Raw genomic sequence first — 487587 nt, 5'->3', positions numbered from 1 at the left:
AGCAGGGAAGGTTGGATCCCTGAGAACCACATACAATTTTTTCACCCAGTGTAATCCTTTTATATAGATATTTATAGACAGTTAAATAGATGGAGATAAGTTCAAATATATTTAATTTAGCATAATTTATAAAAATTATGTATTTTTTAATGTTCACTAAACAACAGGAACTACCAGATTTTTTTAATACTATTAAAACACCAAACTATTTCTTAAATAAAAATCTAAGGGTCAAAACTCAATAAACATAATGCATTTTATTTTTATTATCTATATAAAACATTTATTTTTATGATCTTTCTGTATGTATAGGTACATATAATATTTAGTGTAGTTAAGTAATTACTGTGAAAAATACACATTTATTCAGACAGAAATCTATATCATAAATTTTTCAAAATTCAGATATTTTACAATTTATGAAAAAGGAATATAGTGGCAGGAACAGTTTTTTATTTTTATCATATCATTTTTTTCCACATGTTCCTTTTAGATTGTCCATTGCCATAAGTTCATTTTTACCACTGAGGTTTTGTTTTATTTATTTTAATTTTATATCTGTTTGCATTCATGTCTAGTGCACAATGCTTGTCGCTCAATCCTCCATGTGCCTTCTTCATATGTACAGTGACATATAGTGCAATCGTCAGTCTTTATTTCCCTTCCTGCTGGAATAACAACAGTCTCCGCAAAGCAGTTTGGTCCTAAAACAAAGAAAGAATTAGTTAGTATCCTGTTTATTTTTCTCCTTGGTTCCAAAAACATTATTGAGATCTTTTAAAATATTCAGTCATTAAGTTCCAGTTTTCAAATGCGAAACAATATAAAATGAGAATCATTCATTTAAATAGGCAAATTCATTTAATCAGAAAATTGCTGGCAATTTTTTAGTTTTTTTAAACCTTAAGTATTCTACAAAACATTAAATATTGATGATGTTTTCCCTTAAAGGACCATCTTAATGTTATATACCATGAATTATAATCAGTGGCGTAACTATATATCTTGCGCCCCCCCGCCAAACTTTTTCGGCGCCCCCCCCCCCCATACCCATACCTGACAGCCGCATCTGCGGTCACTGTCCCGTCCAGACTCCCTCAGTCACCGCTGCGCTGCTTCAGTCTTCGCTGCGCTGCTGCCCGGCCGCATCTGCGGTCACTGTCCCGTCACTCGCTCCCGGCGCCGGCTCCTGCTGATAATGAAAAGTGACTCTTAGAAAATGGCTGCCAAAACTGTCTGCAATATGGGGGCAGCCATTTTCTAAGTGTCACTTTTCATTATCAGCAGGAGCCGGCGCCGGGAGCGAGTGATGGGACAGTGACCACAGATGCGGCCGGGCAGCAGCGCAGCGGGTAACTATAGCACCGCAGCCCCCCCGGCGCCCATAGTTACTCTGCGCCTCCCCGCCACGGCGGGGGCTGCGGAGGCTTCGTTATGCCACTGATTATAATAAATGGGTAAATTAATAATTTGAAACAGTCCAAAATGGACAGTATTTTTTACATAGTTAGAAAACAGGTAACTGCAAGCAGTTGAATAACTTATTTTTACAAACAATACCAGAATCTGAAAAAAAAATTATTATTATATATAATTATTTGACCTCTGGTTTAGAAATGATCTGCAGAGATCCTATTAGAATACACTGTAAATGTGTTATATGTAAACCTGCTGCATGCATTATTTTCTATATGTAACAATACTAATGAACTAATAAAGGTCATTGCTTGCTTAGGCATTCAGGGCTTGAATCGTATTAGCATTGACTATACAGATTTTACAGTAAAGTTTTTCTTTTCCATACTATCATCTAGAATAACATGATATTTTTAGATCTCACTCCTCCATTATAATGTTATTAAATATTAAGCAATTGCTGAATCTTAGAGAAAAATGCATGAATATATTTCATACTATAAAATTGGTTTCATCCAATATAAAAGAGCATTTTATAATAGTTAGTTCAGACTTGCAGGAAAAAGATGCCATTCATCTCTGTGAGGCGAGACTTGGAGAGGCTATATTCTGTACATGTACGTAGTCCATGTGTGGCATTATAGATAATCTGACTCTCTACATTTTATTTACACTTCATTTTTATATGTTGTATATATGTAGTAAACTAGTTATGTAAAGAACAGTAATTTTGTTCCTCAGTATTTGCCATAATGTATTGTGTACTGCTGCGCAATCCTAGACAATCATGACATGAATTTGCTGTAACCCATAGCAACCAATCAGATTTAGATTGTGTCTTTCAAACAGCAATAGAAAAAAAATAGTATGTGAAGTCTTTTAAGGTAATGGCATTCCAATTGATGAGCGCAGAATGCCTCCAGGGCAAGGATCTTTGAAGATAATTCAGCAATAGTTTGCAGCTGGAAGCATCTATTACAAGTCTCCTGCTTCAGTAATGATCCAAAATTTATCTTAGGACAAAGCATTGAATCACTGGGCATGTGGAACACATGTGGTCATACAAGCCATCCATCACAGTTCATTCTAAGAGGACAGGAAATGTCTTTTTAATGGAGTGATTCTGGCCTCCTCCTTTCTCACAAACTGGGGTTGTCGCTGCCTCCTTGCTGCCCCACATGGCAATCACTTACAGTCTGAAGCCCTGCACATGCAAATATGACAATATGACACACGGGCTTGCACATCCAACTCTAAATAAGAGCCTTATTTATTATTAGTTTATTTTTTTCAAAAGCAGCTGGACAGCAACTGACAAGGTAAAGTAAAAAGTAGTGACATGCAGTAAATTCCATTGTATGCATACCAACAGTGCAAATATTATCAATATGTAAGGGAATCAGAATCAGCTTTATTGGCCAGGTATACTTGCGTATACTAGGAATTTGTTTTCGGTTTGCTGTGCAGCAGCCAGGAGGGTAACAAGTAAACAGCATACAGTATAAACAATATAAACAGGTGGGGAACATGTAAAGTCATACAGAAAAATATTCCGAGAGGACACAGTGTTAAATTATGTACAGAGGGTTATGACGCGACTAGACAGTGAGATGTTTAGGAGTTCACATATCAGCAGGTGAACTGCTTCAGGGAAGAAACTTTTCTGGGCAGGGGCATAACTACCATAGGTGCAGGTGCTATGGGGCCCAGAGCTGAGAGGGGCCCACTTTGCCTGTCAAAGTATCATGTGCTGTATACATTTTTCAGCATTAGGTGATAAATAGAGGCCCTCACAAACTTTTGCTACGGGGCCCACATGTATCTAGTTATGCCACTGCTTCTGGGAATAGCCCTGTAGCGTCAACCTGATGGCAGCAGTTTAAACAAGCCATGGCCAGGATGTAGTTAGTCCATGAAAGTAGTTGGAAGGGAGAGGGGGGAGGAAAAGAGAGAAAAAGAAGAATATTGGGAGAAGGGAGGGAAATTGTCTCCGTGGGTTAAAACTAAAGAACCTAGAGGATCCTAATGCAGAATAGAAAAATGCAATATCAATGTCACATGTTGGGAGAGGTAGGATAAACCACAAAGGTGCCCAACATTTGTGGAATGAAGTGGAGAAGTTCAACAGGGTGTTTGTAATAATAAAGTACATTTTATAAATTTATCATATCAATTTTATAAATTTACTATAGCAATGAGCACACAGAATATGGTGTAATAACTTGAAGATATGTTTCAGAAAACTCGGTATAGGCAGTAGAAGCAGAATGTTTTTCAGACTCATAGTTTACAGATTTAAGAGGCAGGGAAATGGATTGGTTCAAGTTTAGTATAGTTCCATTAGATATGACCAAAGTCCGGTACACATGAGACAATCATTTTAACGATGAGTCCTTAGGACAAATCACTCAAATTATCCTAATGTGTACCCACTACATTGCTAGCGATGCTCACTCCCATGGCTCGTTAATGACATCCTCTTCAGCTGTACATGCAGATTTGGAGTAAAACCCCTTCTTCTGAAAGGTAGTTTAGAAGCAAGAAACATACCTGGAGGACATGTGAATACAGAGTGTTTGAGGTAATGCTGGATTTCCCCAGAGGTCATTCTCTGGGGAAATCCAGCATTACCTGAAACACTCTTTACTCACATGTCCTCCAGGGTATGTTTCCTGCTTCTAAACTGAAGAGGGAAAGAGGTCAGACATATTGATACAGCGTCTCCATGTGGCCAAGTAGCAAATTTAAAAACATGTACTGTTTATTGAGGTGCTGTGCAAATATTGTGAGACAAAAAGCGGTCGATAGGTGAACAGTGTCTAGGTCAACAGTAAATAGGTTGACGCCAAAAGGTTCATGTGCACGTGTTGACCTCTTGCATATCAAAATTGAATGTGAATAAGAAGTAATAACACTTTGGGGGTATCTAATTACCCGCAGTCATAGACAGCAGGTAATGGGTTTGTCGTGAGCTATCCAATTAGCCCCAGTGCTGGCGCCTGTGCCACCCGATAGCCGCACTTATCCGGGACTATGGTTCACGTGTCGCAGGTACGCAAAGCATCATTTCTGATAAGCAGATGCCGGACCCACAATAAGACACATAATTGGGGACTTATCCCTGATCCTATGTATCATCACACAATTGCAAATCCAATTGCAGGTGTTAAAAATGTCCTCCAATTGGATGCCGCGATAATTATCATGTGTTACAATAACTGATTTTTATGAATCAATTATTGTAACATATTTTATTATTTTTTTCTGAAACAAAGTCCTATTTGAGTGCTGTATTATTGGTGAGACTTTTAGAGGTGCACTCCGCCATTAATTCTAGCAGCACAATGAACGGGATGCAGTCAGTATCCCGGCGGTCGGAATCCCGAACGCCGAATTCCCAACACTTTCTCCCTCTGTGGGTGTCCATGACACCCATAGAGGGAGAATAAATTAGTGTGCCAAGCATAGCAAGGCATCAGGCCGCTGCGTGGCGAGCACAGTGAGTCAGCAAGGGGGGGGGGGGGGGTATCCACATCCCCCTTGTCTGTATTTCGGCGGTCAGGATTCCGGCATCGGGAATTCATACCGATCCCCATTGGGCATATATGCACATCTATTGTTATGCTACCAGAGCGCAATTAATCTGTGTATATACAGAATTTATGTAGCGTATGTCTGGCGCTAATGCTACTGAATTTCAGATGTACACATTGTGAAATTGAGCTAGCTAAACATATGTACAATATGCTTTTTTTACAATCATCTGTCCCTAGGTATGTTCTGAGCAGATGTGGGTAAAGTACACCCCTAAATGATTTCACTATATATAGCTTTTATTATGAATAGACACAAGAGACATCAGCTTTACTCAAAACATTACTGATAGTAAAGGATCATTACAAGTAGGAAATTAAATCTTGGCTGCAAACATCCACTTTCAATGTAGTGACACAGAGCAAACTCCGGCCTCCAGGCATCTCTGCCTTTCACAAACAATCCAAAAGCCTAGCTGGCAAATAAATAAAACAGAGATACTGTACATGCTGCTGACAAAATGCTTGGTAACAATGTACACATTGTTCTGCATGAAAAAAATGAATACATTGGTTATGTCACTAGATAAAATGTTATGTGTACAGTAAATATGGACTGGAAATTTCATATTTTACTCATTCATAATTTACTGCTACTCATATTTTAGCAATGATAAATGGGAAACCTTCTCTGTTCACAATATCACACTATAGATAATTATACATTTGGAACAATATCAGGCACATCTGGCATAAATTGCATATTAATTTGTACACTTAATATAAAAATCTGCATCCAGGTTACTGAATATTTAAAACATATTTGAACATATTCTTGCTGTGCAATTATAATACAGGATGTACAACAGGTGAAAGCAGAAACAGAATTTAGATATTTCTTATGATTCAGGGAGGCTGTGTCAAAGTGGTCCAATACATGCTATTTTCCTCTTTTTCTATTTTGTAGAATTTCCTAATTTATAGAGTGTAATAATCTAAATATATATTCAAATCATGAATACTTATGAAATGTACATAATTCATAAAGTCACCTGCCTGCTGTGCATTGGTGGATGACCATCTTCTTAATCTACTTCTGGATGAGAAATTTAGCAACCTTGTGAGAGGAGAATGAGGCTTTAAAACTGGAGGAACATGTGCTGTAACATAGAGGGCCAGACGCACTGAGCTTCAAGTGGAGAGTGAAAAACAACCAGCCAATCAGCTGCTAACTGCCATGTTTTAGATTGGGTTTGAAATCTCATTAACGAGGCAAAGCAGGAAGGGACATCGACAAGAGCGCAAACTGCCCCCTCCGTCGATGTCCCCTCCTGGAGATAGCGCATCAATTTACACTGATGCGCTATATCCTTCCCACAGCCGGCTGGACTTGGCATGCGTGGGATCTCACTACTCACGCGAGATCTCCAGTGCAGCCCAGAGCCAAAAGCAGGGACAGCACTGTCCCTACTGTTATATAGGGGTTTGCCAGCCTGCTGCTGACCGTTCATACATTTGGCCTGCAATCATTTAGATAGCAGCGCTGATATGGAAAGAGGCACATTGCGCCCCTGTCACTTAGCGCAACCCGGCTGCTTCATACATGAGAAGAAGCAGTATCATTGCACCCCTTATCGCACCATCATAGATCTGCCCCCATTGCTCTTGATTCGTTTGTTTACATCCGGAACATCAGAAACCGTTTCTGGATATGCGGCTCCATTAATTAAAATATTGTCTACATTTTCTATATAATGGGCCTAATAAAATTAGACATATTTTCTAGACATCTGACATTTTCCTTAAGTTCAACAAGGATGTCTCAGAGTCATCCTTAACTTTTTGAAAGTCAGATTCAGGGGCATCCCCTCAGATTCTGGAGCCATGTGGCAGCTGCCATTAGTAAGAAGAAAACTACACAGGGTGATACTGAGCGCTGATTGTTATTCAGTGCTGCTGCTGTGCCAATAGGGGGATTACCACAAACCCCTAATAGTAGAGAACCAAAAAGAGAATAGGTACAGCGCTGTACTGAATATAAAAAATATATTTAATAAAATTAATCACAGTAAAATACAATCATATAATTAATAATACACACAAGACACACACACATAAAACATGCATCTCCTTGTTAACGTTTAGAACTGGTTAGTGGTTATTAGGTTTGCAATTGCATATATTGTATGCTCCAACTTTGAGCCTGTTAGTAGGTATTAATATATTGAGAGTTCAAGTCCCCACACATGTGCACATTAGTTGTGGTAATACTTAATTGTAATCCAGGGGTATTGTGGCTTGTGACATCAGCGATGAAATTCTCCGACACTTCTCCTGAGGAAGCCGCTGATCGTTTAGGCGGAGAAACGCGTTGAGGGGACCACCAGGCTGCTATTGTACCCAGCAGATTGAAAAGCATCTCGGATATGACCTACTGAGATTGGTCGGAGAATTTCATCGCATTTCACCGAGCCCGAAGCGTGGCGAGCTGCCGCGGACACCTTCACAGGTATACGCGTCCCCTCGCGGGCTTCACAGGTGTCCTCGTCCCCTCGCGGGGCTCGCTTTCACACTTCAGGGTGCCTATTTGGCCTCTGTGGGCCTTTTAACATTGTTCCCTATGGAAAATTGGGTCAATTGGGACATTTAACATTGTTCCCTATGGGAAATCGCGGTAATCGCGTCAGTCGCATCGCATGCGATTTTTTGGTACATGCGATGCCCGCGATGGGCGCCCTTCTAGGTAAAGAGTACCCTAGAATCACCCCCTTAATGAGAATTCTGTAGGTTTTTTAACAGAATATTTTTATATAGTACAGCAGACCCACAAAAGCCACCATGCTTTGGCATCATGGGCAAGATGTTATAGAATGCAATTTTTTTAATAATGGGAGTGAGCTTTTTTTTGTTGTAAAAATACATTTTAAAAACGGCTTGTGGTTTCCCCCTCACCCCTCGCCCTCCAAGCCGGTCCTGGTAATATTTATGAAACCAGTACGGGGCTCTGGTACCAGTACTGGTTCCAAAAATACAAGGGTCAAAGGAGTAAAGGTCCCCTGTATTTTGGAACCTGCACCGGGCTCCAACAGCCAGCAGTGTAATGCCACAATTTTTATGCAAGGTCCCCTGGGGGAGAGCCCCCCCCCCCCCCAAAAAAAAAGCCGCCAAGGCTTCTCCGTCCAGGGCAGTCTCCATAACCCCTGGGCTTTAGGTGCAGGGCTGATTTTTTGGTGTAAAAAATTTAATTAACATTGGGTCTGTCTGTTGAACTACAAGTCCCAGCAAGGCTCCCCCATATGCAGAGACTTAGAGAACCACAAATCCAAGCAGTGCTGGGCCTTTTAGTCCAACAGCATAACAAATATTAATATACTGTAAATGTACAGACAGTAAGAAAAAGTTTGAACCACGGAACCAGTTAAAGCTGCTTTATTGGGAGTGTGTAAGGCTCCCTGTTTATTAAATGGACAAAAAAGGAAAGTATACAGCGCTTGGGTTAATCTGAATGATGGTCAGACACAAATATGTTGAAAAGAGTACAAAAACATTTATTATATATCACAATATAAAGAGAATTCTCTGTATAAGAAAAGATGAAAAAATTGCGCAATGAATTAAAAATAGGTGGGGGGGGGGGGGGAATTAGTAAAAACAGTCAGTGCATGCACATAGCTCCAAGTAAACGGACAGCTAGTTTTTGGGGCCCAACTTGTTGGGAATAGTTACCACCAATAATGGTCGAACTTCAGGGTCTGGTACATTGACCAGGGGGTCTTTCCGGTCTATTTCCCAGCTTGTGGGTCCAGGTGGCCTCAGATGGAATTGAAGCAGGAATGGTAGGTGGAATGTTGGAAGTGTCACAGCCAGAAATCACTGCAGAAGGAGGTAAGGACCCGTGGAGCACGGTGGAGTATAGGCTGGTCCGGAGAGAAGTTCACCGTGATGGAAGCTGGTGCAAGGTGTCCGTGTAGGCTTCAGATTGGGGCCAAACAGTGGGTCAGGCTTCTGTATAGGCTCTTTGATTGGGGCCAATTTGGTAGTGGGGCTCAGTGGGGCTCAACGCGTTTCGACGTGCTAACACGTCTTCATCAGGAGCTGTAATGACTGGTAGTGTGGGGAAGCTGTATATATACCCCTCTAGGGGCAATTAGGGAAGTGTGCACTTAGGTCATGTGACCGTATTCTTAAAAACAAATATGCAAATAAAAACACATATATAGGTATATACAGTGATAAGTAGCAAAAAGGAGGCACAAGAGAATGGATCAATTAATTATAAATGCTCAGACAAATCATATAAAGACAGTGAAATGTTATTTGTTCACAATATATATCGATAAAGTTTTAGATCACGTGACCGGTGCAAGTCACGTGATCTAAAGGGTTTATATGTCATTACCCTTAAATCCTCATATAGGGCAATCGGGTATATATTTTCGTGAGGGAAAGGTAAACATTAGGTTGCGCTATTGTGAGCGCTCTATAGAGATGAGTGTTACGTGTAGGGAAGGCAGATATTATCTATTCCGCACTCTCCGGTATTTTCTTGCCGGGAGCGGAAGTGATGTAATTGTGGAAGGCGAAAGTACCTTCCAGGTGCTTTAAATTGGTAGGTAACAGAAATATGCTTCGCTCTGTGTATCACAGAGTGGATATGACATTATTCATGCTTGGCGGAAGTGCCTCCAATACGTCTTGGGTCTGGTTGGTGGAAGGGGCACTTCGTATATCGCAGAGCATGCATAATCAATGCGAGTGACATGTATGGCGGGCCGAAGTGCCGCGGCACCATTGATGTAGCTGGCAGGCAGTTTATTATCATAATTAGACACCTTCAAAGATTAATATGTAATAGCAGAAAGGACTATTCTAAATGGTTTGATATACATTTGTTTCATTATGAAATATTCAACAATGGTGTAGTGCAGAGATGATAATATCGGGATGGGGAGATGCATGATAATGAAGAAGCATCCTGGAAAGAAGTTCTTAGCAATCTTGGATACGTTATGAAAAATGTAAAAAGACATGGCCACACATGTCTATACACATACTAAAGGATATGGAGCTCATCCAGTATATATAGGGAAAACAGCAGTCTAGAATATACTATATATATATATATATATATATATATATATATATATATATATATATATATCATATACATCAGAGAGATGTGACATGAGGGTGGGTAGTGAGATCAAATCGAATCAGGATCATTAACTGTTGTAGTGTCCATCAATGTCACATAATCAACAACTATGAACAAGGATAAAGAAGTATTAATATAAAAAATAATAAATAATAATACGTATAAATTAAGAATAATAGGTAATAAATAGTAATTTTAGAGAGAGGAGAGAATATATCTTATTTTTATTTTTATATAGTGATGATATTATATTGTATTAATCCATGTGTATATGGGAGAACACCTCATAGTGTCACATATATTAACATCGTATATATATATATCAGCATCACATCTATTAGTATACATTAGCATACCAATATATAATTCCCAATCAACAGACCTAGGTACTTAATTTGGAGGTATCATTAACCTGCAAAGTCTAACCATACATATTGGGGGTACCTAAGGGGGACTGGATTTATCGTATGTCCTATACTGATACATGGAAATGGAAATGTAAAATACTAGATCTGAGAGTATTCATGCATTGTGGGCAATAAAAGGTACTGAACAAACAGAATATCTATATGTATATCTTACAAGACACTATTGAGTTCTAAGGCCTTGTTTAGTCCTTCTGGATATAGGCTATTAAGTTTGAAGGTCCAGTAGACCTCCTGTCGACATAGTGTCTTATAGCGGTCACCCCCTCTTGATGACTGAGGGATGTGTTCAAGGCCTATTATGTGTAAATCCTTAGGGTCCTTGTTATGAGATAGTAAGAAGTGTCTAGGGACACTATGACACAGTAGGCCCTTCACGATATTGCGGCGATGTTTCATAAAGCGCACTTTCAGTGGGCGAGTGGTGCGGCCCACATATTTTAACCCGCAAGTACAAGTCAGGAGATACACCACATAGCTGGTGTCACAATTAATAAAGTTCTTAATTGAAAGGCTCTCGCCGTCTGAAATAATTTCTAATGTTCTTCTACTTGTGTGGTTGCACATGGTGCATCTGTTTTTTCCACATTTGTAGAAACCAAAAGGCAAGGGGGGATGCCAGGGTTTGAAAGGGTTTACATGCATGCCTTTGTCGCAACCAAGAGGTGTTGTAGGAAGTCTTGCTATCACCTCTGCGCAATGTTGGGTCTTCTGTGCCCCCTGGCTCTGGCTCCTGCAGTGGTCAGTGACCTCCTGCTTGCTGTGCCCCGGGTCCCACATATCCTAGCTCAGCCTCCAGCGCCAGCAGCGGCAGGTCTCCTGCCTCCTGTGCCCAGCAGTGGCACCTTTTCACCAATGCTAGAGTGATAATAATTAAATTTTTTTTTAAAAAAAACAATAAAAATGTGCATGGGATAACCTGCTGGGCCCCAGCCCCATAGCAGCTGTATCCCATGCACCCTGTATAGTTATGCCACTGCTGTCTCCTGGCTGTTGAAGCTAGAGATGAACGGTCTGGATTCCAAGGAATTCGAATCACTCCGAACACAGCCCTCTGAGCTGTCCACGAGCTGCGCTTGCAAGTTTCCAGCTTTGTTTGGAAACCCGAATGTAATTAAAGGAGGACACAGCTTGTCCAACACTGCATGGAGGCAGAACAATCACACACGGAACTTCTGACAGTATCTCAATATGCTGAGCAATATATATATATATATATATATATATATATATATATATATATATATTTATTTATTTATTTATTTATTTATTTTTTTGAGGACGCAGCTTGTCCAACACTGCGTGGAGGCAGAACAATCACACATGGAACTTTATTATTATGCACAATTTTGAGCATTGCTTCTTTTATTGTTGGGGCCCAAATGAACCAGCCATTTCAGTCCCAAACAAACCAGTCATGTCAGTTACGGACAATCTTGCATCACCATTCATTAATCACACAATTATTGTAAATGTGTAATAGTGTGTGATTTGCAGTACAAATCGAGCTGGTCCTGGTTTCCCAAGTACGGTGGTAACAAAGTGTTGAGGTCCTTCCATATTTAAGAAACCAGCACTGGACTCTTGGACTGGTCCTGATTCGAAAAATACATGTATGGGTCTCCTGTATTTTGGAATCAGCACTGGGCGCCGGGGCTGAAGTTTTGGATTTGGGTTTAGATTTGGATTCATCTCCGGGATTCGGATTTAGCTTTGTCAAGCAGCAGTTTGGATTTTTTTCAAAAATGGCCCAAAACCCCCAATTAACGTAATTTTTTTTTTGTCGCTAGAGTAATATTATCATCAATAGCATTTATTTCCAGCCCTTTCCAGAAAATTTTGACTACTTTGCAGCTCACAATGTTGTTTTCATTCAATTTAGGCCAAGTTCTGTAACAAGCTCTACATATCTATCTCAGAGCAGTGGGGCTGTGAGGTAGTTTCCACTGTACTTGGGAAACCAGGACAAGCTCGATTTTTACTACAAATCACTATTACACATGTGCGATTTACAGTAATTGTGTGATTCTGTCCCTTTTTTTAGCCAAAAAGTCACACAGGTCTAAAAATCGCACCCTATTACATTTTACCTGATGAGTTCTGTAAGTCTCATCATAACCAAGCAGTTCATGGCAGACAGAGCCTGTAATTATCTAATTTTCTAAGAATGTGCTGGAGGTCACTGGGCTTGGTTTTAAGTACACAGATGCCAACAATCCTATAGATAATTGTATTTTAGTATTATAGAGGCTTTATAAAAAAAAGGCCTTTTTTATGCTGTTTGAAACCAGCTCTGTTCTATTTATAAGCTTGTGCAAGAGTTCAGTTTCCAGCTTTCTATTAATTCATTAATTATTGATTAAATATACTCAGGCACCTACCTTTTGTTATTACTATCCATCTTAGTCATAGCCTAGCTGCAGAGTCTGCTCTTTTTCTCTTATGACAAGTCAGCATATATTATTTTTTTTATCACTTTTAAAAATCAAGAATAGATGTCTTCTACCAAGTGTTTGAATATGCTTGAAACTTTGAATATTTTTGGAGCCACTTTTAGAATAGTCCAGTTACTGGCTTAATACAGGATATACTGCATATCTTCAATATAGTAATTTTATTTTTTATAATGCTATGTTGACACTATGGGGGGAATTTACTAAAGGAAATTTGTAAAAAATAGGTGTATTTGTATCCAGAAATAAACTTATTTTTGACATTTACTATCCCAAAAATACGGCAATTCGTATTCGTATTGATAGCACATCAATATGTATATGAATTGCCGTATTTTCCGGATAGTAAATGTCAAAAATAAGTGTATTTCTGGATACAAATACACCTATTTTTTTACAAATTTCTTTTCGTAAATTTCCCCCAATGGGCCTGATTCTGGTCCACATGCAATGCTGCAAAATGCCCAGTGTTTAGTGTGGATTAAATGCCGCTTGCATAGCAGCCGCCCCCACTCACTTGGTGAGTTCCTTACATGGCTGTGAATGGTTGTTTTGCATAAACATCAATTCACAACCTTGGGTGCGGGGGCCAAATCATTTGATGGTCGCCGACCATCGAATGATTTGGAAGGGGCAGGCAAAACTAAGACACTCTCTGGTGTCTTAGCTTTGTGAGCTCCCTGTATGGGAAGAGACATTTGGTGTAGTCAGCTGCTCCCCCCAGAAGCCACGTCATTGCCTAAATTCCATGGGAACGCCCAGCCTTTTCCTGAGAACATCCATGAAACGCTGGGCTTTCCATGGGTGCAGCCTGTCTCCACCATCCCATGCCCCCAGCCCACACTATATATATGCTGGCACTCAGATCCCCCATTGGGTAGCTTGATCATGTGCCCTCAGCGCAGGACTTAGCCTGTTCCATCTAGCAACCCAAAAGCAGCAACACTCTGAGACTTGATCCAATGTGCCAAAAACAAAGTGGTTTATTGATCTACAGTTTCAGGGTATTTACCCCTTCATCAGGACCTGCTGGGCTGGGCGTTCCCATGCTAATGGGCCGATGACTTGGGTGCCGGAGACCGGATGTCAGCTGCCCATCCTCTTCCCCCAGAATTTGCATGCACATCTAAGGTTGCTCTGACAACCTTGGATATGCGTGCACGTTCCACATCATTCAATGGTTGGTGACCATCGAATGATATGAGTGTTCCTCCGCAGGCTGTGAATGGATGTTTATGTAAAACATCCATTTGCATGCCATGCGAACGTATGTGCTGTTCAAATGGTGGACCGGCTTACCATCATTCGCAAGGCGGGACCTGGTTGACTCGCAAGAATGCAAATTCACATCCTAGCGAATCAACCAGAATAACCCACAATATGTATTAATAGAATTTCAATGTACCAAGTTGGACAGACATAACCTTGTTAAAATGCAAAAATAAACCTGCCAAGGTATTGTACCACAACAGATGGAAAACCCAGTTAACCTATCAAAACACACCAATATGTGTAGCCCTCTGAAAAAAAACACTCAACTTAACTGAAACCCTCAAAAAGGCAGGCTCCCTCCCAACCTTGGCAGTGCCATTTTTTAAATAAAAATAAAAATGTATATTTCTAAAATATTTTAGGCCAAAATTGGAAAACCCCCCCAATAGAAATAGCCCTCCAGTAGCAAAATAATCCAAGTATTATCACCCTCCTATTGGTAATAGATCCTAGTGGCAGAGAAAATGTTTCCTAATTGGCAGGCCGGGCACATGCCTTTGTGCCCTCTTTAAATCTGTCTATGTATGTATGCCACCACACACCTAATAAAGACAAATAGTTGGCAAGTGAGACAAATTGAAGTGTACATCTATAGCGCTCCTGGGCACATGAGCACTGTGCTACCTGTCTCCTTATGCGTAGGACATGTCCATGCAATCTTTCATGAATTTCAGTTTATGACATCTTTGCACTTTTGTTAAAATATCTGTCTTATTTTTCAATGGCATTTTATTGCTAAAATAAATATTACCCAAATAAATAAACAGAACAAAAAAAGACAGAAAAGTAAACTAAAAAAAATGTATTTAGGAATACGATTAATAGTCGATGGGTAGACACTGCTATATATTATGCTGTGCACAATTACCTTATATATTTAACATGTTTTCATTTAAAAACATGCAATGCAATTAAAGCACTTGTCAGTAATTAGGTACACTGCTAAAACAACCAGCACTACTAACAGATGCAATGCAAATGTAAATCACATTCTCTTATGTTAGAGTGAATACAGCCTGTATGCAATACTAGTATTGATAATTTCTCATTGCCTTTAATTTGGTTTTAAACAGATCAAGTAACAGCTGTTAGAACCAGTATTTAGCCCTTTGGTAATGGCTTACAGCATATTACTTATCTTGCACCGATTGCCAGGTGCCACACTAGTACAGTTGTAATGCATTATGGCTAGAGCAATTGTGATGTTCTGTTGAGGTTGCTGCTTTCTGTAAACATTTCCACAATCACTGTGCATTTAGCCATACCTCTCAAATTGAAACAAAACACTATCACTTATATGCGTAAAAAAAATCAGGTAGCTGATTATTATAGAGGTGACGCATAGTTGAATATATGCCAGTTTGTATCTAGTGTGGCACTGTGCAGGCTCATAAAAAGAGGACATGGACAAAGTAGACTCATATACATTTTAATTACATATGCACTTAGGGCCTTATTCTAGTTCACTATTTCTGACAAAATCCTTCTACAATAGATAAAACCATGTGCACTGCAGGGGGGCAGATGTAAAATGTGCAGAGAGAATTAGATTTGGGTGAGTTATTTTGTTTCTGTGCAGGGTAAATACTGACTGCTTTATTTTTGCACTGCAATTTAGATCTCACTTTGAAGTAAAACTCCACCCAAATCTAATTATATCTGCACAAGTAACATCTGCCCCACTTGCAGTGCACATGGTTTTGTCCATCTAAGAAGGATTTTGTCACAAAGAGTGAACTAGAATAAGGCCCTTACTACCAAAGAGGCTGCACTGGAATGTTATGGGAATTCTAATACGCAGAGGAAGGTTCAGTAAGGCAAATGAGGACTATGCAGTCCTAGACACAAGAGATAATGTGAATCTGTACATTATGCACCTAGTCTAAGTTAAATGCAAATACTCACTGATGATGGCGGCTAAGGAGGTTATTCAGACCTGATCGCACAGCTGCAAATTTGCAGCGCAAACGATTATCAATAGACTGTGCATGCATATTTACTTCTGGTGGAGGCCGGGGATGGTCGCATGCAAGTGGAGCTCTGATCCCCCATCCACGGAGCTCCAACATCCCTAGCTTCCGGAGCAGCATGCAGCATGGTGGATAAGTGGGGGAAATGGTAGAGGCAGCACTGCAGCCCCTCAGAAGCGAGCACTGAGAGCCACTGGCGCAGGACGGCCATTGAGGAGCAGCGCAACACCCCCCCCCCAGCACCATCTGCCTGTGTGTGCCCCCCTCCCAGGAAGAGGAAAGGAGCAGGGCAACCAGGCCGAAGACGAACAGCACCGTGGACTCCGGCAGTGAGCGCTGAGAGACGCTAGCGCAGGGTGGCCAGAACCAGACAGGCAAAGGACGCAGGGACTGTACCAGCTCCAGCTGTAAGCTCCAAAGGGAGGAGGTATGGCTACACCACCTCGACCCGGCCTCATAGACCCCTCCCCCCTGACTCAGGGACTCACTCTCCCCCACCATCTCCGCCACCACCATCACCCACGCTGGCTCTCCCTCTGCCTCCAGGGAAGATGGCCTGTTGAGCCCTTCTGCTGCTGTGAGCAGCATGAGCAAGATGGTGCCACAAATGGATGCCGAGGAACTGTGCACTCAGCCACATGTACCCCCATGTCTCCCCTGTCTTGTGCACTGCACAGTAATGTATATCTGTACTGTCCCTGCTGTATTGTTACCTACCTGATGCTGATTTTAGTTCTACCAGCTATACCCCTATTTATACTGTATCTTTCTACACACCCTGTACGTTACCTTGTAATTTGTTTTTTTTTTGTTTGCTATGTACGGCGCTGCGGACACTTTGTGGCGCCTTATAAATAAACGTACTACTACTACTACTACTACTACCTAGCTGTTGCAGCGACCAGTGTCTTTGCTGATTGACTGCCTAGGCGCTGTGCAGATCAGCAGGTATGTGTTCTCTGTGTGATAACTGTACTTTACCTGCTTGTATTGTTGCCTGCCTAGCTGTTTCGGCAACCAGTGGCGCTGCTGATGGCTGTCTAGGCACTCTGCAGCTCAGCGAATATATGTTCCCTGCGTCTATAACCCCCAGGGAACATCTAGCCTATACCTGTATGTGTTATGTATATCTGTACTGTCACTGTATACCTGTACCTAACTGGCTGTTGTGCAGCAATCCAAAACAAATTCCTAGTATGCACAAGTATACCTGGCCAATAAAGATGATTCTGATTCTGATATGGCTCATAGTATGCCATCCCTTGATAAAAGCCTGCTACTTTTGTTATCGCTGGCAGTACGCCAGAAAGCCGACTTGTGTGGGTGGTAACAGGTAGTTTTCTGAGAGTGTCATGCAATATGCAGGCATGCACAGCTGTTTAAGGGGAAATAATGTGACGTGAGCTCTTTCCCTCATTTCTTTCCCTCATCAGCCTGTTACCATATCAGCCATTGAGTAGGTCCAGGGCTCTGCACAGACTGCACACAGTGGAAAATGTATTTGATGGTGAGTGAGTTTATTATTGATTTGCAGCTAATCGCTGACCAGCTACTGTTCGCAAGCCGTGCTAAGCAATTGGAAGGCTTGCATTGGCGGAATTTCACTAATGCTGCCCATACACTTGTGCGATCGGATTCGATGCAACATCACAGTGCGATGTCCATTGAACCTGATCGCATCTTGTGGTGCTAAAGTGCCTCCTCTGCAGCACCCAATGTCGCATGCCATCTTGAGATGGCACGCTGGGTGCTGGAAGAGGGCGGGCAGAAGGTGGTGTTATGTAGCACAAGAAGCGCTAACGGGCAGTGGGGGTCAGTCAGCGGTGGCGGCAGAATTGTTTAAACGCTGGGCAGCCCTCTGATTTGTTCACCTATCTCAGCCAATCAGAGGACTGCCCGGTGTTTTAAACACTTCTGCCATCACCGCTGACAGACCCCCACCGCCCGCTAGCGCTACTACTTGTGCTACATAATGCCTCCCTCTGCCCGCAGTCTCCCACGCCACCAGCGGTCCCTCTGGCCCCCTCTCACCATCACCACGCCGATGAAAAATGGTTCCCTCCACCTCACACCTGCGGATTGCATTCGAGCATCGCATGTGGTTAAAAACCACATGCAGCTGCTACTGCAATTCGATAAATATTATGTGCAACATATAATATCTTGAGACCCGACATTCGACTGGCGTGCCCGCGCATCGCGTCGAATGTCCCATTAAAAATGCATACAATTATTCAATTTCTCGGCCAGATGCAGTCGAAATCGAAGGATTGTATACAACACAGGTCTTCAACCTGTGGCCCTCCAGATGTTGTGAAACTACATGTCCCAGCATGCCCTGACAGCTTTGGCATGCTCTTATAGGAAAAAATGTGGCAATGCATGTTGGAACATGTAGTTTCACAACATCTGGAGGCCACAGGTTGAAGACCCATGGTATACAATATCTCACAAGTGTATGGGCAGCATTAGACTGGGTAGCGGCTATATCATCGTTTGTTGATAATAGGGCACTGCTAAATCGTGCTGCAGTCATTAGGTCTAAATAACCAACTAATAGCAAACCAGGTGCATATGCTGCACACGCAGATGCAGTTACATATCCAGACACAATTCAATATAATCAAGAAAAAGATGAGAATTGTATGGTGCACTCTGGAATCTAACAATGAGATTCTGTTGAAATGAGTGTTAAAGAAACATTCAACCCTCATTTTCAGTAGAATCTCATTGTTAGATTCCAGAGTGCACCATACCATTCTCATTTTTTTTCTTGTTTATTTGGATAACACTGATTATGAGCACACCATCCCTAGTAAAAGGGGTCAATATTACATAAAGGAATAAGAAATAATTATAACTAGAAACAGATATACACAAAAAAAAGATTATTGTGGATCATCTAAATCCCCCTTATAGCAAACAATTCCACATACTGTATGAGAGAATATAAAAATTTTCCATAAATAGTACTTTTAAGCAAAGTGCACCTGATGCAATTGTAATAAATAATGTAATACAGACAGTGGTTTCTATGAAAAAGGAACACCCTGCACAAAAAGTATCACACGAAAATGTCCTGAAGTAGACAGAATATAAAATGTTATTCCTGAAGAAGGGGCCTGAAAAACTAACTCCAATTATAAACAGTCAATTAAAAACCAATAAAAAATGCTCTGACTAAGTGTCATTGACCTCTAGTTCCTCTTAAGGCCATTGTCTAAATCCAAGGAATGTTGTAGAACTACAACTCCAGAATACCTGGTGTGCTGGATTCAGGAGTTTCAGTCCAACTGGAGTGGATCAGGTTGCACTATATAATATGGGTGTGCTTAAATAAGAGATTTGTGATAATATGCATTAACCTATTAGCCTATTAGAGGCCGCATTAGCGACTATTGCCTGCCGCAGCCGGGTCCTGCAGCGTTGGTCCCGACCATTGCTAAGCAGCCAGAACGACGCATCACTGCCGGTCCCAAACTTCCGGTCCAGGACGGCATCACGGCAACAGCAGCACCTCTTCCCCAGTGGTTGCCTAGGTGACTGGGAAGCCAGGCAGCAGCAGGGAGATAATTGGCCTGTACACCTGTGGCAGCATGCAGCTGCTCTCTGTTACTAATCAGAGGTGGACACACAGGAAGCAGCCTTTATAATGGATTCATTTGGGCTGCTCCAATGCCCATTATAGAAGTGTTTGGAGACTGCTCTCACTTTGCTGGTTATCGTTTGATTCCTGAATCCATTCCTGCTGGTTTATCCCTTGATACCTGAATTCTGGGAAGTTACCTCTGGCTACCTCCAGGCTGCTTATTCCATTTCCCCTGCAAAGCAAGTACTATATAGCTTTTTGTTATACTATTTATTGGCAGGGAGATTAGCAGACATTCCTTATTAGCTGTGTGAGGTTAGCTTCCCAGTTAGGGCCTGTGCTTAGGCCGTGGCATTAGGCCACACTATTCAGTGTATGTATATACCTTAGTTATCACTGTTAGTCCTTGTCTTGTTTTCCTGTATTTGCATTTATTCTTATTATTAGTCATTGCACCTTCCTTGTCAGAGTTTATGTATGCCAGTCCTTGCTTCTTTTAACCCTTCTTGTCTCTAAGTCCTGTCATTTAGTTTTAGGTTAGTTTTTTGTAGGCAGAGTAGTTCCATGCTTGATGCTCCCTACAGGTAGCAGCCCAGGGCACTTGGGGTTAAGTCCACATTGCCACTTACTGACGTAAGACCAGGCGGCATAAAAGTACCAGTAGACGTATACAGTCTTATCGGAAAAGGGCTGTTATTGGCAAGAAGGCTCGCTTTTGTGCTCTGTGGAGTTAGACCTGGGTGGTTACCCAGAAAACGTCCAGAGGCCCCTCGACTGAAGACCTGCTGTCCCGAATCCATAGTGGTCCTTCCCTTTCATCTGTTCCTTCACACTCCAGGCATACCCCAGGAAAATCCTGATAGGGTTCATCAATACTCCCTGGTGAGTGTAACATAACCTAATGGATGGAGATTAGTAATCGGGAAGGTTTCAAATGGTAACAAAACATATACTACGTGTCCTAAATTTATCATGACATACTCTTCATGACCAGGTGTCCAAAAGTATGTATATACTTAACCAACACACTGTCACAATGGAGGACTGGGAGGGTTTGGGTGTTGCTCAGGAATCACTCTAGGACTAGCAGAGGTAGGGTTAAATTGTGCTGGTTTTATTATGGAAGGTTTCATAAAGAATTTACAAAAAAGGTAGTGTCCCTTTAAGAGATAACGTGACAGCAATGGTACTTCTTTGAGCTGGACAAAAATAAACTGAAAGTCTTACAATGAAAAGTCCTTAACTCAGGATCACGCCCTTGGCGTATAAACGAGGAAGAAGTCTCTGTGGAGGTGGAGGAGAGCTTGACCGATGATTAATACATGAAAAGAATGTACTTGTGGTGGGATGGACTGGATACTGTTGGATGGAACGGTGGTAATACCGAGGTGTCTGAGCTTGGAAAACTGAAAGACGTGATGGATGGCAGAGATGATGGAACTGTGAAGAATTGATGGAATGGAGCAGAAGTCTGATTGGCTCAGCAAGCATGATGGCGGCGGATAAGCGGAGGATACTGGCATGATAACCAGCAGGCAGGACTGGACATGCTGACAGGTTCGAACTGGAGAGGCTTGTGACCAAGATTGGAGGATCCCAGGATGGCAAGGACTACCAGGAAAGAAAGCAGGAAGTAAGCCAGGAGTCTACAGCTGTAGCAAGCTAGGAAGACTTTTTGCACTGACCCTGGTTTGCTCTAGACATACTCCCTAAATCCCTAGGGAACAACTGCCATTGGCTGACCAGTCCAGAGGGGCAGAAACTGACCTGGCTGGCCAAATGGGGATTTTGCCCTGATCAAAGATCGCGCAGTCGGTCCACGCTGGCGCCAGAGTCTCTACTGCCGCCGGGACCTACAGTTTCCACTGAGCTCTCCAGCCCCAGTCTTGCCGCCGCCAGCCTGCCGCCCGGGAACCACTTTACAGCAGGAGAGCTGCTGGCGGACACAGAGGGGTGAGTAGTGAATTCACCATGCGCCACTGCGGCTGCTCCTGACACACACCCATATGTGTTTATTGGAATGTCATATACCAACATCATGCCTAATTCTCAACAATGTCAGGTAGTTTGAAATCTTCAATTCTAGAAAGGGCTTCTATTAGCTTTTTTTCTGATGTTTGTCTTCCAGTGGGATTGTGGGAAACATTTCTTCAGCTTTCTATGCAGCCAGAGAGTGCAATCCATTTATTATATTGTACTGTAGCTCTCTTAGCATAGTAGAGCCTTATAATGTAAGCAGCAACTTTTCTCTTTACGCTTTTTGTACCCAGAACAGACAACTAGCAGAATGCATTGGCAGTACATTCTTTGCAGATCACAACAAGAGTGCAGTTGCCAACAGCGATGACAACTCCACCCCATGGTGTTGAAAAATATCAAAGTTTATGCAGTACCTTCCTGGATAAGTGGTAGTAGATACACATTAGAGACACATTTTTGCAACAATCTTTTTAAATTGTTATGCCTATAGTTGTTACCGTACAGGTTTAACAGAGGTGGAACTTACATTAATGCAGCAGGTGCGGTGCACAGGCCCCCTGAGGACTAAGGGGCCCACTGCTGCCTCTGTCACCCTCTTCCTGGCACCCACCATTTCTCCTTCACACACTGCCTCCCCTTGTCACCATCTGCCTCTCCCTTTCACCCATTGCCATAATGCTTTTTGTGAACTTGGGTTGGGGTGAAGGAGGGGGGCACAAATTATATTTTTGCATCTGGGCCTACAACCACAAGTTCCGCCACTGAGGTATAACCAAATACATCATAGAGCAATCATCCGTAGAATTCAATGGCATGCGAGTGTGTATTCATGCGGATTCAGTATGAAATCCTGGCGGTCGGGATCCCGGCGTTCAAAATCCTGATAAGGGGGGGACGTGGATCGCCCCCCCTTGCGGGCTTGCTGCGCTCGCCACGCAGCGGGCCCGATGCCTCGCTACGCTCGGCATGCTAATTTATTCTCCCTCCAGGGGTGTCGTGGACACCCACGGAGGGACAAACTGTCGGGATTTCGGCGGTCGGGATTCCGGCGTCGGGATTCGGAACGCCGGGATCCCGACCGCCGGGATTTAAACTGCATCCCATTCATGCAATGCTTCACAGATGCGGGCACACTAGACATGACATCCATGTCGCGAGGCAATGGGATAGATGAGTGTGGCTACATCTGTATATTCTTTTATGCTATTTTTTTCTATGTTGTAGAAGCCAGACACACCATAAACCGGCAAATCACTAGGTTATTCATGTATTTAATAAATTAAAATGTTCAGAAAAATAATGATCATTGTTTATGCTTCTTTGAAATGTATAACAGTTATTAATTTAAGTTCTGTCAAGGTTTGTAAAGCTTATGAGTGTTGTATTATGTAAAAATTGTGGAGGAAGAGTATTTGACCTACATTTTTCCTTTTCAATAAATTATTTACTTTAAATACTCGACTGTGCCAGTTTCCCAATACTGATAATGAGTAATTAAAATGGTCATCTGCTGTACAGAACAAAATGACAGCAACTCTTATGAATAATGAAAAGAGGACATTGCGTCCTACACCTGTGATACTTCTTGTCACCTTCACATCTTTAAAGTCAATTACTCTCTTAAACTACCCATTTTGTACCCCACAGGAATATTTGACTCTTGCTGTGTTTAAAAGGTTTTCTAGATATCTTCCTTCACAGGGGAAATGCAAGTAAAGATTTATTAGTATACATTGAAATGCTTTGAAGACTCAATTACATTTATCAAGAAACACTGAGGACAAGATGCAGCAAAACATTATCTTTTTTTTTTTTGTTTGGCTTGACTTGTTTAACACCTAAACAGAACATAGACAGACTAAAGAGTCTCTGGAAGTTAATATAAGAATGTAAATAATAATGACATGATACAGGTTTTGTTTATCTGCAGTGCCTTATACTGTAGGAGCTTTCAAAATTGACATAGATATTGTCAAACACATTTAAATACTTGGCAGATGTGGTTTTGAAACCTGTTTTGCCTCCCCCTTTTATGGATGATAGTTGCACCCTGATAAATGATGACCTCCACTGAAAAGGATCCAATTTGCAGATATGATTGCAGTTGGGTATATTGTGCTGACATAGATATATGCATTTAGTTACAATGCAACCATGTTGATACTGTACTATGCTGTTGGCATCAGCATATTTTCTATTGATTTAGTGACTGTTGACAATATGAATACTTTTCTGGTATAGGACTGTAGATGTGTGTAATAAGTTAGAAGGTAGAGGTTATCCCAAACCCATAATGTCCTTGTGCCACAGCTAGTCATGTTGAAGAAATACAGATTCTGCTTTTTCTTGGACATACCCAATACTTAGGGATTATGTTAAAATACAGTATAACCCCTTCAGTGGTGGGTTTTTATTAGGGAGCGCTCCCCAATGTGCGAGTTTTTCCTGGGGAGCGCTCCCTATTAAAAACCCCACCGCTGTGTCCCTGGGTCCAGGCAGCGCCGCTGAACTGTGTTATCAGCCACTGCCCGGCCCTAATCCCCGGCGCCCCGTCCCTTAATGCGGCAGCATGGCTTGTCATAAGCCGGCGCTGCAGGCTGTAATACAACTGCCGGGGGAGGGGGTAAAGGAGGAGGCGTGGCGGAGGAGAGGGATCCGGGCAGCGCTGAAGCCAGCTGAGTTCAGCGATGAACTCAGCAGCACTGCCCGGCACTAATCACTGGCAATGCAGAGAATTTTCCGGCCTTGCCAGTTTGGGCATGACGGCATAGACTGGAAAATTCTCGGGATTACCAGCGAAGGGGTTAATTAAAATAAGAAGACATTTTCATTGAGATGACATTAGTAAAACAATTGCAAGAGAACAACCACTGTCATGGCATGCTAACTTTCCAGGTGTTAAGGATATCCATACTTAAGCACAGGTGATTTAATTTGTTCCTCAGTTATTTTGATTCATCATCTGTGCTCAAGCATGGATATCAGTAAATCCTGTAAGTGGGTACACACTAGTACATATATTTTCAGTTCAACTGATCTGCAGATATATCTACAGACGGATCAGGCAGCAAGTTCTCCACACACACTCCCCGATCTGTTGGAACTGACATCCCAAATGAGCTGTCAACCACCGGTGGCTCCCAGCGTGGCTGAAGGGTGATCAGCGGATCACCTGGATAGACGGCATGATGCGTCAATATATTTTTTAGATCTATTGGGCAATTTCTGTGTTGTACAGCCACCATGATGCAGAGGGGGTGGGGGGAGCTTGATTAATAGTTACAAGCCGGGGGGGGGGGGGGGGAGTGGTACAAGCCGGCAGGGGGAGCTTAAATAATAGTTACGCCACTGCATTCAGCATGAATGGCATCATCAGTTCCCCCTTAGACTGTCCACTGTACCCAGTTGTGGGTGGCCAAAGGGTGGTGCAGGGGGCTGAAAGTGGGATTCTTGCCCACCTTTCCATTGAGACAAATCATTTCAGTAGGGTAGGCAAGTATATTGCTCAGATGGCATGTGCTCTTTTTGTCTGGGTGCTGCTGGGATGGTGAAAGTGAATTTTGAGTGTGATTGTGATCTGCAGTGTCTCTCCCACAGCAGCCAACACATAAGGGAAAACGTCCTCTTTTGTGCACACTCACATACCCCCCCCCACACACACACACACACACACACACACACACACACACACACACACACACACACACACACAACAAAAACAGCTTCCCTTCCATAGGAGGACCATTTCCACCTTTGCAGATGGCCTGGGCTGGGACCCTCTAACAAGCCTGCTACCAGCAGGAAATGTGTGCCAATTCCCCATCTCGGAGTCACAAAAGAGAGTGTTCCTGGGTGCTGCTGGGACAGGGTATTGTTTGGAAGGGGTACCACCAACTATCTTGAATCTGTGCTCCTAGTATGAATTTACACCCCTGAAAATAGTTATTGAGTTATTCCCAGTTATAGCATTAAATCTAATACATTATTTCTTTTACGATCCCCATGGCAGCCATAACACTGGGATATCCTCCCTTCTCCTAGTTCAGACAGAATGTTTTTCAGGGACCGCCCACCTTGGGTATAATAGCCTCCTCCTCCCTCTCCTCTGTGTCTTTTCTTTCTGTCTCCGTTAGTTAGACAGTACAGGGTATTTATTTTTGTTTAAACGGGTGCCTCAGAATCAGCCTCAGCTGAAGGGTAGCTGCCCGGGAAGAAGAAGAGCTGAAAGGAGTGTGGACTGGGTCCTGCCATATAGCTAAGTATACCTGCCTAGAACAGCTGCCAGCATGACAGCGCTACTTGGTACCTGTAGTGCGCCGGAGCGCACGCGGGTAGGAGGCGGCAGGAAGCTTTCACTGGCGTGGAGACCGGGCAGGAGCAGGAGCACGGGCGCAGCAGCGTCTGGGGCTTGGCTGTCTTACAGAAGTCAGAGCGGCAAAAGAAGGTATAGGAACGCCGCAGGCAGAAGGGGCGGAAGCACGCCGATGCCGCACTTCTGCCCAGCGTGCTCACAGGTGCACGGGCTAAAATCATCCCCCGGGTACTCGGCTGGATGTGTTGGTTCCACATGGCTATGCTTCAAAGCGGCCAGAGCGGGGAGCGCAGGGTTAAAGCGCGCTATTTAAACCTGTATTGCCAGCAGACTGTCACTCGTGGAGGAGTCTGCTAAAGCTGGTCAGAGATGGAGTTACCTTCTTCCCCTAAGCCTGATGATGCCCAATTGAGGTAACCCTGGTTTTATGGGCATTAGATTGTTTATTTTAAGAGTAGATAGTAATTATTCTTTTTATTATAGTGTGCCTTCTTCACCTGTGCCTAAAAAGAGGACTGCAAAGAAGAAAGTTGTGTCATGTACTTGCATGACCTGTGATATGCTATTCTCATCCGTGGACAAAGCCACAGTGTGTGGGAAATGCTTGCAAACCCAGTCAAAGATCACTAAACAAGTGGAACAAACGGATGTATTAAAAAATTTGATGGAATGGATGAAGAATTCATTTGTATCCAAGGAAGAGTTTGTACAGAGTCAAAATCCTAAGAGATCCAGAGAGCAAGCAGAGTTAACACAAGAAATAGACGACTATCCAGCTGAAGTCGGGGAAAAAGAGGATTCTGAGGATGAACCTGGGGAAATTGAGGATTCCAGGTCGTTTAATCTAGAGATAGTAGAAAGTTTACTAAAAAAGATCTACAAAGCAATGAACTTTAAAGAGCCAGTGGACACGGAGGAAGATAATCCGTTGTTTCAAGACAAAGCTAAAAAGAACAGGTGTTTCCCAGTACATAAGATGATTAGGGACTTGATAACCAAAGAATGGTCAAACATCGATAAGAGAACAGGAACAAATAATAGATTAGAAAAGATGTACCCATATAAGGATGAGGAGCTCCTCAATTGGTGTTTGGTCCCTAAAGTGGATGGTGCAGTTGCCGAAATTGTGTCCAGAACCACAATCCCAGTAGAAGATGGCGCGACATTTAGGGATCCTATGGACCGAAAGATGGAGAATGCTTTACGCAAAGTGCATGCTACAGCTGCTACATCTCTCAAGGCAAGTGTGGCTACAGCGTCGGTGGTGAGAGCGCTTAGGCTGTGGTCAACTAACTTGCATACTGACATTGAGGAGCGTATTTCAAAACAATACTTGCTTAAAAATGTAGAGATCATGCAAAAGAGCATAGAATATTTATGCGAATCCTCTCTAGACACAGTCTCTTTGGCAGCAAAAGCGATGGCAGCTGGCGTTTCGGCAAGGCGAGCCTTATGGCTGAAACCATGGAGTGCGGACGCAGGGTCTAAGAATAGACTGATCACGCTCCCGTTTGAAGGTACCTACCTGTTCGGTTCTAAGCTGGACAGTATGATCCAGAAACTGTCTGGAGGGAAATCAACCAGGTTACCCCAAGACAAAAGAAATAAATTCCCTATTCCGAATGTCGGCAAACAGGGCTATAGAGAGGCGAAGAGCTACAGGCCGGGGCGGCCGTTCTTCAGAAGAGGCGGCGCCAGTACATCCAGGCAGTCTTTCCGCCAGTCCTTTCGGAGAGGGGGAAGGTCATGACTACCCACTGAAGGTGGGAGCGAGACTATTAAGATTTGCGGAGATCTGGAGAGAGACCATAAGGGACAGGTGGGTACTGAACATTGTCAACAATGGGTACAGGATAGAGTTTGTAAAAGTGCCCTATTGCAACAGGTTCCTGGTCTCAAAGACTCCGAAAGACATAACACAAAGGAAAGAGCTACTATTGAAGATCCAGCAGTTACTGGAAATAGAAGCCATAGAAACAGTACCAGAAACTCAGAAAAGGAAAGGGTTCTACTCGAACCTGTTTTTAGTGAAAAAGAGCACAGGTGGTTTCAGGACCATCTTGGATCTGAGGGACCTCAACACATGGATAAAGACTCTGAAATTCCGCATGGAATGTGTGAGGTCAATTATGATGGGGTTGAAGAAAGGCGAGTTCTTAGCATCAATAGACTTGCGAGATGCCTACTACCATGTGCCAGTGTGTCTTCAAGACAGAAAATTTCTCCGATTTTCGGTGATGGGAAGTCACTTCCAATTTACATGCATTCCCTTTGGCCTCAAGACATCGCCCAGAGTATTTACGAAGGTGTTGGTGACCCTAATGGCAGAATTGAGGCAGCAGAAGATCCAGATCTGGCCATACCTGGACGACCTTCTGGTGACAGGAGAATCCAAAAGAAGGGTGCAAGAAGACATCGAGACAACGATCAATTTCCTTCAGAGACACGGATGGATAATCAACCTAGAGAAGAGCCAACTGGTCCCATGTCAAAAGATCCAGTTTCTGGGGTTGAGAATAGACACTGGAAAATTCGCGGTGGCATTATCAGTAGAGAGGTGCGTGAAGATCCATCACCTAGCAAAGTCACTATTTCTGAAGAAGAGATCTCCTTTGTGTCAGGTATTCCAACTACTAGGCATGATGGCATCGTGCATCCAGGTAATACCATGGGCCCAGTGGAGGATGAGAACTCTCCAATGGCAGTTTCTTCACTATTCAAGAGACAAGAGCAGCGAAAAGCAACTTGTGTCCCTGCACGACAAGACAAAAAGGTCACTACTGTGGTGGACAAGGGGTTTGGAGGCAAAGTACACAAAGCTGGAAAACCCGGAGTACCTAATTCTGACAACAGACGCAAGTATGTTGGGCTGGGGTGCTCATCTTCAGTCAAGATCGGTGCAAGGAATCTGGTCGACAGAAGAGAGTCAGAGATCCTCCAATGTGAGGGAGTTGCTAGCGGTCTGGAGATCGATAGAGAGGCTGTCCCATGCCATCCTAGGTTCACACCTAAGGGTCATGTCAGACAACAGGACTGTAGTCTCATACCTAAACCACCAGGGTGGCACGAGAGCAAAGAGGCTGATGATGATCTCAGAGAAGATTCTGACGTGGGCAGAGGCGAATCTTCAGTCAATATCAGCGGTATACATTCCGGGAGCAGAGAATGTACAAGCAGACTTCCTAAGTCGCAGGGAGGTGCTTCCCGGAGAATGGGAGATAAGCAAAGCAACATTCAACTCAATTGTGACAAGATTTGGTCTCCCACAGATAGACCTCATGGCGACGTTTGGCAACAGAAAGGTGAAGAAATTCTGTTCCAAATTCTATCACCCACAAGCCCTAGCTATGGACGCTTTTTCAATAAAATGGAAATTCAGGCTGGGATACGTATTTCCACCTATCCCGATGATAGACAGGGTTCTGAAGAAAGTAGCAGAAGACAGGGTGGAGGTGATTATCATCCTACCGCACTGGCCCAGAAGACCATGGTTCTCAAAGGTACTCAACATGAGGATACAGGAACCATGGAGCATACCAGTACAGACCGACCTGCTGACGCAAGGACCAATCTGTCATCCAGATCCAGCTATATTTTCCTTAAAGGTATGGAAATTGAGCGGAAGGTGCTAAAGAGGTACAATCTATCCAACCAAGTAGTAGGGATGATGCTGGAGGCCAGGAAGAAGGTCTCATCGTTAGCCTACTATAAAACTTGGCTTAAATTCCTAAGCTGGGGAAGCTTTGAGGAAGAATTCCACGAAATACCGACTTCAAAAGTACTACAGTTTCTGATGGACGGCTTCAAGATGGGCCTAGCGACGGCTACGATTAAGTCACAAATCTCGGCCTTGAGTATCCTGCTAGACCGTAGTCTGGCGGAGGAGAAGATGGTGAAGAGATTCGCTAGAGCCATGAGAAAGATGCGTCCACCGGTAAGATCTCTAGTAGCCCCATGGGATTTGAACCTAGTACTACAAGTTCTGGCAAAACAACCATTCGAACCTTTACCAGAAATTCCGATGAAGTACCTGGTGTGGAAGGTGGTGTTTCTCATTGCGATAACATCGGCAAGGAGGATTGGGGAACTTCAGGCCTTATGGATTGAAGAACCCTACTTAGTCATCTTCCCAGACAGGGTAGTTTTAAGAACAAACCCGGACTTCCTTCCAAAGGTGATATCATCTTTCCACCTAAACCAGGATATAATATTACCAAGTTTCTTCCCAGACCCAGAGACTGAGGAGCAGAAGACTTTGCATATGCTAGACTTGGTGCGAGCTATTTCCACGTACAAGGAAAGAACGGCCAGCATAAGGAAGACAAACCACTTATTCATCATACCAGAGGGTCCAAGGAAGGGCTTGTGTCCAGCCAAGCAGACCATCTCCAGATGGGTCAGAGAAGTGATAGTCTACGCCTATCAACAGGAAGATAAAGTAATACCTTCTATCATAAAGGCACACTCTACCAGGGCAATCTCAACGTCATGGGCTAAGAAGGCCAAAGCGTCGGTGAAGGACATTTGCCTTGCGGCAACATGGTCGTCGCCCCATACGTTCTCAAAGCATTATGCCCTGGATATAACAACTGCCCACTTTGGGAACCATGTGTTAAATGAAGCTCTATCAGTGAAAACTAACTGAATAGAGTAATAAATTTTACGTGCATATATCATGGTCTCCCTCCCTTTTGTGATAGCTTGGGTATGTCCCAGTGTTATGGCTGCCATGGGGATCGTAAAAGAAAAGTGCGAATTATAACTCACCGATAATTCCTTTTCTTGTTAGAGATCCCATGGCAGCCATCTAGATCCCTCCCAGATATATGTGTTTTTCAGAAACCGATGAGACGGAGACAAACGAAAGACACAGAGGAGAGGGAGGAGGAGGCTATTATACCCAAGGTGGGCGGTCCCTGAAAAACATTCTGTCTGAACTAGGAGAAGGGAGGATATCCCAGTGTTATGGCTGCCATGGGATCTCTAACAAGAAAAGGAATTATCGGTGAGTTATAATTCGCACTTTTTTATTTTATAGTATATATTAAGATATATTATTGCAAATATTATCATATTAATCGATTTGTCATTCATACTAAGCCTGCAGATAGGTCAAAGAGATACATTAAGTTATAAATACAATTTGTATGATGTCAACAATGCTTCACAAAGTTTGCCAAATAGTATGAAGAGACACTATTACCGGTTCTGAGTCACACGCAATCACATTAAGGGGGGAATTCAATCCCCGCCACTACTTCCGCTGGCAGAAATAGGCCCCGCCTATTCAATGCTGCCATTTCTGACAGCATTGAAGACAGTTTCTGACAAAACAAATACGACTTTAAAACAAATCAGAGCTGTTATTTCGGAAACGGCTGCGGATTGTTGAATTCACGGCCATTTTCAGACAATCCGCTGACATTTTTGACAATTCTCAGACTTTCCGACATTCAAAATTTGAATTCTGACTGTCAAGTTCCTGTCAAGCGGAAAGAAAATGGTTGGGGTATTCCGACAGTCAGAATCCCGGATTGAATACCCCCCTAAATGTTGTTGTGCATGTAAATAAGTATTTTTTGTTGCACTGAAATAAGGTTTCCTAATATATATTGCAACGAATGCATTACACACAAGGTGGAAGGTATCAGACATGTTGAAAAAAAGGTCCATTCAGTGGGTATGTTATGAGAGTCCACAGGAATGTCAGTGACAGCACTGCATACATTACATAGATGCATCACAGCAGGCATAGGAGGTCAGGTCCAGGATCACCTATTGTGGACACTTGTTGTCTGTGGATGCCCTTGTCTTGGCCTGCTCACCTGATCTTACCTTCCCCATCTCAACAATTGGTGGAGTCCGCTTCCTGGATCTCTCTGGTGATGTACCATTCCACCGATCACCACAGTGAGAGAACACGGTCTCCACACCCCCCCCCCCCCCCCATCTCATTTCCACTGTGACCACTCTTTGGCGGACACTGCTCTCTGGACCCCTCTAGTGGCACAACATCTCTACAGGCCACCTTCAATGAGAGAAATTTGGTCCCTGAATGCGGAAGCCTAACAACTATTTCCAGCGCTAGCAAACATTGCGGCAAAAAGAAGTGACTACCTTTTGTTGTATGAAGAGTGGAGCTTGTCACGTGGACAATTAGCCACCAATCGGTAAAGTGCACTTACCTGTGATCCATTTTTTCACCTGGGCCCCTATACATCTTTGAATCCATTTCCTGAGATGCGAAATTATTGTTTTAACCCCCTATACATGCTTTGTTTATTTACATATATTTCCATTTATATTGTACTGTAATTTAATGTGTTTATTTTTCATGTGGTCTTAATTTTAAGTAAAATACATTTATTATTCAAACACTAGTGAATAATTTATTTTTAAAAATTATAGCGCTGCTCACATGCCTTGTGCGTGATTGTGTGTTTACCTTGTTCGGTGGGGACTGCCTACCCCCCATTTTGAGCAGCTGCTTATCTAGGGAATTATTTTCTTGATAGGATGTCAGAGAAACTGCTCTTGCCATAAGACAAGTTCAGTGAAAGTGGGTGTCTCAGTCTTTTGCACATTCAAATATGTACAGTAGATGTACACATGGAAGGAGCTTCTAGCAGAAATTGCAAGTTCAGATAGGCAAATGCCAACAGACACTGCAGTATGAACACTGTGTGCATCAAGACCAACATAGATTATTTATTTTATAGCAAATCATAATGTAATGCATTTTGGCTGTTTTGCTGTATGTTTGTAAATAAAACAAATTCACTATTCTTGTCTTATGAAGATATCTTGTCAGTTTTCTCATCTGAACATTTGCTAAAGGAATTAAATGTATTATTCATAAATTCACTAGACATAGATTTCAACTTTTAGTTCAGAAACGAGTATAAATATGCTTGGCGAGTATAAATATGCTTGGCACAATCTGAGTTTGTATGACTCTAAATATTTAATTACATGACTTTTTCAGTTGAACCAGTTCTAAAAATAATTTTTTAAATCCATTCCCATTGACCTAAACTGCTTTGCTCATTGTAAGTATATGACACAGCCCAACTAAAAATAATATATATTTTTTTCAAATTGACTTTAGTTCACTTCGGATAATGGATACCGGTATTTAATGGGGAACTTATGCCATAATGTGTGAATAGGAATCCACAGGACAATTCTACAAGGTAAGACACGCAAATAATTTAAGTGTTTATTGAACGATCCTTTTTCCTCATCCGTATATAGATGAGTGACCACTGTTTGACGTTCATTCTGGTTTCATCGCTCCCCTGCGGGTTCGCACAGGGAGTGATGTTTTGCTACCGTGCTTCCGTTTGCATGGAGCAGTGCGGCTGGGGGGGGCGTGAGATGGCAGCCACAGGTCACACCCATGGGAATGCCCAACGTTTCATGGGCATCCCCATAAAAACACTTGGTGTTCCCATGGTAATTCTACCGTTACATTGGTGCCAGGTGTGGGCAGCTGAGGTTAACAGCTGTCCGCTGCCTGCCCTCTTTCCATACCAGGGCACCACAAATCGAAGGCACTTAGTGACTTAAATTTCCAAGAGCTGTAGAAATCATTCAATGGTCAGTGACCATCGAATGATTTCTGCCCCGAATGCAAAACATCCATTCGCATGCATGCGGTAGACTCTGGAGTCTACTATGCCTTGTCTTGAGAAAGGTGACCTAGTGGCCGAAACATAGACTACATGCAATATACTGTAAGCTGGTGATGTACCCTTATTAAAAAAGTCATTACAAGACTGTGGTGAGTGCTCTCATTGGATTATTGTATCCTACATTGTTGTGGTGTGTGTGTGTGTGTGTGTGTGTGTGTGTGTGTATATGTATGAGACAATGGCTTAGAAGATCCGGTACTCCAGCACACTGCACAACAATAATGTGCCACGATCCACCATACACAAACAGTTTTTCCGAGCCTAGGCTCCCTGATCTGGCATTCCATCCAGCAAAAGAAAAGGACCTCAAACGGTCATACAGTATACGTTTCTGGAGCTCCAGAATGACCGTTTGAGGTCCTTTTCTTTTGCTGGATGGAGTGTCAGATCAGGGAGCCTAGGCTCTGAAAAACTGTGTATGTATGTATGTATGTGTGTGTGTGTGTGCAAATATATGTCTATGGGAGCATAGGATGCATGGGATTACAGGTTTTCTTTTTACCTGGTGTTTTCAGTTACACTTTTTTTTTCTTGCATAGTGTTATCTTTTTCTTAGTAAACTTCATTTTCTTTTTCTTCCACAGAATACTCTTCCTGATGGACCTCCTGGCAGCGTTGGGGGTTGCTACTGCAACTGGGAAGCCCCGCAATGATGTCTCTGGGGAGCTACTTCTAGGTGACCTGCACAATCTGGATGGAGCAGTAGGTATGTGGACATATATTTATTTAGAGTAGACTTCAGACTCTGCAGATCCTAGTCTTCATTCTAGCACTCGCTATCTTTGAAAACCCATGCAGTTCCTCTTCCATGCCTGGGGTGACGCTGTCTGCTGTGGTGTTTCTAGCACAGGTCTGGTTTGCATATCAGTGCTGATATACAGATATACAGACCACACTGTGCTAGAAGCATTACAGCAGACAGCGACACCCCAGCCAGGGAAGAGGAACTACATGGGTTTTATATGGCAAGTAATAGAATGAACACTAAAATCCTATAGATACATGTCATCCAGATTTATATATGTGTGTTTGTGTGTTTTTGTATAATATATATATAAAAACAGAATAAAGGTTCGCTGTATTACCAATTTTAATTACTTAAAAGGTAACTTGTAACTCTTATGGGCCCTACACACATGCCGATGTGTGCAGGGCTACCTAGCTATGCTAGGTCGGGCTGTTCTACGCCGCTATCGCCTAGCACACAGAGCTGACAGCCCACACACAGAGCGAGCTGTCAGCTCTGTGTGCTAAGCGAGCGGACAGCGCCAGTGTTCTCCGGTGGGAGAACACTGCCGATGCCGATATTGATGGACACTGTCCATCAATCTCGGCCACCGATAAAGACGCGTGGGGACGCGCACGGATGCCGATACAGCCCCCACACATACACCGATGTGAGGGCATTTGCTAAGCGACTTTGCAAAACTAAGCAAAATCGCTTAGAAAATGCCTTAATATCGGCATGTGTGTAGGCCGTATAAGATTCAATAAATCAGTAAATAGATAAAACATTTATTAGGAGTATTCCAAAAAGTGTAATTCCATCAACATTTTCAGGGATGTCACAAACAAGAACAATCCGCATCCCAACACGTTTCGTCCTTCAGGACTTCATCAGGGGCATTGAATAAATTTCTAGAGGCAATGGTTCCTCTAGTAACAGTGGAGATGGAAAGTCCTTGATTCCATATTAGTTTTGCAGTTATTAGTGCAATAATAAAGGTAGTTAATGAACCACCTATTTAACAAATGCTAAAAAAAAAACTAGACTTCAGCAAGACAATGGTAGGCTGTAAATCACTCCTGACATAAATATCTGTAAAATGTCTCAGTAGAAAATCAGCAGTGTAGCACAGTTACTCATTTACACTGCAAAACCAGTTTGATTTTGCTGTGTAAATGATTGCCGCTTTAAAAAAAACTGGAGATTTCTAACCAAATCTCTCACTTTCTGAATCTCTCATCCTATTAAATTTCACCCAGGGTGTGCTTGAGAGAGAGAAGGATGGGCTTTCAGACCTTCACAGCCAGAGCTGAGAATTGATCTGATTGCAAAAGCAGAGATTTAAACCCTGCTCAGTCTGCTAATCAGGGTGCTGATTCCAAAAAGTGGCCAGTTCGAAGGCCCCAAGTATTGTAGCACCAGGAACTTGGACTGTTAGTGCCCAGAGGCACTGAGACACCCAGGGCATGCAGTATGGTGTGCTGGTTGCAAAAATCTATGATTTTGTTCTCATGTGTATTATGTCAGCTGTGACGTTTGTTTTCTGCATGTATGCCATTAAATACTTGCAGAAACACTGAATAATGCCAGATGCCAGTTGTGTCCTGACTTGACGGCAACCCTTTTACAATATACATTTCTCAGGGTGACAGTCTGGAAATGTCACTGGGATAAGGCTTTTACAATTATGTATATGGATTTGTTATAATAAAAATAAATACACGACCTGTTGGTCATTCCACATGTATTCTTCAACACTCATTTATAAGTAAATACATTAAATAACACAATGTTATGTTTTACCATATCCTTAATTGCAATGCTACAATTCTACCTAATAAATGTGTTGAGAAAAAATTATTAGTTTGTATCATTAACTGCAATCTATATGACCTAAAATACAGCTGGACTGGTTCTTATATTTGATACAACTGTGTTGCAATTCACATCCAAAGACATGATTCAATTTTTTTTTTAAAGCAAACAAATAATTGCTTGTAGCACTACCTGACCAGTACAACAGCTGTCTTTCTGTGTCGCTGATGCTATGAAGCAGGCATGTCCAACCTGCGGCCCTCCAGCTGTTGTGAAACTACACCTCCCATCATGCCTTGCCACAGTTTTGTCATTAGGGAATGCTAAAACTATCGCAAAGCATGCTGGGATGTGTAGTTTCACAACATCTGGAGGGCCGCAGGTTGGACATGCCTGCTATAAAGCCTTCCAAAGTTTTGTACAACCTAACCCACAAGGGCCAAATTCAGATGCAATCACAAAACAGTTATTCAGTACAAAATTCTGTTGTTTTTTTTTTAAAATTGTATTTGCACCTGAGCTACCGTACGCATGCACAGTGAGTGACTTGTGCTGATCACAATGAGGGATTAGTCGCAAAGTGGGTAACAGGGCAGTGTTTGGGGTGGGGACAAGCAGTTGTAAGGTAAACACAGGCATGTCATGGCTGTTCAGATGGTGTATTTTAGGCTTGCATAAATTAGCAGTTGCAATCTTTCTTGCTCAGCCAAGCACTCAGAATATGTGACATGACCCGATATACAATTATGTATGTATATGGTACAGATGTATCAGCAATTGTATGCCGTCAAACAGAAATGATACAGTGCGTGTCCCTATGCTCAGGTTAGAACCTGCTCACAGGGCCGCCATTAGGGTGGTGCTATGGGGACAGCTGTGCCACGCCCATCTGCTCTGAGAGGGTAGGGCCCTGGCAGCTCTATCCCCACAGCATGCACGCACCTCAGCACCCCCCTTCACAATCAGCTGCGCCAGCCAGCCAACTCCACAAGGAAAGTCACAATCACTCTCTAATGGACAAAACCATGTGCACTGCAGGTGAGGCTGATGTAACATGTGCAGAGAGAGTTAGATTTTGGTTGGGGGTGTACTTCAAACTGATATCTATATTGCAGTGTAAAAATAAATCAGCCAGTATTTACCCTGCACATAAACAATAACCCACCCAAATCTAACTATTTCTGCACATGTTACATCAGCCCCACCTGGAGTGCATATGGTTTTGTCCATTAGAGCATACTTGCCTACTTTTGAAAATGAGTTTAGGGAGATTAAAGTTGGTAATACAATTTTGCTAAGCGCCCCATTGAGGGGGCGTGTCATGCTCCACTCAAAGGGCGCGTCTAGTTCCATATATGGAGAGATTGTGAAAAGAGATTGTGAACGTGGCACCTAGAAGCGTGGGTGTTTACTGCTATTTCTGAGAGGAAACTTTTAAAATAACTTGTATACAAATGTAGATGAGCCCTAAAGCAGTTAGTAAGAGCTACTATACTAGGCAAAGTGCTGGAAAATGGTAATAAATGTGGAGAAACTGATGAATATATATATTTTTTTATAAGGAAAGTTGGCATATAAAAAACATATAGTGAGTTAGGATGGGAAACATAGAGTTAAAAAGAGGGAGAGTACTTAATTATTTCTGGATTCACCAGTTATTTTTTAACTGCTGTAAACAAGGCAATAGCTAGAGATGAAAGTGGTCAAATGATGTCTGAAATAAATAAAATAAATAGAATTAAATAAAATGGCTTAGCTTTAGTGCAGTAGATATGGTCTCAGAAGTTACTCAACGTGTTTTGTCACTTAGGACTTCGTCAGGGGGTGGGGACAAACTGGATGGAGCTGGTATTAATCACAAGGGCAGACCTACATCACTTCCTGTGTCAATTAACCAGTGTTAGACATAGATGCGTTAGCATAGCTATGTTAGGCATGAATCCTCTGCCGTAAAAATGGGTTAAAAATGGGAGAGGATGGGTAATCTCGTCCTCTCCCCCCTCTACCTGTCCCTTGGACCCTCTCCCCTCCCGTCTCCTCAGTTCTCTCTCCCCCACTGGCTGCTCCCACCTTGCTCACCTCTTTAACCTATCTCTTTCTACTGGCATCTTTCCCTCACCCTTCAAACATGCCCTGGTCTTTCCTATTCTTAAAAAACCAAACCTGGACCCTTTATCTCCCACAAGCTACCGCCCTATCTCTCTTCTCCCATTTGCCTCTAAAATACTAGAACGGCTGGTTTACAGGCATCTCACCAGCTACTTGTCTGACCTCTCCATCCTTGATCCCCTTCAATCTGGCTTTCGCCCACTTCATTCCACTGACACTGCCCTAGTGAAAGTCACCAATGACCTGCTGTCAGCCAAATCCAAGGGTTACTTCTCCCTGCTTATCCTTTTGGACCTATCTGCTGCCTTTGACACTGTGGATCACCCTCTCCTCCTCCTCCACACACTCCAAAACATTGGCCTCTCTGGCACAGTCTTCAACTGGTTTTCCTTTTACCTCTTCAACCGTTCCTTCTCAGTCTCTGCCTCTGGCTCCACCTCACCACCTTCCATCCTTCCTGTCGGGGTCCCTCAGGGTTCCGTCCTTGGCCCGCTTCTGTTCTCTCTGTACAACTCCTCTCTGGGTGCACTCATTAACTCCTTTGGCTTCCAATATCACCTCTATGCGGATGACACCCAAATCTATCTCTCCTCTCCTGATCTGTCCCCCACTGTTTTCTCTCAAGTTTCCAACTGCCTCTCTGCCATCTCCACCTGGATGTCTGAGCGATTTCTGAAGCTGAATATGGACAAAACCGAACTTATTATCTTTCCCCCACCCAGAGCTATGCCCCCTACTAATATCTCTATCACTGTTAACAACACCATCATCTCCGCCGTTCCCCAACTCCACTGCCTGGGTGTCACCCTTGACTCCTCCCTCTCCTTTGCACCCCACATCCAAGCCCTGGCCCATTCTTGCCGGTTCCAGTTACGCAACATTGCTCGCATCAGGCCCTTTCTCTCACAGAGTGCAACTAAGCTGATCATCCACTCACTGGTCATCTCACTGCTCGACTACTGCAATGTTCTCCTCACTGGCCTCGCTCAATCCCAACTGGCTCCTCTCCAATCTGTCCTCAATGCTGCAGCCAGGCTTATCTTCCTCTCCCGCCGCTCTAATTCTGCCACTCCCCTTCAACAAAATCTGCACTGGCTTCCATTCCCCTACAGAATCCTCTTCAAACACCTCACACTCACATAGAGGGCCATCTCTAATTCCATTGCTCCATATATCTCTAACCTCATCTCCATTCATACACCCTCCCGCCCTCTACAGTCGGCTGACGACTGTCGTCTCTCCTCCACCCTGATCACTGCTTCCCATGCTAGAGTACAGGACTTTGCCCGTGCTGCACCCCTTCAGTGGAACGCACTCCCTCGCTCCATTAGACTCTCCCCGACCTTCCAAAGCTTCAAACGGGCACTGAAAACTCACCTATTCATCAAAGCATACCCTTCCACTGCATAAACCAGGTGGTTCTCCGACCCCTTGCCTTTTTACATCCTGCTATCTAACCACCACCCACTCGCGTGCACCTCTTGTAATCTGTCTGTCTCCCCTTCCAACTAGATTGTAAGCTCCTCTGAGCAGGGCCCTCTTCCCTCCTGTTGTCAAAGCTTCTCTTCACATTTCACTCACCGCTCTCCTATACTCCAACACTCAGTGACCATCTTTGTCCGCATACTCATCTCCATCATTGGCATCTAGCCTCTAGTTGTATGTTGATTGAGTCCTCACTACTTACATTTAAGCTGTAATGTGTATTGATCTGTGGCGCTCTTTATTTGTACTGTATTTTTGTTATTTATTCAATGTTATGCCAAGTTTAGTCACCCTGTATTGTTCCTTTGTACGGCGCTGCGAGACACTTGTGGCACCTTATAAATAAAATTATAATAATAATAATTGAGATAGTTACATGTTATCACATTCAAACTGTTATACGAGCAGTGATGTTTTGTTCGACATAGAGGTTAATAGGCATCCGGACTGCGGGCGAGTGGGAAGCGATGTCACTTCCGCCCCGCATCCTGCGTCATATCATAGACAGTGCGCATGTGGAGGATCTTTATATGTAAATCAAAAATCCTATTTCAATTGAAAGCAAATACAGATGAAGTGAATAAAACAGAAAAATGCCGTAAATGTGCAACAAATATTGTGTACATACATAGATAGACAGATTGTGTGTGTGTGTGTGTGTGTGTGTGTGTGTATATATATATATATATATATATATATATATATATATATATATATATATATATATATTACACAAATACAGTACAGTATAGGCGCTGAATGTCCAAAAGTTCTCAGAACCAGCAGTCCAAGGAACCTCCTATTCAGAATGACAGGGGTATATTTGCACTTAGGCTGACATGCATGTGGAAAGGACGCAGTCTGTGAGACTTTGGAATCCCGGGTGCCCAGCTGATTTGCCGTGGTATTTGTGTATATGCCGTGTGGTAACCAGCCCACAGTGTTCTTTGTTTAGGTAGGGGTTCAATTTATCTGCACCTGGAATTGATGTTCTTAACCCTGATAATAAATCGTTTAATGCACTATCAAGCGCTCCTTCTCTCCCTTGTTGTTTGTCTATATATATATATATATATATACAGTATATCTTTTTTTATATAGAGAAGCAATCTAAATTCTCCTCAACACTAGAATTGTTCGCAAGCAGGCTACAATGCCAATTTTTTTCTTCCGGCACAGCTGGATGGTAATTCAGTACTGTAGAATAACCAAGCAGTTGTGTTGTCCTGGACATTTTATTCCACAATTTAAGATTCCAGAGAGAAACAGAGCATATTGCTAGGAAATAATGGCAAGTAAAGAAAAAAAGATGTAAAACATAAACTCATTTTAAAGTACATGATTTAAAATGAATGCTTAGAATACATAAGATAGAAACTGTATAGTTAAAGAGATAATGAGGCTAAAATCACCCTTTTGCTTCTTACTCACACAGTACTTAATGTGTTCATATCACATATTTTTTGTATATAGTCTAAAATGGGTCAGGCTAATAGATTAGCAGCAGGTAACATCTGCAAAGGAGGAGTTTATGTTTGGGGAAAGGGGTCATCTTAAAAAAAGCCATATACAGTATTTTGATTTCAGTGCTATAGTGTTAGACAGATGGGAATGCAGAGCACACATAAAACAGGAATAGATGAAGTTGAAAATAATGTGTACAGATTTGAGAATAAAGGATAAGCTGCTGCAAGGATTTAACAGTAATACCAGTATCTGATTTATATTCGTGCAGTGTGGGTGTGGTAAAATACAGTATGTAGACAGTCATCATGTAGACACTACAGAAATATCAACATGTTAGAATGTTGACATAGCATCCCCGATAGGCCTGTGGTGACTTACCTGCTCCACATGGGGCAACTGCATCATGGTACTGTCACTTTCTGTAAAGTAATCTGGTGGAGCGGGGCAGGGCGCAATTAAGGATTGAGGGTGCCTGGGGCACTTAAGACAGGGGGGGGGGGTGTGTGGAAAGGAGGGGCGGTGTATATTATTGGATTGTGCATACCTCCCTACATGACTCATTCCAGGAGGGAAAAAATGCTCTTTATCTGGATTTCCTTCTGAATATATGATTGGCATCACCTGTGTGGAACTATGTCATTTGTAATAAAAGAATCTAAACACAGCTAACTGCAGTAATAAATTAAGAAGGAATTCCCGCTAGAGAGCATGTATTCCATCCTGGAATGGGTCATCTTGAGATGTATGGAGTATCCTTTATCCAAATTTCCATTATCCAAATTATTATTATTATTTTTTTTTTGTAAAAACCTATTGGGGACATCTGTCTCTCTGTGTGTGTGTGTGTGTGTGTGTGTGAGTGTGAGACATTACACTCCTATACTACGGATTGTTTTATTCCTGTTTGGAAGTGATACTTCCCTAAAAAGGCTGTCTTAAAGGCAATTCTGGAGCCTACTGTGGGTTTAAAAAAGATTTTCCCATATAGAACCTGATACATTCAGCAGCGGGTTATAGTATATTGGCTCCGTTTCCATCGGTGACTTCCAAAGACCATTCATATTATTTATGATCCAGATCACCCCTGAGGAAGTCCTAAGGGACAAAACACGTAGGGTCGCATCTGTGAAGTCCTCAATGAGAACACCTATTGGTGTTGGAGCTTCTTGCTGTTTATAAAATTATCTTCTGGATTGTAAAATTGTTTTCTTAATTTAAAATCTATGTACTCAGTTAGTCAGTGAAGACTCAGCCTGCTGGACTCCACAAAGGCCGATGGTAGAAGGAGCTGCTGCAGCTGGGCATGGCACTAAAATGGCACCATACAACATATGGTACTGCTTTCCTAGCACGGCGCCCACGATCTAGATTGTATGTGTGGGGCTGATATCTCAAGCATCTCATGCATCTTATGTGTTTGTGCGACATAAGATGCATGAGATGATGCAATCGACAAAATTTTTACATTGGAATCAATGTAAAAAGTCCCTAAAACCCCAATTTTAATTGCTAACCCCCCCTCATGGGTGAAATGGCCCCCCATTGTTAACGCCACCCCACTATCGACGCCAACCCGAAGCATGGCGAGCGGCGGCGGTACGCGTCCTCCGACCTTTTCATACCCCCACTATCCACGTCGGCGAGGTGATGATTTTATATAGTGTGGCGAGCCACCGAGCCCAAAGCGTGGCAAGCGCATCGCTCCCCGCGAGGGGACGCGGAATACATGTAAAGTAGTCCGAGTCCCCTCACGGGGCTCGCTGCGCTCGCCACGCTTAGGGCTCGGTGGCTCGCTGCGCTCGCCACACTATATAAAATCAACTCCACGCCGACGTGGATAGTGGGGGTATGAAAAGGTCGGAGGACGCGTACCGCTGAGCTCGCCATGCTTCGGGTTGGCGTTGATAGTGCTGGTGGCGTTAACAATGGTTATTGGGGGCTCCATCTCATGGATCTCATGGATGCATAAGATCCATGAGATTAAAAAATCGGGTCCATAGCGTTGATTGTATGCCTTAAGTACCTTAAACTTAAGGCATACAATCAATGAGACGGGCGCCGTGCTAGGAAAGCAGTACCCAACATACTTGTATGTTAGCATATATATATATGTATATAGCATATATATATGTATATAGCATTCTAGCTACTGAGGAGCATTTAATTAAAAAAAAATATATAGTAAAACTGACTACTGTGGTGCCAAGCATTAACACACTACGCAATACCTCATAACACACATAGGAGGTTATTCTGTTTGGTCCTCCGCACCTTCGCACAGTGAACCAATGTTTGGCATCTTCGCATGCACGTATACATTTTTGAGCATGTGCATACACTGGGTGCGAACGGGCATGTAGAACTGTAAGTTTGCCGTCCCATTCACACCCAACAGTGGGGGTGTGGGGTGGCAGAGGATAGATGCGCCCATGGGAACGCCCAGCATTTCATGGGTGTTCACATAAAAACTCTGGGCGCTCCTAGGGAAATGAGGCAGTAACGTGGCTTATCTCAGCTGCCTGCTCTGTCCTTGCACAGGGTGCATGCAAAGTTAAGGCACCTGAGAGTGTCTTAGTTTTACATGCATGTTCCAAATCATTCAATGGTCGGTGACCATCGAAGGATGTGGTCCTCACTCCCTAGGCTGCGAATGAATGTTTATGCAAGATATCCATTCACAGCTGTGCAGGCGAATTTGCAATATGAAGGGGGGCAGGCGGAAATGCGAATGGCGGGTGGGCTTTAAATCACACACAACGCTGCGAACTTCACAGTGATTTGAACTTTTCAGCGCTGTGTGTGAACCAGAATAAGGTTCATAGTATGCAAGCTTGCATCTCCATAAAAACTCAGTATGCCAAATATAGAGTACACACACAGTATTCCAATCTATGTCTCCAAATAAAAAAACACAATATACCAGTCCGTGGTCCCTACACAAACAGGATACCAATCAATACACAACACATACAGTGGGCTTATGCCGCATTGCATGCAGTTTATATGAAAAGATACATATTGGGACTATACACCAGGTATACGGGGTATAAATACCCTAAGGTAACTGTAGTCATCAGTGGTGGATTTTACCTAAGGTTTGCAGGACTGTGCTGCCCCTCCCCCCCCTCCCTCCCCCAGTAATGTCCACCACCGTGCCTTAACAGTTTTGGAAGATTACAATTCCTTTTCCAACTGAAACTACCAATTTCTTGCCATTCATAGGATGTCTTATATTTCAGTTCATTCAGTTCATTAAATTTCCATTTGCTGAACAATATATTTTAAAGATGGCACATAAAAACCTAATTAAAAGAAATGTTGACAGAAAAAAGTACATTAGAAAATATAATAATTACACTTTCCAGCTACAGAAACAAATATTTAGATTCAAGTAAATAATTAAAGTGTATATAAAAATAGTAAATAGTATTGTTAAAAACAAACAAAAAAGCGAAATATTCCCATTTTAATTCAGTCTTAATTGTGAAAGTAATTTTATATGCACAAAGATAAAACTCTTAAATAAGACTTACATTTGTGTGTAATTACAGTTTGTAATGTTACAAAGCAGCCAAAGTATTTTATTGAAACATTGCTAATTAGGTTCCACATTGTACTGCATATAATAATATAAAAGAGAATATATCAAGAGTATGGGTACTTATTAATGTGTCTAAAAGATGAATATCTTTATCACCCCTATGTTAGAGCAAAGATGATATGATTTGTGGTTGACACTAATGAAAGTAAAACATACTGTACAAGTTCAACACAACATATTATACAGTATTTTTAAATACAGAATATAGTGGAAATTTGAGCGCAGTGAATTAAAAGGGTGCAGCACTTCACCATAGAGGGGATACACCGTCCCCAAAGGACAATAGATACAACAATAAATGGTAAGATGTGGCGCAACACTTTTAAATGATGTTACTCGCACTCAATGGCGTGAAGGACAAGTTATTATTTTGCATGTAGCAATACAACATGAGGGATAAAATATACAAAATGAAAGACAAAATGAAAAGAACAAAAGAATTGGACTTGATACAATACTTATGGAGATGCACTCTATGATCTGGGTACAAAAAAATGTGGTATCACACCATATGTGGATACTGCAGTGGGCTATTCCTTTTAGTCAAGACTGACTAGACAGACTTAGTCAGTCTTGACTAAAAAGAATAGCCCACCGCAGTATTCACATATGGTGAGATACCACATGTTTTTGTACCCAGATCATAGAGTGCATCTCCATAAGTATTGTATCAAGTCCAATTCTTTTGTTCTTCAAATTGTGTCTTTTCATTTTGCATATTTTAGCCCTCATGTTGTATTGCTAAATGCAAAATAATAACTTGTCCTTCACGCCATATTATACAGTATGCTATTAGCATGCATGATGAAAAATTACCAAATAAAGAAAGAAAGAGAACATACAATTAAAAGAATAAAACAAACTAACATTCAGAGGAGTATACATGCGAAAGAGACTTGGATAAACAGTAGCCTTCTGTACAACTGAAAGATTTGCAGTATAAGTTTATAAGGTGCCCATAACTTATTGTGACTGACCTCTACTTTAGGATTCAGTATTGAATCCCGGCGGTCGGGATCCCGGCGGTCGGGATCCCGACAGCCGAAATGCCGACAAGGGGGGGACGTGGATCGCCCCCCCTTGCGGGCTCGCTGCGCTCGCCACGCAGCGGGCCCGGTGCCTCGCTACGCTCGGCACACTAATTTATTCTCCCTCCAGCGGTGTCGTGGACACCCCAGAAGGGAGAATGTGTCTGCATTTCGGCGGTCGGGATTCCGGCGTCGGGATTCTGAACGCCGGGATCCCGACCGCCGGGATTTTAACTGCATCCCCTACTTTAACTTAAGCTAGCTTAACCTAAAATAAATCACACTGACACGAAATAAACCACACAGACAATAAATAAATACACAGACCACCAAGTGCTAGATTTCAAAAGATCAACAAGCATTCATTGATTGGTGACCATGTTTAAACTAACTTTAAAGTAATATACAATACACAATAGAAGTTGATCTGTAACTGGCGCTAATCGGTTGCAGCAAGGTGCGTCCCCCCGGAGACCATCAATCTCCAAAGATATACAGGTAAATGGAATAGAACAGAATGGGGAAAACCAGCGCAAGAAATCAGTGAAACTTGCTTGTGAGCAGGAGATCAGGGCACAGGTGATGTGCTTAGTGGGCTAATGAAACCACACTTACTTTAGACTCCTGTCTCGCATTCACATAGCAGTTTATTTTGCAGGTCGACACCTCCTCAAATGTATTCATAGACTCGCCACAAATATGAATGGTGGATAACTGAGACTTACTTTAGTATTCTGTCACGCGTTCACATAACAGTTTCTTTGTATTCACACTCCAGCATCAAAGATAAAAAACAAATTTATTCAGATATCCAAATAATAGATAAAAACAGCAGACGAGATGCCTCACGATCCCTTCAGTAAGCTGATGTTCTGATCTCGTTCCTGGCACTGCAGATGCTGGATCGAAAAGCTCACTGTCCAGAACCCGGCACCGACACTTGCACACAGCCCGCTGGTGGAGGATACGCCAGTGGTAACAGCACTGACATCAACGCGTTTCAAGATGTCTTATCCAAAAACCAAGGAGGGGCTCACCACCGCCTCCTACCTGCATAACCTGCATTGTGCGGGACCCACCACCCTTTAACCTGGCAGAGCAATGGGTGCACTCACACAGGAAACGCCCTTTGTCAAATCGCATGGAAAGGACACACTTGCCATCCTACCAAAAGGGGGTGCCACACAATGACCTCTTATGCCATGCTTTTACCTCTGGCTAGTAGCGGCTTCCCGCCAATCTGGCTGTAAAAAGCCAACAACAATCGCCCCCGAAACTGAAATGAGTGCCAAAAATTCTAGAAAAAACTCCAGGTCGGGTGGGAGGGGCTTCCAAATGGCAAGAGGAAGAGAAAACCTCAAGACCAAGAATATATATGCCTTCAAAGGTAAACTCCCCTTAAACTCCTAATAGGTGGCTACCTTGTCACCAGACTACCACAGAGCAGCCCACCTGAAACTGAAACTAGCCTTGCACTTGCTTCTAACTAAATTGACCCAAAAGATATGGCTCTTATGTGGCATCATGCTTATGCAGCCCTCAGCCAATTTAACATACAGTGGCGGCTCCAGAGGTAGGGAAGAAGCACAGACCAAAATTCAAATAGGGGAGCCACACTAACTGCCACCAAATGTCATTGAACCTGAGTCACTGGCAGTGGGAATGGCTCCCAAATTTTAATTTTGAACTGTGATCCAGCCCCTCTACTGGAGTCACCACTGGTAATATTCTTTACATATAAAGCAGCAGATTGAAAACTTCATAGCCTAAGATTTAACTTTATTGCCTAAGATTCTGTACCTCTTTAGAGCAATCCCAAGATGGCTCCCTAAGTACTGGCTTTATAGATTTGATGCGTTATTCAATAAATTCATATGGAATAACAAAATACCCAGAATTGCCAAAAAGTATCTGACTCTAACAAAAAACAGAGGGGGCTTCACTTTCCCTAGTTTAGAAAGTTATCAATTAGCGGCTTTGCTAGATCAGATAAGCCAGTGGAATGGAAGTATAAGCAGAGTAATGGAGGTAGAAACACACTATGGTGACATAGGAAACACCCCCTTGAAGGATCTAATCTGGTTCCCCCCTATGTTTTTGGGTCAATGCAAATACGTACTAAGATCAGTCGAGGTGGGGCTGAAAGCATAGTACAAATATTTGGGCCAAATTGGTAAGCTTGGAGCTTTGATAGGGCATCTCCCTATTAACTCCATGGCTAACGCTATTCCGAATTTAAATTTGAACACTTGGAAGAATAAAGGAGTTAACACAGTATCGGACCTGTTTTGCAATAAACAACTAATGACTTTTTTGCAAATTAAAGGAAAGTATAGGATCCTTAATCTCGAATTCCATAAATATTTGCAAATAAGACATTGGTTGCAATCCAATATATTTCAGTCTAGAGAGAATGAGGCACTACCAAGGGAGATTGTGGCCCAAATAACTGGAGCACATAAGAAAGCGGGAATTTCCTTTTGGTATAAGGCCCTAATTCAAGGAAAAGAGGAAATGAAAACTACCTGGCAAATTAGGTGGGAACAAGACCTAAACTTTTCCCTTGAAGTAAAGCAGTGGGATCAATTATTCGGAATGATACACCGAATGTCCAAAACCTCTATCCACACGGAAAGGTATCTTAAGATATTCTATCATGCATATTACACACCAGCTAAGATACACAAAATTTTCAGGGAGCAAACAGATGTGTGTTGGAGATGCTCTATGGAAAGCGGAGATCTCATACATATCTTCTGGTCCTGCAAGAAATTAGAGGGATTTTGGAGAGATATGGAAAATTTCTTATCTGAGCTTATGGGAACGAGACTGTGCCTAACTGCTTCAATGGTTCTCTTGCACATCAGGGTATCTAGTTTTGCACAGGCAAAGAAGTACCTGCTGAATCAAACCCTCAGCACTACTATAACAACTATAGCTCAGTTATGGAAACAAGAACAGCCCCCATCCCTACAGATGGTAATAAATAAAATAAAGTTTAATTTCAAGATGGAAACATTGAACAGTCCAGGAAACTCCAAAATATGCAAACTATGGAGAGCAGGGCTGGCACCACCACTAGGCAGCTCTAGGCAAATGATCCCTTATCCATTATCTAGAATGCCATTTTTTTTGTTAAAAAACCTACTGGGGACATCTGTAGCTGGCTCTACTGGAGACATGATATGCAACTGGCACTAAGGGCCAGATGCACTAAGCTTCAAAAGTGATAAAATGGAGAATGATAAACAACCAAGCAATCAGCTCCTGTCTGACATTTTCAAACACAGTCTGTGACATGGCAGGAAGGAGCTGATTGGCTGGCTGTTTATCACTCTCCATTTTATCACTTTTGAAGCTTAGTGCATCTGGCCCTAAATATGTGCAAGATAATGATTGCTCTGCATTCAAATTCAGTGCCTGAGATAGTACACACATTTTGTTTCATGTTTTGAAACCTTTTTTCATCTACAATTAAAATATATTTGTGTGTATTTCATATATTTGATGTGCTTATACAACATAGATACAAGCTACATTAAGATATCACATTAAAATATAAAATAATCCATTATTGGAAAAGCTTCTGGTCCTGTGCATTTTGGAAAAGGGATAGTCAACCTGTAATAGATGGCCAATACTTCGGCCTAGATTGTAACAAGCATTAGAGGCAAATCATTATCATAGTCAGTCTGTAGAAAAGCTACAGAACTTAGAATGTATTAAACTTGTCATAGTAGAGTTAACTCAAAGTGACTGCCAAAAAAAGCAAAGCAGCCTAATCAAAGCACTACCAAGTACTACCGAGATAATGGGCGGTATCACAACTTTGAGAGATATACAGTAAAGAGAAATTACAGATAGGACCCGATCAGCTTCTAGCTATCATTTCTCTAGCACAATCAATAACATGACAGTTAGAAGCTAAATGGGTTGCTATGGGCAACTTCTCCACTTTATCCATCTCATAGTTTTGAAACATGTCCTCATTAGGGAGGTTGGTAAAGGAGGTTCTTTTAAATTATATTTACAGTGTAAGGACACAATATTGGATTCCCAATCCTAGCCTGCCCTCCAAATACAGTTTGTCACATTATGGTAAACATCCCACAGTAACTGATTTGACAAGTGATATATCCGTGAAATCATGAACAGCCTGTCATTCCAATTTATGTGTTGTACAGTATCTCAATGCTGTCTACAGTTCTTCAGTTAGCAATGATAAGTAAAGTGGATTCAATGTGGAAACCATATCACACCAATATTAGTATCCATGTTCCCTTAAATATATTATGTATTAATTGTTTAATTTCGGTAGTTCTTTATTTATAAAGCCTTAATGCCCTATTAAACACCGTTATTCAGGTAGCAGATGTGAGAGGTTAAAATAATATGCTCAGGCCACCAAGATATCAGACAGGCCTCACTGATTGAATGTGTCATAAATCAGCAGTGTATACCTACAGGTGGGCCATTGCTACACTGACATGCCCCTAAGACCGGGCAGAGCCCAGGAAACCTGTACACTGCCATTTCTGCCTTGCCTCGATAAAATGAAGGGGCGTGGCCAATAAGAGGGGGCCTGGCCACACCCCGGTAAAGAAAATAAAACTAAAACTTAGCTGGGGTGAGGGGCGGCAGGAGGCAGGGTACAGGTGCGATCGCACACCGACTCATTGAAAGAGAGGACAGGCTACTACTGCCTCTCTCCCAGCTCAGCTCACAGTTCTGAGTAGCATGTGCTGGGCTGGGGAGAGAGGTTTTGCTGCAGCGGCAGCTTGTCCACTTTCTCCCACTGCCCTGCTCTCTGCAGAGGGGAGGTGTTAGTGGTCTCCTAACCCCTGGATCAGACCTGGGTCTGGGTAAAAAGGTGGTATTTACGGAGAAGGTAGTTGGTAACCCTCTGGATGATATTGCTGATCTGGAAATGTGAATGCTGGTATAGTAGGTAGATGTTCAACGTGTTTCCATATGGCAAACCCAATCTTCCTCAAGAAAACCCTCCTTTCAGCTCATAAGGAAGATGTGAGTTTGCCACATTGAAACGCGTTGAGCATTTCCCACAGCTCGGCTCTCTGCAACAGTGGAGGGGTATTGTGGACCCAGATCCCCTTTATCATACACTGGTGAAAAGTACCCGCCTCCCCTCTCGCCTGTACTCACCCCATCCTCATCTCTGAGCATCTCATTATACTAATGTACAGTAAGCTACAACCAATTACTGAAGACATGGTCCATTTATATTTTCTTTTATGAACCTTTGTCAATGTACTACTTCATTTTTCATTATTTATTTCAAGAAACTGAATTTACTGTGATCAAATGAAAAAGTAAAAGTCTTTTAGTTTTATAACTTTGTCCTCTCCATCAGACTGGCTTTACTGAAGAGTTGGCAGATCTCCTACTCCTTTATGACTTTTCTAATAGTGTTATGACTTTCTTTTCTACTTTTCCCTTATTTTCTGTCTCCTCTTTTTCGTATATCTCATTGTTCCTCCCTAGGCTCACCTTATCTTTATTGTTTCACACATTCGGGTTCTATTAGAGCAACATCAATTCACCTTTTCTTTCTCTCTTAAGGCTCCTGCGAGGTGCAAGTTCACAGTACAATTAAAGCTCAGTTTGTGGTTTGTGTCTGTCAACAAAGTCTTGTAAATAAATCATGATCTCAGCGAGCCTTGTTCTAAGAAAGACGGTAGAGAAAGAACTGCTTTGTTTTGTAGCTCTTGCTATCACACTAACTTTCACGCTAAATTAGATTAAATTAGTTTATGAGCAATTTCAGATGAAGAAGTTCACAAGCCTGGTTTTAATCAATTTAAACAATAGCACTATGTAACAGAATTTATTTGACTATATCTATGAATACAAATAAAAATGCAGTAATGTTGAATTCCCTTAAACCCACTGATCATTTATCAGGCGTGTTATTGATTTTTGGAAGCTACAAGAGACTATTTTAATAAGCACTAACACATCGCTAGTGTAATACTGTGTTTTTATAGACTTAGCCTCTTTTTTTGAGCTGGTCAGGATTAGCTCATTTACTGAAATGAATCTACTCTACATCAATATATAAACAACCTAAAGGTTAATATGTACCTGTCCACATGCATTGAAGTTAGAACCAAAATTTATGAAAATGCAGGCTATTAATTCACTAGGAATCTGTGACATTACTGAGCCATGAGGCATAATATCCCCACAGTAGCTGTAATTGCAGTGCCAGGAATATTAAACTTTCGTCTTTGCACATTACCTGAGCAGAACAGGAGGAGGATCAATGCAATGGAAATTATACTCACCAATGTAAACTGTTGTAAATGCAGCTAATTAAGGGGGTCATTCTGATTGAAACGGTAAGCTGCGAAGCTCGCAGTTTACAGAATCCCTGTGATGCTGCCCTGTAGAATACCTGCCCCTCCGTTGCCGTATCCCCTTCATCCATGTGAGGAGATGTTAGGAAGACACAGCCCCTTGCATGTGCACGCAGCAGGAGATATTTATAATCAATTATTTATTTATTTACAGTTTCTTATATAGCGCAGCATATTCCATTGTGCTTTACGATTGAGACTGACATATATTTGCGGCCGCCTGGAAGAAGACAGGGTGGGCAGTTGACGTCATGTGTCCCCGCCCGTGTACCCATGGGAACGCCCAGAATTTTCATGGGGACACCCATGAAACGCTGAGCTTTCCCTTTGGAAAACTGCCTGACGAGTGAGAAACTCACTACGGCCTTACACAGTCGGGGTTTGCACCTTTGCAGAATTGCGCATGTGCAAACCCCAACCGTCGAGGCAGAGGCTGAGTTCGGTTCATTGCGTGTGAACCAGAATTGGCCCCGAAGATGCTTGTGATGTCACAATTGTTGAGAGGCATTGAAATCAAAGTTTCTATTAGTTCTTTGGGCCTAATTCATGTTTGAATGTAAAGCAAAAAAGCAAACAGGAGAGAGATTTAGATTAGTTTTATGTTTCCTGTGCAGGTTAAATAGTGACTGCCTTTGCATGTAGCACACAAATGTTAGACAGCTTCATAGGCTTTATATGTTTGATTTGACAAATGGTACTAGGCAGCAAGCACCAGGACCTGTTGTGGCTCTTGTAGCAGATCCACCCTCCTGTTCTGGTAAGTCATGGTACTGCACCATGTGTTGCAGTGTGTAAGACCGTGTAATTGACAGTAAAGTTAAGAATAATGTGGCAGTGGGGGAGTGCTTTAGTGTGGACTTTAGGGTGGGGATTGTGCAGTTCTGAATTGTGAACACCGGGGGGGGGGGGTGTGTTTGTGCTGTGTTGCGGGTTTCCAACATGTCTTTGGGGAAGAAAGGGATAAAAGAGTGCTGCAATGTTAACATTGATGGGGCTAATGTGGTGTTGTGCTGTATTGTGGATTTGAATGTACCCCTTTGGAAGAGAAGGAGAGTGGGTTATGGGTAGGGTGTACTTTTAGATGGACTTTGAAGGTGCAAGGGGGGAGAGTCCAGCTGTAATGTAAGTGAGATAGTGCTGTTAATTGGACAGTGAGGTGCACGTTTAGCCTACCAACTGCTGGTACGTGTATTTGGAGGCGTAGAAGACATATTACTGCAGTTGGGGTTGGGTGTATTGACCCCCTGGGGTGTTTTTTTTTATTTGGGCAGGTGGGCTGGTAGGGAGTGCAGGGGGATCACAATGGGAACCGCCTGGGCATCTACAGTACTGACCACCTTTGGAAATCCCAAGCATCAGCGCTGATTCCCCACCACCTGCTGAACCCGGTAATCAGGAAAATGCATTATACAGTTAAGCCCACCCAAGGCCAATAGGAGTCCAGGGGGTGAGCTTAAGAGTATAAAGCACTATGCTGATTCCTGGGCTGCAGAAATCAGCATTCTGGTCCACATGGAATTAGAAAGGGGCATAGTCTGGAAATTTTTCGGACTAGCACATACTAGCAGCTCAGATCACCCCAGAAGATTTCTGGGCATGCCACTTAAGGGGTTAATGCTATATATATGGGGGCATATTACTGCTGTCTGGGTGGTGGACATGTAGTGATAATATGTGAGTATATTACTGCTCTCTATGTGATGGGGTAGGTGTGTAGTAATGCCAGACCTGATCCAGGATTGGCCAGATCTGCAATAGCAGATGTAACAAAGTTGCAGCAGAATAAATACGGACAATAGGTGGTTGAGTTGAAATTATTATTTTTCCTGCATTTGACAATAAACTTGCACCATGTTCACATAAGGAGTGGCCCTTAAAAGAATATTCTGAGTACCCAGAGAGAGACCAAGCATGATATGAGTTAGCCATGCCACCTTGCAGTTAATTGTTGTGATTCACAGGTCAAGGGGAAGGAGAGCAGGCTTGATATCACTAAGACCTGCTCCTTACCAATAGATCTATAAATTGAGGCAACTTGCCAAGAAGGCGCAGGGTTAGTAATGTTGTGCCTTATTGTCTATCTATTTACAACATGCTGCTGCTGAAGGTAAGAGTGTGTGTGTGTGTGTGTGTGCTTGCCCCTGAAAAGTACATTTATTCTGAAAAAATTATAAATGAGACTAAAAGATTCCTTATTCAGAAAAATAGGTACCAGTATATTAATATAAAAATAAAAACCTTTACAATGTTAGGAAGAAATATCAATAACACTGGACAACCTTTCATTAATACATTGCTTTTGTCATTGCCATTTGTAATTCCTGATATATAAAAAGGTAAGCTACAACTCACATCCATGTTTATAGACACATTTTTTCAAAACACAAAAAAAGCTAATTCAAATACACGGTACTTATGTATTAAGCTAATTCAAATACACGGTACTTATGTATTATCTGGGCTCCCATGTTAAATGCACCTTTTTTTTATACCCTACTATCCAACTATGCATGGAGTTGATTTTATATAGTGTGGCGAGCGCAGCGAGCCACTGTGCCCGAAGCGTGGCGAGCGGACGCGATCTCATAAGAAAAACGGGAGCCCAGATATTACATAAGTACCAAATACACATTTACATGAAAAACCACTCATGGAATTTTACATATATCAAACTCTAAAAATAGACAATTGGTCAAAAAATGTTGGCATGATCTTCCAAAACATTATATAATTAGTTTGTGAGTAAATTAGGTTCAAGCAGGCAATATATGCTGAAAGGGTCTCAAATTAATAATATTGCCATACATCACTTTTATATGAGATAACCATATGTTTTTATGTTTTTGGTAGAAAAACATGCTTAGATGAGGAAACAATCATAAATTAAAAAAAAAAATTCATATTGGCTAAAACTTCATTAGTTTTAAAGAAAGGCCAAAGAGTAATCAGACAATGGTATTTTCCCAACACATTTTTCAGTATTAGAATTCTCTATGGGATATGGGAAATGAACACATTAAATAACCATTTTCTGTAAAACCAAAAATTATATCAGCCAAAATTAAAAGCTCAATTTATGGTAGTAATTACATTTTCACATAATGTTTTCTCCCAGAGGGTATTCTGTTGTCTGTGATGAAAAATAAATACATGCAAATAATTTCCTAGCCAATTTTCTTTGCATTTTGCACAAATTAGAAAAAAAGCTATTATGGGTCAAGTTACAATGCTGCGAAAATACTTATCTATGCTTTAACCTAAAAATCTTTTATTCAATAATGACCAATTGTTTTCTATTTTAGTAATATTTTACCTTTCCTATAAATGTAAAGAAAAATGTATCTGCAATAATTTGTTGCATAGTTGCTTAACAGTACTATGCATGAAAGGAAAACTTACCTAGATTCAATTATAATATGTTGTGTAATATTAAAAGTAGTTGAACTATTTAGTCAAATTCTGAGAGTTTATTTCATTAGTATAGCTTAGTAAACACTGTCCTGGATATAAAATTGTGATTAGTCTGTTTTAGATGTATTTGCTTACAACATATAAACCAGAAGAGAGAAGAGACAGTAGCAGTAACGAAGTATACTGTAAAAACAGAAATATATTTAGCTTTAAACATTCAAGATTATGACAGAATTTAGAACTGCACAAGGAAATTTTATTTTTTCTGTCTCACTCATAATAGTAATCAATTTATATGATAAATTCTTCAGTAATAATCTAGGATCATGCACCCCACAATATTACATACTTAAGAAAAAAAAAAATTATTCAGATGTGTGGCACTGCCAATGATATTATGATAACAAAATGTATACTTTTTACATTAGTGTATATTTTTTATGCTTAAAATGTATTCCTTCTACCTAATTCTCTCCAAATAAACATAATAAGGGTGAGATGTAATAGTGCAATATTTTACAAAAAAACTAATTTGCATGTTTTCCAAAAATTGCACATGTAATGTGAATTGCAGATGCGAATTGCAGTAAAAATGGTAGATTTTTACGGTGAAAATCGCACATTTTGACCTGTCAATTTTTTGCTCACACTTCAATTCACATCCAAATGTTTTCCCATCATAAAGTATACAACTCGCAAATGTAATAGGGTGCGCTTTTTGGTATACGCTACCAAAAATCGCAACTCAAATAGACCAGGTCCTGACTGGCAAATCTTATAGAACTATGCACATATCCTTGAGATCATTGAGCTGGACCTGATTCTAAAATACGGAAGACAAAAAGCATAGGAATGAAACGTATTTCTGAAACAAGTCCTGGACTCTTGGACTGGTCCTATTTCCAAAAATACAGGGGACAAAAAAAACTGTGGGGTCCTCCTTATTTTGGAACCAGCATGTTTCATGCCACAGCCGGAAAACACTTTTTACGTAAGGTCCCCTGGCCATACAATGCACAACATGGCAGGTCAGCACTGGACAGGGTACCTGGTGGAGTGGGTACCCCCCAGTACCCATCCCCCAATAAAGGGGATCCCCCAGGCTTCACCCGTCCAGGTCACAGCAGGCCCAGGGTCATCTTAACAGCATTATGGGCCCCCAGGCAAAGCAGTCCAGCGAGGCCCCTCCCTACACAACCTTGTGAGTGACTGTATGTATGTGTGTGGGTATATATATATATATATATATATATATATATGTTTATACAGGGGCGGATCTAGGAGAAAATGACTGGAGGGCACCATCAGGGCCATATTAACAGCAGTGTGGGCCCCTGGGTAAAGCAATGTACTGCGGCCCTTACCCATTCTCCCCTCCTAGGGGTGGGGGGTGCTATCAGCAGCCGCTTTGATGTCCCACGGGTGGCAGGGGGTGCCCTATCTTCCATTCAACATGTAGGACCTGGAGCAGTAACTTCTGCTAATTACTCCTTTTCTGCACAGGTGGTGGGAGGGTGAACACTAACGTGTGGAAGGGGGCACTGAGCTAAATGAAGGGTCCCTTGTAAATGACTTCCAGGGAGGTAGGGGGTGTTTTATAAGCAGGGGAGGGTTGGATAATGGAGAGGGCTTAATATTCGTCATTTTCCGGTGGAAGGGCAGCTTGTTTGAATGCAGATATCGCCATTATCTGGAAATAGATTTCTTAGCCATCAATAGTATAAAAACCTAGAGTCCCAACTTTCAGGAGGTGCTAAGAACTTGGGGATCAGAGATCAAGAGCCAGAGCAATCCATTGACAAAAATATAAAACTGTACACCAGACGTTTGGAGCTGGAGCAGGGACCGGCTGCTGGAAGGTTGATATCTTTGGTTCTGGGCAAGATCGAGACAAGCCGCTAGTGTCACCAGAAAGGGGAGAGTCCCAGCTTTTGGAATATACTCTTAGAAAAACTCTGTGTCAGAGAGAACCTGAGAAATATGACTGGGAAGTGCAATTAACAGGTCAGATGTGGACTACTGCTTTGAAGTTGGATATCTCCAGTTCCCCTGGGCCGATTTTCAAAATTCTGGTATCCCTGGAAAAAGGGGATACTCAGCTATCAGAAAAGGGCCCTCATACAAGTGCCAATTAAGCTGATATGAAAAAGACGGCCCTGAGCAGGCCTCCCTCACATGCTGGGACTTGGCGAACCACAAATCCCAGCATGTGGGGCAATAATGGGCCCTTTATAATTGTAGTTCACCTGTAAAAAGAATGTTCAAATAAAAACACACACACAATGGTACAGCTTTAATACACACATTAGTTTTACACCAATATACATTACATCCCTGGCTCCGGTGCTGATCCTCTGGAGACGCTTTCAGCCAGTCAGGGGAAGCCACTCAGCCCAGACTGACTGAAAGCATATCCATGGAGAAGCCTACAACCAATCACGGCTGAGTGCTTCTACAGCACTATGACAGCGGCATTCCCCGCTGTAAGTAGTGTGAGGCAGGGCTGACACTACCAGCTCAGCAGAACATGGAAAGCAGGGAGGCGCCAGGCTGTGTAGGGTTTTCCCGGCCAGACTCTGAGTGTGCCTTTCCGGTGCCCGCAAGTTCCTGCTGTCTGATCTCTACAATGTCACTATATGTATATAAGGATGGCCGGGCGGGTGTTACAGTATGTTCACCCCAGTCTCGGAGATTGAACAGTGTGCACGCCTGGCTCTCTTCCCTAGCGCTGGCCCGCATGCTCACTCTCTGACCCCGCTGTGCATCCTGTGTGGTGTAGTTGTTTTAACTACTACACTGCTGATAGTGACAACCTGCATGGTGTAGTACAGATGGAGCCGGATCCATCTTTGCAGTGGATGCTAAATATTATTTTTATTTTACAATATTAAAGGGGCTACTGACTTCTTAATAATTATTTTCAATTTGTCTGTGGCTGCTGCTGTGTGACTGTTAGCTGGGAGAGGGTACTACAAGTCTCACCTGTGTCCACACTGGTGCTGTAAAATAATCGGTGCTGCAAAATAATCAATATATTTTTTTTGGACAATAAGGGTTACTGACTTACATAAATTCCTTAAAATCCTTTTAAATTTTTCTGTGTCTGCTGCTGTGTCACTGTTATCTGGGACAGCTGGGAGAGGGTAGTACAAGTCTTGACTCACCTGTGTGCACACCGCACATCGGTGCTGCAAAATAATAAATCATTCTTTTTTTTTACAATAAGGGTTACTGACGTAAATAATAATCCTGCTGCCACTAGTCAAGACATAGAACATAACGATGAATTGCCATCAATGTTTTCTGCCTATGCCAATGCCTAATGTCATCGCTGAGGGTGTGTGAAATCTAAAAAGGCAAGAAAAAAAAATGTAAATCCTTGGAGGAGAAATGTAAGCTTGCCAATATGCCATTTACCACACAAAGTGGCAAGGAACAGCTAAGGGCCTGCCCTATGTTCTTGACTAGTGGTCCAGCTTCACACGACGATCACAGCCCTCCTCCTAATCCTCCTCCCCCCCTAGAAATGTAAAGAGAGTTAAGCTGTAAACAAAAAGACAGCAAACAATTCAGCCTTCTAAAAGACACAGTATCACAATCCCCAAGGAGAGTCCAAGGGTGTTGGTGGTTGCGAAGCCTGACCTTCCCATCACTGTACGGGAAGAGGTGGCTCATTCCACCATTTGCAGCACGCCCTCTGCATATACTGGAAGGATCACCTAAAGTCCAGTTCCTGATTTTGAAGTTGTCAATGTCGTACACCAGGAGGAGAAAAATGATGTAGCACGCGCTGTGGATCATATTGAGGAGGTGGAGGATGCTGCTGATGGTGATGACATATCACAATAGCAGACCCAGATTTAAACTAAGGCAAGGCCAATTTTATTTTAATTGAACCCTTAATATTGCACCATATACTGAAATCAAAAGTGCCAGACAATAATTAAAAATGGTGGCTGCTTCTCACACCTGTCCTGCTACTGAATGAAACTTAGATGGGATGTTACAGGTGTCTCCGGGAAGCCATTCTGCAGTGTTAATGGAAGCACTGTACCTTGAGCACAGATAACATATACATGACTGTGTCACATTCACAGACACAATGTCTTATCCAACTAATGGATTTTGTACTGCACAAAAACTATTTTACATTCAACAACCGCTTCTACATCCAGGGGAGGGGCACGGCGATGGGGGCGGCCTGTGCCCCCACATACGCCAACCTCTTCCTTGGGTGGTGGGAGCGGGAGTTTGTCTTTCATGAGAACAACCATGTCTATGAGGAATGCATCACCGTTTGGATGAGATACATAGATGACATTCTGATGATCTGGAGGGGCACCGAAACCAAGTTACACCAATTCCTAGAACACCTCAATAACAATAATCTTAATCTAAGACTAACATCGGAACACAGCAAAACGAGTATATCCTTCTTAGATCTCAAGATATACAGAGGTGAGGACAATATGGTGAATACAGAACTCTTCCGAAAATCAACCTCAACCAACAGTTTACTCTACAACTCAAGTGCACACTTTCCTCCTACAATCGCCAACATCCCCAAAGGAGAATTCCTTAGGATTCGGAGGAACTGCTCTAATGACGAAGTATACCAACAAAACTGCAAAGACCTCAGCAGCAGACTATTGGAGAGAGGCTATTCCAAAAGATCCATCAAAAAGGCACAACAAACGGTGGCTGGGATAGACAGGTCACATATCCTCTTCAAAACCGACAAACCCATAATCAAAAAAGAAGACACCACAATTCGTTTTGTCAGGAATTTCTGCGAAGAGTGGCGTGAAATCAAGAGCATCATACAGAAGCATTGGCCCATCATCTTGAGCGACAGCGACCTAGCCAAAAAATTGGACAGCAAAGTGAACATGAGCTGGAGAAGAGCACCCAGTCTCAAGGACAAACTAGTGCATAGCCATTTCTCAGGACCAAGAACCAAGAACACTTTCCCGGATGGTAGTTTTCCCTGTGGAGGATGCAAAATATGCCAACATATCAAAAAACTGGCCTCAATAAAGGATAAATATGGACAACTAATCCCCATCAGGGGTTATTTCAATTGTAAGAGCAAGAATGTGATATATGGCATCACATGTGCCTGTGACATTCTATATGTTGGCATGACAAGTCGCCAATTAAAACAACGTGCCCTTGAACATCTAGGGAACATCCGAAATGCAGAAGCTGACATCAAAAAGATGAAACAGTTAACCACGGTAGCGAGACACTTCCATCGAAAACATGAAGGGAAATCCACTAGTTTCAAAATCTTTGGCCTTGAACAAATACACCTTGGTCTTAGAGGTGGAGACCTGAACCAGACACTGCTCCAGAAAGAAGGAAAATGGATCTTCAGACTTGGATCCCTGGCACCTAATGGCCTCAATGAGGATATTAAATACGGGGCTTTTCTTAAATAAATTTATTTACCATATATCACCAAACTACGGTTAATTGGGCTGAACTAATACCATCCCTATCTATTACCTCCCAAGGGTAATTTATTTATTCATTTATTTATTTATTTTATTTAACTTCTATTCCCTAAACCATTTTTTCAAAAATTTCTTTTTATATATATATAACCAATTATATTTACTCTCCGGCTGCATTAGCCCTCGGCTCACCCATTAGCAGGCACATGGCCAGTCACAGGCACTATTAAACAGACCTAACGTGTCACATAACACTTAGTATCCCAAGGTAACACAACCTGCATCACTTTATATATACTGTAATCACGTTTGACCGTTTTTTAACAAAAACTGTCACCACTCACCAAAGCACCATCGACACATTTATTATACCACCGCAGCATAAAGCTGATCCCTCCCACACGAATCAACTATAATCATCACCTTCCATATCCATCTTCAATCGGATTACCAGAATCACTATTGGCACCACTTCTATTCACTGCACAGGGTTCACCCGGTTTTTCACAATTTTTCATTTGTTATTGTTTTTCACCTATTCACCAATTATTCACAACCCATTATATATTATGGCCACTCAGCCAATACAACACCATAGTCCCAATTTTTTTCACAAGCGGCATTGATTACCTGCCATCCATCCCTTTAAACCAATTATCTAATTAATCATAATGTTTCTAATTAAATGTCTTAATTCTACAAATTTTAATATCCTCTATAGTACATAAAGTAACCAGGACATCTCCAGCTAAACAACTGTCTTTTTCCCCTATGAAATCCCAAAGGCTGCGGCAATCCTATGTGTCTAAAAAATCCCCTCACTTCAATAGAAGCGATACCTGCCATACTACCTCTTTAATTATCATAATTTATGCACGGTTTTAATATATACAAATCAAGATGAAATCCAGTGCTGCTGTAATCCTAGCAGTCACAAACCCTCTCATGTTAATATTAGCGATATTCGCTGTGATAACTGCTTTAATAAACAGCAAGAACATAAGCCCCATGACGTTTATCCATAGTACAACAGCTCTGGACCAACCAGAGACAAGTGCCTCTCCATAGGAGAGCTCAAACATCACTCAGGAAGGAAACACAGTGATTGGATTGACGACGTATAAGACTATGGGCAAACTGCCCTTATCCAAGATGGCGCATACTGAAGAAGCCGATCCCGGCGAAACACGTGTCTAGCGGACACCCCAGCAACCTCAGCAGTGGCGTGACCAGCACCAGAGACTCCCCCACAGTGACCCCATCCTGACCTGAAGCCCTGACGCCCGGAGGCGGCGTCCCAGGTACCAGTGTCCTCCAGCTGCGTCTCGCAGTGGAGTGACACTCCTCTCCGGTTATTTTCTAAAACTACAACCCAGCTCTGTAACTAACTACTGCAGGAGGTACTATATGTATACCATCAACCATTGTTTGCATGCAGCTAATAGCATTCTTTATTGAGATTGAACCACCTGCTTGCATCATAAGCAGCAACTGTTACAAAGTTACTTTTCCAGTAAAACTGTATCTGAAAATCTATTACTGGGACTAAGCCAAGCACTCAATTGGAGGGCTCTCTGTTAGATAACCTACAATAACCTATATAGGAACGGAGTGACAATTAAGAGACTGCAACACTGTGGATACACTTGCATTTACTGGTTCTAATCTGTACTACCTGATATATCAGGCTACCCAGACTCAGCGTATAGGTAGTTAATCCTATCAACATCAAAAATACCTAAAACTCTGACCGCAGGGACATAAGAGGCAATTTTGTCTGTATCTACTATCCAGATCCAGCCTCTCACTTCGTTTAATCACACTCTCTCTCTTCTTTTCTCTCTCCCTGCCATTTCCACTGTGCCCTCCTTATTTTCTGTCTATCAAATCTGTCACTCTTCCTTTTCCCAATCCCACTCTTCTCCCAAACCCCCCCCTTTTTTTCACCTTCTCCGCTTTCCCCCTCCCCTTTTTTCTTTCCCTTCCGCCCCCCCCCCCCCCCCACACACCTTTTACTACTTGATGCGGACGTTTTAAGTTATATTGGTTACTAAATATCCAGTTGGTAAATCGAAGCGTGGCCAATAATAAACAGGTATTGAGTCAGCTATTAACGCTTTGACGCAGTTAACCAGACAATTGTGATCTTGGGAATTTATCCTCAATAAAATACCACCATACCTCACTGGAACTGCCCAAATACTTCCCGAACTTGGAAGCTAAGCAGTGACGGGCCAGACTAGTATTCCTGTGGGTGACCCCAGAAGAACCCCTGGTGTGGTATTAATAGAGGTATCCCTAATTAAATTGTACTGGACACGCCTACTGCATAAGCAATATAAGCTGTAAGAATACCATCACAATAGTTGCTGGGGCAACACATATCCCTACGGGTTATTTAAACCGAATAGGGATCCAAACCATTCATTTTCGCCCACAATCGCATTGTCCATATATCAATGTCGATAAGGACGTGATGCGCCGAATGGAGAATAAAGTGTGAAAAGTCAAAAGGACCATCACACAACATTTTTATGCAAAAATCCTCTGTTTGCCATTATTAATTGGTACCTAACCTTATATATTCCTATCACACTTTTTCTCTACTAATTCTCAAAATCATTTTTCTGTCATCTTATATTAACTGATCGAAATAAGTTATGTTTTAAATTAACTATATATATATATATACATAAATAAGAGTGCGCCCACAAAGCCTTTTTTCTTTCTTGTGTTTGCCCTCTCTTGAGCAAACAAAAAACATTTCCTCAGTTGTTATACTGAAACCGTGGGTGCACCACCAATCATTTGACTATTAGAATACACTCGGCATAGTCTCTATATTGGTTTTTTCATAAATTGTTACCAGATTACTACTTGTCAGTGCGGTTCCAACCCCCATCTTGCAGGTGAAGATATTCCAAATATTATTCCAGGAGCTCGCCGATGCCGCTCTTACCCTGCATCACACAACCAGACACCATCAGAAGACAACCTAAAAAGTGACAGGAGCATGCAAGAGATGCTTGTGGTTGCCCACAAAATTGCTGGACACTTTTGCCATTCTGCCACTGCCTGCCAAAGGCTGAAGCGGCTGCAAAAACTCCTCAACCTGCCCTGCCATCACCTCAAACAAGAGGTTGTGATGTGCTGGAACTCCACCCTCTATATGCTTCAGAGGATGGAGGAGCAGCAAAAGGCCGTTCAAGCCTACACAGCCACCAAAGACATAGGCAAAGGAGCGGGGATGCACCTGACTCAAGTGCAAGTGCATATACTAAAGGGGATATAATAAGTAAGGGGGGTTATGTTTGGCAAGTAGGTTCTGCTCCTTTGCAGCACTGCAGTGCAGCTATTCCATTCAATGGCTTCTCTTTTCGACCCATGTAAGAAACCTTTGGTCATTGACAATGTATTCATGTATTGCTTCCACTCACCTAACTTGCTGGAAAACAGTTTCTTTTGGAAGATCCGATCAGATCTCAGTGCGGCCCAAATCATCTGCTGCTCCTTGGCTTTATGTATTTAAATACCCATCAACCAATGATTAGCTAACATGGCATCCAACAGTGCTAGGCGCAGAGCCAAGTGGTGTAAGACTTCCAGAGGCAATTCTTTCAGCAAATGTGTAGACATTAGACAATCAAGATATATAGGGCCTTATTCTAGTTCAGTCTTTCTGACAAAATCCTTCTTAGATGGACAAAACCATGTGCACTGCAGGGGGGCAAATGTAAAATGTGCAGAGAGAATTAGATTTGGGTGAGTTATTTTGATTCTGTGCAGGGTAAATATTGACTGCTTTATTTTTACACTGCAATATAGATCTCACTTTGAAGTAAAACCCCACCTAAATCTAATTATATCTGCACAAGTTACATCTGCCCCCCTGCAGTGCACATGGTTTTGTCCATCTAAGAAGGAATTTGTCAGAAAGAGTGAACTAGAATAACCCCCATAGTAAGGTTATCGTTTATTAAACTGCTTGTAAGTCAGCTTGTAAGTCTCACCTAACTTGATGGAAAACACAAAGTTGCTTAATTTCTTTTGGAAACTACGAGCAGATCTCAGTGCAGCCCAAATCATCCGCTGCTCCTTGGCTATATGTATTTAAATACCCACATTGGACAATCAAGTCATATATTGGGGTTATCCTTTATTAAAGTTTGCTTGTAAGTCAGGAATGAAACTTGTGAAGACAGCATGTTGAGATGTCGAGTCAAACATTACTTAAGTGAACACATATGATTAGGAAGGAAGCCCCTGGTTTCCATGAAGAACAGGTATACATCTCCTACCTGTGTATCAAAGACATTGCAGAACCACCCCATATTGGTGGGACGAGACATCCCCTAGCCAGTGACAGTCATGGACCATATTTAGAATGCTTTTGTCTTTAAGCACCATTTGTAGCCCATTTCTGAAAACTCCAAGCCCCAAGAGTAGGAAATCAAAAATATAAATGCATCTTTTCGTAGATACCTGCAGCCAACACAACTTTCCATGGCAACACAAGTTCAGTTCCAATGCACCTAAATTCAAGACTTTCTGGCTCTGTAGATGTCAAATTGCAGACCAAGCATAGGCTGAAACTGGTCTATCACAACATTTGTCTGCATCTTCATCCTTAACTGCCCATTTAATGGCCTGTAGGATACTGTCATGCATCCCATGCGGTGCAGGTAGATCAGGCTCTCTTACATCCCTGGCAGGTTTCCCAGCATCTTCAACGCTCTCTTGTGATAAGGTTTTATCTCTTTGATTAGCGGTATTTTCTTGCTCTTGACTTGAAGGACCAGACGTTTCTTCTTGGTTTCACTTTCAAAATGGTATGCCCAAAGAGGATTTTTGTTCCAGGCACTTCTTTCCCAGTTGTTAAATCCTTAACTTTTCTTAAAGTGATTGTACGGCTCGCATCAATACTCATTGGCACGCCCCGAAAGCATCCATTGGTGGTTGTAAATTTGATATTCTTCCAAATCACCTTCATTAGGAAGCTGGTATCAGTTACTACATCCATGATAAATGTGTATTACGGGCAGAAGACCAAGCACAGCACACACCGCCAGCAGCAACTGCAAACAACCGCACCCTGCTAAAGACATTTTATCACAAATCCCCAAGGAGAGTCAAAGGGTGTTGGTGGTTTTGATGCCACACCTTCCCATAATTGTGGTGGATTACTTTGGTGACAGCATCCAAGTACACATGTCAGATAGTCCTTACCTGTACTGGCAGGACAAAAAAGGAAGTTTGGAAGCCCCTGTACAAAGTCAAACTGGCTCTATTTTACCTGTACTCTGTGTACTCCAGTGTGTACTCTGAAAGAGTTTTTAGCGGGAACCTCATCAGTGAGCAGTTTAGAAGGTTGCTAACACAAAATGTGGAGAAGATGACATTCATCAAAATGAATTGGATAAGGATGAGGACGACATCTTGCCTCTATAGAGCCAGTTTGTGCAGGGAGAGGTGACTTGCTTCTTTTTTTGTGGGGCCCAAACAAACCAATCATTTCAGCCACAGTCATATGGCAGACCCTGTCGCTGAAATGATTGGTTTGATAAAGTGTGCATGTCCTATTTACGCACCATAAGGGTGGGTGGGAGGTCCCAAGGACAATTCCATCTTGCACCTTTTTGTTGCCATTATGTGCTTTTTGAGGCTGAGTTTTTCAAACAGCCATCCTGTCTGCTGCTGCAGTGCCACTCCTAGAAGAGCCATGTGTTTGTGCCGCCCACTTGTGTGGCTTAGCATAGTTATCAAGCTACCTCAGTGCAACCTTTTGCCCTAAAAACATGTTCAGAATAGACTGGAAATGAGTGTAAATAAATGATATTGAGGTTAATAATAGCGTAGGAGCAAAAAAATAATTCTGCAATTTTAGCAGTTTTTTATCCTTTTAACAAAAAATCAGAAACCAAAACACGATACACGAAAATGTGTTCCAAAACTCTGCCCGAGATATAGACCCAAAATATGTTTCACGGAACACGAAAAGTGCCCGGTGCACATCCCTAGTATCAGGGGGGCATAAAACCAAGGGATTAGATGCCATCAAAGGGAGTATGGCATAGGAGATAGTTTAAATATGGGAAGGAAAGGCACCAGAGAGAAGAGAACATACTAATGGTTAGGGGCAGACAGACAGACAGTGAGCATGTAACAGTGGGTTACTATAAGAGTTGGAAAGGTTTGATAAAGAAGGGGGTCTTGAAAGCCTATTTAATATTTTGTAGAGAGATGGAGAGTCTAATAGGGAAAGGTAGAAAATGCCAAAGATAGGTATCACCACGTGAAAATTCTTGGAGGCAGTAGTAGAAGTAAGTAACCAGCTTGCAGGAGTTGTAGCATGCATTAATGAAGCAAAGGGAATGGTTGGAAGTATAAATGGATATGAGGTCAGAGATGCAAATTGGAAGAGGAGGTTAGACCGGCACTGGTGACATGAGGGCTCAGAGGATGGACCTCACTCTGATGGTAAGCTAAGTGTGTCTATAGTTGTTCCTACCTCTCTGCTGCTGTTTGGTTTTACCAGTTCATTGCCAGTTTGGGGTTCAGCAATAGTTAACCTCAGACACCTCATGTGTCTATTTCAAGTCAGGGTCGATTTCTCCTCACAGTGCTTACAAAGTGAGTGAAGGTGATGCTGACTCACTGTCACTTACAGCAGTAGCAGCAGCGGCAGTAGTGACCTCATCAGTTTGGTGCTCCATGTAGCTGCATATATGGCATATGCAGAGGGAGGTAGAGGTATGTTAGTGAACAGATGTGTATGTGTAATAAAAACGTATACTGTACGTACATTCTATATGAAGGCAGAATTGCATATGAGTTCAAAGATAATGGATAGAAGGATGTATGTATGAGGAAAAAGCCTGTGATTGTGAGTGAAGTAATGAGCAATCTGGTTGACATAGTGGCATGTGCGATAACATTTGCTGGGCAGAGCAACTTGTGGAGGAAAAATCTTGTAGGCAGAAATGCAGGTAAAGTTAAACCTTGTAAGCAAAATAATATGGTAGAGAAAAGGTGGCAGTCCCCCTGCATTATGTACATGTGTATCCTACCTCCCATAATATTCAAAGTGGCAGTGCACCACAAAAAAGAGGTGTGGTCTCAAATGAAAGGGGCATGGCCCCACATTAAAACCCACATTTCAACTTACAACACCTAGTAGGACAATTTTATTCACATTGCACATCACATAGTGCCCGATTCATATTAAACCTCATATTATACAATTATACAACCTTATACTGTTATGCCACACAGTGGTGTCCCTTATACATGTTATGCCACACAGTAAGGACCCTCATACACATTTCACCCCACAGTAGTGCCCTTATACATGCTATGCCGCACAGGATTACAATTTATAAACATTGTGCATCACAGTAATGCCCCTATATACAAAGTTCACAGTGGAAATGCCCCATATAGACAGTGCCCATGGAAGTAGTGCCCCTTACACATAATTCCCACAGCAGTAGTACAATTTATCCACATAATAACCACAGCAGTAGTGATGCTTATGCATATCATGCCAACATTAAAGCTGCTCAAACACAGTGCCGCTTAGATATAATGCTGGCAGTACTAGTGCTGCTTTTACCCATAATGCCCACAGTAGTGTTGCCATAACACATGATTTCCACAGTAGTATAGTTACATATTTACATAGTAGTTAAGGCTGAATAAAGACTCAACTACTTTGAATAAAGTCCCCCTTTACATATGGGCCCTGATTCAAGTTGACTCGGAAAGCTGCGAAGCTCACAACAAACCGAGTCCTTATGATGCTGCAGTTTCCCTTTGCAACAATGCAAGGGGATGTGTACCAAAACACATCCACTCGCATGTGCCTGCTGGTGGAGAAATCATTTGATGGTCACCGACAAATGGTCACTCACAAACATAAGTCAGTGGAGACTGACTTATATTTACCAGCTTCCGATCGAAGACAGGGCGGGAGGCTGATGTCATGTGATGTTTCCCACCTGATCCCAACACACCTCATCCCACCTGCATACTCATGGGACCGCCCAACTTTTTCATGGGGATGCCCAACAACTATGCAAATCGCCATAGCCGTTCGCACAGGGACCCTGATTGTGCAGAAAAAAAGCATTGGTGCCCTATGCGAACACCTAATCTACTTTCCTACTGCATATTCCTTCAAGACTCTAATTGAGAACCCACCAGTCCATCTCTGCACTAATTTACATAATCAGAGCAGACTACTGGGCTCTGCCAACAGTAGATCTTGGGTCTATACTCCTTTTGGTTTGATTCATTTCAGATATCAATCACTCTCACTCCTAGTGTTCAATGCCAAAAGGCAAACACAGGAGCATCAGATGCCATGTGAGTCCCAACAATATACTCTCACCTTATTTATACCCAAAAACTTCCACTGGAACTCTGACAACTAATCTTCTGCACATTAGAGCGACCTGTCCAGCTTGATCAGTAGCAGATCTTTGTCCTGCTCTACTCCTATTTTTATTGAGAAAATTACACAAAAGGTGCATACACACTGGGGCGATTATAGCAAATATCGCTGGAAATATGGTCGCTGAGTGACCATATTGCCAGTGATTGGAGTGTTCACCAGCGATAAATCGCCGGGTGCACGCTCCCGTTTTCAGCCCCTGAATAGTCACTGGTCGGAGGAGCATGCTCCTCCGACCAGCGACTTCCACTGCCTCTTCTCCCGGCAGTGAGCATCTCTGATCGCAGACGAAAACGGGGCACTGAGCAATATGATTGCTGAGCAATATATTGCTAGCAATATATTGCCAGCGATCATATTGCCCCGTGTGTATGCACCTTAACTCTCACTTCCATTGTTCACTGCTGGCTGGCACTCATGGGAGAAGCAGATATAAAAACTCAATGTTCTTTTCCACATATTTCCAGGTGGCTTTCTTAAAAGCCACCTCATTTGCAGCACTGTGCAAAAAAAACCTTGTTTGGCTTTTGCATCATTTATATACCTGATCCATGGGAGAGACTTACCTCTGCATTTTTCAAGATGAATATAATTAAAATATATGTTTACCGGCTACCAGCACACTACTCAATATTTTTGCAAGAATTGTATTACTAAATATTTTGCCATTCAGGTGGTCTCACTGAATTTTTTAAGGGTCATATATACAGAATAATATGGTTTAAAAACTTTTTTAAATCAATAAATGTTATGTCTTAAGTCAGGCATGGCCAAACTGTTGCCCTCCAGCTGTTGTCAAACTACACATGCCAGCATGTTTTGCCATAGTTTTAGCATTCCCTAATAGCAAAACTGTGGCAAGGCATGATGGGACTTGTAGTTTCACAACAGCTGGAGGGCCATACTTTGACAATGGCTGTCTTAAGTACTTTATCTCTCTCTCTTTGATAAGCGTGGTCCAGAATAGAGTCTTTTGTACTCTTTTCCTGCATTATTGCTATAAACTACTACTACTGACTAGGGTGCACCACTAACATTCTAATGAGGTGACATTTGATACCTTCTCCTATTCTGTAAGAATTGTTGATTATTTACAGCTAGTAGGTTATTTGCTCTACTAAATGAGCTATTATCGCCAGTGCGGATCTAACTCTCATACACATAATACCCACTACAGAAGTGCCACTCATACAAATATTGCCCACAGTAGTAGTGTCACATATATACATAATTTACATATCAGTAGCCACACTTATATACATATATATATATATATATATATATATATATATATATATATATATTATATATATATACATTATATACATAATTTACATATCAGTAGCCACACTTATATACATATATATATATATTTATATATATATATATATATAATATTATATATATATATATACATTATATACATAATTTACATATCAGTAGCCACACTTATATACATATATATATATATATATATATATATATATATATATATATATATATATATATATATATATATACATTATATACAATTCAGACTTGGTATGGGGAGTCACCCCGTTTTCGATGGTGGGGGGTCTGCTTATGCGCATATATATCCATGTGCAGACCCACTGTGATATCGCCTTCAGCGAGTAGCTTCACACTCTCCTAGGCGTTCACACAGGCAGGGGAGGGAGGGGAGCAGGCAAGGGCCAGCATCAGAGGAACGCCCATACATTTTTTGTCATAACCATGAAAATGTTGGTCGTTCCTCTTGGAACACAGGCGTGACATTGCCGCTCAGGGTCACATGACACTAGCACCTGCCCCATATTCATCAATCAGCGGCGGAAATATGTCAGTTAAGACTGACTTTTATTTCCGAAGTGGAGAGAAATCATTAGATGGTCGGTGAGTGTTCGGCAGGGCGGCACTGAATTAGGCCCATAATCCCCACAGAACCTTTTCACTGTCGACCTAGACCATGTTGACCTAATGCTTGTCGACCTAACGACCTGTCGACCTTGTGCTATGTTGACCTTCCAGTATGTCAACCTGGTGGTGTTGACCTAATGACTGTCGACCATACAATCCATACTCGTGAGAGGCTACTGTGCATGTGCTAGCATCCATAAATATGGTATCTGCCATGTTCCAGAGACAAAATTCCTACTGTGCATGCACAGTGGCCATTTTGCCGGTGTTTTTTTCCATGACTGCATTGGACTCTGGAAAGTTAATAAATAAAACATAGGTGTAATGTTTATGGTGTGGGCCTTCTTGGACCCAGGAGCTCTTGTGCACTGCAAACATTGCAAACATTATAGAAACACCTATGTACAGTCAGTACCTATCACCGCCTTCCCTCCACTAGATACATCCTTCTGCCTATCGCCCCCTCCACTCCTTATATCCTTATGTCTATCAACCCTGCCCAATGCATTATAGCTATTACTCCTCTCACCCCCTGAAATAGGAAACTGATTCAAACAGATAATGACAAAACAAATGTCTGGTGGTAGTAGATTGTGACAGTCTTTTTTTACTTATTATTTCAAAACCTAATATTTGGAAACTCATCACCTTTAGAAACACTATGGAGTAATTTTGTATAGGTATGAATGCAGCCATTCATACCCATTCGATGTGAAATACAGCTGGGACCTGCTGCCAACTGATTTACAAACAGCCCAATATGGTTGATCTGACTATATATACAGCAGGGTCAGCCGTGATCAGCATATTTACAATAATTTGTACTGGTGGATATGAATTCACCAGTAACTTTGAGTGTCAAATAGAACAAGTTTTTGTTCATGTTTAGCTGAAGCCTGCATGGATAAGTCAGATCTATGCAGGCTTCTCAGTGTAAAACAATAGAATAAATAATAATAATAATAAAAAAACGTTGTGGGGTCCTCCTACCCAGCAATAACCAGCCCCGGGCTCATTAAGCCATTCCTGGTTGCAGAAACACAGGGGGGAACAAAAACTGGGATCCCCCTGTATTTCTACAACCAGCACTAGGCTATTGGGCCAGTCCTGGTTCCCAAAATATGGGGGACAAACTGAGTAGGGGATCCCACTGTATTTTGTAAAACAGCACTGGGCCCAAACAGCCAGCAGACTAATGCCACAGCCAGGGGAGACTTTTTATACAAACTCCCCTGACCAACGCATTAACCCCTGTCTGGTAATCCTGGGCCAGGACATTGGGAGAGTTGGTACCCCTCAATGAAGGGCCCCTCTGCTTCCAGGGGATGTCCATAGTGCCCCAGTGCGGTGGGCTATAGGCTGATAGTCATAAAGTATAAAAAATAGAATTAATATTGATTGGGTTAAATCCCAGCATGTGAAGCATTAAAGCACCCGCTGGGTCTTGTAGTTCTACAACTTAGCCAATAACCAAATAAATGACACACAGACCCAGAAATTCATTAGGGTACTTGTGAAAGGAAATTATACTCACCTTAGGCGAAGATCGTATCCTCTACTTTCCATATAGGCATCCACGGCTTTAAAAAAACAAACAACAGTCCCAACACCATAATGAACTGTAGGAGCCACAAGTATGTTTACACTTGCAGGTCTTTCCCCAAATGGAGGGATTTTCCGGTAACATTATATACCAATTCCTCCCCCAGCCAATCAGGAGCATGCTCTGTGACTGATTGGCTTTTAGCGGCTCCATAGAAGCCCCTGTTACATTTTTTACATGGGCGTATATGGGAACCAGGACCGGTGCATGAGCCTGGTACTGGTTATAGAAGTACTTTGTATAATAATTGTGTTTACTGAAAGATGGAAAAACATATCTGTGTAGCTGAAAGCACATATACAAAGGAGCACAGTTGGACTGTACTGTAGTAAGCACTATGACTAAATAGAAGGCACCATCAAACTATATCTAAGTAACAATATGAAAAATGATGTTAAATGGCACTTGAGCCACTAAGAGCTAAAACATAATGTAAGTGCACTATTCAGGAAGCCATAACAGTTCTATCGACCTTATATTTGTTACTTCATGATCTTTGTGCTTATGCTTTAATGAAGGCTAGTCAGGGGAGAAATAGTCTGTTTTGTTCCTTATCCTCTACATTTATTTACAAAGGTAGAAATAGATGTTGATAACATTATTATTATTATTATTATTTGTACAACTGCTAGTACTAATACTACTACTATAATCATTATCAGTTTTACTACAGTAAAAAGTGTTGCCATTACATACAGTACATTAGGTAGTGGAGCTTTATAAAATGTTACAACAATTACAATCTAGTCAAGTATGGAAAACAGGAGTTTCTAATGGTTTTGAAAAAAATTGGATATTGTAGTGTACATACTGGGCCTTATTCTGCTTGGAGCGTCCGGGCCGTACGCGTACGTCCCGGGGTTTTTTACGATCTGCGCATGTGCAGATACGCTAATGCGCCGGCGCGAGCACTCCACAACGCTTACGGCCGGTGTCTCAACGTGCGAAAAAACCTGTACGCGAGCGTACGGGTAATGGGGCGGCATAGGGGCGTGTTGATGGGAGCGGCCGAAATAATGAGGGAAAATGGGCGTAAATATGGGCGTACACGGGGGTGTGCACCCAAAATGAGCGGTGCTACTACCGCACGATAGACTAAGGCACCGTTCGTTTCGGACACCAAACAGGCGGCCGCCAACCGCCAGCTAAAACCACCCCTACAGATACCGCATGCCAGCGTGCGCCTGAGTTGGCTAATTAACGCTGATTACTACTCAAACACATACACCTGAATGTAATAAGCAATGCTGCAGTCTATTAACTCCAAACCATGATTTCACTGCCTGCAAGCCACACATGCAGCACGCTAACACATTGGAAGCTTATGTTTCTATACTTCTCCACATTTAAAGGTTTGTTTAATTTAAGGTAAGATTATTTTTATACGCTAAGGTAGGTATTTGCTAAACAGACACATTCACTACCTGCTTTCATAGACTTTACGCAGTAGCACACTCAATCTACACAAGTCGACATGTGTCAACGTGTTCACTCTAATACTAACATAGGTTTTGTATTTAGGATACAATAACATAAACCACATCTAACACCTACAAAGGATGTTTCAGCAATGTTTGAAGCCCATGACCACTATTTTCCACACAATCTTTGTATAGTACCCAAAATTATGACCTGTACCACTATCTCATCTGCTATGATTTGGATTTCACTACACTCTGGATGTAAGATGCCACCAATCACATTATTGCACTCTCATCTCTCTAACAAAGGATTCCTACATCTGATTATGACACTGTCAAATCATATATATTTTAAAAGTTATGCATGTTTGTTCACAAGCTAATTTATCATGTTTGGCCCATTCACACATCTTTTTTTAGGGAGGACACATATGCATTCCTACAGAAATTTACCTTTTCACCCTTGTTTGTCTGCCTCACCCACTCCATGAGGAAAGCATTGTTCTGGACCTGCTTTTACCTACTACTGGAGGAGCTACCTCACCTGCACACAAACTGCTTTCTCACCTATTAAGTTGCTCTGCACATGTGCTGACACAAACTAATTAGCAGGGAAAAGTTGGATAGGAACATGGGAATGGCCATGGAGAGGGTTACACATGGGAAACTTCCACCACACTTCAACAAATGTTCAAAAATACCCTGGTCAGTAAGTACACATAAATCTAGTATTTGTTTCACACAAGAAATTACACATACCACAATTTTGTTTTAATTTGTAAAATAAATTTATTTGCTGTTCAGCATCACAGCTTGACACTTTAATGTGACAAATCAAATAAACAAATAAAATAGACACACAAATAATAAAACAGCCAGAACAAGAGGTTGCATATCTCCAAACATGTGTTACCCTGCAAATGCAATGGTGAAAGAAATGGGGACACCAGAATACGTACTGCAACAACCAGGGTGAATACTAAGCAAGATACACACCACCAAAAAAAAATATCCTGCATTTGTAGAGGTCAAAATACGAACTTTCATGCCCATGGCACGCAAATGGATCGATGGGCAACTCAGGAAGCGGATGTCCAGTGCAATTTAAACCTTTGGGCTCCAACCACAGAGGAAGTGAACCAGGTCTCATTTGGGCCCTTTTTTGCCCCTTTTAGATGGGGCCTTGGGGACAGGGGCCTTTGGGTCAGCTGGCTTTCGGCGTCTTCCCCTAGTCGACACAGGAGGGTCAGCCGAGGTGGAAGGTTGGGGAGCAGCTTGGGGTGGGGCAGCAGATGGGGGATTGTCCCTTAGGGACCTGGCGGTGGACAGCTGCTCCGCAAGAAGTTCATTCTGGCGGCTGAGGTGTTGGCCAATGCTTAGCATGCCAGCCGCCAGAGTTTCATTAATGCGGTTCAACGCCTCAACCTGCAGCTGGTTTGTGGCCTTCCACTCCGCTAGAAAATCCGCCACCTGCTGCTGACGGATCGCAGCATCCACCCCTTGCTGCTCGATCCTGTCCAGCGTCACCAACAGGCTCTCACTCAATGTCTCCTGTGGCTGGGGCTGGGGGCGACGTCTTGCTGGAGGCTGGACCACCTGCTCCACCTGTGGCTCTGCAGAGGAAGATGCTGCCGGTACATCCTGACTTTCTGCTTCTGCTAGGATAAGAATTGAAAACAATGTCACCATCACATACGCAATAAAAAATATCTTTCTAAATACAATGCATTACTGTGACTTACCATCAAAAGCAGCAGCAAAGACCTCCGCCGGGAGCTCACTGTCCATATTGGAGATCCCCCTGATCTCCCCCACATCGATGACGTCACAGGAGTCCAGCTCCAGGGGGGTATACTCCAAATGGTCAGGCATAGGACCGCTCCCGGTGGACATGCTGTGGTTGTACCGGTCAGTCATCTTCCTCTTCAGGGCACTTTTGAAGTCAGTCCACCTACAAGTTTAAAAATACAAATATCACCATGAGATATGTGCACCACTGTGCTACGTGTAGGGTTACCACCTAGTCCCTTTAATTCCGGACACATGTTACTTACACAGGTTCTGTGGCAGTTTAAAATTAGGTGAAGTGGAGTCTTGAAGTCAGCCAGCCACAGAACCTGTGTAATTAATATGTGTCCGGAATTAAAGGGACTAGGTGGTACCCCTAGCTACGTGACATTTCCTAGTGTGGCTGATCTTATGTTTTTTTGCCATGTGTGGCCAAATATTTCTTTGATGGACAAAACCATGTGCACTGCAGGTGAGGCAGGTGTAAAACCCCACCCAAATCTGATTATCTCTGCACAAGTAACACCTGCCTCACCTGCAGTGCACATGGTTTTGTCCATCTAAGAAATATTTGGCCAGAAAGAGTGAACTAGAATAAGGGCCTCAGTTCCTGCTGGAGACTGCTGAAAAATTGACCTGACAAACACACTAACCTTTTCTTCACCGCGTCCCAAGTTCTGACCACTGGTGACACCTGGTTCACTTCCTCTGTGATCTTGTCCCAAAGGTTTCTCCTTGCACTGGCACCCGGCTTCCTGGTTGCCAATTCAATCCATTTGCGTGCCCTGGGCACAAGAATTCACATTTCGGCCTCTACAAATGCAGGGTTTCTCCTTCTGGTGGTGGTATCCTGCTCAGTCATCACCCTAGATGTTGCAGCACGTTTTCTGGTGGCCCCAGTTCTCTCACCATGCACCTGCTGGGTCACACCTGTTTGGAGAGATGCAACCTCTTGTTCTGGCTGGTTGCTTGGCCCTTGTGGAGCTGGTGGAGGTTCACCAGGGCCTGTTACTGAGGGGCCCGCTTGATCTTGCAGGCGACTCCTCTCTTGGGCCCTCCTTCTCCGCTCCTCTTCCCTCTTCTGTAATGCTTCAAGCAGGGATTCTGCTTGTGCTCTCTGCAGAGCGTCCTCTGCTGCTGAATCGTCAGTCAGACATGTTTGCAGCAATTGTGGGCTGCATCTGACTGAATATTTATATGTTAATCTCCCGCCACGAACAAGGGGGCGTATATATTTTCCCGCAAGATAGATGCAAATTTACGCCGATATTTCCCGCCGATAATTGCCGCTTAAATTACGCAGGTCTCAATGCACCTGATCAATCACCCGTATATGTATATACACAGGTTGTGGAGCATTGTGGGCTACATCGTGAAATGTGTGCACCTGTCATTCCAATGATGAGTGTTGTCAGCTGGTATCTGTTGGAGTTCGTGTATGCTTTGTGAGTCACATTTCAAAACATCACGTTATCATGCTTGCCTTGCATATGTAATGTGTATGAAATTGTCATACAGCAACATGTTGCATTGTGGCCCTTTAGGCAGCGTAGTTATAAGTAGAGGGTTGCGTGTATTATTTTCCGCCTACTGTATATACAGTACTCCTCTCCATGCATATCGGTGTATCGTGCCCCCTTTAAGCAGCGTAGATATAAGTAGAGGGTTGCGTGTATTATTTTCCGCCTACTGTAAATACAGTACTTCTCTCTTCATTGAATGCATGCTGTTGGTTGTGGTGTGTGTATATCGGAACGGTCCGCGTAAGTTTCTATTCGCATCCAGTTTGTTAATGTAAGAAGGATTAATAAAGTTAATACCAAACAAACAATTTTTTACACCAATCAGCAAGCACCAAAAGTGATATATGTACCTGCAATTAATAACTGCGCCATTGCCACCATGACTTCAACCAGGGCTAGGGCGTTTTCTACCCAGGAGCTATTGGCCTTGGTTGAGGTCATGGACCGCCGCCTGGGGCCCAGGGGCCCTTATGTTTCAAATAGGGAAAAGCGGCGGGCATACAATGCTGCCCGGCGGCTAATTTTCGCCAGGACCGGCGTGGATAGGAGCCTGGCTCAACTGGAGCGGCGCTGGTCGGACCTGCGCCGGCGGCAGCCAGTGTTGCTCAGCACACTTCGCCGCCATATTGCCCGATGTAAGTTTTGATTACTAGTATGTCAGCGTTTTTTAGCAATGTTTTGTGTACTTTTTATAAATATGTTCCTGTATATGGGGTGTATATGGGGGGTATATGGGTGTATATGGGTGTATATGGGGGGTATATGGGGGGTATATGGGGGTATATGGGTGTATATGGGTGTATATGGGTGTATATGGGGTGTATATGGGTGTATATGGGGGGTATATGGGTGTATATGGGTGTATAGGGGGGGGTTTAAGTAGTTGATCAGTTTTTGGGTGTAGGATATCAAATAGTTTGCATGATAAATGTCTGAAATTTCACAGCAATGATAATTTTGAAGGTTATGAGCATGACTAATGTGAATTTTTCTTTCCCCCTTTTTTATGAAACCCAATCTTCGATTTCTATGCCATCAACATGAACATTTCAGCACGGGCAAGGGCACGCATTGAAGCCCGGGAGCAGGCAGCCCGGGACCAGGCAGCCGAGGAGGAGGAGGAAGAGGAGGAGGAGGAAGAGGAGGAAGAGGAAGAGGAGGAGGAGGAAGAGGAGGAGGAGGAAGAGGAGGAGGAGGAAGAAGAGGAGGAGGAAGAAGAGGAGACCCAGGGTGCAGTTTGGACCCACACAATTTCCCCATCCCCTTCCCCCTCCACAACCCCCACCCCCTCCACAACCACCACCCCCTCCACAACCCCCCCCCACAACCCCCACCCCCTCCACAACCCCCACCCCCTCCACAACCCCCCCCCCCTCCCCACCCCATTTCCAACCCCCCTACACCTCTCCACCACCCACCCCCAAACCTCTCCACTCCCCACTCACACCCACTACCTCGGGCCAAACTACAGGACCATCCACCTTGCTCCTGACCCCCACAACCACTGCACAGCCAACCAACGGCAACCAGGATGGCTCAAGTAGCCGTAAGTAAATAATGTGTCTAATGTTGACCTACACATTTCTACACATAAACAATCACAACAACCACATATGTGTATCCAACATCAACATTAGTTGCAACATATCACTGCAGGCCGACCATGAGGTGTGTCCTGCCCTTCTCCAGGAACAAGGCTCCCCTTGGTGGTTTTTTTGAGTGTGGCCATGCCTCACCCCTTGAATAATTGACATAACAGTACATCCAATGAGATATCCGACATTAGTGGTGTGGTAGTTATGTGGCTCCAGGTGTTGGGTAACTCCAGTTCCCAGCATGATGTGCAACACAGGGCCGGATTATAATGGAGGCGCAAGGGGTCAGTGCCCCTGGGCCCCCCTCTAGCTAGGGGCCCCCTGTGGTTGTCATGTATTTTTTACAAATAACATGTTTAAGTTATGTTTTGTTTTTTTTTAGCTAAATGTTTTGTGCATGGGTGGGGTAGTGCTGCAGCTTCACCTATCTGCCAATGTGACAATGATTTATGGTGCTGAGCATCGGGAGCCAAGGCACACTGATTGCACAAGTGTGCAGTGCATTTCTGGGAGTTGACTAAGTCCCATGACACTTTGCACCAGAGGACAGAGGCTGAGAAGTTTGTGCTGAGCTCTGATTGGTGGAGCTCATTACATGCTTCTCAGGTCCATGGAGAACAGCAGCAGCAGCTTAGTCATAGGAGGGTTTTTAATCAGAGGCAGCACTAGGACTGTGAGGTCTCCTCCAGAGTAAGGGGCAGAGGGACAAACACAGGCTTTTCATGTGGTGTGTGTGTATATATATATATATATATATATATATATATATATATGGGGTCTATTATTATTCCGAGTGCCGCCAACCCCCTGTATATGTATATATATATATATATATATATATATATATATATATATATATATATATCCCCTGCAGGTAACCATTGACCAAGTTTATTCTGCCTTTACTCTATGTTTTGACAGTATAATATTCGCCCATGCAGTGTGCGGCCAGTAATGACAAGTGCAAGGGGGCCCCCCGCTCTAAAGTACCCCGGGCCCCCCAAAGGCTTAATCTGCCACTGGTGCAACTTAAATGTAGAGATTGTTTTGGTAATAGTGTGTGAGGCCATGCGGATGCATGCTTTACAAACATAGCTGTAGGCCTATAATTTGTACAGCAATGTCCTAAATTTAAAATAGTAAGGAGTGCTTAAGCCACAACAATGTCATAACCCTTAAATAGCACAGGCTAATTGTGAGGTTAGAGGAGAGTCCCCCAAAACCAAAGTACCAATTGGGATACAGCATACATTCATTGATGAAGGAGTAATTGAATTAATGTTATTTACTATGTACAGTATGTGTGTGTTAACATATTTTTTTTTAGTACTGTGTTTACAGCAGACCCATCTTCAATGTAGTTTCTAAATGTATGTGGCCTTCACACATAACTCTGAACTTTTTATTATGTACAAATACAACAAACATTTGTGTATATTAATTTTTTGTTTTATCCCTTCATTACAGACACTGAACAGCAGCAGGAGGAGGTGGCCGCAATAATGCGGGAAATTATGCTCACCATGGTGTACCTGCAGCTCCTTTTTGGGCTTCTGGAGGCCCGCCTTTAATTTTTTATTTATCCCCCCCCCCCTTTTTATTTTTGTATCCAATAAAAGTTTGATTACAGTTCGAAATTGCCTGTGTTTTTAATAATAAATATGTTAGAGGGCGTGTAAGGGTAGGTACATACAGATGTGTACTGTAAGTTATACTTGTAATTTGAGGTGAGGGGTAATGATTGATGTGTGAATGTGTGTGTTTTTGAGTAAAATAACACATAGTGAAAATGCATGAATGTTTAATGTTGTTCGATTAAAACATCACACATAACATCAGGGTAGGTATACATGTTACACATTTTGGACAAAGTAATTACGGACATAATTTAGTACATATACAGAAACACCAACATAACTTGATTTAAAAGTAACAGCAATATGGGGACACATAGATAGTGATTAAAATGCCACATTAGAACATAACAAATATACATGTAATGTGGGTTCAAATGTAGTTTTATTAGGTCTTTATTAAGGTAGACAATTGAGTTAATAGAAAACAATAAGTGAATAACAAATAGATTAATTAATCAATTGTCAGATTAGTAGTTGAGAGGCAAAATTTTCAGGTCCATATATGTGAAGGGTATGCCAGCGTGCACGGACGTACGCTCACTCTCACGAGCGGTGACATAAGCTGAGTTTTCCATTGAAAACAATAGGGACCCGTCCGTGCAAACTGGCGTACGCTCAGATCTCCGCAAGAAGGCGGTGGGGAGACGGAGGAAAGACGGCCGTAGACGGCGCCGTACGCTCAGTTGTACGCCTGTTGTCGGAGTGCAAGGGCTGGCCCGTCCGCGTACGTTGCCGTACGCTCATTTGTACGGCACTCCCCTTCTACGGTATTTCTGGACGTACGTAAGCGGCTGATCTGTGGGTGGAGTTAACCCTAACGGCCACGTACGGCTAGCGTGCGGTAATGGCGAACGTACGCACGTTTGGCCGCTCCGATCAGAATAAGGCCCACTGTGTGAGTAGACTTTAGTTTACATTCTGGAGTGAAACAGAGTATATATTGTACAGTATTTAGTCCAATGGAAAAAAGACTATAAACAATATTTATATTGTTATAATGTATACTGTCATTACTGTTAATTATTGATGTCACAAAATAATTTAATGCTCAATGGATTACGGGGGTTATTCTAGTTCACTCACAAAGCCAGAATCACTCTCTAATGGACAAAACCATGTGCACTGCAGGTGGGGCTGATGTAACATGTGCAGAGAGAGTTAAGGACCCCTTACACTTGTGAGATTTTGTGAGATTTGACCCAATTCAGGTGGATTGAGTCAATTTATCTGTCAAAATCTTATGTGCCTGATGTGTAGGACACAATGCACAATCCTGTGCCATTGGGTATAACCAGGAGATTGTAAGAGATTGATCCTCCTGCACATATGATAAATCTTGAGTCAATCAGGTCCAATTTTATGAACAATAAATTGAACAAGTGTAAGGGGGCCTTTACATTTGTGAGTTTTATTGTTTCTGTGCAGGGTAAATACTGGCTGCTTTATTTTTACATTGCAATATAGATATCAGTTTGATGTACAACCCCACCCAAATGTAACTCTCTCTGCACATGTTACATCTGCCCCCACCTGCAGTGCACATGGTTTTGTCCATTAGAGAGGGATTGTGCCTCTGTGAGTTCATTAGAATAACCCCCTAAGTTACGAACTTGCCTTTCAGTTGCAAAGCATTTTCAGTATAGTTACTTATTTTATAGGGTTTGTTTTATGTTTATAATTTCTTTGAATAATTTATAAGAATTCTAGTCACAAAATGCATATCACAGACTAAAAGAAACTACTGCTTCTTAGAAATGAAAAAATATTTTTTTCAAAAGAATCACTGTATATGCAAGACAAATATACAAAGTAATGAATACATAATGATAAACATATATACAGGGCTGCAATTGGCATTTGTGGGGCTTGAGACTGAAGAAATAGACACTTCCTTCCCTAAAAAAAAAAGATTCTGTCGCACCACTCCACATGTGACTTCACATATAGTTGGAGCGTTGCAGTCCTGCAGGAACAATTCAGAGGGCTGGTGAGCAGCTCTCCGGGTATTGGCATTTGAAGCCAGGGCCCACTCTGTCTGGACCATGGACTCCATTCTCTACAGTCCTCCACTGATAGCAGCACTGCATATACCGTAAACAGCAGTTGATAATGTATAAGACTATAAAATACACAGCCAAAGAAGATACATTTACTAAGGTTGACTGACATATAGTAAGGTATAAAATAATTACCATACTGAAATGTTGCAGATAAAAATATGAAACAAAGTAATTCCAAAGTGAAATAATAACAGTAAATCCTTGTGCAATGGTAAATATTAAAAAAGGAAGGTGAGGAGTGAGGGGGAGAAGGTAGTGATGAAACTCCTTTTTAACTTAAACCTAGAGACACAAATGTAAATGTTATGTTAAGTAACCAAATATCTATCTGCTGTATACATCATTAATAGGTCAGAACATTTGATGATACAGATAACACAAAGTGTTTTCAAGCATCTAGAGAATCCTGGCCTACTGTATGTGGCATTTAACTTCTGCTTCACTCACTGGAAACACAGCTTGTCTGTCAAACTAATGGAGTTGCAGCAGTAGAATTTGAACTTCTTCTAAGATGGAGGGAGTAGAGTAGGTCCAATTAAAGTAACCTTTTTTGTTCAATTATTGCAAGGGAATAAACTTCTTCGATGTGTAGCAAACTTCTTCTCCATAGCAAGAAACCAATCACTAATATGCCTGAAGATGAATGCTGTAATAAATAATGCAATGTATGGTAATCCTGCCCTCCATTTAGGTACCGCTATCCGGAAGCGTCAACTACACCATACAAATTTGGTAAATAAAAGGGTGCATTGGGCCCATGGAAATAGGCAACACATGAATGGGATAAGAAAGTTTGGGGAAAATAATGCTTTTTATTAGGGAAACCAATCATAGCAATGAGAGCAGGAGCAACGTCCAAGTTTACAGTCATTAAGAAATTTGACTAAGAACAGGTGTGAAATTTATATCATACAATAAAGAAAGGAAATGAGGGACATGAATCCCTAATACAGTTACAACACAGTTTTTCTGGCACCTGATGGTTTGGAACCTCTTTTAATCAGGTGCTTGGGGAACTTATCAGAAATGGAAAAGAGTGTATGGTGCGCAAATCAACAGCAGCTGGCACAGGGCGGTCAAGCCCTAAAGAATACAATGTAAGAAATAAAAGAATAGTGCCTGCGCTGGCTGTTCCAAATAATTGTATCAGACGTTTCTCAAAAATTAACAACAATTTATTAAAAACACTCAAATATAAGTAAAAATCACGCTAGGCATGCAAATGACTTAAAGTCCATATTATGGGGTATATTAATCACTGGGATAGCGATTGTGCATGGAATAGCTGAGAATAATAAGGTGCTGTGAGATTATATTACCATCCTGGTCGGTCTGGAAGATGTTTGTTTAACCAGATGTGGGATCACAGTCCTGAATGTCCTGAATGTGCCCTATTGTGGGCAGGGGCTTGATCATTAGGCTGCAGGATAGTTTAGAGGTTACAAGAGGGTTCAGAATCGCAGTTGGAGGGGGAGGGAGCCACATTGCAGCGGACAAGGAGTGAAATATGAGGGACTGCAGGGTGAGAAGGTGCGCTGTGTCAAGGAGATGTACTGCGGCATGTGAGATGGGTGCAGAGAGGGGGAGTTGCACTGTGGTGATGGAAGGAACCAGGTTTCGGTCCCCCAGATCTTTGGAGGATACAACTGATAATCCATCAAAATAGGTAATCCAGCACAGTGCTGGAACCCAGGGTGCCAGAATATTGGTGTTGTACCTTTGTTTAACTTTCTGTGTGCTAAGTCATTGGTTCTTATTTGTGTACAGTAAGTTAATTTTGTACCTATCAAAAGCTCCAAAATTGAACAGCAATATCAGAATGATGAGTATAGAGATATGGGGGTAAAATACAAACAACATAATCTGAAACAGGGAGGGTTTAAGCTCTACAGACCCATAAATATCCCTTTAAAACTGTGCAGGCCTCTCAGGGCTATATTTAGGTGATCCAGTGCTATTGCAAACAAATGGGGCAGCTCTGCTGCATGCCTCTTTGCACAGTAAAATAATATATATAGCCATAACTGGACACCTGGGAAAGAGGTTACAGAGCCTTTAATAGAAAAATAATTTTGGGGGGATACCTGCTCATACACATTTGTGACAAATATAAGCCTAGGGGTGACCAGGTTGAATGCCTCCTCTGCATCCCTTGAAATAATTGTCTGTGGGCAAAAACCAGTAGAAAAAGCAGATGACTAGATCACAAGTTCACTTGATGAATATTAATTTCAGAGTGACCAAATAAAACCTGTTTAATCGGGCTCTATAATAGAAAGCATAATTGTCTTTAGCCTGTAAGCCAAATTTTTCATGAAGAGCTTATAGTCTACATCTAACAATGAGATGGGCCTGACTTGGGCAAGACTTATTATTGAAGCATTAAAATAATGGACATAAGCAGAAATTAGAATGATTTTAGGGAACATATTTATTAATGGAAGGAACCAATTATTCACCTACAGTATATTATTCTCTGCAGAAGGCGGATCATAGAAATTGCCTTTTTTGAAGATCTAGCTTTTTGGTCTTGGTACTGACTTTGGTGTTGCCCATGAATGCCATTCTCTAGTTCGCTTTAATTATACTTACTGTACCAAAATGTTCATTTTGTAAATTAATTACTTTAATGTTGAAATCTGCATTTGGATTAACACAAAGTAACTGGAATGTGGAGTACTGAGTCTATGTTTAATATGCAGAAAATTAGTGCAATACAGGAACATTATTAAAAGAAATGCTTTATTTCTTTATAATGCTTTTAAAATATGTGTTTTATTATTTAAAAAAATATTTTTATCTATTCAACTTTTTTTAATATGAATTGTGGCAAAGGGAAGATGTGGTGACATGTGGAGAGATCTGTTGTGGGAGGCAACTATACATTGGGGGTGCTGATTGGTTGAGAAGGTGGTTGACCCTAGCCTTTTAATTTGTACTGGCCCCACGCATTTTGATGATGCCCATGTTTAACATACTAGTACAAAGCAGTGATTTCTTTAGATAGGAATAGAAAATCAATAAAACACAACTATTATTATATTTTATGTACAGTTCCATTTTTGGCACTGCAAATCTTCCCCCAGTAAGGTTAGTATTCCAGCATTGACCCAAACATTGGGATCTACAAGAATCCTGCCTTGGGCAAGTTGCTTGAGGTTAGTGTGTGGTTTTCAGTGTAAAAATGGCAGTTTCACTAAGTTATTTTGTTTTACATATATCCAAACAGATTGCATTGTTCAGAGGAAATGGCTCAATGACAGATTGTTCGGTAATGGCCAGATACATTTTAAAATATGTGACAAACACTATAAAACCCTTAGCAAGTGTATTTACAGCTAAAGGCTCTTTGTGCACCAGCAACAATAGATATATAGAAACACTGGCACTCAGAGAGCTAAAGCAACCTCTTTAGCTAGAAATTAACACACTGACTCATTTAGAATTATTACGTTAAACGGTTCTGACATGTTGTGTCATTTTCTTCAGACATGAAGTCTTTGCAAATAAAACAAACCTACATCTGTAATTAAAAATTCATTTTTTTGATATTGACAGTAATTAAAATGTATTAATTTAGACTAAAAAACTTCTATGGTGACATGTGATGATTGACTGCCAGCATCAGCTGTCACTAAGGAAAATGAGTCTTAAAATAGTCTGTTATGCTCTGTTAAGTTCCAAAGCTATTTATTCAGTAAGTTTTTTTATAGAATATACAAAATACTGACTTATATTTTAACCTTTATTTGCCCTAAGTGCTGTTCTTTATAACCTTTAAGTAAGCAATACTTTTTAAATGTTAAACTGATTTATTTTTAAGATTAATTGGGTATTTGTTAACCACAGTCTCATTTACAACCCAAATACTGATATTCACATAATGCAAATTAGTTGTTTGCAAATATGAATGCATCTAGAGCTGTACAAGGTCTACAGCACATGTTCCATGGTGATTACAGTATATAAAGAATTGCATGATTTAGTTACACTAAAGCTGTGTACACACGGGGGCGATAGGGGCTGAAATCGCAAGAAATATGGTCGCAGGCGACCATATTGCCAGCGATGGAAGTGTGCCCCGGCGATAAATCGTTTTCCCGTTTTCAGCCCCATTGTAATCGCTGGTCGCAGGAGCTTGCTCCTGCGACCAGCTAATTACCTCTGCGGCACCCCCGGCAGAGGTTCCCTGGAGAAACTGTGCAATATATTGCTCAGTAATGTATTGATAGCAATATATTGCTGAGTAATATATCTCCCCCGTGTGTAGAGTAGGGCCTGATTCATCATGGATCGCAAACTGCTAAATATTTCTCTAATGGCCAAAACCATGCTGCACTGCAGGTGAGGCAAATGTAACATGTGCAGAGACAGTTATTTCCTCTTAATAACATTATGTCCCCTGAGCAATGAAGTGCAGTGGGGCCCCTACTTAATTCATACAAACAGTACATACACATTATATATATATATATATATATATATACTTCGGGGGGAATCGAAGACGTTACACAGGTTAGGTAAGCAACATTTCATTGCCTTTTATTGTGCCATTTTCATCAGGCCTCATGAAAATGCCCCAATAAAGGCATTGAATCATTGCTTACCTAACCGGTGTAACGTCTGAGATATTTTCTGTGAGTGCCGCACCTCCCCCCGAAGTGTATTATCCCCTGACTGTGAGGACACCTGGCGCTTCCTGAGGACATTCATTATTGTGGTTAGTGCTGACCTACCACAGTATATATACAGGTTGAGTATCCCGTATCCGGATGTCCGTTATCCCAATTATTCAAAAAAACATGTTTTTTTAAATAGTTCGAATCCCCCCCCCCCCCTCGTCCCTTTTTATACTTACCTAGTCCTCCGGCATCCATGGCAGGCCTTCAGCTTTATCTCCAGCATCTACAGCGGTCCCAGAGTGCATTGCGCGAGTTCCCAGGCGTGCCAGTGACGTCACTGGCGCACCTGGGAAATCGCGTAATGCACTCCTGGAACCGCTGGAGATGCTGGAGATGAAGCTGAAGGCCTGCCATGGATGCCGGAGGACTCCATGGACGCCGAGGGACCATCGGGAACCCACCAGGGGACAGGTAAATATGTGTAAAAAAAAATATTCCAAAAGCCTTAAAAATACCTTATTCGGAATACTCGTGGTCCCGAGCATTTCGAATACGGGATACTCAACTTGTGTGTGTGTGTGTGTGTGTGTGTATATATATATATATATATATAATATATATATATATATATATAATATATATATATATATATACAATCCAAATTCCCCTTGTGGGGGGAAACAGGAGCACTCGCCAAAATAGGTAAAGAATTTTCAATTTATTCAAAAAAAGACAAAAAAAAAGACATCAACTCAAATTGAGACCCAGGTGCAGCACATAAACTGGCCTGTACATGTAGCCCTTGCCCTCCATCTGTACTAGCAGCCAGCTGGGGTTCAGGCGCTCATCCTGACCAGGGTCTGGGTGAAGGAGGCTGGTAGACCTCGCCGGGAGGGAGTGAGGGCAGTGACGAATGGGATCCTGTTTCCAGGTTGATTTAGTTATACTGTGTATGCGCCATTGTGGACCATTTTTTCACTGAACTGTATACTGTATGTTTGTTAGACATATAGGTGGAAGCTCCATTTTGTCTTTCATTTGGTGCAATCACAGGTGTTTGTAGATAATTTTTTCGCAGCAGGTTCCACTCCACACCACCCCCCCATCCCCCGACGGTACCTAGCATTGCAGGATGGGGGGTGGCGGGTGGGGGGGTGGCGGGGCAGCGTGGTCCGAGCTGCTCTGGGTTCTTGCGGCAGATGTGAAGTCAGAGCCAGGGTCCCTGCGGCACATGGGAACTGCTAGTTCCCATCCACCGCAGGGACCCCGCTGCTGACTTCACATCCACCGCAGGGACCCTCTGCAGTTGATGGGAACTACTATTTCCCATCCGCCGCAGGGATCCCGCGGCGGACTTCACATACACCGCAGGGAACCGCTGCTCAGCCCGCTGCCTGGCACCCACCCTCCACCGCCGCAGCAGTGGGGTGGCAGGTGTGGGGGCCCTGGAAAGTGAGGGGGCCCCCGGGGCGACCGCCCCTGTCACCCTGTGGGTAATCCGCCACTGGTAGCACAATTAAATAAGAGTTGTCTCCCTAGAAAGTGTGAATTCCCACTAATTCTTCCAAGTAAAAAATAAAATTGAGAATTCTATACAATTTATACATCCCTTATAGTACAAGGTCCTTCATTTTATGTGAAACTATTTAAACATTTTTCACCCTTTGAGTGCCAACATCTCTGTGAGAGATGGGCAAATTATCAGCAAAAATGCCAGCAACGCTCATATTTCTTCTATAAATTCAAACAAAAATTGTTGGGTCAAAAAATATTATGTTTCTTATCTAAGGTACAGTAAACCTATTTTGACAAACTCACTTGGCACTCAAATGGTTAAAGAAAATCAGCTCAGCCTGATGAAAAATAACTTCAATAAGTTAAAGTTAAAGAGAATGTCAGCACTTTTTTAGTTTTCTCCTCTCCAACCACCAAATCATTTCTTGCATCAAATACTTAAATATAACGTCAGATGTTGCACGGACAATATGTTCATGGGTAAAACTATTATTGAAATCATTTGTGGTCTATCCCCATTAGGTTAACACATCTTGGGGGAAATTTAATAGAATGAGGGATTCAGAAAGTGAGAGATTTGGTGGTAGCTTTTCCCCCCTGCCCAACATCTGAACCATCACTCTCTGCCCATCTGTCCCTCATTCCTTGACCACCATCTGTCCCCCTTTCCATGCTCACCTTCTTATCCCCCTCTCCCTGCCCACCATCTTATCCCCCTCTCCCTGCCCACCATCTGTTCCCCCTCTCCATGCCCACCATCTGTTCCCCCACTCCCTGCCCACCATCTGTCTCCCCTCTCTGCCCACCATCTGTCCCCCTCTCCCTGCATACCATCTCCCCCCCTCCCTGAACACCATCTGATCCCCCCTCCCTGCCCAACATCTGTCCCCCTCTCCCTGCCCAGCATCTGTCCTCCTCTCCCTGACAACCATCTGGCCCCCTCCCTGCCCATCATCTCTTCCTGCTCTCTCTGCCTAGCATCTGTCTCTCCATCTCCCTGCCAAGCATCTGCCCCCCTCTACCAGTCCAGCACCTGTACCCCCACTCCCTGTCCATCATCTCTTCCCCCTCTCTCTGCCCAGCATATCTCCCCCTCTCGCTGTCCAGCACCTGTATCCCCACTACCTGCCCATGATATATCACCCCCTCTACTTGCCCAGCATCTGACCCCCTCTCTCTGACCCCTTCTCCCTGCCCAGTATCTTCCCCCTCTCCCTGCCCACCATTTGTCTCCCTCTCCCTGCCCTCCATCTGTCCACCTCTTCTTGCCCAGTGTATCTCCCCCTCTCTGCTCAGCATTTGTACACCCTCAGCCTGCCCATAATCTGTCCCCACTCCCTTGCTGCCCAGCATCTGCATCTCTCCCCGCATATCTGTCCCCCTCTCAACCCAGCATATACCATTCTGCCACCATTTCCCCAGCATCTGATATTTTCTCCATTGCCAGTATCTACCCCCTGACAATCATCTCTCCCTCCTCTTGCTGCCCATAACATTTCCCCCTATCCCTCTCTGCCCATCATATGTACCCCATATTCCTGCCCATCATCTTTCCCCCTATCAGTATCTCTCCACCATCTTTCCCCTCTGCCCAGCATATGCCCCCCTCTTCCCACATCTGTCCCCCTATCTGCCCAGCATCTTTCCCTACACCTGTCCCACCCCTCTCAGCTCAGCATATGGCTGCCCTTCCCCCTCTCACTGGCCAGCATATGGCTGTCCTGCCCTCTCTCTGCCCAGCATCTAACTTTATCCCTTTCTTTTTTCCTTGTACCCCATTCATCTTTTCTATTCTCTATCCATTTTCCAACAACACCCACTTTTCCCTTGTTCACCTCACAACTGACTGTTCCTCTCACATCTCCCATTCTAACGGATTCCCTATTTTATTTCTCTCCTGCTTTCTTCACACCTTCGTCACTACTACTGTGTATTATGTATATATGTGTACATATACACATAATAAATGTATATTATGTGTATAAGGTACATTACTAGTGTGGATTTTATGTGTAATGGGCACTACTGTGGGCATGATGTATAAGGGACACTACTATTGTGGGTGTTTTCAGTGGCACCACTGTGGGCATTGTGTTTAAGGGGCACTACTTCTGTGGGGATTGTGTATATGGGGCACTACTGTGGGATTTGTGTACAAGGGACACTACTATGTGGTGTATTGTGAATCAGGAGCACCATATGTAATGTAATGTAAATAAGATTGTGCTACTGTATAGTGCAATTAAATTGGTCTATGGGCTTTTTGATACCACACCCTTTATTTGTTTGCAGGATGGCGATGGACACCCGCTACTAGATGAACCGGCTAGGCATAGGGACTATCATCTTGGCATGCTGGAAATCAAATTACTCAATGGACAGAACTAAATCCGTCAGGACTGGGCAAATCACTGTTGTGCCTCCAGGGACAATATGTTGAAATTCTGTTATGTCGACATTTCTTCATTGTCTACATCAGCAGCAATGTTGACATTGTCAATTACCATGTCAACATTTTCATGTTGATTAATATGAAGGTCAACATAGACATAACCATAGAAAGACACATATATATTTTTTTTTCATGGGATTGCTATAACTACTGAACAGACCTTATATTGAAATGGGACAGAGACATGGGCCACAAGTTGAATTTAAATTGTAAAGTGGAATAGAATCATTCTGATTTTATATAAGTACAGTAAATGTTAATAATATTGATGATAATTTAAATAATGGCACCATTGCTGTATGACTTCTAAAGGAAAATTACAAGGTAGATCTAATAGAAATATCATTAAGAGACCTATTGTATAGAGCAGAGGTTTCCAAATACATTTCCTCAAGGCAACCAAACAGTTCAGGTTTTAAGGATATCCATGCTTATGCACAAGTGACTTACTTAGTACCAATTTGATTATACTGTACCATTGGTGCACAAGCAGAGATATATGTAAACACGGCCGGATTAACGATGGGCCTGATGGAGCTACAGCTCCAGGCCCACTCTCCAAATAGGCCCATTTTGTAGCTGAGGGCCAGGGCTTTCCAACGAGCCAGCCGCACGTTGTTAGCCCCCTGGGAACCGGAGATATCGCCAGGCAAACCTGGAACGTTTTCCCCATAGGATAACATGGGACCCGCTAATTCTGACCTCCACCCGGTTCCAATGGCTGCCAGTTTCCTCTCCAGCATCACAGAAGCTCGAGGTTGAGCTCAGTTGAACTCAAATCGCTGGGCCTTCAATCTGATACTTGGTCCATATGGGTTCATTGGTTCTAGAGATCTTGCAGGTAAACCAATATTTTTTTCATTTCTGATATGTAATTTCATGGCTGTTCTTCTCTCGCGCTGCCCCCCTGCACTGGAACAACCTCCCCACCCATCAGGCTTTCTGAATCCCTTACCTCCTTCAAGCGCTCCCTCAAAACCCACTGTTTTCGACTAGCCTATCGCTCCTCCTAACCTCTTTTGATCCTCCTATCCTGCCTCTGTTCCCATCCGTTCCTACTTATCCTATTGTTTTTCGTTCGTCCACCCACCTCCTTTTAGTATGTTAACTCTTATGAGTAGGGCCCTCCTTCCTCACGTACTCACCCTACCTCTTTATCTCACCTGTGCTCCTGTCCTGTTCTTCCCTTCCTCTACTTCATCTTCAGTCTCCTCGACTATTTCGACACCTACTCCTGAACTGAAGCGGATTTTAGTTCTACCAGCTATACCCCTATTTATGCTGTATTTTATCAACACACCCTGTACGTTACCTTGTAATTTTTTTGTTTGTTTGCTATGTACGGCGCTGCGGACACTTTGTGGCGCCTTATAAATAAACATACTACTACTACTACTACTGTTCATGTTGTTTGAGGGCAGATTTCTCTGGAACCAAACGGCCCAGTTTCACAGGACCAAAATCATTCGAAGCCTACATGTAAATGGGTCAGTTGGTTCTGAAGATATAGCTGGTTGTTTAAAGGGGGTTGGGGGTGGTTTTCTCTCCCCCTCACACTAGAAAATGTAGAGACTGGGCTGGTGTAAAATGGGCCAGTCCGGGAATGTTCCTGCATGATCCTGGGAGCATATTCCTGGGTAAATTCCTGCATGTTCTGGTGTGAAAGGGGTGGTATTTCAAATAGCAGTGCTCTGAATACAGCCGGACAGCCCCCTGCTCTCTGCTCGGCTGTCAATGGCTGTCATTTCTGCCCGGTGGCGGCTTTCCCCCAGTGACCACGAGCATGTATTCCCCCTTGGCAATGAGCATGTAATCCCACATGGCAATTAGCATGAAACCCCTGGCAATGAGCAAGGAACCCCTGGCAATGAACATGTAGGTAAGCAACACTTATGAAGCATAAATTTTAATAGGCATTATGGTGTTTGGCATAATACGTAATGGAGATTATAGTGTGCGTCTTAACATGTAATGGGATTTATGGTGTAAATTTTTAATGCGCGCCAATGCCCCTATTTATGAAGCATATTGTGCATTATTGCTCAATCTGTTTGGTATAGTGCAGGCATGGCCAAACTATGGCCCTCCAGCTGTTGTGAAACTACAAGTCCCATCATGCATTGCCACAGTTTTGCTATTAGGGAATGCTAAAACTATGTCCAGCCATGCTGGGATGTGTAATTTAACAACAGCTGGAGGGCCACTGTTTGGATATGCCTGGTGTAGTGTGTATTTTGGCTCAATCCATGTGGCACAATGTGAATTTTGCCTTAATCTGTGTGGCATAACGTAAATTGTGACTCAATCCGTGTGCCATAGTGTGAATTTTGGCTCACGGTGTGAATTTTGGCTCATTCCATGTGGCATAATGTGTAAGAGGCAAGTACAGTATAAGGAGGTTACTATTGTGCTGCATGATTTGTATAAGGGGTATATGGTGTGGTAAACTTAGGTGACCACATAAAAGGTGCTAAAATGTTGTCTACCAAGTCTCAGCTTTCAGTATTTTTTTATGACTGCAGTGCTGCCTTTCCCCGCTAGTAGCTTAGCACCTTTGGAGGGCACCCGCCAATAAATCTCGCCGCATTTTTCCTATGCCAGCCCCCAGCCTTGTCCAGACATATATAATTAGTTGAAAGTATATACACAAATAGAGACACACCCATAAGCAGACCACCCAACCAGAGCACTGGTCACCCCCCCCCCCCCCCCACACACACACACACACACACATTATTAGGTGCTGGCCACAACCCCTATTATTGTGCATAATAGGCCCTTGATCATTCAGCTCCAGGCTCTGTATGTAAAACCTGTACTGTTGGAGTTTTTTGAGGAAATGTTTTGGGAATCCATGTCAATGGTACTTTGGATCAAGCAGTATAGTACATTTGTACTATTTGTAACATCGTAGCAAAACTCTTCAGTGAGATCTTTATCTACTGTTTTCTATCCTACAATTGAAAATGAATAAAAAAAACCCTGAAAAAACAACTGAAATAAAGACATCTCTGATATTCCCTTTATAGCATGACAGAAATCCATAACCAAGATGCCAACACAATGCTCCCTGTACAGGATTATATAATGCATCTTGAGTAGTATGCCCAGAAAAAGAAGCAATTGGATATTTCTTCCACATTTTGTTTTAGGTTCCTAATTACCTGATTAATGCAATTTTAAAAGATCAGCATTCAAAAAGAAAACATTAATCTGACAAATTATTTGTAATCCTAATAATGTTCTTACTGTGTTTGCCTGTACAACATCTGGAAATATATATATAAAAATAGGACAGCAATCTGTACTGTTTTTTTCTCTGGAAATATTCCCTAAAGACCTTAACTGTCAGTTTCTTTAAAAATGAATGCAAGTGATTTTTCATTTTATCATCTATTGCAACTCTAGAAATACTGAGAGTACAAGGAATTATCATGAAATAAGTAGGACACTATTCTTGACACATCTCTTTTCAACTGAATTATATCTTGATGTAATAAAATGTATTGCTTTTGTTGGGTTGTTACTATATTTGCTTGTTTTCCAAATTAACTTGTTTTTCCACTTATCCTAATTTATAACCTTTTTCTTTATAGTTTTTATAGTGTTTTGTAAGATTCTATGATATTAGTAATTCTGACTTTGCAAATGAATAGGATTTTGGAAAAATATAGCATGTCTTCCTGAGTACATCAATTCTTCTCTCCGATGCACACAGCACTAGTAACCTTTGTTTATGTCTTCTGTAACTCCTGTAACTACTGCATGATTTAACAAACCCCATTTAATCTATTGAATACTTCCCTCTGATGCCACTTATGTTTGTTTTTCCCACTTCCCATCCATAAGCACATACATTTTTAATGTAAGGTCACCACCACTCTCTCCAACTTAATAGTGATACACTTTCCACCATAATTTGACCACCCTATCCCTTCTTTCCTTTGAAATTCTTAGCACCTTACACCATATTCTATCTCCAGCTTTTACAAAAAAAAAAACATATCTAAATATTACCTATCATATTTCTCCTTCTTACCTACATCCTCCTCTGAGTAAGATTTAAAATACCCACAATTACTTAATCCGAAATAATCTCTCTTTGGACATCATCTGCCACCTATTGTGATGGAAAACCCCAGTGTCCTTTCTTCTCCATTTGATGAATCCCCAGCCTCTATAACTTGTAATGTCCACTGTCTAACTATTCTTTAGACCAGGGCTGGGCAACACCGGCCCTCCAGATGTTGATGAACTACACATCCCAGCATGCCTTGCATCAGTTTCAGCATGGCCACATAGCAAAATTAATGCAAAGCATCCTGGGATGTGTAGTTCATTAACATCTGGAGGGCCGGTGTTGCCCAGCCCTGCTTTAGACACACGCTCAGTGGTGGCTCCAGAAGTGGTACTGCAGTACAGTTCAAAATTCAAATAGGGGAGTCACAGCCACTGCCACCAACTGCCACACCTAGCTGACTCACTGGCAGTTGGTGCTACTCCCCTGTTTGAATTGTCATGCAGCCCCCCTCTGGAACCACCATTGCACATGCTGCCTGCCATATTACTCAAAGCCATGTACAAACAGCAACAACTAATTGCCCTTAACCTAAATCTTACATGCACTCCTCTCTTCTATTACTGTACTTACCTGATGCAGCAATCTCTGTTTACAGCACTCTCAGATGAAGCAATTCCTGTCATCCTACACCAATTTAATTCCCTATTTTAGTATACTGAAAAGACCTTCTACAGATATGTCCTCATACTGTACATCTTTACTGCAGGCATAACAAACAGCCCTTCTTAGACATGCTATGTCGTGTTTGAATCTTCAAGTGTTCCCTATACAAGTTATGTATTTAGACTTGGTCAAACACAATACACAAGTGTCATATATCAAATTAATCAAGACAGTCCCCTTGTGCTTTTTAGCTTAAGGAGACTGTCATGTGATAATTTGTGTCACAAATGTAGATGCAATTTGGCAAAAGAGACAACTGAAGGTAGCAGAGCTGCACAGGACCTGGCTACTCCCCTAAGGCATCTCACGCTGCATTGTGAATTGAGGCTAGATACTGTATAAGGGGACACATCTGTACCCCTGTACTGTATTTTTCGAACCATAAGACGCACCTGACCATGACGCACCTGATCATAAGACGCACACGCACCTAGTATTTAGAGGAGGAAAACAGCTTTTTTAAGGCAGATGAAAAGCTTTTTACCTAACAGGACAAATTATAGATATCTAATTATCACAACATACAGTATAAGGAACTTTATAAAAAAACATTCATTACAAATTGAAGCAGCAGAAATATTGCTCATCATGGCTCTTCACTTACTACCATTAATATACTGTATGCTAGTATACCTTATTTAATATTTAACAGCAGATACCTTCAATGCCATTTGCTGAACTGGCAGCAAGACAGAAATACCTGGCAATGTGGTACATGCATGCACACACACATACACACACACACACATCAGAGTCAGCATACATATAAACACACACACACAGGTACTGTAGTCGACACAGACGGTTCCCCGCGTCCAGGCTCTCACATAACTCTGCGCGGTGCACTCTGAGTCCTGAGGAAGAAGGAGGTGGGGGGAGCGGGGGGAGTCTCATGATGCCGGCTGTGCTGCTGGGATCTGAGATGCGGGAGCTCTGCTCATAGTTGCCAAGTCAGCTTATAACACGCGGATTTGGGCTTGTTTTTTTCGTGAGTTGCTTATTTTTTTTTTGATGGTTGCTTGTTGCTTGTTTTTGGGCTTATAATTTTTTTTTGTAGCTTGTTTTGGGCTTGTTTTATTTCGGGCTTGGTGTTATTTTTCTCTGTAATTCAGTTATTCAGCACAGAGATAAGGGACACACACAGGTGAGCACTAGGTTTATAGAAATGGTAATGACTCCCATTATGTATGTTGCTGCTTGTGTGTATTCAGTAGGGCTAGTTTTAACAATGATGCTTGTAGTAAGATTGTTCTATCTTTTCTTAAGATGTCCACACATGGTACAATTTAACGGGTGCGATGTGCACTCCCACGCACATTGCACAGCACAAAAAGTATGTGCTCACTAGATTGCAAAATGCATGCGATCTAGTACAAAACGTACATCGCCTGTCGCACCATGTATGGTAAATATTTCTCAGTGCGTACAAAGGACAATGTTCACTTGAGATTTTTCTTTAGAGAAAAAATGAAAGTAAAATATCTCATATTGGGGCAGTTGTATGAAGGCGCGCTGTGGAGAAGAAGGGGGTATCAGTGCATGTTATGTGCACTAATACCGCTTCTCCCCCATGTAAGAAGGAACCAGTGTGCACAGGCCGACATGCAAGGTAAATGTATGAACGGTCCACAGCGCTGACTGTTCTGCACCCTGCCGCTATCCGCTTCAACAGCTGCAGGGTGACGATGCCATATACCCAAAACAGCGACATCACTGTCCCTGCTGCTGGCTTCGGCTGTGCTGGGGATCTCACGTGAGTAGCAAGATCTCGCACATGCCCAGTACAGCCCACCAGGGGGAAGGAGAAAGCGCGTCAGTGTGAACTGATGCGCTGTCTCCTCAAAGGGACATCGCCAGAGGGGGGAGTTTGTGCTCACCCGTTTTGGCGGACAAGATGTTAATACATCTTATCGATGTCCCTTCCTGCTTCGCCTAATTACGAAGGCGAAGCAGGAACTGTTATAGTATTCTTTAAAAGCCAGTTTTGTGCTGATAAAATACCATTGTAAAGACATTGAATGTAGATTGTATAAATGATACGTAAAATATCTACCTATCTATATTCAAATGTAAGTTGGGCTTGTTTTGGGGCTTTTTAGGATTAGGTTGGGCTTGTTTTTTGGTCATCAGTTGCTTGTTTTACGTTTCAGCGTTGGCAAAACTGGGTCTGCTGCCGGGCTCTGAGATGACGGTGCAGGAGCAGCATCCAGGACCCGCCGCTACCTGCCGCCGCTACCAGCACACTACTGTACATCTGCTGGCTCTCCCACCCAGAGCAGTGGAAGCACTGTGCTCTCCTACACAGCACAGTGGGAGCCCCCCTTCTTTATGCTGAACTTCTTATTCGCTCCCTAAGACGCACATACTTTTTTCCACACATTTTTGGGGAGAAAAAGTGTGTCTTATGGTCCGAAAAATACGGTATATCTGCAATCATATTTGTAATTTGTTTTTACTACATTTGCCTTTCCTGTCTAAAGCAAATCTACTTCACAGTAAGTTTTTCATGTCCATCTAGTATACAAACCCTTTTCTAATTTCTACCTTCAAGTTCCTTGTCTACTCACCACCACTGCCTTCTTCTTATCTTCAGGCCCATACACCGTAAAACAATCCCCACCAATGCCAATATTCATGGTGGTGGGGACCCAGCAGAGTGCTGGCATTGGCAAGTTCATACACACTTGCCGATGTCAGCATGGGGGGAACTATGGGGAGAGCAGGGGCCATGCTTCAGCCGCAACATGGCCATCATTAATGAGGACCTTCTTTGCCTGTACATGTTCAGACAAGGGAGGGGATCATTAACTTATGCTGCTGAGTTTTCTGACACCTTTAACCACTATAGATAGATAATATAGGGCCTTATTCTGGTCGATGCATACATTTCTGAATTCTTTCGGATGGCGTTTTTTAGCCGTCTGCGAATGCGTGGGCAACGCTATGCGCATGTGCCACGCACGGTCTCCGTACTCATTTTCACTAATACCGTACAGAAATGCATTCACTCGGGAAATATGGGCGTAATATGGGCGTCATTCGGAACTACACAGGGGCGTAGTTTCAAAGTGGGCTAAACTGGGCGTAAACATGGGCGTACACGAGGGAGTGCACTAATTCTGGTAGGCGTGCATTTGGACAGAACACCGACTGCAAACGAACCAACAGGCAGGAAATATGCGGTCTTCATAAGCAAGTTTCACTTTGGGGACACCACTCGGTCATGCGCTAGGCATTCGGATAGTCCAATTAGTACGGCCGCACCTGAACCACTGTCAGCTGAACACAATACAATCCACTCATTACTCATTAATTACACTCTTTTCATTGTTTCAATTGGAACCATTGCAGCCTAAATGGACCATTACTAAACACACAAATATATGCTGAAAGCATGGCTGCATTTTTTACACACATTTACACTGCAATTGATGACCAATAAAAACAATCCCTTTTTAATGAGGTAGCCTAATTGCATAAGTGTGTCATGTGTGTGATGTATGAGTTCCGATGATAGTAGTATGTTTTGCGGAAATACACCGCATCGGTGAGTACGGGCAGCTTCCCGTCTGTTCTGACGCTGTAAGATCGTGCAGAATATGTGTGTGTCCACCGCACACGCAAGGTTTGGATGTAGTCCGTAAACACGCCCTCTTCTTAAAGTGTAAGTCCGTCCGAATGCGGAGGACCTGTGGGCGTTTCTTCTTACAATGTCCGCACAGCGTGGCGCGCGGTCCGCTCCGAAAGAATTCGGAAATTTACACACCAACCAGAATAACCTCCATAGTTATTTAACCCTGAGTATTTTTTATATATATACATTTATGCACAGATGAATTTTATTAATATGAAATGCTGCAGTTTGCAAGATGAGAGGATTGCATATTTTGTCTATTTCCACAGCCAAGAGCCAACCTCAGTCAGCTGCACTCTAATGGCAAATCATGTAAAAAATCCATCTATAAAAAACTACAACATTGACATTAACTATGCATGGAATAGATCTCATACAGTCCTCCAAATTCTTTATCCAAAATTATATATATATATATATATATATATATATATATATATATATATATATATATATATATATATATATATATATATATATATATATATATATATATATATAATATATTAAGTGGACTCACTTAATGCATTGGGAACTTTGCCCCCAAATGTGATCATGTGTTCCGCAGATGTAGTGGGGCTGTACACATGTATTCCGCATGAGGAGGGCATGCGGGCAGTGGGCAGCCTCATAGAGTCCAGCCCAGCATATAAAGGTCCGCCTGGGAAGCTGTTTTTGGAAATGTTGTCCCTGGTATTAACAAGAAATTATTTTTATTTTGACGGAAGGATGTTTCGCCAACGACTGGGCGTGGCCATGGGGTCCAACGTGGCCATGTCGTATGCGAACGCCTATATGAACACCTTTGATAACAACCTTTTCTTTCAGGGGCCACAGGCCAACAAGGTATTGCTGTATTTGCGTTTCATTGATGAATTGCTTGTGTTTTGGACAGGCAGTGAGTTAGAATTGAGAGACGTCTTTGATACACACAATGGTTCAACTAGCCCTGTGAAATTTACTTATGTAATGAGTAGACAGGAGATTAATTTTTTTGGATGTCAACATTAGCCTGAACAACAATAAGGTCAACACATCTATCTTTGTTAAAAGCACTGATAGAAATACAGTGCTGCATTAATATAGCTGCCACCCCACAGCTCTGCGACAGGGGTTACCCTACTCGCAGATGCTGAGGGTGAGGAGGATCACCAGCAGTGAGGAAAAGGCAACCATTGATTTAAACAACATGCAGCTTAAATTTGAACAGCATGGCTACAAACACAGGGACCTTAGTAAAATCAGAGAAAAGGTGATGTCCACCAGCAGAGAGAGTGTCCTTAAACCCATTGGCAAAATTAACAAAGTGGCAGATAAGATTCCCTGGGTCACCCAATACGCTAATGGCAGTCATGAGACTACCAAACAGGTCAAAGAATTATGGCCTTTAGTCTCTACAGATAATGACCTGGTAGGACTTAGAGACAAGAGGATCATGCCAGCTTACAGGAGGGGACGAAACCTGGCAGACCTTCTTGTCAAAGTGGATGTTACAGAAATGACCAAGGAGGCAGCACCCAAGCACTTTTTGAGTAGACAAGCTGGGTGCTATAGGTGCGTTGGGTGCACCACATGTAGCTCCATGTTGGTGGGCAACACGATAGGTCACCCACACACAGGGCGTAAGGTAAAGATTAGGTACCCGGTGACATGCACTACCCGATACGTGATCTATGTTCTGTCTTGTCCATGTGGACTCCTCTACGTGGGCAAGACAGAATGCCAGTTCAAAGAACGGATGGAAAACCACCGCTCGCCCATCCGTCATGCACTTACATCGGGAGACAGCGACCAACCTGTAGCCCGACACTGTGTATCAAAAGGACATAGTATAGCCAGCATCAGGTCTAAAATCATTGACCACATTCCCATCCCTAAAAGAGGAGGGAATAGGGGTAGGATGCTTTTACAGGCAGAATTAAGATGGATATTCCTTCTTGATACCATCTCGCCCAGAGGCTTGGGATTACATCATTTTTTATAAATAGATGAATCTCATCTGACTATTTATCCAACATGATAGATATACACACCAATAAGATAATTAGCATGAGCCTAAAATTAACTACAATTAAAATTAATATGGATCTGCTAAATGGTGTTGCATATACATTTTTTTAATGTTTATTACATATATTTTTTTTTCATAACAGCACAACTCATTTATGGTTTTTTTTCACATATTTTTATTGCACTTATCAGTAATGTTATACTGTCTAAATGAGCTAACATGTACATTGTACATCATATGCTGGTTTTATGCACGTTGCACTTTGTATTCATAATGTTGTGTTTCATTCTCTTTAGAAACCTGTGTAAGCCAGAGCGAGGCTTGGATGCCGGAGTCTGACACGCAGCAGCGGAGATGCGGGATGACGTCAGGGCGGGGCGCCGACGTTGGGGAGGCGCTGAGCCTAGCGTCACCCACATCGCTGGGAGACGTGTGGAGCCAGGCAGGGAGCCGGACTCGGGGGAACACAGGTGAGTAAGATGTACACTAATGATTGTTGGGGGTGGGTTTCTTTTCTGTATTTAAAATGGTCACTTGTCATCTGTACTTTGATCCCTGAGGATGGGCGGATTGTGCCCGAAACATGTCGGAGGACCTGTACTAGCAATAAATTGCTTTTTGTTTCACTTGCTAAAACCGGGAGTGCCACCTTCTTGCCTACATTGTGTGTGTGTGTGTGTTATATATATATATATATATATATATATATATATATATATATATATATATATATATATATATATATATATATGGATAGTAGAATGGATAGAGAGCGCCAGAGGTTTCCACCACCTTAAGTGCAGTATATTGGATATTTCAGATATACAAATAATCAAGACTTTAAAAAAAAAAATTGACATAGTTTATTAAAACGTTTATAAAAAAACGTGTGGTGTCTTAGTTCTTTTGAAGACGGTAACAACCCGTTGTTCTTTTGAAGACGGTAACAATGGGTTGTTACCGTCTTCAAAAGAACTGAGACACCACACGTTTTTTTATAAACGTTTTAATAAAATATGTCAATTTAAAAAAAAACAACATCTTGATTATTTGTATATCTGAAATATCCAATATACTGCACTTAAGGTGGTGGAAACCTCTGGCGCTCTCTATCCATTCTACTATCCATACCTATTTGTCTCCCACTAACAGGGGGGTCTTTTTAGAGCAGCAGCCTTCTGTGTGGCGCGACTAGAGTCACTCCTAGTTGTGTGTGTGTATATATATATATATATATATATATATATATACACACACACACAAGATTCAGCTGAACTGTTAACAACACATTTGTCAAAAAATGTCTTATTGTCATCATTCTCCTCTCGGCAGTTATTGTTACAAGTGTGCCTGAAGGCAGTTTAAAACCCAAACCATTCGAAATGAATAAGTTTGTGCATCTTGTATAACAACAAGCATCTCTTCCTGTAGTTCATCTGTGTGGATGGTTTTCAACAGTTTAGCAAAGTATTTTTTATTTCATTTATTAAGTTTCTCATATAGCGCAGCATATTCCGTTGCGCTTTACAACAGGATATTAACATGGGTTAATAAATTACAGGAATACCCTTATTCTGCAAAGCATGAGCTGTTTTTAGTAATTTGGTTTGATAGTATATTTTAGCTATACTTACCAAAATGCATCAGGATTATGGGTGAGATTTATTATTTATTAACAGTTTCTTATATAGCGCACACATATTCAGCAGCACTTCACAGAGAATATTTGAACATTCACATCAGTCCCTGCCCCAGTGGAGCTTACAATCTATATTCCCTACCACATGTACAGTACATGTACACACAGACATTCTAGGGTTAATTTTGTTGGAAGCCAATGAACTTATCTGTATATTTTTGGATTGTGTGAGGAACCGGAGTACCCGGAGTAAACCCATGCAAGCATGGGGAGAATATACAAACCCAGCACAGTTAGGGCAATGGTGGGGATTGAACCCATGACCTCAGCACTGTGAGGCAGTAATGATAACCAGTACACAGTCCATGCTGCCCCTGAGATGTACTAAACCTTGAAAATTTATAAAATGGAGTGATAATCCACCAACCAATCAGCTCCTATCTGTCATATTTCAAACAGCCTATCACATTAGGCAGATAGGAGCTGATTGGCTGGTGGTTTATCACTCTGCATTTAATCACTTTTCAAGCTTAGTACATCTAGCCCTATGACTGTGAAAAGGAACTTGTATTATTTTTATGTGGGTGGGGGGTTAGAGTCATGTATGTATAATGGATGTGGAGAGGGGCTTATAGTCATATATGTATGTATAATGAATGTGGGGGGTTATCGCCATGTATGTATAATGGATGTGGGAGATTATAGTCATGTATGTATAATGAATGTGGGAGGGTGAAAGGCAGGCATGCATGTATGTATGTATGTATGTATGTATGTATGTATGTATGTATGTATAATTTATGTGGGGGGAGGGGGGAATAGGCATATATGTATATAAGAGGTGAGTGTAGGGGGGGTGATTTACATATTATATATTCTGGCAGTCAGACAGCTAGAGGAATCCCAGTTGGTGAGTATGTGGGGCGGGTTAGGTTTAGTCATTAGCGGGGAGGATTAGGGTTAGACTGCAGGTGGGGGAAGGGTAAGGTCAGGCTGACTGGATGGCTTGGGGGGGATAGGCATTATAAGGGGGTTAGGGTCGGAGATCTAACGGTGATCATTGAAATTATGAGTTCAGTACCACAACAGTGCCGTATGCATGTAGAGTTTGTCTGTTATCCCTATAATTACATAGGTTTGCTCCCGGTACTCCATTTTCCTCCAACATCAAAACATACTGGTAGGGTAATTACTTAGAAATGACCAGATTGGTTTTGCTGAATATAGAACACACCCTAACTTTGCAGTTTTGAATCAAACTGAGTCACAGCGTGGGACCCTTCGAGGTTGGATCTCGGTTTTAAAAACAAATATTGCATATTTTTGTTAGCAACCCCTCCATTGTGATATACTGTAAAGTGACATATTACACTGGAAATTACTGAAATTAAAGCTACTGATATTAATAATACTGTAAGAAATTACATGGTTTTAGCAGGGATTTTTAAATACATTTTCATGAAACAATGAAGGGTTTCTTTGCCAAAATCAAAACATGGGCGTCCACGTACATCTATTAAAAATGCACCTTAGTGTGTTCAGCGTTACATTTTTTTATATACTGTTAAATTAAATGTTAAATTAAATGTGGAGTCTAATGTGAATGACAGATGTACAGCACCCCATAATGGATGGCACTATAAAAAATAAAATATCATAAAGAATACTTTGGAGGTGAAGGATTTATATCTGTAACCAAGATCCTCAAAACTATAATTTGTGTCACTGCTTCTAGCTTCCAATACTCTAACAGTTCATAAATCCAGATAAAATCTATATTGCATTCTATTAATTTGTATTCCTTTAAAATTTTAAGGCAAAATAACACAAATAAAAAAAAAAATATATATATATATATATATATACCTGAATGAGATTATTTTGACAAAACAACAAATGCACAAAAATAAGTCTACACATGTTTTGTCTCCTTGACCAAGCCTGAAATGTCACCTTGTCTTTTGTATTAGATTTTAATGATGTCTGTGAAAAACATAGTTTCATCAAGTGAACGTACTGTACAGGCTGAAATCTCAACTGTCTTTAAATCTCACATGTCATTTTGATCCACTTATCATCAACAATAAGAAAATGCACTTAAAAGGTAATTGTTTACTACATGGCCTGATTGGGTTTTATATCAAAAGACATCAATGTTATAAAGCAATAATGTTAAAGTTAAAGAGTGCTGTATACACAATATTAATTCCTGTAGTTTATTAAATAAACTGGTTAATTAAACTACACTTTTTAGACATAAAGGGGGTTATTCTGGATTATTCGCTCGGATACGAATTTGCATCCTTGCGAGTCAACCAGATCCCGCCATGCGAATGGTGGTACACCAGCTCACCATCCGCACAGTATGTACGTTCACATGGCATGCGAATGGATTTTACATAAACATCTATTCGTAGCCTGTGGAGGAACACACACATCATTCGATGGCAGGGGTGGGATGGGCCGGGGGGCAAGGTGCCACATGCCCCCCAGGCCGGTCTGATTATTTACTGGCTGGGCCGGCTGTGTGCTTCTTGCACACGCTGCCGCAGCCGTCCCCACCGCAGCCGCCGGCCACCTCCCTGTACAGTAAACTCTGGCCACATAAATGTAAGTAGAGTAGCGACGGCCTCTCCAACAATGGCCGCCGCCGTAGAGGAGACAGACACTAGAGGTACTGCCATACCTCTAGTGTCTGTCAGAACTTAGAGAACAGTGCTGCCAGTGCTACCCGGAAGCGCAGATTCAGTTAGCACTGGCGTGCTATTTAAATGGAACCCATTGGCGACGTGCATGTACCCTGGCTCCCCCCTGGCAAGAAATATCACTCCCCATGGCAGAAATGAAACCTCTGGCAAGAAGCATGTAACTCCTGGCAACAAGTGACATTTCTCTGATAATGAGCATGTAGGTAAGCAGCAGTTATATAGTATAATATGTAATAGGCATTATTATATTTAATGGGCATTATGGTATTGGCATTATGAGAACCCTCTCTCCTTTTCTCCTCCTTTGAGTCTCACTCTATCCGTCTATACTACCCCTACCACCTCCGTGTCGCTGCAATCTACCGCCCCCCTGGCCCTATCTCCCAATTTCTTGACAACTTCGCCGCCTGGCTTCCACACTTCCTCTCCTCCGACCTGCCATCTGTCATTCTTGGTGACTTTAACATCCCCTTGGATAACCCCGCTGATCCTCGCACCTCCAAACTCCTCTCTCTCTGCTCCTCTCTTGGCCTATCTCAGTGGACTACCTCTCCCACCCACATCCAAGGACACTCTCTCGATCTCGTCTTATCTCGCTCTTGTTCCCTTACTGACTACACTATCTCAGCTTTTCCTCTTTCTGACCATCACCTCATCTCCTTCTCCCTCACTGCTTCCCCCTCTCCCACCCCCCCTCCCAAGCGCATTGTCTCACGGCATAACGTCAACACACTTGATCTTGCTGCCTTCTCAAACACGCTGTGTCCTCTTCTCGCCCCAATCGCCCTCATGTCCTGCCCGAACCTCGCTGCCTCCCTCTATAATGACACCCTATCTTCGGCATTGGACTCTGCCTGCCCTCCCTCCTCTATCCCCCTTCGATGCTCCAACCCCCAACCGTGGCACTCACTATCACCCGATTCCTTAAAAAGTGCTCTCGCACTGCTGAGCGCTTCTGGAAGAAATCACGCTCCCTTGCGGATTATCTCCATTTCAAATTCATTCTTTCCTCCTTCAGCTCTGCCCTTGCTCTGGCCAAGGAATCCTACTTTAAGTCCCTCATCCTTTCCCAATCATCCAATCCCCGCAGGCTCTTCGCCACCTTCAACTCCTTGCTCTCCCCCCCTCCTCCAGCTCTTCCGTCCTCCATCGTAGCCGCTGATTTTGCTACCTACTTTTCAACCAAAATCTCCTCTCTCAGGACTGCCATCACTGCTGCCATGACCTCACCCTCTCCCTCCTCCCCTCCTACATCTCCACTCCCCTCCTTCCAACCCCTGTCCTCATTTTACCCCACCACTGCTGCTGAAGTCCACTCTATCCTTCAATCCGCTTCTCCCTCCACCTGCCCGCTAGATCCTATCCCCTCCAATATTATCCGTCGTCTCAGTCCATCAGTCTGCTCTCACCTGGCTCACCTCTTTAATCTTTCCCTATCCTCTGGGATCTTCCCTTCCTCCTTCAAACACGCTCTTGTCTCCCCAATTCTCAAAAAAACAAATCTGGACCCCAACTCTCCATCCAACTACAGGCCCATCTCCCTCCTCCCTTTTGCCTCCAAACTCCTAGAACGTCTGACCTATAATCGTCTCCTAAGCCACCTTACTGCTAACTCCATTCTAGACCCCCTCCAATCCGGGTTCCGCCCTTTACATTCCACTGAAACTGCCCTGACCAAAGTCACTAACGATCTACTATCGGCTAAATCCAAAGGCCTCTTCTCTATCCTCATCCAGCTTGATCTGTCGGCTGCCTTTGACACTGTTGACCACCCTCTCCTGCTCAACACCCTCCGCTCCTTTGGCATCACTGGCACGGTCTTCTCCTGGTTCACCTCATACCTTTCCGATCGCTCCTTCTCCGTCTCCACTCCGAGCTCCTCCTCTCCTACTACCCCGCAGCCAGTCGGTGTTCCCCAAGGGTCAGTCCTTGGCCCTCTCCTCTTCTCCCTCTACACCACCTCTCTGGGCACCCTCATCAGCTCCTATGGTTTTCATTACCACCTTTATGCTGATGATACTCTATCTCTCCTCCCCCGACTTATCCCCATCACTCCTGTCCAAGGTCTCCGAATGCCTCACGGCCATCTCAGCCTGGATGACCCAACGCTTCCTGAAACTAAACATGGCTAAAACTGAACTTCTAATCTTCCATCCCCCGAACATCCCCTCTTCTCCCACTATCTCCATCAGCATTGGTGAAACCGAGATCACCTCCACCGACCAAACGCGCTGCCTCGGTGTCATCATTGACTCCTCCCTCTCTTTCACCCCCCACATTCGTGCTCTCTCACAGTCTTGCCGCTTTCACCTACGCAACATCTCACGCATCAGACCATTCCTCTCCACTGACGCTACCAAAATTCTCATTCACTCTCTTGTCATCTCCCGCCTTGACTACTGCAACATCCTTCTCTCTGGGCTACCTCTCACCCGCCTCGCACCTCTCCAATCCATTCTTAACGCTGCTGCTAGGCTCATCTTCCTCTCCCGCCGCTCTACCTCCGCCTCCCCCCTCTGTTTATCTCTTCACTGGCTCCCCATTCCTTTCAGAGTTCTCTTTAAACTCCTCACCACCACCTACAAGGCTCTCTCCTCCTCCACAGCTCCCTACCTCTCTTCACTGATCTCTATCCACACTCCCTCCCGTCCTCTTCGCTCCATCGCTGACCGCCGACTGACCTCTCACCTAATCACCTCCTCCCACTCCCGTGTCCAAGATTTCTCTCGCGCTGCCCCCCTGCACTGGAACAACCTCCCGCCACCCATCAGGCTATCTGATTCCCTTACCTCCTTCAAGCGCTCCCTCAAAACCCACTTTTTTCGACTAGCCTATCCCTCCTCCTAACCTCTTTTGATCCTCCTATCCTGCCTCCGTTCCCCTCCGTTCCTACTTATCCTATTGTATTTCGTTCGTCCACCCACCTATTTTTAGTATGTTAACTCTTATGAGCAGGGCCCTCCTTCCTCACGTACTCACCCTACCTCATTACCTCACCTGTCCTGTTCTTCCCTTCCTCTACTTCATCTTCAGTCTCCTTGACAATTTTGACACCTACTTCTGAACTGATGCTGATTTTAGTTCTACCAGCTATACCCCTATTTATACTGTATCTTTCAACACACCCTGTACGTTACCTTGTAATTTGTTTTTTTTTTGTTTGCTATGTACGGCGCTGCGGACACTTTGCGGCGCCTTATAAATAAACGTACTACTACTACTACTACTACTATGTGTACTGGGCATTACGGCGTGTGGCATTATGTTTTATGGGCATTATGTTGTTGGAATTATGTGTAGTGGGCATTACGGTGTGTGGCATTATATTTAATTGGCATTGCGGTGTTGGCATTATGTGTAATGGGCATTACGGTGTGGCATTATGTTTAATGGGCATTACGGTGTGGCATTATGTTTAATGGGCATTACAGTGTGTGTGGCATTATGTTTAATGGGCATTACAGTGTGTGGCATTATGTTTAATGGGCATTACAATGTGTGACATTATTTTAATTGGTATTACAGTGTGTGACATTATGTGTAATGGGCATTACGGTGTTGGCATTATGTGTAATGGGCATTACAGTGATGGCATTATGTTTGGGCATTACAGTGATGGCTTTATGTGTAATGGGCATTATGGTGTGTGACATTATGTGTAATGGGCATTACGGTGTTGGCATTATGTGTAATAGGCATTACAGTGTTGGCCTTATGTGTAATGGGCATTAGTGATGGCTTTATGTGTAATGGGCATTACGGTGTGTGGCATTATGTGTAGTGGGCATTTATAGTGTAAATTTTTGCAATGCGCCTTTGGCACGCACTGTCCCCATTTCTGGTGTATGTGTGTGGTGGGGAAGGATTGTTTAGTCCTTGCTGCATACTAGAGGGGAGAGGGTAGGGTGGTGAAACGATGGTGATGGTAATGGGCCACTTGCTTGTGTTGCCCCCCAGGCTGAAAGTTGCCAGCCAGCCCCTGTTCGATGGTCTCTGACCATCGAATGATGTGGAACTTGCACACAGACGTAAGGTTGCTCAGAGCAACCGTACATCTGCGTTCACATTCTGAGGGAAGTAGGCGGGCAGCTGACATCCAGTAATGTCAGCTGGCCACACCCTGCACCTGCGTCATCGTCCCATTATCATGAGAACATCCGGTGTTCCCATATGCTAATGGCCCAGCCCGCCACCACACGCCCCCACCTGCCCTCCGCTTGCAAGGATTGGTGCATGCACCCAGCGAAGAGTTTGTTCGCAGTGGCCGCACGCACCCAGTGCATGCACATGTGCAGAAAAGCACATGCAGAAACAACAAACACAAGCCCCATGTGAACGAAAGCGGACCTGCAAATGGACCAGAATAAGGTTCTAAAAACAAAGCATAATTCATTTTTCATGGTTTTATGGCTACACATGTGCAGCATCATGCCCAGTTCCCAAAACATTACAGAAAGGGACCTCTGTCTGGATGTGAATAATAATAATAACCAGAGATCTTTTATTTATTAGTTATCAGGACCATGTCCCAAAAATAAGTAACTATGCACCTGTATACTGCATATTTATGTGAGATTTTATAGCACATCCAAAAATCGTTGTGTGGCTCAATTACTGTAAATGTGTCAGTACTATAGCAGTGCTATAAAATTACTGACATTATACACATACACATTAACTAGTCAGTCAAGCATTTCCATAATCATATATTTGCAGTTGACATATTTTACCAATGTTATCGCAGATGAGAAGCACATGTCCCAGACATGTTACAGTGTTATCAGGTCAGAAAATAATATTTGGTAGAACTAGTAATGCAAGGAATTAATCTATCAAACAAGTGGCACATTTTAATAGACATATGAAATCATGCACTGTTTATACAATAACGGTTGACAAGAGAGGACCATCAGGACCCTTGTGGATGCTCCGATTAATTGTACTACACATTGTGGGGTACATTTTTGAAGCAGTGATAAGCGAGAAGTGAGCCAGAGGAGAATTGGCCCATGGAAACCAATCAGCTGTTCTGTATGATTTTATATTATGCAAGTTATATATGTTACTTCAGTGCTGATTGGTTGGCATGGGCCATTTCTCAGGCTTACGTCGCCCTTAGAACTGCTTCATACATCTACCCCTGTATTACGTGATTCCAGCGTAAATGGGGTTTTAAGTGGGTGCATTCCCTTGTGGGAACAGGTAATATAAGTAAAATGTATGAAAGCATAATCATTTATTATATAGATTAATCTGATTGCTAGTTTGTCTACTTGCCTCTTTTGGCAATATGCCCATAAGCAGCAACTTCTGAACCACAATTGCAGTATATACTGTACATATTTTCAAAATAACTATATAGAGTGTAGAAGAACATTTAAAGCTGAGTGTCGAAAGTAAACATATAAATCATATAAATACTGTACAATTGGTTTAAATCCCAAAAATGAAAAACAGTACAATTTCAAGGAACATTATGTGGCCTACACAACATAATTTTGATAAAATGAGACGCATAGGGGTAGAGTCAATTTTCAATGGGTAATTTCTCACAAATGGTTTTCCCAGATAAAGTGTCAATAGCAGATCTATAAGAGAACCTTGAGTAATGCTTAAAAAGTTTTGAAGCAGCAGTTAATGTTCAACCAGAGTGTTGACATTTACCTCAGAGCTATTCATGAGTTGATCACATTGTATTTTAAATGAATAGCTGTGGCCATATTGGCCAGAAAACAGATCATGTGACACAACCCATGGGCTAATTAATCATGCTCATTCTGCTCTTGAGACATTTACCTACTCAGCAAATACTTTAATATAACAGTATATTATAAACAGTATATTATATTCCATTGCTTGGTGTAAACAAACTAGTACATTAGTTGATAATTTTTAAAGACCCATGGCTCTATTACAACTACAAAACTGCTCTACAAACCTCCCCCCAACCCACCCACAGCCATTACCAGCCCTGGGCTCAAAAAGCAGGTCCTAGTTTTAAAAATTAATGGAACAAACCATGTAGGGGAAATTTTTAAACCAGCACCAAGCTCACTCACCAGTCCTGGTTTCCAATATACGGGGGACAAAATAAATAGGGATCCCCATATTTTGAGACCCAAAACCAGGCCCAACCGGCCAGCAGGGTAATGGGACAGCTGGGGGACTCTTATTATATAAGGTCCTGCGACCAAACCATTAACCCCCTGACTGGTCAGGCTAGGTAGGGACCCTGGGGGAGTGGGGACCCCCCAATGAAGGGGTCCTCTCCCTCCAGAATTAACCCTGCCTGTCCTGAAGCCCAGGGCTGTCCACGGTGACCATAGGCAGTGAGCACTGGGCTGATTGTAGTGTGTTAAAAATAGAATTATTAACTATTGGGTTCTGCTGTGGAACTATGAGGTCCAGCAAGCCTCCCCGCATACTGGAACTTGGAGAACCACAAGTCGCAGCATGTGGGGCATTAATGGGCATACTGGTACTCTTAGTTCCAGAGCAGAACCTATAGTCCAATAAAGACACACACCTGAAAAGTAAAACTTTATTACATCCCGAGCCCATACATACTTATACTCACCTACCTCTGTCCCCTTCTCCAGTAGAAAATCTGTTTGGGATACCTGTGGAAGGAAATTATACTCACCAGCTCCTCTGACATGGATTGTGTCCTCTTCATTCAAAGTAGGCATCCACAGCAGGTAAAATACAAAAACACCAATACCCAAAGCCATAGCACTGAGAGAAGCCGAGAATGTTGTTTACATTTTCCTCTCCTCCCCCAAAATGCGCGATTGGGCATCTAGCGTAAAAAACGAATACCATAAATACGTCAGAGTAGTAAATCTACCCAATTTACGAATTGTATTTTCCCAAAAATTCGGCTGATACTGATCGTAAGCAGTTGTAACCGGCATCATCCATATTTGCATTTCTTAGTAAATTTCCTACAATGTGTTCATTTTGAGATTTGTAGAGTAAATTTCAGAAGTAATAGACTAAATTGTATTGTGTAGAGGACAGTGTTCAAGTTATCCATATTGCCCACATAAAAATAAAGGTAAAATAGGAAAAATCAATGCTTTTATAATGATTTTTTGAATTTTTTGGGGGGGAAAAATGGAATACTAAGGGTGATTCAATTAGCCAGGATAACAAATTAACACAAATATTGTGTGATAGTTACACTTATCACCATCATGCATGCTCCTGTTTATGGCACAATTCAAATCAGTGAAATCTGAATTCACACGATAATTCTTGCTTTTGTTACAGGCATTAAGCATAATTGAAAATGGGGAAAATCTGATTGTACCCAAAAAGACAAACTAATATGAGGTAGGTGTTATTGCCCATAAAAATTATTTGGCCTTAAATTGTATCAGATGGCAGCTGGAAAATTATAGAAAGCTAAACCTTTTGTGCAAAATAAATGTTCTACTAAATTTATGGGTTAAAAAAATAGGTAATCTATATAATAAGTTGAAGAGTCTGTGTGCGTGTGTGTGTGCGTGTCCGTCGCATTGCAGACACACCGTGGCACTCAGAGACACCAAATTTGGCAACAAGATACCTCTAGACCTGGTGGTGTGCACTTCGAAGCCGTTTTTGGGAAATTTCACTTAGAATTTTAAAAAACACCAAGTTTTAATTTTCCTTCATTGATGATCTGGGGAAAAGATCGACGATCTGGGAAACAGTGGACGAAAGAACAACTCCACACCTGATTTCATTGCTGTCATTGAGTATGACAGACACATTCTAACATTATGGTGAAGGCTTTAAACCAGGCATGTTCAACGTTGGCCCTGCAGATGTTTTGAAACTACACATCCCAGCATGCTTTGCAATAGTTTTAGCATTCCCTAATAGCAAAACTGTGGCAAAGCATGCTGGGATGTGTAGTTTCACAACATCTGGAGGGCCAACGTTGGACATGCCTGCTTTAAACAATTAGGAAATAATTGAGGATATACATAGACCACACATAACACACACACACGTACACATTGTACACGCACACACACACACAGTACACCACATACGCACACATAGCACACAACACACACATTTATACGTAGAGCACCTCACACACTTAAGCTGTGTACACACGGGGGAGATAGGGGCTGAAATCGCTGGAAAGACACCGCATGCAGTACAATACAAATCCATACACACTACAACACACACCCAAAAACAGTACAACAAACACACAACTCATGGCTTCAATCAATTCTATGGAGACGGACCACGATAAAATGGCCGCCCTATAAAGCAGACAGTTCTCTGAAACTGCTTGCGGTATGGGGCGGCCATTTTATCGTGGTCCATCTGCATAGAATTATTAATTGAAGCCAGGAGGGGAGCCGGGACGTGCAGACAGGTAAGCCTGCGGCGATGGGGGGAGGGTGGCACCGGCGGCCGGGGTGGGGAGGGGGGGAGGCACCCCCCCATTAACGGCGGGGGTGGGGAGGCCGGCGGGGAGGGGGGGAGGCGCCCCCCCATTAACGGCGGGGGGGGGGCGCCCCAAACCAAGCTACGCCACTGAAAACACACACACTTAAACATTGCCAGGATATGCACAGCACACTACACACACATATATATGTAGCGCACCTCACAAACTTACACATTCGGCAGATATACACACAACACAACACAACACACACACACATAACACACAACTCACAGTACAACACACACCAACATTCACTACAACACACACCCAAAAACAGTACAATACACAGAACACACACTTAAACATTGCACAGATACACACACATAACATACCTCTAACAGCACAACACACACCCACATTCACCACACACACCCAAAGAAACAGTACAACACACACAAAACACACATTTAAACTTTGCACAGATACACAAAGACACAACACACACATACTGTATACTGTATACATAGCACACCTCACACACTTACGCATTGGACAGATACATACAATATAACACACAAAACCACATACATAACAACACACACACACAAAAACAGTACAACAGACACAAACACACAGAACACATAAAAAATAATTTGCCGTTTATTTAACAATCTGTACCGGCAAATAAAAACTGTACCTAATGTACCATTTCTACTTTGTTCCCCATATCCGTCTCTCCAGTCCTCCAGTTGCACTGAGAAATCTTTGTCCTGGCCAATGCACCCATTGATCAATACAAAGTGGGTACACTGCACTCACCCTGTAAGTCAGTTGGATATCAGGCACTGCTCTGCCTTAAGGGTTTCCCAGACTCTTTTGGTTCATAGATAATGTTTGGTCGATGGGCATGAGCGCTGCATGCATTTGTTTGAATGTTATGAGTGTAAGAAGTTGAAGAATAAGACTGAGATGAAGATTTGTCATGTTATAGTGTACAATTTACTCAATAAATCGTGAAAAAAATATGTGTACATAGAAATACAATCAAGAAATGAAAGTAGGATCAAAAAATAAATTATGATTCAAACTGATAATTGTTTGGATGGCGGTGGGTTGCGAAACAAATCTATAGGTGCAGGGGGTATGGATATTGTGGGCATAATTGGTGTTTGGTACACCTACAGGGGGTACCCAGATGATGAGAAATTTTCACTACATTGTCACCATAGGGGGATTTCCAATTGGGGTTCAGGTGGTCTTTTAGGGACCCCTTTACAATTCCGTTGGTCTCTTCTCCTGGAGCCTATGGTCTCCCTCAGTGATTGACTATCATTAAGGGAGACCGTAAGCTCAAGGAGAAGAGACCTACAGGATTGTAAAGGGTCCCTAAAAGACCACCTGGACCCCAATTGGGAATCCCCCTATGGTGACAATGTGACCGTGACACTGTAGTGAAAATCCCATCAATTGAGGGCCCCATGTAGGTGTAACAAACACCAATTATGCCCACAATATCCATACCCCCACCTATAGATTTGTTTCACAACCCACCCCATCCAAACAATTATCAGTTTGAATCAGAACTTATTTTTTAATCCTACTTTCATTTCTTGATTGTACTTCTATGTACACTTACATTTTTTTTCACAATTTATTGAGTAAATTGTACACTTTGTAACATGGCAATTCTTTTTCACAGTCTTATTCTTCAACTTCTTACACTCAAACCTTATCAATGCACCCATTGATGATTGTGATGGCTGGATCAGTGGATTGGCTCAGCGGGTGTAGGGAAGAATTTGGCCCATTGCACCCATTCCCAGTGGGGCATTACAGTGGTGCAGGTAGCGTGCGTCGCGTCATGACATCATGTGGCCAGTCCCGTGGACCTGCTCCCACACTCAGGGGCTGCCCCACTGTTTGGTAGAGATGCCCAGTGCATGTGCTTTACAGATCCCCAGACCTCAGAGACTGCTGCAGGTTCGGTGAGGGGAGTGGCAGTGGCAGGGAGCAGTGAATTTTTTATTCATTATGGTGCACTAAGTAACGCCCACCCCGGTCCCCACGCACTCAGCGCCTGTAATTACACACCCTAGAAACTGTACCATTTGAAAGTATAGAAATGGAGGTGTGGCCACGTCCCTTTCTGATTTTGTACCGATTTCTGACCCTCAGATGTTGGAGGATATGTCATACAGTAGGTGCTAAATCTCAGGAGTGGATGTGGAATTCATCAACACATACAAGTTATCAACTCAGGAGCGTTGTGTTTCAAACAACAACACCACACCTGATTTCATTGCCGTCATTGAGTATCAATGCAAACACATTTTAACATTATGGTGGAATCTATAACAAATTACAATCTTAGGTCTTTGGCACAGCATATTGTAAGATGACATTTTTCAGCAATTTTGGAAATAAAGAAACCCCAAGGGTTTCCCGGGCAACACCGGGCGGGTCAGCTAGTATTATATATTTGGGTAATATTAAGACACTTTAAAAAAAAAAAAAAAGACAAAAAACACTTATAAAGTACCCCCCATATACTTGTCCCGTTCCAGTCTATGTTCTACCATTGTTCTGCATTCCAGTCGATGTTCTACCATCGCTCCGCATTGTAGTCGATGTCCTACCATCGTTCAGCATTCCAGTCCATGTTCTACCATCGTTCAGCATTCCAGTCGAGGTTCTACCATCGTTTCACAGTATAACCAGCATTCCAAGTATTCCACAGTTCAAGCAACTCCTTGTAACTTTTTACCACTCTGTGGTAATTGGCTCATAGACTTTATGGACTTCATTAGTGCTTTGCACTGCAACTGTCATCTTGCTTCTATTATTGTCCTTGCTTGTTACCAATTGCATACATTACTATAACATCAGTTGCCAAGTGCAACCTTCGGTTTCCAGCTTCCATAATAAAACTGGTTGTACTATTACCTCTGCTTGTTTACTGCCTCTGGGTGCACTTCGGTGCTGTTCATGTACAAAGGACCAGGGCCGGATTAACAATGGGGCTGATGGAGCTACAGCTCCAGGTCCACTCTCTAAATAGGCCCATTTTGTAGCTGAGGGCCAGAGCTTTCCAATGAGCCCGGTCCCGCATTGCTAGCACTCCGGGAACCGGAGATACTGCTAGGTAAACCTGGAACGTTTTCCCCTCTTAGGATAACATGGGACCCGCTAATTCTGACCCCCACCCAGTTCCAACAGCTGCCAGTTCCCCCTCTGGCATCACAGAAGCTCGAGGTTGATCTCAATCCCAAATCGCTGGGTCTTCAATCTGATACCAGGCTGGTCCATATGGGTTCATTGGTTAGAGATATTGCGGGTAAACTGATTTCATTTCATTTTTTCATTTCTGAAATGTCATTTCATGGCTGTTCATGTTGTTTGAGGACAGATTTTTTTGGAACCAAATGGCACAGTTTCACGGGACCAAAATCATTCGAAGCCCACATGTAAAAGGCTCAGTTGGTTCTGAGGATATAGATGGTTGTTTTAGGAGGGGGGTTCTCTCCCCATCACACCAGAAAATGCAGGGACTAGGCTGGTGTAAAATGGGCCAGCCTGGGAATGTCCCTGCATGATCCTGGGACCATATTCCCAGGTAAATCCCTGAATTTTTACTCAATCTGTGTGCCATTGTGTGAATTTTGGCTCAGTCGGTGTGAATTTTGGCTCATTCCATATGGCATTATGGGGGAAATTTACTAAAGGAAATTTGCAAAAAAAAATAGGTGTATTTGTATCCAGAAATACACTTATTTTTGACATTTACTATCCCGAAAATATGGCAATTCGTAGTCATATTGATGTGCTATCAATATGAATACGAATTGCCGTATTTTCGGGATAGTAAATGTAAAAAATAAGTGTATTTCTGGATACAAATACACCTATTTTTTTTACAAATTTCCTTTAGTAAATTTCCCCCTATGTGTAAGAGACAAGTACAGTATAAGGGGTTACTATTGTGTTGCATGATTTGTATAAGTGGTATATGGTGTGGTAAACTTAGGTGACCACATAAAAGGTGCTGAAATGTTGCCCAAGTTTCGGCTTTCAGTATTTTTTTATGGATGACCCCACAAGTATCTTAGGACATCGGCATCCTGCGGGTGCAGCTTTGGAGGGCATCCGCCAAAATATCTCCCTGCATTTTTCCTATGCCAGCCTCCTGCCTTTTCCAGGCATATATAATTAGCTGAAAGTATTTACACAAATAGAGACACACCCATGAGCAGACCACCCAACCAGAACACTGGTCACGCCCCCACATTATTAGGTGCTGGCCACAAACCCTTTGTTGTTTGCATTATTGCGCATAATAGGCCCTTGATAATTTTCAGCTCCAGGCCCATTTAGACCTTAATCTGGCTCTGCAAAGGACTGATCAAGCCTCCCCGATTTGTACATCGGTCCGAGCCTATGCCTGAGGCCTTCGCCACGTTGACTCAGACTCCAGGATTGACACCTTGGGTGAAATTTACTAAGATGTTAAATACACTTCACAGGTCATGTTGCTATGGGCAACCAATCACATCCTGTTTACTATCTTCTAGAGGTTAGTAAATAAATAAGAAGTAGCTTCTGTAAACTTCCCCCCTTGTATCCCATTTTTGTGCATTTTCAAAAAAGACATAATTATTGGATAAAGAAAAATAATTAAAAAAATCAAAGTGCCTAATGGTAATTTTGACCATGTAAACACCTATGGATAATTAGGGCAGGTAAACTTTTATGAAAAATTTGATAGATTTGTTTATTTTATTTTATGAGAAATGTCCATTATTCATGCAAAAAATGGGATATTATAATTAATAAAATTTTCCAGTAACAATCAAAATATTTTTATGAAACAAGTACATGTTTTTTAATGACTCAATTATGTGTATCTTCTTGTATCTGATATTCATGAGGTATTCTTAAAACATTTTGTTTACCTGCCAAGTTGAACATGGAATACTTTGCTCTGGTTCTACTTTTCACATTAACTTAGTAAAAAAAAAAATCTAGACTGTAATAAAAAAGGGATGTTCAAGGCCCCATCCAACATGTAAGAGGATAAAACAATGGTGGATTTATACATCTTAGGTGAAATGGGTCATGTTAACAGGTATTTTTCTGCAGATTGATGTTTGTGTATGAATGTCAAGGTAAAGATGACAGATGCACTCAACTGTGCAATCTGCCATTGTGAATTGTCACTACAAATGATCGGTACCATGTTTATCGTACACATTGTTCCAAGCTGTGTACTATGTGACAAAAATGTACATACACCATTTTTAAAGGCCATTATATAGTCATGTGCTGTGACTTTATGTCACCATAGCTAAAGACAGACCCATGTATCTGAATGGGAGACAGATACATGAACAGTGCTAAAGAAGTCATAGGTAATTCCAGATTTTCCTTATATAAATTAAAAACTATTAAGGTCCATACACACTGGGCGACTATGCCCAGCGTGTATGGACAGCGATGATGTCAATCATCGCTGCGGGGAAAGCCGCTCAGTGCATACACACTGAGCGGCTTTCCCCCTGCCCGGCGCTGACAGAGGGGGGAGGACGGCTTTGCATAGCGCAGCGTTATGCAAAGCCATCCTCAGAGTCGCTCATCTGCTGGTATAACCAAACAGGCTGTTTTGAGTGGCTTTCAGCTCAAAGTTGCCCAGTGTGTATGGGCCTTAAGTGATAAAGAAGGGGGACATGATAAAATATCAGCCGACTCTTAAAGGTTTGTAAAAATTGACATATACAAACCCTTAATTATGGCTTTATAAGCAGCATGGAGAGTGTATTGTTTAGCATTACTGCCTCATACTGAGGTCATGTGTGCAATTCCCATCATGGCCCAAACATTGTGGAGTTTATATATACTCCCTGTACTTGCGTGGGTTTCCTCCAGGTACTCCGGTTTCCTCCCACAATCCAAAAATAAACTTGTACAGTAGGTAATTGTCTCTCAATAAAATTAACCCTAGAATGAATGCGTGTGTGTGTGCGTGTGTGTGTGTTAATGTGGTAGGGAATATAGATTGTAAGCTCCACTGGGGCAGGGATGGATGTCAATGTTCAAATTTTGTCTGTAAAGTGCTGCGGAATATGTGTGTGCTATATAAATAATTGGTAATAAATAAATAACTATCTCCTACTTGGACAAATTGGCATCAGTATGCTTTTAAGAAGACAACAATTACATTCATTATTTGGATTTCTGCTACAACAGCTGATTTACATTAATTATAAAAATTACAAAGGAAGGTATTTTTCATGCTTTTGTCCATTCTCTGTTCTTCCTATCTCATGGCCGTAATTTGATTTTCACTTCTAAAGTTATTTATAGTTATATTTGTATATCATTGTAATTTTTATTTACAGGGTCCACAGTAATACCACAATGTTCCTTTTTTTGAGTAATATGTCTAAATTTAATTACATAATTCTTGCATGTAATACTTTATTTAAATTCAGTCACATTGATGCTGATCCTTTTTTACATGTGACAAATGTAGGTGGGTACTTGTGTAGTTTCGCGGTGGCAGTTACGCCGTCAGCGTAGTGTCCCTGTCAGAATCAGCATAGTGTTCCCACGGCCAGCATAGTTAGCGTAGTCAGTCAGACGTAGTGTAGTGTTCCCGTGGCCGCTTAACGTCCCTGACAGATCCTGAAACACCCCCACTATCCACGGCAGCCTGAAGCATGGGGAGCGCAGCGAGCCCCGCTAGGGGATGCGTTAAGAGTCCTCCCGACCTTTGCATACCCCCACTATCCACGTCGGCGTGGAGATGATTTTATATAGTGTGGTGAGCCCAAAGCGTGCTGAGCGGATGCAGATTACCTTACATGTAATCCACGTCCCCTCATGGGGCTCTCTGTGCTCGCCACGCTTTGGGCGTCAACTCCACGCCGACGTGGATAGTGGGGGTATGAAAAGGTCGGGAGGATGTGTAACGCTGTGCTCGCCACACTTCGGGCTTCCGTGGATAGTGGGGGTTTCAAAAGGAGGCATTTGCTAATATGTAACATGGAACACTGGCAAATGCCTCCTTCATTGTGAATGAGACGCACTTGCATCTGCACCCCCTCTTTGGACAGGAGACGCACGCGCTACAGAACCCCTAACCCTGTCGGCAGGGTTGATGTACCCTGCTGCAATAGCTACTCAGACGCAGGAGCATTTAATTGCTTGAGCGTCTGAGATGCTCCTGCGTCTCAAACATATGGAGTGCCTCTCTGCCAGCGCCAGCATGATCACCTCTCCGCCAAAGAGAGGGGATCATGCTGGTGCCAATGGTGTGAGAGAGGCACTGACTAGGCTTGCCAGGGATGTCAGGGACAGAGATGCAGTTCCTGGCAACAGTACGTTAGTTACTTGTGTAGTTCCACGGCGGCAGCCTATGCTGATAACGTAGCTTAGGCTGCCGCCGTGAAACTACAAAAGTTAGGCAGCCATTGGGCTATGCTGACAGCGTAGCTTAGGCTGCCGCCATGAAACTACACAAGTAAGGCAGCCGTTGGGCTACGCTATTAGCGTAGCTTCAAACGTAGCATAAGCTGCTGCTGTGAAACTACACAAGTACCAGTAGGTGTTAGACTAAACCCCATTACATGACCTACCAATGTTTCAAGGTAAACCTGTGAGTCAATGTGGTCCAAATACAGGGTGAAAAGATCCAAGATGAGCTTCATCTACAGTACATTCTCTCTGACTATGGGGGGTATTCAATCTAGGATACCGACTGTTGGAACGTCCTGACAGTCAGAATCCTGGGCCATTTTTGTCCGATCTGACAGTAACTCGACAGTCGGTATTCAATGTTCTGACTGTCGAGTGTTAGAAAGTCCATGGATCAGCAAAACAACTGCAGATTGACGGAAAACGGCTCTGACTTTGACAGTCCCGACAAAACAGATCTGACTTTTAAAAAGTCCGATCTGACAGCCTTCAATGCAGTCATTAAGGACAGCATTGAATAGATGAATGCCAATATTTCCCCTGTTGGGAAATATCGGCACAGATTGAATACTCCCATATATTTTGTTTATGTACCCTCTCCTATGTGTTTTGTATCTACTGTATTATGTTTCCTCTCTGTGACTTTTCTATAGTCCCCTTACATTTTATATGTTCTGCTGAGTCTTGTCTAGACTACCTGACAAGTGTTTTAGTACATCTCTATTTTTCAGTGTTTCCACTAATGTCTTTTCTGTGGTTCCATGCTCTCCTTTTACAGTGCATGGTTGAGTTTCACATAGAGTTCATACATTGTCTTTTGTATTAGCTGCATGTTTTCAAGCTTAAACATGCCATGGATTTGACCCACAATTTAAATTCAATAATGACAATGTGACTGGCATCAAAAGCAGGAATGGAAGCCTCATGGATGTTTATGAAATTGGTATGATAGAAGTATAAAATAAATAGCTCACAAGCATGTTGCTGCATATCCCCATCAGGATGTACATTATACAGTATATGTAGATGATAAAGAAACACCTACTGGCAAATATACAAATATATATTTCCCATTTAATTATAGCCTTGTTCTATTCACAGGTGTATACGTTGACCTACAAAAGTACAAGATCGTAATAGTTGAGTCCTAGGTGACTATAACCTTAACCCAAAGTTCTGAAATACTTTAGACATGTATCCATGGTCATACTGTAAGACACTAATTTAAAATCCTAATTTCCAAAATTATTAATACTTTGTGAAATATACAAGGTACTCATAAATTAACATCATGTGAACAGTGAAAACTGAAGCTAAGGCAAGCAACATAAGTGTAGTATTAGACCTTTTAATATTAAACCTGCATATTTTCCTTTGCCAACTGTAGTCTATACCAGGGGTTCCCAATCTTTTTTGAATCCCGGCACCCTAGAGTATCGGAATTTTTTCACGGCACCCCTAGGCCCCCCAAAAAATTATTAGATTGGGTTTATATGCAATTCTTAGGTTCAGTTATGTGGTAAAGGGCAGGATTTGCTTCTGTTTGTACACATTTTACCATTGGCAGCCACCAGCACTGGTTTTGCCCATTAATAATTAACCATAAATAATTTGAATTGGTCCTGGATCACCAACCCGGGACACCCCTGCAAGTGTTCCGAGGCACCCCAGGGAGCCACGGCACACAGTTTGGGAACCACTGGTCTATACAAATCATAATAAATCCCCTTAGAAGTAACATAACCAATTTAAATTAAAAAGTTAAGAAAATAATAACATCTTCCAGATGTATAAATTAATGGTGCAAAACTACTGAATCTTATTTTATATACAGTATAATACATCCAAGAGGATTTGATTATTTAATCAATTTGTAATGTTAACTTATTAAAGGAAAAAAGGAGATCCATGGCCATAAAATATGTTTTATACAATTTTGGGTACTTGTGTAGAATCACGGCTCCCATCGCATGCCATATGTAGTGGCATGCGATGGGATGCGATTTTTGCAGTTTTTAAGCATTTTTAAAAAATCGCATGCGATCGCATCGAGGGGACGCGGACACCTGTGAAGCCCGCGAGGGGACGCGGATACCTGTGAAGGTATCCGTGTCCCCTCGCGGGGCTCGCTGAGCTCGCCACGCTTCGGGCTCGGTGGCTCGCTGCGCTCGCCACACTTTCTATTCTCAACTCCACGCCGACGTGGATAGTGTATGAAAAGGTTGCGTACCGCTGCCCCTAGCGGGCTTGCTGCGCTCACCACGCTTCGGGTTCGCGTTGATAGTGGGGGTGGTAAAGCCTCAAAAAGGACATTTCGGGGCCATTGAACATGTTTGATACTAATTTCAATGCATTTGGATGCATTTCTGTTAAAAATCGCATGCGATCACATGCGATTTTTTGCTATGCGATTGACATCGTGGGAGCCGTGATTCTACACAAGTACCCAATTTTGTTAAAATCTCTAACTTTAATCTTTACTGCAATTTGAGTGAAATATATAAAATGTACCATGTTTAAACCAGTGGGAACATATTTGAGATGGAATTGTAAAAATATTTAAAATAATTATGAAAATAAATCGGCAATGTTTGCTGTTTAAATCAAACAAATAGGACATTATTATTGTAGTGATTTAAATTAGAATGGGTAATATGTTGGGGTTAATTGAAACATGTTTATTAAATATGCAACCATGAACAGTTACTTCAAACCACAAATGCAAGTTTGAGGTTCAAAGTTAGAAAGCAAGATGGTCGTGCAAACCAAATAGGTAATTTTTAAATCTCAACATGGCCAAACTTGATCAAGACACTTTCAGCCTTTTAAGCATTTCTTGTGAATTGCTACAATATCTTAAGTATCTTTTACCACAGAACAATTAGGGATAATATTATTCAGAGGATGCACACAGGTTTTATTTGTGATCTATTTATTCAGTGGTCTATACCCACGAGGGGGATTTTAGTTGATGCAAGCTGAGAAGAAAACACCAAGAAGTGATGACATGTGCTCTGCTTATTAGAGTTAATGTTTGTAGTATTTTTGCTTTCATACGCACTGATTCTGTAGGTCATTAGCTGAGGTCCTTTGAGTTGCAATTTTGATTTTGGCACTGAGCAGAATAAAAAAAAATCCTTTAAAGTGTTTCTCCAAATAAGTACAGTACCTCAATTTTTCAATTATCTAGAGGTAGAGAAAAAATTACACTTTCTCTTTACAGCACTGTACAATATAAATAAATAAATAAAATAAACATTTAGTGGGGAATCTAGATATATATCTGTATAACTTTATATATGCTCAATGAGGACAATAGCATCTTTAAACCTTCCTAATGGTGGCCACACATCAGACCAACTTTCCTCCAACCATCCAACTAGTTGGTTGATTGGACTGAAAAGCTGGTACTGTATGGGGCAAATGCCAATAAGCAATTTGCTCACAAACTCAGAAGAATGAACAAAAACATTCAGTGAAATTGTTTAAATCAAATAGGTCCAACTACAGTACATTGTCTGAGTGACAGTTGTTGTCATTTTCCGATTTAGGAAACAAATGACTTAATTACAAATTACATTTACTACTATCCAGTACCAGGTTTTTATTCCATCCAACCAACTAGTTGGATGGTTGGAGGAAAGTTGGTCTGATGTGTGGCTATCATAACATACTGTACACAAAATGTTAGGATATGAGTTAGTGATAAATCTGATTTGGAAACTTGATAGGCAAAATGCTCCACAAGGATAACATTTCTCAAAAAATAGAATAGGAGAATATGAGGTTTGGTTTGCCATGAGGATCTAGACCTTTTCATGCTAATGCAATGTACTGTAGGTTATCTGGGCAGGAATAGTTTGTTTTTGTTTCCAGCTCTTTGCCCTTAATCATGCCTAGTATTTGCAATGTAGAACTGACCAAAAATGTATTTGCTATATTTGTCTGACCCCCAAAGACTTCTATTTAAATAAAATTCCGGTTCATACAAATGGGCATTATTATGATGCATTCACATACACTCTAATTATAAGCAAATTCAGGCTCAAACACAGAATTCAGAAGAGGATTTAATGAAGGATACCGTTTTAACAAATATATGGTCTATATACTAAGCCTTGGAAAGCGATAAAGTGATCAGAGATAAAATACCAGCCAGTCAAGATGACATGTTACAGGTTGTATAAAAATTTTTTTACAATTATGAGCTAGTTGGTTGGTAGATTATGTACATCCAATTTATCTTTCTCCAATGCTTTGTACATCGACCCCACAATAAATTAAACATAATATAAGATAATAATAAAATATAAGATAATAATAATAATAATAATAATAATAATAATAACTAACATATTCATTTGTGAGAATTATCTCTTGCTTAATATAAGACTATCCTGAGAGAACATCCAGTATATCCTGGGAATATCAGCAGTTACTGTAATAAAACTGTAGCCCACACACATAATATAAAGGGGTCAAGCTAGTCATAACTTATGTATTAGCCGGGCGCCCATTACGTAGTTTGCGTAGTGGTGTATTGAGAATACCAATACACCACTATGCTGGCTACGTAAACTACATAAGTTACGTAAATAACTTACGTAACTGGAGCTGTGCTAATACATAAAGGATCATATCCCCACTATCCACGTCATACCCCCAGTGTCCACGTGGGCGTGGAATTCATTTTAGAAAGTGTGGCGAGAGCAGCGAGACACCGAGCCCGAAACGTTGTCAGCGTAGCGTAGCCGGTCACCCGGCTAATACGTAAGTACCCATAAAAGTGTAGTTCCTTGATTTGCTGTACACGCTAGTCTAGCAACATTAATAACATTACTGGGAAATAATTTATTTAACACACAGTCTCCACAGACTTATATGTAGATATGTGCACTGGCCCATTTCTGCTACTTTTAGCTTTGGTTCTAATTCTCTGTAAGGTTTTTGGTTTTGATTTTGGTTTTGCTAAAACTACCTCATGTCTTTTAGTTTTGGATCTGTATTTTTTTTTATAATAAAAACTATTACTATCATATAATTTGGGCCTTTTTTGTTCTTTCAGTATTATCAACTTCAATAATATTAATTGCTAGTCAATTCTGTCCACCTCGCAGCTCACAATATTGTTTTCAACTGTTCACCAATGTTGGACAAAGGCTGCCACGAGCTGATTGTGAAAACAGAGTAGCAGCACAAACACATGGCATATTATGCAGTACGCCACACTACTACTTTTATGTTTTGTGTGTTTTTTATGTACACACATATATATATATTGATCAATTCATGAACCAAATCTCCACTATTTATTATCAGTTTATTTAGTGTGTGCAGAGCCCCTACAATGTCTGTTTAAACAATGTGGTCACAAGCCATAGGGCACCCCAAAACTAGGAAAGGTGAGCGCCGATGTTTAGTGTATATATTGTTTATTAGATACATTTTTTTAATTAGTCTTATTGTGGTCACATTCTCTCATGCACCCTGTTTTAACTAAGATTCCATAGCTTATGTTAACCATTTCCCTAGATGATTAGTGACAGGTGTGTTGGTAGCTGCTCATATATAAAAGCACAGTGTGCTGTGAGCTTCAGACCAGATAGCTATGTGTATTGTAGCCATTTTGAGCGATAGTGTTAGGACCTGCAGAAAAGTGGGGTCCCGTGAAGGGGGCTGCAGGCTTAAATGCATTGATCAATTCATGAACCAAATCTCCACTATTTATTATCCGTTAATTTAGTGTGTGCAGAGCCCCTACAATGTCTGTTTAAACAATGTGGTCACAAGCACATATATATACACACACACATACCATATATATATACTGTATATATATATCACCTCTGATGAAAACTGCCTGCGAGCAGTTGAAACACCTGCCAGGTAAACAGCCGTCACTCCGTGCAACCATGTTCCTGCATTAAACACCACTTTCTTTCAAAAGTCTCCTGTGTGTGCCGACTCCAATCCTTCTCCTCGAGGGGGGTAAGTGTTCTCTACATACCTTTGTATGTGCCTGGCACCAGTTTCCAACATTGGTGTGCCATCCTGTGAACAAACCTTATATATATATATATATATATATATATATATATATATATATATATATATATATATATATATATATATATATATATATATACCATCATTTACTACAATATTGAAACTGTGACTACTTAAGGATGTGATATTAATGTAAAATAACTGCTAAGCTCTTTTTAAAATCTATAATGCCAATAAAGTCACCTCAAATTGATCTAGCAATGTAATATTCCTTTTGTACACCTTGGCATCCTTGTTGAAGATGATTAAAATGGCAATTAAGTGTGCTGTGACATTTATAACTGAGCAAAGTTTAAAATTAAAAAAGAAAGGTCAGTTAGATGTTTTCCTGGGACTTTCTTCCTCTCACATTTAAATGAATGTCATTGCTTTTGATAAAATAAAATTGAAACAATCTGTATATAGTGCAATGTCTTAAAATTATAGATTTAAATAAAATTGTATTATTTATAATCTACTAGATCCTCATTATGAATGGGTTAAATTTTCAAAGAAGATCAAATCACCTGTAATATTAAAATATATATAAAGTCCAAAGGCGAGCAGCAAAGCTTATTAGGGGAATGGAGAATTTAAGCTACGGGGAGAGATTAAGCAATTTGGGACTATTTACATTAGAAAAGAGACGTTTAAGGGGGGACATGCTCAACATGTACAAGTATATCAAGGACCAATATAAGGAACTGTCACACACCCTCTTTTCTACTAGAAAGCAATCTAGGACACAAGGGCATGAGTATAGATTAGAAGAAAAAAGATTTCATTCAGCTAGTAGAAAGAATTTCTTTACGGTCAGAACAGTCAAACTCTGGAACTCTCTTCCCAGAGAGGTGGTAACGGCTGGCTCATTAAATGCGTTCAAGGCAAAGTTGGACAAACATTTACTGGAGAAAAACATCCATGGGTACAAATAAGAAATGTAATTAGTCTGTAAAATATCAGAACCTACCAAATCCGCAATGGATATCTATACCAGGTTGAACTAGATGGACGCAAGTCTTTTTTCAGCCTTACCTACTATGTAACTATGTAACTACAGATGGAGCTGGCCTTATTATTGCTGGCGGAGCGCCAGGACCGTGTCCCTGGCGATCCGCCAGCAATCTGGCGCTCTGGCTGAATGAGACGCTCGTGCGTCTCCCACGCACGAGCGTCTCAATAGCCGGGCGGCGAGGCGGCGCGGCGGGTGCAGTCCTGCCCGTCTCCAGCTTCAGGGAGACGGGCAGGGCTGCGGGGGGGCGGTGTGGACCGGCGGGGACCCGGGGAAGCCGGCGGGGACCCGGGCAAAAGCACCGTCGGAACGGGACGCGCGTGCACCTCGTGCACGCGCGTCCCCTTCCGACATACAGATGGCGCGGGGCGGGGGATGGCGGGTGGCGAGTCCTCCGCCATCCCCAGCAAAGACAAGCCCGGCGCCATCTGTATATATATATATATATATATATATATATATATATATATATATAGGCGAAAAAGCAGCGTCACTCCAAAGGACTTCAATCAAAAAGATTTATTGTAACATATGGTCGACACGTCCAGGTCGACGTTTCAATGCAACAGCATTTTTATGAAGACCGCGTTTGACCAGATACACATACAGATGAATGGAACAAACGGGGGTACATATACTCACAGAACCACTTATGCGTCCGACCGGCAGCCGGGTGTGTACAGACTCCCCCCACGTAGTGGCCGGTCGCCCTAACACTGACGTCATCATGACCGCGCCCGTTGCTAGGAAACGCTCGGGACGCTAGATGCCGTCCCCGGCCGCCGGACAGAGCCTGCATTGGAGAGGAACGTTCAATGTGAAAAAAACCACAGAGAATAAAGAAAAATGCCAGGGATAACAAGTATACATGGAAAATATGTAAGGCATATACACCACATGTATTATACGTGATGGGCGCAGCGCGCCGGGGATCCAATCGACCAAATGGGTGTGCTACCGACAAGGCAATCATAGAAAGACATTCCAATTCAAACGTTCGTTGGGACCCAGCGGTCTAATGGTGTTCAGTCTATGGATCCATTTGGATTCCAACTTGAGTAGGATTCCGTCCCGGTCTCCCCCACGTCGAAGGGGGGACACATGGTCAATGAAAATGAACCGCATATCACTGATGGAGTGGCCAGACTCCAACGAGTGTCTAGCTACTGGTTGGTCAGCAGATTTAGAAAGCAATGCACTGTTGATGGCCGAGCGGTGCATGGCCATTCGCTCACGGATGGTGCGAACTGTTTTACCTATGTAGTGCATTTTACATGGGCAGTATAATAAGTAAATAACATGCGTCGTCAGGCAGGTTAACACATGTTTGATTTGTATGGTGGATGAATTGGTGGGATGTTTAAAGTTGAGGCATACAACCAAGTTTCTGCAAGTAGTGCAGTTCAAGCATCGGTAGCATCCCGGGGGGTTTTGTAAGAAAGAAGTTGAAGATGGAAGTTGCTGGGTATCAAAGCCGATTATATCGGTGTGGACCACTTGGTCCTTTATACTCCTCCCACGCATGTAGCAAGCCATGGGTCTTATACTTTTAAAACAGGGCAATGATTTGTCAGTCTTGACAATTGGCCATAGAGCCTGTGTGGCTCTCTGGACTACCGGGCTTGATGTAGAGAACTCTTGTTTCCAAGGGATGGTGTCAATGTTCGTTCTTTGTTTGGGAATTAGTAGGGCGTCCCTAGGGGTGGCCAGAACGTCCGATTGAAGCTGCTTGAGTTGGTTCAGGTCATATCCTCTAGCCGCAAATCGGGCAACCACTTGATTGGTGCTGTTTACAGCTGCTTCCTTGGTGCTGGATATCCGGGCCACTCTGAGTAGTTGGGATTTAGGAAGCCCCCTTTTTAGGGGTTTGGGATGGTGGCTCGATGACAGGAGCAGGGTGTTCCGATCTGTGGGTTTAGTAAAGACAGCTGTGGATATCTGATTATCTGAGATCGAGAACTGAACATCAAGGTAGTGGATGCTTTCTTTGTGTATAGACATCGTGTATTTGATGGGAGAGCTGCCTGAATTTCTGGCCATAATGTGCTGTTCCAGGAGAGGAATGGGGCCCGTCCATAAGCAAAACAGATCATCTATAAAGCGAACATACAGCAAGATATGTTCTTTCAGATCCGGATGATCGAGGAAGCTGGATTTCTCCTCCGCAAACATCCGGATCTGAAAGAACATATCTTGCTGTATGTTCGCTTTATAGACAATCTGTTTTGCTTATGGACGGGCCCCATTCCTCTCCTGGAACAGCACATTATGGCCATAAATTCAGGCAGCTCTCCCATCAAATACACGATGTCTATACACAAAGAAAGCATCCACTACCTTGATGTTCAGGTCTCGATCTCAGATAATCAGATATCCACAGCTGTCTTTACTAAACCCACAGATCAGAACACCCTGCTCCTGTCATCGAGCCACCATCCCAAACCCCTAAAAAGGGGGCTTCCTAAATCCCAACTACTCAGAGTGGCCCGGATATCCAGCACCAAGGAAGCAGCTGTAAACAGCACCAATCAAGTGGTTGCCCGATTTGCGGCTAGAGGATATGACCTGAACCAACTCAAGCAGCTTCAATCGGACGTTCTGGCCACCCCTAGGGAAGCCCTACTAATTCATAAACAAAGAACGAACATTGACACCATCCCTTGGAAACAAAAGTTCTCTACATCAAGCCCGGTAGTCCAGAGAGCCACACAGGCTCTATGGCCAATTGTCAAGACTGACAAATCATTGCCCTGTTTTAAAAGTATAAGACCCATGGCTTGCTACACGCGTGGGAGGAATATAAAGGACCAAGTGGTCCACACCGATATAACCGGCTTTGATACCCAGCAACTTCCATCTTCAACTTCTTTCTTACAAAAACCCCCGGGATGCTACCGATGCTTGAACTGCACTACTTGCAGAAACTTGGTTGTATGCCGCAACTTTAAACATCCCACCAATTCATCCACCATACAAATCAAACATGTGTTAACCTGCCTGACGACGCATGTTATTTACTTATTATACTGCCCATGTAAAATGCACTACATAGGTAAAACAGTTCGCACCATCCGTGAGCGAATGGCCATGCACCGCTCAGCCATCAACAGTGCATTGCGTTCTAAAACTGCTGACCAACCAGTAGCTAGACACTGGTTGGAGTCTGGCCACTCCATCAGTGATATGCGGTTCATTCTCATTGACCATGTGCCCCACCTTTGACGTGGGGGAGACCGGGACGGAATCCTACTCAAGTTGGAATCCAAATGGACCCATAGACTGAACACCATTAGACCGCTGGGTCTCAACGAACGTTTGAATTGGAATGTCTTTCTATGATTGCCTTGTCGGTAGCACACCCATTTGGTCGATTGGATCCCCGGCGCGCTGCGCCCATCACGTATAATACATGTGGTGTATATGCCTTACATATTTTCCATGTATACTTGTTATCCCTGGCATTTTTCTTTATTCTCTGTGGTTTTTTCACATTGAACGTTCCTCTCCAATGCAGGCTCTGTCCGGCGGCCGGGGACGGCATCTAGCGTCCCGAGCATTTCCTAGCAACGGGCGCGATCATGATGACGTCAGTGTTAGGGCGACCGCCCACTGCGTGGGGGGAGTCTGTACACACCCGGCTGCCGGTCGGACGCATAAGTGGTTCTGTGAGTATATATACCCCCGTTTGTTCCATTCATCTGTATGTGTATCTGGTCACACGCGGTCTTGATAAAAATGCTGTTGCATTGAACGTCGACCTGGACGTGTCGACCATATGTTACAATAAATCTTTTTGATTGAAGTCCTTTGGAGTGACGCTGCTTTTTATATATATATATATATATATATATATATATATATATATATATATATATATATATATATATATATATATATATATATATATATATATATATAGTTACATAGTAGGTAAGGCTGAAAAAAGACTTGCGTCCATCTAGTTCAACCTGGTATAGATATCCATTGCGGATTTGGTAGGTTCTGATATTTTACAGACAAATTACATATCTTATTTGTACCCATGGATGTTTTTCTCCAGTAAATGTTTGTCCAACTTTGCCTTGAACGCATTTAATGAGCCAGCCGTTACCACCTCTCTGGGAAGAGAGTTCCAGAGTTTGACTGTTCTGACCGTAAAGAAATTCTTTCTACTAGCTGAACGTGGGGGAGACCGGGACGGAATCCTACTCAAGTTGGAATCCAAATGGATCCATAGACTGAACACCATTAGACCTCTGGGTCTCAACGAACGTCTGAATTGGAATGTCTTTCTATGATTGCCTTGTCGGTAGCACACCCATTTGGTCGATTGGATCCCCGGCGCGCTGCGCCCATCACGTATAATACATGTGGTGTATATGCCTTACATATTTTCCATGTATACTTGTTATCCCTGGCATTTTTCTTTATTCTCTGTGGTTTTTTCACATTGAACGTTCCTCTCCAATGCAGGCTCTGTCCGGCGGCCGGGGACGGCATCTAGCGTCCCGAGCATTTCCTAGCAACGGGCGCGGTCATGATGACGTCAGTGTTAGGGCGACCGCCCACTGCGTGGGGGGAGTCTGTACACACCCGGCTGCCGGTCGGACGCATAAGTGGTTCTGTGAACCCCCGTTTGTTCCATTCATCTGTATGTTTATCTGGTCACACGCGGTCTTGATAAAAATGCTGTTGCATTGAACGTCGACCTGGACGTGTCGACCATATGTTACAATAAATCTTTTTGATTGAAGTCCTTTGGAGTGACGCTGCTTTTTCGCCTATATCCTCAACCTTGCGGAAGGCTCCCAAAGGCATACTACTACTATTGCCAATGTTCATTTTGCACAGGGTACTGTTTGTTCTCAGGGAGATCCTCTGAGCACATTTTGTGTGGACATGAACAACCCTTCTATTCCTGTTCCAATTAACAGCTGATTTGGTATCATGTAATCACAGCCAGACCTGTAGTCAGCTGACAGCATCCACCAATCCTGATGCAGCTGGCGGAATTAAAATGTCTCAGCCCTTAGCCTGACTGCCAGTGCTTCAAGTCACTGCTCTGTTTATGAGCTTTGATCCTGTGCTCCTGGATTATTTTCTCATTTTGTCTGTGCTCTGCAATCCAGCTAATCTGTGCTATATGTGCTGCTAGTGCTGCTACGAAATTCAGCTGATCTTGTGCTACCTGTACTGCTGATGCTGCTCCTCAATCCAGCTAATCCAGTGGTACATGTGCTACTAGTGCTGCTTCACAATCTAGCTATCCTGTGCTGCCTGTACTGCTGGTCCTGCTCCACATACCAATAAGTCCTAAGTAATTGGCAATCCAGGTTTAGTCACATACTCAAGAGATGGTATTGCAATTCTTCTCACCTTATTCACCACACCTAGCAAGATGGAAGCCTGCCATTTAACTTCCTCCTATAAGGAGGTAAGGTATGTACATGTGGGTGCATGTGCAGTATTTGTATGTATACAGTGTGTGTATGTGTGTAATAAGTGTGCATATGTATGCAGTGAGAGTGCATAAGGTGTGTATACAGATGGAGCCGGCCTCCCTCTTGCTGGTGAATCGCCAGATTGTCTCCACTGGCGATCCGCCAGCGGCGAGGCACTCCATCTGACTGAGATGCACGTGCGTCTCACACGCACGCGCGTCTCAGTTTCCGGGCGGCGGGGTGACGGGAACCCTGTCAGGGCTAGGCGGGTGAGCGGGGAGGCGGTGGGGACCCGGGGGAAGCGCCGTCAGATGGTGGCTGGCGGGGGATGGCGGATGGCGAATCTTCCGCCATCCCCTGCAAGAGCGAGGCCGGCTCCATCTGTATGTGCAGTATGATGCAGTGTGTGTGCAGTGTCTGTAGGAAAGCAGTGTTTGTGTGTGCTCAGTGGGTATAAGTGTGTGCAGTAGAGGGACAATGACCCTTATTCAGGTTTGCTCAGTAAGCTGCAAACATCGCATGAGATGCCGCTTGCCTGAATACCCTCCACTGCCGATAACCCTCGGTAACATGTGAGGGGATGTGTAGTGAGAACACATCACCTTGCATGCCTCCACTAGCAGGGGAAATCATTTGATGGTTGACAACCATCAAATGATTTCTCCACCCTTCGCAAATAGAACTCAGTGAAAACTGACTTTTATTTATAAGTGCAACACTGAAGACAGGGCTGGTGGTACCCAAGTACCCATGGGAATGCCCAGCACTTTCATGGGAAATCCCATAAAATGCCGGGTATGCCCATGGTCCAGCAAATTCACCACCCCCTCCCTCCCCACAACAAACAGTCCAGCAAGTGTGTAACTTGCCAATGCCATTCGTTGCCAGGTTCTGCACATGCGCACGTGAGGTGAGGTGCAGTAAGGAGAGCAGTGGGAGCTCTAAAGGGGGAGAGCAGTGAGATATAGAGGAAATGGAGAGTAATGAAAGGGTTAATTACTGTAGAAGACTAGGAGGAGATATGAAGGTAGGTAACAGAATGAGAAAAATATATCTATTTAAAGCATCTTCTATAAAATCCCCGAGGCCATGTGAGTGACTTCTGGTGGCACCTCCAATGTTGCAGCATGCCCTTGAGTATTTCTCCCCTCTCCCTAACCTAAACCCTAACCCTTTCCCTGATAACTGTAACCTCCCCTCTTGCAGCCTTAAAATGACCTCCCCCTGCAGCCTGACCGCTACACTTCTGCCAGTGCCTCTCCGTAATAGTTATTTGCTTATTTTAGTACTGTTTTGCTTGACATGTTATGAATCCGATAAGCAAAGGATTAATGATATTTTCTAAAAATGCTGTCCTCTAAGAAAAGGAATGGTGCTGCAAAATTGTAATACATTGCTATTGGAATGTGACAAGTGCAAATTATGAAAAATGAGTTCAACATAGATATGAGAAATTAAAAGCAGTGAAGATAGTAAATACACAGACTACAAACTAAACTAGATGGTCATGCTTATGTTTTTCTTAAAATGCAAAAATACCAGGACTCATACAAAGTGAGTGTCAAGCCAGCTTGTGCAGTGTATCTTACATGGATTAGCAGGGCAAATGCTCAGAATGGGAATGTATGCATTTGTGGCTGTACAGTCCAGCACACATTTTTTTATTTGTAATACCTGTCTGACTTGCAAGTCGGGATGGTAGCGGTAAGGAGAGTTCTCAATTAACCATGTTTTCTGTAAGAGTATGTTCACTTAATAGCAGCCCAATGAGATGGAATTTCCCAGTATTATTATTATTATTATTATTATTATTATTATTATGGTGATGATTATCATTATAATTATGATTATAATATTTTTCAGTATTTATAAAGCACAAACTGTAATACAAATTAAATATAGTGTACTTTAATGACATTGAACAGATGTAGATATCCCTACCCAAACAAGCCATACATAAGATGTAAAAGCAACAAATGTAGCTGACAATTAGGACACAAATTCATAGATAATTCATGCTTCTAGGCAGTTGGTGGTGACAGTTACGGAACCGTTTTCATTCCTGTAGGTAAACAGTCCTCCATTGCTTAAATCTAAGACATCTTTGAACCTTCTATTACTGTTGCTGTATGTTTTACAATATAAAGCTAAAGTTATTGTAGGTCTGTGGTAGTTGGCTATCTGGAGCAAGACACTAATATGATACCTGAAGTTGACAACTGCCCAGAGCCTGTAGGCCTGCAGTTACCATCTGTCTGGAGCTTGTAATTTTACTTCTGGCGCCAGAATGTACCAATGTGCTTTACCTTGACCATACTCTGACTGTTGGGAACTGGCACTCTGCCTGCAGTTATCAAATGCTAGTAGTCATTCCTCACATGATAAAAGTTATTATTTCACAGTTGTAAAGTGCCTGACAGTACACATGTTGCTTAATTACATAAGAGGTGACCTTGTTTCATTTTACACAAGCCATATTCCTCAAAATGGAATTGACATTTTGAAGTTATATGTTACCATAACTAATACATACATTAGTACATGTTTTGGTTACTACTATTCTAACTCCTGCTTTCACGATACGAGTATTGTTTAAAAATAGTATAAAGGTGTGTCAGGTTATCAGGAAGGGCCCATTATATTATCAGTCTGCACAACCCACAGTGAGCTCAATGTCAACTTCCAATGTTGATTTTTACTCAAGCAACATCCATCTGGCAAAGCAGTTATACCCGTTGGGACAATTGTTGTAAGTGACTTTGGTAACAACTGGATTTTAGCACTGTTACAAAACCATTAATATTCCTACCACATACATTTATGCCCCACATGCAGTTACATAAGATTTTGGGGTACTTGTTTCCTAGAACGGCCACAATCTTGTCCATCGTGTACCTTAAAGTTAAGGTACACGATGGACGCAATGGACCCGATTTCCTTTGAAATCAGGTCCATTTTGCCGGCAAAGGCAAAATCGGGAGCATCGCGTTGGTCGCGTGCATTAACATGGCCCGCGACGCAACCGACGCGATGGACACGATTTTGCCATAGGCTTCAATGTTAAAATATTTTTAACATTGAAATCGGGAGCATCGCGTCGGTCTTGTGCCATAGCAAACAATGTGAAATGGGCCAATATGACCCATTTCACATTGTATATTGCCCCGTCATCGTTAAAAAGTTAAGCAACCCCATTGTGAGCGTCACCCCACGATTGACGCCAACCCGAAGCGTGGCGAGCGCAGCGAGCCCGCAAGGGGCGGCGGTGCGCGTCCTCCGACCTTTTCATACCCCTACTATCCACGTCGGCGTGGAGTTGAGAATATAAAGTGTGGTGAGCGCAGCGAGCCACCGAGCCCGAAGCGTGGCGAGCGGACGCTTATAACTGTGAAGTTATACGCGTCCCCTCGCAGGGCTCGCTGTGCTCGCCACGCTTCGGGTTGGCGTCAATCATGGGGTGCCGTTGAGGGGGTCAAATTTGGGGTCTGGGGACTACTTTACATTGAATCCAATGTAAAATAGGGTCACAGGGGCCCAATTCACGTTTGATTCAATGTAAAAATCGGGTCGATCACGTCGGTCGCATCTTTTTTTTCCGACCCGATCACCCCGATACAAATCGGTGTGGCCATGCTAGGAAACAAGTACCGATTTCGGCTTTTTACAAAGTAAATTTGTGAAAATTCTCAAACATAGTCCCACAAATATGAAGAAAAATGTGCATCATACTAGCAGGCAGATCATGGCAAAGAATATGGGAAGACATTGCCCAACAGGTCAATTACTGGTTCCGAACCACAGTCATGTCATTGAGATAAAAAATGTATATACAGGGCTGCCAATAGAAATCCTGGGCCCCAGTACAAAAACTTTCAGGGGCCCTCTTGTAAGGCGTTTTTCTCAAGACTCTCTGTTCATAAAGAGCTTTGAGAAAAATGTCCTGCGTGGTGCTGAAACGTTGTCCCACCTATGTTTGTGTTGCAATAATACACTTGTACTTTGGACCCTGGGCTACTCACACCAGTTGTATACAGGGCACTCACCCTGACCAGGGCGCAGACAGGGCACAGCTCCAGGTGACCCACTCCAAAGGAACAAGCCATAGATAGTTCTGAATCTCCTGTGCTTGATGTCACTTCCCCATCGCTGTGCATAGCTGACATCTGGCTTTGTTGGAAATCCGCTGCCAGAGCCTGCACAGCCTGCAGCACTGCCCTCCACGATGCGTTGTGCAATGGCCATGACATCGCCACAGCCGCCGCGCACACACATGTGAACTAGGCCAATCTAGGCAACGTCCCCAGGTCGTGCTGGGATATCATTATACCTTACCAACACTTTTGCATGTAATGAGAGCAGCTTTCCCCTGCCATGATGCCAGCACACTGTAGGTGTGTGACTGTGGCGCTGTTACTGCCCCACATAGCGGCGTCTCAATATTAGTTATATAATTGCGGCTGGTTCCTGGCTGGAGGGCTGTGCAGCAGGTGTCGTTCTCCAGAACAGTGCGGTTCTCAGCCAGACACATTTAGGCACACCACCGCCATATCTGTATGGGGAGCAGCGAACGTATAAGGCACAGACCTGCCGCTTACTCGGTCAGGTGAGATCAGGAAGCATGCACGTACAGGCAGGGAGTAGCCTGGCAAAAGCAGATAGCAGCAGCAGGCTTTCAGAATATCCCCAGAGGCAATACGAGCAGGGGGCAATCCCCAGTGCAACTTCATCTTGTGCATATTTAGTTGTATGACAAGTAGAACTCCTCCGTGGCTATTTCTGTCACATACCCACCTACACAGACACAAAACACACAGCCCCTGCACTTACTGAGGCCTACATTTCTGCTAGGGAGGGGGATAACCCCCTTCGCCACCCCCTGTATCCGTCCTACCCCCCTGTCAGCAGAGCTCCGAGGCAGTGGAAGACTGTGGCTGTGTGTGTCCCGACTCCCATCCTGACAACAGTGCCACTGCTGCTACATACTAAGCTGACCCCCACTCTCCTTCAGACCCGGCCTTCTGGGTGTGCGTGTCCAGGCCCCCCTGACTGGCCGGGCCCGGATAAACTGTTAGTAGTGTAAAAAATCTCCCACAATTTATCTGGATGTCGAGCTTTTAGCATATGGCTCCAACTCTATGAAACTCACCTCCAAATACAATTTGAGAGGTTCCCACTCTAGAATCCTTCAAAAAAAGACTCAAGACTTCCCTGTTTACTCAAGCATTTCCATAATAGTCCCTCTAAAAGCTCTATGCTCTCTGTATTTTCTGAAAAAGTTCTTTACTGTATTATGTTAATTATGTTACACACCTTGAGTCCTATGGAGTAGCGCTATATAAATCAAATAATAATAATAATAATAATTATTATTATTATAGATTTAGGTTAGGGTTAGCATTTCGGATGACTTTAGGGTTAATGTTAGGCTTACCTGAAAATTAGATTATTGACATTGTGACTATGTCAACATCTCATGAGTGTCTGTACTAAAAGTGTCTGTAATTTGAATGTTGTCATGATGAACCACAATACCATTAATGGTCAAACCCCTGGTCCCAAAATTGGTCCTCTGCGTACACTGGTCTGTTCAACTAAGCTTACTTATATACTGTATGCACGATTTTATTGATTGCATGAAGCTTGAAAGGATGACCCAAAATGTAATAGCTTTAGCACAAATTCTCATAAATCAAAGAGAGCCAAATGGAACATTTTCATTAAATATAACAATTTATTTGGTACCACAGTATCATAGTGACTTTTAAAAAAATAAACCATTCATTAATAAATAAAACTCAAGCCTGTTTCAAACTTGGCACAGACACTTATAAATGAAACACCCTTCTGATAAGAATTAAGAGTTCCTTCCTGTTAAATACAGATTAATAATCCAGAAGTTAGTAAAACAGGCTTTGAGTTCCAATTAGCAGAATTTCCTTTAGATCTTTAGTATCTGGTAGATATATATATATATATATATATATATATATATATATATATATATATATATATATATATATATATATATTCTGAAAATGTGCCATTTGCGCTTGGGAGCTGCATTTGTCACAATTCTTTAATAATCTATTGTGTGTTAAATTATTTGCCCAATTTTTTTGTCTGTAACGTTGTGACATGTGTCTAAATATATCACACGCCTTCTGTGGTACACACAATTGAATTCCTTAATGTAATTATGTAATTATGATTTTACTGCATGCCAAGAAAAAAAAATTTTTTTTTATTATTATGCATTATTGTTGAAGTATTAATTTTGTTCTACTGCACTGCATCATTATCAAGACAAATATGAAATACAATAACAACAATTTAGAAACATACTTTACAATGGGCCTGATTGACTCGCTAAGCAGCGTAAATTCAATGTTTAGTGAACTCTCTAACGCAGTCCGCCAGGCAAGCGAATGCCCACCCCCACCGCCATGTGAACATCTCTTCCGCAATGTGATTGGATGTTTAGCATAAACATCCATTCTCACAGGAGCGTACAAGGCAAAAATCATTCAATGGGCACCGACCATCGAATGATTTTTCTGCTGTTCGCAAATATGTCAGTCTTGGCTGACCTATATTTGCAGCATGCGGCTCTGAGAAGGGGGTGGGCGCCTGACATCCTGTGACATCAGCCAGCAGGCATTGGCCCATCCGCGTACCCATGGGAATGCCCAGAGTTTTCATGAAAATGCCATGAAATGCGTCATCCACCTGACTGCCTCCAGCCCACCACCCCTGTACGAACCCCTCAGCAACTGTGCAAGTCACCAAAGGCATCTGCACAGCGGCCCTGCACATGCAGATATTTGCATATACGCATGCACAGAGCCAAAACATCTGTCCCCGGTGCTAATACACCGGAGACCAATCAGATGTGTATCAGGCCCAATATTCAAAAGTGGATACAAGGAATCAAGCAAAAATATGTTTGTGTTTTTTTCAATGAAAACATAAATCTGGGTACACACTTGAGCAATGTCTGCAAGATATGCCATTTCTTAATGACATACAGTATCACCTACATCACTCAGTGTATAGCAGGGATTGAGTGCTCCCAAGGTTGCTGGCCAAAAATGCTTGGTTTAATATGCTGCACCTTTATTAACATTGGGCCAGTGTGTACACACAATCCCTGCTGACCTGCATGCATTCCAATATCAGATGAATGCCTGTTGCTTCAATGTGTACCCAGCTTCATTTCATACTAACTTTCCAAAGAACTCCCTTTAGAGCAGGGGTGTCCAAACTTTTTGTGACGAGGGCCAGTTTTGGTGAGGTGAAAATGTGGGGGGCTGACCATTCAGCCTGACATTCTTTGAATCATTAATCACATCAGAATGGTCCCCCACTCCATGACCCAAATACACTTTATGTCCCCCAGCCTGCCCCTTCACTGTATATTTCCTAGACTGTCCCTCCTTCTCTGTATTTCCTCCAGCCTGCCCCCATTCACTGTATGTCCCCCACACTGCCCACTTCACTGTATATTCCCCTGCCTGACCATCTTTCTCTGTATGCCCCCCAGCCTGCTCCTCCTTCACTGTATATCCACCATTCACTGTATGTTCCCCACTCTGCACCCATTCACTCTGTCCCCCAGCCTGTCCCCCCTTCTCTGAAAGTCCATCACTGCTCCCATTCACTGTATGTCCCTCACTCTGCCCCCTTCACTGTATATTCCCCTGCCTGGCCATCTTTCTCTGTATGCCTCCCAGCCTGCTCCTCCTTCACTGTATATCCACCATTCACTGTATGTTCCCCACTCTGCACCCATTCACTCTGTCCTCCAGCCTGTCCCCCCTTCTCTTAAAGTCCATCACTGCCTCCATTCACTGTATGTCCCAAAGCCTGACCCTTCATTCACTGTATTTCCCAAAACCTGACTCTCCTTCACTGTATGTCCCCCAATCTGCTCCCATTCACTGTATGGCTCCCATTCACTATGTCCCACAGCCTGCCCCCCCTTCTCTGAATGTCCATCACTGCCCCCATTGACTGTATGTCCCCCACTCTGCCCCCATTGACTGTATGTCCCCCTGCCTGCCCCTCCCTTCTCTGTATGTTTACCAGTCCCTTGTGTGAGCCAAAAGAAGGAGAGGTAAAGCAGGAACTGCAAGGACAGGAGATGCTTTCGCTCCCGCTGCCGCCCTCCTCCACTCTGCATGTTACGGAGCAAGCTTCCCCCTTGCTGCACCCCCTCCCCAAACGCTGCTGTCACTGTGATTGCGGATGAGGGTGATATACAATTGCAGCTGCAGGGGTTGGATGCATATTCATCCCAAAGACACCAAACACACTCTCACTGTGGATGCCGGCACCTCCTCATTGCTACAGACAGCAAGGTAAAGCCACACTCGCCGGGGCCCCACTTTTAGTGCTGTGTGTCCCGCATCTGATGCTCCACCCGCTTCTGGCTGGAGGCTGCGGGCCGCTTGAAATGACAGCACGGGCCGCAATTGGCCCCCGGGCCGGACTTTGCACATGCCTGCTTTAGAGAGTCCCAGAGGGAAAACCGATAACAAAGGTGTACATTAAGGGCCTGGTGCAGTGATTGGATCATCTTGGTATTATACAGAGGGAAATGGTACCATGTTGATGCAATTCAATACAAATCAAATTATCTACCCCTCTCCTGCTAATTCCACTCAGAAAGTGTATGGAATGCAGGAGACTAGCATGCTATCTTGTGAGGCTGGGAGAAACATTAAAAATTCTGGACGCTCACAGACAATCAAGGATAGTTAGGCATTATTGCCACAGTTTTAACACTCCCTTATAGCAAAACTGTGGCAAGGCATGCTGGGATTTGTAGTTTCATAACATCTGGAGGGCCACAGTTTGAAGACCCATGGTGTAAACATTCAGATTTCTAGGAGAAAAAATGCAGTACTTTTGTTATACTGAACCTGCTTTGTCTGTCTTATACCAGTTACAGAGCAGTAGTTTTCTTTCCTTTGTAGTGTATTATAAAAGGTTACATGTGGAACCTACTATACATAATCATTACATTAGCAATCTGTTATTTAAATGCTATTTGGAGTTTATGACTTATTATGATTTTAACCTTCCTTATTATTTCACCTTTCTGCAATCATATGTTCTTACATGAGCTAAATTTATACTGGACAGCAGTTCCACATTAATATTCATTCAATGTGACTATTGCATAGATTAAATGTACATGTAATATAGTACTACATTCACAAAAAAAAATAAAAAAAAGTAATTGTTTCACTATGTGAAAAAAATCTAGGGGTCATGCTTCTTAAAGTATCCCCAAAAATGTCTGTTTCAACACAGTGGTGACTACTGGTCATCTGTCAGGCCACAAGCTCCAATTAGCTTGTAGGCAGCTGCAAATTTGAAGTGTCGCCGGTGCTGTGCCACTGGCACAGCATGGCTGCCTGCTGGTGATTGCAGCTTGTGGCATCACTCTACACTACCACTTGGGCCAAGGGATAATGGAATCAATCTGTCTCTTTTCATGGAATGTGGGTCCCCCTGCATGGTGGAAAGAGTGTCAAAGATACTGCATAGGCCTACAGGTACCTTCACCCATTTAAATTTTTCACCTATCTAAAAATGTTGTCTGTCCTTATTTATGTTTAAATAAACATCTATGCATTTTAATGCTTTTTATTACATAACAATAAAAATGCGGTACTTGTTTCCTAGCACGGCCACAAATCTTGGCCATCGGGGGTAATTTTAGTGGCCTGCGACGCGACCGACGCGATGCCCCCGATTTTTCCATTGAAATGCATTGAAAACAGTGAAAAATCGATTCGGTCGCGTCGTGTGCGCCTAAAAATGCTTAAATGGTCCACCCGCGATGGCCGCGATTTCCCCATAGGGAACAATGTTAAATGCCTCAATTTACCTGCGATGACCCCGATTTCCCATAGGAAACAATGTTAAATGGGTCAATTTACCCAAATCATCATAGGGAAGAATGGTAAATGGGCCAAAAACACCCCTGCTTTCCTGCATGGATAGAATATTTAGGGGCAAATGTAATAGGGTGTGAGCATCTTAAAGTGGGAGATTTTGAGAGCATTTTCCCATTCTTTTTAACCCCTTCCCGACATTTGACGTACATGTACGTCATGGTCGGGAAGTACTTCCCGACATTTGACGTACATGTACGTCATGGCTTCTAACTGTCACTGCGTCTATAGACGCGGTGACAGTTACGAGATGTCTGCTGTCCCTGACAGCAGACATCCCCCCTCGCCGCCCAGGGGGGGCAGGGGTGCCCCCCCCGGTCGGCGATCGCTGTGATTGGCTGTTCAAATCTGAACAGCCAATCACAGCGTTTCCTGTGTTACCGGCGGCTAAGCCGCTCGGTAACACAGAAAACGGTGGTGATCGGTGCAGCACCGATCACCACCGAGCGGCAGCACCCCCCTCCCACCCACCGGCACTCACCCGGCAGCTCCGCCGCCCGGAACAGCAGGCTCACCCGGCTCCCCCAGCGCACGCAGCGCTTCCCCCCTCCCACCCCCCCCCGCAAGCTGCAGCAGCAGCATCAAATAATAAAATGTGGTGCAGCAGTGAAATATATATATATATAAATATATATATATATATATATATATATGTGTGTGTATGTGTATATATATATATATACACATATATGTATGTGTATATATGTATATATATATATACACACATATATATGTATATATATATATATATATATACACATATATATATGTGTATATATATGTGTACATATATATGTGTATATATATGTATATATGTATATATATATATATATATATATATATATATATGTATGTATATGTATATATATATATATATATATATATATATATATATATATATATATATGCGCTTCCAGACAGATATTCCCGACATATGACGTATATATACGTCATGGTCGGGAGGTACTTCCCGACCGAAGACGTATATATACGTCATGGTTTTATAAACTGTCACCGCGTCTATAGACGCGGTGACAGTTTGGAGATGTCTGCTGTCCCTGACAGCAGACATCCCCACTTGCGGCGATCGCTGCGATTGGCTGTTCAAATGTGAACAGCCAATTGCAGCGTTTTCTGTGTTACCGGCGGCTAAGCCGCTCGGTAACACAGTGATCGGTGGTGACCGGTGCTGTTAAGTACAGCACCGATCACCACCGATCGCCAGCCCCCCCCCCCCTCCCACCCGGCAGCCCCCCTCCCTCCCACCCACCCGGCAGCCGCAGCGCCAGCACCCCTCCCAACCCCCCACCAGCCGCAGCGCCAGCCCCCCTCCCAAAGCTGGTGACCAAAATGGGGTCACATGTGGGGGGGTTCCACTGTATTGGTGCTTCGGGGGTCTTGCTAATGCGACATAGCACCCACCATTCATTCCACCACCAAAAATCACTCCTTCCCTTCTGAGTCCTGCCATGCACCCAACTGGTATTTTTTGGTCACATGTGAGGCATTGCCATACTCTGGAGAAATTGGGGCACAGATTTTGGGGTGCTTTGTCTCCTTCATTCCTTGCGAAAATGAAAAATTTTGAGCCAGAACTGCATTTTTGTGTAAAAAATTACATTTTTTTACACAAAAATGCAGATCTGGCTCAAAATTTTTCATTTTCACAAGGAATGAAGGAGACAAAGCACCCCAAAATCTGTGCCCCAATTTCTCCCGAGTATGGCAATGCCTCACATGTGACCAAAAAATACCAGTTGGGTGCATGGCAGGACTCAGAAGGGAAGGAGTGATTTTTGGATTTTGCAGCACAGATTCTGGTTGAATGACCCCAGAAGCACCAATACAGTGGAACCCCCCCACAAGTGACCCCATTTTGCAAACTACACCCTTCAGGGAATTCATCAGGGGGTATAGTGTACATTTCAAACCCCCAGGGGTTTCACCAATTTTGATACAACTGAGCTGTGAAAATGAAAAATTTATTTTTTTCATTTTCACAGCCCAGTTGTATCAAAATTGGTGAAACCCCTGGGGGTTTGAAATGTACACTATACCCCTAAATGAATTCCCTGAAGGGTGTAGTTTGCAAAATGGGGTGACTTGTGGGGGAGGTTCCTAACTTTTAGCACTTATGGTGCCTAGAAACCTACATGGTGCCTAAAAAAAAATCTCATAAAAAGGAGGCTCCAAAATCAAGTAGGTGCTCCTTCTATTATGAAGCCTGTGGTTTGGTCAATGTGCACACTAGGGCCACATATAGGATATTTATGAAAACAAAAGAATTGGGGGAATCAATTTTTAGTCACATTTTTCTAGTAAAATCGACTGTGTTCGTTAGAAAAACGTATTAAAATTGAAACTCTGCAAAAAAAAAGAAATTTTGAAATTTCACCTACACTTTGTTTTAATTCCTGTGAAACACCTAAAGGGTTAACAAACTTCCAAAATGCTGTTTTGAATACTGTGAGGGGTGCAGTTTTTGAAATGGCATCATTTATGGGGGTGTCTCACATACAAGTCCCTCAAAGTCACATCAGAACTGAACTGGTCCCTAAAAAAATCAGTGTTTGAAATTTTCTTGAAAATTTGAGAATTTGCTATTCATATTTGAAGCCTCCTAGTGTCCAAAAAAATGAAAAGGAGGTTGAAATAATGATTGCAACATAAAGTAGACATATGGTCTTTGTTAGTTATTAACTATTTTGAGTGGTATGTTTATTTGTCTCACAAGCAGAAAATGTGACATTTTGCAAATTGCAAAATTTTCCATTTTTTCACGACATTTTGGTATTTTTCACAAAAAAACACAGACTGTATCGACCCAAATTTACCACTAACTTGAAGTACAATGTGTCACGAGAAAACAATCTCAAAATCACTGGGATAAGTAAAAGCAAAAAAAAGTTATCCCCACTTAAGTGAAACATGTCAGATTTGAAAAAAATGGCTCTGTCAGGAACGCAAAAACTGGCTCTGTCAGGAAGGGGTTAAAGGGGCAATCATTTACTGTACATGGAAAAATCATCCTGGATTTCAGTGTAAATTTCTGCTTTAAAAAAATGGGAAGACTCTCCCAAAACAGTGGCAAACGCAGGATTTTTAGAGGGGGGTTTCCAAATGTAATCCAAATTTCCCCACTCTGCAGCGCATTGGAGTAAGTAAGCAAGTCTGGGGGAGTGGTAACAGTCCTGAAAATTAAACTTTTTATACACTGGATATAGTATGGAATACACAGTATTAATATTTAACAGTACAGATGGTATATAGTATAGGCTGTTTCAAACATTTATATAAGTGGTCAGGAAAAGGTTAAACATGTCATAATAAATAAATACACTAACATTATAGAACCAGTACTGCACTTTCTAAGCTCACAATCTCCCACTTTATTGTAAGGCTCCTGTCTCTTCCTCCTGGCAGCTGCTCTCTCCATTGCGATGTTTGAGGGCTCAGATCCACACACACACACACAGCAAGCTTGGTAGAAAAAGCTTCTTCCACAGGTCATGTGCAGCAGCTCTGCTCTGTCCCTTACACTGATGTGGTGGCAGCTCTATTGTTCATATTATATACCAGTGCTATTGTTGTCATAATTGAAGGCACTTGCCAAGAGTAGGGGGGTTTATGTGAACCATCCCCCCCCCCCCTCCCCGTGTTTGCCTATGCAAAATCTCTCACTTTCTGATTCTCACAACCTATTATATTTGACCCCTGGAATGTTCAAAACATGCTCCACAGAATATAGAGTACATCTATTCATTTGAACATGTAGAACAATGCAACGTGACCATAACAAGCTAAATAAATTCTCAACCCCTGGATCTCATATTTTAAATAATCTGAGTTGTCCCTCAAAAATCTTAGGCAAGGGAAGCAGTGTGTCAACAGCATATACAGTACTAGATGTTGTCAAACTATTGTATGCTGATATCAAAATGATTGGACGGTTGAAATGTAATTTAAAGCACTCTAACCGTATTAGCATAATAAATATGATGTTTTATGTTCATGTTTATGGGTATACAGTCTACATGGTTCCATTTAACATTACAAATGTGCTGGCATTATGTTGTTAAAATCTACTGCCCATCTATTAGACCTGATTAAGACCTGTTCGGTATGTTCGCAGCCTAGTAAACAGGTTGGCTGAATGCCTACCCCCACCGTGCAAATCACCTCTCTAACATGGCAAGGGAATGTGCTCACTGACACATCCCATTTCATGCGATTGAATGGGAGAGAAATAATTTGAAGTTCACTACTCATCATTGAATGATTTTTCTCCCCTTCGGTAATAAAAGTCAGTCTAGACTGGCTTTTATTTCGGCCGCTATCTATAATTTGGGGCAGGATGAACTCATGTGACAACAGTCACTCGCCCCGAGCAGGCATCACCACGCTTGCATTCTTAGGGGAACGTCCAGCATTTTTATGGGGATGCCCAGAAAACGCTTGGCGTTCCCCTGCCCACCCTCGACCCTCTCTTCCTGGAGCGGACGGCTCGGCGAGTGTGGAACTCGCCAAACACGTTCACTCCTGGGGTATATACATGAGCAAAATCGCGCATGTGCATTTTCAAACCCCAAATATCAGGGACGGGGACAAATTCGGACCCTAGCACTATTGTGACCTAGACATCCAGTTGGCGCTTTTGCTCAAAAAAAGAGATCAGTGGTGTAATTCAGATCTGTTCACACGACCACAAATTCGCATTGGCAAGCGTTCAGTTAAGCCACGCCCATTAGAGTGAAATATCTAGCCTCCAGTATTGATGTTACAAATCTATTTGGGGCCATGCAAATATGTCCAAAAACCATCGTAACAGGCTCACTATCAACTGATTTTTACACTGGACACAAGCCATCGCAGGCTTAGAGTAGCCAGAGACTTACTCGGCAGTGCGATGGAAAAAGGCATATCCAGACTGGTGCTGTCACACATCCACCCCTAAAACACTTGGGCACACCTGTGTTTTCCCTGACACACACAGCATTTTCTTTGGCATGCCTAGTGTTTTTCTTAGCACTCCCACTAAACGGACAGTTTCCACCTCTATACATACAAAGACACATAATCGGACGCACATCTGTCACACCATAATATATCTAAGCAACCTTATGGCATACCTCCCAACTTTGGTGGTGGAAGAAGAGGGACATATGTGTGTGCCCTAAATTTGGGGGGTTGGGGGTGAGCTCTCAACCAGGAGGCATAACCTATATACGTTGGGCTCCCAAGAGGCCACACTCACATATTCACCGCTGTGGGGGCAGGGCCAGCAAATGCTGACCATGCCCCTATCATCAGTGTGATCGACACTGTCACAGACTGTTGTGCGGGATGTTCTGTGCACCAGGTCTGTGTCTACCTGGCTGACCTGCCTGGGTGTGCGGCTGTATCGGTGTTCTGGCTGCTGCTTTGGGGTTGTCTGGTCTTTGGAGCGACAGCACCTGGCAAAGTGGTTTTGTTTCCACATGCATTGCAGCGTTTATCACATGCAGGGCAGTTCTGCTTGCCTGGGGGGTGCTGTGCTGCGCAGTTCCCACATGAGGGGGAGCGGGGTGCGGTGGCCACCATGACACATACTTCAGCATCCTTCTTTAACTCCCTTGTGCCCTTTTCTGCCTGCTCATGGAGCATGCATATGCTCATGGCGGTTTCTAGCGTGAGCCCCTTCTCCCTTAGTAGCTGTGCACGTACCTTGTCATTTCTAATGCCACACATGATTCTGTCATGGATGAGTTCATCTGTGAGTATCCCAAAGTTGCACCTCTTTGCCAGTAGTTTTAGTGTGGAGGCGTATGATTGCACTGTATCGTCGCCCTTTTGACTTGTGCTGTTGAAGATATGCCTGTCCATAGTAACGTTCTTTACCAGCATGCAGATCTCCTCAAACTTAGCAAGCAGGACCTCAAGATCCTCTCTGCTCTCCGTATCCGCGTAGATGAATGCCTCTGATTTGTCCACTACGTCTGTGCCTGTGAGGTTCAGGAGCGTGTATGCCTGTACCTTCTTTTACTTGTCTGATAAGCCCGCGATGCAGTACATGTGCCACTCTCTTTTGAAGTGGAGCCAGTTGTCAGCGATGTGTTCATCGAAAACCAATGGGTCAACCTTCCTCAGCCATGTGCCATGTTGATCCCACTTCTGACATCATGTAGATGTGTGCGTATCAAGAAACTCACGGACACCTGTGCAGCTTCAATCGGGTGCATCTTTATTCCAGCTCCGGCTAACACTGACTGCCCGGCCAGCCGTGTGACCGGAAGTGATGTCATAACCTGGGTACTACAATGACCAAGATGCATCAGATGCATCTGCAGCCACTGTAACTGGGTATACATGCACAGATGCATACCATGACAGGCCCACAAAATGGTTCCTGTGTTTGACTAGCTACTACCCTGTTACCTTCTACAAATGCTCTATGAGTGTCAATAACACTGTGCTCACTGCAACCGTTGCTAGTAATCAAACTGTTGGCAACGTAGTGCGACTTAGGCACTGCAAGGCCTTTACTTACAGTTTATACAGGAAATACTGCACTAGTTTTACTCTGCTGCATACAGTACATTACTGTAAACTGCTAAACGGGTAGTAAGCCAAAATCCTGCATTTTCCTGTGTACTGAGCTGTGTCCAGTAATGAGTTCTTTCTTGTAATCACTGTTCAGAGCAGCATCTAAATCTACGCGCTGTCACATAAATCACACAGATTCTCAATTCCCTACTCAAATACTAATTAATGAGTTTAAATTGACATTTTACAATGCAGCATACTGATGGAGAGATCACGTGTGATAGCTTTCTTTAGAGAAAAAGGTACTTGTGTATTAGCGCAGCAGCGCTGTCAGAATCAGCATATTATTCCCGCGGCCAGCGTAGTTAGCGCAGTCAGTCAGAGCCAGCGTAGTTAGCGTAGTCAGTCAGAAGTAGCGTAGTGTTCCCGCGAGCGTCCCTCTCAGAATCAGCATAGTGTTCCCGCAGTCATGTAGGTAGCGTCTCTGTCAGAATCAGCATGGTGTTCCCGCTGTGATCTTTTCTCCTTTATTATTAACTAAAATCCAGTTAACAGTTAATACATGTTGTCATTACTATCTCAGATGTATGATATGACAGGTGTGAATGTGTTCCTGAAACACCCTCACTATCCATGCGAGCCCGAAGCATTGTGAGCGCACGCATTACGCGTCCTCTCAGCCTGTTCATACCCCCACTATCCACATCAGCTCGGAGTTGATTTAAAAAAGTGTGGCAAGCAACCGAGCCTGAAGCGTGGTTAGAGCAGCGAGCCCTGCGAGGGGACGTGGATTACTTCACATGTGTTCCGCGTCCGCTCGCCGTGCTTCGGGCTCGGTGGCTTGCTGCGCTCGCCACACTTTATGTAATTAACTCCACACCGACGTGGATAGTGGGGGTATGAAAAGGTCGGGAAGATGCGTAACACGTCCCCTCGTGGGGCTCGCTGCGTTCACCACGCTTCGGACTGGCGTGGATAGTGGGGGTTTTAAAATGCCTCCTTTATTGTGCATAGGATGCACTTGTGCCCACATACCCCCTTTATGCATGAGGCGCACATGCTAATTACTGAGACGCAGGAGCATCTGAGATGCACCTGTGTCCCAGACAGCTGGAGCGCCTCTCCGCCAACGCCCACATGATCCCCTCTCCGCCGGCGTCTGCCAGCGCAGGGGATCTGGCGGTTACCAGCGCTGTGTGAGAGGCACTCACTACACTTGGCATGGACGCCAGGGACAGAGCCATGGACACCGGGGACAGACAATGGATGCCGGGGACAGAGCCTGGTTGCCATTAAGTGACTACGCTAACTACGCTAGGCAGCCGTTGAGCTGCCGCAGAGTCACTGTGCTAACTATGCCAAGAAGCCGTTGGACTACTCTGACAGTGTAACTAGCCTACGCCTGCGTATGTATGCTAATTGGGCACCCGACTAATACACAAGTACAGAGATAAATAGTGATGGGAACAAATAGTTTGCCAACAGAAGTGGGATAAGTAATTAGTGTACTAATATAGGTGGTTATTCAGACCTGAACGCTGCCATGTGGAATTGCAGAGTCCTGCAATCTGATAGCCGCCACCCCGCCATAGTGAAAAACCAACCTGTGCACGGCAACAAATGGTTTACAAAAATTTTGTAGATCAGCAAATAGCTACAAATCCATTCGTAGCTCACTCCCCATTGAATCATTTTTCCACTGTGTGCAGTCTGTGGGATAGAAACAGGCTGATCATGGCTGGAGCTGACGTCACACACCCTCCCTGAAAATGCCTTGGCACAACTGAATTTTCTCTCTCACATTCTAGGAAAAGGGCCAGTTACCACCCCCAAATGCCAAATTCCAAATGCCAAACTTGCGAACAGAAAAGATGCAGAATTTTATCTCTGAATGACCTTGTGCATGTGCACTATGATCAGTATGCATGCAGTTGTTAGGTGATCGACAGGGCTACTGTCAGGTCTGAATAACCCCATAGTCTGTATACTAACTCTATTGAGTTATCACCTTTTACAGTTACAAAGACAACTAACTATCTGATCAACAATATAGTACATAGTACCACTCAACATAAGTCCATAAATTGGGACAAGACACATCCTATTGGGGACATGACATTGTCCTCCTGAAAAAATCTCCTGTTGGGGGTATGGCCTGTCCATGAGACTTATAACATACAGTACCTCCCTGTTTTATTACCAAATTACTAATATGTCTACTAGAAGGATGATTGGACAGTGCACTCTAATTTAGACAGTCCTACTTAAAATGAAACAGCACGGATTTATGACAATGCATGTAAGGGGGAGTGGCCTGGAAGCCAAGAGAACAGGACGTGGGGACCCGGTGCTCCTATATCATGCCACTAAATAGCCTGTCCTGCTGTCTCCTCCCGATTCTCTGTGGGGCTCCTCTCACCGTGTATATCTCCTTGGTCCCGGGTACACTGTGTGAAGTGACGGTATGACAATATGTGGACCTCTGGAGCCAGGGCCGGACTGGGACCAGAAATCGGCCCTGGTATTTTTGAGCACACAGGCCCACCTGCAGCAGGCAGGACCCTTTTGCGCGTCAAAAAGAGGGCGTGACCTCATTGAGAGGAGGCGTGGCATCAAAAAAAGGAGGCATTATACATTATGGAACACACCATAATGCCCATTACACATTATGGAACACATGGTAATGCCTATTACACATTATGGAATACACGGTTATGCCCATTATACATTATGGAATACACCGTTATTCCCATTACACATTATGGAACACACCGTAATGCCAGTTACACATTATGGAACACATCATTATGCCCATTACACATTTCTTGTGGGCATTAGTTCTTAGGATATACTGGCGGACATAGGAACACTACACAGGTGCTGTATGGGAAGCAGGAAACCTCCATATCAGCTATGAGAAATACTCAGAGTACATAACAATTGATCAGTACCAAGAAAATGCTACAAACATGTAGCCCACAGGCCAGAGCAAAGAACACAGCAGCCGGACTGATACAGGGCCCTCTCTCATATAGTACATACCTCCTCCATACCAACACGCCAGTGAGTGTGTGCCAGTCCACCATCCGGACATCATTCTACCTCACCTCTCCCTCCCTTCTGTCCGCCGTCCAAGGTCAGGCCCCCAAATTTTCCGCTCCGCCATCTTTAATTCTGTGAACGGAGCATGATGTGGGTGTGCAGCCGGGACATCCATAATCTGTGCCGGCTACACCGCGGGATGTGGGGCACTGCATAGGGCCCAGCAATGGCCGCATCATGACACCATGACACTGCAGTGCCGAGGCGTCAATATGTAAATGATGCGAGGGGGGGGGGCGCGTGGCAGCGGGCTCAGCGATAATGCAGAAAGTTCTAAAGTACTCAGAACTTTCTGCACAAATTCGGCCCAAATTTGCCTAAAGTGCCAGATGGCCAGTCCGGCCCTGTCTGGAACCATGGCCTAACAAACACCAGGAGTTTATGACCTTTATTTCTGAGGGGTGCCAGACATAGATGCAGTGTTGGTGCGGAGCTCCTCTGGTGACCTACATTTAACCCTAGTGCCTGCTGTCCTGCTGTTCTATCACAGACCTGCTGGGCACATCATCTGCTCTTTATCCTGAATTTGGCTGCCTGCAATTTCTCTCCATTCCTGGGTGCAGTGAGTAGCCTGGAAGGCAAATAGCTCCAGAGCTACAGAGTGAACTGCTTCTTTGCTCATAGTGACCCCCACCATGGGAGACTTGCTTCTTTTGACTCTCTGGAAAATCTGTGGAATTGTCTGTTATTTTAGACTCCTCCAATCGTTTTGAGCCTCTACAATGCTGCTGCACCATTCATGTCCTTGAAGGAGAACCAAAAGGGAACCCACCCCAGATACAGGAGTGAAGAGAAGGACACGCTACCCGGTGACCATCTGCAGAGGTCCAGGACCAGCGCAGAGTCGTGCATACTGCCTATGTGAGATTTCAGTGGCCCACTGAGTCTCCACGCCATCTGGTAACTTGCAATTGACATTTCCTTTCTTTATGTGATGTATCTGAAGTGGATGACCTTCGATTAACTTGCTTTTATGAGAACTGTTTGATTATAGTTCTCCATCTTTTATGGTACTTGTGAAATCCTGTGTGTGAGGATTTTTTAATTGATTGTGCATTGTATGTGAATAAATCTGTTTGCGCTATGATGGTTTCTTTGTATCTCCCATTCCCATGATATCAATTGGAGAGATTTTGAAGGAGGAACTTTGCCCCGTCAATTTGAGCATATAAAGATAAGAACTTCTGGAATATTTTGTGTGATTATACATGTGGAAGGGTTGAGGCGCTTAGGTGCTGGGAGATAATTTTTCTATTTGTCACTGTATTCTGGGAGGATTGTGGAACTACCTCCAATTTATCTCACCAGCAGACTTGCTGCCCACCTGGGAGCGCACTATCTGTGATTCTGAAACCTTTCTAAAAAAACATTCATGTCCTGTCTGCTGCCTACACATGTGATGTGGTGACCTTCTGTAGTAACTTGCTGGGGTCCTGTAATTATTTTTATTGTCTGATGGGGTCCCAGAGCAAAATAGTTTGAGGTCCCCTGAGTCATGGCAAGCTGTCCTGAATGTGTGGCAGCAAAACAGCCCAATGCTGAAACCACCATGTGTCATGTCTAGATTGCAATGTTTGATTTTCCATCAAGTTTCCCTATGAAGCCTAATATTTACTTTCTAGACTCATCTGCCCACTGTGCATTAGTCCAGTAGTCTATGCGCTCATCAAGGAGTTATTCAGTAAGATATTAATAGCTAGTAATGTTTTTCTAGGAAAGTAGTGTCTCTCACCTTTCTATCCCCTCATGCACACTTTTCTTGTTCAGTGTCCACATGATAGTGGAACATGGATAAGAGGAGGATTTCTATCAATCACTATGAAGTATTAATATTTAACACTATAGATGGACTATTGTATGTGCTGTTTTTAACATATTTAAATAAATAAGTTAAGTATTTAATTTACTATACTTCAAAGGGTTCATATGCATTAATTAATCAAACTCTTCCTTTTTTCTTCCTCCATTTTTCAAATGACATATAAGGCAGTGGCTCTCAACCCCAGACAGGGCACGTTTTCCAGCTCATCTTGCAGGCGCACAGGTGCACCCAATATTCACTGACAAATTGTAAAAGTTCACAGGTGGAGCTAATTATTTATCCTCTGATCCTGTATGGAGACCTGGCAAACGTGCACTGTTGACAAATGCTCCCAGTGACCCCCCCCCCCCCCCCTATTCCCCCATCTCTCCACTTTCCAAAAGGCTCCGGCATTCTGGGAACTGTGGGAAAAGAATTAAACCAGATCTGCACATATGGGTAGATGTACATAGACATTGTGTTTGTGTACATGTCTGCATAAGACCAGGTACAAATAGTAAAACTAAGGCAAATATTAGTTGATATATTCACTCTTTTAGTTGCAATATTATACATTGTATGCATGATTTTGTAACTTGAATTTAATGTGCATTTATTTCAGCACTCACTGTACCACACAATTATATACATATTTATTAACATTATATATGTATGTATTTAGAATGTATTATACAGTATATATGCATTTTTCAACAAAACATACAAAATACAAAAATGGATATTTCCTTAATGAGCCATTGTGCCTAACTGGCTGACACAATTTATCACAGGCACTATACAATATTTTCCATGTGTGCGGCTTCTCATTTCAGTATTCTAGTAATTGATATTATTAACTACACATGACTTAATTACTAGCTGACACATTGTTATAATGTCATATTCCCTTCTATTAAATCATTGACCAAATTACAGGCTCCTAAACTGCACTAATTAACTCAAGATTTGGTCTTCAAACAGTTTCTACACAATATTTTTTCTGTGACTTTCCTCATTTTAAAATTTACCCCACAATGAAAATTTTATTTACAGCAGAAATAATATTAATGTATATAGTTTTTTCTGCACTTTAATAATAGTTATCTAGAATTTTAATAACTACTAATACACCCAAACTGTCTCAAGCTGTTTTACTGATGACAAACTGTTATTCTCTACACAGAGATGATTTACAGCACGGTTGCCTACCTGACCCTCTCCTTCAAGGAGAAAATGCTCAGTGCCTGGGATTCCCTGGTAATGTATGATTGCCAGCACCTGTGGTGAACCACCTTTCTTATCAATTACCTAGCTCCCCACACAGTGGCGTAACTATAAATTTAGCTCCCCCTGCCAAAAAATATGTGGCACCCCCAATCCCCCCCCCCTTTTTCAGCAAAACAAGACAATGGTTCAGACTGGTTGCCTTGGCCACTGTGCACCGCCATGTACAGTGCTGCAGCTCCCCAGGAGTGACGTGTGCCCATGTGGCTTAACAGGGAGAACATCCCATCCGTGGCGCTGACATACTGTAGCCTTCCGTCACCAGGTGATACTAGCAGAAGTGTGTGCAGGTAATGACATCGGCCGCCCCCAGGCGTGGAGGAGGCAAGGAGGTGATGAGACTGTGTGGGGGGGGGGGGGGGCTGTCACCTACGTTACACAGCTATAGTACAAAGCCACTGCCACCCACTACTACTGAGTGACAGCAAACTGTGTATTCGTACAAGACAGCAGGTATTTTTCAGTGTGCCCCGAGACCGCTGGCTCCCCCAAGCCACAGCTGGGTCTGCCACACCATAGTTACGCCACTGTCCCCACAGGTGCTGGTAATCATACATTACCAGGGAAGTCCAGGAACAGAGCATTTTCTCCCTGAAGGAGATGGTCAGGTAGGCAAGCATGATTTACAGTATAGACTATAAAACATTAAGCTGAAAGCTGTCCTAACATATCTTATTATTTAAAGTAAAAGGCCAAATGTCTCTATTGACCGGTCCATAAAACTTTGTGAATTTATATCCTCTGGTTGTTGATTTTTTTTTTTTAACCACTAGCAAATAAAAGATTAATGTTTCTTTCTTTAACTGTGATGTTCAATCTAATTAATGTTGATCAATACAAAAATACTTGTTTAAATATATATATATATATATATATATATATATATATATATATATTTTTTTTAAATATATCTAATTTGTATAACTGAGCAACACAAAAACCTCTACATTGGTGAAAGGGGAAAACAAAAAAGTCCTTTTAAAAGTATTGCCAAATTCTCTACAAAGATTACAAAAAAAATAGATTTTGCAGATTCACAAATGTAATAGGGTGTCAAAATTTGCATGCAACAAAAATGTGCAGATTTTTAGACATGCATTTTTTTCGTGCCAGGAGTGTGCGGATTTGTGTAAAAATATATTTGTAAAAATGTTGTGGGGCCCCCCTCCTAAACATAACCAGCCCCGGACTCATATATAAGTCCTGGTTCCCCAGATAAGGTGGAGAATTTGTGAGGATCACCTGTATTTAAGAAACCAGCACTGGGCAATTGTCCTGGTTCCAAAAATACAGGGGAGAAAATAACTGGGGTCCCCCATATTTTGGAACCAGCACCAAGCTCTGACAGCCAGAAGTGTCATGTCACAGCCAGGGGACACTTTTTATGCAAGGTCCCCTGGCCAAACCATGATCACCCTGGCTGGTCAGCCTGGGGGAGTGGGGACCCCCTGTATTTGGGGAACCAGGACCAGCTCAAAGAAACCAACATTTGCTGAGTGGAATTATGCTCCCCCCCCCCCCATTATGTATAAAAAGCACTGCACAGCAAAAAGTCCATAGGACATACTGCATTCAATTTGCCTTGAAGCAGGATTGGGAACAGAAATCTTGGGGCAAAGTACAATTATGTTCTTAGGGACCCACATACCTTCCTATTAGGTACAGGCCGGTTGGCTGATCCCTCTGTCTCTCAACAGCCCCACCCCTGTCTCCAGCCTAAACCTTGGCTGTGACTCAAAACATCCCTTTGCTCACTCATCCTTTCCATTTTCTTTCCACGTCCAGCCATCCACTCCTCTTATCCCATGTCTTTTAACATCATTCCACTACATGTATCTCAGTCCACCAGTGTCTTACAGCTTCAGCTGTGACTTACATCCTCTACCTCCTCCTGTCTTTCAACCTCACCATCCACCTATATATCTCAGCTCCCTATACCACTTTGTCTCCTAGCCTCTCCATCCCATTGGGTTTCTCAGTCTCCCCCTGTGCCTCTCAGCCTCCATCTCCGCCTTTGTCTCACAAACTCTGCTCCCTGTGTATCTTAGCCTCAGCCGTCCCTCTGCCTCTCAAACCCCCCCCCCCACCACTGTGGGTCAAAATACCCTTGTTTTTCCCAGCCTTCCCATCCTCCGGTGGCTCAGCCATCAACAGCCGTCCCCTGTGCCTCTTAGTCTCCTCCCCATGTGCCTCTGCCTTCCCCTGTACCTTTCAGCCTACATACTTTTTGTACTGTGCGATGAGGTGCCGCGGGAGCGCGCACCCCATCGCATAGCGCACCCCATCGCATAGCATCGCACCGCCGGGATCGGTGCGTGTGTGGGCACCATTAGTCTGTGGGCTAAAGCATGTAAGCTGCAGTACTACCACATGAGGAAAAGGGTTTGTAATTGAATTTAATTGAGCCTTATTCGATCTGTCTTTACAGCTTTACAGCTCTATTGATACACACAACTCATCTTTGAGAAAGGTAAGGATTGTCTGGAAAATGTAAGTCAGGACATATATCTGCTGTCAATATAACTCCAGTCACCACTGTATACAGAGAGTAAATAGCTTTCTCCACTATAATAAAGCTTTGTAAAAGTGACAAGTCACCTTGGACTCTCAGTTACCGCAGTCATCTATTTAAGATCATCACAGAGTACAGGGGAAAGATTCCCTGGAATGGGGAAGAGCCATCACATCATAAGACACATGAGGAGCAGTACAAGGATGCCCAGTGCCACAAACAATGGTACGTGCCAGTGGCGTAAGTTCGTTCCAGTTGCCTGGAGGTAAGATATATATTGGTCCCCCCCCCCCCCACACACACACACACAAACACACACATCCCTATATAAACTTATATAACATATATATTTCTGTTCATAAATTTAGATAGATAGATAGATAGAGAATACATTTATATTTCATAACTCAAAAGCAAACTCAGACAGAAACATTGTTGGATTTTAGATAACTGATTTAAACTTGCAGGGGGTGGAGAGGTGCCCCTTTGGGAGCAGGAGCCCGGTGGCAGATGACTCCATTGCCTCCCATAGTTCTGCCTCTGGTACGTGCAGAAGTGTGGGAAATTGCTTATTTTGCACACACAGCATTAACTTTCCACATCCACCTGACAACCACTGTGTTGAGGTAAGAGTTATCTATGACCCTGGTAGTCATATGGATAGTAGCCCCATAGACGTGGTCATCTAAACTCCCAGTATCAAACTACTCACATGTTCCATTTTAGATGAGGACCAAGAATACGTTCTACAACAAGTACTGCTGAACTGTTGACCTATATGGGACTTTGTGTGTCTATCTCCACATAGCTACACTTTGGAAAGATGTTGATAATTCAAAGAAGTTTATTGTGTGATCCTTAAAAGCAGATAAAAGGACCACTGTTTCTAAAAGGCTAGTGATATATTTGTTGATATTTACAGACTACAGTGGAGTGCTCGATTCAGTTTTTTATTTATATTAAATTAACCTTTCCAGGCCAGATAACATCTGATGCATTTGAAGCTGTTCTTTCGTTTATGAGCAGAGGGGGATTCGTTGTAATACTGTACATAATTAAAACTCCCAGAGCGGTCACCAATCACAGCTGTCACATAAATACAGAGATTATCAAAGGTGTTGCTTAGAGGGATTTCACCAAATTCCCTATAGATCCAACATTTGATCTATTAGCTACACCTTTGGTGTAAGGAGAGGCACCTACTACTGCAGAATCATCCAGGTTGTTACACAGCAGGTGTTATAAGGGAGATGCTTGCACAATGGGCCTTATTCTAGTTCATTCTTAGAGGCAAATTCCTTCTCAGATGGACAAAACCATGTGCACTGCAGGGGGGCAGATATAACAGGTGCAGATAGAATTAGATTTGGGTGAGTTATTTTGCTTCTGTGCAGAGAAAATACTGACTGCTTTATTTTTACACTGCAATAGAAGTAAAACCCCACCCAAATCTAATTCTCACTGCACAAGTTACATCTGCCCCACCTGCTGTGCACATGGTTTTGTCCATTTAAGAAGGAATTTGCCTCTGAGTGAACTAGAATAAGGCCCAATGGTGTGTAATATGAAAAAAGACACCCTAAAGGAGCTGACTTATCTAACTGACAACCTAATGGGGCAGCATAAAGAATACACAGGATTTTATTTAAATTATCTACAGCACTGTGTCTCCTTGATTGTTTAATTAATACATGAACACGTAAAACACTTTGGGGTAAATTTAATAGGATGAGAGATTCAGAAAGTGAGAGATTTGGTCTCCAGGCTTTTTTTGATGATGTGGGCCAACATGATGGGAGGCATGTCGCGGCTGAACCTAGGAGACTTGCCCACTCTTCCAGGTGGCATGGAAGCCTCCCTGCTAATCCAATAGAGTAAGCAGTATGCATTTACACCGTCTGCACAAATCCAGTCTCCAACATAGAGGCACACAGCAGATATTCCAATACTGCATGTGAGCCCCGGATACATACTTACTTTTTCATACTATGTTTCTTTTGAGACTGGACACCTCTAGTGCCCAGCTGCTCCTGATAACATAGATGCATGAAGCGGAGTGCTGGTATCACACCTGTTTACCATTTATTAGATCTTATTCTAATGGGGGATTACATTGCTGGCCAATTAAATTACCTGTAGACAAAGAAAAGATGGTACTTATGTATTATCTGGGCTCCCATGTTAAATGCACCCCATTTTTTCATACCCCTACTATCCAACTATGGCTGGAGTTGATTTTATATAGTGTGGTGAGTGCAGCGAGCCACCGTGCCCGAAGCGTGGTGATCGCAGCGAGCCCCGCGAGGGGACACGGTCTCATAAGAAAAACGGGAGCCCAGATATTACATAAGTACCGAAAAGATTCACTATCTTGAGCGCTATGTTCAGAGGAGCATAAGCAAATAGAACTTACACTAGTTCGTGGATCATAAATTCAAAGAGATTCCTCTCTGGTTTTTAGGGAAATATTCTAGGTCCCAAAATGATTCACAGTCCATGCAGAGGAGACAAGTTTTAAGAATGAAAGAGGAGGTTGTGGCCATTTTTGGAGGGACATTTTTAATGGATATACGTGAGATAGGCAACAGCAGCGCTAGGAGAGGGGTACTCGTGACAACAAGCAGAATTCTTGACTCTGCGATGACTAAGGGGTGGGGAAATCACCTGAGAAATGGATGGGGGGGGGGCATGAAACTTTTTTTTGAGAGGGGGGGGTGGGTTGGGCACGTGATTTATAGTTACACCACTGATTCAGTTTCTTCTTTTAAAATGATACATTTTGTTATGTGACCAGTCATCTTGAGTTGCACCATTGTATATGCTTACTGTTGCACAGCATGTCCAGTTTCCACACATTTTATAGTATTAATTAAAACATATCAAACTTCACTACCATTTAAGTCTAATGTAGTGTGTAAGGTGGAGAGTAACAATTTAGTTTTTATTGCACACATATTTGTTTTTTATTTGAATTGTTCTGTCTCACAGCACACACACACACATCAAAGTTGAAAAAAGGAAATGGCAAGATTATACAAATCTAAAGATTTGTTTTTCTTACAATTTGTTACTTAACATTTCCTTTGAGGGAAATGCAAAATTATACTGTAGAATATGAACAGGCATTTAAATAGCTTTCACAAAATATTTCAGAAGGTTTTAAACTGATCTCAGAATGCATCATGCTTTGCAAATGTCCCCTTGCTATTACACTTCACTTGTTCAAGCAGAAATAAATTCACTTAGCCATTACCACTCTGGTTTGGGATCTTTATCACATTTTAAAGCATAACTTTGAAACACCATTATACTATTTACCTGATCGCTATAGATGATTTGAAAGTAATATTCTTGGAGATGATGCTTGTGTGCTTGGATAAACAAATAAATACTATTTATAGTAGGAATCAAGGTAGATGGGTTATAAAGTGATGACTGTGCATTCCTGTTGCAACTTATACATTTTAAGATTTACAGTATTATGAATAATATATGTTTCCAAGGTCATGTTTCATATGTTAACCACAAACTAGCCAAAACATTCTCAGTGATAAATCAGCTACAGTCCGATGTGAAACTGCAAACAGCATAGATTTGATTGAAAGTGACAAAAAACCCCAGCAATGCTTGTTTATGGTATTCAAATGTGTTGTGAAGATAATAGAATCTCAAGGGTAAGCCTTCGGATTCTTCAAGGCAATTGCAATTTTTCATAATAACCTAATTATGCAATCCCAAAATGGTATGGTCAGGCATCCAGTGACCTACATCATTTCAGATGATCAAATTTAATACTTACTATGTATTTCATACACTAGATGGAATTAAAAAAAGCAATAGCAAATATTTATTATTTTATTCCAAACTGACGGACACCAGGGGTTAGTTTTCCATTTGTGATACTGGTATAGTTTTTCTTGGAGTGCCGCCAACACACACTGGACATATATATATATATATATATATATATATATATATATATATATATATATATATATATATATATATATATATATATATTAGGGCGGAGTGAAAAAACTGAAATTGAGAAATTCAAAATCGGCTCGTGTGGAAAAGTTGTGACTTGACTTGAATAAGAAACGTGCAAAAGCATTTTGATCTGAGTCAACATCTTCTGTTCTGGCAAGAGGCCTGAAGTTTCACTTTTTTGGTGAAAATGACGAAAACTATGAAGATGCTCCGATCTAGTTAAAATTATGTCAGGATGTCTTAGATTGGTTCATTAATATACTTTAGCATAGTATAAGAGAGTACAAGCTTGTCCTAGTGCAAAGTGAATGACTTTGGTGGGAGAAAAAATCCCTAATAATTGACCCATTTTCATGGTCACAATTGTGAATATTGTGTGTTTTCTCCTGAACGTGTTTATAATAGAAGAAGCACAAATACTCTAAATGGAATTTCGGTGACACTGTGTGAAATATACCACTGCATAATGGCCCTTAATCAAACCTGATCGCAGTACAAATTTGTTCTCAAAATGGGCAAAACAAATGCTGCATTGCAGGTGGGGCAGATGTAACGTGCTGAGAGAGTTACATTTGGGTGGGGTGTGTTGAAACTGAAATCTAAATTACAGTGTAAAAATAATGCAGCCGGTATTTACCTTGCACAGAAACAAAATAACTCACACAAATCTAAAGGTGGCCATACATCTACAGATGGATTGTCAGATTGGGCCGGTTGGAACAAACAGCTGGTAATATCTGAATGACAGTTTTTCAGCATTTCAAAGCAAATGGTCAACTGTCATTTGCTCTCATCTTTTACCAGGATTTTGTTCCAACCAGACAGATCGGACAATAAATCTGTAGATGTATGGCCACCTTAAATCTCTCTGCACATGTTACATCTGCCCCACCTGCAGTCCAGCATTTTTTTGCCCATTTTGAGAACAAATTTGTACTGCGATCAGGTCTGATTAAGGGCCATTATGCAGTGTTATATTTCACACAGTGTCACTGAAATACATGAAATTGGATTTATGCTGCTCTCTTTGCAGTGCATATACAAAGATAGACAATCCTGTGTATATAAATAAGAAATAACTGTTGCAGTCTGTTATTGAAAAACAGTAACTGTTACAATAAGTATTACAAGTAAGTGTAAACTGTCTAATGTATCATTTTACATATCACTTCTGTTTATTGACAGAAAAACAGTGTTGCATCCCCTATACTGGGAACATGATTGGGCTGCATTACAGCATATAATTATGCCAAAGATAAGCCAATATATTAACTGTTAAATACGTTGAAGTGTATTATGATGTAATAAATTGTAAGCTTGCAGCCGGGCCCTCTAACCACCAAGTCTGTCTGTCATTACCCAGTTTGTTTTATCACTGTCTACTATTGTAAAGCGTAAAGGAATCTGCTGAGCTATATAAGAAACTGTAAATAAATAAATAAATACATCTAATGTTTAGGGAAAAAAAAACAAGAACATTGATTCAAAAAATAACAGGTTAATCATTCTATGAGTGGTGTCCAGCAGTACATATATGCCAATCACTGTGTTCATTTCTAGGCAGCAGGGCCGTCTTAACAGCAGTGTGGGCACCTGGGCAAAGCAATGCACTGGGGCCCTTACCCATTCTCCCCTCCTAGGGGTAGGGGTGGTATCAGTAGCAGCTTTGATGTCCCACGGGTGGCAGGGGGTGCTCTATCTTCCATTCAACATGTAGGACCTGGAGCAGTAACTTCTGCTAATTACTCCTTTACTGCACAGGTGGTGGGAGGGTGAACACTAACATGTGGAAGGGGGCACTGAGCTGTATGAAGGGTCCCTTGTAAATGACTTCCAGGGAGGTAGGGGGTGTTTTATACACAGGGGACGGTTGGATAATGGAGTGGGCTTAATATTCGTCATTTTCCGGTGGAAGGGCAGCTTGTTTGACTGCAGATATCGCCATTGTCTGGAAATAGATTTCTTAGCCTAGTATAAAAACCTAGAGTCCCAACTTTCAGGAGGTGCTGGGAACTTGGGTATCAGAGATCAGGAGCCAGAGCAATCCATTGACAAAAATATAAAACTACACCAGACGTTTGGAGCTGGAGCAGGGACCGGCTGCTTGAAGGCTGATATCTCTGGTTCTGGGCATGATAGAGACAAGCCGCTAGTGTCAGAGAGAACCTGAGAAATATGACTGGAAATTGTAATTAACAGGTCGGATGTGGACTGCTGCTTTGAAGTTGGATATCTGCAGTTCCCCAGGGCCGATTTTCAAAATTCTGGTATCCCTGGAAAAAGGGGATCCTCAGCTATCAACATAGAGCCCTTATATGCCTGGGGCCCCTGGGCAAGTGCCCATTAAGCCCATACAAAAAGACAGCCCTGCTAGGCAGGATTGATCAGCAATACTTATTACAGCATAATGCACTTTAATGTATTTAACTGTTAATATATTGGCTTATCTTTGGCATAATTATATGCTGTAATGCAGCTGCAGGTGGGGTAGATGTAACATGTGCAGAGGGAGTTAATGTGGCCATACATCTACAGATTTATTGTCCGATCTGTCTGTTTGGAACAAAATACTGGTAATGGATGAGAGCACTTTGCTTTGAAATGCTGGAAAACTGCCAAAAACTGTCATTCAGATATTACCAGGTATTTGTTCCAACCAGCCAGATCTGACAATCCATCTGTAGATGTATGGCCACCTTTAGATTTGTGTTGAGTTATTTTGTTTCTGTGCAGGGTAAATACCTGCTGCATTATTTTTACACTGCAATTTAGATTTCAGTTTCAACACACCCCACCCAAATTTAACTCTCTCAGCACGTTACATCTGCCCCACCTGCAATGCAGCATTTGTTTTGCCCATTTTGAGAACAAATTTGTACTGCGATCAGGTCTGATTAAGGGCTATTATGCAGTGTTATATTTCACACAGTGTCAATGAAATTCCATTTAGAGTATGTGTGCTTCTTCTATTATAAACACGTTCAGGAGAAAACACACAATATTCACAATTGTGACCATGAAAATGGGTCAATTATTAGGGATTTTTTCTCCCGCCAGTCAGTCACTTTGCACTAGGACAAGCTCGTACTGTTTTTTACTATGCTAAAGTATATTAATGAACCACTCTAAGACATCCTGACATAATTATAACTAGATTGGAGCATCTTCATAGGTTTCGTCATTTTCACCTAAAAAGTGAAACTTTAGGCCTCTTGCCAGAACAGAAGATGTTGACTCAGATCAAAATGCTTTTGCACGTTTCTTATTCAGCTCAAGTCACAACTTTCCCACACTAGCCGATTTTTAATTTCTCAATTTCAGTTTTTTCACTCCGCCCTAATATATATATATATATATATATATATATATATATATATATATATATATATATATATATATATATAAGGGTGGCGGCGTGAGACCTGGGATGCTGGTAAGGTATTTAATGCACGTGTGTTTGTGTAACTGCAAATCTCCTGAAGATGGGCCCAGCCCGAAATGGCGTAGACATTACGCAGTAAAACTTTTTTTGTTATATATATATATATACACACACACAAAGATATAGCCAGCAATGCATATGCAGGAATGCCTACTGTTATGCATGTGCGACCATAAATGTGCACCACAACAAAGTGAACATAATGAAGTACAGTAAACAGAACTTGGCATTACAGTAACTGAAAAACGAAACCAAAGCACAGATAACAATTAGTACCACAATTCCCAATACAAAATGCAGATGACATGCTGTCCACGTACTTCTAGAAGCGGACTGCTGTTGGAAGAGCGGAACGATTACAAGTGAGAAGAGATATGGGTACAGACACTTGCTGAGTAGGAGAGCTATATTTGAAGTACAAGAGAAAAGGGCTGTGAGATAAATAGGGAAAAGGGCCCTGCTCCAAGGAGCTTTACAACCTAGGGGGGTGTGTAGACTGACAGGTGTTATGAGGTACAAGCAAGGTGGCCTGATTGGATAAAGTAAGTAAGGCAGGGATGGCCAAGGCAAGAGGCAAGGGGTAGGGAGAGGCTAGGTAATGCAGAAGGGTATGCTTTGATGAACAGGTGAGTTTTCAGTACACATTGTGATACTTTGCATGGTCAGAGAGTTAAAGTTAGGGAGCTTGTTCTGATGAAGGGGGAGGCTCAGGCAAAATCAAGATGTACACAAGAGCTGCAGTGACCAGGATAGAGGAGAGGCAATGGAGGAGGGAGTATTTAGGGAGATGATATTGGAGAGGTAGGGAGCAATAGAATTAGAAGGGGCCTTGTATGAGAGGGTGAGGAGTTTGAAGAGGATTCAATAGGGGAATGGAAGACAGTGCAGATTTTGTCAAAGGGAAGTGGCAGAAGTGGAGCGTCAGGAAAGGAAGATAAGTCTAGCTGCAGAGTTATTTAAGAACATATTGAAGGGAAGCGGATTAGGAGTGTGAGAGAATAATGAGGAGAATGTTGCAATAGTAGAGCTGGGAGATGATCAGTGAGTGGATAATAAGTTTAGTCGCACTCTGGATTACAGAAGTATTCCAACATAACTTCACACTGCTTACCGTATGCATCATATCTTAGATATTAGTCATATTTTAATGATTACTGTGTGTAATTTAATAAAACAGTCCTTTAAAGTACAAATTATATATATATATATATATATATATATATATATATATATATATATATGTATATCGGTGGTAGCTGGCACTCGTTCCTACAGCAGATCTGGCCCGGTGCCTTCACAGAGAGAACTGCAAACGCAGAGCTCCAATGGATACGGGGGGATGCGTGCGGCACTCGGGATAAACAAACGACAATCTCACACAAGGTGTAGTTGTGTGTATATATATATATATATATATATATCAATGTGTGTATGTGTGTATGTGTCTATGTTCCCTATGGACTCCAAAACGGCCTGACCGATTTTGATGAAATTTTCAGGCAATCTTCAGATTAGCCCAGTGGGTGATCTTGGGAAGTTTGGTAGCGATCGAATCAACAGAATTTTTTTTTAAAGTTTTTTGGCAACTAATTGATCGTGCCACGAATGATATTTCTTTCCCCACCGAACTTCTGTCAAATGCAACTGAATATTCAAGCCGTTGTTGACAACGTATTCCCAAATCTAACAACCAGCTACAAAAATCCGGATTGGTTGTGCAAATGTGCAATTTTGGCACCAAAATATGATGATGTTAACAAGCTCAATGAGCAAATTCAATTGAAACTGCCCTACAAAACAGTCAAATACAAATCGATCAACACAATAATGGACAAAGAACAAGCCATCAATTATCCGATTGAATTTTTGAATTCATTGGAACCACCCAGAATGCCACCGCACGTATCAACATTGAAGGTTGGATCACTGGTGATGCTTATTCGCAACTTAAACCCAGCAAAGTTGTGCAATGGAACCAGATTGACCATCGGCACTGTACCTATAGATATCTGCTAAAACTTTGTCACATGCCCATCCAACAGAATTCATCTGGCTATAGATAATAAGTGCTTCCCGTGCGAAGCCGGGGCGGGTCGCTAGTATACTATATTTGCACCTACCATCACCCTAATTCTACTACAGGTTGAGTATCCCTTATGCGAAATGCTCGGGACCACGAGCATTCTGGATAAGGGATTTTTACGGATTTTGGAAGATTTTTTTTAAACATACTTACCTATCACCTGATGGTGCCCCGATGGTCCCTTGGTGTACACTTTGTACCCCGGCATCCACTGCAGGCCTCCAGCACCGTCTCCGGCGTCTCCAGCGGTCCCAGGAGTGCATTGTGTGAGTTCCCAGGTGTACCGGTGACATCACCGGTGCACGCACACACTCGCGCAATGCACTCCGGGGACCGCTGGAGACGACGGAGAGGATGCTGAAGGCCTGCTGTGGATGCTGGGGAACTTGGTAAGTATTAAAAAAGGGTTAGGGGGGTAAAAAAAAATTAAAATTATTCCCCCAAAAAACACGGTTTTTGGAATAATTTGGATATGGGATGCCCGGTTACGGGATACTGTTTAAAACAGATGTTTACCATTACTGATGTTATACATCATCATTTACTATGCATTGTAATATGTAGCCTTGCATCAGATTTTAAATCATAATTTAGTTGTAAACCCATTAAAATTTGTAGTTTCTGACTAAATATATGGAAATCCATTAAACTGCTGCTTAATGCTTTTTATAAATTCCATATGTACATTTTGAAGATCATCTGGGCTTGCTTTACTATTCTCTGTAACCAATTTACAGTATGAAAGCTTTCTGGGCCCTTTACAACACAAAATTATTTGATTTTCACATACCATTGAATGATTTTCCTCTTCTCCCTGGTGCTCCCAGCCGCCAAATAGCCCAGGACTAACTCAGCGGCTGCAAGTTACACAGCCCTTTCCGGGCAGGCATCAATGTAATGCGCCCACCCGTAGCAGGAATAAATACACCCAGAGGCGGAGCAAGCGAGTTGTGGGCCCAAGTGCAAAAATATGGTTTGGACCCCACACAATTTTTTTTTTTTTTTTTGGTTAACGTCAAATTTAAAGATCATTGCACATTATGCCACACATGTTAAAGCCCATTACACGTAATGCCCATCACACATTGTCACACATTGTAATGCCCATTACACATTGTCACACACTGTAATGCAAATTACACATTATACTGCACATCATAGTGGCCATTACATATTATGCTGCACACAATAATGTCCATGACATATTATGCCACACACTATTAGGCTACCCTGTCCATTCTCCTGACAGCAGCTGTAAACCATGGCTGTCCATGTGTTTGATTCCTCCCTCCTCCGCTCCCCGTTTGTGTGTGCTGCAGCAGCTTCCTCTGCTCCCCATGTGTGCGGCTCCCCTCCCCTGCTTACCGTGTCATGGGCTTCCCGCCTCCGCTCCTCATGTGTGTGGTTTCCCTCATCCATCCCTGTGTGTGTGGCTTCCCTCCTCCGCTCCCTGCGAGCAACTCTGCTCTCGGTGTCTGCGGCTACATTTGACTTGTGGTCCACTGTGACTGCAGCAGTAGGGAAAGGACACCGGGGACCAGCGCTGCTGCATCTGATGTACTGTGTGTGTTTGAAGTGCCGGAAGTGGTAGTATGTAATATTGCCAGCACTGCTTCCGGTCACTCTAGCCGTGCCGCACATGAAGTCAACCTGCCAGGCCCAAACTCTACCTGACGCTGTACTATTTAAAAGGAACACAAATTAAAGAGGGCCCAGCGGATAGCCTGCAGTCCATGTGACCCCAGCCCCGGCAGTATTCCCCTGACGGCAGCCAACAGATTGAAAAAAGATAGGACTTACAGCAACACCATCTGCACCGGCGGTAGTTCCGCCCCTGAGTACACCTGAGTTTGGACGAACACTCCCAGCATTTCATTGTGTGCTCCCACAGTTTTATATTGCATGCCCATGAATCCACCCCCACATGCCCACTCCCTGCCACTGCAAAAATTGGCCAGTGTCTGAATTCAGACCTGTGCGAACAGGTCTGTATCGAGCCCGTTGTGCCTATTTCTCTCACAATCTCTTCTCAGAGCACTTGCACTTTCATCAGGTACACATGGCTACAGAAGTTTTATCTTTGTATCACAGCTCCACCAGTGACTCCATTACATCTTCTTTAGGATTACTTCTTTGCGTTGTTCAGGTTGTTTATTAAACTTATTCTAAGCCTCCATTTTTAACAATATTTGATTATAGCTTAATCTCTATGATCATTTTTGTATGAGTGAATATTTTTCGTTGAATTATTTTTCTGTTTAATTACTGATATACTCATTATTCTAGGTGCACCTCTGGTTCTGATTATATAACTTTCTTTTCCAACTGATGTACTTTTATTGTATTACTACAGCATACTTGCCTACTTTTAATTTCACCTCTCCGGGAGAAGCCCGGAGAGGAAACAAGTCAGGGGGGCTGGAGCAAGACTGACATCACTTGGCCCCGCCCCCCATGGCAGAATACTCTGTGATTCGCGGGCCGCGGAGAGGGAGAGGGTCTTAAATGCAGCAATCGCGTTATTTTTGCCCCACCCCCTCTCCGCAGATCTGCAATTTCAGGTAATTACACCAGCGGGCAAGGGGGGAGCGGAGGCAATTAGGAGAATGCGGGAGACTTGCTAACCTTCCCAGGGGGCCGTGAGAAGGACTCAATTTCCTGGAGGCTCCCGGCTATCCTGGGAGGTTAGGCAAGCCTGTACTACAGTACATATAGAAAATCTAACTCCTGTGTACAGATCGCCAGACTGGACCGTACTCCTTCAGCAATCTTTTCCACCGTGGAGTCAATAAAGCCCTTCCCCATGTATCCCCCCCTGGGGTGTGTCCCGTCCGGTAGGTGTATGTAATAGCAGCTACGAGGGCAGGGTTGGACTAGCCACAGCAGTACAGCGTAAACCCCCAAACAGTGCATTAAAGAGAGAGGACAGGCTGCAGCTTTCTCTTTCCCCAGCTCAGCACACAGCAGCAGACCGGGGCCTGGAAAAAAGTACCCACTCCTTCCCCATTTCAATGTCACTGGTGAAAGTACCACCTCATCTGCCTTATAGGCATGGCATGTACATCTCTAGTTATCACCCTACTTAGCTCTCTTAGAAGACACATTATTCTGATATATGTATATTGCAGCATGCACATTTAATTGCTTAATTCCATTATATTTACTGTAACTTCACTATAACACAGTGACACACCAATAGAGGTGAAGATATGGAAACCACTCCAGAGGTTTTGTGAGCCTGGTGCCTTGAATAATGCAGTGAGCCTGTACACATATAGGTTACCACTGAAATCCCTAGGCAGATAAGTCTAGTTAAAAGAATAAAGGCCCCCCATACACTAAAGCGATTTGGTACAATTTCACCCATTCCCGAAGGATCAGCTGAAAAATGGTCTGAATTAGATGCCTTTGATATTCTCCTGGAGGGGATCAGGGGTCGTATGTGATACATCACATTTGAAAGGATCGCATGCAATTCTGCCACCCGGGAAGGTCTCAGGCCGCTCGCGGGGGCTGGGCTGGCCAAACACTGCTGAGATACATTGCAGTAGTGTATGGCCACCTTAAGAATCATTATATGGGCAAAATGGTGGTAAATGATTGGCTTTGTGGGTTGAAAAATGATTTAGGAATGAACAAACCTTTACTAATTGTACACTAGACTGGAAAGAGTTAGCCATATGGTTCAATCAGCTGTAATTAGCATTGCCATTTGTCAAGAATAAGGGCAACCTCTAAGTTAATTACACAGTTAAATATTGCTCTGGTGTGTAGAAATGCTTCTGGTGTGCCATTATAGCCTGTAGTACAGCATTGCGACAAAACTAACAAGTCCCTGTAGTGTCAAAGAGGATTTGAAAATCCAATTAATGTACCTTCCTAAAACTGAACACTTAGTTAAATCATGCTAAAAACTTTCTTTGTCTTTGCAATGTCAAACTATAAAAGATGCAGTTATGGACTAGTTGAAAGCACACACATCCCTGCTTTGATACTGAAAATGTGAATATATAATTAATTTCCCAAAAGGACAGTCTTCAAAATTGTCTTCTTTTTAAACAAGTAATGACAATATTCTTAGATTATTTTCATTCCTGTTTACTTCACATTACACATGTTGCACCAGATGTAGCATAGAATTTAACTATGTGACCTATAGTCCAATAATGCTGGCCCCAAAATTGTTAATGTAAAGGCCCTTGTTTTTCATGCATGGCAAATCATGAGCAGGCGACAATGTTTCTAGAATCTGTCAAATATTATTGGTATTCTTGTTCTTTATATAGCACCACAAGGGATCCACAGTGCCCAGTTCCAAATTACATAAACAAATAAACATAACATGTTTAAACATTTATACCCCTCAGATAGCAATATCTCAGGTACTGTAACAATATATTTTGAAAATTGAAAGGGGCGCTTGTCTGAAACTTATTTTTTGCTGTAATATTTAATTCCTATAACTTCCAGAATTAGGAAGATATCAGTGAAACACACAATGACAAACTGATGATGGTATTCCTGTAATTTCTCCATATACTGTATCCCATCCCTCTATTTGATACCCTGATCATTTTATTAGCTATATATATTATATAATTACCTTGCTTTCCTCCTCCTTACATATACACTCCTTACAATATGCTTACTGATCCCTAATTTCCACAGCCATCCCATGTTTTCTCACTGGCACACCACAGCAGAATAAGTAACGGGGAGACACCGATAGAGTAACAGAAACTTATAGGCAAAGTGAGAATTTTGCGGAGTTCTGAAGGACTTTGGGGAAAGTAGGGCAGATTGCCAAATCACCCACTTCTTATTGGAAATGGAAGGGTAGGGGTGTATTGTGGTCATTACCAGAGAATTGATGGCATTGTGCCAAGGAGGTTACAGTTTAATTAAGCACCCCAATTAGTGCACCCCAATCCTCCACAGTTACCTCTTGCATATCCCTGCCAGGAAATGTCTCTCTATTTTCAGACTCATTTGAAGGCATTTCTCTTCTTTTTATATATAACTGAACTCAATTTTCTTCTGTGGTACACTTGTTTGTTGTTAGATTGTTCATTTGTTTCTGAGTTGTGCGTGCATCTATAGTAAATTTACAATTGTTGATAAAGATGTTGTTTTAAGATTCTCTGATCAGGATTTGTTTACCTATGTAGCAAAATAAAATTGCATTTTCAACTAGAGATGTGCGGCAGCCACTTTTTCAGGTTTTGGTTTTGGATCTGGATCTCCCTTTGTGTTTTGGATCTGGATTGGTTTTTGCAAAATCACGCTTGCGGGTTTTGGTTTTGGATCTGGATTTTTTTGAAAAAATGCTAAAAATGGCTAAAATAACAGAATTTGGGCCTGTTTTTGCCCCTAAAGTATTATTGACCTCAATAACATTAGTTTCCACTAATTTCTAGTCAATTTTGATCACTTCACAGCTCACAAAATTGTTTTCATTTACTGTAGTTGGGCCAAAAGGTTATACCGAGGTAGCTGGATGACTAAGGTGATCGATAGCAGTGGGCATCACATACATGTGGCCCTTACACTTCCAACCTGGCACATTTAGGAAGCAGAGCGGCACTGCAGGAGCAGACAGGGTGGCAGTTTAATAAACTACCCCAAAAAAGAGAAATGCTCCAAAGAGCAAAAAATACAAAGAGGTGCAAGATGAAATTGTCCTTGGGCCCTCCCACCCACCCTTATGTTTTTATGGACCATTGTAAAATGACATTTCTGCTTTGATTTTACATGGCCTCTAGGCCTTTGACCATTGGCCTTGTCATCATGAGTCTGACTGGTAGTAGCAGCTTCAGCACTTCTATCAGGTTGCTGATCTCCCACTATTTCCTCCTCCATCATCCTCCAAAAATTTGTTTTTATTTTATTTATTACTTTTATTTTTCTTATTTTACACTGGACACAGCCTGTCACACTGGACACTGCCCCTGGACACTGGACACTGCCCCTGGACACAGCCCGTTACACTGGACACTGGGTACAGCCCGTCACTCTGGACACAGCCCCTGGACAATGGACACAGCCCCTGGGCCAAGCTCCTGTACACTGGACACAGCTGTCACACTGAACACTGTCCCTGGACAATGGACACAGCCTCTGGACACAGCTCCTGTACACTGGACACAGCTGTCACACTGGACACTTGATATAGCCCGTCACACTGGACACTGGATACAGCCCGTCACACTGGACACTGGACACAGCCCGTTACACTGGACAGTGGATACAGCCCGTCACAATGGACAGTCTGCCTCTGGACACAGGCCCTGGACAATGGACACAGCCCCTGGTCAATGGACACAGCCCCTGGACAATGGACGCAGCCCCTGTACACTGGACACAGCCCCTGTACACACCCCCTGTACACAGCCCCTGTGCACAGCCCCTGTACACTGGACACAGCCCCTGTACACTGGACACAACCCCTGTACACAGCCCCTGTATACTGGACACAGCCCCTGTACACTGGACACAACCCCTGTACACAGCCCCTGTACACTGGACACAGCCCCTGACACACTGGACACAGCCCCTTGTATAATGGACACTGCAGGCTGCAGCCCCTGTACACTGAGTGTACAGTCAGCAGCACTGCAGCCCCTTCGTGCACTGCAGACCCTGATTGAGTGTGAGCACTGCAGCTCCAAGTTACAACAAAAAAATCAATCAAATTCAACACAGGGCACGGAGCACAGAGCACAGATCTCCCACCCACCCTCTTCTCTCTCCTATAATGGAGTGAAGATGGTGGGGCACACGTGTGTCTTATATAACATCCCGATCCCGCGAGAATGACGTTTTGCCTAGTTTTCGGTCCGGAATTGAGGCGGGAACTCCTGAGTCGGCTCGGATCCTGACTCGGATCGCACTGTTCGGATCTGCCAGATCCCGGAGATCCGGACCCGCTCATCTCTAGTTATAACATGAATTTATAAGAGACAGAGAGAATATTTTTTTGTTGAAAGTAATATTTGTCTCATCAACACCATATTAAGCATATTCCACTGTGGATAGGTCTCTGGGATTACAAAATAGCACTGTGTGAGCTAGTTTCTTTAAAATGGATTTTATTCCTTGTGGAAGTGTCTGGTAAATAACTGAATATTAGGAATTAAGATGTTGATTTGGTACTTGTGTAGTTTCACGGCAGCAGTTACATAGTCAGCGTAGTGTCCCTGTCAGGATCAGTGTAGTTCCCGCGGCCATCGCAGTTAGCATAGTCAGCATCCCTATCAGTATCAGCGTCGTGTTCCTGCAGCCAGCGTAGTCAGCGCAGTCAGCTTCCCTGTGTGTATGTTTGCGGCTAACCAGAGCTTACGCAGTTAGCGTAGTCATTCAGCGTTGCCCAGCTAGAGTAGTCAGTCAGAGGAAAATTAATTTTACAGTTAACATGCGACATCATTATTGTTTCAGATGGATGACATGACAGGTGTGAATGTGTTCCTGAAACACCCCACTATCCACGGCAGCCCGCAGCGTGGCGAGGGGACGCCATATGCGTCCTCCCGACCTGTTCATACCCCCACTATCCACGTTGGCATGGAGTTGATATTATAAAGTGTGGCGAGTGCAGCGAGCCACCGAGCCCGAAGTGTGGCGAGCATAGCGAGCCCCGCGAGGGGCCGTGTAAAATGAGCCCAAAGCGTGGCGAGCGGCCGCATATTACTTGACGTGTATTCTGTGTCCCCTCGTGGGGCTCGCTGCGCTTGCCATGGGTCGGGCTTGGTGGCTCGCTGCGCTCACCACACTTTATAAAATCAATTCCATGCCGAACATGGAAAGCGGGGGTATGAACATGTCGGGAGGATGCATACCGCGTACCCTAGCAGGGTTCGCTGCGCTCACCACGCTTCGGACTGGCGTGGATAGTGGGGGTTTGAAATAGGTTGCCGTACCCTGCCGCAAGAAGGACTGAGATGCACAAGCGTATGAGACGCTCTTGCATCTCAGGCAGATGGAGAGGCTCTTCGCCAGCGCCTTTATGATCGCCTCTCTGTCGACGTCTGCCAGCACAGGGGATCTGGAGGCTACCAGCGCTGTGTGAGAGGCGCTCACTAGGCTTGCCAGGGACACAGGGAACAGAGCTGCAACTCACGGGGACAGTACGGTGGCTATGCTGCCTGACGGGAACAGTACGCTGACTACGCATAGCTGCCGAGGGGACACTGCTCTGACTGCGCTAGGCTGCCGTTGGTCTACGCTGACAGCGTAAGGCGCCGCCGTGAAACTACACAAGTACCGTTGATTCCAATGTTGATGTTGCATTTTTTAACAGGAGGTTCATTTAATACAGTGAAAATATAATACTGGTCTGGTGTGGTCACGATACAACAAAAAAAAAATTGTGGGCAACCAGAGCCAACATGCATTTTTAGGTTGTGGGAACGAAGTTGGGGATGCACTCTTATAAACATTGGGGTAGATGTAAGAGGCAGTTATAAGGGAGGAGAGGTGAGCGAGTGGAGTGCATGGCAACCAATCAGCTACTCTGTATAATTTTATATTATGCAATTTATAGTTGTTTATTCAGTGCTGATTGGTTGCCATAGGCCACTTCTCCACCGGCTCACTTCTCCTCCCTTATCACTGCTTCATACATATACAACCATATCACATTAGCAGGGCCGAAACTAGGGTTTCCGGCGCCCGGGGCAAGGCAGTCTTTTGGTCCCCCCCCCCCCCTAGTGTTGCTGCTGCGCGCCGAAATTTTCGGGGGGCGTGGCCTTATTTGGGGGCGTGGCCTATAATCGCTGCTCCCCCGCGAGGCCACGCCCCCATTTTGCCGCTATACAATGACAATGCTGGCAATACGGGCACAATGCTGGCAATACAGGCACAATGCTGGCAATACAGGCACAATGCTGGCAATGCAATGACAATGCTGGCAATACGGGCACAATGCTGGCAATACAGGGACAATGCTGCCAATACAGGGACAATGCTGCCAATACAGGGACAATGCTGCCAATACAAGGACAATGCTGCCAATACAAGGACAATGCTGCCAATACGGGGACAATGCTGCCAATACGGGGACAATGCTGCCAATACGGGCACAATGCTGGCAATACGGGGACAATGCTGGCAATACGGGGACAATGCTGCCAATACGGGGACAATACTGCCAATACGGGGACAATGCTGCCAATACGGGCACAATGCTGGCAATACGGGCACAATGCTGGCAATACGGGGACAATGCTGGCAAGACAGGGACAATGCTGGCAATACAATGACAATGCTGGCAATACGGGCACAATGCTGGCAATACGGGCACAATGCTGGCAATACGGGGACAATGCTGGCAATACAATGACAATGCTGGCAATACGGGGACAATGCTGGCAATACGGGCACAATGCTGGCAATACGGGGACAATGCTGCCAATACAGGGACAATGCTGCCAATACAGGGACAATGAAGACACATTCTGCTCACCTTTTTAAAAATGCCAACTCTGCATACTGTACTTAGGGGACGGGCAGGCCGCAACCCGCAGAGGCACTTAAAAGTGCCTCCCGGCTCCGCTGCCTGCACCCCTTTCCGGAGTCTGGACTCTCTCCAGGGACAGCCCTTGCTCGACAGCCCCTGCTCAGGTGTGGGGTGCGGCGTCAGGCAGCTCCTTCATTTAGCGGGTGGGAGGGCAGGCAGCTCCTTCATTTAGCGGGTGGGAGGGCGGGCAGCTCCTTCACTTAGCGGGTGGGAGGGCGGGCAGGAGGGTGGCCGGGAAGCTCCTTCACTCGGCGGACGGGCTTGGCGCGCGCGGCGTCTCCACATGATCACGCTGGCCGCGTCGTCAGCCCCCGCCCCCGTGAGGCGCCGCGATAGGACGCTCGCTCGTCAGGGGAAGGAGACGTCATGTCTCACTTCCCCTGGCATATTTACACAAATACTGTGAGGTCCGGACTCCGGAGCTCTGGCTTCTGCGGTCCGGAGATGGACCGCGGTCCGCCAGTTGCTACAGCGTCCCCGGACCTCACAGCGCCCCTCACCTCCAGCGCCCGGTGCGCGTGACCCCCCAGCCCCCCCCTAGTTACGGCCCTGACATTAGAAAGGACTGTTACTCTTTCCCAGAGATGGTCATGGATACTTAGGTATTGAGTTTGGAGTGGCACATTTTTCACATTCGATCCCCCATTTTTTAAAATATCACATAATAATAGGAAATTTTAATCCACCTATGAATATTATACAACAACTATGAATTTAGGGCCTGATTCTTATTTGCATGGTTTTGCCAGAGCTGCAGGGAAGCAGCTCTGCAATACTGTACAACTAAAAAGAAAATGCAGCAGGAGATGCCACCCGCATGAATCTCCAAATACAAAGCATTGGATCACCATCATGACAATTGGTCAGTTTGAGTATGCCAAAGCTTTCTCAGACAGACCATCTGAACAAGTCCCCTGGGTCCAGGAAGTCTGCATGTCATATCTGCATGTTGCTCCATATTGTAGAACGGTTTCAGTTGCTACCTACCCTTCCCAAAAGTCATAGCATGTAATTCATGCTATGGCAATGGGAAAGATGTGAGCAATCACATACTGTAGGACCTGTTCTGCACATGCACAGAATGTGAAATGAACAGTGGTGGCTCCAGAGGTGGGGCTTTAACGCCGTCCAAAATTCAAATAGGGGAGCCACACATACTGTACTACCAATGAGTCAGTATGGAATGGCAGATGACAGCAGTTGCTGTGCCTCCTCTATTTGAATTTTAAAATGCACTGCATCCACTCCCCTGGTGTGGAAAATGCACAGATGGACAAACTTTTGATTAGTACCTAAACCACCAGATCTACATACTACACACATCTGATTTAAGTCATTAATGCAGAAGGATGCGCCTTCACTAATCAGAGTATATTTATGGTGTCTAGTGATTAACCAAGAACAAGTGTTTAGTTCCAATGTAGTTCCTAGATTGTTATACCCTGCCTTCACCATTACACTAATGTAGAATATATAGATACATACTCATATTTAAATGTGAAGCATTGTTATTTGAATAACAATTTTCCCAGAAAGCATTTTTTTTTATCTATAGTTTTCAAAATGTTCCCAAACTGAGAGAACAAGATGATATAAAGGGAGGGAGGGAATACCAGGAAAACAATATAATACAACTATTATCCAATACGATAAAATTACACCTGAAAGAACAGTTTTCAATAAGTGTGAGATAAGGGGTTTCAATAATATAGTAGTGCTGTAGAAGAGGGATCTGAAAATCTAGCTGCCCAATACCAAACAACATACAATACTGTATAACCATGATATACAGATGTGTCCACATGCATCTATCCTATGTGCGCTACAAGTTGTGTTACACATTGTAAACAATGGCTGACGTAGTCCTTTGCTTGGACTGTACCACTTGCAAGCTCGAGGGGGAAGTGCATCACTTACGCCGACCACTTGCAAGCCAATTTGAATGTGACTTTCTCCATTAAAATGCCTCTTATAAATGATATAAATGATATGCAGCATGCCTATATTGCGTGCGACTGCATCTGTATCTGCATAAAATATATAAAGTTTAATTCCAGGAAAACACTGTACCGTAGCATTTTGTGTGACCTTTTCAGATAATTGGCATGAATGACATATACCATTTTAATCAGCAGGTGTTGCTTGTGTGTCATACTCACGTTGTAATAGAAAAAGTCACAAGAAAACATACCCATTTCTAATGATTCTCGGCAAAACATGACATTACACTAATGGTAAGACTGCAGCAGTATTTTAGAGTAGGAGCAGGTTAGTTTCTTTCTTTGCACTGCTGTGGAGTATAGCCATTATCTGGGGCTGAAGCCCTCCATTCTTGGACTGTATCCCTCTGTTTAGAATTGTTCCAGAGGAGTTGTAAGCTTCCAAAAACATCAGAATTTCACTGGAAGATTTTAATATACTCTATTAGCATGAAACATATATACTCTATTAGCATGAAACAAATTTGCAAGCACCCATGGCGGCGTGTGGGGGGTGCAGAAGGTCGGGGGGCGCCAGGCTGCCCAATTACCATATGGGAACGCCCAGCGTTCCATGGGCGTTCCAATGAGAATGCTGGGTGTTCTCATGGTAATGAGGTGGTGAAGCGGGTGCGGGGGACTGGCAGCTGACATCACCGGATGTCAGCTGCCCGCCCATATCCGTGCCAGCTTGCGCGCATATGCAAGTATGGCACCACAATGACCTGTCAGTGTAGTGACTCGGCGGCACCTCAGTGCTGACAGTGCATCTGAATTTAAGGCAGACCGTCAAAACTCTGAGGGACATTGCCAAATGAGAAGAAAGCTTCCGCCTCACGTGGAAACTTTGGAGGATAAGGGGGTATTAGCAATAGAAGAGGAGGGTGAGCCAGCTAGCTGGGTCACAGTCAGAAGGGATAGTAGGAGGAGGAAGAGGCAGGACAGTGCTGACCTAACAAATCCCAGTAGATTCCCCAGACTGGACAAAACTACTGCGAATGTTACTTAAAAACTGGTGGGACCAGATATGACCAGTAACTCTAGCATCCAGGGGACTGGCACATCAGGCTTATTGGGGGCTTGGGTATCAGAGACAAGACAGATGGTGGTGGTTGGGTATTCTATAATCCTTAAGACAGTTAGGGCAATCTGCTACCGAGACCGTGATAGTCATACAGTCTGTTGTCTTCCAGGTGCTCTGGTTCTGCACATCGAGGAACGGGTGGACAGATTACTGGGGGGGGGGCTGGTAAAGACCCAGCGGTCATGGTGCATGTTGGCACAAATTACAAAGTCAGTGGCAGGTGGGGTGTCCTCAAAAACGATTTCAGGGACTTAGGACATAAATTAAAGGCGAGGACATCCAAGGTAAATTTTTCAGAAATATTACCTGTGCCACGCGCTAGTCTAGGGAGACAGAGGGAACTTATGGAGCATAATGCGTGGCTAAGGGGATGGTGCAGGATAGAGGGGTTCGGGTTTCTAGAGCACTGGTCGAACTTTTCAAACAGGCGCCATCTATAAGGCAAAGATGGATTGCACCTGAATAGAAGGGGGTGGCGGTGCTGGGAGGCAGGATGGTTAGAAGGTTGGAGGAGTCTTTAAACTGGGCATAGGCGGGGGGAAACAAATAGAAACTTTGGGCATGAAAACCAGAGCAGAGAGGAACAGGTAAGCAAGCAACTGGAGGTGGTTGGGGCAGAAAAACTAGAGTTAGTAAGAAATCAGCAGCACATCAGGAACACAATCACACCTTAACGATAAGAAAAAATAGTAAAAGTAAACTGAAATGCTTGCTGGCTAATGCGAGAAGCTTGGCAGGATAAATTGGAGAACTGAAAACTGTGGCCATAAGGGACGATTATGACATAATTGGTATAAACTTGGTGCAATAAGTCCCATGACTGGGTTTTAAACATGGATGGATATACCCTCTTCAGAAAAGACAGAGAAAACAGAAGTGGCGGGGGCGGGGGGGGGGGGAGATGTGCCTTTATGTAAAAAATAATTTAAAACCGTGTGAGAAAGACATGAGCTCGGGGATGGATGAGGATAATACTGAGGCTCTGTGGGCAGAGATAACTGAAAATAACAAAAAACACAATTATAAAATTTTAATAGGGGTATTCTACAGACCGCCGAACATTAATGAAAGGGATGACTCTCTACTGTTACACCAAATCAAAAAATCGACAGACCAGGGGCAGGTACTAATTATAGGGGATTTTAACTATCCAGACATTGATTGGACAAATGAGTCATGTAAGTAAGAAAAAAGCAGAGGGTTCATAAAACTACTCAAGGATCAGTTTATTACACAATCGGTAGTAACTCCGGTACTTATTTCCTAGCACTGCGCCCGCGATTTTGATTGTATTGATCGGGTCGGAAAAATCGCGTCGATGCGATCGACCCGATTTTTACATTGGAATCAATGTAAAATGGTCCCTGAGACCCGATTTTACATTGATTTCAATGTAAAAAAAACCCAAAACCCCCCATTTTAATAGAAAACCCCCCTCATGTTTTAAATGCCCCCCCCAATGTTAACGCCACCCCACTATTGACGCCAACCCGAAGTGTGGCGAGCGTAGCAAGCCCACGAGGGGCAGCGGTACGCGTCCTCCGACCTTTTCATACCCCCACTATCCACGTCGGCGTGGAGTTGACTTTATAAAGTGTGGCGAGTGCAGCGAGCCACCAAGCCCGAAGCGTGGCGAGCGCAGCAAGCCACACGAGGGGACGCGCATAACTTCACAGGTATACGCTACGCTCGCCACGTTTGGGCTCGGTGGCTCACTGCGCTCGCCACACTATATAAAATCAGCTCCACGCCAACGTGGATAGTGGGGGGTATGAAAAGGTCGGAGGACGCGTACCACCGCCCCTCGCGGGCGCACTGCGTGCGCCACGCTTCGGGTTGACGTCAATAGTGGGGTGGCATTAACAATGGGGGGGATTAACCATACTTTAGCGCTGTGAAGTAATGCGCGTCCCCTCGCAGGGCTCACTGCGCTCGCCACGCTTCGGGCTCGGTGGCTCGCCACACTCGCAGCAGTATATAATATCAACTCCACGCCGACGTGAATAGTGGGGGTATGAAAAGGTCAGAGGACGCGTACCGCCGCCCCTCGCAGGCTCGCTGCGCTCGCCACGCTTCGGGTTGGCATTCACCGTGGGGTGTCGTTAACAATGGGGGGGGGGCATTTGACCCATCAGGGTGGGTATACAATGAAAATTGGGGTCTGGGGGGCATTTAACATTGGGCCCAATATAAAATCAGGTCTCAGGGACCATTTTACATTGGTTGCGATGTAAAAATCGCATTGATCGTGTCGATCGCATCGCATGCGATTTGGTTGCATGCGATTTTTTTGGACCTGATGGTTACAATCAAAATCGCAGGCGCCGTGCTAGGAAACAAGTACCGGAAAACCTTTGCCAGAGGTAAAGCAGAGATATGTGTTAATGGTGGGCAAGCATGTTAAATGCCAGTTTTTATGTTGAGGAGGTTGATAATGAGCCATTAATAAGGCAGATTAGAGTAATATTTAAATCAAAAGTTTACTCTCTTTACCTCTAGATGCATGGGGTGAGATTTAATAGGATGAGAGATTCAGAAAGTGAGAGATTTGGTAAGAAATCTCCAGTTTTTTTAAAGCGGCAATCATTTACACGGCAAAATCATACTGGTTTTGCAGTGTAAATGATTGCCCCTTTAAAAAAACTGGAGATTTCTCACCAAATCTCTCACTTTCTGAATCTCTCATCCTATTAAATCTCACCCATGATACGTGGGGCAGAAATTTTTCCAGATTTCAGACTAGAGACCTTATTCAGGTCTGTTATCTCCCCTGCATGTTCGCACAGGAGAGTGATGTTTGGCATTTGTGCATGCGCATTTCTGCGCATGTGCAGAAGCTGGGTGTGAACAGGCACAGAGAACTGCAAGTTTGCCATCCCATTCACACCCACTAGTGCAGGTGAATAGGTGGGGGTGCTGGTGTATGGACACACCCATGGGAACGCCAAGCATTTCATGGAAATGAGGCAGTGGTGTGGCTGCCGTGGGCGGGCAACTGACATCACCGGATGTCAGCTGCCTGCCCTGTTCCTGTACATGGGCACACAAAGCGAAGGCACCTGAGAGTGTCCTACTTTTGCGTGTATGCTCCAAATCATTTGAATTACTTGGTTCATGCACCCAGGGCTGCAAATGGATGTTTATGCAAAAAAAATTTATCACAGCCATGCGGGGACCTGGCCAAGCGAGGGGGGGACAGGCAGCATTGTAAGTGTCAGGTGGTGTTAAAACCACACGCAGCTCTATGGAATTCGCAGCACTGCGTGCAAGGGCGTAACTACCATAGGTGCAAGGGGTGCAGCTGCTATGGGGCCCAGAGGTGAAGGGGGGCCATCTTTTCTGTCTAAGTAATATGTTTTACATACATGTATCACCATCACTTGCTAACTAGGGGGCCCTTAAAAACTTTTGCTATGGGGCCTAGGGATATATAGTTACGCCCCTGACTGCGTGTGAACCAGAATAACCTCCTAAATTTTCTGTATTTTCCCAATAACATTTGTGAAGTGCTGCCTGGGGCTTGTCCTCAAAAAGCAGCAGATATAGTGAAGGATAGTCAGTCCCTTGAACAACAGGCAAAAAAGCTTTGAATCCTGCTAGCAAAATTCTTCATGTACTGATACCTCCTCCTCTGCAAATCTTTGTGGCTTACCACCAAGGAGCATTTTGCCCTACTCCAAAGGCCCCACTCCAAAGGGTTCATTATCATCACTGCAAATCTGCGCAATACTCCTCTCCCATAAATCGTGAGTGGTGCAAGCAAAAACTGCACCACTCAGGAACAGGATCTCCACAAAGAGGAACATTAGAATTGTCTCCCCCCTATTACCTAATCAAAGCAATAATCCCATATTTCTGTGATTTTTTTTTATGATTAATATTGTATGAAACATGTAATAAATGTAATAGCAAGCTAGTTGTGTGTTATAGCATTAATCTATCCTCAGAGTGCAGATACCCCTATCTTTTATTTCCCAATAACATACTGTACCTTAAGATTTTAACTATAAAAACAATATTTTGTGAAGTGTTTTCTTTAACATCTATTCTCAGAATTGCTAATGGTTTTATCACTCTTATGTCTTATTTCATTTTTCATGTCAGAAACTTGATTACTATATACAAATTTCATATTCACATTTCTTTGTTTACCTTTCATCACAGTGTATTGGAAAATGGCAGATGCTGGACATCCCTTAGTAAACTGTAACCCATTGGGGGGTTTACTTTAGGGAGCGCTACCAAAACAAAAACTTGCCAGTGGGAAATGCTCCCTAAAAAAAAAAAAAACACTGAAGGGGTTAAACAAATTCCATGGTATCATATCTTTACAATCTCATACTATCACCCAATGAATACTTAAATATATGATTTACTAGGTGGATTTGGGGAAACCAATGGAAGAAATCTCCTGCACCACTTTTTTTTTAAGAGAACCTCAAAAACATTTATTTCCAAATACATAAAACACATAAAAGCACACTTGGAAAAGTCTACCAGTGTTGCCTGGTACTCACTGTACTAAATAACATATACAGTATGGCACACCATACCCTTCATTTTGTAGAGGAACAGAGGTACTGTATGTTGATTTTGCCATGAAAAATATCTTCATTGTGGCATATAATTTGTCTTTCTTAATAAGTAATTATGCTTTAAACCTCTAAAACTAATGTCCCTATGCTCTGAGGTGGACAATTGAAAGATTAGACAACCACAAGGAAATTCCCTGTCCAGATACTTAATGCTGCCAAATGCCTGGTGGATAGTTGTTGGAAACGCAAAGCAGCCCCTTCATTATATCTACTGAACAGTTAAATCTGGCAGCTACTGTAATGGCTAGGGAAAACTAAACAGCATGCTCAAGTAATAAATGACACCAATTTATCCAAATGTGGCACTTGTGAAAATACAATATACCTAATTCCCAAAATAATTCCTCCCAATGATTTACAGACATTCTGTTAGGACTTCCAACAAATAACATTTGCTACAGTTTCTTTTCTTTACACTATTAACAGAACAGAATACATTTCTAAAGCAGATTCAATTATATACTGTATGTCCTTTTTTAAATTATTGTGCTATTGTCTATCATTGTATTAGTATTGTCCATTATTTGATTTAGAAATTATGTTAAAATTATATAAAAAGTAAAAAACTGTTATTAACAAAACATCATTGAAACAAATGAGGCAGATTTACCTGCTGGGTTTTGTGGATATATTACAAATGTGTGATTGGCTTCATTGATTATCTTCACTTTGAGTAGTCAAACAAAAAGACGGTACTTATGTATTATCTGGGCTCCCATGTTAAATGAACCCCATTTTTTCATACCCCTACTATCCAAATACGCATGGAGTTGATTTTATATAGTGTGGCGAGCGCAGCGAGCCACCGTGCCCGAAGCGTGGCGAGCGCAGCGAGCCCCGCGAGGGGACACGGTCTCATAAGAAAAACGGGAGCCCAGATATTACATAAGTACCCAAAAGACATACACAGATGGATCAGCTAACAATGGAGCTGCTCCTGGTGATTCTATCGCCATTCGCCAGCTGCCGCTACCTGCTACCAGCCGGCAGAAGGGGGCACATGCACCCCACCAGAAGGGGGCGCATGCACCCCATTCTGATGGAGCCCTCCACCGGCATCCCGCTGCTCCCCTGTCCTCCCCCATAGCACCCCCCACTCATCCTGCCCATCTCCCTGACACAGAGATGGGCAGGGAATCCGCTCACTACCCTCATGCTGATGAGGACGCGCAAGTGTGTAAAACGCTCAGAAGATCTGGCAATTCTAAAGGCTGGCTGACAGGCTCTCCATATGTAATATAAAATGGTTAATACAGCCAATAACTTCATGGCCTCTCTATATCAAGTAACTTATAAAGATTTTGTCTTTAGGGAATAGAGGCAAAGATAGTTAAAGTCAATAAAGTTACAAAGACTCAAAATTGGCACAATAAATCAGTAAGGATGCGTAATAAATGTAAAATACTGTAACAATGTTTTATTTAAATCTGAGTTCAGTCCTCAATAAAGGTAAAAGAGTAATATACACACAAGGTATATCAGACGCAACAGAATCAATTAAATACAATTTGTATATTAAAAATAAATAAAGGTACCATATCAATTATATCTAATTATACCTTACTTAACAGTCCCATACTGAGTTATCTTCTTGCGATAATTTGACTTAAAGGGACAAATGTAATAGAGTGAGGGAATCAAAAAGTGAGAGATTTTGGGACAGTTTCCCATTTTCTTAAAACAGCAATCAATTACGTGCCCAATGAAATCTGTTTTCTTCAGTGTAAATAGTTGCCACTTTAAACATTTTTAAAAACTCTCCCAAAATCTCTTACTTTCTAATTCTCTCCCCCGAATACATTTGGCCCAAAGTATCTATAATGAGTTACACTAAATATAGCCCCTGGTAATTTCCATGACACAGCAGTACGTGGATTTTGTTTGCAAGAGAGATCATCACAGCTTACAGTATACTCTACACAGTAGAGGTTAAACCTGCCACACGACTTGGACATCCTAGTTTAGAAAAACTGATATATTCCAATTGTTTTCACCCATCAGGTTAATCCTGATAGGCAAGCAGTGTGCATTCATAAATCTACACAAAGCCAGATCACTGACATTTTAAAATGCTTTTACACTCTTTTCTACAATGTAATAAAGTCAAGTAAGATATATCATTCTGGAAAGATGAATTACATGACAAAAACCGGTTTAAAGGAAACATTTTACAAACAACTCATGTCTATTTCTTACATGTCTATTCTACAAATGTCACAGTTAAAATTTATAGACTGGCAATTATAATACACAAGACAATTTCTCAATTTATCGGAATTTACATCTTTAATGCAGATGGGTAATGCCTTATTCTAGATCTAAACATAAATGTTATTGATGCCGCGAATGCGACCCTGTACTGTATGTACTAAATACTAACAGCAAGTAAAGCTGTATACTACTACTACATGGGATGATACGGAGTAAAGACTTTAACTTGACAATATGGGTATATGTAGGCAATATGTAGCGGCATGCACTCGGATTTGCACAAACATATATTTATATATATACTTTCAAATCCTTCGCAGTAAAGCAGGGGCACTCCCCAATTTGAAGCTTAAATCAGCACAATTTATTTGTAGTTTTCAAATGGTAGTCAAATTTGGGCCTTTGTCAAGACAACACATCATACTAGGCACAGAAAACAGGAGAAGTCACTGCTCGACTACCATTTGAAAACTACAAATAAATTGTGCTGATTTAAGCTTCAAATTGGTGAGTGCCCCTGCTTTACTGCGAAGCATTTGAAATTGTCTATGGCAATCCTGAATAGGATTTCTTTAAAGGTGCACCCCAGCTACTGCAGAGCATTTGGATGTGAGTGTGGGACTTCCTATCTATCTATCTATCTATCTATCTATCTATCTATCTATATATATATATATATATATATATATATATATATACACCACCCAATAGTGATTTGGCGCCTATAACAATTTCAAAGGGATTGTCTGTAATCTCCAACTCAATTAGGAAGAGGCTTTGTTCATCCACAAGACGTATTTTTATTAAAAATGTTTTTTTTCGGAAGTCAACAGTACATAGAAACGCGTTTCATCAGAAATGACTTAATCAGGGGAATAATAAGAGGTCTTCCATATAATGATGACCTTATTGTTATTTTTGTGAAGAATCCACCAGATAAGGAAATGTTCAGCACTGCAGGAGACAGAGCTCCAGGCTTAAGGCTTGTCATTTCTGAAGCCACATATCTGGATTTGCATCGCCACACAATTGATTGGCGATTTTATACAATTGTGTAGTTTCTGGAAGGATATCCAAATCTTTGCGAATTTTTTTTACAAAGAATATGGAGTCTTATTACAACTGAAAAAATAGACTTGCTCCATAGAAAATGAATTTTTCTTGTTACATCATAATACCTTATTTACATTCTTCACAAAAATAACAATAAGGTCATCATTATATGGAAGACCTGTTATTATTCCCCTGATTAAGTCATTTCTGACGAAACATGTTGGAATTTCTATGTACTGTTGACATTCGAAAAAACATTTTTAATAAAAATACATCTTGTGGATGAACAAAGCCTCTTCCTAATTGAGTTGGAGATTACAGACAATCCCTTTAAATTGTTATAGGCGCCAAATTACTATTGGGTGGTATGTTTTTGTGTTAATTCCCTAACCCTCAGGGAATTTAGTGATTGGGCTGCTTCATTTATTGGTGTATAATCTATAAATTAATAACAGCGCATAGTGGAATTTTGGAATATTATATATTGGAATATATATATATATATATACCCGTCAAGTCCTGTGAGTGCCGCCTGCTACTGTATATATATATATATATATATATATATATATATATACAGAAAAAATCTAGACAGATGAACACTAACTTAATATAAATAAAAAAAGGTAGTATAATACCCAGAATACTGAGATTCGAAAAATTCTGAATAAACATTGGTCTATCCTGAAAATGGACCCAGTCTTAAAAGACTGTTTGGGACCATGCCCAGATTTAGTATTTAGAAGGTCAACCACATTACAAACTAAATTGTCACCTTAGTCTTTGCCCATTGAACCAAAAGTTAATATTAGACCCAGATCCCTACAATTACAATCGCCAACCGATTTCTTTTGCTGTGGAAAATGTAAGATGTGCCAGCACAGCTTAAAAGGGTCTAAAGAATTAAAAGGAAAGATGATGAAAAATGGAAAATAAAAGGTGGCATAGACTGCAATACAACTTATGTGGTTTATCTTTTGACCTGTGCATGTGGTATTAGATATGTAGGCCAGACAAGGAGAGCTTTGAAAATACATATTTTGGAGCACTATATAAACATCAAAAACTAATCATAGTGTGCAACAACATTTTTCATCTTGACAAAATGGGGACCCGTGGGGTATGAGATTTTTTGGAATAGAAGCTGTTACCACAGACATTAGAGGTGGGAATAGGGACAAATTGTTGCTAAAAAGGGAGTCCGTTTGTATGTATCAGTTAGGGACTCTGAGCCCAGAAGGAATAAATGAGGACATAGAAATTACTCCTTTAATTGGATGAAAAAAACACCACTTTATTTATATTATATAACTTATATTCTATATCTTTTTCGATTGCTTATAATGTTTGATTGTTTATTCATTGTATGTTTCCTGATTTATTAACTATCGGTAATTGCATATTTTTATCATATTTACTCGTACCATTTCTTAATATACCGAATAACATATGTAATATGTTTTTTATAATAATGTTTTTATGGATATTAATTTTATCGTGAATTGTATTGTCTGTGTTTATATATTCTGGACATTTATAAATTGTTGCATGTGCATATATTGTTATCAGTGGAGATATGGTAATCCTGGCAGTACAGCAACTCGCTAGCTAATAGTAGCTAGTTCTCTCTCTCTCTCTATATGTATATACCAGAGTTTAACCTAACCAACATGAAGGATTAAAAATCAGCTGCAGCCACGATTGCCTTACCACTTGCTGGCTACAAAAGGGTAGGAGACTAACACTAGGCCAACCCTCTGATGAAGTCGATGACGAAACGTGTTGGGCATGGTCTAGCATCATCTCTGACCAAAGAAATCCATGTGGAATACATCACCGCTGCTGAGTCCGATCGTTGAGTGTAACCGCTTTGCCGGCTTGTTGTGCGTGCATCACACATTATGCGATTCATCTGCGGTGTCTAGTACCGCCCTGTGGGGTACGTGATTTCTGCCTACAGTACTGTGTTCCATGTGTCCTGTTAATAAAACTTTAAAAAACTGATTCACGCACTATGGAGCGCTCTCTCTCATTACTATATATACAACTCCAAAATTGGCCGGCTCTCCATCCAAATACAAGATAAAGCGATACCTGGGTGCCCCCTCCAGAGCTACTGAAGCACGCTGTAGTCCACAATACATCCAGCAACAAAGTGGCACTTCCCAGTTTTCAAAAACACGACACAGAGACCTTGCGTTACATCAACGTTTCAATTGTTAAACTGCAATTTTCATCCAATGAAAATCCATGCGTAGTTGGATAGTAGGGGTATGAAAAAATGGGGTGCATTTAACATGGGAGCCCAGATAATACATAAGTACCAATTATATTTTCACCAATAAATAGTAGTTGTCAATCAGATCTTTATCGCTGTTGAGAATATGACAATCAATCATTCCAATCAAGCTTGCTGCCTAGGTGTCATCCTTGACTCTGAAATCTGCCTTGTCCTCCACATTCAATCTGTCTCGAAATCATGCCACATGCACCTAAAAAAACATATTAAAAATATACACTTACCTTACACAAGACACTGCTAAAACTATAATCCATGCTCTCATCATCTCAACCATTGATTTATTACAATAGTCTCCTTATTGGCCTTCCCCAATAAAGACTCTCACCACTACAGTCCATCATGAATGCAGCTGCGAGGCTAATCTTCCTAGCCAGACGTTCATCGTCTGCAAAGCTACTCTGTCAGTCACTTCATTGGTCACCAGTATTCTACCGTATTCAATACAAAATACTTTTATTTACACACAAAGCTATAAACCAAACTACACCAACATACATATTATCTCTTATCTCAAAATATCTTCCAACCCGACCTCTACGCTCCTCCCTAGATCTGCGTCTCTCATCTACACTAATTACTCGCTCCCATTCCCGATTGCAGGACTTTCTTCGGGCTGCACCCACTCTGTGGAATGTTCTCCCATGCACAATAAGACTCTCCTCCAGTCTCCAAATCTACAAGTGTTCCCTGAAAACTGACCTCTTCAGGCAAGCTTAGTAAATTCCAGAACCTGCCACTTAACCTACATATACCGTTACTATCCAATCACAACCCCACTGTACTGCCCACACACACATTCTCTCTATCTTTCTCACATTTTCCATTGTTCTGACCCACTAAACTGCAGGTTCACCGTATAATACAGCACCCCAGGAACCTTTGCTTTCTGGTGGATTACTACAATAAACAATATCTATCATTTTGTATCAATGCCTGTTTCTCTATAGATTGTTAGCTTGCGAGCAGGGCCTTTATACCGTTTACTGTCTATAAATACCCAGTTTGTTTTATCACTGTCTCCTATTGTAAAGCACAACTGAATTTGCTACGCTATATAAGAAACTGATAATAAATAAATAATTAGTGAAATTAATACTTATTGATATCCAGGTAAGGAGAATAACTCAATGAAGATGTCACCTTTGCTCCTTCATATCGTAATTTAGCCTCAGCCTAAAGCACTACACATTTCATGTGATCGGTCACCATCATTATCATTATTGTGTACAATATTTATTTTATATCACTGTATAGCTATATAGCTACTTGTAAAATATATATGAGATATAAATTGTAGTGGAAGATTATCAGCTAGGCTTATTCATAGATAACTTACTGTTGGCACTGGTCTGTCTCCTTTTTAATTTCCATAGTGCACTAAAACTGATCAATGATTGTGGAAAACCTCTGAGTAAATATTGTTCTTCAAAACTGGAGTCACTTAGCACATTTGTGCCTTCTTATACTATGCAAATGCTACATTTTTATTAGTTTTATATGGCATAAATGAAATACTCTATAAATACTATATATTTTACAGTCTGGTATTGAAACTTACTGACATAAATCTTCTATGAACGATTACATACAGCTACTTTCAAGGTTATTACAATGGCAAACACTTCAATTATTTTGATTGAAAGAACATTTTCTGTCTAAAACTATTATACAAATTTGGAGCACTTAGAACACTACCAACTACTGTCTTGCATAACATATTGAAGATGGTCCAAACATACAAAATGCCTATAATACAGCAAAAGATGTTATAACCATTATATTTGCAGAATAAGCAACCTTTGGATCACACACAAAACAGGAATAATCTTTTTTCCACCAACACACACACACACCTTTGGGTGACAATACCCTATAGAAGCCTATAGGCTTCTATCGCCGCCCGCCGAAACCTGCCGCCTCCATCTCAGATGCCGACCCCTCTCTCCCTGGCTTACCTTCCTCCAGGTCCTCCTGGACTCGGCAGGTAAACTCCTCCTCCCCCTAGCAATGCAGTCGGACTTCCGTCCGGCTGTAGGGGGAGGAGGCGGTGCTGGGGACAGCCTGCTTAGACTTCCTGGCATGAGGGGAGGAGGAGGCGCTTGGGGAGGTGATGGAGACAACCGCACACACCACATCACAGGTATCGCGGGGGGGTTAAGATGTACAGTACTGTAAATGGAAGGGAGAAAAGCCGCTGAGAAATAGTTATTAATTTAGGCATCTAGTCAGGAAAATCAGCAGCTAGCTACAGCTGAGGGAGAGTAGAGACTGTCACATTGAAAACTGACTAAAGAGAATATGGCTCTGTTAATGTCCATTTTAAGCCAACCTTTGCTCCAGAGATTGCCTATACTATAGAGCAGGCATGTCCAAACTGCGGCCCTCCAGCTGTTGTGAAACTACACATCCCAGCATGGCTTGCAATCGTTTTAGCATTCCCTAATAGCAAATGGTGGCAAGGCATGATGGGACTTGTAGTTTCACAACATCTGGAGGGCCATAGTTTGGGCATGCCTGCTATAGAGACTATTAACTTTAGCTACTGCTTCATTGAAAGCATATCTACATATATATGAAGACTGATTGAAATGTAATGAGAGTGAGACTGCCTCTATTTTTCTGTCCCATATGTAGATGTGGTAGAGCCATGCTGGTTATTGATAAGCTCACACATCAATGTGTGTAAACCTGCTGTTAGACTGCTATTGTCCTTGTTGCTTGATCACAGCGAGTGGAAGATCTTCACACATTTCATCATGGCAGATAAGACAGACAGATGAGGAAGATGGTCTCCTAGAATGTTCTCAGTCACTCACATATTACCCTCTTTTTAGTTCTTCCACCACCAAAATACTGCAGAACAGTTAATTGTTCCTCTACCCAATGCATGCCACATGGTGAGTATATACAAAAATATACCCAAATCCAAAATGGATCCTTATCCAAAATGCTCCTGGTCCCGGGAATTGGATAAGGGATATGCAACCTGTACTATATATTGCAGTATTTACCAAATTCCATTTTTAGACATATTGGAAAACCTTAAATATTTAATTAGTTAAATCTGTATGGTCTGACATTCCTGTAAATGAAAGAGCATAGAAAAATATATACAAATACATTATTTAATATATGTCATTCTTTACCATTTTTGCAGATGGGACAGCACTGATCTGGCTCATAGACTGGGTCCACACACTCAGTCTGAGGACATGCTGACACAGTGCACATAACTTCACCATTTGGGTCACAGCGACATTTCTCACAAGGAGAAACCTAAAACAGAAAGTTTTGTTCATGATAATTATGTCAATTTATAGAGAGAGATTGTACATTGACATTAATGTATCTAATTATATGTTCAGGCATAAAATGTAAACATAAAAATCGCAACAAAAATAAAGAAGTGTATGCACTTAATTTGTGGTATATTGTTCTTATATGACACATAAATGAAATAGATGTAATCAATACACTACAATGAACACAATAAAACTCCCATAACAGCAGTCCTAATTAGTGTCACCCATTCCATCTCTGTAAATAAAAATCTGTAGAAAAAAATCTAAGAATCATTCAGTAGTGAAAGCAAATTAACATTGCATGCTAAAAATGCAAATGTTTTCTCCTATCAGACAGAATAAAGTAAGAGTTAGTATTTGTGTGATATCCCCCAAAACACCCATGTTAAGTGTGTACCCACAAATGTTAATGTACCATGGATAGACTTTGTTTCTATTGCACTGGCTGAGAAGGTCCTGGGTTAAGGGCCCCATACATCAGCAATTAATTGTGACAATTTTCAGATATGGAGATGATTGCCACAATTAATTTTAGATGTGTGGGCTCCCCCTTTTGGCAATCCCAATCAAAATCGCCAATCAATTGCTTAATCAGGTTTTTAAACATGTTTAATAATCTGGTATTATCTGCAGATCTTTTTTTATATGTGTGGGCATTCCCAATTCGTCTTCTGCATCTATTTACATTATGAACAGCTGAAATGACAATCGATTGGGCAATTTCCAGATATGAAGATGCAATCTTTAGATAGAAAAATCTGCAGATCACTGAAATAAATCTGTAATGTGTGGGCAAAGTCAGATAGATTGTAAAATCCATTTATCTGGCCAAAAAATCCCTGGATCTGGAAATCCATAAATTGTGATTGCTGATGTATGGGGCCCATTACACACAAACTGCACACACTTGTAAAAGCATTCAGTGGTGAGTGAGTTGCGAATGGATTTGCAGCTAATCTGCCAAATTGTTCATGGTGATTTTTTTTATGCTGATAAAATGTATACTGAATGCCAATCATTGGGAACATTCCCTAGTGCAGTAAGCCCACATTGTGTTAGCTGTGCATATTGATGTGTACGACTAGTGAAGACTTCACAGCTGTGTAAGTATATAAAAATCCATTAATTAGATGCCTCACCATCAATTGATTTTTTTCACTGGTCACCACGGACTTACTTGGTGGCTGTGATGAAATCTACCTGATTAAGGCTGGAGCTAATGCTACAAACCCTCCCATGAAACACTTGGGCATACCTGAGTTATCCTAAGCACTGCTAGTGTTTTCTTCAGTCATGTGACTGCATTTTGCTTGGCACTTCCATTAAACAGCACACCCCCAGATGCCAGCTTCCTGTCAATCACCTTGGGAACAGCTAGCAAAAGCATAAAGGAGCAGGAAACCTTCGCTAACAGGCGTCGTGCACAAGCATTGTAGCCAAGATGCATGCACAGTGTAGTGATAATCGGTAGCTTTTTGAATTCGCACAGCCGTGATCAAGGGCCTTATTCTAGTTCACTCTTTCTGACAAAATCCTTCTTAGATGGACAAAATCATGTGCACTGCAGGTGGAGCAGATGTAACTTGTGCAGAGAGATCCTTATTGCAGTGTAAAAATAAAGCAGCCATTATTTACCCTGCACAGAAAGAAAATAATTCAAAATCTAATTATCTCTGCACATTTTACATCTGCCCCCTGCAGTGCACATGGTTTTGTCCATCTAAGAAAGATTTTGTCAGAAAGAGTGAACTAGAATATGGCCCCAAGTCTGAATTGGGCCAATTGTGTAACTATTTTGTATTGTTGTACACACGGTTTTTATATTTTATTTTGATGGGAGTTGGGGGAGTTTTGTATTGCTAATTTTTATCCTACTTATATATTGCTGGGTACACAATTAACATAAATTTAGAAAATTATACATTTTCTTTGACAAAAAAAGTACATCATTTATTGTTATTTAACTCCTCACCAATGTGCACAGGATTATCAACATTCTAGGGCAGTGGTAGCCAACCCTAGCCCTCGAGAGCTACCAACAGTTCACATTTTCCAGACAACCTAGCTGCTGCACAGCTGCACTCATTAATCACTGAGACGTTTTAAAAGATACACAGATGGAGCTAATTAGCTACTTGTGATTCTGTGAGGAGACCTGCAAAACATGCACTGTTGGTAGCTCTCGAGGACTAGGGTTGGCTACCCCAGTTCTAGGGTATACATTTACTATCATTCATGTAAGTAAGTAAGTTTAATTTATATAGCACACTTTCTCCAACAGGACTCAAGATTCATGTTCATTCAAGATTGCAGTTTTTTACAAAGAATTCATCACAGTAATTTACTAAACGCAAAACCCAGTAGAGTTTGCTCAAATGTAAATGAAAATCACCACAGAACACATATGTAAAAATCAATTGGCCAAGCTCGGCAGGACTTTCCATAGACACCACTACAACTCGAAAATATACTGTGAATTAGCCTTTAAAATGCACTTTTCAAAAAAAATTTTTAGGTATTAGGAGAAACACGCAACTGTGAGATCGGTGCAGTGCTTCTTGTTTAAATGTAAAATAAAGGGCAAATGTAATAGGGTGAGATTTTTTAGACATTACAATTTTTCCAAAAATTGCACATGTAATAATGTGCGAATTCTACTAAAATGTGAACGTTTCAACCAGTCTAAATCAGCGCACATTAAAAATTGCATAAAGATGTATTAACATAGAAAACTTTAAAATCGCAAATGTAATAGGGTGCGAATTGAAAATTGCGATTTTGAAAAATGTCCCTAAAAAATCACAAAAAAAATAGACCTGGTTCAGCCTGGCGAGTTTGACAGAACTATGCACAGATCAGTAAGATCTGTGCATGGTTCTGTCTAAAAAAATGTGTAAAAATTAAAATAAAATGAAAAACTGGGGTTGTCATGCCTCCGCTGGGGAACACTTTTTATGTAAGGTCCCCCAGCCATCACATATGCACCCTGGCAGGTCAACCCTGGACAGGGTACCTGGGGGAATGTGACTGAAGCCTGAAACTGTCCCCGGCTGTCTCGTAGTTCACCTGTAACAAGAATGTAAAAATAATGACACAACACCCAAAAAAGTATAATTTTATTAAACACCCTTTTAGACATACCACCTATCTTATTGCTGGCTGCTGCCGGCCACTGGAGGAGTGGAGGATAAGTTGGGTCCTCCTCTGAGAAAGTGGTGACAGTTAGGCAGAGAGAAGTAAGCTTCCCCTCTATCAGACTCAGAGCAGGGCAGGTCTACACCATGGCTATTTTAAAATTTCGTGCTGCCTCGTGAGCCAATCAATGCTCGCAGTCTGGCAGCCAATCAGGACCCACCACTGCTGGTCGGCTGTGGGACTCCATGCTTTGATTGGGTCGCAGGAGATTTCAATATTGCAGTGGACCTGCTCTGAGAGCCTGAATAGAGCCAGGCAGCACACAGCTGTCTACCTGTCTACCTGTCACAAAGTCACAGCATTTCACTCTCCCTTGGCAGTGAGCATTTTCAGTCCCTCTTGGCAACAATAATTTTAGTCCCTATTGACAATGAGCATTTTACTCCCCCTTGGCAATAAGCATTTCACTCCACCTTGTCAACGAGCATGTAATCCCCCTTGGCAATAAGAATTTTACTCTCTCTTGGCAATAGGCATTTTACTCCCCCTTGACAATGAGCATTTCACTCTCCCCTGACAAGGAGCATGTCATTCCCCTTGACAAAGAGCATTTCACTCCACCATGGCATCGGGCATTTAACTACCCTGTGGCAAAAAACATGTAATCCCCCTTGGCAGTGAGCATTAAACCCATTTGGTATTGAGTATGAAGCTCCTGGCATCAAGCATGAAGCCCCTGGCATCGAGCATGTAGGTAAGCGGCATGTGTGGCATAATGTGCAATGGGCATCAAGGTGTGTGGCATAATGTGTAATGGGCATTATACTGTGTGGCCTTATGTGTAATGGGCATTACAGTGCGTGGCATAATATGTAATAGGCATTACAGCAATAATGTGTAACCTGGCATTACGGCATGCAGAATAATGTGTAAAAGACCTTATGGCGTGCCATATGCCCCTTTTTTTGAGTTGACGCCTCCTTTTCGTATACCTAGATTGGCCAGTGATACTGTACTGTATTCCAGCACTGTCCTGTCCCTATTCATGCTCACTGTGAACTGACAGCACCACAGTGAGCAGGCTATAATGTAGCTGAGAGGGAGTGTCTCTCTCAGCTATATTACAGGCTGCTAACTAGTACGGTCAGCTCACAGTGAACAGTGATAGATACAGGACAGCACATAATTTGTATCAATTTCCAAGAGGATGGGAGTTTCTGGGCAACCAGAACCCCCCCCCCCCTTCTGTGTTTGCCTATGTCAGGGGTTCCTTTATTTTGAGTACATACATGGTTTTATTTATAAACATTTCGTTCTGAGCAAATAAATAAGAATAATTAGACTTCTGGACTTGGACCCTGAACTTACTTTGATTTGTTTTTGAACAGCTAGCATTATGCTATGATGCTGTCGTTTGCAGGGTCCATCCTGCAGCTGCTGTAAAATACTAGTTTATTGACCAGAATTCACACATTAGGCTACTGAGTGGGCATGGAATTATAAAGCAAGTTGGTTCTTTCTGATTACACAGTACTTGATTTTCTGGAAATCTATACTTATTGACCAAAGCATTATAAGACACAGAAAGGCAACAGAATGATTTTGTTAAAACCACTTCATTATTGTGGATGGAAATGAAGAGAACAAAATGCAAAGTATTCTTGAGTCTCAATGATCTAGATGATAGTTACAATATTTACCGCATTAAATAGATACTGTCCTGACTAAAGTATATAGCCAAGTAATAAAAATAGAAAGGCCCAATTAACTATTCCTTGATAAATGTCCAAATTAGGAGGAGGGGTTCAGCATAATATCAGGAGTACTTTCAGAGTTATAGACAAGAACAACATTTATCTCAGTGCTATGACTATTCCTTTTTCATCATACACCAAGATGTGTTTAAGAAAATGATAAAGTGGAGAGTGATAAACTGCCAGTCAACCAGCTCCTGTCATTTTTCAAACACAGCATGTAGCATGGCAGTTAGGAGCTTATTGCCTGGTACTTTATCTCTATCCACTTGATCACTTTTTGAAGTTTATTACATCTGGCCCTCATTGAGATCATTTGGGATTGCCCGAGGAGTTGCTTATTGGTTCCTTATATTTTGATTGTTATCACTTAGAGGTTGTTTTAGCCATGATGCTGATTAACACAGCTTGTTTTTTTTAATATACTATCTGTTTAGCTACTCTATTTGCAATGTTTATCGGGACTCTGTCTGCTTTACCCAATCAGGATTATTTATGGACTACTGTCACATGTCAACAGCCCTGAATATTGTTAGCGTATCATTTTTTCTTTTTACTCCTAAGCTGCCTGCTGTCACTTTTTTTATTAGCCATCTGTCTCCAAACATTTAGGAAAATATGTTAAATTATGTAAGTGTGTGTGTTTCTATGTGTATCCATGCAGATGGTTTCCAACACTGAGGTATACAGTGCTGCTCTGATTGAAGGGCACACTGTTTTTGTTTGTTTTATCTAAATCATTTATTTATTTATTACTTCAATGAAAACAATAACACTGTAGCTGTCTTCATCATATACTGTATATTGTTTAGCAATCTGAACTCCAGCTTCATCTAGTCTCTCTGTGGATCTTCTAGAGCTCATGGCACAGTGTGTAGTAATGAATATTCTAGGAATAAGTTATTGTGCAAATGCCATTGGTTATAGATCATTGATGTTGGAGGCAGGGTTGGGGGAAAAAACAGTAAAATAAAAGGTTTTTTTTTTTTTTCAACCAATTCAACCATATTTTAATGCTTTCTAACATTGAAAATCTAAACGTATTATGGTTTGATATGATGTATTTGAAATTTTTCTATAAAACCAATTTTAGACTAAACATAATTAAAACATGCAAAAGACAAATGAGTTAAGCATTAGCACTGGATATGTCAATGGCATTAAACATTTTCAATAAAAACATTAGTTTAGATGCCTTTTGTAAGTTTCCTGCCTGTATTGAACCTGCGAAAGAAGTAAAGCAAAAGGAGAAAATCATTCTACACTATAAGAAGAAGATTGAGCAGTCAGAAGTTGTTCAATAATGGAAAATAGATTAAGATTAACAATTGTTGGGGGAGAAACTTGATGCTAGGCAGACTTAGCATCTCTCCTATCTTATTCCTCTCCCTATATCTCTATTGTGTGTGTGATTTACTGCATTGGTTCAAATTACTTAGATAACCACCACAAGCTACAAGAATGTTGAATAACACCAGTGATTTCCTTACAATCAAAAGGAGCACTCGTCTCTCCTGAACCCATGCCCTTTCATTGTCTGTTGATCATTGCTGGGCACAGCGATCTGCCAGCATGGCAGCATCCCATACTCACCAGTTGCAGCGACTAGCAGCCATTGGAGAAATTAAATCAATTGAGTGCTTTGTCTCTGTATATAATCGTCTCTTGTAAATTGCAATTCCAATTCAGTTTTCCAATACTGTATATTGGAAAGGGATTTTTAAAATCTCTATTAACATTATCTGTTAAGCAAAATAATAATTTTAATAAAATTGTGATGGAAAAGTTCTAAATAGTTAAAAAAAATATTAGGTATGTAAGTGATTGAATACTTCAGTGAAATTATGGCAATATATTACAGCATGGAATCATCGGGTGTGGTTCGACACTCAGACAGTTGAGATCCAATAATCTGATATCAGAATCCCAACTAATGGGACTCTAACAGGGGGTTAACATTACAAAGCCCCTTGCGGCCTCATTCTACGGCTCAATGGCTCACTGCACTAATTACAGGTTCTATTCCCCCTCTATAGGGGTGATTGACCGTGATGAGGGAGATTAGCCCTTTAGAGTTAGGATTATCAGTAGGGATTTCGATGTCTGTGAAGCTTATTCTGCAGCTGGCTGTAGACCCAGAAATAGCATAAAAGAAGCTCAACTGTATAATGATTACTATTAGCTGTGGACATTTAACTTTATTTGAGATACTGTTATTCAGAGATGACTTTTGGTAGTATACTATTGCAGAAAGATTCTGTGTTATTAGCTAAGAATGGGATAATAAATACTGTCAGGGAACAGCAATATACAATAACAAGCCAATTAACACAAGATATGAAACCACTGCAAAGAGTATGTGGGATGCATTACAAAAGCGGTTTGCAAGATCCAGTCCCAATAATAAGTTGTTTCTATTGAAGACACTACAGTGCTATTCACATATATCCAGCCTTGATATGACATAAGGCACAAGATGTCTGGGGTGAGTAAGTTGCTAGGTCCCTTGCAACTCTGGCAACATTGGGCATCTTTTTTTTTTGCTGAAAACAAACTACAGTCTGAACAGACTAGCCTGTATCAGGAGACTGCTGATTAATTTGATATGTGACACTTTATGGTAAATTTACTAAGACGGCCGATCATGGGTATGAGCGGGTACAAATGGGATTGTATTTCAAAAATACAAATCCTGATGTTATTCACAGTCGATGGGAATTCTACTGGACATGTTGGACCCTATAGGTATGTATGCATGAATGTATGTAGTAAGTATAGAATGTAGTAGTATGTATTAAAGTTTTATTTCTACAGCTGTGTGTATGTTTTTGGGGTATGGGTTCTGTAGTAAGACTCCAAGGCCCATTAATGCCCCACATGCTGGGACTTGTGGTTCTCCAAGTTCCAGCATGGGAGGGAGGCTTGCAGGGCCTTGTAGTTCTACTATAGATCCCAATATCTGTTTTTGACACTTTCATTTTTATACTTTTAACATCATCAGCCCGCCACCCACAGCCCAGAGGTGGCAGGGACAGACCCAGGCTTCAGCCTGGACCAGGGTCGTCTGGTGGTGGAACCCTTTTTTGCAGGGTCTCCACTCCCCCAGGGACCATGCACTGGCTTACCAGCCATGGCGCTCATGCTTTGGCCATGGAACCTTCTGTAAAAAAAAAGTGTCTCCCGGCTGTGGCATAAGAACACTGACTGTTTGAGCCCAGTGCTGGTTTCCATAATATGTGTGGATCCATACTCCTTTCATCCTCCATTTTTTAGGAACCAGTACTGGGCCAAGAGCCTTGTGTTGGTTATAGAAATACAGGGGGGACTCTATTTCATTTCGCCCCCTGTATTTCTGCAACCAGGAGCAGCTCAACTAGCCTGGGGCTGGTTATGTTCGTGGGAAAGGGACCCCATGCCATTTTTTTTTAATGTATTTAATTTGTTTTCTATTTTTACACAGAGAAGCCTGCACAGATGTGACTGATCTGTATACCACATGAAATGGGTATGAATGGGTGCATTCGTCCCCATTTGATCTTAGTATATTCCCCCCTTTACATGCAACAGAGTTTATAAATGAAGCATGACAAAACTTGTCATGAAAAAATCTTTGGCCATTGCATCATACAGTAGCACGTCATACACAGATTAACAAATTTAGGTAGGATCTCAATGACGACCATACAGCCGGGTGCGGGTCGCCATTGGATCGGACCCGCTCACGGTGCACATCGTGAGCGAGTCGTGCCCCCCCGCGTCACCGTGAGCGGGTCGGACGAGACACTGACGACCCGCTCACGATGTGCATCGTGAGTGGGTCGTCCTGGTGTGTACCCTACATTAGTGACACACAGATATTTGATTACATACTGTATCAAGTTAATCATCACAATCCTCTTAATGGTCAAATGTACAGTACCACTGTCATAAAATGTAACATTACAACAGCAGAGGGGATCTTCTGTGGATGTCTAGCCAAAAGTATTAGAATGCTATGAAAGTGGTTAAATTGTATGCTATTTAATTGGAACAGATGACTTTTAATTATGATTTCCAACAATTGTAAATGCAACCTGAATAGATACATGGATTTAGATTGGTTCAAAAACTACAATAATAGAAGCTTCACCAGTGACTGCTTATTTATATCAAGTGGTGGGCCATTAAGATGAACTTTCAGAAAGCAATAATCTTAATTCAAGAAGCAGGAGATGTTGCACCAGCATATTCAAATTAAGTTATTGGTTACACAAACCCTTTAAGACAACCAAGCATGTCTGCACTGAAAAAGACAAAATAAGTTAATCCGAGACTCAGGCACATTTACAGATGGAGCGCCTCTCATTCTTGCCGCCAGCACGCCATCGCAGAGGTCTTGGCAACCCTCTTTTCCTCTTGGCTAATGCTCTACCAAACTAACGGTGGATTGAAATACTGTACCAATGGAACCCCAAAATTTGCAGAGGTTACAGAGTATACTACAGTCTGAGACACTCATGCGTCTCATACCTAGTAATGTGCTAGGTGGATAATTGGAGGGGACCCTACCTATGGTTGCTTGCCGCTTCCCTTACTGATGTCATATAAACTTACTTACTTAGTCTGCTCTGAAAGCCAAGAGTCTCCTCCTTTTATATGGTATCAGTATCAAGTCTCTAGGATACAAAGAACCAGAGATACAAGGGTGCAAATAGACACTATTTTCCCCATTGACTAGAATGGACCCGTTAATTCAGACCCACAATGGGTTCTGATGCTTACAGTTACCCTTTCCGGGGTCTCAGAAACGTTCATATCCTCTAGTAGATAAAGATATCCTCTTCCATATGAACCAAAATCTGAGCAAATTGGACCACGGTAACCAGAGAAATTAAGCTTTAAGCTCATTTTAATCAATCCATAGGGTTAAGCTTTAGCAATGCTATATTAGCATGCTTTTACATCAACGCTACTGACTCTGTAACAAATGCTATGGTTCTGGCTGCATGGAGTCACACAAAAAGGCTTTTATGGAAAAAAAAATGTGTGTGTGTGCTTAGTTTTATTAAATATAACTTTCATAAATGTTTCAATAAATAAAATCACAGTGATCGAACACAGGTTTCCAGCGTGTAGAGCAGCGCAGTTATCCACTAGCCTACGCCACTTGGTGATGTGTATGTAGAGAATGCTCCCATTCAGAGGCAGCCATAGCACCATTCCAGAAACTTGAGGCGCTACAGCGTCTAAGACACTCCCATTCTAGTCAAGGGGGGAAATGTGTCTATTTGCACCCTTGTATCTCTGGTTCTATGTACCCTAGAAACTTGAGATTGGTACCATATGAAAGATGATACTGTTGGCTTTCAGTGCAGACTGAGTAGTTGATATGACATTAGTAAGGGAAGCGGAAAGGTAGGGTCCCATCCAATTGTCCACCTAGCACATTAATACTGAGTACCGCAAATTGGTAATAATGTATAAAGGGGCTATACACAGTGTTTTGGCATCCAGGAACTTAGGGAGGAGCTTTTATCTCTCCCCATTATATTTAAAAAGATATCACTTATAGCTGTAACTGGTACAGCAGAGTACAATAAAAGCTGTCTGTGCGACTTAGTACACAAAGTGCTATTGAGTACCCAAGTGCTACTTATTACTCAAATAGGAAAAAACTCTATGGAGGTGCTAAGCACAGTGTTTTGGCATCCAGGAACTTAGGGAGGAGCTTTTATCTCTCCCCATTATACTTATAAAGATATCACTTATAGCTGTAACTGTTACAGCAGAGTCAGAGGCGTAACTATAACCGTGTGGGCCCCATAGCAAACTTTTGAAAGGGCCCCCCACCATTGTCAAGAAAGAGAGAGTCATGAAGAAAGACAGGGAGTGAGAGATGCTGAGAGAAAAAGAGAGAGAGATATTGAGGGAGGGTGTCATTAAGAGAAAGGGGAAGAGACGGAATGAGAAATGGTGTTAGGGAGTAACGGAGTGAGAGAGGTTTCGAGCAGAGAATGGGAGACTAAGTGAGGGAAAGAGAGAGGGGAAGTGTCGGAAGAGAGGAGGGGAGGAGAGATAGGAGAAAGAGAGACTAGAACAGAGTGATATAAAGAGAGAGGGGAGAGGGAATAAGAGAGAGTGGAGAGAAAAAGAAGGGCAGGGGAAAGAGGGGGAGGGGAGAGAGAGCAGGGGAGTAAAAAGGGGGAGAGAAAAGGGAATAGGGAGAGAGCAAAAAGAGAAAAGAGACAGGGTGGGGAGAAAAAAGAGAGAGAGTAGGGGAGAGTTAGAGGGAGCTAGGGGCGAGGTGTACCATGACTCTTGTGTGCAGTGTGCAGGCCAGGTGCTCCTGCAAGCAGCTCCTGAAGTGTGCGCCGGGTGTTTCGGGGGGAGGTGTCTCACCATTCAGTGGCTCCAGCAGTGGCTGCATCCATAGCCTAGGCCGGGCGCTGCTCTCCCCCCTTCAAGATGCGCAGGCAGCTGCTGCTCTACTGTGCCCCGACTTCTGCAAGCGGCTCCTGTGCCTGGGTGTCTGTGCCGCCGAGTCCTAGATGTGGTGTGCGCTCCAGCCCCCTGCAAGCAGCTCGGGTACCCGGCGAGCCACCAATCTCATGTGCACCGGAATCGGATGTCCTATGGGCACGGACTCCTGCAAGATGCGCATCATAGCGCCGCCGATCATCTGTGCGGGGTCCGACCTCTGAATGAAGATGCTGGACAGCGGTGCAGCCTTTGCCCGTGCTGCAGCATATACTGTATGTGGAAAAAATCTAAAGGGTGCAGGGGATAGCCTGCTGGGCCTGTGGGCACCCCAAGGGCCCAGGCCCCATAGCAGCTGCATCCCCTGCACCCTCTATAGTTACGTCACTGAGCAGAGTATAATAAAAGCTGTCTGTGCTACTTAGTATGCAAGTGCTACTTATTACTCAAATATGAAAAAAACAATATGGAGGTGCTGGGAACAATGTTTTTTATTGTTATTATAATATTTTTTTAATTGAAACATTTATAAACCTTATATTTAATAAAACTAGACAAACATAAAAAAAAAATATAACTGTGTATAGCCTCTTTATACATTATTCCCTATTTGCGGTACTCAGTTTTAATGTGCTAGGTGGACAATTGGAGGGGACCCTACCTATAGTTGCTTGCCTCTTACCTTACTGAGGTCATATCTAGTACTCAGTCTGCTCTTAAAGCCAAGAGTCTCCTATTTCATATGGTACCAGTCTCAAGTCTCTAGGATACAAAGAACTGGAGATACAAGGGTGCATGGGAGTGTCTTAGACACTGTAGCGCCTCAAGTTTCCGGAATGGTGCTATGGCTGCCTCTGAATGGGAGCACTCTGTACATACACATCACCAAGTGGTGTAGGCTAGTGGATAACTGTGCTGCTCTACACGCTGGAAATCGGTGTTCGATCACTGTGATTTTAATTATTGAAACATTTATGAAAGTTATATTTAATAAAACTAAGCACACATACAATTTTTTTTCCATAAAAGCCTTTTGTGTGACTCCTTGCAGCAAGAACCATAGACTTGTTACAGAGTCAGTAGTGTTGGTGTAAAAGCATTCTAATATAGCATTGCTAAAGCTTAACCCTATGGATTAATTAAAATGAGCTTAAAGCTTAATTTCTCTGGATACTGTGGTCCAATTGGCTCAGAACTGGGTTCATATGGAAGAGGAGACATTTATCTACCAGAGGATATGAGACCCCGGAGAGGGTAAATGCGAGCATCACAACCCATGGTGGGTTGGGATTAACGTGTCCATTCTAGTCAATGGGTAAAAATGTGTCTACTTTGCCCCCTGATATCTTCAGTTCTATGTGTCCTTGAGAATTGAGACTGGTACAATATGAAAGAGGAGACTCTTGGCTTTTTTGTGTATTAAATATACAGTAACTGACCTACTGTAAATTTGTTGGAAAAAAATAAGTTCCCTTCAATAATCAAATACAGGCATACTGTACTGTAATGTACAACATGCAGAGTGGCACACTTATCCACTAGCCTATACACCTGATAAGAGTGGCCAAAGCTTCCACTCAGATTCATCCTAGCGCCTTTTGACCAAACCAGTGAAATGCATTAGCATCTGTGCCCATAGCAAGTTATAAAATAGTGTAATGATACACACTTCAATGTCATTTCTATTTATTAGAGTCTATCTACAATACTGTAGCTTACTGGACAGTACAGTAGTAGCAAAGTAGTTCCTGCGCTACAGAACTTTTTAGTACTGTAGTCTCTTCATTCACACGCTGCAGCACACATTTCACACGTGCGCAGTGAAGATTACAAAAAGTGACATCTGGAGGATGATCAATTGGATTGCACTCATATGGCAATGCCACTGCCAATTTCCAAGCTGTTATAATTTATTGCAACGCCTTGTACCATTGGCCGTCATGGCGTTCTGGCGGTATTACTGCCATAGGTAGACTGAATGAGCGGCGCTACATCTGTATCTTGAACTTTGTTCTTGAGACTGCTACAAGCCTTCTCGACAATGTATTCTCGACATACATCACGATCAAATACTGGACCTGAACGGTCAAGTAACTTTTGACTTGGGCAAACCATGGGCCAGAGTCAGTTCCTGAAGGATCTGTAGCACATGCAAAAAAAATACTGATAATTGGTATTTTACACATCTGCAGTATGGCTGTGCAATGGGGGATGCTGGACAACATTAGACTATCAGTGATTTACAGTCTGTTGCCATATGGGGAGGAGACAGTCCTGTTTCATGGACGGGGTGAGGCTAGGCTCTCCATCTGATGACTGAGATTTCCTTGCCTCTAAGTAGGATGTGTAGTGTTGCAGATGATCCTGCATCCTAGGAAGCAGCTTGGATCATTAATGCATGCAGGAGGTATTATGCTGCATTACCATATTAGTGCTATTACTGCTGTTTCTATGTAAGCAGCAGTTATAGACCCCCGGTCCACATTTACATTATGATGTCATGTGCTCAGAGATGTGGCTGGCACAGAGTGCAGTAAAGCCCTGTTATGGCACTGTTAATGGCTTCTGCAAACAACAAATTTCAATGTTGGTGGGTCAACCATACACATAGGCAGATGCACCAATGGTGTATAACTGATTGATATTTCAGTATTGGCTTTACTCCCAGCTGTGCTGCAGTGTCAACATGATATTGGGGGTTATTCTGGTTCATTCCTTCTGGCAAAATCCTTCTTAGATGGACAAAACCATGTGCACTGCCGGTAGGGTAGAGGTTACTTTTGCAGAGAGATTTAGATTTGGGTGGGGTTTTACTTTAAAGTGAGATCTATATTGCAGTGTAAAAATAATCAGTATTTACCCTGCACAGAAACAAAATATCTCACCCAAATCTAATTCTCTCTGCACATTTTACATCTGCCCCCCTGCAGTGCACATGGTTTTGGCCATCTAAGAAGGAATTTGACAGAAGGAGTAAACCAGAATAATCCCCATTGTCTGTATGCAAAGGCAAATGGATTAATCTATAAATTGGGTACTTATGTATTATCTGGGCTCCCATGTTAAATGCACCCCATTTTTTCATACCCCTTCTATCCAATTACGCATGGAGTTGATTTTATATAGTGTGGCGAGCGCAGCGAGCCACCGTGCCCGAAGCGTGGCGAGCGCAGCGAGCCCCGCGAGGGGACACGGTCTCATAAGAAAAACGGGAGCCCAGATATTACATAAGTACCATAAATTGTTTACAGGCTGTACAAATTATATGTCACATAGGGGGAAATTTACTAAGATGTGAATTCTACTTCACGTGTGATATTGCTATGGGCAACCAATCAGATCCTGTCTACTATTTCCTAAAGGGTGCAAAATAAATAAGAAGTAGATTCTGATTGGTTGCCCATAGCAACATCACATGCGAAGTAGAATTCTCATCTTAGTAAATTTCCCCCATAGTGTCTACCCAACCTTACAGACACTTAAAAACAAACACACACGGTCTTAAAAATGTATTTAAATTGTACAGTTTATGAGCAAGTTTCTCTTGGATGCCTACATTTGTATCAGTTCCATTATACATTCTTCATAAAAGAAAGTTATGAAATAATGTCATCCAGAATTTCACAACTGGATTAGTGAAGACTTTTATAAGCCAGTTCCATCACCAAAATGCACAAAACTAATTTCATGAGAGAATAAAAAAGCTAGCCTAGAACACATGCTTTCATGACATATTTCTATGCAATTACTTGCGAAACTCATTATCTGAAAGTTACAGTGACAACTAAGAGTTTCTTTGTGACTAAGACAGAACTCAGGATACTAAGTTTACCTGGAGAGAAGTGTAAATATGAATTAATGAGAATCAGAGTTTTCTGCTTATATTAACTAAAGTGGAAGTCCTAATTTATGTTACTAATGCAACAGAGAGAACTAACAATTTACTTCTCAGGTTTATTTAAAAGGCCATCTCCATGTAACTCATATATATTCAATTCACTTTTCTCATCATGCAAATTGCCTTTGAAATGTTAAACTACAAATATGTAAAACATGTTTGATTTTTCTATTTTGATTTTGAACATGAAAAAGATCAATTCTCATTTTTAAAGTCTTCAAGTGAGAGTGTATAAAAAAAAAAAAAACAACTGACCACATTTAAGAAAACAAGTATTTATATTAATAAATATTTATTACTGCAATGAAAAATGTATAAATATTCTATCATATGGTGGCTTAGTGATATTATTCGGATCAGTAACTTCTTTCTGTTCTACTGAAAGTCCTGAAATATGTGTTAAACTCATACCCCTTTCACATTGCAGCTGTAACACGGTATATTGCCGTTTTTTTAGTGCTTTAAAACGTTTCCAGCAGCAATGTGAAAGCTACATTGTCAATTTACCGGTTACAGAAAACCGGCATTTTGACACGTGTTAAAAGGAGGATCCTACACGGTTCGGAGCCGTTTCACCTGCAGTGTGAACAGCTCAGAAACGGTATTTGCTATAAATGATAACCACACTTGATCCCCGCCCACAAGCAGGAAAAAAAACATTTAAAATTACATTGTATGGCTCTCTATGGGTGAAACGGGTTGAATCTGAAAGGTACAAAACGTTATTTAAACTGCAATATAACGTTACATCATGCAATATGAAAGGGGTTTAACTGGCTTTTGACCAGTTTTAAGACACGTTTAGAAAAACGGGTTGAAAGCAGGTTTTTGCAATGTGAAAACAGTATAAAAGGTCCTGTTCTATTTCACAGCAATAAAAACTGAATTCATTTTCAAGGTCTGATTTTTAATGATTTCTGATTTATATTGATAGTATAGCTTGATATGAAAGTCAAAAAATCTGATGAAATGGTGAGAAATTCCATTTATGTTTTTGTTTTTTACCTAAGTCTTAAACCATTTCTTAAACCATTAAGCCAGTGGTTCCCAAACTGTGTGCCATTGCACCCTGGGGATCCTTGGGACAATTGCAGGGGTGTCTCAGATTGGTGGTCTAGAACAAATTCATATTTGTCCAGGACCAATTCAATACTCAAAACCAGTGGTGGTGACTGACCATAATAACATAAGTTGTCAAACAGAAGCAAATCTGGTCCCTCTCCACAAAAATTGAACCCAAGGATAACATATAAACACAATTTTCTTGATTTAATGTTTTTTTTCTAAATTTCTCAACAAGCAACTTTTGGCATAGGGGTGCCGTGAAAAATATTCTGACACTCTAGGGTGCCTTAACTCAAAAAAGTTTGGGAACCACTGTATTAAGCATTTATTTTGTAAAAAAAAAAAAAAGTGAAACTAAGGGGCATATTTATTAAAATGTGGTGACATAAAGATCATTTAATGTCATATTTAAAACATACAGTAGATACAGTACCTTAAGTTTAAAACACCATCAGTCACTGCAGCAATCTATTATTAAAATATTGCCAAACCAGCACAACAATGCTTACTACCTCAGTGATAATAGACAGTACTGGAGTGGTAAAGGTTAACCTATCACTTTGCTGGGTCAGTTTCATGGGTGCCGTTCAGTAAAACGACATTGGAAATATAGACTGTTAAAAGCTCGACAGTCGGCATCCCAATTCTAATGGGTTATTCTCAGACATGGGGGTCCACGACTCCCATAGAGGAAGAAAGGAACCTGTGGCGAGTGCAACCAGCCACCGAGCCCGCAGCATGGCAAGTGCAGCAAGCCCGCAAGGGGCTTTATTGTGCTCACTCCGCTGTCTGAGTACCAGCAATTGGAATTCCAATGTCGGTCTACTGACCATCGGTATCCTGAATATCGGAGCCTCATACCACACCTGTTTCAGGGGATATGCTAATGAAAGGCTATGGTAGCAAATTCTCAGTGTGAAGTGGAATTGAAAGGTCATGCTTAGGCTTTTGGTTCCAATTTCAATTAGTTTAAAAACGTAATAATACTTGCAAATATATAACATTAAATACACATAAATAACACATTGACAAGTGAAAAAAATAAAAACAATTTAATTTCACTTTTTTCTATTATCCCAGCCTCACTCCCACTTGTGAGTACATTGTGTAAAGTTCATAATTTTTTACTCATTATATTATTCAAACAGCAAAAAGTTGTCTTTACCTTTATGAGAAAAATAGTTTTAATATGGTGGCAATTTGTCAATCATTTTATATATATAATCATATAGAACATCTTACCTGTTTAATGTGCTACAAAACAAATTTCTGTATGTTCCAGATACAAACAACAAAGATTTTACAATTACAAAGTACATTTTATTGTATCAAATATATGTATAGAAAAAATAAAATATTTTTTTACACAGAAATTTGGGGTCTAAGGAAGCATTTCTTACAATTTTTACTACAATAGGAGTTCTACTGAAGATCGGATGTTCCTCATAGCAACCTAGAAAATAATAGATATAATCTGATCTATGGGCAACATCCCATCTATAATAAAACTATCATCTTAGTAAATTTACCCCTTTATATCTACAAAATAAATGCTATTGACAGTGGTTGTTAATCAATTTCCACCTGGATATGCCTCTACAAGCCTATTTATTTTTATTTTTTAAATAAATATAATTATTGATAGATAAAGTAGTGCCACAATATGTAAAAAATATCAATGTGCATTGGACAAGATTAAAAACAAGGAATAGCATTAATTGTACGTAAATATTTCTCAATTATTAAAATTTCCGAAAAATATTTTTGTTGTAGACTTTTCTAATAATCACAGACACTGTATATAGGATTAGACTTTAACATTTTTTTATTCTAATGATCATTTTTGACAGCTTTATTATTTTGAATGGACTACAAACCGGCAAAACATATATTAACCCCTTCCCGACATATGACGTACATTTACGTCATATGTCGGTTGAGGGGGAATCAAGCCAGCTCACGGAGTGAGCTGGCTTGAAAGAGAGCAGGTAATGGCTGTATATTACAGCCAGGTCCCTGCTCTCACGGCCACGAGCGGCGAGTTCGCCGATCGTGGCCGTTTAACCCTTTAAGCACCGCGGGCAAAGCGACCGCAGTGCTTAAATAGCTGATCGGAGGGGGGGCGCCCCCCTCCGGCGCCGATCGGAGCCCCCCGCAGCGAGATCGGAGGGTGCCGATCGGTTGCCATGGTAGCCAGGGGTCTAATGTAGACCCCTGTGCTGGCCGTGTATGCATACCTATTACATCCTGCCTCAGGCAGGATGTAATAGGAAGTGCATAAAATCACTACGTTCAGCCATAGAGCTCTATGGCTGAACCTAGTACAGGCGATCGCGCCCCCTAGTGGTCAAGTACACTAGGGGGCCTTGTAGTAAAAGTAAAAAAAAAAAAAAAAAAAAAGTTTAAAAATAAAAAAAAAATAAAAAAATATTAAAAGTTCAAATCACCCCCCTTTCCCCATTTCACAAATAAAAATAAATAAAAAATAAAAAAAATAAACATATTTGGTATCGCCGCGTTCCTAAAAGTCCGATCTATTAAAATATAACATTAGTTATCCCGCACGGTTAAAGGCGTAAACGGAAAATAATTCCAAACGCCAAAACTACGTTTTTTGGTCGCATCGCGTACCCAAAAAAAAATAACTAAAAGAGATCAGAAAGTCGCCCATATCCCATAATTAAATTAATTAAAAAGTACACTTCAGCCCGCAAAAAATGAGCCCTCACCCAGGTCCGTAGGTGGAAAAATAAAAAAGTTATAAGCCGCAGAACATGGCGACGCAACGCAAATTAGAAAAACCGTAAAAGTTGCGATTTTTTTTTTTAGTGGTAAAACATAACGACATAACGAAAACTATATAAGTTTGGTATCACCAGAATCGTAACGACCCATAGAATAAAGATAACCCATCATTTTAAACGAACTATGAACTCCAAAAAAACGTAACCAGCGCAAAATTGTGGAATGGCGTTTTTTTTTTTTTACCCCACATTGAATTATTTCCTGATTCCCCAGAATATTATACGGTATAGTAAATGGTACCATTACAAAGTACAACTTGTCCCGCAAAAAAAAAGCCATCATATGTCTATATAGCCGGAAAATTAAAAAAGTTACGCTTATTTGAACGCAAGGAGGAAAAAAAAAAAATTAGCATAAAAGGCAATGTCGGGAAGGGGTTAACATATATAATAGATTGATATCATAAGAACATTAGGGTTGTTGTGTCAGAAATGATCTGGAATTCACTAATTCCAGATAATACCTTTTATGTAGGCAACACCATTTTATTTAAGCACAGTGGAATTTGCTGTGCTATATAAGAAACAGTTAATAAATAAAATAACTACATAAATTAAATAAACACCAATAAGGGTATAACTGCCTATTATAGGGTCCCACTTATGCATGGGAGCAGAGATCACAAGGAGACTGCTTTCCCAATGGATGTCATCATCCCTCACTCCTTCATTACTCAAACGATTTATTTACAGTACAGTATACCTCAAGGTCCCAGCAAGTTTGAGAAAAAATTTATATTATTCATGCAAGTATCAGATACAAAAGGTTTGATTAAAGTGCATTATTGATCCAAGAAGAAATGTTTATAAAACACCTTCACTGTAAATGCTGACAAAAGGAAAAAGAAGTATACGAAATAACATAAATTAAATTGAGCACATCCTGTCAATGGTAGGTTGTCAGCGTGGCTCGAGAAGAGGTTAATACTGACATCCACTTTTTTTTATATTTCACAAGCTTCATTATTTATGGCAGTGGAGGGAGAGGGATGGAGGAAGTATTGTCTAGGAATTCTGACTGTTTAATGACCAACAGTCGAGATCCCCACATACAGGGGTTATTCTGCCTTGTGGGGATCCATGACCCCCATAGAGGAAGAATAGAACCTGTGGAGAGAGCCCACAGCATGGTGAGTGCAGTGAGCCCACAAGGGGCTTATTTGTGCTCACCCCCCTTTCATGGTCCCATCAGTCGGGATTCCGATATACTGACCATAGGAATCCTGACTGACGGCTCCACCTACAGAAGCAGCTTTCTGTCTTTGTATACTCTACCATGAATGATATTTAGCCATGCATCAGTTAGGCACATATTTATATTTATAAGAATATATATTAATAACTTAAGAATTAATTGATGAACAAAATAGATGATGTGCATAATAAGTGCATCACATGTTTTATTTGTGTTGAGATAATCACTTCAGTACCATATGAACTTAGCTCATACTGCACAGACACATTATAAAAGATAGGATACAAACGATCATAAATATTCACACTTAAATGGCAAAATTCATTGTGAGCCTTGAAGGCTTACTTTCTTTTTGTTGTTAGCCTATGTGAACTTGTATTTATTACATGTAAGCTGCCTATCAGAAAGACCATGGACAGTATTAGCATATATATTAGATTACTATAACTTCAGCCATGAAAGTTGAAATTATTTTATCACATGAATTGGCTGGTAGTATGCAGTTAGGATTTCAATAGGGTAATATGAGAATATGTGTTCAGAGTCTAGAGCTCTCTCACTACGAGTAAAATATAAAAAAGGGGAAATGTATAGTTTTGGTTTAATGGCCTTATGAGAATCCTAAACTATCAAATACTTGAGACTTTGTAATAAGGTTAAAATTATTGTTTATCCCTAATATAAGCTAAACTGGAGCTAAACATGAAAAGGTAGGAGGAAGACAAACTATGATTATTCATTGTATTAAATGACAGAACAGCTTTCCTTAGTTAATGATTACAGTATATCGGGAAATGACTGACTGCCCTTATCACTGTCCATTGGAGTTGGACACATTTGACCTACAAATCTGAGATGATAGCAAATCAATTGTAGCTACAGTATGTGTAGTTGTGAGTCTAGTCAATTACAGCATTGTGCCACGGTATAATTATGTATACATTATTTGCAATTAAAAATAATATAGACATTGGCTGGAAATGTTAGTAAATGCTAAGGTGGCATTTATCTATTTATACACGTTATATTAAGAAGGGACACATATTTTACAGAGAATAGTTGTACCATAGGATCAGTGGTGAAAGTAGAAAAAATGACTTAGTGGCACTGCGCTGCGTGGCGTGGGTGTGGTTATGGCGTGGCAAGGGGCATGGTCACATGACACAAGGGGGAGTGGCTGCACAACAAAACTTTAGAACATGATGACATTTCTGTTTGGGCTTGTGCATTGCATCCTGCACACAAAATGTAGGAGCCAGATAAACTACAAACATGGATATTGCACGCGGAAGGCGCGTGGTCAAAATTTAAACAGTAATGCCTGTTACGCGTCACACACCCAATACATATTACCCATGTCATAATATCCGTTACACATTATGCCTCACACCATAATGCCCATTGTGCCCTACCGCACAACTGATTCCCATTATTAATATGCCCCCACAGTGCCAGATGTGCCCCCAATGCCACACACATATGCCCCCATAGTGCTAGGTATGCCCCCACAGTGCCACACATATATACCCGCAGTGCCAGATATGCCCCCATAGACTTAGACACATATGCCCCCACAGTCCAGATATGCCCCCACAGTGGCACACATATATGTCCCTGCAGTGCTAGGTATGCCCCCAGTGCCAGATATATATGTGCCACAGAGCCATATATATTTTCCATATATACCACCACAGTGCCACACATATTCCCCCACAGTGCTAGGTATGCCCCCCACAGTGCCACACATATATGCCACACGGTGCTAGGTATGCCCCCACAGTGCCACACAGAAATGCCCCCACAGTGCCAGAATAAGCCAGCAGTACAACTCACTGTCCTGCAGTGCTGCTGGCTCAGGCTGTCTCCGGGTCTCGTCTTGGTTGTCCCCCCTCCATCCTCCAGTCCCCCGCCACCGCTGCTTCCCTTCAGAGGGGAGGGGAGTGTATCTCGCGTCTCTCCTTCCCCTTCACTGTGTCCCTGACTAGGCCGTGAGCCAATCATACCTCGCGGACTGGCTCCTGATTGGCTGCCAGCCCGCAAGCTCTTATTGGTTGACAGCCCAGTCACAGTGATAGAGGGAGGGGAAGGAGAGACGTGCAATGCACAACCCTTCAAATGGAATCAGTTGCGGCGGGGCGCGGCAGACCTGGGAGAGGCCACGCCCCCCTCCACTCACATATGCACACATGTGCAGTACATACTTGAGAGGGTATTTGTTATGGCGGTGTGGGGTACCGGCACCATATGTCTTAGCGGTACGCTGTACCACCCCGTACCGGAAAACTTACACCCCTGCATAGGATATTATTAAATGCAACATTCACCTCTTTTCTAAAAAAAAAAGATTGACTTCAACACTTTTTAAGCTTTGAAACAAACACCATGCCAACAAAATACCAAATTTAATCTAGATAATTACAGAGGGCTTTTTGTCACTGCTACCCATTAAAAAGGTATATGGGAATCCAGAAACCAGGATCCTGGTCCATAAAGCCAATGGGACACTTTACCGCACCCAGCAAATTTACATATTCATGACCACACAGGTTTTTATTGGGCTTCCAGGTACCACGCAGGTTGGTCCTGACGAAGCTCATTAGCGAAGTGTACGCCGAACGTACACTTCGTGGTTTACCCCCCTCTCCCCTCCCCAATGAAATTTATATTTTGATCTGTCTAGCTTAAGAATACCAGCGCGAGTACGAACGTTCTCGGGACCAAATAGTCTGTGCGGCTGAGAGGCGCAGTGGGTGACGTCCCGCACTGCAACCTCGGTACTCCGGCACACTGTCAGACTACACGGTAACTCCATACAGAGTACCGTGCTTCCTCACCTAGCCAGCGGCTGCAATAATTGGCCGTGTATCGGGTATCTAGGCACATGCTGATATTAATCAGATGCTGTATGGTAATTACATCTGCCATATCTCCACCGGGTGGGGGTTGTAGTTGAATTTTCTCAACACAGTGGGTTACCATAAATTATTAAAGGTGACCTAAATAATATCACACTGACTACTTAACGCATTAGCCCCTTCTTTGGAACATGAAATTGAGACAGCTCTCCAGCATTTCTTGAAATCACTATTTAAGTGAATACATGCATTGGGAGTGGGAGGTCCACGTTGTGAGGGTAGTAATATCCTTTTTATTACATGTCAATGTCCTTATGTCTTTTTGTGTCTTTTATTTTGCTACATTTTACCATTAAACTAATAAAGGTTATATTTTAATATTTATGCACTACTTTGGTGACATATATATCTTTAAAAGATTTTGGCATAGTCTTTTGAAATGAAAATCTCCTAGTGTGTATGGGCCTTTACAAGTTTATGTAGATTATTTAGCAGTCTTGTGCAAATATTAGATTTTATTATTAAAAGATAGTTAAATGTCAATCGTGGTGTCATTCTGTAAGGCATCCCTGTTCATCAGGTAACTGGAAAGCATAAACTTTTCTGATATTGGTTCTAATTGTATTTATATTTCTTTGTAACATTACCAATTTATTTATAAATTGTGTTTTGCACTAATGGGAATAGTTTGATTTTATCTATTATTTTGTATTTTTTCGAAATATATAGTTGTTTGTTCTCTCCTTTCTGTTTATTTTTATACTAGCTATCAAATTGTCAAAATGACAGAACATCATAACAGTAATGTCACCTCCCTCAGGTACCATTTAGTGGCCACCTGTAGAGATGAGGAGCAGTAGTAAACTTTTGCTTAATAGGACATCTGCTCTTTTGGTGAGCCCAGCGATCAGGGAAATGCCCAGGGATATGATTGTATTTGCAGCTGTGCAAGTAGATAGAAATCCATTTATCTGCACCTGCAATGTATACGCTACTGCCATAGTAAAAATACATTGGTGGCAAGTGGTGATTGTAACATATACATGACTCAGAAAAAAAATCGGTGACCAGTGGCGGTAGTAACGTATACATTGCTGCCAATATATACGCTACCGCCACAAAAAATATACATTGGTAGCCAGTGGCAATGATAACATATAAATGGCTGGCCAGTATCAGCCATGTATACGTTACCACTATTATAAAATATACATTGGTGGTAGACATTGGTGGTAGGATGGCCATAGCCGGAATCAGGATTGGCGGGATCCCAATATTTGGCATCAAAATCGCTGGTATTTTTGGGATTAGACTGTGCATGCACACTACCAGGGAGTCCTGTCCTCTCTGCCACTCCCACCTGCTCCTGACCCCAAAGCCTGCACTGCCTGTATAAGTAAATTTTCAGGGTGGGCATTTTGGGGGGTGGCAGGAGGAGTTTTTTAAATTAGGGAGGCCAAATAATGCCCCGGGATTGGTCTTAATAATTGGTGGCCAGTGGCGGCAGTAAGTTACCGCCACAAAAAATATACATTGGTTGCCATTGGCAGCGGTAACATATACATTACTGGCCTGCACCAGTAATGTCTATAATGCCACCATAAAATATATACATTGGAGGGCAGTGGTGCCAGAAATATATACAGTATGTGTCAGCCAGGCTGAAAGTGGCTCATCCGTACACACCTAGCGATGATGGCTGAAAAACCAACCATCAACATTAGACATGCTGGTAAAACCAATTGACGGCCTACCTCGCTAGCGATGATGTGGGAGCGTGCATCATCGCTAGCCGTCTGTTTCTGGGGCTTACATTTCAGCTCTAAATTGCTCAAAACATCTGAAAATCATCTAGTATATGGGCCTTAAGTGGCATGGAACTTTCTCCCCTACCTTATGTACTTGTAGCTCTTTCCAGATTATATTTTAGTTATTTTAGCCTCCACCATAAATTGTGTTATGGATAGGATGGGCTGATTTGCACTATCATAGTGAAACTACTTACTGGTTGCTGTCTCAGTGCGGAGAGAAACAGAGAGAAAAACGTGTGAATTTGCAAGTTTTCGAAAATCACAAACGTATTAACATGTGAATTGCTGCAAAATTCACGCGTTTTCACCTGACTAAAAAAAACATTTAAAATCACATCCAGATGTTTTCTCATAGAAAACGACGGTACTTGTGAGTTATCCGGGCTGCCGATTTTTTCATCGCGCCCGAAATCGTGGGCATCGCGTCGGTCGTGGCCGTTATAAGGAGCCACGACGCGATGCCCACGATTTCCCATAGACAGTAATGTTAAAAGACACGATGGACCCGATTTCCGACCCGATTTCCCATAGACAGTAATGTTAAAAGACGCGATGGACCCGATTTCCCATAGACAGCAATGTTAAAATAAAATGACAATATGAAATTGTCCAATATGTTTTAAAAAAAAATGTTTCAGCGAGCCCCGCGAGGGGACGTGGACACCTTCACAGGTATCCGCGTGCCCTTGCGGGCTTCACAGGTGTCCGCGTCCCCGCGCGGGGCTCGCTGCGCTCGCCACGCTTCGGGCTCGGTGGCTCGCTGCGCTCGCCACACTATTCTATTCTCACTCCACGCCCTAGTGGATAGTAGGGCATGAAAAGGTCGGAGGACGCGTACCGCCGCCCCTCGCGGGCTCGCTGCGCTCGCCACGCTTCGGGTTGGCGTCAATAGCGGGGTGGCGTTAACGGTGGTGGGGGGCCATGAAACATTTTTTTTTAAAACATATTGGACAATTTCATATTGTCATTTTATTTTAACATTGCTGTCTATGGGAAATCGGGTCCATCGCGTCTTTTAACATTACTGTCTATGGGAAATCGGGTCCATCGTGTCTTTTAACATTACTGTCTATGGGAAATCGTGAGCATCGCGTCGCGGCCCCTTATAACGGCCACGACCGACGCGATGCCCCCGATTTGGGGCTAAATCGCGGGCATCGCGTCGGTCGGGTGTCCTTAACTTAAGGACAAAATCGGCAGCCCGGATAACTCACAAGTACCAAAACGACTAAATTGCTAATGTAATAGGGTGCAAATTTTCAATTTGCACCCTTAACATGACCAAAAATTGCAAAACAAATATATCAGGTCCAGCCTGGCAAATTTCACAAAACCATGTACAGATCAGTTTGATCTGTGCATGGTCCTGCCTAAAAAGTGTAGTAAGGTTAACATTTTAAAAAAGGTGTTGGGTTTCCCCTCCTGAGCATATCCAGCCCCTGGTCCCCCTCAAAGAAATTGTGGGTTTCCCCCATATTTAAGAAACCAGCACCAGGCACTTGGACTGGTCCCGGTTCCAAACATATGGGGGCCAGAAAAACAGTAGGTCCCCCCGTATTTTTGGAACCAGCACCGGGCTGCAACAGCCAGCGGTGTCATGTTACAGACACTTTTTACACAAGGTCCCCAGCCTAAACATGACAACTGCGATGGGTTTCTTAAACATGACAACTGCGTTGTCATGCTGGTGCTGGTTTCTTAAACATGACAACTGCGATGGGCTTTACCCAGCCAGGGCTGAAGCCTGTGGCTGTCCCCAGCATCCCAGGGCAGTGGATGCTGGGCTGATAAAATAAGTGTAAAATTAGAATAAAAAAAAATAGTTTTTTTACAGTAGTCCAAGAATGCCATCCCCACATGCTGGGACTTGACAAACCACAAGTCCCAGCATGCAGACATTAATGATCCCTTAGACTTGTAGTTCACCTTCAAAAAGAATGATAAAATAAATACACACACACCAAAAATAGTACAATATATTACATACGTTTTACACCAATATATATTATCCTTCCTCGCTCCCATGGAGGTCCTCCCGCTCAACCCTTACTGGCTAAAAGCATCCTCATTGAGATGCCTACAGACAATCAAGGATCACATTTTAGTGCATATGCAGAATGGGTTCTGCAATATTTCTTGCAGTCCCCTCTATGCTACAACAGGATTAACATGCTATGATGTTTAGGAGTCAAAGTGGTGTGGCGACCAGAACTGTGGCATGTCATCCTTGTTCGCTTTACATGCCAGGCCCTGAGCCTGTGTCATATATATCCTACAGATGCTTCCTGCTGCATTTTTCATTTTATTTGTATGGAAGCATAGAGTTCCTTCCCTGCGTCTCTCTATGTCCATATAAATCAGAATTAGGCCCTCTATCTATACTGAGACAGTAGCACAGCGCTGATCACTAAGGAGCTGCCTTTTAATAGGGGGAGCACTTGCTTACAGTATCCCCTCAGACTAGGTCGACATCCATTCTGAATACTGTCATTTGAAATTATTTTTCTATGCAAAGAATACCAGCTGATGATATTTTAGCAAGAGATGGCAGCACAGACGGTATAATGGTTAACCTTAATGCCTCACAGCGCTGAGGTCACTGGTTCCCAATAAAATGAACCCTAGAATGAATATGTGTGCGTGTACATGTGGTAGGGAATATAGATTGTAAGCGCAGCTGGGGCAGGGATTGATGTGAATGCTCAGATATTCTCTTTAAAGTGCTCTGGATTATGTGTGCACTATATAATAAACTTTTAATAAATACTCCATATAACCATATCAAACGTGTGCTGAGACACATGTGCCAGAAATAAAGGTTGGAGGGGGAGAATATAATTTCCTACTGAGCACAAATATGCAGAGATCAGCTGCAGCAGCTGTTTCATGATCAGGTTTGGTGGTAGTTTTTTGGGACCTTGGGCAAAACCTCAGATTACTGCTTTCAACAGAACCCACACACCAATATCAGCTTACTTTCCAGAACTTTAGGTGAAAGTGTTGAGATGACATTTCAGGGGGGCAACACCTGCCATTTGCATTAAGTTCAACAAGGATGCCTCTCTCATTAATTTTGTGATAGTATGACTCAGTGTTCCCCCTAGACTCTGGATCCCTTAGGCAGCTAACTAAAGCTGCTGAATGGGAGAGTGGCCCCTGCCAAGAAGGGTCTCTATGTACCAAACAGAGCTCCATCTTGTGCCCTCCAGTAGATGATGATGGCACCATAGAGGTTAGCCTTTTATATGCATAGATGGTTGGTGGGAAGTAAAATCACATCTTGCCCATTATACCAGCATGTGCATGACCATTGTGTCATGGGAATTTTCAGGTCATGTATCATGATGCAATTGAGATCCCATACGCACACCAACATACACAAAACAAAGGAGCAAAATTAGATCAAAGCCATTCTTAGATACTATTTGCTCATGCTATTTCCATGAATTGATCTGCTCATCTTATCATACCAGGTCTTACATAATTGCTAGTGCCACCCGTCAACTGGTGGATTTGTTGCATAGTTGCCAGTTTTCCCATGATTTTACCCAACTGTATTACTGTACTAGAAAAAAAAACCTTTATTTTCTCTTACATACAGAATACAGTATAATGAAGAAACTAATTGTTCCTGCACTCTGTGCATTTTGTGTTAATAGTTATGCAAGGTGAATATTTCTACTCCAAACAAAAAATTCTAGCTATGTTCAATGAGCATGTCACGAAAGGAATTGTCATGCTCTGAGACAGTTTTGCGTGTGACATGCTTAGATGCTCATGCCCAGCAGCAAACTGTCTCTTGAAATGATTTGGAAAGTTTAGTAACTCTTCTTTTGTGATCTGGATCCTGTGTGCACGAGTATAACATTGAGGATGACTGCAAGTTTCCATATAACATTATATGTAGCTCACACTTTAACAACTATTTAGCATTTAGCATACATTATTTATTATTATTTACCTAGCACTCAAATATTACACATATAGCATCCCTCCCAACATTTGTATTGCACAATGTGGGACTCCTGAAAAAGGGGCATTGACTCTGCAAAATGCCATGAACTGGTTCCACGCCCACATTTTTCATCATTATGGAGGTATGAGCAACGCTGTCTGCTGCTGTCCATAACTTCAGCCCCTCTGCTTCCATGATTAGGGAGTCTCCAAACTGCCTCTCTGCACTGTGGGACACTGTTTCCCTCAGGTGGGACAGCAGAACATTCACACAAAAATTACAGTTGCTAAGTATGCATATAGGGGGGAATTCAATTGCATGTGATAACCCATTTACACGCAAAAATGTTTTCACATTTCATTAAAAGTGGTCATTATCACCCAATTCAATTGCCGTTAAAAATGTAATAGTTCTCCATAGGATGTATTGTTTTTCACCACCTGATAAGGTGAAAAGTTGTGGAAAAACCTGTTTAAGGAAAAATTGCCAGGGCTCAGTTTAAACCATGGAAAACCGTCCGTAATGATTAGAAAACAGTTAGTATTTGCTAATTATCTTAGTTTGGCAAACTATGACATGTTCTTGCGTTGAAAATGTGCAAAATGAGGAAAAATCGGTTAACTGATGTAGGACAGGTATATGGGGTGTTGTATGAATAGGATGGGGTTTTTCAGATTGCAGGTGGGTATTAGATATGTTCTTTGAAGATATTTTAGAAGTGGCTTAAAATTATTACACAAATACTTTATATATTTGCAGGCAGAAAAACGTAATATCTGCAATTTATTTACGGGTTTCGAAAATAACCATTTGACCCATTTTTGCCTATACTTAACATGTAAAAATTCAACAAGCATTAGTGTATAAAACACATAACACTGCAAATCCACCAAACCCCACCCGGCGAATGTCCGCCCCATGCAGCGTGGGTTCGTCCGCACAGGCTGCGAATGGATGTTTAGCATAAACATCCATTCGTATGCCGTGGGTAACCTCCCAAATCTTTTGATGGTCGCCGACCATCGAAAGATGTGGAAGGTACACGCATATAAAAGTGACTTTTAAGTGTGTTCGCTCGGATGGATATAGGCGGGTAGCTGACATCCGGTGATGTCAAATGCCAGCCCCCTGCACCCGCCCAGCTGTAAAGCTGGGCGTTACCATATGGTAATGGGGCATTCCGGCGCCCCCCGCCCCTACTCCGCACCTGCACGTCGTGTAGGACGCATGCACCTGGCGAACTGAAAGCAGAATAGTGCCTGCGCATGCGCAGACACGCAACATTGGTCCTCTGTGCAAATGCACAGAGAACCGAATCAAAGAGAGTAACCCCCTTAGTGCTGTGAAGCAATAACGACAAACATTGTGCAACCAGGCTGCTCTTACTGTACATAGGCTTGCCATAATATACCTTTAAATTGGGGCTCCTTTGATTTATGCAGGTTCTGCTGCTTGCTAAATTTGAACCTGCATTTCACCTGGTTTTAAAAAGCTTGTAAATCCTGGCTTAATCACATGCCTGGCATTGTCTCATCAGATGCAATTATACCAGGCTGGGCTTTCACTGACATGGTCTCATCTGATGCAACCACGGAATCTGCTCAAATCCTGGCTTAATTACATGCCTGGCATTGTCTCATCAGATGCAATTATACCAGGCTGTGCTTTCACTGACATGGTCTCATCTGAGGCAACCACAGAATTATTTCCCTGGTCCCCTCCCCAAGTGCCTGCTGTGCTCTTCTGATTGGGCAGACTGGCGGCAACCCCCTGTGGACACCTAACAGCAGTATAGAGGAACAGCTACCTGTAGAATCTATGTTCCGAAATATGACCTATTGATGTTTGTATTGATGTTTATTAAAAAGAGCTTTATTTATTTTATTCTTAAATAACATCAATTTAGATATGTTTTTAATAAATTTTGTTAAATTAATTCAATCAACCGCCCCCTCCCTTGACAATTACAGCTTTTGGGGAAAATATTACCCAGATAAGAGATTAAGGGAAATTATGACAATCCCACAGACATAGAGTTGGTCTTCATTATGTTACAAATTCGGAAAAAACACAGTTTATAATAACACAATGTATAATCACAAAGCTGCGTATACTGTATAATGATTCAAGTCATTTTTAATAGCAGGCTTATTTAAGCGGTATTTATGCATATATAAAATTGTTATACTTATTTAATTATACTCCACAGAAAGAAAAAATAGCAAATAAAGATTTTAGCATTATTAATCATGAACATTGAAAAGTGCTGCTATTTTCCAATTTTCCTTCACGTTTCCCTATAGAATGAGAGGAGAATTCTGTTGTTGAGTGAAAGCACAACTGACATTTTATGTAGGTCACTAGATAAAGCTGATTCAGTCTGAAGGGCTTGAGGTCACTTAGAGGTGTACGTTGCTCAGTTTTTTCTTCCCCATATCTATATCAATACAATTACAACACACTAAGGAACAATTCTATGTAATATTTACACTTTCATAATAACCATACATATATTAACTAATTTAAATGAAGAAAAATAAAAATCAAAAAAATGTAGTATTCTGTTTATGTAAATATGAGACTATGGAACACAGCACAGTTGCAACTCGTTTATTTACAGCATGCAGGTATTAGCAGAAACATTAAATAGCAAATTCTTCAAGAGACTCATAAGCAACACATTATTCAGTCCATCATACAAAAGCAAGACTGCATATTTATGCTGTGCAGCAGTTGAATTTTAAAGTAATATAGCAGGGGTTTCCAACCCGGGGCTCACGAGCCGCATGCGGCTCTTCACCCTTTGATCTGCAGCTTTCTGGCTCTGAGGCTCCGACGTGCACAGCCCTGCCAAGAAGTGGCTGCAGCAGCATAAGCATGCGCAGTCACGTTAGGAAGATGCTGGCAGCAGCGTCTCTGGCGCCATTTCACAGTCGGCTTCCGCTCCGCTTCCGCACCGCCTCCCGCACTGCCTGCCATCCTGAGCCCTCCTGGGCAACAATACTAACTGCAGTGTTGTCACTAGGGGGGGTAACTACATCTGAGCATTAGCCTTCAGTGGGGTGACACGAAAGAGCCACACCATGCCTCCGTTGGCAGAGTCCGCACACCCCTGCTGGCCGCACCCCCCCTCCTGGCTGCTGGCAGCATCTGCCAAAAGGGGGAGAAAGACCCTTCTTCTCCACACAGAAGCACCTGCGACGCTCAGGCAGTACTAAGGAGAAAGCTGGGGGCAGTGAGGCTCTCAACAAAGAGGACCACGCGGTGAGTCCTACAGGGGGGCATTATATGTATTGGGGGCACCACAGGTGGCATTATATGTATTATCGGCACCACAAGGGGCATTATTTGGATTCGGGGCACTACAGGGGCATTATGTGTTTTAGTGGCACCACAGAGGGCATTATATGTATTAGCAGCCCCAAAGGAGTTATCATATGTGTAAAGGGTAACATAGATATTATATATAAGTGGCACCAAGGAGCATTATATGTATTAGCAGCACCACAGGGGGCATGATGGGCCTGGTTCATGATCAATCATCTCTCCTGAGTGAGGTGAGGTGTCAGATGTTTCAGGGATGCCTGGCTGCTGTAGGCCTGCTCTCACTACTCTTTTATTGAATTTAGCATTTTAATATTGTGGGTTTTTTTGCACCGCATTTTCCTGCACACAAAGGCTGCTGTATTGACGAAAAGGCCTGCGGGCTTTGAAACGTTGACCTGCATGTTTCTGTGACTTCATCAGTTGAGTGCCGCATCGAAGTTCCTTGGGACACTGGTAATTATATATGTTTAGGAAGGCACCATGGTAGTTGCTATTTTATCCAGTGCCAAGCTGATTGGATTGGATAAATTGTGTATTTTCAATATTGTCTCACCCCCATCCTAACTAAAAATAGGTTTTTACACAAGGTCATTCTCCAACAAATGTCATTCCAAAGGCGTGAACACAAAATGAGACATGGCTTTATGCCAGCTAGGCCACAACCCATTAAAAAATTTGTACAGAACAGAGTTGGGGGATCTGCCGCACAGGATGAAATATTGTGTACTTTGATATGGAATGTGGCCCCTCCTGTTATATTAATAACAGATTAATGATATCTGTGCCAGGGGCAAACGCAGGATTTTCAGAAGGGGGTTTCCAGAGGGGCAGAGCAAATCACGGAGATGGACACTTAGGTGACCCAGTATATGCCGGGTCAGTTAAAGTATTATAGATTGACCAAATGTATATAAATAATAATAATAATAATAATAATAGAAAAAAAAAAATATATATATATATATATGTGTATATATACAGGGGCGTCAACAGCAGTGTAGACCCCTGGGCATAGCAATGTACTGGGGCCCCTACCGATCCTCCAGCGGTAGGGGTGGGGGAAGCTTTGATGTCCCGCGGGTGGTAGGGGGTATTATATCAACCGCTCAGCATGTAGGGCCTGGATCAGTGATTTCCACTAATTACCCCTTTACTGCACAGATGGTGGGAGATGGGGTGGAAGAAGGGGGCATTGGGCTGAATGAAGGGGCCCTGATACATAACTTCTAGGGTGGTAGAGGATGTTTAATATCTAGAGGAGGGGTGTATAGTGGAGTGGGCTTATTATTCATAATTTTGTGGTGGGAGGACAGCTTGCTTGACTGCAGATATCTCCAGTTCCCGGAAATAGATTTCTTATAGAATCCCACCTACCAAATGGTATTGGGGACTAGGGTATCAGAGTTAAGGAGACAGAGCAATCAGCCAATGAGAATATAAAACTACATATCAGGTGTGTGGAGCTGGAGCAGTAACTAGCTGCTGGAAGGCTGATATCCCTGGTTCTGGGCACAGTAGAGACAACCTACAAGAGTTCCTCAAAGGGGGAGAGTCCCAGCTTTTGGAATATACCCTCAGAAAAACTCTAAGTCAGACAGAACCTGAAATATCTGACTGGGAAGAGCAATTAACAGGCTTGGATGGGGACCACTGTTTTGAAGTCAGATATCTCCGGTTCCCATGGGCCGATTTTTTAAATTTTTGTACCTATGAAAAAAGGGGTCCTTCAGCTTTCAGCCTAGGTCCCTTAGACTCCTGGGGGGTTTTGGGGTACTCAGAAACCCCCCTGCGTGCGCTACTGTGTGCGTTAGGGGTGTGCTACCACTGACACAATAATTAGGCACTTTTAATACTGAAAGAGAAAGTGTGTCTTGGTGTGGTGCACCTTAAAAAAATAACAATTGCCAATAAAACATTACCTTTATTATGATGTTTACTAAAACTGCGAAATATAAAAAACATACATGTAACAAACAAAGTGAGGATTAAGTGCGTGTTTAAAAACAACACTTGTGGGGACTAAGCATGTGTTTAGATGAGTCTCTTATGATGAACAGTATAACGTCTCAGATAACAAATATCCTTGCCAAATGTGGGAAAGCAGGCTCCTCTTGTTACATTTGTGGCAATTTGTCTTTATTTGAGAATATGTGTTGCTTTATATCGGCAACTAAGTTGTATGTATAGGAAGTATATCTCTTAGTTAGTTCAATCAACGTATTTCCACATCATATGTCAGTTGAAATTGTATTTTAATAATATTGTGGCTGAATGTGTCAACAAATCTAGCTACCATATATTATTGCAGCTCCGGTTTTAATAACTCATTAGGCTGTCATTCATTCTCCCTCAGTTTATTGTGGGTATCTTAAACTGGTAAGATATTCAAACAGGTTATTATGTCCTTTATTGTTTGTAATACTCGTTCTTTTGATTGGTGCCTTTATGAGACCAGCAGAGTCAATATATTCTAGAATAGAATTCTGGTTATGACAATATACTCTGATCAATGTCTGTGGTATTGAATCACTGACATCAGTTAACACACAGGACGATGCTGTATTATTTTAACAGTGAGCTATCAGTCTCATTGCTCCAATTCTAAACAATTGAGGAAGATATGGTATCGGCTAGTGTGTTTGTAATGACACTCAGAGTAAGATACCCACAATAAACTGAGGGAGAATGAATGACAGCCTAATGAGTTATTAAAACCGGAGCTGCAATAATATATGGTAGCTAGATTTGTTGACACATTCAGCCACAATATTATTAAAATACAATTTCAACTGACATATGATGTGGAAATACGTTGATTGAACTAACTAAGAGATATACTTCCTATACATACAACTTAGTTGCCGATATAAAGCAACACATATTCTCAAATAAAGACAAATTGCCACAAATGTAACAAGAGAAGCCTGCTTTCCCACATTTGGCAAGGATATTTGTTATCTGAGACGTTATACTGTTCATCATAAGAGACTCATCTAAACACATGCTTAGTCCCCACACGTGCTGTTTTTAAACACGCACTTAATCCTCACTTTGGCCCTTATTCTGATTGACGCGGACTTTACCGCATACTTTCGGATCGCGTGTTTTCGGCGTCTGCGCATGCGTGGAGAACGCAACGCGCATGTGCCACGCCTTGACTCCGTACCAGTTCGGCCAAATCCCGTCCAAAACTGTTCCCCGCAATCAGTCGGGAAATATGGGCGTATTATGGGCGTCATGCGGAATGACACATGGGCGTAGTTTCAAAGTGGGCAAAACGGGGCGGAAACATGGGCGGATACGGGGGAGTACACTTATGTTGGGGGGCGTACATTCGGATAGCACTCCGAATGCACGCGATCAAAAAGGGCAGAAATGTGCGGTGTCCACAAGTGTACTATTGCTTAGCGGACACCACTCGTTCATGCGGTAGGCGAACGTACGCCTAATGACTACAAGCATTAACACCTGAACCCAATAGAATCGACTCCTTTACTCATTACTCACTAATAGGACGCTTGTCAGTGCTTTAATTGAAACCATTGCACTTCAATTGCTGTAAGGGTTAATGTGTGCAATGCATGTGTTAGGCATGCTTGTAAGGATATATTGGCATCTAATTGATTCCAATTCCAAATAAGAAGTTTTTTATGAGGATAGGTATTTGAATAAGTGGGTCATGTGATGTCTTGCAGAAGATACATAATAGTGGGTTGTTTGGCGTAAATACTCCGCTTACGTGCGGTAGCACCGCTTGGCTCCCGTTTGGATGCGGTATTCCCGAGCATACTCTGTAATACTCTGTAATACCGTGCAGAATCTGAGTGTTTCTCCCGCACACGCATGGTTTGTATGTCGTCCGTAAACACGCCCTGTTCTTAAAGAGTGAGTCCGTCCGAATGCGGAGGACACGTGGGCGTTTCTACGGACGATGGCCGCATGCGGCAAAACACCGTAGCGTGCGGACCGCTCCGTAAGAATGCGGGAATATCCGCACCAACCAGAATAAGGGCCCTTGTTTGTTACATGTATGTTTTTTATATTTCGCAGTTTTAGTAAACATCATAATAAAGGTTATGTTTTATTGGCAATTGTTATTTATTTAAGGTGCACCACACCAAGACACACTTTCTCTTTCAGTATTAAAAACATTTAAAAAATTTGGCATGGCTTTTTGGGAGCTAGGCCATGCCATTTTTGCATGGTATCGGCTCTGTGTCTTACCAGAACATATTTTTCGGCACTTTGCCTTTGATTGGTTGGCCACCCCTGAAATATAGGATGATATTAAGCAAAGCTAGGAAAGACAGATAAAAGGTCTGATTCTGGTTCACTCGCAAAAACAAATTCTCTCTCTAATGGACAAAACCATGTGCACTGCAGGTGGGGCAGAGGGAACATATGGAGAGAAAGTTAGATTTGGGTGTTTTGTTTCTGTGCATGGTAAATACTGTCTGCTTTATTTTTACACTGCAATATAGATATCAGTTTGAAGTACAAACCCTACCCAAATCTCACTCTGCACATCTTACATCTGCCCCACCTGCAGTGAACATGGTTTTGTCCATTAGAGAGAGAATTTGCTTTTGCGAGTGATCCAGAACGAGGCCCAGAATGTAGAGATACAAAGTATCAACCAATAAGCTACTGCCCTGTTACAAGCTGTGTTAGAAAACTGTCAGAAGCTGATTGGTTGGTACTTTACTCCAAGATTTGATAACTACTGTATCCCCCATATTGCCATTAATATACTGTATACAGATAAAAAATGAAAGGATATTTTCCATCAATCTTAATGTTGCTCTCTCAGAAAAGAGCTGAAAAAGAGCAGTGATTAAATTAAAATATTTAGCATATAATTAAGAAAGTAGAAATATGTTTAAACAGGTTAAGTCAGACAATGACAATACCCCTAAAACCACTGATGTGCCAGAAAAACATTTTTGCATTTCATTGATATATCTACTCCTTGACCAGAGGGGGCCGCCCATTGGTGCCACAATTGGCCATGGGATAGAATAATAGTAGTGCCTGGCTTCCTCTGGTGTTGTAAGATCCTTCACTTCTAAAAACCCGACAGACCACTTTTGACTACATCAAATGCTCCAACCTCACACAGTCAGGAGAATAGGAACCTACAGATATATCCCCCTGCATTGTTACATCTGCATGTAGCAGTTTACTGATGCGGGGCTATATGCACCCCAGCTCCCATTGACTTCAATTGCACATAGCTTTGAACTGAATAAGAAGGGGACGCATGCATAGGGGGATTATGCAAATGCCGCTACCCCACAATTACACATCAACGTTATTGCGATGGAGTAGCAATGCAGTAAGAATGTAATAAGACACATCTGTACACAGGAGCAAACTGGTGCCCTTTAACTTAATAGATGCATTCGTCACTTCAGCAGGAGGTTCATGCAGAGTGTCCACACTCTACTTAGTAGATCCCCCAATATCCTTGGGGACACTGAGGCACATTGATGAGAAAGAGCCAGCAAGATGGGCAGGGGAAGCAATGGGTCAGTGTCATCCTCAGTAAGTACCTGGATGGCCAAGGGTCAAGCAAAGATACAGCCAGGGATTAGGCTGAGAGAGACAGAAGTAATCAGGTAGTGGTTGCAGGGGAGGAAGAAGGTAGAGAGAAGCAGCTGTGCCTGTAAAATGAGGCATATACTGCACAGCACAGGGAAAGGAAGGCCAAGCAGGACATAAAGCTGCCCCCAGTCTTTCTCTGTTACTCTCTCTCCCCTCTTTTCTATTCTGTCTCTTACCCCCTCTTCTTTTTTCTCTCCACTCTTTTGCTGTTCTCTCTCACTCCTCTCTTCCTGTTCTGTTTCTGCTCTCTCTCTCTATCTCTTTCCTGTTTACCCTCTTTTCTCTCTCTCTCTTTCTGTTCTCTCTTATTTCTAATATCTCTCCCTCTTTTATCTCTGTTGTCCTGTATTCTCATTCTCTCTCCCTCTCTCTCTAGTGTTCTCTCTCACACTTTGTTCTCTCTCTTAGTCTCTTCTCCATGTTAACTCTCTCTTACTCCTCTCTCTCCTGTTCTCTCTCTGTACTCTCTTTCTGTTACTGAATCTCTCTACCTTGTTTCATTCACCACTCTATCTTCCTGTTGTTCTTTCCTGCTCTCTCTCTCTCCCCTCACCATCTCTCTTTTGTTCTCTCAGTCAGTGACCATCCTCAGTAGTGCAGGCATCCAGCTGTCTGGCATCATGACACAGCTCAGGGAATCCACTATGTGTGTGTTTAACTGAGTATGGGAATAAGCATATGGTGTAGATAAGGATAAAAGAATATTGGGAGGGCACTTGTCCCTTACTTTGCCTAGGACATTTGAACCCCTGCCATTTAGTAGTACCTCCAGTGTTTTAGCCTGTAGGGTTGTGATGCTAGTGTGATGGATGACACTCTTGGTCTCCTGGAAGCCATACCACAGTACATGTATGTCCACTGGGTTCATTGGTAAGAAGCTTTATGAACAATACATTTAATTTTTTTTTCACTTGCTTTTGTTGGTTGGCTATTGTTTTTTTTTTTGTTCCTCCTGCTGTTTTCCTGCTCTTTCTGCTGTGGTTTGTATTATAAGCCTTTAGATTATTATTACTCCGAGGGGTATAAAATATGTTTTACTGCATTAGAATTTATTTGCCTCAGATTCATGATCTTCACCTCTAATAGGACTATACATTAATTTGCTGCTTCTGGATTTTTATTTTTGACCTCAAAGGAATATAATTGACCTTAAATTAATATAATTAGCTCACAGGAATAATAATAATAGAAATAATAATAATAATTATTATTATTATTATTAGTAGTAGTAGTAGACTAGTAGTAGTAGTAGTAGTAGTATTTTATTATTATTTTATTTATAAAGCCCTCTTTCTACAATAGGCCTTTACAGATAGAATGAACATAATATAGTACAGGAACAATAAAGTACATAAAAGCTTTTCATAAAATACAGAGAGCATGGAGATACTAAAGAGACATTTAAACAAATCCCTGAATAAATAGGAAGTCTTGCAGCTGCTTGGAGGATTCTAGAGTGAAAGTCTCTTAAACTGAATGGAGAAGGAAGTTATAAAGAGTTGGATTGAAATGGCTAACTGCTCAAATCCAAGATGAATTATGGGAGTTTCTAGGTACAGCTACAAGTTCCTCATCTGCAGATTGCAGTAATTTAGTAGTTTGTGTTGCTCCACTATGTTTTTTTTTTAAAGTCACAGTGAAGTACTCTGTAATTTACTATAATCACTTTTGACAAAATGTCTTTATTGTTACTAATGTGCCTCAGTACAGCTAAAGAGAGATAGAGGGATAAAGAAAGACAGTGAAAGAAGTAGTGTAAGAAGTAGAGATGAGGAGAGAGAAAGATGGGGATAGCTAGCGAAACAATGGGAAGGAAAAACAGAAAGAGCGAGCAAGTGATAGAGATAGAGAGGGAGAAGAAGAGAAACAAAGGAGAAAGGGATAGTGAGGAAAATACACAGGGAATAGAGGGGTGAGATAGGTTGAGATAGTATTGCACAATAGCTAGTGACTCAACAATAGACAGATCTGTAATACTATTATGTCCATATAAGAAGAACTAGAGCAATCAGATTTCTGATGGACTTTTCCATGAATTGTCTGCAGCTGCAGTATTGATTGAGGCTTAAAGTTGTTTAATATTTAATATAATGAATCCTCTGAGGTTAAAAAGGCAAATTCTGTTTATTGTATATTCTAGTGATTGCCATTTAATAAATTGCAATTACTTTTCGATTATTATTGTATTTTCATTTCAACTGATTTTCCCTCCATTATGAATTACTATGTAAAATTAGATTATATAATTTATATATAATTGAATAAATCCTCTTTCACTAAAATAATTATAATAGCTTAAAGTCTAGGCAACATCCCATACACCAGTTGCTGTGAAAATATACATCCCTGCATGTCCTATTGCATCCAAGAAATTTATAGACATATACCTTATTCTGGTTCACTCGCAAAGGCAAATTCCTTCTCAAATGGAAAAACCATTTGCATGGGTGTGTTATTTTGTTTCTGTACAGGGGAAATACTGACTGCTTTATTTCTACACTGCAATATAGATCTCACTTTGAATTAAAACCCAACCCAAATCTAATTCTCTCTGCACAAGTTACATCTGCCCCCACCCTCCTGCAGTGCAAATGGTTTTGCACCAGAATAAGGACCATCTGGGCAACATCCCCTCTTTTTGTTTTTAGAACCTTTAGTAAATGTTACTATAATTTTCCATTTTTTAATCCACATGAAAAATGACAAAAACTTAACATGGTAAATATTAAAAAATGATACAAAAAAATTATTTTGCATGTGCTAAAAAATACAATGGTATTTAATAAAATAAATATTCTGTGATTATTTTTATTTACTCCTTTACAGAAAAATAGAAAGGCTTGACTCATTGTTAATCTAGTTTATTCTGCATTCCAATTACTGCACACTTGTTAGTTTCACAATTTCAGATCCTTTATTTTATTGTGTATAACACATACATACTTGCCTACTTTTGAAAACTAGTTTCAGGGAGATTATAGTTGGTAGTAGAATTTTGCACAGCGCCCCATTGAGGGAGCGTGTCATGCTCCTCCCAAAGGGCGTGACTAGTTCCAAATATGGAGAGATTGTGAAAAGAGATTGTGAACGTGGTACCTAGAAGCGTGGGTGTGTACTGCTACATCTGAGAAATACAAATGTAATACAAATGTAGATGAGCCCCAGAGCAGGTAGTAAGAGATACTATACTTGCTAAAGTGCTGGGAAATGGTGCTGATGATTCAATGTAAATGTGTCTATCTCTCATTCCCTTTTCCCCCCAAAATATAACAATGTAAAGTGGGCTAGGTGAAATGAGGGAGATTGCTAGACTAATGAGGGAGAGAGGGAGATTGCTGTTATTTCAGGGAGTCTCCTGCAGAATGCAGGAGGGTAGGCAGCTATGCACATATGATTTTGCTAACAAAATACAAGACAAACAAAAGACAAGATTCTAAATAATAACAGAAAATGTTTTTTTTTTTCTTTAGAAAAAAAACTTTTCATCATTCATAATTCTTTGAAGATGTGCAAGCAATAAATATAGCAAAAGAATAACAAAAATGAACTCAAGAAGATTCAGTTTAAGCTTCAAATCATTTGTTGCTTTTTTAACAGCTATGATATTGTAATGTGCCCCTTTCTGTTAGGTATTAACATATTGAAATGTGGTTCATTCATTCTCTATCTTTTCATTTGTATTCAGCTCACTGCTTGAAGCTCTATGATCTATTATGACAAGAAGTAACAAGCCTTTGTCAAACTGAAAGTCTGCATCCCATGAGAAAGGCGATCTAAGAATATGTAATGTCCCGCTAGAATTGATGTATTGATTATAATACTGATGTGAGGGTTTACAAATTCGACCCCATGTATTCAGTCCTAAGTACATCAAAGCTGTTATGAATATCATTCACTCAGGCATGTTGATATACTTTCAAAATTCTATTGCAGATTGTCATTTTTGTTCCCAACTACATGTTCTGTAGTGATCTGGATCCTGCCTAAATCAGACATTATATCAAAGAGGACAGACATTATTTTGTAAGCTGAATACCAATGACCAAAGCTAAAGAAACTCAATGACCTTTGAGAAGAAGCTGCCATCATTTTTTTTTTCTTTCCTATTGTTGATGAAAAGAGCATTTATTCCACTGTGCTTTCAGTCACATTTGCTTAAGATTTTACATTGTGATCTTGTTGTTTTTTACAGGTTGGTATTTTCTGACCGAAAACTACTTAGATTCTTGAGAAGATGAAAGCTTAGGAAACTGTTTGTTGCTTGGGATTTGCTCTGTGGTTACACTATGTAACTGTGTAAGCAAAACTGCACATCTTTGATAATAAATTAAGTATTTCTAGATTTAGTACAATCGTAACAGGCAGGGCCGGTGCGAGCCATCTCAGCACCCTAGGCAAAACTGCTGAATTCTCTCCCCCCCCCCGTCACGGGAGACACTTCTCTCCTCTCCCCTCCCCCACCATAGCTGGGGACTCCCACTCTCCGGCTTTCTTTAGAGGCTGCAGGAGCCCGCTCTCCCCCCGGCATTTCTTATCAGGTCTCTGTGGTTGACCTCTCTCTCCCTGGCGAAGCGCAGCCAGGAAGAGAGCACAAGGCAGCATTGGGAGGTGGGAACCGGACATACCCGCAGCCCGTACATCATTTCCCCCCAGCGCTTTTCAGCGCCACCGCAGGAGCCCTCTCTCCCCCGGCGCTTTTCAGTACAGCCGGGGAGAGAGCTCAAGGCAGAATTGAGAGGTGGGGACCGGACATACCCGCAGCCCGCACATAATTTCCTCCGCAGCGCTTTTCAGCGACGCCGCAGGAGCCCTCTCTCCCCCAGCACTTTTCAGTACAGCCGGGGAGAGAGCGCAAGGCAGCAGTGGTAGGCAGGGACAGGACATACCTCGCTGTGCAGTCCGCATATCATTTCCTCCCCCGCAGATTGCCGCTGAGCAGCATGAGGGGTGCGGGCGCCACAGGGCTCCAGGGGGGGGGCTGGGGTATGGCTCACCTGTTCCTTGCCGAACTGAATAGCTGCTGAGACTTGGTACTTGGCAGGCTTTCTTCCTTCCAGCTCAGTACCGCCCTCCAGTGGCCGGCGCCCTAGGCAAATGCCTGAAGCTGCCTAGTGGTGGCGTCGGCCCTGGTAACAGGGCAAACAGGTGTGCATATATGTTTAATTTAAAGGGTAACATACAGTAGCTTTTTTGCTCCTAGATGTATTTTTTATGCAAATAGGATGCATATTTTAAGTAAGAAAGATGCTTTGCACTGGCAAATAGCACAGGAACGGGTGTGCCAAGTGGGACTATTTGGCATAAATGAAGCAACCGCAAGAATGACCATATGTTTCAAGAGAGGGATCAAGTGATAAAGAAAACAGAATCCCAAAGCAAGTGAGTGTCGTCTCTGATTCTTGCCTGTAACGAACTGATATTACTGTATGCTTGATACAGTACTTGATACAGTACGCTTGATACAGTACTTGCAACTAAGTGATGCACTGTATGAACAACTAAAGGAGTTTTTTCCAATGTGAGATTATCTGGCACTTATTTATGCATATTGTACCTCTGTCGTCAAATGAGAAAAAACTGAGCAAACTGGAGAAAATCTAGGACCATGCAAACCCCTGACCGCTATCTCAGTGTAAAAACAGCTATATACAGCTGAAATGTTTTTTATAAGATCTTTCAGTTATGTGTATACAGTAAGTTAGATTTGTGACCCATGACTCAGTTTCACATTGCTAATGTGCTTCAACACTGTGTGCTTGCAGCTTGTTCTACTTAAATGCATTAGCACAGATTATCCCATACATCATTCATGTGAATGGAGTCCTTCTTAATGCATCTAATGTATATTCAAAGTACTTGTAAAATGTGACAATGGATTTTTTTCTTGTGATTTCGATACACTTTTCAACAGCATGGATTCAAACTTTATCTTACTCTCTATTGCAGTACAATAGCAAACACTACACTATACAAGATATATATATATATATATATATATATATATATATATATATATATATATATATTTTTTTTTTTTTTTTTTTTAACAGCTCCTCCTGTAACATCTATATCAGTTAAATAAAACCCCCTTTTCTCTTCTAACTGAAATACATATAATTTAATTATAATTCTATTATCACGAGTTTAGTTATTATTCATGGGAGTCAGTTGTGGAATGGGCCGGGGTGGCATGGTGCCATATGCCCCCTGGGCCAGTAAGATTTCAGTGTCCTGGGGCCCATTATGTAGAACCAATATGTTGATAGACTAGCTCTTGGTCAGATTTCAGTGGTAACCTTGCATCAATTTTAAAAAGGATTGCTTGTCTGTTCCATATGCACTTGTTGGTCATGAGTCATGCTTAGCCACTCAGCCTCTGTTAAAAGAAAAATCAGCGCAGCCTATCAGCCTTGTAGCAGAGGCTGGTGGCTATGAGTCATGCAAAGGATGCCCTCCAGCTGTTTAGCCTTTGTTACAAGGCTGATTGGCTGCACTGATTATTCTTATAAAGCTTGTAAAAACTTAGCGGCCTGGGAGGGGTGTGTGTTGCAAAGACTGTCTGCAGGCCAATCATGCTGGCAAGCATAGGCAACAGTTGCCCCCAACCCAGCCAGCTGCATCAACTGAAACTGCTGCTGCTATGTGCAGGCTGTGTACATGGCAACTGCTGAGTCATAGGTGCGCTGGCCTCTTTAATGCACATAATCCGACTTCCAGCAGTCACTGACCATGACTCTTCAATGCTCTCCACAAGTTGCCTTCCACTACAGGTACTGTCTGCTTCTAATCTCCCAATGCCCTTACTGCAGACTGTCCATGCTTCCAGTAGCCCCTCCCCCCAAACTCTACATGTTGCTGCCCTATGTAGGCTGACCATACTGAACCCTCTTGGGCATCATTGTGCTTATATGTTTAACATGTTGCAGTGCTGCTGGCCTGCAGTGTGTGCCTCAATAAGTCTATGGAGGTGTAATTCAGGGATTACTTAAATAACTGCACTGTACAGTAAAAAAATAAAGTAATATTAATTTTTTTTATATGTAAAATTCAGCTCAATGTACATTGTATATTGTATTCAATTTACTAGTATCATGTAATCCAGCATCCAGTATTATTATTGATTAAGTAGAAATCTAAGTAATAATAGTCACTGGTATGTTGCTGTTTCTATGATATTATACAGTCTTCTGGTTTGTGCAAGTTGTCTCTTGTTTCAGTCGGCTGAACTGGTTTTGTGTTAGAATTGTCCTGTTCCTGTTTAGGTTGTACAGTATTGTGGCCTGTCTTCCCTGTATTGGCATCTCCTGCTCTTACCTTTGTTTTCATTAAGGTTAACACCAGGAGATACATATGTGTCCTATAAGCAAGGCTGGCTCTTCAGCTTTAGGTAGCTGTCTAGGAGCTACAGATTCTGGGGGGTGCCCTGAGTCTGACTATCACATAATTAAGGATGGTCCTGAGAGAGGCATATGGAAAGATGGTATTTGTGTGTGGGTGGTGGCGGGAGCTGGAAGTTGAAATTTTGCCTATGGTCCTAAACAACCTTGCACCAACAGACTTCCAGCACAAATCAGCCACTCTGAGAGCTACAGCGCACAATACATTTCTCTAGATTATTCATAACAATTACAGCATTAATCCATCAAAAGTGTAATAATCTGTATAGGGGCCCATTCAAGATGTTGCTAATGGGCCAAACAAAATGACCCTTTATCTACATACATATGCACACATACACAATATGGGAGTCAAAGTGTTCCAGATCCTGCATGGAACATTGCATGTACAGAGCACAATATGTACAACAGCACATGCTCCATAAATCGACTTGCATTCTACACATATGACTGCTCCCTGCACCAGGCACCTACATTTCTGCAGACTCTTTTACAAGTCTATAAACTGCATCTTGCCTAATCCTATAGGTGTGGAAGTCCTGTCAGTAAGTAATATTAGGCCAATATATGAGGCTTTTTTGTGCACATTTCCTTTAATTATTCAGACTTCCTCACAGTACAGATCAATGGAAATTGATAAAGCTAATTAAATATGAATGAATCAGGTCTGATTCTTGCTTTATAAATGTAGTTAGTGACTTAAATTACTGAAGAATATTATATTTCATTTGACATTTGTTTCAAATGTAACTGTCCCGATGACCAGTTATTATTACCAGGATAATAATGCAAATGTATGAGACATCTTATGGCAACATTTTTTGAAACTGGCAGGGAGTAGAACAAGTAAAGTCTATTTACATGTGTTGTTTGAAAACATCACAAATCTCCATTAAAAAAATCTAGATTTGTAAAATAGTTAATTAACACATACAAAAATGTTATGGTACTGTATTTGTTCTGTATTTGATATTTTTTTAAACTGTTCATACCAACTTTAATTTAAAGGCTTCTTTTGCATCAAACAGGTGGCCTGACAGAAGGTAGCGAAAACAAACATTTACAGTGCAAAAAATAAGTTTTACAGTCAGAACTTCTTGATTTTATAATACAACACCACTGCATTGTCAGTTCATCTCTTTTTAAATACAAACAAATCTTATTAGAACATATATATAGGAAAATTGATTGCCGATATTTAGAGTATATTGTTTGTTAGATTTTTTTTAAATTAATCTCTTTGTGGTCATATTTTCTCATGCACCCTGTTTTAACTTATTTCCATAGGTGCTTTGCAGCAGGTGTGTTGGTAATTGCTTCACTTATAAAAGCAGAGTGGCTGTGAGCATAATGCTATGTACACACGGTACAATCCAGCATGAGATTTTGACTATATAGTCAAAATTGCATGCAGATCGCAAGCAGATCGTATGCAGATCGCACCTTGCGATCCCAATGCACGCTCCTGTGACAGCACAAATCGAATCCCATATAGACAGGGCTGCAATGACTATGTAGTGCAAATCGAATGTAGATAGCATGAATTGTATGTAAAAAGTACAAAGTTAGCAAAGATTGTACAGCACTCGAATCTTAAGTCGAATAGGGAATCTCACCGTGTGTCCACACCATTAGACCAACTAGCATGCCTGAAATCTCAATGTTAGATTTGATTTTCTATTAGATTTGGCACTAGATCTGTACTTTTGCATTAGATATCGAATTCGATATCGAATTCGATATACATTCATGGTACTAGAAATACATTCGATTTACTAGATCGAATTCGATATTTCCTTGGCTGCACAGTCGATTTTTCTGTTCGATTTTGTGAAAACGGAAGCGCGCATCGAATCGAATGTAGATCCAAGGTGACACAAAAACCATTCGATTTCATTTAGGATTCGATTCAATTTTGCTTCTATAAGCAAAATCGAATCGAAAATCTGGAAAAATCGATGCATGTGTACAGGGCTTTAAGCTGTTCACACACACTTCGATTTGCTTTAGATTCGTTGTTAGATTTGATTTTCTATTAGATCTGGCATTAGATCTTCCCATTCAATTTGGCATTAGAGCTATAGTTTTATATTAGATATAGATTTTGATATCGAATTCGATTTACATTCATAGCGCATGGTACACATTCGATTTAATGGAATTCGTATTTCCTTGGCTGCACAGTCTATTTTTATTTTCGATTTTGAGAAAATGGGAGCGCGCATCGAATCGTATACAGATCGAAAGTGTCCTAAATACCATTCGATGTGGGTTTGATTTTGCAGCAGAAGCTGTCCCCTCTCCCCCGGTGTGTGGCCTTATGTGTAATTGGCATTATGGCGTGTGGCTTTTCCTGCCTTCTTCAGTGTGCAACTATCAATGTTCCCATGTGGAAGTGCCCAGTAGACCTATCTCACTGCCACAAATCACTCTTTAATAACATACCAATATCCTCAGCATGGAATACATATAACACATAATGCCATAATGTCCAATCTCAACTTACATCAGTCCGCAATACACACTGTCACCCTACTGCTGCCAATCCACTGGCTGCATGCATTCCACTGCCCGAAAGTTACTTCCTCCACATCACTTCCACTGGGTCCTCTCAGTCTGCGGCCGCTGTGGAACGCAAACGTGTGTTCCATCAACCGGATGTCATCACTTCAATACTGCCAGTCTTTATGATAATATTTCTAAGGCTTTATTTTGATTGAAACGCAGGAAGTAACTGCGTTCCACAGTTTTACTGTTTGTGATACATATATTCCATGCATTGAATTATTTCAAAACAATGGGCAATAAGATTATATTAGCTCAGGACCACAAAGTCATAACTATTTCTCTATATTCTTTAGGTGGCATACAATTAAACCTTTACTTACATATATTATTAACCCTTTGCTGACATAATTTGTCTTTCTTATCTAAGAATAGCACAAAAATCCATGATAAGTATCTCTTTAGCTCACCAAAGTAGTATGCAGTAAACCCTTTGTTAGAATACCAGGTCCACATTTCAAGACACATACATACATACATATAACAACACAAATATAAACACTATTAAAAACAGTTACTTATTTTTGTATTTTTCTTATTTTTATAAAATTTATAAACAAGGCGCTTTTGGATAAACTACCTAAATCCTTAAATGTATATCTTCTTTATCAGATCTACTTCTATAGAAAGACACTCAATGAGTTATACTCATTCAGCCCTTTTGGGGCAATAGTGTCCAGCTTTTGTATCCATTTTGCTTATTTTCTTAACAACATTAAGGAGCACAAAAGTAATGTGCTCTTAATAATGTTACTAAGTAATGTTTTATTTTCTTGAGTTCTAATTAATAACATGGGTGCTTTAGTCCAAATGTATTGGGTAAATGTCAAAATAGGTCTCTTTACATTTTTAACAGCTGCAGTAACAGTGACTCTGAGCACTAGGTGGTGCACTGGTCTGCAGGAAAATAGTGCCGAGGACATTTTCACTTGATTTTCGCCACTGCAAATGTGTGAGATAGATCACAAAGCAATTGATTGGGAACCATATGCAAAACAAGAAATATAACTAGAAAAAAGATTGCTGGTATATTGATTCCAACGCAAAATGACATTTCAGCTGCAATGAGGAGTGGTAAGGCCTCCACTTGTGTTTACAGAACTCTGCTACATCCTCAAGCCTGTAAATATATATTTCCAAAATTGACACTGGGTAATAGCACAATTCCACAATTATTTTCTGCAGATTTTATATGAGATTTAAGGATTGCAGTTGCATTGTAAATGTGTGTATACACAAATTTGCACTTTAATCTGCATTTCCGATCATCAGTGTAATCCAAGAAAAGTCACATCTGCAGTAAGTTTAATTAGCTAGTGATTTGCCATACCCCTGACGAAGTCCCTTGGGACGAAACGCATTGGGTTTTATGAATAAAGGACCATTTGTCTGACTTGGAGTCATCTTCTTGTTTGAAAAAGAGGACAGAAGAGCCATTTGTTTTCAAAATTAGTGATGAACATATCAGTGTAATGGACTAATTGTGGAATCTGGCTAGGTGGTACCCGATAACCCCCGTTTTTGCTTCATATATATATATATATATATTTTGCACGATTTTTATTGATTGGTTTGCAGCACACAGGAAAAAGCATATAGTTTTAAGATATATAGCGTGTATTAATTTTTAGATGACAATTGAGGATAAAATTTATTTTTAAGGAATCAATAAACCAGTATAATGTAAACTAATAAAGCACTCACTATTAACACGCTGGAGCAAAATAAGCTATGAGATCACGACACAGTGACATCTAGTGGTCACAAGTTCAACAAATGAGACACAATTATTAAACAGACGACTAAAACCCCAACACGCAATGATATAAATATAAATGTATGTGGTATAATATTTGCACAAGAAGTCTGTATTAATTTGATGTTATTTACACAATGTCTGTTTTGGATTGCAGGGCTGCCTGTCAATCACCGTGTCCACCCGGGATGGCGCAACGTCACTTCCGACAGACGAACCCGGAAGTGGACGGAGGAGCACACTAGCGGGCGGATGAGAGAGCGGGCGGCACCTGGATGGGTAATGTATGTCACCATATGTCACCTTTTTTGCACATTTACTATGTATGTCCTGAAGATGGGGAAATCCCGAAATGCCGTAGGCATTTAGTAAAACACCTATTTGAAACAAGCAAGTCCCGGAGTGACATCTGTTTTTGGAGGAGTATATATATATATATATATATATATATATATATATATATAGCAGGCGATGATACCGTACCCAACGGACTTAGCATCAGTTTGGAATAAGACTCACAGTCAGTTATTCCAAACTGATGCTAAGTCCGTTCGGTGCGGTATCATCGCCTGCTATAATTATTACATATTACCAGCACCACGGCAGCTGTCTATGAAGATAGTGAATGCAGGGTGGGGTTTGGAGCCGCACTGACGTCTATTGATTTTTGTTTTTGTTATTGAAAGGACCAACGTAGGGACTATAATGAGTAAATTCTAATAGTCAATGATTGGTGGTGCGCCCACGGTTTCAGTATGGCAACTGAGTGGGGGTTTTGTTTGCTCGGAAGAGGGCAAACACAAGACAGAAAAAAAGCTTTGTGGGCGCACTCTTGTTTTTGTATATGTGAAGTTAGTTAAAACTTAGCATTTATTTCGATCTTTTAATATAGAATGTCCAAGGTTTTGAAAGATTAGAGAAAAGGTACAAAGGGTGAGAGAAGGGCACCGATTGTAAGAAACGTATAATACATAAAATGTAGTGTGATGGCACTTTTCACTTTTCACACCTTGCTCTCCATTCAGCACATTACGTCCTTATCATCATTGATATATGGACAATGTGATTATGGGCGAAAAATGAATGGTTTTGGTCCCTTGTATTATGGGTTTAGATACCCAGTAGGTTTAAATAACCTGTAGGGATATGTGTTGCCCCAGCAACGGTACTTTTGGTATTTTCACAGCATGTATTGCTCATGCAGTAGGCGTGTCCAGTGCAATTTATTTAGGGATACATCTACCATCTATTAATACCACACCAGGTGTTCTTCAGGGGTCTCCCACAAGAATACTATTCTGGCCCGTCACTGCTTAGCTTCCAAGTTCAGGAAGTTTTTGGGCAGTTCCAGTGAGGTATGGTGGTATTTTTTGAGGATTACATTCAAATCAATATACAAATGGGAAACCATCTGAATAATAATTTTAATGAGCTATCGCTTTCCTCAATCATTGTGTTCAGTTATTTATTTATTTATATCCAAAACACCTGACGCGTTTCGCCACTTTCTGTGGCTTTTTCAAAGGAAAAGTATCGGATACCATTCTTTATACAGTTACTTACACTGGTCCTAGCAAGAAATTATTTATTGTTCAATGGCAACATGTACGTACAACAGCTCGGCTGCGCGATGGGGTCCAATGTGGCCCCATCGTACGCCAATGCGTACATGTGCCAAGTAGAGCAATCTTTGTTTCAAGCGGGACCCAATGTGTCTAAGGTACTTTTGTACCTTAGATACATTGATGATCTGTTGATATTGTGGACAGGGCAGAAAGAGGAGTTAACAGAAATATTTACAACACACAATGCCACAGACAGTCCTGTCAAATTCACCTATGTACTAAGTCAGCAGGAGGTGTGAAGATCAGGCAAGATGATGGCATTCTCACTACATCTATCTACATCAAAAGCACTGATCGTAATACGATTTTAAAATATGACAGTTTCCATCCAGTGTCACTACATAGGGGATTGCCATATCCACAGATGCTGAGGCTTAGAAGGATCAACAGTGATCCTGACCAATTAACTTTGGATTTGGATTTGATGGTAAAAAAGTTTGTACAGAGAGGGTATCCTGAAGTAGATCTATTGAAGGCCAGAGATAAAGTATTATCTATATCAAGGCAGGATGCTCTTAAATCCTCCAAAAAAGCAAGGGACACCTAGATCCAGTAAATTCCGTGGGTCAACAGGTTCTCTATGTCCAGTGATATTATGACTAGACATGTTAAACGTTTCTGGCCAACTGTCACTACTGATAAAGATCTGTCCAGTTTATCCAATGCCCAACTTATCCAGGCGACCTGGATTTAAGTGTGCACAAGACTGAGAGACTACAACCGAGATCAGGTGAGTGTGTATGAGCTGGTCCACTGCCATTTGGGTCCGGAATATCAGGTGGGAGTGTTGATAGCCCATTATCACCATCAGATTCAGGTTTTCTGCTCAGAACAGTCCTATTTTATAATAAATATTTTACTTCATTGTGTGGATTTGCATCAATAAAAAGTTTATTTGAAAATACTAAAAGAAACCTTGATGAGTGTCAACCCACCATTTACATCGTGAGTACGGGTGCGTGTCACCTAGTAGAAAGATACCCAGATACGTGTGTTTAATCACTCCCCATAGTGAGTTTTTGGTACGCCTATGAATTCACATGAGGAGTTGTGAGATATATTTCTAAAGGAATAATATAACCCATTATATGCACCATCTCTTTTTATATTATTTGGGAAAAAATACAGAAGAGAAAGAAGAAACAAAGAAATTAAGAAGGACACGAATATCTTGGAGAAAAATATACTGTCTCGACGTTAAGGGAATTACTCTCCGTTTTTTATGCTTGGCACCCTTACATTTGCACAGCAGATTTGATCTATGCCCATAGGAAGAGCGCCTAGTATTTGAATCCCATCTGTACATATACGTGTTTATTCTCCAGGGGCATCTAGGGTGAGACCCCAGGGGATTCAGAAGGGTGAACTTCCGATACATCGAGTTAACCTACACTCCAGTTTTTTTCCATACTAGGTTGTTACAGGTGTGTGGGGTGTACTACATGCAGTTCGATGCTTACGGGTAGTTACATCACACATCCATACACTGGTAAAAAATTTAAGATTTACCATCCTGTTACTTGCACTAGTAAATTCGTTATATATGTCCTGTCTTGCCCATGTGGTTTATACTATGTGGGCAAGACAGAGACACAATTCAAAGAGCGGATGGCGAATCATCGCTCATCCATCAGAGCCGCCATCCGCACAGGTTCCAGTGAACAGTCGATGGCGCGGCACTGTGCGCTGAAAGGCCATAGTGTCGCGAGCATCAGGTCCAAAATTATAGATCATGTGCCTCCTTCCATCAGAGGTGGCAACCGTGGAAAATGTTTGCTACAAATGGAGTGCAGATAGATCTTTAAATTAGAGACCCCTGCACCAAAGGGGTTAAATGAGCAACTTGGGCTGCACTGTTTCCTGTGAATTTAATCATCATATATTTATTATGCAATGTTATGTTTTTCTGCTTGTGTAGATGCACTAAATGAATGTATAAAAACACTGCGTAGGAATTTGTCTATTACATTATAATTTGAATATATTGATTGCCAGTCTCAGGGTGAATGGATAAAAGAACCTTGAGTATATTCATTAGCGGCGGTGACTGACCCAGTAGTTTGCTATGCTTTTAATGATATTTGTATTGTATTGTTCTTTCTTGTATTTTTTCATAATAACACTGCACTTGGCACTTTAAACCACGTATCTGTCTCACACGTCGCGGTAACCTAGACAGCGTCTAGCGTGGTTTGGCGTTGCTAAGTGACCAACTCAGCTGAGTGGTGCTGTAGGTGACGTCAGACGCGTGAACACGCCGCTGAACCGCTGATGTAGTGATTTAAACACGTCTGTTTTAACAGCACATACAGTATGTATGGTATATTCATTGATTAATAGGAGGAGTCACTATGGGTATATATATATCACTTTGTATGCACTTGTGAACTATCCCTGAGGAAGAGCGGTAACGCTCGAAACATTTGTTGGATGGATTGTTCCTGAAATAAAAGATTTTTCTCACTAATCTCTGAGTGACGCCCTGGCTTTGCACAAGCTTATTGGACTCTCTGTTTATGGGTGATACCCATGGGAAGGCACCGGAGTGAGTAACTATTACACCATCCAAAAAGAAGTGCCAGATTCACTGGTCTATATATATTTATATATATAGAGAGAGAGTTAAAGAGAGAGTGAGGGAGAGAGAGAGAGAGATCCTCAAAAGAGATGTGTTAACAACACAGATGCATCTTGTAAAGGCAAGCCCCATTTTTGCTTTTACACCCACAAGTATCATTGATCATCCCTGAGCTCGGATGTACTTTTTTTTCTCTTACTTGCTTCACTACTTTTGTCACTTCTCAGTTCGCCTTCTGATCAGCAGCCACCAGCCGTGGGGAGGGGGCAAAGGCACAATAGGGATGGAGATCGATGCAGAGTTACAGATAGGGGAAGTGGGTCAGTTGAGCATATGGAGAGAGGGGTCAGAGGAACATATGGGGAAGAATAGGAGGCAGATGTACATATGTGGAGAGGAGAAGATATGTGCACATGGGGAGGTAGGAGGCTAAATCACTCATAGGTAGGGAGTCAGAGGCATGCTTGGCAAGATACATTGCAGAGATACTCATGGGGACTGGGTCAAAGGAATACTGGGGGATTTAAAGGGCAAATGTACATATGGGGAGGGGAGTTGATAGTTACATATGGGGAGATAGAAGGCAGAGCACTCATTGGGAGGGAGGTCACAGGCACTCAAGGGGGGATCATGGGGATGCTTAATGAGGAAGGTGCAGAAGAACATAAGGGGAGGAAAGATGATAGGTGGACACAGGAAGTGAGCAGAAGGATTTATGGGAAGAGGGAATCAGACTCACTAATGGGGATGGCGGCAGAAGAGGCAGAAGGCTGTGATACTGTACATATAGGGAGGGGAGAAGATAGGTGCACATGGGGAGGTAAGCAGAGGCACCATGGGGAAGGTAATTGGAGGCAAACTTGGTGAGGTTCGGTGCAGAGGTACATAATTTATGTTTTAGTGTGCACAATATGTTTGGTGTACTACTTATGTATGTGCAGTGTGTATGTGTGCATGTTGTGATATGCGTATATGTGCTACATGTATATGCAAAATGCATGTGTGTTGTATGATATATAAGTTTCTATGTGTGTGTGTGTGTGTGTGTGCAATGTGTGTTTGTGTGTGGTATACTGTGTAATTGTGTTTTGCAATGGCCCAAATTCAGACCTGATCACTACTTGAATTCACACAGTGAGCGATTATCGATGAACTGTTCATGCATATGGCCGCCGTACGGTGTATGCATGATGCCTGCTAGTGAAGGAATCCTGCTACTTTTTTCCTTTATTAGCCATCTACAAGGTGATTGACATGAAGTAGGCGTCTGGGGATGGTAACTGTCGATTTAATGGGAGTGTAAAGAAAATTGCTATGCTTGCAACAACAAAAAAATCACTGGGAGTGTTATGTACAATGCAGGAATGCCAAAGAGTTTTAGGGAATAGTATGTGACATCAGCTCTAGCCTGTTTACCAATGGAGCTGTGCTTATTCATCTAGACAGCATGCCTAGACGTGGGTTTTGTTTTGCATCATTTAGAGCATGCCCAGACGCATTGAGACGCATTGAGGCGCATTGAGGCATGACAGTGTAATGGTTAGCATTACTGCCTCACAGTGATGAGGCCATGGGTTTGATCCCCACCATGGACCTAACTGTGCGGAGTTTGTTTATTCTCTCCGTGCTTGTGTGGGTTTACTCCGGGAACTCTGGTTTCCTCCTACAATCCAAAGATATACAGGTAGTTTAATTGGCTTCTAATAAAATTAACCCTATAATGTGTGTTTGTACATGTGGTAGGGAATATAGATTGTAAGTTTGAATGGGGCAGGGGCTGATGTGAATGTTCAAATATTCTCTGTAAAGCGCTGTGGAAATTGTTTGTGCTATATAAGAAACTGTTAATAAATAGATAATAAATGACAACATACACTGCATGTAATACACATCTCCACCACAGGGTGGCTAATGCTCCCCTAATCCACCGGCAGATGGAAATATAGTACAATACAATACGAGCTCTGGCAAATGGACTGTGACAACTGTAATGTTTTAACTGTAAATAAGTAAATACAATTAGTGTATGTTTTAAAGCACAGTCCATTGACATTAGGCTTTGTGTCTGCGTCCGAGACCCCTAGGCAAAATATTTAATAAAAATATTGTATATAAATGCAAACCAATGATGTAGCTATTTTGCCCTAGCCGATACAGTATAAGCATAACTGATGGCAAGGGATCGCTCCTAACTGTTACAAGCTGCAGCCGCAGCTTGTGTCTGTTTGTTTGGTGTTTGTTGTTCATACCAGCATGCCAGGTTTTCTGTTGTAGCCCTTGTTGTGGAAAACCTGGTATTGGGATCCTTGAGCCCTCTTCAAGAGGGGGGTACTGTTATGAACCCCCTCTGGCGGGTCTGTGTAAATGCAGCCTGACTCCTGTATTTGTTCTGTGTACAGTTTCACCAGTCATATAATTAGGCAATTAGCACTCTGCCTTTTCTTGCTGCACACCTGCAGTTACTTTCCTCATTAAGGGGGCTTGTCCATTCTAGCTGTTCTAATTGGACATTGCTCCTTTTATTACCCAGCCTGCCCTAAGCTCTGTGCTGGTTATACTGCTTGTTTCTAGCCATTGCAGCAGAGCACATGCAAGCTTTCCTGACCAACCCTTATGCTTATCTTCAGTACTTAGTCCTTGTCTGGATACCCTATCCTACCCAGCTCTGAGTTTGTACCTACCTGGATCCTGTTTCCCAAAGTTTGTTTGACCATTCATGTGCCTGTGCTGTGTTTGGTCCTGTTTGTCCCACTTGATACTTCTGTTTATGTACCTGTGTTTTCACCCATTTGTCTGTCTGTAACCAGAACTGCCCCACAGTCTGGTCCTGCTCTATGTACTGTCTGTATCTACCTGCCTGTGCCGGCTCTACTCCGCAATCCGGTCCTGTAACTTGTCTGTCTGTACAATACTGCATTTAGACACTGCCTGGGACTGTACCTCTAGCGCCATTGTGGTATAGTACCCAGTGCTTGGTAATTCCATCTCTAGTGCTGTGGTGCTCATTTACACTATCTGCTGCAGTGGTCCCATGCTTGTCGTACATGGTAGTGTGCTAAAATTAGTATTTGTCTTGTGTATCTGGTCCTTCCTTTTGTGTCCCAGTCTGACTCCAGTCCTGTGTTTGCCCTGCCCAGCCTCCTGTAACAGCCTTGTTCCCTCACCTGGCAGCACCGGGGTTGGGGCGAACCTAATTTACCCCTTCGAACATGGCTGTTATACAGGTGAAGCCTTAGCCTGCAGGAGGCTTCAAGGACTGCTGGGCAAGTGCAACAGCGCCACCTATACCACCTTAGTAGCATCCCTAACACTAACATTGACACATGAGCATGAGTTGCTAACCCCAGGTCTCATAGGCTAGTGGATAAGTGTGCAGCTCTCAATGCTTATAGACCTGGTTCCATTATTTAAGTGAGAATGTTTTTTTTTTGTCTAACATTCAAATATTTAAGAAACTTACATTTAATAAATGTATGCACACCCAAAGTACTAACTTTTCAAGTGTCTCTATTTGCACAATCCAAAGCATACTGTAGTACTGAACTTAGGCTTTCTCTATAGTGCCTTCCCCCAACCAAAGCGACTAAAGTACTGTATCAGCCCTTCATTTTAATTCACGCTGGCATCCTTCTCTGTGAAAGAGTAGTCTCCCAAGGGAGGAAGAAGGGGGAAGGTGGGTGGACATTTTCACAGCCAGCATTAACCAGCTAAATTCACAGCTGTCTTCAATTTGGCTTACTGTACTGTATTGTGAGCCCAAGTCCCCCTACACAAATAGAGTACAGTCCTGTATACACACAAACAAATGTTTTAAAGCAACAGTACATTGACATTAGGCTTGGGTGTGCATCTAAATCCCCTAGGCAAATCATTCAATAAAAAAGGGGTGGGCGGTGGGGTGCAGTCCAATACAGTCCAATACAATAAAGGGTACAATCAAGGGTAAACACAAGTGGGAGGAAACAGAAAAGGGTTGCAGTGTTAGACGCACAACTCAAAATGAATTTCTTGGGATTCAAATGTATGACAAAATTGAAACAATGTTTTATATGATCATCTTCATAATGGGTATTGCACTGAGAGAACCTGTACACTGTGAATTGTTAATCCTTGCAAATACAGCTAAATTCAAGTGTATATGATTGCTGTGTTTCATATATATTAAGTATATTGTAAATATGAGTAATTATACTATTTCCAATAGGTCCATTTTACTTAATTGCTGGGTTGATAATTGCTCTTATTTATACTATATATATTTATTTATTTATTGCATGTGTACATATATTTGTAAGGGTGTGCACAATCTAGATAATACAGTACGTAATAATTTGTACAATTTGAGCTATACCAAGTCAGGATGATATTCTATATGCTAGTCACTGTATTGGACTTATCTGATATCTCAGGCAGTTTCTACCTGAACTGGCAGTAAATTGTACTGGTATATCCAGATGTACCTATATTATATGCTAGATCTCTGGTGTTGGGGTACACACAAAAATATATATGGCACAATCAGTGTGGTATCTAATTATATTAGTTGTTTGTGTTGGATTCCTTGTAGTATGACTACAAGTGTAGTCTACTACCAGTTTCTACCTGGACTGGTAGTAGACTACACTTTATCTCCTCTGTTGTCCCCGTATATATTTGTTTATACTAGGTATATGTTTTTTAGATATACATATATTTGTAAGGGTGTGCACAGTCAGAATATTATATCATTATTTGCACAATTTGAGATACGTCAAGTCAAAAAGATATTCTATATGTTAGTCATGGCATTGGACTTATTTGATATATAAGGCAGTCTCCACCTGGACTGCACTTGTATAGCCAAGTGTACCTGTATCTCAGATCTCTGATAGTGTGATAGAGTGCTTACACAATATATACAGTGCAATCATAGTGATGTCTAATATACTGATGGCTGTGTTGGATTCTTGGCAGCATAACATGCAGTTTCTACCTGGACCGGTAGTAAACTGTGCTGAGTCTCTTATGTTGTCCCCACAGCATATAAATCAATTGATTAACTAGACATTTCTATTTTCCACCACCAATGTGCTTATTTTATTTATACGCCCACCGCTGCCCACCAATGTGCTTATTTTATTTATATGCCCACTGCTGCCCACCAATGTGCTTATTTTATTTATACGCCAACCGCTGCCCACCAATGTGCTTATTTTATTTATACGCCCACGGCTGCCCCCCAATGTGCTTATTTTATTTATACTCCCACCACTGCCCATCAATGTGTTTATTTTATTTATACGCCCACTGCTGTCCACCAATGTGCTTATTTTATTTATACGCCAACCGCTGCCCACCAATGTGCTTATTTTATTTATACTCCCACCGATGCCCATCAATGTGTTTATTTTATTTATACGCCCACCGCTGTCCACTAATGTTTTTATTTTATTTATATGCCCACCAATGTGCTTATTTTATATATACGCCCACCGCTGCCCACCAATGTGTTTATTTTATTTATACGCCAACCGCTGCCCACCAATGTGCTTATTTTATTTATACTCCCACCACTGCCCATCAATGTGTTTATTTTATTTATACGCCCACCGCTGTCCACTAATGTTTTTACTTTATTTATATGCCCACCAATGTGTTTATTTTATTTATATGCCCACTGCTGCCCACCAATGTGCTTATTTTATTTATACGCCAACCGCTGCCCACCAATGTGCTTATTTTATTTATACTCCCACCACTGCCCATCAATGTGTTTATTTTATTTATACGCCCACCGCTGTCCACTAATGTTTTTATTTTATTTATATGCCCACCAATGTGCTTATTTTATATATACGCCCACCGCTGCCCACCAATGTGTTTATTTTATTTATACGCCCACTGCTGTCCACCAATGTGTTTACTTTATTTATATGCCCACCAATGTGTTTATTTTATTTATATGCCCACCGCTGCCCACCAATGTGTTTATTTTATTTATATGCCCACCGCTGTCCACCAATGTGCTTATTTTATTTATACGCCCATCGCTGCCCACCAATGTGCTTATTTTATTTATACGCCCACCGCTGCCCACCAATGTGTATATTTTTATACACCCACCAGAGGCCACCAATGTGTATATTTTTATACATCCACTGGCCACCAATGTGTATATTTTTATATGCACACTGCTACCAATGTATATTTAAACACCACTGCCCACCAATGTTTATTATTAATAGGTAGTAACATATAAATTACTGGCACAGGCCAGCAATGTACTGTATATGTTACTGCCTATTATTAATAAACATTGGTGGGCAGTGGTGTTTAAATAAATGTATATTGTTGATAGTGGGAATATGAAAATATATATATTGGTGGGCATAGAAAAATATATACATTGGTGGGTAGTGGTGCAGCAATGTATATATTGTGGGCAGTCAGCGTGCACAGTGTATGCTGCATGGTGGGTCAACGGGGCGGTCACCGTGCTGAAAGTGTGTCATCTCTCAGCCCAGCGGCGCCGTGTGTACACACACACACAACGATGATGGCTGAGAAACCAGTCATCATCGCAAGACATGCTGGTAAAGCCAGCCGATGTGGGACCTTGTTAGTGATGATGCAGGAGCGTGCATCATCGCTAATCTGCCATCAGATGGCTCATACACACTAGGCAATTTTCAGCTGAAAAGCACTCAAAACCGCCAAAGTGAGCGAATTTCAGCAGAAAATCACCTAATGTGTATAGGCCTTTAGGACAAGTTGAACTAATGTATGGGGGCCTTTAGCGGTGGCGGGATGACTGTTCAGTGGTGGCAGCATGAAGAGCAGCAGCTACACATTGGGCATCGTTAAAGGCAATTGTCTGTAAGATTTATTTCAATAAATGGCTGGTATAGAGGGGGAGGTAGGTCTATATATATATTTATTTCACAGGCAACTGGGATGAACTTAAACTTGTAAAGAAGAGACCCCCTCCCACCGCATAACAGCATATAAAACATTTTATATTACACTCTGTTCATCCCAGTTGCTGCTTGTGATGGAAATGTATATATAATATATATTTTAATATGCTGTTACATGTGTGGTTCTGTCCCTCTACCTTTCCCTGCTGTCCCTGTCACCATTTTCTTTGTCCCTATTGTCATTCTTTCTGTCCTCCTGTTACTCCTGTCCCTATTTCCTTGCTTTCCCTCTCTCTGTTCCTGATTTTTTTGGCTCATTTCTTGTGACATAATGTGAATTTTGGCTCATACCGTTTGTCATAATGTGATTTTTTTTGGCTCATACCGTGTGTCATAATGTGAGTCTTGGCTCATACTGTGTGGCATAACGTGAATTTTGGCTTATACCGTTTGTCATAATGCGATTTTTGGCTCATACTGTGTTTCATAAAGTGAATTTTGGCCCATACTGTGTGTCATAATGTGAGTTTTGGCTCATACCGTGTGTCATAATGTGAGTTTTGGTTCATACAGTGTTTCATGATGTGAGTTTTGGCTCATACTGTGTGGCATAACGTGAATTTTGGTTTATACTGTTTGTCATAATGTGAATTTTGGCTAATACCGTGTGGCATAATGTGAGTTTTGGCTCATACCGTGTGTCATTATGTGATTTTTGGCTCATATCGTGTGGCATAATGTGATTTTTGGCTCATACTGTGTTTCATAATATGAGTTTTGGCTCATACCGTGTGGCATATTTGGCCAAAATATCTGATTCTTTTTTTTTAACAAGGGGGGGGGGGGGGGGAGACAGGGGGCGGGGGGCCCTTCCTATTTTGTCAGTCCCGGGCCCCACAATTTCTGGTGGCAGCCCTGCACATAGGTCCTCCCCACCCAGATAATACGGCGCATATGTACCATCCATAGCCCCCCTGACATAGGCCCCCCACAGCACATAGGCCCCTTCATATAATACATTACATAGGTCCAAACATTTTTATTAAAAGTGACAGAAATGATAGGGGCCCCCAAAATCCGCCGATGGCCCTGCCCTTAAACAGGGGAGCAGTTTTATTCTCATTTAAACATGCTGCTATCATGCTGTAAACAATCATCTGACAGCACCCGATAATTCAATTATATTTTTTCTCAATGCAGATATTTATATGCTTAATATGTAAATCATTTATATTTTCAAACCAATTTATAGCTCTTATAAAATTGTGTTATTCACTATGCCAATTTTATACTGCAGATATTCTTTTAAATACTAAATTATTTATAACATATCCTATAGTGAAATGCCAAAATCTCTTTCTAGAGCTTCATAAATATCTGTCACAGTCATTGAAGATAATTGTAACCATGCAGCTAAATTGATTTACAATCAATATAAATCTGTTTGGTCACTCCTGCTGGTTAATCTGCATTGACTGTCAATTGAGGATAAGATTGTCTTCAATCTCCTGAGTACAGAAGATAATTCATTTTCTGCAGAACATGCTAATGACGGATTATTTTCTGAAAATCCTGAGATGTATTTTATTTCACATTGAATCTTTTCAATTATTTTTCTCCTATTTATGTATTTATTTAAAAATCCTATCTAATTTAAACCATCAGTTATATTCTCAGTAAAAAGAAATGACAGCATTTTCCATGTTTTAAAAATTAAAGTGTGCTGAACAATGACTTGGTTATACATTTATTTCACTTAATGAGGAGATATGTTCATTCACCAAGTAAAACATTTCACCAAGTAAAACATTAATATAATTATTAGATGCAAGTGACGCTTAATTTTACATTTATTAAGAAAAAGTACCTGGCAAATTATTTAGGAATAGTAACTGAGACTATTGTAAAATATGCCTATGCCTATAATTACTGTTTTATTTATTCAATAAATATTATTTTCTATATACCTCCAGCACAAAATTTTAGTTCAAATATAGTATACTGTATGGGAATTCTTCAGATTACATACTGTAGACTACATATGTTGAATATCAATGTTTGCCATAGGAAAGCGCATACTGTATAACCTTGGAAGCTGATTTTACCCTATGATCTAACAATTACAATAATCTGAGTACAACAGGAAGCTTACTGTAGCCACTTTACCCCAGTATTGATGCTAAGCACAGCCTACAAGTCAAATAAAAGCATTTGAATTGTGAGAGCTCGATGTGATTACATGATTGCACAATCGTCCAACATTATTGTATTTTATGAAACCACTGTTAAGTTTAGCACTGATCTTGTATCTTCAAAATGCACTAGCAAATGTAGCATTTGACAAAACAGCTTCAGACATAACTGTCAAGCAACCCATGTGTAGCTTCTGAACCTAGCAATGGAGTTCACTGGCCACCATCAATGTACAGTAGTGTAGTCTTTAAAATGATAATCATAATATTTCATGACTAAATAGCTATTCAATTGGCCATTTGTTATCACAGTTATCTTGATTCTGGTATTTTATGTTCTTTGTAAAACCACAGTGAAATAAAATATTCTACAGTACCTTTTACTACTTAAGTGCAGAAATGATCAAATAAATAAATATGTGTGTTAGTGTGGAAAGCATCTACTGTACTTTGCCTGCATAGTACAGAGACTTGGAAACATTAATGCAGACCAAAGACAGACTGTGAATATAAACATGTAAAATAAATGTAAATAAAATTGCTATTATCTCATCTTAACTGCTGCACATGTGGTCACTAGTACTCTATTGCCTAATGAGGAATTATATTTTTGCTAACTTGATAAATTCATGGAAGGGTGTATGGGAAGTGGCACACAATGAGATCTCTTTTGGCATGAGAGCCATGAGATTTAGGTGGGACAAGCATGTCTCCTTTTAACTGCCATTACTCATACGTGCACCACCAGGGGACATCCATCTGCAAGGTGTCAATTGAGCATGAGTTAAACAGACACGATACATGATTATGTAATACATTTGTGTACGGGGGATACACATGACATCCCAGCAGTGGGGATGCTTGCGGTTAAAAGACTGACTCAGGTATCCGATATGTACATTCCCATGAATGATCCAACCTTCCTCACAAGTACCTAACCCCCTACCCCATCAACATACTTAGCATCCTTCCCCTGCAGCCTAACCCTAACCCTCCTTCTAAGTGACTAAACCTAACTGTCCCTCCACATAGCCTAACCCTAAGTTCCACCCTTGTGCCCTAAGTTCCACCTTCCATCTAAGCACCACCTTCACTGGCCTGACCCTAACCTTCCTGTCAGCTGTCAGGATGCTGGCATCATAATGCATACCTGTGTCAAAGTTCTGGTGCCAGTGTTCTGCCGGCAGTCCGGATTAAGTGAGTCAGGACCCCGACCGCCGGTAATATAACTGCAACCAGTGTACAGAATATGTCTGATTTGTAACTATTCAGTACTATAGATTGTTGCTGAACATGCAATTTATTTTTAGCAATTCATATTAGTGGCAGTGTTGAATCAAGGCATGAATCAGTGTTAATTTGTCAGTTAAATTAAGTTACACCTCCATATAAGCAAATACAATTTTTCTGAGTATTTATCTATGTATGTTTATAATATATAGATTGATTTAATCTTGTTTCATGTTCTTTATGTCAGACATTATTTTTTCAATCACTTAATTATTCTCCAAAAATATTCTATGCTATTAAAGTTATTTTAGTATTGTCCTAAAATGTACAATCTTTAGGTGTCCACTTGATGGATGCAAGTCTTTATTCAGCCTTAACTGCTTTGTAACTTTTTATTAGTTTTCAGTTAAAGTGTCTAAAGAAATAGATGGTTTGCAAATTAAAAATATTTTTTTGTTGATGATCATCACATAAAATAATCTAAATGATCACAATAAAATCAGATTTGACTGAATTAAATGAATAAGTCAGTCCACCAGAAATTGTAATGTATGTCTAATAAAATGCCCAATAAACTTGCTTGTGTTGTGTTTGTGGGTTTTACACTAGAATCGCTACAAATTGGATGAGATAATAAGTACTGGAGTGGCCAGTTTTTGCTGTTGTTTACATATATTACAGATACTGTGCTGCGGAAAATGTCACTGTCACTCGAGATGGAATCTACTATGTGTGCCTGAGAAAATAAATAAACACATACAGATGGAGCCCCTGCCATCCTTGGCCGGGGCTCGCCAGACCCTCCCCGCTGGCGAGTGCCGGCGGCAGGGGCTACACTGAACTGGGACGCTCGTGCGTCCCAGTCTCTCGGCGAAGTCTCCAGTTCCCTGAAGTGAAGACGGGCAGGGTTAAGGGGGCACTCGGGTCGGCGAGGGCGACGGGCGGCGATGGCGGGGGAGGTGGCGGGACCAAAGGCAGGCTCCATTGCCCAGGGGGCATGCGAGCGTCTTGTGCACACGAGTTAGAAACGCCAGCCCTGCAAAGATGAAGCCAGCCCCATTTGTAGTCCAATATAATATCATAAATATGTAATACATTAATTCCATATTTTACTTTACATAGTAATATTTTTATTTAAATGTAAATACATACTTATTTGCGGGGTCTCCATGGTAAATATCAAGAGGAATCACAACAAAGTATTTAAAGAAATAATCAATGCTGGTCCCCATGGCATATAACCTGTACTGCATCATATCAATCTACTATCTCATTCTACTATTTCATTGTGCACACATACTCATTTCCCATAATCTGTAAACCGTCAAACTTTATTTCTAAAACAAGAACATATTAAATACAGCTTCCTAGTATAAGGGCTAATTTATTAGGAATCAAAGAACAATCAGGAGCACACCATAAACTATTCAGATAATAAAGTCACTACAATAAATTATATGCTGACACAAAGCTACTCCATGGTAGATAATTGAATTGAATCTCTAAACAACCATAAAAAGCAACGAGCTCTAGATACAGTATCTGCTTAACATAATGCGAGGCCTGTATTGACATGTACAGGTATAATAAAGGAGCTAATACAAATGAATTACTTAATTAAACATTATACTATTATTGGTAAATTTCAATATGAGAAAAACCCAAAATAAAGTTAAAATGGCAGATAGTGTATGGAAAACCTAATTTCATCAAAATGTTAAAAAATATATATAAAGTCCATTTCTATTTACAGCAAATATCCCAAATGAAACACAGTACATGATTCTGAGCTACACTCTATATATTTTTTGCATAACAAATGTATTCTTGGCTGCAAATTTATCTTTGGAAACATAAGCTTCCCACACCTTGCATGGCTTAGGTGTAATGATGATGAGGGTGACTGCTCTTGCATATACAGGTTGAGTATCCCTTAACCAAAATGCTTGGGACCAGAAGATTTTTGGATAACGAATGATTCCATATTTCACAATAGTTTTATATTTCAATGAGGTATCTTGAGATATTGCATTTAAGTTGTATAAACACTTCTAACACCTGAAATACACACAAATATATTACCGTATTTATCGGCGTATAACACGCACAGGCGTATAACACGCACCTTCATTTTAAAAGGGAAATCTCAGGAAAAAAAGTTAAATTTCTAAATAAAAACTTTGAAGCAAATTAAGGGTAACTCAGGGTAACTCAGGGTAACTCAAAGGTTAGAAGCAGCCCGCCCCCCCCTCGCCTCCGCTCCCATGGTACTGAGCTTGCTCAATTATCTTTCTCTACCTGTAAGAGCATAATGTATGTCTAGCCTGAAGATTCCTTTTGGCTTGGTCTTAGCTTTATGACTGTGCAGAGTGAGTTGCACTGTCCTAGGACTATCGCAGGATGACATAACTCAACAAGACCCAACACCAGTACATAGGTGGATGCCAACTGCCATATGCCCCCCGGTGGTCTTCAGCCAGCACCAGCACCTGCTGCCTCTCTCCCCCTTCCTAGCCGCCTGTCACATTTAGCAGTGACGTCGGCGGCAGGCTGGGGGATGTTCGCGGCTCGGGAGGACTCGGGTGCCTGAGCGCTTCCGAGTCCCCCCGAGCCTGGCCGACATTACCCGAGCCTGCTGCCGACGTCACTGTAAAGTGACAGGCGGGCCGGGGGGATCGGGGAAGCTCCGATCGCCGGAGCACAGGGACAGGGGGGGACTGGGGGACTGGGCTGGAGCTGATCGGAGGTATGGGGTAGAGGTGCTGCGCCAGTGGTGCACACCTGGACACCACTGGCGCGCACCTATTATATAATACAGGTACCGTCGGGTGTATTTACCGCCGTATAGCACGCATATCGGCGTATAACACGCACCCATCTTTTCCCCCTGTTTTCAGGGGGAAAAAAGTGCGTGTTATACGCCGATAAATACGGTATATTTGTGCATGAAACAAGGTTTATAAAACATGAAACAAAGTTAATGTCCAATCTCAGGCACTGAATTCAAATGCCAATCAACCATTTTCTTGCACATATTTAGTGCCAGATACATATCATGTCCCCAGTAGTGCCAGCTACAGATGTCCCAGTAGTGCTTTTCTCAACAACAACAAAAATCAGTGCCAGATAAAGGTCTAAATGGGCCTGGAGCTGAAAATTGTGAAGGGCCTATTATACGCAATAATAGGGGTTGTGGCCAGCACCTAAAAATGAGGGAGGCGTGGCCAATGTTCTGGTAGGGTGGTCTGCTCATGGGTGTGTCTCTATTTGTGTAAATACTTTCAACTAATTATATATGCCTGGAAAAGGCAGGGGGCTGGCATAGGAAAAATGCAGGGATATATATTGGCCGGTGCCCTCAAAAGGTGCACCCACAGAATGCCAATGTCCTAAGATACTTGTGGGGTGAGGCGGCACTCCAGTCATAAAAAAAAAATACTGAAAGCTGAAACTTGGTAGACAACATTTCAGCACCTTTTATGTGGTCACCTAAGTTTACCACACCATATACCCCTTATGCAAATCATGCAACACAATAGTAACCCCCTTATACTGTACTTGCCTCTTACACATTATGCCACATGGAATGAGCCAAAATTCACACTATGGCACACTGATTGAGTCAAAATTCACGTTATGCCACACAGATTAAGGCAAAATTCACATTTTGCCACATGGATTGAGCCAAAATACACACTATACCAAACAGATTGAGCAATAATGCACAATATGCTTCATAAACAGGGGCATTGCACGCCATAGGAGTGCATTAAAAATGTACACCATAATGGCCATTACATGTTAAGCCACACACCATAATGTCCATTACATATTATGCCAAACACCATAATGCCTAATAAAAATTATGCTACATAAGTGCTGCTTACCTACATGCCCATTGCCAGGGGTTCCATTCTCATTGCCAGGGGTTCCATGATAGTTGCCATGTGGGATTACATGCTCATTGCCAAGGGGGAATACATGCTTGTGGTAACTGGGGGTCAGCTGCCGCCGGGCAGAAATAACAGCCATTGACAGCCGGGCAGAGAGCAGGGGGCTGCCCAGCTGTATTCAGAGCACTGCAGATCCCAGCTATTTGAAACAATACCCCTTTCACACCAGAAAATGCAGGGACTAACCAGGGAATATGGCCCCTTTTACACCAGCCATGTCCCTGCATTTTCTGGTTTGAGGGGGAGAGACCCCCCCCCCCCCCCCCTTTAAAACCAGCTATATTTTCAGAACCAACTGACCCATTTACATGTGGGCTTTGAATGATTTTGTTCCCGTGAAACTGGGCCATTTGGTTCCAGACAAATCTGTCCTCAAACAATATGAACAGCCATGAAATGACATTTCATAAATGAAAAAATTGGTTTACCTGCAATGTCTCTACAACCAATGAACCCATATGGACCAGCCTGGTATCACATTGAAGGCCCAGCAATTTGGGTTCGGCTAAGGTCGAGCTTCTGTGATGCCGGAGGGGGATATGGGAGCCGTTGGAACTGGGTGGGTGTCGAAATTCACGGTTCCCATGTTATCCTATGGGGAAAACGTTTCAGCTTTGCCTGGCGGTATCTTCGGTTCCCGGAGGGCTAGCGATGCGGGGCTGGGCTAGTTGGAAAGCCCTGGCCCTCAGCTACAAAATGGGCCTGGAGAGTGGAGAGTGGGCCTGGAGCTGTAGCTCCATCAGGCCCATTGTTAATCCGGCCCTGACAAAAATATATATATATATTTTACATTGTGGAAACTATGGATAAGGGATACTCAACAGAGACGATCTAACAAAATGCTTGCTGTTCTTTCTTTCAGAAATACAATAATGTAATTCTGATACATACAGTAAATGTTAAATAACATACAAAGGATAGTCACCAACAAATGTAGATACTATCTAGCTCTTTAATAACAACCATAATAAACAGCAAAGATTAAATAGAGTACATAATGGTATATTTAGCTGTCAAATAAATAATATCATTAAGAATTATGGGATTTCTATTTTAGATATCAAGAATAAATATAAAATGTAAGCATTTATTAAAAGAAAGGTTACTCATGCCCCTTTCCCACTGCAGGTCTAAAACGGTAAATTGCTGATTTTTCAGCGCAATTTACCGTTTAAGGCTGCAGTGGGAAAGCGCCAGAGTTGAAATACCGGTTAAAGTTAACCGGTATTTCAACCCGTTTCAAAAGCAGAGTCCTACACGGTAAAATACAGTTTTTGAGGCAGTGGGAATGCCTGTTAAACGGTATTTAACATCCCACACTACTTCCCCCTCCCCTGGTACCTGTCCTGGAGGAGGGGGAAGTAGTGTGGGAGGAGGAAGCAGAGGAAGGTCCATTAGAAGATTGTCATTTCATCGGCGGGGGTCCCTGCCACAAATGGGAAATAGCTGAGCCGCTCATTAAATATGCGCATATCTAATGAGTCACTAATTAAATATGCACGGATTAAATGAGCGTCTCCGCTATTTCCCATTCATGGCAGGGACCTTCCTCCTCCTGAGCATGGACCTGCCTGGATCCCCAGTGTCCCTGCTGTCTGCATCAGTGGAGGACCTGCCGACTCGCTGCCTACTGCACTGCCCCGGAGCAAGGTACCAGGGCAGGGGGGAGGGGGGTACGGGGGGAGCAAGGTACAAGGGCAGGGGGGGTACAGGGGAGCAAGGTACCAGGGCAGGGGGGAGGGGGGTATGGGGGAGCAAGGTACCAGGGCAGGGGGGAGGGAGGTACGGGGGGAGCAAGGTACCAGGGCAGGGGGGGAGGGGGTACGGGGGAGCAAGGTACCAGGGCAGGGGGGAGGGGGTACGGGGGAGCAAGGTACCAGGGCAGGGGGAGCGCGCACCTCAAAGCACACATTGGGTCAGCACTATAGCAGCGTGTATGGGCTGCTCTACAGTAAGGTGATATACCAACTAGGAACATTTGAATGAAGTGGCCTGAATTTAGTTTTTGAATTTACAGCCTTCTTAAAAAATTTAGGCTGGATCCATTATTAAAGATTTTAAACTTACAGTACTATTTTATATTCCTCATAATTTTTTGTTATTACTTTCTTTAAGCATGCTATACAATTATATTTAACATATTTAACATATACTTAAATGTAGTTCTGAGGCGGCACTCCAAAGGGAATGTGCTATATTAACTCCCACCGAGGGAGAAAGCAGAAGATCTGGTGCCCTCCATGCTGAATAGTAGTCAGATATGTAAACAGATAGTGTGGCGGCTGCATTCGAAAGAAATACTCAGCAGGCATACTACGCTGTAATGGTACCACCTAGCAAGTACATACAATCAACATGATATATCAATCATACTGTATATCTTCTGGAGTAAAATTCTGATGTTTCATCAATAAAACGTAGACTTCAAAATGGCTTCTGAGCGTGAACCCGGGATTTGTGGAAGTCCACATACAGTATATGGAGTGAGCAATGGCATAGGTTTTACATTTCTAAGGGGAATGCTGAAGGTGCATCTCATTATGCTATTTAAACACATGGGGCTGCTGACAAAGGCACAAATGCTGCAATGATCAACCCTCAACTCTGGTCCCCTAACCGCACAGCTGTCCAGGTTTGCTGTGAAACAGGGAGCTGAGCACCTGACAGGAGCTGACCCACTAGAGAGCAGGATTTCTCATGGTAACCTCTCCGTAGTCAAGTGATGGCTCCCTGGCTGATGAGGAAGCCAGAAACCCTTGCAAGGGGTTGGGATCGTTTAGTCGACCATACCTAGGTTGACAAGCATTGTATCGACACCACTAGGTCGACATGCTGCAAGGTCGACATGGGTTAAGGTCGACATAGGTCATGGTAGACATGGATCTATGTCGACATGGGTCTAGGTTGAAATGACATTAGTTTGCTCTTTCATATAGTATCAGTCTCAAGTCTGTAGGTCATGGAGAACTGGAGATATCAGGGTGCAAAATGAACACATTTTCCCCATAGACTATAATGAGCCCATTAATTCAAACCCACTGTGGATTCTGATGCTTGCCTGTAACCTTGTGGGGTTCATATTTTCTGGTAGCTAAAGGTCTCCCCTTCCAAAAAGATTAATGTTTGGAGCTGATTGGACCGCCAAGATGCATGAACATCTCATATGAAAGTGTTTCATTCTCGGTGAATGAAGCGGCTCCATCTGTAATATACTGTAAATCAATCCGCAGCTGGATGAGTGGACCACCCAGGGGTGGTGATGTGTATTGCATGCATAATGCATGGCATGCCTCGTTGCACCTCTGTACGCCAAAGCACGATACAAAAGTGGCACACAAAAACCCTTGCCTAGGCATGCTGGTCCAATGAATGATCATGACTCCATCTGTATATATATATATATATATATATATATATATATTCCATTGACAAAAAACCTTACGGTTTCACATGTCCCATTAAGGCTTCTTACACATGATCTGGAATTTCTGAAACCTGTTGTAACTCTTCCACTCAAACGCCAAAAAGCAATGAAATTCCGATCATTAAGGCTGACGCCTTAATGGACGTGTTCCTTGCGCAATACAGATATGGTACGCCATCACAGCCTGTGGGTAAGTGCAGATTCAGCACTCTCACAGAGTGAGATTGCTGTCACTCACACAATGGTGGAGCTGCTAATTCACAGATTTGTGTGCTCATTGGAATACACACATGCAGTCTATGCAACTGAAGGTCTGATCAGTTATGTGGCGCACTCATCCTAATACTGTAATTACCCGCAACCATCTAAAACTGTCTATACTGTACCTCAGAGTTACTATAGTGTTCATTCTAGCACCTGCCATCTTTGAAAATCCATGCAGTTCCTCTTCCCTGCCTGGGGTGTAGCTGTCTGCTGTAGTGCTTCTAGCACAGTGTGGTCTGTATATCAGCACTGCAAACCAGACCTTTGCTAGAAACACTACAGCAGACAGCAACACCCCAGACAGGTTAGAGAAACTGCATAGGTTTTAAACGATAGCGGGTGCTAGAATAAACACTATTACTAGAACTATCCCACTGAGGGTCCAACATCTTTTACACCCACTACATATATCCATTTAATTTAGTATTCACATGCAGTTACCAAAAACATCTTTCATAATTGCAAAAACTATAATGCTCCCAACTACTATGCATCTACACTTTCTTCTCCTATACGCCTTCATGCTGTTCTGTCTTCCCCGATGCCTACTGCTGTGTGTATTGCCTCTTCTGCACCAATGTGTCTTTCCCCATCTGCGCTGCCCTGTCTTTCCACACAGATGCCACTGGCTTCCCCTGTATTAGTGATACTCTGTCTCCCCCTCCATCCATGCTGCTCTGCCCGCCTCATCCATGACACAGTTTCCCTCCATCTGTGCTGCTCTGTTTTCCCTTTATCCCCTTTGCTCTGAACCCCCTCCCCCATCAGTGCTGTCTTTCCTCCAACTGCTCCTCTGTTTCCCACCCAATCGCATCACTCTGTCTTTCCTTCCCCAATCTGTGCCACTCTTTTCCACCCATCTGCTTTGTTAGTCCCCCATCAGTGCTGCTTAGCCTTCCTACCATCTACCCATTTCTATTGCTCACCACCCGCACCACACTGTCTCCTACCCCAATCAACACCACTTTTACCCCATCCTCTCGGCTCTGTTTACTGCTCAGACCTTCAGTTGCATAGACTGCATGTGTGTATTCCAATGAGCACACAAATCTGTGAATTAGCAGCTCCATTGTGTGGGTGACAGAAATCTCACTCTGTGAGAGTGCTGAATCTGCACTTACCCACAGGCTGTGATGGCGTACCATATCTGTATTGCGCAAGGAACACGTCCATTAAGGCGTCAGCCTTAATGATCGGAATTTCATTGCTTTTTGGCGTTTGAGTGGAAGAGTTACAACAGGTTTCAGAAATTCCAGATCATGTGTAAGAAGCCTTAATGGGACATGTGAAACCGTAAGGTTTTTTGTCAATGGAATTTCATAGTTTTTTTTCAATTTATTTTTTTAATTCAGAAATCTAAAATTTCACTGTAAGAATAAACATTTGAATTTTTAAATGTTTAACGATAACACACCCCTGGCAACGAGCATTACCCCTCGCCACAAGAATTTCAAACCCCTGGCAATGAGCATTACAAACCCCTGGCAATGAGTATGACACCCGTCCCAGTGCATGAAACCCCTGTCAACAGGCAAGACATCCAGCCCATGAATAAAATAATAATAAACAAGTAAGTGTGTAACAAGAGGCAGAACTAGCGAAATGTGGGCCCAAGTGCAAAAATATGCTCCTCCCCATACTTAAAATAGGAACAGTGTGAGCCGAAGGCACCCTATAATCCTCTACTCCCATACCACACGACTTCCACTGTCCCCAACATACTACACATCCCATAACTCCTACCCCCATCCCCTGCTCACATCAGTAGGGTGCGCATGCGCGTAGCTGCAGTGACATCTTACTTGTGTATACTTGCAGCCAGTGCTTTGTACAAAAATAGGTTCAGGAACTCTCTGGGAAGGAGCAGAGTGGGCAGAGCTTTTGCAGGGGTGGGGCTTCAAACAGTGTGAGGCCTACCAGTACTTTGAGCAAGATTTTTTTAAACACCTCCATCCACAAATGTGGCAACTGTGCTCCATTATACATATGCCCCACACCGGGATTCCCATTATACATATGCACCACATCTTGATGCCCATTATTCATATGCCACACACCGTGATGTCCAATGTACATATGCCACGCATCATGATGCCCATTACACATATGCTACCCCCCATGATGCCCATTATACATATGCCACGCATCGTGATGCCAATTACACATAATGCCACACACCGTGATGCCCATTATACATATATCACACACCGTGATGCCCATGACACATATGTCACACACTGTGATTTCCATTACACATATTCCACACATCGTGATGCCTATTATACATATTTCACACACCGTGATGCCCATTACACATATGTCACACACCGCAATGCCCATTATACATGTGCCACACACCATTATGCTGAGAAGTGCAACATTATCGGATGAGATTGGCTAGATGTGGGGCACTGGGCTGAGGATGGTTGGGTAGATTGGGGTGTACTGGGCTGGGGAAGGAGGATGGTTGAGTAGATGGAGGGGCACTGGGCTGGGCACAAGGGGTTGGCAGCACTGACCTTGGCTTTGCTTGTCTGCCCATGCATATTGTAGGACCTCAGCTCTGGCTGCTGCTACTTGAAGCTCCCAATCACTGTGACTCATGATGAGTGCTGCTGACAGGGGGAGGGTGCCATTGAGTTACCCCCTGCTGGGTCTTAGATCATATCAGCACTGGGACTGGTACCGGCTATGGGAGCTGCTCAGCTACATCCTAGCACAGCCATTACCCCATTTTCAAAATACAGTCAACAGGTATCTGCAGTTGGAACAGAAACTATAATGTGTACATATACAGTAAGATGGTGTGTGTGAAATTGCGCTCATTGATGCTGGGAATCTAGTAACATAGTTATCTCACGTACCCTTCCCAAATCTGTGTGATCTAGTGCACTATGCACTGACCCCACAGCACCATTCCAGGGCATTGATTTTGGATGGCCAGAGTAGATGGCAGGCACAAAAGTACACTTGCTGGGAGGATTAGCAGCAGGGTGTCAGGAGCGGGTGGGAGCAGAGAACAGACCGATGGTGAGTGCCGGAGCAGCCCTGGGAACAGGAGCGGAGTGGAAAACTCATTAATTATGCAGAGGAGTGGACATACAGGGTGCACGATCCCTGCGTGTGACTCTGTAACCCAATACTACTACATGCCAGGGCAGTACCATTATTTAACCCTCTGTGTGGCAGTGCCACCTGTGCGGGCAGCATAGGCATATTCTTAGGAGGTGCACCCTTGGAGGGGCATGTCCATCACTGCCTACTGGGCGTGTCCATCACCGCCTACTAGGCATCAATGCAAACTACACTAAATAGAAGGTGACTTATTTATGTATATGCGCTTCAGAATTAATCATTCCCCCACACATACTAGAAACAAGGACAGTGCGCTGCAAAAATGTACATGCCCATTACACATTAAGCCACACACCGTACTTCACATTACACAAAATGCTGCACATTGTGATTCCCATTACACAATATGCTGCACACCGTGATGACTATTACACAATATGCTTCACAGTTATGCACATTACACAATATGTTGCACACTGTTATGCCCATTACATATTATGCCACACATTGGGGGTTATTCTGCTTGGTGCGATGGGACTGTACGTGGTCGGTTCGGGTTTTTTTTGCATCTGCGCATGCATAGCTTTCGCTATGCTCATGTGCGGCGACCTCACACCGCTCAGGGACGGGTCTCTCCGTGCGAAAAAAACTGTCCGCAAGAGTACGTCATTGTGGGTGGCATGTGGGCGTTTTTATGGGAGCGGCCGGAATAATGAGGAAAACTGGGCGTAAACATGGGCGTACACGGGGGTGTGCACACAAAATGCACAGTGCCACAACCGCCTCGATCGGCGAACGCACCGTGCATTTTGGGCCAAAAACAGGCGGACGCCAAAGAGTACTCCTGACCACTCTTAGAGCTACCGCATGAGAGCGGACGCCTGGGTCTGCTAATTAACACCGAATACAAGTAAATTACATACACCTGAATGCAATAAGCAATGCTGCTATAACCAGGGCTATTTTTCAGCAGGCTCCAGCAGGAACTGAGGCCCTTATTCTAGTTCACTCTTTCTGACAAAATATTTCTTAGATGGACAAAACCATGTGCACTGCAGGTGTAAAACCCACCCAAATCTAATTATCTCTGCACAAGTAACTCCTGCCTCACCTGCAGTGCAAATGGTTTTGTCCATCCAAGAAATATTTGGTCAGAAAGAGTGAACTAGAATAAGGGCCTCAGTTCCTGCTGGAGCCTGCTGAAAAATAGCCCTGGCTATAACCATCTCAACCCATTCAGAAAGTGTTTTTGAATACTTTAAAAAGCAGGACACTCAATTCACAGAAGTCGACATGTGTCAACTTTTTCACTGTAACACAAACATACCAGTTTTTTATTAGGAAAAAGACACATAAACCACATCTAAGAGCAACAATGATGTTTTTTGGACTCAATTTCTACTTGCACTGTGGCGTACGCTCAGATATACGGAAGGTGCCGGTGTGAAAACGGACCAGACCCATCCGTATACGGTGGCGTACGCTCAAGTGTACGCCACTCCCCATTGTCGGTGTTTGTGACCGTCCGTGTGTGACTGTTCTGTGGGCAGACTTACTCTCACCGTGAGCGTACGGGAAATGTACGGTGTGACGGACCGTATGCACGTTTCACCGATCCGATCAGAATAAGGCCCATTGTTACGTGTAATGCCCCCAGTACTCCTGCCTATAAACTTAATGCCACCAGTAGTGCACCTGACCTTACACAATGCCTACAAAAGTGCTACTTACATTTTTGCTGCTTCACTGCTGCTGTTATGTGGATGGGAAGGGGGAGAAAAGAGACAGCCTTGCAGCTTCCCCACTCTGCACTGCTGCCAGTGGTGAGGCCACCGACGCCAGAGGGACGGGGTTGGAGCAGAGGAGGTAAGAGGCACCTTCTGCTCTCAGCTGAGGGGGGGTCCATGTGTTCCAGAGCTGCTGGCAGGCCAGCTCCGGTGGGATGGGGAGGAGAGGCAGCTTCCGCCTCGAGTGGAAGGGGGCTTCTCTACAACCAGGACCCTCTCAAACCAGATTTATTTCTGATTGGGATTATCTCCCAAGTGGTGGTTTGAGAGGGTCCTGGATGTAGGGAAGTCACAACGGGTCACCTTTGCGAAAGCTGCAGATAGCAGCAAAATGCTTCAGCTGCTCTGCAGTGAACCAGACAGCTGCAATTTACAGTATTCCTTAAAGACTTGGATATCATCAGTCGGTGAGGACTTTTTGTATATAATTGATTCAATCATTATCCCTCCAATGGGTGAACTCCAATAAGGCTGATCCATGGACTGGCAATCAGAAATAAGAGTTATTATTAATTCCAACCATATTGCACTTCTGGTTACTCAATATGCATTGTTTTTAATGCTCTAGAGTTATTAAATTTATTTTATTTATTATACACCTGACCACTTGTTACTTATGCGCAGTTAAACCTCTTCCTGTTTTCCATTCCACATGTCGGCTAGCCTTGTAAATTTAAATGGTGCCGGGTACAGCCCTAGTGTCTTTCAGTACTTCTGCACATGCACTGGACACACAGATCACTGCACGTCCAGGGCCTTATTCTGGTTGATTCGGTCAGATGCATATTTTTGGAAAGGAACCGAGTGTTCTTAGCCCCGCCTTCCGTATGGATCGCTCACACCGTCCGAATGCGGTAAGACGCCGACCGAACGGGACGCGAGTGGATTTTTCCTATGCACACCTCCTCCATCTTTGGGAACCTCCCCCATCATTCGATGGTCACCGACCATCGAATGCTGGACCGAATGGTCAGGCAGCACCGAGTGCTCCAGACCACTGGGGCATTTCTCCATGCAAAAGCAGGGATATGGGCGGGCAGCTGGCTTCCGGCTATGTCATATGTCGGCCCCCCACACGTTCGTCACGGCCGGATTACCATATGTACGGCCAGCGTTTTCATGGGAACGCCCATGAAACGCGGGGCATACGCATATGGTAATGAGGCCAAACAGCCCTTCACGCCCCTCTCCACCCCCTGTTCGGATTGCTCCGACTGATCGTTTTCTGTACAGAATTCACGCCGTATTCGGACGTGCGCGGCGTTCGCACATGCGCAGATACGCCTCTGCACATGCGCAAACACCAACCATCGGCCGTCCGTCCGCATTCGGAGCCATCCGACTCAACCAGAATAACCCCTACAGTGACTGTTTGAGAGGAGCCGGCCTTAGCCATTTTGATGCCCTAGTCAAAATTTTGCCTGCTGCTAGTTCTATCTCTGATACAGAACCCCTGATACAGCAAAGCATCTGTAACTCAGCAGCACTGATCACCGCAGCAGCCAGCAACACCCACCATCCACTGGCATATCCATAATGGGTGCAAGGTGTGCAGCACACATGGTCCTCTGGGCCCTGGGGGCCCCACACGCTGTACACCCTGCACCCATTTTATTCTACTCATCGTTGGTTCATTAGAGCAGCGGTAAAGATCACTGGGAAAATGGCTGCGTAGTGACCCAAATTCACATTACATAGCACGCAGTGACCCATATTCATATTACACAGCGCGTAATAACCCATATTCGCGTCACACAGCATGTAGTGACCCATATTTGCTTTGCACAGCAAGTAGCGACCCATAGTCACATTACACAGCATAGAGACCCATATTCGCTTAACACAGCATTTAGTGACCCAAATTCACATTACACAGCACGTAGTGACCCATATTCACATTACACAGTGCGTAGTGACCCATAGTCCAGGGCTGTAACTAGGGGGGGAAGGGGGGCTGGGGGGTCACATGAACCCGGGCGCTGTAGGGGGGGTGCGCTAGTGTGAGCAGCCTACACAAGCAGCGGAAGCAACGGGGAGCTAGCGTTGCAATCTATGTCTGCGGCGGCCACTCCAAAGATGGCCGCCGCCTTGAAGAAGACAGACACTAGAGGTGGGCTTGACCTCTAGTGTCTGTGACTGTGATGAACACAGCGCGCCCAGCGATACGCGCTGGAGCGGGACCTGCCCTGCCTGTCTCCTCAGCGGCACCATGGGGGAAGCTACATCTCCCTCCCCCTGCAGCAGCGCCGTGGAGGAACTGCAGATCTCTTCCTCCAAATCCTCTTGCAAGCCAGAGCCTCTCGGGTGCACAGCCCGACTGCCGCCCCGGGCGCCGAAACACATAGTTTCGGCCCTGCATAGTCACATTACTCATCGCATAATGACCCATATTTACATTACACAGCATGTAAATATTAGACAGCACGTAGTGGCCCATAGTCACATTACACAACACACAGTAACCCAAAGTCACATTACACAGCGCGTAGTGACCCATATTCACATTACACAGCACATAGTGACCATATTCACATTACACAACACACAGTAACCCATAGTCACATTACACAACACACAGTAACCCATAGTCACATTACACAGCGCGTAGTGACCATATTAACATTACATCTATAGATTGTAAGCTTGCAGCAGGGCCCTCCTACCTCCATGTCTGTCTGTTGTTACCCAGTTTGTTTTATCACTGTTTACTATTGTAAAGCGCAACGGAATCTGCTGCGCTATATAAGAAACTGCAAATAAATAAATAAATAGCGCATAGTAACCATAATCACATTACACAGCGCATAGTGACCCATATTCACATTACACAGCGCGTTGGGAATATATTAACATTACACAGCACGTAGTGACCCACAGTCACATTACACAGCGCGTAGTGACCCATAGTCACATTACACAGAGCATAGTGACCCGTAGTCACATTACACAGCGCATAGTGACCCATATTCACATTACACAGCACATAGTGACCCATAGTCACATTGCACAGCACATAGTAACCCATAGTCACATTACACAGCACGTAGTGACCCGTAGTCACATTACACAGCGCATAGTGACCCATATTCACATTACACAGCACATAGTGACCCATAGTCACATTGCACAGCACATAGTAACCCACAGTCACATTTCACAGCACGTAGTGACCCATATTCACATTACACAGAGCATAGTGACCAGTAGTCACATTACACAGTGCATAGTGACCCATAGTCACATTACACAGAGCATAGTGACCCGTAATCACATTACACAGCACATAGTGACCATATTAACATTACACAGCGCATAGTAACCATATTCACATTACACAGAGCATAGTGACCCATAGTCACATTACACAGCACATAGTGACCCATATTCACATTACACAGAGCATAGTGACCAGTAGTCACATTACACAGAGCATAGTGACCAGTAGTCACATTACACAACGCTTAGTGACCCATATTCACATTACACAGAGCATAAATACCAGTAGTCACATTACACAGCGCTTAGTGACCCATAGTCACATTTCACAGCACATAGTGACCATATTCACAATACACAGCACATAGTGACCCGTAGTCCCATTACACAGTGCGTAGTGTCCCATATTCACATTATACTTTACAGCGCGTAGTGACCCATAGTCACATTAAACATCGCGTAGTGACCCATATTCGCATAGCACAGCACATAGTGACCATATTCACATTACACAGCACATAGTGACCCGTAGTCCCATTACACAGTGCGTAGTGACCCATAGTCACATTATACTTTACAGCGCGTAGAGACCCATAGTCACATTAAACATCGCGTAGTGACCCATATTCGCATAACACAGCACATAGTGACCATATTCACATTATAAAGCACGTACTGACCCATATTCACATTACACAGCACAAAGTGACCCATATTCACATGGGTGCCAGACGGCTCCCCGACAGTCGGGATTCTGACAGTAATTCCTCCGATGTCGGAATCCCGACTGCTCCCTCGTGGGGGTCCACGACCCCCATAGAGGGAGAATAAAATAGGTGGCGAGCGCAGCTCGCCACCGTGCCCGCAAGGGGCTTCATTGCGCTCCCCACGCTGTGCAGTCAGGATTCCGACGTCTGAGTAATGACTGTCGGAATCCCGACTGTCGGGGAAATATACCACACCCATTCACATTACACAGCAAGTACTGACCCATAGTCATATTGTACAGCACATAGTAACCCATAGTCCCACTGCACAGCACGTAGTGACCCATAGTCACATTGCACAGCACGTAGTAACCCATAGTCACATTGTACAGCACGTAGTGACCCATAGTCATATTGTACAGCACGTAGTAACCCATAGTCCCACTGCACAGCACGTAGTAACCCATAGTCACATTGCACAGCACATAGTAACCCATAGTCACATTGCACAGCACGTAGTGACCCATAGTGACATTGCACAGCACGTAGTGACCCATAGTCCCATTACACAGTGTATAGTGACCCATAGTCCCATTACACAGCGCATAGTGATCCATCATTTAATTACACAGCTTGTAGTGACCCATATACACATAGCACAGGATGTAGTGACCGATATTCACATTATATAGTGCGTAGTGACCCAATCACATTACACAGCGGATACAAACCCATAGTAACATTACATAGGGGGCGGGCATTCGGAAGGCGGCATTCCGCTCGCTAAGCAGCAAAAGAACGCTGCTTAGCAAGCGATCCTGAATCAGGCCCCTTGTTCCCCTCAATTACTAGTACGCTCTCACACACTGGTGCCTCCTCAGTCCCTGCACAAATTACCTTCAGCCAGGAGCAGCATGCTACAGATCAGTGAGCAGGGCTGCACTTCAGCTTCACTATTTCACAGAAAAAAGCTACCCCATCCCCAGGCACAAGCAAAGTAAGTGTAACGCAATAGTTTTCAAAAGGGGGCGTGGCCACGGGGGGTCCGCGATTAGGCCACGCCCCTTTTTAAAAACTATCCCGGTAAACGAGCCCAGGCCACTGCTAGCCGCCTGGGGGAGAGGGCACTGATGTAAGCACCCATTTGATGCTACCCACGGCTACCTTGCTGCATGTACTAGTCCTGTTGCTCCTGCACGTAATCAGGGCCGTTTCTAGACAATTTAGCTCCCAGGGCAAAGGAATAAAAATGCGCCCCCCCCCAAAAAAAAATAAAAAATTAACACGTCATAGAAGAAATTGCGCGCGCTGTAAAAGGGGGCATGGTTTATTTGTAAAAGGGGTGTGGCTTAATATAAGGGCATGGTCTAGCAGGAAAACAATTACCTTACATCTCATGTTTGCAGCCTGCATGACCAGACATTGGTTACCGCAGGAATTGTCATTGTCCTCCCGCACTTTAGTTGGCGGGCTGAAGGCCACACAGTGACATAAAAATATAAAAGGCCCACACAGTGACCTAGTACGCCTCACGGATCAAGGCCAAACAATGACAGGCTACTTGAATTATTATACACTATTTATCCGTGATGCCAATTACACATGACGCCACACACCGTGATGACAATTACACATTGTCGCACACCGTGATGACAATTACACATTGTCGCACACCGTGATGACAATTACACATTATATCGCACACCGTGATGACAATTACACATTATATCGCACACCGTGATGACAATTACACATTGTTGCACACCGTGATGACAATTACACATGACGCCACACACCGTGATGCCAATTACACATGATGCCACACACCGTGATGACAATTACACATTGTCGCACACCGTGATGACAATTACACATTGTCGCACACCGTGATGACAATTACACATTATATCGCACACCGTGATGACAATTACACATTATGTCGCACACCGTGATGACAATTACACATTATATCGCACACGTGATGACAATTACACATTGTTGCACACCGTGATGACAATTACACATTATATCGCACACCGTGATGACAATTACACATTATATCGCACACCGTGATGACAATTACACATTGTCGCACACCGTGATGACAATTACACATTATATCGCACACCGTGATGACAATTACACATTATATCGCACACCGTGATGACAATTACACATTATGTCGCACACCGTGATGACAATTACACATTATATCGCACACCGTGATGACAATTACACATTGTTGCACACCGTGATGACAATTACACATTATATCGCACACCGTGATGACAATTACACATTGTCGCACACCGTGATGACAATTACACATTGGCGCACATTGGCGTCTGAGAAAAGACAACATAACTATAAAGGGAAATGTGAACTACTCATATTTATCAAACTTCAATTGTAAAATTAATTCGGAAGGGTCCCTAGTGATAATATTGCCACTTCTTAGAGGCGTTATGTAGGTATTATTTGCAATAAGGCTGCCTTAGCAGCCCCCCCCCTTCTCTCTCCCCCAATTGTGTGCAGTTCTCTAGGGAACAGATACCTTTTATTAATCTACTCTAAGCATTGTGACTCCATGCTTCTGTGCACTGTATGGGGGAAGAGATCCCTGCAGCTCCGTCTCTCACCTGTCCCCCCTCCCTCCCCCTCCTCATTTCTCCTGCGGGGGACTGTAATGTATAACAGCACAGGCAGGAGTGATTCTAAAATAAACATGTCCTGCTGTATATTCTATGGCACCAGCGCAGGGGAGGGAGAGGGGACAGGGGAGAGACAGAGCTGCAGGGATCTCTCCCCCTGTGCTGTGCAAGGAGGCAGAGTAAACCACATGAAGAAAAGTAGGAGCTGGAGCAGATGATCAGCAGAGAGGGGCCAGGTGCTTCTCTATATTAGTTTGTGTTAATAAAACAGTGTAAAGAAACATGTGTAGCCGGTGACCTCTCCCATGTCTGCCCTCCCTCCTCACTGCTGCCGGGGACTGGAATGTAGTGTACTGCAGCACTTCGAGCTCAGGCAGAAGTTCATGAGCCCACTGTGATTCTTCAGCAAACAGGGACTCTCCTGCCTGAGCTCCTGGGCGGCTGCTGTACACTCCCATCCATAGCAGCAGCGCTGGGGAGGGAGAGGGGACAGGGGGAGAGACGGAACTGCAGAATCTCTCCCACTGATACTAATGAAATCAGGAGCTGGGGAGGGAGGGGGGACGGGGAGAGACGGAGCTGGAGGGCGGACGGACGTGGGAGAGACAGAGCTTACCTGCTCCACATGGATGTTTCTTTACAATGTTTTATTGAAAATATATATGGAAGCATCTGTCCCCTCTCCTCTGATCAGCTGCCCCTGCTCCTGCCTGCTTTATAAGCAAGGAGCAGCTGCTGCAGGGCACACGGGGAAAGTGAAAGTAAGCCTGCTGGCTAACTTTCTATTAGCTGCACATGCGCAGTAAGATCCTGGACTATTACACTGCGAACGGGGGGAGAGCAGGGAACTGACTGAGTGGCAGCATTTAAAAAGAGAGGATGAGCCGTGCGGCGCCCCGGGCAGATGCACGGCTCGTCCCCCTGTAAAAACGGCCCTGCACGTAATTATCTGCCGGCTGATGACCTCAGCTGGGACAGAGAGACAGTGTGACTGCGCTCACCACCTGTAGTCCTCTCTTGGGTCCTCCTATGCCCAGACCTGCAAATAACTACCTGTCTGCCCGGTTCCTATGCCCCATGTTTGCGTGTCATTATGCCATCAGCCATCTGCATTAGCTGGGCATGTATGTGTATGAAGTATACTATATATTCATATTGATATATAAGAAACTGTGAATATCGCTTCACAGTCGGCCATCTTGGTACACCCAAGTGAAGCTCATCAGTGTACTGCGCCCCCTGCTGGTGGCATTGTGCGCATGCGCAACAAGTTGGAGCTCCTATCTTTATAATGGGGGACGTTTCACTAAATTATAAAAAAACTGTACCTATCTGAAAATCCTCAACCCCAAAAGGCACTCCACTGGGACAATATCTACCTAATAAAACAAACCCCAAGTCTCAATTGTTCCCCTACCCTGAGTTATGCCTTCCCAAAAAAACCCTCATAGACTAACATGGGTGACAAGTTGTCATTTCTGGAGTGTCAGAAAAAAACTGACAGTTGGAAGTTTAGATCGCTCCCAATTGGTCATTTTTTTATATTTCGCCCTGAAATTTGGCACGCAGCACCGGTTGACGATTCTACGCGTACGTGCCAAATTTCAGCTCAGTACGTCCAGTCACTTTTGAGGTGCAGTCCCTCAAACACCATGCCCCCATCCGAAAAGTTCCCTATGGGAAAAATCCGTTCGTTGGATTCAGCCTTAATATAAGGGCACTACCGTGCCCTTATAATATATATATATATATATGTATATATATATATATATATATATATCCAAACGAGCCCATCCAAAACTGAATGAAACACAAGGACCAGCACACCACCGTTTTTAGAATGAAAAAAAGTCTTTTAGTGAATAAAAATATCACAAGTAAATCCAGTGAAGTAGATTATAAGCGTCATGGATACTTATCAGAATTTTCAGAGGGAGCTGCATGTATAAGAGTGCCAGCGTATCCCTTCCATAACACTGTGCTGCCCGACGGCCGTTTCGGAGTACATCTCCTTCATCAAGGGCACAAAGTATGGTAACTACACTTGCGATTAATATAGGGAGTAGGGCGCCCGCCAAACTACCCACACACCTGTGTCTCACCTGTATTGCACCAATCACATGCCGCTTCCATCAGACGATCCCCCCTCCGGCTGTCCGGGTAGACGGAAGTGCGTCACTGAACCGCACGCGTCATATCCTGCAATCTCGCTTCCTGTATATACGCTTCTAAGCGTTTCACACACGGCGTCTCAGGCTGCCATGGCAACCAACACGGAGGACGGAGTTACCATCCACCTGTTGGCGACTGGCTGCAGACTGGTGTACCGCTTCAGGTCAGTGGAGGACGAGTCACGCCCACCACGTCTCTCCAAGTCTGTAATCCTGAACATATCGCCCATATGAAAATATTAATAAAGGACATCTATTGTATCCGGATAGGGATTGTTAAACACGATGACACTCAGCGTTCACGTGGGTGAGTCACATCCACTGACACTGGTTGTACATCTGTCACAACATCCCATAAAGGCTCTCCTATCTATATGTATTATCATAATGAGGAATGCGTCTGAGGAGCATAAGGCATGTTGGATATCTTCAAAAAACAGGGAGCACATTAGTGTGGTGTGCCGCCTGACAGGCACCCACACTCCCCCATCATAACCACCAGAATAGAAAAAACAAAAAATGAAAAGAGAAACCTAGATTGTATGTAGATAAAGTTATACTGTCAATTGAAACATGCAGCCCGTCTCCTTTACTCCCATAAGTCTCCATGACTACAATTAATACAGCCACAAGAACCATATATTCATCATACAAAATCAGGTACCATTATCATAAGGGTACCATATACAAAAAAGAACATAATGAGCATATATACAGGAAAAGGGAGAAAAAAGAGGAAGTGAAAAGGGAAGGGAAAAAAAACAAAAAGATAAATATTAATACAAAAAAGAGTTATTATGTGTACTCCAGAGCTGACCACAACCATTGATGTATGCAAAAAATATATAACCACATTTGCATGTACAAGTAACCACAAATCTGTCAACAGTCCAGCCAAATAATCTATCACCTGAAGAATTTCAAAACCCTAAGATTCACAAAAATACATTAAGGTTAAACTCCTCGTTAAGTCCTTCTGGTGTCAGAGAGTTCAATTTATAAATAAATTCACTTTCTCTTTGTAGCAGCAAAAGGTGTCGATCTCCACCTCTTTTGAGGGGTTTAATCATGTCCAAGGGCATAAATTTAAAGTCCCGAATACTGTGTCCAGCCTCGAAAAAATGTTTGGCTACAGGTGGTGTGCTGGCGTCCCTAATTGACTGTACACGTTTAATAGATGACCGGTGCATCGCGACCCTTTCTTTCACCATCCTTATTGTTTTTCCAACGTATAGTTTGTGGCACGGGCATATTATGACGTATACCACAAATTTACTTTCGCATGTCAAACGATGGTTAATACGATGTTGTGTACCAGTCCTTGGATGGGTGAACTGCTCCCCGGTCATAATGAACGAGCAATTGACGCATTTACCACACTTGAATACGCCGTTTTTAGTAGATAGCCAATTCCCACTTTTACCGGTTGGACTAATATCAGCTGCCGTCACTTGGTCTTTCAAATTGCTGCTTCTTTTGTAAGCGAACATAGGTTTCTCTCTACAAAATTTCCCGATTATAGGGTCGGATTCCAAAATGTACCAGTTTTTGTTAATGATTTCTCTCAATTTAGGCGAAGAGATAGAATATGTTGTTGGAAAAATCAAACGAGCCTGTTTATCGATATTTCCCGTTTGTAACAGGGTATGATCCCTATCCAAAGTTAGGCAACGTTCGATGGCTTCTTTAATTTCACCCTTGGGGTAACCTCTCTGGGCGAAATCATTACCCATTCTGTTAAGTGCAGGCAGAAGGGCTTCTTTGTCTGAGGTGATCCTGACTATCCTGACCATCTGTGAAAATGGTAATCCGCGTTTAAGCGGCTGAGGGTGGAAGCTTTCCGCCAATAACACAGAATTCTGGTCAGTAGGTTTTTTATAAATGGTTGTCTGAAAAAGACCACTCTCAATTGAAACTGTCACATCAAGGAAATTAACTGATGTTGGACTGCTGACAGATGTGAGCCTGATGGTACCTGTGATGTTATTGAGATGTTGCATGAATTTCTCAAGTAGCAAGTCACCTCCCGTCCACAGAAAAAAAATATCGTCAATAAAGCGAACATAACAAAAAATAAATTTTGCATACTGCGTATTGTGTAAGATATTGGTCAACTCATAATCGTACATAAATAAATTGGCGTACGATGGGGCCATGTTTGACCCCATCGCCGTTCCCTGTAATTGTAGGTAAAATGAGTTCTCAAACAAAAAGTAATTTTTGTGCAAAATCAAACTAATCAACAAAAGAAGGTATTCAATTGGGGGACCAGTGTACACTGTACTTGCACTAATGATTCTCTTAATTGCATCGAGGCCTGGTTGATGTTGGATGTTTGTGTACAGGCTATTGATATCGCATGTCACAAGAAGGCAACCTTTAGGGGGGGCACCAAAATTTTTAAGCCGTACTAGGAAGTCAGTAGTGTCTCGTAATACGGTGGGAACCTCACTAACCACAGTTTGAAGAAAATAATCTACAAATTGGGAGAGGCTCTGACAAAGTGAGCCACGGGAGGATATAATAGGCCTACCGGGCGGATTTTGTAGGGTCTTGTGGATCTTGGGGAGGATGTAGAGCAATGGGGTGATCGGATGTTCCTGTGTTAAAAATTCCACCATTGCATCATCAATCCACCCATTGCTCCACCCCATCTGTAAAACAGAGTCGATTTCATTTTTATAAGAAGTGGTGGGATCATATCTGAGTTGTTTATAGCAAACTGAGTCTGCTAATTGTCGCTGAACTTCGTTCACGTAGTCAACTCTGTTCAGGACCACCACCCCACCCCCTTTGTCTGCTGCACGTACAATAATGGTGGTATTATTCTTGAGGCTCTGGACTGCTGCCTTCTCAACATTATTAAGGTTACAGTATGACATTTTTTGTGTGCGCATGAAAGGAATAATTTCATGACGTACTAGCCTCATGAATGTGGTAATTGAGGGATTAGAGCATTGAGGATCGAAAACGTGTTTCTTTGACCTGTCTGTTATTTATTGTATCTTTTTCTTAAAGAAACATTGTCTGTTTGTTGTAATTTTGCATCTAACTTACCATGGATTTTGATGCAAATGAATTGGTGGGGACCAAACGTTTTTTGGATAAAGATGTGAATAAAATCCTCTATGCAGACACTGAAAGTTTAAAATTTGACACCGATACCCCAGTTGAGATATTTAGTGATTTATTGAAAATGCGGAAACGGCTAGTGGAATTAAATCTCCATGGGCTGACACTATCACAATACCACAGAGAAAAGCTTATACCACGTGGTTTTCGTATTAAAAATCAACCAACCCTGGGTAGAAATAGCAAAGAATTTTGCAAACAGTGGTGTCAAATATTAAACCAATGCAGTCTGGACCTGATGGTACTTGTGGTGCAGCAAGTCAATTGTGATGTAGCCACTTTAGAAAAGGAGATTAATGATTGTGAAAAAACAGGTATAGAAACGCTTAGGACTGACACTACGAATGATTGGTTGTCCAAATTGGAGAATAGTGTCACGGCCTTTAGAACAGAATTACTTTCTTTTAAAAAAGATAAATACAAAAAAGTACGTGACGATTACAAAGAGCTCAGGGTATATCCCTGGGTTTTTTTCCAAGGCAATATTAGACCATGGAAACCTAATCAAGGTGGGAGGAGACGCCCCACCAGGAATTATACTGATGTTGAATCAGCAACATCAGATTCTGATCAGTCCACTTCTAACAAGAAGACACCTTTTTTAAGGGATCCAGCAGTTACACGGGGAAGGAACAAAAAAGACCAAGGAGCTGTAGGAGGGGAGGAAAGAAAAACAAGCGGAAAGAGGGGAGGAAAAAATTGGAGGGAATAACGGTATATAACTTATCGGATTACACTCTTACTGAGCCAGAAACAGCAGTCCTTGCAAGGGGACTCTCATTTGTGCAAACATACCGCCAAAGGGACTTCTCTTGTGAAATTGAATTGCACAAATTCCATAGACAGTTAAAATTGAAAGATCACTTTTCCCGACAACCCCCCAGTACAGAGACCAAACCTCATCCTTTTAAGAAGAAGAGCGTTTTCGATCCTCAATGCTCTAATCCCTCAATTACCACATTCATGAGGCTAGTACGTCATGAAATTATTCCTTTCATGCGCACACAAAAAATGTCATACTGTAACCTTAATAATGTTGAGAAGGCAGCAGTCCAGAGCCTCAAGAATAATACCACCATTATTGTACGTGCAGCAGACAAAGGGGGTGGGGTGGTGGTCCTGAACAGAGTTGACTACGTGAACGAAGTTCAGCGACAATTAGCAGACTCAGTTTGCTATAAACAACTCAGATATGATCCCACCACTTCTTATAAAAATGAAATCGACTCTGTTTTACAGATGGGGTGGAGCAATGGGTGGATTGATGATGCAATGGTGGAATTTTTAACACAGGAACATCCGATCACCCCATTGCTCTACATCCTCCCCAAGATCCACAAGACCCTACAAAATCCGCCCGGTAGGCCTATTATATCCTCCCGTGGCTCACTTTGTCAGAGCCTCTCCCAATTTGTAGATTATTTTCTTCAAACTGTGGTTAGTGAGGTTCCCACCGTATTACGAGACACTACTGACTTCCTAGTACGGCTTAAAAATTTTGGTGCCCCCCCTAAAGGTTGCCTTCTTGTGACATGCGATATCAATAGCCTGTACACAAACATCCAACATCAACCAGGCCTCGATGCAATTAAGAGAATCATTAGTGCAAGTACAGTGTACACTGGTCCCCCAATTGAATACCTTCTTTTGTTGATTAGTTTGATTTTGCACAAAAATTACTTTTTGTTTGAGAACTCATTTTACCTACAATTACAGGGAACGGCGATGGGGTCAAACATGGCCCCATCGTACGCCAATTTATTTATGTACGATTATGAGTTGACCAATATCTTACACAATACGCAGTATGCAAAATTTATTTTTTGTTATGTTCGCTTTATTGACGATATTTTTTTTCTGTGGACGGGAGGTGACTTGCTACTTGAGAAATTCATGCAACATCTCAATAACATCACAGGTACCATCAGGCTCACATCTGTCAGCAGTCCAACATCAGTTAATTTCCTTGATGTGACAGTTTCAATTGAGAGTGGTCTTTTTCAGACAACCATTTATAAAAAACCTACTGACCAGAATTCTGTGTTATTGGCGGAAAGCTTCCACCCTCAGCCGCTTAAACGCGGATTACCATTTTCACAGATGGTCAGGATAGTCAGGATCACCTCAGACAAAGAAGCCCTTCTGCCTGCACTTAACAGAATGGGTAATGATTTCGCCCAGAGAGGTTACCCCAAGGGTGAAATTAAAGAAGCCATCGAACGTTGCCTAACTTTGGATAGGGATCATACCCTGTTACAAACGGGAAATATCGATAAACAGGCTCGTTTGATTTTTCCAACAACATATTCTATCTCTTCGCCTAAATTGAGAGAAATCATTAACAAAAACTGGTACATTTTGGAATCCGACCCTATAATCGGGAAATTTTGTAGAGAGAAACCTATGTTCGCTTACAAAAGAAGCAGCAATTTGAAAGACCAAGTGACGGCAGCTGATATTAGTCCAACCGGTAAAAGTGGGAATTGGCTATCTACTAAAAACGGCGTATTCAAGTGTGGTAAATGCGTCAATTGCTCGTTCATTATGACCGGGGAGCAGTTCACCCATCCAAGGACTGGTACACAACATCGTATTAACCATCGTTTGACATGCGAAAGTAAATTTGTGGTATACGTCATAATATGCCCGTGCCACAAACTATACGTTGGAAAAACAATAAGGATGGTGAAAGAAAGGGTCGCGATGCACCGGTCATCTATTAAACGTGTACAGTCAATTAGGGACGCCAGCACACCACCTGTAGCCAAACATTTTTTCGAGGCTGGACACAGTATTCGGGACTTTAAATTTATGCCCTTGGACATGATTAAACCCCTCAAAAGAGGTGGAGATCGACACCTTTTGCTGCTACAAAGAGAAAGTGAATTTATTTATAAATTGAACTCTCTGACACCAGAAGGACTTAACGAGGAGTTTAACCTTAATGTATTTTTGTGAATCTTAGGGTTTTGAAATTCTTCAGGTGATAGATTATTTGGCTGGACTGTTGACAGATTTGTGGTTACTTGTACATGCAAATGTGGTTATATATTTTTTGCATACATCAATGGTTGTGGTCAGCTCTGGAGTACACATAATAACTCTTTTTTGTATTAATATTTATCTTTTTGTTTTTTTTCCCTTCCCTTTTCACTTCCTCTTTTTTCTCCCTTTTCCTGTATATATGCTCATTATGTTCTTTTTTGTATATGGTACCCTTATGATAATGGTACCTGATTTTGTATGATGAATATATGGTTCTTGTGGCTGTATTAATTGTAGTCATGGAGACTTATGGGAGTAAAGGAGACGGGCTGCATGTTTCAATTGACAGTATAACTTTATCTACATACAATCTAGGTTTCTCTTTTCATTTTTTGTTTTTTCTATTCTGGTGGTTATGATGGGGGAGTGTGGGTGCCTGTCAGGCGGCACACCACACTAATGTGCTCCCTGTTTTTTGAAGATATCCAACATGCCTTATGCTCCTCAGACGCATTCCTCATTATGATAATACATATAGATAGGAGAGCCTTTATGGGATGTTGTGACAGATGTACAACCAGTGTCAGTGGATGTGACTCACCCACGTGAACGCTGAGTGTCATCGTGTTTAACAATCCCTATCCGGATACAATAGATGTCCTTTATTAATATTTTCATATGGGCGATATGTTCAGGATTACAGACTTGGAGAGACGTGGTGGGCGTGACTCGTCCTCCACTGACCTGAAGCGGTACACCAGTCTGCAGCCAGTCGCCAACAGGTGGATGGTAACTCCGTCCTCCGTGTTGGTTGCCATGGCAGCCTGAGACGCCGTGTGTGAAACGCTTAGAAGCGTATATACAGGAAGCGAGATTGCAGGATATGACGCGTGCGGTTCAGTGACGCACTTCCGTCTACCCGGACAGCCGGAGGGGGGATCGTCTGATGGAAGCGGCATGTGATTGGTGCAATACAGGTGAGACACAGGTGTGTGGGTAGTTTGGCGGGCGCCCTACTCCCTATATTAATCGCAAGTGTAGTTACCATACTTTGTGCCCTTGATGAAGGAGATGTACTCCGAAACGGCCGTCGGGCAGCACAGTGTTATGGAAGGGATACGCTGGCACTCTTATACATGCAGCTCCCTCTGAAAATTCTGATAAGTATCCATGACGCTTATAATCTACTTCACTGGATTTACTTGTGATATTTTTATTCACTAAAAGACTTTTTTTCATTCTAAAAACGGTGGTGTGCTGGTCCTTGTGTTTCATTCAGTTTTGGATGGGCTCGTTTGGATATATTATTGCTATGCTCCAGCACCTGCAAAAATTGAATCATTAAGTGTGCGGTTTTTCTACCTGGTTATATATATATATATATATACATATATATATATATATAAATATATATATATACAGTATATATATATATATATATATATATATATATATATATAATCTTTGCCCAGCACATCTGACATGACATTTTTGTGATTAACTGAGATTAATTGCATTGTTCAGCATGAAGTGCCACTTACCTACAACATAGTTGCCAGGGGTTCCATGCTCATTATCAGGGGAAATACATGCTTGTTGCCAAGGGGGATTGCATGCTCATTGCCAAAGGGGGATCCAAACTCATTGCCAGGTGGATTAAATGCTTGTTGTCAAGGGGGATTGCATGCTCATTGCCATAGGGAATTCCATGCTCATAGCCTGGGGGGGATTACATGCTCATTGACCAGGGGGAGCTATTTTTTTTTATTGTGGGGGGATCGGCGCCACAGAGAGGCAGAGTCTCTGACAGCATTGTAGTTCCTGCGCTCCTACATAGATGGCTGCCAGAGGGGGCACAAAGTCTCTGTAATGCCCCCCACGTTAACAGCATAAAAAATGTAATTGCAGTTAAAGTGCTGCCGCGTTAATGCGCATTCACGCATTAACACACCCAGCACTTATATATATCTTCCAGTTTTTATAATAGATTTATTAAGATTTTTTTTGCAATACATATGATAAAATAAACAATTTTCAGTAACAATACTGGATTTTGAAATCAACGGGTTTTATCTTTTAATAGGACTTCATCAGGGGTTCCTTAAATAGGTTATGAATAGCCAACAGTGGTAATTGTAAGAATCATTTTAGCAGATATTGCACCCAGGTTTCTGCATACAAAGTTTGTTATCCAAATATAACTTCTTCTCTCCTTTAGCTGATTCTGATAAGTAATTTACCTGTATTGCATATTAAATTATGCTATTAACTATTAACTGTTGATTACATTGTTTACTATTAACTAATTTAAATGTTAGGCTAATAATATGGAATCACAATGACCAATAAGAAGTTAACTCTTCCCTAATATAACATATGCAGCAAAGAGAGCACTGGCCTCCATTAAAAAGTGAGGGTGATAACACTTATGCAAAATAATCCATGGTTCAACCTTGCATAGTGAGTAGAATACCACTGTTTTAAAGTCCTGGCTGTCAATGTTTGAAGACCAGTGGGTGTGGCTCCCCTATTTGAAATACAGCACCACCTCTGGAGCCACTACTGCTATTAAGTTTTAATTGAAGATTGTGTTATCTAAGATTATTGCCTAATACTGCAAACATGTATTTATTATTGTTTTTTTAAGATTAGTGATAGATTAAAAAATGTATTAATCTATAATTTGTAATTGTATACCTTTAAACTTTATACATAATTAGTTTAAATGTACTCCATTGACATTTAAATCTATTTATCTTGGGTGGTATATAGGTATTTAATTTATTAGTTGTTCATCCGTAATTGTATTGCTCTATATAATCTTATCATTCACATTGGTACTGTACCAAAATTACAGTATTTTCTTTTTGAGAAAAACTCTTTCATCACTACATTTCGATTACACATGTACTGTATGTGATATAATATTTGTATATACAGATATAACCATCCTCATCTAGCCCTTAAATAGGATTAAGTAAGCCATAGCTGTCGGATTTAGGGAGGTATTCAATCTCCCACAGCCATCTGCCATCAGTGGAGATGGCTGCGGGTCCCTATTCAATGTTGTCTTCCCCTACAGCATTGAACAGGGGATCTCGGCAGAACAAGCCTGATTTCACAAGCAGTCGGGCTCATTCTGCCGAGAACAGCCAGGACCCAAGATTGAATACCCCCTTAATCCTCTGCTAATCACCTACTGCAGTGGTTCCCAACCCTGGTCCTCAAGTACCCCCAACAGTGCACGTTTTCCAGGTCTCCACACATAATCACAAGTGACATAATTAGCTCCACTTGTGGATCTTTTCAAATGTGACTGAATAATGAGTGCACCTGCTGGGTGACCTGAAAAACGTGCACTGTTGGGGGTACTTGAGGACCAGGGTTCGGAACCACTGACCTACTGTATTGTTCTATATATTGTGTTGCAGCTGAGAACAATAGATGATAATACGCCTTGGTGAGCCATGGCTCTCCAGAGATGGCTAGTTGAAGAAGGCTCCATATGTACAGTGCAGAATTTTCCCCTCCCATTGAAAGTACTTACTTAGCTATTAGTAACATGGAAATTAGATATTTTTGGATACTGTAGTGGAAACTTTCACACCCCAGAAGATCCCATTATACATATTTTTATTGTTATTTAATTGCAAGTTCCACAATGCATTGCTGCACTACCCTGTTTAAAAACTGACAGAAATGCCTTATAATATTTGACATCTTTTTCACTGTATGTGATTTATGTAAGGTTAAAAAGATGTAAAAATAAAAATTTTAATTAAACTTAACTTTTAAAATAGAAAGGTTATCGAGCTATATTTATTAAACTTTCTGTTTTAAAAGGGATTGATTTCATTGTTTAGTATTTTACCAATGTCAAACATTTTTATTTGCCACCAATTAAGCAGTCATTAATGTATTTCTACTGTAATTTTACAACTGCCTTTTTATTTTGTCATATTTGATATTTAAAGACCACTTTTATAATGGGAAATTATATTTTATATTTCAGATTTTAATATTTTTTGTATTTTCTTTGCTCATTATTCTGAATTTAAGATAATTTGTCTCATACAGGACATAAAACCATAACTTATTCACAATAATAATTTATCCAGCACTTTCAGACTCCAAGTAATAGCAGTTATTTTGGCTTTATATGTTCTAAGTCACAGTGAAGCTTTAGTTATACATAATAGACACAAACTGAATATTGCTAGAGGCACTGTTAATTTGTATCTATTTTCATATTCTCTTTTACACTATATTTGCCATTTTTATTATCTATTTTTCCTATTTTGCACATTTACTCCAGTGAACTTTTTACATTATTTTCAGATGAATAGATATATGTGTCTAGATGGAAATTTCTTCATAATTCAGGAAAATGCAAAGCTACAGTACTTGGAAATGTGTGTTTATTCAAATTTTCTTACAGCATATTGCACATATGGTGATTACATGAAATTGCAGAGATAGGGCCAATTTGCTTTAAAATAGTCCACTTTCTGCAGTTTGGAGCAACAAAAGTGGTTCATTTAAAAGGGCAGAATGCAACTGTATATGGATTTTTCATTTTATTTTTAACAATGAATGCTTTGCAAGGCAATTTCATAAAAGCATTCATTTCGAATAATGCTATAATTAGAACATATACAGCAATAATGAAACCCTATGAGGAAAGTGTAGTGACTAGAAATTGGAATATATGCAGTATGTATGACAAAATACAAAGGTTATTCCCCTGGCATTAGAAATTGTTTCTGCAATATTAAAAAGAAAATTACGCAGTACCTGTGATTTCTACAATGTCTATTTTTGAGGGCTTTACATTTCAATAACATTTTATTGTGTTAAATAAAATTGTTGTCAGGGCTTGTTTAGTGTGGATCAGAGCATTTTAACTGTTATCTTGCAAAAAAGTTGCAGGCACTGGTTTGTTATTTTCTGCCCAAACATAGATAAATATATGAGGTGGAGATCTACAGTGCACCCTTCCACAAGGTACAGTACTGTATTTCTTGGAAATGTGCAAGCAGGATGAATGAATGAGTGAATTAATAAACAAGTACGCACTATATGATATATTTTGATTCTGTGCCCACCTCCTAGACAGGGTTGTTATTGAAATGTTCTAAATGAATGCATAACTAATATATCAACACTTTGACAATCATTTTATTGCAATGGACATAATACGTGCAACAATGATTTAAACCGTTGTACAGTATCTTCTAACAGATGGGTAGTAAACTTTGAATTGGGTTGTCCCAGTTACCACAGTTCAGAACAATTGTTATCTGTAGATGGTACTGTGGGGGATATGTATTAAGCTTTTGAAAGAGATTAACAGGAGAGAGAGATAACATATCAGCCAATCGCCTCCAGACATGTTACAGGCAGTGTTTGAAAAAATAGTTGGTAATTGTGTATTATCACGGCGCCCATCGCGTCGCATCGCATACCACTAATTAAGGTATGCAATGGTATGCGATAGGACCTGATTTCCAACTTTCTCCGGGCTGACTATACAATTTTAACATTGCGTCGCATCGCATGCCATTATAATGGCATGCGATGCGACGCGATCATGCCCGGTTTGGGGTTATTTCCATGTTAAATGCCCCCCCAGACCCCATTTTTAATTGTATCCCTACACTGATGGGTAATGAGTATGTTAAATGCCCCCCTATTGTTAACGCCACCCCACTATCAATGCCAACCCGAAGCGTGGCGAGCGCAGTGAGCCCGCGAGGGGCAGCGGTACGCGTCCTCCGACCTTTTCATACCCCCACTATCCATGTCGGCGTGGAGTTGATTTTATATAGTGTGACAAGCGCAGCCACCGAGCCCGAAACGTGGCGAGCGCACGCGAAATACGAGCGCAGCGAGCCCCGCGAGGGGGCGTGGATTACTTAACATGTATTCCGCGTCCCCAAGCGGGGCTCGCTACGCTCGTCATGCTTCGGGCTCGTATTCCGCGTCCCCTCTTGGGACTCGCTACGCTCGCCACGCTTCGGACACAGTGGCTCGCTGCGCTCGCCACACTATATAAAGTAAATTCCACGCCGACGTGGATAATAAAAAATCGTGTCTGGGGGGTATTTGGGTGCTTGTACAACTTCAAATCGGGTCTAATCATGTCGCATCGCATGCGATCATATCGCATGCGATGCGATGCAACGCGATTTTGTGGTTGTACAATGCCATACAATGGAAACCGGGGGCGCCGTGATAATACACAAGTACCAAATAGATAGTTAGTACTCTCCCCAAGTTATCGCTCTCCAATGCTTAGTACTTATGCCAATATATTTACCGTACTGTAAACTCTAGATTTATTGGTACCATATTAAGTGACAGAATTGTATATAGGTGGTGTGGTGGTTCAGTAATTTTCTTGCTTGAGAAATGACAACTTTGAAGCCTCATGACCGTCACCACCACAACATAGAATTTGACCAGTGGCGGTTTTTTACCTATGGGCTGCAGGGCGACAGCCGCTCCCCCCTAGATAGAATCCGCCACTGTGTGAAGCCAGTCTGTGAGACTGCACTGGCTTCACTGTCACATGCAGTGACTTCCTATTGGAAGTCTGACCTGCCAATCACCCAAGGCAGTCCCATTGGGAGATGTTCCCTCCCATGGGACGCCTCTCTATGCGCAACTGTGGGTCAGCCCCTAAAAACATGTACTGCGCATGTGCCGGACCTGGGCCGTATACCATTCTACAGATCTATGGCACAGCGGCAGCCCCTCTCCTCTGCCAAGGTAGGAGCCACCACTGAATTTGACAGCAGATAAGTACCACTTGGCACATCTACACTGTGATTAGGAAGCATGAGGAGACTGTGCTAATTGATTTGATATGTAGTGGTCACACTTATACCTGGTGTTGTCTGCTAATGATAAGTAACCTGTAGCCTTTTCTTTATAACAATATGCTGCCATGTGTAAACTTTTTTGGATGCATTAATTACAAAATGTAAATGCTAAATCTGGTGGTGTGCAGATCTATATACATATACAGTATGCAGTCTTAGAGGATTTCAGGGCAATTTCAGATCATGTTGTGAATCACTGAATTTTGCACCTTTTGTATAATTATCTCCAGTCTTAAATTATGTAAATGCACATGATAATAAGCAAAATATGTTGCAATCCACATTTAATTATCTCTGAATTTATTTTGGATCACACATGTAGAAATGGTCCTAGTACTCTTCTTCCATTATTAAATGAATAGAATAACACTGTTCTGTGACCACGGTAACAGAAACAAAAAGGACTTTGATAACTTTCTAAATACAACTTTCTATAGATAACCTTTTCCTCAGAAATGCTATCACACATGCTTAATTAAACAACAACACCCATAGAAAAATCTTGTTGAGCTAGAATAACTAAAAGTTTCTTCTGTATTCAGTGTTCAAATAAAGCCTCACCAAGTATGAAAGAAAAACATAATTTGAGTTCTCTAATTTGCATTAGTCTCTTTACAGACACTTTTATTTATTACATGTGGCAGTATACAAAGTGGTTTAAGCAAGGAATAATATATTGTATATATACTATAGTGGCAGCAACATGTGCAGATTAATGATCATTATTTCATTTTACTATACATCAACTACAATAATAAGTTATTCATTCTCTGCATTACCTCTTTCATGCTGAAATACACGTGTCACAGTGCATGAGTCACTATCACAGTGCTGCTTCCTTTGAAGCCAGTTATGAATGACCCAGTTCAAAGCTGGATGAAATGATCATATTCAAGACAAGATATTAGCATTATTACTGTATGTGTCAAACAAAAATATTAGAAAAGAACAAGAGAGTAACCCTTAATTATATAAAACTACTCACGTGGCTTTAAGTTAGGTATATTGACAGCAGCATGCATTAAAAAACTATGTTATTGAGTTTGAAATCATTGGAAATATTAAGAAATAGATCATTTTATGGTACAATTTATTGGAAGAGTAAAAAATGCAAATAGTTGGTGGAGGTACAATATACAAAAGTATTAATAATTATTAATATTAATAAGTAATATAACCTAGGGCAAAATGTAATGCTACCCGAGTCCAATGGCAGTGCGGGATGCAGGGCGGACTCGGACATTTTTTTAAAGGGGCAATCACTAACAAGGCACAACCATGCACCATAGCATCTAATATTCTTTAATGTTTAACCATTAACTTTTGTGCTGAACGAATATAGACAGTTTACAGTGGAACGTTTAGGGGTTTGCTGGACCACAATGGTAACAGATTTGATGACACTTTTCTATTTTACATGAATAATACCCTGGACGGTGGCGAATAAAAGAAGCCCAGCTAAGAGGAATCCGGAACGTGAGCATGTGACTCTGCCCGGAGGACTTCACCACCATACTCTTGTTAAGAACTGCCCATTGACAGTTCTTTTCATAGGCTGGTAATTTTCATATCCCACTACTAGAGGATTTTTTCTTATTGTTAATGTTTTTTTTCTTTTATTTATATATGCATTAAAATCTACTTTAAACGTACTTCACCATACCACATTCCTTATATCCACTGCCTGAGAGAGTTCTGCATTAAAGGTCCATACACACTGGGCGATTATGCCCAGCGTGTATGGACAGCGATGACCACTGTCATTGCTGGGGGGAAAGCCACTCAGTGCATACACACTGAGTGGCTTTTCCCATGTCTGGTACTGTCAGAAGAGGGGCAGATGGCTTTGCATAGTGCAGCGCTATGAAAAGCCATCCACAAATCTGCTCATCTGCTGGTAATACCAGCAGATGTGCAGCTTCCCGGCATTTTCATCAGCTTTCAGGTCAAAATCGCCCAGTTAGGACAAGTGGTGAAATGGAGCGTACAATAAGTGGACAGCAGGATATTCTTGCGACAACCAAGGGATGCACTACAGTATGTTTTTCTTGTAGAAGTCATTCTGGTCACTTTCTGCATACATGAATATTACCTGTGATTACTTGAATCCTAATCCCCAGGCTATTACTAGCTATGCAGCTTGTCTAGACAATCAAAGTGTTTACAAAAAATGACTTTGCTTCTCGGTGTCCAAGCTCAGTGAGAAGGAATAGCATGACCCATAAATGTCATGACTCTTATAGTAAAGACTGTGTAAACACCTATGTAATAATATTGTAAATAGGGATGGCAATCCCAGGGCATTTTTTCAATTCCGGAATTTGGGATTGAAAAATGCCCAATACCAGGATTCCCAGGATTCCTGGACTGGCTTCCTGTAAAAAACAAATGCCCCGGCTGCCCTGCATATTTACATTCGGGTGCAAGCAGGAGCAGCTGGGAGCTGTGCGGGAAAGTGACTGGGAGCTGAGTTAGGGTGCTGTGCTGCTGGAGGTGCGGCCGGTCAATAGGTAGCTGGGAGCTGGGTCAGGGAGCTGGAGGTGCGTCTGGAAGCTGGTCCAGGGAGTGATGCAGAGTGGCTGTTCCGCCGTCGGCAGTGCTGCTGTTCAGCCTGCGCATCGTGATGCAGGCTGGGCATCTGGAACAGCTGGGCATGTGCAGTCGAATCCCCAAATCCCATTTTTGGTGCCAAATCCCAGGATCCTGCGATTGGACATTCTAATTGTAATGTTGCAAATAACTGAGTGGAGCACTGCCCTGTACTGTAAATATGTGTTATAAAGATGCTAATAGAGCATTTTCCACCACACGTAGCTAAATCCGAATCCTGACTCCCGTTATTGGAATGCAAAATTGTGCAATGGAGGACCTGCAGAAAGTCACATATCAGACATAAAGATACCAACTTGGTGGTCCCTTCCTATGCTGCCAAGGACACATTTACATCTGGAATATCTGCATTGAGCTGAGGGATATAAAATAGCTGCACCAGTGATTATGTGCCCTGGTGGCACTGAGGTTAGGTCTGGACAAGGATTATGTGAATTTTGGTAGGCACATGACAGTGCTGTATTCTAGCTTGCCAGCAAAAGTGGTGAAAAACCAAGTGAAAGATATAATGCCTTAGCGTATGCTCCATTGGCAGCCATCTGTAGTGTACCCGTAAGAGCTAACTGACCTTCAGACACACCCTAATATGAGGGTAGAGGTGCCAGCAGCCAGGATCCACAAGTCACATTCCACATCATACAGAATATGAAAAAGATTTAGGGGGTTATTCTAGTTCACTCCTTTTGGCAAATTCCTTCTTAAATGGCAATCAGTGGCGGAAATAAAAGTCAGTTCAGATTGACTATTATTTCTGAAAAGGAAAAAAATCATTCGATGTTCGGCAACCATCGAATGATTTCTCCCCCATTTGGCCACATGCGAGGGGATGTATTCTCGAACATATCCCCCCGCATGCTAGCGATGGGATGCGGAAGGCATGGGGGCAGGCATTCGGCGGGCATTCGGCAGGTGGCACTGACTGGTGGTCTTGGGAAAAACCATTGGTTATGCTAGGAATTGTATTACTATGAGCACCAACAATTAAACGTAAAAAAAATCCTTTATTTCATTAAGACTCCTTCAAAAACACTCTTTTTGTTACCTAAATAATTGGAAATACTTATCTGTCTTCCTGCTAATAAATTCCTTTACCTATGTTGTGCGTGTCCCTGATTTTGCCACCTAGTAAATGTCTGTCAGTTTATGTAATAAATGTTGTACAGAAGCAGTAGATAACTAATTATTTAGGTGCATACATAGCATTCATTATAGCTTTTATGTTAGTTCATAAATTATACATATTTTTCTTCTTAATTTTCTGTTAAATGTCATGCTTTAAATACAGCCACAATTGTTTGCTTATTTTAAATAATACTTACATTACATCTATGTACCCCTTGAGAGTTTGGACAGATGCTTGCTGACAAGCATAAATAAATCATATTTCCCTTTGTTTATCACAGATTCTTAGTTATAGCAAGCTGTGCACTTTGAAACTATCTCATATATAATGCATCCTAATCATTTTATTGCACTTTTATTGCAACAGCTACTCTAGACATAAAAATATTATATTTCATGCATATGCGGTAAGTGGCTAAATCTCAGAAAACTGCATTTTTGGAGGTTTGGACTCATTTTAAAGGTTGTGCATCCCACCTGTAAACTTTCACATTAAAACTGATGCTCCACCCTGGTGCTGAATATTCTGTTACTCATTTTTAGTGACCTGAAACAGTGAGTGGCAGCTGGTCCATCTGTCACACACAGGGCTTAAAGTAGTCCTGGAGAGGTAGTGGAACTCCTTTCTCCTTACACCAACAACTCCCCACCACCCACCACCCTCATTAGGCGGAACCTAGACCAGTGCCAGGGAATTTTTGCCCTACTTCCCATAAAGAAATAATGGTCCCACAAGGAAGGGGTGTGGTCACACAATAGTAAAGCCAATTAAAATTACAGCACACTGTAATTCATATACACATTACACTGCGTGCATTGCCCTTGATTCATATTAAATCACACAGTAGTGCCCCTTATACACATAATGTCCACGGTTCTGCTGCTTATACACATCTGTCTCTGTCACTCCAGCAGCTCAAGGTCCATGTCCCTCAACAGCTCCATGACCAGCAGCTGCCCCACCTCTGAGTTCCTCCAGCCCCCTCTGACCCTGTCTTCAGCAAGCACAGAGCCTGCTCCTCTTAGTGCAGACATGTCCAAACTATAACCCTCCATGTCCAAACTATGGCCCTCCAGCTGTTGTGAAACTACACATCCCAGCATGCTTTGCCATAGTTGTAGCATTCCCTAATAGCAAAACCGTGGCAAGGCATGATGGGACTTGTAGTTGCACAACAGCTGGAGGGCCATAGTTTGGACATGCCTGTCTTAGTGGTTCTTCTTCACTTCACTTCAGCGGCAGTGATGGCATGACATCACATATGCTGTGCCAGAAGAAGAAGAAGCTGCTGGGACAGGCTTTTCTCTTGGAATTACTGTTCAGGGCTGTGGTAGAGGTGGAAATCAGTTCCCCTACCATTATAGGTGTGGAACTCAGTTTAATCTCTGGTCCCACAGATGTAGCCATGATCAACTTTGGCGCTGCACTTCCTTTTCATAGAATGCTCAGGTATGGGAGAGTCGTGGGCAATTCTTTGAAAACAGCTGCATATCGACAGGCATAGGAGGCCATAGTTAGATGGGCAAATTGCACCTTTTATAGGCCATGGTGCTACTGATATTAGCATCTTTGGATGCACCATTTAGATTGTTGCATGTATGGATGCTGAAAGCGGGTGTCTCAGTACTTGCACATTAGACCACACAGAGGAGGAGTTTGTAGTTGCATTTGAATAAAGTGGCAGACAGATGACTGACATATATATCCTGCTGCTTGTGAATCTGCCTGCTACTCAGAATGATTTTTTTTTTTTATTAGGTATTACCAGTTAATTACCAGTTATTTATATAACGCACATATAATCTAGAGCACTTTACAGACAATGGCCCTGATTCTGGTTGACTCGCAAAGCAGCAGTGTTTTTATGCTTTGCAAGGCAATTAACGACATCATCGAATGATTTCTGAAGCGCTCACTAATCTATCTCACTCTCTGGTGACTTACTGTAGATTAGCGGTGCCCTGCTACGAGAACAGGGCAGGCAGAGGCCACCCTCGTTTGCATGGGGAAACCCATTTTCTTGGGCGCACCCAGTGTTTTTGTGGGTATGCCCAGGTATCACAGGGTGTTCGCATGTGAATGCCACATGGCTGCCTCCTGCAGAGTCCATGAAGCTTAATGAGCATACTGTATGCAGTATGTAGCATGATTACTGTACAACATGGTGGCGGGCCAAGACTATCGGCCACGATGGAGATGACTACCACCCAGCAGCATTTACATTAAATATATATTTTTAAATAAAATAATTTTGCATACATTGTGATAAACTGCGAGCATAGCTCTGAGCACCATCAGCATTTACCGGCTGCCTAATTACATAAGGGTTCCGGGTTCCTGCATCTGGTGTGAATGAGATGAGAGGCTTGCAGTACAGTATCGCAAATGGTCCCTGTCCGCCAGCGATGCCTCCCACCAGCCTCCACCTACACTATGGATATGTCAATGGCGGGCTGACTGAGGCTGGCTACATCTGTACAACACAGCGGTGGGCTATCGCCCAAAAGGAAGCCCATCCTTATGGTGCTACAGTAAGCTCTACATACTGTACATAGATAAAGTGGAAGCAAAGGCGGACAGGAAATGGAATCCATCCTTCCATGGCACTGTACTGTACTGTAGTTTACATTATTGAAGCAATCACCACCCAGCAGCAAAGCAGTGTTAATACATGCTGTTGCCATAGTACACTTTAGTTTGCCATAATGGGACATTTCTCATGGCCTGCCAATGAAGCCAGTATGGTGGGCCAACAGGATAGATGAGCATGGCTACACCTGTATATGCCATTTCCCAGAAGGTTAAATACAGTAGTATAGTAACTTTGGCGTGACAATGGTCAATATTTCATTATGGTTATAGTAACACTTCTACATAAATTCTGAAGGTAAATATGCAAAATATTATAATCAAATGTGGAATAACATAAATATGTTGCTGAATAGATTACACATTTACTCATCTCTGGGTAGCACTTCTGGATGGAAGTAATAGTAAAGGGTTTTTAGGGCAACCACAGCATGGAATTAGTAGGATTCAGTATTGAATCCCGGCGGTCGGGATCCCGGCGTTCAGAATCCCGACGCCGGAATCCCGACAGCCGAAATGCCGACAAGGGGGGGACGTGGATCGCCCCCCCTTGCGGGCTCGCTGCGCTCGCCATGCAGCGGGCCCGGTGCCTCGCTACGCTCAGCACACTAATTTACTCTGTCAGATGCAGATGTGTCCACACACAGTGGATAAAACCATTTTGCGTGTCCAAACATTTATTTTCCTATTAAAGAATACTAAAGGGAGATTTTGGGAGTGTGGGCAGGTCCACGTGATGTCATAATGTCATGCAATGCTCCTCTGGGAATGTTTTGGATGGACAGGATATCTTTATGGGGCCAACTAGGAATTGCTGGGCCCTAGGCAAGCGCTTAGGTTGCCTTGTGGAAAATCCACCTGTACCTTCATTACTGGTTATCTTACACAGCACAATGTTTTATATCACTGTCAGTGCTCAGCAAACCAAATAAAGTATTTCCTGTTAGTAAACAGTATTCCTAAAAGTTTTATATATTTTTTTCATTTTATATAATTGTATACATTTCTTCTGGAGTGTAACTTAAAGTATGTTTTAAAAATGTAATTTTGTATATTTGTAAAATAAGATGCTTGGTTCTGTATACTGTATGGAGTAAACAAAATGCTATTTGAGTGACTAATTGTAATTGTAAATAACTAAGCTATAAAATCCATGATCTGTTAATACTTATTTCCTGGTTACACACTGTGAATGTGACACACATTATAATTACCTCACTATGGTTTATATTTAGTTCATAGATGCTTACTGGCATTTGGCATTGACAATATTGTATAATCATTAGCTGACATAAGGTGCAAGACAACGGGGAATACAGTTTGTCTGCTTATTCCCTACGTCTGTGCAAGCTACAGTATGACTATATAGGCCAATATCATAATGACAGACATTACTGAAAATAAGTCATTGCCTCATAGTGATCACGAGAACTTAGCCAAGGAATTTTTTTTATTTATGGAATGTGAATCATGTTCTTATTCAATAAAGATGTCAAATTCAAATACAATAAATATTGTTTAGCTTCATACCCAATATATATAAATATTAGGTATGTGCACTTTTCGGGTTTTGGTTTTGGATCTGTATTTTTGGGGTAAATACTGCTAAAATTACAGAATTTTTTTTTTTTGTTCTTATATTTCCACCCATTTCCAGTCTATTCTGAACACCTCACAGCTCACCAGAGGTGCAGCATCAGGGCCTGTGAGGACTACGGGGCTCACTGCTGCCCGTCACCCTCTCCCTATCACCCACTGTTTCCCTGTTGTACTCTGCCTTCGTCTGCCTCTTCCTGTCACAATCTTCCTGTCCCTGCACCCATTGCTGTGTTGTACTGTATATTGAGAACTTCGATTGGGGTGGATAAGGGGAGGCCAAAATCATATTTTTGCATCTTGGCTAACCTCCCACAAGTTCCACCACTACTGCTCACAATATTGTTTTTAGGTCAAAAGGTTGCTCCGAGGTAGCTGGATGACTAATTTAAGTGACACAAGTGGGTGGAACAAACACATGACACATCTAGGAGAGGCACGGCAGTGGCATACAGGATGGCAGTTTTAAAAACTTGACCCCAAAGAGCACATAATGCAAATAAAAAAGGTGCAAGTTGGAATTGTCCTTGGGCCCTCCCTCTCACCCTTATGTTGTTTATACAGGACATGCACACTTTAACAAAACAATAATTTCAGTGACAGGGTTTGCCACTCAAATGTGGCTAAGAGAGATAAAAATCCCAGTGTCTGCGCTTTTATCTGTATAGAGTGCAATAAGGCTGAGTCACCGTTCCACACAATTTTTAATAAATGATTATTTAATGATTTGTAAAGAAATCTCATTTATAAAACATATCAAGAAATACAATAAATAATTTTCACACAATATAAAATATTATTGAATATCGGATGAATAAATGGACAATGCTCATATAATTTAGGTGGCCACCTATTTCTGTTAGTTTATATGAAAGCTATAACATAATTAATGAAAAATAAATAAATAAGATCAAAAATATATATAAAAATAAATAATACGAAATATATATGCATAAAAATTATATATAATAAAAATGAATGTCCCCGGGATTTATTCAATTTCCATATGTGAATATATGAATATAGATTGTCCACCAGGTTGCCAATAAACTACTCGGTCTCCAAGCGTATTTGGTTATTTAGCAGGGATAATATTTCCACATATGTGGTACTCACGGACTCCAGTAAATATTTTGTAGCAAGGTGGAAAGAAGCAGGGAGACTGAGGGTTCCCTGTGAACCCTCAGTCCCCTGTGCCCCCAGTGCTGCTACCTGCTAATTTGCGGTAAATGCAATATGAATTACCGGGTAAGAGAACCACCTGAAAACCAGCAGTGTGATGTCAGTCCGGTTCTGCTGCGTCTCTCACCCGCAGCAGTGGGTCGTCTCACCTCCGGCTAATGCGGTGTGTCCGTGCGGCGTACTGTGCTGCGTCTCTCACCCGCTGCACAGTTGATGGTAACAACAAAGCTGGAACTCGGTGTCCGTGTAGTGGCCGCCTGTGTAATCGATGTGTCTGGCGGAATTGGCAGTGAGTACAAGCGTATGGGACAACAATAGTGGACTTCACAGGAAAAAGTAACTCCTCTCCACGGGTGCCAGGATCCTCTAACACGTTTCGCTCCAATGTGAGCTTTTTCAAAGAGTATCCATAATGCAGGCTTGCCGCCCTAATATACCTGGCACCTTCATTGGGATTGTAATCCTATTGGTTCCTGTTAATTAACACAGTTGTTGCAGGGGACTTAATTAGTCCATTTTCTAACTAGAATTTCTTTGGCATTTTAACTAGTAAAAGCCCTGTTTATACAGATATCGATCACCATTTATAGCCTTGTTTATCAAACAAAGATATACATACAAAAAATAACCCAAATAACCCTATCCAGAAGAGAGCAAAACAAATACAAAAATTACCAATGTGAACATGGAATTTATAAATATATGCAAATCAATCTGTCCCTGTTTGGGCTCGGACCTCCAATCTCCACTTTCTGTGCTGTGAATAATTTCTCTAGGCCAAATGAGCCATTCATTTTTCTCCTATCTTTCAAAGCAAGTTATAAGAATACTAGTCCTGCAATGAAGCAAATGTATATATTTTACTCTATTGTTTTACATATGCATCCTTTTAGACCCTGCGGTTTTTAGAAGATTTTACTTATCATCTATCAGAGGACAAAATCATATATATTTTAGCATTAAAAACAAAATACCACTAATCAATTAATATTGTACATTCTGTATTTTGATTAATCCAACACAACCCCCCTCCCTCTTCCTTACCCACATGTGCCAATTTTTCCTTTTCCAGTAAAAGTGCTAGCCCCCCATTTTTGGCACAATGTATTTTGGGAGATGGCATGGGAACCTTAATCACGGTTTGCAAGGAACAAAAAATTCAGGGGACATCTCAAACAAATATGATGTGGTGTCATTTTACGCAAATGACTCAAAATCTATATTATCATTGAGACCCTGTGGAAACAGGGTCCCTAGCTGGAATATCCAAAAGGCTTCTTTTGTGCATAACGTCCTATATCTGTCGCCCCCTCTCGGAGTGTTCAGAATATGTTGTATCCCAACAAAGGAAAGACCATCAATAGCACCATTGTGTGCTTCAGAAAAATGTCTTGAGACACTATGTTTTTGGAACCTTTTCAGAATATTTATTCTGTGCTCCCTAAACCTGGTTTTTATTGATCTGGTGGTTCTCCCTACGTATTGCAGGCCACAAGGACACTGCAATACGTAGATAGAGTACGTGGTGTCGCAATTTAAGAATTCCCTTATGGGGAAACTTTTCTTGTTCTTAAATGATTTGATTTCTGTTTTCTTCCTGTCCATGAATTGACAAGTGATGCATTTTGTTTTATTACATCTATAACAGCCTTTTAAGGGGGAAGAGACAGGTAACCACATTTTTGTATTTTCAGATTCGACTTTTGCTTGTCCTAATTTAAGCATACTGGGAGCTAATATTGATTTTAAATTTCTATTCTTCTTGAACACTACTTTCAATTTTGGGTCTATACTCTTCTGAAGTATTGAGTCCTGTTGTAGGATCTTGAAGTTATTTTCTAAGATCTTTTTGATACTGGTAGATTGATTATTAAATTTAGACACGAAGATCATGTTTTCTCGTTGTATATTTTTAGAAACACAGTGGTTGTTCATTGGATTTTTTTTTTTATTTTTGTTTCTGTATTTCAGTAAAGAACTTCTTTCTCTACCTATTTTTTTTATATGCATTTGTTAATATCTCTTGTGGATATCCTCTTTCTGAAAAATTTGAAACCATAACTTCTGCCTGTTTTTTTAAATCTTCTAGACTTGAGCAGTTTCTCCTGAGTCTGTTCAACTGACTCAGGGGGACATTTTTTAACCATGGTTTGTAATGGCTACTAGAAAAATGAAGAAAATTATTTGTATCTACTTTCTTCTTATAGTGTAAGTGGTAATGGATGTGCCCTGTGCGAGGATAGTCAGGTCCAAAAAATTAACTGTGTGTGTATCAAAAGTGTGAGTGAATTTTAAATTATATGAATTACAATTAAGGTGACTTGAATGTGGCTTAAACGATTAGTTTGTTTGGGCCCTCACAAAACAAGCTGCCAATGCTCCAAAGAACAAATAATGCAATGAAAACAGGTGGAAGATATAATTGTCCTTCTGAAAAAAATGCCTGTGATAGTCACAGATAATGTCACTGCGTCTTTGTAGGAGCTGGCAAAGATGAGGAGGAGGAGCTGAAGAAGAAAAATGGATGTTCATAGAAGGCTGAGCTGATGAAGACATCCTGGACGGGCAGGTATGAGATTAGGTCACAATGCCATAGCATCGTTGGCTTGTTTGGGCCCCCACAAAACAAGCTGGCAAAGCTCCAAAGAGCACATAATGGAAAGAAAAGGGGTGCACTATGGAGTTGTCAATGGGCCCTCCCCACCACCCTTATGTTGTTTAAACATTACATGCCCAGTTTAATAAACCCATAATATCAGGGACAGGTGGTCCCCCTGGTAAAAAGCTTGCCAATTTTGAATCATAGTGTGCTACAAACATACCACCTCCATATTTGATTACTTTTCACATTATGAGAAGAGGCAATAGTAAGAGGATAGTGAGGGCAAAACAAGTTGCCAATGACATGAAGTGGCAAGGAAAAGCTAAGGCTGTGGCTTGTGTTATTTATGCCTTTAGTCTTACTCCAGGATTATGGACCGCATCTACAGTTGATGGTCTCCCTTTATCCAATATGTGTCCGAATTGTATTAAAGTCTGTCTTCACCAGAGAATTACTGTAGTTTTTTACACATCACAGCAGACAGGTAGCAGCACCCCTGGACTGATAGGACAGAGTACGGTCCTTTGTGTTTAGAGATTCCCGGACAGTGGCCCGTACCTTGACACACCCACAGCCCACCCACCCCAGCCCTGCCCTTTGACCCGCCTTACAGTATGTTGATTTTTTTTTAACCTTTGCTTCAATTTCATTCTTGATTTTGCATACCATAATGCCAGCTACATGTTACATCACACACAGTAATGGCCATTACACGTTATGCCACACACCTTGATGCCCATTACATGTTATGCCATACACCACAATGCCCATTACACGTTATGCCACAGGACTCAACAAGTTTTTTTGTAAAGGAGGGACAACATGGACAGTTTTCAACATAATGCCGATTACATAACGCTTTTTTAACATAATGCCAATTACATAATGCAGATTACATGATGCTTTTTCAACATAATGCTTTTTCAACATAATGCCGATTACATGTCACACACCCATTATATAGTATACCACATGCCTTAGTATACCACATGCCATATTGCCCATTACATGTTATGCCACACGCCATGATGCCCATTACACATTATGCTTATTGTGTAGTGCCAGGACTCAATTTTTTTCTAAAATAGGGACAACATGGACAACGTAATGCCGATTACACATCACACACCCATTATATAGTATACCACATGCCATAATGCCCATTACATGTTATGCCACACCATAATGCCCATTACATGTTATACCAAACACCATAATGCCCATTACACATTATACCAAACACTGTAATGCCCATTACACGTTATATTACACACCGTAATGCCCATTACACGTTATACCAAAATGACAGCAGCACCCTCTATAGGACTCTGACCCTTATATACATGTGTTTACTGACAGCAGACCTCTCTATAGAACACTGGCCCCTATACACATGTGCTTACTGACAGCAGGCCCCTCTATAGGACACTGACCCCTATATACATGTGCTTACTGACAGCAGCCCCCTATACACATGTGCTTACTGACAGCAGCCCCCTCTAAAGGACACTGGCCCCTATACATATGTGCTTACTGACAGCAGACCCCTCTCTAGGACAATGACCCCCTATACACATGTGCTTACTGACAGCAGCCCCCTCTATAGGACACAACGCACTATACTCTCAGTACTATATAGGGTACAGTACCCTAGTATGGAGTATACACATAACATATGGCGCTGTTACCTATATACACCACTCTACAGAACATTGTATATCTAAAGTATACATTCCCAACCAGGAGCAGAACAGCCGGGCACATCGACTTATGTACCTGCTCTGCTTTATACGGTGTTCAGGGATCTCCTCCTCTCCCTGCCGGAGACACGTCCTGCTGCTGCCGCCCCTCCCCGCCCAGCACCTGGCGCAGCTTCCTGCACACACACCCGGATCTTGCACTGGAACTCCCACTGCCTCCTCACCCCTCCCCTGCTGTATGTCACTGCCCTGTACCCGCTGCTCTCCTCACCCCTCCCCGCTGTATGTCACTGCCCTGTACCCGTTGTATGCCCTGTATGGACCCCGTGTCCCGATTCCGGACACCTGGCTTAAATAACGGACTGTCCGGAGTAATCTCGGACGGGTGGTAACCCTAGGACAGAGGGACACCATCACTGGGCAGCACTGCTGGACTTCAATAGCAAACTTACACTGAAACTCTGCAGGACTTATATGGCCGATATATACTGCAACACAGCTGGACTTGAATGGCAGACTTATATGGCAGACTTATATGGCAGCACAAAGCAGCATCCCCACACTTTTCTGGCAGCACAGTACACCACCACTTGACTTCTACAGCAGATATACAGCAGCACAAGGCAGCACTATTGGATTTATACAGCAGACTTATATGGCCACACAAGGCAGCATCGCTGGACTTATATGGAAAACTTATATGGCAGCAAAGGGCAGCACCGCATTTATGGCAGGCTTATATGGCAGCACAAGACAGTACCACTGGACTTATATGGCAGAATTATATGACATACGTATACAGCAGCACAGAGCAGCACTGTTGGACTTATATAGCAGCAAAGGACACCACCACTGAACTTATATGGCAGACTTATATGGGAGCAGAAATGCTGGACTTATACTGCAGACTTATACAGCAGCACAGGGCAGCACTTCTGAACTTATATGACAACACAGGACGCAACCACTGGATTTTTATGGCAGACTTGTATGGCAGCACAGGGCAGTACCACTGGACTTATATGGCAGACATATAGCAGCACAGAGCAGCACTTCTGGACTTATATGGCAGCACAGGACACCACCACTGGACCTATAAACAGATTTAAACGGCAGCACTGGGGGTGCTGGACTTATATAGAAGCACAGGACACCACCACTGGACTTGTACGGCAGACTGATAAGGTAACACAGGGCAGCAATGCAGGCCTTATATGGCACAATTATATGGCAGCCCAGGGCTGCACTGCTGGACTTATATGGCAGCACAGGACACAACCACTGGACCTATTTGGAAGACTTACATGGCAGCATAGGGCAGAATTTCAGACTTATGCTGCAGACTTACATGGCAGCCCAAAGCAGTGCCGCTGGATTTATATGGCAGCACAAGACATCACCACTGGACTTATATGGCAGGCTTATATGTCAGAACAGTGCAGCACCACTGGACATTTATGAGAGACTTACTGTATATGACAAAACATGCCAGCAACACTGGACTTAAACGGCAGTCTTATATAGCAGTGCAGGGCAGTACTGCTGGACTTATATGGCACAGTGGGTAGCACACCTGGACTGCTCCTGGACACTGGGCAGCACCCTGGAATTATACAACACACATGGCGGTACTCCTGGAATTATACAGAACACATTGCGACACCACTGGAATTATACACAATGCATGGCAGCACCACTATAATTATACAGCACAGATAGGGACACCCCTGAAATTATATGGCACACATGGCGGCACCCCTGGAATTTTATGGCACACATGGCGGCACCCCTGGACTGATGCAGCACCCCTGGAATTATAGGAGACCCCTGGAATTATACATGACACATAACAGCACCCCTGGAATTAAACAGCACACTTGGCAGCACCCCTGGATTTAAACAGTACATTTAGCAGCACCCCTGGAATTATTCAGCACACTTTGTACGACCCCTGCTGTAAAAACAAAAAATCTAAACAAACAACAATTCTATTATTTTTAATATTATTTAAATATTTTAAATAAAGTGGCCCCTTAGTCCCCCAAAGCATCCCCATGGTATGTCCACCATAGTAATCCCCCTTAGTAATCCTCCTTAGTATTTCCCAATAGTATGTCCCTATAGTAATCCTCCATGGTTTTTCCCAATAGTATTTCCCTATAGTAATCCTCCTTAGTATTTCCCAATAGTATTTCCCTATAGTGATTCCCCTTAGTATTTCCCCATATTAGGTCCCCCGCTGCCCTTCACAGCCCTCCCTGCAGCTTACCCCCCCCCCCTCCCCAGCAGCAGGCAGCATGAAAACCTCTCTCGAATATGATGACAATAGTAAGACTAGAGAGTCTGAGGTTACAGATAAAGTTTTGTGCACAATATAAGTGATATAATGAAAGTAGTTGTTCATTTAACAGAAATGTTAGAAATGCCCTAGGTGAAGATGTTAGCCTGGAACATTGTAGTGCAATACAACAAACACAGGTGCTGGAAAATGTGGCAAAATTCTGTGCCAAAATAAAATGATATCTTCTCCCACCAACCAAAAAGGTTTTGGCCCCCTGACAATAAATACAACTTAACATAAAGCTATCTAAATGAAAACATGGAAAACCGTACGTGGTATTAAAAAAAATATACTTTTTAATAAGTAACAACGTATTGGGGTGGGGTTGGACTGGCCCACAGAAGTACAAGGGAAACCCCTGGTGGGCCCCCAGATCTTGCACTTGAATTGTAATTCAGCAGCTGCATGATCCCCCAGCATTGTTAATTCAGTAGCTGAATGACACCCCAGCATTGTTAATTTAGTAGCTGAATGACACCCCAGCATTGTTAATTCAGCAACTGAGTGACACCCCAGCATTGTTCATTCAGCAGCTGACAGGTTTTTGTGCGCAGTAAAGATTCAACTCCAGTTTATCTGTACTTGAATTGTAGGGCCTTATTCTGGTTACATTGATTCCCTGCTTGTTTGCACACTGGAGTGATGTCTTGCGTCTGCGCATGCACATTTCCATGACTGGATACACCACCTCTGGAGACTGGCTGCATCCCCAAATACAATCCTACCATTACACTCCCCCAGTTGGCTCTTCATACCCCAGTCTGACACTGTATGGGGGCAAAGGGAAGGACAGACAGTTAATGACCAATTTTCCTAAGTAAAATGAGATGTTGCAACAGCTTGCAAGAGCCTATTTCAAAACAGCAAGCAAGAAACACATCTCTGACTTCACCAGCTTTATCCCTAATAGCCCAGCTCCACCGTAATAACAATAAATGTACCCTATTACTGGACACCACTACCTAGTTACTAATCATTAACTGTTACTACACTACAATTATTCCTCCCAAACTGAACCTGCTTAGGTGGTTAACTTAAAACATGTCCTACTATTAATTCATTAATTCATTGTAGTCATTCATTACACTAGATATTGTCTCAGTATTCAGATTTTCATTATTCCTAACATTAATAGTTATTATTATTGTTGAAAAGTGAAGTATGGTTATTTTACGGTTTTACAGCTGATGCCCAAATGAAGCATAATAATTCCAATACATCCAAAAAATGGACTTACTTTGTAATGCAAAGTACAGTATGTGCTTTTATTTTGCTCCCCTTTCAACCAGATTTGATTAAATTAGAGTTCTGGTGTCAGTTGTTCACAATTGAAGGTACTTTTAAAATGTAAATGTATCCTAACAGACATACTGTATAAGGGGATATCCTATTAGTCGCAGTAATTTTCTGCGTGGAAAAAAGGCCATTGGTCACTTTTGGCTACTCAATTACTAGCCCATTTGTTTTGTGCAACAAATTACCCCTATTCATGCTAAAAGTCATGGACCTATATGGTTTTGCAGAAAAAAATGGTCTTTTATTAGGGATTAGGTTTTGCCTACATGAAATCAAATCCATGATTAATTACAGGATCAGGGTTAATAGGTTAGCACAGTGGTTCTAAAACTCGGTACTCAGGACCCCACATAGTTCACGTTTTCTAGGTCAACCAACAGGTGCACTCATTACTCACTGACACATTTTAAAAGATCCACAGGTTGAGCTAATTATTTCACTTGATTCTGTGAGGAAGTGCATGTTTTGCAGGTCTCCGAGTTTTAGAACCACTGTGCTAACCTATTGAGGGCCAACTTTGAGAACCTGTGGGTTAGCCTGTTGGTGGTAGGTACAGATGGAGTGCCTCTCGCTCTTGCGCCGCCAGCGCCAGAATCTGGCCGCTGGCGATCGCTGGCGGAGAGGCACCCCATCTGACTGAGACGCGAGTGCGTCTCACACGCACACACGTCTCAGTGTCACGTCGGCGGGGGGACGGGAACCCTGTCTGTCTCCGCTTCAGGGAGACGGACAGGGTTGGGGGGGGGTGGCAAGGCGGCGGGGACCCGGGGCGACCCTCGGCGAGGCGGCGGGGACCCGGGGGGAGCCCAATTGTAAGGCGACGCGCGCGCATCTCGTGCACGCACGTCCCCTTATGGTGGCTGGCGGGGGATGGCGGGTGGCGAATCTTCCGCCATCCCATTGAAAGGAGAGACCCGCTGCATCTGTAACTGTGGTAAATTACAATAGCTAAAAGGAAACTGACCATATACTCTCCAATAGAACAGTGATGTACAAAATTGAATGTGTATAAGAATAAAAAAGGGTTCATTCATCAATAAGTAACTAACCGGAGCACCATTCATCATATACAATGAGTTTTATTATTCACAATACATTTTATCTTTGAAATATGGGCCCCAAAGATGGGAGTCAATCACAGAAACAAAATTTACTTGTTATTACTGGAATAATTAACATTTATTGAATCTATAACAAATTTCTAATGAGCGGAGACATTTCCTATCATTTCGACAACTATTTAGCCCATTGCCATGGCTGTCACTCACTGTTACGATTTAGAATTTTCGGTACTTGTGTATTATCATGGCACCCACTAAGCTATTTACTTAGTGGGCTATTCTGCATAGGAAAATTGCATCGCATCGCATGGGCCAGTGTAAGTGCGATGCGATCCGATTTTCCTATGTAATGTATTCAGTGCTCTTTTATTTATATTGTATAGGGTGTACAATGCCACTAGGTATACAATAATGACATACACTATCAACGCAACCCTAAAGCGCGGCGAGCGGCGGCGCAATGCGTCCTTCGACCTTTTCATACCCCTACTATCCACGTCGGCGTGGAGTTGATTTTATATAGTGTGGCGAGTGCAGCGAGCCACCAAGCCCGAAGTGCGGCAAGCGCAGCGAGTCCCGCGAGGGGACGCGGAATACATGTAAAGTAATCTGCATCTGCTCGACACACTATATAAAATCAACTCCACGCCGACGTGGATAGTATGGGTATGAAAGAAGGTCGGGGGACGTGTTCCGCCGACCCTCACGGGGCTCGCTGCGCTCGTCACGCTTCGGGGTGGTGTGGATAGTGGGGGGGTGCCTAAAACCTCATTGAATGTCATTATTGTATACCTATTGCATTGTACACCTAATGGCATTGTACAGGTGCAATGCAATGCAATGCAATGCGATTCCCCGGGGCTAAGAGAATAGTGAATAAATTACATAGGAAAATCACTTCACATCGCACGGCCGTTACAATGGCCCATGCGATGCGATGCGATTTTCCTATGGTGCCGTATGTAAGAAACTTGGGCACCGTGATAATACACAAGTACCGAATTTTCTGACTAAAGGATCTCCTTTAGTTATATCAACAAATTACCTGATCTCATTTGAATTGTGTTAATTGTATTTAGTGTTGAACAGAGTCTTGAAGGTGGAAATCTAGTGGTAGAGGCACATACTGTACATAAGGGTCATAGCTAGCACCACAAAAGCTTGGCACACTATTAGAGAGGACATAGCCTATAGAAAATATGGCTAATTCAGTATATGATCTGGGAACCTCTAACAATGTAGTATACACTGATAGTTCATGCAGTATAATCTAACATATTATGCACTGTAGTGAATACATCATGGTCCTGGGGAGGAGCAGATTCTGAGTATCTACCAATTGTATTTCCTAATAAACATTCAGTGGCAGTAGACATTGGAGGATACCTACCACTTTACTGCACACAGGCATGCAGTGCATCATTAAGCCCAACAAGACTATTTGCATAGCCAAGCATACAGGAATCATATGATATATTGTACTGACATAAAGGCCAATATCATCCTATTACATAAGTCGTCAAGCTATCAGTTAAATAAGTCCTTAAATCCATTGCATATAAACTCCAGACAACATAATATGATTGGCCAAGCAATTATTTCCTACAAGTTATATTTAAAACTATACAAGTAACTATATAAATATCCTGTAACATTGCCTATTTCTGTTGATCATCCCTTCATACTGTAGGCAAATTAAGGTTTCCCGCACTTGCTGGGTGGTCAGGTTTGGTGGTCCATTAACAAGTTAAATTATTTATGGTGAATGTAATAAATAGACAAACCACTGCTTGTGGCTGCCAATCATAAAACATGTATAAACAGAAATTAATTGTGTCCACATAACAGAAACTAAGGACATTTAAAATCTTTTAACCATGAGGTACTTTTGACTTAGTGGAGCCATGAAAAAAGGGGGAGCCATGAAAAAAGATTTGGGAACTACTGAGCTATGTGTGCATTACATTAATATATTGTAAATGTCCAGGTATCTTTAAGTCTTTCACAACTGTTTTAACATTTTTCCTTGCTGAAGCTCCCATACCTTTCCACATACTACGCAAATGTAGAAATACTATATAATCAGAAATTAAATATTCTAAACCAAAATGTTGCTTTTGTTAAAGAAACCAACTATAGCTGAACATCATGTTGAATCCAGTAATGTTTGTTAGATACAGAGTTTTCTCCTTATTTCGCTGGCTGAATTTTAACACACAAAACGGCTCACAATGATAAAGTATATTTAATAACTATAATTAAGGATAATATAAAAATCAATAACAATATTAATAGTAATAATGATGATGAATATCATAAAATGAGAAAGGTGAATAAATCACATATATTGCATACTTTCTCTATCGTGGTATATGTTGCTAAATAAACCAATTAAAAAGTCAAGATTTTCCAACTGATTAGGACACACAGCTGACACTGATGGAACCCCTTCTTCCAGGATCACGTGTGTGAAACGTGACCGGAGGACGCTGCTTAGCAACACAGGACGCCCAGGCATAAGCTGATGCAGCTCCTGTTGTTTTCTGCCATATTCTGGGGTCACGTGGTAAGACATGTGACCGGAGGACATTGCCCGTCAAAGCCGGTCCTTGCGGTAATTGCGGCTGGCGGTGTGGGTTCCTTGGGGTGCGGTGGCTGGCTGATGGTAGGTGTGGCTTTTTTATAGCAGCACCTGCTGCAATAGAGATATATTTCTGTGGTTACACATACTTCCGGGTCACATGACCTATCCCATCCCAAATAAAGGAGTCTCATTAAGCAGTTAACAGGTGCTCCCAAATAGTCTCCATAAGGAGACAAATATATTTGAAATTGTTACAATATAGGTTCATATTTATGACTGCCTCCACCTATATATATTTTGAGATATGTTTATTTTTAATGATGGTTCCTTTGATGAAACTAGAAGTTAACACAGGTAAATCACAGTCTTCACTTTCTCCGGAGGAAGCTGGAGGTTATTTTATCTGGGGAAATGCGTTGATATAGCTTTATTGTCCTACTGGGACTCACCTTATTCATAATCCACTGCTCATCTCCTGAATATCTAGAGCACCACAAGGAACTGATACTGTTACTGAACAATCTCATGGGATACCTTCCTAAATCCCTAATACAACGGATGTCAGAGTGATTTGCTATTAGGAATCTTGACCTCTTGAAATCATAGAGCATTGCTTTGGGAATACTGCAATCCATTTATCAACATTGGGATAACAAATTTCCCCATCATCTCATCAGTGGATCATCATAGGAATGGTAATATACTGTACTGTAAACTATCATCTTCTATCCAGTTGGAAGATCTTGACTTTTAATTGGTCTAGTCAGCAACATATACCATGATAGAGAAATAATGCAATATATGTGTTTTATTCACATTTCACGTTTTATGATATTCATCATTATTATTATTATTATTATTATTATTATTATTAATATTGTTATTGATTTTGATATTATCCTTAATTATAGTTCTTAAATATACTTTAACACTGTGAATGGTCTTGTGTGTTATCATTCAGCCAGTGTTGGCATACTTACCTTTATGTATGCACTTTTTTAGGGGAGTGACTATCCCTTTCCAGCTTCTGTTAATTGCGCACCACACACTTGCCTAGGAGCTGATTGGATGGTTGTTCATCACTCTCCACTTTATTACTTTTTGAAGCTTGATACACCTGGACCAAAGGCACACTCTAGGGTTTAATGTATGAAGAAACCCATTGGTTCTGAATTTTTTTATGCAGAATCAATGGGTTAATGTGCATTAGCCCAGGATTTACTGCACTGAGAAAAGGCAGTTTTATTGCATAGCTCTGGGGTTGAACCCTATTGCTATTCCCCTTGTGACAAACCTCCCAACTTCACAGGCACAGGTACACATTTTCTATCACATTACTCTATCAAATAACATATTATTTCCATGAGGTGATAAAAAGTTATGCTTATTGGGGGCAATATGCATCCTTGAATACATCAGACCCTAAGGCAAAATCTTCATTGGCAATTGCTTAGGTGTCATTCTGTACTTCATAAAAGACCTTCTCTATGAGGGCCAGATGTCCTAAGCTTGAAAAGTGATAAAATGAAGCGATAAACCACCAGCCAATCAGCCCCTAACTGTCATGTTAAAGGCTTGGTTTGGAAAAATGACCGTTATGATCCGAGTGGTTAGTGGTTTATTGCTCTCCATTTAATCACTTTCATAAGCAATGGATTTATGTTATATAATCAAACTATGCCATGACGTGCACCAGGTGAAGCTAATATGACTAATGCAGCTAATGAGTCTGAAAAAGAAAATCACACATGCATTTGCTCCACTAGCAGATAGGAAAGAATATATGAATTGTCAACAGATGTGGAGAGTTGTATACGGATAACTACATTTCATGCTTGTTTAATGCAGTGAAGCTTTGATAACAACAGCCTGAAACATATGTCCTTGGGATTAATTTTTACAGATATTTTGAATAGGGACAAAGATTTGTTAATTTAAACTGTATGTGATATGCAAATGATCAGTCAATGTAAATTATTCTTTATTAAACTTGATGAATTAAATTATTCCTCCTGGTATTTTCTACAAACAACATAAGAGAACAAAATTAATATTTCAAAACTGAGCATATCAATGGTATAAATATATTTCTAATTTGTTACTTTGTTGCAGATCTAAAGATTATCCCCAATTTTATTTTTATGTATAGCAGTTGCATATGCAAAACCCCAAGCTGTACTTCTCACATGACACTGGCCTAAAGTATGTTACCAATTTCAATGAGACTAATCCACCTAGTGCCCAAAACGAAAGGTCCATTTAGCGTGATAAACAGATGACTGCTGCAAACATTGACCAACAGCAGGTTTCTGCTTTTGCAAGATTCTTTTGTTGTTGTTTTAGAACCACACATGCACGAAAGACTTGGCAATTTTCCTTTATTAAGGCAAAACCCCTGTACGTATGGCAAACTTTACAGACCCTTGCTACACATACCAATATGTGTCCTACAGTAGGTGATTGTGTCATAATATCCAAAATATCATAACACACTCCCAACCATTTCCTTTAATGGGTGCACCACCAACCTGACACATTTTGACATTATTTAAATTGTTGGTTTCAACATAACTGTACATTTCTATTTTCAAGCTAGTGAAGTAGTCAATCTGTTTTTTTTTTTTTCTTAGACACTTGGTAGAACTACATTACATTGCAAAACAATAACAGAGATTTCGGGAGTAAGATACAAAAACGTAATTCATCTCTTACAGTTTCTGAGGACTGACGCACAGCAAGGGTTAATGGGTTACTTGCTTTTTAATATTGTCTTTACCGTTTGTTTAGAAAATATGATTTATACTATCATATACATAGTCATGCAGCTAAGTTGTTTTACCCCCGTGAAATAAATCATAATATAACCAGGACAAGCCACGTCACTTGTTTAGTGAGAATTATGAGATATGATTGACACCTGTATAGTGCAGTCAGGGTCAGTGCAAGGCACCGGAACGCCCCAGGTGGGGGGGTGCCCCAGTGCTCACACACTCCACGGTGGGGAGGGGCAGTGATGGTGCCGCCTCGGCACTCCATGGGGGGTGACGGGGGTGACGTGGCCGCTGTGTCTACTCTCTACATGGAGAGGGGAGGGTGTGATGTGCCGGGTGATGCACCGCTCCATGGGAGGTGGGAGAGTTGGCACCGCTCACCTCCATCCGGGGGGGGGGGGGGGACTACTCCCGATTTCCACCCTCCTAGGCAAATGCCTGAAGCTCATTTTTTTTTACAAGAAAAGTAAGTATAATATAGGTGCACTGAAAGTCAAAATGTCTATTTTTAAGATTTAACTTTTATTTATATTCTTTAAAATAGGTGAAATATTTAAAATGTATGAAAGAAATAAAGAAAGAAATATAGAGTTTAAAATATCAATGACTACTGCTCCCCATCTAGAATTTTTGCAGGGTTCTCTTATCCCTGTATGTTTCCTATACAGGTTGAGTATCCCGTATCCGAATATCCGTTATCCGAATTATTCCGAAATACGGACATTCCAGAAAGTGAAAATTTTTTTTTTTTTTTGCTAAAAACTCACTGGGGACATTTGTAACAGCACTACTGAGGACATGATATGTAACTGGCACTATATATGTACAAGAAAATGATTGCTTGGCATTCAAATTCAGTGCTGAGATAGTACACACATTTTGTTTCACGTTTTGAAACCTTGTTTTTTGAACAATTAAAATATATTTGTGTGTATTTTATGTGGTAATAAAATATATTTGTGTGTATATTATGTGTTTATACAGCATAAATGCAAGATACTTCAAAATACATCATTGAAATATTAAAATATTCCGAAATACGGAATAATCCGTTATCCAAAATTCTCCTGGTCCCGAGCATTTTGGATACGGGATACTCAACCTGTATGTTTTATTTTTGCACTTTCTCCCTGTTTGCAATGTTAGGAAGAGTTACTTCTTTGTGCTTAAATGTTGCGAACTCTTATATTATTATACTTTTATATCAGGATTTTGTGTTACACTGTAAGTCCCTGATGATATTTATCTATTCATGATTCTTCAATACATCCTCATATATCAGGTCTTACCATTTCTGATTTTTCGTATTAAGAGTTCAATTCTCGGACTGATGTGTGTGTTCTATTATTATTCAGTTGTAATGAATCAATATAGCAGACAGACACCTAATACTTCCTGTAGACAGGTTCTGTCTAATATATTACGGAGAGAGGCACAGATTTTATTGTAATGAACAGACACCTAACACCATCTGTTAATATACAGGGTTTAGTTCCAGAGTATGTAGTTTCTGAGACGTATTGGGTATTAGTACTCTGTAGTAAATAGTATTATATTTCCCAGCTCATATACTTTGAAACAAAGGATGTCTGATACGTGTTTAGGCTCAAAACACACTGCGGCTGCATACGATGTCTTAGCCGCTGCTGGTGTTTCACATATACCTTGTATATGTAAATGCCTGAAGCTGCCTAGTGGTGGCGCTGGCCCTGAGTGCAGTACTGTACAGTATACTGGATATTTACAGATCTAACACACCTTGCTGGCTTGTGCTTCTACAAATATCAGGGTTGATAGTTTTGTTCATTTTAACTGCTGCGTAAACCGCCAAATCCATCACTCTTTATTAGACATAGTAAAACAATTTTATACCTGTACATATATTTTCCTTATGTTATTGCTTAACCAGAAAATAATTTCTCAATCAGATACTGCATGTTCCCTTCTTGGTGGCTACACACTGTATATTAACCTACGTATATTGTGAATTATTAGTTTGTAAATGACCAGCAGCAAAGCATCAAGGTCCACCATCAAATATCGTGTGATCACATAAAACTTGACAGACAGGACTCCTGTTGGCACGTTTTTAATTCCGGTGTCTACACAAATCATAGTCCATTTTGATGCTGGAAAAATTAAACTAATTATTGTTAGTTGAGAATAACATAGAAAGCGTAACTCATTATAGTAAGAGATGAAAATGCAAAGGCATTTCTGTTGCAAGTAAAAACATAGGAAACATTCAGACTTGTGGATTCAATAAAGTAAACTCATGACTAGTAACTAGTATATTAAGCAGAAATTCAGTGGCTTAACTTCATACAGGGCACCCGGCTCCCTGCACATTTGCAGCAATTACTAAATTACACCAATACATTTAATTGATAGCTGTATTTCTCAACAACTACTGCTGTGTGTAATTTTAAAAGCAACAGCATTGAAAAAAATAAATCACAGTCTGATATCAATGTTACTAATGGAATCTATTTTAGGTACACTTTGCAGATTCCATTCTTCAACCGACAACATGATTTGAATACTAATTACTCTATTGCTTTCTATAAATTTGTGCAAAACAAATAATATGTACACCAATGGCCGTGGACCTTCAACTGAGAGGTAAGACTCAAGAGGGGGCGTGAATACTCATACAGTGGAGAAATACACAAATTTAAACTATAGTGTAAGAATAAAGCTTACCTAATGATGCAAGGAGGTATTAATAATTTAATTTTGCTGTCACTGAGCAGTGTGTGCTGTTAGTTGTTGGGGGGAAGGGGAGAGTGCTGTGAGGTGATTATTGAAGTGGGGGTTCTATGAGGTGATTATTTAAAGGAGTGATGTCTGTGAGGTGAATTCTGAAGGGGGTAGTGCTGTAAGAGGTAGACATTAGGACCTTTTCGGATTTTTGCCATATTGTTGTTGGTTGCAAAGGGGCCTCCATCACAGTTAAAGCTTCAAGGTTTCAAGAATGTAAGTCCAGCAGTGTAAACATAGAAACATAGAATTTGATGGCAGATAAGAACCACTTGGCCCATCTAGTCTGCTCCTAATATGGATTACGAACTCATTACAGGACTATGATGCTATTAAATTTACAACCATTGTTCTAAGTGACAGAGAAGACCTATTCTTAGTGTAAGCGTCCCTTAGTTATTGGCTGGGTCAATTTGGTAAAAATAGTTGTGTAACCTAAATTTTTACGTTTTTGAACATCTTTCGCCGCATTGGCAGTCCTTGCTTTCACAGGCTGTAAAAAGCAGGGAAATGCCCAGGGCGTCCCCATGAAAAAGCTGGGCGCTCACCGAGGAATGAGGGCAGGCAGATGCCTGCTGGGGGGGCGGACCTCTGACGTTACACCAACACCGACGACTGACACAGACGGAAATAAAAGTCAGTTCTGACTGACTTTTATTTCCGAAGGGGACAGAAACAATTTGATGGTTGGCAACCATTAAATGATTTACCTCCCCTTTGGCCACGTGTGAGGAGACGTGTTCACGTACATCCCCTCGCATGGTACCGAAGAGAATTCTGTGGCATAGGTCCAGTCAGGCGGTGATTCAGGGCTAGCTAAGCAGCGATCGACCGCGGCTTAGCGAGCCTTGCTGAATCAAGCCCTACTGTATGTGCATGCTTCATTTCAATCTCCTACAGTAAATATGTTTTATGCTCTATTTATATTTGTCTGCTGCATTATGTCTGTTCTTTGTAATGTGGAAGAAATTGATATGTGTTTCATTGTTTTTTTTATGTGTGCTACCGCAAAATCAATAAAAACTATTCTTAATTAAAAACAAAAGTTGCATTCCAAAACTAGCCAATATTTACCATGTAAGTAGGCTTGCAATGAAAATGATTTATATTCATTGTACCAAAATGAAGCAAATTTATGTATCTGCACAGTAACAATATCATAGAAAAATTGAATGAGATGAAAAAGCAGCTGAACTGTAAAATCTTGATGCAACTTAAATCAATTAAGATAAGAGGAGGGAACACAGGCTCCTTTTATACACTGAGATAGTTATACTGTATGTACTAGGTTACTACTTCTAAATGCAATACACTAATTATGTATCTTTCGTGTGCAAATTTTACTCAACTTCTGAGTAAACTGGAGGAGATAAGAAAAACGTATTTCCTAATAAAATGCATGGTTCAGTTAAAAATGCCTTCATAAAGACATTGCCTCAACATGTGCATCTGTTGTATAATACATTAAACCAACACTCCTTGGGAATGTAAGCTCTCACAATCAGAGACCTCTTTCGTCATGAGCTTTTCTTTCTCTTACTTATACTATCATTTACTCCATGCTCCTTACAACAGCATCTAACCTTTGGTTTCTTTTGCACTGCTGCTTATTTGAGTGCTTTGACCGCTGATTCAGCAATCTTTATAAACCATGTCCTTGTACTGTACTACACTGTTTTGCTCATTTGGTTATGTCTCAGACAAACAATATATGTAAGTTTTCTTACAGATCCCAGCGTTCCTTAGGACATATTCACAGTGGTATTCATACAGAAAAAATCAAAGAGAACGTGCATATAGCGCAATTATATCTTTTTCATATAAACAATATAAAATAATGTAAAAAAGTGAGCAGGGCAGTAAATAAGTAAAATAATTTTAATTACCAGAAATATATGAGAACCCTTTTGTGGAGAAGTTCTCATATATAGCATGGGTGTAAGTCCAACATCCTCCTCCACTGGCCTCTCTGCTCCCAGCAGCACCAACGCGTGTGTTTGTATGCACTCGTGTCCCGCACCTCCTGTCGCCATGCCGTCAGTCGGAAGTACGCTTTTTTATTCCTTAGTTACTGTCCGGTCAGGTTGCTGGAACATCACTTCCTGGTTTGTTATAGTTTAGCAACTATTGGTTGCAGTGGTAACCGTCTCTCCGTAACACAATCTAAGTCCCACATGGTTGCTGTGGTGACCGGCTCTCCTTATCACAATCTAAGTCCCTCTTTCTTTTCCCCAGCACTGTATTAAAACATGTTTATAAGAGGAACAGATGCTGATATTTTTGGTTTATCCATTAAACTTCATGATTTTTGGGGTGCTAACAGGATCTCTGAAATCTGTACTGAAATCTGCTGAATAAAGAACATAATTGTTTGTATATTGTTGTCCATAATTTTCTGCTGAATAAGCGGATAACAGTAATTAGTTTCTGTCATCTGACTGTAACAGCCTAGTGTATATTGTGTCACTGCATTTTTTATTAAAATAGTGTCTGACTACTCTCCTCTGATTTCTTGACAAGGGCTAGGGGTATGTTCAACCACTTACAGTTGCACATATTGTTCCTCTATATTTTCACATGCTCAAAGCATAATACAGTTCTTTGGAATAATGAATACAATCAATCTACAATTATCAATTATTACTTGTGTTAAATTACTCCACTAGAGTGGATATTCAGGATACATATACTGTTTTACCTTTAGCACTAAATAGAAAGTGTAGCCTGTGCATCGGTAAAAAAAAACACTATCCCCTTTTCCCTCTGAAGATGGCCTGTGCAACCAGCCAGTGCATGAAGTGATAATGAGTGTCCTGAAGCTCAGACCGATGTAAGCTGAGCCTGATATTTGTAATGACACAGCACTATTCATGTTGCTTTTCCAAAGTCTTGCCTCAGACCTGTGGAACCAAAACAAAAAATGCTCTCCAGCTCTGCTCCTCTGCATTTCCCAATATCTACTGTGCATATGCAACAGGCAAGCCATTTCTGTTTTACCAGAATGCCCTTTATTGTGCTCCACAGCTACACCTATTGTCAGCCTCTTGCTCTACAAACACCATAGTCTTCTATGGAAGCCAGAGATACTGTAACACATACAATTACATAGTATATAACTCAGTAGTATGAATATACCCTTCTTATGCCAGTCCAGTAAGTACTTTATGATAAAGTATTTATAGATGTGAAATGTGCCAAAGAGGGTGTGTACCTCACTGTTTGTAATGATATTTAATTTTGATCAGCAATAAAGGTTGTTTAAAGTAATAAAGGGGCAGATAAAGTGATAACGTGGTGATAAAGTGTAAAGTGATAACACACCAGCCAATCAGCTATGTTTAAAAAATGACAATAAAGAGTTGAGTGGCTGGTGCATTATGTGCTTCCACTTTATCATCACTTTATTAGGCTTAATACATCTGCCCCTCAATATTGATATACAGCATATATATACTTTTTAAAAACCTCTTTTTATTGAAGCCATATGACTCTCAAAATCAATTTTACATCTGTTTAACATGCCACTTTTTTACACTTATCATTGATGACAGTGCAATATCTGGCTATGCACTTTTTAAATAGCACAATGGCTTGTTAAGCCTCAATGTCTATAAAATTAGAAGCGACGTACAGATCTTGTCAATCTTCAACACCTCATGATAAAGGAAAGCCCTACTTATACATTGAAAAATATTATTTAGGTGTATATGAAATATTATATCAACATATTGTATTTATACAATATACAGTATACAGAAATAAAAAGTCCATATAATCAATAGTATTAATTTAAAAAATATTTTCTATAAAATAAAGTAATTAATATGAGAATATAAATATCAAAGCAGAGTGATCAAAAAATTGCTATCATTTACTGTTTCTTAATAGCTCTACAAGACATATGTTGGTACTTAATCCTACCTGAGGCATTAGTTCTAGTTACAGTATGACATTTAATCTGGCTGACCCAATAGATAGTGACTAATATGTCAACTGTCTTATGAATGGTCTGATAAAGTATCATGCCAAGAAATAAAATGTATACCTGCAGAGGTAAATACCAGCTTATCATGAATCACAGTCTTTTCCAAAGTATAACGTGACATAATCATACCTTTTCTGTTAAGTATAACCTTGTCAAAACACTTCTAAAAATCTAACTGTTTTAACTGTTGACAGTGTACTGTTACTCCAAATATGTTACAAAGAGTAGGTCAAAGCGTATTAATTAGGTCAATCTCTGTCAATTTTAAAGCAGCAGATTTTTATAAACCATCTTTATTTAATAGAAAACGGTACTTGTGTATTTTGGCGGCGCCCATCGCATCGCATACCATAACGCATACGATGGTATGCGATGCGACGCGATATCGTACGATAGTGCACGATGGCATACAATTTTGAAATTGTATGCCATTGTACATGGCATACAATGCCATACGATGCGATGCGATTAAACATTGTATAAGCACCCTAATGGGTGCTTATACAATGTTAAGCACCCAAATGGGTGCTTACAATGTTAAATGCACCCCCACGCCACCCCCCCACTTTAAACGTGAACCCGAAGCGTGGCGAGCGCAGCGAGCCCGCGAGGGGCGGCGGTACGCGTCCTACGACCTTTTCATACCCCCACTATCCACGTCGGCGTGGAGTTGAGAATAGAATAGTGTGGCGAGCCCGAAGCGTGGCGAGCGCAGCGAGCCCCGCGAGGGGACGCGGATACCTGTGAAGCCCACGAAGGGACGCGTTTACCTGTGAAGGTATCTGCGTCCCCTCGCGGGGCTCGCTGCGCTCGCCACACTATTCTATTCTCAACTCCACGCCGACGTGGATAGTGGGGGTATGAAAAGGTCGTAGGACGCGTACCGCCGCCGCTCGCCACGCTTTGGGTTCACGTTTATAGTGGGGGGGTGGCGTGGGGGTGCATTTAACATTGTAAGCACCCATTTGGGTGCTCAAAAGCACCCTTTAGGGTGCTTATACGATTTTTGGTCGTATAGGGGTCAAAATCGCGTCGCATCGCATCGTATGCCATCGGGTGCATGGCATGCAATGCGATCTGATCATCGTATGACGGACATCGGGGGCGCCGCCAAAATACACAAGTACCTAGAAAACTAACATTAATAGCTGTTCTCATATTTACAATTCTAATAGTTCCCAAAAGCAAGAAGCAAGAGGAAAGCCCGTCGTCTCAGTATAGTGAAATGAGTGAAATAATCCATTTGTTTAGGAGCATGATACCCACATTGATTGGTGGTCCAGGTAAGGTGGGTCAGTCTTAACAGAGTGGTGTAAATACTGTAGATCCAGATTTGTTTTTACTGTGACACCTCCTTCAGATATTCCTACTGTTCTTTCTCTCAGTCTCTTTCTTCAAAATGTCTTGTCTTCCCTTTCCTTTTAGTTGTATTTCTTCAGCATCCTTGACCCTTATCACAGCATTCCATTTCTCAGGGAAACGTTATGTCTGTGCATTTTAGCAGAGAGCTGCACTAGCATCCAGTTTGTGTTTACCATCTTCTACTCATCCATGAATTTACTTTGATAAAACAGACAGACTTCTAATGTGTAATGGGCATTACGGTGGAAATTATTGACACGTGCCTGTTTATGGAACATAATGTGAATTTTGACTTAATCCATGAGGCATTATGTGAATTTTGTCTCAATCCGTGTGGCATTATGTGAATTTTGTCTCAATCCGTGTGGCAGTATGTGACTGTTGGCTCAATTTGTGTGTCAGTATGTGAATTTTGGCTCAATCCATGTAGCATTATATGAATTTTGGCTTAATCCATGTGGCATCATGTGTAAGGGGCAAGTATAATGGGGTCTACTATTTTGTTGCATAATCTGTATAAGTAGTATATGGTATGGTATAGTACACTCAAGGACATGCCCCCTTTTGAGTGGCCACATCCATTTTTCCATAGCACGTGAGCCTTCAACCCACACACAACTACATCCTTCACCTTTGACGCCAAGGTGGGCCTGTGTACTTTAAATGCCAGGGCCTATTTTTAATCCCATTCCCGCTCTCCTCTCACCTCTCTCTGCTCTCTGAGTGTGCACACTGGAACCACTAACAACCCCCCTCCCCTCTGATCCCATCTCTTGCCCTATCATGGTGCCCCCACTGTCATTTCTCCTGAATTCGCCCCTGGATCTATTGGCAAAACTGAATAATCATAAAAAGTATATTTATCTGTATCCATTGTAGTGGTTTATTTACAACTGATAAATTTACAGAGTATAAAATTGCAAAATAACCCAGTTTGGGATACATTGTTGTAAGTGAATTTGCTCTAGTCAGGCAGTGATGTGTTTACGATATCTCTTTACAAAATGTCCAACATAAGAACATTGTGGGTTAAATTTATAGATAAATATTTTTATTTATTTATTTGTGTTTCATAAAAATAAAATTTCAGGTATATGAAATTGACCTAAAGTCGATGTACAATGTCCGGATGTTTCAGGGACAAAATTCAATATTCAGTAAAAATATAAATACAGGGGGGAGAAGGGGGTGGAGGGTCAATTGATGTTGGTTGGTTACATTTTCTTCATGTAGATCACCCTTATATACTGTATGGATTGAAATCTACTAGTGATACCCTAGATGACATTTAACCCCAATATCATCATTGGAGATAGTAATTGCCATAGTAATGCAATCAGAAATTACATATCACTAGAACAATCCTGGTGAATGCTGGGAATTGGATATTTTTTACCTTCTTGAGTTACGATTACTCCCAGAACCGGAAGTTACTGTACAAAGCGCCACGACACAGCCAGGAATCATGGGACATGTAGTCTTCCTGATTGTATAGTGATTCATCTGTGCATGGTGCGAATGGACTAATTAAGGAGGTTATTTATAGGATTCATAGGAACCAGTAATCCACACTATTTGGACCTTGATAAAGACCCCAGTATAGGGAAAGAAACACATTGGTCGTGGAGTCAGATTTCCACTATTGCCATTTATCATCATCCAGAGGCTGGGCCAGTGTAACAGCATGGGATTTGCACTATATCATGCTTCTTTGAACTGCCATACAGTATGTCAGTTCCACTCAAGCGGTTGATTGTGATTTATCTAGTTATTGCATGTGGTTTCAATTCAGCCACTGTGGATTTTTAATGTCCAGCAGCTCATGCTTGTTTGTCACGCCAAAAGCACATCCGCCGTGTGACATTGCCACTCAATGCATTTCTTTGAGCCATGGCAGTGAATTAGACACATGTGCATGGTGACGGGATCACGCAAATTGGCTCGGAAATTGCATGTGGCAATTGGCGTGGCAACGGTGAGCATGGCTACATCTGTAGAAATATATCATTGTGGGGTGCCGGCACATTGCCCCATATCCATTTTATTAAGACACTACAGTGATCACAGCTGTGCATTCAGAAGATGTGAGAAATTATGCAAATAAACCTAGCAGCCATGAAAAGCACAGAGATACTCCCCAGAGTCATCGTGAAGGGATACATTCACAGTACACATGTAGAGCCTTCAATAATTCTCAGCTTTTGAAAATGAATGGCTAAGCAGCATGGCAGACTGAACAAAGGTGCCTAAAAATGGGTGTGACAGGCCTGCATTCCAGGCCCACATATAAAGCCTGATTGTCAATCCCTCAGTGTGAAGGTAAGCGCTGCATCACTGTTAGACTTTGGCATATCTGTATTTGCAATTTACCAATAATCACTCAAATGCAAAAGCTTCAGCGCAGCGTCCCTGTTTTCAGGCATCGTAATGAAGGTTTTAGGCAAAAGAATGTCTATTGCAGTAGTTACCAAACTTATTTGAATCACAGCGTCCTAGAGGATCAAAAAAAATCTAATGGCACCCCTAGGCCAAAAGTTTATTTTTGATTAACTTAAATAAAATATTAAATTAAGTTAATTCTGTCTATATGTCCTCCTAAGGGTTTCGTTATGTGGTGATGGACAGAAGTTGCGTTGGCCCTGGACCACCAATCCGAGTCACGTCTGCAAGTGCCCCAAAGCATCCAAGGGTGCCATGGCACACAGTTTGAGAAACAATGGTCTATTGTTCTCCAATTTGCATTACAACACCTTTAAAAGATCAATGTTTTTTATTTAGAGGGGGAGGGAGGTGCTGGCCATGCCCCCTGTTCCTCCGTCTCGGGTGCTAAGCAGAGCAGCAAATGACAGGGGGACTCCCGACTGCGCCTTACCGCACGACACCCTTCTAAAAAAAAATTCTGCAAAAATCAGGAAAGGGGAGTTATGAAACATTCCCTATGCTAACTCAATAACCATGAATACAGTAGAGATTTCTCTTTCATTATAACCCATTTTTTGTAAAGCAAATAAACAATAATTTCTCATTAATTATGTCATTAGCGTATTACTGAAGATTGTATTAATAATATTGTATTATTTACATCCATCTCATTGTATTTTAAAATCTAGTAACCTACTAATATCATTAAGGGTTTTGGGTGGAAACCCGAGCACCTGGAGGAAATTCCACAAAAATACAGAAAGGACATTCAGAACAGTACAAACTACTTGCTTGAAATTGAATCCAAGCACCGTGAAACAATTAATGACTGCACCATCTTGCTGCCTTTTAAAAATAATAGAGGTATTTTCCCTTTCAAATTAAAACCACCTACAACTACAATATGGAAGGACCACAAATAAATTCTTTACATTTGACATTTTATGCTGGCCTCTGTGCCGGTGCTGAAATTACATTTCTATCTTTTTGCCAGTGGAGATACTCAACTTTAGACATTTAACATTGAAGTTTATGCGAGCATTGCATGCTTGCAAACTTGTCAGCAAGGACACAGCAGCGTGAGACAGATATGTCACCTTATGTTGCCATATCCTTTTAGTGTAAAATACTATATCAGCAATATACTGACATTGCATTTTAACCATCTTTTTGCTAAGTTGCATTGCTCAGTAATAGTGTCAGCACCCAGTGTCAGGGTCCACTGGCTCATGTTAGTTAAGGTTAGAGAAAGTTATGGCTCTCCAGTCCTGGAAATGTAAAAAAAACAACAACAAAAAAACCTGCTATTGGACTGATTTAATATCAGTGACCCACAATAAAAGTGATATCAAACTTACATACTGTATGTAGCCAAAGACGTTACTGTGATTTTAGTGCAAGTAGTATAACCTTTAGTTATACTAAATATAATGGGTACATACGACAGGGATTGGCTGTAATTGACCCAAAAATAAGAACAGAGAATAAGGCTAATTGACAAAGCTGCTGTATTCTCCAGATTTTATATTTTCTAAATATTTGAATTTCCTGGCAGTCAAATACGGACAAACATGAAGCATCAAATGGATCAGTCAGATCAATGCAATGCTTCTTTGTGTAAAAGAAAAAATAAAGAAGAAAACAGCATGGGGTCCCCATTGAGCTCATTGAGCCGGACCTGTTTACAGATATACAGCACTGCGTAATATATATGCGCTATATAAGAAACTGTAATAAATAATAAATACATAAATATACAGGGGCCTTGTCGTTGTTTCCCAAAATATGGGGGACAAAAGGAACAGGGGTCTCCCATATTTCAAAAACCAGCACTGGGCTCAAACAGCCAGCATTGTCATGCCACAGAAAGGCAGGTATTCCCTCAGCCAATCAGGAGTGGGATTCGGCGGAGCTCCACGCCAGATAGGCTCTGCATGGCTCCAAAGAAGCCTATGATATGAATTTAACATGGGCTCCTATGGTGGGAACTTGCAATTCAGGCTGACCGCAAGTGCTCTCCTGATTGTCTGAGAGAAGACCTGGTGACTGACATCTTTTTTTACTGTCTACAAAAAGAAACAGAAGTCTTCTGCTTGGCTCTGTCAATAAACCTTGTTAATACATGCTGTAAAGCTGTTACAGCATCCCCAAATCGCAACCCATTTTCAGCATAAATCCATCAGCTCGGAAGCCAGGAAGTTGTATGACATCCTGCTCTACTCAAGCTCCACTCCAGTATATATTAAACAGTGAGTACAGCTGTACATGCTTTCAATAAACCAACATCACTGATTAAGTAACTGGGGTGTTTCATAGTTTGAGTCATGTACTGGTATGCACCTCTATGACCTGCACACTCATCATTTCCAACAAATGGTTTTTAATTTTTTACTTTAATATACAGATTCTCATTGTCAGTGAAGATGAAAATAAAAAGTATATTTTTCCAAACAATTGTAACATGTTATGCTTTATTATTTAATAGCTGTTCTTATTCACCCTTTAATGATTGTGCTGCTTGTATTTTCCACCAACCCTAATTAATAAGTTATTATCCTATAGACTGTAGGCTTGCAGCAGGGCCCTCCTACCTCCATGTCTGTCTGTTGTTACCCAGTTTGTTCTATCACTGTCATAAATACACATTGTTCCTGACATTTTGAAATTCTTAAAAACTGAAATTTAAACTTTTACAGGATAGAGATGACACAGGAACGGAACTTTAAGTATTGGTTGGAAGAAAGGGTATGAACATGTGTTCTCATACAGTACATTTAGCCTCAATACATGATGCAGTGTGACCTATGCAAGTTGCAACTCTACTAGAGCTGGACATTTGTCTTTTTTGTGTTGAAAATGTATCTGGGTCACAACACAATGTGACGAGGACCAGGGCTGGATTAAGGGCCTAATGGGCCTAGAGCTGAAACTATTCTGAAACTGAAAAGTGGAGGAGGTGAGGCCAATGCCATGTAGATCCCAATACACTATATGCCCCAGTATCTCCCTAGATATATAAAAATAGTATAATGTGTAAAATAGAAATGCAATATTAACACTTATGATATATCACCAATCATGTGACCAGCTGGTGTATGCCTGGGGATCATTATGCTGCCATGAGGATGGGTCTATTTTTATGTGGAGGACTAAAGCTGCCGCTTCGTCTGCCCATATTTAATCTGGCCCTGACTAGGACATACCAGGAGACTGTGCTGATTAATTTGATATACAGCATAGTCTCCTGGTACATCCTAGCCATCTCGTGTTTTGTCAAAGATTCATTCACAGCAGAAAATATCCCCGATGCTATCAGAGTCTCACAAGATATGGATCGCCAAGTGGGGGTGTTTGGTGGGACCACAGCAATGATCTATTATGACACATTTGTAGGTTGTGGGAAAGGGTAGGTTAAATTAGTGCATACAAATATAAATATTATGGTTTTATTAAGGTTATACAACTGTAAAGATATTTACTTATGGTATCGCCTCCATTCAAGTAATTGCATATACTGTAGATCAATCGTTCTCAATTTCATGAACAAGGCATAGCTCACAAATAACAAACCCATCAAAATAAACACACTGGTCCCCATAGTCAACAAAAAAATACATTGGTCCCCATATGAAGTGGGGTTATCACAATGGGAAAGGAGTTGCTAGCAGCAACAGTAGAGGCAATGACGGTGGTGCATGTGCAACTAATACATCAATAGCTCTGTGAAGAGACATCTCGGAGACAGAGCTTTCTCTCAAGCTATGTCCCTGCGTGTGATATTTGATACATCCATGCTGCAATGTTATTGTGTTGCAAACTGGGCCGATATTATCACAGTACATCCTCATCTGAGTATGCAGATGGTGATAAAATGACCCCTTAGTCTTAATATAGGAATGTATTCCTTGTGGATTAAGGAGAAGCAGATTGGCTTCCTAGTTGAAAGACAGGGTATAAAATGCAGAACAATAAGGAGAAATTTATTCAAGGACAATTAGCCCTTGGCAAAATTACATAAATATGTATGTAATATTTGTGTATATATATGTATATATATATATATATATATATATATATATATATATATATATATGTTTGGGTAATGAAGCTGTCCTTATCAGGATCAACTGAAACAAATTGATCATCATATGTATTTAATGTTTCTTATGCAGCTAAGCATATTACTGTATCATGACTGCATCAATCTAAATTAGTCTATCTCTAAAGTAATCGTCTGCAACCATGGCAATTTCCTAGAAGTCAAACAGTTTAATTAGCTGATTGCTTATACATGTATCTGGAAGAATTGTCTAGGACACTGGCCCGTTCTAGGATATTCTTATAAGTGGTGATTTATTTTGGTAAGACACATACTGTAGCTTTTCTTATACTGTCTCATAGTCACACAAGACAAAAACAGATATTTTATTCTACAGATATCTATTTGATGCTATGGGGGCCACAGTGGGGTGAATATATGTATATGTCAGTGGGTCTTTGATCGCTTCTCCTGGTGCCTCCAGTGCATCATGGTGCATCAAAGACCCGCTGATATAGCCGCTACAAAACGCAGGCATGTGACATCACCACAGACTGCCGCAGACTCTCGCAATCAGCCTAAAGTCAAAGCATCAGCTTTTCTTTGCACCCAAAGGCAGGGTAAGCTAGGGAAATTGGCTCCAAATTGCTTAGAAATTAAATTTGGATTGCAGAACCGCCGACGGCCGGAAGCGCTCACAGCCAAACTTCCGGTCAGACGGAGAAGCTGGGACTGCGCGCCACAAGTCAGTGCACAAACTGACAGGCGGCTGAGTGAGACTAAGGGATCCCCCCACAAGTCCGGAAGAGGACACAAAAGGTATGATAGGGAAAGCGTAGATTACCGGAAACCTCAACTAAAAATGGACTCTGCACAACCTCACAAAAAATGTCCCCCAAAATATCTAAAAAATAGCTGATAAACATCTGCGTTATATCTTGTATATTTTAAACCAGTTTTTATTACAGGTACCATGCTCAGCAGTTCAAAAAATTTTTACTGTAATTTATTCACATAGAACAAGCGCTCTCTTTTTTAATTTATTTCCTTGTAACCATAATTCTCAGAGCAGCTCCAACATATAGCGCAGAAACACATTTTTCCAATTTATCCATATTGCTCATCCCAGGACTGATACATAAGAACTGGTACGCTCCAAAAAATCCAAATGTCTCCAAAAGGGTTTAAACATTTCTTGCATTTAAGTTTTTTTTTTTTACTGTCTAATGAAAACAATGGAAGGCCAGCCTTTTCTGGCTGCTCTCATGGTAATTGACACCCTGCGGCCCCTTGGGGGCAGTAACCATGTGTTTTCTGGTAGTGCCCCAGAAAACATGTGTTCCCCAGCCGTTGGACGGGAAGGCCACTGATGTCATTGCCTACGACCTATGCAGCGCTGAGTAAAGCTGGGCATACACTACTGTGATTTCTCGCAGCAGTGTATGCTCAGTCGATCACCCACAAGCCACCCAGCAAGGCTGCATGCGTTTCATCACATTCAGTCCTTTAACTTGTGATGGATAGCATGCATTGGGCATGCACTATTGCAATATTTCAGCAGTGTATGCCCAGCCAATCACCCACGAGCTACCCGGGACCTTCCCGGGTGGCAGAGTCATATGCGATCCATCACATGCGACCCCTGTTTCCTGCCTGGTCTGCCTCCGGGAGGGAGGTCAGAGATCAGACTGCATGCCGGTCCGACCTCCGACTCAAGTCTGATGCACATGGGACAGCGCATCAGACCTGAGGGGACATCACACTGACCTGATTTGCAATGATTTCTTTGCTCGTTCCATCAGGAATGGGTGAAATTGGCCCAAATCAAGTTAGTGTATGGGGGCCTTAAGTTTAGACCAGCGATGTATGCTGAGAGATCTATCACTGCATGATTGAAATACAGTATAGCGACGCTAGTCAGATCGCTTAGAAATGGGTCTTAAATCACCCGATGTGTATGCCCCATAAGAAAGTGTGTTTTTAGTTATGTCCATTAATTAAGCATATACTGTATAATCCATAACAAGGAGATTTGCTGTAATGTTAGTGTTAAGATTACCAGTGTTACACAAGGCAGTTTTTTCCCTGCACTGAGACACACACCAATATTTCAGTCAATCAGATGCTGCTCTCATTAATCTAATTAAAAATTATATGCAAGTTTGTAAAAGAGAGGTCACAGTCTATACACACAGAACAAAGATGACAAGTGTAGCAGACTTAAACTAAAATTAATGATATTATATTACATTAAGAGCTCTGACCTCTAAAATCATTATGAATTTAAAAATACTGAACAAAACTATTCTTATTAAAACCACCAATTATCTACAAAAAATTTGAATATCATAGATTTAAATCCCATTTATAAGACAAAATTAGAAACATTAGTGCAATGACACATGGGTAGTGTGGTGAGAAAATGTGGAGATTTTTATACTCTTTATACTCATTTGTGTCTGTCTGGTGTCACCCTGTACACTAGGGCGGAGTGAAAAAATTTAAATTGAGATATTCAAAATCAGCTAGTGTGGAAAAGTTGTGACTTGACCTGAATAAGAAACGTCTGGGTAGGACTCTGCAAATTCAACTGCAGCTTTTAATATCTCATAGGAAAAGGGGGAGGGATATAGATCGCCATTAAACAAAACCGACTGTGATTCACACTGCAGTCCAAAAAAATAAATCTACCTCCTTGTTCTATACTTACTGTATGGGAAACAAAGTTCACAGATTTTTTTAATCATGATTGAAACACCTCTAGCCATAGAAGATAAAGAAGAATGAAAGGCTTGACCTTACCAAGAATGTTTGAGAGACCCTAACCGGTCTCTGCACATATGTGTCTCCTGTAGACATATAATATCAGCTTTTAGATTTTTACAGTGATTTAGTACCAGGGATCTCTTTACTAAGGGGTTAATGTATAGACACTGTCTTCAGCCAGTAAAGCTGGGTACACATCTATACAATCGTCGGGCCGTTCTTCCATTGTGGGATGGACAGACGTTCAGATTGTATAGGTGTATAGGTGGCCGTTCTATACTGCCAAAGCTGGAACGCCCATGTGGGCGTTCCATAGCTGCATGATGTCTCCTACAGCACAAGAAGTGTTCACCTCTCCCCGTGTATAATTAAATAAATAATCATAATATACATGCACCCATCTTTATAGCAGGTCGCCGTATGTGTCCCTAGTCACCCTGCCGGCTGCTATAAAGATGGGGGGAAGCGTCTACACAGTCAGCCGGCAGGATTACTATGGACAGATATAGCAAACTGCTATAAAGATGGGGTACGCGACTACAGTCAGTTTGCCGTATTTGTCCATATTCACCCTGTCGGCTGACACGTACCCTGTCTTTAGAGTGGTTCTCAAATACAGGGTCAAAAGCCAGTTTTGTGATGTGAGAGCAGTACATGGCTCCTTGTAGGCACATTGTTTGTGGCACTGAACATGTGCATGGGCAGGACATTCGAGCGCTATTAACCAATCACACAGTTTTCTCTGTACGCGTGCGACAGGTTTTCTATGCTTGCGACACAAAAGAATCTTCATTCTGGAGAAATACGTGGACGTAAACAACAGAATACACATTCTTCCTTTCACGCTAATCTAATTCTCTCTGCACAAGTAACATCTGCCCCACCTGCAGTGCACATGGTTTTGTCTATCTAAGAAGGATTTTGTCAAAAAGAGTGAACTAGAATAAGGCCCTAAATTTCAAGGAGATGGGCTGCTTGTGCAATATAGCCAGTTGGTACACTTTCTCTTTTCAGCGTGTCAGTATTTCTAGAAAGGGATGCAAAAGATTTTCTGCTCCAAAGGGACAAAAAGTGACAACTGATAATACAATGCTGATGGGAAATACTGTATGTCACAGTGCCTGTAGTACTGGCATTATGGAAGTAATTTAGTATGCACCCATTTGGCGCTGATATCCAGACCGCAAAATACTTGGAAATATATTCTGAATATAGAAAACAATAAAAGTTTTTTCACTCCACACATGATCCAGGAACACACCATACTGCAAAACTAGCAGGGTTATGCTGGATTTACATCAAACAATATAAAGGAGTGTTTAAACAAGTAGTAATACTAAACTTTTCCCCCAGACTTTTCACTCCTGTGGAATTTGTAATAAAATCAATGGTGTATATCCCTGGGCCAGTGGTGTTCTATGGAAAACACAAGTTGCTGTACTGTACTGTAGTGTACATCACATTACTATTGGTGTATTGTATCCAATGTCCTTAAATAGAGCATATATCTTTCGCTCATCAAGAAAATAAAACATTTTTTTTTTAAAGAACAACGAGGTAAATTTAGTAAGATGGATGTTCTATTGAAGATGGGGTGTTGCCCACAGCAACCAATCAGATTCTACTATATTCTAGAAGATGCTATGGTCAACATTCCATATTTAATCTAACTGCCATTTTAGTAAATGTACCCAAATGTATCAAAATGTAATCAGTGATCAATGTTACTTAGTGGTGTGTCTAATTCCTTGAAAATGCAAGTGTCTAAGAAACATTTACGGATAGTTTATTAAAGTCCACAATAGAATTGTGGTTACTAATTTAAATCAAGTTCTGATTTTGCAATGTGATATACAGTATAACACTAGTCTATTTGCATTTGCAACTGTGCATGCACTGCTTCAAAGAACATCAAATAAGAGAGCATCGGAAAATAGCGTGGATCTCTTCTTTGATGTTATTTTGTCCTGACACAGACATACGCATGTTCAGTGGCCTAACTATAACATTTTCTCCCCCCCCCCCCCAACCCCACACAAAACAGTCTCTGGCAGGTTAGGGTATGTATGTAAAGTAAAAACGAAAAAGAAGCAGCGCTGCAACCACAATGAAATAATGACTCAGTGATAAAGATAATTTCCTTTTATATAGACTGAAAAACAAATAAAATTTCATCACATGTACATATACATAAAATAAAATTTAAGAATTGAATAAAAAGGAGGGTATCTCAATTAACACATTACATTATGTATGTAAAGAACCTGTACGGTGGCTATGATGTAACATCACCAATCTGATGATCGCTGATTGTTCTCGCCTCCTTTTGGTTACATTACCCCGGCACAGAGGTATTGTGTATCCGCTCCCCATCATAGGGCAGGCCTCCTCCTGCCCTCATTAGACAGATATCTCCTGGATGATCAACACAACCAAAAAACACAACAGCAAGGAGGCCGCCGGCAGTGCCCCCAAAAGGAGAGGACGGGGCCTCCAATCATCTGGGGCTGGTGAGTGAGTCTCAGCTAGCATGGGAGGGCAGGGCGCAGCTGGTCCAGGCCCAGGGATGTGACGGGATGATACGGGGAGCCGGGGATACAGGACCGGGAACACCAAGGGGGTCTGGGATCCTGAGGCGGTGCGCGCAGTGAGAGAGCAGCTGTGGGTGATGGAGGAGATAGGCTCAGAATGGGAGACAATACTGACCAGTCCATGCACCCACAGCCCCCAGACGCATCACGCTGCCCAGGTACCACCTTGCCTCCCCCTGTATCCGTCCTCCGGCTCCAGCAGGTTAACAGTGCCGGGACCCTGCACCCCTATGGAGCCTGCTACCCCATGCCACATCTTGGGATGCTGAGCCCTAATTATGCCAGTGAACATGATGATGGATGCTGTGGTAAACAGCCAAGAGGTCAAAGCAGAGCAGGCACAGGGCATTACACTGGAGGGAGGGCACAGGCTAGCATAGGCTGCAGTCTCCTTTGGGGCTGCAGACAGTTAGTCCAGGGTAGTCGCTCACACGTTCTTCTCTTGCACTTCCTACCTGCCAACTCCACGTGGCCAGCATCTCCCTAATCACATCTTCATTATTACTATGTGCTGCTGCACTAGGGTAGAGGTAAGGGAATGGAAACAGGCAGCACCAGGAATGAAAGAAATGTTAATGCCACTGCTGAGTACACAGATGGGAGGGAGAAGGGGGAGTGGAGGAGAGAGATGCATGTTAAAAAAAGCCTTCCTGCAAATACATCCAGATGGGAGCTTGAATAATTCTGTTTATAATGCTGTTTATAGCACTGGGCTCCCTTCCGCTTTTTTTTTTTTACAATTACAAAAGGTTAAAACATTTGAGTAGATTACCTTTTCCATTACAATTATTGTAAATGTTATCTGCTTTATAAAAAAATATTGATAATTACTGTTTGGAGAAGAATTTTACGAATTTGCCTCCAATTCCTCTTTAGTTCATTTAGTTGAAACGAAATATTGTAAAAAGCATGTGAAAACACCTGTTTTCACAATTTTTTAAATAAAAATAATGCTAATAATGCACATCAATAAAGGTTGCATTGCTATACATAACTGAGTCATAGGGTGGTATCCAATTATTGTCTGATTAAAACAGCTGGGAATTGATATTAATGAGCAATAGTCATTATTGCTGTATCCAATTAGTGACCGTTACCATCACCCTAAAATCTTGCCCATCTTTGGGCAATAAAAATTTGTGATCAAGGGTAACTCCCTAATCCCATGTCTTAACCTGGGTCCTAAAAGAGGCAAAGCATAATACCCGATAACAGCAAGTATCGAGCAAAGAAACTAATAGGATACCTCTAAAAAGGTTCCCTTCAGAGAGCCTTAACCCTTTGAGTGCCAAGTTAATTTGTCAAAATTGGTGTGAATATTGGCAAGCAAACAATTTTATTCACAATAAAGTCATGAAATGTTTACCTTATATAGGAAATATAATAATTTTTTACACAACATTTTTTATTTGAATTTATATAATAAATGCGAGTGACGCTGGCATTTTAAGAAGATTATTGGCATGTCTCTCACAAAGATGTTGACACTCATTTTTTTGACCATCTCTCACAGAGATATGGGCAATTTTAGCAGATATTTTGTGTAGATGTTGGCACTCGAAGGGTTAAAAAGTAAATGTCAATAACTGTGAATATAGTAAAAACTTATTTCATTTTATTATATTTTGTACTGTGTTTTTATTTAAAGAAAAGCTCTTGTAAATACATTTGACATTCATTTAAACTTTCTATATCTGAAATCATGTGTACTTGTGTCAGCAATTTTAATAGAAAAATGTCAACATTTTAAGCATGTTTCATACAGCTGCTATACCCAGAACAAGAGTGTTGATGAATTTCCCTTTAGCTGACTTTGCATCTGAATTATTTAAAGAGCATGTGTTAGTCGTGATGTATCATAAATGAAGGATTACATCTAGTTAAAAATGATCATCAAAAAAGAACATTATTTGATATATTTAGCAAACCGGGAATTATGACCTATCTGCAAATAATGACTTCTATTAAATGCAGATGTCCTATTTAGAAAGATATCTTATATAAATCAATGATTTTATGTATAATATAATGGTACAGAATGTCAAATCCCACGACCCGATACTGCTATTAGCTTCAACAACAATACATGATATAACAATGGAATTATATTTTATCATCTCTGTCCTTCATTTATTATTGCAGTAAAAGGGCCCTAGCTCTGCCGTTTCTTAAAGGAAATGAAAGATTAATGTGTTGTGTAAGTGGAGAAAAGGATGATGGACATGACATTTTCTGCTTAGATCTGATCTGTTGAGTTTTAAACTACACGAATATTGTAGAGAAGAAATAATCTTGCTCTTGTTTAGTGCTGATGTATAGAAATAATACATATTGTGTAATCTTGTTAAACACATATCATTTATGAGCTACATCATTGTTTTGCCTTTTCAAATTAAACACAAAAGAAGGGAAGACAAGTGATATATCACTAGTACAAGGATCTCATTTAACTGATACATCTTTATATTCATCCTGTGTTTCACATGCTTAACATTTCAAGAATCAGTATCTTATATATATATATATATATTTTTATCTTAAAAGCATCCACTACTAAAGCTTCTTTATAGAGTTAATACCACACCAGCTATGTTATGTTCTTGTAAGATCCTTTTCTCTTAAATAAAGATAGTTTTTAAGCAAATAGATTCCCATTTTTATATCTATTAGCGGTGCTACCCACTACTTATAAGAGACCTATAACACTGATGCAGAAGAGTTAAGTAATGGGGGGGGGATGGGTGCACTGAAGACCTTATTAAAGACCTAAAATATAATTAATGTCATTAAAATCCTTTTCAGCGCAAAATATCAAACATATATAGAAAGTGAATAAAGAAACGTGATATCAAAAACATTTGATATTTCACATGGTCAGCACACAGCCCTCCCTAGCCTACGATCATTTCGCCTGTTAGCTTTCTCAATGATGCCTTCTGGAAGCTAACAGGCAAATGATTGTAGGTTAGGGAGGGCTGCTGACCATGTGAAATACAGTTTCAAATGTTCTATTGAGCTCACCATAACAGCTCCTGTCTTGTGTTTACATCACATAAGCCAGAGATCTGGGAGACACATATCTCCCATTAATAACTTTATAAGTGCCTATATTGCAATATATATATATATATATATATATATATATATATATATATATATATATATATATATATATATATATATACACTGTGTATATATATAAATATATATATATACATATATATATATAGATAGAACAAGGTAGTAAAAATGTGCGCTCAAACTGGTACACCAATTCCAGTCCAGAGGGACAACCTGAGTGTCACACAGGTGTAGCCAGCACCAAAGTTCAAAACAAGGAACCTGCAGCAAAATCTTCCAAATGCCTCTGGAATCCACAGAGGAAGGACAATCTATAGGGGAATAGAAGAAATGCGCTTCATGGTGCAGTATGTACGAATGAACACACTTTAATATTTTGGAGGTCCACAGATATACACACAGGGACTCGTACCAAAAGTTAAAACGCTGTGGGCTGGATACCACAAGGAATACACAATAAAACCAAAGGCAAGACTGCTCACGGTGCGCCGGGGGTCATCAGCCGATTCTCCAGACGCCGGACAGCTGGAGTGCTGCACGGCAGCGGGGATCAGGTAGATGGATGTTTACACCGGTCCTCGTGTCAGCCAATCGAGCGTAGTAGGCCACGCCCTGACGCGTTTCGTCGTAAGACTTCGTCAGAGGGCGTGGCTACTACATACGCTCTCAGGCTTCTTATACCACCTGACCTGTCAATCAAAACGAGTGACAAGGAGCTAACCGCCCCTTAGGGGGAGGAAGCAAAGAGAACGCATATAGCCTTCCAAGAGTTGAATGGGATCTCATACAGACTATACAATCTGCCACGGGACTATTCAAAAGTAATCCAGAGTACTCGTGGGCAGTTTTGCCTGTACATTAAAATACAATATTACAAACTCATGTAATTAGTACATATAAAAAAGTATAAAAAATACAAATACAAATAAGCTATGCACCACACAGCGAAATACGCTATTCTACATCATAAGACATATCAAAAAAAGCGCACAAAAAAGAGAGCACAGAAAAAACTAATATTCATATTAGCAGAAGGTTATGTATACACCTATCAAAAAAGTAGTAAAAGCTACAGAGAAATGAATCTTTTCAAAGCACTGACACCCACAGCTGTGAAGTGCGTCCTTAATTACGTGAAGCCTGTAGCACATCTCAACATGAGAACTACAGCACAACACACCAACTGACGGGGGGATATACATTTCATTTTTTTATATTTTTTTAAAAAAACTCCCAATCACCGCAGTTGTACTCAAACTTCTGTATTTATGTCAGATGTAATAAGCATAATACCGGGAAACCAGCCTAAATATATTGTATGCCCAGACTTGTAGACATATATACAGACCTTTCTTCTACATATGGATATGAGTGAAAATTCATATACAGGTGTGTGCATAAACCTATAATACATCTCCACTGATTATCTTAAACAAGTACATTTTCAAAATATATATAAACCAACCAAAAGTAAGGATAGAATAAAAAAGGCAATAACAAGTGGGGATGTAGGACAAGGGAGGGGAAGAGAGACCCATAAGGATCCAAACACTGTACAGAATAATTCAATTTATAAACGGGGTTATCTCATACCCTTCGTTTAGGCCATTCGGCACCAGTGTATTCAGTCTAAGGATCCACATGGTCTCCCTTTTTAAAAGCAATTTTTCATGGTCTCCCCCTCTACTTCCCTTCGGAAGTATGATGTAGAATAGCGTATTTCGCTGTGTGGTGCATAGCTTATTTGTATTTGTATTTTTTATACTTTTTTATATGTACTAATTACATGAGTTTGTAATATTGTATTTTAATGTACAGGCAAAACTGCCCACGAGTACTCTGGATTACTTTTGAATAGTCCCGTGGCAGATTGTATAGTCTGTATGAGATCCCATTCAACTCTTGGAAGGCTATATGCGTTCTCTTTGCTTCCTCCCCCTAAGGGGCGGTTAGCTCCTTGTCACTCGTTTTGATTGACAGGTCAGGTGGTATAAGAAGCCTGAGAGCGTATGTAGTAGCCACGCCCTCTGACGAAGTCTTACGACGAAACGCGTCAGGGCGTGGCCTACTACGCTCGATTGGCTGACACGAGGACCGGTGTAAACATCCATCTACCTGATCCCCGCTGCCGTGCAGCACTCCAGCTGTCCGGCGTCTGGAGAATCGGCTGATGACCCCCGGCGCACCGTGAGCAGTCTTGCCTTTGGTTTTATTGTGTATTCCTTGTGGTATCCAGCCCACAGCGTTTTAACTTTTGGTACGAGTCCCTGTGTGTATATCTGTGGACCTCCAAAATATTAAAGTGTGTTCATTCGTACATACTGCACCATGAAGCGCATTTCTTCTATTCCCCTATAGATTGTCCTTCCTCTGTGGATTCCAGAGGCATTTGGAAGATTTTGCTGCAGGTTCCTTGTTTTGAACTTTGGTGCTGGCTACACCTGTGTGACACTCAGGTTGTCCCTCTGGACTGGAATTGGTGTACCAGTTTGAGCGCACATTTTTACTACCTTGTTCTATCTACGTGTGTGATTTGAATCCATTGTAAAAGTGTTGCTGCCGTCTGGTATTCACAAAGAACTGTGATATTTTGTTGCACTATTGAAAAATGTTTAGAAATAGTGAATTGAGCGTGAAACGCTCACAGGAGTGTATGAGAATTTTTGATGAACAAAGTGTTTTGCTTAATGACATGAATGGTCCTGCCGCCACTGGTGGTGGACTTATTGATTTAGAGCGTCTTCTCATCAGAGAATCAAAAACATGGTGGGATATAAAAAGTATTGATAGTTACATCAATTGTGGGAGGGTCCCTAGAGGACTAAGACTCACAAAAGTACCGACATTGGGTGATGTCGGCGAGCAATTTACCAAGGAGTGGAATCGCACCCTTGATGAATGCTCCCTTCAGCTGATGCGGCTACTTCTTGTTGAAAAGAAAAAAACTTTTAAAGAGGTAGAATCAGAAATTGCGTTACTTATACCAGTCCTTGAGGCTAATTATAGCAAAGAGGCACTGGCGTCAGCTAAAATAGAGATTGATAAAAAGGTAACTATCATTGAAAATAAAGTCATTGAAACAAAGCAGAGAAAATTCATTAGAGATAAACGTGATTACGAACAAAATCAAGTGAGAACCTGGCATGAAATTTCTAAACCACAAAATAGAATCACTGAAAGGGAAAGACCTCGGGACCGCTCTCTAAGAAGGGCTAACCCAGCTCCCCAAAGAAAAAATGACTATAGTCATGATGCCTATGATTCTCCTGGTTTTTCAAATAGGGGCCAACAGCCGGCTAATAATAATTACTCCCGCTGGAAGAAAGTACCCTTTAGAAATCCCAGAAAAAATCAGGACCCTAAAAGATCATGGAATAAACCAGTCTATGAACACAATCGATCTAAGGGGTGGGTACATAATAATCGTTACGAGACCCTTAGAGATGAGAGACCGACCCAGAATAATTTTTTAGGGGCAGGCCCAGTCGACGACCTACAGGTGTCGACTCCCAACAGAACACCGCTGAGATTAAAAAGACGTCTCGGGGACATAGGGGAAATGGAAATTCCAAGAAGAGAGTCGAAACAAAGATTCCTGTAAATAACTCTGCTAATATTAATACTGATACCGAAATTGAAAATATAGATTTACAGAAACTAGGCATTTTTAATTTATCAAAGAAAAAATTGTCCAAAACGGAGGTTTCAGTACTTCAGAGGGGTTTGTCCTTTGCCCCCACGCAGGGTCCAAATCCTATAGATCTACAAATTGATCTTAATCTTTTTACTCGTAAATTGACCCTAAAACGTCATTTCCTAAAAAAATCAGGTAAAGACACTGAAGACGAGGCACCAGTGCCGACACCTAAATGCAAGCTTAAGTCTACATATTACCCGGTAGAATCCAGGGGTCCCTACATTGATCTTTTTTCTGAGTTGGTCAAAAAAGACTTTGTAAAAATTGAGAATAAGAAAAAACCTATTAAACATAATCTCAGTTTAAAAGAAAAAAACGCACTTAAAGAACTCACAGCTGATGAGTCAATAGTGATCAAAAGTGCGGATAAAGGGGGAGGTGTTGTGATCCTCGATAGAAGTGTGTATGTGGCAGAGGCTTACAAACTTCTATTAGATGAAAAATCTTATGTAAAATTGAAAAATGATCCAACGTCCGATTTTCTGGCTAAACTCGAATTAATATTAAAAAAGGGGCTCATTGACAAGGTCATTGATAAAGATGAGTTTAAATATCTCTTTAACAACACCCCGAACCTGGCCACGTTCTACCACCTGCCTAAAATTCATAAGGGGGTGGTTCCTCCACCTGGCCGCCCCATTGTGGCAGGGGTGGGTTCTCTTACTTCTCGGATATCAGAATATGTTGATCTAGCTATCAAGAAGTATGTGCCTGAGATAGAGACATATATTAAGGATTCTACTCACCTTTTGCAGATACTGGATGGTGTTACATGGAGTGATGATTTTGCCTTTGCCTCTATAGATGTGCAGGCTCTTTACACTAGCATCCCGCACGATAAGGGGATGCAAGCTGTTACTCAGCGTTTAAGTAATGATTCCTCGATCAATAGCTCTAAGAGAGATTTTATATGTGAATGCCTAAATTTTGTCCTTAAATTCAACTATTTTGAATTCTTAGGGGACTGGTTTCTCCAGATCTGTGGGACGGCGATGGGGACGATTTGTGCCCCTAGCCTCGCAAATATTTATATGGAGAGCTGGGAAACCCATGCCCTTAATGGTGAACATCGGAATAATATCGTTCTACTAAAACGCTACATAGACGATATTATTCTGGTGTGGAGAGGCGATAAATCCTCTTTTGATCTGTTTGTCTCAGGTCTTAATATTAACACGTTCAATTTAAAATTTACATCTGTGTTTCATAAATCCAGACTTGAATTTCTGGATTTAGTGTTGAGTACTGAAAATTTCCCTGCAACATCTCAGATTGAAACATCCACCTTCTTTAAGAAGGTGGATGCAAATAGTTATCTTGATTTTTCCAGCTGTCATTACGATCCTTGGAAGAATAACATCCCTTTTTCACAACTCCTCCGGTTAAAACGTAACTGTTCCAGCTCTACATCCTTTGAGGAGCAGGCTTTGGTTTATAAGAACAGGTTTGAGGAAAGGGGGTACCCTGATAAGATTGTGGAGGGGGCCCTTACACGTGCAAGAAACACCGACAGGAGACTTCTCCTGGCTGAGAAGGATACCTCTACCCAACAGAGTCATAAAGGTGATGTTATGTTTATAACACAGTATAACACCCATGAAAGTGATCTTAGGAGAATAATGAAAAAACATTGGAGTGTATTAAAATTGGACCCTGTTCTATCGGGCCATTTACCTGAAATGCCTAGAATTGTATATAGAAAGGCAAAGACTATTAAGTCCCTGGTCTCTAAAAGTCAACTTAGTTCCATCCCTGAAAAACCTTTAACTGACACGTTCCTTAATCTGAAAGGAAGTTTCCCTTGCAATCGATGTAAAGTTTGCCCACAAATGAAGAAGGGTAATTCCATCCCAGGTTCAGACTTAAAAGTGTCTAGCTTCATTAATTGTAACTCGACCTTTGTAGTGTACCTTTTGTCCTGTGGTTGCGGGCTGAACTACGTGGGAAAAACAAAAAGGTGTCTGAAGGTTAGAATTCTTGAACATATCAGGAATATACGGCATGGGATCCTTAATCATAGTGTCTCCCGACACTTTAAGGAGGTCCACGGATGTGATCCCACCAGCCTTTGTTTTAAAGGGATTGAACTTGTCCAGAAGGGAAGTAGAGGGGGAGACCATGAAAAATTGCTTTTAAAAAGGGAGACCATGTGGATCCTTAGACTGAATACACTGGTGCCGAATGGCCTAAACGAAGGGTATGAGATAACCCCGTTTATAAATTGAATTATTCTGTACAGTGTTTGGATCCTTATGGGTCTCTCTTCCCCTCCCTTGTCCTACATCCCCACTTGTTATTGCCTTTTTTATTCTATCCTTACTTTTGGTTGGTTTATATATATTTTGAAAATGTACTTGTTTAAGATAATCAGTGGAGATGTATTATAGGTTTATGCACACACCTGTATATGAATTTTCACTCATATCCATATGTAGAAGAAAGGTCTGTATATATGTCTACAAGTCTGGGCATACAATATATTTAGGCTGGTTTCCCGGTATTATGCTTATTACATCTGACATAAATACAGAAGTTTGAGTACAACTGCGGTGATTGGGAGTTTTTTTAAAAAAATATAAAAAAATGAAATGTATATCCCCCCGTCAGTTGGTGTGTTGTGCTGTAGTTCTCATGTTGAGATGTGCTACAGGCTTCACGTAATTAAGGACGCACTTCACAGCTGTGGGTGTCAGTGCTTTGAAAAGATTCATTTCTCTGTAGCTTTTACTACTTTTTTGATAGGTGTATACATAACCTTCTGCTAATATGAATATTAGTTTTTTCTGTGCTCTCTTTTTTGTGCGCTTTTTTTGATATGTCTTATGATGTAGAATAGCGTATTTCGCTGTGTGGTGCATAGCTTATTTGTATTTGTATTTTTTATACTTTTTTATATGTACTAATTACATGAGTTTGTAATATTGTATTTTAATGTACAGGCAAAACTGCCCACGAGTACTCTGGATTACTTTTGAATAGTCCCGTGGCAGATTGTATAGTCTGTATGAGATCCCATTCAACTCTTGGAAGGCTATATGCGTTCTCTTTGCTTCCTCCCCCTAAGGGGCGGTTAGCTCCTTGTCACTCGTTTTGATTGACAGGTCAGGTGGTATAAGAAGCCTGAGAGCGTATGTAGTAGCCACGCCCTCTGACGAAGTCTTACGACGAAACGCGTCAGGGCGTGGCCTACTACGCTCGATTGGCTGACACGAGGACCGGTGTAAACATCCATCTACCTGATCCCCGCTGCCGTGCAGCACTCCAGCTGTCCGGCGTCTGGAGAATCGGCTGATGACCCCCGGCGCACCGTGAGCAGTCTTGCCTTTGGTTTTATTGTGTATTCCTTGTGGTATCCAGCCCACAGCGTTTTAACTTTTGGTACGAGTCCCTGTGTGTATATCTGTGGACCTCCAAAATATTAAAGTGTGTTCATTCGTACATACTGCACCATGAAGCGCATTTCTTCTATTCCCCTACATATATATATATATATATATATATATATATATATACACACACACACACACACACACACACACAATAAGCATGTGATGGCACTCATGGGAACTTCGAAATAACAGTCTCAAGCCCTGTTCTATGCTCCACATTTCAAAACATTTACTGAGTGTTTTTCATCTTGAAGTAAAAGTGGGAAATACCAAACACTTATAGCTCTCCAGAGGGATCCAACCAACTGCGTACCTGTAATTTGGGATCCGGCCTTGCTGCCAGTATGATGTATCATGGTTGACATTGTAGCATTTAACTCAATGTTGCCATTACTATTTCAAAAGTGACATTAACAATTGCAGAAAAGTGCAGAAACCTTGATGATGTTACACACACATTTGTGTCCTATGTCTCTTAAAACAAAAAAGCACAAACATCCAACTATAAGGTGATACAAATGAGTTTTAAATGTATATAAAATGTATATAACACAACTTAGGAGAACCTATAGCCCCCCTGTAAAGGAAATATTAAACTAAAAACACAAACCATCTTCTTTCTTCTGCTGCATCTTCACATAGAGGTGGCAGCCTTTTAAGCCTATTAAGCTCTTTTGCATGGCCTCTGCCCCCTTAGGGCTAAGGCATCTTCACCTGTGTTCTTCACCTGGGAGTGGCGTCCTTTTAAGCTCTATTGCATGACCACCGCCTCCCACAGCCTTCAATGGATGTTTATGTTAAACATCCATTCACAGCCCCTGCGTATGAACGCAGCGTGCGAGGTGGGCATTCGCAAGACTGTCTAGTGGACTTGCAAGGCTGTGATTTCTGTGAATCCACCAAAATAACCCCCAAATCCTCAGCTGTCATAAATTATTTTAAAAATATTAAAAATATATTTATTACACAGTATATGTGTTATAAACATCATCTTTGTATTTGTTTTTTAATCATTTATGACAGGTGAGGCACTGCCTCCTATGACTGCAAGTCCCTGGTTATTTTATGTGTTTCATACAAAGGTGGTGTTCCTGTGCAACCATCCTTGGATGCGCCAATGTACTGTATAAAAACTCTATGATGATGACAGTCGCAGCACTGGCAAGTTGACTGTAATTTCCTGTGACATTTAATGCTGCTTACATCTTCATGGATTATGGTTTTAAGTTTAAGCAGCTTTTATTTTTTATTAAATGTTTTTACATTAGCATGTCAAGGAGTTGTTTCTGTTATAGTATATTAGGTTTTATTTTTTTACAAAAAAAATGTACATCCAACTCTGCATCAGTTCCCCATGTATATATATATAAAAAAAATAATTTTATTTTGCCACAAAATAATCTTATTTTTATGATGTCAGCAATATTGTATATAGGAAAAATAGAAAAATAGAAAACCAATAAAAAAAGCCTGCTGCCCCTTCTTTTCTCTAACTGTAAACTTGTCTTATATCTTCATGGCAGTTTGTCATTAAGCTTTATTCCAATTCATCGTAAAAATATATATATTTTTTTTTTTGTTAGAATTTATTACCATTGCATTTGACTTAATCGTATACCCCATGGTTTCACAATCAGAATTTTAATCATTTGGCCACATATTCAGATTAAGATTCAATAGAACATTACTTTATTTTCAATTTCTAATCAGAGCATTTTTGTTTTGCAGTGAAATGAATCTTGAATACAGACATGTGTTGTATATTGCAGATTTTGCTTTTACATTTTCAAAATACTCATTATATATATACATATAAATATACATTAATAAGTATAGAATGTTAGGGTTTTATTTAATAAGGGATCGTCCCAACAACGACTATTAATAATTTTTATAGTGACATCTCTGCCCACTATATATATATATATATACTATATATATATATATATATATATATATGTTCCCAGGTTGGCAGGAAAACATCCCCAGAAAGAGCACGTCACTGCAGCATAGTTTATTACCTGTTTGTTGAACTCATGCTGCAGTGATGTGCTCTTTCTGGGGATGTTTTCCTGCCTACCTGGGAACATTTTGAAACAAAGAGATGGAACATCATAACTGCGCTCAAATTTAAACAATTTATATGTATATAATTACGTATCACCATGATTTTTTAACAAAAAGATTTTTTTATGTGTGATTTTTTTATGTATATATTTGATGCTATTTTATGTATTCAATATGTAAGTGAAAACGTACTATGTATTCTTATGTTTTTTCAAGTTCCTTGAGATCCATGTAATGTGATATTCCCTTTCATAATTTATGTATAGATACAATATGGAACGCAAAGCCATATGTATTGGCAAGCGTTTCTACTGTATGTTATTTCCGCCCACAGCGTCATAAAAATGGAGGGCAGGAACCCACATGTGCCCCCGTCTAACTATTCCCTCGTTCCTTGATTAAATGTCCTCATATACTATGCGATATGGAGGTGATACACATCTGCGTGGCGTACTTAAGACGTCACTTCCGGTGACGGCGCTGTCATACATTACTATACAGCCCTTCCTCGCTTTAGCGAGAATACACACTATCTAATATGGAGGTGGGACACAATTATGTGACGGACCCAAAACGTCACTTCCGGAAACGGCGCTGTCTTGTAAATATTACGATACAGCCGATCGGCAACGGTCAGGCTGTCTTATCCTAGTTGTGGATCCCTAATGAATCCTTCCTGCCACAACACACATATCTACTAGATAAACATCAGACCTCCGTGTTAACGGAATCTGTTTATAAATACATGCACTTCCGGCGGAAGTGATTGCGTTCCAATACAATGGAACGCACGCTGAATAGTTTCATTCCAACCACTGTTTAAACATTACTTTACATTAAAAAAGTACATTAGCAGTGTGATGGATATACACATATTGCTCAACTATGTATCCCATGTACTGTACCTGAATGTTTTTAAATAAGAATTATTTGTTTCTGTGGAAACCGCACCCAGGAAGGGGAGGTCTTACCTCACACTGGGTATAAAGGAAGCATTGAGCAGACCTGCATTATACACCTTGAAAAAGACTTTTTGTTGAAACGCGTTGGTGTTGTTCTCAGAGGAAGGAACCTCTCCTCATACAGTGGAACCTCTGTGGTGAGTTGTCTTGGTGCCCTGGTCACTCTCCATAGTGTTTTTTATCATCCATTCCATCTGTGGAGAGGCTCCCCCTCTGTTTTAGTACATTTTTTATGTCATATTTTATGAAGTATAATAAATTGAAAAACAGTTTTTTACTCATCTGCTTGGTGCCGGTTTGTCTATTGGGAAAAAGAAACCGTGATAGGAGGATACATAGCGTATAAGAAGTAAGAACACGTGAGCATACTTTTAAAGATACCTTTATATGTTTCCACACCTACCCTAAAGTGTAAGATACTGTAAGCATTGGCTTATGAAATAATCACAGGTGGTGACCCCGTAAAACTCTATAGCACAGAAACTTCGGGAAGAAGTGTTATATCTGAAGAGATACCCAGAGACCTTTTTTTATTATTTGGCTTGTAAACGGTATCACACTATATGTATAATTTTTTCCTTTTTATGTATAAACGCATCGGAGGATAAGCCAGAAACGAATATAAGAATCCACTTCCATGCTTTGATCAACTTCATGGTGATACGTAATTATATACATATAAATTGTTTAAATTTGAGCGCAGTTATGATGTTCCATCTCTTTGTTTGAAATTGTATATTTTTGGAGGTTTTTTGAACTATTCCTCTTTTGGAATATTTGTGACCGCTGCACAAAGGCGCAGAGGTGACTGTGAACCCTTTTTCTTGTGTAGATTACCTGGGAACATTGTCCATATGCTATTTCAGCAAAGGCACAGAGCTAAGTCGACCTATCATGGTGAGTTCCAACCCGACCCCCACTAGAGTGTGTGGTCACAGTCCACTGCACCCCATCCTGGAAAGTGGGTGCTGTTTGCACCTCATTCTTAGGAATGGTGAGTGTGTTGGTACTTCTCTATCTATCTATCTATCTATCTATCTATCTATATATATATATATATATATATATAAAGAGGGTGTACGGCATGGACAGCTGCCTCTGTGCCCTTCCTGATGATACAGATACTGGAAAAAAAAGGCTGGCACTCTGGGGTCATGGTAACAAAGTGTATTCAAAGCTGTAGAACAGACCAACGGTTTCGGGGCTGCGCCCCTTTGTCAAGGTGCAGGTGACCTACACCTTGCAGGTGACCTACACCTTGACCAAGGGGCGCAGCCTGGAAACGTTGGTCTGTTCTACAGCTTTGAATACACTTTGTTACAAAGACCCCGGAGTGCCAGCCTCTTTTTTTTCCAGTATATATATATATATATATATATATATATATATATATATATATCCTGGATTAGGTCAGCACACACATATAAATATTCTTGCATACGCCTGGGGTCGCATATCAGTGGTACCTTGTCAAACCTGACCCTTGCTTGAAGATGCTGTCTCCTTTTATGGAATAAAATCCAGCTATTTGTCTTTGAATATCCAAAAGCCCTGGTGAGTGCCGTTTTTTCAATTGAAGATATATATATATATATATATATATATATATATATATATATATATATAAAGAAAGACAAAGTCTATGTGTCTTATTTCCGTGAGTGCCATCACCCCACTGGAAGTCTGCATATATATATATATATATATATATTTGGAAGAATGATGTCACTCACCAGTCTTGGTAGCAGTCAAATTGTTTTAATCAGGCAACATGGCAGAGGGTACAGAGCATCTGTACCCTCTGCCATGTTGCCTGATTAAAACAATTTGACTGTTACCAAGACTGGTGAGTGACATCATTCTTCCATATGTATTCACCATATGGTTTGGAATATAACCTATGGTCATAGATGTTTACCCCAGCAACAAGTTTGATTGCCAGATGAGAGTGCCAGCCATATGGACTATATATATATATATATATATATATATATATATATATATATATATATATATATATATATATATATATATACCAGTCCAATAAGGGGGAACATATCGGCTTTTACAGCTGTAGTAATTCACAGGAACGCCAAGTTTTGCAAGCTTTCGGATTTTATTATCCTTTGTCAGGCAGCATACATAGTACAAAGTCTTTGTACTATGTATGCTGCCTGACGAAGGATAATAAAATCCAATAGCTTGCAAAACTTGGCGTTCCTGTGAATTACTACAGCTGTAAAAGCCGATGGGTGCCCCCTTATTGGACTGGTCTGTATGAATACTTACGGGGTTGTGCACCACGGTAGCTGAATACGCTGTTATAGGAGGGTGCTGGCTAATTGGATCCCTATATATAGGGATATATAATACATTTTCCCGAAATGTTGCAAAAACTATATGTCTACAGCCTGATGATTTATTGAACTAGACGGAGTCAAGTCCCGTGCAGTGCGACATTACAGCATGCATATATGAGAATTCACATGCAAACCAGCCAGGTGCAGTCTTTCCCACTGCACTTGGCTGGTTTGCATGTGTTGCTCCTGAACCTTATTTTGAACCATTTTCATTCACCTAAAGCTCTCCTTGAGGTCCATTATCTTTAGGACCGAAACGTCGGAGTTTTGGTGAACTGGATTTATACTTGAAAAACACTGCTGAAAATAAAACTATTTTTATCAAAAAGCAAAGTCTTTGATAAATTGGCGAGTGCCTGCGTCTCTAATTGAGAACTGTAGCTATATATATATATATATATACAGTATATATATATATATATATATATATATATATATATATATATATAGAAAAAAGGCAAGATGGCACTCACTTGTAGGGAGTTCAGTCGGTGCAGGGTCCAGAAATGTTACTATAGAATCACACTCACCCCATCCACAGCAGCAAACGGAGCAAGATAAACGGATCAGCACTCAGTAATTGGTGAAGAAAGATAAAGTGTATTTACATTACACGCATTTTATAACAAACAGTGCAGACAGCTGTCCCAACAGCTGTTTCAACCCCTGATGAAAACCGGGACACCCCGGTTGAAACAGCTGTTGGGACAGCTGTCTGCACTGTTTGTTATAACATGCGTGTAATGTAAATACACTTTATCTTTCTTCACCAATTACTGAGTGCTGATCCGTTTATCTTGCTCCGTTTGCTGCTGTGGATGGGGTGAGTGTGATTCTATATATATATATATATATATATATATATATATATATAAACAAGGGTGGGGATCCGGCTCTCCCTGTAATAGACTGATGTCGCGCTGGGTGCCTACTTCAATGCAGTAGTACGGGGTTTCGGGGGTGGAAGAAGCACTCCAAACGTCTTGTAAAAAACTTTTAGTCAGTCATGAATAGGACGTTTCATTGCTCTTTATTATTGTTACAACATGCCCTGAACGTCTTTTTCACAAGACGTTTGGAGTGCTACTTCCACCCCCAAAACTATATATATATATATATATATATATATATATATATATATATATATATATATTTATATATACATATATATATGGCAGGTAATGGCAATAAAAATGAAGCAATGTCCTGATCAATTTTGGGGCGTGTCTCACCCTGCGACTGTGACCCTATACACAGATAACATGGCATCTCAGTTATTACAGCCATTCTGCGAGACCATAGAGCAGTGGTTCCCAGACTTTTTTGAATTACGGATCCCTTTAGTACCAATATTTTTTTCACGCCACTCCTAGGGAGAAAGTTTCTTATTGCGAAATTCAGGGAAAAGTAAATTGTGTTTGTCATCCTTAGTATCTGTGGTGAGGGATAGCATTTGCTTCTCATATATTTTAGGATTGGAAGCCACAAATAGTGGTTAAGATTAATAAATTGACCACAAATAATTTGAATTGGTCCTGGACCACCAACCCAGGGTGCCCTTGCAAGTGTTCCGAAGCACCCCAGGGAGCCAAGGCACACAGTTTGGGAACCACTGCCATAGAGCATGAATTCCCAACCTTGGTCCTCAAGGCACACCAATGGTGCAGGTTTTAGTGATATCCAGGCTTCAGCACAGGTGACTATATTAGTAACTCAATTATTGGGATTTTACCATCTGTGCTGAAGCCTGGATATCACTAAAACCTGCACTGTTGGTGTGCCTTGAGGACCAAGGTTGGGAATGCCTGCCATAGAGTCACTTAAACAATTACAATCAAATTATCTGTGACGGATTAAATGTCTTTGTATCCAGATCTGTGAAGCCACTTGTGAACATCTCAATACAAATGCAGGTGGCTGAGAACTTTGCATATTTTTTTTTCTGCAAATAAGATAGCAGCTGCAGCTGCAAATGCATTAGAAGGGCCAGATTCTCTAAGCTTCAAAAGTGATAAAATAGAGAGTGATAAAGAGCCAGCCAATCCGCTCCTACCTGACATTTTTCAAACACAGTCTGTGACATGGCAGGTAGGAGCTGATTGGCTGGCTGTTTATCACTCTCCATTTTATCACTTTTGAAGCTTAGAGAATCTGGCCCAGGGTCCACAGTTGCTTCTGGAATATGGGTCGATACATACTTCTGTATTACAGTATAGGACATTTGTATGTATCTTAACTATATCTACCATATATACTCGAGTATAAGCCTACTTTTTCAGAACATTTTTTATGCTGAAAAAGCCCCCCTCGGCTTATACTCGAGTGAGGGTCCCACTTGAGTCAATAAATTTTCCCAGTTTTTTGTTGTAAAATTAGGTGCCTCGGCTTATATTCGGTCGACTTATACTCAAGTATATATGGTACTTAATTTTCACCTCTATTTTTTGCCATTTTATAGCAGATTATAGTACCTGAGAAGTACAGATATTTGAGAAGGTAATAATCCCTATTCAACAAAGAAATGTAATGTAAGAAGAAACAGAAATATAAATAAATAAATATAGTTGACACTTTCTTTTTTAACATTTAATTGATTACTTTAGGATTTGAAATAGGTGGTTTATTACTAAGGCAACCGTTGATGAACACCTACCTGTACTGTCCATGTTCTCTATACTGTACTGTATAAACTGCTGTTTACTGCTAATAGGATGGCTTGACAGATCCCATTATGGGATTATAGCTCACCTGTCTACTGAAATAAAGTTTGATGATCTATTTGTTCACCAAACACTGGCAATAGAGCATTGCATAGCTACTGTTGATTCCATCAGCACTTAGTTGCATTAGATAATACTGTGATTACATCAGGTAATTATTGTAATCTAGATAATAGCACTAAATTGTTTTGTTTATAATCTCACAACTGCTAAATTCTATGTTACATTATTTGATGTCAGTGATCCTGAGTGATAACACTAAATTATTTTGTTTATGCAGTGTAAAGACAACTGCTACTTTATATAAAACATAGGGGCTTACTTACATAGAAACACAGAATGTGGTGGCTAATGAGAACAACTTGACCCATCTAGTCTGTCCTACACATATTCACACACACATTTACTTTTGGTTGGGAGACAATTATCCTACCTTTATTTTTAGATTGTTGGAGGAAACTAGAGTACCTGGAGGAAAACTATGCTAGCACGGGAGAATATACAAACTCCACACATTTATGAGGTAATATTTGCAGCATTCCCCCCAAACACCATTATTTTTGAGCTAACAACAAATATTTGATGGTAGAATTACTAAAATGGGAATTCCATTGAAGATGGGATGTTACCCATAGCAACCAAACAGATTCCACTTCTTATTTATTTAGCACCAACTAGAAGATAATAGATAAAATATGATTGGATTATATGCAGGGTTAGCTGATTTTTGTTTTTATTTCTGTTTTTTTTTTTTCTCACTGACTGCATCTGGCATCACACAGGGACAGATGTTACCTGGGGGGCTGCAGCCCCACAGCCCATAGGTAAAAACCGCCACTGCACAGAATGAAGAATCATTTAGAAGGGTTGGCCAAACTGGTCCTTGAGATCTACTAACGGTCCACATTTCCCAAATCACCTAGCTGGAGCACAGCTGTAGTCACATTTTCAAACCTGCTGCTTTCATTCCTACTATAGATCCACAGATTGCCTGAAAAACATGAACTGTTGGTACAGTAGATCTTGAGGACAGGTTTGGCCACCCCTGATTTAGAAGCTTAATTCCTTTTTTTGCGTTTGTGCATTTCACTGAAAAGTACTTTTGCATGTTTTAATTGTTTAGTCTAAAATTGGGGTTCTTATATGGTAGTTGGGCGCCCACTAAGCTATTTGCTTAGTTTTACGCGTCCCCTTGCGGGGCTCACTATGCTCGCCACACTTCAGGCTCGGCGGCTCGCTGCGCTCGCCACACTATATAAAATCAACACCACGCGGACATGGATAGTGGGGGTATGAATGTACTAACAATAGTGGGCGCCTAACTAACATATAAGTACCAAATTTGGTTTTATTGAAAGAGTTCAAATAAATCATATCAGGGCCTAATAACTTTGGATTCTTAATGTTGGAAGCAGGGGTGTCACTAGAATTGTGTGGGCCCCATAGCAAAATCTAGGGACCTCCCATCATTGTCACTACAATGCAAGAGAGGGATGGCTTTGAGAGGGAGTGAAGAGAGTGTCGGAGAGAAAGAGGGAGAGACAGGTGGAGAGTTAGGGTACTAAAGGGGGAGGAGAGAAAGTACCTGACTGCAGCACAGGATGGGATGGAATAGACAGACAGACGGAGCACTGTATGGGTGCATAGCTGGGCAGACAGATGGATGGATAGATGGCAGAACACTATTTGTGTGCATAAACTAACAGATAGTGGGGGGTCATAAACAGATGGGCATTGCCTCGACAGAAAGGTAAAGGGGCATAGAGAGAGAGATGGCTGGGTGGGGGCAGGGTGGGCAGAGGGACAAGCCCAGAGTGACATGCCCTGGTAAGATGCCCCCTCCTGTATGACTGACAGTACCTGTCAGTGATTCCCTCTTAAGACATGCTGCCATGCACAGTGCTTAATGCCACCTGCACACACAGCATGCATCCAATGTCACACATACACACACACACAAACAACACAGAGTGCTTATTGTGTGCCCTGTCATTATATTTGGGCATCTCTCTCTGCAGGCCACCCCATTCATTCCCATTGGGGGTCCATGTCTTTGCGTCTCTACGCTTCATGTGTGCACTTCCCATGTGTGCAGCTCCCTTCCTCCACTCCCCAGGTGTGCAGCTCTTCTCCTCCACTCCCCATGTGTGCCGCTGACCTCTGCTCCCTGTATGCGGCTCCTCTCCTCTGCTCCCTGTGCCTGTGGCTACCTTTGACTGGTGGTCCACGTCAGCAACAGGGACAGGACGCAAGGTCCCAGTGCAGCTGCATAGGCTGTACTGTGTTTGAAGTGCCAGAAGTGGTACTATGTTATACTGCCAACCCCGCTTCCAGCACTGCCCGCCTTGTTACTACTGTTTAAAAAAAAGGAACACATATTCAAGAGGGTACATGGGCCCCCCAAGCCGCCAGGCCCCATAGCAGTTGCACCCCCTGCACCCTCTGTAGTTACACCACTGGTTAGAAAGCATTACAACATTGTTAATCAAGGTTTCTAATACATAACACAATATATACACAATATTCACAATATGGTACTCTTTACCTAGCACGGCGCCCACGATGTCCATCGCGGTCATCGGGGGTAAAAAATCGCGGGCATCGCGGCCATCGCATGCACTAAAAAAACGGGTGCGACGCGATGCCCGCGATTTCCCATAGGGATCAATGTTAAAAGTGTGATTGGACGCGATTTTAGTGTTCAATGCCTCAATGGCCGCGATTTTTCCATAGGAAACAATGTTAAATGGGCCACAGAGCCCTAATAGTCCCCCTGAAGTCTGAAATGGCCCCCACAATTGTTAACGCCACCCCACGATCAACGTGAACCCGAAACGTGGCGAGCGCAGCGAGCCCGCGAGGGGCGGCGGTACGCGTCCTCCGACCTTTTCATACCCCCACTATCCACGTCGGCGTGGAGTTGAGAATAGAATAGTGTGACGAGCGCAGCGAGCCACCGAGGCCGAAGCGTGGCGAGCGCAGCGTTTACCTGTGAAGGTATCCGCGTCCCCTCGCGGGGCTCGCTGCGCTCGCCACTCTTCGGGCTCGGTGGCTCGCTGCGCTCGCCACACTATTCTATTCTCAACTCCACGCCGACGTGGATAGTGGGGGTATGAAAAGGTCGGAGGACGCGTACCGCCGCCGCTCGCCACGCTTCGGGTTCACGTTGATCGTGGGGTGGCGTTAACAATTGTGGGGGCCATTTCAGACTTCAGGGGGACTATTTGGGCTCTGTGGCCCATTTAACATTGTTTCCTATGGAAAAATCGCGGGCATTGAGGCATTGAACAGTAAAATCGCGTCCAATCACACTTTTAACATTGTTCCCTATGGGAAATCGCAGGCATCGCGTCGCACCCGTTTTTTAGTGCATGCGATGGCCGCGATGCCCGCGATGGGCGCCGTGCTAGGTAAAGAGTACCCACAATATTATTATAACAAACAGGATTCATTTTTTTTTCCTGAAAACCTTAATGCAAAAAAAAATAGTTTCAACAAAAAAATGGTTTAAAGCAAAAAAAGTGTTTATTTAAAAACAAAAAACAACTTTGTATTCCCTGAATGTATGAGGAGAGATCACAGTAAATATCTACATATCTTCAGCAGTTGCTGCATTTCCGACAGCAGCTGCAAGCCCCATAGTTTCTATGACAACAGAGTTTTAAACATTGTTTATTATAGGCGAGATTATCCCATTAAGGTTTTAAATTATTTTATACAAGCCACTTCCGGTCTGGACTTTTTTAGAAGACAAAAGAAAAGGTTGTAGCTAATTAAGAGATTGATCCCAAAGTGTAACTTTTTTAATTCTGACAATATGCAAACTGTGATGCAGATGCATGTTTGACAAAAGGCCTTGGAAAGCTATTTTATTTGTGTGTGGTCAAACCAGTGTTATTATGTTATATTTGTTGCTGTGTGCATGTTTCTAATCAATTGTTTTCATTATTGTTTTGTTATTTTTTACACATGAGATCGGTTTTATTTATTTATGTACTAAAAGAAGAGATTTGGACGATTTCATGAATAGGTCGACATGCAATTTTCAGATTTTCGGGGTGTCAATTTTTATCGTGTAGCACATGGACTCCCATGGACATCCATTTATTGTCCGCGTGATCACACTGATTTTACCCAGTCTACGTGGATAATAAAGTATAAAAAAAATTGGTACTCTTTACCTAGAAGGGCGCCCGTCGCGGGCATCGCGGGTACATTTATGTATGGCCGCGACGCGACCGACGCGATGCCCGCGATTTCCCATTGAAACCAATGTTAAACATGGAAATCGTGTCGGTCGCGTCGCGGCCGGCCATAAATGTACCCGCGATGCCCGCGACGCGATGCTCCCGATTTCCCATAGGAATCAATGTTAAAAGGCGCGATGGACCCGATTTTACTGTTAAATGGCTCAATCCACCTGATTTGGCCATAGGAATCAATGTTAAATGGGCCACAGAGCCCATTAACCCTTAAATGTCCCCCCAAATTTTTAACGCCACCCCACGATCCACGCCAACCCGAAGCGTGGCGAGCGCAGCGAGCCCGCGAGGGGCGGCGGTACGCGTCCTCCGACCTTTTCATGCCCTACTATCCACTAGGGCGTGGTGTGAGAATATAATAGTGTGGCGAGCGCAGCGAGCCACCGAGCCCGAAGCGTGGCGAGCGCAGCGAGCCCCGCGAGGGGACGCGGATACCTTCACAGTTATGCGCGTCCCCTCGCGGGCTTCACAGGTGTCCGTGGCGAGGCGGACACCTGTGAAGCCCGCGAGGGGACGCGTCTACCTGTGAAGGTATCCGCGTCCCCTCACGGGGCTCGCTGCGCTCGCCCCGCTTCGGGCTCGGTGGCTCGCTGCGCTCGCCACACTATTATATTCTCACACCACGCCCTAGTGGATAGTAGGGCATGAAAAGGTCGGAGGACGCGTACCGCCGCCCCTCGCGGGCTCGCTGCGCTCGCCACGCTTCGGGTTGGCGTGGATCGTGGGGTGGCGTTAAAAATTTGGGGGGACATTTAAGGGTTAATTTGGCCTATTTGGCCCCAAATCGGGTCCATTGAGGCATTTAACAGTAAAATCGCGGTCAATCTGCCGTTTTAACATTGTTCCCTATGGGAAAATCGCGGTGATCGCGGTCATCGCGGGCATCGCGGCCATCCCGATTTACCCGCGATGACCGCGATGACCGCGATTTTTACCCACGACGACCGCGATTTCAATCGCTGGCGCCCTTCTAGGTAAAGAGTACCAAAACATTTTTTTTTTTAATTGCGAAAAACTCATATAGACTATATGTTGTGTCGACCATTATCACGTCAACCTTTTGACCATGAAAACCTTTAGATTATTTGGACCTAAAGCATGTTGACCTATAGTGGTTGACCTCAGACTATTTATCTAATTACTGTAGACCTAAAAGCTGGGATGTTCTAACACCCGCAGCTCAGCTCCGCCGCCCATCGCCTACATAATTATCGCATATGCTCTAACATATGCGATAATTATGGCAAAGGACAGCTATTGCGTTAAGAGCTGTCCTTTGCGATGAGTCAGCGGGTCCCGGCGGCTCCCCTCTCCCTCCCTTACCCGGCGCTGGTGCTGCTGCGGGGGCTGGCTCTACTCCTCCCTGTACCCGGAAGAGGATCACAGTGCAGGGAGGAATAGGTCACAGGTCCGAGCAGCACAGTTCTGTGCTGCCCGGACACAGGTGAGGGGGTGTCGGTGCGGGGCGATGGTGGGTCATGGTAGAAGCCCATAGGCTTCTATGGGGCATCGCCAGCTTTTGCTGGCGATGCCCCCTGTCACGGTAACCCGACGTTGGATGTTTAGAGCATCCCAAAATGCGGTAAAAACCCAGATAACGTGGTCATTACCTTATTTTAAGTTTAGAGAATCTCCCCATAGTCTGGATACCCTAGAGAAGTTTTTGAAGTTAGAACATTTTTTCAACAAAACAATGCAAATATGATGTGATATACTACTGGTGGAGTTTGCTATAGCTGCAGCTTTTTACTTAACCACAAATTATTCCTGCCTTGCCCCTTAATGTGTAACATTGTTTAACCTGCTTTAAGAAGTAAAAAAGCCAACAGTGACACAACTTTAATCATGTGTCATCCGCAATAAGTATAATCACAGCATTATAATATTAATTACATGTCAGTGTTGGCTTCCTGTCATTCTTTTTATCAGAACACTCTAAGACCTTGAAAACAACCAAATTCAACTGATCTTTTTAACATACAACATAACATTACTCATTAATTATTACCATGTGTGCACTTGTTTTATCTAGGCACATATCTTTAGTACAATGTTTTGTTTTCTTAAATCTTTAAATCAATCATTAATAAATAAAAATCTGACTCACCATGAATTCTTCCAAAGACTGGTATGTTTTTCCTCGGAATTCACAGTAATTTTTTCTTTCTTTACACAGTGGGCAGCACTGGCTGTTATCGACTTGAATACAGCGTGGGTGCAGCCTAGGGCACTCTGGTTGAATGCAAAGGGGACCTTCTTCTGTGCAGCGGCAAGGGCACGCAGAAGGACCAGGTGAAAACTTTTCTCCAATAGCATAAACAAATCCACTCTCATCCACACAACCCTTCCCCCGGTAATCTGGATATGCATATTCCTCTGAAGCTTCTGGAGTGGAAACAGGATCTGGAATAGATATTTCCTCTAGCGGCTGATCTTGTATAACATCTGATTGTGTTACAGTCCCTGATTTACTGCTCAGTGTTTGATTTATCAGAATCTGTCTCTGTCTAGTCAAAAAATCTTTGCTTAAAATAGTTTTGTTAGCTTTAAATTTCCAGTCTTTAATTGTTTCATCCTTCTCTGTTTTGCTTTTATTTACTTTACCCAATGTTGTTTGGTTCTGGCTGTCATGAGCTGCATGCTCCCTCTTTTCTTGACTGTCTTTCAAGTGCTCTTGATGTTGTGTCTGCGTGAGATTTTGTACACGTATAGTTGGGTTGCACAGCGCAACCATCAGGCAGCATGTTACAAGAAGAGAGCTGGAGAGAGCTCCAATTGCCATTACAGTGGAGCTGGGCATTTCCTACTGCATCACCAGGTCTGGGATCCTTCATTCAATTTTGAACATACAGTAGGTTCCAATTTGAAGTCCCTGTGTGAAGAAAAACAATGATAGTTTATGTTTTTTTAGTAGTTCTGTATCAACTAGAACAAATGATAAAATACTGTATCTTTAGTATAACCACAATACTGCCCTTTACAACCTCCTAACAATGTCCTTCTATATGTCAACTTTTCCATTTTGTTTGAAAAATAAGGCAGATTGTTATCTCAAAATTCCTGCCCTACAAGATTATACTGTATATATTATGTTGACTACTAAATACTTCCTTATAAATGGTCAGGTGGAGTGAACTGGAATTTTTTTATTAAAGAAAATGTTCAAATTCACACTAGTTTAAGTCCTCCAATTCATGTATACTTGCTGTCTTCCTGGCTGCTGTATTCAGAAGAGAACTTCCTTGCTGACTACAGTAATTGTAGACCCAATTTAGGGTAACAGTGGTGTGGGGTGTGGTGCCCCTGGACTGGTTGGGCTGGGTGGCTTTAGTGCGGCATGCCCTTACATTCTATTAACACTTTTCCCTCACTAACACTCTCTCTCTCTTATTTTACTTTTACATTTATTTTATCTTTACATTTCATTTATCTCTCTCTTTATGTATAGCTTCGGCTTCTTATTACTAATTATTAACACTTAGTATCTCACTGGCATGCCGCACTGGGCCTCCTAGCTTATGTTTTTGGGGTGCCACACCCTGCACCTAGATATAGCGCTAGGGACCCCCAATATACAGAGAAGCCTTGACGCAACTTGGGGGCATATCATACACCTGCGCAGGTATATGTAACCAATATCTCTGAATTCTATTATCATGTAGTGTTCAAGATTGGTTGCTAAAACTATTTAGTGGGAACCAATGTCTTGTTACTTACTAAGTATTAACCCCTCCCTTGCATGCACCTGAAAAGTTTTACTGAACTAATTTGAGCATCTACCACTATCTGTATGTTCAGAAGAGAGTAGCCAGGAGATCTCTGTTGGGGGTGGGCAGGCGTGAGGATGTGGAGCATCATCCAATTTTCTGGAGCCTCCTGGTGAATTTGTGAGAGTATGTAAGTATGTGTATATAGCTTAAAGTTAGTATTGTGCAGACCAATCACTACCCTGCATGGACCCCTACTCATGCCACCTAACTAGAAGAATATTTCTCATCTGTATTTATTAGGAATTGAGGGCCCATTTATCAATTATCGCATTTACAATGCGATCTGGGTGGAATATTACTCCCAGGATTGCATTGTAAAATGCGATATTAGCGCTGGGATGTATCATCCCACAGGTCTCCGAAAGGAGCCAGTCCCTGCGATGCGCTCAGCCAGAAGTCAGGAAGTCTGCGCATGCACGGTTAGCGCTGACCCCCCAGGCAGCAGTGCGATCCCATAGACATAGTCCACAATGGGCTATCACCATCTCAGAATGACGATAGCCCAGGGATACGAAGCCGGGCTGCCCGATGTTGATACATTGGGCAGCTTTGCATCCCCCATAGAAACCTATGGGGGAGGCAGCCAGCACCCATGCAGGGGGATCGCAGCATGGGTCAGAGATTCCTGCTGCGGTCCCCCTTTGGTACATTCTGGGGATACTTAATATTTGCGACTAACCCCGAAAACGTGTGTTTTCTGGGATTTTGCTGCAAATAGTGGGGCAGATGTATTAAGCCTTAACAAGAGATAAATGGTGATAAGGAGAGATAAACGTCCAGCCAATCAGCGCCTTACTGACTTTTTTCAAACACAGGCTGTAACATCACAGTTAGCAGGTGATTGGCTGGGCGTTTATCTCTCCTTATCAACCTTGGATTTATCTCTTGTTAAAGCTTAATACAATGTCTGATAAATGTGGCCCTAAATCCTAGAATTTCATGAAAGTATGCCCTTTATTGATCTTTCTCTACTGGATTGGTTGCAGGAAATCTTAACGTACAGTATCATATATAGAGCTGAAATGCTACACAGTATGTAATTCTATTCAGTATTATATGAGTCTAATTTAATGAGTTGTATATACCTGTACAGTACATCAAACACCTTATCCTATTATTAGAGAAACACAGTAGAGTACAGTAGGATCCAGGATCTAATTGAAAAAAAAAAAAACTTAATTTGTGAACATGTTAATGAACAGGTTTTAGAACGCACCAAAAATATAGATATGTTTAGCAATAATGAGTGAGAAGCATCTGGTTAAGAAAAATAATGTAAAATAGTAATTCTTATCTTCAGTAATAGGATCAGCACATTTCAATTTAGCATGTAGTACTGGGAATGGTAAGGATTCATAATTATTATAATCAGCCCACTAAGACATTATTAGTAAGATGGGGAAACATGAAAACAGCAATGACGAGGGCTGTTTGCATTAAGCAATGGTAGCACAGCATGAGAGAAGTATATCTTGTCCAGGTCTGACCCAAGATTTGGAACATAGCACCTAATTCAGCATGGATCACTAAGTAGAGAAGCAGTTGCCTGCGATCAAAATGTTACATCAGTGCTCCCCCCTGCAAAATTAGGAATGCATTGCAAATAGCCATGTATTCACAGATCCATTCGCAAAACACAGAACCTTTGAACAGTTTTTTCCATCTGCCCCAGTCCAGGGCTTCCAAGAAACTGCTCAAGAACCAGCCTGGAAGTGATAACATCAGAAGCCCACCAGAAAAACACCTGCATTTTCACAGACAAATCTAGGATGCACCATGTTTCTGCCCCTAAATGATGGCTCCCTATTAATCAAACAGCTCTGTGACTTCTATATGTATGGATATTTATTCTCTTATTGCCACCATGCATGCACAATGTGAATGCTGCGCAGGCACATTCATTCGATAATCAAACTAACTACAAATTCTCTGAGTAGCGATCCTTGCAGAATTATTCCCATAGTTGCAAACGGAGTCTGATGTCAAATGTTTACATGTCCAATATTAGTGTTTGTCCTCTCACAAAATCCCTCAATATGGGCCAGAGAGTGTCCACAGAAATATAACAGGCTTTTAATGACATGCTACCCACTACTAAATATGAACATCACAATATAACAAAAGAGGAAGGTAAACAATTTACCAGGGTGCACTGGGACTCCTTTTATTAAAAGTTTATCACTTTATTGGTATAAATTAAGATATCTCATTATTTGATTTTTAAAAGGGTAAAACGTAAAATAAAGTATAGTGAAAGAAGATGTATCAAGGCATGACAAAGCCTTATGGGTGAAACAGCTGCAGGCTAATATAACTGTTGTTGAATTGTCAATTATGTGATACAAAGTTTACCATGTAGCATACTATTGAAGGGTAACTGTTACTGCAGTCTGAAGTTGAGCTGGTTGTGTGTGATATTGCCCCTTTGGAGGAGCTGCGCAGGAGGGGTGAGCATGCTGCGCACCAGGTCCCCTGACCACTTTGTGCTTCATGTAGGTACCTTGCGAGGGTGTACCTGGACTCCCTCTCAGATCAAGAAATGGTGGGGAAGTTTTAACAAAAACAAATTTGAAGAAAACCTTTGCGCTTGTCGCAGCCTATGAAGTTGTACAGTGGTATGAAAACACCAATCATACAAAGACAATATACAAAGAAGAGATACTGACAATTTCCGGGCGCTGACAGAGTTCACTATTTCCTTAAACTCTTGGTTTTACCCAAAAAAAGAAAGGAAAGAAAAATACACAATGGTGCAGAACAGTATAAAACACTGGGGTGGTTTAACTGATTCTATCCAGGGTAGATGAAAGCTGGACTCGTACCCGTTAAGATGGTCTACTTTTTCAGGGTAGACAGATCGCACATTCTTAAGGGGCGGTGACGTCACCGGTGGAATTCCAGTGCTTTTATCCAGATGGTATATGAAAACAAAAGATACACAAAATAGTGCAGCACAGTTTTTAACACCAGATACACTTTTATCCAGGATAATATTGACTAGACTCGTACCCTTTAAGGTGGTCTACTTTCTCAGGGTAGACATATCAGGCATCCTTATTGGGCGGCAATAACACCGTAGAAGCTCAAAACGCATCCAATCAATATGTAGAAGAGAGAAAACTGGTATAGTATAATACCGTTTTTTATTGCACATGAAACATAACATTCAAAGTATAGCACAGCAGACTCTCACCGAGTGTGTTGGTCCACAACACAAGTGCAGACAACAGAGCAGATATTACAAAGTCCAGGCGTCCCCGAAAGCTCACTCGATGCAGGTCTGAAGTGGTCCACTCGAAATTCCTCCTCACCAACGTGTTTCAAGACCAATAGGTCTCTTTTTCAAGGCATGAGGAGGTAAAGCAAATATCCCTATATTTATACCCCTGATAGGGGTGGTCCTAATTCCAGACATGGGTTCACCTAACCGGCTAAACACAACATAACATATAGGAAATCCAGTCCGCGTTTTTAAGAGCCCCAAAAAATAGACAGCTGTTCTCTATTTACTCCGTTTACCGGCTCCCGCCGGAAACGGAAGTGACGCGTCTTCCTTCCCCGCGGTCCGTCTTTTCAGACGTCTGTAGTTGTTTCTCTTTGTAGTTCCGCATGATTTCTTTGTTCCCGCCGGAACCGGAAGTGACGTTTTTGCGTGTCACGGACCCGGACTTCTGGTTTTTGCGTTCCAAAGGCACAGCTTGTTTGCGTTTCAGGCGGCAAACCTTTTGCTCATTGGTTGGGGAATCATTGTCAGTTCTGGATGGCTCCATTCATTTTATACATAGGATAGGGAATAGATATAAACGGTGTTAAAACATTTTCTTTTTAAAAAAAACATTTTTTTATGAACAATACTTTATTTGATTAAACATTAATACCCAATATCTAAAATATTTTATTAAAAATAATGGGTTTAAAAAAAAAGAGAGATTAAAAGAGACAATTTAAAAAAAGAGACAATTTAAAAAAAAAAAAGGACAAATTTAAAAAGTCCATATAAAAATCACATAAAAGCAGGGGTACACTCTCACATAAACCATTTGAGTTCAAAATCTTTGTTCAACCCTCCCGGGGCCAGAGTTTGGTGATGGAAAATCATGGACATCTCGCTTTTTGCAAGATTAGTCGCCAAATCACCTCCCCTGCTATTAGTAGTAATTTTCTTTAAAATATAAAAATTCTTTATACATCCTGTATTGCATTGATGGTGTGCCTTAAAGTGCATAGGTAGTGCATGAGTTTCTAGCCCTTTACGGATGTTGCGTAAATGTTCGCTCATCCTAACTTTAGAAGGGCGGCTTGTCCTGCCTATATAAAACAGGTTGCACTCACACTCGATGGCATAAACTACATTCTGAGAATGGCATGTGACAAAATCCTTGATAGTATGTTTCTTTTTATTGATAACAACCTCAGTTGCTTTAGCCCCAAAGTTGTTTTTAACCGCTTTGCACCCTAGACAGGTACCACACCTGTAAAAACCTGTTGATGTCACCACAGATTTTTTGGGAGATACAGGGCACAAGCTTTTAACCAACTTTGACTTGAGGTTTGGGGCTCTTCTGAAGATGCATACAGGTCTGGGTGGAATTTCCCGGCCTATTATTGGGTCTTTTCTCAGTAGCCCCCAGTGTCTCCCAATAATATTTTTAATGTCGTGATGCTGGGAAGAATAATTTGTCACAAATGACCATTTGAATTTTTCAGTATCCCTGTTTTCTTTTTCTTTCGGGATAAGTAAACTGTCCCTTTGTACCTCCTGAATTTGAACAAGAGATCGGTCTACTTTATCGGCATTATACCCACTTTTAATAAAACGGGTTTTCATTTCGTCTGCCTGTTCTTGGAAGGTTGAATGGTCCGTACAGTTCCTTTTCAGCCTTTTAAATTGTCCCAGGGGGATGGAATCGAGCCACCTATCTTGGTGGCAACTGTCCCTACTGATGTACGCCTGTGAATCTGTTAGCTTTGTGTAATTTTTTGTTTTCAGCCTTTTGTCTTCGACGTAGATTACCACATCCAGGAAATTAACCTGGTCCTGGCTGATGTTAAAGGATAATTTAATTCCTCTATCATTATCATTTAGATATGCACAGAAGGAGTTAAGTTCCTCTCTGTTTCCCCTCCAGATGAAGAGGATGTCATCTATGTACCTACGCCAGGACACCAGGCTTGCCCCATATGGGTGGTGGGACCAGATGACATCGGTCTCCCACACACCCATAAACAAGTTGGCATAGCTTGGGGCAAACCTGGTGCCCATGGCGGTTCCCCTCTTCTGTACATAGAACTCCTCCTTGAAAACAAAGTAGTTGTTATACAGAATAAGTTCAATTCCTTCTATTAGGAAATTTTGGAGCTTCTGAGTGACATCCGAATTGGAGAGAACCCTCCTTACTGCCTCTACACCTTGTGTATGGCTGATGATGGTGTATAAGGATGTCACGTCAGCTGTCACCAAAAATGAATTTTCATCCCACTCTACTGTTTTTATGAAGTTTAATACGTCCGTAGTATCTTTCAGATGAGACGGATTTTTCACCACAAAAGGCTGTAGGTGGACATCAATAAAGTGGGACAGATTAGAAGTAGCCGAATCCACCCCGGAGATAATTGGTCTTCCGGGGGGATGGACAGGATCTTTGTGTACCTTTGGTAGTACATAAATTGTTGGTATGATGGGACAATTAATATTTAAGAATTTCATTTCGTTTTCACTTATGATACCCATCTTATTATACTTTTCTGTAATATTTTTAATGAGGGAGGAAATTTTAGATGTAGGGTCTCCTCTCATTTTCCTGTAGGTTTCTTGATCAGAAAGCTGATTATATATTTCTTCCTCATAATCTTTTTTATTCAAGAGGACAATTCCGCCACCTTTGTCCGTCGGTTTAATAATTAAATTCTTGTCTTCTGACAAGACTTTAAGACTCTGACGTTCTTTATGGGACAGATTTTGCTGGATTTTTTTAAATCTCAATTTCTGGACATCATCCACCCACCTGTCCCAGATTGATTTTAAATAGGCTGGAGTCCCAGCATTCAAGACTGCACACCTCAGCTTGGCACTATGAGGGTAAGTCCTACTATACATATATGCTGAGTGTTAGTCTGTGGGACTGTGTTTGGGGCGCAGGGCTCTTTGGGCTGCTGTTGCTGGGCTGCTCCATAGCATCATATCGTATATTTTCAATCACCCCTTTAGTTTGTTTAATATATATGTAGCACCCTTCACATTTATTATTACTTCTTACCCTGGTAACTCCTATCACATATAATTTCCCCTATCCCTTTTACTATCACTTTAATTTCACACTAATGTGATGCCATGGGGTGGTTCTGCTGGGATGGCCTGGGGGGCCCTGTGCCCTGGACCTGTCCCAGAGTAGTGTTAGGGACTTGTCCTATTGAGGTAACCTGGATGCGGTGGACAAGCCCATACTAATGGCCATTACTATGCTAATAACCTCAAATGCAATATAGCAAGATATTAAAAGGTCTAGCATATATATTTAGTGTGCACCTGCAAACTCCTCCTCCTGCTTGCTGCACTACAAGTCTCAGCAGGTAGCACCTCATATGTCCAGGGTGTGCAGTTTAGGGCCCCTCCCCCTATGTACTATATATTGTGTATTCATACACACTGGAAGGAACTAGAGACGCCTTCCTCCTTAACTAGCACCCCACCCACCTGTCCCAGATTGATTTTAAATAGGCTGGAGTCCCAGCATTCAAGACTGCACACCTCAGCTTGGCACTATGAGGGTAAGTCCTACTATACATATATGCTGAGTGTTAGTCTGTGGGACTGTGTTTGGGGCGCTGGGCTCTTTGGGCTGCTGTTGCTGGGCTGCTCCATGGCATCATATCGTATATTTTCAATCACCCCTTTAGTTTGTTTAATATATATGTAGCACCCTTCACATTTATTATTACTTCTTACCCTGGTAAGTCCTATCACATATAATTTCCCCTATCCCTTTTACTATCACTTTAATTTCACACTAATGTGATGCCATGGGGTGGTTCTGCTGGGCTGGCCTGGGGGGCCCTGTGCCCTGGACCTGTCCCAGAGTAGTGTTAGGGACTTGTCCTATTGAGGTAACCTGGATGCGGTGGACAAGCCCATACTAATGGCCATTACTATGCTAATAACCTCAAATGCAATATAGCAAGATATTAAAAGGTCTAGCATATATATTTAGTGTGCACCTGCAAACTCCTCCTCCTGCTTGCTGCACTACAAGTCTCAGCAGGTAGCACCTCATATGTCCAGGGTGTGCAGTTTAGGGCCCCTCCCCCTATGTACTATATATTGTGTATTCATACACACTGGAAGGAACTAGAGACGCCTTCCTCCTTAACTAGCACCCCACCCACCTGTCCCAGATTGATTTTAAATAGGCTGGAGTCCCAGCATTCAAGACTGCACACCTCAGCTTGGCACTATGAGGGTAAGTCCTACTATACATATATGCTGAGTGTTAGTCTGTGGGACTGTGTTTGGGGCGCTGGGCTCTTTGGGTTGCTGTTGCTGGGCTGCTCCATGGCATCATATCGTATATTTTCAATCACCCCTTTAGTTTGTTTAATATATATGTAGCACCCTTCACATTTATTATTACTTCTTACCCTGGTAAGTCCTATCACATATAATTTCCCCTATCCCTTTTACTATCACTTTAATTTCACACTAATGTGATGCCATGGGGTGGTTCTGCTGGGCTGGCCTGGGGGGCCCTGTGCCCTGGACCTGTCCCAAAGTAGTGTTAGGGACTTGTCCTATTGAGGTAACCTGGATGCAGTGGACAAGCCCATACTAATGGCCATTACTATGCTAATAACCTCAAATGCAATATAGCAAGATATTAAAAGGTCTAGCAAATATATTTAGTGTGCACCTGCAAACTCCTCCTCCTGCTTGCTGCACTACAAGTCTCAGCAGGTAGCACCTCATATGTCCAGGGTGTGCAGTTTAGGGCCCCTCCCCCTATGTACTATATATTGTGTATTCATACACACTGGAAGGAACTAGAGATGCCTTCCTCCTTAACTAGCACCCCACCCACCTGTCCCAGATTGATTTTAAATAGGCTGGAGTCCCAGCATTCAAGACTGCACACCTCAGCTTGGCACTATGAGGGTAAGTCCTACTATACATATATGCTGAGTGTTAGTCTGTGGGACTGTGTTTGGGGCGCTGGGCTCTTTGGGCTGCTGTTGCTGGGCTGCTCCATGGCATCATATCGTATATTTTCAATCACCCCTTTAGTTTGTTTAATATATATGTAGCACCCTTCACATTTATTATTACTTCTTACCCTGGTAAGTCCTATCACATATAATTTCCCCTATCCCTTTTACTATCACTTTAATTTCACACTAATGTGATGCCATGGGGTGGTTCTGCTGGGCTGGCCTGGGGGGCCCTGTGCCCTGGACCTGTCCCAGAGTAGTGTTAGGGACTTGTCCTATTGAGGTAACCTGGATGCAGTGGACAAGCCCATACTAATGGCCATTACTATGCTAATAACCTCAAATGCAATATAGCAAGATATTAAAAGGTCTAGCAAATATATTTAGTGTGCACCTGCAAACTCCTCCTCCTGCTTGCTGCACTACAAGTCTCAGCAGGTAGCACCTCATATGTCCAGGGTGTGCAGTTTAGGGCCCCTCCCCCTATGTACTATATATTGTGTATTCATACACACTGGAAGGAACTAGAGACGCCTTCCTCCTTAACTAGCACCCCACCCACCTGTCCCAGATTGATTTTAAATAGGCTGGAGTCCCAGCATTCAAGACTGCACACCTCAGCTTGGCACTATGAGGGTAAGTCCTACTATACATATATGCTGAGTGTTAGTCTGTGGGACTGTGTTTGGGGCGCTGGGCTCTTTGGGCTGCTGTTGCTGGGCTGCTCCATGGCATCATATCGTATATTTTCAATCACCCCTTTAGTTTGTTTAATATATATGTAGCACCCTTCACATTTATTATTACTTCTTACCCTGGTAAGTCCTATCACATATAATTTCCCCTATCCCTTTTACTATCACTTTCATTTCACACTAATGTGATGCCATGGGGTGGTTCTGCTGGGATGGCCTGGGGGGCCCTGTGCCCTGGACCTGTCCCTGAGTAGTGTTAGGGAATTGTCCTATTGAGGTAACCTGAATGCGGTGGACAAGCCCATACTGATGGCCATTACTATGCTAATAACCTCAAATGCAATATAGCAAGATATTAAAAGGTCTAGCATATATATTTAGTGTGCACCTGCAAACTCCTCCTCCTGCTTGCTGCACTACAAGTCTCAGCAGGTAGCACCTCATATGTCCAGGGTGTGCAGTTTAGGGCCCCTCCCCCTATGTATTATATATTGTGTATTCATACACACTGGAAGGAACTAGAGACGCCTTCCTCCTTAACTAGCACCCCACCCACCTGTCCCAGATTGATTTTAAATAGGCTGGAGTCCCAGCATTCAAGACTGCACACCTCAGCTTGGCACTATGAGGGTAAGTCCTACTATACATATATGCTGAGTGTTAGTCTGTGGGACTGTGTTTGGGGCGCTGGGCTCTTTGGGCTGCTGTTGCTGGGCTGCTCCATGGCATCATATCGTATATTTTCAATCACCCCTTTAGTTTGTTTAATATATATGTAGCACCCTTCACATTTATTATTACTTCTTACCCTGGTAAGTCCTATCACATATAATTTCCCCTATCCCTTTTACTATCACTTTAATTTCACACTAATGTAATGCCATGGGGTGGTTCTGCTGGGCTGGCCTGGGGGGCCCTGTGCCCTGGACCTGTCCCAGAGTAGTGTTAGGGACTTGTCCTATTGAGGTAACCTGGATGCAGTGGACAAGCCCATACTAATGGCCATTACTATGCTAATAACCTCAAATGCAATATAGCAAGATATTAAAAGGTCTAGCATATATATTTAGTGTGCACCTGCAAACTCCTCCTCCTGCTTGCTGCACTACAAGTCTCAGCAGGTAGCACCTCATATGTCCAGGGTGTGCAGTTTAGGGCCCCTCCCCCTATGTACTATATATTGTGTATTCATACACACTGGAAGGAACTAGAGACGCCATCCTCCTTAACTAGCACCCCACCCACCTGTCCCAGATTGATTTTAAATAGGCTGGAGTCCCAGCATTCAAGACTGCACACCTCAGCTTGGCACTATGAGGGTAAGTCCTACTATACATATATGCTGAGTGTTAGTCTGTGGGACTGTGTTTGGGGCGCTGGGCTCTTTGGGCTGCTGTTGCTGGGCTGCTCCATGGCATCATATCGTATATTTTCAATCACCCCTTTAGTTTGTTTAATATATATGTAGCACCCTTCACATTTATTATTACTTCTTACCCTGGTAAGTCCTATCACATATAATTTCCCCTATCCCTTTTACTATCACTTTAATTTCACACTAATGTGATGCCATGGGGTGGTTCTGCTGGGCTGGCCTGGGGGGCCCTGTGCCCTGGACCTGTCCCAGAGTAGTGTTAGGGACTTGTCCTATTGAGGTAACCTGGATGCGGTGGACAAGCCCATACTAATGGCCATTACTATGCTAATAACCTCAAATGCAATATAGCAAGATATTAAAAGGTCTAGCATATATATTTAGTGTGCACCTGCAAACTCCTCCTCCTGCTTGCTGCACTACAAGTCTCAGCAGGTAGCACCTCATATGTCCAGGGTGTGCAGTTTAGGGCCCCTCCCCCTATGTACTATATATTGTGTATTCATACACACTGGAAGGAACTAGAGACGCCTTCCTCCTTAACTAGCACCCCACCCACCTGTCCCAGATTGATTTTAAATAGGCTGGCGTCCCAACATTCAAGACTGCACACCTCAGCTTGGCACTATGAGGGTAAGTCCTACTATACATATATGCTGAGTGTTAGTCTGTGGGACTGTGTTTGGGGTGCTGGGCTCTTTGGGCTGCTGTTGCTGGGCTGCTCCATGGCATCATATCGTATATTTTCAATCACCCCTTTAGTTTGTTTAATATATATGTAGCACCCTTCACATTTATTATTACTTCTTACCCTGGTAAGTCCTATCACATATAATTTCCCCTATCCCTTTTACTATCACTTTAATTTCACACTAATGTGATGCCATGGGGTGGTTCTGCTGGGCTGGCCAGGGGGGCCCTGTGCCCTGGACCTGTCCCAGAGTAGTGTTAGGGACTTGTCCTATTAAGGTAACCTGGATGCGGTGGACAAGCCCATACTAATGGCCATTACTATGCTAATAACCTCAAATGCAATATAGCAAGATATTAAAAGGTCTAGCATATATATTTAGTGTGCACCTGCAAACTCCTCCTCCTGCTTGCTGCACTACAAGTCTCAGCAGGTAGCACCTCATATGTCCAGGGTGTGCAGTTTAGGGCCCCTCCCCCTATGTACTATATATTGTGTATTCATACACACTGGAAGGAACTAGAGACGCCTTCCTCCTTAACTAGCACCCCACCCACCTGTCCCAGATTGATTTTAAATAGGCTGGAGTCCCAGCATTCAAGACTGCACACCTCAGCTTGGCACTATGAGGGTAAGTCCTACTATACATATATGCTGAGTGTTAGTCTGTGGGACTGTGTTTGGGGCGCTGGGCTCTTTGGGCTGCTGTTGCTGGGCTGCTCCATGGCATCATATCGTATATTTTCAATCACCCCTTTAGTTTGTTTAATATATATGTAGCACCCTTCACATTTATTATTACTTCTTACCCTGGTAAGTCCTATCACATATAATTTCCCCTATCCCTTTTACTATCACTTTAATTTCACACTAATGTGATGCCATGGGGTGGTTCTGCTGGGCTGGCCTGGGGGGCCCTGTGCCCTGGACCTGTCCCAGAGTAGTGTTAGGGACTTGTCCTATTGAGGTAACCTGGACGCGGTGGACAAGCCCATACTAATGGCCATTACTATGCTAATAACCTCAAATGCAATATAGCAAGATATCAAAAGGTCTAGCATATATATTTAGTGTGCACCTGCAAACTCCTCCTCCTGCTTGCTGCACTACAAGTCTCAGCAGGTAGCACCTCATATGTCCAGGGTGTGCAGTTTAGGGCCCCTCCCCCCAGGCCAAACCAGCCAAGATATCCCCAAGATACTGTAGGTTGCCCTCTGTCCGTCCATCGGTGGTCCGGTGCTGAAGAAATCTAAAGGAGGACCCGTTGAAGGAAATTATTTTCACGGGGCTCCTCTGGCATAGATCTGGTCCTCTTAACTCTTGAAGTACAGTAGTCCAGCGTACTAGCCAAAGAAATAAACCGAACACCCGGACCACTATTGATGGTGTATCCATTCATATTTATAAATACAAATAAGAATGTGCCATCAATACGAATTGCCGTATTTTCAGGATAGTAAATTCCGAAAATACGAATGTGTAAAAAACAGGTGTACTTCTGGATACGAATTCACCTACTGTATTTTTTAAGAATTCCCTTTAGTAAATTGCCCCCACAGCAATCCTATACACAACACTTCTTAATCCAATTCTAGAGCAAATAAACTTTGCATACAGTATAGAAAAAAATATATTTAAAACAATCAATTTTTTTAGGCACATAACATTAAACATTAAAGGCATATACTGTATTCCAAAAAAGTCCAAAGACAAAATACAGTAAACCAAAGTAATTAGTACAATTTCCATATAGATAGGGTGACAACCCAAAGTTTACTCGACATATCGTCCTGTAAAATACTGGATTATGGCAGCACTTGCAAATAGATATTTAATGCTGGGGTGTACACTCAGGATCCCTTGCGATCGGTATCCTAATATTCAATGTGGGTACAATAAGAGGTCACTCTTTATACAGTATCACCAATTCGATTTTTATTCACCAACGCCGCCACATCAAAGTCAAGGTTTTGGCTCTCACTGGAGCAAGACATGCAGACAGCCTTTAGTGAAAAACTAGTGATAAAAAATAGTATGTACCAAGGGTCCAGGCAATACCATCCCAATAACAATAGCATTCAATCCATCATAATCCTATAAATAAAATTGCAGTGGACTTTAAAACCACTGTAATCATATGCAAATATTGATATTTACCAATCGCTAACATTAATTATTTCAAACCATTTTTATTCATTAATGGATAAGTTTATGCTCGCAGGCAGAGGCGTAACTAGAACTTTGTGGGCCCCATAGCAAAAATGTATAATGCCCTCCCCCCCCCCCCCCCCCCCCCCCCCCAACTCTGGTCTCTAACAGTGCACACCAGTATTGGGAACAGTAAAAATGGGCCCCTCCAAAAGATATTTTAAAAATAAAGAACGCACACATTCTAAAAAAGGGAAATGCCCATTACACATTATGTGACACACCGCAATGCCCATTACACATTATGGGACACACCGCAATGCCCATTACACATTATGGGACACACCGCAATGCCCATTACACATTATGGGACACACCGCAATGCCCATTACACATTATGCGACACACCACAATGCCCATTACACATTATGTGACACACCGCAATGCCCATTACACATTATGTGACACACCGCAATGCCCATTACACATTATGCGACACACCGCAATGCCCATTACACATTATGGGACACACCGCAAAGCCCATTACACATTATGCGACACACTGCAAAACCCATTACACATTATGTGACACACCACAATGCCATTACACGTTATGTGACACACCCTATAACCCCCTTCTGACTCATAAAGCAATTACAAACTTACCCTCCTTCTTTCTTCTTCTGTCCCATGCTGCGCCTCAGGCGTCACGGCTCCTCTCTGCTTCACAGGTGCGGGATTACGAGAGGCCTCTGGACTATCGCCTTACTGCTGGGCAGCACATGTTGGAGCAGGGGGGTCCATTTAATCATGGGACAATAGAGGGAGAGGGAGTGGGAGGGGCGACGGGCGTGCTGCTGCAGGGCCACCATCAGGAGGTGGACAAAATGGGACTGGTGTCTCAGGCCCAATGACAGGCTTGGCAGGAGATCATGGATCCATATACAAAGCTCCTGAGATGCAGGAGACTGCTGCTAGTGCTGCTCCTAGGACTCTGAGTCAAGCAGATTGGGGACTTGGCTGGAAGACAAACTTGTAGAGACAGAACTGCGGCATTTTGAATTTGCCGCTCTCCTGAAGCAAATCACAGCTCACAGCCAATCAGGAGTGACTGCGAGCAGTGATTAGTTCAGACAGCGGCAAATTCAACATGCAGTTGCGCTGTCTCTAAAAGTTTGTCTTTCAGACCATTACCCGATCTGCTTGACTAAAGGTTTCCTGCCCCTGTCCCTGGGGGGGCTAGAGATATTGTTGGCGGGGGCATGGGTATCAGCGGGGGCCGGAGGAGGAGCCGGAGGTATCGGCGGCAGCCAGCGGGGGGGGGGGCAGGGTATCGGCGGTGGCAGCCAGCGGGGGGGCAGGGTATCAGCGGCGGCCGGAGGAGCTGGAGGTATTGGCGGCAGCCAGCGGGGGGGCAGGGTATTAGCGGCGGCCGGAGGTATCGGCGGCCAGCGGGGGGGGCAGGGTATCGGTGATGGCAGCCGGCGGGGTTGGCAGGGTAATGGCGGCGGCAGGGGTATATCAGCGGCTGCTGGCGGGGGGGCTGTACCGCTCTGGACACAGCCAGCCACCACCGCGTCTGCGCATATCGTCACCTGCAGGAGTCTTCCCTCGCTGGCGCTGCCCACTGACATGCCAAAGGTCAGACAAGCCAAGGCTCCTCCCTCATAGCAGCCAGTGTCAGTGACAGCGTGGGTGCGTCCGCTTCCAACTTCCCCTCCGGCTCTTCCTACTCCATAATACTAACCATTACACCATCCGTGCTGCCCCAATATAATGATGGCAGCTGAGATAGCATTATTGGATAGGTGTGAGTGTGGGGAGCCCATGCAAATACCCACCCCCCTCCATCAAAGGGCAGACCTGATTTTTTTTCTCCTTTGTTCCTCACTCACATGGAGGGGCATACCCATGTTCTCAGGAGGGGAGGGATGGTTAGGGGCTTGAGTAGATCTAGAAGGATGTCAGGGACGTGGTGGGTTAAGAAGTTAATGTATACCCATGGTATCTGGTTGTTAGGTCGACACTATTAAGGTCGACATACACATTGGGTCAACCACTGAAGGTCGACACATGAAAACGATTGACATGTCTAAGGTCGACAAGGTCAAAAGGTTGACACAAGCATTAGGTCGACAGTCAAAAGGTCGACATGGTTTGTCAGGGGTTTTTTAACCAACATATGCCGACAGTCAGTATTTTCAGTCCTACCATACAGTGTGGCGTGGAGGGATCATATTAGTGTGCCAAGTGTAGCAAGGAACCGAGCCCGAAGCATGGCCATGCAAGGGACTACAGTGCACTTTTTTGGTGTCCATGTCGAGTGTGTCGACATTCAGTACTACAAAATTGGAAAACCTTGTTCACCTTTTGACTGTCGACCATCCCAATGTCAAACTAATGCTTGTATCGACCTTTTGACCCTGTCGACATTAGGCATGTCAACCTTTTTCATGTGTCAACCTAAGGCCAGTCGACCTTCAGTGGTCGACACAATGTATGTCTACCTTAATGGCACTGCAGTAACTGGAGCTGGCTGCCAGAAACCTCTAAAGCAAGGGTGAATGGTTAGAAAGCTTGCCTACTGCTACAGTCAGAGAGGTAGACTGCAAAGGGACGCAATTGTGGCTCCAGGGACAGCTGTTTTGGAGTCACAGTGCCTAGCTGTGTTGAGTGCAGCATGAGCTTGGGGCGACTATGGGGCCAAGGATGGGAGCTCTGGAAGAATGTGATTGTCCATGGCCCTCAGCAGATGTATTGGTCTTGTATTGGGTGTAGGGGCAAAGTGTGTGTATATAGTGACTGGATATGGTGGATGGTGCAGAATATGGAAGAGGATGGGGGAAATTTAATTGGATGAGATATTCAGAAAGTGAGAGATTTGGTAAGAAATCTCCAGTTTTTTTAAAAGGAGCAATCATTGACACCAGTGGCGGAACTCCCGGAGGCAATGGAGTCATCTGCCGCCGGGTGCCAGCCTTAAAGGGGGCACTGGCTACATTGCCTTCCGATGTTCCGATCATAAGGCCTGTGAAGTACTGTAAGGCAGCAGACGGCAGTGGCCGTCCGAGACCCCCCCTCCCCCCTGCCTCTCCTCCGGTAGTACTGTCCGGCAGCAGAAGTACTTTCTTATACACCGTGGCTGCCGCCCGGCGCCCCCCCCACCCCCTCTGCCTCTCCTCTGTGTCACCTTGCTGCCTTGCTGGCTCTGCAGAAGTTACATCACATCCGCACCCGGCCTGAGCAAGTGAGGAGGAACTGGAGAGAAGCCAACTGTAAGGAGGGCTGTGGACTCGGGCGGGAGACTCCGCTGCCAGCAGTGTGGGATGGTGAGACTTTCAATGGAGCTTCAAGCAGCAGTGCAAGAGGAGCCGGATGGGAGATGCTGTGGCTGCCTGAATGACCATCGGCGATCAGAGGTTCGATGTTTGCAGACACACACATGGTATTTATATATATATATATATATATATACTCTATACAGTATGTGTGTGTATGTGTATATATATATATATATATATATATATACATACATACATACATACATACATACACAGTATATATATATATATATATATATATATATATATATATATATATATATGTATATAGATATACACAGTATATATACATATTAGGGGCATAATAGAGGAGTGGACACTTGGCCACAGAAGATGCATTGCTGAATTAGGAGACACATAAGTGACCGGCTCCTGGGACACTTCTGTAACCACTGCAGCAGCGGCAGAAGTTACACAATCCATCTATAAGCGCTATTTAATTAACTTCTGTAGTGAGTGGTAGCGCACCTGCCGCTGCTGCAGTTGTAATGGAAGAGTTTAAGAAGCCGGTCACTTGTGTGTCTACTAATAAACATTACTAAATGAAAGCGCATGTATACCAATGTATGAAATTTATTGGTACTCTTTACCTAGAAGGGCGCCCATCGCGGGCATCGCATGCACTAAAAATCGCATGCGATGCGACCGACGCGATGCCCGCGATTTCCCATAGGGAACAATGTTAAATGTCCCAATTGACCCGATTTTCCTGTTCAATGCCTCAATTGACCCGATTTTTCCATAGGAAACAATGTTAAATGGCCCACAGAGGCCAAAATAGGCACCCTGAAGTGTGAAATGGCCCCCACAATTGTTAACGCCACCCCACGATCAACGTGAACCCGAAGCGTGGCGAGCGCAGCGAGCCCGCGAGGGGCGGCGGTACGCGTCCTACGACCTTTTCATACCCCCACTATCCACGTCGGCGTGGAGTTGAGAATAGAAAGTGTGGCGAGCGCAGCGAGCCACCGAGCCCGAAGCATGGCGAGCGGGCGCGGATACCTTCACAGGTATCCGCGTCCCCTCGCGGGCTTCACAGCTGTCCACGTCCCCACGCGGGGCTCGCTGCACTCGCCACGCTTCGGGCTCGCCACACTTTCTATTCTCAACTCCACGCCGACGTGGATAGTGGGGGTATGAAAAGGTCGTAGGACGCGTACCGCTGCGCTCGCCACGCTTCGGGTTCACGTTGATCGTGGGGTGGCGTTAACAATTGTGGGGGTCATTTCACACTTCAGGGTGCCTATTTGGCCTCTGTGGCCCATTTAACATTGTTTCCTATGGAAAATCGGGTCAATTGAGGCATTGAACAGGAAAATCGGGTCAATTGGGACATTTAACATTGTTCCCTATGGGAAATCGCGGGCATCGCGTTGGTCGCATCGCATGCGATTTTTTGGACGCATGCGATGCGACCGACGCAATTTTTTTTTACTAACGATGCCCACGATCAAAATCGTGGGCGCCCTTCTAGGTAAAGAGTACCAATTTATTAGTAGAACGCCGTGTCTGGGAAGGTTTTGTCAGCCGCCTGCACCTTCTGAGGAAACCGTCCGATATAATAAACGGAGAAACGCGTCAAGGAAAGAGCCCTGCACCCCCTTGGGCTATATAGAAACTTTATCTCCACCCTTGCTGCTATGCACAGAGCACTACAGGTCGATATCCCCAGCCGTGGTCATCAAACATCTTCCCGGCGGTAGGGGCAGTCCGGTCCGGCTCGTCAATCCAGCACCCGTCAGCCACCTGATGTGCGGTGCTGAGGGCTTCTATCTGCAGGCGGCTGATAAAACCTTCCCAGACACGGCGTTCTACTAACACCTGCCGTGCCGTTATTGAGGAGCGCACCCTACAGACATCTATTGGAGCCTTACAAATGTCCCACCGAGTACTGCCTAGGTTCGGTAAGCTCCGGGCCAGAGACCTTTTCAACATCATAAGTGCGTGGAACTACAAGAACATTAATGCCCGCAAACCAGTATCCTAACTTTAAGGAGCAACAAGTGGTGAGATATCTTGTTCTACAATAATCATAATACTGTCTGACTTTACAAAGGATTATTGACTTTTATCAGTCCCAGAATTTAAAATAGAGACTGTGGTGCACACCAGTCTCTGGACATTGACACTAAATTAAAGGACATTGCCCAAGGGTACGCTATATATTAGTTTTATCCAAGATTGCTTATAAACGTCATTTTAATATTGTTCCTTTAATAAATTTCATACATTGGTATACATGTGCTTTCATTTAGTAATGTTTATTCTGTAATATTGTTGTTTTTGTTGGGAGCTGCATATATATATACCAATTCGAAGCACCCCAGTGAATTGGGATATATATCCACTTAAGCAATTTATCTGTATATTTTTTTAAATCTGCGCCTGATTTTTTAGTTCTTTCTTGTTGTGCCTACTAATAAACTGCAGCTTCGCTTGTCCTGTCTCTGCCGGGTATCCACTTGTGCTGGATCCTCGCCAGGCATCTATGTGTGGTATACATTATGCCTAGCTCTTCTTCTTCTGCTGCTGTGGGATCTCAGCTGGGCAACCACATGGGGTGTCTTGGCATTTCTCCCTGCCAAGGCTGGATCCCCGCCACACACCACCACTTGAACCCATTAAAGTAAGTACTGTAGCCTATCATTTCCATGCTGTCATTGTCACCGTCCATGTCCCTGCTGTTACTCTCCCCCGCCCGTACCCCTGCCGTCACTCTCCCCATCCATGTCCCAGTTGTCACTCTCCAGGCTTACATCCCTGCTGTCACTCTTTCTGTCCATGTCCCTCCTTTCAATTTCCCTGTCCCTCTTCCTGTCCCTTGGTCAGTATCACACACACGCATGCTGTATGTAGTATCTGGGAGCCACCAGGGCTGTCTGCATTATCTGGGGGTCACCAATGCTCTGTGTGTGTGTGTGTGTGGGGGGGGGGGGTATGGGGGCACTACCACCTATGTCGCCTCCGGCCACCTGGAATGAACTTACGCCACTGATTTACACTGCAAAACCAGTTTGATTTTGCAGTGTAAATGATTGCTGCTTTAAAAATCTGGAGATTTCTTAACAAATCTCTCACTTTCTGAATCTCTCATCCTATTTAATTTCACCCCATGTTTGTACAGTGTATATAGGGACAGTATATGGTGGGGGGTGCAGTTTTCATGTGTGTCTGTGTCCATGTCCCTAATATAGCTCCATCGGGCACATTTTAGTGGACACTGGTGGCACCACAGACGTGAAGAGCAGCATCAGCATTTTATACAGTATATGGAGAGATACATTTTCTATATTATAGCTACAGCTTTACTTATTGCTATAATAAGGGAAAATTCTTGAAACATTGGGTGACATTTAATAGAATGCGATTTTGCTTTTTTTGCGATAATTAGTCAACAAAATGGCGTTATCGCATTTTTTCCTCAAATCGTACATTTAATAGGGTGCGCAGAGTCCCGTTTTTCGCTTTTTCCCCCCCGAAAAATCGCACTTTGTCAATGCGCAGGAAAAATTCACATTTTTATCGCATCCAGATGTTTTCGCACAAAAAAGTATACAAAACGCATATTTAATGGGATGCGCAAATGGAAACCGCACTTTTGAGGTGTCTATAAATCGCACTTTTTTCAGACCAGGTTCTGATGTGCGAATTGGTCAGAGACATGCACAGATCATTGTGATCTGTGCATGTTTCTGGTGTAAAAATAGAGTTAAAGAAAAAATTTGAAAAGAAAACGGCGTGGGGTCTCCCCTCCTGAGCATAACCAGCCCCGGGCTCAAAGAGCCGGTCCTGGTTTCATAAAATCACAGGGCAAAACAAATAGGGGTCCCCTGGATTTTATAAAACCAGCACCAGGCTCAAGAGCCGGTCCTGGTTCCCAAAATACGGGGGACAAAATGACTAGGGGTCCCCCGTATTTCAACAACCAGCACTGGACCCAACCAGCCAGCAGGGTAATGCCACAGCCGGGGGGAGACTTTTTATACAAGTCCCCCGGCCAAAGCATTCATGCCCCTGACTGGTCAGCATGGGCAGGGGTCCTGGGGGAGTGGGGACCCCCCCAAAGAAGGGGACCCCCCCCTCCAGAACTTACCTGCCCATGCTGAAGCCCGGGGCTGTCCTAGATACCCTTGGGAGGTGGACCCTTGGGCGGTGGACATCGAGCTGATTTTGTGTAAAAAAAATAGATGATAAACTATTCTCTTATACCGTGGAACTATGAGTCCCAGCAAGCCTCCCCCGCATGCTGGGACTTGGAGACCCACGAGTCCCAGCATGCAGGGCATTAAAGTGCCCGCTGGCACTTGTAGTTACACAGTAAAATAAATAGTTAAATAAACACACTGACACCCATTAAAAATAAAACTTTATTACATACAAAACCCACACATACTGATACTTACCTATCTTGAGCCTGTAGGTTGGTCCCTGGGTCCGGGGTCCGGTGCTCCGAGGTCCGGGGCTCCAGGGCTGAAGAGTTCGGTGTCCAGGATCCGAAGAAATCCATAGGGGGACCTGTGGAAGAAAATCCTACTCACCAAGTTCCTCAGGAGAAGATCTGTCCTCTTGATCTGACGTAGTCCAGGTCTTCTGCCACGCGTCAGGTCTTCTACGTCTACTCCCGCTGATACCCGACTGACGAACTATCCGGAGAGATGCTGATGCTCCATCTTCAGCGTCTCTCCTCCGAATGATTCTATTGGCCACCAAACTCGGCTCCTGATTGGCCGCTAGGCGGCCAATAGAATCATTCAGAGGAGAGATGCTGAAGATGGAGCATCAGCGTCTCTCCGGATAGTTAGTCAGACGGGTACCAGAGGGAGTAGATGCAGAAGACCTCACATGGGGCAGAAGACCTGGACTACGTCGGATCAAGAGGACAGATATTCTCGTGAGGAACTTGGTGAGTAGAATTTTCTTCCACAGGTCCGCCTATGGATTTCTTCGGATCCTGGACCTCGGACTCTCCAGCCCTGGAGCCCCGGACCTTGGAGCACCGGACCCAGGGACCAACTTACGGGCTCAAGATAGGTAAGTATCAGTATGTGTGGGCTATGTATGTATTAAAATTTTATTTTTAATGGGTGTCAGTGTGTTTATTTAACTATTTATTTTACTGTGGATCTACAAGTGCCAGCGGGCCCTTTAATGCCCGCATGCTGTGACTTGTGGTTCTCCAAGTCCCAGCATGCGGGGGAGGTTTGCTGGGACTCATAGTTCCACGGTATAAGATAATATTTTACCATCTATTTTTTTACACAAAATCAGCTTGATGCCCACTGCCCAGGGGCATCAAGGACAGCCCCGGGCTTCTGCATGGGCAGGTAAGTTCTGGAGGGGGGGACCCCTTCTTTGGAGGGGTCCCCATTCCCCCAGGACCCATGCCCATGCTGACCGGTCAGGGGGATGAATGCTTTGGCCGGGGGGACTTGTATAAAAATTCTCCCCCCGGCTGTGGCATTACCCTGCTGGCTGGTTTGGCCCAGTGCTGGTTGTTGAAATACGGGGGACCCCTAGTCATTTTGTCCCCGTATTTTGGGAACCAGGACCGGCCCCTGAGCCTGGTGCTGATTTTTTATAATCCAGGGGACCCCTATTTGTTTTGCCCTGTGATTTTATGAAACCAGAACCGGCTCTTTGAGCCCGGGGCTGGTTATGCTCAGGAGGGAGGACCCACGCCGTTTTTTTTTATTTTTTTTTAACAAAAAATCACAAGTTTTGAAATGTGCACATTTCCATGACTTAAAATCGCAAAAAATCGCACCATATCGCAATTTTTCCCTGCGAATTCGCATTTCATTAAATATGCGGATTACAAGTGAAAAATGCAAGTTCTAAAAGTGCGATTTGCGGCGATATGGTGCGATTTCACAAAGTGCGAAAAAATCGCATTCTATTAAATGTCACCCATTGTGTTTATAGTTAACAAGGACATGTACTGTAATGTACAGTACTTACTAGTTCCTTATATAATACACTGTGGGCATCAGCTAGACAACTAAACCATTCTTCACATCAAGATTAAAGTCAAAGAAGATCTGACTCGTACTTGTCAGAATTTTGCTATGTTTTGTGAACCATGTTTTTTTTTAGAGGCAGACATAGTCATTGTTCCATAAGTGTTTCTGTAAGTTGGTTTTAAAAGACAGTTTTTGAGCTTTTCTCTTGCCACTCTGTCACATAAGCTGTGAAAATAGTTTTTCCCAGTATTTCATTATTTTAGTTTTTCTATAGTTCCTTTTTGTTTTAATTTTGATCAAATATAATGTACACAAAACAATATATAATTGATTTTCTTTTTTACCTTATCATTTATTGACTTTCATGTTTTGGCAATTAGACAATTTTGGGAAGTGGCCAAAACACAGGATTCAAAAGACAGACAGGATCCGAAGTCAAAACACCATCAGCGAAGCCCCACTGACTAGATTTTCGATACTGTACATCCGTTATAAGCACCAGGGTTAAGGTTACGTTCTATGTGGAGGATTATGGTTTGGTTACAAGAGTAACGGATGTTAGGATTAGACTGAATGGTTTTAGCTGTTACATTTAGGCTGCTAGGTAAGTATAAGGTTGCAGAAGGGGAGGTTAGGGTTAAGCTGGAGGAGGGAAGGTTAAGGTTAAGCTGCAGGAGGGGTGGGTTAGGGATAATGTAAAAATGGTACTCTTTACTTAGAAGGGCGCCCATCTCGGCCATCTCGGGCATTGAATGCACTAAAAAATCAGGTGCGATGCGACAGACGAGATGCCCGAGATTTCCCATAGGGAACAATGTTAAATGTCTCAATTGACCCGATTTTCCTGTTCAATGCCTCAATTGACCCAATTTTTCCATAGGAAACAATGTTAAATGGGCCACAGAGGCCAAATAGGCACCCTGAAGTGAATAATGGCCACCCGAATTGTTAACGCCACCCCACGATCAACGTCAACCCGAAGCGTGGCGAGCGCAGCGAGCCCGCGAGGGGCGGCGGTACGCGTCCTACGACCTTTTCATACCCCCACTATCCACGTCGGCGTGGAGTTGAGAATAGAAAGTGTGGCGAGCGCAGCGAGCCACCGAGCCCGAAGCGTGGCGAGCGGACGCGGATACCTTCACAGGTATCCGCGTCCCCTCGCGGGCTTCACAGCTGTCCGCGTACCCTCGCGGGGCTCGCTGCGCTCGCCACGCTTCGGGCTCGGTGGCTCGCTGCGCTCGCCACACTTTCTATTCTCATCTCCACACCGACGTGGATAGTGGGGGTATGAAAAGGTCATAGGACGCGCTCGCCACGCATCGGGTTGACGTTGATCGTGGGGTGGCGTTAACAATTCGGGTGGCCATTATACACTTCAGGGTGCCTATTTGGCCTCTGTGGCCCATTTAACATAGTTTCCTATGGAAAAATCGGGTCAATTGAGGCATTGAACAGGAAAATTGGGTCAATTGAGACATTTAACATTGTTCCCTATGGGAAATCTCGGGCATCTCGTCGGTTGATCGCACCCGATTTTTTAGTGCATTCAATGCCCGAGATGCCCGAGATTTTTTACTAACGATGCCCACGATCAAAATCGTGGGCGCCCTTCTAAGTAAAGAGTACCGTAAAAATAATTAACATGATGGGGGAAATTTACTAAGATGTGAAATACACTTCACAGGTCATGTTGCTATGGGCAACCAATCAGATCCTGTCTACTATCTTCTAGAGGGTGAAAAAAAAATAAGAAGTAGCTTCTGATTGGCTGCCCATAGCAACATGACCTGTGAAGTGTGTTTCACATCTTAGTAAATTTCCCCCGATGTGTCAGAATTATGGCCATCGGAATCCCACTTTTGAGACTCTGACCTAGAGTGACGGCTACAAAATACCAACACTCTAGATCCCAACTGTCAAAGTACCAACAGTGAGATTCCGACTGCTGGTATTTTGTTCTTAAACCTGAAATTTTGGGCCTTATTCTAGTTCACTCTTTCTGACAAAATCCTTCTTAGATGAACAAAACCATGTCCACTGCAGGGGGGGGGGGGGGGGGGGGGGGCAGATGTAAAATGTGCAGAGAGAATTAGATTTGGGTGATTTATTTTGTTTCTGTGCAGGGAAAATACTGACTGCTTTATTTTTACACTGCAATATAGATCTCACTTTGAAGTAAAACCTCACCCAAATCTAATTCTCTCTGCAACAAGTTACATCTGCCCCACCAGCAGTGCACATGGTTTTGTCCATCTAAGAAGGATTTTGTCAGAAAGAGTGAACTAGAATAACCCCCTTTATCTAAATCAACATTTTCCAAACAAACAATATTATATAACTGTGCAATGACATTGTAAGTAAATTGAGTTATGTCAATGCAGCACAATCTTTAGCTCAAAGAAACAGCATTCCACACTATAATGTTTATTTCCACATTTTTGTTAAATGTATACTCTATTTATAGACCTGGATACAATGATAATATTATTTCACTATAATTGGTGGTAGGACCATACCTAGGCATGTGTGAGTGGTGCCATAACACATAGCGCAGTGCCTGTTGGGCAGCACATTAACTGCTCTATGACCCTTGCTTCTGGCTAGCAAAGTGCTTGGAATGGTAACCTGCAGTTAGTATTGCTACCGCAGTGCTAGTAGGAGCATCCTGTGCTGCACTTCCCTTGTAGCCATTCCCCCTCTGTGCAACTTCATGATATCACTTGTTCAGGGAGCAGGGCTCGCACAGGACGCACTGCCATCCTTTTACACTGCTACTTTATTTGGTATGGCTGAACAAGTCCAAGTCCTCATAAAATGATACAGATAATTCTGGGCAAATGAAAAAAATGTATGGAGGAATAAAGTAATTCTAGGGGAAACCATAACGTTATGAATACAAGTTAAGGGCTCTGGGCAGAAAGACAACGACTGTGGGATTGATGCCTATTTTTGCTTTTATAGGCAATGTTTTTATTGCCTGAGGTATTTTCTTATTTGATTTACAAAAAATAGTGCTATTGAGACTCATTCTAAGTGTTTTTTTTTATCTTATGGGTGTAAGTAAATACATTGGCTGCAAGGGGTGCCATTGCTCTGGGTTCCAGAGGCTTAGAAGGGCCTGCACGCAGGCTATACAGTTGCATACCAATTTTCCGGATTTGCCTGCTAAGCAATTGAATCTGATCCATTGCCAATCCTAATTTGTGTGACATTACATTTACAGTAAGAGGAGCATGTAGTGGATATTACAATGGTAAGGGAAAACAGTACTGTGGAATAATGTGAACAGGAGACCACTGTAATGTCACACAATATGAAACATAGGGAAATGTAATGTGTACTATCTGATCTGTTCATTGTAAAGTGGAGGGCATTATAATGTTACATAATGAGGACATTGGTAATTTAATGTGGCACAAATTGAAATAGAAGCACTTTAGTGTGGCATAGAATCTGGGGCACTATAACATGTCATTATTTGATTTGGAAGACACTATAATTTGTGAAGTATGAATTATGTACTGTGGCATAATAAAAACTATGTATTTCACAATGTGAATAGAGGATACTGTGTGACATACTGTAATGTGTGGTTATGTATACTATGGAACTAAGAATGTTCATAAAATAAACAAGGGCACTAGCATGGGGCATACTATTAACTAGTGCACTATTATGGATCAGAAAATAAATAGGGCACTATTATAACACAAACAATGATTATCGATTACAAAGGGGTATCTCTTAAGAACTATTGCGAAAGAGGCCCCTTCAATATGTTGCAAGAAGCATCGGGACAAAGTGTTGCGTACACCCCTATTTAACCTTGTCAATTTTAATGGTAAATTCTTTATATGGGGATATTACATAACATTAGATCACTACTTCAAAAGATCTATCATTCCTGAAGTGCAGCAAATAAGTACATTAACACCAACTTCAGTATGTCCCTATTTCAATGGAAATGCTATGATTACTTCATGCTGGATTACTGGAATTGGGAAGGAACAGGGTTTTGAGGAACTCATGAGGCTTAAGGATCATGAATGCCCCTGCTGAAACATATGGCTGTTATTGAAAACATGAATTCATTTATTATTTATTTACAGTTTCTTATATAGCGCAGCAGATTCAGTTGCGCTTTACAATAGTAGACAGTGATAACACAAACTGGGTAACAACAGACAGACTTAGAGGTAGGAGGACCCTGCTGCAAGCTTACAAACTTTAGGGACATAGGAGGGATACACAAGGACAGGCACCAGTAATAGCATAGCAGTCCCACCAAGTTGCAAGTCCAGAAGAAAAGCAATATAATACATAAGTGCCTCAGAGGGTTATGCATGTCAAATTAAATATGATAGGCTTGCCTGAAGAGGTGAGTTTTCAGGGAACGCTTGAAAGTTTGGAGGCTAGTGGAGAGTCTTATTGTGCGTGGAAGGATAGGATGGGAGCAGCCCGATGCAAGTCCTGTAGTAGTGAATGGGAGCTAGTGATCCTTGCAGAAGAGAGACGCAGATCTTGTGAAGAGCGGAGTGGTCGAGATGGGAGATATTTTGTGATAAGGAGAGAGATATATGCTGGTGCAGTATGGTTAATAGCTTTATATGCAAGTAGAAGTGTTTTATATTGAATACGGTAAGATACAGGCAACCGATGGAGGGACTGGCAGAGCTGAACAGCAGACGATGAGCGTCTTACAAGGAAGATCAGCCTAGCAGCCGCATTTAAAATGGATTGCAGTGGTGAGAGTCTGTTCTTGGGAAGACCAGTTAGGAGACTATTGCAATAATCAATGCGGGATATAATGAGTGCATGGATAAGAGATTTAGTAGTGTCTTGTGTGAGATAGGGACGTATTTTGGATTTGTTTTTCAGATGCATGTAACATGATTTGGAGACAGATTGAATGTGGGGGAAAAAGGACAGTTCAGAGTCGAGGATGACCCCTAGGCAACGAGCTTGTGGGGTAGGGTAGATTGTCGAGTTGTCAACAGTGATGGAGATATCAGGATGGTAATAGGATGTATATCTACAGTATGTCCTGTAAGCTTACAGGACGATCTAACAAGTTGTTTATATGTTAATCATAAGTCACTTAATAAAAAAAGAAGCTGAAGGTTAAAGATGAAATTACTCCATTTGGATTCTAATTGGTAGTTAAAATTGCCAATGTCTACAAAATGGTTGAATAGGCTAAAAAGTTTGTGCATTTATTTTTTGCTTTGCAAATGTCATAGAGTATACGGAATGCTACTGAAGTAAACTAGCCAGAGTTAATGCACAATATTTTAAAGAAAATACTACTATAAAGCACCAAAAAATATTTCCTTATAAACAGTTAATTTTTGTACAATAAATGTCTGGTCATCTGTTCACAGCCAGCTGTTAAATGAATGCAAAGACAAATTAGTTAGTCCCACAATAATCATGATACCACGTGGCCAACTGCCACCTACAGCATAGCATCTTTCAATATCAGAGTATTGTAACTTAAAACTTTTATAACTGTACATACACTTGAGCAAAGAGCATTTTTCAGCTAACTACAGGGACCCAAAGTAATCAGTGCTTCCTTGTCATAACCACACTGTCTCACAGTGCAAGCTGGTGGAACTGCAGAGCATTCTTGCCTACTTTTGAAAACTAGTTTCAGGGATATTATAGTTGTTAGCAGAAATTTGCACAGTGCCCCTTTGAGGGGGCGTGTCATGCTCCACCCAAAGGGCGTGTCTAGTTCTATATATGGAGAGATTATGAAAAGAGATTGTGAACGTGGCACCTATAAGTGTGGTTGTGTACTGCTTCATCTGGGGGAAATCTTTTAAAATGACTTATATCCAAATGTAGATGAGCTCCAAAGCAGTTAGTAAGAGCTACTATACTTGGTAAAGTGCTGGGAAATGGTGCTGATGATTCAATGTAAGTGTATCTATCTCTCATTCCTTTTTTCCCCCAAAAATGTAACAGTGTAATGTGGGTGAGGTGAAATGAGGGAGATTGCTAGACTAATGAGGGAAAGAGGGAGATTGCTGTTAATTCAGGGAGTCTCCTGTAGAATGCAGGAGGGTAGGCAACTATGGTCCAGAGTTAAGGTGACCTCACTTCCATGTTCCCATAGACCAGACTAAAAAAACATTGAATCCTTCATTATCATAGCAACTATACAAATGATTGTTGGCTCATAACTCAGGAATCCCAGTTCACTCACCATTATAAATTCATATGGTTTGCTAGCTCTGCAAATTTTCATAGTTAACGATTTTCTATCTTAGAGAACATGTGGATGTCTTCAGACTGACTTTTTTTTCCGAAGGCGGGAAAAATCATTTGATGGTCAGCGACCATCAAATGATTTCTCCTGCTAGCGGACGCATGCGAGGGATGTGATAGCGAACACATCCCCTTGTATGGTACTGAGGGGATTTGTCAGCTGGGGTTGGAGGGGCGGGCATTCAGCGGGGTGGCATTTCAGGTAAGCAGTGATTTTGCTGCTTACCGAGATAACATGGATCACCCCCAGTATTTTCTTCACAGGAAAGAAAATAACTTTTTGCCTTTCTGCCAAAGTCGTGCAGAAAGTAGGGAGGCATTCTCTCACTGCTATTGTGCATTTACAATAGCATTCACTTTAAGAGAGTTAAATTGTCTATTTTCTATAAATATTCCTGTGGGAAAAAGTTCTAGGGAACAAAACCAATGTGCATTACAGAATGCATACAATCTTCATGTATAAGCTTCCAGAAATCCAGCAGGATATCCACACTGTCAGCTAAATTGGCTAACACTGGAAATGAAAAGCAGGTTGCTAAACTGAAAAAGATCATTGCATACCGCACTACTGTTTATGTATAGCAATAGTATAAAAGCCAAGGCTAAACATGGTGTCCCAACACTGTAGGAGAAATTTTTTTTTTTTTTTTTTTTTTTGTGTGTAAAGGCTGCAAAGGAACAGGCTGTAATAATTGATAGTAAATAGTGTAAAATGTTACATAGAGTATCACTGTGGCTGATGAAATGAGTAAACCACCCTGGGTGCTGGAAATGTGTGTTATCTGTCCCTGTCATGCTAGAGCTTCTGGCACTGCGCGAATCAGCAGAAGAACAGGCTGAGCATATCCCACTGAATACAGGATGTGCCAGAGTCCTCGCTCTCTAGTGAACATGTGTTATTACCTCAAATATGGGAATATGGGGAGAGGATGCTGTCCAGGAATCAAGCAAGGTAAGAGATTCAGTGCCCCTGCATGCCCAAATGGTTTCTCTCCACCCCCCCCCCCCCCCCCCCCCCGGATCTGTATGATACCCCTAGTGGAGCAAAACGGTCCACCAGTGAACTTGTAATAGCTATTCTATGACCCATAAGCCTGTGTTCTAGCACTGTCCTTATCTTTTCCTCAGTCCTGCTTGTGGCTCTGTCTGTTCTGTAACTTTAACCATCTCAATGACCTGTCAGTCTGTGTTCATCAGAACCTGCTTGTGTCTCTGTATATCTTGTACGTTTGTCTGATTTTTCTCAAGAAATTGCTGCTGAATAAGTGCTTCATTCTACAATAAAAATTATATAAAAATTTTATATAAAAATATACCGTACTTCCTCATCTTTGTGGCCACCGCTTACGCTACGGAACTTACCTAGGCATCATCGCCCCCTTGCGGACTTGCTTCGCTCGCCACACTTCTGACTTGGTGGCTCGATCCGCTTAGCTCACTACAACTTTACTAAAGGTAATGAATGGTGGCGTGGACATAGGAGAGTGGCATGGACACAGGGTGGTGGTCTGAAAGTACCTTTAGTTGTTGGAGACAGGTGGCCAGACCAAAGCAAAAATCCTTATGTAGCGGCTAATGTAACTGTGGTTGCCACAAAGATGAGGAAGTACCAAATATACAAATATATATAAAAAGCACATCATATAACTTGTATACCAGCTGGTTTCTGGTTAATAATTTAACGAACACACAATTAAATATAAAACTTTTGTGCTGCTGAATAGTACTGTACTGATAATTTATATCTGTCCAAAACCAGATTATATTCATCTCAGTCATATACCAGTGATACAATAAAAACAAGCACAAATTTTGTGTGGCACATGTAAATAAGAAAATTATTAATTAGAACATAAACATAAGTATTTTCAACAGTATGTTTAGATGCGGTATTTAATGTAAAACATTTCCCCAAAGGGACTATAAACATATTGTAGGAAAATACTTATGTTTATGTTCTAATTAATAATATTCTTTTTTACAGGTGCCACACAAAGATTAGAGCGCTCCTTTTTATTGTATTGCATATATTTTTTATACTGTGCTGCTATAATATAACAAGCGTGGTTTACTTTTATAGTTATCATATACCAGAGTGGCTGATCATGATATTGATACACAGTTTTAGAGCTTAAAAAAGTAGCCTTTTTGATAGAGGCTTTAAAGTAACCTTCATGTCAGCAGTCACTTGGTATTTCTCAAGGCTTACTGTTATTTTCAGCCAGCAACTCATGTTAAATCAACTAATTACTAAGTATTAGTGCTGGGCACATTAACGCGTTAATATAGCGTTACCGCGCCAGCACATTAACTGCGATTAAAAATTTGCAGTGGCAGGGAACGGGAGACGGGGCTGGCAGGCACCGGGAAACGGACGGGGCTACGCCGCACGGGTGCAGAGTCTCCATCCACATGAAGACGGAGACCCTGCGCTCCTCCAAAAATGTCCACCGCTGTGAAGGAGACAGATGCTAGAAGTGCTCCTTTACCTCTAGCATCTGTCAGGGAAGTGCAGAGTGCCCAGCGTTAGATTATGGGAGCGCTGTGGACTTGCAACCCCTGGCAACAAGCAAGGAAACCCCCCTGGCATGAAGTGAGTGACTACCCCCATGGCTTGGAGCAAGTAGCCCTCCCTGACATGGAGCACAGAAACCTCCCTGGCAACAATCAAGTAAACCTCCCTGGCAACAAGCAAGTAAACCTCCCCTGGCAACAAGCAAGTAAACCTCCACTGGCATGGGGCGCATAACACCCCCTGGCAACGAGCAAGTAAAACCCCCCTCCCCCCAGCAACAATCAAGTAAACCCACCTGGCAACAAGCAAGTAAACTCCTGGCAACAAGCATGGAACCCACTATGGCACCAAGCATGCAATCCCTCTTGGCAACAAGCATGTAATCCTACCTGGCAACAAGCATGGAACCAAAGGCAACGAGATTTTATGTAAGTGGCACATAAGTGCCTATCAGTGTGATTAATCGCAGTTAATTCGCAAAAATGTTATGTAATTAATTGCGATTAAAAATTGTAATCGTTGCCCACCACTACTAAGTTTACTACAATATTGTTAATAATAAGCAGATACCAGCTGTTTCTTCTGTGCTCAATAAGTGATGCCTGCTTACATAGAGTATATAATGGAAAAAATGTCCTCTTCCAGCTGGTGGTGCAGTCCAAATGTTACAGTCTTATTGTATATCCCAAATAAGCAGTGGCGGTTTTAATTGGAGGAAATGTAGGTCAGCAAGAAAAGTCCATTACGTGTTTCTACCTCCTATATATAATATTGTCAACTTCCTCAAAGGATTCTGTGTGCTGGGATGTGGTGGGTCCAGAGAGGCTGCTGCTACTGAACACATTATATGTGTGTTTCAGGGGGAGATTATACTGATCACACCCTCTTTCCTCCCCTGGATCTGCCCTGGCAATAGTTAAGTCAACAGAAACCTGCATGATATTGCTACCAATATTACCATATGTCAGAGTAAAATATTGATCAATCAATTTTTCTAATCAAGAGAATCACTCAAGAACATAAAATCATTTTGCATCAGTAGGTGAGATCACCCACTGTATGTTACATGCATGCTGTATATCATTTCAGCCATATTAAAATGCGTAAAGTTTTTTTTGGACAAAGCTTGGGACAATACTGAAAGTTGTCTACCCATGTAAAATGTTTTAGTTGTGTAGTACTTCTCATATAAGGACTGTGCAACTTGTGTATTCTTTTTCTAAGCCAGAATACTTACTAATAGGTTATGGTCTCCCCAAGGGCCTAATTTAGACTTGATCGCAAATCTAATTTTTTCTCAAATGACAAAACCATTTTGGACTGCAGGTGGAGCACATGTAACATGTGCATAGAGAGTTACATTTGGATGAAGTGTGTTTAACCTGGATTTGAAATTGCAGTTTTGAAATTCAAAGCAGCTAGTATTTACCCTGCACAGAAACAAAATAACTAACCCAAATGTAACTGTCTCTGCACATGTTACATCTGCCCCACCTGCAGTGGACATAGTTTTGTCCATTTAAGAAAGAAAAGTGCTTTGTGTTCAAGTCTGAATTTTGTCCCATCCCCGCACTTTTTAAGCAAAATGGATGTGCTGAAAACAACAACCTATATTATATACTGACCTATATTATTTTACTAAATCTGGCAACAAAAATTAACATAATTAATTAAAAGTCACTTTAAATATGATATGTAATATAATGTTTTGGAGGTAGAGTTAAAATACATTGTGGCTGTTTGCACATTATTCAACATGGATTGATAAGTTGAGAAAATTCAGTTGATTATGGAATGTCTACACATGCGTGCCCGCAAATAATTGTGCGTATTCATTCTGCTTCAATGCATCTGGGTAGACATATCACTTTGTGGGTGTTTGTCAAAACACAGGCAGGTCAAGGTGTTTTTTGGGGGACATCAGCGATGACCACTTCCAGCCTGTCGCTTTAGCAGAATTGTGGAAACTTTTGATTGGCATAGATGGAAAGTAATCTTTGATGTTCCAGTTCTTGCAAAACTACCTGCATATGCTTCGTATTTTGCGCTGCATTCACAAATTCTGCAATGATCGTTATTTTTTCTGTCGGAGCAGCAAGTATTTGATTGCAGCCACTGTTTTTTCTTAATTTAGCAACCCATGCTGAATTAGGCCCATTATATTTTAAAAGTTTCAGACACAATGTAATCTATCAGAGTGTAAATACAAGTAATGTACATTTCACTCTAGTACCACAGATTTCTTCATGCTTGCAATTTGAATATGTCTGAAATGGAAGAAATTTCAGGGATGCATTCAGCAAACGGTACTTACAGTATAAGAACCCTGCAGAACCAATCTGATACATGTAAAATACATGAAAACATATTCTCCCATATGTGCCCTCAACAATAAATCAGGGGAACTTTTGACATGCCTGCATACATATGAATTATCTTGCCCTGTTCTACATGATTTGATAGCTCTGAGAATCTGGAAGAAACTTTCAATAAAAGCATGACAATATTTTGTTAATGACACTTATGCCCACCAATGGTACTCTCTAAAAACAAAACTGTTTGTCATTATATTATGAGACAAACTGTTGAAGGTCAAAATAATAACAAGTAAAAACAGAGACATCATGTGTTGTTGTTTTTTCGGGTTGTCAAGCTATAGCATAAATGCATACTGTATTTTTGTTCTGGGAGTTCACGGTTGGCAGATGCAGGTGGCAAAGTGGGTGAAAAGATGAATTTTATTGATATGGTGGCATTACATTGGTGTGGAGGGGGTACAATGAGGTGATTATTATTATTATAACAGTCCCTCCTGCCCATTACACTTGCAATTGAGGGTATACAGATGTGTTACCTATTCTTGTTGAATTCTGGGTTAGTAGGCAAGTTTGAACTGCAGATGGGCTCAGGTACAGAAAGTGCTGGAATAATTAGCTAATTTTGCCACCACATAGTGTACTTTGTTGAAATTATTTATACATAAAACATGATTGCTAAAAGGTCTGATATTCCCCACTTAGCTCTTGCACATTAACAGAACTGGTAACTGGTACAAAATGATGTGAATGCCAGAATAGCATGACTGGGGAAACAGATCTACCCTTTTTTTTTTTTTGGGGGGGGGGGGGGGGGGGTAGGTAATTTTTGTACTTTATTTACATACAAAAACTTCACATCAACCTCTTTATCCTCACAGCTTTTCACAATTTTACTTTTTAGTAAAGGACTACTCTGCATTTTTGTATGTAAAGTACAAGTAATGTTTAAAGACACAAAGTAATCTGGTGCATAGCTAAAGGTGCATACACACGGAACAATGCCGGAAGTGATCCGATATCATTCACGAGTGTATCAAATCATTCATCGTGCGTACACACAGAATGATTTGATACACTTCACAAAAGATTGGTCTATGATCTACCTGCGTGCATATAAGATCATAGACCAATGGTAATGTTCGGCAGATACGCACATCTTCAACAATGCATGGAACGATTTGAATGATTGGTCATTCCGATTGATCTGGAACGCTCACATTGTCCTTCAGATCGTTCCGTGTGTAGGCACCTTAAGTCTTTGAGGCAAGTTTGGCAGTATTATTGTTATTGTTGAACCATTTGTTCAATATTATGACATACATAAGGACTTTTGAAGCAAACATTCCCATAAAACAACAATGGCATCAAGAAGAAGAACAACTCACAAATAACTGATGCCTACTTATTTTGATGAACTGAAATATTACTGTTCAGGACCATGGACAGTGTATTATACTTACTGCATTGTTAATGACAAGTGGAATAAACAGTGTGATCTAAACAATATACATTGTACTACAAGAATTTTGAAATATCACAACTAAAAGAATATAGTACAATTCTAAATAAATACTGTGAGTATATATTTTTGTTTACCAACATGAAAACCTGTTGTTGGACTTGCATTAACTAGAGACCTACAGTATCATATCAGTATGTACCACACAGTGCTGATCCAAAGTATAGAGGTTATTTTATTAATTAAATTAATTCAATATCTGAAAAATACAAGTTTAGGCTTCCAGTGTCATACAATGTCCAAATGTGCTACCATCATATGCTACTGTATTATTCTGCTGAACACTTTCACAGTTTGATCAACAAGTGTCTGTGACCCCATACTGTTTGACATCATTACTGGTGAGGTGTCCATTCTTTACTATATTAATTAAAACCTTTGTAGTTCAATATAGTGACCACATGGACACAAACAGAAATGACTTGTACTGCTGAGTCATTTTATGCCAAAGTGCAAAAGGTGGAAAAAAACTATAGAAGTAATCACACATTAGCTGGCACTGCCTAAATGTATTGTTTTTAAATGACATTAATGGAAATACATTTGAATAAAGTCATGGTATTGAACGACAAACATCCATCTTCATTTACGTGTCCAAAATATATATTGCTACAGTAACTACAGTCACTGTGCAAGTCACATGCTGCCTGTGTTATCCTCACAGCATCCTATCAATTCTCATTATTGTATGCCTGCTTCATCCAGCATTGCATTGCTGTTAGAGAGCATTAACACCAGTCTAGCTATGATCAACATGTTGTATCTATGCAAACTATATACAAGAGCCATAGCGATTTATGAATGACATATTTTATGTGGCATTTAATAGCCTTTCATCGTATACTAAAGCACCAACCCTGTAATAACAGCTAACTACTATTCCCAGGAACCGTAACGAGAATATATGAATATAAGCCGATGAAACGTGATAAACAATTGACGTCATTCTCATGTAATGGTTACAATAATAACATTGCTATAAATTACAACACACCTCTATACAATTACTGACCAGTATTAATAATAAAGCTCACAATTCTGCTAATACACGTGGGTCTGCTAGTGGGTGTGATCAATTTGAATTTTGAAAAAAAAAAAAAAAAAAGACAGGTCTCTCTTTCTGTTTCTTCCTACAGTATCTTCCCTTATACTGTATATGCTGCAGCTTAACAGACAGAGAAACTTTCAGGGGGTCATCCTTACCATCACAAGATGAGATCCTTATCACACTGACACGAGTTGATAGGAAAGACTGCTTTCTCCCATGTACCATTAGAACATAATCCTCTTAAGCTTTAGCGATCTCTGTCATCTTATCAGTGAAAGTGGATGCTCCCCAGAAGCTTTCTGCCATGATCTCTTCTCCCACAATGGTCAGCAGTGTCATATCACCGAGAGCATCATCTCCAGGTCAGTCGGGGAAGCTGGTCTGCTCGCTGCATTCATGGCTATGCCTGCAATAGCCCATGATTTATGGTGTCCTTCCTGGGATGAAACTGTAGCTGGCTGTTCCTTGTCACCTCCCCTAGGTTCAGATGTTTGGCTTTCTGGATGACTGAAAAAGCCAGTGACCCGAGATGTAAAGTCCAGCAACTCACTAAAGGAGCAGGAGGTTCAGTCTGACACTGCCAGACAAGCTGCTAAGAGCTAAGCTGCCAACTCACTACATCCTGCAGGAAAAATCATTTAGCAGGGATTTTCCTTGTACAACAAATCTACCTACTATATCTGCTAGCAGCTCCATTAGAAAGAGGGAGAAAAAGTGTCTTGAATACAGTCCTTTAAGAAATCCGACAGCATGAATTACAATTCAAAAAATGCTTGCAATGAAAGTGTTTTGCATTTCATTTAAATGCATGAGCACAACTGAATCTATGCAGGGAACAACACATAAGATCTATCTGTCTCTATTGAACTCTTATGAATCTGGAGCCCCGGCTGGGAGAGAATCAGGAGGAGGGAGATGGGAGGTGCTGAAGAGGGATTCTCTCTGCCTATGCATACAATAAGTCAAAAGACATCTTCTCTAAATTGGCATTTCAAAGCCTTTTTGAATCTGAAGTTGTATGATTTCACAGACCAGGGAGATTAAAAAAAAACGGAGGCTTAGAGGCCAGAAGGGGAAGATGCTGATCCTTCTGTTGCAAACACCGAATCAGGTCAACACACTACCTGCATTCAGGCTTCCTATTCTATTTTCCAATTCAGACAGTGTCATTTCTTGTCTGCTGCCTCCTTATAAATCCCAGTTACCACACTTGCTTTAGAAACACTGCACTTCAGTCATATCAAATATTTCACTTTCTTATTCTGCTTGTTGCACAAGATTAAGGTCTATTAAATTAGGCTGTGATTCTTATCATTCTTTTTCTAAATGAAAACAAGAAGTATAATAGTATTGCCAGGACTTATAGAAGTTGAAGTACAGTAATAATATTATGGATTGGTTACAATGAATACATATGATTTGCATTGAATTTACTTTAGTTCTGCCAAACACACGCTTGCACACACACATTTGATACATTCTTTATATACTGTATCAAACACCAGTGCCAGTATCCTCACACTTCATATAGAAGATGCAAGCTTGAACCAGAGAAATAGTAGGCTTTGCTGCTGCTGTGTGATCATATTCCTTCAGTCTGATATCTTTTCCCTCACATATATAAATAAGTCACACATTTGCACTCACCAATATTATAGCCACTCCTAGTAGCTGTATTTTCCATTCTTTATAAAATGAGAGTGGCCAGTCCTACTCTATCACTCAGAATTCTAAACATGACAATTTCTATCATATTAGTGTTAAGTTTGGGACTTGCTGATATATGTACTAAAGCACAGGTTTATGAAAGTGGAAATTAGGGAGTGATGTGGTTGCCGGGGCGGACAGCTGACAACATCGGACATCAGCTACCTGCCCACCTGAGAGTGTCTTGGTTTTGTGTGAACGTTCCAAATCATTTGATGGTTGGCAACCATCAAATGATTTGGCCCCCGCACCCAAGGCTGCAAATGGATGTTTATGCAAAATATACATTCGCAGCCCTGCTGGGGACTAGGCGAGGGAGGGGGGGGGGGGGGTGGTGGCTGTGCTAATGGCAGAGGGATCGCTGAGAGAGATGGAGAGAGAGGGATCGCTGAGAGAGATAAACCCTGTGCACATGGGGCGATATATCGCTCACCCTATAGCAATATATCGCTCGGTGTCCCATTTGCATCAGCAACCAGAGATGGTCGCTAATGAGAAAGAAACTGCTGGGGAACCCCGTCAGTGGAAATCAGCTGGTCGCAAGAGCAGCGATCACTACGGGCAGAAAACGGGAGCGCGCACCTGCTGATTTATCGCCGATACCCACTCCCATCGCTGGCAATATGATCGCTCAGCGACCATATTTCCAGCGATATTTGCTGCAATCGCAGAGGGAGAGAGCGAGGGATCGCAGAGAGAGAGAGGGATCGCAGAGAGAGAGAGGGATCGCAGAGAGAGAGAGAGGGATCGCAGAGAGAGAGCGAGGGATCGCAGAGAGAGCGAGGGACCGCAGAGAGAGAGCGATTGACCGCAGAGAGAGAGAGCGAGGGACCGCAGAGAGAGTGAGGGATCGCAGACAGAGAGAGCAAGGGATCGCAGACAGAGAGAGCGAGGGATCTCAGAGAGAGAGCGAGGGATCGCAGAGAGAGAGAGGGATCGCAGAGAGAGCGAGGGATCGCAGAGAGTGAGAGAGAGAGGGATTGCAGAGTGAGAGAGCGAGGGATCGCAGAGAGAGAGAGCGAGGGATGGCAGAGAGAGCGAGGGACCGCAGAGAGAGAGCGAGGGACCGCCTAGAGATAGAGAGTGAGGGACCACAGAGAGAGAGAGAGGGATCGCAGAGAGAGAGAGGGATCGCAGAGAGAGAGAGAGAGTGAGGGATCGCAGAGAGAGAGAGCGAGGGATCGCAGAGAGAGAGAAAGAGGGATCGCAGAGAGAGCGAGGGATCGCAGAGAGAGTGAGGGATCATAGAGGGAGAGAGTGAGGGATCGCAGAGAGAGAGAGCGAGGGACCGCAGAGGGATAGAGAGCGAGGGAACGCAGAGAGATAGAGAGAGAGGGATCGCAGAGAGAGAGAGGGATCGCAGAGAGAGAGAGAGGGATCGCAGAGAGAGAGAGAGGGATCGCAGAGAGAGAGATAGGGATCGCAGAGAGAGAGAGAGGGGTCGCAGAGAGATAGAGAGAGAGGTTGCAGAGAGATAGAGAGAGGGATCGCAGAGAGAGAGAGATTGAGAGAGGGAGGGGTTGCAGAGAGAGACAGAGAGAGGGATTGCAGAGAGATGGAGAGGGATCACAGAGATAGCGAAATTCTCGGGCACCCCTCCCCCATCATCGACCTCCCTGAAATTCGCGGACACCCCTCCCCCACTCCCCACCCATGACCCCACTGAAATTTGCGGGCACCCCTCCCCCCCCCCCTTGAAACTCTCGGGCACCCCCCCCCCGTCCCCCGAAATTCGCGGGCATCAGCAGGGGCTGTACAGAAGCACTCACTGTTGATGTCTGGGGGCCACTGGAGGAGGAAGGTGCTGGCCGGAGGAGACAAATGAGCAACTGCTGTGCTCCAGATGCTCCGGAGCTTTCACCCTTCCAGCCGCTGCACGGGTGTCAGTCAGTGTGTGTGCTCTGGCGGAGGGGGGGTGGTCACAGCTCTTTAGGCCACTGGTCCGGCCCGGAAAACATGCAAACATGCATGGTCCGGCCCGTCAGAGGAGGGTTTGGACCAGCCCACCGGGAAATTGCCCAGTGTCCCGGTGGGCCAATCCGCCCCTGTGCTCCATACAACTTTGCCAGCTCCTGTGGTTGAAAAGGAGGTGACTACCACCGGTCCCCATGTGCTATATGGAGGTATGTGGGTGTAATAAGGCGTCTAATGCATTATTGAGATGAACCTTTTCTTTCAACTTAAACCTTGATTACCCCTAGCAGTAAATCACACGGACACGTGACCTGAAATAACGACACGGACAACCACTGCATAAGTTTAAAAAGGTAAAGGGTATTTATTGTGGTATGACCCTATTGAAAGGGATGGCCTAGAGAGCGCTTGACGACCAGCCAGTCATAAACGTTAGCAATGGCGGCGACTACAACGCCCCAACTTGTAACTAGGGCGAGGAACCGCCCCCATTGAATTCAAAGCCAGCCTGCGCTGTGACTGTCTTGCCGCCCCTCCTAGGGCCTAATGAGGACAGTTCTAAAAGTGTCCTGCGTCCCCCCTCGGGGGCAGAACTCACCAGCCTTCCTGGCAGAGGGTGGCAATACCTCACAGTGACCACCTGTACTTCAAACTGGACTGCTGATCGAGAGCGCCCTCCCGCCAATTAATATTAAATTGATGAGAGCCAAATTTGGGTGACGGCCGAAAGGCCATGTGGTAGTTTAGCACAAGGGAGGGAGGGTGGGAATCCAGACTCAAGAGGAAGATGGATCACCTAACTACCTCTTATATACCTCCACCTAAGCTACCACCCCTTCTACACCTGATTGGCTACCCCATCTACACTGCACTTCTATGGGTAAGTGACACTCTGATTTCTATCTTTGTCATACCATCTCAAACTGCACCGACTCTTATATTCCCTCATGCCTAGGCAGCCCTCGCTCTCTCTAAGGCGTCTAATGCATTATTGAGATGAACCTTTTCTTTCAACTTAAACCTTGATTACCCCTAGCAGTAAATCACACGGACACATGACCTGAAATAACTCACACGGACACGTGACCTGAAATAACGACACGGACAACCACTGCATAAGTTTAAAAAGGTAAAGGGTATTTATTGTGGTATGACCCTATTGAAAGGGATGGCCTAGAGAGCGCTTGACGACCAGCCAGTCATAAACGTTAGCAATGGCGGCGACTACAACGCCCCAACTTGTAACTAGGGCGAGGAACCGCCCCCATTGAATTCAAAGCCAGCCTGCGCTGTGACTGTCTTGCCGCCCCTCCTAGGGCCTAATGAGGACAGTTCTAAAAGTGTCCTGCGTCCCCCCTCGGGGGCAGAACTCACCAGCCTTCCTGGCAGAGGGTGGCAATACCTCACAGTGACCACCTGTACTTCAAACTGGACTGCTGATCGAGAGCGCCAGGGCAGCCGAGAGGGGGAGGGAGTGGGTACTAATTACCCGGGCCCAGGCTTGCTGGAGGGGCCCTGCAGGGGCCCTGGTCCGACCCCTCCCTTCCCCCTCCATCCCTCCCAGGTAGCAACAGCAGCACACACTTCTACAGCATGTGCTGTGCTGATAGCAGGCTCAGCATGAGCATCTCACTGACAGCATGTGAGCTCATGCTGAGCCTTCTGTCAGCACAGCACATGCTGTAGGTGTGTGCTACTGCTGCTGAGTTTAGAGTTTTTAGTTTTCTTTCATCCTCTTCTAAACATTTTGGGGGCGTGGCCTAATTGCGGGAGGTGGCCACACCTCCCACACTTAGGCCACACCCCAAAATTTTACCGGGGCCCGGCATTCCTCTCGGCTGCCGTGGAGAGCGCCCTCCCGCCACAGCTGGGTTCAAAAATTGCCACTTAAAGACAATTACTGTAGAACCCAAGCCCGCCAAACCAATCAATAACGAAGTCAACCAGAGTAACACAAACCTAATCCCCTATCTGCAACAACTGAACAAGTCCTGAAGTAGAACGGCCATGCCTGATTCCAACAAATGTACACCATCACTTCTGTAGAAGGATGGGGTCTCCAGTGCTAAAGAGGGGTGTCTAACCGCTGTGCCTCCCATGGACGTGACCGCTTTGGAGACCGCAAAGTTGACCTTGCGTCCGATCTACTCTAATGACTTGGGGTTCCAGCAGCCCCTCCAGTTGAAACGAGGCACTATGTCGGACCAAACTATCCGCAATCCAGGCCAAAGGCCTACCAGAGTCTTAAGATCAGCCTCGATCCTCAAAATAAGGCCTATGCTGGTTCCCCGGCCTGAGTCGTTACCTACTAGGTGTATCACCACAACATCCGGGCGACCCCAGCGACGCTCTGTATCTGACAATAATGGTAAAAGACCATTCCACCGGAGACCCCTGACACCGAACCAATGTACTGCCTTCGCCCCTAGCTCTGCCCGGGCCCTGACAGCTTACTGATGATTGGATGCCCATAAAATGTATGAATGCCCGACGAACCAGACAGTGGCATGAGTCGTTGAAGGGGGGGGAAGGGCTGAAAAAGAAAACCCTAACCGGTTAGCATTCAAACTTAAACTGTATAATGCACAACGTAGGGTTAGACATATAATGCACAACATGAATTAGTACACTAGAATCCAAGTGAAGGGGAAAACCTTAAAAAACCTCCGGTGGACTTGAGGGGGGGGGGGAAGCCAATTGTAATCAGCCCACTATCGGAGGAAAAAGTAAAAAATTCCCTTCACACCGTCGATTCCGTAACGCTGCCGTTACAAAACCGATTGTAAACATAGTTTTTGGATCCAGCGCCGAAGGCGCGTGTTAAACCTTATCCAGACGTATATAAGATTTATAAGCGGAGGACTTCCAGCGGCCGAGTTGCTGAATGGCATTCACTGGAAGGCCCTCCGCTGCTGCGTTGGTGGCCGCACCAATACGGAACGAATGCGTCCCGTAATCGGCGACCTCCAAACCCAACGCAGCCACACAGCGCTTAAACACAGCAGTGAATTGAAAGCGCGTCACGGCCATGTATCAGCATGTGCGAGGAACTGGGCCGTAGCGGCAGGCCTCAAAGGCAGATATGCCGTGGCCAGCCGCACGGCGCAGATCCCCTTTCCCGCTGGGACTTAAGGGATGCCAGCGACCTCTGCCCAACTGATCGGTCTCAGACCGGCGGAGCACACAAAGGACGAACCGTCCTGGAAGACCATGTCTTCGAACCGCACCTAAATCAGTGGCATTCTTGCTGGCCGCAACCAGCTCGCTGACCCTGAAGTCCCTAAAGAACGCAAGAGAGAACGCCACTCGAAAGAGCAACGTCTCTTCCACGCTCTCCGCTGTACCCTGAACACAGGCTACAATTCCCACCACGTCTACGCTCGCTGGACTTGCGGGAATACGCTGTCATTGTATGCACTCACGCCCGCAAATCAAAACCCTCGCTAGCGCAAAGGCTCTGGTGGGGCCCCGTTCTCCGCGTAACTTACGTAACGGAATATATCTCGGCTGATGCCGCAGCCATGGCAGAATGACAGTCCCGCGCTATAATGCCCGCGCACGAAACAGAGATGGTCATCAACCTATTTCCGCTGTTCCCCGGGGACTCCTAAAAAGGACGCCCAGTCCTGCAGCGTGGCTGCACATGCCCTGCTGGTGGAGGGGGCCCGGGATGGCAAGGTAATCCTCTCATGTCTGCTCTATGATCTGCCTTACAAGACATGGAGAAGTGAGCCAAAGGGGCGCAGCGCTCAGTACCAACTCGCTAAACTTTGCAAATTAGAACCGCGACATAGCATCGGCTATGCCGTTGACACACCTGTAACGTGCTGCGCCATAAAATGCATGTTTCCCTGCAAGCAGCGTAACACCAGACGTCCGAGCACACGCGGTGTAAGGGGTGAAAAAAGGGGGGTGCCTGGTTGTTAGTGTTATGCACCCCTCCTAGGTTATGTCACCCTAACCTACCATCTGGCCTGCCAATCTATGAGCCTACCGTCCCACCGCTACAATGATGGGAAAGAACTCGAATAGCAGAAAAACAGCCGTGAAACCACTCCCAATCCATGATTGAGGCCATGGGGCTGCACACCATTCGCCCTGAAACAATGCCCCGTAACCCGAGGTCTGCGTACTACTGAAGCCTGGCCGTATGAGAAGGCTCTGCGGTCTAAAAAAGTACCCCATTAACGTCCACCAGCAATGGAGACCAGCCGACCAGGTCATAGTGTGTCTCCCGGGACAGCCTAACCATGGCTGGGGAACCTTAGTCCCCGTTGTAGCCCCTTGTCGCCTGTGGCAAAACCTCCGCCCCTGGGGGCGGCCCCGCACTCCAGGCTAAGGGACCCCCCAGTAATGACTGGACCTGCCTTAGATTGGCCCTCCTGATGGTCCGGACGCCCTGGATAGGGACCCGCAACCAGTAGACTCTGTCAGCCGGCTAGGCTACGGCCGCAGTCTGCAGGGCCAATCACTGAGCAAGACATGACGCACGGTGGGCCCTTGGTCCTGGCGTCGGCCACTGGCTTCCCTAAGTTAGGGTGTCACGGGAGGAGGCAGGAACGGACCCCATGTCCCACTTGGCCCTGAGTGCATAGCGCCAAAAAATTGTGGACGAACCGGGTACTTTATAAACAGCTGATAACGCACTAGCAACTTCATCAGTACTAGCATAGTTAGTGGATGCCCCGTGAGGGTGAGGCAGGTGCTGGCTTAACCGGTATTTACCCGAAGCCTTCTTGGGTACTACTCCTGAAGGGTGAATAACACGTGCTGGGCCATGGGTCAGCCGTGCACGGGCCAACTACTCTGCCTAGCGCTGCCTAGGCTCACACCTCGCGTCTCACCTCGGGGGCATACACCACTGATTTCCAATTCCTGTGTGGCGCTACCTTGACGTGGCCGGGGATGGGAAAACTAAACCGTAACTAAACCTTGAACAACAACAGGGCCACTTCCCTGTTAGTGAAGGCATGCATACGGGGTTCTGGCTGGAACAGGACTATGAAGATGTCGCCTTACTTAGAGCTGGTGCTGGCGTCGTCAGTGGGGTGGCTTTCCAGGTCCTATCTGGGAGACTGGCCCCCAATTATAGCATTGATGGCGAAAAGTCATTTTACGCTTCTATCTCGCTCTGAATCGTTGAAGGCAAAGCATTTGCCTTTTGCGGCCGGCTTGTGCCCTTCTTGATAGGGGGAAAATGGCTTCTCGCGATGGGACTCGTAAGCAGCGTGGCCTTCACCCATGGCCCGTTACCATATCCAGACTTGCTTAAGACCCTCAGCCGTAATCCTTGTGCCGGCGTGGGTCAGACTAAATTTTTCGTCCTAATCCCTCCGAGCCTTAACCTTGTGAGCCAGCAAAAACATGTGTACCAGGAACGTGTACGCCGAACGTTGCAGCGCCTCCAGGGTCTAGGGTGAAAAATAGCCAGATGGAAACACTTAACCCGGTGGTGAAAACTCAGATACAAGTTTTTACCGGCACCGGACGATTTCACGGCCCTGCCGCAATAAGTTATCCAGTCGCCAGTAACGTGAAAACATCCACGAAAACTCCCTTTGGCTATTTTTCCCTTTGGCCTTTATGAAGACCCCTAGACCCTGCAGTGCCGCTGCGCTGGACCATGTGAGAGGAAAACTGGGACTCAGCGACGGGTTTAGTCTTGCTAGCCAGCTTCCCCCCGCCCTGCTTACTCCGCAACTGCGCGCGCTATTATCTTGGCCCACCTGCGGGGGCGTCTAATGGTTCCTGACTCCTCGCAGCTGGCGGAGGAATGGCCCGCAGAAGACTCAGAGGTATCATCATGCTCACCATCACCCGGGAGGTCGACAGCATCCAGAGACCCGGCCTCATGCGGCGTCCCTGCAGCAGCTGCAGCTACCTGCGTGATGTCCTCTCCAGAATGGTGATCCACGCCCGCGGCTGCCCGCCGGGCAACCGATGAGACCTCGGAAAAAAACATGCAAAGTGGTTAGTGACTCCCTCCTGACCAGTGCAAAACCCCAACCCCACAATGAAATTGCGAGGGGGCGGAGGTAGCCCCATAACCAACTCTACTAGAAGGGGCCTGAGAGCTGGATGGGTATGTGCGGGGAAACCCGCCTGCCCGGTGGGAGCACAAGGAATGTCCCTTAAGCATGGGCAAGATATACAAACTCCAAACAGTTAGGGCCATGGTGGGGATGGAACCACTGACCTCAGTGCCGTGAGGTGGTAATGCTAACCATTACACCATATATGCTGCCCTGGGCCTGCCCAATAATGGCCGTAAGGACCGTGAAACAGCCCCCCAGAACTCCCCGCGGGGAAAAAAAACGCCGGCTGGGACGTGTGGGTAGATGTACCCGAAGTGCCGTCGGGGCGGTTATGGGCCGGAAGGTCCGGGGCAGGAAACTGGGTAATCCCAGATGGGTTACTTGTGCGGGCGTGCCACCTCGTGGCGGTGCCCATGGTGCCACCCGGCCCCGAGGGGGGGCGTGCAAAATGTGGGGGTTTAATTAATGGGAACCCCCCCGCCGTGTGAATATTGGCGCTGGCAGCGCCCTGGCCGGGGACAAAAAACCCCGGAAAGGGGGACCAGGTTAACCTGGCTGATGTGCCTGACACAATGGTGCCAGCAGAGGGCGGCAGCGCTCCTCCGCTGGTATGCAAACCACCCCCTATATTATAAGTAAGCCCTGATGGAGGGGTGTACTTTTTACCCCTATGTTATGTCATTATTGCTTGACATAACCCTGGAGTGGCTACCCCGGGGGGGGGGATGCGCCAGCAGGGGCTGCATGCCCTGAACTGAAAGATCTCCCTCAGCCACCGCCGGGTCCCGTGCACTTCCGGCCGCGGCGTGGCTGGGGAGAGGGATGGGAGGATGCCAGTGTTGGGCGCCATGAGAGCCGGGCAGGGGAGAGGGGACCTGCAGCAGCGCAACCTTGTGCGCGCCCGCCCCCCGCCCGGAGGATGCGCCGGAGCAGGGGGGATACAGCGTGAGAGCGGCAGGGACCCTCTGAGGTGCGCGCCGCTGGAGGAAAGCCGCCAGCGGCACTAGGTCACTCGGCGAGGGCGCCTGGAGCAGGAAGGGGGAAATGGCTGTAGGTCCCGTCCGCCTGCCGCCGCCACCTGCCGCAGCGGACACCAAGGGAAACGGGCGGATCAGTCACCCACCCGAGCGGTGGGGAGGGGGGCTACCTGGGTGTGTAATGGAGCAGCAGTGGGGGCAAGTAAACGGGCATGTGAAAATGAGCGGACATGAGACTGCTGCACTTATCTCTTCCAGCCTGCACGACATGATCCTCCCAGAAATCCAGACTCAAGAGGAAGATGGATCACCTAACTACCTCTTATATACCTCCACCTAAGCTACCACCCCTTCTACACCTGATTGGCTACCCCATCTACACTGCACTTCTATGGGTAAGTGACACTCTGATTTCTATCTTTGTCATACCATCTCAAACTGCACCGACTCTTATATTCCCTCATGCCTAGGCAGCCCTCTCTCTCTCTTCTAACTAGCCTCCTGAACAGCTACCTTGGAATCCAGCGGCTACAATAGCTAGGAGATTAAATTCATAATACACCAGAGGTTATAAAAATGCTCTGACAGAGTTGGAGTTTTATTGTGTCTTATGGGCATTACTTGTGTGTCATAATATATATTGGGCAATACAGTGTGTGGCAATGTGTAATGGGCATAATGGTGTGTTCCATAATGTGTAATGGGCATAACAGTGTGTTCCATAATGTGTAATGGGCATAACGGTGTATACCATAATGTGTAATGGGCATAACGGTGTATACCATAATGTATACCATAATGTGTAATGGGCATTACATTGTGTTCCATAAGGTGTAATGCTCAGTTTCTACCATAAACCTTTTAATACTTGCCTACCTTCACTGAATGGCTGGGAGGCACCTAAAAAAGAGGTCCACCTCCCTGCCCCCTGGATTGGTAGACAAGTAACCCACATTTTTACATTGACAGCCGGACTTCCCGCATTGCCCTTGAGAAGAGAGTTTAAAGCCAACATTTGCAGCAGTTCGGGAGGGGTGGGGCTAAAATTACACACATTTTATGTCATCTTAGCTCCCCCAAACTACCGCGAATCATGGCATTTGGTTGGAGTGGGGGCAGGACTTAATGACATCAGTGTCTGCTCCGCCTCCCGGACTGCAGATCAGTGTTTCCTGGAGATGAGGTCAGTAATGTAGGCACGTATGTGTTAAGACATTTGCAGTAATCTGATCTATTGTTGTATACAATAAGATAAAATAGAAGTTCAATAATTGTTTTACTTTTGAAAGCATTTCTTTTCACAGTTGTCATTATAGTTTCCTGCTTTGACATGATAAGAATCCTTATGATGTGAAGTGTAACTTCAAAGTGATTAGACTGTCTAGTGAGAACATCTGAAATGAGTATTCACAGTGGAAAAGGTGTTGTATACATTACTGCAAAGTCAGGCACTATAGTGGTGTCCTGTATTTAAATTCTTTAAAAAAATATATATAATAATCACCTTGCCTACTTCTTGCAGTGAGACTGGTATAACACTTACTATATGCCCTTTTTTTAAACTACCCATCTATTCCATATTGTACCATGTGACATATGTGTCTGTCTGAAGGGCTTCAATCTGGCAGCCATCGATACCGATTCGATATCAACGGCCGCCAGGACCTGGCGGGTGCCGACATCGACGAGGAGGGACAGACGGCTGCATTGAGCAGTATGGGACTGCAAAGCAGAAATAGACTTGCTGGGCAAGTCTATTTTTGCTTTCAATACCAATGCCGCAGGGCCGTGCATCAGGATCAAACCTGAATCTTATGCAGCAAAACATTTTTAGATTCAGGATAATTTTCAATTCAATTTGGACTATATAGTCCAAATCTAATCAAAAATTACCCCGAATCGAAGCGTGTGTACACAGCATGACAATGTATATGCACTTATATATGTGGAAGTGTAATAACCTGCTATACAATGTATTGTGTGTCATGATGAAGAATGCTATAGTGAATTTGTTTACAGTGGTGAATAATTCCCAGCAGCTTCGGCAGCTGCACAGAAAGTCTTTAGCATGTCACATGACCAGTGTCAGGAGGAGAGTGAGCAACAGTTGGAGAAGTCAAGGGAGAAAGTGCAGCAGATAAAGGGAGCACGGATGATGCTTATACTTACTGGGGGTATGCAGAAATGGCTCCTGAGTTGCTAGGATTCCCTCTCAAGTTTTTGCTGTGACCTGTCGGACTGTAAATTATAAAATGAGAGGTGTGGTGTTATACATACATACATACATACATACATACATACATACATACATACCTGTACCAGCCCAGGAAAGAGGTGGGGTGACATTTAATAGAATGCGATTTTTTCACACTTTTAAAATCGCCCATTATCGCACGTTTTTAAAATAGCAGTTTTGCCTTGAATTCGCATATTTAATGAGGTGCGTATTCCGGAAAGAAAAGTGCGATTAAGTGCGATAATGGGCGATTTTTAGGCATGAAAATGTGCGAATTTTAGGCATGAAAATTAGTCCACCTGTAAAAAGAATGTTAAAAGAAAACACACACACACACACAGAAAAGTATAACTTTATTTTACACACATACACACACCTCACTTTTACACCAATATACTTACCACTCCAGGATCCAGCGCTGGCTCCCTGCTCCACAGCCGGTTCACCCCGCAAGGACAGCGGGATGAACTGGCTTTCTCCGGAGCAGCTAACAGCCTCTGTAGCGCTACAGAGGCTGAGAGCGTCTTCGGCTTATGCGTCTCCATGGAGACGCATAGCTCAGCCAATCAGGCTGAAGTATTTTTCCTCTGGTGAGGGGTTGGGATCATTTGGTCTACAGCATGATGGTCGACAGTCATTAGGTCGACACCATTATGTCAACATGGGAAAAGGTCGATATTGGGTCTAGGTCGACATGGGAAAAGTTTGACCTGGTTCTAGGTCGAAAGGTCATTAGTTCGACAGGTCATTAGGTCGACAGGCCATTAGTTCGACAATGTTTAGGTCGACAGTCAAAAGGTCGACATGGGGTTTTTCAATGTTTTCTGACCTGAATGTCAACACAGTTGGCATGGACACAGTTTAAAGTGCACCGCATCCCCTCGCTTCGCTGCGCTGGCAATGCGTCAGGCACACTATTTTATTCTCCCGCTATGCCCTAGTGGATGGTAAGGCATGAAATACCACCTGTCGGCACATGTCGGCTCAAAAAAAAGTGAGAAACCCCATGTCGACCTTTTGACTATCGACATAGACAATGTTGAACTAATGACCTCTCAAACTAACGACCTGTAGAACTAATGACCTTTTGACCTAGAACAGGGGTCCTCAAACTATTTTGCTCTGGGACCCCAGACAATAAAAATAATTACAGGACCCCAGCAAGTTACTGCATAAGGTCATCACGTCACATGTGTAGTCAGCAGACAGCACATACATGGCAGCATTGTGGAGGCACAAAATGATGTGAGAGTCTAAAATAACAGACAATGCAACAGGTTTTTCAGACTCCTTGAATCTCTGACTGCGATTAGAAAAATTATCAGCAACATGGAGTGGCAACCCCATGCTGAGATGGTCAGGACCCACTTTGGGGTCAGGACCCACAGTTTGAGAACCGCTGACCTAGAACATTGTTGACATTTTCCTATGTCGACCTTTTCACATATTGACTTTTTCCCATGTCGACCAAATGGTGTCGACCTAATGACTGTCGACCATCATGCTGTAGACCAATGACTGCATCCCCTGGTGAGATGGTAGTTCGATGTGAAATAACAGCAGGCTTGGATATACCTGTCTCCCTTGGACCAGTAGACGCAAGATGGCTAGGTGATGTCCCCAGTAGTGGGGTTAGCGGGTATTGCTGTAGTACATCCGCATAAGTTCTTGCAAATTGGTTTTGTAGGTTGATGGTGTCATTTCATTAGGGGGTGCACATTTCATTAGGGGCTGTCTTAGATGTCAAATTAAGTTAGACATTAGGCATGTATGGCAGTTTCCAGATGGGTATCACCCTGCAAGTCAACTGCTATAGTTTTAATTATAAGGGACTGTGGTACAATGTTTTTTTTTTTTTTCCCATAGGGGTGTTGAGTGATTACTGTAGCTCAAACCCTGCAAGTTGTAACATGGCTTTGGAGTCTAGCAGGAGACTGATTCCGTCCATGTGGTGGGCTGATGGTCCTTGGTAATTTTTATTTTTATTTTACCTTCCAATGGACAAGGATACAGGCAGTAGGTCTATCCTTCTTCAAATTTTTATACAGGTATATTTTGAATTTATTTTTCATTTGAATGTTGGCACTTAAACTGTTCTTCTCCCTGCTTCCTTATGCTGTGTACACACGGTCTGATTTCCTTTCCGATGTTGACGATATAGTCAACATCAGATGGGCATCGGATGCAGATCGCAAGGGTTTTAACCCTTGCGATCCCGATCCGATCCCGATGCGCGTTCACGTATCGGAGGCCAGAAAGTCTTGGCTGCCTTGTCTATATAGTGTAGATCTGCACTATATAGTCAAGATAGGATGCAAATCGGATGTGCCTTAAGATCCTATCCACGATCCAATCTGATCAGATCATGGATAGGATCTTAAGGCACATCTAACGTGTGTACACACCATTAGTTTAGAGAAGGAACCTTTTATAATTCAGTTAGTTTTAAATAGGCCTTCCTCTTTAAATTGGTTATAAATAAAAGCTGACCCCTTTCACGCCATACTCGAGTCTTTACTTTTAGATAAGTGAGTGTGAATGGAGTGTGTGCATCTGACTGTGTAACATTTATTGATTCATGTGGCTGTAACAAAAACAAATGAAAGGTTTAGGAGCACATTTAAAATATTAATAATTAAACATAACATAATGATATCACAACACTGAAGTACTGTATATGTTTCTTTATAGAAGTACAGAATTATCACTATATGTTGTTTACAATATTTTATGCAGTGGTGTACATTAATATAAATACCATACAATAAAAAAAAATATAACGATGGTCTGTCCAAATGAGGTTACAATCTAATAGGTATCATGAACTATTAATGCAAAAGGCAGCATAATAATTTGATTACTAGGTCACAGGTTTGATTTCCAGCTTGGCCCTAACTGTGCGGAGTTGTATTTTCTCCACGTGCTTGCGTGGGTTTTCCCTGGGTACTCCGGTTTCCAAATAAATACTGGTAGGTTAATTGGCTAGGTTAGCCTAGAAGTTAATTTACTGGTAGGATAAAAAAATTAACCCTAGAATGTCTGTGTGTGCATGTAGATATGGTAGGGAATAAAGATTGCAAGCTCGACTAGGCAGGGACTGATGTGAATGTTCAAACATTCTCTGTAAAGCTTTGCAGAATACATGTGCGCTATATAAATAATTAATAAATAAAATAAATACCACTGCTATGTTATAGTATGTATTTATCAGCCACCAGTTTTCAGTAGGGATAAGGAGAGATGACAAGAATGATGGGCAATTCATTGTAGAATTCTTAAGAGAGTGACAATCACCTTATAACTTTAATGAACCTTCCTGTTTTTACTTTTGAAGTTAATGGTCACAATTGTGGATATCTACCAGTTTGTTAATCTGTATGTCTGGTTAAGGCTGGTAAAATTCAATAAGCAGGCTCTGCAATGTAGTGAGGCATCAAGCTGGATAGTTGGATAGTAGCCGCCACCTTCTCCATTTGTCAGATGCCCAATGAGATTTTTACCAGTGGGTATCAAGTGACTCATGGCATCTCTCCCTTAGTCCAAGCACAAAGCTGATGGATGGAGATGGGCACAGGATGGGGGTGGGGGGTGGCTCACGTAAGCACAGTTCTTTGTGTATTAAACAAGAAAAACACAAATCGGGCACACTATGTGGGTTAATTAGCTTCTATAAATAAGCATTATCATTATACCTGATTGACCTTTGGTAAATAACCAGATAATTGATAATGAATAATTAATTATTAATTAACTGGACAAATAAAAAGATGGGTTTAAATATACTAGAATCGGCAGCTCCCAATATCAAACTGGATTTTTGCCAAAACTGCAACAAATTTATATAAAAGATAAAGATGTGTGTGAGATTATAGTCACATACAAATTCCCTTTTATAAGAGAGCGCCGCACAGCTGAGTAAATTTAATTCAGTTTATTTTTTGCATATTAATTAATTAAATTTCTAGGGGTTTCTGGAAATATACACATTCCCTGGCAACATCACATCTCCGGTCTTATAACAGATCCCGGCTGGCTTTCGTCCAAACTACCCTGCGGCTACAGCTGAACTAGCAACTTGATCCTCCCGGCGAGTCCACTCATATGACGGCTTTTGGAAGCAGAGACGGACGACTCGCTTCCTGTCTACAAATAACATCCAGCAATATAACATCAAGCGGTGGTAACCGCTCAGGTGAGCTTGAGACGTCCGGGAGAACCAGTCTTGGTTACTTCGGACACCTTTACAAACGGGTGGGTGGCAGAGCTTGATTGGCCGATGTGTCTCGATGGAGACGCACAGCTCAGCCCTGATTGGCTGAGCTTTGCGTCTCCATGGAGAGGCATAAGCCGAAGATACTCCCAGCCTCTGTAGTGCTGGGACAGCGCTACAGAAGGTGATAGCTGCGCCGGAGAAAGCATGCTCACCCCTACTGTCAGTGCGGGGTTAGCTAGCTCTGCTGAAGACAGACCAGCACTGGATCCTGAATTGGTAAGTAATTTGGTGTAAAAGTGAGGTGTGTGTATATGTGTGAAATAAAGTTATACTTCTCTGTGTGTGTTTTCCTTTAACATTCTTTTTACAGGTGGACTACTTGGGCCCTTTAATGCCCCACATGCTGGGACTTGTGGTTCTCCAAGTCCCAGCATGCGGGGGAGGTCTGCTGGCACTTGTAGTTCTCCTGCATAAAGCAATGTTAGGTATGTGTGAATTAACCCAGGCAGGCAGGCGTCCATGGCCAGTGGACAGCCCCGGGCTTCAGCCCTGGACAGGTGAAGCCTGGGGGGGGACCACATTATAGCATTTAATCGCTCCGGAATATGCACATCATTAAATATGCAAATTCGCTTTTAAACAGTGCGATAATGGGTGGTTTTAAAAGTGCGAAAAAATCGCATTCTATTAAATGTCACCCAGAATGTCTGAAAGATGGGATCCAGCATTGGATGAATGTGATGTCTGCATAAGTAAACAGGAAGCACTGAGATAGGACCTACAAACAAAAAATGTAATTATTTATTTAGGAGGAACAGACAGAATAATACAGACAACCAGTATACACACATACAAATTTTTTTTTTACATGTAGCTCTAGTGCAAATACTTAGTACAGTGTTACACTTTTACAAAACAATAAGAAAATAGGCCCTTATTCTGATCGGTGCGGACATTCCCGAATTGTTACGGTGCGGGCCGCACGCAACGCTGTGCGGCAGCGTGCGGGCATCATCCGTAGAAACGCCCACGTGTCCTCCGCAATCGGACGGAGTCACTCTTTAAGAACAGGGCGTGTGTACGGACGACATACAAACCGTGCGTGTGCGGGGGAAACGTACAGATTCTTGCACGGTCTTCCCGCACAAGCACGGTCTTACCGCGTGAGAACGTACGGGAAGCTGTCCGTACGCCCCGATGCGGAGTATTTACGCACAATCCAACACAATTTTGTACTGAGTACACACAGCGATCACATGACCCACTTAGGCTATTAGGCAACCTCCTGAAAAAGGGATTGTTAGCAATTGCAATCAATTAAATGCTCATCTATACTGACCCACATTCCTACTACATTCATGACACACATTAACCCTTACAGCATGTGACCCAAACATACATCTAGATACACTATGTACATTTTGCTTATTTTAAACATTTTAAACAACTTACACATATACTTTAGCATGTTAGAAAAAAACACTGACAACTTTCAACTTTAAATAACAATTTATTCATAAGGAACGTAAAAAAAAATAACTTTAAATTTCCCCCTCAATGATTTCGTCCATTAGGACCAACATTTCCCTCATCAGGCCTCGGAGTCTAAGGAGGGCCCCACGGCGACCCTCCTCTGCTTGGGCAGGCTCATCTGTGGAGGAAATTAAAAATGAAAAATGACTAATGATATTCATGCATACATTTAACATAGTCAAAGCTACATTTTAAACATGCATTCTGCGAGGTGTGTGTGTATGTATATATATATATATATATATATATACACACATATCTACCTATATATATGAGACATACACCTATACATACATGCATACATACTACATGGAAAGCCTGATTTTGGCCCTCTACCCTTTACTCTGTAGAACACCTCACAGTCATACTGCTCCTTCTCCATCCAAACCCACCCATGACTAAGCTCTGAGAAGCATGCCACGCGCTGCACCAATCACAATTCGGCAAACAAAGTTCAGTGTCTGTTATATGATGGAGCCTGGCAGGGGAGTTACACAACTCTCAGGAATGCTCAGTACATTTGTGCAATCAAGCATGGCTTGCCTGCTGATGGTCTGCTCCAGAAATCATTGTCAGAATGCCAGTTAGGGAAAGCTGCAGCACTAACCCACTCCCATGCTCAAAAGCATTACTAAGCCCAAATCAACACACAATTATGGTGAAAAACATACATGCAGACCGCAGGGGGTGGTTAGCTAGAGGAGGGCCCAGGGGCACTCACCACTTGTTACTCCAGTCTAAGCCACGCCTGGCCATACTCCATTTATGCCATACTGAATCTAGTTAACAAAGATCATTCGCCAGTAAACTCTACTCACCTATATGAGCCTACAAATTGTATGCAACCAGCAGGGACATGTAACCCTTACATGAGCAACTCATCACTTTCTTCCTGGATACAGATTAACTACACAGGTTCAGTGGCACTTCAATTCGACCTGAAAGCCATCCGCACAACCTGTGTCATTAATATGTGTCCAGGATGAAAGGGATGGTTTGGCCACCCTATCTAACCCCAAAGTGTGTCTGTTGCTACCCAATTTGTTGTTTGGCTTTATAGTATTTTCAAACACATTTGAATCAACAGTGCTACATATCAAATAGTGGATGACAAAAGGAAGAACGAATCTTTATGTATACATACCACTTTCGGCCGCCTGGTCAACCACACAGGCCTCCTCATCCTCCCCCTCTTCCTGGGCCTCCTCGGCCGCCACGACCTCCTCCTCGGCTGCCACCTCTGCCTCCACTGGCCACTCAGCCTCCTCCACCCCTTCCTCAATCGCTTGGCTCCGCCTCCTCCTGTGCCAGGCCTGCCTCTGCCTCCTCCTGTGCCAGGCCTGCCTCTGCCTCCTCCTGTGCCAGGCCTGCCTCTGCCTCCTCCCGGGCCTGCCTTGCTCGTGCACGTGCTGTGTTTGGGAAAAATGAAAAAAGTGCCAATAAGTGGTAATTTGTAATAAGCCTTATCAACCTATAAATGCAAAGGTTAGAGGTACTGATACTTGTACATGCAAACAGCTCCTCAGTGGCCTTTACAAAACACAGCCTGTAACATGGCAGGTATGCTGTGACATTTGGGCCATTGTAAGCATCACAAGCATTAATCCTCCCCAATAACATATTTTATGACCATTACAGGGTGTCAATCAGGAAGTAGCACTCATATATTGGATGGCATGTTTAACTCATGATCAGGCTGCTGACCTTAGTGGATTAAATAATGTCAGGTAAGCAATCATGTACAAATCCACATTTACTGTTGAAATACTCACATCGAGCAATGCTGGCCCTTATGCTCTGAAGCCTCTCTGGCTCCCTGCGCCGGAGGTCGGACCACCGCCGCTCAAGCTGTGCGATGGTCCGCCGCACTTGGGTGCGGGCGTAGATCCGCCGGCGGGCCACCGCATAGGCAGAGCGTTTCTGCCTATTGGTGATGAATGGGCCCGCACGACCCAGCCTGGTCTCCATAACGGAGACCAGTGTCTTCAGCTCGGCTGCAGAGAAGGGTGCTGCTCTGCCATAAGCTGCCATCTTAGCAATGGCACACATCAAACAATCATGTGCTGTCATTGGTTGATCAGAGTGATATTTGGTATTAACTTTATTGTTCATTTTTACACTAACAGCGTGTATGCGCCCGAACAGACGGCTAACCCATTGCATCGCACACCCATCCTAAACAGTGTAAAATAAGATGGAAACATATTATACCTAATCTCTAACATTCCACAAACATGGGTATAAGCAACAGGTGAAATAGTGTGCATCTCTAGACACTTACACCTAACTCAACAAGGTACCAAACAGCTAATGTATAATGAAGGCAGACCTTTTCCCAAAATGAGCCCATGCAGCCATGTGTACACTTACCTTCTACTGGGCCATATTACAGAGGTGGAATGAAAAGTAGCTAGCATCTAACCTGAATGAGGAGTGCTTTCACATGTGATTTGGATGGTAGCACTGATTACTTGTGGCTAAGTGGTGGACTGGATTGACATATGGAATGGGTAGTGTCAGTTGTACTACATAGCAAACAAGTGCACAGTACAGAAGTACATTCAAATATACATGTCATGTCTGACCTCAGTTGTATTTGGTCATTGGTGTTGGAATCTGCATTTAGCAAATAAATCACACTTACTGAGTTTGCCAGGTTTTCTGGAAATATTTCGCCACACCAAGGGGCGGGCCGTATGCGCCGCACGGTTGACGCTGGGGTACGGAACGCGGCCGTACGGAACGCAGCTTGCAGCTGATTAACGCCAATTACAGAAATAGTATTTAAAGTGGTCCTAGAAAGGCAAACACTTGTTGCAAACATGCCAGGCTCAGACTCTGAGGAAGAGCAGGTGGTGCAGAATCTGTTGTCCCGCATGGAGGCCAACACCACATATGTACCCCTCAACCCAGAGGACCGAGCTGGCCCATCAACATCAGGCCAATCAGCAGCTGGGCCATCCTCAGCAGAATCATTGGGAACCCAGCAGGTGGCTTCCCAACAGAGTAGCCAGCCCAGCACTTCAGGTACAGCAACCGGTGCCCGTGGCCGTGGCAGTGCCCGTGCCCGTGGCCGCAGTGGGGCAACACGGGAACCAACAACACGAAACATGGCATTTGAACCGCGGGAGCTTGACATCCTGGTGACCCGGGCACGTGATTTAATTGAGTGTCCTGCGGTGAAGTTGACACACACAAGGAGATGGAAGATCTGGGAGGAGATAACGGCGGAGATTAATGCAGTGGCTCCACAAGTTCGTCAGACGGAGCACGTTAAGAAGAGGCAAGTACATGTGTGTAAAATTTGAGTAGGACAAGTCCAGTAATGTTTACATTCAATATTAGATGGAGTTGGCCAATGGGTGTTCACGTTGCTTGGACGCACAGACATGTAGGCCATGACATTGAATTGATAGTTATTGGAGGGTGACTGTTTTTGTATCTTCTAAGGATTGGTTTGAAAAAAGAATATAGTACGTTTGGTGTCAGTAGGCACATGTTGTATTATGTTTCAGATTGCAATGGGTGCTACAGCAAACATGAGGAGTTACATGTATTAATATGTACACTTTGATTGCAGGTGGCACGACTTCAAAGGCAACCTCAAGAAGAAATTGACCGAGCGGTGGCAACACAGCCAGACCTCTGGGGCTGGCCCCATGCCTGGCAAGCTGGAGCTCACCCCCCTGGAAGAGATGGCCCAGTGCTGTATAGCAGTGGAGGAGGTCCGGGGGGTGAGCACTATAGACAGCGAGTCCCCAGCGGAAGTGATGGCTTCTACTCTTGAAGGTAATTATTTGCCAGGCCATAAGTAGATGTTTTAAATGTTGCATGGAATGTGTGGTAATTTGAATTTTCTTGTTCAACAGCATCGCCACCGCTTGGTCAAGATTCTCTTGAGGAGGTTGTGGAGTCTGTGCCACCTGGCCCCAGTAGCAGGCCCGTGCAGCAGCTGCCAAGATTGTCTGCGGCTGAATTGTCCATGTGGGGCCGTGTGCTGGATAGTATTGTGCAGCAGGGAGAGTCGGCATTCGAGCGGGTGCGTAGGGCCGAGGAGGTGCTGCAAGGTTTGACCAGCAGCCAGCAGAGTATTGCTGAGAGCCTGCAGGCTATGAGTGCCAGCCAGCAAGCTATGGCTGGCAGCCACCAAGCTATTGCTGGTAGCCTGCAGGTGCTGGCTGATCAAGCCCTGCGGCAAAACAACCTCCTCCTCCGCCATAATGAACTTATGGTGGAGCTAGTTAACAGCAATAGGGCCCTAATGTCACCCGCTTCGGGTGCATTACCAACCTCATCACTCCCTGCTGCCAGAGGGGGAAGAAGATCCACCCCCTCACCAGCACGTGCTCCACATGAGCCACCATCTGACTCTGGCCGTGGACGAGGCAGAAGAGCTGCTGCACGTGGCAAGGAGCCTGCCAGGGGCAAACGTGCTCGCAAATGAACTTGTGTCCCCATTAATCTCCTCCGTTATGTCTTCCCAAATCTTCCATTGAGCTGTGTGTGTCAGCATCCTGTGTCCAAATCCGTGCCCAGGGTCACCACTTTTGCCCGCGGTTCAAATGTCATGTTTGGTTCCTCTGTTGCCCTGTTTCAGTGTGCTGTACTTGAAGTGTTGGTGCTGTACTTTTGTTGTGAAGCCACCTGATGTGTTCCCAATGATTCTGCTGTGGCTATTTATTCTTTATTATGTAATTTTTGTCCTGGTATGGTACCATTTGTTTTGTTATGTATTTTCAATTATTGCCAAAGTTTGTTTAATAAATGTTATTTTGGCCCCACAAATGTCTGTATTAATTTAGACATGCAGAAGTGGCATGTGTATTAGTATTAATATTATTAAGTTGTGTGCATTATTTGCAGTGTTAAAGTGTGTGACAAGTGCAGCATGTAATGTTCCCTTTAAGCTGCAATGCTTCCAATTGTAGCAGTGAGAAGCGTGTAATTAACAAGTCATGGGTAAAGTATGTGATTGTATTGGGTTCAGGTGACATTGGTTGAGGTGCGTCCGTCCTGATTAGGCGTTCCGATTGCCTAGCGCATGACCGAGTGGTGTCCGCAAAGCAAAAGTAACCTTTTGGACACCGCACATTTCTTCCCTTTTTGTTCGCGTGCATTCGGCGTGCTGTCCGAATGCACGCCTACCAATATATGTGTACTCCCCCGTGTCCGCCCATGTTTCCGCCCAGTTTAGCCCACTTTGAAACTACGCCCCTGTGTCATTCCGTATGACGCCCATAACACACCCCTATTGGCCGAATGTATGCGGTGCACAGTTCTGTACGGGATTAGTGAGAACAAGTACGGAGACCATGCGTGGCACATGCGCGTCGCGTTCTCCACGCATGCGCAGACGGCTAAAAAACGCCATCCGAAAGAATGCGGAAAAGTCCGCACCGATCAGAATAAGGGCCATAAAGAATTACTTATTTATTGGAGGTGAAATATTTTTACTTGATAATAGTGATGTTTTAATATAATCACTTTCTCTTTTCTCATATTTAATTCATATTTACACTATACTTTTGTAAACATTATATATATAGCTATGAATCCAGTTTAATTTAGAATACCTAAAAATTATCCAAAAAAAGATTTGCTTTACTAGAATGTGGACCTAATTAATTATACCTAAGTACCCAAATATTAATTTGCAGATTTATGTGTATTCATCCATCTTCAGACGAAATTGGAGTCATTTTCACCCTGTTTTTAATCATTTTTGGTCCTTGCCTTTTCGCCTCAAACAAGGAGGAATAGCTATGGATGACAAATGAAAAAAAAAATGCCTAGGCGTGTCTAATTCTAGAGTGCCTTGTAGACTAGATAAATTGTGGAATCATAGGGGGAAATTTACTAAAGGAAATTTGTAAAAAATAGGTGTATTTGTATCCAAAAATACACTTATTTTTTACATTTACTATCCCGAAAATACGGCAATTCGTATTCATATTGATAGCACATCAATACGAATACGAATTTCCGTATTTTCGGGATAGTAAATGTCAAAAATAAGTGTATTTCTGGATAGAAATACACCTATTTTTTACAAATTTCCTTTAGTAAATTTCCCCCATAAGGTGAATAGAGTTGAACCAGAAATTGGGTGTGGATATTGCCAGAGCTTGCATTGGCTTCAGCCCCTAAAGCCAGATAAGACTGCCTTTACATATAGCAAAGGAGCAGCTTTTTTATTGGTAGAGCTATCTCTGCTAATACAATCTGGACTGCAGTGGCATAACTAGGGCTCAGCAGTAGAAGCGGTGGTGGGGCAAGCCGGCACCATTGAGGTGCCAGCTTAGAGCAAGAAGGAGATAGGGAAAAGGGCAAATTGAAAACGGCCCCTCCCCAAGGGTTAGGCACTATTTAAGGAGGGGAAGGATGGGGGTCAAGACACTCAGAAGCGACCTGCAGCAAGGATCCCACCCATCTCAAGAGGAAGAAGGAATAACATTAAGCAACTTCATGAAGGGCAAAGCATGGCACAGCAGACGGAAGTACTGCTCACCAGCCAAGGTATGGCGCCAGGCCTGGTGTCGGGGACGGAAGTATTGCAGCCAGCCAAGTTGGGGTGCCAGGCCTGGTGTTGGGGGACAAAACAGGATCACCTGGAAGTAACAGGTTGTCAGTTGCAAGAAGGGGATCCCGGCCCCCCACGTGGTTACATGATTCATTTGTGATAAGGTGCCAGCTGTTGTGATAAGGTGCCAGCTTAGAGCAAGAGGGAGATAGGGAAAGGACAAAGGGAAAATGGCCCTTCCCCAGGAGATAGGCCATATTTAAGGAGGGGGGAGGATGAGGGTCAGAACACTCAGAAATGATCTGCAGCAAGGATCCCACCCACCCGTCCCAAGAGGAAAAAGGCATTAAGCAACTTCAAGAAGGGCAATGCATGGCGCAGCAGAGGGAAGTACTGTGGACCAGCCAAGGTATGGTACAAGACCTGGCATCGGGGGTGGAAGTACCATGGGCCAGCCAAGATTTGGGTGAGTTATTTTGGTTCTGTGCAGGGTAAATATTGGCTGCTTTATTCTTACAAAGCAATTTAGATTTCAGTACCCTCTCTCTGCACAAGTAACATCTACCCCACCTGCAGGGCACATGGTTTTGTCCATCTAAGAAGGAATTTGCCAGAAGGAGTAAACCCTATAAATATAATATATATATAAAAAATATTATTAAACATATATTAAAAAACTATTTTATATTTATCTAATTTTTATTATTATTTTTATTTTTATTTATATTAATATAATAATTTTTAATATTCTTTTTCAAGAGGAATAAATCAAATAATTTTAGAATAAGTGCAGAACTATCTGACAGTAATATAGCCATATAATTATATAAATGGTTACAAATAAGCTATAATAGAACACAGCAAGAACATACGTAACTACCGATTTAGCGTATAGTAGAGATTAGCTTACACATAAACCTGTGGGGATAATGTCATTTCCTCAGAAACAGGTATAGACTACGAAAACACAAGCAATTGTGAACAACTTTGGAGGTAACTAAGCAACGTCACTTGGGGAAGATGCTTAGGCACGTAGGGACGCAGGGAAGCTTAGAATTAGAGAACGTCATGGCGTCTTGACGTATACTGACGCACACAGAGAATAGGGAAACAGCGAGCCGGTCCCACATGGGGGAGGCAGCCAGAGAAATAATAACCCAATCAGGAGAAATACGATCTCCTACGTCACAGATGAAGCGCCAATATAGCGCTATAAAATACAGTCCAGCGGCAGCGATACCACGTGGGTGAACAAGCCTCGGTATTCAAGGCGAAACGCGCGTCCATCACGCATATGCTTAAACTCTGATGGGACCTTACATATGGATTGGGACGGAGGAGACCATGTAACAGAGTCATCAAAAGGCTAAGTGATTCTCCTTTGTGTGCATGATTAGTAAAATGTTTCTTTGAAATTGGCAACTTTGTTTTCAGATAGACTGTATCTATGTTTGGGTATTTCAGGCTAGTATAACGGAGCCGTCAATATCCAGTCTATATGCTAAAATGTCTCTCTCTGATTTTCACATGTATTGATACATATTTGGCGTTATCTTCCTACTGATCTAGCAATATTATTTCTAAATAGATGGAATTCCTATCCATGTATCCTAGGCTTGTACAATCAAGCCGTTAACACTTGGCATACACACCAGGCGATTTTGTGAATAAGGTGTGTTTATATATTTTTGGAATTTAATCAGATTAGTAGAAAAGGCAGTTTACTTCTGCCGACCTGCCAACTTTATTTCTAAACATATGCAAATCTTGTCTGTGTATCCCAGGCTTGCATGACCTACTCGCCAATACTTAGTATACACACTGAGCAATTTTGAGGATATGGTGAGATTGCGTGTTTGGAGAATATATATATAAAAAAACCTTTTCAAATTGCCGCCAGCCTACTCCCTTTAGGAGTATCAGGGAGACACTACAGGCATAACCTGAATAACTTAAGTTTGTCAGAATTATGATATTATAAAAACATGCACATCATAAGTAGAGATCACTAGAATATTAAGCCTTTGTTTAGAATATTTGGCATTGAGATTTAAAGGGGACATAATCTTTTGTCGTTATGGAAAATATTAATTAAACCCAGCAGAATAATACTGTCCTCCTCTCTTCTCTTTAAATTAGGGGACTCTCATTGCTGCCGGTCCCAGAGAGAGTACCCTTGCACTGGGTAAACTAACAGGGGTGCCACTGGGTTCTGTCAGCAACAGCAGATCCCCATATCTCTTTTTTCACTCATCCAATAGAGACCCCGATAATTGGAGGTAAACCTCTCAGTTCCGTTCACTGTCCTTTGGACACACGGCTGAGTATAAAAGGCCCACCAAGGGAAATCTATTGGTGAGCTGCATTTATCTTTACTTCATTTTTTGACTCTCCAGATGTCCCTATACATGACTATATGAATGTCTCTATCTAAGAGGGTCATGAACATAGGTACCCCATCAGAATAAGCGTAAGCATGTTAAGATTTCGTCAAGCCATGTAGGAGGTAAGGAAGGTATGGGAGCCCTTCTCAAAACCAGAAACCCCCTCTTGCCTTATACTGGGTCTAAAAATTGTCCCTATCATATAAAACACACAGGCCAACATGGCGTCAGCATCCTGCTCCTGGCATAGACTCCTCAATGGATAGCCATGAGTGGAGAAATAGGGGGGAGAAAACTGGGAAGATGGATAGGGGTCGGGCGTGAGAGAGGTGGGACAGGTGCAGGTGTGAGAGAGAGTGCCAGGCTGGCTACAGGGATTATGGACAGTGCCAGCTTTAATTGTAAGGCTGTCCCTAAACTCAACATTTTAGCCCCCCCCCCCCCGACCTATTTAAAAAAGAGAGGGAGCACAGGGAGAGATGGATTGCAGAGAGGGAGGGTGGTCGTAGAGAAAGCGAGAAGGGGGGGATCGCAGAGAGAGAGAGATCGCAGAGAGAGAGAGGGAACGCAGAGAGAGAGAGAGAGGGATCGCAGAGAGAGAGAGGGATCGCAGAGAGAGAGAGGGATCGCAGAGAGAGAGAGGGATCGCAGAGAGAGAGAGAGGGATCGCAGAGAGAGAGAGAGGGAATGCAGAGAGAGAGAGGGAACGCAGAGAGAGAGAGGGATCGCAGAGAGAGAGAGGGATCGCAGAGAGAGAGAGAGGGATCGCAGAGAGAGAGAGAGAGAGGGGGAATCGCAGAGAGAGAGAGCGGGATTGCAGAGAGAGAGAGGGATCGCAGAGAGAGAGGTAACGCAGACAGAGAGAGAGAGAGAGAGAGGGATCGCAATGAGAGAGAGAGAGGGATCGCAGAGAGAGAGAGAGAGAGGGATCGCAGAGAGAGAGGGATCGCAGAGAGAGAGAGAGGGATCGCAGAGAGAGAGAGGGATTGCAGAGAGAGAGAGGGATCGCAGAGAGAGAGAGGCATCGCAGAGAGATGTAGAGGGAACGCAGAGAGATGTAGAGGGAACGCAGAGAGATAGAGAGGGAATGCAGAGAGAGAGGGAATGCAGAGAGAGAGAGGGAACGCAGAGAGAGAGAGGGAACGCAGAGAGAGAGAGGGAACGCAGAGAAAGAGAGGGAACGCAGAGAAAGAGAGGGAACGCAGAGAAAGAGAGGGAACGCAGAGAAAGAGAGAGGGAACACAGAGAGAGAGAGATCGAACGCAGAGAGAGGGAACGCAGAGAGAGAGAGGGAACGCAGCAAAAGAGAGAGAGGGAACGCAGAGAGAGATCGAACGCAGAGAGAGAGAGGGAGGGATTGCAGAGAAAGAGAGGGAGGGAACGCAGAGAGAGAGAGATCGAACGCAGAGAGAGAGGGATCGCAGAGAGAGAGAGGGAGGGAACGCAGAGAGAGAGAGAGGGATCGCAGAGAGAGAGAGATAGAGATGGATCGCAGAGAGAGAGATAGAGATATCGCAGAGAGAGATAGATAGGAATCGCAGAGAGAGATAGAGGGATCGCAGAGAGAGAGATAGAGGGATCGCAGAGAGAGATAGAGGGATCGCAGAGAGAGAGATAGGGATCGCAGAGAGAGATAGAGAGAGGGATCGCAGAGAGAGATAGAGAGAGGGATCGCAGAGAGAGATAGAGAGAGGGATCGCAGAGAGAGAGATAGAGAGAGGGATCATAAAGAGAGAGAGGGGTTGTAGAGAGAGAGGGATCACAGACAGAGAGAGAGAGAGAGAGAGAGAGGGGGGTTGCAGAGAAAAGAAAAGAAGAGGGATCACACAGAGAGCCCGCGACCCCCCCCTACCCGAAATTTGCGGGCACCCCTCCCCCACCCGCGACCCCCCCCCCTCCGAAATTCGCGGGCACCCCTCCCCCCCTCCGAAATTCGTGGCCATGCCCCTGCTGTACGATGAGCTGTACGATGAGTACAGAAGTACTCACTGTTGCTGTCCGGCCAGGGAGCCACTGTAGGAGGAAGGAGCTGGCAGGAGGAGAGATTACAGATGAACCACAGCAGGGTTCCCGATGTGCACGCTGTCCTGCTGTCCTCTTAGCCTTTCACCGGCCCTTCTAAGCGCCATCACAGTAAGTCAGTGTGCTCGGGTGGAGGGGGCGTGGCCACTGCTCTTCAGGCCAGTAGAGGCCTGGAAAGCACGGAAAACGGCCCGACAGAGGAGGGTTTGGTCCGGCCCACCGGGAAATAGCCCGGTGTTCCTATGGGCCAATCCGCCTCTGCTGCTTGCGATGCCAATGTGCGGCCCCACGAGTTTGATATCACAAGTAAAAATAGACTGTGCAGTCAGGTTAATTTTGACTATACTGTAGTGTGTACAATCTAGTGTTTTAGTATAGTCAAAATTTTACATAGCCAAAATCGCACATACTGAACTGTAGTCAAAATCGCATGTAAATATAGTCAAAATCAGTGGTTCTGGGCCCCAGGGAGTTCAAGCGAAATCGTATAGTCAAACTCATACATAGAATAATTGCACTGTATGTATGCACCTTTAGGAAGAACCTAACTCTGAAAGTGACACCTGTACTGTATTTGGCCTGCACTCCCATTTTATCCCAGTATATCTGCAAAAGTGGTCTACTTCAATGTCACAAAATTAGATGAAATCGAGATAGACTAAAGTATTTTGTTATTTTATTTTTCAGCAACAATTGTTTATTTTTCTTGTGCCTAAATTGTGAAGAGAACATTAAACAGTGTCATTTTCAATAAAAAGTAGATAAATAGTTTGTGCTGAAAACATTTTATGAGAGAGAGAAAAAGGAATGGTAGAAGGATAACGTACAGCCACTGATATATATGTATATATATTGTACACAAGGGTTTTTTGTGTTTTTTTCCAGTCAAACCACCTCTGCTTCCTAATCAATTAAAGTTTGTGACTACAGGTCCTGATGGTGCTTGCAGCTTTACAAGCACAAGCCTTCTCTGGCACTCATCGCTATAATAGCACTTGTAGGTCCACAAGTGGAAAACAAGCCTAGCAGTTTATGACTGCCAGTGATTTGGACCAGGAGTGAGACAATAAAAACTTCAGTGTGAACATTTATTAACGCAACAACCACTGACATGACAGTTAAGATGAGCTTTTGTGCTTGCTATAGTAAAGATTGCAGTATTTCATAATTTCAAGTTTGCAAGTTGGTTCTTGTGTAGATTCACGGCGCCAGCATGGCGCCGTGCTTCTTCCTGGTTCTACGTTCGTCAAACTATCTAAAATAAAGTAACTTAACTCCATGCCAATGTGTATAGTTCATACCCTCACTATCCACGTTGGCATGGAGTCGATTTTAGATAGCGTGGCGAGCGTAGAGAGCCACCGAGCCCGCAGCATGGGTGAGTGAAGCAAGCCCCGCAAGGGGACTCAGATGCACGGAGCCATGCTGGCGCCGTGAAACTACACAAGTACCTGCAAGTTATTCCATTTTTGAATGTGCCAAACTATGTTTTTTTTTTTTTTTTTAAATTCAGTATTCTTTATTTTTGTTTTTTCATATAATACACACATCATACATTCTCGTAATACATTGGATATTGTTGTCCTATTACATTTTATCCACTTTTATAATGGTCTGTTTGCAACAAAAGATAGCCATCTTTACAGTACATCATACGTTAATACATATACATATTTACAATAAAAACACTACTGTATTTACATCTTACTGTGTTTAAGGATCTATATATTTTTTTATATGCGTTGTGGCTTTACATCCACCTATTGTGTCTTCCCTACATTGGGCTATTTTGTGCTCGTGGTCATTTCACATCTATTATAACAGTTTTTACCTATCCTGTGTTTACTATACTTGTGTTCATACCATATCCACTCTTGGGCCCTTATTCTGATCGGTGCGGCCGGATCCGATTATGCGGCCAGGACCGCGCGTGCGAAACCCCGCCTTCCATACGGATCGCCAACTCCATCCGTACGTGGTAAGAAGCTGGCCGAACGGAATACGCCTCCTCCATCTCAGGGAACCTCCCCCATCATTCGATGGTCGCAGACCATCGAATGCAGGACCGAGTGGTCCACCAGCTCCCGCAACCTCAGACCACACGGACATTTTTCCGTGCAAAAGCAGGGATCTGGGCGGGCAGCTGACATCCAGCGATGTCATATGTCCACCCCCTACACGTGCATCACGGCCGCATTACCATACGTGGGTTTAGGTCAACATGTATTTCTCATGTGCTACAGTTATGTTAACCAGGTTGATCCACTGCTTTATCTCAGGGCTACTATGGGCCATCCATTTTCTAGCAATGGTCACTTTGGCCAGGGTTATTAATTTATTCATTATTTGTGTGTCCTGTGTTATTCCTCCCATATACAGGTATAACACAGTTTTTTCATTAATGGGAGCCCCTGTTATGTTCAGCTCATTTATAACACATCCTATTTTACTCCAAAATGACCCTATCTTATTGCACTGCCATATCTTATGGATGTAAGTACCCTGCATATATCTACATTTTGGACACAGATCATTGTTATTTTTATTATACTGTCTGATCCTAACCGGGGTTACATAAGTTCGGTGCAGGATAAAGAGTTGTATTTGCTGGAACCTAATAGATTCTGTAGCCTTTGTTGGGGATGCTAGTGCTTGCTTCCATTCCTGGTCTGTTATTTTACCTACGTCTTCCTCCCATTTTTGCCTTGTTTTTTCTATTTGCGGGATATCTATTTCCTCTAACAAGGTTCTATATATCCCAGCCATCCTGATCTTAGTACCACTCGTTAGTAGTTTCTTAACCGGGGATTCCTGAATATTTACTCCATTGTATCCAAACGTTCCATTTAGTCTACTCCTTAATTGTAGGTATCCGAAGAAGAACCCTTTTGGTAGCCTTTATTCTACCTCCAATTGATTGTATGTCTTAATTAGACCGTTTTGATATATTTGTCCTATATTCTGTATACCTACTTCCCCCCATTGCTCCTTCACCTCTTTTTCATTCTCATACCTGTCTTTTTTTTTGACAAACCCGGTCGCCCATATTGGGGTCTCTGGGTCCAGACTATTATTACCCATTAACTTATTGGCGTATTCCCATATTTTTATTGCTTGCTTTATTATTGGGTTTTTAACTTTTATATTACTTCCTGAGAGTAGCAACTGGTTAGGGGTAAAATTTTCACTACTTTGGAGTATTAATTTATTTGTGGGTTCCTCCATATTTCCCATTATCCATGATTGTAAGTGTGTTAATTTCACTGCCACATAGTATAGTCCAAAGTGTGCCCCAACCCAACCTGCTGTTTCGTTCTTGTCAGGGTTTCGAGTTTTATTTTTGCTCTTTTTTTCCCCCATGTTAATGAAATAGTAATAGAATTTATTTGTTTAAATATTTTACCCGGGATGTATCCTGGTGATTGGAGGAAGACGTACAGAAATTTTGGTAGCACTAGCATTTTTAGTAAATTTATTCTTCCGGTCACAGTTGGAAGCTTGATCCAGGTTTTAACTTTCTCCTGATAGTATTTAACTAGAGGCATAATATTTAACTTTACAAAGTCCTCCACCCGATTTGATACATATATCCCTAGATATTTCATATTTTCTACCCATTTAAGGTCTTATTCATTATCCTCATTACCAGGATTTATTCCTCTTAAAGGTATCATATTTGACTTTCCCCAATTAATTTTTAGACCTGAATATCCCCCAAACTCTTGTATGATATTTAGCACTTTGGGTAGATCATTTATATAATTAGCTAAATAAATTAACATATCGTCTGCGTACATTGATATAAGTTCCTATTCCCCCGTCCAAATCCACTGAGTCCCTGGGTGGCTCTAAGCATGCATGCCAAGGGTTCTATTGCCAAATTGAACAAAAATGGCGATAGCGGGCAACCTTGTCTTGTGCCCCTTGTTAGCTTAAATGGCTCTGTGATGTATCCATTTACTTGAACCCTCGCTCTTGGCGCGGCATATAACAGCCTTATCCAGTTTATGAACTGGGGGCCAAATCCAAATTTTCTTAGGACCACCCAAAGATATTTCCATTCTACACCGTCATATGCTTTTGCTGCATCTAAAGAAGCTATTGCCGCAAGTTCTTGTTTCTGCTCGCTCTGGATATTAGAAAATAACCTTCTGATATTCAATGCAGTACTTTTACCCCTAAGAAATCCTGTCTGGTCAGGATGAATAATTTTCTGTGCCACAGCTTGCATTCTCGCAGCTAATATTTTTGCTATTATTTTGGCATCTAAGTTAATTAGAGAGATTGGTCTATAGGACTCAGGTTGCTTTAGATATTTTCCTTCCTTTGGAATTACTGCTATTAGTGCTTCATTCATAGAATTAGGTAATTTTCCCTCTTTTGCACTATCATTGTACAGCTCTGTTAACCAGGGGGCAAAGTTTTCAAGATGTATCTTATACAGTTCTGGTGGTATACCGTCACAGCCTGGTGCTTTGCCGCCTGGAAGAGACCTGATAGCATTTTTTACTTCTTCCAAAGATATGGTTTGCTCTAGCATTGCACATTCTTCTACACTTACACTTGGTAACTCTATCCTGGTCAGGAAGTTTTGAATCTCTTCCTCTCCTACTTGCAATGTTGAGGTGTATATTTTTCTATAATACTGTTAAAATGTCTGTGCTATTCTCAGGAGTAGTTTCAACGATTGTACCATATTCTGTCTCTAGACGCATGACATTGTTTGATGGAGTATCATTTCTAATCAATTGGGCCATGTAACTTCCAGGTCTATCATTATTTATATATCTGCTATGAGAGAGAAATGTCTCCTGTCTCACTGCACATATACGTAAGTCATTTACCCAATCCGTATTAGCTTGCACCCATTTTTCTTTTGCTGATTCCGTTTTTGTTTACCAGTACTCAACTTCTAATATGTTACTTTTCCTTTCTAATTCTTGATTTTTCTCCCTAGTTAATCTTTTTATTTGTGCTATCCTCTTAATTAACGATCCCCTCATTACTGCTTTTCCTGCGTCCCATACAATATCCCCGGGAACAGAGCCACTGTTCTGTGCAAAACTATGTTAACATCATACCTGCCAAATATAGGCATATCTAGCATGGCTGGCTGAAAGAAGGGGCATGCCACGTAAGGGTGGGCATGGCATTGGGTGAAGTGCAGAGTGCTTCCTGAGCATCTAAGCAGTCTCTTCTCCCTGCACTGATAGATGATATTTAGTAATCACTGTCTACTCTGCAGAGCAGAACAGTGGTGATCACTGCCTCCCCTAAATGGCCCACCTGCCCATGGGACACTGGGTGGGACAGTGTCCAATTAGCGGCACTGTCAGCATGCCAGATGAGAGGGGTGTAACATGTCAATACCAGACAGCGCCTGAGTCTTTCTCTTCACAGACACAGAAAATTGCAGTCTAGTACTTCATTTGTTCCTTCTTCATTCGTCCTTCATTTGTTGTGATGATCATGTCAGTTGCACAATTTTTTCAATAGATATTATACAAATATTCAATAAAATGTATTTGAAGTATTTCAGGCCACAATGATTAGACCAATGTTAAAATAGTGTTTAAAAGAGTAACTCACAAACAAATAATACTGATGCCTGAGAAAATCAAGGGGAGCACATGAATCATTTTTAACCCCTTCATGACAGAGCCAGTTTGTGCCTTCATGACAGAGCCCTTTTTTTCAAATCTGACATGTCTCACTTAAGTGGGGATAACTTTTTTTTGCTTTTACTTATCCCAGTGATTTTGAGATTGTTTTCTCGTGACACATTGTACTTCAAGTTAGTGGTAAATTTTGGTCGATACAGTCTGTGTTTTTTTGTGAAAAATACCAAAATATCGTGAAAAAATGGAAAATTTAGCAATATGCAAAATGTCACATTTTCTGCTTGTGAGACAAATAATCATACCACTCAAAATAGTTAATAACTAACAAAGACCATATGTCTACTTTATGTTGCAATCATTATTTCAACCTCCTTTTCATTTTTTTGGACACTAGGAGGCTTCAGATATGACTAGCAAATTCTCAAATTTTCAAGAAAATTTCAAACACTGATTTTTTTAGGGACCAGTTCAGTTCTGATGTGACTTTGAGGGACTTGTATGTGAGACACCCCCATAAATGATGCCATTTCAAAAACTGCACCCCTCACAGTATTCAAAACAGCATTTTGGAAGTTTGTTAACCCTTTAGGTGTTTCACAGGAATTAAAACAAAGTGTAGGTGAAATTTCAAAATTTCTTTTTTTTTGCAGAGTTTCAATTTTAATACATTTTTCTAACGAATACAGTAGATTTTACTAGAGAAATGTGACTAAAAATTGATTCCCCCAATTCTTTTGTTTTCAAAAATATCCTATATGTGGCCCTAGTGTGCACGTTGACCAAACCACAGGCTTCATAATAGAAGGAGCACCTACTTGATTTTGGAGCCTCCTTTTTATGAGATTTTGTTTTAGGCACCATGTAGGTTTCTAGGCACCATAAGTGCTAAAAGTTAGGAACCTCCCCCACAAGTCACCCTATTTTGCAATCTACACCCCTCAGGGAATTCATCTAGGGGTATAGTGTACATTTCAAACCCCCAGGGGTTTCACCAATTTTGGTACAACTGGGATGTGAAAATGGAAAATTACATTTTTTTACACAAACATGCAGTTCTGGCTCAAAATTTTTCATTTTCACAAGGAATGAAGGAGACAAAGCACCCCAAAATCTGTGCCCCAATTTCTCCCGAGTACGGCAATGCCTCACATGTGACCAAAAAATACCAGTTGGGCGCATGGCAGGACTCAGAAGGGAAGGAGTGATTTTTGGATTTGGCAGCACAGATTTTGGTGGAATGAATGGTGGGTGCCATGTTGCATTAGCAAGACTCCCAAAGCACCAATACAGTGGAACCCCCCCACAAGTCACCCCATTTTGCAAAGTACACCCCTCAGGGAATTCATATAGGGGTATAGTGTACATTTCAAACCCCCAGGGGTTTCACCAATTTTGATACAACTGGGCAGTGAAAATGAAAAATTACATTTTTTTACACAAAAATGCAGTTCTGGCTCAAAATTTTTCATTTTCACAAGGAATGAAGGAGACAAAGCACCCCAAAATCTGTGCCCCAATTTCTCCCGAGTACGGCAATGCCTCACATGTGACCAAAAAATACCAGTTGGGCGCATGGCAGGACTCAGAAGGGAAGGAGTGATTTTTGGATTTGGCAGCACAGATTTTGGTGGAATGAATGGTGGGTGCCATGTTGCATTAGCAAGACTCCCAAAGCACCAATACAGTGGAACCCCCCCCACAAGTCACCCCATTTTGCAAAGTACACCCCTCAGGGAATTCATCTAGGGGTATAGTGTACATTTCAAACCCCCAGGGGTTTCACCAATTTTGATACAACTGGGCAGTGAAAATGAAAAATTAAATTTTTTTACACAAAAATGCAGTTCTGGCTCAAAATTTTTCATTTTCACAAGGAATGAAGGAGACAAAGCACCCCAAAATCTGTGCCCCAATTTCTCCCGAGTACGGCAATGCCTCACATGTGACCAAAAAATACCAGTTGGGCGCATGGCAGGACTCAGAAGGGAAGGAGTGATTTTTGGATTTTGCAGCACAGATTTTGGTGGAATAAATGGTGGGTGCTATGTTGCACCAATACAGTGGAACCCCCCCAAAAGTCACCCCATTTTGCAAAGTACACCCCTCAGGGAATTCATCTAGGGGTATAGTGTACATTTCAAACCCCCAGGGATTTCACCAATTTTGGTACAACTGGGATGTGAAAATGGAAAATTACATTTTTTTACACAAACATGCAGTTCTGGCTCAAAATTTTTCATTTTCACAAGGAATGAAGGAGACAAAGCACCCCAAAATCTGTGCCCCAATTTCTCCCGAGTACGGCAATGCCTCACATGTGACCAAAAAATACCAGTTGGGCGCATGGCAGGACTCAGAAGGGAAGGAGTGATTTTTGGATTTGGCAGCACAGATTTTGGTGGAATGAATGGTGGGTGCCATGTTGCATTAGCAAGACTCCCAAAGCACCAATACAGTGGAACCCCCCCACAAGTCACCCCATTTTGCAAAGTACACCCCTCAGGGAATTCATCTAGGGGTATAGTGTACATTTCAAACCCCCAGGGGTTTCACCAATTTTGATACAACTGGGCAGTGAAAATGAAAAATTACATTTTTTTACACAAAAATGCAGTTCTGGCTCAAAATTTTTCATTTTCACAAGGAATGAAGGAGACAAAGCACCCCAAAATCTGTGCCCCAATTTCTCCCGAGTACGGCAATGCCTCACATGTGACCAAAAAATACCAGTTGGGCGCATGGCAGGACTCAGAAGGGAAGGAGTGATTTTTGGATTTGGCAGCACAGATTTTGGTGGAATGAATGGTGGGTGCCATGTTGCATTAGCAAGACTCCCAAAGCACCAATACAGTGGAACCCCCCCACAAGTCACCCCATTTTGCAAAGTACACCCCTCAGGGAATTCATCTAGGGGTATAGTGTACATTTCAAACCCCCAGGGGTTTCACCAATTTTGGTACAACTGGGCAGTGAAAATGAAAAATTACATTTTTTTACACAAAAATGCAGTTCTGGCTCAAAATTTTTCATTTTCACAAGGAATGAAGGAGACAAAGCACCCCAAAATCTGTGCCCCAATTTCTCCCGAGTACGGCAATGCCTCACATGTGACCAAAAAATACCAGTTGGGCGCATGGCAGGACTCAGAAGGGAAGGAGTGATTTTTGGATTTGGCAGCACAGATTTTGGTGGAATGAATGGTGGGTGCCATGTTGCATTAGCAAGACTCCCAAAGCACCAATACAGTGGAACCCCCCCACAAGTCACCCCATTTTGCAAAGTACACCCCTCAGGGAATTCATCTAGGGGTATAGTGTACATTTCAAACCCCCAGGGGTTTCACCAATTTTGGTACAACTGGGCAGTGAAAATGAAAAATTACATTTTTTTACACAAAAATGCAGTTCTGGCTCAAAATTTTTCATTTTCACAAGGAATGAAGGAGACAAAGCACCCCAAAATCTGTGCCCCAATTTCTCCCGAGTACGGCAATGCCTCACATGTGACCAAAAAATACCAGTTGGGCGCATGGCAGGACTCAGAAGGGAAGGAGTGATTTTTGGATTTGGCAGCACAGATTTTGGTGGAATGAATGGTGGGTGCCATGTTGCATTAGCAAGACTCCCAAAGCACCAATACAGTGGAACCCCCCCACAAGTCACCCCATTTTGCAAAGTACACCCCTCAGGGAATTCATCTAGGGGTATAGTGTACATTTCAAACCCCCAGGGGTTTCACCAATTTTGGTACAACTGGGCTGTGAAAATGAAAAATTACATTTTTTTACACAAAAATGTACTTCTGGCTCAAAATTTTTCATTTTCACAAGGAATGAAGGAGACAAAGCACCCCAAAATCTGTGCCCCCATTTCTCCAGAGTACGGCAATGCCTCACATGTGACCAAAAAATACCAGTTGGGTGCATGGCAGGACTCAGAAGGGAAGGAGTGATTTTTGGATTTTGGAGCACAGATTTTGGTGGAATGAATGGTGGGTGCTATGTTGCATTACCAATACAGTGGAACCCCCCCACAAGTGACCCCATTTTGCAAACTACACTCCTCAGGGAATTCATCTAGGGGTATAGTGTACATTTCAAACCCCCAGGGGTTTCACCAATTTTGGTACAACTGGGCTGTGAAAATGAAAAATTACATTTTTTTTTACACAAAAATGTACTTCTGGCTCAAAATTTTTCATTTTCACAAGGAATGAAGGAGACAAAGCACCCCAAAATCTGTGCCCCCATTTCTCCAGAGTACGGCAATGCCTCACATGTGACCAAAAAATACCAGTTGGGTGCATGGCAGGACTCAGAAGGGAAGGAGTGATTTTTGGATTTTGGAGCACAGATTTTGGTGGAATGAATGGTGGGTGCTATGTTGCATTACCAATACAGTGGAACCCCCCCACAAGTGACCCCATTTTGCAAACTACACCCCTCAGGGAATTCATCTAGGGGTATAGTGTACATTTCAAACCCCCAGGGGTTTCACCAATTTTGATACAACTGGGCAGTGAAAATGAAAAATTACATTTTTTTACACAAAAATGCAGTTCTGGCTCAAAATTTTTCATTTTCACAAGGAATGAAGGAGACAAAGCACCCCAAAATCTGTGCCCCAATTTCTCCCGAGTACGGCAATGCCTCACATGTGACCAAAAAATACCAGTTGGGCGCATGGCAGGACTCAGAAGGGAAGGAGTGATTTTTGGATTTGGCAGCACAGATTTTGGTGGAATGAATGGTGGGTGCCATGTTGCATTAGCAAGACTCCCAAAGCACCAATACAGTGGAACCCCCCCACAAGTCACCCCATTTTGCAAAGTACACCCCTCAGGGAATTCATCTAGGGGTATAGTGTACATTTCAAACCCCCAGGGGTTTCACCAATTTTGGTACAACTGGGCTGTGAAAATGAAAAATTACATTTTTTTACACAAAAATGTACTTCTGGCTCAAAATTTTTCATTTTCACAAGGAATGAAGGAGACAAAGCACCCCAAAATCTGTGCCCCCATTTCTCCAGAGTACGGCAATGCCTCACATGTGACCAAAAAATACCAGTTGGGTGCATGGCAGGACTCAGAAGGGAAGGAGTGATTTTTGGATTTTGGAGCACAGATTTTGGTGGAATGAATGGTGGGTGCTATGTTGCATTACCAATACAGTGGAACCCCCCCACAAGTGACCCCATTTTGCAAACTACACTCCTCAGGGAATTCATCTAGGGGTATAGTGTACATTTCAAACCCCCAGGGGTTTCACCAATTTTGGTACAACTGGGCTGTGAAAATGAAAAATTACATTTTTTTTTACACAAAAATGTACTTCTGGCTCAAAATTTTTCATTTTCACAAGGAATGAAGGAGACAAAGCACCCCAAAATCTGTGCCCCCATTTCTCCAGAGTACGGCAATGCCTCACATGTGACCAAAAAATACCAGTTGGGTGCATGGCAGGACTCAGAAGGGAAGGAGTGATTTTTGGATTTTGGAGCACAGATTTTGGTGGAATGAATGGTGGGTGCTATGTTGCATTACCAATACAGTGGAACCCCCCCACAAGTGACCCCATTTTGCAAACTACACCCCTCAGGGAATTCATCTAGGGGTATAGTGTACATTTCAAACCCCCAGGGGTTTCACCAATTTTGATACAACTGGGCAGTGAAAATGAAAAATTACATTTTTTTACACAAAAATGCAGTTCTGGCTCAAAATTTTTCATTTTCACAAGGAATGAAGGAGACAAAGCACCCCAAAATCTGTGCCCCAATTTCTCCCGAGTACGGCAATGCCTCACATGTGACCAAAAAATACCAGTTGGGCGCATGGCAGGACTCAGAAGGGAAGGAGTGATTTTTGGATTTGGCAGCACAGATTTTGGTGGAATGAATGGTGGGTGCCATGTTGCATTAGCAAGACTCCCAAAGCACCAATACAGTGGAACCCCCCCACAAGTCACCCCATTTTGCAAAGTACACCCCTCAGGGAATTCATCTAGGGGTATAGTGTACATTTCAAACCCCCAGGGGTTTCACCAATTTTGGTACAACTGGGCAGTGAAAATGAAAAATTACATTTTTTTACACAAAAATGCAGTTCTGGCTCAAAATTTTTCATTTTCACAAGGAATGAAGGAGACAAAGCACCCCAAAATCTGTGCCCCAATTTCTCCCGAGTACGGCAATGCCTCACATGTGACCAAAAAATACCAGTTGGGCGCATGGCAGGACTCAGAAGGGAAGGAGTGATTTTTGGATTTGGCAGCACAGATTTTGGTGGAATGAATGGTGGGTGCCATGTTGCATTAGCAAGACTCCCAAAGCACCAATACAGTGGAACCCCCCCACAAGTCACCCCATTTTGCAAAGTACACCCCTCAGGGAATTCATCTAGGGGTATAGTGTACATTTCAAACCCCCAGGGGTTTCACCAATTTTGGTACAACTGGGCAGTGAAAATGAAAAATTAAATTTTTTTACACAAAAATGCAGTTCTGGCTCAAAATTTTTCATTTTCACAAGGAATGAAGGAGACAAAGCACCACAAAATCTGTGCCCCAATTTCTCCCGAGTACGGCAATGCCTCACATGTGACCAAAAAATACCAGTTGGGCGCATGGCAGGACTCAGAAGGGAAGGAGTGATTTTTGGATTTGGCAGCACAGATTTTGGTGAAATGAATGGTGGGTGCCATGTTGCATTAGCAAGACTCCCAAAGCACCAATACAGTGGAACCCCCCCACAAGTCACCCCATTTTGCAAAGTACACCCCTCAGGGAATTCATCTAGGGGTATAGTGTACATTTCAAACCCCCAGGGGTTTCACCAATTTTGGTACAACTGGGCTGTGAAAATGAAAAATTACATTTTTTTACACAAAAATGTACTTCTGGCTCAAAATTTTTCATTTTCACAAGGAATGAAGGAGACAAAGCACCCCAAAATCTGTGCCCCCATTTCTCCAGAGTACGGCAATGCCTCACATGTGACCAAAAAATACCAGTTGGGTGCATGGCAGGACTCAGAAGGGAAGGAGTGATTTTTGGATTTTGGAGCACAGATTTTGGTGGAATGAATGGTGGGTGCTATGTTGCATTACCAATACAGTGGAACCCCCCCACAAGTGACCCCATTTTGCAAACTACACCCCTCAGGGAATTCATCTAGGGGTATAGTGTACATTTCAAACCCCCAGGGGTTTCACCAATTTTGATACAACTGGGCAGTGAAAATGAAAAATTACATTTTTTTACACAAAAATGCAGTTCTGGCTCAAAATTTTTCATTTTCATAAGGAATGAAGGAGACAAAGCACCCCAAAATCTGTGCCCCCATTTCTCCAGAGTACGGCAATGCCTCACATGTGACCAAAAAATACCAGTTGGGTGCATGGCAGGACTCAGAAGGGAAGGAGTGATTTTTGGATTTCGGAGCACAGATTTTGGTGGAATGAATGGTGGGTGCTATGTTGCATTACCAATACAGTGGAACCCCCCCACAAGTGACCCCATTTTGCAAACTACACTCCTCAGGGAATTCATCTAGGGGTATAGTGTACATTTCAAACCCCCAGGGGTTTCACCAATTTTGGTACAACTGGGCTGTGAAAATGAAAAATTACATTTTTTTTTACACAAAAATGTACTTCTGGCTCAAAATTTTTCATTTTCACAAGGAATGAAGGAGACAAAGCACCCCAAAATCTGTGCCCCCATTTCTCCAGAGTACGGCAATGCCTCACATGTGACCAAAAAATACCAGTTGGGTGCATGGCAGGACTCAGAAGGGAAGGAGTGATTTTTGGATTTTGGAGCACAGATTTTGGTGGAATGAATGGTGGGTGCTATGTTGCATTACCAATACAGTGGAACCCCCCCACAAGTGACCCCATTTTGCAAACTACACCCCCTCAGGGAATTCATCTAGGGGTATAGTGTACATTTCAAACCCCCAGGGGTTTCACCAATTTTGATACAACTGGGCAGTGAAAATGAAAAATTACATTTTTTTACACAAAAATGCAGTTCTGGCTCAAAATTTTTCATTTTCACAAGGAATGAAGGAGACAAAGCACCCCAAAATCTGTGCCCCCATTTCTCCAGAGTACGGCAATGCCTCACATGTGACCAAAAAATACCAGTTGGGTGCATGGCAGGACTCAGAAGGGAAGGAGTGATTTTTGGATTTTGGAGCACAGATTTTGGTGGAATGAATGGTGGGTGCTATGTTGCATTACCAATACAGTGGAACCCCCCCACAAGTGACCCCATTTTGCAAAGTACACCCCTCAGGGAATTCATCTAGGGGTATAGTGTACATTTCAAACCCCCAGGGGTTTCACCAATTTTGATACAACTGGGCAGTGAAAATGAAAAATTACATTTTTTTACACAAAAATGCAGTTCTGGCTCAAAATTTTTCATTTTCATAAGGAATGAAGGAGACAAAGCACCCCAAAATCTGTGCCCCCATTTCTCCAGAGTACGGCAATGCCTCACATGTGACCAAAAAATACCAGTTGGGTGCATGGCAGGACTCAGAAGGGAAGGAGTGATTTTTGGATTTTGGAGCACAGATTTTGGTGGAATGAATGGTGGGTGCTATGTTGCATTACCAATACAGTGGAACCCCCCCACAAGTGACCCCATTTTGCAAACTACACCCCTCAGGGAATTCATCTAGGGGTATAGTGTACATTTCAAACCCCCAGGGGTTTCACCAATTTTGATACAACTGGGCAGTGAAAATGAAAAATTACATTTTTTTACACAAAAATGCAGTTCTGGCTCAAAATTTTTCATTTTCATAAGGAATGAAGGAGACAAAGCACCCCAAAATCTGTGCCCCCATTTCTCCAGAGTACGGCAATGCCTCACATGTGACCAAAAAATACCAGTTGGGTGCATGGCAGGACTCAGAAGGGAAGGAGTGATTTTGGGATTTTGCAGCTCAGATTCTGGTGGAATGAATGGTGGGTGCTATGTGGCATTAGCAAGACCCCCGAAGCACGGTGAAATGATGAACCTAATAATCCATAGATGTGTGGTATATTTTGAAACACTCCTTTATACATAGGCCGGGTTTGTCGGGGCAAGTTTCACAGTGGAAAATAGTTTCCTTTCTTATTCCCTTTTTATAGCAAACTTTGCACCTTTTTTGTGTCCTGCCCTTTCTTGCAGTGGAGGGGATTTCGTTGGGAAAATGCTGCCCTGGTACAATACGGGGGCCAGTACTAGAAGTACTGGGGCCCTCTGCCTGCTGGTTCCCAAATATTAGGCCCTTTATGACTTCCTCTTGAAAGTGCATAAATGTCCCCCTCTGGCCGGTAGAACGGAATAGCACGTAAGCGTTATACAGTGCCATCTGGATGATATACACGGCCAGCTTCTTGTACCAGATATTTGTTTTCCGCAGGGCACTGTACGGCTTCAGTACCTGATCTGAAAGATCCACTCCGCCCATGTACTTATTGTAATCTAGGATACAATTTGGTTTTGAGGTGTGGGTACTGGTACCTCGTACAGGGATGGAGGTGGTACTGTCTCCATGAATTGTTGTCAGTATAAGGACATCCCTCTTGTCCTTATATTTGACCAACAACATATTTTCGGTGCATATTCCCCTGCTTTCACCCCTTCTCATTACTTGGGCAATGTGCGTTTTTGGGAGGCCTCTTTGGTTCTTACGCACAGTACCGCAAGCTGCTGTACCTCTTGAACCAAGGGCCTTAAACAGGGGGATGCTGGTGTAAAAGTTATCCACATAGAGGTGATAACCCTTATCCAGGAAGGGGTGCATTAAATCCCAGACAATTTTTCCACTAACACCTACGAGGGAGGGGGGGCATTCTGGCGGTTCAATTCTTGAATCCTTCCCTTCATATACCCTAAACTTGTGGGTGTACCCTGTGGTGCTTTCACACAGCTTATACATTTTTATGCCATACCTTGCCCTCTTACTGGGAAGGTACTGGCGGAATTTAACCCTTCCTTTAAAATGTATAAGGGACTCGTCGATGCTAATACATTTATCAGGGATGTATAGCTCTGCAAATTTGGCACTGAAATGATCAATGACCGGCCTGACTTTGAATAGCCTGTCAAAGGTGGGATCATCTCTGGGTGGGCACTGTGCATTATCGGTGTAATGTATAAATTTATGGATTGCCTCAAAACGAGTCCGAGTCATGGCCATACGGTAAAATGGGGTGCTGTACAGAACATCTGTACTCCAATATTGCCTAATTTGTGGCTTTTTTACTATGCCCATATGAAACACCAGACCCCAAAACGTCATCATCTCTACTGCATCTACAGGGGTCCACCTAGCAAATGATGACGTGGGGTTTTGAGCAATAAACTGCTGGGCATATAAATTAGTTTGGTCCACCATTAAATTTATAAAATCATCAGAGAAAAATAATTTGAAAAAGTCAATTTCTCTGAGACCTGTGGAATCAAATTGGATTCCTGGCATGGCCAAAAACTCAGGAACCTGGGGCTCAAAATTGTCTGGTGGTGGGGTCCATACGAGATCAATTATTGGGGGGGGGGTCTCAGCTGCTCTACGGGGGCGTCTTTGAGGGGGTCCCTCATCACCAGAGGAGGAAGAGGAGCTTAAGACGAATCCTTCAAATTCCCCGCTTGCCTCACTGGCTGTGTCAGAATCAGAAGCAAGCATGGCATATGCCTCCTCCACTGAATACATTCTTCTGGATGACTGGGATGACATTTGGGATGACATTTGGGATGACATTTTTATTTTTGTGTTACTGGTAGTGAAATGTTTCAACACGTGTATAGTGTAGGGGGGGGGTACAAACTTTATTTCAACCCGGGGGGTATGTAGTCTGTAGTGTGTATGTAGTGCAGAAAAAAAAAATACTTTATACAAAAAAAAAAAAAATTGAAGGGGTTAAAAAAAAAAAAAATTGAAGGGGTTAAAAAAAAAAAAATTGAAGGGGTTAAAAAAACAAAAAAAAAGGTCCTGCGCCAAAAATTGAGCACAGATGTTGGTCAGTAACGTCCGTCACTGAACAGCGCTCAAAGGCAACAGGAATTTGATCAAAAAAAAAAAAAAAAAAGATCAACCCTGTGCCGAAAAAGCTGATCAGTGATGTACGTCACTGATCAGCGCACAGTGGCCACAGGACACCCACAAAATCACAATGTGTGTAAAAAAAAAATTAAAAAAAGACCACACAGCACCCACAAAAAAAAAAAAAAGGTGATCAGTGATGCGACACTGATTACCAGTGAGGGGCAGCAGGTGCACAACCTTTGGTGCAACTGGCAGCAACTGACAGGTATATATAAAAAAAAAAAACCTCTGCGCCCCCAAAAAGTTGCTGATCACCTCAGATATAGTGATCAGCACAAAAGGCGGGGGTAGCAGACACAAAATATACACTCTCTATCACTCTCTGTCACTATCTCTCTCTATCTCTCACTATCTATCACTATCTATCACTATCTATCACTATCTATCACACTGCAGCAGCAGCACTGACAGTTATATGTATAAAAAAAAACCTGCACCCCCAAAAAGGGGGGGTAGCAGACACAAAATATACACTCTCTATCACTCTCTGTCACTATCTCTCTCTATCTCTCTATCTCTCACTATCTATCACTATCTATCACTATGACACTGCAGCAGCAGCACTGACAGTTATATATATAAAAAAAAAACCTGCACCCCCAAAAAGGGGGGGTAGCAGACACAAATCTCTCTATCTCTCACTATCTTTCACTATCTATCACTATCTCTCACTATCTATCACTATCTATCACTATGACACTGCAGCAGCAGCAGTGACAATTATTTATATATAAAAAAAACCTGCACCCCCAAAAAGGGGGGGTAGCAGACACAAAATATAGCTCTCTCTGTCACTATCTCTCTATCTCTCTCTATCTCTCTCTCTCTATCTCTCTATCTCTCTATCACACTGCAGCAGCAGCAGGAAGTCAGATCCAGGAAGCGTCCAGCACGCTACAAGCAGTGATCAAGTGATCAGGTAAGGTATTTGCAAGGATCAGGTAAGTATTAGCAAGGATCAGGTCAGTATCACGGCAGATAGGCACGGTGACCGCTCTGCACGCTATTCCAGACCGGAATGGCGTCTGCAGCGCAGTCACCGTTAGTTTAAATGTCGCGCCTTGGCTGTGATTGGTCCGTGGGTCCCACGGACCAATCACAGCCTTGGGGGCAGGTGGGGTGAGGGTGGGGTGAGGTGTCATCGTCACCGATGACCCCCTCATGCCCCCTGACGCCCGGCGGTGATTGACACCTGTGTTACCAAGCGTCTGATTCGCTGGTAACACAGGAAAACGCTGTGAATGGCTGTTCACACTGAACAGCCAATCACAGCGATCGCCGACGGGGGGGCGACATCGCAGCCCCCCCTGGGCATGCAGGGACATGTCTGCTGTCAGGGACAGCAGACATCGTCCCTCTGTCACTGCGTCTCGAGACGCAGTGACAGTTTAAAGTCATGACGTATATATACGTCATGTGTCGGGAAGTACTTCCCGGCCATGACGTATATATACGTCAAATGTCGTGAAGGGGTTAATGCAATAAATAAGTGTTATTAGCAGCATAAATTAGTTTCTAGCAACAACCAGAAAACTGCAAGTGACTGCCGCAGTCAGTGATTGCCTCAGCATTACATTGAAATGTTTCAATCTGTAAAAACATAGCTATATAAATAATGGAAATGACATGCAAAGACTGTCAGATAACAGTGGGAAATAAGACGGAAAATGTGCAAACCTCAGTGATATGCTAAATTCTGTAGCGCTATGCTGAAAATGCATTTGTAGCATATAATGATTTATGTTGTGGTGACCATTTAAGCTGTAGTTATTCAATAAAAATAGTACACAATCACTAAAATGTATGTGAACTATTTTAATTGAAATGCATATGCCAAATGTTTATAATTTAAAGGTTAATCTGAAATGCAGATAATACTGTACTGATGCCAAATATAACCAGGAACTTGTGGTACTATTATTAAAAAGAACATCTTAGTGCAGTCATGTCCAAACTAGGACCCTCCAGCTGTTGTGAAACTACAAATCCCAGCATGCCTTGCCATAGTTTTAGCATTCCATAATATCAAAACTGTGGCAATGCATGATGGGACTTGTAGTTTCACAAAAGCTGGAGGGCTGGAGTTTGATCATGCCTGTCTTAGTGGTATCTGACGCATAGTCAAAATCAGAATAACAAATAAAAACCTGTTAGTAATTGAAAATGTTGTCAAGGATAACTGCATACGCACAATTAGAATGTAAGTACAAAAAAAAAAAACAATAAAAAAATAAAAATAGAATAAAAAGCTAAACAAAAGCATAATGCGAGTAAAATGGATGAGGAGAACTGTAAAATGGAATATAATGAATAACAACTTAACTGTAAAATGGAATATCATAGATGAAAAGTAACTGTCAAAATGGTATAAAAATTAAAATGTCCAGCAATTGTAAATGTAACCACTCGCTCAATCCATCATTCCATTTACCTTGTGTTTTTCCCCTTTCATTTGTTTCTTTTTATACTTGTTTCACTACAGTTATCTCACTTAATAAATATACATCTGTCACCACTTAGAATTGTTCATGCATGTCATCTACATTCACTCATCAGCATTTGAACATAAGGAAACTCATATTAACCTTCAAAAGTTACATTGACATTACCACAGTTCACATGATGTGTGTCTTTACTTACTGCACAAAAGTATATTGTTTATACAGTATATAAATTGTTATTCACACATTTTATTTATATTAACACCTTCCCAATGTCACATTTACAATGACGATGATTATTTTTAAGTTATTTTTTACTGTATTGAGCAGGTATATTATGTTGCGCTTTATAATTGATGTGTGAACTATCATTGTTAATAGGGAAAATGAATAGGATGTGACAGGACGAGAGAGATTTTGTGAGAGTTCTCCATCTTTTTTAAACCATCAAGCATTTACACTGCCAAACAAACCATGTAAATGATTGCCGCTTTAAAAAAAAAAACAGAACTCTCAAAAATCTCTCTTTCTGATTCTCACAGCCTGTTGTTATATCACCCTATGTATTGAGTAACAATCACACTAATCTGTTAACAACTGATATCCTAAATTTCACTCCATTCAGTCAATCTAGTTATAACAAATTGCCAATTATCTCAATCCAATCTATAGTAAGAACCACTTCACACATTATTGCCAAGAACTAAAAGTTTAAAAGTGTGTTCCTGTTCAATTGCACACGTTGGAACATAGACTTTCAATATGTGCCCAGCTCTGTATACCAGTTTTACACTAAATCACTTTAAAAACACAGAAATAGTGGCTCTTTAAATAAATAAAAAACAAAACAATCTACTAGCATAATAAAAAGTAGATCTAAATATACAATGGAAATTTATTCTACAACATGTATCTATTAACAGTTATTTATATAGCGCACACATAATCCCCAGCGCTGTACAGAGAATATTTGAACTTTCACATCAGTCCCTACCCCATTGGAGCTTACAATCAGTGGGGGAACTACCGCGGGTACAGGGGGTGCAGCTGCTATGGGGCCCGGCAGCCGGGGGAGGGGGCGATGGAAAGTCACAGCAAGCACTTGCCGGAGCCAGCGCGTGTGAGGGGGAGAAGCAGCTGGCTGCGCCGCATGTGTCCTGTCTCCACCCACCCAGCGCATGTGAACGGCGTAGACCCAGCGGAGAGCAGCACTTGCCAGTACCTCCTGTGTCCCCCCCAGCGCATGCGAACGGCGTAGACCCAGCGGAGAGCAACACTTGCCGGTGCCTCCTGTCCCCCCATCCCCAGCGCATGTGATTGGCGTAGACCTATCGGGGAGCAGCGCTTGCCGGGTACTCCTGTCTACCCCCTTCCAACCGAGCGCTTGTGAAGGGGAGACCAAGCTGGGAGCAGAAGCTACAAAAATCAGCCTCTTAGTTTCCCTCCATAATATGTCATAAGAACACCTGTGATCAATTTAAACACACAGTCTCAGGCAAAAGAAAAAAAGGAGAACAGAAGAAATGCCAAAAATCGGGTGCACAGTTAATACAGGTATTAATTTTCACTAAGATATTTGCTATAGAAAAGTGTAAATTGCTGCTCTCAATTGAGGCCCTCTGTAGTCCTCAATGTTGCTAGAATACAGAAATATAAGAAAAACAATATCTAGAGAGCACAAGAAACACTAGAGCTTAACTGTTATAAAAATGTATATTTATTAATAACACAGAAAAAATCACCAATAAATATAAATATAGATATATGCATGTATCCCTAAATAATACAATTAATCCGAATTCATAAAAACAAGAAAAAAGATGGTGGACACTTTGCCAAAAGCTTTCAACTATTAGTATAATTCAATAAACTCTATTGACCATATACTCCAATAACCAGTCTTTGATCTCTCAAATTTAAATGTGAGATTTCCACGGGAATGCAGAGCATCCAGACTTTATGATTTAAATTTTTAGGAGTGGAAACAGTCCAGGCAGTCCCGTATTTATTATTAGTTTAAGAGAATCACTTGGTCTGTAGCTTTGTGGCTACACACGGAGAGATCTTTAACGGTCTGTACTTTTTAATTCAATATAGGAAGAAAACCTGTGTATCTGTCGCTTTAAGCCCCACTTTATAAAGCAGTAACCTCCGATTATTTGTGTATAGGAGCAATCCGGCAAACAATATTAACAGGGTACCGTAATTTTGTATAGTAGCTGTCGTTCATCAACCTGACCGCAGTTTTGAGACCAGCTCACTGCATCAGGGAGCCACCCGCACACACTCAGCCGGGGGTGGACGCTCCAAGGAAAACAGTCACACAGCCGCTAATAGTATAGCTACCTTTGCTTCAGATGAATATGAGCCGGCATTCACCGCACACCAATCGCGTATCTGTAAGTCCGGTGTACTCACACACTTTTAAAGGAGGATTCCTTTTTGGGGGGCAGACAGTCACAGGGTGGCAAGGTCCGACCTTACATCAGGTAATTAGCCTGGCGGGGAAAGTGCTCTTTACGCGTTTCCCCGTCCTCCCGATATGACGGTTTCAATTGCATGCAGTATAAATCTAGTCAGGTAATAGCAGCCTGATCGCTCGGGGGTATGTACACGGAGTGATCTGTGCTTAATTTCTAAGTGATCTAGTCATATCGCTTAGAAATAGGGTTAATATTGCCCTGTGTATAGGCCCTTTAAGTCCACGTGGGGGATATAAATGGCTGCTTATAGCTTCTTTGACCCAGATTGCATTACTAGATTAGCTACAAAGGCGAGAAGGGTCAAAATGCATTCACTTTGAGATATATGAACTGACCACTGGAGGATTATACACATTTCTGTTAACACAAAATCAAATAGATTTACCAAAAACCTATGATGAAAGGCAGGACATTTAGCTATAAAATCTTGCCTCTGGGCAACTGAGACAAACTTATGCCACTGGGTGCCCCCTTTATAATGATAAATAAAATGCCCTTTGTATTTAAATAATGCCTCTAATCTCCTCTTTAATGTAGTTAATGGTCCCTTTAGCATACAAATAAAAAATAATGACCCTCTTAATATATAGGTTTTTTTTGTATCCTGCTATTAGTCTAACAATATAGGAGATATTCATAAAATATAGAGACTGTCATAATTAAATCTCCTGAGGTCAGGAAATCTTTGTAGGAGTCAAAAATAAAAAATGTAATTGTATCATAACAAGACAAGAGGCTTACAGTCTTTCTGCATTAAAAGGATGTTCTGCTTTCTTATGTTTTATTGTGGTATACTACTGTATTTGAAATGACATCAATCCTGTAAGGAAGCAACTAGACATCATTACTGCTACTACTTACCGTAGCTACAGGGCAGTAAAACATGTTTTTTTTTTTTATTATATCAAAGAACTGTACAACAAAAGAGTATGGAATAATAAGCAATAATGGAAAACAAAGTTGTATACTTTTTTCTGTATTGTCATACTAATGGTGTGTACACACGGTGAGATTCCTTTGCTATTCGACTTGCTATACAATCTTTGCTAACGCATATGCTATTTACATACAATTCATGCCATCTGCTTTAGATTTGCACTATATAGTCATTGCTGCCCTGTCTATCTGAGTTTCGATTTGTGCTGTCTCGGGAGTGCGCATCGGGATCGTAAGGTAAAAAACCTGTGAGATCTGCATGCGATCTGCTTACGATCTACCTGCGATTTTGACTATATAGTCAAAATCTCATGCTGGATTGTACCGTGTGTACACACCATAAGCAGAGAAAATATTTACAAAATTTAAATTTAAAATAAGAAAAAGTAATCAAAATCAAAATACAGGGGTGCTCAAAATGTGACCATACAGCTTTTGTGGAACAACACATCCCAGCATGCCCTAATAGTAAACCTGTACCCTAGAATGTTGGGATGTGTGTTTGTAGAATAGCTACTGGTGGCGCATGCGGAGCACTTTACCTAAGAAGGATACAAAGTACTGTAGGACGTCAGATGCATCGTCACCTTTCCCAGTGGTGTCACAAGGGGGATAGGTTCTGCACCTAGTTGTTATCTGCTGAGGAGTGACACCAAAATGCCAGCACCTGCTCAGTGACAGGAGCCGTGTGCTACACTTTAATATTATTTGCAGCACCTGGCTCCTGCCACAGTTTATAAGCCAGAACTATGTGATGTTATCAGACTGCGTGCAGATGTGTTACCGTTACCTGGTGTTCTTGTTCTCCTCTCGGCACTGCTTGGCTGCTACCTGACTGCTTCACTCGCCTGCAATTCAGAGGGCGGAGGGACAAGGGCACCCCGGGAAAGCAATACCCCAAAACAACCACACAGAATGGTCACCACACGTTAGGACGGTGATCAAAATAATTTATTTTGCAGCAAGAAGGACCGTAGATCACCGTTATGAAAAATATGATTAACAATGCAATAATACAATGCAGTAGTATTCAAAAGAAGTAAAGACAATGGGTAGGTTATGAATAAAGGTTTAAAGAATACTCCACCTAACTGATATTGTGCGCAATGGGGCCACTGGGGCACCATAGGCCGCACCTCACACAATATACTGCTCACAGAGGAATGAACTGACTCAACAAATTTCAACGAATGGCAAAAGAATGAGAATATTCCCTAAAGAGGATATCGTGCGCAACGGGGCCACCTGTGATACCTGTAGGCCGCAATTCGCACGGTATGCTGCGTTACCGAGATCACCATGCAATATGACTTCAGTGTAAACAATGCAAACCATCAAAAAGACATGTAATAGTTTTCCCAATAAATGACACAGATACAGCAACTGATACTTGCATAAATAACCAAAAGTGTCCAGACACGACAGAATAAGTCCCTGAACTGCGCAGTTCTACTGTTATTAGGTACGTTTTTGACCTTTGTGCACCGCGTTGAATAACTAATAAATGAATAACTAATAATGAGATTTGTAATCCAAGGCACAGGGGTGCCGGCAACATCTGGCTCAATGCCAGCACTGTAAACTCACTCCACACAAAGTTCCACTGGGAGCGGAGCTAGCCTATAAACTGTAATACAGTCCACCACTCTATGGGGTGTCCCTGAAGTATGCCGCCAACAGAGAGTGCAATTAGTGTTGAGTTCCTGCGTCACAGGAGAGGGGCTCACCTGATGGGCCCTGTCCCAGCCCCGATCACCAGGAGGGACTCTGCTGGGCAGTCTATGGGGTTTAGCTGGGAGTTATGGAAGCCGAGGGGTAATCAGTAGCTGAAGCGCACCAGGGTTTAGGGGTCAGTTGATTGGGTGAGAAAGTGGGCCCTGGCTTGGGAGGGAGCCTGTAGTGTTGCAGTACCTCTGTGCGCGTACGGGTTGCCAGCTCCTGCTGGTCGCGGGCGGGGCCTTCAGCGTCCGCAGTCTGGCTCTCCCTCTCGCTTGGGTCACCGGTGCGCTGACTGTCTGGGCGCCGCAGCCGCTGACTCCTCTGGGTCACCGCCGTGGCCTCTTCTCCCTGCGCTGGCTGCTGCCCGTCCCTCACGTGGGCGACTTCTCTCCCGATGGGCGCCGGCATCTTTTCAGTGTGCGCCGGCTGTCACTCTCCGCTGCTGGGCGCGCTGCGGGCTGTGTCGGTTCCCTGCTCTGTCCCGCTCTCTCTCTATCCGGGCCGCGTCACACACTTCGCGCCATCAATCTGCCGCGCACTGCTCCTCTCTCCTCCCCTTCTGCCACTTGTTACATACACCTCTGCCCAGCAACAGGCAGAGACGCCCACTTCACTTTGGCGCCTGCTGAGCCACCAATGAAGATAATCCTTTTCCTTCAGGGAGTTCAGGTAGGCTCTGGATCCCTAAGCCCTGTGGTGAGTGAAGCTGAAGGGTGGTTGCCTAGCAACCTAGTACAGGGAGCTAACACCTGCAGCACAATTTGTAACAGTTCTTGGGAGCAGCATGGGCTGCAGTTATGTGTAAACATAGTCAGTGCTGGCCACCAGTAAGTCTGTGGCATAAAAAGAAAAGGGTACCCCAATTCTGGGATGCCACAACTACATGCACAGTAGCCTCCAGACCCCATCAATGATGAAAACACTGCCCCCTTCCTGAGATGCCCTTTGCCATTTTGTCTAGCCCTGCTCTTTACCATTATGTCTAGCCCTGCCCCTTTTTCCTTGCACATGTTGATTACTCATGTCCTCATTGGGTGTCACAGGGGTAAGTGGATTCAAACACCTTCCAGCAGTGCCATAACACAACATTTTGGTACTCTGTCAAAAAGAGAACTGGTGCCTCCCATATTCAAAATTAGAGATGTGTGCCTGACACTTTTTGCGGTTTCGGTTTTGGCTTTGGATCTGTATCTGCCTCCAGTTTTGGATCTGTACTCGGTTTTGCCAAAACCGCCCTTTTTGGTTTTTGTTTTGGTTCTGGATCTGTATTAAAAAAAAAAACACTCATAAAAACAGCTAAAATCACAGAATTTTGGCCTGTTTTTGTTCCTATGGTGTTATTAACATCAATTACCTTAATTTTCACTAATTTCCTGTCTATTTTGAACAATTTAAAAAATAATAGTGTGACACTTTAATAAACTATATGAAGAAATGCTCCCAACAGCGCCTAAAGAAAAGAGGAGCAAGATGGAACTGTCCTTGGGCCCTCCCACCCTTACGTTGTATAAACAGGACATGCACACTTTAACAAACCAATCATTTCAGCCACAGGGTCTGCCACATGACTGTGGTTGTGTTTGGGCCCCCACAAAAAAAGAATCAATGCTCCAAACAGCGCGTAATGGTCACCACAGCCTCACAGTATTGTAATAACACAGCTAGGGTATGGACAGCAGTCACAGTACCTTATAAACAGATGGAGTACCAGCAGTCACAGTATTCTATAAACAGATGAGGTACCAGCAGTCACAGTACCATATAAACAGATGGGGTATGGACAGCAGCCAAAGTACTGTATAAACAAAGGGTGTTGATCAGTGCGCTACTGCAGCTGGTACTGGGACTTGTCAGGTCCCGAAAGTAAATACAAATGGATAAAGAGAGTGTACCAGCGCTCGCTGTTCTGTTTATTTTTACTCTATTCAGCCAGCGCTGGTACACTCTCTTTATCCACAGTACTGTATAAACAGATGGGGTACGGACAGCAGTCACAGTACCGTATAAACAGATGGGGTACCAGCAGTCACACTACCGTATAAACAGATGGGGTATGGACAGCAGTCACAGTACCATATAAAAAGATGGGGTACGGACATCAGTCATACTACCGTATAAGCAGATGGGGTACCAGCAGTCACACTACCATCTAAACAGATGGGGTACCAGCAGTCACAGTACCGTATAAAGGGTACAGACAGCAGCCACAGTACCATATAAACAGATGGGGTAAGGACAGCAGTCACAGTACCTTATAAACAGAGAGAGCAGTCACAGTGCGAAGGACAGATACATTTTTTTTCTTTTTGTTTACTTTTAATAATTTTATTAATTTTAAATAAACAGTGGGGTACGGCATGCAGTCACAGCAGTACCTTATAAACTGGTTTGGAGCTGCGGACAACAGTCACAGTACCGTATAAACAGATTGGGTAGGGAGAGCACTCACAGTACCTTATAAATAGATGGGGTACGGAGCTACGGAGAGCAGTCAGAGTACATGAGACAGATTATTTTTTCTTTTTTTTAACTTTTAATAATTTTATTAATTAAAAAAAACACAGTGGGGTACGGCCTGCGGTCACAGCAGTACCTTATAAACTGGTACAGAGCTGCGGACAGCAGTCACAGTACCGTATAAACAGATGGGGTACCAGCAGTCACAGTAACATATAAACAGATGAGGTACGGAGCTGCGGACAGTAGTCACAGTACCGTATAAACAGATGGGGTACCAGCAGTCACAGTAACATATAAACAGATGAGGTACGGAGCTGCGGACAGTAGTCACAGTACCGTATAAACAGATGAGGTACCAGCAGTCACAGTAATGTATAAACAGATGAGGTATGGAGCTATAGATGGCAGTCACAGTATCAGCATATACTACACACAGTGGGTGTACAGTATGCAGTGCACTGAACACACTGGGTTATGTGAAGTTATACACTATAAAAGTTTAAACAATACTGCTGGTGGTGCTACTAAACTTAAATCAAATAAAAACTTGTGGCCACTGCCTAAAGTGCCTATGAAACAAAGCTGGTGCCCACTGCCTTTGAAACAACAAAGCTGATGCCTCTGCCCACTGCCTATGAAACAAAGCTGCCCACTGCCTTTGGAAGTAAAACAAAGCTGGTGCCTCTGCCCACTGCCAGTGCCTTTAAACAAAGCTGCCCACTGATGAACTAAAGCTGCCCACTACAAGTTTTTAATTAAACTACTAGTTGGCAGAGCGCGCCAGTGGAGTGTGCGGTTTCCCCCACTTGGATCCCATATAATGGCGAGGAGCCGCGGGCTTGGCGCCTTATATGGAATCCAGGTCTCACTAGAATCCGACAGTGGGAAGCTGTGCTGTGCTATTTTTGTAGGAAAATAGGTTCAGGAACTGTGGGCGGGGAAGAAGTGGTTGGTGATGTGGGGGAGCTACCAAAGGGATGTGACATCAATTGTTGCATAAACTTTTTCTTCTAACAAATAATGCCCTCAGTAGTGTCATATACACACAATGTCCCCATCAATGCCATATATACACATAATGCCACCAGTAATGCCATATACACACATGCCACCAGCAGTGGCGGTTACACAATGCCAACAATACCTACAGTAATGCCAGATAAACAATGTCCCCCAGCTGTGCCAGATAAACAATGCCCCCCAGCCAGAGGTGCAAGTCTAAATAAATACTGTGTGGTACTGTGTGCGCACACCAAAAATGGGTGTGGCCACATGCCACATGTGGTATGGCCAATCAGAATAGGGTCATGATTCACATACTTTATGCCACCAATAGTGTAGTGCCAGATACACATATGCCCCCAATAGTGCCAGGTACACATATGCCCCCACAGTGGCAGGTACACATACTGTATGCTCCCATGGTGCCAGATATTTCCCCACAGTGCCAGGTATACCCCACAGTGCCAGGTATGCCCCCAAAGTACCAGAAACAAATATTCCTCTACAGTGCTAGAATTTCCCACCAGCAGTGCAACTCACCATTGTTGTTACTGCAGCACACACATCTTACTTGCAGGCACAATTTCCATGACAAAATGTCTGCTGGTTCCTGCAGTGACAGGAGTCCGGATGGGACTGGCATTTGGGGTGAATACACATACTGTAGGCGTACTTCAGTTCGTATGTATCAGTTTTTGCATTTAGTTTTAACTCATTGATGCCTACATGTAAAGAAGAGGACGCAATCTAAACCAGATGGATGGTGAGTTTAATTTTATTTTCACAGGTACCCTTTTGGATTCTACAATTCTGAAAGTTATACTTTATTTGTGTGGGTCTCATTTATTTTGGTATTGGTTTTGTAGCAGGAGTACAAGCCCCGCATGCTGGGACTTCTGGTATTCAAGTCCCAACATGCAGGGGAGGCTTGCTAGGCCTTGTAGTTCTACTACTATCTACTTATAACAATTTTTCCTATTTTTTACACTATTTACCCGGAGTCCACCTTCTAGGGAAGCTGTGGACAGCCCCGGGCTTCAGTCCAGGCTGGAGGTCACCTGGAGGGGGTGTCATGTTTTATCTGGGGGAACTAATATAAAAAGTTTCCCCCCGCTGTGGCATGGCACTGTGGCATTGATTTATTCCTATTCTTTTTGCAACCAGGACCAGCTCAATTACAACTGATCCCAGTCATACAGTACCTGTTCGGACATGGGATCCACTGTAATCCTATGAATGGCTGATGTCTACATTTCAGTGGTTTCCAATATACGGTTTTTAGCTATTATGCTTATCTGCATAACTCCCAACTTCTGTAATTGTAAAGATGGGACCTGCCACGCTGAAGGCGCATCCAAGCCAAAAATGGGGTTGAGCTTATGTGAGCTTTCAGCATTTTTCAAGAGTATAACTGGGTCTGAATAAGGCCATTTATTACTGCGCTGACTCTATAAGCCACCTCATTTACAGCTTCCCAGTCTTATTATTGCGGTTTAGCTATAAATTCAAGTTAGAGATTATTGTTATATCCTGGAATTTTTTTGAAAATTCAATATGTTCAATTTTCTCTGCATCTTAAAAGATTATATACCATACAACACTTACCTGCATGAAGCATAATTGGATTTTGTACAAGTAATTATTGGATATCTTCCTCTTCATATTGGAGACTTCTGTTTTCCTGTAGACAGTGATGAGATCCTATTCTTACATCTAATACATTTTTAATATGTGAGACATTTTTTGCAGGATATTCCACATATCTAGGAATAGATCTTCATATAGAAACATTATTACATTGGTTTGTACTTGTTATGATTCATATGTGGTCCTTTAGAAGCAGCGGCTATATACAGATATGGGGGCCGATGCACCAAGATTCAAAAAAATTATAAAGTGGAGAGTGATAAACAACCAGCCACTTAGCTCCTAACTGTAAGTTATAACCATGTCTGTTACGTGGCAGTTAGAATCTGATTGTCTGGTTGTTGTGCACTGAAAGATGTTATTGACCAATTTCCCTTGTACTTCCCCAGTGTCCTGGACAAAAGATAATGTGCATACAGTACACACTGAATGATGTGATGAATGAAGAAGAATCTTTGTCTCATCACAAAATCTCTTAAATCACAAAGGACTACAATTGTGAAATTTGGCAGCTACAGTAGTTTCTTCTTAGGACCTAGGTGCTTGCTAAGAACTGGTTTTTCAAATGTCATTGTCCATCCACGGACAATGCAAAAAAAGACGGATATTATCAACTTGCCCTTTTCTCTCTAATTTTATGGCCCAAGAAGCTGAAAATGCTTCTCATGAGTTCAGGTGACTGCTAAAAGGGTATTTATAAATCAATATGGTCATGACAATGGCATTGCCTGTGTGCACATGTATGCCAATGGATTGACTCATCACAAAATCTCTTAAACCACAAGGCCTATAAAAGTGAAACTTGGCAGGTAGCTTCTCCTTAGGTCCTAGGTGCTTCCTAAGAAAGGGTTTTGCATATGTTACTGTCCATCCATGGAAATTGCAAAAAAATGCAAATCATAAATTTGTCATTTTCTCTCACATTATACAGCCCTAAAATGACAGTGACACCATCATCATTCAGCATGCAATCCCTGTACAGGTGAGAGCACAGCACAGATGCTCAGTAGGGATAATAATTAACAGTGACAGCTCTCTGCCATATAATGATGTCCCACAACCCCAGAAATAAAGTGCAGTAATCCCAGGGACCATAGAGCAGCTGCTGCTACTGTGGAAAACCCATGCACGCAGCCAGCCTGCTCCTCCGCTAACACTGGCACTTCCATGCTGGGGAGTATGAGTGCAGTAGCCGTGATCCTCAGCAGACACATCAGTTTGGGAGGTCACAGCTATAGCCACACTCACCCATTGACTGCACAGAGGAACCCACTCCAGATCAGAACTCTGCTGTATGGGTGGTGGGGGAGGGGGCAGGTGTATGCGGGCATCTCCCCTCCATTTCAGAGTTACTCTCGCATGCCATATGCTGTGCATCACGCACCTGCACTAGGCCACAGGAGCTGTGTCACTGCTGGGTGGATGTCAGGAGACCATGTGCCATGTTCCCCTTACATGTACACATGCTAGATATATGCCCCTGGAAACAGGTCCTCATTAGCTGCCAAACATGCCAGAGCTGCATCCTTGCTCACTGTCCAAGGATTGATCTGAAGCACTAAACCACTGAACCACTAAAGTTCAACTTTGCCACACTCGTGACTGTAAGTATCCAAAGATACAATGGAGGCGGCACTCAACCGGAAATGCAGTATCAAATAAATGCAGACAAACAACTACATTAGTTCTGATGTTTCAGCATTTATAATGCCTTTATCAAAGACATCACATATACAAACTGTTATATTTTATAATTGTTATATTTTATAACTGTTATATTTTATAAACTGTTGATGTTTATATTGTAATCAACTGGTCCCCGGCAGGTTCTTTAGGGGGTGAGGACCCCTTTGCTTGTTCTGGACCTCCGATCAGAGGCGGCATCTCACGGCCGGTTATAGCATCTGTCACAGTGGTTTCTCCGGTCTCTCTGCTGTCCTGGCACCTGTAGTGTCCTGCCTGAAAGTTTCTCCTGCTGTGACCCCCCTCTGGTCCTCGTGAGTACCCCTTTTTGGGGTCAGCTACTATTCTTTTGTATCGGTTACCCAGCCTTGGGATTATCCTTAGTTTTGGGGCTATCCTCTGTAGTTTCTAAGAGGTGCCCTGGGCCTTCGCCCCATTGCAGTTCCCTTGTTTGGGGTCGTTCCCTCGTCACCTCATTTCGTGTCTTTCGTGTGGTGTGCCTTTTTGTGTGGTGTATTTTTTGTGTATGCGACTCGGTCGCTGGTGGTTAAGCAACTAGGTCACTGGCGCTTAGCAGCGTAGCCAGTTTGGCAAGTTGCCTTTTGTTTAAATATCAGTTAGGTCCCATAGCTAGATCTCCTCTTGGCTGTACCCTTAGGAGGTCACGGTTCCTTGTACCATCATAACTCCTGGCTGCACCGGAGCCAGGGCGGGCTTAACTCGCCCTTCCAAACGTGGCGGCTACAGGCGAAGCCTAGCTCCTGCAGGAACCGGTTACCTGGCTTTGGGGGTCAACAGAGGTAGAGTAGGGTCTCGCTGTGGCTGTCCTAAACAGCAGTCACGGCTACGGGTTAACTCCCTAAACCATAACAGTATCAATGTGGGTTGCTCAACAGAAAAGGTTCAGAGGCTGGCACCGGAGCCCAATCACAAGAGCAGGAGAAAATATTTTGTATAAACATTGTTAATAACAAATACGAGCATTAGAAAATGTGAAAATGTAAAATATAATTTAATTGGCAAACCGGTTGTAGAATTCCGGAGCCCAGTGGAACACATCTGACTTCCAGAACACAGTAAGTTTCCTGTGTTTGGAACGCATACTGCTTCCGGGTGTGCGTCTGACAGGATGAGATTCAGAGCCTGTCGGCGCCGACCATATGCTTAAGTGGGAGGAATCTTTCTATTATTATCAGCCCACCTCATCTGCATAAAGTGCCTCTTATACATAGTTTAACTGAAGGCAGTGGTATTTTTACTCTGGCCGAACGATTCCGCCATTTTAAGTACTGGAAGAGTTTTTTCTATTTTTGGTTCCTCTATTTTATTAAAGAAACTCCCCCATCTATTGCATTTTATTTGTTTTATACTTGAGTCACAATAAGTCGCATTGTCTATATGTTTCTTATTAAATGTCATTGCATTTTAAAACTCCATCTGGCACCATGGTATTGGATTATTAATTTCACAGTCTGTTATTTTAGTTCTATTTCACAATTAATTCTATGTAAATTTGCACTATTTGTTTAGTGTCTAGCGCAGTGTACCTCTCTTCTTTCTTTAGCTATACACAAGGGGCGGACTACCCCTCACCCACACTGCAGCTTGACAAGGCACCTCATATATCTTGCACCCTCCCGAGTTGATAATTTGTTATCAACCCCTTTCCACATGTCTGTTGAAATATTCTGTGCTGCTGCCAAACCCCTAGGGGTGTTGGGAGTGTGTTACCCCCACACTGTTTGTTCTTTTATTGTAAGTAATATGTGTACCAAGTTTGGTGTAAATTGCTCCTGTGTTTTGTCTCCCTGTACTGCTCCTTTGTAGGGGGCTGCGAAACACTTGTGGAACCTTATAAATAAAATTATAATAATATTCAGACTTATATGGCAGCACAGTCTAGCAGAGCAACTGGTCTTATATGGCAGCACAGGGCAGCACTGTTGTAACTTATATGGCAGACATATGGCAGCACAGGGCAGCACCACTGAACTTATATGGCAGCACAGGACACATCCACTGGGCATATATGGCAGACTTATTCTGCAGACAGGGCAGCATTTCTGGACTTATATGGCAGCACAGGGCAGCCCTACAGTAAAAAAAAAAAGTGTTTTTTTTTTTTTAAATCAGCCCTCCCTGCCTCTCCCTGAGTTAGAATGGACCAGAACTCCAGATTGATGCAAAGAGATTATTGGGCATAACCATAATAAACAGATTCCCATAGTGCAAAAATATTGAAGAATGACACTTATCAGGTCCTGTGGACCGGCTGAAGACAGCTTGGGTATTGTAGTTCCATAGCCCTAATGGGCCGTTTCGGCATTAATTAGCCTTTCTCAGATGCCCTTTGATAAAGGCTAATAAAGGCATGTACCTGGGTGGAGGAAGAAAAAAACAGTGGAACCTGCTGTCTTTTACACCCCCCCCCCCCCCATCCTCAATGCCTTTACTCAGTTTGGGACTTGGTCAGACCATAGGCGAATCTAAGGGTGGTCCGGGGTGCACCGGACCACCCATTAGACTGCCCGGTGCCTGTACCTTTAAATATTTTTTCTGCCCGGCGCTGCCCGGCGCTGGTAAGTGCAGTGAGAGTGACTCACTGTGATTTCTGAAAATTGACTTGCCCTGCCTGCTGTGCCCAGTACGTGCAATAGATTTTATAAAAAAAACAAACAAACACTGTAATCTTTCCCAGTGCCCTGCCCAGTGCCCTGCAATGGCTTGTATAAAAAAACAAAAACGCTGTAATCTTTCCCAGTGCCCTGCCCAGTACCCAGTGCCCTGCAATGGCTTTTATAAAAAAACAAAAAAGCTGTAATCTGTCCCACCCTTCCTGTCTGGCCCTGTTTTTTGGGGGCATACCCCCATAGCGGTGAAAAAATGGGGGAGTTACTTGCCCCTGTTAAGCCACACCCCTCAAAAGGGACCACGCCCCTTTTTGCGTGTGCGGCTTGGTCACACGCAAATCCATTATGTGTAGTCTGGGACCCTCATTAGCATATTTCTAGATTCGCCTATGGGTCAGACATACTCTGTCAGTATCAATTACACCGATTGTGAGCTGCCTTTAATTCACAGACAGAAGTGAATACATAAAAATGTACAGCTGTCTGTTAAGTAGAGGCAGCAATTGACTAGGTAGCAGGAGTCTATTAGTCCCGAACACAAGGGCCCTTATTCTGGTTGGTGCTGTAATATCCGCGTGCGTTCGGTCCGCCGATGTTTTGTGTCTGCGCATGTGCAGAGGTGTCTCTGCGCATGTGCGAGCGGGGCGTATGGCCAAATCACGCATGAAATGTGAACACTCCGAACAGGGGGTGGAGAGGGGCGTGAAGGGCTATTTGGGCTCATTACCATATGCATACGCCCCGCGTTTCATGGGCGTTCCCATGCAAACGCTGAGCGTACGCATGGTAATGCGGCCGTGACGCACGTGTAGGGGGCGGACATATGACATCGCCGGATGTCAGCTGCCCGCCCAGATCCCTGCTTTTGCACAGAGAAATGCCCGTGTGGTCTGAGGTTGCGGGAGCTGGTGGACCATTCGGTCCTGCAGTCGATGAACTGCGACCATCGAATGATGGGGGAGGTTCCCTGAGATGGAGGAGGCGTATTCCATGAAAAATACACGTGCGGTCCGTTCGGCCAGCTCCTTACCGCATTCGGACGGAGTGAGCGATCCGTACGGAAGGCGGGGTTTCGCACGCACGGTCCTGGCCGCATATTCGGATCCGGCCGCACCGATCTGAATAAGGGCCAAGGTTATCTCTGCCTCTCTAATCTAAGGTCACTCGGGCAGTTGGACCCACCCTGCTCAAAATGGAGGGGGGATAAATTATTGCTGGTTTGGGCAGCAGTAGGCCCCTTAGTTCTGGGCCCCGGTGCAATATATTGTACATGCTGCACCAATTATATTTACCCCTCTGATTTCTAATACAGTTAACGATTTCAAATTTATCATCAGATTCTATTTTTTACATTAATGTATTCTCAGTTTTAGATATTCCTTTGAGACAGATTTATACATTACATCAGAAAATGTAAGTGAGTCATAGCTTTCCAGAACCTTGGTATTCTGTAAAATTAAAAGATTAATCTTAACAAATTAACTGTTATTGTGGAAAGAATCATGCTGCTGAAACTAACTAGACTGATAAATAAATGTCTCACACATTTCCCATTTATCTACATTAATAGTCAATTAAGTAGACAGATTAATCAGTGAGTAGAAAAACAATGTTTCTAAACACAGTGCTACTGATATGTGTTCATCACATAGGGTGACATTTAATAGGAGTCGATTTGTGTTTTTTTGCGATATTTTCGCATAAAAACTGCGATTTTGCATTTTTTCACATTTTTGGGCCAAATCGCACATTTATTAGGGTGCGCAACGGCCCATATTTCGCATTTTTTGTGTGTAAAAAAAAATCGCACTTAATTCGCATCCAGATGTTTTTGCACACAAAAGTATACAAATTGCTTATTTAATGGCATGCGCAAACGGGATTCGCACTTTTTTGGTCTATATAAATCGCACTTTTTTCAGACCAGGTTCTGTTTCGCGATTTGGCCCACAACTAACTTTGGTCAAGTGCACTAATGGTTAATTTGATCACAGGTGTCCTCATTTTTACTCAGAATCTCCCCCACATATACCCCAACATCATTAAGGGCACCTGTGAGGGTTTAAGAGATTGAGATTTTGCAGAGTAGTTTGGAGTTGGCTCTATGTGATTATGCCCATTTGGAGGCACTGCGCAGGAGGAGGGAGGAAGCTGCGTGCCAGATCCAGGTAGCCCGACTACTGCGTGCTTCACATATGTATCGTGCTAGGCTGTACCTGGACTCCCTCTCGGATCAACAGGTTGTGGGGATGTTTCGCCTGAACCGCATTAACTTGTTGGACTTATATGAGCAGGTGAGAGATGATTTGGACCCTTACGGGTAGGGGGGGCAACTATGCAGTGTCTGGGCTGCAGAAATTAATGTGTGCCCTCTGTGACCTCATGGTCCTTGGGGGTCTCACAAGCCACTTTCTCAAAGCATTTTAATCAAGTGTTACTTGCTTTAAAGAAGTTGTGGAGCACATACATCAGATTCCCACGTTCTGAGTAAGAGTGGCAGGACACTAAGGTGGCTTTCTATAGGCTCTCAGCATTTCCTAACGTGCTGGGAGCTATAGATTGCACACACATTGGGCTTCAGGCACCGCACGTGAGGGGATACGTGTATGTCAATAGGCGTGGCCGCCACTCCCTCAATGTGCAGGTGGTATGTGATGCCAGCCTCAAAAGCCATCAAAAGTGTAGTTGCAGGCTACCTGGGGAACTGCCATGATTCCTATATTCTGAGGCACTCAGCCCTCTGGGACCGATTCCATGAACAACAAATGCTAGAGGGCTGGCTACTTGGTAAGGACATTATTAATTATTTAAATATCTACTCCTGTGGAGTGTCCCTATAGTCTGTGAAATGTACCCACACCTCCATTAAATCCTCATTAACATTACAATGTCCATTAATTGTGTGTAAAATATGCTGATAGCTGTTGTTACAATCAGTCATTACCAACAGTAAGGGTTCCCTGGACTAATGTGCATGTTGTTTTACATCTAAAGTGCCACTGTAGTGTGTAGTCCCTCTACTTTTACATTTTCACATGCCTATTGCTGTTGTCCCACCTACTCATGTTAGGCCAATGCACATACCTTACCATATACTGCATTGACCTCATCTTTTCTGTAAAGGTGACTCAGGATATGGGTGTCTTCCGTGGCTCATGACACCTCTGCGATCCCCAGAAGGCCCTGCACAGCACCGCTATAACGATTCACATGTTGCCACCCGCAATGTTGTGGAACGCACCTTTGGGGTGCTGAAAAGTCGTTTCAGGTGTTTGGACAGGTCATCAGGAATACAGCTTTACCACCCAGCAAAAGTAGTGATGATCGTCCCGGCTTGCTGCATGTTACACAACATTGCCCTGGCCCAACCTTCCTATTTTGAGGATGCCGATGCAGCAGTCGTGCAGGAAGCTCAAACTACTTTGGCAACGGTAGTACGGGGTACACAGAGGGGGGATCTGATGCGCAGGGAGATCCTCAGGAGCTACTTTTCAGGAAAGTAAATGTGTCTTTTAACCTACCCTGTACCTTGCCTGTAAGTGTGCACGCATAAACTGACCCAAATACCATACTTTCTCATCAATATATAGGGGAGTAGTTAGAGGCCTGTTAATGACAACACACTTGCAGCATTCTGAGTTTCTGATGGTGGCATGCTTTCTTCCTCAGGTGCCCAGGAGTCCACCGGCTGTAGAATGATTTCCATATCTTCCTCAACCACTTCTGATGATGTTGTGGGATGTTGTCCTAGTTGTGATTGTCCTGTGGATACATAAAAAATGGTAAGTATTGAAGCATAATAGTGCAGTTTATGTGTAGTTAGATGTGACTAAGCTATACTGAGGGCTATGTCAAATAGCAATGGGTATTATGTATGTACACACATGTACCCTGTGACTTCCTGTCATGGTAGCATTGGTAATAAGAGTGATGGCTGGTTGTCATTACATTCATTTCCGTAGCCATGTGGCACCCGGATATAAATTTAATGTTGGCAATTGTGTATGTGCAATGGGTGTGTGTACTGTATGTGTAATGGTGCTTTCTTGCTTCTCCTTACCTGCAGCCTCTGCTTCTGTGGCATGTTATCTGGGGCTCTGCGGTGCGTTTGCACTTCGGGATGGATGATCTGCAAAGGAAAAGATGCACAGACTTAATGGACCATGCATGGGCAGCATTTATGAAAATTAGTAAAACATATTGAGTACCATTAAAAATCTTGCATTGGACTGTTGACTGGCATGATATGTTTGGTATATAGGCGATTATGGTATACCACCAGGAGACTTAAAAGTGTGGGCTCACATCCATGTTAAGCTGCTATAGAAACTGGTATACATTTGTGGAAAAGCAGCAGGTGTGGAACTACATGCCCCAGCATAATGAACAGATTGTATGTATGAGCATTACATGTATCTATAATGACCTTGCTGGGATATGTAGTTCCACACCAGCACTATTGTTATGCTAACATTATAAGACAGCATTAGATGTAAAAAAAACATTGCAATGTATGGGTCAGTTGTACATTTGTTCAACTTACCAGTGCAGTATCCGCCACATGGAGGCCAGGAAGCACCTCGGGAGGTATGATCCTCCTCAGTTTCTTTTCATAGCTGGTAAAAGATACTTGTTTTGCAGGTCCTCCCCCAGTGCGGGTAGCCTCTTTGATCTCAGCGCCCATTTTGGCCTTCAGGTGCCTCTTAATATCATTGAAGCGCTTCTTCACATTTTGGACAGTGCGCTTGTGGTTGCTCACTGCACTGACGGCCTGAGTAATGGCCAGCCACATGGCCCTCTTACTCTAGGCAGTGCTCTTATGATGGTGTTTCCAAAACAGCCGGTCATATACAGGTAGCATGGCCCTCACTAATGCTACATTCTCTTCATAGGGGAATCTAACCTTGTGGACACTTTGGGTGCGGCCAGTATCTCCCTCCTCCTCCAGCTCCTCAATGGCCATGTCGGCCTCCTTCGTCCAGGCCAGTCTCCTCCTCCTCCTCACCTCCATCTCCCCCAACTTCACCCCAGTCGACCTCTGAGTTGTGGGCCTCCTCCTCTGTCTGGGTGATGAACACATCCTGGGTGAGAGAATGTGATGAGGATGCCAGAGGGTCCTCCACCTCCTCCCTTTGGGGCTGCTCCTCCGGAGCCTGTGCTGGCCTTGCTGTGGCCATGCTGCATGCCACACTGCTGCCTCTCCCTCTGCCACTGCTGCCACTGCTGCCTCTCAGCATACCTCTGCTGCCTCTCCCCCTGGCTCCTTTGGTAGTGCTGGGTGTGACTGGCCCCCTGCTGCCTCTTACAACTCCCTTTCCACTGTTCTGTCCTCTCACTGCAATCGCTCCTCTGCTCTCCATGCTCCTTACTCCCTATCAAAGATTAAAATGGCGCCAGTGCCCATTTATATAGTGGGTGTGATGCATAATGTAGGTGGGCCAATAGGTTAGGGGGTTCTTTGGCATGCGGAGGCAGTGTTGTAAATCGCATTCCGGTTGGTCCAAAACTCGCACATGACCGGCGCATTAAATCGCACTTTTCTGTGTCATAATCTCGCACCACATCCCATGAAATCGCACTATATCGCACTTTTTAGCCGCTTATACGCATCCCATTAAATATGCGATTTACACATGAAAAATGCGAAAAAAAGTGTGATTTGCGGCGATATGGTGCAATTTTAAAAAGTGCGAAAAACTCTCATTCTACTAAATGTCGTCCCTGGTGTTTTCTGTTGAAAACGGCTGTTGAGCAGTAATAACATACACTGGTACCTGATAATTCCTAGTCCAGCAATTCACCTTTTCTCCAGACATTTTTGTGTTTATTTCTACAGTGCATACACAGAAGGTATGCATTTTTTCTAAATTTGAGTATATTGTCTTAAAAGGCTATTTGATGTCATGCTTTTTTTTCTGAAGTGTCCATATGTCTTACTTGACACATTAGATTACTCTGGGAGAGGTGCAATGTATCAGATTTGGCAAATCAATGATTCTTAGATGTCTCTTTGCCTCTGCTCATTTACACTATGACCAGCTTACAAACAATTCAATCATTAACATTGTGAAGCCAAAAAAAGAAATACATTGTTATTTAGATAAGTTTTAATTTCTTATCTGTCTTTCTTTTAATGGTTTCAAGAAATCTCATTAAGATACACAATGAAGATGTATGAAATTGATGTTTTTCTGGCTATATTGTATAGTAAATGCTGCATAGAGAATAAGCAACAATCAAGATCAATAGCGTCACACTCAGAGGGTGTGGTACCAAAGTACAGACTCTGTAATGACACACAATACTACTGGACATGGACCTTTAGTGACGAAATGTAGAGCCTGTGAGGCCACGTCCTTTTAATTATACCATGCCCCCTTTTTGAATGGTGGTGAAGTCTTGGTGGGTGGGGGAGGCAGTCACCACACCCGGTTACACCTTTGATCAGAATGTTCATTTGTTGATATATAAAATAAGAGGGTAGAGGTAGACAGATAAACTTAATGAGGCATATAAGACACCAAAATGCAGAAGCATACAAATACAAAGGATGGCAAAGAAAGACAAATTGGAACTAGAGGCACACATCTAAAACAGTTATTGAAATTACAAGAGGAATGAAGAGAAAAGTCCTTTAAAAAAGGTGCCATTGTTAGGACTCTGGGGAGTACTTGTGTACAAATACAGAGGGAGACTGTCCACAGCCCCACACCTGTTAATCCCCCCAGGAGCCTATAGGCACCTGTAGTACTAAGGCTTCACCTATAATAGCCATGCTCAAAGGGGTAAATTAGGTTCACCCCAACCCTAGTGCCACCAGGACTTTAAGGGGGAACAAGGTGCCTAAAACCACTGAAGTGGACAAGAGGAAAAACTAACTAATACCCAGTAAACATACAAATAGACTGTGGTAACTTCTAAACAGGTCATTACAGAAGGTAGTTTGGTAGTAAATAGAGAAAATGTTTCCTATCAAACTACTGTAAATGAAACAATGTGTGAAGGTGTTAAATATAAAAGTAATTTATCCAAGCCAGAATAATGTATGCAATGAGATGTTAACGATAAGTAATTTCTCACACCCACACTAGTAACTACACAAACACAGCAGGATGTAAAACACAGTATGTCCTGGCTAATGGTATAAATGCAACATTGCATGATGATGTTAATAAATACCCAATATAACCCATGTGAAGCTTGATGACAAAAAAACCTTGATAAGAGAGGACATATAACTCTAGCAAAGGACAGCAGAAATACTGTAAATGAAAGCACCAGAGACATAGGACCAAGGCAGGGTCAGGAGGTCTGAGGAATATGGCTGATGACCAGAGAACAGGGTCAGACAGACTGCACCAAGACAGGGAAAACAGACTAGGACAGGCTGCACCAAGAGCTATAACCAGCAGGGTCTGAGTGCTGGAAGCATACCTAAATAGCAAGTGGCCTAGCATGCAACAACACCCAAAGACCAGGCTATGCACGAACACCAGGCAAGGTGGATCAGCAAAACCTGGAGCACTAATCCAGTGAACCAATACAAAATCCTCACAGAACATAGTGACTGCAGAGTTACACCAACCTGCTGGAGGCAGATCGTAACATCCGTGAACTTACACCCTCATAAAAGAGTGCAAATTGAAGTCACTATTGCGTACCATGTCAAAACCACCACTAATTTAGTGACATGGATCCACTGCTGGTTGTAACAAGTGTAGATTATACTATGGGGGGGGGGGGATGGGCAGAATACAATGTGTAATGGTTGGGTGGGGAGGATAAGAAGGCATAAACTGATGATTCACATTTCCCCTCTCTTCTCTCTTTTTTCCTCTGTCTTGTACTCTCTCCCTCCCCAGCCCCCTCTCTCTCCATCCTCTCTCACCCTCCCTTTCCTCTCTGTCTTGCCTCTCTCTCTCTCTCTCTCTCTCTCCTCTTTTTCTTCTCTGTCTCTCTCTAAGGCATTTGCTCTCATTTTCTCTCCTTGACATCCCCACTCATTCTATCTCTCACTCTCTCCCCACCTCTATCACTTCCCCTAAAACTTAGTCCTCCCTCACCCCCCCCCCCCCCCCCCACACACACACCCTTTCCCTGGCTCACCTCTCTCCTTTTTCTCTATCCCCCCTGCCTCACTCATTCACTCACTCTCCTCTTTCTTTCTCTCCCATTCTGTCTTTCCTCTTACCCCTTCTTTCTCTCAACCTCTTTCTTTCTCCCTACCTAGCTCTGTCTCTCCCCCTTCATTCCCCATACTCTCTCACTCCTACTCATACCCTCTTTCTCTGTTGCTCCTCCTTCTCTCTATCTGAAAACCTCTCTCCTCTCTCTCTCTCTCTTTCTTTCATTCCCTCTCTTTCCAGACCACTTTGTAAATTTACAGGCCTCTGAACAACTCAGGTAAAGAGCTGGGTCTGGAACCCAGGTCATTTCCTTTTTCACTAGCAACAATCTCAGGTTAATGCACATTCACATGCAAAAATCTGGGATTTTTATCTTCGTGGAAAAGGACCTTTTACTTTTGCGTTTTTACCCAGATTAGCAACTGTGTTACACATTGAAGCTACATGAAATTTCTGCAGTACTCAGGGTAACCCTAAATTGTATTTTGTCATCTTAGTGATGTGAATAAAACATATATTTTGTGTATAATTGGGCACCCAGCTTATAGGTTGACATTGTCTAAGTCAAAACCACATGGTTGAAATACACAAAAGGTAAATACAAGAAAAAAGGTCACATACAGTAGCAATGGTCTACATGATTTTTTTTAAAGCTTTTTCATACTTTATCATCCAATTCATATGGGATTATTTGGTGCAATTGTGCAATTTCAGTAGATATACAGTATGTATCCACCTTCAGCTTTGCTGTCATGGGTTCACACGGCATGCCAGGCTGCAAATAGTCACATCCAGCGATCGCTAATAGGATTGTACTCATGTTTATGACTCATTTGCAGGCACACTAATTGCACCAGCTGTACCCTAATGCGTATGTGTCTTGGCAATGCTAAGTGTTGCTACATCTGCAGGTACAGTATATGTTGACAAATTTGTTTGGCTTCAATAAATCATAAAAGTAAATGGAAATTGGGACAGCCTTTTGGAAGTCCTGTGTTTTTCTATATTTATTTTACAATGAAGAAATTGCAACTTAAAAATCACTTTTTCATAAAATGAAAGTGAAGACCTATTCACATAGCTGCGAATTCACATGGAGGCAGATTATTGATGAACTGCGCATGCATATTGGCCACAATGCGCATGCATGATGCCTGGCTGCAATTAAGTCCTGCAACTTTTTCTGTGCATTGGCGGTATGCAGTGGGTGTGTGGGGGTGGGAACTGGCTGTCTCATGGAAGTGCCAAGAAAAACCCTGTGCAAGGCAAAAAAGATGCGAGAGAAGAGTGACAGAGAAAAGGCAGGGGAGGGTTTGTGATGTCAGAAGCAGCCTGGATGTGCCTGTTTTTCATCCAGTGCCAAGTAAGTCCTGGGCTCCACGGCGCCTATGATGACTTGTGGTCAGCATTAAAATAATTCGATGGTGAGCCTGCTATGAAGGATTTTGGACATATTTTCACTGGTGTGAATGGATGTGCCCCCGTACACATCCATTCACACATCAAGCACATTAGCCCCTTGGGTGGTATGGCCGAAAATGTTCCGGGCTCAGCTGCGATGCTGCAGTGGGCTGTCCCGGCATACCACTTTGCATTAGGTGTGCTCCACTGGTACACTACCTTTAGGGGACACCCCCCTCATGTCGCCCCCACCCCCCCCCCCCCCATGCGATCGCACATCGGAGCTCCTCTGCCTCCAGCGGCCATTCACTGTTTGCATCAATGAAGTAGGTGGCAGGCTCGGGGATGGTCGGCGCGGCTCAGGGGGTCTCGGAAGAGTTCAGGCACCCGAGTCCTCCAGAGCTACTGCAAAACATCCCCAAGCCTGCTGCCTATGTGATGACTGACAGGTGGCAGGGGGAGCCAGCAGCAGGGGAGCTCCGGTGTACTAACGCCGGAGCGGAGGTGAGGTGGGGGAGCGGAGGTGAGGGGGGGAGGGGGGTGCAGCTTCCTACTATCTGTGGTGGGTTTTGCTGGGGCAGGACAAACCTGCCCTAGTAGGTTTGTCCTGCCCCAGCAAAACCCTCCACTCAAGGGATTAATGCGCAAGGCGGGATTTGCAGTGGCCAGCGTTCAGCTTAACTGAACGCTGGCCACTGCAAATTTGTGACTGTGAAACAGGTCTGAATCAGGCTCAAACTCTCATGTTAAAAATGTTTGCAAAGCTATGTGCCCTAGTGTGCCTATTATTACACACTTTGCAATATCCTCACTCATTCCATTAACTCACTGACGAGTGCAAATTTCTAAACTTTCACAAACAGTGCCTCGTAACCCTGCTTAACACTAACTTGTAGAATGTGCCCTGTGCCACAGCTGCTTCATAAATAATGTCTACAGCATAAAAGCTTCATGTTTTTTTCTTTCTATTTTCAATATTAATAGCCAATTTCATTGTGTTTGATAAAAGTAGAGTAGGGTATAAAATGCATTTATGCTTTCTCTACATTAACATATTGGAGTAAAAAAGTATATTAAAAAGACATCTGTTCATGTCTTCAATACACAATGAGGGCAAAGGCGAATCAATAGCTGTGTTATACAAAACTAAGCTAAAAAGAGATCTGCTGATGTTTTGGCTTGTTTTGTCCACCCAATGAATTATTCAAGCTGCATTCTGGTGGGCTGGGAAGACTTTATACATTTGCTGAGGTTTTATCACTTTTGATGATCCAAACATACTAATGTATTTTAACTGTGACATATAATAATGTTTGATCTCAGTAAAGTTTTGCTTTTTTCAGTAGTGCGAGCAGATGTCCCTCATTATCATCCTTTTTAGTACATGCCACACATTCTCTAGGTTTATTATTTTTTGTCACCCTAAACAAAGCATTCACTGTCATGTTTGCCAGTATTGCGTTACTTTCCAGTAAGCTCTGCAGCTGGTTGTATGTCTTAATGTCTTATTGACTTGTAACACTTCTTAACACAGAATTGACAAATATATGAAGTCAGTGAGTCATTAAAAGACATTTACTGAGTACCCATTCACTGAATGAATGAATGGACGAATGAAGGAATGAATCAATTAATTATTGGATGAATGAATGAAGGAGTTGATGAGTGAGTCAATCAATCAATCAATCAAACAAACAATTAATTAAAACATTTGTACAGCTATATGTAAAACAAATCCCTGCATGAGGAAATGTAATTGATTTATTTTATTTCTGACATAAATAAAACTTGAATAATTCAGGGGCTGATGTCCACTAAGGTTAGTGATTATTTTTGTATGATTGGGGTTCAAAAACAGCTAATACAAAACTGAGATATGTATCTCATCACATTATCAGAGACATGCATGACACAATAATGGCAAATGCAATAAGTATTAGTATTACAGAAGAGTACACCTTTAACCTGAATCCTGTGTATTTGTGGTCTATTAATGCATCCTATTTCAATATAATTAACTTTCTAACCAATTTACACATGTACTTCAGAAGATTGTATTATTAAGGTTTTACAATGAATATATATTGCTTTAGTATGACTAATATGGAGGCACAATTAGCTATGACCACTACAGTTGTGAAATGTTCCTGTTGGCAAAACCAGAACTGAATTAAAAGCAACATATGAACTAGTAATTCATTTTTATTTAGTAAAAAAATATTATTTTACAAACATTACATACTGGATTCAGCAGGTCAAATGATGTAAGGCAGACTGCATCCCCACCAACATGGCTACACAAAGGTTAAAGGCCCCCCTAACAGTTATAAACTTAAAATACTTGAACCTGTGCAATGACAATTATTATGTGTTTCTAGCGTATCCAATGCCAAAAAAAGTGGTATGGGTAAATCGGACAGAACCTAGTAATGCCTGACCACAATGTCTCCATTCATGAGGTTGTCGTTTCAGATCCATGTGGTGCCTGTCTGGTGGGACTGCCTGTGACCTCTGATAGCTTTCACCAGGGAGAGGTGGAGGGAGATGATAAAGCATCCATATATGGTCCGGGGATGTTGTACATATGGGTTCGTACATGGAGGCTTTCATCTCCACTTCCCCATGTCCCTTGTGAAAGCTATCACAGGCATCCCCCAGAAGGGCAACCCCCCCCCCCCCCCAAAGACCAGACACTACAACCACAGGAATGCAGAGATTGATGTCTGTAGTCCGGGGTCCGGTATGGTTAGGGTTTTTACTTAGTGCCCCACAAAAAAGTGCAAATATTTTACCTTTTAATTTAAATAACCTGGATCAGGTTTTTTGTGCAATGAAAAAAATGTGTTGCCAACATGTCAAATTCACATGCCAATAACATGCCAATAAATGTGACCTAAAAGAAGCCTATAAAATTTCAAAGTGAGGCATGTCCTCCTCTGCCTCCAGCCCATGGGTGGGCCGTATAGGCTGGGGCTGGGTGGGCCGTATAGGCTGAGGTTGGGTGGCCAATATAGGCTGACGAGTAGGAGGATCACTGCCAGAAATGCCCTCACAAATATAAAAATTGAAATTACCTTGGCATGCCTTGGTAACTAGCTCAAATCTGATGTGCTCAATGTGATCATTCTGCTCAGCTCGCAGGATGCGCATTGCACAAGCCATAAACTCTCCAAATTTGCTGAAGTGATCGGGTGCTTGGGACAGTTTCTGCTTGATTTCATCAAAAAGCATGTCTTCCTCTTCCTCCTGCGTGGTATTCCTTTGTTTTCTGTATTTTTTTTTTTTTGCTGGATGCTGGGTAAGTTGATGTAGAGGTTGCTGCCAAGCTGTTAAGCAAATCAGACCCAGCAGGTGTCGAGGTAGAAGTGGTCTGTGAATCCTGGTGGCCAGCGGTCGAGTCAGCACGAAGGCTGAGGTCCGGGGTAGGTGGAATCTCTGTTTCCAAACTTTTACTCTGTAATGTGAATACAACAATACAATGTTTAAATACATATATCAATTTTGTCCCCTTTTTTCTTTTAACAGCTACCTGCATTACTGTGGAGGAAAACAGATGGAAATCACATCCGGATCTGCCTACAGCAGATCCCTATAATTTAATTAGAAAGGTTGACAAAATGTACTTACATATGCTGCCTGAGATGTTTCACCCTCATTCCTGTTCTTGTGGGCTCCTGCTCCAGCACAAATTCCATAGTGATGTTTTGTACACCTGTGATGTAGCTGCTCTGGATTTTTTTGAGTCCTCAATTTTTTTATGTTCCTTTAGGAAGACAGTCCTCATGTTTTGGATTTGTTTCTTCACCCACTCTGAGGCTGAGGAATAGAAGGGGAGGCTGTATTCCACAAGCTCCGCCAAAGCCAAATTACGCCCCACTTTGTCAGAGTACACCTTGGACTTCATTCTCCAGAGACATTCACATTCACAATAGTGTTCCAGGAGCCCAGTAATAAAATCAACATCTTTGTCGAGCAACTTCTATAAGAAAAAAAGTTTTATATTTATATATAGTTTAAAATATACCTTCAATGTTTTTGTATATGGTTAAAGTTGGTTAATATGTTTTTAAAATAAAGTTGTATTTAAAATAAAAGTTTCTTCATTAAGCAAGCATGAATAGTATAGCATTGGGCCCAGACAAATAAATGGTACAGCATTGGGGTACAGTAGTGGGGAAATCAGATGGGCAACAGGGGGTTAAAAACACTTTGGGCCCAGACAAACACATGGTACACATTGGGGTACAGTGGCGGGGAGAACACATTGGCAACAGGGGGTGAAAAACACTTTGGGCCCAGGAGATAAACACATGGGCAGCATGCTTATTATTATGTACATTGGTGGTCAGTGTATACATTGGTGGTCAGTGTATACATTGGTGGCCAGTGTATACATTGGTGGCCAGTGTACATGTGCAGGTGTACAATCGGATGAATCTCCTGCTGACAGTCGGATAAATCTCCTGCTGCCTGATGCCTCATGCTCACTCGTGCTGCTGCTGCTCCAGCCTTGAGGCATGTCCAGGAAATGTCAGTCAACTTCCACCGACACATCACTGGCGATATAACAAAAAAGCACTCCTTTTTCCATCCGATTCTGATAAATCACAGGTGCGGTCTGACCAACCTAGAGGCTCCTATCGGACTCTCACGGGACCGCGCATCGCATTGGATCAGAATGAAAAAACACAGACGATGTTGCACTTTTCGGACGATATATCGACCCGAATGGCCCAAATCGTGTAAGATCATTCTAATGTAAGGGGGCCTTAAGCCAGAGTAAATGGACTTTGCTATGTCTTTATATGGAAAACTGCTTACCAATGTTGGTAATAAAAAAACTCAGTTATTATTTGACCACATTTGTCACTTGCCCCAGCTGTGGTTGGCTTCCAACACCGTCCCCAGACACACCCTTTTTGGGTCGACTTCTTTACAACTATTGAGTGTATTGTGCAAGCTGCAGGGATAGATTGCGAATCTGATACTTTGGGAGGCCCTCAAATCTTCATAGATTGTTATTCTATTACTATTGCCAAATGGAGGTCTCTGTCTTCACCACCACAGCTTTTTATTCCCAGGAGAATCCATATTGGTGGGTTTTTTTCATTTAAGTTACTTGTCTAATATGGAAATATTTAAAAACTCTGGTATATGAGTAAATACCCTTAGCAGCTACAAAATGGAGATGTCTCCACCCCCTAGTATAATCCAGAATATAGTATATACTGTATAAAATGGTGCACTTTGGGGTATTGTGATAGTACATAGAAAATGTTGTATTGAATTAAAACTACAATTTGATGTACATATACTGTATAAATGTTGCAATGCTCATCTATCCCCGATCATGGCTCACTCCTGTATGTCGTGACAAATTCGCACCAGTGGCTTGGAATCGCTATGCTGCGATATCACTGCTCAATGCATTTCTATGAGCCATGAGAGTACATTTGAAGCAAACGCATGTCACCAGGATTGCACCAATCACCACAGAAGTCACAATTGGTGTGGGATAAATGAGCACAATAACCAAGACTTAATAAAGGTAACTAAGCAGTAGTTCGAGGGCCCAACTACTCCGCCAACAGAGAGCGGTATAAGCAATAGGAAAAATAAGGATACCTATATTGTCTCAATCAAGTCAGGGACGCTGGGACGCTAAATGGGACTCATAATAAGGGTAACCATTTAGTCAGGGGGGAGTTTGGAGCCATGAAATATTTAAATCCAATAGTTTCCATTTTGTAATTGGGTTTAATAGCTGCGGTAATCTTGAGCAGCTGCAGGGGGGTCTGGTCTCTTCCAATATTGAGCAATAGCAGCTCAATCAGATCAAAGATAAAGTCGTGACATCACGACGAAACATGTTAGGCAGCACTTGCTACTTTTAAACTTGGACTGGGAAGGATCCCTGTTTATGCTGCCATACTCCCTGCCAAATCCTGGAAATTATCCCTTTCATTGTCACCCTGTCCGGATTGCCCTCAATATCCCCCTTCATTGGGGAGTCATTTCTACCATACACCTGTGGTTCTATAATCCGCATCATCGTGAGGACCTTTCCACAAACAAGGAATTCGATCATCCTCCAGCGTGATATCGACCACAACAAACCATCAGTAACCAACGCACTCTAGTGAGGACTCCCCCATTGGGAACAAGATCTTCCTCCAGCGTTCATTTTGCACAATCCAGGATGGCCCAGTGCAAATACCATCTATATTGGGCACTCTCCAGGGATTCCAAACCCTCCTACTCCAGGGACACACAGCATTTCAGAGACATAAGTATCACCTCCTTGTCCTATTATATTGTCATTTTACATTATATTGTTTTTTAATATCTATGTCATTCCAGTTGTTATTTTAACCTATATATTATTAAATTTGTACTATCCAATTGATCCATTTTTTAGCGCTCCACCACCTTTTTTTTCCTATTCAATAGCAGCTCAGGTTGCTATGAGAACGTATCTTATAACATAGATATAGTGTTCAGGAACCTCGGGGGGGGGGGGGGGGGGGAAGCAATGCGGGAATACAATGTCAGGAGTTAATGGAATTGAGATCTTAGTAATATTTTTGACCAAGTCAGAAATCTTCATTCATAATTGCTGAATGATAGGACAAGACCAAAATATATGCACTTGCGTTCCAACTGACCCACATCATCTACAAATATATTTGGAAGACTCAGGCCAAATATTTTGGAGTCTGTCTGGGGTATGGTAAAGCCCATGAAGTAACTTAAACATCATTTCCGAGTGATTTATAAATCTGGACATTGAATTATCATATAATTCTCCAATAGTCAAAATTCCCAACTCCATCCAGCCCCGAAGGGAAAGATCTGGTATTATTTATGAAATTGCTAGGAGTGACAGCTTAGATGAGGAGAGGGAGAATTCACCTAGTATAGAAATTAGTTTTTCCCAAACAAAAACGGTGTGGGAAACAGATTTGGCAGAAGGGTCTAGTTGAGGCATTAAGCCAAATAAGGTCAGAGTGAGTTACATCCTTACAGAGATATTGTTCAATTTCTACTCAAGGCTTCATGGGACCTAGCGGAAGGCAGTCTTTTAATTGGTCCATCAGGGAGGCATACTGATAAAGTTCAAGGTTTGGGAAAGCAAGGTCTCCATTACACTTAGACCTAAACAAATGGGCCCTGGCGATCTGAGGTATTTTATTTTTCCAAATTAAAGTAGACATAACAGAGTAACATTTATTGATGATATTAAAAGGTACTAGATGGGGATGACCCGAAATAAGTAGAGAATTTTAGGGAGAAGCATCATTTTGACAGAAGCCAGACGACCCATCCAAGAAATGGCATAGGTTGTCTATTGTTTGGTAAGAGTCGTAAACTGGGCTAAGAGGGGAAAATAGTTAAATGGAACCACAACTTGAAAAGCAAGTGCCTCAGTTTTAGTGGTATTTAGTTTATAATATGATATATTACAATAATCCTGAAGAATAGAATGAATAGTTAAAATAAAAAGATTGGAGTTTGCTACAATAAAGAGAACGTCATCTGCAAACAGAAACATTTTATGGTTTGATGCACCAAATTGTATTCCCTCAACAGAAGGGGATGATCTAATTTTTCTGCCAATTCTCACACCCTATTACATTTGGCCCTAGTTGTACAATAATATAAAGTTTGAAGCATACAAATCTTAGCACATACAGATGGAGCCACACTTGTTCATATGTCCGTCCCAGAGCTTCCCATATCAGCCTGCCGTTCACAGAGAATGGGACACGCTTGTGTGTGAGACCCTCGCGCATCCCCATCTCAGTGAACAGTGTGCCATGGTGGAAAGCTATTGCACGCTGGCCGTATGAACAATCATGACTATCTGTATGTTGGTGGATAGTTTTTAGCACAAAACATATTTTGTACCTATTTTACATTGGCAGTATAAACAAAATGATAGAGGTTTAGTTTTTCCTTTCAAAAAGACATTAATGGTTGAAATATATTTACTGCTGAAGTGTTCATCAATAACATGCTGACTTACCCGTCTCCCGAAATCTGTACTCAAACTTTCGCCAGATAGGACTACTGTAACTCCACTACTTACTGTACTGACTTCTTCATGTGTCAGAGGTTGCTGAAAATACATTATGAAGAAAACAGCAGCAGAACACAGTTTTAGTCACCTTTTAGAGATTATACAACAAAAGGACACTGGATTTATCCAGACAGAGAAACTGAGAATTTCAGCATGCCACAACATCTTTCTATCATTGATCAAGTGAATGAGGAAGCTACAGTAGAGTCAGAAGTCAGGAGAAACAGGCATACCCTTCATCCCCTGAAAGACAGATAGTATAGTTTGAAATGTAGGTTGTGTGCTTGCATTGCAGTGACAAGACTATTTTGACATACCCAGAGCTGGCCCTAGCCTAAATGATGCCCTAGGCAAGATTTTGGCTGGTTCCCCCTAGCACCGCCACTAGTTCCGCCTCTGACCCTGCTCCCCTTTCCCAGCACCATCAACCCTCATCATTGCAGTCATCATTTTGGTGCTCCTACCCGCAATATTTTAAATAGAAACAGTGCACACATTTGGTGCTCAGCCCAAACAGGGGTGTGTTCTTGCTGGGAAGGGGCATGGCCACACAATAGTACCCCCAATTCAAATTATGCCACACAGTAGTGCAACTTTATTCACATTATATCTTGCGATGGTGTCCCTATTCACGTTACATCACACAGTAGTACCACTTTACCTTATGTACATTGCTCCTCACATTATTCACATTATACCCTTAGAAAAAAATCCTGAGAAAATATTGTATTTTAAGTACCTCCATGGCCAAACTGCAACCCAGCACTGCTGCTGTCACTTAAGGGCCCCTCCATCAGACTTTGGCCTGGGTAATTTGTACCCCCTACTCCTTTCTCTCAGCACCCCTGATAATATCACACAGTAATGCCCCTTACACATGACACACATTTTTAATGTCCTTATAACCATAATGCCCCTTACACATTATGCCAACCTTTATTAATGCCCTTCATACACATAATGACACACATAATGCCACATACACATATGTTGCACATTATTAATGCCCTTATACACATGACAGCGAGGCAGCGTGGCGGCATTAAGGTGCTCGCTAGACAGCGAATGTGAATCAGGCCCATAATCAGTATATTTTACAAAACGAAATACAACAATGGCAAAACAACAAGCCAATGTAACTATACCAGGATTAATAGGGACTCACATGAGCAAGCACAATGGCTGCTTTATGGGTTCAGGGAATGGGGAGGGGATGGAGGGCTGCTGCAGAGTCATGGTGGGAGGAGATGGAGCACTGCACAGATCAGTGGGCTTTGTGCAGTTTGTCTGTGTGGGTAAATATGTAGAAAGTATTTAATAATAGTAAGAAAAGCCTGGGTGGGGTGCGTAACCCTTTCCTAAGCATGAGCAGCCCAGGGCTCTTCCAGCCGGTCCTGTTTCTAAAACTTATTTAGGGTTACCCTTTATTTAAAGAACCAGCTCAAGGCTTTTTAAATGGTCCTGCTTCCAAAAACATGTGGGAAAGAGGATGTAGGACCCCATATTTTTGACACCAGCACCAATACTAGTCAGAAAGGAATTGTCACAGTTGTGGGACATGTGTATACTGGTCCCTGCAGCAGAAGCAGCCCCTGTGCAGCCTGCTCTGTTCAGGTCCCTTCCTCTCTCCCAGCCAGCATCACTCTAGTGCACATCGCATAACTCCGGAAAATGGCAAATGCACCCATTTTTGCAGCAATGCCAGCAGCTCTGCTGCCTTCAACTCAGGACTCCAGAGGAAAAAGCATTGCAAAGGGTGCAGTACATGCGGTGTGGGATTGCTGGGACTCAGAGACCCATGTGCTCCGTGCACATTACACCCATTATAAATACACTACTGAGCCGTAGCATTAAACAACCACTAGTCAGCACTGGCTGCTATTCCGGTGTGGAGAGGGGACCCCCCAATATAGATTGAGCTGGAATGGGAGCGCTTTCTGGTGCAGATGGAGTTGGGGCCAAGCAAGGTCTTGTGAGATCTCCTGTAGGAACTGTAAGAGCAGCGGTGCATGCTGGGATTGCAGGCGTCAGCGATACAGGAACGTCGGAAAGAGGAGATCCTGGCTGTCTCTGACACATAGGCTTTTTTTTTATGCCCTGCCATTATTCCCAGCACTGCTAGGGCAGTAAGAAACAATATGAATAGAGGTGAGGCCAGAGCAAGTAATAGATTTTTCAGTGAATATAAGCAAAAAAATGGTGGTGAGGAAGGGTGGTGGTGGTGGGGGGGGGGGGGGGGGGCACAGCCGCTTCTGCATTGGCCTCAGGTGGCTGGAACCCTTAATCAGGCCATGCCTCTGGAAGTTACACCTATGCAGAGAACAAAGCTAAATATTTTATAAAAATTTTACTTCTTTTTACTTATTTTTCAAACTGCATGATGATAAACAATGTGTCTGCGTACATTTTATTTTTGATCTATTTTTCTCATTTTATCTGTATCATAAACTGTACAATCTGTTTGAGTCATTGTATGACTGCATATGCCATATTATTTATTACATTTTCTTTTTCAATCTCTTTATGTCTCTAAAAAAGAATGATATAATTAGGTCTCAGAATATATTGTTATATTTATGTGAATGTATATGAAAAAAAAGGCAGCAGAATTTGGTTTTATGAAATATATATATATTTTTAAACTTGTTTTTACATTGTAACTGGTTATGGTAGGAATTACAATATATATCAATTGTAGTAGTAGTTAATTAGATGCAAGCCATATATAAACGTGCTACTACTGTAGATGAATGTTAAATATAATTTGATTGGTTGCTATAGGCAACATTGCCACTTCTTAAAACCTGCACTTTAGTAAATATACCCCTTACAGTCACCTAAAATTTTTTATATTTAATATAATAAATATGAATGATATTAGGCTTATGATGAATACAAGTGTTTGCTTGCTAATTTTCACACCTATTTTTGACAGTCACTTGGCAATCAAAGGGTTAAAAATCATGTTTTTTTGTTCAATAGATATCATGATGTGGGAACTACTGTGGCTACATACTTTAGTAAATACAGACTACTAGTATACGAATTAAAGGTAAGAAACAAAGTTGTCAACTTAGAGAAGCATACAGTCTGTTCCCTCCTCACCCACGAACACATACTTTTTTATTTTTAAGCTGTGAATATAATGTACACTTAATTTGTCTGTACTAGCACCCTATCTACTTGCCCCTAGGTGATTTGAATTCCAGTATGGTCCTTACATAGCAGTCTACAGAATATAATGGGCATATAATTAAATTTATTTACATTTATACAATGTGTCAATTTTATTTATGTAGTGAATCACCTGATCTTCACCTTGCTGTGGTAGTTGGGTTTGCAGTTTTGGCCAAAGAAACTGTGTTACTTCATGTTAAGTTGAGTTTATTATGATTATTCTTTATGCAGCTGCATTTTAAAATCTGGATTGTACTACATGTCTCAACATTGTAGATCCTCTTTTTTTTGCAGATCCCCCCCCCCCCCCCCCCCCCCCCCGCCCCTCAGATTTAGAGGGTATTCAATCCCTGGGTCACGACTATCAGTATGTCCTGACAGCCATAACCCTGGCCCATTTGTGTTTTGCTCGCCTGCATATCGGAAGATGGTATTCAATGTCCCATCTGCCGATCTGTGAAAAGGGGCGTGTCCACATAAACGGCCATGGATTGTCATGATCCTGCCGTGATCACAATAATTCAAGGCCGTTCTCTGTTAAACAGGCCCGACATCTTTTAAAGTTGGGCCTGTTCTGTCGATCTGCCTCTTCAATGCAGTCGGGAAAGACAGCATTGAATAGGCGCCTGCCGCTATTTCCCCCTATGGATATAGAGGAGGGGATTGAACATCCCCCTTTGCCACTGTTATTGCTTTAAATCTAATCAAGTAGGAGGATGTTGACTTTTTACTATTCAACATTGCATTTCTCTGATAGGACCTATATACATTTGGGGCTATGCATTGTCAAATTATATAATTTACACATGTTAGATTCTCTTATCTTTTTAAATGGAAGCATCATGATTAATAAAGTAGAATATTTAAAAAGTGAAAAAATGTGTGAGAAGTCTCCAGTGCCTCTTCCTGAAGCCATATTCTGAAATCCAGGCTACAGTTTCCTGTTTCTGTTTGTTCCTGCTGCACTTGTCAGTGGTAATTGATGCTTCACTTGCTGCACAGATTGCTTTCTCCATCTGCTGCCAAATTGATCCTTCACCTGTGGATTCCTGCCTCACAGTGTAGGAGTCCCAGCCACCCACACTTGGCTTCTGCAACAACGTGTTAAGCTGATGCCATAACCATTGGTTCCAGGGGTTAAAGTGAGCCGGAACAGGGCAGAACTGAGTTCTGTCAGTTGTAATTGAAGGCGGAACGCAGTTCCGCCTCCTTCCACACTCGCCCACAATGCCCGGCGGTCACTCAAAGTCACATTTCCCTCCACAGACAGGCTGCATTGAACACTGCATCCCGCCCAAACAATGTCCAATCAACCAATGTCACAGCAGTGCTGCTTCTGATGTTTTCCTTTACTGACCTGTCTGCTCTGTCCCTCACTCACCAGCTCCATTACCGTATCATTCCCATTCACAGCTCCTCCGTCCTCACTGGCCACCCACTCCTCCTCTCCTATCCCTGCTCACAGCTCCTCCATCCTCACTAGCTGCCCACTCTCCCTCCCCATTCCTGCTCACAGCTCATCAATAGCCACCCACTCTCCTTCCCCCATACCTTCTCACAGCTCCTCAATAGCTGCCCACTCTACCTCCCCCATCCCTGCTCACAGCTCCTCAATAGCCACCCACTCTCCTGCCCCTGTCCCTGCTCACAGCTCCTCAGTCCTCACTCGCCACCATCTCCTACTCCCTTGTCGCTGCTCGTAGCTCCTCACTGGCCTACCACTCCTCCTCGCTCGTCCCTGCACCTCTGCTCTCTACAGTCAATCCGGTGGGCACTAGCTGTGTAATGTCTGAGCAGACAACTGGAGCCAATGTTTTCCATAAACGGAAGTTGTCAGGTAACAATCTTGATAGTGTTGCTCTATTAACTTTCCCCACTCTTTTCTTCCTATGGGGCCAATTTATTATGGAGCACACATGCAATGCGATTTGGGTGGAATATTACTGCCTATGATCGCATTGTAACATGCAATCCTATAGTGAGGATTTATGATCCTGCACATGGGCCCATTTATCATTTTCCACAGGGACTGGAGCTGCAGGAGTTCTGTGTAGCATCCGGGCTGTGTGAGCAGCACTTGTGTGGAGCACTGCTGTTACACATCTGGGAAGCGCCAACCTGTTAGTGTAACAGCACTGCTTCACACAAGTGCTGCATATAAAATTAGAGACATTAATTAAATTAAATAAACTTAAATGAGTGAGTAGGAGGATCTGGCAGTTGAGGGAAGGGAAGGGATAACATGGAAGCTAGATGCTTCTATTAATTTATTATAACCTAAGGTAATCTTTAATAAAAATTCACATAGGTGAATCTGTTTTTTTATATTATATATATGATATTATTTTTGGTTTAATATATTTTAATTAGTTTTCCCTAGCAACTGGAGTCTGACATTGAATAGATTCAATATAAAATACTTCTACTTACATATAAAGCCATCACTCTGACTACACCAACTTATATCTCTTTGCTTATCTCAAAATATATCCCCACCCGACCTCTCCACTCTGCACAAGATCTGCATCTCTTATCCACACTAATTACTCGCTCCCACTTACACTTGCAGGATTTTTGTTGGGCAGCCCTTCCACGCACACTAAGACTCTCCTGTAGCCTCCAAAATTTCAAGCGTTCCCTGAAAACTCACCTCTTCAGGCAAGCTTATCATATTCCGGACCCCGACACAACCTCCAGTAGCATTCATATCTAATTGCACCCCACCAGGACCGTCCAGTAATCTGATGGGACTGCCATGCCATGGAATTCTATCCTTATGTATCCCTCCTATTATTCCTATAGATTGTAAGCTTGCGAGCAGGGCCCTCCTATCTCCATGTCGGTTTGTATCTACCCAGTTTGTTTAATCAATGTTGTTTCCAATTGTAAAGCGCAATGGAATATGCTGCGCTATATAAGAAACTGTAAATAAATAAATAAAATGAAAAGTGGAAGTGTTGCTCAAAGCAAGCAATCAGATGTTAGTAATTTTATACAATAAACTGAGTAGTTGTACAACTCCACTTGTACTTTTTCTAAATCCTATTAAATCTACTTATAGGTTTGATGCGTAAATCAGATCCCTAATTTTTTATTATTATGGAAAGCATTGTTTTCTACCTCTCTTTTATATTTTTTTCTGTAATTTTTCAGATATTACACTTTCTATTACCCTTCATTGATCATTTTCCTTTCCTTTAATTTCTCATGAGTTTAAATGCAGTATTCTCTCTCTCCCTCTCTCCTCTCTCTCTCTCTCTTGCAAAGACGTTAAAGTAAAATTGTTTTAAAGGTAATGTTTACAAAAACAATAATATTACTTTCTTGCCTGCTCAGAATTATAAAAAGGAAAAACAATGTTTCTTTTTAATGAGACTACTGAGAACTTTTTTAAGAGCCACAAAGGAGTTTCATTCTGTAATACTTCTTGAATTACTTTAAGCATTAAGATTTGGAGATTGTTCAAGCATATATTGTGCTGTAAGATTCTTGGCAAAAAATATATATATATAACAGGAAATATATGCTAATCCTTCTATGTAAATTTGAACTATAGTAAAGGTTAGATTTTCACAACTATTGCATTTACAGTTTACTTTAATCACCCTAACCCATATTTACAGCTGATATTTAAATATTTTTATGCATATATATAGTATGTGTCTTTCTAAGAATATTTGCAGATAGAAATAAACACAAAACAGAGAAGAAACACAAAG

At 42.4% G+C, this 487587-nt stretch overlaps 1 protein-coding gene and 1 pseudogene across 2 annotated transcripts; one reads left to right on the top strand and one right to left on the bottom strand.

Annotated features, from left to right (window-relative positions):
* Positions 1-283: 283 nt before the first annotated feature.
* VWC2 (von Willebrand factor C domain containing 2) lies at positions 284-400867 on the bottom strand. 2 transcript variants are annotated; one of them, XM_083188188.1, is made up of 5 exons: positions 399969-400867; positions 364817-364885; positions 362069-362833; positions 195542-195671; positions 284-704 (listed from the first exon to the last, which is right to left on the bottom strand). In XM_083188188.1, the coding sequence occupies exons 3-5, from the start codon at positions 362759-362761 to the stop codon at positions 553-555; spliced, it is 975 nt and encodes a 324-aa protein (XP_083044314.1). In that variant the 5' UTR covers positions 362762-362833; positions 364817-364885; positions 399969-400867; the 3' UTR covers positions 284-552. The 2 variants fall into 2 exon arrangements, with proteins under 2 accessions (XP_083044314.1, XP_083044313.1); XM_083188187.1 differs by lacking the exon at positions 364817-364885 and having other exon boundaries at positions 285-704; positions 399969-400862.
* LOC146005986 (5S ribosomal RNA) lies at positions 63443-63562 on the top strand (annotated as a pseudogene).
* Positions 400868-487587: the final 86720 nt, after the last annotated feature.

This window comes from Crinia signifera, chromosome 5 (assembly GCF_055691185.1).
Source record: "Crinia signifera chromosome 5, ASM5569118v1, whole genome shotgun sequence".
Classification (NCBI taxonomy): Eukaryota; Metazoa; Chordata; class Amphibia; order Anura; family Myobatrachidae; genus Crinia; species Crinia signifera.
The sequence above is the reverse complement of the archived record's forward strand: the minus strand, read 5'-3'. Positions and strand labels throughout refer to the sequence as shown.

What these genes read in the sequence shown, in the direction of transcription:
- VWC2 (XM_083188188.1), bottom strand. Translation starts at nt 362,761, where the DNA reads ATGCCCAGCTCCACTGTAATGGCAATTGGAGCTCTCTCCAGCTCTCTT. An exon ending in AGTCTTTGGAAGAATTCATG is followed by an intron (nt 195,672 to 362,068) that starts GTGAGTCAGATT and finishes TTTCTGTTTTAG; the next exon opens with GTTTCTCCTTGTGAGAAATG. An exon ending in CTGTCCCATCTGCAAAAATG is followed by an intron (nt 705 to 195,541) that starts GTAAAGAATGAC and finishes TCTTTGTTTTAG; the next exon opens with GACCAAACTGCTTTGCGGAG.